This window comes from Miniopterus natalensis, chromosome 2, assembly GCF_054644295.1.
Source record: "Miniopterus natalensis isolate mMinNat1 chromosome 2, mMinNat1.hap1, whole genome shotgun sequence".
NCBI classification, from domain to species: Eukaryota; Metazoa; Chordata; class Mammalia; order Chiroptera; family Miniopteridae; genus Miniopterus; species Miniopterus natalensis.
Window position 1 is genome coordinate 168,090,654 of NC_142082.1, and position 576,716 is coordinate 168,667,369.

Genomic DNA, 576,716 nt, shown 5'->3' on the forward strand with positions numbered 1-576,716 from the left:
ACTAATCTGTTCATCTCTCTGCTTTTGTCATTTCAAGAGTGTCATATAAATGGAATTATATAGTATGTAGTCTTTTGGGATTGTCTTTTTTCACTGAGTGTAATTCCCTGGAGATCCATACATGTGGATCAATAGTTTGCTGTTTTTTATTGCTGAGTAGAATTTCATATATGGATGGACCACAGTTTGTTTAACTATTAACCCAATGAAGGACATGTGGGTTGTTTCCAGTTTTTGACTATTATAAATAAAGCTGCTATGAACATACACGTACAGGATTTAGTGTGAGCTGAAGTTTCCCTTTCTCTGGCATAAGTGCCCAGGAGTGCAATTATTGGGTTTAACAATTGTTTTTAAAAAATATCTATTTTGCCAATATTATTTGCTTGATCTATGAATAATTGAGGAAGACTTTGAAGTTGATTTATCAATGTATGTGTTTTGAAGCTATTTTATAAGATGCATAAGGTTTAGAATTGTTATAACTCTGTCTATAAATTTAGAACCCTACGTCCTAGAATAGTGGTTCTGGGTTCAGGAATCCTACTGTGCTACTAGGACCAGAAATTCCACAAGACAGTTGGAGCGGTTTGAATCCTCTCTAACTCTATGGCAATAATAATGTAGTGTCATAGTTACTGAGAATGTGAGAAGATTAGTCTGAAGTTGTGCCATTCTTTTTTTTTAAAATCCTCACACAAATATTTTTTCAGAATGAGTGGAAGGAAAGAGAGAGAGAGAGAAACATCAGTGTGAGAGAGACACGTCGATTGGTTGCCTCCTGCGCGCACCCCCATGGGGATCGGGCCTGCAACCGAGGTGTGTGCCCTTAGCCGAAATTCAACCCCGACGCTCTATCCACTGAGCCGAATAGGCTAAGGCTGTGCCATTCTTTTGACATTGTATCGCAAGCATGTCATCAGCATGATGATCATAAAGGAAGGAAGTGAGCGTACTGTTTTGCCAACAGATACCTGTGTCCCTAGAAGAGAGGAGGTGGAGGAGAACGGGTTCCCTTCAGCCGAGGGGCTGGCAGTACACGGCTGGAGCTGGCAGCCTGGTTTGGGAAACCTGGCTGCTAAGAAGGTTCCCTTTCCTGTGGAGTTCACATAGGAGAAGAGGTGCTACAGAGATATAGGGAAAAGGCAGAGCTGAACCCTGCTAGGAATCTTCCCTCCCCTGCGGTTCTTTTGCATCTGTACTGGTAGTTACACCCTGGAGGACGTACTCTGTAGTCAGGCAGAGGTCATTTTATCTGTCCCCTTGCTTCTGGGCAGCAGTGTTCCAAGTGCCTCCAACAGTGGCATCTTCCCATATGTGCTTAGTCTCAGGATCAGTTCATCTTTCCAGCCCAGATCTAGAGGCCCTTATACCTTGGCCATCAGGGATCCCTTTTCCTGGAGCCTCTTAACACTTACTGTCCTCTCAATGCTAATTTAGCAAAACTGCCTTGGGACACCTTCCATGAGAGCAGGGCCGTGTGGAATGTCGTTTCTGCCTGTATTAGTTTCCTGTTGCTGCTGTAACACAATGCCACAAACTTAGTGGCTTAAAACAACACAAATTTATCTTACAGTCCTGGACGTCAGGACTCTGAAATGGGTCAAAATCAAGGTGTTGGCAGAGCTGCGTTCCTTCAGTAGGGTCTAGGGCAGAATCTGTTCCTTGCCCTTTCTGGCTTCTAGACGCTGCCTGTCTGCATTCGCTGGTTTATGGCCCCTACCACTCTAATCTCTGCTTCTGTGATCACATCTCTTTCCCAACTCTGACCCTCCAGCTTCCTCATAGAAGGGCCCTTGAGATTAGATTGGATTCACCCAGATAATCCAGGGGAATCCCCTCATCTCCATAGCTTTAACTTAATCACATCTACAAAGTCCCTTTTGCTGTCAAGTCACATTCACAGGTTTTGGGGATTAGGATGTGGACATCTTTGGATCATATGTGATTGGCTCTATCTGCTTTTCTCAAGCCCCATGGCCCCATTCAGGTCGTCATTGAACCTCTTCTGGAAAAGTCAATCAGCCACCTGACCAGTCAGTCTGCTTTCATCCATCTGCCCCCTCTAATGTCCAGGTCAACTGCAGCTGGATTGTTTCACCCAGAGCCTGTTGGGTAAACACAAACCCCTCCCCCTGGCTGAAGGTCCTTGACAAATTCTTCTCCACTCTTTCATGTCTTATCTCCCACTAGTTTCCTTTACATACTTTAACTACCGGTCCATTTAGTGATTTATTTATTTTCATTCCCAGAGCTTTCCTGCTTCTATGCCTTTACTTCTTTCTTTACATCTGGAATGTCCTTTGCTCTCATTTCACCCATCAAAATCCTATTGGGCTTTAAAAATGTGGATGACTATGGGCCTGAAATGCCACACGTAGGGATTTCATACTATGGAAATAATCCCAAGGGTTGTGCAGAAATAAAGTCTCAAAGATGTTCATTGTAGCCTTGTTAAGAAAAAGAAAAAGTAGAACCAACCTAAATAAACATCCACCAACAGGGAACTGATTACATAAATTATGACTATTATCAAGTGAAACATTACACAGTGAACAAGAGCGAAAGAACACAAGAGTATTAATGAATTGAAAGATATTTATGATATATTCAAAAGCAAAACAGCACATTACAGAACCCTCTGCATAGGACGATTTTATTTACAAATTACATTATATGTACATTTTTTAAAAAGGGAAAGTAACATGCTAAGCTGTTGATGGTGGTTGTTTCTGGGTAGTAACATTATGGGTGATTTTTATTTTCTTATTTTTATTTGTCCATACTTCCCCCCCCTATAATAACTACATGTTACTTTTAGAATAATAAAAATGTAGTTGTAATTATTAAAAATGTATTCTACCCATCCTAGCCAGGCCAGTTCAATCCCTCCCCTTCCTAAACCCCGCCCTAGCCGTCACCCTGGGTGAGGGGAACGCTGTCTCCATGGACCCTCCAGCACCGTTTGCAGACTCTCAGCTCACCTTCCTTGTTTTTATTTGAGAAATTGCTGCAGAGAAACCTGCAGGTGGTGAGCTCCACCCCCCCGTGGCGTGAGGCTGCGGGGCTGCTCTCTACCTTGGGAGTGCGCGCACTCCCAGACACCACAACCCGAGGCAGGGAGCCGGGGTGTGCGGCAGGGCGACGGGAGACTCAGTGATTTGGAGGGTCGTTTTGTTAAGGGTCCTGGCCCGGTGTCTGGAGGTGGGGCGTAGCCTGGGAGGCAGGCTGCTTTCGAAATTCCATTCCTGTTCTCACAGATCTGGTGGCCTGATTAGGGAGATAAGGCGTCAGCACATCACGTGTTTATAAAAATACACAAAAATTGCTGAAAGACATCTTGTGAGTCTTTGTCAAATGAATAGTTATGAGGTCATAGGAGGGAGAGGTGACCACAGGTCACGACAGCGGACCTGTGCCCTGGACTGTTGAAGCATTGGGCCAATGCAATTGCACGCCAGGCTGGACACGTAAACACCGCTGGGACACTCACGTAGATCAGGGCCACAGGCTAACGCGTACGGCTCTCATTTCAAACAGCATGCTTCTCCGTGTAAAGAACTTTGTATAATCCCAGGAAGACCAACAACCTCAGTGGAAATATTCACTCAGAAAAGGCTCCCTGGGCAAATTACAAATGTACTCATTGATCAATTGCAATTTATATATAAAATATCTATTAATATCACTGGGCTGAAACTGTCAAATGGAAAACTGGATGCTTTCCACTCTGACTTGGAGTTTCCCTAAAACGATGGTCTCTGCGGTGACAGCGTGATTCTAGGTGTGCTCAGTGGAGCTGGCGGTTGGGGGGTTGATCACCAGGTAGCTGCGCCTGCGCCCCTGGGCCCCTCCCAGGGCAGTGGCCACACCCTCCACTGCCTTGTGGGTTTCTGCAGCAAACTTAGCAAATTAGGATCTCAGCTGTATTTAGAGAAAACAGTCTCAGTGTTCCAGTTAGGGTGTTACACTGTGCTAAATGGAAATGTGAGTGTTGTTTCGAAATAAGCAGTGCTGGAGTGTCATACCAGCGATCCCCAAATGGGTCCTAACCCTGGTCTGATGTCACTGCCCCCTAACAGAGCAGTCCTGTGACTGTCCTGTGTAATTTCCCCCTGACCACAGTGATGAGGCCTTTTTCCCCTTTAACCTCTGTGCTGACAAATTGGAGAGCAGCTGATGGCTTCCTCAGGTGTTGAGCAATTCTTTTTCAACTGTTTCAGTTGAGAAAGCCCTGGAGCGACTTTTTAATTTTTAAAAAGATTAAATAATTTTAATATATGCTCATTAAACACCACAGGGAGTTCAACAAGAATTACTGGGGTACTTATTCGTGCCATCCTCCATGCCAGGCACTTTGGAATATGTAAAGATGAGTAAGGCCTGGTTCTCGTTCCAAGGGAGCGAAGACTAGAGGAGACAAGGCACATGAGAAAACGCATGATGAGATGAGTGACACTGGGGACATCCAGGTGTGGCTTAGGGGCAGGAGTGTTTTCTAGTCAGAAAAGTGAGGTACGGGGGAGGGAGGAAAGGAGAAAAGGCTCCTGGAAGGGTTACAGGTTTGGTGGAAAAAACATGGACTCCGCATCAGATGGAAGTGGGTTCAGAGGCTGGCTGCCTTTTTGTAACGATGTGACCTTATGCAAGTTACTAAGTCTATCTGAGTCTTGGCATCTGGATTCAGATGAATGGTTGTTAAGAGGTGTAGTGGATTCAATGGTGCCCCCCCAAAGGTATGCCCACATTCTAACCCCCAGAACCTTGTGAATGTGACCTTATTTGGAAAAAGGGTCTTTGCAGATGTAATTAAATCAAGGATCTCAAGATGAGATCACCCTAGATTACTTAGATGGGGCCTAAATTAGATGACAAGAGTACTTCTAATCGAAGAACTTATATGCATAACCCATGGACACAGACAATAGTGTGGAGAAGGCCTGGGGTGGCAGGGGGGCAGATGTCCAGTGGAGGGGATCAATGAGGGAAAAAAGGAATCTGTAATACTGTCTACAATAAAGATAAATTAAAAAAAAAAAAGAGAGACACATGGGGAGAAGAGAAGAAGACCATGAAAAGATGAATGCAGAGATTGGAGTGGTGCAGCCACAGGCCAAGGGATGTCTAGAGTCACCAGAAGCCGGAAGACGCAAGGAAGTTCTTTCTCTTAGAGCCTTAGGAGGGAGCGTGGCCCTGCTGACGCCTAGATTTCAGATTTCTACAGAACTAGGAGAGAGTACATGGCTGTTATTTTAAGCTGGTTTGTGGGGATTTGTTTCAGCAGCACCAGGAAACTAATACAGGAAGCTTCAGTGACAGATGCATAGGAAGCAGATGATTGATTCCTTCCCTCGGGGACGGGAGGGCCACGAAGAGGTGAATAGCAGGGAGGAGTAGCAGGAGGAGAGGGGAGGCATTTCAGGTAGCGGAGCCAAGCGAGCTGAGCACAGGAGGTGTCTGGGGAGCAGTGCCAGGGAGTGATGCCAGTGGGTGATGGGCAGATATTCTGTGGTGCATGGCACGGTCAGGGTGGGCATAGGTACAACGGGGACCCAGGAGGCAGTTAGGTGCACTGCCTATTGGGTGTGAGTCCCGAGAGGAAGAGGGCCAGGGCTCACTGTGGTGCCTCCCTCTGGCTGTGTCCTGGCACTTAGGCTGGGCCTGCCTGGCCTGTCCTTTCTTGGTGCTCACAATGGAGCGGAAGGAGTGGCCTGGGGAGCCGGAGGCTGCTGGACCCAGAGGTCATACTAACGGGGTCTGGAAGTTGCTGGATTTTAAAGGGGTCCTGTGGGCTTGGGGAGGATGAAGCAGTAAGATGACTGGACCAAAGATGTGAGCTCTTTGATTTTGTTTCCTGAGCACTCGGTAACCCCCCTGGATTCTTGTGTCATCCTGCCTATGAAGAAGGTTAGGTTTCATTTGATTTAAATAAAAAGTGAGGTGTCAACATTTGCAAATGCAGGTTTATAGACTATGATTCATATTTGGATTTGAAGAGAAATGTTTAAAACTTTTGTAATATTTTTGGAAGGCTATCTGAGAAACTGGTAACAGTATTGCCTCTGAGAAAGAAACTAGGGGGCTAGTAGGGTAGCCAACTGTCCCAGTTTGCTGAGAACTGCCCCAGTTTTAGTAACGAAAATCCCATGTCCCCAAAAGTCCTTCAGTTCAGGGCAAACTGGGACAGTGGTCATTCACCCAGGGGAAGGGAGGTTTCACTTCATTGTGTATCCTTTCCTCCACTTGGTGTTTTGTACTTTGCACCTGTGTCTCCTAGCCCCCATCCCACTGCCCCAGAAGAACATCACACAATCCCCCAATTCCTGTACATAAAAAACAACCCAGCATAATTAAAAAATAAAGTGAAGAATGGAGAAAAACATTCACATATTAGTGTGAGAAGAAAAAAATACTATTCTTGATCTATAAGGAACTTTTACATATCAATAGGAAGAGATAAACATCTCTGTTGAAAATGAGCTAAAGACAACAGCAAGAAATTCACAAAAGAAGAAATACAAGTGGGCAATATTAGAAAACCTTCCCCCGTAATGAAAAGGATGCTTATTAAACAATAAGCATATACCAGTGTTTGCCAATTAAATTACCAAATAGTTAAAGAACAACAACAAACAAAACTGTCTTAGCTCAGGCTGCTCTGACACAATCCCGTAGACTGGATGGCTTAAACAAAAGACATTCATTCCTCACAGTTCTGGAGGCTGGAAGGCCAATACCAAGGTGCTTGCAGGTTCAGTTCTTGGGGAGGGCCTGCTCTCTGGCTTTCAAACGACTGCCTTGTCCATGTGTCCTCATGTGTCCAAGAGAAAACTCAGGTGTCCTTTCCTCTTCTCATAAGGGGACTAATCCCACCATGGGGGCCCCACCCTCATGACCTCATTTAATCTTAATTACTTTTGAAAGGCCCCAATTCCTAATACTATCATCTTGGGTGTTAGAGCTTCAACCTATGAATTTTGGGAGACGGGGACACAAACATTCAGTCCACAACAATAATAAAATGCCATGGAAGGGAAATTGATATAATTCTTGGCAGGATGTATAAAAGTCTTAACAATTTTTGTGCCCTTTGACCCAGACTGTTTTTTTTTTTTTGTATGTCTAGAAATTTGTTTTAAGGCAATAGGCCATGTGTGGGAAGATGATTGTGCAAATGATGCTGGTCACTCTGTAATCTGTAAGGACAAAGCCAACACTCTAGGATGCTGCTTCAGGGCTGTATCTTTTATTTTTTATTTATTTATTTTTAAATTTTTATTTAAAAAAAAAAAATCTTTGTTGATTTCAGAGAGGGGAAAGGAGAGGGAGAGAGAGAGAGACAGAAACATCAATGATGAGAGAGTCATTGATTGAGCCTGCAACCTGGGCATGTGCCCTGACCGGGAATTGAACCCCGATCGCCTGGATCCTAGGTCGACGCTCAACCGCTGAGCCACGCCCAGCTGGGCAGGGCTGTATCTTTTAAATGAAAATTTCAACCATATAGAAAACTAAGGAGGGTAATATAAAGATGTCCATGTTCCAGCCATTTTGGTCCCATCTTAACATGTTTCCATATTTGCCTCATTATTATTAAATAAATAAAAAATAAAACACGCACAAAGATGCATAACTCCTTATGTACCACTCTCTGGATCCCTCCTTCTTCCTTCCTAGAGATTGCTCCATCCTGCACGTAGTGGCTATCACAAAATGCGTGTTTATTTTCCCCACAATTAAATATATTTATAAACAATAATACAGTTTTGTTTTACATGGTCTTTAACTTGACATAGATGCTGTCATGCTGTAGAGATCCTCAGCTACTTGCTTTTATCTTTTGCTCACCATTATTTTTGGATTTAAGCGTGTTGGTATGTGTAGCCTAGCTGATTCTTATACTGCTATTGGTATTGTCACAGGATGAATATACCATGATTTATTTCTTCATGTGGTTGAAGTATATTTAGGCTGTTTGCATGTTTTTGTGAACTACCTTCGTGGCCGCGGTGGCACCAACATTCTGTGCAAGTGACTTTGTGCACGTGGATGCAAGTTTCTCCGGGGGTGTTCCTAGGAGTGCAGTTGCTGGGCCATGGGGAAGAGTATCTTCAGGTTAATAGCTATTTTCGCTTTTTTTTCCAAAGTGATATACCCTTTGTCCTAACAACAACAAAGTCCCACATCCTTGCCAATCTGATGGAAAGATAACTAACTGAGGTTTTATTTTGGATTTCCCTGGTGATCAGTGGGGTCAAACGGTTTTTCATATGTTTACTGGCCAACTGGGTTTCTTCCTTTTCTGTGAATTGCCTTTCTATGTCACTTATCTATTGCCACTGGGTTGTTTGTCCACTTAAAATTCTTTTTAAAAAATTAGATGTAATTGACATATAATATTATATTTGTTTCAGGTGTACAAAATAATGATTTGATATTTGTATATATTGTGAAATGACCACAAGAAATTTAGTTAACATTCATCACCATACATAGTTACATTTTTTTCCCTTGTTATCAGAACTTTAAACATTTACTCTCAGCAACTTATAAATATACAACACAGTGTTATTAACTATAGTCACCATGCTGTGTATTACATCCATGACTTATTTATTTAGTTTGTACCTTTTAACCCCCTTCACCCCTCCACCCCTTCACCTCTGGCAACTACTGATCTGTATCTATGAATTCAGTTTTTATTTCATTTTTAGTGTCTACATGTAAGAAAGCTGCTTAACTCATAAGATTCTCTTACATAGAATTCTCTTATGTAAATTTTTAAATATAGAATTCTCTGGAATTTTCCTATGTACACAGTCATACTTCAAATAATAACTATTGCTTTTTCCTTTAGAAGCTATATACATTATATTTTCTTTTTTTTCTGTACTGGCCTGGATATCTGATCCAGCGTTGACTAGCAGCGATGACATTGGCCATATTTGTCTTGTTCTGATTTTAACAAGGAAAATGGCTTATATTTTACCATAATTCTGATGTTTGCTTTGTTTTTCAGATCAAGGACATTCCTTCTTTTTGTAGGTTACTAAGATGCTTTTGTTTGCTTGTTTTCCATAAGTGGATGTTGTTGACTTTTACTCAAAGCTTTTTCTGCTTTGCCTTGTAATTCAATAATTTTTTTCTTTATACATTTTGAAATTATATTATGAAGTGCATAAAAATCTTTAATTATATCTTCCTGGTGCGTTCGTTTTTTATCATCTTTTATTCTCTTTGTCTCTAATAATGACTTTCACCCTAAGGAGTGCTTTGTTTGTTAGTAGTATGATCAGCTTTCTCTTGGTTGTCATTTGCCCTTTTCTTTTTTCCCCTTGCAGTCTCTGTGTCTTTATGTTTTAAGCCTGTCTCTTGAACATTGCTGAATTGTGTGACCTTTAAAAGACAGGTAATGCGATAATCTCTTACTTTTCATTGTTGTTTACCAATGGTTAGATTTTTGTTATCTTATTTATGCCCTTTTCCCTGCTTTTGCATGTTTTCCCCAGGTCAGTCTAGGTTTCTTAATTTCCTGTTTTCCCCATTGGTTTGGGACATGTACACTCACGTCTATTCTCCCAGTAGCTTCTCTTGAAATCTCACTATGCCTTCTAGCCTTAACAAAGTCCAGAGTTATCACCTCTTTCCTCCTTCTGAGCACTACAAGGACCTTAATATACTTCAACCCTCATCACACCTCTAGTTAGTGCTATTGCTGTCTGGTATTTTGGTTCCAACTTATTTTTTTAACTCTCCAATTTATCATTATTATTGCTATTTTTATGCAATCACTGCCTGCTCATATTTACCCCAGTATTTACCAATTTCTTTTTTTTTAATCTTTTCTTCTGTCATTTCTTTGTGGATTTAATTTCCTTCATTTTGAAGTAACTTCTTTAGTGGTTCTTTCAGAAAGGACTGTTAATGTTAAACACACTGTTTTGTGTGTGTGTGTGTGTTTTAAGGTCTCCACTTTCCCTTAACTCTGAATGATAATTTCACTAGGTAGAGCAGATGCTACACCCTCCCACCTCCCTCTGACTTTAACTCTTCATGTGCTTCTTCTAGAAGACAGTGTCTGCACCTTTGTCCAGAGGGCCAGAAGTGTGAGGAGTTAATGCCCCCAGCAGCCCTTGACCATTAATGACCAGTGTAGGTGTAGAAATACTCCTGCTGTCTTAACCCAAGCGTGGGGGTAATTCTGAGGCATGTATCTTACCCTTTTCCAGACTTTCTTCACGGGATTAAGCTCAGTTGCCCACGTGGTGGCTGGCTTAATAAACATGTTTTATTGGCTGCTTTCCCTTCCCTCTAGCATGTCCCCACTTCCCTGCCAGTGTTTCCTGTTCACCCGAATAAATCATCTGCACTAAATTCTCAGGACCTGCTTCTGGGGGCATTCAAGCTAAGGCACTGCATTTGGTATAATATATATAACCCCCCCCACCCACCCCTACGTAGAAGGACTTTTCCTCAGCATGTCTCTTTGGATTTTCTTATTCTATTATGTCTCTTAACACGTCTCTCACTTTTTTTTCATTTTCTTATCTTTTTGAGTAATTTCCTTAGTTTTATCTCCCAGCAAACTTTTCTCTAGAAATGTCTAATGTTTGTATTCGAATTTTTCAATTCATTTACTATACATTTTCATTTCTAAAAGTTCCCTCCGGTCTTCCTGTTCTTTTCTCATGATGCCTTATTCTTTTATGTTTTCAAATCCTGCTCTTTAGTCTATGACAATTTTAAACACTCTTGTTTTTCGCCACTAGCCAATCACGTTATTACCTGATGTTTCTGGGAGACCCAGTCCTGCTTTTGGTTATGGCTTCTTGTTCTTGCTCATGGCGAACTGTTTTCTCAAGGATCTGAAAATGTGCAACTTTGAATTCATTCTCTAGAGAGCTTTATCTGCGGGTATCACATATGACCTGGGAAGAAGGTGTATCCTTTTAAAAATATGTTCTTTAAAAATTGATTTTAGAGAAAGAGAGGAAGGGAGAGGGAGAGAAGGAGACATCAATGAGAGAGAGAATTAATGAGCACGACCTCCACTGGGGAGTCAGCCTGGGCGTGTGTCCTGACCAGGAGCCAGACCAGCAACCTCAGGCACAGTGGACGCTGCTCGACCAACTGAGCCACACGGGCCAGGACAAGAAGGTGTATCCTTTTAGGTAGATTTCTGCTTCTCTGCCTGGAACCCCATGTACTGACCTCAGACTAACATCTGTGTCAAATTCTCAGCTTGGGAGTTTCTGAACCATGTGGTAATATCAGTTTGAACCTGAAACCGACATGAGTGTAGGCCCACGGCTACAAATTCTAGAGACACACTTGATTTTCCCTCCTCCGAAACAGATGGAGACAGACAAGCTCCTTCTACGTCAGTGGCTGAATTTCTCTCCTAGGCCACTGTTTGGAAGGTGGGTCCCTTCGGGGGTGTCAGCTTTGTGCGGGGGTCCTGTTCCAGCGCTCCTCCTGAGTCGGGTCAAAGCCTCATTTCCCGTCCTCGCCAGGCTCGGCCCCAAGCCTGGAGGGAACCAAGAATGGCTGACCGCGTGGGCCGGCACCGCTTCCTGCTCCTTTGGGTCCTTCTCTTTGATCTTTGGAGATATTATTTTCCTCCCAACTTAGCTGTGCATTTAAAGGACATCTGGCATATTTAACACAGCATTTCAAGATATTTTTCAGTAGATGAATTTTCAGGTTACCCAGTTATAAAGAAAAGCTGGAAATGGAAATCCTTGGGTACTTTTTCTGCTCTATTATGCCAATTCTGCCCCATTTCTTTTTTGGGAATGTCCATCTTCCTCTCCTGGGGTAGTTAAAGGGGTAGTGGAGTGTGACGTATGTGAGCGGGAATGGGAGGAGGTTGGGGACATAATAGTTTCCCGAAGTCTCAGGGCAGGCGGCGCCCCGCGACAAGCAATGGGGTGCGCTTCCTTACCGAATACGTCTTAGGCTGCCTGTGGTCGTGGCTGGGATCCCACCATGAGAGCCACCTTCCTCCCTTGTTTTATCAGCCACTTCTTTTAGCAGGAACGGATTTAGCACATGATGTTGAGAATTAGGCTCTTGGGAACTGGTGGTTGAGAAGGATTGGTGTGTGTGGGGGTGTGTGTGTGGTATACGTGGTGCAGTATGTGTCTGTGTGCATAGTGTGTGCGTGTGTGTGTGTAGTGTGTTTGTTGTATGTGTATGTGGTGTGTCTGTAAGTTTGGCTTTGTGTTTGTGTGTCTGCGTGTGGTTGTTTTGTGTGTGTGTTTGTTGTATGTGTATGTGTTGTGTCTATGAGTTTGTCTTTGTGTGTCTGTGTCTGGTTGTGTTTTTGTGTGTGTGTGTGTATAAGATCAGAGGATGAGTGGTGGAAGAATAGTTGGGAGGACTATTAGAAACAAACCATCCCAGCCATCATTTTACAAAGGCCTGGACTCCCAGCCGGGCCCCTCATCTTTAACTTGTCCATTAACCCTGGCCAGGGCCCAGGCTGACTGCTTTTGTCAGGGGCCAGAACTGGATCATTCATACCCAGTGTGGCCAGGAAGCACTAGTTCTCTCCTTCCTTCAAACATGGTGACTAAATTGGCTCAGGTTGAGGTGTTCTCTAAACTTCCCTAAAGGCCTTGGAAGCCGGATCTCGAAGCTTGTTGATCTGGCCTGGGATCCTCCCTGGCCTGGACCAGCCTGCCTGTCATCCTGTCTGTATGGGAAGGACCAGGGACCGGGTGTTGGGGGGCATGGGGGAGGGCAAGGCAGCTCATTATGGCAGCTGCCAAGAGGTCTCCCACCAAACTGTCCAAAGCCTTATCGGCTTGGAGGTATTTCTAATACTATTTCCGTTCATTGTTTCCTCTGGTTCATTAAGAGGAGGCCGGTCCCCTGTTGTGGCAGTTCACAGCTATTGTGGTGGGAAAGGGGGTGGTGGTGAACGTCACCGCTTGAGCTTTATCTGCCTGGCCACAGGGAGTCCGCGGTCCCTGGGTCACTCAGCAGCAAGCCAGGGCAGAGCTGCAGCAGCTGCTGGGGAGCATGGCCTAGGGCTGGCGACACCACCGTGTGGCTGACTTTCCCAAGGGACCTTGGAGATACCTGCAGCCCCATCTGCAGGGGAAGGTACTGCCTTCTGGGAGGAGGGCTGGCTCAGTTGTGGGAAAAAGATCAGGACTGATCCCCTGCACTGAGGACCTGAGCTTCTCACTTCGTGGACTAGAAGGGCTTTGTTTAGAGGGTGATTCAAAGCTGGGGACCATCCTATTGCCCCCTTCTCCATTTGCCTCTGGGGTCCTGTGGCTGCTTCTGTTCCTGCCTGGGCTTTACTGCTTGTGCTACTCAGCTATCCAGGACTGGAGCAAGCTTTGCCCTCACCTCTGGCACTTTCTGGGAGCAGCCTGATGTACCTGTGTGTGGAGGGGGCCTCTGCTTTGAGACCAAGACTTGGCCATGGCTGACATCAAAGTGTTCCTTCCACAGATATATAATAGATGGAGTTTATCTCTCTTTGTTTGGCTGGATGGGGCATTGGGTAAGAAAATAGTCACCCCCCCCACCCCCCGCAGTGAATCTCTAGTGACAAATTCTGCACTTAATTTAGCCAACTTTTCCAGAGGAGATGGCTGTGACAAGAGCTCTAAGGGACATGGGGCGTGCTCTGCCAGCCAGGTTGAATCGTCCCTCTCTGGTGGGCCACACAGTGGGTACCCTTGTCCAGGCTCAGGGCTACTGGACTCCTCCTGCGCATTTATCAGATCAACTCAGTGAACACTGCCGAACATCTCTTGGGTGCTGGGCGTGGAGATGAGTGAGGCGTGCATAGTATAGTGGGGGTGACTGGTGAGCAAACATGGTTCCTGAGTGTTCTCCAAGTTGGGGTGTCTGGGGGAGGAACAAAAGCATAAGACACTTCCTACTCCCGTGTGCTGCCAAGCGCGGAAGGATGAAGGGGCTGGAAGGAGCTGGGTGTGTCTGCAGCAGCCTGTAGCTGCTGCCCACGTGCAGGGAAACGGGCACGGGCAGGCTGGCCTGGAGGCCGCCGAGAGGGCAGAGCCCTCCGCTGCCCAGGCTCTGAGGCTGCTGTTTGGGAAAGGGTGCAGGGGGCCTGGCTCACAGTGATTGTTACTCTTGGGCCTGACCCTGGCCAGGGACATTTTTTGGGGACCAGCACTCCATGTTCCAAGGCAAACATGGGCCAATGAGGATCAAGCTTTTCTCCTGCTAAAAAAATATATTAATGTTCTTTCCACTTCACGTACGGAGAGCAGCCATCCATGTGGGCAGTGACTGCCAGCTCATTTCTTCTGCTTCTCTGCAGATGATTCCTGCTGGGCTTGCAAGGGTGCTGCTTGCTCTGGCCTTCACCTTGCCAGGTAGGTACCAAAGTGCTCCCACCCTTTGCTCCTGCCCCAGGAGTGAACAACCCTCCTCTAGAAATAGGCAGGCGTGTCCGCAGCTCACCTGTGTGCCCAACCTGTGTTAGGCAGTGCTGGCCCTGCCAGAGTCACGGGTTCCCTGGTCAATTTTTCTTATGAAGGTTCCACAGATCCCCCTGCCCCTATCTTGTGTTCCTCAAAGAGCAGGTGCGTGCAAATGCCTTCTCCAATTGGGAAATTAAGAAGTACAAGGACCAGACAGAGCAGTCCTATATGATGGGGCTGGAGGATGGGGGGAGGAAGGAATCCAAGACTTGGATAGATTACTAATTTTAGAAGGGATTGTTGAGGTCATCTAGTACAGAGGGTCAGAGAAGAGACTGAGGGTCAGAGAAGGAAAATGACTGCTCCAAAGTCACACAGAGCCAATATTAGCAGTCAGGCCTCATGGGTCTCAGGCCAGCACTTTTTCACTATGCTGCACAGTCTTCCTTCTGTAACTGAGATTCTGAGTCTGTGAGTGGCACGAGGGACCTTTTTCTGACCCAGGCCTGTCTCCACTTAGACCACTCAGGCCAGCAGCATCCAAATATGCTGCACACAGGTTAGTCTGGGACAAAATGTACATAGGTCACACTCTCTGTATCTTCCAGCTAGGGACCCAGAACACTGAAGAGAGTTTCTGATGTGGTTCCCCACCTGCCAACACACACACACACACAGTGTGAGGGTGGCAGGAGTGCCTCGGGATTAGCATATGACCCTGCAGGAGTTGACACTTTATAGATTCTATGTGTCAGGCATACAGGTGGGTCTGTTTAGAATTAATCTGTTCAAGATATACAAGTAGATTAATGTACAAAGATGCTCATTACAATCTATTTATATATCAGAAAATTTGGAAAAATGCTAAGAATCTAACAAGAGGGGGTTATACTGTATACATTTAATGTGAAGTATAATGCAGCCACTAAAAATCATATTTTGGAAGTAATCTCAATGACATGATAAGTTCTTAAAAATATTGAGAGACAGGTTATAGTTTGCACAGGATGATCACAATTTTGTAAAAACCTCACAATTGTGTATATGTTATAAAACAGAACAGAAAGATAACCACTAAAATGTTAACTCTAGTTATTGCTAAATGTTAGTTATAGATGATTTTAACTTTTTTGTATTTTTCTTCTGTATTCTCCAAATTTTCTGTAATGAGCATGTATCACATTTTAAATGAGTATATAAATGGCATTAAAGTAAATAGATTTCCTGAAAAACTGTTGCTCCATTGTTGCTATGAGTCTTGGGTCACATTTGGGGGCCCAAAGCAACAGCTTGGGTCTTGTTTAGAATGGAAAGTGCTTCCCCACAGCCCAGCTTCCGTGAGATGCAGCCCCGTTTCTACAAGGCTGGAGCGCTTTGGTGGACCCAGCTGTGCTCACCCATGGCCTCTCCCTCCAGGGACCCTTTGCGCAGAAGGGCCTCGTGGCAGCTCATCGATGGCCCGCTGTAGCCTCTTTGGCGATGACTTCATCAGCACCTTTGATGAGACCATGTACAGCTTTGCTGGCGACTGCAGTTACCTCCTGGCTGGGGACTGCCAGAAACATTCCTTCTCACTCATAGGTGAGTCTGGGGCACTGAAGGGAGGAACACGGAGCGGCAGGCAGCCGAGCTCAGCCCTGGCATGCAGGGGGCCTGCGGGGTAGGTGGGGTTTCCTTACAACAGTGCCTGATCTAGAAGATCCCTGCAGAGAGCAGGGTGGGGAATGGCCTTTCTATCACACAGGGCTCCCCTTGGCTACTCGCTGGGTCTTTCTCCACCGGAGCCAGGTGGGATGGAGAGAGTCTTCATGCTTCTCCAGTGATTGTGGCCACTGCTCTGGGTCCAGGCAACACTCTGGGAGCGCCAAAGCGTCAGGAGAAATGATTAACCAGAAGGAGCTTTGTAACTGGCAAAGCCCCTAGCAACAGGCAACGGTCACTGTGTGTTCTTGGTGGAATTCAGGGTATTATGTTAGTGCTGAGCACTTCCTGTGTTCCTGGAAAAGGCTGGCCGTGTGCCTGTGTCACCACTGCACCCCCACAGCAGTTCTGAGGTGTAGGGTCATGTATAGTCACCCGTATTTCACAGACGGAGAACTCATGGAGGTTGTCTGATTCTCCCAAGGGCTGACAGATAATAAAAGGATTTCGATCCTGGGTTTGTCAGGATGAAGGATCTTTCCAAGGCTGGGAAGCTGGGGGTAGTGATGGAAAATGGGTTCGGTGACCTTCCCATTCTTAAGAATTAATCAGATGTGTGTGGTGTGGATACTAGACAACGTCGCAGAGGTGGAGTCCTCAGCCTTTGGGAGGTTGAGATAGCAACGGACAGACCCACATTGGGGAGAAAAAACAAACCCCGCTTTCCCTGGAAACTTGAAGGCTCAGGTCTTCCCATCTCAGGTGGTCCCAATGTTTATTTTAAGCAGATTTTTCTACCTTAAAAATCATGGTGCATTTGCCAGAACATTGGGCTATGCGAAATAATTCAGAGAAAGACAGATACTGTTGGATCTCACATGTATGTGGACTCAAAGAAACAAAACAAAACAATGTACCAGCAAACTCAGGGGAGAAAGAGACCATATTTGTGGTTACCAGAGGTGGAAGGTGGGGAGTGGAGAATTGGATGAAGGTGTTCAAAAGATACAACATTCCAGTTATAAGATAAACAGGTACTATAGACATGATGTATAACATGCTGGCTGTAGTCAACACTGTGTATGGGATATTTGAAAGTTGCTGAGAGAGTAGGTCTTAAAAGTTCTCATCATAAGAAAAACATTTTTTTCTTTTTTCATCTCTTTTTCTTCTATCACCTATCTATCTGTAAAATCATATAGATTTTTATCTATCTATAAAAATCATGATGGTGCAGACCCTCTACCTGAGATGGGTCTGGGGTGTCAGTGGAAATGGAGGGTAAAGAGGAAGATTTTGAAAGAAGGAAATAATGACACCCTCTCTACCCTATGGCTTGGGGCTTCAGTGGTGTTTCCAGGGAAGGGTCCTCTATGGAGACACTGGGGTGCCTTGGAGGGGTTGCTGTCTTGACTCCACAGTGTCTTAGCTCAGCTCTGCTGCAGACTCCTTACCCTGGAGATGGGTTTGTAAGCAATGAAATCTGAGTACCAGGCACAGAGTTCACATTCTGGAATCAGGGGGTTCAGCAGAATGTTGGAAAAGCACCCTCCCCTACTTAAACCCAACTCTGGACCCCTTCCCCGTAAGGGTAGCCCCCATAGTCAGGGGAACTCAAGCTATGCTGGTGCCTCTGGGCTGTCATTGTCACCTCCTCCAGGAAGCCCCCTCTGACCACTCCCACCCTCTCTAGCACTGGGCTCACCAACTTGTGCTGATCGGCAGATTTTTTGTCCCACATCACCTGGTGGCTCAGTCCCCAGCAGGAAATGGAAGCATAGAAAGAACCAGAGTTGGAGTAAAAAAACCTGTGTTCCCTTCTGTCCATCTTCATGGAGGGTCCTTAGGGGAGTCACACAGTGTCTCTCTGCCTCCTCATCTTTAAAATGGAGATACTGTGAGGATCAAGGGAGATACAGTATTTGCACTTGTGAAGTGTTACCCAGTCCTTAGTGACTGAAAGCAGCCACCTGTGTTAACAGGATGTGCACTTGTTGGACATGAACATGGTGGAGATGAAGGGCTGCTGGGCCCTGGGGCCATTTCTATCAAGTTTAGGGTAACATCAGCCTCCTCACCAACATACCCATGCGGGTGTGTGTGAAGACCTGCCTCTCTGGCCATCCTCTGGGTTTCATGGCCAAGAGGAACTGAAGGGCTGAATTAGGCCTCTCCATTTTATTTTATTTTATTTTATTTTATTATTTTATATTTTATTTTATTTTATTATCCCCCCCCCCCCAGATTTATTTATTTATTGCCTTTTAAAAAAAATTTATTTTTGTTAGGCCTCTCCATTTTAAAACATCCCAATGGGATCCCTCTTCCTCTCTTTGCCCTGGGGCCTTACTCTTATAACAACTTGCTCCTGTCAAGTGTCAGTTTCCTGGGAGGTCATTTGCCTCTGACCGACTAAGGATCAATCGCACTTTAATGCAGATTGATTTAATTCCCACCGAAAATCATGCTGCTAACATCAGAGAGAATGGTGGCTACCTTTTGTGTTTTTGGTGCTGGTGGTGGGTGGGGTATGGGGAGGAGAGAGATAACCTGTGGAGGCTGGGCCCGGGAGGCTGGGCTGGCCCTGCTGCTCAGGGGCACTGGGGCCAGTTCTGCGAGCATGACTGTGTCCTCGCACACAGCTCCGCTTCATTGTTCCCCGATGACATCCTGTTTTCTCAGTTCCAACTCGCAAATTCCCATTCCTCGGAGTGTCCGTGGACTTTGTACACATCCTGAGTCAAGTGTTTATGTCTCAGCCTGAAGGACCACCTGGTGCAAAGGGGAGGCCCTTTCCTTGACCAGGCCCCTCCTGGTCAGACAGGCTCCAGGGTCCCAGGCCAAGGTCCTCAGCACAGGGAAAAGGAAGGAGTCCTGCTCTTTTTAGGCCACAATACAGGATCTGGCTCCCGAGCCTGCCCAGAGAGCGCCAGAAACCACCACCAACGTACTGAGTCACTTCCCCCGCCGGAGCCTTAGCCTCTGCATCGGTAAATGGCATCCGAGCACATTTCTGTTTCTCAGAGTTTGGGTAATGGTCAGCTGCATCAGAATCAGGGCCGAAGGGGAGGTGCTCGTTCGGGATGCAGGTTGGCGAGCTCTGTCCGGAAAGCACTCAGCTGCCCTGGCTCCGGTGGCCAGCCTGCCTCCCAGGCTGCTTCTCCAGCACGCGAGGGACACCTTGTCCCTACTTAGCTCCTCAGTCACTGAGTTCAAGGGCCACGGGGGAGTGTCCCTAGTTTGCTCTGGCCTCTTGGGGTGGAGACGCAGCCCACCTTCCCCTAGCAGCTATGGGAAGTGTTAGCCTGCAGGTAGGTGGAGTGTGGGAGTGTCCCCTCCACACCCTCCCCCTCCCCCTGGGCTCACTGGCAGTTTCTAATGGCTGCACAGCATCAGATCCCCCCGACTTCTGCAGGGAGGGAATGAACCAAATAAAATAGAAGGTGAATCTAGAGTTCTCCCTTAGTGTTAACTGAATCCACAGCACTCAGATGCCCTCCTAGGCAGCTTTGTGGTGCAAAGGGAGATTTGGTCTTGGAGTCGGAAAACCCAGGGGTGGGCTCTGCCCCAAGTTAACAGGGTAAACCAGCTATTCTCACTGGGGTGAGTTCCTCCAGAGGACATTTGTCAGCGTGCCTGGAACACTCTGGGTTGTCACAACTGGGGTGGATGCTACTGGTGGGTAGATGCGACCCCACAATAAAGAAGTACCTGGCCCAGCTGTCAGCAGCATGAGGTGGAGCAGCCCTGCTGTAAACTTAGGCTTCAGTTCCTTCACCTGCAGAATGGAGTCAGTCTAGATCAATGCGTTTCAACCCAGATCATGACCTATGGGCTACACAATTATTTAATGGGTGTAACCAGCTTTTACAAAGTTAAATGGAGTAAAACAGAAGCCATCAGGAAGTATCTAAGTGCATGGCACACAGTGAGGGTGAGTATTTTTATGCTAAATGTGAATGTGTGTGTAAATTTACTGTAAAGTAAATTGTGTTTTTACTCTGCTCTCCTGGGTAAAAAGGTTTAAAACCTCTTGTTTTGATGATCTCCAAGACTCACAGTGCTGCCATAATAGGTTTTTCTGACTTGATGAATTTCCAGGACACACTTCCAAAATCTTCTCGCAGCCCCTGCCTCAGAAGAGGGTGCACCGCACTCAGGGTTAGCGATTCCGCAGGCTCCTTGCAGCTCAGTCCTCACTAAGGGTCCCGACCCAGCCCCTTGCCCACCCACCCCTGCCCCAGATGGGTGATGATCCTGGGCAGCCAGCGCCAGGTGCCCACCGGGGGCTGCCTCACAGTGCTCAGTGGGCAGTGGGCGCTGCCCATCAGCTGTCTCCTCCGCTTCCTTATGCTGACCTCTCCTAGGGCCACACAGAGCTGGCCCTTCAAATACTTACACCAGCACCCGGCCCGAGTCTCGGCTCTGTCTTCAGTCACTAGCTCTGTAAAGATGGTCAAGTTACCCAGAGTGTCAGCCACCCGGCTGGACCCAAGTCCTATGGTCTGTGGGCCAGGCTGCCTTCATCATTGACTTGAACAGGGTGGGGGCTCCACGCTGCGCAGTGGGGGGCTTGGGGCTCTGTCTTATATTCTCCTCCTTCCCTCTTTGACTTTCTGCATCTGCTGCACTCCTGGCCTGGGCAGCCTTGCAGGCTCTATCTTTCAGCCTTGCAGTGAGTGACTGCTGGGCTTTCCTATGCACTTGCTCAGCTCTGTCTCCTGGGGAAAAGTGACTGTTTGGGTGACCTTACATCCTTGAAAGCCTTGAAAGAGCGACAGATCTCTACAGGGTGGTGGCTCACCCCAAGCTGCCTGAGCCTTCCTTACCTACCCTCCAGCCACACACTCCTGGCTGGCTGGTTCTTATGGCCCTTTCTGAACTTCCATGAAGGCTAACGAGAGCCGCTAAAGGGGGAGACTCACAGGGAGAGTCTTCTTCTGTTTCTAAGAGTGAGATGTTGGCTAGAGGCGACATACTGGTCGAGTTACACAGTGAAGCTGGGACAGAACCGCCTGTGGAAGGAGAATTGTACTGAAGGGGAGATGGACCCTGTGGTCATTAGGGACCCACATACCCTGACCTCTTGGGCTCATTGTACCCCCTCCAGCAGGCAGGTAGTAGGTGGAGCCACCTCACTCCAACCTGGGGGTGGTGTTCAGTGTAAACTCCAGCAGAGGCTGGGGAAGGGATTCAGTTTTTGGTCCACTGCAAACTGGAGGTAGTTGCCAGGCTGTCCCATTTGTTTGTGTTTTCTACATTTTATTATGGACATTTTCAAACATACAGAAAAGGTGGTAGAAAACGACAGTGAAGACCCATATACTCACCACTCGGATTCTATCATCAACATTTTACTCTTACCTACCTAGTTTTGTGTGTTTCTCTTTGGCTAACTTCTGGCTGCCAGAAAGTTTGCTCCACTTTTTAAAGATGTGCGAGCTGCAAAAACTGTTGCAAGTGAGAATGCAGATCAGGCAAGACTCTAGTCAAACAGCATGAAAGCCCTTTACCTTGGCTGGTGTCTCCTTTAACTCTTGGCTGTGGGTCTGGAGCTCTGCAGAATGTGGTGTGTGGACTCCGAGCCTTTCCTGGTGGCCTCGGAGCTGCTAACACTGTATCATTCAAGACTCTATTCTTAGAATGGTCTAGTTCAGCGATTTTCAACCAGGGTGTAGCAAGAATTTTTAAAACATGCAATACCTGATTGTCAGGGGCACTCACCTTTTTTCCCTCAGATTGTCAATGAAAAAAATGACAATAGCCGACACAACAATAGCTGTCCAGGTGAGTGAATCAAAATTATATATATATATTTTGTCAGATCGGCAAAATATATATATTTTTTGGTGTTCTGTAGAATTTCAGAAATTAGTTTATGTGTGCTGTGAGATGAAAAAGGTTGAAAATCGCTGGGCTGGCTCTTTACATATGACAGCCTTCACTGAAATCTCACCATAAACAAGTCTATTTCCTGGCTCATTCTGGTTGGTTAGGAGTGTGTGTGTGTGTGTGTCCAGGTGGCCACCGTCCTCCAGCAGCCTGGGGCCAGCTCAGGCACCCATTGGGGAACTCCTTCTCGCAGACTCTGCCAAGCTGTGACTGAGGCGGCCCTGTCCTTCACTCTCCTTATCAGTGGCCCCAGCTGTGGCAGCAGGACCTCACATCAACAAACCTCCCAAATTTCCTGGACTTCGCTCCTTCCTCTCTTGCTGAGGAGCCGGAGGCCATACTCCCCTGCCCCTGCTAGGAGAAGGTACATTTCCTCATTTCCAAGGTTAACTTTCCACCTGGGCCCTAGGCCCCATTTCTACAGGAGCTCCAAGGCTGTACCCCCACACTTGCCCCCTGTTTCTTCAGCATCTTCTGCCTCTTAGTCCTCACTGGCTGCCCTCACCTTCCCCATTTCCACAGCTTCTCGGTTTCTAAGGCTTGAGGCAAGACTCTACTCTGTTCCTCTGTCTCCTTCATCTCCATGGCCACTCAGTCATCTTTAAATTCCAAGGGCCCTGCACGAGCACCTGTTCTTAGGGACTAGTCATGGGATTGCCAGGTCTTCATAATGCTGCAAAAATGTGTCTCCACCTGTGTTTCTGCTTTTGTGTCATTGCCACCACTTGTGTCTCTGTTTGTCCCTCACAACTGGACCACTGCCAAATAGTAGGAGACTATTTTATCATGTGTTTGGCTATCTAAACATCTCTAAGGGCATAACCAATTATTTATTGTGCCCTTATTTAGTTCCCCACATGGAATGAGAGGCTTGACCTATAGAATCTCGAAATTTCTCCCAGAGAATCAAACTCAGTAAACTGAGGTGGGGCTGGTGAATTGCCATTTTAATCAGGGCTATCCTACAAGAATATTTTCAATAACTCATCCTAGAGTACCTGTTACCAATAACTCACTTTTATTTCTGACCTTACAATGTATTCAATTGTTACATGTTCATCATATCTTTATATTTAGATTGTAAACTCCCAGGAGAAAGAGGTCATGCTTTTACATTTTTCTTTTGAGAAATATAAGGGACACCTAGAAGGCTATGTATCCAGAAGACACTCAATAAATGCTTTTAGATGAAGAGAATGCATGAGCAATGAGATTTTGGGGGAGATTTTTGTTGCCCATTCATTACATCTTTTGGAGGAAACTTTCCACTGAGCTAAAATTATAGAAATGGTGATTATAAATACATTTGTTAATTCTTTTAGATAATAATCACCACCACTGCCTCCTGTCTTTCAGGGGACTTCCAAAACGGCAAGAGAGTGAGCCTCTCCGTATATCTCGGGGAATTTTTTGACATCCGTCTGTTTGTCAATGGTACTGTGCTGCAGGGCGACCAGAGGTAAGTCAGAAGCCCAAATGTCTGAATTAAAAAGGACCCTGGGAATTCCCCTTGCATACCCCCTCTTGTTTTTCACATGAAGAAGCCAGGGCCCAGAGAGAGAAAGTAAATGTGTCCAGAGGAAGCTAGTAGCAGGGCTGGGTGAGAGCCAGGGTCCCCAGCTGCTGGCCCAGGCCCTCAGTCACTTTCCATCCCAGCCTGAACCCTTAGCCTGGGGTTGGGGCTGAAGAGTGGGAGGGACAGCCAGAAAATGTATGAAAAACCTACTTCCTGAGTTCATCCTTTCCCTCCAGGGTCTCCATGCCTTATGCCTCCAACGGGCTATATCTAGAAACCGAGGCTGGGTACTACAAGCTGTCCAGCGAGGCCTACGGCTTTGTGGCCAGGATCGATGGCAGCGGCAATTTCCAAATCCTGCTGTCAGACAGGCACTTCAACAAGACCTGCGGGCTGTGTGGCAACTCTAACGTCTTCGCTGAAGATGACTTTAGGACTCAAGAAGGTAAGCTTTTCTGGGCTGCCACCTCCTGGAGGCGTGGGTATGCTGGTAACTCCCCTGCTCACAAACCTTCACCATGGCTCCTCCTCTGGCAAGCCAGCCCCCCCCCCCCCCCTTGACCGTGCCTCAGTGCATCCTGCCAACCCTACCTTGCAGCATTCCATCTCACTGCCTAGACTTCCCGCCACACCAGGTCTTGGAGCTCCTCAAGCCTGACTTGGCTCAAATTTGAATTCCCCGTAGCAACTTACCCGTGGTAGATGGCTGGTAAATGCTGGGTGGTTGGAACAAACCCCCCTGCACCACTACAAAGAACCTTCATGGGTGAAATCTCTAAAGGGAGGCCTCAGCACTGCCCCAAAAGGCCAGTTCACATGTGTGCGTGTGTACACATATGTGTTCTTCTCAAGCAATAGAAGGTAATGTGGATGATGTGAAAACCACTACTGATCTTTAATCTTTTTTTGATAATTTCAATTACATAAATATTTAATTAGTGATGCTCCCTTGCAGAAGCTGAACATGTGTGTATGGTCTCCTTCCTTATCACCTGACTGCCCTCTGATTAAGGGGTTAGTGTGTAAAGAAACAGTTGACTATTCCTTTCATTGGACCAGAAAATAGTAAGACCACTTGTTTCTGTCTTCTCCAGCACTGATTTCTCAGACTTTTTATTGTTCAATATGTACATGTAAGGCTATAAATTCTCCTTAAATACTATGTTAGCTGCATCACACCAATTTTGATATGTAACATAATTTCATTTTCATTTAGTTCTATGAATCTTCCAGTTCCCATTTTGAGTTCTTTCTTAACCTACAAAATAGGTTGAAAATTTTCCAGATATTTAGAATTTTTAGTTGACTTTTATAACTAAATTTATTTCTCAATTAAATTAGAAATTTGGGTAGATTTGTTTGTGGCCTAGTACATGATCTCTTTTGCAATTATTCTATGTATGCTCCTAAAAGATATATTCTCTGATTGCTGTAGGATTCTATATATACTTGTTGAATTAAGTTTGTTAATTGTGTTAATCAAATCTTTATCTTTACTACACTTTTTGTCTGCTTCAACTGCCTATTACCGAGATAGATGTATTAAATTTTTCTACAATGGTGGCGAATTTGTCAATTCTTCATGTAATTCTGTCAAGTTTTGCCATATATATTTTGAGACTTTGTTATTAGATTTTAGAAATGTTGAATCTTTCCGGAGAATGTCCCTTTTATGTAATGACTAATCATTTTTAACAATGCCTTTTGCCTAAAAATCTGTCTGATATTAATATAGGTACTCCACCTTTCTTTGGTTAGAGTTTGCTTGGTATATCTTTTATGCTTTCAACCTTTCTGTATATTTTGTTTCAGATGTGCCTCATGAAAGAGGCACATAGCTGGATTGTATTATTATTTTTTAGAAGTCAGGTTTATTGAGGTATAATTTACATACACTAAAATTCACCCTTTCAGGGTATAGTTCTATAAATTTTCACAAAAATGTAGAGCCATGTAACAACCACAATCAAACTATAGAATAACTTCATTACCCCCAAAGTTCCTTGTGTCTCTTTATAGTCAAATTCTTCCCCAGCTCTTAGCCCTGGCAGCCACTGATATTTTTCTGTTCTATTCCTGTTTTGTTCATACAGTTTTGATTTTTCCAAAATTCAAATAAATGCAATCATACAGCAGTTAGAGTATTTTGCCTTTTAAGCCTGGCTTCTTTCACTTAACACAATCTACTAGGAATTCATTCATATTGTTGCATGTATCAGGTTGTTTTTTTTTAAAGATTTTTCATTGATTTTTAGAGAGAGGGGGAGAAGAGAGAGAAACACAGATGTGAGAGTGATACATCCACCAGCTGCCTCCTGCATGCCTCTGAACCAGCAACCTTTTGGTGTATGGGACAATGCCCAACCAACTGAGCCACACTGGCCAAGGCTCATGTATCAGTATTTTGTTCCTATTTATTGTTGAAGGCTAAAGCCACAGCCTGTTAATCCATTCATCAGTCAAAGGACACTTTATTGTTTCCAGGTTTTGGCTATTGTGACTAAAGTCACTATAAACATTCATGTATAGTTTTTTAATCTTTAATTTTTTATTGTGGTAAAATACACATGACATAAAATTTACTATTTATCCATTTTTCAGTGCAGTTCAGTGGCATCAGGTACATTCACATTTAAACATCACAATCACCTGTCTCCATAACTCTTGATCCTGCAACCGAAACTCCACCTGTTACACAATAGCTCCCCACTGTCCCCTCGCCCTAGCCCTGGCAACCACCATTCTCTTTGTCTCTAATTCTGACTACTCCAAGTACTTCATGTGAATGGAGTCATGTAGTATTTATCCTTTTGTGACTGGCTCATTTTACTTATGATAATGTCTTTACAATTAATCCATCTTGTAGTATATGTCAGAAATTCCTTCCTTTTCAAAGCTGAATGTACATTGTATGTATAGACCACATTTTGCTTATCCATTCACACATTGATGGACACTTGGGTTGCTTCCATGTTTAGCTATAGGGAATGATGCTGCTATGAACATGGTGTACAAATATCTTTTCAAGACTTTGCTTTAAATTTTTTCACAGAAGTGAAATTGCTGGGTTATATGGTAAATCTATTTTTAATTCTTTGAGGAACCACCATACTGTTTTCCACAGTGGCTATGCCACTTTACATTTCCACCAATAGTGCACAAGAGTTCCAATTTCTCAATGCCAACACTATTTTCTGTTTCTGTTTTTGATAGTTGTCATCCTAATAAGTGTGAGGTGGTATTCAGGTATAGTATTTTGTGTAGATATATACTTTGATCTCTCTGAGTAAATATCTAGGAGTGGGGTTAGTGAGTGATATGACAAGTGCATGTTTAACTTTATAAGAAACTCCCAAACTGTTTTCCAAAGTGGCTGTGGCATTTGCATTTCTACCAGCACTATATGAGTTACAGTTGTTCTGAATCTTTGCCAACATCTGGAATTGTCACCTTATTTTTTTTTTGGTATTTTAGCCATTTTAATAGATATGTAGTTGTATCACATTATTACTATTTTAATGTAACCTAATCTATTCTGTTTTCTTACTATAAAGCTTTGCCTCTTTTCATTTATTTTATATTAAATTGTGTTGTTGATGTATTTGAATTTATATTAGCAAGAATATTTGCAGTTCTGTCAAGCACCCTTATGCCTCATTTCAGATCAAGGTCCTAGAGTTTCACTTCATGGAAAGTCAGGGATGGAAGGATCTTGGAGATTATTTAGTCTGATCCCTTATTTTACATATGAAGAATTGAGCTCAGAAACATGGTGGGATCAGTCCCAGATCACATAAGATGATAGAGAGCTGGGACAAGACCCCAGAGGCCTTCATTCCCTGCAGGGCTTTCCTCATCCAACACAAAGCTGTGTTTCTGCCTCTTTCTTAATATGGCGTATTAGAGAGTGAACTAGCTTGTGTGGCAGGAAGTAACCAAGAACCCAGAGAGCAGCACCTATCACAATGCCTGGCACACATCAGAAACTCCCCAATTTAAGTTTCCTTCCCTTTGTCTTCTCCTATGTATTAGTTTCCTGCAGTTACCCTCTACCACAACTTGATGGCTTAAAACATTAGACATTTACGATCTCACAACTCCAGGAGACCAGAAGTACAAAATCAAGGCTTTGGCAGGACTGTACTCTCTCTGGAGGTCCTAAGGGAGAATCTATTCCTTGCCTCTTCCAACCACTGCTGACAATCTTTGACTTGTGGTTGTATCATTCCGATCTCTGCCTCTGTCCTCACATCACCTTCTCTATGTGTGTCTCTGTTTGCTCTCCCTCTGCCTCTCTTTTAAGGACACATGTGGTTGCATTTAAGGCACACTCAGGTAATCCAAGATAAACTCTTCCTCTCAAGATCTTTAACTTAATCACATCTTTTGCCATATAAGGAAATATTCACAGGTTCTGGGAATGAGGAAGTAAATATATCTTTGACAGGACATTTTTGTGTATGCTTACCACACCTCAGATGCCAGCTATTTTTCTAAAGTTCTGCTTTTCTTTCGTTTCCCCAGGGATAGTTTATTTTCTATTCCCAAGTACGTTATTTGATCCTGAAACATGCTTCACTCTTCTAGGCCTGGCTGTGCAAAAGGCTACTTGCCTCAATGCTCCATTAAGTTCCTTTGAAATGAAGATTCAGCAGTGTTATTGGTGCTGCTGGGGGCTGGAGCATAAAGTAGGCACCTACTGTGCACCATGCCATGTAAGCCCATGAGGCCCTCACAGCCAGTTGTGAGTAGCTGATAGTAGCGTGATTGTTATAGGCACAGGTGCTAAGAGAGCACAGGGATGCAGTGATTGAAGGGCTCAGTCTCCATGTCACATCCTTACCTTCGTTCTGCAAAAATATTTTGAGTGTTCACAATCTGCCAGGTAAGAATTTAGAGATAAGAGACACAACCTGTGTCCTGAATTAAGGAGCTCAGACTTAAATGGGGGCTGAATAGAAGCAAGATATATGCCAACACAAAGGATGACTGGAGATGTGGCTCCTGAACCACTTCCTCCAGGAAGTCCTTCTGAACTGACTCTGCTCCCTGTCTACTTCCCCAGCCTGGGTTGGGTGGGTCCCTTCTCTGTGCTCCCTGTATCAAAATTCTCATCCTCCTTTGTGTTGGCATCCATTGTCCCTCTGTGTGGAATGTTCTGCTCCCCGTTACTGCATGCAAAGGCGTGGAGAAAGGGGAACAGATGGGCACGCTCCTCATCTTTCATGTCACCGTCCTCACTGTGTCCATCCAGCCAGCCGCCCCTCCCCAAGCACTGGCTGAGCTCCGATGCCTGTGCTCTGCTGTGTTATGCTGAGTGCCACACAGAAAATACTCCCACCCCAGATGCCTATGTACGAATCCAATGGAAATTGGGTCAGCTGTAAGTGTGGCTTCATTTTCTTGAAACTTTTCTCCACAGGGACCTTGACCTCGGACCCTTACGACTTTGCCAACTCCTGGGCCATGAGCAGTGGAGAACAGCGGTGCAAACGGGCATCCCCTCCCAGCAGCCCTTGCAACGCCTCCTCTGAGGACGTGCAAGAGGTGGGTACAACCCAGCCTGGATGTCGTCTGGATGGTGTGGGCCTTCTGGAGGCAGAGGGACATCTGGTCTCAGGTCCTCTACCTAGGGGAGCAGTGGGTCCCTCTGGCTGTTCAATGTAGGGTTCCCATGGGTCTCTTTCCTCCTGAAAACCAGCTGTGGTTCGAGTCTGTTTAACTCTAATTCTAATGCTACTCTGGGCCTGAAACTCTAAAAATGTGCCTGGTCTAACAATTTGGTATAGTGAGTGACCCTACTTTTCTGCTTTATACTCCAAGGCCCTCTCCCTTGTCCTCCAATATCACCATCATCACCTGACCCCTGTCTGAAATTCTGCCAATAGAAAACAATTCCTATTTTGGTGCTCAGTAAGTGATTGTTTAAAGTACAAGTAGGAGGTCAGCACATCACCAGGAAAGGGGTTACTTTATAGAGGGGAGAACTGGGGAAGGGAAAAGGTGGGGGTAGGCCTGAAGTGACCAACTTGGGTATTGTAATAGTTTCCTGAGGCTGTGATAGGTAGCAAATTATTTTAAATTTAGTGGCTTACAACAACAGAAATGTATTCTCTCGCAGTTTTTGGAGGTCAGAAGACTGAATTTAGTTTCCCTGGGTCAAGATCAAAGTGTCCGCAGGGCCTCACTTCCTCTGAGGCTTTAGGGAGACCCCCTGGTGGCTGCAGTGTTCCTCGGCTTGTGGCCACATCACCCCTGTCGCTGCCTCTGTGGTCACATGGTCTCCTCCTAACCTGTGTGTGCCTGTGTCCCTGAGACTCAGTACAGACGGTGGCACCTCCCACCCTTCACGCACAGCCTCATTTCTACTTATAGGATAGCTAGTTAGTGGCTCTTCCCCCGTCAGAGTTGCCCTTTATGACCCCAGGAGCTGGAACCTTACCCTTGGAGAGAGGGGCTGGCTCAGGGAGGCCGTGGCCAGCAGTGCCTCCCGCCTCCTTCTGCAGCTAGGGATGGCCTATGTGCCTCCTGTGTGGGGCGCTGGGAGGATGGCACTGCAGTGGAGAAAGGCCTCCTGGTGTCCTCTCTCTGTCTGTGTTCCCACTGGAGTGCCTCCGTGTTGAGAGGGAAGTGGGGAGGAAGAGGCCAAGCACATCACGTTCAGCACAAGCTCCCCAATTCATTCTTTTCCCCCTCCTTCCTCTCAATTTCACTCCATTCCTCTCGGGGAGCTGAGCACAGCTTGGGTGTAGAAAGAGAGCCAGGCGCCTGAACCATCCACACTGAGAGGTGGGAGAGTGATGGAGCCCACTTCCTTCTAGAGCTGCTCCTGAAGCAGGTGAAATTCAGATTGAGGGCCCTCAGGGAATCAGGTACAGTGAGGAGCCGGGAGGAGGGATTTTATCATTTCTTTCTCTTATTTCCAAACTTGCAGTTCTGTGGTTGGCCAGTGGCTCACCTCTCCTGCCCTTTAATGTTTCTAGGCAGGGGGTGAGATCAAGAGTAAGGGAGCCTGAGCCCATGAGGTGGGGTTGGGCCACACATGTACCTCTTACACTTTATTGGCTCTTTGAGAACATAAGAGCTTTGTCACATTTTATTTTGCAAACACAGGCCAGCTTGGTGCTGAACAAATGTTCCCCCACTTCAGAGTACAAAGGAATAGTCTCATTTATGCACAGAAGTAGGAGGCGAAGATAGGAGTTTCAAATGGAGAACCTGACACTGGGGCCCAGTTGAGGAGGGAGACTGAGCTCTTGGTCTCCGAGAGACAAAGGGGAGGGAGGGAGAATCCAGAAACCTTGTTTGTCTGCCTGGGTGCCTTTTTGGGGCTCCAGCTGCAAGCTTGCTACTCACTTTGTCTACTGGGTACATTAAAGTCCTTATTAACCAGTCTTCTGGGAGCAGCTTAAGAAACTGGTTACCAAGGTCTTAGTGCTGGACGGAGGCCCCCAAATACACCAGACCTCCCAAGGCACAGGCTCCTCCAAGCTCAGACACCAGGTTTCAGGTTGTTTACCTGAGCAGAGCGGCCTGGCTTTGCCTTAGCCAACCAGGCTGTGTTTGTCTGTGATTGGGGCGCCCTCATTGGTTGGGAAATGCTGTGCTTCCCCCCCTGGGAGGTGATTAACATGATCTTTGGAAGTGTCCTCTGCTGGATTAGTCCCACTGGGCCTCAAAGTTCAGAAGTTAGGTCTGGTAAATGGGATCGTTTACACGTATTTGCCAGTGTGGCTCCAGGGCCTGTGCAGTGGCAAAGCGCTGTGTGGGGCAGACTACAATGACCTAAGAACTTTCCTTGAGAGCTGGCAGAGTCTCTTCTCCCACTTCTCTGGTACTTCCTTGTCTTTCCAAGGTGGTAGCAAGGAGTCAACTCATTCTGGGAGCCAGGTCATATTACTAATACCTAGGGGATGAATGTTCCCTTGTTATGCCAACAAAACCCAGAGCCTGTCTGCTGGGACTGATAATGGCTTGTTTGAGTGGATGCAAATGTGCAGCTTTCTCAGCTTTTCAAACACAAGGCAGGACTGCTGGAGTCTGGAGCTCAGGGCGCAGGCCTGGTAATAAAAAACCCCAAGCTCTAAGTGCTCATATAATTGATGTCAATTTGCAAGCAACTCTACTGTACAATAAACATTTTAGAAAGATCCTTAGGTCATCTTAAATTTTTTTTTTTCACATTCTGTCTGTCTGGGGCTGAACGTTATGAGGGGATCTTGTCTTTGTCTGGCAGTCCCATCTGCAACGTGAAGGCCATGGCTCCAGGAGGCTGGGCTAGTCCGTACAGTGCTCTTGTTAATTAGAAAAAGATAGCCTTCCCTGAAGACACTTTACCACCACCTGCTGGGAGATTGCCATCATAAACATAAATGTACATAGAATGTACATCTATGATGTCTGTGACGTGAGTGGTAACCCCTTGGGTGTGTTGCCACTGTGCACTGTATGACCTGAAGAACCATACTTGATGCCCATGGCCTTGGCCTGGCTTCCACTGGGAGGCATAGTCCCTGCAACCATCCCCCTCCTCAGGATCACCTCCCCCAGAGTGGGACAGCCATCTCCTGCTTTTGCAGCTGCTGTCTGAATGTGAGGACACTTCATGCCTCTGGCCTCACAGCCCTCTCCTTACACCTCATCAGAGTTGGTCCTCAAGATGCCCAGTCTTTCTTGCAAAGACTGGGGGCACCAGTTATTACTCAACCCTAGTGGCAAACCATCTGTCAGCAACATCAACCTCAGGCAGGTGTCTGGAGCAGAAGACATTTCTTTTCATCCATGACTCACGATAACTCAGAATGGGATGAGATTCTAGACGCTGCCTAGTCCAGCCCCTTGCCCACAGCAGGCATGCTCTCCACGAGCTCTATCCTGATAGACAGGTGATGCTATAACTTTGATTTAAGAGTCTAGTCTTTGAGACATCCTTGCTGAGATCTTTCCAGCCCTCCTGCAGAACTCAGCCCTGTGCAGCCCATCTTGGCTCCCTGATAAATCTCTCCTTTCTTTTTATCCCCAGTTGAAGCTAAAGTCCTCCCTCAGTGCCCTCAAATGCCTGGGGAAGCAAGATCCGATCAGTCTGGAATCCGCAGGTCTCATTCAGGGCTTCCCAGCCATTCGCACTCCCATCGGCCGCAATAGTCCCAGGTTGCCTGTTTCGCCCCGGCTCCGAGCCTGGTGTGTATGCGGTGAACACAATCCTTATTCCTTCGGTTCCTTTACAATCCATGTCTTTGTGTTTTCTCCTCTTGGCCCTCCTCTGAAACGCGCTGTTCACCTGAAGTCTTCCTCCCTGCAGCAAGTCACCTGTCCTGCACAAGCTAACATTTGTCAATACTCATGTGCACTTTGAGTAACCAAAACATGTCCCCTCGATGGCACAAACTGGCACGCAAAATACCCATTTTGTTGAGGACAGCACAATTCACTCTTTGGGTGCTCACGAAATATTGTCTAAGCCTTTTATTTGCAAAGTAAGGACGAGGCTTTTTGTACTATTTCTGCTCACAGTCGTGTTAGGAGGGAGCTCACAGGCCAGGAGGGAGGTAATTTAAACATAGGACTTGGCCTAGGTGCTAAGTGCCCTGGCAGGGGGGGAGGGGAAGGGCAGGGAGGGGGCAGGAGGAGGTTGTGGTTCATGGGCCAGGCCTATTCCTGGCACCCTGCTTCCACTCTCTGACTCTTCCATTCACTAAATTGAGTGTTTGCCCTGGAGTGGATTTTTCCTGGAGATTGGGAAGGCTTTCGTTCCATTCATTTGCTTGGTGAAATCATTGTGACTTATAGAGACTGATTATGGTCAGAGAGTCTGGTGCAGGGAAGATAAATAAATCTCAAGGAAAGACCCTCGTAACCCAGGACCCCCAGAGGAGTTAGTTGTCAGAGGACAGCACTGTGACCTGGCCTGGTTTTACAGACAGGGTGCCACCTATTATGTCCCACTGATGTTTAGCTCAGAGTTGGGGTTTGAACATAAGCACACAAAGCACACAAAGCGCACAAAGCGCGCGCACGCGCACACACACACACACACACACCCTTTTAGCCCTCTTGCTGAGTGAGAACTGCTCTCTCAGTCTCCCTCCAGTCCCATGTAGGCTAAGGAGTGAGGATTTACTTTGGAGCTTTGCTGAGGTCCAAGGATCTAAGGTGCTGTCCTTGGTTTCACTTGATCCTCTGTGTCCTCATGTACTTATATCCCTGCTCTGCATCTCAACCTTCCCTCTGCAAAGTAAACAGAGCTCTACCCAACACTGAGCAGCACCCTTTCCTTTAGAGAAAATTCAATCCCCTATTGCAAAGCAGGTGAAGGGACAGGGAGCCCATAGGCTTATGTTGGGGCAAGGGTGACCATGGTCGCTATGCCTTGGACAGGAGGTAGGGTTGGGGAGGCTGTCTAGCTTTATGGCAGGGATCAGGGGCTGCCACAAGATTTCAAAGATTTCTCTCAAGTTAAACAGTACTTGGCCTTTTAGGGTGTTTACTTGACAAACTGTTGAAGAGGGTCAGATAAGGTCCTAGTACTCAAGCTTTCAGTTCAAATGCCTTCCTAACACAGCAACCTCAAAATCCTTTAGCAGAGTATTTCCTAAGTGGCTTTTTTCCCCTTCGCCTTCGCCCTGGTAAGGACGAGACTCAGCAAGAATCCGATGGCGCCCACTAGGATGTATTCATTGAAATGTGTTGTATGGTTTGGGTGATACTAAAACTGTGCAGGGTGGATTTACAGTCTTGTTCAAGGGACAAGGTACATGTGAGAAACTGAACAACCATGAAAGAGAGCCACACACGTGCCATCTTGGGTAAAAATGATGAATTGCCCAAAGAATGGTAAGTGTAATAGCAGCTCAGGGAAATCAGCTCTGTGATAAGAACTGATTATCTTTTCTCACTGGGAGCAGGATGGGTGGAGGGTTCCATCCCCAGAGCTCAGACTGAGAACCCAGAGCTGGTACTTGGCCCTTGACCTCCCAGCCAGCTGACTCCTGCCCTGATCACTGAGACTTGCTCAGAGGCCTCCCAGGAGACCAGGACAGAGAGTGAGGAGGGTCCTTTAGAGGGCTGGGGACTTCTGGGACATATCCAGTTACCCTATTTCTCATGAGGGCTGTACCCCAACTATCTCAGAGAGAGGAATGTCTAACTCTGCAAAAACTACCCATTTGGTGGAAATCTATCAACCAGCTTCACAGGGTCTTTGTGAGCCAGATCTTGGAGTGTGGGTGGGAATCCCAGGCCAGCCAGAAGTTATAAATAGACTCAGGAACTCTCCCACATCCATCCTTGCAGGCTGACCAATGAGGAATGATGCCCTGCCCCAGGGACAAATTCTTGAACCCACCACTTTGGACTAGTTCAGGCTCTAGGCGCCTCCAGGCCTCCTCCAGGGGCAGTGGCGGGGCACCCACACCAGGGCTGGAAAGATCAGGGCCTGGCTGAACAATCTTGCACTTTATATATCAGCCTCTCCTTTCTTTGTTCACTTAGGTCCTAGGAATGCCCCCCTCCCTTCCCTTTTGTCAGCTGTTTCTGAACAAACACAATAGCTAAGCTTCAGATCTCCTGCTGCTGCTTTTTCTCCTCACACCCCCCTCCCCCATCTACCGCAGGGGAGATGCACTTCTTTTCTCTCCCTCTCCCTTGAACTGGCGTGGCGTCTCCGGGGAAGAGGCCTGGCCTTCTTTAATGAGCTGGAAATGTGATTAGATGGGCTGCAAGTGGGTCTGCACACCCACCCAGGCGGGGTGAGGTCATGGATTGATGGAGCTGGGCTGGATCGCTCTCCCCAGCTTCCAGCACCACAGACAAGAGATGAAGGAGGACAGAGGAGCTGATGGCCGGCACTGGAGCCAGGGAGATGCTGAAAGTGTGCTAATTAGCTGACCGGCCTTTTGTCTCCCTGCCAGAATGGTTCAGCAGAGAGCTGAGGAGAAGCCATTTTCAAACTGTTTGGCTTAATATTGACAGTGGGCCAATGATAATACGTATAAGCACTTGATTACCTTCCCATATAATCTTATCTAACTTTATTTTGTAGCAACCATCTAAAGTATTGCTCTTTATGTGAGGAGTAGGTTCTGCTGTGAGCGACAGGGCACCTGAAGCAACAAGGGTTTATATATCGTAGAAGTTTATTTCTCTCTCACTCTAAAGAAGCTCGGGGTGGGATGTCCAGGGCCAGTACAGGCCCCATCCATGGTGCTGGGATCCAGGGTCCCTCTGTCCTATTTCTCTGTTGTCATCACCATGAGGCTCCTATTTCATGGCCCCTGATGGCAGCTCCAGCCTCGGGGATCACACCACATCCCAGCAGTAGGAGGAAGAGGGACAGAGAAGGAAGCGCCTTGCCTTTGAGGACACTTCCTGGGAGTCACACAGAACCCTTCTGCTTATATTCTATTGGGCAAAGCTTAGTCACATGGCTACTCTAGCTGCAAGGGAGGCTGAGAAATGGAATCTTTATTCCCAGTGCCTGTGTGTGCAGGGGTGGGGGGTGGGGAGTGGGGTGGGGTGGGGGCACTGGAAACCGAGGGTCCTATGACTAAGAAAGAAGAGAGGAATAGATCCTGCACCATTTTCCATCTCCTCCACACCCTCCTTCTTTAATGGTGAGGAAACAAAGGGGCAGAGAGGCGAGATAATTTCCCTTGCCCTAAAGTCATGCACTTTGGAAGTAAGGGGGGTGGAACTCCAGTGCAACCAGGCTTCTAAACCTGCGCTACACCCACCGAACTGCACTGTCTTCCAGTCTGACTGTTAGGAAACAAGATGGGGAGGGGGTAGGTGCATAGAGGGTGAGAAAGACCATGTAAATTGTGGTTTGGTGGCAGGTGACTGGCCTGCAGATAGAATCGAGGTTTGTTACCCCTTCACTAGTTCAGCAGTTTGCAAATGGTTTAATTTCAAGACTCCTTTACACTCTTAAAAATGGTTGAGGGCACCAAAGAGGTTTTATTTATGTGGGTTATATCTATTGATATTTATACTACATTAGATATTAAAACTGAGAAATTTAAATAATATTAATTCATTTAAAAATAACAAACACATGATATTTTATATGAATAACATCTTTTTAATAAAAATAATTATACATTCTAAACAAAAACACGTTTAGGGAGAGGAATGGTATTGTTTCAGTTTTGAAGATCTCTTCACGGTCTGGCTTCTGAGAAATCAGCTCCTGTGCTCAGTCTGCTGTGATATCACAGGTCACATAGCCACTGGAAAATTCCACTGTGCACTTGGGAAAGGATGAGAGAAAAAGGGGCAAGTGACATCTTCGCATTGTTATGAAAATGGTTTTGACCTCATGGTCCTCTGAAAGGATCTTGAGAGTCCATAGGGGTCCCTGGACCACACTTTTTGAACTATTGACCCAGAAAATTCTTCACTCTCTCCATGCCTCAGTTTCCAGCCTTTCATCTGAAAGGCTGTATTTATCTTACCTTTCTCAGGAGGTTTGGGTTCTTTGAAGGTGTCTTCAGGCCTCTGAAGGGTCAGTTTGTGGGGGTGGGTGATGCGGTGGTCTCTGAAGCAACTTTTTTCAGGAAACCATCAGTAATGCAGGTGATGGGGAGTGGGGAGGGGTGAACTAGAGATGTATCCCAGGGTCAGATCCTGGGTGGCCTGGCCTCGCTGCCTTCCTAAGCAGCCAGAACTTGGCCCTCTAAGCTGGGCTGGGGCATAGTCAAATTTGCGTTTTCTACTGACCTGGACACACTGCTGGAGACCTAGAGGTCACACAGCCAATGCTTGTGAGTGAAGGATTGGTCAACTCCTACCTGCTGATGTCTCTGCCCTGGGTCTGAGGGAACACGATGCCAGCTGCAACTTGGACTTACGTCTGTGGAGATGTCTTGTCTTGGGACCTGGCCTGGCCTGGCAGGGCTACCTGTAGGGGAACAGAGAACCTGAGGGGACCTGGATAGCAGCCAGAGGAGCCACTGTGCTGCAGCTCTGGTGGCTGGCAGACCTGCCCGGGCCTCAGCCTGTGGTCACTCTAATAGGCCAAGTGCAGGCCAGGGCTGAAGAAGAAGCCTGGAGGGCAAGATGGGAGTACAGACCTCTCTTTTTGGCTCTGCCAGGAAAGAAATCCTAGCCAGCTTTCAGGTGCAAACAGTAGAGGCCAAAGGAATTATTCTAAGAAGGGAGGTGGCGGTTTCTACAGAAATCCACTCCCATCCCATAGACAAATAACCAGAAAATCCCTTCTTGTAAGACTTTCTGTAAACCATTTAATACCTCAAGGGACCTCCCAGGAAATGTGCTGGAGTATTGTTCCCACTTGTCTTCTGAACAGGAAAAAATGGACTGGGGCCAGCTGGAGATGGGCCCTGATGTACTCTGACCGCTGCCACTCTGAGAGGGGAGGGGACACTGGACGCCTGGGTCTCTTCTTTACTCTGGCTTTACTGTGCCCTTCTGGTGAGAAGCCTAGGTGCCTGGTCCCTGTGCCTGCAGGAGCTAGTCCTGTGGTGCAGGGACGGCTCCAAGCCATTGTCCTACAGCCCAGGTGGTAGCATAGCAGCAGGCACTAGAAAAAACGCCATGGAGTTGCTTTTTTTTGTTCTGGTTTTAAGTTGTGGGTGGGGGAAGAGCCGAGTATAGGGCCCTCTCAGGGTGGCCCTCAGCTGCCCTTTAGGAGTCCAGCAACCCCACTTTTTGAGTGTCATTTCTGATGGGGCACAGGGTGTGGCTGAGGCCTCCTTCCCTGAGCCTCGGGAGTTTCTCAGACCTGCCTATTACAAAAGGGCAGATCCTCCTTCACCCTCCCACTAGAGGGAGGGTGAAGGAACCCACCTTGTTCTGGAGAGGGGTGACCCTCCCAAGTCAAAGAATCATGAAAGCAGCTCTTCTGTTTACCGTGGAGACCCCAAGGTGGTAGTGAACTGACAAAGCTGCCATGGCAACAATTCATCCCTCTACAGTCCAGAGAGATGGAGACAGGGAAAGATGTCCTTCTGTCCTGCTGGTGACCTGCTCACCATTCTGGAGGGTAAACCAAATAGCAGAAGGGACAGTGGAAGGGATCTCTTTCTGGTGGCCAAGATATTGATGATGATGATGATGATGATGATGATATGATGATGATGATTTATTAGTTTAAAACTTTACATGCATTATTGCATTCAGTCTTCACCTCAGTCTCTTCAGGTAGGCACCGTTATTATTATCCAGAGGAGATGGGGTTAAATAAATAGCCCAAGGTGACACTGCTAGCACAGGGAAGAGGCAGAACTTAGATTGGGGCTGTGAAGTCATAACGACTCCAGGGCAGGACTCTGCCTGGCATTGTTTTCAGAAACCTCTGTTTCCCCTGTGTGACATGCACGGGGTGGCAAATGGTCATGGGGCCACGAGAGCAGTCCTCATTTGTTGATAGCTTGCTCAGTGCCAGGCCCTGTGTGTCTTCACACCACCCATGAGGCAGTCCTGTTACGTCCCCATTTTACTCAGAACACCCTTCTCTAGTGAGGTGACGGTGTATCTCAGTCCCTACCAGTAACTGGCAGAGCTGGGCTGAAGCCCATGCTTTTCCCCAGCCACACAGTGGTGTGGGGTCTCCAACCCAAAGGGGGTGAGTCAGGAGGGTGGGTCATGGAGGGAGTGCTGCTGTCAGCAGCTGGTCCCCAACATGCAGGGCTGCTAATCAGGTCCTCACCCACAAATACCCAGCTGCAGGTTTCTAAAGTGCAGAGGGAACCAGCCATGCCCAACTGCTTGGGCCATCTGGGCCCAAGTATACCCTCCCCCTTCTTGGGGGGGGGGTTCAATAAGGGTGCATCTGTGACATTCTGCCCTGCCTGCCTGATTCTGATGGCACACCGTGCAGTCTCGGTGGGGGCCAGGGCCCTAGCTCAGTGGCACCACGAACAGGACACAGATTTCCCTAGGACTGCAGCACATCCCTGTCCCTGGTGCTCCCCGGGTGGTTCTTGCGGAAGCTGAGCGGCATTGGGTCAGATTTCTAGTCCTCCAGGCTCTCGATGGTGCCACAGAAGATGAGGCCCTGGGCCTGGCTCCTGGCTCTTGGTTTTGGAGGCTAGCTCTGGCCATCCTTTGTACAGTGTGAGCAGACTGCATTTACTCTGGTTTACCCTTCAGGACTCAGCCCTTCTGTTTAGATACTCTTATATTTCTCCCCTTATAGCTGAAGTCCTTTCACTAACTGCTGGCTTCCTGTCGGGCAGATGCCTATGCATAGAAGACATACCCAGTGGGGTCGTTTCTAGTGGCAATACTCTGTGGTGTTAAATCAAAGACATTGTTGATTCTAAGATACACACTGTTCCATGCATATCACCCAGAAAGAAAAAGTGTGATAGCAATTGCAAGCTGCACTCCAATTTCAGAGAAGTTAAACCTTGAACAAGATGTGCATTTAGAATCATTAAAACAGAATGCAGAGATGTTTGCCAATACGACATATAGGCGTGCTTGTTTATACTGACGTGTTACAAGAGTCATCAATGACAACAGTTGCAAGCCTGCCTTGTGTTATTGGACTGATGGTATCAGCAAAGTGCTAAAACCCAAGAAGAGCCCTGGCCTGATAGAGTGTCTCTGGGACAGTTCATGGAATCCTAGCATGTTTTTGAGGATGGAAACCGGTCCCAGGAATCTCCTGGGGAATGTTGAAAAAAAATATTGCTGAACTCCATCCCCATCACACTGAATTTTAATCTCTGGAGGTAAGACCCAGGAATGTCTACTTGATAAAACTTGTCCCACCTCTTTATTTATAGTGGAGAAGACCAGTGTCAGGGAGCAGAGGTGACTAGGTCAGTGCAAAACAGAGTGGATCGGCATTCCTGGACTCTGGAGCCACGTGTCTTCCACATGAACTCCAAGTGCAGCGTTCTTTTCACTACTTTCTCCCTCTCTGCTCGTTCCCTTCAGGGGACACTCACTGCTCCCGCAGTTCAAGGGCCTTGGACTCTGCATTTCCAGGGCTCAGTTTAGGAGGTAACCTAAACCGAGTACACTTCATGTAGCAAGAGTCCAATATCTTTCCTTTGATTGGTGCACTGTTTAATTTGATGACTATTGATAAGCACATACTAGGCGCCAGGCACCGTCCCTGTGTGGTTTTCAGAGCAGGGCTAGGTCTCCACAGAGCTACACTGAGGGGAGCACGGAGTGAACGCAGTGCTGAGCCAGGGCCACGTGATGCTGTGCTAACCGAGGTGGCGTCTTGTTCCTGCAGGGCCTGTGGGAGCAGTGCCAGCTTCTGAAGAGTGCCTCAGTGTTCACCCGCTGCCACCCTCTGGTGGACCCCGAGCCTTTCATGGCCCTGTGTGAGCAGACTCTGTGCACGTGCACCCAGGGGCCGAGGTGCCCCTGTGTGGCCCTCCTGGAGTATGCCCGGGCCTGCGCCCACCAAGGGATGGTGCTGTACGGCTGGACCCAGCACAGCCCGTGCCGTAAGTCACTGCCTGCCCTCCCTGGCTGGGGAGGCCCAAGGGCTTGGGGAAAGTGGTGGCTGTCCTGAGGTGTCCCTCAGGAAACTCCCAGTCTGTGTCATAATTGTGTGCCTTTACCATGCCCCCACCAGCCAGTGCTTGCAGAGCTGCCACGTTTCTGGGCTCATTTCCTGCATGGCCCCTGCCCTTTGTCACCTGGCCATAGAGTGCTGGCCCATGGAGGGAGTCCCCTCCCTTAAAGGCCTCAGTGAGGCTCAAAAGGCCTTCCCAAGGCTTCTGTCATTTCTCCTGCCTCTGTTCTCACGGCATGCCTCACTTGGTTCCCCATGACTCCCCCAGGAAATCCATCCCCTGGACACAAAACCATTCTCTGCCTGCATCCAGAATCCCAGCAGTGCGGCAGCTTCGGCTAATATCTTTGCTGACAGCCTGTCTGATCTGACGAAGAGCAGGGCGTTGGCTGAGCTGTCCCCGGCTGGTCCTGGAGATTCTGGCAGGCTTTCATTAATTTCTTCCCTTTCATTAAACCAGCCTCTGTCCTCCTGGCCCAGTGCTCACATTCCCTCCAGCTCCCCTCATGGCGCCCGTGGTTTTGATCTAATCTCATTGGGTCCCTAGTTATTGACATTGTCGCCATCCCCAAATCATTATGATTAAGTAGGAACTTGTCCGGTCACCTTGCAAGAAGCCCCCTCTCTCCCAGACTTTCCACTGATCAGAGCCGTGCAGATGCACAGCCAGTCTGCAGTAATTACCCAGGTCACGGGCCGAGAGAGATGGGGGAGCCAGCCAACTATTTATACCACACACATGGTTTTAAGTTTATAAGTTAAAGCTTTTCCTGTTTGCTGTGGGATGTGAGAAAGGTGGTTATTAGCTGCTGGGTTTTCCTCTGAAGGTGGAGGGGCTATTCTTTTTAGGTCTTTGGGGGTAGGGTGGGGGAGATACCTGATGTATCTTGGAGGAGAGGGGTTTTGGGGAAATTGTTTGGTGTTGTGAAACCCAGAAAAGAGTTCCGGTGCTTTAGTTGGCCTGGGTATCAGACAGCATGGGGTTGGAGAGAGGAGAGCCAGCCCTTGCCCACGAGTTGCTAGGTCCAGTGGGGAAGACAGGTGCTTAGGTGACAAGCTCTGGAGACAGTCCTGTAGCACAGTGGAGATAAATGCAGGGAAGGTGGGTGTGAATGGCACATGCCTTGTACTGGGCAGGACATTTGATTGGGGCCAATTTGAGGAAGAAGAGGGGCCCTCAGAGGAGAATGATATGGACATTCTGTACTCCTTGCTTGGCCCCAGGAGGCCATTCATTTTCAGCCTAGAGGAGCTTGGTATTCACCCTGCGAGGGTTTTAGCTGAAAGGGACAGAGCATAGGGGTGCAAAAGAAAAAAAAAAAAAAAGCCAAGTTGTTCATGGAGAACAGATGACCAAGAGGATGGGGTGGTGGTCGCAGGTCACCCAACTGGGTCTTAGCCAGGCTCTACAAGATGAAAGATGTTCCTTCAAGGGAGGGGTGGTTGTGTGGGATGGCCTTGGAAGGGCCAGTGGCCATCCGGGTGTTGTTGGAATGGAAACGACCCCTGGGGCCCTGGAGACAGAGGGGAGCAGATCAAGAGGCCATAGGCAGAGCGTGGCCTGAGGGGTGCTGCATGGAGGGAACTGGTCCGGGAGACTCCTGAGCTTTCTGTTTCAGGACCGCCGTGCCCTGCTGGCATGGAGTACAAGGAGTGTGTGTCCCCTTGCACCAGAACCTGCCAGAGCTTGCACGTCAATGAAGCGTGTCAGGAGCAATGTGTGGATGGCTGCAGCTGCCCTGGTAATAAACCTCCCACTTTATTTACAAACCTGAGACCTTGCCAGTGCTCTTGGCTTGGGGAGGCCGGATGAAAGCCTCGTGTGTTAGTTCCCCGCTGCTGAAATCAGAGGCTTTTTATTGATTTTGTAAAAGTCTTCATACAGAGTGGGCAGGATTGAGCTGGCATTTATTTTTAATTTATGTTTTCCTGTTGCACTGTTTTCATGAAAGCATGTGTGTCTCAGAAACAGAAGGAGGGTCTGGGTGCCAACAGTGACTTTGGGGGGCATGTGGCCCAATCCGATGGCAGTTTGGTTTTTTCAGTGAAGTGTCAGGGAACTGGTCTGGGAGAAAGATATTTTAAAATGTTTTCTGGGTTTGCCATGTGAGCTCCCCTGAAAAAGCTTTGCACTAGGAAGTCTTTCTCAGGAGTGACTTCTTGAGCTTTGGTGAAAAACCCTTTTCAATTACTAAGAGTGGGTCCTGCGTGCTTTGTCTCATGACTTCCCTACCGGAGGACCTTGAACAAAACTCTTGCCTTGATTTCATCTGTAAAATGGGGATGAATTACCTTTCCCTCCCTTATTGCGTTAATGTGAAAGGCAAACGTCACACAGTCCTCTGGGCTTCCAGGAAGAAGTCCTCAGCCTAGACCCATGACTTCCCTACTGGGAGACCTTGAACAGAACTCTTTCAGGTTTCTTCATCAGAGTGGCGATGAACAATCCCTTCCCTCATATTGCCCTAATGTGAAAGATTAACACCACAGAACGATTCTTTGAGTTTCCTGGAAGGTGCCCTAGGCTGAGGATCACCCATGGGGATTCTGTAGCTGTGAGGGGAGTAATGATGATGACAAGGTTGAGCCTGTGCCTTGATGTCCTTGAACCCAGAGGGACAGCTCCTCGATGAAGGCCGCTGTGTGGAGAGCTCGGAGTGCTCCTGTGTGCATTCAGGGAAGCGGTACCCTCCAGGCGCCTCCCTCTCCAGAGACTGCAACACCTGGTAACGGGGGCTGTGCAGTGTGGTCTGGGGGAGCTGCCCAGGGGCTGGGGGGTAGGGGGGCTGGGGCAGTAGGGGCAGCGGCAGTTGGAACAGGACCTGGCCTGGGCTGAGGGGGAAGAGGTTGAGCTGGGGGGCGTGGGGGGGCCGTGGCTGGGGAAGGGTGGGGAAGTCAATGATGGAAAGCAAGGGTTATGTTATAGATAAGCCTAGAGGAGGTAGAGTCAGGGAGGGGGGGCCTTTGCATGCAAACATCTCTAGCTTTCTCCCAAACTATGCTGTAATGAGTGACTCTCTCTTTCTGAAGAGGGACTGTATAACTGCCAGCAAGCCACAGGCGGTTCTTCTCTCCTCGAGATCATTTATCTGCCAGGTGGAAGGAGGCAGCAGTGCTCAAGGAAACTCCTGCAGGCCTGCCCTCCAGGGCTCTCTGCGATCGGCCAGGCCCAGACTGGGCTGCTGTCTCTGCTTAGCTCAGTCATTTCCTCAAGGAGCTTCTCTGGCCCTGGCCGGGTAGCTCAGCTGCTTAGAGTGTTGTCCCAAAATGCCAAGGTAGTAGGTTTGATCCCAGGTCAGGGCACATACAAGAATCAACCAAGAAATGTTTAAATAAGTAGAACAACAAATTGATGTATTTTCCTTCTCTGTCTTCCTTCCTCTCTCTCTCTAAAACCAATCAATACAAAAATAAAATAATACAAATAAAAAGAAGCAGCTCCTCTGGATGTTTCCTCTGGTTAACTTCACCCGCCCCTGCACGCAGGGAGAATACCTCCTCCTTTTGTCTCCAGGCCTCTTCTCTTTGCTGTCTTTCCCTGCTCGGCAGTCTTCCAGGGGTCTCCGAGGGCTGCCCAACATGATTTTTGGTGTAACCCCTTTCAACAGCTCTCTTCCTCTCTTCCACTAGCTGTGTGTGTGTGTGTGTGTGTGTGTGTGTGTGTGTGTGTGTGCACATGAGAGCACGCGCTGTACAGCTTGGGGAGGAATTAAAAAAAAAACAACTTCACCTGAGGATACGTTTTTATTGATCTTAGAGAGAGGAAGGGAGAGAGAGACATCAATATGAAAGAGAAACATTGATCAGTTGCCTCCCATATGTGCCCCAACCAGGGATCGAACCCTGCAACCTAGGTATGGGCCTCGACTGGGAATCGAAACCACAACTTTTTTGGAGTACAGGATGACTCTCCAACCAACTGAGCCACTTGGCCAGGGCAGAGGGAGGAACATGATTGCTTAGTGCCTGGGAAGGGACATTGGACTCTCTAGCTTTTTTGTTTTCTCTGTCTCTCTGTCAGGGTTTCTTCCCTTTGACACTATCTCCAAGATTCCTCTGTGGCCTAAGTCCTGTCCTGTACACCTTTAGCCTCATAAAGACCCTCCAGCATCAGCTCCTTCCCTCTCCCGGGTGCCTTCCTTTGGGCACTGTGGTATCTGTGGGGAACTCCAAAACTGTTCATGTCCCTTGTGTTCACAGAACTACTCATGACCTGTGCTTCTCTCCCCAACAGCATTTGCCGAAATAGCCTGTGGATCTGCAGCAATGAAGAATGTCCAGGTAGGCAACTTCTGGCTCATTCCCTGCCTTCTCTGGGTGGAGAGGTGTGTCCTCCCTTACTAGCCACACATTGAGGCAGGGAGAAGGTGGTCTCTGCATGGGCTGGATACAACCCCTTGACCACAGCTCTGGTTTCAGATACCAGCTGCACTAACCCACTCACGGGACAGCTGAGGGAGCATGCACCTGGACTAAAGTTTTATGGTGCTTTTTTTATTACCTGATGAGAACAAGATTAAGGTTGAATGAGCTATAAAAACTGTAAGGTCACAGTTGACTGAACAAAGATGACTCATTCTCATTGGGCCTGGTAATTCTTTAAGCTTGAAATGGGAATTTCTGGAATTTTTGGGAATGCCTGATATGAAGACCTTGGCATGATCCGAGAGCTGGGAAAATCAGACCACCAAATGATTCCTACTCTGTCCCCACCATGGAAAATCTATTTAGGAAGAGTTGTCTTATAATCTCTGCCCTTTACTTTCTCCTCTGTTTGGCCCCAACCTCTATATTCTATTTACTGCAAACTTTGCCCATTCAAAGCTTCCTTCTGCCTCACCCCCCAAGGACCGTGGCTCTTTACCTCATGGTCTCCCCCTTTGTGGTCACTCATATGATGTTTGCTATGTATTCGGCAATGTGCTAGGCACTTTACATGTATTTCCTTATCACAACAACCTATGAGGCAACGGTCAATTTATTCTCATTTTACAAAAGAGGAAATAGACCCAGAGAGGTTAAATAACTTGTCCAAGATCACACAGCTGCTAAGCAACAGAGACAGGACTCAAATTCACAACTCCCTGACTTCTCCTTTTGCCCTTCCCTTTACTAGTCCTTGATTCATCCCTTTGCAAGAAGATCCTTCCCATCCTTCATGAGCTCTGGAGAAGCCCCATGCTTAGTCAAAGACCAGCTCAGCTTCAAGTTGCATGACGGATACTACTATGTGGGTCCCCATGTTTGTAGGATGCAATAAAAAATTGCAAGGCAAACAACCTTGCAATTTCTTCCCTGTGTCCCCAAGAGGCCACATTGGCTTCAGTGGGCTAACAGGGGTTTGAGCTTGGCTACCTGGAATCATATTATGGGTCTGTGGTTTTAAGGTCACTTAAGACCTTGCCTAGTGCCTGCTATACTGGAAAAATTCTGGAACTAGATGGAAAGTGAATACTAGAGGTAGGTCAATTAATCTGGCCCAGGGATGGCCAACTAGCCAGTTTACCTTCTGTGCAATTCTTGAAGGAAGCACAAAGGATGAAAGATTGCTCTCACAAGTGATATCAATGCTTCAATTTAACATAATTAAACCCTGAGAAAGACCTAGGAGTCCTCTGAAAGACATATGAAGTTGTTGCAATTGACCTGCAAAAAAAATTTTAATATCTAAATAATAAGCATTTCTTGTATAAGATCTGTGAGCCACAGTAGGTGGAATTAGGAATTCACCTCATTTTATTTTGTCAGGTTGACCACCAGATTAGGAATTCTTAACAATTACTTTCTGTAGGGAGCTCTCCCATGCATCCATCCACCATCCATCCATCTGCCTACCCACCCATCTATCCAACCATCTGTCCATCCATCCATCCATCCATCCATCCATCCATCCATCCATCCATCCATCCATCCATCCATCCAACAATTGTTTGAACACCCACTGTGTAAATGATGGAATGCTTGATCTGGGCTAGACAATACAATCCTTTGGTCTTCAATTCAAAAATTAGAAAATATCTTTGCTGAGGGTGCAGAAGTTTTCTTAAAGCCTTGATGGGAGGATAACCAGCTCCAATTCTATGATCTTTGAGTGGTTTGATATTTTGTCAACACAACTACTAAGCTATTGCTCTGCATATTCAAAATCTTGGTTCTGACCCTCTATTTCTAGTTCTGGAGTTTAGTTGGTTGTTGCCTCTCAGTCCATTTCAACTTGTAGCACACAAGCATATTTATACAGTTTGCCATGATTTAGCTGGAATGCGGCTATCTTCTGCCCCTAGTGTGATGATTGCTGTAGAGCTTCTGATGAGAAGGTTCTAGAAGAGGATATGCTTGACTCTCCTAGTTAAGCAAAGAGTAGACTGGGGCTTCTTTGCAGTTCTTGGAGGAGCTGACGTTGTGAGTCTTGAAAATAGAAAGCTGGGTTTTGATTCTCTGGAATAAGATGAGAGTGTACTAGTGTACACTCTATTGCTGTGTAACAAATTACCCCCAAACTTAGCAAACAACACAGATCTATTATCTCAGTGTTTCTGCATGTTAGGAGTCTGGGTGTGGCCCAAGGTCTCTCATGAAATTGCAGTCAAGTTATTGACTGGGATGTGGTCTTAGCTGAAGTCTCCATTGGGGTGAGGGGACCACTCTGAAGCTCACTCATGCAATGGTTGGTAGGCTTTGGTCCCTCATTATGTGGATCCCTCCCTGGGGCTGCCTCATGACGTGACAGCTGGCTTCCTCTAGGATGAGCAATGTCAGAGAGAGGGAGGGAGAGCAGCCAAGACAGAAGCCACATTTTTTTAAACCGTTGCTCTCCAAAGTGGCATCTTTCACCTCTGCTGTATTATATTTACTAGAAACAAGCCATCATGTCTGTCTACACACAGGTGAGGGGATCACAGAAAGACATAAATACAGTACGTGGGGACCATGGGGAGTATCTTAGAAGCTGCTTAGCATAGAGTGTTGTGCATGGGGAGTGGGAGGGAGAAAAAAGTTGCCCAGCTGAGCATCAGTCTATATGGGGAGGGGCAGGAGCTTCTGTGACATGCACCTGAATCTTCGTTGCATACTCACACCTCTATTCTGGTTAGGAATTGGGGCAGCCACAAGCAGAATTGTGGTTTCCCCATCGCCTGCCGACTCCCTTTCTATAGCCCTGAGCCTCTCTTCCCTTCCTCTGCAAAACATACTGCTGAGAGCAGCTCTGCTACTTTAGTTTCCATTGAACCCTGAATGTTTGATCAGGGTAAATGAGGAAGGGGCGTGCCTATTAATAGGGACTATTTGTTAAACAAATAAATCTTTGGTTATGGAATTTCAAACTCCCAATGGAAGAGTGTGGAAGGTACTCTTGGGACTGGGAAGGTGCAGGTGGAGGTCTTTCCATTTGTGGCCCAAATCCTATGAGCAAGGCAAGGTAGCACAGTACTGGGGCTGGAGCCACGGGCTGGGGGTGCAGCGGCCTGGTTGGAATTCTAGTTCCACCACTCATTGGCTGGCTGACTTTCGGCAAACTGCTTAATCATTTGCAGCCTCAGTTTCCTAATCTGTAAAATAGGATAACAGCAGCTTCATCGGTGGAAGCTGTGGTGAGCTGACACACAGCCAGCACTCAGTAAATGTTAGCAGTCATCTTCACAGCCACAGCCACTCTGTTAAGCAGGGTCAGGCCAGTGCCCACAGGAGCCCAGGAGTGGCATGAAGTAGGGTGTGGCTGAGGCAGGTGGGTAGGAGGGTGAGACAGAGCCAAGATCTACCTTGGGCTTGGTGCTGTGGGTGACCCATGGACCTGCCCAGTCTGGAAGGGGAGAGTTGGGCCTTGGGACGCTTGTTATGCATTTGGTTTGGGGTAATTTCTAATGCATTCTAACATAGCCCTGTCATTCAACCTTGGGGTTCAAGCTGCCTTTTTTGAAAGCCTCCGGGAAGAAGGTAAACTTCCCTCTTGACTAACAGGGACAGTGATGAGTAAACAGGGCTGATGCCTGTCGGGTAAGAACGTGCAGCTCTAGGTACCACGGAGAGCCTCCTGTGGCCTGCCCCAGCCTGTGCTGGGGTTTCTGGACTCACACCTCCTTCAGGCCAGGCCAGCACGTCACCGTCATAGCCAAGGCTTTCCTCCACTCAGTCTCCATGTCCAGACCCAGCTGCCCTTGTGGGCCCAGGATCAGAACATTGGTTTCGGACCTCATGAAATTAGGCTCAGGAGAAGCCGCAGGAGCCAGGCTGGGGTGGGGGTGCAGTACTGGGTTTCAAGTGCTCTGTGCTCTGGAGCCAGACAGATGCCCACATGCAAATCCTTGCGTGACTTCTTTGGGCCTTGGGCGAGTTCTCTGTGCTTTAGTTTCTGCTTCTGTAAACTAGGGCTCAAGGGAGCAGTAAATGAGACGGTACCCACAGAACACTTAGAAACGCACCTCGTGCATGTGGTTGAGATTATGTGATTGTGATTTGCAGGCTTTGGTGAATATTTACATTGGGAGGAAGTCTGAATTGCTCTGCTAAAGGTCTGTGGGCTGGGGTTTCGGTAGCTGCCTGGAAAAGGGTGGAAGCAAATGAGTTGAGCAGAGCAGCCCTGTGGAGGCTCCCTCACTGCAAACAAAAGCTTTGTTTAGAAGAAGTAAGGTGCTTCATCAGATGAGAGGTTTTTTTTTTTTGCTTTTTTTTTTTAGTGAGGGAGCATCTTTATTCATGTAGTAGATCTGCTTTAACTTCTGGCTGTTCTGCTTTTTATGCTATTTTAAGAATCACCTGCTTTTCATTCATTCACTAAACTTCTATTGCCCACCTTCTCTGGCTGGTGATGGGCCAGCTCTTTACTGGGGGCTGCCTTTTGCTGATTGACTGACTGACTGGGAATGTCCGGGGTGTTCCACTCAGCTCCCCCGAGGCAGAGGGTGCGTGAGCATTGCCACATGGCCCATTGTTCTGGGTGGCATCCCACCTTCCAGGGCCGACTGCTCCCCAGCAGCTCACCCATCCAGACCCCTGGGTTTCCTGTGCTTGCAGCTCCATCCCTCAATTGTACCAAGGAGATAAGCTACATAAAATATTTAGCTTTCTGATTCCTGAGAAACTTCAGAACATAAATCAATGAGGGTCAGAGCAGGAAATCAGATCAGAGGATTAGATCCTGGCCCTGAACATTTGGCTTTCGAATGTTCTCCTATTTTCCTGTTGACTCCTCCTTTCCTGGGAATGGTCAAAGAGATTGCAAGGCCAGCTTCTGACTCAGATAAGAGTATTCTTGAGAAAACAGAGGAAGCTAGGGGGAAAAATTCCCACCCACTTACTGCAACAGGGTAGAGACATTTGACAGGAAGGCCATGTCATGGTGTTTGTAGAAAGATGGTGGTTTCTGAGAAGTGGCCATTTTAAAAAGGCTTTCCAGTGACATCGGTGGGTTTGGAGTCCCAGCACATTCACAACCCACTGGGGTCACCTGGCCCCCTTCCTCATATCCTGTTCTTCTCTGACTTCCATGAACAGGGACCCTGCTTCTGCCCTTCTTGGGGGACAATGTGGTGGGGAGGCCTGATCTGTTTATTTATGCTCACAGTGCTTCCGACACCAAATGTAGGTGTCCTACAATTCAGTTCAACTCAGTTCTGACAGTAACAGACCATAGGGTTAAGGACTCAGTCCCACATGACTGCCCCCCATTTCAGATGCCAATCACCAGTATTGGGTCCTCAGGGCACATACCTCTGTCTGACTTGGCTACAAATCTCGAGTTCCCACAATACCCTCCTCAGGCTCACAGAACTCAGGCAGACACTGGACTTACTGTTACAGGTTTGTTATCAAGGATATTTTAAAGGACACATAAGGTGAGGTCAGGAAGGGTCTTCTGTTCCCATAGAGTTGGTTGTGCCACCTTTGTGCATGGATATGTTTACTAACCTGGCAGCTTTCTAAACCCTGTTGTTTTGCAGTTTTATGGAAGTTTTATTATGTAAGATGACCCATTAAGTCAATATTAAGTCAATCTCCAGACCCTTTCCCCTCCCCGGAGGTTGGGAGTGAGGCTGAAAGTTCCAGCTCTCTAATCACACCTGAACTTTCTGTGATCAGCCCCCATCCTGAGGCTCTGTTGGGACCCACCCAAAGTGGTTCATTAGAATAAAAGATGCTTTTATAACCCAGGATATTCTAAGGATTTTTAGAAACTGTGTCAGGAACCAAGGACAAAGACCAAATATATCTTTCTGATCATCACAGAGGTGATGCTGATGAGAATGGTCTTGGGCCTCCCTGCTTTCTCCCCATTTCTTCTGGGCTGAGTGTGCCCTCCTGACCCATGTCATGCTGGAAGGTGTCAGCTGCCCTGAGGACCAGGCAGAGGGATACTCGCTATAACCTGAGCCTCACACCCCAGCCCCTGCCTCCAACACACGCCAAAGGAGCGCTGTACCTGGGTCCAGAACATGTGACCTGGCCCCTGACTGTGCCTGCCGTGCCCTTCAGTGTAAACATGAGCACAGGTGGTAGGCAGAGAGGGCCTGTGGAGTTGGTCTTTGACAGATGGGCAGCTGGAACCTTCCTGTGGCCTTTGGGGACCCGTGACTGTGACAGGGCCCAGCGCTGTTTCCTGGAGATGAGCCCGGGTGGGACTGGCTGTAGGACCCTCCTGGGGGAAGGTGGGTCAGTGCAATGGAGAGCGAGTCTCTGCTGTTTGTTGGTCAGGGGTATCTCGGTGAGGCACGGGGGCTCCTGCTTTTCGGAATAGCTGTGATACATGTCTATATTTTTCTATAGAGTAGAAAGCGGAGATGAGAGGAAACACAAAGGGAGATTGGGAAGGAAGCCAGATGCCTGCTTCAGCCTCAATGGGTCGTTGTGAGCTTGGGCTTGGGGCTGCCCTAAGCTGGGTGGGCCAGTGGGGATCACCAGAGTCACTGGCGGCTGTCTGCATGGACACTTCCCAGGATGTGTGATCTCTGGTTCCAGGTGCACTGGGTCAGCAGCACAGGGCCTGGGGGAAGGTGGAGCAGCGGTTAGGTGGGTGGTTGAGTTGAGAGCTCCGAGTTGCAGGGTGATGAAGGGGAGTCCTTGTCCCCACCCACAAACGTGTCAGCCTGGGCTGAGGAGCTGGCTCGGGTGGTGGTATAATGGGCAGATGGCCTCCTGGCCCTGCACTGGTCCCACAGAAGTCACAGCATGGACTTGTCCATGAGGAGGCCTTAGAGTCACACTTCAGCTGAGGAGGCAAGGGTGGGTCCTGGCTTTGGCACTGCTGAGCTCAGAGAGGGCCCCACTCACCCTCTCGTCAGCCCTCCAGGCTGGCCTTTCTGCCCACTCGCATTCAGGGACTCTCCCGGGTGGAGTAGGTACCAGAGCCCCCACGATGCCAGTGCAGAGAGGGCCTCTCCTTGGGCTGAGCACCCTGCAGGCTCCAGACACCTGACCCCAGTGGAGCCAGAGCGCGTGGGGGTGGCTGTGGGGAAGGACTGGGGGTTGAGGTGAGCTGAGGGCCGCAAGCTGAAAGCCAGGAGCAGCCAATTCTGGTCCTGGCTCTGCCACTTACTAAGTGTGGCTCTGTCACTTCCCTTAGTTGCTCCTCCATAAAGCGGGGCATTGAACTGGATTACCAAATGATTTGAGGAGCAGGGTCTGACTAGAGTCTCCCTGAGAACTCGTAGACCGGCTGCTGCATTTTGGTGGGGAGCCCTGCTCCCACAGGCTTCCATCTTTGCTGTTCCAGACTCCCCTTCCTCCTCCCACTCTTCTCACCTCCTCTCTGTCCCTGCAGGAGAGTGTCTCATCACAGGACAATCCCACTTCAAGAGCTTTGATGACAGATACTTCACCTTCAGTGGGGTGTGCCACTACCTGCTGGCCCGGGACTGCCAGGATCGCTCTTTCTCCATTGTCATAGAGACTGTGCAGGTGAGCTCTGCCAGGCCCGTCAGGAGGCAGAGGAGGGACGGGGTGGGCGAGTGGCCCATCTTGACTGAGCTGCTGTGTACAGGTAAACTTCTTTTCTCTAGACAACAGAGCCAAGGTGAGGACATATAGCGGTGCATAGGGCTTCCCCTGATTTAAAGTCCCTGATTTGCTTTGGAACAATAGGCCCAAGCAAGACAAGCCAGAGGCTTGGGGTTCCTTAGGAAAGACCAGACCAAGACGGGAAAGGGTGTGGGAGCCGTGGGAAGCTGGACAGAGGGCTGGGCTGGGCTCAGGGCCTTCTTGCTGCACAACTCCAGGGGGCACCATTTGCAGAGATTGATCTGTGAGAATGGAGTTGTTCTGTGTGAGAAGGCCAGAGGCTGTGTGGGGCTGGAGTCTTTCTCTAGTTTATGGGTCCTGGGCTGAGACGCCGGGCTGGCAGGGGTGACGTCACTTTGCATGCCCCTCCTGGCAGTGTGCCGACGACCCTGATGCTGTCTGCACCCGCGCAGTCACTGTCCGCCTGCCCAGCCTGCACAACAGCCTGGTGAAGCTGAAGCACGGGGGAGGAATCGCCATAGATGGCCAGGATGTCCAGATACCCCTCCTGCAAGGTGGGTTCCTCCTCTTACAGCCCTGGGCTGGCTCAGTTCCCCCCCAGCACCCACCCCTCAGCACTGCTTACCGCGGCCTCTTCTGTGGAAATGTGGGAGAGTGCTATCTTTGGGGGGCAGGCTGGGTATCCTCGGCATGCATCCCTGCAAGAATGGAAGGCTTCCTGGAGGAGGAGGAGAAGTGGAGGAAGATGGCTGGATGCTGGAGATGAGGTGGCTGCAACAGGCCTGGGAGAGAGCATAGAGGGGAAGACAGAACCAAGAGGATTCTCACTTAACTTGAGCCAAAGGGGGGAGTTGAGGGTTGGGCTTCATGTTTCTGGTTCTAATTTGAGGTGGAAAGGATCAGAGGCTGTCTCTGAGAGGTTGTGGTGGGGATGGTTGGTGATGAGTAAGATCTTGCTATGCCATGGGACAAAACCAGATGACCCTGTGACCTGTGACAGGGAAAACCACCTGTCCAGTGACCTGCTAGGCTACACTGCCATTTTGCCCAGGATAACCTCAACCTCCGCCCTCAAAGTGGCTCTCAGACCCCCTCCCTCTTTGTCTTCTTCATGGCCATTGGCCACCCCATGGCCCATTATCCTGACATTGCACACAGCTGGTGATCTGGGGCCAGTGGGCACACGGCATGCTTGTGTGTCAGTTTAACTCTGTGTGCGTCTGTCCGTGAGGTGACATGTTTTTCCAGGACACATTGTATCACTCAGCTGTGAGGACTGAGTAATTCAGTCTGGAAGTGTCGTGCAACAGCAGAGGGGCCCAGGGAATGCTCAGGCTCAGGCAATAGGCGTTCAATGGGAGACCCATTGGCTCAGGGCACCTGTGCAAGGTCTGGATGCACAAGCGTCTGCCTCCCTCTTGTGGCAGCAGGGGGAATGGCAGGCTACCCCAAGAATACCGAGGCACCCACCTTCTTGGGAAATTCTATTTTCATTACACCCATCCTGACCACCCTTACAGTTCCTGGACATCTCCATCTTCTCCATAGCTGATTTCTTTTATTGCTACAGTTCTTTGTGAGACACCCCGTCTCTCCCCAGGATACATCTGCCCGCCACCATGCTGCCCTCTCCCCATTTCAGCCTAGATCCTGCCCCTGCTCCGTTTTAGGTGACCTCCGCATCCAGCACACCGTGATGGCCTCTGTGCGCCTCAGCTATGGGGAGGAATTGCAGATGGACTGGGATGGCCGCGGGAGACTGCTGGTGAAGGTAGTTCCCCTCCAATCACTGGCTCCCTGCAGCCCAGACTTACAAAGTGTGCCTTGTGCTCTGGGAGAGTGGCTTTGTGTGTGGGAGAATTCATTTCTCTGCAGTCCCTGTGCCCCTAGAGCTATGCCCCAGAGCGCGGAACAGGCCTCTCTTGTTTAAGAGAGGCTGGTGTTTGCTGTCTGGATGGTCCTTGTTTGCCCCAGGGGTTCTCACTCTGGGGCTTTGTTACCCCCCAGGGCCTTCAGAAGAGGGCTCCCAAGGGGTTCTGAAGGGGAGATTTTCTGCCCAGCCTCCTGGCTGCAACAAGGCCTGAGAACAGGGGTGTCCTCTGGGGTGCCCACTGTGGTCAGCAAGGGAAAAGCCAGATTGGCATTCACAGCCAAGACTGTGTCATGCAACCCTGGGGGACAAAGCCGTCCCACTGCCTAGGAAGGGTTGCACTGGGAACCACCAGATCCCTCACCTGGGCCCTGGGCCTCTGCAGTCCAGGGCCACTTCCCCTGCTCTCCGTAGTCATGGAGTCACATTTGGATAAGGATCTGTATATTTCACAGATCTTTCAGATACATTTTTCTCTGGAAAATTCCCTAGCTATTTTATAAACAAAGCAGCCAGGGCTCCTGGGGGTTGGGAGACATGTCCACCTCTGCCCACCGACTGGCGGCAGAGCTCAACAGCTCTCTGGGGGGCGTCCTGCCCAATGGACCAGTACTGCTCACTTTCTGGTCTTAGGTGCCTTTGTACTTTTAAAAACTATTGAGGACCTCAAGATCTTTCATGAAGGTCATATTTATTGATATTTACCAGATTAGAAATTAAATCAGACATTTAAGATATGTATTTATGAATTCATTTAGAAATAACAATAATGAACCCACTACATGTTAATATAAACAACTTTTTTGGGGGGGTGGGTAACTATGTTTTCCAAAACAGAAATAACTGGTGAGAAGAATACCATTGTTTTAGAATCCTGCAAATTTCTTTAATGGCTGGCTTAATGGAAGACAGCTGGTCTCACATCCACTTCTGCAGTCAATCTTTTGTAATATTACATGTCATGTTGCCTCTGGAAAACACCACTTCACACTTGTAAGAGAAAGAAAGGGAGAAGGCCAAATACCGTCTTTGTATTATTACATACATATTTTGGCTTGCAGGACCCCTGAAAGGGCATCAGAGAACCCCCATGGGTCCCGAGACCACACTCTGAGAACCACTGCCCTAGATCATTTCTAGGATCCCTGGAGAATCCCCTTTTGTGTCCCTGGGTCCCATGTTCCACAGGGCTGGTGGTATAACCCTGTGATGGGTGCCTGGGGTGACCCCGATGAGAACCTGGCATCCTCCATCCCTATGACATCATGTTCTTTCTGTTGTTTTAAAGTCCCCAAGAGAGTTCCAAATGAACTACCCTTCCCCCCCTTTTATAAAGAATAAACCCTATGACACAGACCATAGAGCACGAGGAGATCTTGTCAGCCCCTCATTTACAGTTGGAAATAAAGATCCATCATTTCTGGAGCAAGAAAGTGACTTGCCCGGGTCCCATGGTAATTTGGTGACAGAACGAAGACTAGAGCTGGGGTTTCTAACGTTATCTCCTGCTCACTGGTCTTGAAGGGAGGTGCCCCATAGCCAGCTCGCTTTCTCAGGAACCTCCCCACCCACACAGGGTGCTGTCCATCTGCGTGATTTCTCCCTGAGTCACAGGCGCATAGCGTCTCATCTGAGTGGCTGTTCTCTCCAGGTTTCTCTGTTCTCTGTCTCCCTCCTGAGGAGAGATCGCAAGACTCTTTCTGTGGAAAGGGGATCAAAGTTATCTTTGGGGGCGGGTTTCCATCCGTTTAGCTGACAGAAAGAGGACTTCACTGGTTAGGATTCAGGACAGGGGCAGATGACCCGTAGCTGTGGGAACGTCCCCTGTGTTTTGGTCTGGAGGAGGAGAGGGGGCCTTTGTGGATGGACCAGGAAGGAGGTAGCCCATTGCTGTGCTGACCTCGGGGTTTGTGGGGGCTGCCCAGTAGAGGACACTAGCTGGAGGCAGGATGCCGGGAGGAGCAGGCTGAGTGCACTCACCCGGAGAGGAGGCCGGTGAAGCGCTGCGGGGCTCCCTGCTCTCCTTCCCTCTCGGTGAGTATAGATGGCCGGGTGGTCCAGGCAGCAGGCTCTGCTGGCTGCGACCCAGGGCCCAGCTCAACCTTAGGCAGAGTGGTGTGGAAGGTGCCCTCTGACAGTCTTGTCAGAAAGCGCCACTGATCTGAGGTTCATTTCAAATAGCAAGCGTGCTCTCTAAGTTCCTGGTGTTGGGCTAATACAGGGCTGGTGGCCAGGCCTGGGCTGGTGCCATGGATACACTCCTGGGCGAGCTGAGCCCTGAGACAGGCCAAGGGAATGGACGAAGATGTCATTTTAGAGAGTGGGGAATGGGAGTGGTGGCAGGCCTGGTGGGGTGAACAGGAGGGCCCTTTGTAGACAGGAGGTCGCCCAGGGTGCTGAGATGCGGGTGAGGGGAAGAGTCGTCACCAACGTTGCTGCTCTGCTCAGGACGTTGCATTTCAGCCTGCGTCCAGAGGAGAACCTCATTCACTCATGAGTTTATTCAGTCATCTGTTCAAGCACTCATTTCTTCAACACAACCTTATTGTGTGTTCACAGGCATCATCGGCGAGGCTGAGGTTAGAACAGTGAGAGGGAACAGACGAGAATCCTTGCCTCGTTTAGTTTAAATTCTAATGTGGGGAGATAGATAATAAACAAAACCAACAAATAAATTATATCATATATTAGAAGGTGATAAATCCTGGGGAGATAAATAAAGCAGAGGAGGGGGCAAGAAGTGCCAGGGCCGGGGGAGTTATATTTTAAATTGGGTTGTCAGGGAAGACCTGAGTGGTTAAAGGGCCAACACTTGGTATTTGTAAAACAAACAAGAAACCATTACTTCACCCTCTTTCTCATTAATGATATTTACTTGGGTACATTTTATGGGTCCGGAAACTTCCAGTAGATTATTCATCCTGCATCCTATTAAGTCAGAGCTGGAAGCTGGAAGGGGTCATGCAAGAGATGACCACGCGGGGCCCATGCCAAGCAGGAGGGTCTCAGAAATCAGGGAGCTCATCCAGCTGCATGAATTACATGCAGAGCAGGAGGCAGGACTCGGGGCCCCAGCCCCGCACCATCTTTGAACCCAGGGCCCTCTCAATAGCACCAGCAGATGCCCCCAGCTGTGCTGGATGAGGCAGGCTCAACTCCCCAACTTGTCCCTGAGTGTGCACTTTGGTCTCAGAAGGATGGAGAGGGAGCCACATGCCAATAGCCTGGAGTTTGACCCCAGGACCCCTCCAGGTCACCCTCAGCAGGCTGCTTGATTCCTCACTGGCCCACCTCCTCCGATCACAATCCTTAGAGTCCTCTTGGCTCGTGGCCTTTTTTCTTCAGTGACACTCAGTGGCCGAGTTCAATACAGATAGGAAGGTGCTGTTAACCGACTCAGCCACTTGGCCCACGTATGTGACTGATATGAATGCTTAATAAAAAGACATTGACTTTGCACTTGATTCCCGTGGGTGTCAGGCCCCATTGGCTCAGGCATCTGCTGCGACAGGTGACAGGCGAGGGTGGCAGAGAACACACTGGAGGGGGGCTCAGCCTGGCTACAGGTCCCAGCTCTGTGACCTCAGGCAAGTCCCTCTCCCTCTCTGGGTCTCCAAGTGTGGCCATTGTTAAATGTCTGGATATTCTCTAAAATCCCTTCCAGCAGACAGGTCTCCAACTACTGGGTTAAGAAAAGGAATGGAGCTGGTGCTAAACCATATTGCTCTTAGCTTTTTTCTTTCTTCTGCAGCCTAGGGCTTAGCTGTGGTTCACTAACTTCATATTTATATCCCCCCCCCCCCGCCCCCCGGGGAGCATTTTTGATTAAAACCATCTCACTAGAGAAAGGAAGCGGTGGCTGCTTTGGCGGCAGCAGCTCCAAGGTGGCCTCCCCTCCCCGCAGCTGTCCCCAGTCTACGCGGGGAAGACCTGCGGCCTGTGCGGGAACTTCAACGGCAACAAGGGCGACGACTTCCGCACGCCCGCGGGCCTGGCGGAGCCGCTGGTGGAGGACTTCGGCAACGCCTGGAAGCTGCGCGGGGACTGCGAGGACCTGCGCCGGCAGCACAGCGACCCCTGCAGCCTCAACCCGCGCCTGGGTGCGCGAGCCGGGCCGGGAAGGCGGGGCCCCGCACAGCCCGAGCGCCCGCGCTCCTGGGCGTTCTGCGGGGCGGGGCGCCCACCGCTGGGGGAGGCGGGCGCTCGGTTTTTACCATCAGCATTTGATTTTCTGCATCTGGATCGCTTTTTATTCTTCAAAGTCCCTTTATTGGGCACCCTCCGTGGGCCAAACCCTGGGAAAGAAAAAACACACCCACCAGTACCCCCCCCCCCCCCCCCGACCTTCTCAGTCTGTCGGAGCAGCAGCCACCCAAACTCTGAATTAAACGATCGTCAGATAAATGCACCGGGGTGGCCTTTTGCAGATGTATCTGCGGTGACATTTCAGCCCTACACGAAGGTCCCCCGCTTACCCAGCCCACCATGGAACTATTTCTCCCCGTCAGGAAGGGCGCCCTGGACATACAGCTCATTACGTATTTAAGCCAAACGTAATTAGGAAAGGATATCGGCTACAGAAAAAAATCAGAGTCCCGGAGCAAGAGCTGTTTGTGCCGCATGTGCTGCTGAGGGAGAAGCTGGGGTGGGGGTGCACAGTAGGAGCCGGGATTGTCCCCTGGGACCCGGGCACCCAGGCTGTGGCCCGGCCCTCCCTAAGCTCGACCCCCCGCCCCTCCCCCTTTCCTCCCTCCCACAGCCAAGTTCTCGGAGGAGGCCTGCTCGCTCCTGACGTCCCCCAAGTTCGAGGCCTGCCACCACGCCGTGGGCCCCCAGCCCTACCTGCAGAACTGCCGCTACGACGTGTGCTCCTGCTCCGACGGCAGGGACTGCCTGTGCGCCGCCGTGGCCAACTACGCGGCCGCCTGCGCGCGGAAGGGCGTGCACGTCGCGTGGCGGGAGCCCGGCTTCTGTGGTGGGTGCCCTCCCTGCCTGCCGCCCCCTCCTCGCAACCCCACAGAATCTGCCTTGGATGCCTTCTGTCTCCGTGCACTTGTCCTTTACTCAGCACTGTGCATTCCTGAGTTCCAAACCGGCCCGGGGGCATCCGACGGCATGGCGTGTGGGAACAGTTCACTTGCAGCCACTGTCCCCTCCTATCTCCCAGCAGGACACGGGGGTGGGGACGGGCTTGCCCATAGGACAGCCTGGCTACTCCCTCCTGCTTCAGGTGGGCAAGACCTTACCTGGAGGCCTAGGACACTGCCGTCCCTGCCAAGCTGAGATGGCCTGTGGCTGCTGCCACCTAGCGTTGGCTACATGTATGGCCAGACTGTGGAGCGAGTGGGTCCCTGCTCCCCTGCTGGGTCTGATGGAGGGATGGGAAAGGCACGCCCCGATCCTTTGCTCTTAACTTCAGGCAAATCGTCGGTGGCCCCCTGGCCCAAATCCCAGGCATTGTATAAAATTACATAAAGTGGAATGACACCATTGTCCCTCTCTGACTTTGGAGTCTCACTCTGCCCTGCTAGGTTCCTGGCACCAGAGTTGGAATCTGCCCCACGCTCTGGTCCGCTGAGTGGATGGATTGTGCTCCCTTTTTGTTGTCAGTGTTGCTGCTCGGGGACATTTGCTGAGCGCCCAGTGTGGTCAGGAAATGGCAGTGGCCTAGAGCCTGAACATTCCTTTTGAGACACAGATGGGTCTGCTTCCCTACCAGGTGCCTATCGCACTGAGTGAAATGATAATTAGGTTACTGCAGGGGCAACCAAGGAAGGCTTTCTGGAGGTGGCATACTTGCATAGACTTTTAAAAGACACCCCCCACCCCCCAGAAGAGAGTTGTTTCCAACAGTGGAATAGCAGTAGTGATGCCTAGAAGTGAGGAGGGTGTCCCCGAAGGACAGGTGTGGTGGATGTTCTTATAGTCATGGTGAGGTAGATGTGCTTGGAGACAAAAATGTTGGTGGTCTTGACAGAAGCAGGAAAATAGGAGCTATGAGAAATGGCAAGAGGACTTAATATCATGTATTTGAAGAGAAGTTTAGGTACGGGCTTTATTGAGCCAACTCATGTTTTGAGTCTAAGCATTCTCACAAAAAAGAGCAGAGACACAAGTAAGGGCGAAAGGGAACAAGTGTACTGATGCCTGCAGTTGTGTCCCATTGTCCCTGTAGCTCTGGGACGGCACAGAGTCACAAGCTAGTGGCTGGAAGAACGAAGGCTGAGACCTTTTGGCTACCTGCCTGTGACTTCCCAGCTGTGAGGTCTTGGGCCCCTGACTGCCCCACCCCAGACTTCAGGTCCGCGTGTTTGCTGTTTAGAAATTGGGGAAAGTGATGAAGGGAAAGTGATGTGATGTCTGTGAATCTGCTTAGCGTGTCCAACGATATTAGAAATTATTCATTATCAGTGTGTGATAGCATCTGAAGGATTTCCTAGGTTAGGACATTCTCCCAGAATGCTGAGGGCTTACGGAAATATTCTTTAATTGCCCAAGAGCAGCTGTTCTTAACCTCCACTGGTAACAGCTTTAACAGCTTCTGAGATTGGGCTAGAGAGTTCCCTGACTCCTGAGGCTTTGAGATGCAGAAGAGAAATCTGTCTCTGTGGGTTTATGTGGAGATGAACCAGATGTCTTTGGGTTGGTCCTTAGAGCCCGGAGGGTGGGCAGGACTCCTGGGTTCATTCTGTTTCTCATTTTCCCTTCCCGAGAAACAAACAGCTCCCCCAAACACTGACTCCACCCAAAGAAGCAGTCACACCAGCTGGGGACACTCACAGAGCAAGGACGAATCCTGGAGCTACTTTGTGGGATGCTGTGAGGAGATTCAGGAGAAGCACTCACATCTTTTTCTTGTAAATTTGTTGTTTCCTTTGGGAAGACAAGACTATGGGCTCCTTGAAGGCAGGGAGCAAGTTTTACCACCTCTGCTTTCCTGAGCCCAGCACAGCCATTGGCATACAATGGGAGCACATTAAGTGCTTTTTTTTTTTTTTTTAATATGTCTTTATTGATTTCAGGGAGAGGAAGGGAGAGAGAGATAAAAACATCAGTATGAGAGAGTCATTGATCAGCTGCCTCCTGCATGCCCCCGACCGGGGATTAAGCCCGCAACTCAGGCATGTGCCCTGACCAGGAATCCAAATGCTATCTCCTAGCTCATAAGTCGATGCTCAACCGCTGAGCCATGCTGGCCGGGCATACTAAATGCCTCTTAAATGGAGATGTGCATTCTTCTGGGGAAGGAAAAATCTAATATGGCTCCAAGCCAGCTCTAGAGACAGCCTGTCAGCATAAAAGCAGCTCTCATGTCCAGCTGCTCCTTAATGGGTGAAATGTGCCCTTATCATCATGGGTTCAATGGACTGAAAGGGATTTCCATCCTTATTGCCCAATATGCCCCATCTTAACCCACCTTTGCCCTAAATATTTATCCAGTGACCCAACCTCTCTGCAGGTGAGGGGAAAATCTATGTCTAATATGATCAGAGAGCCCCTCCTTCCCCAGCTACCCTCAAAGGCCAAGCTCAGAGCAGTTGCGGGAAGGGGTGGCTTCAGGGGTCTCTGGAGAGACCCCACTCTCACTTCTGAGGTTCAGGGCAGGGCTTTCCTTTACAGCCTCTGTGAGATGCTCCACCAGAGTTTCACTGTAGAAATGGATTCTAACAGGGAGGGGAAGGATCCTAGTGGTCCCAGGAGGAGTGTCCCCAGAGTGAGGTTCTCATTTCTTGGACAATAGCTGATGAGCAACAGGAAAGCATTTTGCTCCCCACACCTCCCAGTGAAGAATTTCATCATTGGGGTGCTCATGAGACTGCTGCGAGCGCAGAAAGTGGGTTATGTGTCAGCCAGAATGCAGGAGGGCCGGGTCTTCTCAGGCCACGTGCCAGGCATTGCTCTGAACATGTTAGCTCACTTAACTGTCCCCAATAACCCAGGTAGGTACTGCTCTTATATTCCAGTCATGTCGCTAACTAATGGCAGAACTGGGGCTCGCACCCAGGGATTTGGGTTACAGAGCCCCTCTCTTAGCTGCTTTGCCACTTTGCCACACTTGCTTCTGGCTTTTGTCTGTTGCGCTGTTTCTATGTGGGAGGCCATGGAGAGGGAGGCTGTGGGCAGGTGGGTGCTGCCCCCTTCGCTGGAGTAGGTATAAGAGTGTCCTGCTCTTTGTGACTGGCATGTCCTCAAATGCATGGTTCCAGAGGGACTGTTTCCATTTTAGAGCCCCGGGGTTAAGAACATGAGCTTTTGGCTCACAGAGAGCTTGGTTCAAATCCTGCCTCTGCTTATCCCTGTGGGGCAGGACCCTGACAAGTAGCTTAGGTTAAGTGTCAGTTTTCTTTCCTGTAGAAAGGGGGAGATGGGATCAAACTCACTAAGAGAGGCGTAAAAGGCATAAAACCTGTGTGAAGAGCAGGGTATACAGTAGGTGCTCAATAAACCATGGCCATTATTGTTATTATCATCACGGGAGGAATGCCCTTACCCATCAATTATAGTTCTTTTTAGTATCCGCAGCTTCACTATCCACCAGGATTTCTACTGTGTCCCAGGCTCTGAGACTTCAGAGGTGACTGAGCATGGCCCCTCTGGTTAAGCAGAGGAAATGTGTGTATCCATACTTATAATAGACATTTGTGAGCATAAAAATACAAATTTCATTTGCCCATAGTGGGAATGAAAAGCAGTGACCATACAGATATAATTGGGGGTCATAGCAGCAAGAGGTAGCACCCCAAGTCCTCGAACCAGTCCTTGTGATCTTACTGCTTCCACTGAGGCCTTCCTTCGCCTCCCCTCTCTCCTAGCGCTGAGCTGCCCGCAGGGCCAGGTGTACCTGCAGTGTGGGACCCCCTGCAACATGACCTGCCGCTCCCTCTCCCACCCGGATGAGGAGTGCACTGAGGTCTGCCTGGAGGGCTGCTTCTGTCCCCCGGGGCTCTACCTGGATGAGCGGGGAGACTGCGTGCCCAAGGCCCAGTGCCCCTGTTACTACGATGGTGAGATCTTCCAGCCCGAAGACATCGTTTCAGACCATCACACCATGTGGTAAGTGCAAGCCCTAGGGAAAGGAAAATGGTCCTGCAAGTCCTTCATTTCACAGATGGGTAAGCTGAGGCCCCAGAAAGGACAGGCCTTGTCCAGAGTTGCGCAGGAAGTCAGAGCAGAGCTGGGACTCCACCCAGGTCTCCTGACTTTCTTACTACACAGGAAACTAGACCTGCAGCCCAGCCGTAGGGTTCCCTGAGCTTTACTGCCAATGATCATGTGTCAGGCCCCATTTCCCTGCTCTGGGTCTCAGTTTCCCTTTTCTAAAATATGAAACAGGGACTCTCCATGTTCCCTCCCCTTCAACCTCTTATCATTTCTTGGGCAAACAATTCCTTGGCACTGTTCTGTCCCTGGTGCTGGGATAGAGACGGGAGATCTAAAGACGAACCAGATACTGTGGGCCCCAAAGGAGCTGACAGCCTACTACGGAGACCAGTTAAAATGTCCTGATTATGGGAAATGTCAAACAGACGTGGAAGAGAGAGAGGTGTAAGGAGCCCTGATGCATTCATCCGAGCTTCTGTGATTATCAGCTCTCTGTCATTCTCAGTTTAGCTACTCCCTCCTCCCTTTGCGGCTGGAATAGTTTACAGAAGACCCGAGCTATTATATAATTTCATTGGAAAATACTTCAGTATGTGTTTCTAATAGATAAAAAACCCCTAACCATAATACCACTACTAACCTAAACATTAACAATAATTCCTTGATAACATTTAACATTCAATCCATGTTCACTTTTTCCTGATTGTCTCCAAATGCCTATTTATAATTGGTTAGTTCAAATCAAGATTCAAAAGATTCAAGCTTTTTCTCCTCAATCCAGTGAGATGCATTTGTAGCCCTACTCAATTTCATGTACCCAAAACAGGTTGTTTACACTTGTATTAAAACATCGACGTTTCTCTCTCGCTCTCTCCCCCTTCCTTTCTCCCTAAAAATCAATAAAAACATATCCTTGAGTGAGGATTTAAAAAAGAAAAAGTGAAGTAGACAACAGTGATAAATAATATTTAAAGGGATCAAGTGAAAGATCTAAAAACAGTTCTGTTGAGTGACAGAAGGGTCATTGGTGGCCATAGCAAGCTGTGTCTCAGACGAATTATGGGCCTGGGAGCCCAGAGAGTGAGTGGGGGACGAGGCAGAGGTGGTGGTTGGAGCCACTCTTGCGAAGCTGGGCTGTGTTTTCCCTCCACAGCTACTGTGAGGATGGCTACATGCATTGTACCTCGAGTGGAGCCCCGGGAAGCCTGTTGCTGCAGCACACTGCCCTCAGCAGTCCCCTGTCTCACCGCAGTGAGTACTGTCCCCTTGGAAGGGCCCTTCACTTCCCTCTGTCCAGATTTCTCATGCCTGGAGTTGGCGAGAGAGCTGGGCTGCTGTTTGATGTGCATGTCCCTTCAGACACAGGTCAAGATTGCCACCATTTCTGCGTGTGTGAGTGACTCCCAGGACTAGACATGCCTTTCTCTGCATGCGTAAATCCAAATTGTTGAGGCAGGAAGAATTTTATTTTGTGACCTGGGAAAGACTGAATTATCTGCAGGGTGGATTCAGCGAGACCTCTAGTTTTCCCATGGTGACCTCAGCCCAGTGAGTAGCTGTGGCTGGGTTTGTTGCCTTGATTGTGGTGAAAACACCCGCCTTCAATGGCCTCCTTTTTCCAAAGGACTTGCCATCAAGGACACCTCTTTAGAAAGCTTCTCAGATGGATTTAAAACAGGGGAGTTTGGGCCTGTTGCTCTCAGTTCGAAGATCCTAATAGTTGCTGCTGTTTGAGGACAAGGTCCAGAAGGGAGAAGGGGCTGACCTGGCACTGGTGGGACCATATTCACATTTATGGACCAGGAGGGACTTATTGGCTTCCAGAAGGATCACCCTTGCTTCCCAGCAAGAGGGAAGGAGTGCCTTTAGGTAGATAAAGGGGCTATTTTCAACCTCTAGCTTGACCTCTTCTCTCTCAGCCTCTCACATTCTTCAAGACGCCCTCTCTTCGAGTGGCCCAGCTCTGTGCCATGTGTTTGTCTGCCAGCTTGCCCTGGGTGAGAAGTCGGGTTCCCCCACATGACTGACTGGGGAGCATCTCTCAGCCTAGAGCTGGGACCAGATTCCAAGCACAGGGTAGCTCACAAGTTGAAATAAAAACTTATGACCTTGTCCTATTTGTTCAACTTGCTATGACAAAATGCCCCAGCTTAGGTGGCTTATAAATGAAGATTTATTGCTGAACAGTTCTGGAGGCTGGAAGCCTGAGACCAGGGTGCAAGCATGGTTGGCTGAGGGTCCTCTTTCTGGCTCATAGCTGATGCCTTCTCACTGTGTCCTCACATGGCGGAAGGGGCTAAGGAGTTCTGTGAGGTCTCTTTTATAAGGGCACTAATCCCATTTGTAAGGGCTCCACCCTTATGATCTAATCATTTCCTAAAGGCCTCACTTTCTAACATCATCACAATTGGGGGTAGGATTTCAACATATGGACTTTTGGGGGGACGGAAACATTCACCTCATAGCCAACCTGAAGGTCACTGTAGCCTGCCTCTCTCTTCTTCAAGCTATCTTCCATTGTAGCCTCTTTTTCACACCCCCGCCCCTCTATGTTTCATTCTGCCTCTTGGGGCTGTCTTTATTGCCCAGTCTTCTAATCTAGTCACTAGAAGGGATCATCTTTTTCAAAGTTAGGAAATTCCTAGAATTTTGTGTGATTTGGAAAAGCCATTTAACCTCTTAGGGTTTCAATTTCCTAACAAAAATTTCCATATTAAAATAAGGCTAGAGATCCTGGCTTCTGTGTCCATGAGAGATTGTAAGTGGCATATATAGTAAGACACAAATGCTATAAAGTGCATCAGGGTTTTTGAAAGAAAGGTGCTGTCATCTATTCAATCAGCCATTGATACCTACTAATTGTCAGGAAATATGCTATGTCAATGAACAAAGTAGACAAGAATCCCTGCCTTCATGGAGCACATATTCTAGTGGGTGTGGTGGGAAATAAACAAATCAGTAAAATAGATAGTATATCAGACAGTGGTATCAGAAAGACATCAGGTGGAGAATGACTAAGCAGGGAGGGCAGGTGGGAGTCTCAAGGGGTGGAGTGCTGCAAATGTAAATAAAGGTGCTGCAATGGCCAGTGGCTGAACAAAGCATAACATGTGAGCAAAGGCCCCTTTCAAGTTTTTGTGACTTAGTGGCAACAATTTCAGGAATGTCCTGTTGGAGCCCACAGAGGTTCCTTTTTAGCACCCAAAACCAGGCTCTTTAAAGCTTGGGTCTGGACATTTCTGTCCAGCGTCCTGATTCAATGAAACCCGCTACAGCAGGATGAAGGGGGATGAGGAGTGTGGCCGTCAGAAGGATGCTGGGATTGGGAGAGACAAAAGGCAAAGGTCAGAAGCTCAGTTGAGTAGGCGAGGCTGCCATCTGGTCCCACACATGGAACCTGGCTCAGGGCTAGACCCAGTAGGAGGTCAGGTAACACCTCATCCCAGGAAAGGGGCAGCTCTGTGTCCCTGGAATTGAGTGACTGCACCTAGGGGACCAAAGGATAGAGTAGAAGGTAGGTCTATTCAGCCGTCACTGATGGCCTCTTTGATTTTCCAATCTCCAAGGTAAAAGGAGCTTGTACTGCCGGCCCCCCATGGTCAAGTTGGTGTGTCCTGCTGACAACCCACGGGCTGAAGGACTGGAGTGTGCCAAAACCTGCCAGAACTACGACCTGGAGTGCATGAGCACGGGCTGTGTCTCTGGCTGCCTCTGCCCCGAGGGCATGGTGAGCTACCCACTGCTGCAGGGGTCAGCAGCCTTCCATCCTCCTGCAGGCAGAGAGGGGAAGGAACAGGAGTTAAACCAGGATGGGAACGGGGTGGAGGTAGTGATGGGGGCAAGGGTGGGGGAGGTCCTCTGTGGCTGAGTCACCCGCCAAAGTCTGGAAGGGAGATGGTAAGAAAGTGTCTGGGTTTGATCCTGATGAGAGCTGACAAAAATACTTAGTGCACAGAGGTACCATAGGAAGCAAAGCAAGAATTTCCAGAAAATACAAGTGAAAAATAGGCATTTCACTAGAATGTCCCAAGGACTGCATTCCATTGTATGAAGATGAGAGGACACACTCGCACGCACACACATATTTGCATATGACTTGCATATATGGTGTGTATATAACTTTCTATTTCAAGAGAAGACATTGATGTGCCTGCCATGCCATCATCAAGCCCTTTCCCACCCTGAGCCTAGTTTTCCTTAACTGTAAAGCGAGCGGTGAGGTCTTGGCCCACTCTTAATATCCCATGTTTCTGAGGCTGGGGTTTCAAGTGTTGTGAAAAGCATGGTGGTGCCAATTCGAGGCCAACAGGAATCCCCAGTTTGCTGTGCTGGGATGTGGTGAATCAGGAAACTTCATTCAGTGCAGAACAGCTCAACTGTGATACCGCACAGCTGTGAAAGCAGCATGGCTGTGAGGCAACCTTGGGCAAGGAGGCCTGGGGCCAGGCCCCTCTCTGGCCAGGCAGCTCCGCTTGCCTCCAGCAAGACCCCTTCAGTGTTTCAGCTCCCTCAGGGAGTCTCCAGTGTTTGGTGGCAAGGGAAAGTGTGCTGAGCCACAAGGGAGCTGGCATATATGGACAGAAGTCCCTGGCCCTGGTCCCTGATTGGTTCATCCTCATGCAGATGAGGATTCCAAATCCTCACAGTTTGATTGGTTCAAAAGGCACTGTCCTGGTTGGTCAGAATAGAACAGCTCTGATTGGTCAGAGCTGTGCAGCATGGATTGGATGGGGAAAGCCTCGCTCCTATTGGTTGAAATAAGATTCCAGGAAATCCTTTATAAGGGCTGGGTAGAAGGCAGAAACCCAGCGCAGGCAGCTCAGTGCAGAGGCTTGCAGCTGAGTGGATGCAGGTCTCTCCCTGAGGTGCAGATTGCGTGAGAGGCCCCTGTGTAGGAATGGATGCTAGGTTCTGTTTTTCGTTTTAAATTTGGGCTCAGTTAGCCACCAGGAGCTCTTCTTAGTAGGTATCTTCTTTCTCAGGGTTCATAGTGGTTTGCAGGCACCTGGCTCCTATGCGCCTCCTGGTGGTGACAATGGTCTGAGCATGACCAAGTCTCCTTGACCTTCCTCCCAAGTCTAATCCTAGGCTGTTCTGAGTTAAAAATATTATACATGTGTTATTCTTGTCACTTCAAAAACCAGGAGAGATTCTGGGTTTTTCTCTTTCAAATGCATCCTGTCTTCTTGGTTTCCCTGACTGCAATTCCCCAGACCCAAAGTGAGTGGTGAGGGGCAGGGGCTGTAGAGGCAATATAGGAGAGGGAAGGGTGGCTCTCATATGGATGTGAAGGGCATTAATGGTGTCCAGGCCTCAGCTTGAGGGGCAGTGTCCTGGGCCATGGGAGTTGCTAATATTTCATGGAGGGCACTTGGACCCATCACCAGTGGCCCCCAGGAATGCTGCCACTGTGTGTGTGCAGGGAAGATGGTCTATCTCCTTCCCTCCAGCAAAGACACCAGCTGTCACTTGTTCTCCCTTGGGTGTTCCCCTCTGTCTTAGCCTCTAAGGGTCCTGGAACTGTCTTTCCCAATGAGGGAGATGGAGATTGGCCAGGGAGCACCCCCAAACTAGGTCTTGTTTGGTGCCTTAGCAGGTGGCTATTTAAGGAGATAAATAAGGAGGGGGAGAAATAGGAGAGGGGCAAGAAATAGGAGAGAGGAGTGCAAGCTTCCATGTTGCTCCTTTTACCCCTATTTTGACTGTCCCTTCGCCATACCTAAAGGTGACATTCTCCCACATCAGAGGAGGCTCAGGCAAGAAAAGGAACATCCCTCAGGAGAGTGTGTCAGCATTAGGGACTCTTTTCAATGGCTTTTAAATTTTTTTATGAAGGAAACAATACAGAGAGTCTTAGATATTAATAACCACGATAATTACATTGTTGTCCCAAAGCCCCAGTGGAGAGCGAGACGTCAAGTACAGGATGTGGACATGCTGTTAGGAGCTCGCTGGCATTCCCGAAGCCCCTGGCATGCATCCTGAGGACAGTCTTTGGAGGTGTCTCTTACCTCAGCCTTGGGATTGAAAACTTGAAAGCTCATGGTGTAAGAGATTGGGTTGTTTTCACAACTGCTTCATTACAATGCCGACTAACGTGCAAATTGTGGAGGCCAGATTCGGCTGAGCAGAAAAGTCTGGGTGATTTATTAAGTGCACAGTGTGTTGGCTGCAGCGCAGGACACGTGTTCCTGGACACAGTGCAAAGAAAAAGGACTTGGAAACACCCTGTTTGGGCCCATCTGATGGTGCAGACATCCTTCCCAAGGGTGCTTCTCTGTGCGGATTGTCCTCTGTGGAAGGTGGTGAGGTTGTGGCACGTAACTGAGGGTTTGGAGGAAAAGGTCGAGAATTCTGCAGTCTGAGGACTTGAAAAGGGGGGAGGGAGGGAGTAGTTCCTTCCTGGGGGGCAGATCTACTGAGAACAGAAAGAGCCCCTGAGTATGAACAGGGGCCAGGGAGCCATGCTCTCAGTCCAGGCTTGATGACTTTCTGGCTCCTTGCTCTTGCACAATCATTCACTCTTTCTCTGAGCCTCAGTTGCCTGGTCTGTAACATGGACACCTACTTCCTATTCTGCCTTCATTACATTCGCTGTGGGCTGAAGGAGTTTTATTTGAAAGCACTTTAAATCCAGAAAGTGCAGTAGAATTGTAGGAGCAGCTTTATTGTTGTTTTCATAAGTAGCCAAGGGTCAGTCTCAGAGGGTGCACCCACCTGATCCTCTAGTCCATGGGAGAAACTCATGAAGGGCCTGTTTTCTTAAATTTCCAATCTGTTGTGGAACAAAGCTTTTATAAGTACAATAGAATGATCAGAAAAATGAAACAAAAAAACAATTACATAAAGAATATGATCCCCATAATTTTTATTAGCTACAACAGACATGATATATTTATTACTTAATCAAATTGGTGTATGATTTTCTAAACACCTTCTCCCATGTCTGTGCACTGGCCTGTGGGCCATACTTGGAGCAGCACTGCTGTTGGTTGAACACTGCCTTTCAAAGCATCTCTCAGTGCTCATTGTAAGGCCTGCAGCACCTGCTGGAAAATGCTGGGGGCAATTTGTTTCAGGCCTGGCACCTGTTTAGAGGTTTTCTGGTCCACGCCACAAGTTCCAGACTCCATCTGCTCCTGCCACTGGTGCAAAGGGCTCCTTGCATGAAACAAGAGGGTGGGCATGCTTTTGACAAGTGGTTAACACCCTGATAAATGGTTGGTGGAGAAGCAGCATAAGAAAGGCATTTAATTGGATTCTAGGTTTGAGTCCTGGCTCCTGACATTTAGTTAATTAATTGAGTGGCAAGTCACTTAAAATCTTTGTGTCTGATTTTTATCATCTATAAAATTGGGTTAGAAGGGTTGTTTGGGAGGACTGGATATGACAGTGGCAAATAAGTTCATGGAGGAAAACCAGAAATCATTATTATGAATAGAGATACCCTAGGAAATTAGCAGACACTGGGAGCAATATTTTGAGACCTCGGTGTCCACATTCTGAGGCCCGCTGGTTTAATAAAATGAGGAGGTTGCAGTAGAAAATTTCCTGTCTTTTTCTTTAGTTCAGGGATACTTGAGTGAACTATTTGCCTTTAAGTTAGAATATTACCTGATTCTACCACGAGGTGACAGCAAAGCACAACCTACTGCTCAGTCCCCATTCCAGCCACAGCTGGAATCCTGTCTAGGCGCAACATCAAGGGACAGAGCGAGAAGGATCCCCCAAAACCCAGGATTTCAGCCCCTTCTATCACACAAAAGGAGACGGAAGAAAGAGAGAGAACAGAACTATTCAAGGAAAAATAGTTATATGGTGGAAATCCTAGTCCCCTGATTCCCAGACCGGATCCTTTAGAGGCTGGGCCATGAGGTGCTCTGGAGAAAATGTAGTGCCACTGGGAGGTTCTCACCTTTTGAAATCTAGTGGTTACATCTGCAAACTGGTACCCAGTTCTGCTGGTACGAGGAAACCTGTTGGCAACTTGGAAGTGTGTTTATTTCCCTGGTTCTTTGATGTCCAGTTTTCTCACTGGCCCAATATGAAGTCTGGAAAGACTTTGGCAGTGCTTTTTGAAATATAGAGCTTGGGCTCAGAGGCCCATCCAGATCAGGCCTTACATGTGGCATCGTAAATCCTATGAGGTATCATTTTAAAAGGTCCAAGAAAGCCCTCCGATCTTAAAAATATCTCCTACGCTTGCTACAATTTGTCAGTTAATCAGGCTGACTGAAATATAATAAGCATACATTTATTTTGGTTAACAAGCAAGAGCTTTAAAGAAGCTTTCAACCTTATAAATCCTCAAGGGAAGTCATTCACACCTTAGTGTGAATTATTTCATACAATTTTTTCTTTCTTTCTTCCTAGCAAATGTATAGTTGAAATCAGCTGCATCGAGCTGGAAGTATTGATGGGGTGGTAGAATGAATAAAGGACAGTTGGAAGGCAAAAAAGATTTTAGAGAATGGGTCAGCGTGGTGTTCATGTATGGAGGTTGGGGGGGAAGATGGGACCTTTTCAGAGAAGAGCAACAAAACTAATTTTTATCTCCTTCATAGTTTTTGGAGGGCTGATCAAGACCTGATACCATGCTCTCAGTGTGAGCCATTCTTGCTGAAGATACCATGAGTTGATGAACAATAGTGACAACTATTTCTGCCTGTTTTTTTCTGAACTCTTTTGAAGGACATTTGTCGACTTTATTCTATCATCATTTTGGTGACCCAAAGGGATAAACACTAGGCAGAGATGGTTCTCTTCATTTTAAACATGACGTTTAAGGGACTTGCCACAAAATCCTCTTAGGGCTGCTATACTCCCCCCCCCCCCCCCCCCCAGTTTCTGGTGTTCATTCCCTGCACTGTGCCTTCTTTATCTTTCTATCTCTATGAATTTCTTTAATGCTTCAGGACTCTCTGGATGTTTTTGGCTGGGCTGGTGTTATCTGATCTCTTCCAAGTGGGGAGCTTCCTGCTGAGGTGTGGCCGGGACACCTCTCCTTTCCCTTTAAGGTTATGTTTTGTCTCCCCTCCAGCTCTGATTCAGGGATCTATTCCCATGCCTCTATTGTCTTTCTATAGCCCTCATTCAAAAGGTATTTTCTTTTATTAAAATATAGTTGACATACAATATCATATTAATTACAGGTGTACAACCTAGTTATTCAACTTTTATACACTTAAGGAAGTGATCACTATGATAAGTCTAAGTAATCATCTGACACTGTGCAAGGTATTTCGATATTACTAACTATATTCCCTGTGCTGTACATTACAACCCCAATGACTTATTTATTTTATAACTGGAAATTTTTACCTCTTATTTCCCTTTCTCCATCCCTTCCCCTCCAGCAACAATTAGTGTGTTCTCTGGATCTATGAGTCTGTCTCTGTTTTATTTATTTGTTTTGTGTTTCAGACCCCACATATAAGTGAGATCACACAGTCTTATTTTAATATTATAATCAGGTAATTAGTAATCTTCTTTTGCTAAAATAAGCCAGGGCCGAGAGGAGCACAGGAGTTGGCCAAGCTGGGATTTGCATTTTATGTCTACTGGAGCAGGGCTGGGCTGCCTGGGACTCAGCCCTGGGCCAGGGGAGGGGCCACTTGGGCCGTGGTGAGCTGGACTTCTTGTCAATGGGTTAACTGTCTTGAAGAGAGGTAAAAACATCCAGTATGCAGACCAAGAGGCCTGGGAGCCCTCAGCCCAGCCTGCTTGCTGTAGGTGATGGGACAGCACGTGTTCTGCTGAGTTGAGATGAGGGCTCTGTTTCCTGGAATCCACCCCCATGTATCCTGAATCACTTTTGTCTCACATAATGTTTCTGATATGAGGCTTGTTTTCTGGTCTCTGTTAACTGTAGGAGCGAGCAAATTTCCCAGGAGATGCATTATTTATGTTATTCTTAGAGTAGCCACTAGGTGGCAGGCCTCAGCCTTAAGTCAGAGCTGACAAAGCTTGGGGTGGGGGGTGGTGATGTGGGAATGAACCCTAACTGTGACAGCCTCTGAAGACTGGTAGACACATTTTTCATCCCCTCCCTGATCCTACCAAGCTGTCATCTTCCCTTCTACGTGCCTAAGCTCATTGTCTTCCAATGAATGGTCCTAGGAGGTAAGATCTACCAAGGACGTGGTTGACCTACTCCTTCCTTACTCTCTGCGCCCCCATCCTGCCCCTCCACTTAGGCTCTAAGGCCTCAGGAAAACAACTGAGACTGGGTGAAGGTGATGGTGAGGTAGTGGAGGGTATTCTGCCCATCCCCTTCCAACTCTCTCACATACACACACACACACACACACACACACACACACACACACGATTTTAGCCTCTCTGGTCCTTGACATGAAAGCCCTTTGATCAGCCTAAGAACACCTGTTCCCAGGGCTTTGTCTAGTTTCAAGCCCTGGAAACCAAGGTTTGTCTGGGGAGTGACTGGATCACTCGAATCCTGAGCCATTTAGACTAGGAGCTTCTTATCCCTTGGATAGCTCTAGAACCACCCATGGTCCCTTCACCTGAGGGTGACCCAGGGCTCTTTCAGATCACCTGGGGCAAGCCATGCCAGAGCAGACATCCAGGGCTGCCTCCTGCAGTTGGGACAAAAGCAGATCTATATATTGGGGGCCAAAGTGGGTTTGACCAGCTCTTCCTGGACCCACTGGGGCCAGTAGGTCTTAGTTCTTTCTTCCCCGACCCCAACAGACATGAGGAGTATAACATGCTCATGTAGTAACTTCTGTGTGGGGGAGAGCAGGGAAACAGAGCATCCCTCCCTGTAAGGGCGTCAGAATCTCAGGGACTGGGTGAGGTGGCCTCATGTGCAGCTTGAACAAGTCCCAGATTCTGGTTTTGGCCCATCTTTGCCTATGGCCAGCATTCAACTTTCACCTCTAGGGTATTAAGTGCATTAATAACTAATTTATTCATTTTATTAAATATATTGTTCATTTTTTTCAATTGTAAATATAGTAGATGCTCATTAAAGAACATTTGGAAAAAAAATTTAAAACCAAAAAGGAAAATAAAATTCCCCTGTCCTAGCCCACCATCTGGAGGCAACTTCTCTAGTTCCTTTAAGTCTTTTTTTGAAATATATATATATTTTCATAATTGGGACCATATGTATATACAGGTTTTCTTCTTCCCTGTTTTAAAAATTAACTGCATAAGTATTTCTCACATCTTTTAAGATTCTCCCAAAGGGCTATTCTAATAGCTCCATGGACACCATCACCTGGCGAGTGTTTAATGGATTTAATCACTTTTCTATTGTTGAACACTTGGTTGCTCCCATTTTTTTTTGCAACAATAAGTAATTCTATATTAACCTTTGTCCATAACGTTTTCATTCAGAGAAATCATCTGCATGGAATTACTGGGGCCAAGGATTGTGCATCTCAAGGTTTTCTGACACATGTTACCTAAGAGTCTTCATTCAGGTTCCAGGTCACTGTACCCCCAGCCGGGTATGAGGCAGAGGGTGGAGGTCAGAGTGTCTTCAGCTGAGCTAGGGAGCATCCCTGTAGATGGGTGCCTATGTCCACCAAGCCCCAACCTGGGCATGGGTGCCCTGGCCCGACCTCGGGCTGAGGCTGTCTTCCCAGCGGGCTCTGAATCACTCACTGTGGCCCTCCCAACTTCTGGATTGCTTTCCCTTAGGTCCGGCATGAAAACAGATGCGTGGCCCTGGAAAGGTGTCCCTGCTTCCACCAGGGCAAAGATTATGCCCCAGGAGAGATGGTGAAGATTGGCTGTAACACATGGTGAGGCCCTGGGAGAGGTTTTGCAGGGACTGAGCCATTGTGGGTGGAGCTGGCAGAGGTGGGGATGAAGGTGAAGATGCTGTGGGGGCAGACAAAGCCAAGGACCCCTGGCACTTGCCTCCAGCACTCTGAAGGAATGTGGTTACTCTTTTTTGCTTTTGGAGCCTCTGTGTCTCTACCTGTAAAATGGGGAGACTCTTTATCATCACCTGTGCTCACCTGCAAAGAAACTCTCCTAGAAATTAGTGTTTCCGTTCAGGGAGATGGGGCCTGGAAGAGATAAGGACCTTGCCCCATATCAGTCATTGCACATATGACCAAGCCACCAAAGGGCATGGGGCTTGGAGAGCCCTTCTCTGGCCTTATATTGCCCCATAAGCATACTGCCAGTGTGCTTGGAATGGCACAGTTTGAAAAGGGACCTTGTAAGGATGGCTGGCTTTTCAGCTCCCTTCTCCTTGGCCATGCTTCACGTGTCCCTCTGCTCTGTTCATTTACCACTCCTCCGACGTTGGGGCTGTGCACAGCTTTATGGAAAGGTCCCCGTGGACGAAGCAGGAAGGCGCTTAGTGGTCTCAGGCCTGAGGCCTGAGCTCACTGCCTCTGACTCACAGGGGGCTTCCTCACCTTAGCTCCAGTTAGCAGGTGGTGGGATGGGGCGAGTGGCAGTCGGCATGTTGCTGTAGACTTAACCATATAAGTGTGTGCACACAGAGCCTCTCCTGGCAGAAGTTCCCGGCTGATCACTCTTTTCCTGACTCAGAACTTTCCTGCTGCTCTGTCTTGTTTTCCCATTAGCATCAGATGGCAGGCAGCCTTGGTGTCTGTTCTGTAGAGACCCTGTGGCCACTCTCAGGCCACTTCCAGAGAGGCTGAACTTTAGCGAACCCATAGCAGGTGGTCTACAGAGGATCTGGGTCTCCTCCCTTGGCTGCCTGGATCACTCATTTCTTTCTTTGCCTCAGTTTCCCTCTTGCGATGGAGCGCAGCATGACTTCCCTCTCTCCTCCTGGGCCCTGTGCTTTAAAAATGTGTCAGTTCAGGACTGCACAGCACCCCCCCCCCCCGTCCCCCATGATGTTGCAGATCTTCCGCTTTTCAAGGCTTCCTGGAAGGTTGGGTGGCACCTGGAACATTCTATGCTCCTTCATTGCCTCCTCATTTCCCTGTACCCAGATGAGCCCGCCACACCCCTCACATGCCCCATCCTTGCCATTACCATTCCTAGTGTCTGTCGGGACCGCAAGTGGAACTGCACGGACCATGTGTGTGACGCCACGTGCTCCACGATCGGCGTGGCCCACTATCTCACCTTCGACGGGCTCAAATACATGTTCCCGGGGGAGTGCCAGTACGTTCTGGCGCAGGTGAGTGGGGGACAGAAGGGAGGGTGCTGTCTGTTCTTAGGCGGGGGTGGGAGGTGCTGACTGCAGTCTGGGGGTTTCTAGGTCGGAGTCTGGCCACAGAAACGAGTCTGGGCTGGTTTCTCCTGGAGCGTCCAGCCCCTGGAAGAAGCACCTGCAGAGGCCAGGGACTGAGCCTCACAGTGATTGTCCATCTTCCTTTAGTTTACCTGGATGGAGACATCAAAATAGGACAGAAGCTCATTTGTTGATCAGGATTGTTGTGGGGCAAGGCTGCTATCAGCCCAAATCAGCACCAAAGCAGAATATTAGAAAAAGGCATCCGCTCCTTTTGGCCGGCACCCTCAGTCAGGGTGCACAGTGGGGAGGGCAGCGAGGCTGGGTTTCAGGCCTCGTTCCCTCCTGCCGGTGCCCTTGTGCAGGGAATAACCCTCACGGCCTAGTGCATGGGCCCGGGATGGGGGGATGGTTGAAACATCCCCTGGAGTTTGCTTCCTGCCCTGGGATTCTATTGCATTCTCCACATTTTCTTCTCTAACCTGGCGCAATTCAGAATGGGCAGGAAGGGGTGGGGGCACAGGTGAGGCACACTGCCCAGGGGATGAGAAAGAGCCCAGGAAGCCCTCGCTGGTGGTGAGGGCTTGGGCCCCTCTGCCTTCCTCTCCCCACCGTGTGGATTCCTGTACCTTTCTCCTGCTGGATGATAGCAAAGTGGGTAAGCAGGAGGCATGCGGGCCTTTCTCATGAGGGACGAGGCGAGAAGGCTCAACCCTGTGGAGCTTTAAACACATGTGGTCTTTCTGTCTCCATTCTTGGGAGGAGGAGGGGTGGGGCTTGGTATGGTCTGAAGGGAGGGCCACAAACCCATGGGAGCCTCGGCCTCAGAGACTGAGCTGCAGGGCCCTGTGAATCAGGCAGCGAGGGTGACTGAGCATGCACGCCTGCCCCGCACGCTGGGAGTGGGGCAGAACCAGCGCCCTGACGGGCTGTGTGCAGAGCGTGCACTGGGACTGAGAAGGCCCCCCAGGCAGCCAGGTGCAGAACATGCTGGGAGTGAGCAGGGGCACTGACCAGCATGTGCAGAGCATGCTGGGAGTGAGCAGGGGCACTGACCAGCATGTGCAGAGCATGCTGGGAGTGAGCAGGGGCACTGACCAGCATGTGCAGAGCACGCTGGGAGTGAGCAGGGGCACTGACCAGCATGTGCAGAGCACGCTGAGAGTGAGCAGGGGCACTGACCAGCATGTGCAGAGCATGCTGGGAGTGAGCAGGGACACTGACCAGCATGTGCAGAGCATGCTGGGAGTGAGCAGCGGCACCAACCAGCCGACCCATGCCAGAGGTGACGAGATCTTCTGGTTTGAGGTGGCAGGAAAAATATTTCTCTCCCGGCACCTCTTTTTCCCAGGATTACTGTGGCAGTAACCCTGGCACCTTCCGGATCCTGGTGGGGAACGAGGGGTGCGGCTCCCCCTCAGTGAAATGCAAGAAGCGAGTCACCATCCTGGTGGATGAAGGAGAGATTGAACTGTTTGATGGGGAGGTGAGTGCCAGCCCACCCCTTCCCTCTCAGGCCCTGTCTGTGCTGTGGGCTTGTGAAGAGCATGTGTCGAGCATTGTTTAGAACTTGCGTGAATGGAGTACTGTGCAGCGATGTAAGAGCGTGAGGTGGAGCTGTGTCATCTGACTGTGACAGGTTCTGTAAGAACACGTTACAGATGCATATGCATAACATGAGCCCGTTTTAGTGAAGTAAGGTGCAGAGGTAAGTGTGGAGAAGGGGGTGCAACTCTCCGCATAAGCATAGGAAGAGTCAATGCTTACCTCTGGAGGATGGAGTAGAGACTCAAGGGCAGGAGGACTTTCCCTTTTACATATATGTATATCTAATATATGTAAAAGACAGTTATATATACATATATTACATACAAGCATATATATTTTGCAAAGCGATGGTGTTTTGGGGATTTTTACTTTCTTTCATGTTTTTGGTTCTTTTCGGATAAATCTTTTTGAAAAGAGCAGTGACCAGATCCAGGCCCTGTGTAGTAAGAACTTTGACACGGTCCTCAGAAAGTACATGAGAACCACTGAGGAGATCTTGTTTAAGATGCTGACTCTGGAGCTCACCCTGAGATTCTGATTTGTAGATCTGGGTGGGGCTCAGAAATCTGCATCTGAGGTGGCGGGCAGTCCCTAGGCCACAGTTTCAGCTTTGCTGGTCTGACCATAACTAGTACTAAGGAGACCCAGGGCCTGGGCTCACACCTGTCCTGGTGTCATAATTTTGTTCCATGGCCTCAGCCCACATCCCTGCCTTATGCAAACACCCGTCGCTGACTTCAGGGGATGGGAGGTGAACTGTCCTCCCTATGGAAGAAAACTGCTCAGCAAATATGACCTGCGGACTGTGAGTCAGCAGCATCAGCTCCGTGTCAAAGGACAGCTCTACTTAGGACAGAGGACAGTGGTGATGCTGACTAGGAGGTGTGCACTGATGATTAGCTCTGCATGTTGTGTGTTGCTGAGGAGGGTCCTTCACAACGGGGCGACAGCACCTGCCTCAGTTTTATGAATTAGATAGCCACGCTGCTGAAATGGGCTCGGAGGCTTCAGCACTGGCAATGATTGAGCCAGTCGAGGACTCAGGTCAGAGTCCTACAAACTGAAATCTGTGACTCCCATCGCCAGCGCCGAGCTCCTCAGCCTCTCTGTTCTCTGTCAGCTCTGACTCCTGGTGACAAGGCCTCTGGGGAGTGGGAGGTGGGGGAAGGAAAGGAGAGAGCCCAGTACTCATTTTTGCAAAGGGATACATTTTAAAATCAATTGCCTAGAGGTGTTTAAAATTATTGCCACATTAAAAACCTACTTAGGGAGCCACATGTATTTAATGATCAACTGTCAGAAATTCTTTTTGTGAAGTGATGGATGATCTGCTAGTTGGTTTTGTTGTGTTTTTAATCTCATAATTACGATTTTGCTGCCTCCTCTATTGCCCCTTTGTCAGAGGATTCTTGGAGAGCGGTAGGTGAGACAGACACAGAAATGTCCAGGCAGGTGCGGGCCCCGAAGGGACAAGCTCTCACTGAATGGGGCAAATGGCTCTGATTCTGGAGAGCCATGGAGATGATGACGGGTGCTCCCTTTCCCTGTCTCATGCTTTGTGCTTGTTCAGGTGAATGTGAAGAGGCCCATGAAGGACGAAACTCACTTTGAGGTGGTGGAGTCTGGCCGGTACATCATTCTGCTGCTGGGCAAGGCACTGTCTGTGGTCTGGGACCACCACCTGGGCATCTCCGTGGTGCTGAAGCAGACATTCCAGGTCAGTGGCCTTCCTCCGCTTCTTTCTTGTCTTGCCTGTGACTTGTCATTGGGGCCTTCTTCAGCTTCCTGAATAGTAAGAAGTAGACACTGCACCTCCTGACATCTCGGGAAGGTGGGTGGTCTGAAAGGGGGGATGTATGAGCAGAATCTTCAGAGAAGGGAGGGAGTGAGCCATGCAGATATCTGGATGAGAGAATTTAAGCCCTTGCAAAGGCTGCAGGGGGACGATATTTGGGGTAGTGGAGCAATTCTGTGGCTAGAATGGAAGGAGTTGAGGAGAATGGTCATTAACAAGGGTAGGTGGAGGCAGGGACCATACTGTGGGGGCTGTAAGGTCATGTAAAGACCTTGGGCATTTTGTCCAACTGTGGGAACATTCTTACATGTTTCCCAGTAACTTATACCCATTGTACCAAACCAAATTCTCCATATTGAAGCAAAATAGGGTAAGTCACATGTTTTTGTCCCAAGACAGGGCTCCAGCTATGTTGTAAGAGCATAGCACCTTTTCCTTTCCAGGCCAAATAGTTCCACTCCTTCCTGTATTTCTTATGCAATGGTTTCCATTCACTCAGTGATTACTTGTTTAGGACTTGTAAACCAACACTGTGATAGGTGAACACGAAGATGAGTGACATACTGTGTTAGCCCTGGTGGCACTTGGTACACATCAGAATCCTGGCCGCCTGCTCCCAACAGGCGGCAGGTCTCCTGGTGAGGGACTCCCGTGCCCATAGTATAAAGTACAACTAGAGTGTTCTCTCCTGAGACCTCTCCACTCTCACTGATGTAACAACGAACCAGCTCCTCTTTATGCTCAGGTCCTTATCAGGGAGCGCGATGGCTTATACTGGAGATACCAAGGCCAAGGCTGCTTAATTCCCACTCTGCCCTTGGCCAGCTACGGGACATGAGCAGGTTGCCTCTCTTTGTGAATGATCTTTTTTTTCTTTAACTTTAAAATGAGGTCAGTGAGGAACGCCAGGAAAAGGCCTTGGGAAGGTAAAGGCTCTGCCAGTCACCCTGTTCTCTCCTGGGCCTCCATCCCTGCCCACTTCCATCCTCTCTTCCTCAGACGAGCCCGCCTCCTTTGCTGTCTAGAGGCCTCCTTGCCCTGAATCAGAATTGGCCCTGAGGTTTGCAGTGCTCATACTCTCGACTTGTCCACTAGGAGCGGGTGTGTGGCCTCTGTGGGAATTTCGATGGCATCCAGAACAACGACTTTACCGGCAGCAATCTCCAGGTGGAGGACGACCCTGTGGACTTCGGGAATTCCTGGAAAGTGAGCCCGCAGTGCGCCGACACCAGGAAAGTACGTCTGGGGTCTTCATGTGGGCCTCGGGTGGCGGGTGGGGGGTGATACGCCTTGCTGTGGTTGCAAGGCTCAGAAGAGGGCCTCTTGGATCCTTCTGGGCTGATTATTTTGGTCTATTTGTGTCCTCTGGTCCTGTTCCCCAGGTGCCGCTGAACTCGTTCCCTGCCACCTGCCATAACAACATCATGAAGCAGAGCATGGTGGATTCCTCCTGCAGGATCCTCACCAGTGACGTTTTCCAGGGCTGCAACAAGCTGGTGAGGGTGCGGGGGTAGGCCAGAGGCAGAGGAGCGCTGAGGGCACGCAGAGCGCGAACGCCTGATTGTGGCCACTGCCTGGGCGCCTTTAAAATGGTCTGCATGGGGTCACCACTTCACTCCCTTTCTTGGCTTCAGGCTGGAAAACAGAAAGGAAAATAGACAGTTTATGAGGAAAGTCATTTTTCTTCTATGCCAGGCATAACTCTCCTGGACATCTGCTTCTCTTCTGGCCTCGGCCTTCGGGTTGGTGCCCCTTGAATTATCTTGTCTCCAACACTAGGGCCAGGAATTTCATTTTCCTCTTACCTCACTGTATCTTCAAACCTGAGTACCCTATCCTCTGCCCTCACAAAACCCTGCAGCTCCTAGGTCTTGTCTCAAAACCCCTTTTCTGGTCTTAGCTCCAGGGATGTTGAGGCCTCATTATGTGGCCTGTTTTGGGTCTTCCTCTCCAGTGGGGGTGAGGAAAGCGCCAAACACGTGCCCACTGCCGTGTAGCACCACCACCGTGGGTGCGACTGGATGGATACCTGTGTCTCAGTTCTCTTTCTATCCACCCAGTGATTTTTAGTTCCTGAGGACTCCAAAGGACACTTGGGATCCCCTAGTTTGGTGGGAATCCTGGGCATCTGAACGGGAAGAGTGAAGACAGTGAGGGGAGTCAGGGGAACCTGGGTTGTTGGAAGGTCTTGGAAGTAGCGACCCACTCGATGTCTGCATTCATTACCCTCACAGTGACCCTGACAGAGGCCAGTGTGTGTGGTGGCATGTTTGGGCGAAGGGGTGGTGCGCCTGGTTCCTGTGATTGAACATGGATGATGGGTAGGCTCCCTCTTCTTGCAGGCTTGGGGTTGGAGTCCAGGAATGCACAGGCTGGTGCTAATTGTCCAGCATAATAGTCCCAAAGCACTTCATGGGGCGACCTGAGTGGGTCCTGGTGTATTTCCTCTCTCTCTCCTTAATGGAGGGAGGCAAGGAAAGAGAGTGATCAGCGTGTTTGTGTGTGCATGTTTGTGTTTGTGTAAAAAACACCCAAACACCTATGAGGTTAGGAGTGGGTTATGGGGATGGATGGATGACTGAGCAGGCGAGTGGACAGATAGATAGAAGTGCTCTTTTGAAAAATTCTTAGACACATCTATTCTATGAAAGACTGGACACAGTGCTTTACTCAGTGCGTCTTGCTGGAATACAGATTAGAAGCTGGGAATTCTGCCTTCTTACCCATCCCCTCTTTCAAAGCCTTGACCCAATTTCTCCTCCTACCCTGGAGCCCCCCTTCCCCTGCTCTGACCACCAGCACGTCCCCACCCAGACCAAGAGCCAGAGTGCCCAGGTCTGGTCGCAGGCCTAGGCCACCCTGAAGCTCCCTTGCAGGTGGACCCCGAGCCCTTCCTGGATGTTTGCGTCTATGAAACCTGCTCCTGTGAGTCCATCGGGGACTGTGCTTGCTTCTGCGACACCATTGCTGCCTACGCGCATGTGTGTGCCCAGCACGGCCAGGTGGTGACCTGGAGGACAGCCACGTTGTGTCGTGAGTCCTGGTGTCCCTCAGGGTCTCAGTCACCCTCCCCTCAACCCCCATGAGCCTAGACTTTAAGACCTTAAAGTGGGTACAGATGACACCTTCGTGGGGGAGAAGGCAGAGCTCTAGTGTGGAGATGGATGGCAGAGGGCGGAGGGAGTCAACACGTGATGTGAGTAAGGAGGGACAGGGGACAGGGTTCAAAGACAGGAATATGTAGAGGCCTTACTCTGGAGAAATTCGGGAAGAGGGAGAAGAGGGAGCCGTGATGAAAAGAAGAGGGACGTGAATACACGTCTTTAATTAGACACCGTCATATTGCCCATACGCGTGATCAACTCGTACGGTTAGTGGGGTCTTCCTCCCTCGGGTGTACGCAGCTGATTGTTTTTCTGTGGAAAACTGATTCAGAACCGCTAGGCTCCTGGATTAGGTGGTTTAAAGGCCAGCGGCCTCTAACATTACGCCCATTTCTTCCACCCGCACAGCCCAGAGTTGCGAGGAGAGGAACCTCCGGGAGGACGGGTACGAGTGCGAGTGGCGCTATAACAGCTGTGCCCCTGCCTGTCCCACCACGTGCCAGCACCCGGAGCCCCTGGCCTGCCCCGTGCAGTGTGTGGAGGGCTGCCACGCACACTGCCCTCCAGGTCGGCCACCCGCCCGGGTGGGACGGGCTGGAGGGATGGATGGGTTGTCAGGCAAGAGGACTCCTTGTCCTGCATCGTCTCAGCCTCGCCCAGGGGCCCTGTCCCTAACCCTCTAACCCTGGGCTCTGTCTCCACGCGTCCTTCCGTCGGAGCCAGGCCGGCTGGGATCGTTGTCCAGCGCAGCGCCTCTGGGTGCTTGTTCACGGGTTTATCGCCGAGCGGCCCTTTCCGCCAGAACCTGCTGCAGTGGGGGGAGGTTCTACTGAAATGTGGCTCATGCGTCTGAGGCACTGAATTTTCAATTTCATTTAGTATTAATTTAAATTTAAATCTGGCCACATATGATTACTGGCTACTGTACTGGATAGAATTATGAAATACATTTTTTGGTGGAACAAAGAAGACCCTCAAAAAGAAATAAGATTTCACTTGTGCTGAGGCTTGGGGGCAGTGAGGTGGTGATAGACTCCCCCTCCCAGTTCTACTGAGGGAGAAATCAGTTCTTCCAGGGAAGGCAGGTGGCTCCCCAAGTGGTGAGGTGATTCCTGGGGAGCCAGGCAGCGCTGGCTTCCGGGACAAGTCCCTTTAGTTAAAGGTAGGTTTTCCTTGTGGAAAAGGTGAGTATTGGCTCCTGATGGGAAGTTTGTCCCTCAGGGAAAATCCTCGATGAGCTCTTGCAGACCTGTGTGGATGCTGAAGACTGCCCTGTGTGTGAGGTGTCTGGCCGGCGCTTGGCCTCTGGAAAGAAAATCACCTTGAACCCCAGTGACCCTGAGCACTGCCAGATTTGGTAAAACCTAGTTTTTTGAAGCATGAGTCTTACTGTCTTCTCTGGGGACCTGCTCAGAGGTGTAGGTTTGGGGAAAACGCCCTCATTATGCGAGTCAAGGGGTTGTTTTTGTTTAGTTTGTTTCTCTTTCTTTCTTTTTTTATATGTTTTTATTGATTTCCGAGAGAGGAAGGGAGAGGGAGAGAGCGATAGAAGGATCAGTGATGAGAGAGTCACTGATCGCTGCCTCCTGCCTGCCTCCCGCACGCCTCCCGCACGCCTCGCGCTGGGGATCAAGCCCGCAACCTGGGCATGTGACCTGACCAGGAATCAAACCGCCATCTCCTGGTTCATAGATCGATGCTCAACCACTGAGCCACGCTGGCCAGGCTAATTTGTTTCTCCTTTAAGGACAAACTAGATCGCTTCTCCAGAAAACATCCCTTAAGAGGATGGTTAGACTTGGCTTAGTTAATCTCTCCTCTCTGAAGGATGGGTGAGGTTTCTCATTGCTCCTGGAGGTCACATCTAGTCTGGGACAGGCATCTATGGGAGTCAGGTTTCTTTTTTACTGGAGGTGGGATGCAGGGGAGGAAAGTGAGGCAGAGTCCTGACCCCTCAGTGTAACACGGACACCTCTGGACCACAACCAAGGTCCCAGGACAGGGCTTTTGTAACTTGGAGAAAGATAGCCATCCGTACACCCTGGGCTCTCACCCGATTGCCTCTGGGAAAGGGGGAGTTTGGGGAGGTGAGAACGAGTCCCCAGGGTGAGCACTGAGCTCTCTGAAGCCCTGTTCCTAAGTAAGGAACATGTATCTGGATGTTGATATGTTCAATACCACTTCTTATGGGAACTTAAACTTGAGAACTGAAATTCACCGGGGAAGGGGCTGTGGCCACAGCTGCCAGAGTCAGATCCCGCCGCAGCCATCTGTGTAAACAAGAGTGAACACTGCCGGGGGTGAGTTTTCTAACAAACACAGGAAACTAGAAAGTATGTCGCTCATGCACTGTTAACAAAGATGGAAGCAATAAATCGTGTGGACCATGAGAAAGTGGGAATTAACTTCCTAGTAAGACCTGGCCTATCCACTCTCCCTATGCTGAAATGGAGACTGTAAGGAATAAAGAAAGGGCCCAGCGCTGGCTGGCATGGGGCTCTGAGCCACAGGACATGACAGTGCAGAGCTGTCTCCCCACCTCTCTCTGCTGGCACACGGGGAGGAGGAACTACCGGGGCACATATCTTAGAGGCAAACGGGTGTGGACAATAGTTCCAAAGCAGGCTGGAACATCGCCTGGGAAGCGAGCCACAGGGCACACTTCCCAGGGTTCTTGGCCTTACTGGGGGTGCTGAAGGCAAGTTGCCTCAAAGACCAAGAGTTCATAGAAGAGAAGGTCCTATCCTGGGTTTCACCTGGGGTCTGGCATAGCCTGCCACTTCCCAGGACACTGGTGGAAGGGAGGAGTGACCAGAAGGGGCTGGAAATTTGGACTGGTGGTGCATGAATTTGTGTCAGGGGCAACTGCTGTGCTTAAGACTTGTGGTATGTGCTTGGGGCTGGGTGCAGGGCCCAGTTGGTTCCTGGCATATGATAGGTGCTCCCATATGTCTGCTGGAAGAATGAATGAATGAGCCACTTACTTTACCCCGTCTACATCTTAGAGAGGCCCCCCCCCCCCCATGCTACTTTCAAGTGCTCTGTTCTGTTAGCTAAAGCTGGGATTTTGAATCTTTACCCATCTTTCCAAAAATATTTTTGGTCCAGTTTTTCCTCTTTTCCTGAAAGCCCAGCATATTAAACATGGTACAAAATTCATACAGCTTAAATCCTTTTATAAAAAATACCATAAAGCATTTATCTTCAGTAGAACATTTATAAGTCCTGGTCAGTGTCAACATTTTAGAGTAATATTTGTCTTTGGAGTTACTTGGCAGAAAGTTTGGACTGTAGTTAAATATTTATATTGCTAGAGATGTAGGTTGAAAAGAAAATCAATTTTCAATGGTTGAGTGGATGCCCTGGAAGTAAGAAAGATTCTTTTTCAGGTCCTAGTACAGGTTAACGCTTGGCTTGTAAAATCAATGGAAGCCTTTGCTCTGTGTGTGTGTGTGTGTGTGTGTGTGTGTGTAGCAATGCTATTTGGGGATATATGTTTAAAAAATGATATCTCACCCTGGCTGGTGTGGCTCAGCAGTTAGAGTGTTAGCCTTTGCACTGAAGGGTCACAGATTCGATTCCTGGTCAAAGGGTGTGGACCTGGTTTGCAGGCTCGATTCCAGGCCCCAGTCCGGGCATGTTTGGGAGGCAACCAGTCGATGTGTCTCTCTGACATCGATGTTTCTTTCTCTCTCTTTCCTCTGTCTATCTCTCTCCCTCCTTCCCTTCTTTCCACTCTCTCTGAAAAGCAAGGGAAAAAATATCCTCGGGTGAGCATTATTTACAACAACAAAAATGATGTTGGGTGGCGAGCAATCCGTGGGAGCTCAGTTCGGGTGGGCCAGGCAGGCAGGCGTATGGAAATATGTGCAGTGGTTCTGAGCAGGGCTGAGAAGCCCTCAGAGCACCTTCCCGAACCGTTTCTGTTTCTGTCCCTCCACAGTCACTGTGATGGTGTCAACCTTACCTGTGAAGCCTGTAGGGAAGCCAATGGCCTAGAGGTGCCCCCCACGGAAGGCCCAGTCAGCCCCACCACCCCGTTCGTGGAGGACACCCCCGAGCCGCCGTTGCACGACTACTACTGCAGCAAGCTGCTGGACCTGGTCTTCCTGCTGGACGGCTCCTCCAAGCTGTCCGAGGCCGAGTTCGAGGTGCTGAAGGTGTTCGTGGTGAGCATGATGGAGCGCCTGCACATCTCCCAGAAGTGGATCCGCGTGGCCCTGGTGGAGTACCACGAGGGCTCCCACGCCTACATCCAGCTCCGGGACCGGAAGCGGCCGTCGGAGCTGCGGCGCCTTGCCAGCCAGGTGAAGTACGCTGGCAGCGCGGTGGCCTCCACCAGCGAGGTCCTCAAGTACACGCTCTTCCAGATCTTCGGCAAGGTGGACCGCCCCGAGGCCTCCCGCATCGCCCTGCTGCTCACGGCCAGCCAGGAGCCCCAGAAGCTGGGCCGGAACTTGCTCCGCTACGTCCAGGGCCTGAAGATGAAGAAGGTGGTCGTGGTCCCCGTGGCCATCGGGCCCCACGCCAACCTCAAGCAGATCCGCCTCATCGAGAGGCAGGCCCCCGAGAACAAGGCCTTTGTGCTCAGCAGTGTGGACGAGCTGGAGCAGCGAAGGGACGAGATTGTCAGCTACCTCTGTGACCTGGCTCCCGAAGCGCCGGCCCCTACTCAGCCCCCTCCCATGGCAAAGGTCACTGTGGGTCCGGAGCACGTGGGGGTTTCCACGCAGGGACCCAAGAGGAACTCCGTGGCCCTGGATGTGGTGTTTGTTCTGGAAGGGTCGGACCAAATCGGCGAGGCCAACTTCAACAGGAGCAAGGAGTTCATGGAGGAGGTGATCCGGCGGATGGACGTGGGCCAGGACAGCATCCATGTCACTGTGCTGCAGTACTCGTACACAGTGACCGTGGAGTCCACCTTCCGCGAGACGCAGTCCAAGGGGGATGTCCTGCAGCGGGTGCGGGAGATCCGCTTCCAGGGCGGCAACAGCACCAACACGGGCCTGGCCCTGCAGTACGTGTCGGAGCACAGCTTCCTGGCCAGCCAGGGGGACCGGGAGCAGGCACCTAACCTGGTCTACATGGTCACAGGGAACCCCGCCTCTGACCAGATCAAGAGAATGCCCGGAGACATCCACGTGGTGCCCATTGGAGTGGGCCCTCATGCCAACTTGCAGGAGCTGGAGAGGATCGGCTGGCCCAACGCCCCCATCCTCATCAGGGACTTTGACACGCTCCCCCGAGAAGCTCCTGACCTGGTGCTGCAGAGGTGCTGCTCTGAGGAGGGGCTGCAGATTCCCACCCTCTCCCCTGCCCCAGGTATGTGGGCACCTGGCACAGGTGCCAGGCTGAGGCTGGCCTTGGCAGAGATGTGACTCCTGCGTTCTAAGCCTGGCTCCTCTGCTCTGTGCCTTCGGTCACATCCAGCCTCCAGAGTGCCTGTGTCCTCGCCTCCCAGGCAGGGAGATGCATCTGTGAGCCTTTATTCGGGGGGGGGGGATCTTTTCTTGTAAATTCAAAGGTGGTGCACATCTATTGTTCAAATGTAAATAAGATCAAGGATATGGAGTAAAAACTATGTGTTTCTCACACAGCCACCTCCCACTCCCTGCCTTGGAGGCAATCTGTGAAATTTGGTGACTATTAGCTTTTTGACCACACTGGATGGGCACAATTATTCTAAGTAGCTGACATTCTTTGGGGCAAAGCCAGGAAATTAGGTGACAGGTAGCAAGTTAAGTCCTCAGATTCAGTAGCCAAATCGCCTTGGTTTGAATCTCACCTCTGCCACTTGCTAGTTGAGTAATTTTGGGCAATTTTTTTTTTGTGTGTAATAATTTTGGGCAAGTACTTCTGTGTATATCAGTCTCCTCATCTGTAAAATGGGGATAATAATAGTGAAATGTGTAGAACATTTCCTAGCCCATAGCAGGAGCTCAAAAAATGCTTGCCACTCTGCTGTGATTATTGCCTTCTCAATGGATACTAACGTCTAACCAATTCCTAGCTCTTGAACATCCTTATTTGGTGTGTCTGGGACCATCCCAGAATAACTAGCCATCTTTTAATGTGTCTTCATCCTCATGCTTGGTATCGGTGCCTTTGCTTCTTTATTCTTGTTTTAATCAGAGCTACAGAATTATTTAAATGCTTGTGATATTTCTGTGGAGAACAATAATAGCATCATCTTACCCAGTTGCGGAATGGTGTTTAGGCTAGAGTTTGTTTCCTCACTATGATCACAACTCGGCGCCTGAACAGTCACATGAGCACTAAGCACTTATAATCAGAATCCCTTGTAGCACTAATTAGAATCCCCTGTAGCACTTGCCTGCCCATAAGACCTGAGGCCACACAAGTTCATTTTCCAGGGATCTGTTGCTGCCCATCTCCTTTTTCCATCTCCCTGTGTTGCTGCTCCAGTCTCTCTCAATTCTAGAAGAGTTGCAGTTTCCTGTTACTGAGGGAGTAGATGCCTCTTGCTTTCATTGGGAGTCATTTAAACTGCCTTTGAGTGACACTAGAGTCTTCCCAATGCCTCCAAACCTGGGGCACTCATGGGCCCCCTTCCCTCCTCCCAGGCCCATCTTGCCATCTTGCAGGACCAACGGCGACACCTCCCCTTGGCGGTGCCATGTGGTCGGTGGTGCCCTGTGCACCTGCCCATTGAATGTGGGTGTCTGCCACAGTGGCCAGTCCCTTGCTGGTACTTGTGTGCTCACCTTCCTGGTCTCTCTTCAGACTGTAGCCAGCCCCTGGATGTGGTCCTCCTCCTGGATGGCTCCTCCGGCTTTCCAGCTTCTTACTTCGATGAAATGAAGAGTTTTGCCAAGGCTTTCATTTCAAAAGCTAATATAGGTGAGTGGTGCGCCTGAAGGAGCAGGTTAGAAACAGGGGCTCTTCCTGGGGCTCTGCCTGTTTGAAAGTGTGATTCCATGTTCTCTGTCCTCCAGGGCCTCAGCTCATGCAGGTGTCAGTGCTGCAATACGGGAGCATCACCACCATCGACGTGCCCTGGAACGTGGCCCAGGAGAAGACCCACTTGCTGAGCCTTGTGGATTATATGCAACAGGAGGGAGGCCCCCGCCAAATCGGTAACGTGGGGCCGTGGGCTGGGGGGCAGGGGCTGCGTCGGGCCCTCATTCTCGGCATCAGTGATGAGTGACCTCGGCCTGTCACTTTGCTCTTGGCCTCAGTTTTCTTTCCTGTGAAGTGAGGCCCTAGATGTCTTTTCCGGTCTTGTCTGAATCTCACTTGCGTGTGAGACTCTCTGAGTCCCTGATCATTCTGTTTTGGTGGTCTAAGGATCCACCTGGAGACAGGATGCCCAGCCGGCTTCACAAATGCCATTTCCCGCAGTCAGGGCTGACTTGTGTGGTCTGTTCTCCACTCAGGAAGTGCCCTGGGCTTTGCTGTGCAGTACATCACTTCAGAAATCCACGGTGCCAGGCCTGGTGCCTCCAAGGCAGTGGTCATCCTGGTCATGGGCGTCTCCACGGATTCGGTGGCTGCAGCAGCCGCCACTGCCAGATCTAACCGTAAGTGTCCAGTGTCCAGTCCTGAGCCTGCATTAAACTGCCAGGGGATCGAAAGGTATTACTTCCAGGTTGACTTAAATGCTCAATACCCACATATGGCCTGGTTTTACACAGCAGGAAATCATCCAGTCCCTGTGATTTTCAGAAACCAAGCGGTAATAAGTGTGTGTTAACCCTCCATTTGTCTGCATTCTTTAGATTTTAACCTTTAATTGCTCCATATTTTCCCTTTGTGTCAAGGGGTAGGTTTTACATCACATCTTTTTACGTGGTGTCCTTGGTCTCTCACCACTCTCTCCATGTCCGAGGCCAGGGGGATTCATATGAGGCCTTGAGAACCACCAGGGACCTTCATGTATCCAGAGCGCTTTTCCTGTACCAGCCTGATGGGTTAGGGGTGCGGGATGGGCAAGAGTCAAAGGCTTCTGCTTTAGGAAGGAGACAAAACAGGTGACTCAGGCTTGGTGTCCCATAGGAACTTGTGCTGTGAATATCAACAGAATGGGATCCCAGGCAGATGGTGTGGGGCTGAGGGAGGGCCGAGTGAGTGGAACGGTGCTAAGTCCTCTTGTGGCCACCTGGAGAATTGTTCATCTTTCAGACCCGGTTCTGGAGTTGTCTTTCCTCTGAGGTCTTCACCCTTCTTCTGTACCACATCTGAACTCCTCCAAGCATGCAAATCACATTGTATTTTTTTGTTTTGTTTTGTTACACATCTGCTTCTTGTACAAACTGGTGGTTCTTTGAAGGCAAGGGCAAAATTTCACTTAGTTTTGTAACTTCTGTGCATAATGCGCAAAATAGGTGGCCACTTAATATTCATTGAATGAATGTTTATGACATGTTTATGAAATCTATTGTTTTAAGGAAAAAGACTCTAAAAGGTTGTATCTACTTGGATGATACAACCAGCTTACAAGAGCTGAAAAGTTGCCAGCAGAAAACCAGCTCTAACCTTAAGCAAATTACAAACACCTAGAATTTTATGGAGACTAGATTGGAGGTGTTTCAGGATGGAGACTTCTCTTCTGTAGTATTAAGACTCCAATAAAGTCTTTCATCAGGAAAGGAAGTAATTATGGTCTGGAGGAAACAGATGTGATCTAGAGCAAGTCACTGAGCTGCTCAAGGCCTCAGTTTCTCATCTGTAAATGGGCATGCACATATTCATTGCTCAACCCTGTGACAGTTTCTCTTCTCTTCTTACACGCACCCCCTGGGCAGTCTCATTCAGTGTCTAGGTCTAAATACATTTGTATACTGCTGACTTCAAAATTTCTATCTCTAGCCTGGGTCTCTCACTTCCACTCCACTTCAGTGTTCTGACAGGCAACTCAATATAAATCCAATTCCTGACCTTTGCACCCAAATCTCCTCCTCCTGCAGTCTTTCCCACCTTAAAAAAAGGCAATTCCATTCTTCCAGTTGCTCAGGTCCTAATCCTCAGCATCCTTGATTCCTCTTTTTCTCTCATACCCGCATCCAATTCATTTGCAACTGTAGCTCCATCTTCAGAATATATTGAGAACCCCACCACACCATGCCGCCTCCACCATGTCACACAATCCAAGTCCCCATCCTCTCTCACCTGGACTATTGTAATGTCTTTCTATCTGGAACCCAGCTTCTACCTTTGTTCCCCGTGGTTCATAATCAACACAGCAACTGTAGTGACCCTTCAGCTCACATCACTCCTCTGCTCCAAAGTCTTGGCTGGCTCCCTATTTTGTTGAGAGAACATGTTAAGTCTTCACTGTGGCCTAGGAAGCTTTGCATGATCTGTGCTCTACTCCCTCTCCTGTTTGCCCTGCTCCCACCACCCCAGAGTCTGCACCACACTTTTGCTCTGGGGTCTTTGCACTTGCTGTTTTCTTTCTTTTTTTTTTTTTTTTTTAATATATCTTTATTGATTTCAGAGAGAGGAAAGGAGAGGGAGAGGAGAGAGAGAGACAGAAACATCAATTATGAGAGAGTCATCGATCGAGCACACAACCTGGGCAGGTGCCCTGACCGGGAATCGAACCCCGATCGCCTGGATCCTAGGTTGATGCTCAACCGCTGAGCCACGCCTGGCCAGGCATGCACTTGCTGTTTTCTCTGCTTGGGTTATCCTCTTAGCTCCTTCCATCCTTACTTCATTCGGGTCTTTACTCAAATGTCGTATTTTCATGAACACACCTCCAGCCACCTGAATATTCTCATATCCCATTTTGTTTTTTCCATGTCTGAAATACTAGATGTTTACTTCTTTGTGTGTTTGTTGTCTGTCTGTCTCCAGTGTAGGCTCCATGAGGACAGGGACTTCATCTGCTTGGTTCACTGCATCCGCATTGCTTAGAATAGTACCTGCCACAGAGTATGAGCTCATTAACATCTGTGGACTGATTGAATAGCCTCCTGTCTGGGAAACATGAGGTTCTATACAGATACAGGATGTAACTTCAGGCTGGTCCCTTTTGTGCCCACCTGACCAAAGCAGGTTGACAGAGACCCTTTCTTGCTCCTCTGCTCACTCCAGGAGTGACAGTGTTCCCCATTGGAATTGGGGATCAGTATGACACAGCCCAGCTGAGGACCTTAGCAGGCCCAGATGCCAGCTCCAATGTGGTGAAGCTCCAGCGAATCGAAGACCTCCCCACCCTGGGAAGTTCCTTCCTCCACAAGCTGTGCTCTGGTGAGTCCAGTAATATCTTTCTTCCTTTCCTCAAAAAACAAAAACAAAACCAGCAAAACCCACTTCAGAGACATGAGGATGCTCATGCACAGATTTGGCCTTGAATGAAGACTGTGATATAGATCAGGACCTTTCAGTTTCTGCCCAAGGAAAGTGTGTGCTATGCACCTCCCAGGGGCTACAAGGAAGCTTGCTGAGTACAGCCCTCTTCCCATTCTACCTGCCCGCCCAAACTGTAGCAGGAAAAGCCCACGCCTAATCGTGCACAGGGATCTTGGATAAAGAAGCGGGAGACAGAACAGGGAGCCTCAGCATCCGGCAGATCGCAGACTTCTTCCCCATGCCCTACACTCACTGTCAGCATGAATATATAGGCTCTAGCAACCCAGTAACATAGAATCTAATATCAAAGCACCATAGCTTCAGTCGGCTTGAGGTTACAAATCTTCTTTTAACCACAGATGATTTTTGCCCCTGGTTTAATATGTTCTCCTATGTGATTAGCTGTGAATCAAAACCTACTGCGGAGCTATTGCCCTTTCCTCCTGGTAGGAATCTTCAGGATCTCTCTCGAATGTTCAGGATCTTGCCGCATTTCCTCCCTACTCCCTCCCCCCCACCAATGATCTGTGAAAGAAGAAGAGGAGACACTGTGAGAAAGCTTTATGAACCACGGTTATTGCCATATTATCACTATTGCCATCATTGCAATTATAAATGATCTCAAAAGCCTGCCTGAGGCACAGGACGCCCGCCTCTTACCTCGTGGCCCCGCATCCTCACTGCTAAACCCTCTCAGATTCCTTCAGAGTCAAGTCAGCTTCAGGCACCAGCCCCGGCAGCCCACGTGGGCATCGGGGATGGCTTAGAGTTTCGGGGTGATGGTGGGAACTCAGGCCTCGTTCGGGTCTGTTTCAGGGTTCGTTCGCGTTTGCGTGGATGAAGACGGGAACGAGAAGAGGGTGAGTTCCCTTCCGCTGACTTTGAAGGAAAGGTCAGAAATGCTCATTCTGGGCCCTTGTTCCTCCGCGTTTACTTTTTTTTCCCTCTATGGTCTTGGTCTGGTTCTTCTTACCATTGCTTCCTGTGGTTTTTTGGGGGGAGGCGGGGGGTCGGGTCCACCTGTGACTCTTGTGTTCTGTCTCTTGTCTCCTTGCCATTTAGGCCTCTGTCCAGGTCCTAGTCTCGGTGTCTCCAGAGGGGTCTTGGCCTAGTAGAGGGGCTTAGAGTTGGAGTCTCTCCTCCTATGTCCTGACTAAATCTGGTTCTTTCTTTTACAGCCGGGGGATGTCTGGACCTTGCCAGATCAGTGCCACACGGTGACTTGCCTGCCGGACGGCCAGACCTTGCTGAATAGCCATCGGGTCAACTGCGACCGGGGGCCAAGGCCTTCGTGCCCCAACAGCCAGTCCCCTGTCAGAGTGGAAGAGACCTGTGGCTGCCGCTGGACCTGCCCCTGTGAGTCCCTTGCTTCTCCAGCCTGGACAGTGTTAAAGGGACAGCGCTTTTAGCTGGGCTGTGTAGAAAGGTAGACCAGAGGCTGACCATCCCAGAAGCACCCTCCCCCTCCTCACCACACGCACAGTGCTGCCTTTATCCACGTTCCTTCCCTCCCGTGTCCTCTGGGCATGTTTTCATTCGGTCCCACGGATTCCTGATCTTTTCCTGTGTCTTTGGAGGGCACTTTCCAGATTATGCATAACCAGAAGGAAGTCTTTCTGCGGGCAGTCAGCTTTTGGGGATCTATGCAGCGCGGTGTAATAGTGAGAGGGATGCCCTCAGAAAACTCTCCAATCACACCTATAGCTGCATTGGAGTTGGGTGCAAATGGTATATATCATCGCAATGGCCTGGTTTAAGAGGAGGGCACATGGGGATGCGAGACTCAGCTGTCTCCTAGTAAATGTCTTCTTAAATCTGATCCATCAATACCTCTTGGACCCTTTTTATGTCCTTAAAATGAGTGAAGGGCTTCAGTAGTGATAAAACCAGATTTTGGCTATTTTGGGGGGAAGATATTTAAAACTTTCTTTTTGAATAGTTTCAGAGTTATAAAAAATTATATAAATAGAATAAAGAATTCCTGTATACCTCACCCAGATTGTAGTATCTTATGTAACCACAGTATAATGACCAAAATCAGGAAATTAACATCAATAGAACACTATCATCTTACTCAGTGTTTGCCAATTGTCCAACTAATGTCCTTTTTCTCAGGTGTAGGATTCAATCCCGAATCACACATTATATTTAGTTGTCAGGTCTCCATAGTCTCAAATCTGTAACAATTTCTTAGGATTTCTTTGATCTGTGTGACCTTGATGTTTTGGGGTTCTGGCTAGTAATTTTGTTGAATGTCCCTGAATTTGAGTTAAATTCAGGTTCCACATTTTGTCCAGAATACCTCAGGAGACATACTGTGTCATTTCCAACATATCCAGAGGAGCCACATGGTATCATTTTGTCCCATTACCAGTGATGTTCAGTATCATCACTGGTTAAGGTGGCTTTTAGCAGGTTTCTTCACTGCGTTATTATTTTCCTCCTTGCACTTAATAGTTACCATGTGCAGAGAGACTTTGAAGCTACGGAAATGTATTTTCTCCCACTAAGTTTAGCATGCGTTGATGGTCCTTGCCTGAAACAACCTTCTGTGGTATTTGCCAAATAGTGACTCGCAACTTCCGTCATCCACTTCACATTTGTTAGTTTGAATTCTATTGAAAGGGAGAGAGTTTCTTCTCAGTTATTTATTAATTCAATTAATTATGTATATCAACATGGACGCATGAGTTCTTATTTTATTCTGCGGGATAAACCAATTACTAGCATTATTTATTTTCTTGCTCAGATGGTCCCAGATTTGGCCACGGGGAGAGCTTTCCAGTGGGCTCTCAGGTCCTTTCCGCTCTCAGATTAGAAGCCAGGCTCTCATTGTTCAAATGTATTTATTATATATGGGTTAATGCCAGAATACACAAAAAGTAGTTTCAGAATTGCTAACCAATACTTCTATGAAAAACAAATCTACAAGCTAAGAGTACAATATTTGTGTATAGTTTTTTTGATCTTTAGCTTTTGAGTATATAATAAATTTCCCCCAAAGTTATTTAGGCTGCCCCTCCCTTCAGTGTAGTTGTGTTATTGTTGCCGTTAGTTTAATTAGTTGCTGTTTCTATTCCATTTTGGATTTCTCTCATCTCCATCCTTGCTGATTTTATTTATTTGTTTTTGGTGTTTGAAACATTGTCATGGTTTTAAATGTCAGAACACAACAGAAAAGCATACAGATGGTTCTCGATTTACAATGGTTTGACTTAACGATTTTTCAACTTTATAACGAAGTGAAAGCGATAAGCAGTCAGTAGAAACTATACTTCGAATTTTGAATTTTGAGCATTTCTGGGCTAGCTATATGCGGTGCAATACTCTCTCACGCTGGGCAGCACAAGGGCCCCAGCCTGCAGTCAGCCACCATCACGAGGGTAAGCAACTGATACGCTACAGTGTGTTCACTGTGTGAGATGATTGTGCTAATGTGAGGCTACAACTGTAGGCTAATGTAAGTGTTCTGAGCACACGCAGGGTAAGCTGAGCTAAGCTGTGAAGTTCAGTATGTTATGTGCATTAGATGCATTTTCGACTTACGATATTTTCAATTTATGGTGGGTTTATTGGGACATAACCCCACTGGAAGTCAAGGAGAACCTATACTGAGAAATGTTACTCCTCTCTTTCCTTCATCTTTTCTACTCATTTCCACCTATTATTCCCTGGAGGTAACCAATTTCATTCATTTCTGGTTTACCCTTCTTTACAAATGAGCTTTGCGATTTTTGATTAAAAATATGTCTTGGAAATCCTTCCTATCAGTTCAAAGAGAGCAGGTGAGGTAAGAGAGGCTCACAGAAGTGATGTAATTTGTCCAAGGTCACAGAGCAAGCAAGGGGTGGAACAGAATTCAGTCTCGAGTTTCTCCGGCTCTGAAGTACCCATTTCACAGTAATAGTTTATCTTACGGTGGGCAGGGCCATTCTCATTGACTTGCCAAGTGTGAACTAACACATTTCTTTCCCTTGTGACTTATTACATTCTCCTAGAAGTTGGGGCTGGGTTCCTTGACAATATTCATAGCTGGAGTATCGGGATCACTTGCAGCATGGATGTCAACAGGCCAGCAGCATTCAGTACGGTCACTTAGAAATGCCTGGCTGCTCAGGTACTTAGGGGGTTTTGATGGAAGAGCTCTTGGAGAGGCTGCTCAGCTCTGCCAGATGGTACATCCAGACCCGCCCTTTGTCAGTGGCTGTGCTGCCTTGGTGTTCAGGTCTCTCATGCAGGTGGAGAGTGCCCAGGCCTGTCGGGGAGTGAGGGACGCCAGTGTAGCCTTGCCGACTCACTGAACTGCCTCTAAGTTCTTGGGCTTTTATTTACCTACCACCATAGATGTGATCATGGTTTGTCTGGGAAGCTCATCTCCAGCTTCATTTAGGTCCATAACTAGCTTTCAAATCACATATAGTAGTGGTGCCTCTCATGGGGGTAAATGGGGGGGATTTTCGCTGATTCCTCTTAAGCAAAGGCAAGATGATTAGCATTCCTAAGTGGTGTTTTAATAGGAACCTTGAGAATCTGTTGATTACATGAGTGAATGAGTGGCGAACGAAGGAGTGCTGAGGCCCAACCATTTGCTTTGGCCTCGGAATTGTTTCTCATGTGCGATCTCTTAAGGGATCAAGTCAACATGGCCACTTGTACCATTAGTCACTCGGCAGCTGAAAGGGCACATGTGTTTTTAGGTGAACTTTCTTTACAATGAGATCGTGAGCTCATGGTTTGCTTAGTTCCTCATGATTTCAATGAGTCATAACACCCCTAGAACCTAACTTTGTTTCCTGGGCCAAGGCAGAGTAGAGCATTCGCTTTGCATGTTACAATTTTTTTGAAATATGGTTCTATAATTTGCCACATTTTTAAAATGTAATAGTTGTTCTTCTAAGTCTCCTCTAGGAAAATATTTAATGACCAAGTGTTACTTACCTAAGGCACTCTACCTCTCAGAATCTGTTTCCTAATCTGTAAAAAGGAAGAAAAGAAACTATAGGAGCTCAAAGGGCCAGTTTAGCTCTCAGCTCTGTTGATCTGTGTGCACCTTGGTGGCACTTAGTCCCTCTTTGTATGGATGGGAGTTTGGACAATGTCACATCCCGCATTTGCTCTCCCCTGTCCAGGTGTGTGCATGGGCAGCTCCACCAGGCACATTGTGACCTTCGATGGGCAGAATTTCAAGCTGACTGGCAGCTGTTCGTACGTTCTATTTCAAAACAAGGAGCAGGACCTGGAGGTGATTCTCCATAACAGTGCCTGCAGCCCTGGGGCGCGGCAAGCGTGCATGAAGTCCATCGAGGTGAAACATAACGGCCTCTCAGTTGAGCTCCACAGTGACATGGAGGTGAGGTGCCTTCTGTGGGTCCCATGGCAAGGCAGTGGCAGAACCTTGGGCCTGGTGGCAGCTAGTGTTAGCTGGTGCTCCTGTTAGGGACTTAGGCTTTCACCTTCCGTGGAGGGGCTTATTACCATCGCCTTTGTTTTGGTGTGAGTTCATGTTCTGCGCCCAGATTTGGTACCAGTTTTAGGTAGCATTCAGTTGTGAAGTTAGTGCCAGTTTCTGGCACTGGTAGAAAATTGGAGTTGACACCAGTACTGTTTACCCAGCAGGTGCTATGAGCCTGATGCATCGAGCCTGTTAGCTTTCCAAAGGAAACTATTTAGTGCCCAAATTAGGGCCTTTGGAAATATTTAGGGCCTCAACAAAATGTATGGCTCCAAAATTCAAAAAGAAAACTGCAAAACCGATTTAAATAAATGTTTGGTTAAATATTTACAAAAGGTTATATTATGCTAATTCTTTACTTCTTTATTTAGGAATCATAAGTATTTTATTATGTGAAAACAACTTATAGGTTAGATCTCATTTCACAAGAATTCTTGAATATGCACAGTAATCGCTGAAAAACCATAGCTAGTCATATATTAATTGAATAACTCATAGCCAAAAATTTTGAAATTAAAAAGGAGAAAAAGCTTTCCAAAATTTTACAAAAATAATATTTTGCAAAAATAATATTATTTTTGCAAAAATAATATTTATCGCGAGATGTGAATACATCTTAATATGTTTGATATGATGTGTGATGGGGCCTCCAAAGAGCTTCTAAGGGCCAAAAAAAAAAAAAAAAAAGAAAAAGAGAGAGTGAGCGAGAGAAACTTAAAAGAGTCCTGTTAGATGTTCCTGGAGACACTGAGGAGCTGAGGAGCTGGAAAAATAGCCACTTCCTCAGCCTGTCCTGAAGGGGTCATCCTCCCTGTGGGGTGCACAGAGACTCAAGGTTCAAGGTGCACTTCAACCGCTGCACTTTCAGGTCGCAGGTAAATGGTTCTCTACAATATTATAATAGTCTGTTCTCCTGCCAAGCTCTGCAAAAGTCCTTTATCTTAGAAGAACTGCTGATAAATATCAGGGTGTTGTGGATAACACTGGAGTTGAGTGTGGTGAATGCTGGAGACTGTTAGTAACTTCAGGAAGCTAGGAGTGAAATTCTAGGATTCCTTATTGCTATGACAACTGATGAGTTATTTTCTTCCTTGGGCAGGTGGGGGTGAATGGGAGACTGGTCTCTGTCCCTTATACGGGTGGGGACATGGAAGTCAACATCTACGGTGCCATCATGTATGAGATCAGATTCAATCGTCTTGGCCACATCTTCACATTCACTCCACAAAACAATGAGTTCCAGCTGCAGCTCAGCCCCAAGACCTTTGCTTCAAAGATGTATGGTCTCTGTGGTAAGAATATCTTCTTGACTCCTCCCCTTTTATATTTATAAACCTTCCTTTCTCTACTCTCGGGACGCTTGGATGCTTGTATTTCTGGGTCTAGTTGCAAGATTCAGATGCGAGATGGAGAATGACCAGATCTCTGGCATCAATGTGTTGGCACCCACAGCCACCATCTTTGTCTTTCCTTGTTTCCCTAGGGATCTGTGATGAAAATGGGGCCAATGACTTCATGCTGAGGGATGGCACAGTCACCACAGACTGGAAAAGGCTCATCCAGGAATGGACTGTGCAGCAGCCAGGGAGGACATGCCAACCTGTACCCGAGGATGAGTGCCCTGTCTCCAGCACCTCCCACTGCCAGGTCCTCCTCTCGACATTGTTTGCTGAGTGCCACAAGGTCCTTGCTCCAGCCACATTTTATGCCATCTGCCAGCAGGACAGTTGCCACCCAGAGCAAGTGTGTGAGGTGATTGCCTCTTATGCCCACCTCTGTCGGACCAATGGAGTCTGTGTTAACTGGAGGACAACTGATTTCTGTGGTGAGTGTCCATAAGTCCCCCTAAAAATTGTGAATACCAACTAATTGTGGGCTTGCTCAGCTTCTCTGGGACTTGGATTCTTCATCTGGGTTATGAGGATCAAAATCCTACATTTCTTATGACCTAGGATTCCAGTTAGGATCAAATAAGATGGCAGATGTATAAATAATTTAAATGTAGAATTTCTATATGAACGAAAGCACTATCATTTCTATTAGTATGTCTAGTGTTCAGACAAATGTGAGTTTAATGTGTTAGACACAGATGGGCATCGGCAAAGTACAGAATAATCAGTCATGTTGAATTTAAATTTCCACCAAGCGTTAGCAAAGACTCCCAGAGCAGGCCATGCCCGAGCAGAAGTTTGGAGTGTGAGTGGAATTTTACCAATTGAATACCAAGAGTTTTCTTAGTTACACATACCACAGGGTCGCTGGTGTTGATATCTCCTCTTCGAGGTCAGCTTCCCTATTTGGACTTGGCATTTATTTATCTTTTAACATGTAGAGGACACCAAAATAAATCAGACGTGGCTCCTGCCTTCAAGGGGTGCTGGAGTGTAAAAAACACTGAACTTCAACATTCTCGATGATCTAATATAATCCCTTACTCTTTATTTTTTTTTATTTTTAGGAAAATAAAATATAAAATAATATATATAAGCATCTTGGAGTCTCAGAGTTTATGATCATATAGCTGTCAGCAGCTCTAACCTGGGCTGGAGGACTTGGGCACCCTAGTTACAGCTTAGCTGGTGATGGGCACCTGTTTCTGTATCTTAGAATGAGACAGCTGGACTAGACAACACCAGGGCATTTGAGCTCTGGTTTCTGAGTGCATGCGGATGATACCGCCTCCTTTCAATGTGCCTGCAGATCAAGGGGCAAATGTTAGTTTCTGAGTTACCGATAGCCCCTTCTCTGCTTGCTAATTTCTTTTTCTACCTCCTGACTATTTATTGTGCATGGGAAAACCCTAAATCCTTGGAGACCTTCTCTGCCTTGGCACCCTGAGAACATGAGGAAGGGGCTGAGCAGGGCCAGAGTAGGAGGAATGGATCACCTTGTAGCTTCTCTCCCAAGGCAACTCTTCATAGCTGTGGATTCTTTACTTCATTTTAAGAGGATATTTTAGGCATTAAATATATATGCATTCGAAAGAAAGAACCACGATACTTCTTAAGGACACACAGGCTCACATAATCAGTTATGCTTACATTTGTCTGCAAGTAACAGAGAAATAAAGTTCTCTGTCACATGGTGACCAGAGGGAGGGGGTGCCAGCTGTTTGGGGGCCTCAAACTGGATTCTAACTTTTTGTTCCGCCCTCACTTGGGCGTGGGTTCTCCTCGTGGTTTAAGATGAAGCTCTGGTTATCCCATCCACGTTCTGAGAAGCAGAATGGGGGAAGGATGGAAAAGGGACAAAGGGCAGACAGAGTTGTTTTTCTAAAAAAGATTCCTGGAGACAGCTATAGGAGTCTGCATTTCCTAGGTCAAATAGTTCATAGGTCAAAACTTTGTCCCATGGCTACACTTAGTTGCAAGGGAAGTGGGGAAATACAGTCTGTATTCTGGGTGATGGGGAGAATGAAAATTGGTACAGACTAGTTATCTCTGCCCCAGCAAGTCAGCCAGCCACCCTGAATGAGCTGTGCCTCCGTCTCCCTCCGGTCGATGTGAGCCGTCGGAGTGACCTCTTTCTCCATCTGCAGCAATGACGTGCCCGCCGTCCCTGGTGTACAGCCACTGCGAGCTCGGCTGCCCCCGGAGCTGTGAGGGCAATTCGAGTTCTTGTGGGGACCATCCCTCAGAAGGCTGCTTCTGCCCCTCACACCAAGTCATGCTGGAAGGTAGCTGTGTCCCCGAGGAGGCCTGCACCCAGTGCGTCAGTGAGGATGGAGTCCGGCACCAGGTAGGGGCCCTGGTCTCTCGCTTCCCACGGGGCGCTTCTGTCGGGGGTCAGTCGGATGAAGTGTTCACCAGTGACTGGCCCCTTCGAACTCTGGCAGCAGGGGTTGACTCTTCGGGGGGTCATTGAGGACAGGGAAGCAGCATGACACATGGCTTTTGAATCAGATCTTGGGTCATATCTTGAGTCTGTTGTGTATTAGCTGTGCAATCAAACGCCACAGTGCTAACAACACTTTGTTAATACATTACTACTACTCTTACTACTATTTTTGTCATTATATTCATGTAAATAGATGCTATAGGAACCCAGGAGTGGATGGGAAAAGAGTATTTTATATGGTGATGCCTACCATTATGAAGATATATTATTATATGCCTTGCATTGTACTAAGCACCACCTATTCATTATCTCAACATTTTCCAAAGGTGTGTTTTGCAGGATATTAACAGTTACCTGTGGTCGAGAGCATTTAAAGAACACCAGCTAAACAAGTTAAACGGGTTTCTTTATTGCAGGACTCTTTAGAGCTTTTGATGTACTAAGGTACATTGCAAGTATTTAAGGGGGTTTTCACATCTCAAACTTACTTGCCCATGGAATTTGTATGTGTGGTGGATGAGTGAACGTGTGTGTGTGCACATGTTCACACAGCACCCCCTTGGACTAGGGTTCCACAGACCCCAGTGGACATCTTACATCATCTCATAAACACTCACAAAACCTTTACAAATAAACGAAGGTGTAGAGAGCTTAGGGTCTTACCCATGGATAGACACAGTGTGTAAGTGGCGGAGCCGGGAGGTGAACTCAGAATTTGAAGCTGTCTGACTCCAGAGAGCTTGCTCTTTCCAATATATGAAATCGCCATTTTACTTGGTCTTTTTTGGGCTGATTTAACTGGAAATCATTAATTCTTTTAGCCATCTTAGGAGTTATTGGTACATTTTGAAAGGATCCGCCCCCATCCTAGGATGGCAGTCATAACCCTTCAAAGTTAACGTGTGTCTGTCGGACCTGGGGCAGTGTGTCTGTGCGTATGTGAGTGTGTATGTGGTCCTGTCCTTCATCCTTGACAGTGATATTACAGAGCATAGTAGTGGAAGGAGTGCATTTGGCTTCTAGCAAAGGAGAATGTATTCTATGATCATGTGCCGAACCCAAGACCTAACATCTTTGTCGTTACCAAGGGGGCTTTATCGCTAAGTGAGAGGGTTTGGTGACTTACCACTATGTTTAATCACAACTGGGAGAATCATGGTAAGGCTAGCTAACCAAGCTGGGAGGAAACCAAGGCTCAGATGGCACAAGGTGACCAAGCTGGCATTCCCGTTCATTACCCCAGGCCATCCACAGGGCCCTCGCCCTGCCACTGATCCATCGGCACCGAGCTAGGCTCTGGGCGTCCAGCAGGCTGTTACTTGCATGGCTCCACCTGCTCTGTTTTGTTGTTGGGCGCTATCCCAGCGGATCCCCCTTATTTTCACTGTGGAACAGATAAACTAACAGGGAGCCCAGTCATACTCTACTGTGATAATTTCCACTTGCCAATTTAAGTAACTCTCTGCACCGAAATATTCCCCAGTGGCGCTGACAAAACCTTACACTGCTCCCCTGACTTGCACACTTCCCGCACCCCTCTGGGCTCCAGTGTGGGCTCCATCCACAGGTGGGGCCAGCACCCAGTGGTAATTTCAGGCTGCTTTTGCTGGTTGTGGTCAGATACTCTCAGAGGCAGGCACATATGGTCTCTACCCTCTTCCTTGGCATCTTGTGATGAGAAGTCAGCTCAGGTTTGCAAAATGTTTCTGGCTTCGTGAGCATCAGCTGTCTGCAGGGTGCTGAAAGCAGGAAGCTTGTGAATTTTATCTTAGCGTCTCTACTCCTCTTTCCTCCACTCCTCTCTGGCCTTATTTCCCCTTTCACTGCTCCCTCGTCTTCAGCGCAACATGTCAGAATATATATTCATGTGGTATACAGAAATGCTTCCAAATAGTGCAATATTTTTGACATAGAAACCATCTTATAAATATATTTTAAAATCAAGTAACATAAAATTAGTTAAGCAAAAACTATGAAGGGAACACAGCCAGTTTTTGTTATTTCAGAAAATATAGCTTACACGGTGAAAACAAATATCTTATCCAGCCACCTGCAATGGCAGCTTTTACTTTCAAAGTAGAGTAAGAACAAAAAGTCTAATATGAAAAATATTTCTATTAAATGAATTTTTTAAAACTGAAAAATAAAGCCCAGGATTTTTTTCTTCAGGGAAATAAACCAGGGTATAAATCTCTTGTGGTAACTTCAGAAGGGCAAAATATTTACCAGTTTCCATAGCTCTTGTTTAGTTTACAAAGTGCACTCTAAAGATGTGAGCCTTTGTAGCAGCTCAGAAGGGATCCAGAACCGCCCTGGCTGTCCCTCTCTATGTTGGGGGGCAGGGGGTGCTGTACTGGGCAAATACTGCTTCAGCTCAGCTCAGCTCAGCAAGAACTGCCTCCATCACCCCAGGAGCCTAGTACCTGGAGCCTCCCTTTCTCCCTGGTCCCTGGTGTTCCATAACCTACACATTTCACTTGCATCTCCTCTTAAATTCTCAGCTGTGGATTTGTATCTTTCTCTGGGCTTTGAAGACTTCTATCTTCCCTTGCCCTATTCTCTGTAGGCCGCTCTTTTGTCATCTCGATTTAATCTTCAACTCCAGCTAGCTCTCATACCTGTTCTCCTGTCCCAGTAATTGTCACTCTGTGGCCCTGGAACCTGATGGGTGAGACAGGGCTGTCTGGAGTTGGCCTGTGCTGATGCAGGAGCGCCACCTGCTGGCCTACTTGTTGTATAACCAGGCAGGTTGTGCCCCTGCACAGCGGGCCGCAGGTGGTTTTTAGAAGCTTAGAATTAGGGGCCATGGACTCTGTCTCCTGTCTTGGCGGCTTTAATGAGGCCTCCTGGGAAAATAAAAATCCCTGGAAGAAGAGGTTTAACTCCTGCTTTTGGTCATCTATTGTGGCGTTACCCACTCTCAGGATAGTTGTAAGGTTGTATTTATTCTTAAATTTAGATATCTGAAGTCCACAAAAAAGAGGCTCTTTAAAAAGTCTTCTTTAAAAGAGAGAGAAAAAATCCCCTCAAAACATATAAAAACTGAGACCCTCTCCTTTCTCATCTTACCACTTTTGCTATTTAAAAGTCAGAATACAGATCCCCCCCACCACATTTGCCAGTTTCTTGGCATCACTGAGAGGCCTGAGAATATGTGACACGCCCCCCACTCTGCCTCTCTGCCCAGCCTCTTTGCTCCAACCTCTTGGGTGGCATCCTGGGCCCCTCCCCAGGTCTTCCCAGTTCTTTGCAGAAACACTGGAAGAGCAGCCCCTGCAGCCTCTTTTTTGGTTTCCTAGTCCCTCCCTTCCCCATCCTGCTGCTCTCACCACGTCCGCCCTTATTTAACATTCTCTCTGGGAGTCAGGGTCCTGCTTACAAAGCTTCAGGGCTGCCCCTTGCCCACCAGGTTAAGCTCAGTCTCCTCAAGCGGGCGGAGAAGGCCTCGACAATTGTCCACCGGCCCACAAGGATTCTTCCCTCTGTTCCCACTGGAATCTCCCCGTCCCCTGCCCAGGCTCCTCCCCCCTTCCCAGGCGCACCTTCAGGAGGCCTCTCTGAGCACCCCAGCCCTAGTGAACTACTCTCCTTTTGCCCTCGTGTACCTTTTTATTTTTCATTTTTAAAAATAAAATTTAATTTCATTTTATTGAGATATAGTTTACCTGTAGTAAGCAGCACCTAGTAAAGTGTACAATTTGATGAGCTTTGACACATGTGCACCTCTGTAAAACCACCATCACAACCAGGACAATGGACATTTTCATCACCCCCAAAGGTTTCCTTGTGCCCCTTTTTAATACATCCCCTGACCCCCATCTCCAGTCCTCAGGCAACCACGAGCCTGCTTTCTGTCACTATAGGTTTGTTTACATTTTCTGGAATTTCATATATATGGAACCATGTAGTAAATACTACTCTTTGGCCTGTTTTTTTTTTTCACCCAGCGTGACACCGTTGAGGCCCATTCTTGTGTGTTGTGTGCTCTGATAGTTTGTTTTTATTGCTGAGTAGTATTCCACGGTGTGGATGTATCACGTTTCATTTTTCTTATGTAACTTTTCACGCATGAGTCTTTTTTCCTCAAGTTGACTGTCAGCCATCTGGGCGCTATGACCATGTGTATTCAGTGCCTGTCACTCCCATAACCCCTGCAGTGTGACCTGCTGGTGAGGCAGGTGTAGAGCACATGGTGTCTGGGGCCAGAATGCCAGGTTCAAATCCTGGGTGTGCCACGCGGTCCTGTTCCTTCCCTGTGCCTCAATTTCATCATCTGTACATGTAGGTAATAATAGTACTTGACTGATAGGGTTATGATAAGGAACATAAAGTGAATAAATATAAAGTCCCTAGGAAAAATATCTTGAACATCTCTAATGCTAATTATTACTGGGAGGTGGCAGAGCACAGTGTTAAAAGGATGGATTCAGGTTCAAATCCTGCCTCTGCTGCTGCAGCTCTGGGACTGCAAGTGCCTCAGCTTCCTCCTTTGACAAGTGGGGATAATAATAAAAATACCCTCACCACACACTGGCAGTGAGGGAGGGGGAACTGACTGCCATGTGCTCCAGGGCTTTCTGCCCTAGTGTCCTGGGCCCCTTCTGAACCTCGTTTCCCTCAGTTCCTGGAGACCTGGGTCCCGGACCACCAGCCCTGCCAGATCTGCACGTGCCTCAGTGGGCGGAAGGTCAACTGCACGGAGCATCCCTGCCCCACGGCCAGAGGTGAGCTCCTCCACCCTCGGGCTCCTGGAGGAAGAAGGGCTCCCTCCAGGTCCTGCAGCCACCAGATCCAAATGTGGATTTCCTCGGCCCTTCCTGCGTTTCCCAGGCCAGCCCACCCTTCCTGACCTCTCGGAGCTGGGGTTCCCATTGTTCTGCACCTGGGGCAGCTGCTCTGAGAGGTTAACCCTGCCCTCTTGACCCACCTTGGCCCTCAGATTAGAGTGTCCTGGAGGGCACATTCAAGGGGTCAACAGGACACACAGGGGAGCCTCATTCGTCAGTGGTACCATGGCCTGATACCTTGTGGTCTCTCATGTAGGCCTGTGCTAGTTTCAGTGGATGAGAGTCTGATATATATAATTGTTGACACTATTACAGATATCTCCCATCCCCCCCTTGCCCACCTCTACTCGCCCCCACCACCCCTCCCCGGCCTTCACCTCTCTGTTGTTTGTGTCCATGGGCTATGCATATATGTCCTTGGGCTACTCTCTTCACCTTCTTTGAGAGTCTGCAATATTTTAGATCTTGCTCCAGGCTGTACTACAATTTATACTACAATTTGTTGCTCTGACTTCTGGGGCATTCTTTTCCAGTTCCCACGTGTGGCCCGTGTGAAGTGGCCCGCCTCCGCCAGAACGCAGACCAGTGCTGCCCGGTGTATGAGTGTGGTATGTGTCCCACCCCGGGCATTCTCCAGGGCCCAGGACCCAGCCCCAGGTGAAGGGGTGAAGGGTGTGGGTGCTGCGAGGAGCTCATGGTCTCAGGCACAGGGTGTGCAAAAGGAGGTGGGTAAGGGCTGACTGGATTTTTCAAAAAATAGAAAGAGTGACCTCTAAAAAATAGGATTTGCTACCTAGAGAAATTCTGCAGTGAATCATTAAAAGTCAGATTTAAAAGCATTAAAAAAAAAGAATAGGGTAATCACTGTGGGGGGGAGGTGCACAGAAATTGACTGAAGGGAAAGTTGTGCCACACTAGCCCATTTTCCTTTTCCTTCTGCGGATCTTAGATGCAGAGGCCACACACAGGGCACCTTGATTTCAGCAAGTTATTTGTCAAAGGGCTTCATTATTGGCTTGCAAACTGCAGAGTGAATAGTGGGCTGAGTAAGGATATAAGTAAATGAATCCAGAGCTGATGGAATTATGGGTAACGAGGCAGGAAACCTGCGATGCCTCGCTCCTGTCCCATCCAGTGTGCTTGTTCACTGTTTGGATGAAGGCATGAAGCACAGACTTGTAGAATTTGCAGTGATGCAGATCTTAGGGGGTGAACAAATAGATGGAGGGAAAGGGTAAAGATCTACAAAAGAATGAAATGATCTAAGAAATTTATTTATGCTGATGAAGTTGGTCAGGGGCAAGTAGCAATCCTATGGGGAGGGACATCCGACCTGAGAACAGCTTGTGTGAAATGGATCTGAGACTGTTAACAGTAGGCAGAGCTGGGGGATCATTTCATTCAAGCCTCTCATTTCGTAGACATTTTAAGCTTCTACAATGTGCCAGGCACGCTGCCTTCATTATTTCACAACATCCTTAGACTGACTCTATGAAGTAGTGTCCCCAGTTTGCAGAAGATGAAATGGAGGCCCAGTGGGTTCAAGGGACTTGGCTGTGATCTGAAAGTCCTAGCAGATGACAATCATAATCAATATGAGCTTATCATATATCTGTCAATCATCTATCATCTTTCTATCAATCATCTATCTACCTACCTACCTACCTATCATCTATCTATCTCCCCTCTCCCCCTCTACCTCTATCTGTATCTCTCCCTCTCCCTTGTTATCACCATCTACCTAAAACAGAAGTCTGCATGAGCAGGAATGTAGGGTGCCACTCACAGGTGATACTAGAGTAGCCTTGCTGAACTCTGAGTGGATGCCTCTTTTTCCTGTCCCTTAGTGTGTGACGTGGTGAGCTGTGACCTGCCCCCTACGCCTCACTGTGAAGGTGGCCTCCAGCTGACACTGACCAATCCTGGCGAGTGCAGACCCAACTTCACCTGCGGTAAAGCCTCTGTGGACAGGGAGGTGGTATTGTGGCCACTCCTTCCTGGCCTGGGGAAGGAGTCCTGTATTCTAGTTAGGTGATGCTGGGGTTGGGGCATGTCTGGAACAGAGGGGTTAAGGTGGTCTCTGGATTGAATCTTCTAAGAATCCTCCTGGCTGCATGCAGGGGTCCTGGGTGTGGACACAGCTGCAGGCACATCCCTATTGGGCTATATTAAGAGGCAGTGGAGTCTGAGATGAAGACGTCTCCAGACCCAATCTCTATTTACTCCCTTCCTGCCATACACCGGTGAGGGGAGGGAATGTTTCCTTGGTTTGTCCCCATCATTGGGTCTTATTCCCAAACAAATGTATAGGTCCCCCTGCTTTGTATGTTTATACATTTAATCACCAAATACAACAATTTAAGTATAGGGCGGGACTAACGTAAGACATGTCAAGAGACTGAACTCTGTACTTAGCTACCGAGAATGCCCACTCGAAGTCAAGCGGAGACCTCGTCCTGTTCATTGAGAATCTTTCTCGAGGTCCTAGGTGGAAGACCTCAGGGCGAGGGGAGAGAACCTTGAATTTGAAGGAGGTTGTGAAGAGGCAAAGGACACAGGATGGGATTTAGCATTTATAAAATGATGTTGTGGGTTTGACCGACTGTCATCATTCTTTCATTCAACCTTGTTAGAGGACCTAAAACTGTAGAGTATTGTCCTAGGTACCAAAGTGGGGATAGGATCACATAAGCTACCAGCATATAAAAATGCTTACTTGCTCATGGTGTGCCCAGGCTGCCTGGGTCTTAGAGATTCTACATCTGCCCTCTCTGAGATTGAAGAGCTGGAAGGGCCCTACCCTTCCAAATGTGCATGGGGAGGTGGTAGAATGGGGATCGAACAGCCTTCATTTCTCTGTTAAAATTTCTAGCTTCACATTTCTCCTTTGGATTAATGTTCTTATTTTTCTGCAGACTAACTTCTTTTGGGGATGATTGAATCCCCGCAGCCCCTGAACTGGGCTCATGTGCAATTCTGATTTAATAGTCTGGGTCTAAAGTTCCTTGGGTCCTTATTTAGTAGCTGAAGACTTACAAACCATGGCTGATTTCAATGCTCAGTGTGGCAGGACCAGGGTGTCACCTTGTACTGCTCCTCAGCCTGCAGGAAGGAGGAGTGCAGAAGGGAGTCCCCGCCCTCCTGCCCCCCACACCGGACACCGACCCTTCGGGAGACCCAGTGCTGTGATGAGTATGAGTGTGCTTGCAACTGTGTCAACTCCACGGTGAGCTGCCCTCTGGGGTACCTGTCTTCAGTCATCACCAATGACTGTGGCTGCACCACGATCACCTGCCTCCCTGACAAGGTAGGGGCTGCTCAGCTGTGTCTGGGATGATGGCCAGACCTCTGCTCCTCATGGGAGATTTGCCTTCCTGCCCAAACTGAGTGCTATGTGGCTGGTGGGGGAGCAGTCAACATTCTAGCTCAGCCTAATGGAAATTTAGTTAGTTCAGGAGGTATTTATAGAGAACCTACTATGTGATCAGCATGGTTAGGTGCTGGGTTACAAACAAGGTATATGGCATGGTCTGGCCTTTAAACAGATTTCCTTATGTTAGCTAAGGAAATAATCTGATCGTATGGGTTATTTAGAGGCTAGTTAATAGTTTACTCATTTGTTAATTGCTATCAATTTGTCCATCTAGCCATCCATCCATCCTTCCATCTATCCATCTATCCTTTCATCTGCCCTTCCTTCCACCCAATATTTATCAAGTGACTACTATGTTCTACCAGAACTGGTACTGTGTTAAGTGCTATGGGAGAAATGTACAGTGCAGTCAACTTATGGTCTTGCTAGTGTATATAAGACAACCGTGTGTAAACTGAATTCAACCAAGTATCGACAGATGGTACAGATATTAAATGTGTGTAGCAGTCATAGGGAAGAGATCCACCAAAAAGAACTATCATGAAAGACTTAATGGGCAGGACTTGAAATAAACCAGAATTGCAGTAGGAAGATCTGAGCAGAGTTGCAGCTGCTGGACTATTGAGGGTGAGTCCTGCGATGACTGCCAAAGAGAAGCCACAGTTACCTTTCCCTGGAGCCTATTGGAGCTAGAGCAGATACTCATTTGCCTGGAATACTCTAGACCTCTGGTCCTTTCTGGATTCTCTTCCAGCTCAAGATTTCTTTTTTTCTTTTCTTTTAAAAAAAAATATTTTTATTGACTTTAGAGAGAGGAAAGGAGAAGGAGAGAGAGAGAGAAACATCAATGATGAGAGAGTCATCGATCAGCTGCCTAGGTTGCAACCCGGGCATGTGCCCTGACCGGGAATCGAACCCCGATCGCCTGGATCCTAGGTCAATGCTCAACCGCTGAGCCACGCCTGGCCAGACTGGCTCAAGATTTCTAAGTGCCCAGGTTCTGGAGGAGCAGGAGCAGGTCTAGATTTCATGCTTATTACAACCTACTTTATAAAGCATCCCTGCATGTGGGCAGAGACCATGTTGATTTTATTTATTGCTTTATTCTTAGAGCAACCTCGAGCAACTTCAACACATAGTGGATGCTTTCTAGCCTCTTCTTTAAATGAACGGAATGAGTTCACTCACAGAAACGTTGTATCTACAGGTGTGTGTCCATCGAGGCACTGTCTACCCTATTGGTCAGTTCTGGGAGGAGGGCTGTGACGTGTGTACCTGCACCGACATGGAGGATGCTGTGATGGGCCTGCGTGTGGCCCAGTGCTCTCAGAAGCCCTGTGAAGAAAGCTGCCAGCTGGTAAGGAACACAGAGAGGCTAGGCACTGTGTGGAGCAATTAGGGTATGGAAGTAGGGTAGGGGATCCTAGGAGGAGGCAAGAAACCAAACAAACCCTTTAGTAAACTCTGGTTCAAGACCAGGATGAGGGGAAGGAGGGGGATGGGGATGGGGAAAAGAAAGAAGCATGAAGAAAGTACTGCAACGTCATCCTTCTGTGATTCAGTCCTTGGCTAATGGACTGGTCTATTGTATGATCTTGAGTCCACAGCTATGGAGTTGGTTTGAGCAGAGATGTGAACTAAATGCTAGAAAAGAGGACTTGATTTCCCTCCTATCTTTTCCCTCTTCAAACGTCACCTTAGGCTATCCCTAGAACAAATGTATGTTCTGAATTTTCTGAGATTGTCCCAGTTTTAATGTCCTATAGTGTTGCCACATAGATTGTGATTTTTCAGACTGTTTTTATAATTTGAGGTACAGAAAAAATATGATTACTGTTCCCTAGTTCAGCTTTAAATTCTTGTCATTGTGGCCTATCCCTAAGGTTTCTCTGTATTCTGGGGGACTCTATTCTTGCACATTTAAGGTTAATGAGGCCTTAGAAAAATTAAGCAATGCTGTACAGGGAGAATTGGGGGTCAAATTTTACTTGCTGGTTTAATGCTACTATTATTATTACTAAAGTATTATCAGTAGATTATGATAAAAAAAAATCAGTGGTTGCTTTTGTAAATGTTAACAGCAGAGAAGACAGTGCTATTGGTGCTGTTTTGGGAATGTATGGTTTGATGATGGAATGGAGGGAGAGCCTATGAGTAAATCCAGAAATAGGGAGTCCATTCAGCTCATCTACTGCTCTACCTGCAATGATGTACTGAGGAGGAGTGGAGTTGCTAAGTAACTTTGAGAGAGGATGATGCTATGGTATCCAGGTGTGTCTTGTGGGAGTGCTAAGTTTTAGAAACCTGTTGGTCTCCATCTCCTCCCACATCGATGGGAGGCAATGGGAATAACTTACTATCAAGTAAAGAGAGTACCATTTAGAGGTCATTTTTATAAAATTGGCACCCAATAAATTTTGTTTCAGTAAGGAGTTTTGATTGCAAAGAGCAGAATCTACTCAAGCTAGCTAAAATAAAACTCTCAGGAAAGAAGTACAGGATATATAAGTGGTCATACAGTATTTCTCTCTATTTGTCCCACTAGCCCCCATCCCTGCTTCTCTCTGCCCATCTGCTCCAGTTCCTCATTGCAGGGCAACTTCCTCTGGAAGGAAGTTTTGCTTTCTCAAAATTTTATTTGCACATGGCTTTATTGAATCTGGCTTCAACTCAATATGACTTTTCAGATCCAGGGTCATCCCTGTCCAGTATGACTTGTTCAGTCTTTGTGTTCAATAGATTGACTTTTCAGGAAGAAAATTGATGGGCTCAGCTCATCCCATGGTTTGGATCCTCTGTCCAGTCCCTAGTCTAGTACAGTCAGCTGTTGGGGAGGGTGCAGGTCATATGGTAGAAACTTGTCTATCTAGAGGCTGTGGTGCTGGAGGAAATTTTTTTTACTACTTATCCAAGGATATTTTTTCCATTGATTTTCAGAGAGGGTGGGAAGGGGGGGGGGAGGGTAGAGAGAGAAAGAGAGAAAGGAGAGAGAAAAACATTGATGTGAGAGAGACACATTGATTGGTTGCCTCCTGCAGGCGCCCCACCAGGAGCCAGGGATTGAACCTGCAAGCCAGGTACCTGCCCTTGACCTGAAAATGAACTCAAGACCCTTCAGTGTGCAGGCTGGCGCTCTAACCACTTAGCTACACTGACCAGGGCTAGAGTCAATTTCAAAAAGAAAATGGGTACAGAGGTCAGGTGAATGAGTGGAGGAGACAACATTTCTAGAACTTTTAACCATATGATTGCTCTAGGGAACTGAGTGATGTGTCTTAAAGGCTGAATGTCACCCCTTTTAGGGAGGAAAAGGAGGTTTTACGGTTTAGTCAGAGCTGAAGGGATGTGGGAGGCTGAGCTTTGGTCTGGATGATGTCTTGAGTTGAGGTGGGAGCTTCAGTGAATTGTGATGGTTTCAGACTTCATTCTTCAAAGAGGGTAGTATCAGCTCTGGTCTGACTCCAGAGACATTGGGGCTCCCTTACTCAAATTTATTTGTTGTCTAGGTTGTGACAAGAATAAGAAACAAAAACACACAAACAATAAAAACATTACCACCATCACCCTCTAATTCTTTCTTTCTGAAGCCACAGTCTGCAGAAATACACTTTCCCCAGCCACTTCCATTATTCTCTACTGTTCATGTCAGGGAAATTGTATAAAGGGCATTGCTGGCTTCCTGAAGAAAGTTATAGGTGTGCCTACATGCCTATGGCCTTGCTTCTATGTTGACGGCAAGAGGAACCCCCCTCCTTTGTATAAACTTTAGAGATTTTTTTGAAGGCCTAGGACCACCTGATTCCCCACTTTAGACCCCAGAATCAGACTAAATCATGGCATTGGGAACTGTATTCAAGGAGCTCGACATAATGCATTATGTTTTATTCATCCTCGCGATTCTCCTCCAGAAAGAAGATGCAGGGCCGTTCTTGCCGCTTATCAGATAAAAAGCAGAGGACCTGCACAGGGAACGAAGTTGGCCACAGTGCTACAGCTCATTTGAAGTAGACCTGGATTGTCTTGACTCCTAGCCCACGGCCCCTTCTGTGAGGCCAGTACACTGGCAACGCTAGCAATTTAAGGGCCAGTCTGATCCAGCGAAGAGTCAAGGGACCAGTGCTCCGTGCCCCTTGCCACTGTTTCAGCAGTGGCAACCATATTTAAAGGATTGTACTACTAAACATAAGGAATTTATTTTTTATTGGCATCTGTCTTCTGATTGGGTGGACATTAGACCTGCTTATTTCCATTCTTAATTGGGAAACCAATGAAAACAGGTTGGAGAAGAGAGTAAGGAGAAGGGTGTGAGATGTATATTTTGAACAGATATATGGTAGAGGATTTGGAGGGGTATGCAAGAAGAAAGAGAAATGAAAATATTGGAAAACCCTGGTTGTACAGCAGGAAAATGGGAATGCTGAAGGTGAAGGGGGATCTTAGAGAGATGGCAGCCAAGAAATTTGGAAGCATGGCTAGGAGGATCTGAGTGTGAGAAGTTGGTGGGCTTTTGGGAGCAAGGTGTCTGTCCTTGTAGTCATCCGTAGTATCAATAGTGTATCTCCCCATATTGGGAGGCAGCAAAAGACAGGACGAATACACCAATCCAAGTCACTCGGCACTCTTAGGGAGGCACACAAGAGTGACACTGGGTCCCTGAAGGTATCCATGACTCTCTTTTGTGCTCCCTGAGTCTTTTATGGCAGCTGTATATTCTGCCTTGTAATGGAAGGTGTCTAGATTGTATCATCCCAATTTGTTGGCTTCTCCAAAGTACCTAGTATGTCATAGATGCACAATAAATGATTAGAATCTCAGATGATAAAAGACTGGGGACAGCTCACTGGGCACCTCTGTGACATGGCTCAGGATATAAGTAGGTCCCATGGAGATAGTATGACGTTGAGCCAAGTCTCTGGAGTGCTTGTGTTCCCCCAGAGAGAGGCACCAGCTAGACTGACATCAGTGTTGTGTGCATCATCTGACTTGGCCTTGCGAGTGAGTGTGCAGAGCAGGCTTGGCCTCTTCACCCACCCTGAACAGCTACAAGTGTCTCTTCTCTTTTAGGGACAGAGCTTCAAGATAAAGCCTAGTCCTAGGGTCTGTCCCTTGGGTGGTTGGGACAACTACATATGTCAGCGTTTTGCCTATTCCTTGTACATTACTTCAGAGTTTTCAGTGGAGAGTTTCAACCCAAATTCCTAAAGCTTTGGCCAGATTGGAGGACCTCCAAGAGGCAAGACAGGCTGGCAAACTTCCAGGATGCTGGGCTCCCTGGCAGGCATTCTGGGGAAGGTTAGCCTCTGTTGCTCTCTCATCTCACTGTGCCTAGAAACTACGTCAAGTAACTACCTGGGGAAACCCAACTTGGCACATTGGTGAGAGGCCTTGGGATCAAGGTGCTCATCTTATATAAATAGTTGGCTCTGTTAGAGCAGAGAATAGATCCCAGGCATCTTGAATACTCTCCCCTAAGTCATTGATGTGCCCTAGATTTGGCCATGACAAATTTTAGGTCAGGTAGCTGTGGCTGAGTGAACTCTGGACTGTGTTTAGTACTCTTCGAACTGGATCTTGCTTTCAGAGGGCAGGGTTATGTCTTTGCAGCTGGTGAAACTGAGTCACTCACTTAGTGACTCAATGGTCAATGCTTCCCAGCCACTCTTAGCATGACCCTGAAGTTGGTGAATGACAGAAATGCAAACATTCAGTCCAGCTGCCTCTGCGAAACCCCAGGGCTCAGCGCGCCTGTGGAGCAGATAAGCATACCTGGGCCTGCTGCTGGCCTGACCTCATTCTCTGTTCCTTGTGTTTTTCCAGGGCTTCAGTTTGGTCCTCCATGAAGGCGAGTGCTGTGGAAGGTGCCTGCCATCTGCCTGCGAGGTGGTGGTTGGCTCACCACGAGGGGACTCCCAGTCGTACTGGAAGGATGTAGGTCGGGGCCTCAGGATGGGTTGTCCATTTTGTGGCTTAGTGCTGGCCTTGGTTCACCTGTAAAATCAAAGTGCATCCCCTGCCCTTGGCTTCCCCTGCAGGGGATTAATCGGCTGTTGGTGTTACCCAGATGTCAGCTGGGTTTACCTCGCCCGCAGGAACTAGTTGAGATTGCCTCCGACTTCCCATTTCATTGACTTTGGGAGAAGCCCAGTTCCCTCCCTAAGAGTTCTGTGGACTCCCGGGGGATTTATGCTCTCCCATCTACCTGTGAATCTGAAGTCCTGCTTCCCTGAGTGGTTGGCGTATGGATGGCCTCCCTACCCTGCGTGTGTCATGGGCCTGCCGCCCCACTGAACCCAGAGGCCGCAAGGGCTTTTCGGTCCCACATCGACCCTGGCAGGTCCCCTGACCTCTTCACTGAGTTCCATTGAAGACATTTCTATCCCCAGAGAAGCAAGCACTGTTCTGTTCCCAAACCCCAGAGCTATTTCTGCAACCCTGGCTCTAGCATCTTGCCATGGTGGCAGTCCCCCATCTCCCCACCCTTGTCTTCTCCTGCCTCGCACCCCCCCCCCGCCAATCCCTCTCTTAAAGCAGCTCAGGCTCTCACTTTGGGTGCTAATCAAGCGTTTTCTGAAACACAGAGGATGCACTCCTGGGGGATTTTAGTCCAGATGCCAGGACGGTAGCAAATTTCTCTCTGATTCATGAGGGCGAAGTGGGGAGTTCTAAGCTCTGGAACCTCAGGAGGCAGGTGCTGGAAGAGTGTGAGGCACACCTGGGGGCCTTCCCCTCTGTGTCCTTCCAGTAAGACCCAAAGGCTTAACATCCTGCCCTGAGCCTGCCCATCTCCTACCGAGTCCTTTGCTTCGCTCATCCTCAGTGACAACAGAATGACGCATTGATTTTCCCTCCTGGTTTCCACCCCTCCTTCTGATCTGAGTTTCCCATGGCTTTCCCTGCCCTGTGTCCCTCCTTTCCACCTTGTATTTGTTCAGCTTCTCACGCATCCTAGAATCAGGCAGGTTTCATCCCTCCCCCCCAGGACAGGGTCCGGCTCAGGTTAGAGGCTGCTCCGCCTGGTGGCGCAGACAGCGGGCCTCTTTGGGGCTTAGTGTGCCCGCCTCCCTCCCCCACCCCCATCTCACATCTCCCTTCAGACTCACATTAGTGACGATAAAACAAAGGGGACCTGAGTTTCTCTTCCCCAGTTCAGTTCTGCATCTAACCTACAAGATGTGGGTGTCAGTGACGGCTCTGCCGCTGCGGATGGGAACATGTCAGTGACCAGCGGGGGTCGGTGGGGATGGGTCCTTCTCAGTGTATCCCATGGCCAAAGCTCAGCAGGTAATAATCAGAAGGGGGAGCTTGGGGCCAGACCTGCAGCAGGAAGGCCTGGTCAGAGTGAGTCAGAAGTTGGGGTAAAGAGAGTGACAGCAAGGGTCTGGCATTTTCTGCTCCTCACCTGCAAAGAGAAAAAAGTGAGCAGGAGCTGAGCGAAGCAGGTGGGGGCCTGAGGCGGGCGGTGGGGGTGTGCACCTTGATGCATCTGGAAGCTGGTGCACGCAGGCAGCGCTTGTGTGACACACCTTCCAGGCAGAACCTTCACAGTGACTTTTCTGAGCCAGGCTCTGGACATGGTCAATGCTTTTTGCTCCTGGAGCCAACTCATGGGGCCAGGCCACCCATGAACAGCCCTAGAAGCTCAGGGACAGACAGCAGGGCTGCAGGGCTCAGACACCAGCATCCCAGTCTCTTGCTGCCTCCCTGTACGAGTGGGAAGTATCTCCAGGCTGGCCATGGGTTGAGGTCCACTCCTCATTTCCTCTGTGCCAACCTGTGCTGTTGCTTCCCAGTCCTAGAGTCTCTGCGCTCAGCTCACAGCCAGTGTTGAGGGGAGCAGGGAGCATCCCGAGCTTCCCTAAGGTGCTTACTCAGGTGGCGAAGATTGTGTCTGTGGGAGAACACAGGTCTCTGAGCCAGGATCTTGGTCAGGCGACTTTGACCCAGACCCACTGAAGGACCTGAGATGAGCCCCGTTCATTCCTTCTGTGGGCCTTACCCTGTGGGTGGGACTTAGATGCTAAGCCAGGGCATGCCTCTAGGGCCCAAACCAGTTCCCTGAAGGAGCAGTGAACTCCCGTTGGGACTTTGGCCCCAGCCTTTCCCAACTCCTGTGTTTTAACTACAGGTTGGCTCTCACTGGCCTTCTCCGGGGAACCCCTGCCTCATCAACGAGTGTGTCCGAGTGAAGGAGGAGGTCTTTGTGCAGCAGAGGAATGTCTCCTGCCCCCAGCTGGATGTTCCCGCCTGCCCCACAGGCTTCCAGCTGAGCTGTGGGACGTCAGAGTGCTGCCCCACTTGTCGCTGTGGTAAGGCTTGCTGTCCAGGGCCCACCTTTGAGCCTGTGTTTCCACGAGGGCTCCTGAATTCTTTGCCTTTGTAGTGACTCAGGGAAATGGGCAGGATCAAAACCTTCCCATCTGTTCTTAATGCTTTTGTGACCAAGCAATTAAGATGAGAGAAATATAACCATTTCCTGAAGGTCACCACTGTGTCCAGTGATGGCTTATACCACTATCTCATGCCACGGTCACTACAAGCCCGTGAGGTAGGGACTGTTCCTACTTCTGCTGCTCATGTGAGTCAGTGAGCTGTAGAGCTGGGGTTGGACCCTACGCCCCTCTGACTCCAGAGGCCACCTTTGGGATTATTCACTGTACCGCCTCTGCCTGGGAAGGTATTCCAACTTCCACCCCCAACCCCGCCACCAAACAAACAGCAACAGCAACCAGCAGCTCTCCAGCACCTGCTCTGAGTTCTTTGTGTGATTTTTATCTTGTGACTTAAAGTTTCCAGAGTGGAATTTCATTCTTCATAAACCCAGACATTCTCCCACTCACCCCTTACGTGTGAATCACTTAAACAAGCGCCATCCCCTCCAGGATGCTCAGGGGTCTTCTCACTGAGGGCTGGGTGGTGGGAGACAGGCAGCCTGCCTCTCCTTGCCAGGCCTGGGAGAAGTGAGGCCACCGTCGCTCTGGCAGTAGGACCCATAGCACCTGGAGGTAGAGTGGGGAGGGGGCCAGCAGATGTAGGAGAGAGGCCCAGACTAGAGGAGAGGCCCTGAAGGGTCAGCCACGTGCAGCGTGGGGTGGGGGTGGCCAGGTGTCTTCCGCCCTCTCACGCCTGCACTTCTCTCTCCCCCAGAGCCCGTGGAGGCCTGCATTCTCAACGGCACCATCATTGGGGTGAGCTGCTACCGCCTTCTTCAGGGCGAGTTGGTGGGGCAGGGACAGGAGGGGGGCCACCCAGTCATTCTAATGTGGAAATGAAAGAAACCCGGGAAACCTACCCCCAGTGCACTTTCATTGCCTCCAAGACTTCCCAGCGTCCTGGAGCCCAGCCTGGGAGGTCTTCCTAACTCTCTAGGGCCTGAGCCCCCTGACCTGCACTCACCTCCAGGCCCTACTCCAGGCCTGTGAGCATTTCTTCTGTGTACAGAGAAGTTCTCCAAAGTCACTGGGCACCTTTCAACCCACTCCCGCTGCCCTGGCTCCCTCTGTGTCATGAAAGCCCTCACTCTTGCCATTGCCACACTTGTGGTGGGAAGGCAGGGAAGGGAGTGGGTCCCTGGAGACACTAAGAGGGTCAGGGTGATGGCTCAGGGCAGCGATGGGAGGCAGACAGTTTATGGGGCTGAGGAGAGTGGGGAAGTCAGGGGCTCGGGGTGCTGGGCAGCCTGACCGTGTGCCTCTGGTTCCAGCCTGGGACGAGTCTGATGATTGATGTGTGCACGACTTGCCACTGCACCGCCCAGGCGGGGATCATCTCTGGATTCAAGCTGGAGTGCAGGAAGACCACCTGTGAAGCCTGCCCCTTGGTAAGAGAGGGTTGGTGAGGACCTAGGGGATGGATGGACTGAATGCTTGTGGGCCCAAGCCATAGGACCTCACTGAGGTTTTGAAATAAGGCTTTCATTAATTTTCTGATTGTGGACAATATTTGACAACTGTCATGGAGAGCCCACATCACCCACTCACATTTCATCTCTCAGAGATTACAATTTAGTTTTATAGATTTCAACATTTTCTTCTTGTGCATTTAAAATAAACACAATATTTTAAAGGCTTGTGATGCCATATTTACAGTTCTGTATTTATTTTCACACATTTTAAAAATCATCACAGGTCATCTTGGAAAATATTAAAGATTAACTAGTCAACAGATATTTATTAGATACCTACTACGTGCAAGGTTTAACACAATATTCTTTGGAAAATATGTACTGCAATCTACACTTTTATTATTGGAAGTTTAGGTGGTTTAAAATATTTCCCCGTGTTTGTACGAGGTCATGATGACTATGTTTGCTCTAAATCCCTCCTGAGGGTGGATTCTGAGTAAAATCATCATTTCTGGTTTGGGAGATGACAACCAGCATTTTATTGTTTTCATTATGACTCTTAGCCCACATCACAGAGTGGACCTAACGCTCCGGAGGATGCCTTGGCTTCCTCCTCAAACCGCCTGCTGTGCCTGGGCTCCTGCTGTTTTAGAGACTGCGCTGGGCCAGAGGAGTTTCTTGTGAGCCAGATGCGCAGGATGCAGTAACGGCTCCTTCAGAGGGTGTGAAGGGAAGGCTTCTCTCTTCAGCTTCGCGAGGCAGCGGGAGGGGTCTGGGGCTGAGTCTGGGGAGGAGACCTTCGTAAGGGGAGACCTCCCTGAGAGGAGCAGCACAGAGGGTAGGGGATATCAGGAGAGGTTAGGGACAGGGGCGAGGGACACTCCTATGGGTGCTTTATATGTTCTTGAGGACAGAGAGTGCTCTGCATCTGTGTTCTTCATGGCACTTGGAATAGTGTCATGCTCAGAATAGGGGCTTCATAAAATTTATGTGGAGCAGACACAGCTATTTCTGATATAATGGTTTAAAGAGAACATTCCTGCCTCTATTAGTACGTGTTTTGCTATTTTAAAAAATCACAGTTGATGTTTTAGGGTGTGTGTGTGTGTGTGTATAACGACCCCCTGGAATAGAACTGGGCTTGAATACGGAATGAAATACTGCTGTCTGGAGTCTGTGGCTTCCCTTTGACCTTGGATGCCCACTGAACTACCATCAGCGCTGCACCAACGCTGTCCTGCAGGGCGAGGCAGGCTGTCTAGCGGGCGGGCTTGCGAGCTCTAACAGCGCCATCTGGTGATCAGAGGTGGCACGGTAACCTCCTTTGCGTTCATAGAAATCCAGCTTTAGAATCCATTCTAGATAGAGGTTCTAAATATTTTTAAAGTACATGACCCTTTGGTTTGTGTACTATTCCTCCAATATTCTGATGTATCCCCAGGGCAGTGTACTCACCTGCTCCCTCTTGAAACCCGTAGGTTAGCCCTCCTTCTAGGTAAACCCTAACCTGCGCTGAAACTGGCCTCAGTTGGCCCCATTCTAGCTCAGCATCCTTAACTGGCCTTCCTACGCTCCTCTGCAGTAAAAGGCCTCTGGGAGGCCTCCCGCGGGTGTGAGGAGCTGAGTTAATTAAACTTAGGTAGTTCTGCTTGAACTGCCTCCATCAGACTGAAGTGTTGGTGTCAGCAGAGAGGTGAGTCCTTCGTTTCCTCCCAGGGGAGACAATGCTCACACCCAAAAGGACATCAGCAGAAGTTTGTGCTGGTGGGTGGTAGACATCAAGCTTGGCAGATGGACTCTCAGGAAAAGCAGGAGGAAGGGAGGTCACCCTGACAGGGGCGCTGAGAAAACATCCCGGGGGGCATCACCATGAGCTGGCCTTGAGCAAGGGGTTCAATGTAGACGAGAGGACCTTCCAGGAGGCAGAATGAGGAACAGATTGGCAGAAGCAAGGCTTAGAAATGGACAGCAGGGCTCAAACAAGGCCTGTCGCCTGGTGCAGCTGCGTTTTCCACTTCCAGGGCAGCAGACAAAGCAGTTTACTCCTTTAAGTGGCTTCGTACTCCCTCTCCTCCTTCCGCCCCTCTTCCCCAACTCCCACCGCAGCTCTAAACTCACTGCCCCTCCCCTGTTACCCCGTATCCCTTCTCCTTCTTCCTCCTGTTCTTTCTTCTCCCATAACACCCTCTCTTTTTCCTTAGTTTTGACTTAGCTGCCCTCTGCCTTTCTGGTGCGTGGATTTTGCCCCCATGGCCCCTGTCCCTCCGCTTTGCAGCCCCCTTCTCCATTTGCCCTCCCCCCACCAATTCTCCTATAAGGACTGTCCAGTTCCCCTCCCTGGGCTGACTGAGGGAGGGGACCTCCTATCCCTTCTCTTGTTCACTGGAAGATGCCCAGATCCAAGCCCTGTGAGATCCTGCCTGACTTTCGCGCTAGTTTACTTCCTCGCCTGGCTGGAACCACTCACATGCACTCAAAATGTTTATTCCACCTCTTTCTTCCCCTTCCCTTGACTTCTGTCCTACACCTTTCAGGAACTGTGCATTTTTGACAACACAGTTTAACACTCACCAGTGAACGACGACTGGGGAGCCTCAAACTCCCGCAGCACCCTTCCCGGCAGAGTGTGGTTGTCCTGGTTTGTGCTGAGCTCCGTCCTCACCAGCTTTCTCTCTGGTCTACTCCCTGAAGATGTACCGAGTCCAGAGGTGATTCAGGACCAGCAAATTGTTTAAATTCATTTCTGAGCAAGCTTACCCACACCTAACTTTTCCTGCTGGTTCAGAGCATTCAGCCCATGAAATGAAAAGGGAGTGGTGGGGAGAGGCCCAGGTCCTCTGTTGGGGGCTCCATATAGATCTGCTAGAGATTCAAGTTAGAGAAACCCCAGGGCCCCAATGGAGGGCTGTCTAAGCGGTGACGACTAAATGTGGCAAAATGAAAAAAAGAATGACAATGTAATTGGTTTCCCACTTAACTAAATTTATTCTTAAAAAAATCGAGATTATGCTTTTTTTGGTTTTTTTTGAGTGATGGGGAGAGTTTAAAAGAGCATCAATTTTAATGCAATGATGAGACAGCTGACGGTAGCTTTTTGGTTTTTATTTTATTAACATTGTTTAAAATACTTTTACTTTGCAAAATAAAAAGTCGGTTATCCTATGTTGTCTCCCAAATTTGGGGGCATTTTTGCAAGACTGGGAAATCATGTTGTTCAGAAGCTGCCACTTTTCCCAAAGCAGATACAAATGAAGGACTCTCACTCCAAGCCTCCGTCTAGGGTGCCTAGCTGAACTTACCTCCTCAGAGAATGGAGGAGTGGCTGCTAGGTCAGGTGCTGGGGAGACAAGAACAAACAGCACAGACATAGTTTGAAGTTTGCATGTCTCTCATGGAGAACAAAAAAATTGAACAGCAAGTGATAATTGTGTTAAGTGTTATAAGGTGTGTGTATGTGTGTGTGTGTAAGACCTCTCTGAGAAATATTTAAAATGATTACTAAATGATGAGGAAAGGCTCTTTATACAAAGTGTGGGAAGAATATTCCAGGTAGATGACCAGCATCCACAAAGGCCCTCAAGTGAGAAGGAGGTGGCCATGTTCGTGGTCCTAGAAGACACATGGCGTTGGATTGGCAAGAGCAAGAGGATGGTGGTATAAGATAAGGACAGAAAATGAGGGAAGACTGATGTCAAGCCTTGCAGGATGTGCTAAGGAGATTGGATTTTGTTCTAAATACAATGGGAAGCCATAGAAGTTCTTATTTTTAAAATTTTTGTAAAATTTATTTTTTAATGAGGTATATAACTTACCTACAATAAACCACACAGATATTAAACATATAGTTTGTTGAAGTTTGATAAATGTATAAACCTGTTTAGCCACTAAAATAGTAACATGAAGAAATATAGCTAAAAGGCTATTAGAGGAGGTAAAATAAAAACCAAAAACTTGGTTAAACCAGAAGAAGACAGAAAAGAATTAACAATAGAACAAGAAGCAGTGAAGATGACAGATGAATAGCAAAATGGTAGATTTAAACCTAGCCATATGGATAATTACACTAAATGTAAATGGGCAAAACAAAATCCCAATTAAAAATGGAGATTGTCAGATTTGGATAAAAAAGCAAGACCCAACTAGTATGCTGTTTACAAGAGATGCACTTCCAATTTAAAAAGATAGACAGGTTGAAAATAAAAAGATGGAAAAAAATCTTCCAGGCAAATACTAGGAATAAGAAAGCTAGGATGGGTGTAATAAATACAAAATAAATAAATAAATAAAAATAAAAATAGACTTTAAGATGAGGAATATTACCAAAAACAAAGAAGGTAATTTCATAATGATAAAAGAGTAGATTCACTAAGAAAACACAAGAATCCTAATTGTGTGTGCATCAAATAACAGAACTTCTAATACACGAAGCAAAAGTTGACAGAACTGGAGGGACAAATAGGCTTACCCACAATTTTAGTTGGTAATTTTAATGCTTTTTCTCTCAGTGACTGGTTGATCAAGTAGGGGAAAAATCAATATGGGCATAGAAGATTTGGAAAACTATGTGAACTAACTTGACCTAGTTGAAAATGAGAGACCACTACACTCTAAAACTGTAGAACACACATTTTCTCAAACACACAGGGAATTTTTACCTATCTTGACCAAATTCTGCGCCATAAAAATGTTAATAACTGTCAAGAATTTGAAATCATATAGAGTGTATCCTATGACCACAATTAAACTGAAATCAGTAAAAACAAGGTAATATAAATACCCCCCATATTTGCAATTTAAATGAAATACTTTTAAATAATCCATGAATCAAAGAAGAAATCACAAGTGAAAATAGAAAGTATTTTTCTGTAGAGATAATAGTGACTATTCTAGAGACTACAATATGCATCCTTCACTTATCACAGCCTACCTTGACTTAATAATATGTCATTTCATGTATAAGGTACTCTTTTACCTGTACTTTGTGTTATAGTTGTCACATGGTTTACTTCTATATAAGAGATAAATTGTTATTATTTTGCTGCAAACAGTAAATTGTCTTTTATAGAATTTAAGAAAATAACTAAAAATGACATTTTATATTTACCTACATATTTATAATTTTCAGTGCTCTTCCTTCCCGTATATCTGAAATTTCATGTTAAGTAATTTCCCTTTAGCTTGAAAAAGAACTTTTTTTTTTTTTTTTTTTAGCATTTCCTTTAGTGTGAGCCCAATGGCATTACATTTCTCAGATTTCATTGATGTGAAATGTCTTTATTTTGCCTTCATTTAATGAATATAGGATTCTAGGTAGAAAGTTTTTTATTTTATCACTTTTAATATTTTGTTCCATTGTCTTCTGCCTTGTATTATTTCTGATGACAAGTTAGTTGCCATTTTTATGGTTATTTTCCTGTGTGTATCCCCTCTACACCCTTCTTACAGGCTGCTTTTAACAGCTTTTCTTTATCTTTGGATTCCACAAGTTCGAGTATATGCTTCTGAGTAGGCTCCCTCCCTCCCTCCCTCCCTCCCTCCCTCCCTCCCTCCCTCCCTCCCTCCCTCTCTCCCTCCCTCCCTCCCTCCCTCGCTCCTTCCTTCCTTCCTTCCTTCCTCATCCGAGGAGTGAGGATTTTTTCCCCTATTGATTCTAGAGAAAGTGGAAGGGAGGGGTGGGGGCAGAGGGGGACATCAATGTGATAGTCACATCTATTGGTTGCTTCCCACATGTGCCCCAACTGAGAGCAGGGATAGGACCTGCAACCCAGGTACATGCCCTTGACCAAGAAATTGAACCTGCAACCCTCTGGTATGCAGGCCGATGATCTAACCACTGAGCCACACCTGACAGAGCCTGAGTAGTTTTCTCTATATTTTTCTTACTTTGAATTTATGGAGATTCCTGGATTTGTGAATTGATTTTTTTGATCAAATTGGGGGAAAATTCAGCCATTATGTAATTTTTTGGTTTCATTTCCTCTCTACTACCTTTCTGGAACTCTAATTACATGTATATTAGACCACTTGGTACTGTTCTACTGGTTATCGAGCTTCTATATATTTTTTCCAGTCCTTTTTCCTTCCTGTGCTTTAGTTTGGACAATTTCTGTGGATCAGTTTTAAAATTCACTGATCCTTTCTTTTCTGTAGTTAATCCAATCCAGTGAGTTTTTTTTACTAGGTTACCATGTTTCTAGTTCTAGTGTTGCCTTTTTTAAAAAAAAAAAGTCTCCAGGTTGTTAGTGAAATTCCCCATCTCTTTTCCCCATTATATCCATTTTTTCTCTAGACTCTTTAACATATTTATAATAGTTATTTTAAAGTTCCTGTTTGCTGATTGCATTATCAAGGTCATTTGTGTGCCTGTTTCTATTGAGTAATTTTTCTCTTGAGTGTGGATCATTTTTACCCCATTCCTTTGCATGAAATGTTTTACTGTGTGTTAGACATTGCTGGGAGATAGGTTGAAGAGACTCTTAATTCTGCCATTTCCTCTGATGAATTATAAGTTTGTTTCTAACTTAGATTATTGGTGGCTCACTTTGAACTAAAGAAGGCTAGATTTTAAACTACATTAGGGAGGGTCTCTTTCAATATTTCTCTTGGTCCAAGGGTGACACAGTTCTTATAATATATGTCTTAGTTCTAAAACATAGTTCTTAATCCTAAGGTCTGGCTCTTTTGAAATTTCAATGGAAACCTGAGGTGTTTAACTAGTCCCTTCATCTTGGTGGGATTCAGACTGCAAACACTGGCTTCTCTGTGCCGTGTGGGAGCTGAAATTTCTGCTCAGCTCTTTAAGTTTCCACCTGTTGTTTTGTTCCTGGGCTCCTCTTAAGATTCTCTGTATATATATAATTCAGGGCTTAACCAAGGACTTGAAGGGAATTTTATGCAGATTGGTGGTGGTGGTGGGTGGGGCTTCTCCTTTTTGACTTCCTCTCTTTCGAGTGTTTTCCCTTTAGTTTTCAGCTATTCTAGGGGTTTCAAACTCTGTCCTCTAACTCTTCAGGCAAATACAACTTCAGTTTTCTGCTCAAGTTACAGCTGTCCAGTGCCATGCAGAACTGCCTCCTGGGAAAAGCCATTTAAACATGATTCTTTATGGTCTATTATGGTTCCCTCTTTCAAGGATCAAATAACCTATGGTTTACTCTGGTTTTGGCCATCCAGTGTCTTTAAAGAATTGCTTTAAATATTTTGTCAATAATTTAAGTTGTCATCTGCAGGAGAGTCAGTCCAATAAAAGCTACTCTGCCATTACTAGAACCAGAGCTCCATTGAGGGTTTTTAAGCAGAGGAGTAACATGACTAGACTTATATTTTAAGAAAGTCATTCTAGCAAATGTGTGGAGACCTATAGTAGGGGGGCAAGAACAAAGATAGGAAGACAAATTAAGACTATTATCACAGTCCAGTGGTCAATGATGATTGTTTAGACCAGGCGATGACAGAAGACACTGGTCTTGACAAGCAGAAGAGCCTGAGATGCATTTTTGGGAAGATATGGTGATGAGTAGGGGGCAAAAAAAAAAAAAGGGAGAAATCAAAGGTGACTCCCAGATTTCTAGTTTGAGAAATTGGGTAATGAAAGTATTTACTGAGATAGGTAAGATTGAACAGGGATGGGATTTGGGGCAAAAATCAAGTTTTTGGATATAAGTCTTAAGATGACAATAAGTGCACAAGTAAACAAGTGCACTTAAAAGTCTGGAGCTCAGGAAAGAGGTCTAATTTCATAGGTTTCACTGCTAGAACCTGAGCGAGGTATACATCGATGGAGGGAAGAAATGTTATCCAGGGGATTGAGACCTGACAACGGTTAGTTAGAACCGGATGTTGACTTTCTGAACTCAAGGAGAGACGAGAAGCTGGCAAAGTTAGCCTAGTTGTAACTGGGATGTTGTGGGGAGGTGAACTAAGGCTTCTTTTACTCCTGGATACAGGGTTACAAGGAAGAGAAGATCCAAGGTGAATGCTGCTGGAGATGTCTGCCTGTGGCGTGCACCATTCAGCTAAGGGGAGGACAAGTCATGACACTGAAGGTGGGAGCCAATTGAACGCAAGTGTTTCCCTCATATTACCATCTGGTTCCTATTTTGGAATCTTTTCTTCAAGAAAGGGACTAAGTTTGAGTCAATATTGACTTCTTTCTGATTTTGTAAAGAAAAGATAGATAACTTACAGAAGACAAAAAATTGTCTCTCTGATTTAGTTACTTTGTCACTCTTCTTGACAAGTTGGCGTATGGCCCATGATTTGAAGTTGGTTGAAATTTAAGAAGTTTTTCTAGCCTGATGTCTATGAGACTGGAAAGGCAATCAGGGTGCAATAAACTCTGACCTATGAAAGCCAGAATTAACTGGTGGGTTTGGGAGGTGATGATCAGTTCATCTCTAGTTCAGTTATTGATTAGCCAGTTTACCCTCCTAAGTCTTAATTCTTTAAACTTTTAAGTGATCAGAAGAGTTTGGGGATTCTCTACATTTATGTGGCCCTATTCATAATTAATAAGTTGTAAAAGGGCGCCACCTTTCTTGTATATTCTGGGTGTGGAGACTTTATAGATACTGTCGTCTTCTTATTACACAGTCTTCCAAATTGTTTCAAAAACTCCATGGACTCAAGGTCGTGGTTTGAAGTGGCTTTGTAACCAAACACTATCTTCAAATTTACCTTCTTTGGTTTCAGCGCGATGAGATGTTCCAGGATGGCTGTGACAGTCACTTCTGCAAGGTCAATGAGAGAGGAGAGTACATCTGGGAGAAGAGGGTCACAGGCTGCGCCCCCTTTGATGAACACAGATGTCTGGCCCAGGGAGTGAGTAGTCAGAGCTCGGGCCCTGCTTTTCTCTTGACTGTCCCTATCTCTGACTCTAAGAACCGAGTCCTTCTGAGCAGCATACAGTCCAGCTCTGATGTGATTTCCCAGTGTTGAAGGGAGATCTCTGACCTAGTATAAGAATCAATTAAATTATAATATCAATCCTGGTGCACAGACAAAACTCTCTGCACTGTAAGATGCTTTCAAAAATACCTTTCCCTTGGGGGAGACTGAATGTGTGATCCTTGAATGGGAGGTGAGGAAGCAAACTGATTTCCAATCTTCCCTGAGAACGTTGATCCTGATGACTCAATTGGGAGAGAACTCAGAATAATCAAAACTGTTTCAGCCTGGTCAGGTAGGGTGGTCATTCTTCTCACGTTAGTGGTGGGAAAGCACAGTTTACATCTGGGGACTTAAACTCAGGGTCATGAGTCCAGGAATTGGCCTGGGAAGTGACCTGAAAGCTGACCACTATGTACTATTTGTGACTAATCTGGGACTTTGCTGTTTCCTTAAGGGGAAAATCTTGAAAATTCCAGGCACCTGCTGTGACACATGTAAGTATATTACCAATAGCTTGTCCCTTGAAACCCATCAGACCAAGTCCAGGGACTGTTCTTTGGAGTAAGCTTTATTCCAGAAAGATATTTCTTGATCACGGGCCAGTCATTATGTTCGGTCCTACAGGGAATTGCCTCTCCTCCCTGAATGTTCTTAGACTGCCCCCTGCTCGAATCCCCTTTCAAATGCCTGTGAATCAGTCTCATTCCTCTTTCCTCCAAACTCCTCAGTGTCTCCAGCCTCTTACCCTGGCTTTCCCCTCATAGAGTCTTGGGCTGCTTATAGTCCTACCATCAGAGAATATCTTTCTCTCCAGCCAGAGCTCCTTGAAGACAGGCACCGTTGATCCATGATCTTGACAGAGCAGACACTCAGTACACATCTATTCAGTGAGTGTCACACAGCTATCTCAGAGAGGAAGGGAAGCCACCTCTGGCTAGCATTAGACCTACTGTGTGCTGTGGGGCTGCAGAGAACAGAGTCCTCTCCATGACTTATAAGCTGCTCACAAGTGCAGATAACTTTCAGAATCCCAGTGTTAATACTACATTCTCTGAAGATAGAATTACTTCAGAGAATTACTTGCTTGGCCTAATATTTTTTAAGTTTTGTTTTGTTCTGTTTTGGGTTCATAGGCCCATGTTCATTTTTGGGTAGAGAAAGGAAGAGTAAAAACCTGAATACCTTCAGCATGCAATCATTTATTCTTTTCTTAATGGTTTACTCTGACAACCCCTGTAATTGCTCTAACCAATTTGCAGACTGAGGAAACACAGCCCAAAAGCATCTCGTTATATGATTCCTGCCTGAATGGTTTAAGAAAGTGAAGCCAGGAAACCACCAGAGGAGATGAACTCCCTCCAGGCGCACTGCACAAGGAATTTGGTCAAGAGACTGTTATCTGTGCCCTGCCTGGTGTGGCTCAGTGGTTAGAGTGCTGGCCCTTGCACTAGAGGGTCATGGGTTTGATTCCTGGTCAAGGGCACATACTTAGTTTGCGGGTTTGATCCCTGGCCTCAATTAGAGTGCAAGTGCAGGAGGCAACAAATCAATGTCTGTTTGTCTGTCTGTGTGTCTCTCCCCACCCCCTTCCTTCTATTCTCTCTAAAAATCAATGGAAAAAATATCCTTGGGTGAAGATTAACAACAGCAACAACAAAAAGAGACTTATCTGTAAAACTAGCAATAAAGGGCCTTTGTAGGTTCGTGTGTTCAGGAGGCTAAGACCCTTCATGAGGAAAGTAAGTCAGGCTCAGGGATTTAAATCTACAGAGAAAGAATATAGTATGTTGGCCTAAAATAAGTTTTCCTTATTCATCCTCTTAATGTAGTTGGCAGGCTTTCACTTGAAAATGAAATTATTTGGAAGTTGGAAGGCAGGCTAATATGTAGTTAGGGTTGATTTAGATTAGGACCATCCAAGAATGGAGAATTCCCAGTGTTCAGATGGGGAATGGTGAGCTGCCATTAAATCTTAGAATTCTCCATGGTCAGGTAGTGCTCCGATCGGAATGTCACTGACACCTTTATGTAAAGAAGCCCATGCCAGTGACCTGCAGGCGGCTGTTCCTAAAGAGAGGGCTCCACAAGGGCTCCTATGGTTTTCTCGGTCCCCACAGAGGCCGTGAGTGCTGGTATGTGGCCATGACACTGGCCTTTCCTCTTAACCCAAAGGCAGGGATGGATATTAACTATGTTTATTGGCTACTTCATTGCCCATTAGCTCCTGGATACTATTACAAGCATAAGAGGATCCCTGCAGTCATTTTCATTTTTAGAATCTTCAGTTATATAAAAAGCAAGTCTCATCCATCCATATCACCAAAACACAGTGACTCTAGGCTCCCCCTGCAATTAAAATTATACCATTAAGTAAGTTAAACTCGGCAATAACTACATCTCTGAATATGCAGGACCGGGTGAACCAGGATGACATAACTCCCCTCCCCATGGCTGGCTTGGTGATTTGGTTACAGTTTTCCAGGCCCATGAGGGACCTGGGCTAGAGAGTGTTTTACAGGACCCCAGCCAGGCCCGGGTCCCACCTCTCACTTGTCCTTTAGGCGAAGAGCCCGACTGCAAGGATATCACCGCGAGGCTGCAGTACGTCAAAGTGGGAAACTGTAAGTCCGAAGAACAAGTGGACATTCATTACTGCCAGGTAAGGGTCCCCGGCTTCAGTGAGGCCTAAGTGGGGAGGGGAGTCTCCTTGTTTGGGGATAGCCTCTTAGTTACATTTCAGAAGGATCTGGAAAGTTCCCAGGGAGGAGAAGTGAAAAGAACTGGAAGCATTTTATGTTAAAGCAAATGTTTTATTCAAGCAACTGGGAACTTTTGACCCCAGAAGAAAAAAAATACTGAGGAAGGATGCAAGAAGTCCTTCAAAGAGAACAGAGAGGCGTTTCTGGAAGCGGGGGTGGGAGTGGGGTGGGGGCTGTGTTTCCTGAAGGTGCATCAAACATGCATAGAAACGGCAACTAGAGGAATCTGGGCGTGGTGGTACCATAAGGACAGGGGACATTTCCGACTTCCCTGAGATTGCCTTGCTGTCCTGGGTTTCCGGGGGAGGCCACACCTGCTGTGCTTGTGCTTGGAGGAGGGCAGGTGGGGGAAGCAGGCTCCCTCAGAGTCCCGTGCACCCCAGGCCTCTCCCCCATCACGACGCCCTGCCCCTCTCTGCCCGCTGCAGGGTAAATGTGCCAGCAAAGCCCTGTACTCCATCGAGACAGAGGACGTGCAAGACCAGTGCTCCTGCTGCTCCCCGATGCGGACGGAGCCCATGCAGGTGCCCCTGCGCTGCACCAACGGCTCCATCGTCTACCATGAGGTCCTGAACGCCATGCAGTGCAGGTGCTCCCCCAGGAAGTGCAGCAAGTGAGGCCACTGCCGAGGACACTCGCTGCCCCCTGCCCTGCCCTGCCCTGCCCTGCCCTGCCCTGCCCTGATGGGCCCGAGTGCTGCTCAGGCCTTTGTATGCTCTGTTTTCGTGCCCTCCTGGGCCCACAATAAAGGCCAGTCTCTCACCTTGCAAACGGCTGATGTGATGGCTCACTGTGTCTTCCAGGGACAGATGACAACTGTAGGCTGGGTGGGTTCAGAGACTGGTTCTGAAGGAGAAAGCCCAGCTCCACCTGAAAATACGCCAGCCGCAGGGTCTGTGGGAGGCACTGCCAGCCTGGGAAAGAGTGAGGCCTTGGCCTCCATGCAGAGCACAGGGGGAGGAGAGTGTGGGGCAGGTGTGGGGCGGGCCTTCTCAGAAACTCAGCCCAGTGGCTTGAAGTAAAAGGGATTTGCTCAGGAGCACTTGGTTCTCCAGTCTCTGAAACGGGGGCTCTGAGCAGAGCAGAAAGGTGGGCCCTGGAGCCAAGCTCCTGCTGAGACAGACGTGGCTATCGCCAGCATGGCTGATGTTATGGAGAAGTGGTTTGGCCGGGTGTGCAAGGGTTTCTCTGGGCCCTTAGCTAAGTTCTTGTGTCCCTTGTGTGGCCCCTGAGGGAGGGAGAGGGGCTGGGACTGAGGAACTGCAGATGGGGTGCTGGCAGGTACAAGAACATGGTCCCATCCACACAGGTCAGCCATGGTCCATGAGCCCCAGACTTGGGGACAGGCCTGGGCTGCACAGAAGGCCCTTCTTCTCCTGTGTGGCTTCACCTAAGCTCCTTAGCAGTTCTCAGACTTAGTTTCCTTATCTGGAAAACAGGAACGTGAGTCTTATTTGTAGGGCTGGGAGGAAAAAATAAACCGGAAACTCTGGGGTAACTGTAATTGCTCTATAATAATGTAAGAAGTGACAGGAATAAAAATGGGAAGAAGCGTCTCTCCCATCAGCATCAGGGCATTTTCTTTGTTCTGTGGGTGAGGAGCTGGGCTTCTTCCAGGCTGTGTGCTGGTGCCAAGGCCTGCCTGCTTCAGGCTTCCTAGTGGAAGGGAAAGAGGTGCAGACAACACCGAACCTCACCAGTCCCAGATCCCTAAGTGGGCTATCGCTCTCAAAGAGAGCTTATCTTTCCTTAAAATTTATGAAAAAAGTTTACCTGGCAAGACAATGGAAACTCTAACTGGGGAGAGAATACCCATGAGAATGAAGGGAAGGTCTAGACATGTGACAGGAATTTGATGGAGAATTGATCTTCATTCTAGATCCTTCTACAAAAATATGTTTTTATTGATTTTAGAGAGAGAGGAAGGGAGAGGGAGAGAAACATTGATGTGAGGGAGAAACATCAATTAGCTGCCTCCTGCATGCCCCCTAGTGGGGATGGAGCCTGCAAACTGGGCATGCACCTTGACAGGGAATGGAACCAGCAACCTCTTGGTGCACATGGGATGACACCCAACCAACTGAGCCATACCGGCCTGGGCTCCAGATCCTTTTAACACAAGAGAGACTCAACTCATTGAAAGGATGATGGAGCTGGAAAGGATTTAGACATCATCTAATCTGCTGCCCCTCCCTTGCCCCTTTACTGAAGATGAAAGCAGCTCAGAGAACTCCAGTGACTTGCCAAAGGTCACACAGCTTCTGGGTGGTAGGGCCAGTTCAGAACTCACGTGCCTTCACAGGTCCGCAAGAACTCCAGGGCAGTCCACCAGAGCCACCCCATCCTGTTACTTACCGATTCAGCCCTTGCAATCCTGGGAACCAATAACTGCTGCATTTCGAGGTCTCAACCATGTTCATTACCTCTGGGGACCGACCTCAAGGGATTATACAGTATAGGCAAATGGTATGGATTGTGTTAAATAGGTTTGGTGAGGAATTCAGTAGGGTAGAGGGAAGGAAGAATGGATAGAAGTTTTATGTAACTGTTCAATAATTCAAAGATTGTCATCTCTCCATCCATCACCCTGCCTCCAACATTGAGCAGCCTCTAAGGTCTCTCTGTGGGAAACCAGATCCAGTGCAGGGCATTACCTGTCTCTCTCCTGACTGATCGCCTAACACTCTACCTGGGAATGAGGTGTTATTGGAGGCATCAGCCTCTACTGAGACTCAACAAAGAGGCTGTCTCTTTAGCCTAAGGTGTCAATTTTCCAACCGCCTGACCCTCCATAGCCTGAGTTTCTCCTCCTACTTACTGATATGACAATTCACTGTACAGAAAAGATCTGAATCAGAAAGGCGGCATGTTTTGATTTAAAAAAAAAAAAAGGCGGGGGGCAGGGTTAAAAGGATGCAGAAAGAGAAACGGGTAGAGGTCGTGGGGGTGTCTCACAGCCCTCCCTCACTCCACAGGTCTTCCAAGACCAGGGACTTTCTCTTTTGTTCACCCTCAGACTGGAGGAGACAGTCCCCCAGGTGAGAGTTTTAGGGGGAGTGTGAGGAGGGAATATACAGGGGCTAGGGGATAAAAAAGTGCTGGAGGGAGAGAGGAAAGAGAATGGATAAAGGAACTATGGTGGAAACTTTTCCACTGGTCTTCCCATTGAAAAGACATGAAGACAGTCCCTGGAAGCAAATAGGGAGGGGCCATTGTTCCGGAGACAAAGAAGCCCAATGGCAGTGTTTTGAGCTCAGGCTCTGGAGCAGGCTGCCCACTTTGGGCCCGAGGCATACCCTTAGGGGCAAGTTGCTTGACCTTTTTTTATACTGCAGTCTCCTCATTGGTAAGATGGGTGTACTAGCAGTAACTGCCTCAGAATTGCCCTTGGCATTAAATAGTTACTGCGGGTAAAGGTTGCCGGGGGAAGAGGAAGTCCTGTGTGATAAACATTAGTCACGATTACTCCTAGTGAGCAGAATAAAGCCCGGGATTGGGACCTGAAACCTCTGGTTTTCCTTCTGCTCTGCCCCTAGCTCATTCTGTGTGGTCTGCTCCCCGTTACTGCCGCAGGCTCCTCCTATAAAGTGGGGAGATAACATGCTTCACACTGAAAGGTCAGTGGTCATAAATAGCACACTTGACTTCAACACCACTCGTTTGCATTAAGGAACTTGTTTAGCTCCAGGGCATCTTGGAAGCATAGATTCCATCCTCCCCAACGGCTTCTTGGAAGCTGGAAGGGCCCTTTGGAAGCCGTTTCTTCCATCCCTTTGCCCATGGCCAGGTACCTAAGTGTTGCAGAGAGACGGCATCCTCTGGTTCTTTGGGACAGGCTTCCACAGTGTCCCTCCTCAACCCTGTCCCAAGCCTCACCCGCAAGCTCACCTACAACCTGCAGCCCCTCTTCGTGTCCAACCTGTCCCTTGTGTCCCTATTCCTTGACTCCTGCTCCTTTTAGTCTAGAAAAGGTGGGGACAGCTGGTGGTGGGTCGAGGGAAGGAAGATGCTCCCCTCCCCCCCCCCTTTTCCCTGGACCCAGTGGTGGGAAGGAGGCTTTGCCGGTGGGATTGGAAACTAATCAGCCAGAAGGTTCACGAGATAATCCGGCTGAATATTCACGCCCGGCCCCGGCTAGGAGGCACCTCTCCCGCCGAGGCGAGTGGGCTGTTTTGCCCCCCAGCTCCACTAACCGGGTGCCCCGGACCCAACCCTCCCGCGGACGCGCTCTCTCCTCCACGTGGCACCGCAGGCTGGCGCCGGGGGCAGCGGGACAGCCGCTCGCCTCCCGCAGGCGGCACGGTGCTTGGGGAGGAGGCGGCGGCAGGCGAGGGGCGGGCACGTCCAGACCCAGCTGAGCCGAGATGGAATTAGCCCAGCAGCCAAATAAGCCTGTCCAGCTGCGAGCCAACAGCGGGGCAGTCCGGGTTTTGGCGTCCTGTGTGCCAGCGCCATGGCCACCCCCAGGCTGCAAGGTGAGTCTTTTCCGCTGGGGACCCAGGTCCTGGACGTGGGACAAGTTGTGGGAGGGAGAGGGACTGCGGGTGAAGGACACCCATCTTAACTCCTACCCTTCCGGACCGGTGACCTCAAGTGAACCCGGACAGAGGATGGTGAGGGGAGCTGATCCCTTTTCCCTCGGGGTAGGGGAGCAGAGGGGAGCCTGAGCGATTTCTGAGTTTTATCAGGGAGAGAAAAAGTTGGACTAGAGGCAGAGGGTTGGAGCAGGGGCTTTTTTGGTGATGGACTAAGGATTCCTGCCTCAGCTAGCTTGCCCCTCCCTGTTACAGGTTGTTGTATGCTTAGTGTTGAGGGTAGCAATCACCTATCAGAGTTTAATTCAGAATCAGTCTGCTGAAGACAGAGGTTCGGATTCACCCCCAGCAAATCTGACTTTGGGGTCCCTGGAGTGTCTCTCCAGTTTCAGGAAGTCTCCTCCAGCCCCCAGGAAGGGTGTTTGCAACTCAGGGTGCAGGGAACCTGGGGCATCTTTCCCAGGTGTTTTTCTTAGAAGTAAAGCAAATTGAAGTGGAGTTTGGGGGAGGAGGGCATTATCTGCTTCACCTCCCAAATTATCCTGAGCAGACAGGTGCGCTAGGGCAGGGTTGATCTGGCCTGGAACAAGGATTTTGTTGGGTGACTTGTTTCTAGTAGTTCTTGAGAGAGGCATGAAGTGGGAGGTGCCCACTCCAGTGGCATGAACAATAAGCTGAAGGGACTGGAAGGTGGTATCACTCATAGTTCTTTGTGAGCAGGTATGGAGAGATACCTCCAGGAACCATGTGGACCGTGGTCCAGGACAGAAGGTCCTATTGAACAAGTTTAGTTCTAAATCCAAAGGCAAGTGACAGGTGGAGGGAGAATCTTAGAAAACATTGAGGCCCTCTCAGAGAGCTGCGATACTCTGGGTTCTTCCACTTGCCTGGACTTTGTGCTTGGAGCCAGACATCAGAGCTCTTTCCCAGCTGTCTATCACCCCCCAGCTGCTGGACATCCAGCGCCCATTTGCTTCTCTCGCTGTGTTTTGCCACGCACCCGTCATTTTGGGGAGCCAAGGACCTGATATGATCCTTTCCAGCAACCTCCTATTCTCTGAATTGCCTCTGTGTGGGAACCTGGGCCACTTTTCTGGCTGATTGAAGAGGCTGTGTGAGGGGTAGGGTGGGTTCCAAACACCAACCCCAGGTTCTGGTCCAGTTTCCTTCTCTGCCATCTTCCATGTGGGGTAAGGCTGGAGGGCCAGAGGCATTGGGGCCTAAAGTGGAACTTGCCTATCATTTTCTCTAACGAGTCCACCTGAATGCCCAATACTGTGCTCAGCGCTGGACTTGAAAAGATCAAGAAAGGCACACACCTGCCTGTCCAGACCTTACGTTCTAGATTCTTGGTACCCTAAGATGATCTGAATACTTTAGCAGTTGCATGCACTGTTATTGGATATAGGAAGGAGGAATTGGGGCCAAGCATGGGCTTGTTTGGGCCACAGCAATGAAATTAGCCCCGTCCGTACTGCTGGTACTTAAGATGTACTAGAGGTCTTTCTTTGGCTCCTACCGACAACCTTGCCCTTCCTTCAGAAACTTTAAGAAAATAATTTATTTCTGTCTGGCTGACAGTACTCCATCTAGGTTAACTTCTGAAACTGCTAAAGGATGGCAGTTCTCAGCTGATGTCAGACCCTCCTTCTGTTTAGCAAATGTGAGACTAAAGCACACTATTAACCTTCGGACTTGCTCACTGGTTAAGGAATAAATCCCACTTTCCCTGATGCCAGCTTTTTATAAACAAATTAAAATTAGCTTTTTAAAAAAAAGAAAATAATTATACATGTTCACTGTGAGGAAAATAAAATACAAATACAAAAAATAATAATAAGAGTTACCTGTTTTTAATATTTTGGTAGTTATTCTTTGCCCTAATTGATTTTTAATCCATCATGATTTTTGCCTATATCAGTTTTTATTTATTTATTATTTATTAGTCATCAAACATTTTAGAAGAAAGGAAAACTCAGACACAATAAAACTTAAAACAAGGATAAATTAACAATTGTCAAATAATGAAGGATGGGAGCATATTATTATATCACAAGACCTAGACTAAGAATAGGTACTGTAATGGAGTAAAAATTTATCTATGAGCTTCCTGACAGGCAGGCCAGAGAAGAGACAATAAGTTACGTGGACCTCATTGTCTAATAAAAGGAGACGAGTTCATCAACATTAAATTTTAAGAAGAATATCACAGTGGTATTTGTGATATTTATGTAAGATGTCACCCAACATAATGAGCTATAGTTTTAGTAACCGTTTTTTAGAAAGTGTATTATTTGTCACATGAGAATCTATTATATTGTATCTGATTTTGTTTTAAAAGGGTGTTTCTTTTATTCTTTTCTGGTTCATTCTACCCTATTTTTTTTAAAATGCTGTTTGCAAACCGTTCGATAACCAATTAATGAGATAAATCTCTAATTTGAGACTTAGTGGCTTGCAGCATATAGGAAATTCAGGAGCTTATATGCATATATGTATAACCCATAGACACAGACAATAGTGTGGTGAAGGCCTAGGGGGCCGGGCAGGATAGAGGGGGTCAATGGGGGGAAAAAGGGGACATCTGTAATACTTTCTGCAGTAGAGATAAATTTTTAAAGACTCAGTTGCTAATCATCATTTTGGAGCAGTGGCCCTCAATCTCCTTTTCCTCCCCTGTGTAAGAAAGGGCTCTAAGACACACCCATCACGACTGGTACTTATTCAAGTCTCCATGTTATCATTTCCCTTCAGCCTAAAGAACATCCTTTACTATCTCTCGAAGTGTTCTTCTGGTACCAGATCCTCTCAGCTTCTGTTGTTTTGATAAATGTCTTTATTACACCCTCATTTTTTAAAATCCTCACTGGAGGATATTTTTTACATTACTTTTCAGAGAGAGTCGGGGGGGGGAGGGGCGACGAGAGAGGGGGAGAGAGAGAGAGAAACTTCCATGTGAGAGAGACACAGTGATTGGTTGCCTCTCGCACAGCCCTGACCTGGGTTGGGGATCGAGCCTGCAACCCAGGTATTTGCCCTTGACTAGAATTGAATCCAAGACCCTTCAGTCCATAGGCTGACACGCTAACTACTGAGCCAAACGGGCTAGGGCTCACCCTCATTTTTTATTTATTTATCTTTATTGTTGAAAGTATTATAAATGTCCCCTTTTGCTGCCCATCGATCCCTTCCCCCCTGTACCACTCCCCCTAGGCCTTCACCACACTATTGTCTGTGTCCGTGGGTTATGCATATATGCATATAAATTCTTAGGTTAATCTCTCCCCACCCACCCCTGCCTTCCCTCTGAGATCCCTCAGTCTTTTCCATGCTTCTATGTCTCTGGATCTATTTTGTACATCAGTTTCTTTTGTTTATTACATTCCACATATAAGTGAGATCATCTGATACTTGTCTTTCTCTGACTGGTTTATTTTGCTTAGCATAATACTCTCCAGGTCCCACCATTCTCTCTCAAAGGGTAAGGGGTCCTTCTTTTTTACAGCTGCATAGTATTCCATGGTGTAAATGTCCGCGAAGGTGCTTGATATGATTTCAGTCTTCTTGAACTTGTAGAGACTTGTTTTGTAACCTAACATGCGGTCTGTCTTTGAGAGTGTCCCATGTGCACTTGAGGACAATGCATATTCCACAGCTCTTCACCCTTGTTTTTGAATGATAATTTCATTGGATGCACGCAGAATGATGGGTTGGCAGTTATTTTTTTTCTTTCAGCACTCTAGGTGTCACTTCATTGATTTTCATTGTTCTGATGAGGTCTGCCTTAATTCATATTTTTATTTTATTCTTTTGTTCATGTATAATACCTTTTTAATCTGGTAGTTTTCAAGATTTTATTTTTATTTTTGGTTTTGAGCAGTTAGATGATTGTATATGGATCTAGTTGTGATTTTCTTTGCTTGTTTTTTTTTTGCTCAATTTTTCTGACCTTGAATCTGGAAGTTACTGTATTTTATCAAATTTTGGGAGGATTTCGGCCACTATTTCTCCCTTTATTCTTCTGCTCTATTTTCATTCTCTTCTATTTCTGGAACACCAATCACATGTATTTTAGACTGTTTGATATTGTCCCATCAGTTCCTGAGGCTCTGTTAAGTATTTTTTCAATCTTTAGTCCTCTATTTTCTACATTGGATCATTTCTAATGATCTATCTTTTACTTCATTGATCCTTTCTCTTGCCTTCTCCAGTTGCTGTTAAGCTCACTCAATGAAGTTTTCTTTTTAGTTATTATAATTTTCAGTTCTAGGAATTCCATTAAAAAACACACACAGCTTTATTGAGATATAATCACATACCATAAAATTTGCCCTTTAGAAGTGTACAGTTCAGTGCTTTTTATTACATTTACAGAGCTGTGCAACCACTCTCTAATTTTAGACCACTTTCATGACCCACAAAGAAACCTCGTACTCACTGGCAGCCTTTCACCTTTCCCCCGACCCTCTAAAGCCTGGCAACTGCTAAACTACCTTCTGTCTCCATGGACTTGCCTGTCCTGGACATTTTATATAAATGGTTTATGTGTCTGGGTTCTTTCACTTAGAATAATGTTTTCAGTGTTTAGCCATATTATAGCATGTATATGTTCTTCATTTCTTTTTATAGCTGAATAATACTCCCTTGTGTGGATATACCAGGTTTGTTTATCCATTTATCAGTTGATGGACATTTGAATTTCCACTTTTTGCTACTGTAAATAATGCTATTAGGAGCTTTCAAGTACAAGGTTTTGTGTGTACAAAGGTTTTTATTTCTCTTAAGTATATACCTAGGAATGGAAATGCTGGGTCATGTGGAAACTCTATGTTTAACTTTTTCGGGAACTGCCAGACTATTTTCCAAAGAGCTGCACCATTTTACATTCCTACCAGTAGTATATGAGGGTTCAAATTTGTCCACAATTTCACTGACATTTGTTATTGCTCTTTTTGGTTATAGACATCCTAGTGGGTAGAAAGTGGTATCTCATTGTGGTTTTGATTTGCATTTCCTTAATGACTAAAAACATTTTTTCCATGTGCTTATTGGTCATATGTATATCTTCTGTGGAGAAATTCTGCTCAGATCCTTTGCTCATCTTTAGGTTATTTATCCTTTTATTGTTGGGTTATAAAAGTTCTTTATATATTCTGGATACAAGTCCCTTATCTGTTATATGACTTAGGAGTATTTTCTCCCATTCTGTATTTTCACTCTATTAATGGTGTCTTTTGAATCATTTATAATTTTGATAAAGGCCAATTTGTCCATTTTTTAATTATTTGTGCTTTTGGTATAATAGCTAAGAAATCATTGCCCAACCCAAGGTTATGAAGATTTACTTCTATGTTGTCTTCTAATACTTTTACAGTTTCAGCTATTGCATTTGAGTTTATAATCAATTTTGGAAAAGTTAATTTTTATGTATGGTGTGAGGAAAGGTCCAACTTCATTCTTTTGCATGTGGATATCCAGTTGTCCCAGTACTATTTCCCCATTTCTTTCCCTACTTCTTGTTACCCTTGTTGAAATTTAAGACTTATTTATGGAATCCCAGTTCTGTTGATTGGTCTATATGCCTATCCTTATATCAGTGCCACAGTGGCTTTGTGGTAAGTTTTGAAATCAGCAAGTAGGAGGACAATTACGTTAGTTTTTGTTTATGTTTGTAGTTTCTATTTCTCTACACTCATTAAAAATGTACTTATCTTTACTATTAAAACATATTTATGTTAGCTGCTTTTATGTTTTTGGGCTTTGTTGAGATCAGTGTGTGTGTGTGTGTGTGTGTGTGTGTGTGTGTGTGTGTGATCAAGTCCTATTTATTTTAGACACATAAACAGTGGAACTAGGAAGAAGTGATGAGAACAAGATGCCTGTCCCCTGGACAGGGCCAGATCCAGTGCAGGCTCTGTCTGTGTGCATGACCAGGTCCAACCCAGCGGCCTTAACCAGCTCTTTCCCGTGAGGACAACCTGATGTGAATCTTCCGTGTGGGTGGGGGTGGGGTAAATTGGCTCCTGGTCCCTCTGGACTAGGTGAAAAAAGCCAGAGGGGCTGATATCAGTTTTTATTGTTTGCTTTGTGAACCCTCCCATGGGCCACTTATTCTGGTTCCTTTGCATGTCTAGTACATGTTGATGGCACAATGGACATTGCGAGTGATGTAACATTATCTTCTTCTCTGGAGGGTTAAACAACTAAAAAAGTTTTTTTCTGGTAGCTGGCAGTTTAGTTACTGGCTGATCTGATTTAGGTTTGGTTGCTACTTTGTTAGGATATATTTGTGGAAATTCCAAGGTCTTTTCCAAGATTCTATAACTTGGTAAGATTTAACTTCCCCTCTCTGTCTCCCGTATTGATCTTTTCAAGACTTGCCCTTAGGATTTTTTAGGAACAGCCTAAAATAAACTTTTCTCTAGTGTGTGGTTCTTACTCTTAAAATGAGTCCCCTGGTGTCTCAGCTGGATGCCTGGAATGTCAGGACATGTAAATGAGGCTGGCATGAAACTTCAACATCTCCCGGCCCTGTTTGACGGCCGGCGTCTCTGTTCTGACCTCAGCGTTGGAGCAGCCTCTCTGATAAGCCTCACGTATCTTACCCTCTGCAGGTGAAGCCTCGCTCTCAGCCGATGACTCACGAAGGATCCCCAAAGAGACATCTGGGAACCTTCCTTCACACAGATTCCTCCCCTCTTGCACTCGACCCCATACTTTCTAGCCATTTTAGCTGCTCCAAACCTTGATCTGCTTCTTTGGTTCAGTGGGCCCTTCTTGCTTTATTTGGACTCCAGCTCCCCAAACCCCACTCACAAACTTGTCCTGATGAGGCTACACTGGTGAGCTTTTCTTCCCTCAGGGATTGCTTTTCTGTGCTGATGGATGTTCAGTGCCTGAAAAGGGTTGACTCATATATTTGTCCTGTTTTATATTTGTTTTGGAAGGATGTCTACCCCAGTATCAGTTATTTTATTATTACTGGAAGCAGAAGTTCTTGTCAGCAAGCTTTTCATCAAAAAATATTTTGTCAGCAAACAGTTTCAGATGTAGGTCATTGGCAAGGGTCAGAAATGACAGGACTCTCTAATAATAGAAAGTCAAAAAGGATTCTCATGATCTAGGAAATAATGAAATTGTTTTATTTACTTATTTTTAACAAGAAGTTAAGATCCCAATCTTAATTCTTGTCTTGAGAGAGTTGGACTATGGGACTGCCTGCAGTCATGGCCAAAAGTTTTCTTTAAAAACAATTTTGTTATTGTTCAAAAATACTTAAACTCAACATAATCAAACCTCCAGGATTCTATACTACAGTGTGTAGAAGAGATGACTGCCCAGAAATCCCTCTCTGCTCATCTTTCAGCATTTCATTTTTTAATCCACTCTTTTGCTGAGCATCTACTATGTGCCATGCTGTCATACAGGTAAAAGATAATATCTAATCCCTACTTTTGAGTATCTCTACCTATAGTGTGCAAAAGTGTGAGGGGTTTTAAATCTGTGAGGTTGGGAGAAGTTTGGGAAAGGCTGTGTTGAGCAAGGCCCTGACGTGTGAGCATTTGACGTGGATGGTATCTCAGTGGGTTGATTTTCTGCACCTGTAAGTGGATTTATTTATTATTGTCTACATTTATCATGAAAGGTATTATATTACTTAGGGTATTGCTCAGCTAGCTGCTCTAACAAAGAGACTGAAAAATATATAAGGAGTAAAACACATAATAGTTCACTTCTTTCTAAAGGAAGAGTCTTGGATGGGTAAACAAGTTGGTGAGGTGGATCTTTTCCGCTTGGCTTTTCAGGGACACAGAGTAATGGAGCTTCAGCCAACTTCAACTATGACTTTGAAGGTGGCCCTGAGAGTTGCCATTCCAGTGATCTAAAGGGAGGAAAGAGCATGTAGGAGCATGCAGGAACGTGCATGGGAGGCTTACTAGGGGTCAGGCCTGGAAGTAGCACATATCACTCTGCTCACATTCCTCTGGCTGGAATTCAGCCTCATGGCCATGGAGGTTAGGAAATAGGGTCTAGCTGTGTGTTCAGGAAGAAAAAGAAGAGAACATGGACTTTGCTAAGCAGGTAGTAGCCTGTCATAGGGGCCTATCAAAAATGGTAAGTTTGGTGTGGCATATTTGTATTAAAGTTACAGAGTTACACACTTGTCTTCCTAGGTAGGCTCAAAGATCTTCATGTTTTCAGCACCCAGGACAAGACAGGGAAGGAATGCGGTAAATACTTATTAAATGGTGTTTGAATGAATGAATGAATGAATGAATGAATGAATGAATGAATAGTAAGCTGGTGTGACAGTAGTTAGCCAACAGATTCAGTTACTTCTTTTTTTTTAATATTAAAATTTTTTTAATTCAAGTGATACCTGGCTAGTATAAGTTAGAGAAAGGAGATGAAAACATTGTGAGTCTTCCTTTAAATGTGAAATATATACTTCACCTGTCCTTGAAACCCAAGCAATTTGATTCTCTTGGATACTACCTATGAAATTGATTTCTCCTTGGGGAACTCAATCCTTTTCAGAATTTAAGTATATACCCTTATGAAATTAGTACATTGGGTTAAAGAAAAGAGAAAAAGATAAATTATAAAGATAATATATGAACTAGAGATGTAGTTTCACATTAAAAAATCTTTCTTTCAATAAAAGTTTCATTATGAAGGATTTAACCAAGGTACCTAGTTATGGGACTTGGCTATGATCCTCTGAAGCTGGGTGAAATGATGAACTTCCCCCCAAAGGCTACCTTTTTAAACGTTGCTTTGCAGATGCGTGCAGTGCTAGCATGGTCTTATATACATATCTTGAGGCTCCTCCTGGAATTTCCCATCTCTGTTGTCAATTTAGCCGAACATGCCTGAGTCCCATTTGTTAAGGCAGGTAGACTTGCTTCCAGTTCATCTATAAATTCTATCAAATCATTTAGGCATAAGTTAACTACATTTAATGACATTTAGCATTTGAATTTACCTGGATGGTGTAGTACACATTCCTACTCCCTCCGACTCTCAAGCTGATAGATATTATGACCAAAGATCTAAAGTCCGTTTTAGGAGTCAGGGAGCCAAACCGAAGCTGCGCAAGTGGAGGGTCCTAGCCCTGGTTGAAGCACACAGCACTTCTATGGCCAGTGGGCCTAGCATGGTAAACTAAGCATGGTAGCTTTTTCTTCTTTTCCAGTGACAGGCTTCCCTTTCTTGCTTCTGGGTTCATGCAGCATCCAACTTTTTTTTTTTTTTTTTAAACACCCAGCCAAGGCAAGTCTCTAGTTCTAAACATTTATCTTCACTGTGCTAAATCACATTTTTTTTTTTTTGGTTTTAAGCTAACCTTAAGTTCCCGATGGTTCTCCTTCCTTCTAATATTTTAAGACCTTGTGACTAGATCTGTGCTCACTTTTTTGATTCTGTTAGTGACTCTATAGACCAATGGTCTCAACTCTGGTAGCACAATAGAATCACCCAGACAAATTGAGGTGGAGCCCAGGCATCACAATTAGTGCCTCTTTCTTTCTGGAGCTGAAAGACTGAACCATGGGCTGTGCTCTAATCGTTGGTTGGGGGGAGAAGGTGGGCATGAGGCCCCAGGCAGCTATGATATCTGTGTCAGAGAACAAGCAAAGGGAGCAGCCAGGATGGCTAGTGGGGCCCTGGAGGCACCTTTAGGGCGTGGTGGCTCCTGGATAGTGGTTTGATAGAAGCTTTGGGCTGCCTCCGAACCTGAGCTGTCCCAAGTCACAATTGTGAATATAAATATAGTGGTGAAGGAAGGGAGGACCCTGGTGAGCAGCACTTTTCCCACCTGCCCAGTTACACATCAGGACAGTCTTTGGCTTTTGAGTCATGCATCTTGGGGTCTCAGGCCTTCCCTGGCGTGTGGAATCCTGCTCTTGGTTCTGCCCTGGGCTAGTTGGTGGGCAGGCATGCAGAAAGGCACAGGGGAGAGGGATTAGGCAATACCAGAGACCATGGAAGGAGCGCCTCCCTTGATGTCCTGAGCTGGAGGCCGCTCTGTTGCATCACCAGCTGCATGCCCACTCCTGTCCTCTGTGTTCTGTCTCCAAGGAGTGTTTTCCAGAAACCACCCACCCTTCGAGGCTAGCTCTAGGCTTAATTCCTCTGGAAGCCTGCCTTGACCTAACTTTCTGTACTCTAACAATGTGGACAGGAGCCTACAATATAGACATGAATTATGAAAGTTTTACTCTGCTGCTCATAATTGCGTTTCCTGCGTGAAAGATGCTAAGTTTTTTAAGTGTAGGGACCAAATGTCCGAGGCTTACTGAAACTGCCCTGCAGGGAACTGGGCACATAGGCTGTTCTACAATGTGGTAACTGGCCAGACCTCTGTTTCAAGAGATGGAAGAGCCAGTGGGTACAGGGTGGAAGGGGTCAATGGGGAAAAAAGGGGATATCTGTAAGATTTTCAACAATAAAGATAAATTAAAAATAAAAGAGACAGAAGAGCTGCTGTTTGTTAATTAATTAATTAATTCACTCATTCAGCAGGGCTAAGGGCTGAGCTTGGTGTACAAGGTGTAATTTCTACTCTCACGGAGCTTAAAATGAAAATAATAAGGATAATTACAGTAACCACCTTTTATTGAACACACATAAGCTAATGACTGTCTCAGGTACTTGGTGTCACATTTCCAGTTCTCATTCTTATTACAATCCTGCAAGTTTGGGATTCTTCTTGTTTTACAGATGAAGAAACAGGTTAGGAGAGGTCTCAGGGTCAGCAAGTGGCAGAGCTGAGGTCTAAGCCCAGGTGGCAGAGATGAAGTTTAAGCCCAGGTGGCAGAGTTGAGGGTTAGTCCCAGGTGGGGAGCTGAGGATTAAGCCCAGGTGGCAGAGCTAAGGGTCAGGTCCAGGTGCACTGGGCTCTGCTTGAAAGTGTTCCTCAGAGGTGGAAGAGACTGAATCTGATCAGCTGCAAGACCTTGGCACCTTGTGGCCCCTGTCCGGGATTTTGGTGCCAAGTGGAGTTGGAGTGTTTCATCTCTCAGTCCCCTCCAGTTCTGACACCTGCAGTTCCATCGCCCACTGGGTTCCTTCCCCTCCAGGTGCTGCTGGGAGTCTTTGGAATAGCACCGCAGTGTTGCTGTGGGCTGTTAGAAGGGCTGCTCTGGGGAGGGCAGAGAAGGGGCCACGGGGCTCTGAGGCCTTGGTGGAGCCGGCAGGTGCATGGGGATCCTCAAGGGCATTGGAAGCTGCCCTTTGTCAGGGGACATTCCTGCCCTCAGTGGGCCCACCTTTGGTTTGTCCTTGCTCTTTCCTTGAGGAGCTGTGCTGGCTGGTCTGGCTGCCTTGGGAGAGGCCCTAAAGCCTAAGGTTTTGGCAGGTGTCTCTCCAGACAGGGTCACCCACCCTGGCTCGCCTGATGCCAGCCTCTAGTCTGGGAATTATAAGAGATTATGACAGCCATCATCCAAAGGGACTCCTATTGGTGGCTCTAGGCTCCATGTGTGTGTGCTTGTGTGTGTGTGTGCGCACACGCGCATAGTGGGCGAGACCCCCACTTCCTTCTCCATTTTCCTCTCCTGTGGCCAGTGTGACGCTGGAACACTAAGGCTCTGAGGAGATACGACCATATTTTAGGCCCACCCCCCGTGTGTCTCCCTCAGTGCCTCAGTTTCTCTGTGTCCTGCTTTCCCATCACTTGAAGTGACTTTGCCTCCTTTGTCTCCCCATTTCACAGATATTCCCCTGATCCCTGGCTCCGCACGCAGGCTGAGCCCTCGGACAGTGGCCCGGGGCAGCCAGGGCACCAAACAAGGACAGCAGTCCCTCCAGGTGCCGGGTCCCCGAGCCCCAGGTCTGCAGGGCAGCTCCCGCCGACATTCTGGGCAGACCGGTGAAGAGAGCTCCCATGGCAGCTCCGTGAGTACTGGGGTTGGGGGGCTGACCCCCTAAGGGAGCCTCTTGTCTGGGGAAACTCTACTCTGGGGGAGGCGTGTGTGTGAGAGAGGGAGGGAGAGAGAGAGAGACAGACAGACGGAGACACCCAGGGTTTTTATTAGGCTCTTTTCCTTTCCTTTCTCTCGTGACAGGGTAATGTCCCAGCCACGCTGGGGTCTTTTGGTCAGAGGACAGGGAAAGAGGAGGTGTGAGAGGCCAGGTGACCCCAGCTGCTGGTCCGCAGACTCCGTGCCCCCCCCACCTCTGCCTTGGTGGCTCTGGAGGCTTTCCCCTGTGCCTGGTTGCCCAGGTGACCTCTCAGGTGGCTGCGAGGCAGCTGGGTGCCAAACCGCTAACAAACAGGGAGCCGCCCCGAGGGGAGGCAGGTCCCGCCTCTGCTCCGCCTCGTTCTTTCTCCTCTCTCTCTGTCCCCTCTCTGCAGGTGGACAGAGCAGGAGTCAGTCTCTGCGGCCTCCCGCAGGCCCCCGCCAGTGGCTGGAGAGGAGGAGGAGGGTGATGTCGGGCTGGGAGGGGCATAGTGTAGAGTAAATCCCCGTGGGGTGGGAGTGCGGGTGGGCCAGGTGCCCCGAAACTGGCCTTTGTTCCAATGGATCCCGAGAACCTGCCAGTGAGTACCGTGTGCACACGCGTGTTGGCAGGTTCGCACGGAGGTGGTGTGCCACCGTGTGTCAGGGGGCGCTTAGGTGAGGGCGCACGCACAGATGTGTGTGCAGGGGTGCGGTGCAGAGAGGCTGGGTGTGGTGACTGCACGTGTAGGAGCGCGTGTGTGGCTGTGTGTGGAGGCGGTGGTGTGGCTGTGCAGGGGTTTGCTGCTGAGCGTAAGCGTGTGCGTGAAGCGGGAGCAGGTGTGAAGGCACCCAGGCCTGGGCTCCGGACGGGTGGGTGGCAGGCTGTGTGGGCTGGGTGTGGCAGGGGAGTTTAGGCCACTCTGTCCTTTCACAGGGGCAGTCGGGGCCTCTGGGCCGGGGCGGGTTGCCTCCTAGTGCACCTTTTTGGGCCCAGAGCAAGGGCAGCCTCTGTCTCTCACCCCTTCCTCACCGGACCTCATATTTCTGCTCTGTTTTCTCTGGCCAGGTCATCAACAACTACCTGGATGCCAATGAGCCAGTGTCCTCGGAGGCCCCTCTGAGTCGCATGCTCTTCCATGACAACCAAAGGAAGGTCGACTATGTGCTCGCCTACCACTACCGGAAACGCGGGGCGCACCCCGGCCACGGCTCCCCTGGCCATTCGCTGGCCATCATCTCCAATGGGGAGACTGGCAAGGAGCCCCATGCTGGGGGCTCTCGTGACATTGAGCTGGGGCGGCTGGATGCCCTGGAAGAGGAGAGGAAGGAGCAGCGGGAGGAGTTTGAGAGCAACCTGATGGAGGCTGGGCTGGAGCTTGAGAAGGATGTGGAGGTGAGGTTGGGCAGGTGTCACAGGGTTGTGGAATGGGATGGCCCTGCGGGGTTGGGCTCCTGGTGATCAGCGTCACCTGCAGGGAACCTTGGCTTTGTTCTGGAAGGTGGATTTCTTGTTTTGTTTTCTGGTGCAAAACCAGATTTTCTTGCCCAAGGACTTGAGGAAGAGTCTTTGTATAGCTAGTGGCTCTACCTAGGGGATCCCGGGTAGTGTGTGTGTGTGTGCATGCATGTGCACCAGTCTGTTGTGTGGGAGTTGGCCTAGAAGAGACTGAAGGCAAGACATTTCTTCCTGGTGGTTTCAGGCCCCCATCCTGTAGCCTTCTCTGTAATAGTTACCTTGGGATGAAGCCCCTCCTTGCTTGTTGAACTTGGGATCAGAATTCTGCTATAGGGGACCTACTTCACTAAGGCATATGCTTTCCTGGGACACCCTGAGGGAGCTGATTATTTGGGAACTGAATCAACTGATTACTTGGGGAAGGAACACGTGATCTATATATATTCTCACCTCTGGTAAATAGCCAGCTTAAGGGAATCCATGGAAATCCATTTATCTCTATATCTGTCTGTCCATCAATCCACCTGCCCATTTGTTCATTCATTCATCCATTTGTCCATCCATCCATCCATTTGTCCGTCCATCCATCCATCCATCCATCCATCCATCCATCCATCCATCCATCCATCCATCCATCCATCCACTTATTTATTCATTCACTTACCCACCCATTTCTCCATATCACAGTGATCCTTTAAAAATGACCTGCCATCACCATACTCTCCAAACTCATTTCCTACCCTTCCCACCCTCCTGCACCTGCTCCAGCCCACCAGCCTTATCTTGTATGTGTTGGTCACCCTCACCTCAGGGCCTTTGCACTGGGTGTCCCCTTTGTCCTCAGCACCCTTCTCCAGGCTTGTGCATACTTACTGCCTTGCCACACACCTTTGCTCAAATGCTGCCTCCTTCCACACATCTTCCCTGATCATCCCAGCTAGAATACCCTTCCCCATCACTGTGTTCCTTGATCCTGCCTTACTTTTCCTCACACTTAGCCCCACTACCTGAAATAACATGAGTGGTTTATTTGTTGTTGTTTTTTTAATCTGTGCTCCTGCCTACTCCATCAAGGCAGGGGTCTTGTTTGGTTCATTACTGTATCCCCAACACCTAGGACAGAGTCTAAACAATAAAGTAGTAGGTGCTTAACAAATGTTAGTTGAATAAATAAGTGACCTCCCTGAGTCTCAGCTTCCTCATCTACAAAATAATAGACTGGGTTATAGTTTAACATGTCCCATCAAAGACCAGGGCAATAAAAACATCCAGCACAATATTTGGTACATAGTAGGTGCTCAATAAATGCTCACTATGATTCTTTTAAGAGGTGTCATGCTGAGGGGTGAGGTGCCATTCTCACCAGAAACCTGTTTTGTAAGATTCAAGTTAACACTGTTCCCAAACTGGAAAGGACCCCCAGGGGTCATTCATTCATTCACTTCTCTGTCCCCAGGCAGGATGGCATGTGGCCTGGCTCAGACCTTTGTTGTGCTGACTAATACTGCTTATCCAGACCCTTGACTCAGGAGCTACTTCTCTTGCTATTCTTTCCGCCAGTGTAGGGACAGCATAGGGCTGCTTGGGGCTCCCTTGCTGTGAGAGTGCTGATTTTTGCCTTTCTAATCCCAAAGCTCACTTGGTGCCTCTGATTGGGGTCCGGTGGGAAGGTTTGTTGAGGTAGTGGTGTGTTTTGAGGGCCAGAGAGCTTTTGACACTGCAACTACGGCAGGCTGCAGTCTACATACCTGCCTGTAGGTGTCAGGGGTGGAGGCCTGGGCCTTGGTCCCCTGCTCAGTTGGGAAGCAGCATCATGCTCAAGTCATGGACTCTGGAGTCCGAATACAGATGTTCGCATCCCAGGCCTGGCATATACCAGCCTCACAACTTGGGCAGGTGGTTTGGTCCTTTTGAATGAAAGTTTCCATGTCTGTAAAATGGGAATAATAATACGTTCTTCACTGGGTTGTCATGAGTATGAAACAAGGCAACTAAAGAAAGTATCTGGAACAGTAACTGCTATTATTACCATCTAGAGTCACCAGATTTAGAAGGTAAAAGTGCATGATGCCCAGTCAAATTTGAATTTCAGCACAACAAATAATTCATTAACATAAGTATGTCCCTTGCAATATTGGGGATATATTTATACTAAAAAATTATTCATTGTTGGTCTGAAATTCAAATATAACTGTCCTGTTGACTTTTACTACTGCTACTAGTGTCACTGCCCATCTTTGCTGCCCTCCTGCATGTTTCATTTTAATTGTTATTGGATTTTCTTGGCTTTGGCTGGGGATTGGGACAGACCAGTGTTAGATGGGGCTGTGGCATGGGTCCTGGATTGTTGTCCTTGTTATGTAACCACCAAAACCTCCTACCTCCCGGCCCCCACCCCTGGCTTCAAGGTTTACTTAACTCCTCCTTCATGGGGTTATTTCAGGTTACTCAGCTTCCCTGATGCCCCCTTCTACCTCCACCACTCATGTCGTCACCAGGACCTACTATCTTGCAGTGTGTTCTCTCTCTCTCTCTCTATCTCTCTCCCCCCCCTCAAACATTTATTATTGTTATTAGTTTTGGGACCTCTGATGCAGAGTTGAGTTCAGCGCACTTCTCAGTCACGGTGCATTATTATCATTGGCCTGCACAAGGATCCTCTCATTACTTACTTAAATACCCCCTTCGCTCTTCGCTGCTTGCTCACTCCATAGGCAATCATTCCAAAGCTTTGTGTTTCTGGGAAATGTATAGTGTTGTTCTTGCTTTATGTATTTTTTTTTTTCATTTTTAGAATTTAGCACAGTTTTGTTTATTGTTTAGCACAGTTTTAGAGTTACAGAAAAATTAGAGAGAATTCCCGTATACCCTGTACACGGTTCCTCTGTTATTAACATCTACATTAATATGGTACATACAGCACCATTAATGAACCCACACTGATATATTATCATTAACTAAAATATATACTTTATCCAGATTTACTTAGTTTTTACCTACTGTCCCATTTGGGTTCCAGAATTCTACCTTGCATACCACATTACATTAAGTTGTCATGGCTCCTTAAGCCCCTCTTGGCGGTGACAGTTTCTCAGCACTCCATGCATTTTGAATTATATAGGGCACTCCATAGCTCATTCTGTTTCCCACGTTTTTCTCTCAGTGCTATATTTTTCAGACCATTCATGTTCCGCATGTGCAGTTAATCCATTTTTTCCCTGATGGGTAACAGTTTGCAGTCACCACAATTTACCTAGTCACTCTCATAGTGGTCATAGACATTCAGGTTGCCTCCCACTGTGTGCCACCCCACAAGATTGAGAATGAATTGCCACCTCCTTCAGGGCCAGTGGTCCATGATCTTCTCTGTCCCCCACCCCCAATGCCATGTTGGTAAATACTGGTTAGAGATGCATTAGCTGGAGCCTGTGAGGGTGTGAACAATTTTCTGGGGCCTGTTGGGGTCTGAACAGCTCTCCTCTGTGTCAGGATGCTCAGTCTCTGGCCTTGAGCAACATCTGGAACTGACCCCTCACAGGAGAGGGGACATTGCTTGACTGCCCCTGGTGGCAGCTTGGAGAGCAGGTGCAGCAGCCCCACCTGCTCAGTTGTCCCCACCCTTCTAGGCTGGGCTATCTTTTAGGCTCTGGTTTCACTTTGATTTAAAGATAATTGAAGAGAAAATGGGTTTCTATCAGAGACCCATTAAAAATGGCTCATTCAGCCCTGCAGATCAAAGGAACATCAAATCTACCAAACTCTGAATATTGCAGAATCATTTCCAGCTTTAGTTGCTACTGGGCACACTTTTGACAGGATGATAATTGGAGCTTATCTTCCATTTGGTTCTTCACTTTCTCATTTTGTGTCATATTTCCATGTATTGACACTGTCCATGTTCATATTTTAAAGACAATTCAGTATTTTTCAGGTGACTAAACCACAGTTTTCTTATGTGCTTTCTTACGTTCGGCCACTTGATTAGAATTTCACTGAAAGACATCACTGGAGATGCCTGTGGGTGACAGAGACACCTGCCTGCTCACTGCTGATTTGGGCAAATAAGGGCCCCCTGTGTGGAGATGGCATCACTGCCACTGTCTTCTCTCTGACCCTTAGGGAGCTTGTGCCCACAAAGCTCTCAAATCTTGCTCTCCTGGGAAAATAGGTCTTAGGAAGTTTACTGATCCTTAGGAAAACCTTGCTGTTTGGTTTTCTAGGGCAACAGTGTCCCCGGAGGCCTTCCTGCCCATAGCTCTGCCTTAGGCACTGAGAGCAGGTTGTTGGGTGCTGGAGTGAGGGGAATAGTGTATTTCTGTACCCCTGCTGACTCCATGATAAAATTAGTCTGTTTCCTCCTCAGGAATGGGGTAGGGGTTTGCTTTCTTAGGAAAGGCTATAGTGAATGCAGAGGAAATACGGATGTGGAATTTAATGATGCCTCAGACTATGCCGTTCCTTGGTGATGACTTCTGTGCCCGCACAAGTGTGGGTAGCAGTCACACTGCTGTTGACTCAGGCTAATCACTGGGGGAAATGGGATGATTTCCCCCTGGCTTTGGATGCTTTCCTGTCCCACTTGCCCCACCCTGAAGCAGCATGATGGAGCCTTGGGCTTCTCACCTGTCTCTCTTTCCTGCCCCAAGGGATTTTCAGGGAACACAACAAAGCTGCAGCAGCCCCTGCCCCTGGGGCCACACAGCAGAGCAGAGCAGAGCCACCAGGGCTGGCTGGATCTGGTCTCTGAGGGGAGCCTCGAGGAAGTCTGGGGGTGGGGATTCCAAGAGAGGCAAGGAGGGGAGGTCAAATACCCCAAACCCGGGTAAAATATCTATTTCCTTCTTCAAAGAGTTTATTATTTAAAAATTAACAGTCGGCATTCTCACTTGATGATATGGCAAACCCATGAAGTGGTTGAGCAGCTATTGTTTTCCTGTCATAGGAAACACCAAGTGCCTTGTCAAGCTTGTGGTGAGCAGAGTTGTGCCTTGAAACTAGGTCTCCTAACTCCTGCTCCCCTTGGTCTCTGAAGATGGCTCTCCAGGGGTGGTTTTGGGCTACGCAGTGAACAGGCCTTGGAGATAAGCACTGCCCAGGTTATGAAAGAAACTGGGCATCAGGTGGAGTGAAAAGCCAGCTGAGGGTTTAACTAGAGGAGGCAGGGTGGCTCCTTCTCAAGGCCTTTGTGTTGGGTGTCTTTCCTTCATCTGTTGACAAGGGCTTCTAGTGGTCTCCAAGATCCCTCCACAGGGGCTGGAAGGAGTTTCTGGGTCTTAATTATTTGCCAGTCTCCCCCTATAGCAGCAGAGGACAAGCACCAATGATGGACCTGGCTAAGGGCTTCTGGCCTGGGCACCACCTCAGCCGGCTGTTCGTTTTGCTGGGTTTCTGTTACCAGATACAATCTGTGAGGTATGAGAAAAGGGGATCATAGGATATTAGAACTAGAAGGGCTTGAAATTTCTTTCAATTCCGTCAGAGAGCAGGAATTGGATGTGACTTGTACAAGGCAGCAATTTTCAACCAGTGTGCCGCAAGAATTTTAATGGGGAAACTTCAAATTGGCCGATCATGTTTCATTTCACAGCTTAGTTTTGTTTGTGATTTTTCTGTTTCTTATCTTTTGGGTTCTTGAACTAAAATTGTCCTGAGTTTGAATTTTGGAGTTAAGTGTGCTGGTGTTTTTAGGACCTTTGTAAAAGGTTCTACAGAGAGCACTGTCACCTGGGGGTGTTCAGCTCCTGCGGGCCTGCTGGACATTCCTGAGCATTCCTGCCGCCTTCTCCCGGGAGGGCTGACCTTTGTTCTGGATGAGCAAAGGGTGAGTGGGTTGGCCAGTCTGAGCTGGGCGATGGCCTTTCTCCAGCAGAGATAAAGCTCCTGTTTACATCTGGGCTACAGACAAAAGCAATGTCCCCGATGTGTTCGCAGCCTTCCCTCTTCTGTGCACCATGACTGTAAGGAGCAGCACCATGAAAGCAAAAGGAAAAAGACCTGGCAGGATAGTTACCTGAGTCACTGTCTTCTGAAGTGGACAGTGCACTGTGGAGACCCCAGCTTCCTATCCCTCCATCCCTCTTGTAGGAATCTCCCTGGAAAGATTCATGGAAATTGTCATTTATGGGAACCCTGGGTTCATTCTGATGTCTCCCAGAACGTGCTCACTGTCCCTTGAGCATTGCTGGTTTGGAAATCTCATTTGCTGCATAGCACCCCACCATGGCCAGCAGCTGGCCTGTCTGCCCAGCTCAGCAGTCCAGGGGGTTGGGTGTGGGCCTGGACTCGGTGGCTGCTGATGTTCTTATAACTGTCTTGTTGAGTTTCTGCTTGGGGATCCATCGCTGCCAGGTGTTGAGGAGTGGGGTAGGTCTGGCTGTGGCTGTTTTAGCTAAAGCTGTGTTGCTCCCTTGTTCTCAGAGCTCTTCTAGGCGAGGGAACTTAACGCTCAGCTCCTCCACAGGCCTTTGGAGGGTCGAAGCTTCCCAGACCTCAGAGAGGGCTTGTGGGGTTTTAGCACCTTTACGGAGACAGGACGGCCGAAGGAGCGGAGTTGGATGGGTGAGCTGTTTTGTTGTGTCTTCTTTCTCAAGTGCAGACAAAGGCTTGGGGCTGAAGCCATGGGACCTTCAGAGTCTGCATGGGCTCGCTGCTGGCTTCCGGCACACCCCCATCCATGGTCACAGCCCTGTGTTGCTGTGTACTGTCCTCTGAGGAGTTGGAAAGGACATCTTCGGACTGACTCGGGGCACAGCCTTTGAATGGGGCCTGGGGTCCCAGCTCTGCTAGTGGAACATTTAGCACACCAGTGACTCAGTGGGAGTTACTTCCTACCCGTCACCTGGGCTTCCCCAGCAGTAGGGTGTAGCAGGAAGAACTTTGTGTGGAAGGCGATGAGTGGGACTTGCCTTTAAGCAAGTCTCTTAGCCACACTGGACCTGTTTTCATTTATTTTTCTTTTTGTTAAATTTATCTTTATTTTTGAAAGTATTACAGATGTCCTTTTTGTACCCCCCCATTGGCCCCCTCCACCCTGCTCCTTCCCTGAGATGTGAAGCCAGCACTTTCCGGGGTAGAATGTCATAAAACAAAGGTCCTTATTTTCACAGTGCTTTGTAGGAACAGTGTGGATTTCTTTTTGGCTTTGGGTTTTCCCTCTTTGCCAGTGGGTCCAAGTGGGCTCTCTCATCTGTCTACATTTTGCTTTAATTTTCCAATTTTTTTACACTTCCTATGAGCTGAGTTGAATTTCCTTCCCATTTTCTGAATGAAAGAACATGTCTAATTGTACATTAGGCAACCCTGAAGGGAGGAGGCGCAGGGGTTAACTGTCTAGTTGGGAAATGAGAGTGATATGGATTCACGTGTGCTGATTACTTTTTTTCTGGGTTCCCCCTGTAAAATGTCTCACAATTTCAGTTATTTAAATACCATGATCATGATTTTTGAATACCGCTGCTTACCAGTTTCATGATTTTAAGCAGAAGCAATTACTACTTAAGCTGTTATTTGCTCAATATTTTTGCCAAGTTGGCTCACTCATTAAACTTATATATATTTTAAAAGCAAATATATTAGTATCAAAAATGGAGAACCAATATCACTGGCCAACAAATAGGCAGTAACTACAAAAATAAACCACACTAGAAATAAAATAACATCATAATTTCTGGTTGGGTACAATAGGTTATAGAAGGTCCAACGTTGATGGTGGTGATGGGATTGCTTACTCTTAGTTGAGAAGGAAGCTTATTATATATGGTACACCTGAAACTAAAATAATACTGTATGTCAATTATACCTCAATGAAAAAAATAAATGATTTTTTTAAAAAAGGAAGCTTAACCAGTGTCAAAGGGGTTAAAGACAAATTGCATCAAACTGAGGCTTCCTCTTTGCAAAATCATTGAAGAGAGACTTTCTCATTATTTACAAGAGTTATGTGAGGCTGTTGTTGTATCTGTCCATAATCTGATGCTCCCAGTTTTGTGCTTGGGATGGGCAGCTTCACTGGAACAGTATACCCTCTGGAGCTTCACTTGTCCCTGATAGATTGAAGGCTTCAAGAGGAGGAATTGTATTTTATTCTTTATTTTTGTGTGCAGTGTCTGACACACAGGAGATGTTCAACGTTTGTTGAACTGATTCCAAGTATAATGCGTAGCAAAGACAATGCATGTAGAGTTGTTCATGGGAGGGAGAGGTCCCCAAGAGCTGGGGTTGGCAGGGAAGGCTTTCCAGAGAACATGGAGCCCTCTCCCCTCGCCCCAGCCCTGTCCCCTCTCACAGCAGTCTGGAACCTTAGCTTTCTCCTACCTGAGTCCTCTCCCATTCCTACTTCTTCGGCAGCAGTTTGCCTTTGGTTCTTCAATCTCCTTTCCCAACCAGTGAAGGAAATACCATAGCAATCTGCAGCCCCCTCAGAGCCACCCACCCTGAGGGGAGGGCTAAGGGAAGCAAAAACTAAGGGTGGGACAGGGAGGGAGGGAGAGAGAGATAGGAGTTGGGCTGTGTGTGTGTGTGTGTGTGTGTATAGACCTGTGTGGTGGACCTGAACCCTTATAGTCTGCCCTCTGATCCAGTGTTGAGGGGATTTTTGGTGACCTGCTGCCAGAAGAGGTTGAGTCCTGGTGATTGTTAGCATTTTTTTCTTCTTTCTTCTATTTTCCATGTTTCCTTTCTCTCTAGTTCTCTCTTCTTTCCTTTAACAACCTCTAGCTCTGTATTGTTGGGCAAATTCCACAGCCCAGGGAGATTAGTGTTGTTATGGACTTGGTAATGTTTGTGTTGATGCCAGGCTAGTCTCCATGATGCAATCTGAAAATCCTTCAGGAAAAGACACTATTTCTTGTGGACAGTGCGTCACGATCCGTCCAGTGGCTATCTCCTGAAGGCCTCTCTCATACTGGGACCCTGCTTTTCATCCAGTCACCAGAAATCTCCTTCTCAGTGTTTCCAAGAATACTTGTCTTCTCCCTCCTGTCATGGGGCCTCAGGAATCTAGACCCTCCCTTTCTGAGTATTTTACTGTTGTTTCTGAAGTTATTAGTAATGACAACAAACACTTCCACTGTGCTAGGTACATAGAGTAACTCACTTAATTTTTATAACAACCCCATAAAGTTTGTTACTGCCCCTATTTTGCAGATAAAACAGGTTACATAACTTGGTGAAGGTTAAACAGCTGGTGCCAGCAAGGGATTCAGATCCTGAGCTTGAGCTCCCAGTCACTGCAGTGTCCCATCTCTCCAGGGTGAAGGCTTTTGCCCTCTGAGCTTGGTATGGGGAAGGGAACGTCCTTACTCTCATCACTTGGGGAGTCAGAAGCTAAAGCAGGTTCAGGAGAGGAGAAGGGAGCCTCTGAACTTGAGAATATTCTGTACTCACTTCTTTGTCCCATTCTGCCCACCCCTCTCTTCCCTCTTATCTGCCTAGGTGGCAGGTTGTGGGTTGGGGAACAGCTGAATTCCTGCAGGTACCTTTTAATTACCCATGGGTTGTGTTTGTGGCAAGAATCAATCTGCCCAGGGCTACCTCTGAGACAGCTGAATGGGTCTGGAGCCAGCAGGCATGGGTGACGGGTGGCAGGGGTTCCCAGGAGGGTGAGGCTGGTGGATGACACAGCAAGAACTGGAGAAACAGCACAGGGTGCAAGGTGGTGTCTGGAGCCACCTTAGGGCTTCAACACAGAGGACAGTGAGCCAGTGTGGAAGGTCAGCTCTCTCTGGGAGCAGGGCTGGGATGATCCTGTCTGCAGGCATCAGGAGGGGTGACGCTGGGACCAGGAGGCGCTTGTCCTGGCATGCTCAGCCCCCTCTTCTGTGGCTTCTCCCCGCCTGCTTTCCCCATCATTCTTCCTCCTTCGCTCCTCTCCAAGGTCTTTCTCTCAGACCCTTCATTAGAACTCTGCTTTGCAGCTGTTGCACTTTTAATAGGGATCAAAGCTTTAGGCGAATGGTGGTATATTGGGCACCAGCAGATGGAACAGGGCTCTGGAAATCATGCCATATTGGCTCTTTCCTTTACCCCATGGCCCCAGACAGGCCTCCCTCCTTCCTCTACCCCAGCTGTCATAAGCTGCTTACATGGGAGCCTAATGCTGTAACAGCCAGGCAACATTTGGGATGCAGCTCCCCTTACGCGCAGGGGCTTATGCAGGTCTGGGACGAAGGAGGAGGTCGGCGATATGGTGGGCACATTTGGAGAGGCCAGTGTTTAATGAAGGAAACAGAAGGCAGACTGTTTTTCAGGGCCATGCAGGATGACCCCTGTAAATGTGCAGGTTTATTCTATGTGTGGGCTACTTATGGAGGGTGAATGGTTAATCTGCTAACAGCCTCTTGCATTCTGGGTCATTCCCTCCTGCTGCTAGGATGCTCAGGAAATGGAAGCTAATTCAGTCATTAATCTTAGCCTAAGCCAAGCTGAATCAGACAGGCATGCTGGGATGTTCCTCCCTCAAACACAGAGTCATTCCCTCCAGCACCAAGAGCTGTGGTTATCTGTGCTAGCACTCACCTCCACCGTTTTGGGTAACTGCAGATCACCTGCACAGACCTTGTCTGTACATATATATCTGTACCCATCCTAACTGTCCTGCTATAATCACTAGAACCAACAGGGGCAGGGCTGGAAGGTTTCCTGAAGGAGAAAGTTCTGGTGTAAAGCAAAGTTGGAAAGCTAGACTGAATCCAACCCCAGCTCAGCCACCAAGTGATGTCTAACCTTGGGCAAACCATAGGATGCCTCCAATCGCTGCAGTCTTACCTGATCTGTTTGAGCTGCTTCAAACAAGACTGGCACACCGTGGGCACTTAACATCTGTCAAGGAAGCAAATGATTAAATGAAATAATATATGTCAAAAGGCCTGGAGCAGTGCCTGATGTGAGGCATATGTCACAAGCTGTTTTAGTTGGTATTCTAGATCCTTAATCTCAGGTCCAAAGATTCCTACAATGCTTTTGTTTTTTTCTGGTGTAAGTGTACCTGTTTATAAATTGGAGGTACTCGCCCATCCTAATGATCTCTGTTCTTCTGGCTTCATGGACCAGCGTGAGTCTCCAACACCCGCCTGCTGTCCAGATGCCCTGGAGGGCCCCCCTACAAAGACAGCTGCTTCTTTCTCTTTCTCTCCCTCTTCCTAGAGCAGGGGTGGGGAACGTCCGGCCCGCAAATTCATTTGGTCTGGCCCTGCCAAGGCAGCTGCAGGCAGGACTTGAAATTCAATAAATCTAGGAGCTTTTTTCATAGCTAATTTTTAAGTTGATAATTTTGTCTGGCCTGCAAGTGATGTTATAAATATCCAAAAGACCCTTGGCAGAAAAAAGGTTCCCTATCCCTGTTCTAGAGTCCTGGAAAGCTCGCCCAAGAGCTCAGACCCCATATCAAATACCTCACCAGAAGGCTGAGTGGTCCCCAGGGAAACTCCCCTGGAATCACTGGATTGGTGAAAGGTCATCCACCTTAGTGCCTGGGTTGAGCTAGAAGTCCAGCCTGCTATATGGAACATGTGTTTTTAAAATTCCCATCAAATTTTAAATGTACTAATGTAGCTTATTAGAGTGAGTCCCTTTTGAAAGTGAATAATCGGCCTAATTTATCTGCTTTCTCACCTGGACTTTCAATCTCAAGTTTGTTGGAAGCAAGGCACACCCGTACCTCTCTCACTGAGCCTTGGTTGCAAAGGGTGTCTCCTCCTATGCAACTCTAAGCACCATCCAGCTTGTGAACCTACTAGAGGAAGTGAGAATATAAATTGCCTCTTTTGCTTGTTCTCACAGTATCTCAAAACTCAGGAGGGAAGTTCATCTTGAGGTTTAACCTCAATCCCTCCAGAGCAACCGTATGTTGATGAAGGAACAGGTCGGATGGCATGCATTTGATTGGCCCCACTGGGTGTAATGCACATGGGAATTTGTCTCAGGAGCCTCATTTTGAGCTTCCAATGTCCCAGGCAATGGAGCCAATGGGAGGATTGGAAAATACCTTCTTTGTGAGCCTGAGGAGGAGGGAGTCTGGTCCTCTGCAGATCGGAGCTCTTTTCTCGGCTTTGTCTCAGATTCAGGACAGATCTGGTGACTTTTCCCAGTTCTTAAATTTTAGAGTTTTTGGCTGGTTTGGGTTCTTGCATCCCTTGTTTTCTGCAGCATCTATGAGCAGGTCAGCTCACTGTTTTCTGCAGAATCACTTTCATTGGTAGGCTGCTTGAGATGTCTGAAGGTCATCTTGTCCATGTCCCTGCCTCTGGAATGGGCTTCCTATGTCCCATGGCTTCGAACATCTTCTCAGACACATCTCCATCATATCAGATAGTATCTCCCTATGCTTCATAGTGACAAGGTTCTTTCTGGAGTCTGACCTGAACCCCTCTTGCTGCCATCTCAACCCCTTGGTCCACACAGTCCTGCACTCTAGGGAGGCAAAGAACAGCTGCTTGGCTCCTCCCCTGTTCCTTACTTGTTCTTGTTGGGGTATCACCTCTGTGCATCCAACTTGTGAATCCCCCAGCAATTTCTCTGTCACTAGATCACATTGCAAGCTCCTCTCCAAATGCTGTCTGGCTGCTTCCTGTTCCAGGCATCTCCCTCCCACCTGAGTATTTGTGTTTCTGATTATTTATCCCCAGATGCAACGGCCACATTTTTCCAGGTTGAATCTGCTCGTTGTTACTTCCTGCCTGGGTTTGCTGACATCTCTAGGTCCCTTTTGCAGGCTTGCTCGGCATGGAAACATGAATTTCTGGCCTTCAGAAAGCAAACCATGAAGGCAATGGGATGGGGAGAGCCGGTTTCCCTGCCGAGAGGAGCCCCACCCAATCCAAAGTCCAGGCCCTCCCCAGGAGAACATCTGAACAACGAGGAACACAGAAAGCCATCAAGAGCTGCCGGCGGGGGTCGACCTAGAGTGAGACCTGTCCCAGCTGTCCGGCTTCTCTTAGTCTCCCGGGCCCAGAACAAGGAGACGCCTCCTGCCCTCTTGGCCTTGACTCTTTCCAAACAGCCATCACCAGTTCTAATTAAATACTCAGCAGATAAAATGACTGAGCGCCAGATGAGGGGGTTGGGGGTCCATTTCCTGTCCAGGGAGGGGGCTGGGCCAGGATGGCAGGGGACACAAGTTAAATGCTGAGAGAGAGAGAATGTGCCCCCCAATTTTTTTTGAAAAGGGAAAGTTTATTTCATTTTAGTTTTTTCAATTTTATTTTACTGTAAGTCCTGATGACTCGGAAATCCAGAGTTGGAAGGGAACTTCGAGAGTGTTTGTGCTTGTCTCATTTGAGAGATGGGGACCCATGGAAGTTCACTAGCTTCAAAAGCATTTAAAATCGTCCTCTGCCCTCGAGATGGGCACTGAGTGTCAGGCATGGAAAATAAGACTCTTGTGACTATCCAAACAGCCTGGGCTTCGGCTTGCCCGCACCTTTCCTAGCTCTTTACCTTGAACCAGCGCTAGAAGGAGAGGTTGGGCCCAGCGGTACCTCTCCAGCCTCCCAGGCTCTTGGTGCACCAAGATTACACTGAAACCCAAGGGTGCGAATGGGGGTGAGTTGGGTGCTGCTCCTGAGAGACTGTGAGAACTGAGTGGCAGAGGGAACTGGGTAAAAGCAGGACTCACGCTTCCCGCCCCATCCCCATCCTCTGCCTCTCTACCCCCCACAGCCTCTGAGATTTGAGCATGTTGCTGCTAGTTAGGAGGCTTCCTCAGAAGATGCTGATGAATTTGGACTGATTTTTAAAGTTCATCTGGGGAAATAAACAGCTGCAGCTTGAAACACAAACACACACACTGTGCTGCCGTGTTCCCCCACCTCCCCCACTGACCCCCCTCCTTGATCTAGGAAAAGCGCACACACCCAAGCCCTGTGGAAACACAGAAACCCATGTGAATCATGTGTGATTTGAATGACCACTGTGCAAAGGAAGAGGGATTAGCTGTCCTGCAGGCTGGCAGGTACCGCGCCAGGAGACTGCATGGTCTTAAGAACACGTGTCTAGGATCCTAGGGACCTTTGCACCCCCGGTTTGTGGGACTCTTTGCAAGACAAGAGCCGTTTCTCTCTCCTAACGACCTTCTGCTTCCCTAGGGAAGCAGGGAGGAGAAAGGGAACAAACATTTGTGGTCACCTGAGTACATGCCAGACTTTTATATTCTCTTAACAAAATTATCGTGAAGTAGCAGTTGTTGTGAAATTCCTGTTCCCATTTTGTAGAAATGAAGCTGGGACTCTTATTTCAGAGCCAGGCCCGGCACTGCTGTCTTATTTATTCCCCTGGGCTCTACGGACCTACCTGTCAGAGGACCTCAGAATCATGGCACTTAGGGCCATGTGATTTTGGGGGGTAGCTGCTAACCCACCAAGTGCATCTGTTCCCTCCTCCAAAGATCAAAATCATGCAGTTTGGCTCTTCGACTGAGTTGTTAGAATTCTCAAGAACATGAAGTCTGTAGTCCTCTGAGATGTGATCAGAAACGACCGTTAAAGAGATATTTACTGGTCCTTAAAGGGGGAAGCACTATCTAGAGCAGTGATTTTCAACCTTTTCATCTCATGGCATACATAAACCAATTACTAAAAATATATTTTTTGCCTATCTGACAAAAATATAGGTATAATTTTGATTCCTTCACATCAGACTTCTATTGTTGTGTAGCTGCTGTCATTTTATTTGACAATCTTAGTAAGGGAAAAGAGGTCAGTGCCCCTGACAAAATAGTCAGGTATTGCATGTTTTAAAAATTCTTGCAGCTCACCAGTGTGCCGTGGCACACTGGTTGAAAATACCGGTTTAGAGGGATGTTTTCATCAATGAATCTACAAAGCACCTACTATGCCTGGCTGCTGTTGGGCAGAATGCAGAGTCCCACTCAGGCAGACAGGAGGGGAGTCTCCTCCACCGCAGCGAGAGACAGCAAGCTTCTTGGGCTGCAACTTGCTTTCACATGCTCCTCTTTTTTTTTCTTCTGTTTTCTTTTTTCAGAAACATTTCTTTTAACCATTACCCCATCCCGTTATTACCTGCTCACTCCTCCTCCTCAAAACCAGGCTTAAATAAACTTTTTATTGAAGCATAACATAAAAAACCACACAAATTATAAGTGTACAACTTGATGAATTATCACTGAGTAGATACACTTGGGCAACTGCCATCCAGATGAAGAAAGAGAACATTTCCAGCCTCCAGAAGCATCCCCCTCAGCCTCCACCCAGTCACAGGCCCCCACCCATAGGTCATGACTATCCTGACTTCTAGCATCACACATAAGTTTGAACTTTATAAAAGTGGAATCATATAGTGTGTTTTCTGTATCTGGCTGTTTTTTTTTTTTTCTCAGCCTTAATTGTGCGAGTTGCATCTATACTATTGTGTGTAGCTGGTGGCTTATTCATTACTATAGTGGTATTTATTTAATTGTTTGAATGTACCTCAGTTTACTTATGCATTCTATTGTGGTGGACATTAGGGTTGTTTCTGGTTTAGTCTATCATGAATAGTGTCCCTACGACTATTCTTTTGCATATCTTTTGGTGAATGCATTTCTGATGGGTATATACTTAGGAGTGGAATTGCTGGATCATATGGTCTGTATATGTTTAACTTTAGTAGACACCACTGAACAGTTTCCAAAGTGTTTGTACCAATTTATACTTCGCATTAGCTGTGTATGAGAATTCCAGTTTCTCCACACACTTGTCAAGTCTTGGTATTGTCAGTCATTTAAATTTGAGCCATTCTGGTACATGTGTGGTGCTATTTCAGTGTGGTTTTAATTTGTATTTTCTGATGGCTAATGAGATGAAAAACCTGTTCATGTTTTTTCTTTTTCAGCCATTTTGATATCCTCTTTTATGAAGTTCTTGTTCAAGTCATTTGACCATTGTAAAATAGGGGTTATCTGTCTTTTCTTCATTGGTCTGATGGAGTTCTTCACATATTTTTGGTATGTCCAGTGTTGAATATATGTTTTGCAGATATCTTCTTTCCACTCTCTGGTTTTCCTTTTCACTCTTTAATTGTGCCTTTTAGTAGGTAGAGGTTCTTAATTTTATGTTAGTCCAATTTATTGATTTTTTTCCTTTATGATCCGTGCTTTTTGTGTTCTGTTTAGAAATTGTCACCTATCCAAGTCATGAATATATTCTTTAATGTTATCTTCAGAACCTTTATTGGTTAACCCTTCACATTTAGATCTATAATCCACATAAACTTGATTTTTTTGTGTGTGGCATGAGGTATGAGTCAAGATTAATTTTTTCTTCATGTGAAATCTGATTGATCCAGCATCATTTATTGAAAGAACCACCTTTCCCCACTTATTTGTATCATAAATCAAGTGTGTGTGTGTGTCTGCTTTTTGGACTCCCTAATTTATTCCATTCTCTGCTTGACTATCCTCATTTTTTTTTTTTTTTTGAAGATCTAATAGGGTTTATTAAGCAATTCATGAACTGGGCAGCATCTCATCTAGAAGGGCACTTCCAGTACCTCATTATCTTAATAACTGCACTTTATAATAAGTATCCCATAGGCTTTCAAAGTATTTTTACTTACTGTTTCCATTTCTTTACGTCTTAGAAGCTACTTCATTCTGTCTCTGTTCCCACCACTCTGACCCAAAGGCTCTTGTGTAGATGACCATGGTCCTCCAGTTGGTGCTAAACCGAACAGAATTTCTTTAGTGCTCAGCTTCCTGAACCTTTTCGCCACACTCAGCACAGTTGACCATTCCTTCCTGTTTGAAACACTACCTTCCCTGGTTCCAGACTTTCCTGATTTTCCTCCTATTTTCCTGGCCACTTCCTCTAAGTCATCTTGGTTGGGTTGTTTTCTGTCTGATTTTTAAATGTTGGGCTTCTTCAAATCTCATTCCAAGGTTCTCTTCTTTTCTCATTTTACAGTTATTCTCAAGATAATTTTTAATTTCCAACATTTCTGTTGCCAGTTTTAGGGTAAGAGAACTCCCAAATTTGTATTTCCAGTTACAGTTTTCTTCAGAGCTTAAAATCATGGATTATTTCAATCAGAATTTTTCCTCAGTGGATCTCTTTCTGAATTATTTTTTTCAGTCCAGAATTTTCTTCTCTTTACTACCTCTTCTCTATGCACCCGGCCCCCGAGTTAGGGTTTGAGATGAGGGATTTAATTTCTTTGAGATTTAGTTGCCAAAAATCATTAATTGGGGGGAAAGATTATTTCTCTCATTTAGAAGGAAGTTGAGAGAATTGCCTGAATTATTTCTGTAAATTTCTTTGCTCTCTTTAGAGATAGATAATATCCTCATAAAATATTCATTGTCATCCCAGTTTGGGTTATAATAAGCACCTCTCATCTTCAACGTTACTGTTTTCATTGTCATTCTAGCCCTATGGGTTGGTGGGGCTTAAAAGAAGGGAAAATGAAGGTACAGAAATACCAAGTGAATTCCCCCACTACAGCTGGTGGTCAGACGTAGGTAACAAACCCCTCAATTTTTTCCATCAAACCCTCCTCACAAAGAACACTGGTGATCCTCAAAAATCTAGAGGTGCAAATGTCCAATCTCCAGCCTTGACTCTTAGTCCAGAGGAGGGAAAGAGGAAGGAAAGAGCTGCCCTTTCACTCCACTGTGGGACTGCAGAACAAGTCTATTTACTTGCTCTGGCTTAGGCCCTATGATTCTCCTTGTTCCTCATCAGAAGCACTTTAGACCCTTTATAGGCCAAAATCATCCACCATATCTCAGAAAGCTGGGGGTTCAGTGTCATAAGTGACTACTAATCAGGATTTCAATTAGATTTAAATGTATTTAAAAAAAAAAAACTTTATTGATTTCAGAGGGAGGAAAGGAGAGGGGGAGAGAGAGAGATAGAAACATCAATGATGAGAGAGCCAGCCATTGATCGAGCCCGTGACCCGGGCATGTGCCCTGACCGGGAATCGAACCCCAATCGTCTGGATCCCAGGTCGTCACTCAACCACTGAGTGACGCAGGGCCGGGCTCAATTAGATTTAAAGTTTTTCTTTTCCGTTGTCCACTGGCTCTCCAATTTGAGCATTATCAGAATCACCCAGAGAGCTTGTTTATGAATATGCCTCCTCATATACTTTTATTAGTGGTTCTTCTAGGGACCACAATAGATAGACTAATTTTCCAGTCTACTTAGAATCAGTATTTTACCATCTTAAGGAAAGCGTAGAAACCTTACTACCTTATAACTTCCTTTTTGTCTCATAGTTGTCTCCTGTATTACAGTTACATAAATTGAAAGACCCACCAGAAAATGTTATGATTTTTACTTTTTACTGTCAAACATATTTTAAAGAACTCAAGAAGAGAAGAATGGTGTATTTCGTTTACTTAGATATTTACCATTTTTGTGGCTCTTTCTTCATTCCTGATGTTCTCAAGCCAGAACTAGAGGGCTTCGCCTGGGGCTCCTCTGTCTACACTGGTGAAGCCCATCAGTGGGTTTGGACTGCCTTGAGCCTAAGTGGGGCTGGATACAGGAGGGGAAAAACACCAGTTTGGTGTTAGTTCACATTGATCCCCCCATCTTCCTTCTACTGTCTACTCTTCAGAATTCTCAAGTAGCTGCTCCATACATTCTGTTCTGAATACATAGTTGCATTCAGAGGAGAAGGCACAGGGAGTGTGCTCTCTTCATCTTTCTAGAACTGGCATCCCTGGAGGGCTTCTCTAAGACATAATTTTTTGGACCCCACCCTGAGAGTTTGGACTCAGTTAGTCTCAGGTAGGGCCTGAAAATTTGTACTTCTAGCAAGTTCCCAGCTGATGCCGATGTTGCTCATCCCAGACCACATTTTGAGAACCACTGATATAGTCTGTCCTTAAATAAAGATGGGAAAACTCTTCAGGATAGACTATAAGTCGAGTTCCTGCATTTTAATAACATTAAGGTCTCGATGGTCTACTATTGAATAAGCTGAGGGTGAAAGGACAGTGGAAATCTGTTAGTTGAACAGATGAAGAGATTAAAGGAAGTAAAACATGGTGGAGTATACTATAGATTACTTGGCGAAATAGGAACTATGGCTGATGCTTTACTATATAGAACTTGAAACCTGTGGGAGTGTTGTGATGGGGAATTTCCATTATGAAGATATCTGCTTTAAGTATACATTTTTTTAAAGCAGAACATCATGGAACGTCTAGTAACTCTTAAATTTCTTTGTTTATAGACTATGTTTTAGAGTACAGAAAAGACAATAAGGGGAACTAAATTTTGATCTGAATTCTGGATAATGAGGAAAAGATGGTTGGCAAAAGAGGAACCCGTTGTTCATGCCATCTTGGCAATGATGAAAGCACAGAACATGGGGCATGATCAGATATATGTACCAGACTTCATGTAGATATATATATATTTAATTTGTTGATTTTAAAGAAAAAGAGAGGAAAGAAAAGAGAAAGCAAGAGTGAGAGCGGGGGAGAGAGAGAGAAACATTGATTTGTTGTTCCACTTATTTATGTATTCATTGGTTATTGGTTGATTCTTGTATGTGCCCTGACCAGGGATGGAACCCGCAACCTTGGCACATCAAGATGATGCTCTATGCAACTGAGTTACCAGGTCAGGACCATATAGATATTTTTTTCAATTAAAAAAAAGGTAGCTCTGATCTGAATGTATATCACAAGAATCAGCTTTTTAGAAAAGAGATTCAAACAATGGTAAGTAATTCTGAAGCTACAAAGAAAGAGAAGACGTTGAAAGGAAATGTGCTCACGCAGCATGTCAGATTGTAAACAGACACACCCCAAACATGGGCAGAGTACTGCATGAGGTTTGAATGCAAATAAAAAGACAAACACTTATGATGAAGTAAGTTAGGGATGCCCATGTACTGGGAGAGCTGTCACTTGTGAAATGGTATTTTCTGTGTCACTGCTAGAGGAAAGAGACAGCAGGAGATCCTGTCTGTGATGCATTGCTGGACATTCCACTGTGCTGAAGAGGAAGATAGTCACTGGAGGAAGGGACATAAGCCCAGATTTGTGTATGAGGCCATGCAAGATATTTATCCAACTGTAACTGTCAATCAGTAGTGTGCCAAGTCAGACATTGCATCTTTGTGAATTCTCTCCCTCCTACTTCCTCTGTGATGCTCATTTTCCTCTCTATACCATTATTTGGGGCCTCATTAAAATTGAGTATAATGAAAATGCATGTTCATCTCCACTTTGAGGACAGTGACTCTGTCTTTTTCAATTCCACTCCCTAGTCCCTAACATAGGGCTTGATAAAGGATTGCTGGATTGGCTTCTTTCTATCTCACACTTTGATGGGTGCCTTTAGGAAAACCCTGGAAGACAGAGCATCTCAAGAATAATTAACTTCAGATTAGGGTATTTATAAAGAAAGAGCAGTCTATTGATCTGTTCTGAGTGTGTACCTGTGTCTTTAGTTGTGGATGGAAGGCCTTCTTCTGATGGCCCCAAAGCACTTAAGATAGGATCTCATTCCATTTTTAATGCTGTTCCAATGGTGCCAGCTCAAAGCACATTCTGCTTTGCCAGTGGACTGGCACTGGGGGTACCAGCATCTCTCAGGGCAGCTGTCATACTAGAGGAATGAGTTCTGCAGCCACAAGAGGCCTATCACCTTCCCCAGACCCCTGGGGGAAATTTTCCACTAGCAAGGACTCAATACCGGTGGGAATGATCACTTCTGGGCAGATCTGGTTTTCCCAAGATGCAGGTCTGAGCAGAAAAGAAAAAAGGAAAAAAAAAGAGTGGAATTTAAAGCCCCAGGGGCCACAGATAAAAGAAGGCACAGACCCAATGAGCCGATGAGCCCTGTTTTCCATCTGTGTACCTGTTTTTGCTTGTCCACAGACACATTCCTCTGATTGTCTTTCATTTCTGAACTCTTAGCCCCAAGAGTTATTTGCACACTACAGTGATTCCTCCAGGCCACCAGGAAGCAGAAAAGAGCCTTGTAGGGGTGCTATGCTAAGTGAAACCCTACAAGCCATAAAGAGTTAACATTCACTTGAAGAAAGGGTTTACTTCTCAGTCAGGCACTAACTGCAAAGGCTTCATTTTCCCTCTACTTGGGAACCCCACTTTGTCATTCTTGGGTTGATTGTCCATTTGATGGCCAGCACACCCACTCTAGCCTTCTCAGTGTGGCACAGGGGGCTGTGTAGAGAAGAGGAGACATGGTCCTGGCTCCCAAGAAAGCCAGTCTTGGGAAGGAGATAAAGACACTTATCAGACACTTATCCTATAGCTTAAAAGTCCCATCCTTGTGAAGCTGTCCTGATTCCTCTTGCCCGGGCTCATGAGCTCTCAAAACTGGCCCAATATTTTAATAAGTCTCTTCTTGTAGTTCGATTAATTCTTTGTCCCACAGTTCCCAGCTGTCTGTAAGCTGGGATCATGCGGAATTAATCTCTACCTCTCTAGGGGTGAGCAGGGAAGACTAACTGTTAAGCACTCATGCCTTGGGGCCAGACAAACAGGATTCAAATCCCTGTGCAACTGCCAGAAGTTTTATCTTTCTCCTTAAGACTTTGCATTTTCATTTAAAAACGGTGGTCATATCAATACTATCTTCCCCACAGAGCTTATGTGAGGGTTAGAGAAGATAATACTTTTAAGGAGTTTATCGCTGTGCTTGGCATATTGCAAGTGATCAAAAAAAAATTAGTTCTCCTGCTGCCTTCTTTCTCCCCTCCTTCCTTATTTCTAGAACTTCCCATAGTGCTTGGCACAGAGAAAGTGTGCAGAAGATGTTAGAGGAATGACTAACAAAATGACCTAACAGAGAAAACTGATTGTGACTCAGCGAGATGGTTAGTTGGGCCTTTAGGAATAGTCATCCCCCATTTCCCTGGACCCTGGTGGCAGGCTCGGCAGGGGAATGGGGCCACCCCTGGGGATCACAGTCCCCATCGTGGAAGCCGTGGATTCCTAGGGTCGGTCTCAGGGCCCCTTCGTGAATGATCTGCCTCGAATCATACATTTTTACTGAGGGTGCTGCCATGTCAGGTAGGGTTACTTACTTAAGTAATTTAATATTGGAGGACTTAACCTTCCCATATGTCAATGAATCCATCATTACATTTCATTGGGGTTGGAGGCTAGTGAGTGTAGCTCCTTTTCATCTGTGGATTTTATTAATTGCTTATTCCTTTCCATTTGTTTTTTTTCAAGACTCAAGCTTAATTCTTAATTGTGATTAGATTCGAGAGATATAATATTTACTAGAAATTTTTTTATTGTGGTTAAATATTCATATTTTGAATCACACACACACATATATACACACATAATGTTATACATACAATTTAAAAATAACATAACATTTTCATTCTAACCATTTTAAGTGTACACTTCTGTCGTTAAGCACATTCACATTGTTGTGCAACTATCACCACATCCGTCTCCAGAACTGTTTATCTTCCCCAGCTGAAACCCTGCACCCCTTAAACACTAACTTCCCATTCTTCCATCTCTCTACCTCCAGTTCCTGGCAACCACCATTCTGCTTTCTGTCTCTACGAATTTGACTTTCCTGGGTACCTCATATAAGTAGAAGCATACAGTGTTTGTCTTTTATGACTGTCCTTGTGTCCTTTTATTTCACTTAGCACAATGTCTCTAGCATTCATCCATGTTGTGGCCTGTGTCAGAATCCCCTGCTTTTTAAAGGCTGAGTAATATTCCATGTATATACCACGTTTTGTTTATTCATTATCTGTCAATGGACACTAGGGTCGCTTCTACTTTTTGGCCGGTGTGAATATCGCTGCAGTGAACATGGGTATACAAATATCTGTTCTAGTCTCTGTTTCCCTTCTCTGCTTTTAAACTTGCTTGGGAGGGTCAAGGCAACTTAGATTTGTAGGCTGTGAAGGGCCTAAGACAGGTTGTCTGTTTAGGGCCTCTCCTCCTAAAATTCAGGTCCTGGTCCCAGGTCAGGACTTTCCTCAGAGTCCTCTTGGCCTCCCCCCGGGCATCTGGGTATCATCGGTGTCAGGATCTGCAGTTACTTCTGGTGGATGCACTGATAGACTAATTTCCCATTAGAGAGTATGTGTTGATTTGTGGTCAGGGTCTGTGAGCCAGATGGAGGCTAGACTATACTAGCTCAGGGGTCTTAATTATCCATGGACAGTCCTCAAAATTATTCCTATTGTCACTCATTAAGAATTTACGGTTCTAAGGAACATTCTAAAGAACTCAGGCCATGCTGGTAGTATTGCTCAGTGCTGAAGGACTTGGATTCTGGATTTATATTGTCTGGGTTCAAGTCTTGGCTGTGCCACTTACTGATGCCCTGGGCATGTTACCAAACCTTTCTCAGGCTTACTTTTTTTTTTTTTCCTCCATCTGTAAAGTGGGAAAAAGAGTAGTGCCTACTTACTGAGTTTGCTGAGAAAATGAAATAAGATAATGCATTTAAAGCCCGCAGCACAGTGTTCTAACACTTGGTAAGTTGCTCATTAAATATTAGCTATTGTCTGCTCTTATTCTCACAGTCACCACCTTTTGTGCAGCCTGGCTTATTAGTTAGTAAGCACAAACTTTAGACATAGCCTGTGTTGTTGGTGCATTTTCCATCCAGTTGCTCTCTTTCTGCAAATCCCCAAGATCAGCTCGCCCAACCCAAAGGCTTGGTGAAAGCTCTGACACCTTGTAAAGCCTCACTCCTTCCTAATAACTTTCTATATGAGTCAGGGGCCACCCTGAGTGTTTACACTTCCAGACCCCAGGGGTGGGGAAGGGGTGGTGGCTTGCCACTGACTTCCAGGCAGTCCAGGCCAACTGGAGAGGTCAACCCCACCAAAGGCAATTTCGTCCGGCTTCCACGGAATAGGAACATTAATCTGACATAAGGCCAGAGCAGGCTGGGCCAGAGGGAGATGAAATCGTAGAGCAAGAATGTAGTGCTTTCTGGTGGATTCGGGCGATAGATGCTGCAGCAAATCGGAACCAGACCTTTGAACGTGGTGGTGGTGCACGGGAAGGTGGTGTTCGCGCCTTGGGGGTCCCCGTATTCCTCATTAGCAGCCCCACCCTGGGCTGTGTTTGCCCTTCTTTGCCATGCTGGGAGGAAAGAGTGGGTTTGTGCGTCTGTCTGCTGGCTTCCCTCCCTTTTGGTTTGGTCCAGTTTCTCTCCAGATGATTTAGAGCAATCTGCAGACCCAGCGTGTTGTCCTGGGTCCTGGGTTGGAGAGAGGGACCTAGTGTTGCTCCTTTCCAGTGTGCACTGTTAGGGAAGGCGGCATCCCCTCACGAAGCAGGCTCTTTCCTGGTGTGGGAGCTGCCCTTGTCTGCGCACCAGCTCTGAAATGGTCTGGAAGGTGCGCGCTGTCCTGGGCCAGTGCACAGATGGCTTCTTGGCCTAGTGATCTGACCTGGCCTTCGGGCCACCTGCCATCACACCGTGATTGCTCTTCATCGGGAGATATTTGCGGTGATAGCAACAGGAAGGATGTTGGGAAGGGATGAAGAGATAGGCTGTTAGGTCTGCACTGGGCATTCAGTCTGCAGATGAGGCTGGTCAGGTAGAGGGGATGAGCTTAAGCCTCTGAAACTGAAGCTGCCGCTGTGCTCTGAACGGATGCTGGTAATTCCATCCACTTCTCTCATGAATTTTACAGCGTCCTGAAGCAGCAGCTAGAATCACTGCCCACACTGGCTGTGATCTAGTGTCGCCTGGCCCCTTGACTGGTGAGGGGCCCAGATTTGAAATGCCCTTCCCTTGATTTCCTGCTGGAGGGGCCGTAGAATGTCAGAGTTAAGTGGTCAGGGTCTGGAGGTAGATGCCAGGATTTCCCATCTCCATTTTTCACTGACTGTGTGACCTTGGGCCTCATATTTAACTTTCTGGGCCTCAGTTTCTTTCTCTGTAAAATGGGAATTATAATATATGCTTATCAGGGCTGGTGGTAGGATTATGTTAGGTAATGCATGAGATTGGTTTAGAAAAGTGCCTGCCACACAGTGGTTGAAATTCCGGGAGAGCAACCCTGTCATTTCCCCTGGGGTAATACAATGTACTCATGTTTATGAGATTTACAGCTCTAACCAGTTCTCTGGATGCAGACACAGTGTACCAGAGCTCAAACCTTTTGATTAGGCAGAAGGCCATGGTCAATCAATGTTTGCTATTGTAGTTACTAATTATAACAAGCTGGCACCGTTTAAAGTACATTACATAAATCCCAAAAATGTCAGAGCTAGAGATGACCTATGACATCAATTATTTCATTCAAACTGATTTCACAGAGGCACCAAGGCCTAGACAGGCATGTCTTGCCAAGGCCCCAGTTCCAGGCAGTACAAGAGCAGGAACTTGAAGACCTGAGTGCTGGGCCCAGTGCTCACACTGCTTCCCACAGGGCCTCTGCTCCAAGCTTGGAGAGCATTTTGCATAACAGCCAGAGACCTCTGGCAACTGAGCAGACATCCAACACACACATATCCAAACCCACCCAAGTGGTGGTGCTATTTCCAATCGATGGCATGAATGACCAAGCAAGAGAAATTACCCAGGATTAAACAGACAGCTAAGTGATGTTTCCATGAGTGTTGGCACAGAGCGGTTGTAAATTTATGGGTAAGCTCCGGGACAGAAGGCATCTCCAGGTCTGGTTCAGCAATAGAGTAGGTGAACTTGTTCCTGGGGGAGGTGTCTTCTTCCTGCGTGAACTTCAGTTTCACTGGAGTAAGCACAGGCTCTGCATGTGAACCTCAAATATTTAATTGAGCTCAGTTTTCAGCAACCTAGCTGGGAACTGACAGGAGGCTGGGGAAGGGAAAATGGAGCCACTGTGAGATTTACAACTTCTTCCACAAGCTGTATGTGCTAGTGGCTTCCAGTGAGGCCTGCGGTGGGCATTTAACCCTCCCTAATGATAAGGGGGTTCATGCAGAGCCCTAGTAGGAAAGCCACAGGGAGGCATGTCTGGCCATATGCACCCTTCTCTGCTCTCCTGTCTCCTCATTCGGATTTTTTTTTATTCTTTATGTTGAGAATATTACAAATATTTCCTCCATTTTTCCCTCTTGGCCCTCTCCCCCCCAGTCCCCCCCAGACCTTCACCACCCTACTGTCTGTGTTCATGGGCAATGCATACATGCATATAAGTTCTTTGGTTAATCTCTTCCTGCCCCCACCTCCGCCCTTCTTTCTGAGATTCGTGTCTGTTCCATGTTTCCATGCCTCTGGTTCTAACCTCATTTTCTTTTTAAGAATTTCCCCTTTGTCTCTCTTCTGCCATCCTTCCTGTCTATCATCTCTCCAGTGGACTGTACTCTCCAGAGAGGACCAGGCAATGTCCCCAACCTTAGTTTGAACAAGGTCTCTCGCCTTTTCTCTTGGGGCCTTCGTCTGCTGCTGGGTTTTGAGTCAGGACAACAAAGACAGCTCTGTTTGTGGCTCTGTTTGGGTGCTCTCCTTTCCTTTCTTCTTTTGCTCCTCCCTAATTACTCTCTCAGACCACCCAGTTCATGCCTCTCCTATCTTTGATGTGGGTTTCCTCTGAACCTCAGTCAAGAAGACCTGTCACATGGCTCTGGTTCTTTGGCCACTAGTGCCTCTGATGTCTGACCAAACTGTGAATGTCCTCTGTCTAGCTGGCGGGCCAGGACCTGAAGCTGGCACAGTCCCTGCGCCATGCCTGTGGGGAGGAGTGCAGATCCTAGCCTTTCTGTTTGAAGCTATCATGAAGGGCCACACCTCTCCAAATTCCCTTCCCGGTGACGTGGAGGAGACAGAACAGAATAGAAGGTTCTGAAGTCAAGCAGTCTCAGGAAATCACTTCGAACTTGTTTCCCACTTGGAAAATGCAGACCACAAGCCTAATGTGTATTCCCTCTCCCTGGTATACCAGGGCGGATGCTTATGTTGGGGAGAGGCATCATTTCTTTCAGACCACAGGAGGGGTGATGACTACAGTGACCAAGTTGACTCAGGTCATGGTCTACTAGTATTATTGTCTTAAAATCTCAGTATGAGATGTTTTTGCCTCTTCCTCTCCTTCCCATTCTTAAAGACCCTTGAAGGAAAAGACTCCACATTTGTTCTCAGTGCCATTCAACCTTCCTCTTTCAATAGCTGTTTACATTTTGAAATCTCTTTTTCTGCCTCCTTAGACACCCATCCCACCCCACCTCACCCCTCACCTCCAACCATAGCCTGAAAGAGTTAATTCCATTGTCAACCCCAGCCAGGAAGTCTCTATGTGCCAGTAGAGTCAGCCCACGATGAGCATTATTGAAATTGTTCATTTATTTCTATAGCTTCAGTCTCCAGCCTGGAATGGAACAATGAGACCAGAAGTATTCCAGACACATTGTTTGTTTAATGAAGGAATATTCTTCCAGCTGAATTGTATGGCTGTTGAGTTTTCTGGTTTGGTTAACTCTTGTTAAGTGGTTTGCATTTCTCTTGTTAGAGCTGGTGGGCTTGGGGTGGTGGTATCCAGGGGTCCACAAGCCCTTCTAATTGTTAGATCATGACTCCCCTGACCCTGACCTCTTACCTAGTCAAAAGGTTTGTCCTGCATCCGGAGAATTAGTTAAAGCTATAAATCTCATGAAAATGAGTGTGCTGTATGGCCCCAGGAGAAATTACAGGATTGCCCCTTCTGAATTTCAACCCCTTTGGCTTTGAGAAGGCTGTTGATTTTATTATTGATCATTGAGTTTGATCTGATGCATTTCACAGAGACTTGGCTCTCTGTTGTGCTTTTGGCTCCAGGGGCAGCAATGATGCTGATGACGAGTTTTTCCATTCCCCCCGCCAGATGCAAGAGGTGGTAGGGTAGATGCAAGCTTACTCCTCCCTTCCTTCTGGAAAGTCTGATTTAGATGCATGCATATGTGGGTTTCTTTATGTTATTGATAAGCATGCATTAAAAATTGCTCTTGACATACTGCCAGAGGCGGGGGGATGGATGGAATGACCTTTGAAAGACCCTTTTTGGTAAAATAGCTCTGAGTTTTTTTCTTGTCATTCTGTGGACTTTATATTTCTTTCTTTTCTTGAGATCACCTTTGTCCAATTCTCTGGGTCTGGATAGAACCATCACACATATAATCCATTATTCAGACAGTGGGTTCAATTAGGGGTAGTCAATATCCGTCCATCCATCCGTCTGTCCATCTGTCCGTCCGTCATTTATGAACTATCTACCAAATTCTAGGGACTATGCTAATCTGCTCCCTATTGTCTAATTTCTTTTGGGATTTCTTTTTAGTGAAACTAGAAGGCCACTTTCAATCCTTTTTTTAACTTGGTCTTTCTTTTGCATTTGGCACCTTTGACCACTTCTTGCTACTTGCTACTTTCTCTTCCAGGGTCTGGAACATGATTTGTCCTTGCATGTCCCCTGCGTCTGCAGGCAGCCTTCTTATTTTCTTTCATGCTCCTCTTATCTATCGAAGTATCTGTGTTCTGAGTTCTGTCCTCAGCTTTCTTTTTCCCCTTTTGCTTTCCTTTACTCTTATCTTTAAACACTCTTCCTGGGCAATTTCACCCATGTTGCTATGTTTAAGTTATTATCTACATACATGTGATGACTTTCAAATATTTTTATTTAACTTTTACTTATACCATGTGCTCCAGGCTCTTACATCTGTCTCCTGACTACAAATGCTGGAATGTCTAGAAAAATCTCAAACTCAACACGTTCTTAAATGAACTCAGCATCTTCTCTTCAATCCCGTACCTTCCTGATTCCCCATCTTGGGGGTTGTCCTAACCACTCTTCTTCTCAATCATGCCAGAATCTGGAAGCCTTCCTTAGATTTTCCCCCTTCCCTCACATCCATTCGGTACCAAGTCATGGCAGTCCCAATTCCCATATGTTTTTCCACCTCACCTTCCCCATTGCCACCATCCTAATTCCAGCATTCATGATCTCCCCTTGAATTATTGCAGTATTTCTTAATTGGTCCTTAGGTTTTCCTCTCCCCCCCCCCCCCCCCCGTCCCTGGCCCCAAACCATCTTCATACGGTATCAGATTGGCCTTTCTAAATGTGAATCTAATCAAGTCAATCCCATATTTAAAACATGTCCATGGCTTCTAAGCACCTAAGAATAAGTTCACACTCGTTAAGCATGTGGTAGCAGGTCTCTTGCCCACATCTTCGTTTTTATCTCCAGTAAGTCTCTCCACTCTCTGACTTGACCCCAGACATACTCCCTAGGCTCCAGTCACACCCAGCCACTTGCCCTGCTGCTTCTTGCCTCCAGGCCTTTCCCCTCACTCTTCCCTCCACTTGGACTGGTCTTATATCCCTCAATGTGCTGGTCGAAGCTCAGGCACACTCTTTCCTGTGATGTCTTCCTTGACCCCTAGGTTTCTTCCTCCCCACTTCTATTGCACTTTGCAAATGTTGTAATGCTTTGTTTTCATGTCTTTTCCAATAAACAGTGAGCTCCTGGAGGGTAGGGATGGTGCCTTTTCCCCCCTGTAACCTAGTGCTTTACATGGGTCTTGCATCTGGAGAGGGCTCAGTTGAGGTTATACAGCCCCTAAGATTACTATTTTTTCTCTTCTGATCTGTATCTGTACTTAGTTACTGACCTGTTTAGACTTTTTGTTCTATCTGTTTCTTTAGACTATTTCTTCCCTCAGAAAACACGAGGACTTCTGAAATTAACTTTGTTTCTCATGTTTGGCTACAGTCAACTCTTCTTTATCTGCCTGCAGCTTTATCTGCTGTTTTGATTATTTGAAGGAAAAATTATTAATATGGACTTAGCTTCACTTAGGTCCTGGCCCTACTCCCTTCCTTTTGCCCCATTTTCCACCCTGGCAGCAGACAATGCAAACAACGTTAATATGAAGCCATGTTTTCAGTGGAGAAAGATGAAGATACCCTATTATATTCTTGAAGACCCTCCACGCTCGTGGATGCACCAACCTTCCCACGTTTAATGTTCCTAATGGCCAATTCCACTTTCTTCCAACCAAATGCTAAGCTTGCACAGAACATGCTTAGCAATCGACTTCGTGGTCAAATTTTAGAAGGTATGACTTTGCCCCCCTGCTCTATCATCTCATGGAAAAATTGAAATTTTAATGAAGTTATTGACAGTGTGTTCCTTCAGGAGACTGCAAAATCTCAATGCCACCTTCCCTGGCTTCTCAGTAACAAAAATGCACTGTTTCCAGCAAGTTTGTGTTTTCACATAGGGTGCTATATAAATCAACGTGGGACTATGATATTCCCATAAATCTGTTGGCTTATGTAGGGACCACTGTCCAGCTTCATTGGTTTTGGGCACTTGTTTCTATGCTGTGTGGACCACGCTTAAGAGAAAGTCAACAATGCTAATATCCAGGGCATTCATATTGTAATGAATTAATTCATTAAATGTTAGGAGCACACTTACTATTATCCAGGCCTTGTGCTAAGGCTGGTAGTATGGTGGGGAACAGAACTGGTCCCTGTCTGAGGGGGCAGTGTGACATGGAAGGGCATTAAAGTCATACAGAACTGAGCGTAAATCTTGATTACATCACTTCGTACTGTGTGATCCTGAACAAGTGACTCAACTTTTCTGAGCCTGAGTTTCTTGCCCTATAAAGCAAGGATTATTCTATATCCATGACAGAATTACTGTAAGAGTTAGAGAGAAAATGCATCAAATGCAATCTGGTTTGTACAGTGCTTTACACTTAATAGACAGAGGGTCATAATTACTATCCACTATTCGTGATTGTAGCAAAATACAAAACCCAAACTCCCTGGTCTGCCTTAGCTTACAGCAATAGCTACATTTTTTAGTGTATGTTTCTCGATACAGACTCTGTTCTTAGTGCTTTACATGTACTAACACATTGAATCCTTACAACAGTCTTCTGAGGTGGATACTTGTATTATTTTGTAAAAGGGGAAACTGAGGCATAAGAAAGTTATATAACTTGCCCAAGGTCACACAACTGGTAAATGGTTGGCTGGGGATTTGAACCCAGGCAGGCTTGCTTCGTATGACATGCTCTTAACCACCTTATTCTACTGCCTCCATGAAAAGCTCAGATTAATAATGTTTCTAAGTTAATAACTGTATTCGTTTCCTAAGGCTGCAGGAAAGGTTACTTCCACTTGTTGGCTTGCAAAAATAGACGTTTATTCTCTCATAGTTCTGGAGGCCAGAAATCCAAAGTCAGGGTGTCAGCAGGGTTGGTAAGTTCTGGAGGCTCCGAGGGAGAATCTCCTGGCTTCTGGTGGTTGCCAGCAGTGTGTGTGTGGTGTTCCCTGGCTTGTAGCCCATCATCCCAACTCCGCTGCTGTCTTCATGTTTCCTTCTTCTCTGTGGATCCTTTCCTCTTATAAGGTGACCAGTCATTGGATTTGGGACCCACCTTAATCTACTATGATGTCACCTTAACTGATTACATCTGTAACAACCCGATTTCCAAATAAGGTCATACTCTGAGGTTCCAGGTGGACATGAATTCTGGGGGGATGCTATTTAACCCACTATAATATCCATTTGCACCTTACTTTAAAATGGGAATTGATGAAGGAATGTTTATTTATTGTCTTATTCTAAAAGGCAGGTGAAATAATCAAAATAATACACCATATTTTATATAAAATATAAAATATATGGTGATATAAAATATATGGTGATATAAAATAATCATATTTTAGAACATGATGTTGACTGTTGTTTGGGCCATGGTCAGACAGCGGACTAAGAGGAATACTTACTTCCTCCTTAGCTGGCCCTGGCCCTGCCCAAGCCAGATACCATAATTCCTTCCTCACTCACATCCTTGCCGTGGACTTCTCTCTAATCAGTCAAACACCTTCATCCATTTTTCATCAAATGTGGCCTTGAGTTTTTTCACTTTTTTCATTTCTCTCCTCTGAATGGGCTCTAATTTGCCTGCTCCCTTGAAATGCATCAGTGAGAATGGAGGGGAGTCTTCCTCTCTGTCATTCTAGATGTAGCTTGGGTCACATTGGCTTTATACGGTGGCCATGTCCAAGGCCTGATCGTACTGCTTAGTGCAGTGATTTTGAGCAAGTCCCAGACTCTCTGAGCTCAGTCTGCCCTTCTATAGAATGATGATCATCACACTCAATCACGAGGGTGTTGTGACTCAGGTGGCCCAGTGTGTCCGGATGCTCTCTCTTACCTGCGTGGCATAATGAATGTGTTAGCAGTAGATATTAGGCTACAGGTTCAGATGAAAGGGACTGGAAGCTTTGCAGATGTCTGCTTTCCATGGTTGATCCCAGTCCCCAGAGGGCCATTAGTCTGGGATAGTTAGTGTGGGAGGTAGAGAAATGGATTCAGGAGGTGGAGTGTCTGGTCCAAACTTTTGATCAGGAGATTCGCCCTTTGATGTAGCAGAATGGAGTTTCCTCCAAGCGCAGTGCCGAGGCCAGCAGGCCAGCGCAGTGCCTTCCCCTGCATTCTCTGGCAGGTACAGTGCAAACATACGTGGCTCCCTTTCAGCCCTGGGCCATCCTCCCACTGGGGCCCGTCTGCCTCATGATAGCTCATGGTCAGTCCTAGTGCTGATCTGCTTAGGTCATGAGAACTGAAACATGAACCATCAAATCAGAGCATTCATAGGACAAACATTTGAGGGATACTTACAATCTGTAAAGCATAATATTAGACTAGAGTTCGAGGTTAAAAGACACAGAGCCAGCTTTCAAGAATATCACAGTCCAGTGTAGCAGAAAGACATGTAAACAATCATAGCAATGAGAGGAGGACAGGTGGAGGTGTTACGTAGTAAGCCTGCCCTAGATCAAGGGTTGGCGGACTCTGCCCTGCAGGCCAAACCTAGCCCACCATCTATTTTGTAAATAAAACTGTACTGGAATCCAGCTATACTCATGTATGTATGTATTGTTTATTGCCGCTTGTGCAATTCAACAGTGGAGGTGAATAGCTGTGACAGTGACCACTTGGCCTGCAAAGCCTAAAATATATGCCATCTGCTGTTTGATAGAAAAAGTTTGCCCACCCCTGTTCTAGATAATGGGTCAGCAGGTGAGAGTTCTGAATAGAAAATAAACATGAACCTTATTATCAGGAGCTTTCTAGATTTGTATGTGTGCAGCTAATACACAGAATTTGGAGAAAGAAAAACTGGGGAGCTGGCTGGGGGAGAGCTCTGGACCTTGTGTGAGGCTTTGCCTGCGAAGCGAGGTGTCGGAAAGCCTGGCAGGTGGGCATGAGGCATGAGCTGCTGGGAGGAGCTGTGAGCCCACAGGTGCTTTCACAGGTGCACAACAGAGCTGAGAGAGGCCAAGGTCAGGGCCAAGCAAGGACAGGAGGCTGTTATAACAGGGGATTGCATGGGTTCGACATAAAGCATCAAAGAAGCAGAGAACACCTCACCCCAGCCTTGACTGCATAAGTGAAGAGAAGTGAGGGAGGGAGATGACTTATCTGAGCTCAGCCAGCTAGTAAAGGGCAGATCAGGTGCAAGTCCCACCTCTCTTCCCCAGCTGTGACCTGAGCCCTGAGACACTGACCCCGTGACCTAGCTCTTTGGGGAAAGGGCTGCAAAGTTCAAGCTCCTCCCCAACAGGCCACCTTTTTGAAATTTTCTACAGCCCCCAACTCCAGTCTTGTTTCTTAACCTCTTGTAAGTTTCTCTGTCTGTAAGCTTTCTGAGGGCCGGGTCTGTGTCTGGTTCCCCTCAGTGCGGTCCTCCCTTTTCATCCTGGGAGGGATGCATGAAAGCACCGGGCATCGAGGACTCTCTCCCCATCTTCCTGAGCACACAGATGGGAGGTCTGTGCTTCTATGGATGTCCCTTGGTTGGGGTGGGGCTGGGGCAATATGCTACTCACAGTGATGGCTGGTGTCAGTGGGACTGAGAAGCCTCTCGAGAAGGCTGTGAGGATGTCACAGAGCCCTGACTGGCTCCCCATGCAGTTTGTCACACATGCTCTGGCCACCTGCAGAATCATTCCTCCAAACACGCTTTACCACCCCTGAGCAAGGAGCTTCTTTAAGTGCTGAATGTCCCCCAAGCAGCCCTGTCAGCTCAGAGAGGATTCAGCCGGGATGCCATACATCTTCAGTGATTGACAGAAACACCTCATTTGTCCTGATGTGATGACGGAAAGGCTAGAAGAGAAGCCGGAGAGGACACTCCAGCTGAGCCCATCCTTAATCTACAGGACAAGCTCCTCCCGCCCTCCCTCGAGCTCCAGGCAGACTCTCCTTGGCTTCCCCTAGCATGCTGGACAGGCCACAAGCCCAGTCCCTGCAGCGAGGCAGGGACAGGGTCAGGGATGTGGCCGGGGAGGTGAATGCCCCAGGTACACTGTGCAAAGCTAGTTGGACAGTATTTGCCCACAGAGTCCCAGATTTTTTTGTCATCTGTGTAGCAATCCACAGGTCATCCAGAGTCAATGGCATCGCTAGCCCGTGATAGAGCCAGAGAGCAACACAGGTCAATATTCAAGAGCCTGGGACACAAGGTGTCATGAAAGAGATAGAAAGTGCTTTAGGTACTGTCAGGGAAAAATGTTCTGATCCTGGCAGAGCTCCTCAGTCCTCACTCCCTCACTTTAGCCCCTTTATCTGATCTCATTTATTTACATCAATATAGAAATCAGTTACTTACAGTAACATCTCTGTCCAGCCCAGGTTACCAAATATTGGGGGGGGGGGAAGCCCCTCAGAGCAAACAGTACCCTGTCACCAAAGGAAATAACAAAGTTGCCCATTTACCTGCCACATGCACGCCCTGGTGGACACGGTTTCCCACACCTCTTCCCATTCACCTTCACAATGGCCCCGCGGAGGTCATTTCCTCCTTTCTATGAACCAGGGCTCAGAGTGCTTAAGTCACTGCCAAGGTCACGCAGACAGATTGGTAAGGCTGCCAGGTTCCAGAGCCTGTTCCCTTGCATTATACCATGCCTCTAACCAGGTCCATGGGCACATCCCTTTCCTGGGAAGCTTGTCCTGATCTCTGACAGGGCTAGACTTCTTTTGGGTAGAAATGGAGGTCTAGGTAGCATGATTTTTATTTATTTTATTTTTAATTTTAATTTTTTTATTCATTGTTGACAGTGTTACAGATGTCCTCCATTTCCCCTTGCCCCTCTCCACCCAGCCCCTGCTCACCCCAGGCCTTTGCCACACTATTGTCTGTATCCATGGGTTATATATGGGATATACATATATGTTCTTTGGTTAATCTCTTCCTTTCGCCATGCCCCTCCCCTCTGAGATCTGTCAGTCTGTTCCATGTACCCATGCCTCTGGACCCATTTCGTTCATCAGTTGTTTTTGTTCATTAGATTCCATCGGTAGCAAGATTTAAAAAAACAAGAGAGATATAATTCTGTACCATAAAATCCACCTTCCAAAGTGTACAGTCCAGTGGTTTTCAGTATTGTCAAAAAGCTGTGCAATCATCACCCAGGTAGCATGATTGAGCCTCTTCAGAAAGGCTCTGGACCTTCATCTTCTCTCCCATCAGCCTCCTCGTGGGCCCAATGTCTGTGTGAGTTTCTGTGGTATAAAGCATGCAAAGCCTCTGTCACCTATCAACTCAGCTGGGTGGGATCAGACCATATGGACCAGCCTTTAATGCCCCCAAAGGGCTGCTTTGTCATGGACTGACCAGCTACTCACTGGTTCGTCCCCCAGAGAGGGAACCTGAGGTTAGATTGTGAGCTTCTTGAGGACATCCCAGGCCTTCCTTGGCTGGACAGGATGTGGGTTCAATGACAGACAAGCCAGGATGAGGGAATGCCCAGGACATGGACCCTGCAGAGCAAGACAGAAGCAGGTGGAGGATCCTATGGGAAGCTCTTGGAAACAGAGGCGGGGCCAGGAGAGAAAGGGCCCAGAACCTGGTTTACTCCTAGCTCATCTACCTGGACATCCGAGGACTAGTCTCTAGACTGCTTCTCTTGAATGCAGGATGTATCAAGCTTAGAAGATTGTACATCCATTTCTAGCTTTGTCTGGTCTCAGAAACATTCATGAAGCTTCCTGAGCGTGTCCCTGTGCAAGGCCTGTGACATATTCTAAGTGGGATATGCTGGGCTTTCCAGCCAGGGCCAGCGTGGGTCTTCTTGTGAGCTAGGACTTAAGAGACCTGACTCTCCCTCTACCTACTGGAAGGTTCTGAAATTCACCCCTCGGTTCCATTTGTTCCAGTGAACCATTTGGAGTGCTTGCTGTACTCCAGGTACTGTGCTTAAGCCTAGGTATTTTATTTGATCCCTTAAAAAAATCTAAATATTTCTGGGCAGCATTCTGGGTTGGCCCACTAGTCACTTACAACCCACATTCATCAGGTTTTGCTCTGGGCTGTGGAAAGGACACTGAGTGTTGCTATCCTTTCTCTCTGGCTGTTTTCCTGTGGGTAGTCATCCAGGGTTAGAACTGGGACCCCAGCTGGTCCATATGGTATCTTTGTGCCATATGGCACAAATTAGAAATAAGTCTCTCTCAAGATGTCTTACTTTTATTTTTGGAAAATCGTCTTAATATGATGATTTTGTTAGATCAAGACACTTTACTGCCATCTGCAAGAGAACTATCATAGTACACATGCAATCTTTAAGATATCTTCTCTAAGGTTGCTTCCCCTTGGTGGAGCAGCTCTGTGCAGCCACCTTGGTTAGGGTAGGTGCCGGAGTTCAACAATTACCCTTGCTGGCTGGTCCCTGCTGCATTTCTCATCCAGCAGAACAGTGCTCTCACCCTGAGTGGGACCCGTCATCCTTCCAGGGTTTAGAGCAAGAGAACAGGGACGGGAGCCTTGGGGAAAGAAGACAAGAAATACAGTTCTGTGTAGGTGGGGAAAGTCGCTGTGACTCTCTGTGCTCGGGCCACTCCCGGGGAGTTTTCCCAGGAGGCTGGGAGCTTTGCAGCCCATCACGTTGTTTGTAGCAGAATGACTGAGGGGCTGAGAACTCCGCAGAAAGGTGAGTAGAAAGCAGGGGCTGAGGGAGGCTCAGATGTGACATTCTTAAGGTACCACGATGGGAAGTGCAGAACTGGCCCCCCGACCTAGGCCTCTGTGTCTCATCAACTTGTCCCTTGTCTCTCCCTCCACCTGAGGGGGCTGAGAAACACTAGAATATGTGGGCACAGATGAAAGACCATGGGCTTTCTTTCTCCAGAGAACTCTCAGAACAGTGATGTCCTGTTGGTTTGGGGACATAAGGAACCTGCCATGTACAGAAGACACTCTAAAAATACCTTCCTCCACTGGCCTGTCGGAGGGAGAGTTTTCAGCATGCTTGGCCTTTTACTTTCCCCTCCTATTGTCCCTAAAGCCAAAATAGGCTGAGCTTCAAAGCAAGTTTTTGGTATTTGCTTCTTTCATCCCTTATGACACACATGTTTAGTGAGAACTGTGGTATTCGTGGGCTCATGAGGGGCTCCGCCTTTCTTCATTGGAACACGACATGACAATGACCCCAGCAGCAGTTAGATTTCTCTCCCAGGCCAGCGAGCTTACTCAAGCTCCCAGAGAATGAGTTTTACCTTAGTCCCCCGAGGGCTATTGATTAGGATGATTGATTATGAAGAGTTCATGTGAAAGGGGGCAGGCATCTCATGGAGTGTGCACCCCCTTTCCCTGCGTCGTGGCTAAATCAGAAGAGCTATCATCACAGGAGGAGGCGCATGCCTTCGTGGCCCCCACATTCATTATCCATCCTTTCACCTCTCAATCCTGAGTGACCTCTGGTGTGTGTTCTGGTCTCAGAGACATCATGCATTTGGTTCAGGGACACCTTACCCTAGGCATTGCACCAGCACTGAGGGCCTTGAGTTAAATTCAGGGAAGCCTCAGATATAATCTTGACCCATGAGAGCTTGGAAAGAGAAGTTCTTCTCTTTGTCCTGCTATTTGAGATGATGTTGACCGGTCTTTTTGTTGAAAACCTAGCATCAGGGGCTTAGTGCTGCGGTGATGCTAGGAGAAGCCCAGTGCTCTGCAGTGCTGGGTCTCCATCTGCTTGGAGATAAGAGAGTCAGACTTGGGAAGATGCCTGCAGTCAGACCCGGTGCTGCATGTCACAGATGAGTGACAAGTGGGGAGACTGGCAATGCACTTCAGGAGTCTGGAAGCGCTTTTTGGAGAAGCTGTGACTTGAGCTAGAGCTCAAGTGGAGGGTTACCTGCAGACTTGAGCCTCTGAGGATGCTACCTGGCCCTGCCTGAAGGGACCTGGGGCTCCGGCTCAGCCGCGGCCAGCACGTTCTCCATGTGGCCTCACCTCTAGGCTCCTCCGCTCCTGCTTGGTGCTCACTTCTTGCTACCCGCTGTCACTTGGCACCTGCCATCCACCCCACCCCAAGCCCTCATCTCAGTCCTTTTTCAGCTCCCCCTCCGCACAGTGCCTATGTTTCTGATTGTTCCCCCCAGCTAGAGTTACTCGCATTCTTCTGCATTGAATCTCATTTTGTTATTTCCTGTCCCATATTTTCTACAGTCCCCAGGTCCCTTCTCATTTATTTCCCCATCCTCTCTGGTGCTGTTTGCAGTACCGCCCAGTTTGTTATCATCTGCAGATTTAATTAGTATGGTTGATGATCCCTTTTCTTCCAGACCAGAGGCTGTGGGGAGGGACGGGTGGTCTCAGGCGGGGCCAGCTCCACAGCGGTGTGTGTGACAGGGTCACGGCTGTGGAAAAGCCTGTTTTGGCTGCAGAGAGCAGACATGTTCCAAACCAGGCTCTCGCCTCATATAGGGGAAAAAATGCCCCAGGAGCCAGGTTTTTCTGGGAAAAATGGGAGGATGCTGGAAAGTGGATTACACAAACCCTCTCAATTCAGATTCCTCTGGCCCAGAGACACCATCTGTAAAATCCAGTTGTTACTAGCATTGAGCACCTATTATGTGCCAGGCATTGTGCTGGATGTCTTTCTTATATTATTGCTGATCTTCGCAAGCAGTGTGTAAAGTCATTATTATTGTTACTGTCACTTCATTATTATTATATTTTATTTTACCAAAAAGGAAACTGAGTCTCAGAGAGACTACATAATGTATCCATGGTTATACAAGGAGCAAATGGCAGAGCTGGGATTTTAAGCCAAGTCTCTGAGCTCTTCCTTTAATGCCCCTTGCTTCTCAGAGACCCCATTTACTTCAGCCCCTAGCCCAAACCACCCACTCTAGACTAATGGATTATTGCCAGAGCACTCTTGGCAGATGGGCTGATTTTAGATATTTTTGGAAGCCCACAAAAGAATCAATTCTCTATTCTTTTTTATCATCATAGTGATGGGTCTTTTCCTGAGTGTCTTTGATCAACTCATCAGTATCAGATTCAAGATCTAGATTTTAGCTCATTTAATAGCCTTTACTCATAAACCAGTTTCTTTAAGCTCTACCTTAATGTCTCTCAAGTCTGTGTCTGGTGGGGTGGGGGTAAGGGACTGTCGTGATCATTGCTAACACTGGCTTTTATGTCAGGACTTGTAGATCTATGGGCAGCCAGTGGTCTTGACTTCAGCTCCCTGAGCCCTGGGGCAGTGATTCTTGATGGAGCACTATATATTTCAGGAAGGATAGCTTTTCCTTGTGTGTGACTTTCCAGTACATTCATTGAAGCATGCTTGATGTCCCTCCCTCCATCCACTCGATGGTCGTGGTGCTCCCTAGTCATTGTGACAATCAAAAGCTCCCACTCATTTCCAAAGGGAATGGTACAGCCCTTGTGGTTTGTATAAAGGTGACACAGAGACCATCTCAGGGACAAAGGAGGGCTAACCAGATATTTCAAGGAGCTGCCCTAATTGAGGGTTCTTTAGCTGAAGTCCTTTGTAACTAGTGTTGTCGAAGATTTTACAGCTTCCTTGTTCATGTTCAAAGGGGACCCTGCCTCCTGACCTAAGATCTCTGTTATGAAGGATTAATGGCCCCGAGATGGAAGATCCAAAGCCCTGCCTTTAACAAATCTGCCTCCTCTGACCTGGAGAAGGTCACAGTGGCATGTGGGAAGCTTGCTCCTTCATTCTGTTGACCACAGCCTGGATCAACCCTAGAGCATATGGAAAGTCACTGCTTATCTATTGCAATTCTTGGTCTCCCTATAGAATGGGAAGATGTTCCCAACTTGAGCACCACTGAGAAAGGGGGAGGCATTCTCTCAGGGTTCCCTGACAAGAAGGGCTCTTGTCATTCTTTATCCTGTTAAAGATATAACAAGTCCGGATAAATGAGCAGTGTTGGCCCATCGGGATCACTACTGTGAAGTTTGTGGGCAATTGCAGTATGGTGGGCAGTTTGGCCAACACAGACCATATCTCAGCCCTTTGGCTTCCCGACCTCCGCTCTGCTTCAGGCAGGCTGGTCTCTGTATGCTGCACTTTTTCTCATCTCCTCCCTTCTTTTCTGTGCCACCCACACGATCCTTACTGCATATGTAAATCCCATCACACAATCTTCAAAGGTCAACTCAAGTTCCCGCTCCTCCGTGGCATCATTTCTAGCTCTTCTAGCCCGGAATCAGCTCTTCCATTGGTTTCTTATATCATTGACAACTCTTGGTTGTGTTGCAGAAAACCCAACTCAAACTGGCTTGAACAACAAATTGAATTTATAAGCTCATGTAATCAGGAAGCCTGGTAAGAAGTTCTGATGAGGCCTGACCCAGCAGTTCAACTGATGTCCTCAAGGATTCCCTATTTCTTCATCTTTTTTTACTCAACCTTTTTCAGGGTCTACCTCACTTCATTTATTCAATGGTCCCTTGGATGATCCAGGCCTTCCCTTTTCAGAGAAAAATGACCGCCACTCGTCTCCCTAGAGTTCTGGCAGAAAGGGAAAGCTCTTTCTTAAGAAACCCTGGCCAACATTTCCTCACATGTTACTGGTTCTGATTGCATTACAAACACATTCCAGAGCCAATTGCTTGGGCCAGGGGGATAGATTTGCTGATTGGTTCAAGCTAATTGGGCCTATTCTGGAATTTGTGGTAGGGTCCATTCTACCAAAAACATATGATTGAGATTCAAGAGGAGTATTTCTCTCAGAACAAAGTCTGGCAATTATTGATGCGTGAAAGGGAAGACAACAAACAAATGAGCATTCATGACTTGTCCTGTCCATTTGGACATTAATCACCTCAGTCATGATGTTATTCATCTGTCTTGTATGTTAGAGATATCATTTACCTGGTTACCAAAGAAGCTGAAAGCTGTGCGATGGTAACAATGGCTTACATTTCTTCTGTATGCCCTTAACTCTTAGCACATTGCTGACACACGGTTCTTCCCCAATACATACTTGTTGAATTGAAATATGTTGGGAAGAGTGAATCATAGGAAATAGTGGAAATATTTCTTAAGGAAGAGGCGAGTCACTGTTAAGAGAAAGCAAGGGCTCTCTCTTGTGTGGGGAAAGGGCGTTAGTTACCGATAGCATGAAGATTTTATTAGAAGTATGTTGAGGGGGGAAGAAAAGTATCAAGATAAAAAAAATCACATAAGTTTTGAGTTAGGAGGGACATTAGAGATATGGGTATTTTAGAGGTAACATGATGGGCTTTTAAATGCCTGGAAATACTTTTCTGAGTGGGACATTTATCATATGGGCCAAAGGAATAAAGGTCAGGAAGTAGATACTGCACATTCCTGCCCAAAGGTTTGATGGCTGTTGAGTTTAGTGGTGCTCATTGCTGATCCACAGGTGACTCTATGATTTATTGTCCAACCTGGGACATGTTTGATGATGTGAAAATGCTAAGTTGAATAGGATGGTGACACTAAAGAAATAAACTGAGACTGTCCCAGCCCAACCAGAACCTATTGATCATCCTTGGTGTATCTATCAACTACCCAACGAGGGGCCCTTTTGTCCACCACTCTGAATCTGCCTTCCGTTCCTCTGGGCATTGACATGCTTGCACTGTCTTGGCGGGGTGAGCGAGAAGCACGCACGCTGATGAGCGTTAGCATTCTGCAGCATCTGATTCCACTTGTGGATGTCGACTGTCCAAAATAGTTTTACTGTGACGACTAGGAAAGGGCAGCGTTTTCCTTTGGTCTTTCCTCATGGTTTATCTGTGACCTTTTTCCCTCTGTCTGGGGCTGGGCCTGTGTGCCTAAAGCCTGGTTGTCAACTCCCTAGCCTTGGTTAGTTTTGGGAGAGGCCTTGTCCTTTCTGCCAACATCTTCAGGGTTCATGAATTTTTATCTTTTTTTTTCTTGGTAGAAATTTGGTCTCTGGCTCCTGAATTCTGTTCAGCTTGTAACCTTTTGCATTGTAAATTCCAAAGAGAACATTTTATATTACCTTTAACCTCACTTGGTGGTGTTTAGGTGCATGCCAAGATCTATGGCTCAGCTATGATTTCTCTCAGACAGCATCAAAGAAGCATGGTAGGATCACCACAGAGGTCAAGGGCATGTGTTTCGTGGTCCAGGGAGCATGCTCTTCACTTTGATTGCCAAGGCAGAGATTAGGAATTGATTGCCTGTGAGCTTGCTCTTAAAAAACCCATATATGTATGTGTGTGTGTGTGTGTGTGTGTGTGTGTATGTATATATGTACTTTATTATTTGCAAAATACTTTGATGTATATAGGGTTATTTCACTCTGAGATATCATGGAATCATGAACAACTTCTGAATATTTATTAATTAAAAACTAAAACTATAAAACATTGTTAAATAAATAATTTTTATTTAATATAAATAACATATTTTAATAAAAAATAGTATTTTTTCCAAAACAAAACAATTGTGAGAAGGGTGGCATTGTTTTACATTTTTGCAAATCCTTTCCCCCTAGCCTTATTGAGGTATAACTGATGTATAAGAAACTGCACATATTTAAATATGTTGAGTTTTGACAAATGTATACACCTTTGAAGCCATCATCATAATCAAGATAATGAACATACCTTCTACTCTCCAAAGATTTCACATGTTCCTGTGTGGAGTCCATCCTTCTCATCTACAGGTGTTATTATTATTACAATTATTTTAACATGGCCCTGAGTTTCAAGAGCTTTGATGACTTACCAAAAATTGTGTAGCTGGTGACAGAGCTGGGGCTGGGGACCAAGGACTCAGGCCCTAGTACCCATGGTTTTCCCATGACCTCTCCTACATAGTGAAGATTTCCCCCCATTTCTTCTGTGGGATTTTTGAAGTAGAATGAAGCCAGGAGAACACAATTTCATTCTGTTGCTGACTCCCCGTATGGTACTCCTTCCAGGGTTCTGTGCCGCCCTTGGGGGCCACTGCAGCTCAGGTATTCGGTGGGGAGCAGGTTCTCTCGGCCTTTGGTGTGTAAGAAGGTCTGACTCCTAAGTGTTCCTGTGTTCCCCTCACTTCTCCATTTCACCTGGCCTTTGAGCAGAGGTTTTCTGGGTGGCTTCTGTCTGGAATGCAATGAAATGTGATGCACAGAGTAGAGACTGTGGTAGCAGGTCCAGAGATAATCTCTTCTGGGCACCTGCTCATTTTGGTAGCTGCTCCAAGGGATCCTCCTAGCCAAGAATACCCCCTTCTTCCAGGGACTTTGGTGATGGCTCTTTGCTTTGAAAAAAAAAAAAAAAAATGACAAAAGTGGCTGAGTTTTCATTTACATAGACCCTGGTTGGGTTGTCCCCAGTATTTGGTTGGGAACTAGGTGAAACCTTTTTTGTAAGAGGGGTCATACTGTTGGTATTTTGGGGTCTCTGGGATAGGGTTCAGTGGGCATTTGGTCCTGCCCTTCACCTCTGCTGCTGATTGGCCCATCCTCACCTTGGCCTGGTGGGGAGAGGGTTGGAGGGGAGAGGCCCTTGCTGTCATCCCGGGCCTCCCAGGAAAGCAAATTTTCATCTTTTCTCCTCTTATCAAGACATTCTTCCCTGTGCTTAATTCCAAGTTAGTGTGTTTCTAGGAGGTCTAGGCAGAGCCTGCTCCCTGGTCATAGGTTAGAAGTTTCTGAAAGCGGAAGGGAAGTGAAGACTTTGGTCTCAGTGATGGCACCGGTAGAACATGGTGTTCCTCAGTGGAGCAGCTGTGAAGACCAGTTCATTTCCTGGTCTCATTTCGAAAGTCTCAAAGCTACGCCCCACACTCCTCCTTAGTTGTGATGACGGCTGCCCTGGGCACAATCTCATCACCACCTGACGTATCTCCCCCAGCTGTGTGAACCTCAACCACGATGGTCTGAGAATGTGCGAATCCCAGGTGGTTGCTCTCATGCTCCCCATGGGACCATGTGCCATTGGTTCTTGCTGATCCAGGATGGCCCAGCTGGCTGATACCTTAGAGGATTCTGTCCCCGCTCTGCCCCCCTCCATTGTCTACATGCGCACCTTCCCACCCTTCCTCTGGCAGCTCCATTCCTGGGCCACGATGTACTGCAGCTGATGTTCTGGGCTCACAGCAGGGCCTGGGACCGGAGTACACTCAGGCGGCCGGGGTCAGCGTTGAGGTGGCTTGGCAGAACTGTGTGGGAAGGAGGCTGTGGAGTATCGATTTCCAGAGTTTGGCTGGGGCTGCCTCCCATTCATTTTTGTTTCTCTAGAGGGAAGACGTGGTCTCATGAAGCCACATGCAATCTTTGGATAACAACAGCAAGACATAAACAATATGGATAATTTCACCAGGAGGAGCGGTTGTCCTCTGGTCCCTGCAGAGGGCCTTGAGCAGTGGCTGGAGCACTGGAGACAGGTGGCTGGGGGTGCAATTTACCCCCTCTCACTGCCATTCCTCCATCCCTCATCTACCTAATCTCTTGTGAAGGGAGGGCCTTCAGGTTGCCCTTGGATGGGCTGGGAGCCCTCAGGGATGTGTGCCTGCTGTTCCCTCACAGGCACTATGGGATGGACCGTGGCGTTAGGAGATGCAGATTCCATTCCTGGCTCTGCTCCTAACTAGCTGTATGTGCAAGCCCAAGCAGCTCAGTGTCTTGAGCTTCAGGTCTTCATCTCTTACTTGAGGAAGATCAGTTGTATGTTCTTGGAAGTTTCTTTATCTCCAGAGTCTTTTGGCCAAATCAGTTCACTCTTCTGAGATTCACTATGCCCATCAGCTGGCTCTGTTTTGAGCTGTCAGCATGGAGATGTTGAATACCATCATGGAAGTCTGATGCTTGACAAGTAAAGATACCAAAGACTTTTATAGTTGATGTCTTTTATTTTCCAGAGTATCTCTGATTCTTCTCCTTAATGCTATAATACTTTTATAAGCCTATAATGCAGAGTGGTTTCAGGTATACCCAATTCTAGTTCAGTTCAGGGTGTTGTTCCGGCCCCTCCCCACCAGAATGAGTTTGTGCTAATGCATGAGGCCTCTAGGAAAGGAAGCAGTGATCTGCAAATGCTGTGAGGACCAGGGGCGATGATAGGAATGGAAAGGCCCCGCTGCAAGGTCTTCATAAGGTTCCTGATGAGGTGGTAACTTGAATAACTTTAGTTGTCAGCATGAGAAAGGATTCAGCAATGACACTTAAGGATAACTGAAATAGGTTCTTAAAATGGAACTAGATTTAAATCTGGTCAGCCCAAAGTCACCAATTACTTTTTGGGCTATGGTAGCCAATTTTTAAGTATTGGTCACAGGATCCAAACAGAACCTACTAGGTACATATCTGCATTGAAGTTGCAGTACATACTTACTGAGCATTTACTATATTCCAGCCACTGTGGTGGCTGCTTTGGATAAAGCATCCAACAAAACACGTTGTTTTGTCCTCATGGAGCTTCAGGTCCAGCCAGGGAGACAAATGTTGAACACCTAGTTATGGTAATTCCAACAGTGGTTGGTGCTGTGAGGGAGGACAGGGGCTGTGCAGCCAAGAGGGGAACCAAAGGGTTCAGGAAAGGCCTCCAGGGGGAAGTCCTGTTTCAGCTGAGACCCAATTAGGACTTGGCTGGGTCTGGAGGTGGGGAGGACTTTGTAGTGACAGAAATAGAGTTCGAGAAGGTTCTGAAGTAAGAGGAGGGGGAGGGGAAGAAAGGGGGAGGGGAAGGAGAGGGAAGGGAGGAGGGGAAGGAGGGGGGGAGGGGAGAGGGGAAGGAGGGAGGAGGAAGGAGAGGGAGGGAGGAAGATAAGAAGGAAAATTTCTCCAAAAAATGCCCCACAAACACTATGCAACTTCTTTCAGTGTGATTTCATTTTCATAAAACCCTACAAATTCTGCTTCTCCAATTCCTGGGTATCAGGAAGAAGGTACCCAAGGAAAGGGTGTGAGTACTTGAATTCTCCTCAGTCATAACCTGACTCTCATTTTCTCAGTCTTTTAAGTTGTGTTGTCAGTTCGTTTCCTAGACCTGTTCACCACTAAGTAAACCAAGAGAAACCCGAGTTCACAAAGGCGCAAAGTCAGGGCACCACCTCAAACTCATGTCCTGCCACATCAGCCAGCCTTTCGCTCCCCCCTTTCCTCTCCTCCTCTCTAACGTTGCCTCAGCGTCAGGCCTCATCGCCAGGCCTCATCGCAGGCACATTCTCTAAGGCACCAGCTCCTCTCCCCTGGACTCCGGCCTCACAGCCCTTCTCACTGGTTTCCAGCTGCTCCAGCCAGCTCTCCACCTTGGTGCCTCCTCACCAGACAGCCTCCTCCCCCTCCCTCCTCCTCCTTCTCCCCTTCCCCCCTCCCCCTCCTCCCCTCTCTGCCTTCTTCCCCTCTCCCTCCCCTTCCTCCCCCCTCTCCTCCCCCTTCCTCCCTTCTCCCCTTTCCTCCCCCTCCCCCTTCTCCCCCCTTCCTCCTCTCCTTCCCCCCCTCTTCCCCCCTCCCCCCTCAATCTATGTTAACCTCCAGTTTTAGGTTCCTGGGTTAGTGAAAGGGCTTCTGCATTTGGTGATGGTTCTGCTCAGGGGGTTTTGTGTTTTCTTCAGGAGACATAGCAGTCACACCAGCTAATATTTCACATCAGCTCTCATGGTTTTCTTTTTATGAGAAGGTAACAATGTTGCAGGACATAAAAGGAACACAATGTTGCATGACATAAAAGGAACACGATGACTACATGTTAGCATCACATAACTGCATTCTAGCTTTTATTTTCATATGAAACAAGTTCTATTTGAGGAGAATGGAGAGGCATGCTTTGCTGGAGGCAACGAATGCCCCCACATTGGGAAACAATGTTGCATTAGTATAAGGTCGGGCTGCAAATGATAGAGCCTCTAAAATTCACAGTGGCTAAAACAAGGTAGAATTTTATATGCCACATAAAACCCAGGAGGCAGCCCAGGGCTGCTGTGACAGTCTGTGGGATCAGGACTCTTGATACCTTGCTGCTTTTGACCTTGACTTTGACTGCCAGGTTTAAGATGCTTGTATCCATGTTGCAGGCAGCAGATTGGGGCAGGGAAGATAAAGGGGCAAAAGGCATCTACCTGCTGTCCCTGAAGAGGGTGGCCCGAAAGTGCTTCACAACATTCCTGCCTACACCACATTGGCCAGAAATTAGCGTTATGGTCACAGCTAACTGCAAGGGAAATATAGCCTTCATTCTGGATGGCCATATGCTTAGTTACCAAATGAAGAAAAGGGTCAGGACTGTCAGGACAGATAGTGGTCTGCCACCAAGGCCATGGGATTTGACCCTGGCCCTCCCAACCCTTTCTCAGACTGAACATCTGCAAACACTTCATGGACATTTGGTATACATTTGAGCCACTAATTTTGGATAAAATTGAAAAAAGGGTTCACCACAAATTAAAAATAAAGACAAAACAAAATACATTAAAATCAATAATAGTCTTGACTTCATCTTAGCGAGAGGGGTGGTGCTGTTTGCCATCTTTCACCAAAACACCATCGCTTGGGCCATAATGGAGAGCTGGGCTGGAGGTCAGCTTCACAGATAGTTTCTTTTCTTACTCTTATTTTCACTATATTAGAAAAACTTAAGTTACATTTAGAAGTAGCAAGAAGTGATTGAAAACTCTGTCTAGTCGTTCTGGATATTGCAACTATAACTGGACATAGAAATTGGGATAATTTCTCGCTGAAGGCCACGCCCGGTGTTTTGTCATTACTGTGTCCGCTGGGCAGCTGGAAGGCTGCGTGTTTCATGTTGGGACGGTGGCCTTTCTGTGAGCTGACCCACATCATCAACCAACTCTGTGCTGACATGTGATACACACTCCGTCAGGAAGCGTTGTGGTTACTGTGATTCTTTCCAGGTATTTGTCAACCCTACACTATCCCAGACTTTCATGCTTAGTTCAATATTCTTGCAAAATCCTGGTTTCTTCTTAATTCTACTCCCTTATAAATCATCAGCGTTTATTCCTGAAGCCAGGGTAGGTTCTGGATGTTTGAATTACCGAATACACTGTAGAGCCAATACATCACAGAAGCAGTCTTCCTTTGCAGTATGAGCTTCATAAAACACCTTTTATTTTATTTATCATTTCAAAAACACACGCGAGCCCCCTCGTAGTGTTCTTCAGTGGGGCAGACAGTCTTCTTATCACTTATTCCTCTGCCTGCAAGGACCCTGGAAGGGCAGGTGGTCAGAGGCTGGGCGAGGCAGGCTCCCGCTATTGTCTTCGCCACTAAGTGACGGCCAGGGGCGAGTTGTTGGCCACCGGCTGGCCTCTGTGAATGAAGCTGGGGAATGGCTTTCAAAAGGGACAACTGCTGTTATGTGAGCAGTGACACCTTCGCTGCACACGGAGTTGGTGCCTTCTCAGTCCCCCGTGCACCCTGCTTCACGAGACACCCAGTGATGGAACAAAAGCCCCCCGCCTTCGGGAGCACGGGGTTCAGGGGCACGTGGAGCGGGCACTGCCAGCCCGTCTCTCCAGAGCTCGCTAGGCCCCTGCTTCCCCCTCGGCCCCTCGGAGGCTCCGTCCCACGGCCTGTTGGCCGCCACGGCAGGATCTCCCACTCGGTGCGCAGGTTTTAGACTTTCCAACAGTCATCTGATGAAGGAATCTTGCTGTCGCTCTTCTACTTTCTCTGTGGGCACAGGGTTCGTGGTTAATTTTGCAGGTAGTTTTAGATGCTTCTCACAAATGAAAGGGCTTTTGCCAATTTTCCCTACTTGTTCTGGTCTCTTTCATTCCTTAATGACAAGATTAATTGAATTAATGTCGGAGTAATTTTTTTTCCTGTGTGTGCTTGCTCTGAAAAAATTGGAGGTTTTATTTGAAGATGAGTAGAAACTGATGGCTTCATGTCATAATCTGACCAGTTTTTATAACAGACCCTGTGACCAGGGATGAATGGATGGTTGAGTCATTAAGACCTAATTATCAAACACTCATCACTGCCTTTCCTTCTTTACTTCTCATTTTTGGGTGAAATCAAGACACTCATAGGATCACTTGACCTGGGACATACATTCACACTTTTCACTCTGGAGCCCTGTTCATGATTTATGGTTATGATACTATTTGGAGTTATTCTATTTACATTATTGGTTATATGATTACTGTTCAGCTTAGGTAAGCCACTTTTGTGATTTGGGGCTATGACACAGCACAATAGTAGAACAGAAATACAAATTTAACAACAAATAATGAAAATGTGTGCCTGGAGACAGATCACAGGCTGTTCCCTGTATGCTGGCAGAGGTAAACCAAGTAATTGTTACTGAGAACGGTTAATAGGATTTTTATGAAAATCATAATTGCTCACATTTCAAACCTGGGAACACGATGGTTTTAACTTTTCTTACCCCCTGAAGGCACCAAACCTCAGGACCACACTTTGGGAACTCCACCCTATGGGTTTTGATGAGAATTTTTCTGAAACAGAACGGGCGGATGGGGTATGGCTAGGAGACTGGCCCCGCTGAAGTTTAAAGAGAACAAAAACCAGAAACTGAAGAAACACCAGGTTGGAGCTTCGAGTTCGGGGAGCCTGAAATTTAAGCTATGTCCTTATAAGTGTTTCCATTTCTTCTTCCTTTGTACCGTACAGAGTAAAAGCCAAGGATCCATCTTTGTCCGGATACACGCCCCATGGCAGGTGCTGGCCAGAGAGGCAGAATTCTTGAAGATCAAAGTTCCCACCAAGAAAGTACGAACATGTTTCTTCTGGGTTTAAGGGCCTCTCGAGGGCTGGCTGGATGGGAGTAATTTGGGAACAGGGTCAGGTGGGACATGGATTTTGTGGAGGTGAAATCACCTTTACCTCCCCAAGGACCCTAAGTATGGGGAATGATGTGGGTGGGACAGGAAAGAGAGTTGGGGTAGGGAGAGGGCCTGGGTGTGGAAATCCTTTCGCCTCCGAGCTCCTGGGATGTGTCCCATGAGAAGCCAAATGTTGCCCTGATCCAGCTTCTTTCTCCCTTTCCTTGGGGTCCCAACACAGCCAGGCATTTTTTTCAGAGTGAATGTGGCAATGAGAGCAGATAGCAAGCCGTGCCGATTGGGTCAGTGGCATGCAGGGAAAATTGCACCAAACTCGCTGTGAATTTCTGGTTGTTACTCCACCACTACGTACTGTGTGTTGTGGGCTTCACCCATCTCTTCTGTGAAATAGATCCCTCATCAGGAGAGCTGACCAAAATGATTTGGGAATGTTTTCAAAATGTTCGTACCACTGTCCCACCTTGGGGTTTTGATTTTGTTGGTTGGTATGGAATGAGGTTCTGTCATTAGTATTGTGGAAAAGTCCCCAGAAGGTTATGCTCCACATCTGGGTTGAAACCTACACAGTTTGGTTGATTTTTGAGGTCCTTTGCAGCCGATATAGCCTATGTATATTTTAAAAACCTCCCCAGGGAACTCCTAGGTGACAGTTTTCTTGTAAAATAAAATCCAGCAGACATCTCTAAAAAGAAAGGAAACATGGCCATAGATTCACCATTTCTCTTTTGTTAAGCATTTTAGGGGAAATGGTGGGTCCTGGCTTTGCCCATTGGAGAGGGCTCTAGGAAGGGTCCCGGGGAAGATGATGACCTAGTTTAGCCACGAGCCATCTATGGGTGACCTCTCTCTTTACCTGTCTCTATCTCTCTCTGTTTCTTTGTGTCTGTCTCTGTATCTTTGTCACACACACACACACACACACACACCACAGTGTCATTTCACAAGTGGTGCCCGAGCTTTGCAGAGATCGTCTTCATCATTCTAACTACCGTAATCCCCACCCTCCTCATCATTAACTGAACCCCTTGTTTGCCACCTTCTGTGCCACCTCTATCACCAGCCTTCGTCACCATCTCCACTATCACTAGCATCCTTACAGTCAGCAAACCGATTCTGGTGAGCGTTACACCACCTTCCCTCACAACAGATTTACCCTCCCCACGAAAAACCCCTCGTCCGGTGCCCTCATGTGGGATGCCATGATGAACCCCCTACTCAAGAGGGATGAAGTCTGGGGGTTCTGTTTTTACAGGTTTAAGATGGATAATACCTCCACGGCAGGTGGACTCACGACTACTAAACAATGAATGAACATAGACATGAATATTAGCTACAAACTCCTGCCAATGAAAGGTCAACGTTTTGGGGTCACGTGCCCGAGTGCCTTGGTTTCATAAGGGCCACACTGTGACTCCCCCCCTCAGTGGTACTGCTGTGTTCTTTGTCTCCTAGTTTTACACTTTTCACCTTCCTATTCCCGCTGTCCTCAACGCCAGGCGCCGTCTTTGTTCTGGACCTCGGCCCCCTCCCAGTCCGCTGGCAGCGTGGCCCACGCCTTAGCCTTGGGCAGAGGCTCTGCTTCCCTCAGACGGTGCCCTACCTTGGCCAACCCTTTGTCTCCTCTTTCTCCTTTCTGCCTTCTAACTTCAATATATATATTTCTCCCCCTTTCTCTGGTTCATCGGAATATCTGATGTCCTGTTAATCTCGCTCTGTTTCTATCTCGCGGCCTGTGTGTTTATCTGTGCCGGCCGGTCCATGGAGAGGAGGTGAGCGGAGCTCTGAAGCCCCTGCTGCCGCCTCCCCCAGGCTGGTCCTTTTGGCAGGAGACCGAGGGACACGGAAGGAGTGTGTGTTGTCCTTCTGCTCTCGGCTCTTTGTCTCCCTCTCTTCTTTGCTCTCCTTCCCGTCTTTCACCCCATGCTCTGCCTTCCCTTCCTCCCTCTCTCTCTGATGCCTTCTCCCAGCCTCCCCTCTGTCCGCTGAACGCCTACCACTCCTCCCTCTTCTCTACCACCTTCTCTTTCCTCATTCCCAGCCTCAGTCCCCAAGCAGTACCCGCCTCCATCCCCTCTGGTCCCTGCTCGTCCTTTCGCAAGCTCCTACCCCTGAGAGCATATCTGCCCTCAGAGCCTATCTGCCCCCAAACATTCATCCTATTGGAACTGCCCATCTGTAGTTTAGGTGGTACCTGCACTTGAATTTGTAGATGAGATAATTAGGGCACGGACATGTAACACGGTCATCTCTGAGTTCCCCGCCTTTTTAATTTTTCCATTAATTTTTTATAATTCAAGTATGTTTGACATATAACCTGGTATAAACCTGAGGTGTACAACATGTTAACATGATACATTTATCTATTATAATATGATTGCCGCGGTAGCAATAATTAGCAACTCTATCACAGTACATGATTTTTCTTTCCTTTTGTGGTTGGAATAATTAAGTTGTAGCCTCTGAGCAAGCTAGTTGATTACAATACTGTCTGCATTCACTCTGCTGTGCATTCGATCTCTAGGGCTTATTAACTACTTGTTGCAAGTTTGACCTTTGAAAAACATCTGTCCTATTCCCTTCCCTCTATTCCCTGGTAACCAACATTTTACTCTGTTTTTACAAAGTTTAGACTTTTAGATTCCATGTATAAGTGATTTCACGCAGTGCTTTTTTTTACTCTGACTTTCTCACTTAGTGTAGTGTGCTCAAGGTTCATCCATGCTGTTGCAAAGGGCAGATGTCCTTCTTTCTCATGGCTGAATACTATTCCATTGTGAATATACACCACATCTTCTTTATCCACTCATGTGCTGATGGGCACTTAGGTTTTTCCCACCCCTCCTTCCTTTTTATTTTGGAGGTATATCGTGGTAGACGTTGCACTAGACAGTCCTCGGAAGACCAGACTTTTAGCCTTATTTCCTGTGTGATTTGGGGATGTCATTTCATCTTTCAGAGCCTCAGTTTCCTCGTCTGTGACATAGACATAAAAATACCTGCCTTATTTTCCTTAGAAGGTTGTTCTTAACCAGTGCCATGGAGATACAGGAGTTAATTACGGTGTCTGTGTTCTCAACTCTTCTTATGTATATTCTATAGTCCCCCAATCAACTTTCCTCCTGACCCAATAGGCAGCCAACCCTGATGGGACTCCCACACTAGGAGAGTCTTCAGAGAGACCCCGAAGGGCACAGAGATAATCCATGCTCTCAGAGAGCTCACAGTCAAAGGCACAACAGGAAGAATGCACATGCCCAGACATCAAAACACTAGTTAAATGGTGTGTCAGATAGCAACTCGTTGGCACAGGACAGATTCTGCATGTAAATATGGGGGGGCAGGGAGTCAGGAGAACAAAGCTGGGTGGTGGTTCCTACAAGGTTCCAGGTATAACAGAAAGAACTTCCCCCCAAAGTTTCTGGGCCCCAGGCTTGACACAGGTGGACTGTTCTGGCATCTTCTGTGGTTTCAGTCACATGACCCTGACCTTCTTTGTATTCCTAGAATGCAGTGACTTGTCTATTGCTTTTTCCGAGGGAGTGGAAGGGAGAGAAAGAGAGAGATAGAAACATCGATGTGAGAGAGACACATGGATTGGTTGCTTCCCATTCATGTGCCAGCTGGGGCCAGGGACTGAGTCTGCAACCAAGGTACGTGCCCTTGGCTGAAATCGAACCCCGGACCCTTCAGTCTGTGGGCCGATGCTCTAATCACTTTGCCAAACCTGCCAGGGGGAATGCATAAGTTTTTAAAAGTTAACCTGAAACCTGATCTCAAGGGTGGGGGTTAAACCGAGTCCCTGAGATGAGAAGCGAGCATGGAGGGGAGGATGGGACAGGGAAGTCTGTGGAGGGTCAGTGTTGCGTCCAGCGGCATTTTTCTCCGTTTTAAATGGGTCTGGGAAGTCTCTGCAATGAGAATATGCTACATTTGCAGAGAGCCACACCCTGGCGGCAGGGGGAACGTGGAGGAAGGCTGAGGCATGGTATGGGATCATCTAAGCATCCTCCAGGCCGGCGGAAGGTGGTGTCATAACTCAGCGGGCTCTGGAGGGACCAGGAAGATGGGGAGGAAATCACGAAATCGAGATCTCAAACCTGGACAAATCCATAGCAATGCGTCCGGGGACTTGGAGTCCTGCGCACAGATATTAATTGGGAGGGGGAACCTTGGAAGGAAGCAGTTGTTTTCCAAAAACAACAACAGAAGAGCCAGCATTTTGTGAGGGACACTCATCCATGCACAGGAAGAGGGTGGGAAGGCCTGGCCTTTGGCCCCGAGCAGCCTGCGAAGGCTGGAAATGGCTGCTTTCTCATCTCTGCTCATTACCAAGGTGGCCTTTCTAGATCGTGGTCAACATTTATGTTCATTTCTCATTCACTTTCATATATATGAATGAATGCTCCCCTTTCTCACCTCCTACTTTCACTTATTCTCCAAGGGCTGCCTGCAGCCGAGACAGGCCAGGGACGGATGAGGGGGAGACAACTAAGGCCATTCTTATCAATGAAATCATGTCCCTCCAGCCACTAAATTGAGAAGTGACATGGCTGGGATGGGCAAAAATCGCTTTTGTTCGATCTGGCAAAGCTTTTGTAGCTATTGTTAATAAAGTAAGTAATGTTGCAGGGGTCATGCATGCTGTTCCCAGGAGCCGGTAAGGAACAGCATGTATTTAAGTCCTTCCCATGCAAGCAGATGCCATTAACTTCGAGCAAGTCATACCGTTTTAGGAAAGGAGGCTCGGAGCTCCCCTCATCTCCAAACTAGGAGTAATAAATGTCAGCGAGGGCTGTTGTAAGGAGCAGGGACGATATATTTAGGATGCCTAGCGTAGGGCACGTGAAACATGAGATATCTGCTCTTACTATTGTTGTTGGTATTGTTGTTCATGTGCGCTGTGTGTCAGGCCGCACAGTGGCACCAGATCGGGGCTGCTCCTTCCTGCTGTTTCCCTTCACAGCCAACATCCGTCGTGTTGGGGGGAAAACAGACCCAGTCCCTTAAATCTGCCGAGGCAGCCAGAAGCCCAGACACGGAATCAGCGGAGAGGCAGGAACAGATGGCCTTTGGACTCTGTGCTGGGGGATTTCTGTTTCCTACAGCATGAGTCCTTGGGGCGTCCGTAAACATAACGGCGCCATGTGCGAGGTCTGTGCTGCAGTCACTGGGAAAGCCAGCAGGCCCCAGAGCACAGGAGGGACAGCTTGAAGGTGCACCCATTTCAAAGGACAGACAGCATATGTAACAAGTGGAGAGCCTGAGTTCTACTCCTGGCTCTGCACCCCTGAATCTGGGGTTATTTGATTCATGTCTTAGCCTATTTCCCAAAACAGGACTTGAGATGGATTACAACCAAAAGCATAAATGCAAATGGATCATTGAAAAGGTCACATAAAAATGAAGTATGTAATTGAGGGGGAAGTATAGGGAAATAATAATTGAATAGAAAATAAGGACGATTAATGCAAGTGAGACAAATTTCATTCTGAGTCTCTTGGTAGCCAAGGCAGAAAGGACCGTGGCTCACATAACCCATAGAAAGGAGCATCTGTTTTGTCAGAGGAGGCAAACTTTTTCCTGTTGTTGAAGCATAATTGCTAGATAAAAGACACGAATAATATAAGGGACACTTTTCCGTAATGAGTTCATATAAGGTGTTGGAATGCTCTTTGTATAACCATTTCTTAATTGATTCTGGATAAAAACTGAGGGTGTAATGTTGAACTATGGTACAGGGAGGGTTGTACTATAAAATAATATAAGTAAATTTCTGATGAGCTAACTTGATTCAAAGATAAAGGTTAGAGCACAAGTACCAATCACACTTTAATTCTCTCCATGGAATCCATATTTTGAAGTGTTTTAATCTACTAAATTGCATTTATTAAGGAATAATTCATCTTCCCCTTTTCATTAACTGAAAACTCATGTAACTGCCACTAGAGAATTTCTTGATTGGTGTGAGAAAATTGGTGTTACCTTGTTGAATGAATTTAATTCCAGTTAAAAAGCAAAAAACTTGACATGTTAGTTGGCCTGAATGGCCCCTTAAGAGGGAGATATTAATTCCATTAAGCTTTGTCAATTATTGGAAGTCATTCTCAGATGCCTAATATTGCCTCTCTGGAGATTCTGATTTGGTAACCAGGGCTTTTGCAAAAGTTCCACAGGAAGAGCCCCCCCCACCCACGCCCAGGCTTATGGTGCCCATCCCTCTTCAGGGACTCAGCCCTGCCACGATTGCAGCACCTCTTGTTTCTATCTAGATTTGAGGCTTGTATTAGTCAGGGTTCTCCAGAGAAACAGAACTAACAGGATTTGCACACATGTGTATTATATATATATACGTGTGTGTGTGTGTGTGTGTGTGTGTGTGTATGTATCTATTTGCTTGTTTATTATAAAGAATTGGTCCAGGTGATTTTGGAGACTGAGATTCCAAGGTTTGCAATCATTGATCTGGAGATTTAGGAGAGCCAATGGTGTAGGCTCCAATCCAAATGCTGGCAAGCTGAAGATCCAAGAAGAAACAATGTTTCAGTTTTAGCCCAAAGACAGGAAAAGATCATTGTCTCATTTCAGCAGGTAGGCAGGAAGAGCTCCCTCTTATTTGTGGGATGGTCAGCCTTTTGGTTCTGTTTAGGCCTTCAACTGATTAGATGAGGCCCACCACATTAGGGATGACAATTTACTTTACTCAGTCTATCCATTCAAATGTTCATCCTATTCAAAAGCACCTGCACAGACACACCCAGAATATCTGGGCACACCATGTCTCAGTCAAATTGACACATAAAATTAAACATTGCAAGGCTTGTACTTTTAAGGCCCATAATCCTTTTTATAGTGGGTTGAATAGTGGCATCCAAAAAAAATATGTCCAAGCCCCAGGCTTGGGACTTGTGAAGATGATCTAATTTGGAGAGAGGGCCTTTGCAGACATAGTTAACTAAGGATCTCAAGATGAGGTCACCCTGGACTTAAGGTGGACCCAAATCCAATAGGTCCACCCTAATCCAATGGGTCCACCCAAATCCAATGGGTCCACCCTAAGAGAAATGTAGAAAGAGATTTGGGACACACAGACACAGAAGGGAGAATTCCATATGAAGATGAAGGCAGAGATTGGAGTAATCCAGCCACAAGCCAAGGAATGCCTGGGGTCATCAGAAGCTGGAAGAGGCAAGGAAGCTTTTTTCCTTAGAGCCATAGGAGGGAGCATAACCCTGCCAACACCTCTGTTTCAGACCTGTGGCTTACAACTGTGACAGAATAAGTTTCTGTTGTTTCATGCCCTGACCAGTTTGTGGTAATTTGTTATGGCAAACCCTAGGAAATTAACACACTTTTCCTCTGGGCAGAAAGCAAGAAACTCAAGATCCATGCCCTAATAGGCTTGTTGGCTTGCTCTGTATCCCAAAAATCTACTTTTCACCTTCTAAGGTTGCTTGAAATAGGCTTGTTTACTTGTTGATGCTGGGTTTGGGGGCTGTCTAGAGGACAAGCATCCTCCTGTATGACCTTGACGTGTCTATGTCTACTTTGCATTCTGTTCCTGCTTTGATGAGATTGGAGAGTCTTGGGAGAGACTCACCTTAGCACAGATGGTGGAAGGAGACCTGATGTGGCTACAAAAAGCTGCTTATTTACTTTAACCATAATCTTCCCATTTATGTTTCTATTTCTAAAGATGACCATTGATTTGATTAAGGTAAAGCTTCTGCTTTAGTGAAAAGTATCTGTAAAATAAGGATGTTAGCATGTTTTAAAGCTTGTCCACATTTTATACTTCAAGGAGAAAGGTTCATAAAACCACTCTCAACAATGCAAATCAAAACAAAATATCTTAAAATAAAAAACTAGGAACCAAAGATATAAGTTGATAAATAACTAAATTAATTATTTTAAATATAGCAGTTGCTCCCTGTGTGCTGTGCTCTTTGATAAGCATTATTTTGTTTTTATCCTCACAATGACAATATGAAGTAGGCACTAGCCTTAGTCCATTTTATAGATGAAGAAACTGAGGCTCAGAGAAGTTAATAACCTTACCTAAGGTAACACAGCATGAAGGAGGTAGATCCAGGACTCAAAGTCATTTCTCTCTGGCTCCAAAGTCATGCTTCCACCCTCTCATTTTACCTAATAATCCACATCTAGGGCTTGAGGTAGCATAATCTAGAACAGCATTCCTCAGAGCATATCCTGTAGAATAATAGTCTTTTATTTTAACACCTCCCCCCCACAATTCCATAATCTAACAAACTTTAGAAACTCTAATGATTACAACTTATCTGACCAATTAAAAGTTCCATTCAACCTGTTTCTTGCTGAAAACTGATATGTCACTAATAGGCGTATTAACAGGTATCCCAGGAACCAGTGGCCTGCAGAACATACCAGCCTAGATGATGTAATCCTGGATGGGAGAGTTAACACACTAACATTTTTATTTTTTCAATGCCACGGAGTTTTCTTAACAGTCCTGGATTATAGCTTTCTCATCTGTAAAGTAAGGGGGTTGAACATAAATTCTCTGTAATAGCTTTAAAATGTCTTGGCCCACATGTAAGCCAAATGACCATTTGTAAATTTGTTAATCTTCCCCTGTTGTTGCTGTTAGTGGAGGGAACTGGAGATGGACAACCATTTGCTCTGATTGTGTTCAACTATCTAAGAGTAAAAATGTCCCATAGCCACCACCGCTTCCAAGCTCCTTTAAATGAGGTAGTACACTTAGCCTGTGGGTGCCTCAGGAAACAGGTTGAACAAAATCGAACCATCTTCTTTACTGCAAGGCTTTTCAAGGTTTCTTATCTGGGGCTGCCCTTTAACCCCAGCCTGGTCACGTCGCTGGGTTTTCTCTGAGTTCTCTTGCACATGCTGGACTGCTCTTCTCCAAGCTATGCCTTACTGTGGGGCCTACATTGAGCTACCTGATTTAGACTCTCATCAAAAAGAGAGTACTTTACTCTCTTCCAGGGGCTGGACCTTTTCAAGTGCTTTAAATATGTGCCTCTGGTCCTAGAATGATCTCCCCATCCTCTCTAGATAAACAATAAGCAATCAAGAAGCTCATCCTTTGTGCCCCAGGCCAAATATCACTTCCCTCATAGACCCTCCTTTGTTCATTTAGCTGAACTGATGGCACCTTTACCTACAGTCAGTATTTTTCTTACCTGTTAATTTTAAAAAAATCCTCACCCGAAGATATTTTTCATTGATTAGAGAGAGAGAGAGAGGGAAACATCAGGGTGTGAGAGAAACATCAATTGCTTGCCTCTGTACACTCCTGACCTGGGAATCGAACCTGCAACCTTGGTATGTGCCCAGACTGAGAATTGAACCCACAACCAACTGAGCCACCCGGCTGGGCACCTGTTAGTTTTTATTTGACTGCTTTGAGTGCTTTACTCTTGTGTCTCCAATTGTACTATAATCCCCCAAGAGCAGAAACTATAGTTTATGTTATCTGTGCATTCCCTGTAAATTCTAGTATGGTGTTCTGTAAATAATAGATGCTCAACAAATACTAGAGTGATCAACTGATTGTTGCCAAATAATTTTTGTTCCCCAGCCCTATGATCTTCTTACAGCTGTGATCCTAAGCAAAATAGCAGGGATTTCAGCTCCATGCAAAATCCACGAACGGGAGAGACACTTTTCCCTCCTCATCCTAACTCCTTCTTTTATCAGGCAGTGAGTGATTCAGAGCTATTTTGATAGTTTAGTGAATGCTCCCTGGTGACCAGAAAGTAAGAAGCAGGAGAAATTCCATGAGTTTTATTAAGGGTGGAGAACTTGCAGATCCTGGGTCCTGGGCAGAGGGTCACCGTATGCTCAGCCTTCAAAATGCCTTTCAGGACAGACTCCTCTTATTGTTATCATTAATAACTTTTAAATGAACCATAATTGTTGCTGTTTCCATTAGGTTGGCTGTGGTGGGGCCTTTCCCCTATTGTCACTGCCTGTTCCCAAGCATTTGTTTTTAATAGAGGCACAGCTGAGGGGATAGGGTTTATATTTGATATCTTTATGGGCTTTTTGGTGCATGCTCTTTGATTGCTATTTAAACTGGCTGGAAAGAGTGCAGGATACTTTGAATTTTTATTCTTTTTTGTTTTGTTTTGTTTTGTTTTCTGTAATCCTTCTCATCTTAAAAAATCAGAAAAAATAACTGGTGCCACCTAAGTGCTGTGGTTTGAGTAAGGAACCTGAGATGGCACATGACCATGATCTAGATGTGCATACAGGCCTGATGAGACCACAGTGAAGCTGAACATACAAAAATGTAATTACATTTTCATTAATAGTGAAGCTGGAAACACTGAAGCTGAAAATGTAATGGGAAGTGGATTTGAATTTTTTTTATTAAGTTGTTTTTAGACTCATGGTTAAAAAGCTATTGAAATAGAAGCAGTGGTTTTCTTTTTTAGAGCCTCACTCGTGTCTGTCTGAACGGGGTAGCGCAGGCAAAGCTGGGGCTGGCTGGGACCCAGATACTGGTCCCAGTGCTAGGGGGGTGGGCACTGAGAGCAAAGGGCAATGGATAAGCTGACCATTGAATTTACCATCCAGAGTGGGGCCCTTCGGGAGTGAAAGAGCTATTGATAACTGTGCCAGGACACAGTGGTAAACCCAGACTGACCTGAGTAACTGGGACATGTGGTCGCTCTCCATGGTTGCCCAGCTTGGCATGGCTGCCCCTGTGGGTGTAAGGAGAGGGCTAGCAACAGCGGAGGGGCAGAGAAGCAGCCAAGGGCAGCCAGCTTCTGGCACTTGGGATTCAGGGACTGAGCTATTCTTACCCAGTAAGAACTGGTATCAGTGATGCACTGGTTCATAATGGCTCTCGAGATATGATTGTTACATTTTCAGGACTTCTGACAGCTGGTTGTTATGCCATTGATAGCTCAAAATTGTGCACAGTGGGCCTACAGAAGTTCCCCCTATCCACAGTTCTGCTTTCCATTGTTTCAGTTATCCACGGCCAACCAGAGTCCGAAATATTAAATGGAAAATTCCAGGTATAAACAATTCATAAATTTTAAATTGCGCACTGTTCTGGGTAGTGTGATGAAATCTCACTCCACCCTGCTCCATCCCACCTGGGGCAGGAATCATCCCTTTGTCCTGTGTCTCCACGCTGTATATGACAGAACAGGGCCTAGTACAGAGCAAGCACTAAATCAATATTTGTCAGTGAATGAAAGAATGGGCCACACACAGCAGACCTAACCCACTGCGAGTGACTTGCTGGAGAGTGATGCCGAGATGGGCTCTGAAGCTCCATCCACGGGCAGTAGGAAGGAATGCCGTGGCCTCTTGGGCTGCTGCAAGGTGGGGAATAGCAGCATAGTGGTACATGTCCCATAGCAGCCTTCCCTGGTCTGGGTCCTCAATAGGCCCTTTAGTTACCAAAGTTCTTTGGTAACATATAGGAAGAGCTTAATTGTGCCTGGAATGGGGCTTGGTTGTTTATAAGTGTTCATAGACCTTTGGAAGTTCACATTTTTTATCCATCTATTCATCCATCCAATGAATATTTATTATGATGATGTATGAGATACTCCACTGAGGACTAGTCTACTGGTACTCTACTGGTGATTCAGTGGTGACTACAGCTGGCCCTGGCTCCATGTGGCTTTGGTGCGTCAAGGATTCAGAAATTAGATAGCTGGTTATGAGCTGGGAGGCACCCACAGAAGAAAATGGAGGGGTCAGCGGAGGAAACTAGTTTAGATGGGAGTGGGGAGCAGGGTGAAGGAAGGTGCCATTTGAGCTGAGACCTGAGTAGGAGTTTTCCAGGTAAGGAGGACAGGTGAGAACCTCCCCAGAAGAGGGAAGGACCTGTCCTGCAGCCCCAAGGTAAGAAAACCCTGGCATGCGTGGGGAACTGAGGGGAAGCCCGCGTGCCAGTGTGCATGCAGAACTGAGACTGCGGGCAGACGGGGCTGCGGCTGCGGTGGAGGCAGGAGGCCCAGCTTGTAGGGGCCTAGTCAGCCATGTAAATAGTCTGGATTTTATCCCACATTTTAAAAGTTAGCAAACATTCATTCATGTGTAGAAGATGTACTGAAACAGAATTACAGGAGTACAGGGTCAGACATGAGAGAGCGCGCATTTTATAAATACATTGCTGTCTGCATTCAGCATTGCTCTAGGCGGGAAACTGAGCTGCAGGCGTAGGTAGGGATGAGGGCACTGATCACCTCCTGTTCTTGGTGTGCACAGCCTGCCTCGGGCTCTGGAATGCCGCTGATCTTAGCAGCTCTTGGTGCTGTTTGCCTTTTAGTTGGTGAGTGGCTTCACACTCACTTGCATGGGTCAGTGTGCTTACCCACGGAACTCCTCTGGTCCAGTTCTGCGTGTGCTCGCATGTGTGCGTGCATCCCTCCCTCTGCCCCCTCAGGCACCCATGGGGACAACAGTGGACAAATTCTGCTGCGTCTTTAGCTTCTCTTCTTTATAACTTCTTTAGACCACAGGCTTCCACCCCTATCCTGCGAGTGGCTTGTGGTGGGTGCTCCCCTCCACACTCTTCACTTCTTTGTGCATCTGAGCCTTTTGACATTAAAGGTGAGTCGGTGAGTGTGATGATAATCTTCAGCCTCTCAAAATGAGCGAGATGCTGTGAATAATAACAGTGGACCCTCGGTTATCCAGTGATTGGAGGAGCAGAAGAAATCATAAATAAATTCAAAGGGACAGATAATCTGAACTAATGTCTGTTGGGCTGTGGGGTGTAAGCAGTACATGGGCTCACTCTCTTTCTGCTTGGCCTGTGTTCTTCCTGCTGACTTCTACCAGTTGCAGAGAGAGACCCTCTTAGTCACTGCAGATAAGTGACTCATGGATAATGGAGGTTATATTGTTTATATCTCATGCTCTCACACCTCTTTCTTTTTCTTTGGGGTCATTAGATCTCCAAATGTTTGTGTGACATTGGGCATGTTAGTAAAACTTCTGGTGTCTCAGTTTCTTTACGTGTAAAATGGGGACAGTAACATGTGTATGTCCACGGTACACATCACTGTAGCCTTGGTTCCTTGCATCCCAAGAAGGGACATGATTCCAATGTAGAGAGAAAACAAATCAGGCCTCAGACCACACTGCTGTGCCCCTTGAGGGGAGACAGAGTGAGACAAGGGGGGAAAAAGTCAAAAGAGAAGAAATCTCAGCAAACCTCTTAGACTGTGACAGTGAAGCCAAAGCAAGCTTTTATGAGAACCACATTTGAGCCCTGGAATAAAAAATAAGAGCAACATACTTTAAAAATTATTTATGATTTTAAGCACATGAAAGGCGTATCGTGTACCCAGGGAGGGCATAATAGGGAACAGCTGGCTAACATGTGTCCTGCCATTTCTGAGGATGTTCATAATTCTCTGATGTCCAAGAATAACAGTAATAGCGATGCCGCTGCTGATTGTATTAATAATAATAAAGAGGATCGGGTGCCTTCCTGGATCCTGCTGAACATAAGAGAAGAGCTCGGGCTGCTGGGTTTGGTGGGGGCTGAAAGGGTGCTCCCGCCTGATGCCTTCTCAGGGGATCATGGAGCCCTTCTAAGGATCAGACATTTAAAGAAAGAACCTGAATGGGGGAGTCAGGAAACCTGGGTTCGAGGCCTAGTTTCACCAGGAACTCTGGCAACTCCTGGCCCCTCGGAGCCTCAGTTTTCCTACCTGTAAAATAGTGATGCTGATATTACTTGACAGGCACACCTTGCAGAGCTTTGTGGGCCCAATGAAATGGTGCCCGTGGGAGGGCTGGATACATTGCAAAGCTTTCTGTATACAGAATGCATCGTCATCAACTTTGTGCTTTTCCAGCACCTGGCACAATCGACTACCAAGCGCAGCGCCTGGCATCTAGGAAGGGACTGAAAATGTTTGTGCTGTGAGTGAATGTGTCTTTTTCACTAAATGCTTAAAGTTGTAGAAGGTTAGACTTGGACAATACTTTATAAGCCATTGAATCCAGTCCTTTCTGTTACGGTTTGTTGAGTGGGTCTGGAACAGTGCTCAGTCTCAGGTTAATTACCCCCTCTACTGAGTGTGGATCTGAATACTCTACCCAGTGCACGGGCAATAATGAGATTTTTCCATTCTGGATGGTGGGATTAAGTGCTATTCCCAATCCTTTCAGCCTGAGTAGTTTTCTTATGCCCATGTTGCCAAATACTCAGGGGGTATCTTCTGTAGATCTCTTGGGTTCTCTGTGAAGCTCTCACTCCGGGTACTCTGTCTTATGAACTCTAGTTGTCTTGGTTCCCCCAGACTTATAATTGGTCTCTGCAGCTCAGGGAGTTTATTGGCCTCCACTTGTTTCCTGTTCATGGCCCAGGACCTTTCTCAAGGCAGTGAGCTGGAGCAGTCATACTCTCCTTCTTGTTTCCTGTCTCTCAGAAACTCCTCATGTCTAGTAGCTGGCAAACTGTTGTCCTATTCTGCTCAAGCTGTTATAACAACATACCACAGACCTCATGGCTTATAAATATAAGATTTTTTTTTTTCCCCCACACGGTTCTGGAGGCTGAAAGTCTAAGACCAGGGTGCCACATGGTCGGGTGAGGGCCCTCTGCCTGGTTCATAGCTCAGGCCTTCTCGCTGTGTCCTCACTTGGTGGAAGGGGTTAGGGAGTTCTCTGGGGTCTTTTTTTCAAGGGCACTAATCCCTTTCATGAGGGTCCCACCCTCAGGAACTACTCACCTCCCAAAGATCTCACTTCCTAATGCCATCATTATGGTGATTTGAATTTCAAGATATTTGGGGGGAGACACAAAAGTTTAAACCACTGAAACCATTATTCCATGTTTTTTGTTTGAATGTTTTGATTCTTTCAGGTATGTGGTCCCTTTACTCCATCACAGTGGGGAGTGTGGGAAGTAGAAGTTCCTCAGTTTTCTCTTTAGAGATGAAGAACCCCGAGAGGGAGAGTGACTTGCTTCAAGTCACACAGCTAGTTTGTGTCAGCAAGAACCAGGACCCAGGTCGTTCACTCAGTAGACATTATTGGGTTCTTGCTGCGTGCCAGGCACACAGATGGCGGTCCTTGCTCTGTAGTCTGTTGGGGAGACAGGTGAACCAAGACTAAGGGAAAAGCATGACACATATTATGACACAGGGATTTGTTCACAGGGTACTGAGGAAGTATGACAGAAAGTGAGGGGCCAAGAAAAGTCTCCTGGAAAAGTTGATGCTTGAGCCTAGTGGTAAAGGAGAAGGAGGAGTCATCTGGGGACAAAAGGAGGGGAGACGTTTCAGTACCAGATGCAACACGTGCAAAGGTGTGGAGGCAGGAAGCAGGTCCTTTGCCCTCTAAGCCTCGTGTCCATAGTATTGTACCACGGGGCCACCCACCTGTATTTTGTTGTGGTTATGTGTCTGGCTCCACCCCCAAGCCCCTGAAGTCTGGGAAATCTCTTTCCAACATAAGCCGGCCATGGTGTTACTCCTAGAAGTAAGCAATCCCCTTGTTTCAGGAAGCAGGCTCATTCTTCCACAACCTCGCTCTGGTTTTGTCACTCTTCAGACCCTTCGCTGACTTCCCATTGCCTTGTGCAGCAGGGTCTCCACGCACTGGTCTCAGTTTGCCTTTCTGCATGACTGTCACTATGTCCCCATTAGAGCCTCGTGCTCCAAAGAAACTGGGCCATTGCCCTTGTTAAGCCCAACTTCAACTTCCCCACTTTTTTGTTTGCCTGGAATGTCTTTGCCTGTATCTGTTCACGCTTATTCCTTAAAAGTGTTTAAAAGGTTATGTGATAGAAGTGTGATCAAGCAAGCTAGAGCACATAGAAAACAAAATCAATGCCCATCCCTAGGGAAACGACTAATCAAATTAAGATTTGTGTCTGCTGTGATAAATATATATATATATATATATATATATATATATATCTCCTCACCCAAGGATATGTTTATTGATTTTAGAGAGAGAGGAAGGGGGAGAGAGGAAAACATTGATGTGAGAGAGAAACATTGATTGGTTGCCTCCCATATGTGTCTCAACCGGGGATCAAACCAGCAGCCTAGGTATGTGCCCTGACTGGGAATCGAACCCTCAACCTCCATGCTCCAACCAGCTGAGCCACCTGGCCAGGGCCTGTGTAATATTATGCATTCATTAAGGTAGCTCTCCATGAACTGACCTGGAAAGATATATATCTGTGAACTACTGCTAAGTGAAAGAAGCCAATTATAGAAGATGTGAAAGATAAGTTTAGAAAGGGATTCAGTTGTACATATATTTCCAAAAGAGTCGGGATAAAAATACTCAAATTGTTAACAGAGGTTCCTTCTGAAGAGGATTGGGTTGGGGAAACTTAACATTTAGTTAATATACTTCTGTGGCATGGGTTGGTTTGTTTACTAGCACTGTGTTAATTTAAAAACTGAAATGAAATAAAAATGCATAGAAAAATTTATTAGAAGAAATAAACTGGTTATGTTTCAGTTTGTTAGATAGGGGTGGTTCTTCCCCCCTCCCCAACTTATCATTATCTTAACAAAGAACAAAACGATAATAAAAGAAGGTGACCTTTCTGTTAAAATGCAACAGAAATACTACTCCTTCTATGAAACATCTTTCTGATTCAACTGGATGTGCTGTCTCCTTCCTTTGAACCCTCAAAGCACTTCGTATGTCTTTCGTGGCTTTTATCTCCGTCTATCTTAGGAGCATCCCGTATGTGTTTTACTGCCTGTCTAGATCGAAGCAACTCGGGGATATCATGATAGAGGAGAAAACCAGCTTTCAAGTCAGAAGATCTGGATGCTGGCTCTTGTTCTAATTACCTATTGCAGCGTGACGAATTAGCCCGAACCTAGTAACTTAAAACACAGTCATTTTATTCTAGCTTAGAAGTTTTTGGTTGGCAACTTGAGCAGAGCTGGGTTGGGTGATTCTTCTGTTCCATGTGGTGTCGACTGAGGTCCTTTGGTGGTATTTGGCTCAGGGGTTGAGCTGGACAGGGGGGTCCTAGGCTTCCCTCCCTCACATACCTGCTGCTTGGCGGGCAGCCGGGACGCTGAGCTCAGCCTGGTCCTTTCCCTTTCTGAGGCCTCTCTGCCCTCTCTGCAGGCTTCCTCCAGGTAGCCTGGGGCCTCGAGAGACCGTGGCAGAGCTGCCCGTCTTCCTAATGGGTGACAGTGGCACAGTGGTGCTTCTGCTGTACTGGTCAAGCAGTCACAGAGCCCACCCAGACTTAGAGGGCGGGAACAGAGATGCTACCCTTTGAAAAGAGAATTTGTATAAAAAGTTTATGGCCATCACTGCTTTGCTATGAGTACAATCTCTGTGTCTCAGTGACTATATCTGTAAGTTAGAAAGACCCAAAGCTATAATGTATGCAAAAGCACTCTGTGCATTATAAAAAGCTCTATGTATTATGAATATCAGTGATTATCTTGGTACCTATCTATGCCTTACTCAAGGCAGATACCCATCAGATGTTTAAAACTTTGAAAACAGGCTAATTTATCAGATAGTTCCTCAGAGGAACACACAAAGAAAGTGATGCTTTGTGATCACATAGAGGCATGGTGTAGTTGGAATACAGACTTTGGATTAGGTTGACATGAGTTAAATCTAGGCTGTCACCCAGTAACTGGCTGTGTGGCCTTTGCTGACTCATCTCACCTTTCTGAGCTTTAATTTTCTTATTATAATATGAAACTAACATTGTCTATGTAGCTGGGTTGCTGTCTGCATTGGAGCTAATTTGTATAAAACACTTTAGGACTGTCACATAGTAGGTCTCCCGTTTCTCTTACAATGATACAACAAAGTCATATGGAAAGTTTGGACTCCTTGCTCAGTTCTTTACACTGGTCACCTCTATTCGCAGAAATAGTTAGAGGGTGTCCAGAGCCCATGTCCTTGTAAAAGCAACGGGGAAAGGGAAGGACCCTACTTTTTGTTTCTCCCAGTCTCCTCCTCTCCCCAGAGTGGTCCCTCCAGGGAATCTGGACCCCGTGCAGGTTGGTTGATAAGTCACTCTTCTCTGAGTGTTGGATGCGGCCTCCTTTCAGACCTGTGGCTTTGCCCTTCGTAGATGTATGAGATCAAATCAGAAGGGGGCATTGCGAAGAAGTTCAACGAGATTCTGCAGAAGCTGAGCTCGCCCCTGAAGCCCAGAGTTCCAGAGCATAGGACCAACAGGATGAAAAACCTCTCCTACCCATTCTCCAGGGAGAAAATGTACCTGTGAGTAATAGAACTGCAGGGGGAAGGGACCTGAGGGAGGACGGGAAAGAAAACCAAACACCTCTCGGCCACAAAGGCATGCCCCCTGCCTGGGAGAGAGGGAGGAAGCGTGCTCTCAGGGTGAAGGGCTTCCCGCATCTCCTTCCCGAAGTGCGATGATCACGAATAACCACTGAGTCTTTGCCCGGTAGCTTTTGGGCAAACCTGCCATTTCATTCATTTTGCATGATGGATGGAGAATCCCCTGACACAAACCCAGTTGCGGTGGAAAGGGGCTTGTGAATAACAAACACCCGTTTCACCTTCATGGCTCTGAAGTGATTTCAAGAACTGAGAACAAGAGACCACACGTTATAACAAAAGATGCCCCCATTGCTCTGATTGCTCAGAAAATTCCAAAGGTTTTGGGAGCTATGAGCCAGGAACAGTGGATAAAGACCAAAATGTTTTTATTATAAATCACGATATCACAACCCTTTGTGAGGTGGCTGTTTAGATGTAACTAGCCCTTTATTATAGAGAGGAAACCAAGGTCCGGGGTCTGTCTGAGGCTCTACAGCTTTAAGTGGCTGAAGTGGAACCGGCGTGTTGACCTGGCCTGTTCTTTTCACACTCTGCGCCTCTCCCGTGCCCCCCTTCCCCGGCCTTCCTTCCTGCCAGCCCTGGCACCGAGCTGCCACTCCCACACAGCTCCATTCATCCCGCTGCCGTGATCCTTCGAGTCCAGTTTCTGAAGATCATCTTCTTGAAGAATTCTCTGATCTTTCCAACCAAAATATGGTCGCCATCCTCGGAGTTTTCATAGCCTAATGTACATATTTATCATGTTCTACTCTGCATCAGTTATTTGGAAACACACCTACCCCAGTGCCTGGGCTCCAGGGGGCTGGGAGCGTGTCTCATGTATCTCTGTGTCCCCTAGCACAGTGTACCAAGCACAGTTAACTCTACACAGGTGGGTTTTTCTTTCTGTGTTTTTTTTTTTTTTTTTTTTTGAGTGAAAAGTCGATATTTGAAGTTTAGAACAGATATAGGCCTTGCATAATTAGGAGTCCAGTATGTAACTGATATGGCATAGTGACATTAAATGAAACTTTGAACAACAGAGTTATAATCCCACCACCCTGAACCTATACTCTTTTCTGTTGCTGTGTTTATATTCTCTGTCCATACACAGGAATCCTTTTAGCATTCTTTTATTTTTAAAACTTATAGTATAATATTTTTCTATCATAGTCTAAAATTTTTCTATTTATAAAGTTTTAATAGTCATAATTTTCAATGGCTGCATGATAATTTCTCATATAGATTTGGAATCGTGTTTTATCTCCATAACTTTATTAAAAGTAATTTTGTGATGAACATTTTTATTTATGAAACTTGTTTCTCTTGTTGTTTATTTTTTCTGTGATGTATTTCTGTGATAAATTTTCAGAATTACTGGGTCAAAAAGTATATAAACATTTTCAGAATTACTGGGTCAAAAAAGTGCATAAGGCCTACGTGAGTGCGTAGGCCTTATACATCCTGCTATGTTGCTTTCTAAAAGTGTGCTCTGGGCCTGGGTGAAGTGGTCTCAGGACAAGGGTACTAAAGTGAGTTGACCTTCTGCTTTCTTGCTGTCTCCAGGTACAACATCCAGGATAAGGACACCTTCTTTGATAATGCCACCCGTAGCCGCATTGTAAGTAAACAGGTTAACCAGGTGCTCAACCAGGTGTGGTGGGCCAGGAAGGGGTGGGCGAAGACCAAGCACCCAGTTTGGCAGGGCATCCTCTTGCTCTCCCTGCTACCTCCTGTTGTCATTTACTTGGAGTTGCCTAGCAACTGAGAAAAATGTCCAGAAGCTTTCTAATTCCAGTAGCAAAAGAGAACAGACTGACAGCTGTCGGAGGGGAGGGGCAGAGTGGGGCTGGGTGAAAAAAGTGAAGGGATTAAGCGAAAAACTAACAAGCAAACAAACCCAACTCAGACACAGAAAACAGCATGGGGATTACCAGAGAGAGGGAAGGGGGGACGCAGGAGAGGGTAAAGGGAGATAAACGGTGATGGAAGGAGACTTGATTTTGGGTGGTGAACACACAACACAATATACATTATAGAATTGTTCACCCAAAAGCTATATAATTTTATTAACCAATGCCACCCCCAATAAATTCAATTAAAAAAATAGAAATAGCAGACAATTGTCCTCACTCAGGATTGAGAAGAGTGTCCTCTTATTAGTGTTCTCCACTTAGTCCCTTCTTGGCATCACAAAAGCAGGGACTCTCACAGCTGGTGGGGACTCTCAGCTAATCAGGTGACCCCCTTGCTTTACAGTTGAGGAAACTGAAGCTCTGAGAAACAATTAATTTAAAAAAATTCGTATAGGTCCTTAGTGTCTGAATGAGGACTCATTGCTGGGCCACCTGTACATTTCTGTCCCAGGGAGTGGTAGAACTCTCCAGTTTGTCCAGGAATAAAATTACCGACCTGCTCAATAGAAAGCCAAAATTCGTGACTATAGCTGTTCTTCTACAGTCTTTTTGCCTGAAAAACTCGAAGTCAAGTTTTTAATTTTGCAAGATGATTGATTCCAGTGAAAAATCTGTGTATGGTCTGTGGCCTTGTGGCCCCGATCTGAGCTGTAGGGCGATTAGTCTATTCACCAATCAGTTTACTCTCTACCCACCTAGACAACATTCAGCCTGCGGGCAGAGGAGAGAAAGAGGGGCCTGAGGAGTGCTGGACTCTTGCTCATGCCTCAGAGGAAACTAGCGGTGCGTTTCCATCGACCCCTAGGAAAGAACTTAAGTTTCTATAGAAGGAGAAATAAGGGTTAGATACATAGCAGAACTTCCGAGTCAATAGGGTAATAAGAAGGGTAAAAAGAGACAGGTGATTAGAGGAAGCTATAGCACATTTGCAAGGCATACTGAAAACATGGCTGTGACTCTTCGTAGGATGGGCAAGAAAATACTTCAGGCCCCTTAGCCTAGTGTTTTAGGAAGGTTTAAAATGGGCATATGATTTCTTTCATCTTTTTATGGAAAAAAACATAAACTTCCCATTTTTTTGGTGGATGCTATTATAAGCCACTTAAATCTCCCTGAGGCTTGGGTCTCATGTCTGTGAGCGACTTACAAGGTGTTGTGGAGATTACCCGATAATTGCAAAGTGCTTGTAAAAGAATACAATGCCATATAAATGCTGTTCTTAATTATTATTGCTGTTGAATTACTATACTGTATTTTAAATGAATTAAACATTCCTGAGCCCCATTCTCCTAGAAGTTATTTATTTCCCACTCCCTCTAGGTCTGTGGCTGGAATATGGGAGTGTGAATGGTGATGGAGCAACACATCTCCCATTCATCTCTTCTGGGAGCTTCTTCCTTCCCTTCCTACCCTTTTGCCTGTGTACCCCGAACTACGAGAAGGGAGAGAGCCTTGAGTTTTGTCTTGGGGTCTACTCTTCTCTGCCTACATCTGTAAACATCTTCCCTGTGCCTCTTCTTTGTGGGCATCTGAGCAGCCCAGCTGTTTGTTCCAGAGCAGACTTCCTTGCTGGGCATCTCTTCAGAGCCTGGCAAGGCTTGAAACCCACTGGCTGCTAGTGGTTGGCCAGCAGGTTTACGCTTGCCACCTGTGTCCCTGTTTTCTCTGCCGGGGGTACTCTCAGCACCCCTCCCTCCCATGTGAGAGACAGTGCCCTGCAAGCCGTAGTCATGGAGCAGGCGGCCTGCTGGGTGCCCAGGATGTGCCCGGAGGCACAGAGTCTTGAGGAAGTGTCTGGCACGCTCTGACTTGGGGGCAAGCTGAGGACTCAGGAGAAAAACAGAAATAATAGTGCCAATGGCCAACACATAGGTGGCCCTTTTCCAATTTATAAAACACTTTCATGGCTTCTCGAAGCAGCTCTATGACATAGCTCCATTACCCTCACAGAGCTGCTCAGGACCCCTCTGCTGGAAACCAGGACTACAACTGGATTGTCTGCCTCCCTGTCTTGTGCTGTCCCCAGTGTGGCACTAATCAGGGCTGGTGGAGAGGACATCCTCCCCCTGGTCTTCCTTGAGGTTCCCCCAGGGGAGACAGACACCGCATCTCCTGTGTGACCCAGGCGCCTCCTCCTGATCCCTCCAGGGGGCGCTGTGGGTCTGGGCTCCCTGGTGTGTTTTCCTTGCCTCCTGTAACGGCAATTTATAGCCTTTCCTTCCTTAATTTTTTCAGGGTGGGGCAAAAAGGAGGGGGAGTGTGCGACGGGGTTGATTCTTTGTTTCCTCAAAGCACTCAAGTTTGAGTGGGTTTGACAAGCAGTCCGGGAGCTTGGCACATGCTTGGCTTCCCCTTCCCTGGAAACAGGTCCAGCCTCCTGGTCCCTGCCTGCCCCCCACATGTGGTGACGCACGCGGTCGAGGCCCTCACAGCACTGCTCTCATCCGTTTTAGGTGCATGAGATCCTGAAACGCACAGCCTGTTCCCGAGCCAACAACACGATGGGTAAGGACCCCTTGCCCCACCCGTGGGCATGGTGCTGATGGGGTGCTGCGGGGGCCAGAGCTGTCCTTTCAACAGCTCACTTGGTGGGCAGCAAAGAACAAAACAAACAAATGCCCCACACAGAGGGGAGGAGGCTGCTTTCATTTAGGCTGGGAAACCCCGCCTTGCCCTCCAGGAGCAGGGGGTGCCCTGTTTCTTGGAGGGGCTGGGGCTGCGGCTGCTCCCGAGACTGCTGTAACTTCTCCCAGATCTTCATTCCAGAAGAAAGGCGTCTTAGAGGGCCTTTGGTCCAACCCTTTCACTTTGCACGTGAAGAAACTGACCCCCAGAGAGGGTGAATGACTTGTGTAAGGCCACACATTAGCCTGAATGGGCCTCTTCTAAGTTTGGCATTCTTGTCACCCAATCCGGCTGAATCTGGTTGCCTCGTGGTTTGTTTTTTAAATTTGAGTGTGTTGGTCTTTGAAGCAGGACCCTCAGCATTTGGGAACTTGCAGTATAAGGTGGGCAGTCCAGATGCTGATGGGTTACATAGAGACACATGTAGTAGCCAGGGTAAAAACGTGAGCTTACACCCACAGGCACCGGCCCTTTCCCCAGGAATCACCCTGCAGGTTGACCTCTCTTTCCTAATGTGCTACCATCACTCAGAATGGCCTTTGAAACCTTTGAGAGAACCTCCTTCCAAACACACTCTGTGGTGACAAATCTTTGTGTTTTTTTTGAGGGGGCTTCAAGTTGAAGAGTCCAGAGTTATTTAGAGGCAAGTCTAGTGCATACGGTAGGCAGTAAAGTTGAGGAATAATAATAGCGTTGACAGCAACAATAGCTGTTATTGGAGAGGTTATCGTGGGGCTTGTAAGCTGCCTCAGCACCAAGGGAACCGCACTGAAGAGGGCATCAGAGCAGGTTTTGCACAGTGATAGCATTTTAAGAAGACTGCAGAACCTCTCAAGGGGGCAGTTATGTATGATTCTGTTGGTTTTGATGTGCTCATCTTGCTACAAAATTCCAAATAATACTCCCAGTTTGAAAAATCAAATCTTCTGTGTAATGTTATTTGTCTGGAGCATGGTGCATATAAGGAAAGGATGTGAGTGAGGTAACTAATTAGTCTGGTTCAATTTCATGGAAGGAACTGAAGCCCTCACTTTGAGCAGCCATTTGTTCTTGGTTACAAGGACAACCAGAGGAGTCAGGAGATCTTAGAATGCATTTTGCACTTTCTCGTGGCCCCCATCAAAGTTCTTGACTTTACTTTTTGACCAGTTCACTCCTCAATTCCATTAATCTGTTTTTATCTTTTCACACCCTCCCCAATTTGACTCAAACTGCTCCCTCGGATGTTACAGATGACTTCTTACTTCCCACATTTCACGGCCTTTTCCTTAGCCTTCACCTTCCTTAACTTCCGACATCGCCCAGGCCTTCTGTGCTGAGCCCCCATCTTCTGAGAGCTGATATCCAGGAAGGGGCTGCTGACCTACTGACCTGCTGTTGTTCTGTTCCTATCTCTGGACCACATTTTCTTTGGTTCTCCTTTCTCTCACATTTTATTTTATTTTAAAAAATATATATCTTTATTGATTTCAGAGAGAGGAAGGGAGAGGGAAAGAGAGATAGAAACATCAATAGCGAGAGAGAGTCATTGATCGGCTGCCTCCTGCACGCCCCCTACTGGGGATCGATCCCGCAACCCGGGCATGTGCCCTGATCAGGAATCAAACCGCGATCTCCTGGATCCTAGGTTGATGCTCAACCACTGAGCCACACCTGGCCGGGCTCTCCCACATTTTAGTTGTTGTCATCTCCATGGTTTTGGCCTCCTTACTCTCTCTCTCTGTAAAGATGACTTACAACCATGTATTTTTATTCCCTGTTTTTTCCACCAGTTCCAGCCCAGTATTTCCAACTGCTGGGTTGATACCTCCGCTGAGATGTTCACCAGAACCTTAAAATCAATACATCTAATATTCCATTTCTATCTCATTCCCTCTCCTTTACTCTCTCACCACAGCTTCTCTTCCTGCTAATGTGACCACTGTCCTCTCTATTTTTGTTCCCTTTGCACGAATGTCCTTCCCTCAAACTTTGCCCATCCCCAGATCAAACACCACTCAATCTCTTTCTTGCTGGTTATCTGTGTCTATGGCTTAGACTCTTAAGGCAGTCCTTGAGATGAGTCTGAGTCAATTTGGTTTAATGAATTAATTAAACACGACTACCCCACTAGCCTCATAGCAGTAGCTCTTGAGTTCCTGACTTTGCGTGTCCATGGACAAATGACTTAACTTCTCTGCAACTCAATTTCCTTTTATGTCCAATGGGGATAATAATATCTACTTTGAAGAGTTTTTGTAAAGATTAAATAAGAAGCTGTTAGTTTGTTTTGTAAACTGGAAAGTGCCCAAGAACTAAAGTTTATTTTGAGAGACAGTCTCCAGAGTGTTGAAAGGTTACTAGGGACCCTCTGCTTTAACACTGAATTTTTTCCCTTTGAGGATCTGAGTTGTGTGTGTATGTGTGTGTGTGCGTGCGCGCGCGCGCACTCATGTGTGTGAGAGAGAAATGTCTCAAAGTCAAACATCTTAAGGATTTTGTTGTTGTTGAGTAGTTTTCAAATTTCTCTTTCTTTTTTTGACATTCAGAAAACATTTCTTGGGTATCTGCTATGGGCCAAAATTTGTTATAGAAACAGAGATGCCAAGATGAATTTGACCTAATTCCTACCCTTGAGGGGCTCTTAGTTTAGCCAGGCAGACAAACATATAAACTGATAATATGAGATAATCTGGTAGGTACAATAATAGAGACATGTTCAGAGTGCAAAGGGAACACAGAGGAGGAAGCGATTAACTACCATGTATGTGTATAAGTATCAGTGTACATTTTCTAATATTAGTTTCATAGCCCAAGAAAAAGTAGGCATGTCAGTAATTGTCATGTCCAATTACAAATGGGTATAAAGAGGGTAAGTGACTTGTCCAGTGACTGAGTCACTGTCAGAATTGGGTCTAGCATATGGGTTTCCTTGCTCCACTCCTATTTTTCCTACCTTTGGGATGCTACAAACTAGAAGTGGAGTTAGGTTGAGTCTTTAAAGTCTGTTGCTACAGAAATAGTAGTTATCTAGCCAACAATTATAAACTCTTGAATTGGAAGGGATAGCCTACCTCCTTTTGACATATGAAGAACCTGAGATCCTAAGACACCAATGTACTTCTGCTAGGACCTTAGTAGGGAAACATGGAGAAGTGAGTTGAAGTTCTATCTCCACTAAATTCTGTTAGATTGTGGCAGGCTATATTGTATCCATTAGCCTCAGTTTCCCCTTCCCTTATAAAATGATGAAAAATGAAGAAAAGCAGAGACTAAAAGATATTATAAAGTCTCTTCCTTAGTGCCACTTAATATATTTAAAGTTAAGGCTTAAATAAGCAACTTGCTTTACCATAAATTAAAAAACTCTATTGTTGATTTCTGTGTTTTAAGCATGGACATTATGAGAATTAACTGATGAATTATTTTCTGTCTAGGTTCTCAGAACTAAATATCTAACTACACACTCAACACCTTCCTGCAGATGCCCTAAAAGAACCTCAACCACAATGTGAATCAAAAAGACCATATAGATTTTCCTTTGTGGGGACAACACAGCTCCCATCTGTGTAACCCAAATTTTGATAAACACTAGCTCTCAATTTCTCGAGCCCAGAAATGATAACCAATTGCTGTTGGGTTGACTGACTTCTCAACCATCTCTAAAGTTGTACAATTTTTCTCTTCACAACCCTTATCTTAGTCTATATCAACTGCATTTTTTTACCTGAATTACTCTCCCAACCACTAAGACATCTTCCTATCCCATTTTTGTGTATTTTAACCCATTGTATAAAATGTAGCCTGTTTTTAAAAAATATTTTTATTGTTGAGAGTACTACAGATGTCCCCCCCTTTTTCCTCCCCTTTGCCTTCCACCACCCAGTTCCTGCCCTGCCCCAGGCCTTCACCACCCTATTGTCTGTGCTCAAGGGCAATGCATATCTGCATGTAAATTCTTTGGTTAATCTCCCCCCACCCCCTTCCCTCTGAGCTTCCTCAGCCTGTGCCATGTTTCCATGCCTCTGGTTCTATTTTATTCATCAGTTTCTTGTGTTCATTAGATTCCACATGTAAGTGAGTTCATGTGATATTTGTCTTCCTTTGACTAAAATGTAGCCTGTTTTTAAAATGCAAATCTGATTATTTCTCTGGCCTGCTTGAAATGCTAAAAATAGATCCACATTTCCTTCCTATAAAATGCAAACTCTTTAATAGTTACACGTTGTTATGGACTTGATGTTTGCTCCCCCTGCCCCAAATTCATACATTGAAGCCCTAGCTCCATTTCCCCCAAATAAGCAAAGTCTGGTAGTTCCACAGTAGCTACTGATGATTTATTAGCTTTGTAACAAGGGACATATGACTGAGCTTCTCTGCTTCCCAGCCGAGAAGAACCTCGAAGGCCAGTTTTCACACTGTTTGACTTCTGCCTAGGAAAATCAAGTCCCTTCTAAGCTCCTTGGCCAACTTAAACAATCTTACTTAGAAGATCAGGAAGAATGAAAAATATGATGACAGTGAGTTCTCAAGATAATGTGGACCTTTGAGACGTGGGGTGAATCTTGATTTTATTGCCCTTCTCTCTGGTTGAACAGAGAAACACAAATGGCGTAGAACTGACATAGATCCTCCAGAGGATGATTGCTTCATACAAAGAGCAGAAGGAGAGCAGAACAGGGCTTGGAATTGTTTGCCGGTACATCTTCGCTGATCCTTCACCCTTGGCATTAACTTTTATGTGGTCATTACTTTCATGACTAACCTTAGCCCCCTTATTTCCTTTCCCATTGTTCTAGATTACAGTGGAAATTAAAAGATGGGAAAGAAAATAAAGATTAGAATTAGAAGATGGGAAATATACTAAAGATAATAATAATTCAGAAATACTCTCATATTTTTTTTTCTCAATATTATCACTTTTTTTCTTTGTGGAAAATACAGTGTTTTGAACGACTGCTTTTGCAAAGCATTGAGTTGTATACAAGTTGTATGGTATTGAATTATTTATATTCCTGTTTTGTTCCATAAAATTTCTGAGGTGGCTTACAAGAAAAACAATAAAACAGCATAATATAAATAATAAATTAAAAAATAAGAAACAGGAAAAGCACAAATTAAAATGGAATGTCAAAACTAGGAGAAAAAATAGTCTACAAATATTCAAACCATAAGGTCCTCTAGTTTTTGCAGTTGGGCTGCAAATTTGACTTTGAGCCAAAGTGAAAGGGAAATATGGTTAGTGGTTTAGCTCTTGATGTTCTCAACATCTTTTTGTATAGAAATTTTTCTAAAACCTCTTATATTATTCTCTGCTTTCTTATGTATAACAAATCAACATGTATTCCCTGTATAAATGCATACATAGCCTTTTCTGGATGATTCAGGATTATTACTAAGAACATTTTTTTTTTTATACGTTTCTTCAAGGCTTATCTAAATATTACTAGAGTTGTTTGCCCCACACTCTCTGATTTCTTGAATTTTTGACTCCAGTAGCCTCCCTTTCTGAGTTTTGTTATTTCAGTTTTGCTTTGCTGTTTGGGAGACAGAAAAACAAGCTTGTTAGAATTTTGGGTAAAGAGAGACTGAAGGAGGGTCTGAAGGATTCTGCTGTGGTTAAGGTACATAAGATTAGAGAATGGGCTCTATGAGATTTAGATACTTTTTCTTTTGGGTTCTCTGTTGTGAGAGCTGAGATAACCATGTAAGAGATGTCTGTACAAATAAGGTAGTGCTATAACCAGTTTATAAGGAACAAATAATAAGGGTCCCTTGCATGTGTGTAGTTGTATGCTTTCCAAAATGCTTTTACTCTCATTATTTCTTTTGATCCTATAAACTACCATGCAAAGTAGGTTCAATAGATGTTATTGAACTAATTTCACAACAGAGGGATTATCTCAGTGTCCAAGGTTAGAGATTCAGAGCCAGATTTAGAAGTTGGGTTTCTTGGCTCTTCTCCATATCTCTTGAATCAATTAATAAAGGAATGAAGATACTGGGAAAGGTTTCCCAGTGAGGTAGAAGCTGAGGTCTTCCCAATGTCAGATTCACTCATTCATACAAAAAAATTGTATTGAGTACCTACTATGTGTCATTTATATTCTAGAACTAGGGAGTAGAGTAGTGAACTAAACGGACACAACGAACACCAGTGCCTGCCTTTATGGGGCTTACTTTTGAGGTAACATTTGAGGACAAGAGGAAATCAGCCACATGGCTGTCTGGCAAGAGAGATACATGCAAAGAAAGCAAATAATAAAAAGACATGTTGGGGCCACTCCAGAGAATCAGGAACAAATGATACACTCAGGGAAATTCAGGGTGGGAAGATTAATAGAGAGACCATTTACCAGGGTGTGGATAGGGAACTTCTCTCTTATTTACCCCTGGAAATAAGGGGTTATGGACCAATGCACACATGATGCTCAGAGACTAAATATATTTGTGAATTTGGGTTTTGCTTGGTGGCGGTAGCATGTGAGCCATCACAGACTTGGCCCAGCTCCACTGTGCCTCTCTAATCATAACAGGAGGTCAGCTTTTAGGGCCCTAGGAGTTTACCCCATCACGGGATGCCTTTAAAGTGAACTTGACCATGGAAAGAAACCTAAGCCTCCTTGATCACATCAGAGGAGAACAGACACCTTTCTTGTTCCTTCATGTGGAAGCCATTGTTGCCTTTTCATGGACAGAAAATTACAGATTGATGGAGCTACATGTTCATAGACACTTTGGTGTCAGAGCATTTACATGAATGCATGCTGTGAGCGTCTCCTCTCCCCACTCAGAAGACGATGTCTTAATTATTTTGACCGAAGCCAGACCATGTTGTGTGCTGTAAACATCTGGTTTATCATTCATCCAGCTGAACTGGTTTATATTTTGTTAGAAGAAAAGGCTTTGGATTAAAGGCATTTAAGTAATTAAACACATGTCAAGACAATTTGGTGATGGGTAAATATAGTCTCTGTTCAGTGCACCGTCTGGGGGCTCTGGTTTAGATTTACGTCCGACTGGAAGACAGGGATGAAAGCGGAACACCCGGTGGATTGGGCCCTGTTCAGGGGGGATCAAAACCAAATGGGTTTTCAGGAGTTCAGCACCATTCCTCTAAGTACCTGTCCTGATGGAGCACTTTCCTTTGAGCTTGGCCTGGAGGGACTAGAGCTGTAGTCCCTGTCACCCAGCACCAGTGGCAGATTTAATGAGACTCTCTCTGGGAGGCAGACCGTAAACTGTGCTTTGATTGATCCTTCGTGTCCACGAAACCAGAGATGTCTTGGAAGCTAAATGCTAGGCCTCAGGTTTGTGTTATGAATGTGTGTTTTCAAGTATCAGTCCTGGGCCTGAGCCCACCCTGTTCTGTCTCTTGACCCTGACCCTATGGATGCAGAGGTGTTGCTTGGTGTGGCTGGATCAGGCTGTGCAGAGCTATGGCCAAGGCTGTGCAAATAGGAAGCACAAGCCTTGTCCTTTGGGAATTACAGTTCTAACAGCAATAGGTATGAAGTACTTGGTAATTTGATGGGACTTAAGGATCGGTGAGGGGGTCTGCAGTGAGCTATGCTTTGAGCCAAGGCGCTGCTCCTCTCTGTGGGCAGAGGGAATGAAAAACGTCCTCCAAGTTTTCTCCTCTCTGGCCCCCCTTCTGGGAGTATTAGGAAAAGAGGTCGGGTCTCTCTCCCTGGGTCTGGAGCAGAGAGGAAGGACTGTGGATGTGATCCTGAAGAAGAAAGCTTTGCCATTATGGCCCCATGGATGGTGCGTGATGGAACCAATTAATCCATTTTTGCTCAAAAGAAAGGAAAAAATTCAGAATTTCAATTTTCAAAGCAGAGACTATTTTAAAAAAACGTTTGATTATATTCTTCTTCTTTCAAACTGATTTCCATGCTTGTTTGGGGGTAGAATCGTAGTTTCTGAAGTCTGTGGGTGACCTGAGAGGCCAAAACAATTCCCATTCTTGGGTGAAGTTGTGGATGCACAGTGATTTTTCAACTGGCCTTCGCCCCTCCCCATCCCTCTTTCTTTTAAGTCCTATTCCCTCCCTCTGCTCAGCAGCCAGAGATTAGGATGGCCCATAGGACAGCCATCTGAAAGAAAGGAGGCCCATAGCCATGGGAGACAGAGACACATTCCATGACAGCGGGTGGGGGCCTGGTTATTAGGATAACGTGAATCATACTGGCTCCAAGGCAAAGAACCATTTGTTGGGCTTCCTCTCTTAGGAAGTAGACTAACGAACTGGAGTTGAAAGTTTCTCCATCAGCATAGAAAATGGAGATAGTGAGGAAGGTGGGTGCATGTGGTAAATGGGAAGAGTCACTGAGATGGTTTAGCCATAGGGTGGTTACTCTTAACAACCATTATCCTCTGTGTTCCCAGCAGGAAACAACTAGGTGCCATAAATAAGAGACAAAGGTGAGAGGGGAGTGCTCTCTGATCCCAGGTACCTTGTAGACCTTTGGGGGACACAAAACAGTGTCTGAACAAAAGCCTAGAGGTGAAGTGAGCTGCCTGCTTCAGGCGCACATCACATAGGCAGCTTTATTTGAGATGGGGCATGGGGTGCACAGCTTTATGCCTCCAGTGACTTGAAATCTCTCTGAGGACCTGGCAGCAGGACCCAAGAGTTCAGGTTGGGAGCCCAGTTCTCTCAGACACTTGGCTACTGTGCTGAGCAAAGTTGAGAATTAGCAGAAGAGTTCAACACCTGTTTAACTTGCCCCGTGCAATTTGGAGGCTGTCTTCAAGCTGCCGTGGCACCCATGGGGTGTGAGTGCGGGGACTGGGTGGTGTGGTGTGTGGGGTGCGGTCTAGTTGGAGCCCTACCAGCCTGTGATGCTTCAGCCTCTATCCATGTTGACAGCCCTTGTGTAGCTTTGAACTCCCCCACCCCCTCCTGATGTGGGACTCCTCCCCTTGATTACTGTAGGGTGGCTTTACATTGCTGTGGTTATGGCTCTTGAACTGATTAATGATGCTCAGAGTGAAACTGTAGTCTTTTGAGTAGGACAAATCTGCAGCTCATTGAGCCTTGGGGCACCCCTCCCCCACCCGTACTTGGTTTACCCACCTTCTGATCCCCCCCTCCCCAGAGTTATTTCTGATGTTTTGTGTTCATGCCAAGGAGGAAGCTTAAAATCAGGAAAGGACTGGCCCTTTGGTGACGCCCCTGCACCAAACACTCAGCTCTCAACTTGTGCCGGGCGCCCCCTGTGGCCTCCCAAGGGCCTCTTCTCCCACGTGGGGCCCAGGGCTGGTCTTTCTGGCATCCCATCTCCTGGCACTGAGGCACATAGGCACAAGGTTTGAGAAAGGGGAGGCTGACAGCCGATTGTTTGAGAGCCTCTGTGGTCCCTTGGTTTGTAGGTGGGTCATTGGATAGGATTGAGAAGTGAAAAACCATGAATTTTAATGAGTGACTGCTATTTAGATTTGCTCTCCAAACCTGTGTTTTATCCAGAGCCCTGAAATGCAGATTACTTAGAATTTAGAAATCATACATGTTTCCCTCCAAAACCAATTTTCTTCTCATCTCACTACTATCTATAGTGTCTCTGGAAAGAGTGATTCAGGGTAGAAAGTGTGTTTGAGGTAGGCAATCACTGTGTACTAGAGACTCCCCACATTCCCCATGATTAAATGTGCCTCCTGGCGTAGCAGGATCCTCGGTGGGTCCTGGAGTTGGAGAGAAACAGCCTCTCCCATGTGAGTCAGACTGGACATACAGACCACCTCATAGCCTCTGAATAAAACCATGAATGAGACAAGTCACAGCCATGCCTCGGTGCTGAGCAGAATGCTCTCTGCCCCGGGAACATCGGAGTCATAGGGACAGAGCCATTCATTCTTTTGACGTGTATTTCATTGGGTCGCTATCTGCAAGTGGTGTGAAATACTGCTGAGATTAAAAACGAAGTCCTGGTGTGGTTTCCCAACTTCGTGGTCTCGGGTCCCTTTACACTTTTAAATTATTGGGAGCACCCAAAGGGCTTTTGTTTAGGTGGCTTATATTGATTAATATTTATTGTATTGAAAGCTAAAACTGAGAAACGTTTAAAGCACAAGGACATGCAAACATTCATTCCATTGGCTGTCGGGCGATGATGACATCACATGTCACAAAACCACACTGTATACTCGTGAGAGGATAGGAGTGAAAAAGCATATATCTTAGTATTATTATAAAAAATAGTTCTGACCTCACCTGAAGATGTCATGGGGACTCCCAGGGTTCCCCAGACCACACTTTGAGAACTACTGCCCTGTATGCCCCACCTCAGGCAGCTCATGGTCCACAGACCAGTCACGGACAGTAATAAGCTCTGTGCAGGAGCAGGAAGGTGCCAGAAATGAGTTCAGATGAAGTGCTGTGGGATGTGCTGACGTATACTTTTACTGATCATAATTGCAGTAATTCATACAGTCATTCCTTCACTATCACTGAACACAGATATTCTCAATTGAAGTTAGTGGGTATGGAGGGGGCGGCCGAGGAGGAGAGTCATTGGACTGGAGAGATCTGACTGTGTGGGACGGGGAATGTGAAGTATGAGAGAGAGTATCTGATATCAAAACATAACTGTATTTGGGAAATGAAAAAATATTGCTCTTACACTAAGAACGAAAGCTCGACAAAAACCACATGTAGACTGGGAGGCCGTAGAGGAGGGCGCAGTGATGCTCAGCTGAGAGGTGGGTGAGGCTTTAACATGTGTCAAAAGACAGGGGTAAGTCCAGAAACCCCTGCCCTGGAGTTATGATTTCCATCTTCCTTTCTCCTATAGGTATTAACTCTCTGATAGCAAACAATATCTACGAGGCAGCCTACCCTCTTCATGACGTAAGTACCATTTCTGTCGGCACACTCCCTGCAGTCTTAAAAAACTTGAAAACCGCAGGCGACATAGTGGGTGGATATATGCGAGGAGAGGCAGGAATGAATCACGACATTAAAATACTTGGGCTGATTCTGGACTGCTCATGACTGACCATACACCCCAGTTTGATTTTTGCCAGTTTCTGTCCAGTTATTTCCCTAATGGCAAAATGAACTGGTTTTGTTTGAGCTGTCCCTACACTCCCTGCCTTTGTTTTGGGGGAAAGTGTGAGAAGACAGAGATGGACTACAAGTGGTTAAAGGGAGGAGATGTTTGAGGTGGTGGATGGTGGAGAAAGGAAATCTATGGCCTGGATAATACACAACCTAGACCATCTGAACCTAATTGAAAGTGATGTTTGTATATGATAGCTTTGTGTGGATATGAAATTCCTCATCCTTAATATGCAAATATATACTAAGTGTTAGATTTTTTTTATTTTTTATTGTAACATTTTTTTAAGGAAATGTCTTGAAATTCCTTACACTATTGTTTGGTTAAGTAAAGAAAACAGATTGTAATGAAAGCTTTCCTGGACTGGAAATAATGTTATCAACACCCCATAATACAATGCAATGACATTCTTCAAGATGACTTACGAAGAACTTAACTGGCCCATGAGTGAAATGTCCCCCCGGCTGTGCTGTTCATTTGATTGGTGACTTCTTTAGCACCTGTCACAGATGTGCTAAATGAGGTGACCGAGGTGGGGATCCCTGAATATCTGAAGGAATTTCCCAGATGACAGTCTTGTTCTTACAAGTATCTTTACTGTGGGCACATCAAGGTTAGGTTCTGCCAGTTATGGGCAGGGGTGAGCAGGACAGGGCACAGGGTGATTTCAGATGATACGCCCATTTGCAGACCCAGGCTGTGCTGTCACATCTACTCTGAGGAGGCACAGGCTGATCTCTGGAGCATCTCAGGGGAGTATCTGTCTGGAAGCTGTGCACAGGAAACACTGCAGGCGCTGATGACTAAGAAAGTGGAACGTTGGCTCCTTACCATGTCATGTTTTTGACCTTCCTCAAATGAGAGTGAAAAAAGGGATGATGATAGAAAATAAAAAGAGAAAATATTTTCTCTGTTTTTAAAAATTCCATTGGCTCTCTCTAGCATCTCCTTCCCTCCTACAGGGTGAATATGGTGGCCCAGGGGATGACATGAATGACAGAAAGGTAAGCTGGTTTGTGCTGCACTGAGTGCTTTGAGCGCAGAGGCCACGATGGGTGTGGAACTAGATAGAAGTGTCCTAAATGTTCGATTTATCTGCTCATACATTTCTCAGCAGTTCTTCCACTGCTCCCTGCCCTTTAGGCACTTGGAAATGTGAGTGCCTTTTCTGGTCATTGACGCCATAGTGTGTATGGGAGTGCTGCTGGTTTTAAGTGCCTGGTGGACCAGCTATGCTAACCATCTGACACAAAAGCATTATCCCATTCCCTGATGACCAGAGGGCCTTAACTGAGAAACACTGGAAGTCCACATTCCTTAGTTAATAGATGGGGAATCTGATGCACAGAAAGACTGAGCACCTTGCCCATAATAACACTGCCATAATAAATAGAAATAGGGCTTGGGACACCTCTGACTCTCAAGTCCTGCTAAAAATGATTATCCATGCCATGATCTTATTTTGAGGGCCATTTTTTAGTTCTTCTTATCCTCCAGGCAGATAAGTGGGGTATAGCCATTCCCAAATACCTGATGAGGAATCTGAGGAGAGGAAGGCTCATTCATGCTGTGTGTTCGGACAGCTAGGAATTAGAGGTTATAGTTAGGGGAGAGAAAGGGACCCTTTGGAAGGACCTCTCCTATCCCAGTCACAGCTCCTGACTGGACAGCTCTCTCCCCAGCCCTCCATTTAGATCCCATTTCTTCTGCTTGCTGATACTCTGGGAACCTGGGTGTACCCCCTTCCCTGCCATGGCATGGCGCTCTAAGGATCACCCACCTCCTTAGAGGTGACTGCCCCACCCAGTTGTCAACCCCCTCATGCCATCCTCCCATGCGGCTTCCCCCAACCTTCAGCAGCTCTGGTGAGCAGAGGAAGGTGGGCAAGGGCAGAAGGGGTGAAGAACTGAAGACCAAGAAGTTTCCCTCCCCCCAACTCTGTTGTCTGGAAAATCATTCATCCCCCAAGTTGCCTTCAGAGCAGCCTTCTTTTTATCCTGCCTATTAGTCCCTGTTATGAAGTGTTAAGTATTAAAAACATAAAAGGTCTTTTCCAGAAATACTGCTGTGATTGCTTACACATGTCCCTTCTCTGCCTGCCCAGGGAATCTGCTCTAGTATTTCGATGTCTTAACCTCATCTGTTTTCTATCTGATGCTAATAGTCTCGGTGTTTAATTTCCTGAAAAGTCCCGGATCAGATTTAAAGGAAAAGGAGGAAGCATTTCGCCCCACATCTCACCTCACTCACCCCAACCGTTTTCTGTCCTCCTGCTCTCTAATTTCCCATTCCTCCCCTTTAAAGAGTGATCGCCACCGCTGCCCACCTAGGGAACCTCCTGCTGCGTGGGTGGTGACCCAGCCTGTCTAGGTGGAGCACTTTACGGGAACATTCCTGAGGCCAGGAACACACAGCAACTCATGGGAGAAATCAGCCAGCCTTCTCTTATCTTCACAGAAGCAGAGAGAAGCAAATTGTAGACTATGAAAAATATATGTCCATTTGTCTATGCAATGATATTATATTATTATTTACAACAAAGCCTTTTAACAAAACATTTTCCTCCCAGGAAATGTTTTTCTTAGGCCAATAGAATTATTCCCAGTGTACAACCCAACTGGTCTAGTGGGTAGAATCTGGAGGCAGGGAGAGACCAGCCAGGATGGAGATGCATCTTAGTGTTTAATTCCCAAAGTTTATGTCAAAAGGATGCTCAGCAAAGGTGGACTGGTGACTTTGAAAGACAATAGGCTCCTTTCTTGTGCCTTTCCCCGGGGTTTGCTAGCAACTCCCGGTGTTCTTGTTTTCCTCTGCCAGGGTCACGGTTAGGGAAATACATGTTGCTGTGATGGGGAATAAGAGAAACCGTGAGCAAAAGCTTTTTTCCATAGGTTGGGAAACATACCCAGCAAGGTGAGGAAGCTGGTTCCAATGTCCATAATATTTGTCAAGTCAGGACTAAAACCTCGGTGTCAAAATCCCAGCCAGAGCTCTGTAGCAGGGTGGACACAGCTTCTTATATACGGAGAGGGGAATTCTCACCCCAGTGCTGGGATCCATCCTGCAGTTTCAGTGTTTATGGGTGGGGCCCAAAGGCATCCTAAAGAGGAAAGAGCCAGCACTTCTGAATATGTGCAGTATGTTTATTACATTGTAATAGTCTACTGTTCGTGGAGAGGGCTTCAGGAGGGATTTTGGTTGAGGGTGAGGGAGAACCCTTGAATTTGGTGCTGGAGGACGTGGAGAAGGGTTGGAAGCTGCAGTGTGGGATGGCCTCTCTGGGGATACTTTGCAAGGACATCTCAAGCTGCCCATCCTGCCAATACCTGGATGTTCTCCTTCACTCTTCCCTGCAATCTGTGGCTATTCCCATGATTTTCTTGAGGCCCAGGCTCCTTGTAGGCAGATTCCAGGCAAGCCCAGAGGCCCCTGAGAATGCAAACTCCTTCCCTTCCACCTTGCCTGAGCAGTTGTGCAGTCTCCACGGACTCAGCCCCAGCTAGTGCCTGGAGGGTTCTCTCTCCTGAATCCTGGAGGGTAATTAAAAAGAGGCTCCCTCCCTCTGGAGAAGATGGTTTTCCCACCTTTGAAGGCAGGGCAGTAGGAAGAGGGAGCAGTGTGGGTGTGGATGGGTCCCTCCTGGCTGCCAGCAGCCACCTAATTCCACATTAGCCAGACCTGCCTCGTTTTCTCAAGCATCCCGTTGAAGTGACTGTTAGCATCTTCTGAGGGCTGCCTGACCCCACTGGCTCCCAGAGGCTCCCATCCACTTACGGGGGGAGCCCAAGGCACAACATTGGAATGATTTGAAACTCTTGGCCCTGGATTTTCCAGCTTTTGCAAATGATTGTCTTCTCTAGTGGGCAGTTACAAAGTGACCCACTAAAAGATGTGTGAAGAGAGAGTCTGTCTTTCTGATAAAAAGGTACTTTTCTTGTTTTCACTTGATTTCTTGGTTTCATTTGAAGATTAATTTTCCCATCCTGCACAACTCTGATTGTACTACTAGAAGAAAAGACCTAGATAGCTGAAGTGACTTGCCAAAAATTCAAACAGGTCAGTGCAGGATCTGGGCATAGAATTCCATTCTCTCTCATCCAGGTCCGCCTTGTCTGTCCATGCATGCCTCTCAGTTGGTCACAGCTGGTATCTTTCTCCCCGCTGTAGGGCCAGCTACTCTCTGAGGAGCTTGTGGCCTGAGAGAGGGTCATGCGTCTCAAACATCTTGCTGTGCTCTGGCAACAGTTGAGTTCCTTATAGTCTCAAGAAATACTTAAACCAATTGATCCACTGTCAAATGTGATCCCTAGGGAGCCGGGTAGGCCATTTGTATGCTGTGATCCATCAGATGGGCTGGTCCCTGGGGGTTGTTGCTTCCTATCATAAAGGTCTGGGGTCAGACCAGTATGCCTGGAATTACACCCTGGGCTCCTGAAATAAGGTGCTGTCCATTGATAAGGAGCTGCACACCTTCCCTGATGTGCTTGCAGGCTTGGCTGGTTGGTGCAGAGGACATGCTGTAGCTCCAAGGGAGAAAGTGGGGTTGCTAAGAATTTCATTAGAAAATTCTAGACTCTGCAAATTTAAAGGGATTGTCACAAGTTACCATGGTTGTCCTTCTGAACTTCCCTCTCACCTCTCTAATCCTCACGGGGTGGAGGCTCCAGAGCATGCCTCCCTTTACCCTGATTGCTAGCTGTTCTGGGACCCTGGAACCTGGGGCTTAGCATGATCCACTTGTCTCTAATTATGTGTGATGAAATGTTTGTGGAGGTAGGGAAGGGTCTGCAGCACTCTCCACGCCTCTTCCTGCCTCCCCTGCAAGGATGTAGGAGCTGGCCTGGGCAGAGCCACGTGGGCGGCCGGGCCCCAGATTTGCTTCTCTGTAGCTCCAGTTCTCCTGCAGGGGCTGCCTAATGATTTCCTCCTGTCTGTCCTTCTAGTCTGTTCGCATGTAGCTCAGACAACTCTCTTGGCTCTTCCTCATCTGTATCCACAACCTATTCATACAGCTCTGTGCTTAGAGGGTACCACACTGATAAAGGGACTTTCTGGAGGTTTCTTAAAGTGGGTCTGGGATACAACCAGGGGCAAGGCCTGTGAACTTGGCTCTCAATTTGGGCCCAAGCCAACTGAGCTGTATTGGCTTCTTAGAGCATTTTTAGTTTCCCCCTCCAGGACAGTGGCAGGTAGGTGTTCTTAGGCTCAGGTTTTGGTTGGACAGGTGACTTGGAGAGGCATTTGCTCTAGAGGGCAGAGCCCTTGAGGCAGGCAGTGACGTCCCATGGCTGTCAAGGGAGGTCTTGCCTGTATTTCCTGACGCAAGCTGGCCTCCCTTTGGGCCACAAGTGATGTCACTGTGACAACCAGGTGCTGGTGAGACCAGGGTTTGCGCTGGGGAGAGAGAATAAAAGCCCAGGGCAGTAGAAATACCCAAGATGAGGAGGAGAACGAGATGTAATAATGGCAATAAGAGATTAGTAGGTGTCACCTACCTGGAATGAGCATCGTCAAAACTCATGAATTCAGATCTTCCTCTGCCCATTATGCATATTGCCACCCCTTTTGGTGCCTGGGTTTCCTACTTAGCACATGGTGGTAACTGTGGGTGCAGTTTGCCCTATCAGGATCTGTGTAGTTCCTGGTTCTATTTTCTGGGAGAGATTATGACAATAAAAGTCTATAGCCATCAAGTAGGAATGCCAATTCTTATTTCAGTTTTCATATGTCTTTAAAGACTCTTAGGTGAAAGGATGGCTTCCTGTAAGGTTGATGCTAAACTGGAATACAGAGTACCTGTTGGGAGTGGCTGTTCCCTGACAGAATTCCAGGTGAATTCTGTGTGATGTATAAGGAGAGTAAAGAACATAGCAAGGCAGCAACTGTGTTATAAGTCTGTCAGTTGTAGACATATCATTTGATTCTGAGCTAGTATCTATTCAGCATGGCCTTCTAGATGATGTCCAATGATGGTTTGTTACCAAATTACGTCATTTACTTGTCGATGACCTGGGAAGCTCACTGGCCAGGTGTTTGACACCAAAATGTAGTTTGCCCTTGTGACTGATACACAGGTTTGCCCACATTCCAGTTCTTCTACAGTAAACTGCACCCATAGTTTAATGATCTGACAAATCATCTCTTCTCCAATAACTCCAAATTGGCATCTCCCGTCTGAACTCTTCTTTAAACTTCAGATTTCTACAGCCAGCTGCTAACTCAGTATCCCCATGTGGATGCCTAAAGGGCATCTCAAAGAAACAGATCCCAAACTGAACTTTCGGTTCCACCATCCTTGACCTTTTCTTCCCACAGGCTGCCCCACTTCAGGAAACAGAATCGCCATTTTCTCAATTGCTCATGTCAAGTTCCCATTTTCTTTCACCCTATATCCAATCCAACAGTAAAGATTACTGACTCTACTTTTAAAATATAAGCAGAATCAACCACTTCTCACTGCCTCTCCCACTACCTTCATGGCTCACGCCACTGTCTGCTCTCCCCTGGACCATTACAATACCCCCTGCTCCTATGCCAGCCCTTGGTCTATTCTCCCCCAGCAGCCAGAGTGAGCTTTCCACAGTCTAAATCAGATTGTTTCTCCCTCACTGCTGCAAATCTCCCAATGGCCTCTTTCCAAGTCCAAAGATTTGAGCATGATCTACATGCCTCTGAATGGTCACCCCAGTACTTTCTGACACTATCTCCCATTACTCTGCCCATGCTCTACCCAGCCATATGCTTCCCTGTTCTTCCTAGGACATACCACATGTACTATTTTTCAGGGTCTTTGCACAGAAGAGTGTTCTGCCTGGAACACTCCCACTTTCCTCAGGACTCAGCTCAAATGTCACCTCTTCAGAGAGGCCTTCCCTTGTCATCCTATCTAAAATAGCTCCACTCATCTCTTCATATTCTCCTCCCCCACCTTGATCTATTTTTATTCATAGAATTTGTGTCTCACATGTTTATATTATATTTGTCTCCAAACACCAGGTTATAAACTCCATGATAGCAGCAACTTTGTTCATTTGACTGTTGTATCCAGTGTCTGGACAGTGCCTGGCATATATAGTAGATGTTCAATAAATACATGTTAAATGAGTGAATAAATGAATGCCAGGGCTCATTTCACTGGACTAAGCAAGACAAGAGAATAAAGAAGAAAGGATTATGATGGCAAGGTGTAGCATTGCCTTAAAGTGTGATAAAGGGGAGAGAAGTCAGCCTCTGTAGACCCCTGCCTTTGGACATCTCCCTCATTGATGTCTCTTGAGAATTGTCCTACAAGCTGGACTTTGGAAATTCAATTTTGACTTGCTAGTCATCCAAATGAAGCTATTAGGATGGCTTTTGGAGGGGCATGTGTGTAAAATCTTGACTTGCTAGGATAGACAAAGGCGAACAATTGCCCCCCCCCCCTCTAATCTCTTTCCCTATTTTTCTTGTTTAGCTGCTGTATCAAGAATGGGCACGCTACGGAGTGTTTTATAAGTTTCAACCTATTGACCTCATCAGGTAAGATCTGGGAGGAGATTCTTGGGAAGACTCTAAAGATGCAAATCCCGGAAGATATCTACCCACCCCCTTAGCCCTGGCAGACTGATCCTCAGGCAGAAGGATCTGCTTTGCTAGGTTGTATTATTTCCCTGCTGTGTGTGTGTGTTGGGGGAGGGGGGGAGGGGTGTGTGTGTGAATGGAATTATACCTCTTATTATTTTCCTTCAAATTTGTCCTAAAGAAGGATCTGGTTGAAACAGACCCTTGGGTTATGCCCAAGTGACCACTGTATTGACCAAGAGAAGGGAAGATCTGGAAAATCTCATAAGGAATAAGTTGGCTGGCCTGAGAGGGAATGCGGGCTTTTTATGGCTTCTCCAAATTGGAAGGGAGAAGGGACTGGGTCCTGGCATCTCTTCCTTCAGTGCTGCCCCTACAGTGATGTCCTGCTACCTTGAGAAGTTCCCCAGCTTCCACAGAATATTGGTGAACAGCTCATTTAAAGAATGTACTAGAATGCAGTAAGTCTGACTAGCATAAAATGGGTTAAGGGCTCTAGAAGCTCAGTGTGTTCTTAGAGTTTAGTCTCTTTCCCAACTGGAACATTGGGAGGCAACACCTTCAAGTGGGAAAGGTCTGGGCTGAGAGTCTGGAGACTGGGTTCTCTCCAGGCCTGGCCACTAGGGGCTCTATGTTTCTTTGGGCAAGTCACGCACGGTCCCTCTTTGGTGTTCAGGATCCTGGTTGTCCTATATTGGGAGGCTGAACTGAGGGATCTTCAAGGAAATTTGATAGAGCATGAGTATTTGGAGAGGAGGACCCTCAGCCCATGACTGAAATAAAGGCCTCACTGCCACAGTGTCACTGTGGCTCTTCTAGTGAACTAATTAATCAGCATGTAAACACAGAGAGCGTTCCTGATTGATTGTCCTGGGCTGGGGCTGTGAGAGGGGCAGCAGCCAGAAGGATTGAGTCCAGAGGGAGGAATTCCAGCTTCTTCTTGGAAGAGGAGAGCAGCCCGGGGGCCACAGTTTGGGCAGGTTCACCTCCCACACAGAGATGTGAGGGCCTTCCCAGGGAACTGGGAGCTTGGTTGGACGTCTCCTGACAACAGGTGTTTGTTCCAGCTGAAGACCGTTAACCAAAGTGTTGGGTCGGGAAGCAGGGCCACTGGGTGCCTGTGACAGAGACTCCCTAGCCCAGCACCTCCCTGGCCCTGGCTGCCTTTTATGAGGCATGGGCCACCTAGACTGTTTTCTGGGCCACACCAAGGCTGCTTCCTCCATGCCTGGTGGGCTTTGATCTTCCTCTCTGCATCTCAAGTGGCCACCCACTCTGTCGCCTGTTTTCTCCAACTACTCATTTGTTTTTTCAAAATATGATTAAAAAAATAAAAATTCTCCTTACCAGAGAGCCCTGTCTTTCCCCGAGAGACTTCAGGTGACTGGCCGCCAGCTAAGTGGGAAATGGCTCCAATATGCACTCAGTTTTTGGCCACCAAAGCAGCCTCACCTGCAGGGGAAGAAATGCCTTTGGAGCAGAGTCCTGCTCTGGGGCCTGGCGGTTCCTGAGCACAGAGAGCTCAGATGTGTCTAGACGGGGCACGATGCACTTTGGAGCTGGAGGCTGGCCACTGCTCCTCACGGATCAGATGGCGAGGGAGCTCCCAGAGCCCTGGGCCGGGCCAGAGGCTTGGCCAGGAGGGGGGAAGGCTTCAGCATCTCAGATACTGGCTGGAGGGGAGGGACACTGGGTAGTGCGTGGGGAGAGTTGTCTACCCAGTGATATAGGGAACTCTGACCTCAAGGAGCTGCTGGAAAGAGAGAGACGACAGTGGGAGGAGAGGGAAGGGGCAGGGCATTAGGGGCAAAGGTGGGTGAGCAGAGACAGGGAAGCCAAGAAAAGGCAGCTGGAGGGCTCTTAAAGAGAAAACTGTGGTGCAGGGGTGGGGAACAGCTACTCACACTCAGCAGGCGCCACCCTAAACTCCTCTCTCTCCCGAACGCCCATCTCACCGTCTCTGATTCTGTCAGTCACCTCCTCCTTCCTCTTATCTGTCCTCTCTGTCACTCACCACTTCCCAGTCTGACACCATGCCCGGGTGCTTCCTCAGCACCATTTCTCTCTTCCTGGATTCCTCCTCCATCTTTCCTGCCCCCACCTGTAGGACGGCCCGCGCTGCCTTCCCTGGGCCACCGCTGGCCCCACACTGTGACAGGGCTGTTCTGTTACTACTTCCTAATGTGAATTGTGCCCTCTTTGTGCCTCACGTGGAAATCGCACCCATATGGTCTGTGTTGAAAGATAGAAGCAGGGAGTCTGATATAAGCTGAGTATAATTCATACGAAGGCCTGGCAGAGGGGTTTCCCTTGGGCACTAGGCTCTGATGTTTAGTACTGAGCCTCTATTCCTCCTGTGGAACCCTAGAACCTTCCCCAGTGCCAGTCCTTTGGAACATTCTAAAGCACTGAGAGCTCAGCAGGGGTAGGAGATCTGTTTGCATTTTGAAAGCCCCAGGACCAGGTGTCCTCCTTCTACAGGTCTTCAAACCTGAGCTTGAGACCTGGGGTTAGAGGCTCTTTTCCTGGGTAATGAAAGTGGGCAGAGGAGAGGCAACACGCCCTTCCCTGCACCCTTGCCCGCCTCCTCCGGCTGCACCTTCAGTCATGCCCAGCAGGCTGCACTGTGAGACTGCTGATGTGTCTCCAGCCCAGCGGGGCTCTCCACCTTTGCTCTGGAAACCTCTAGACCTGTAGGCCTGAGCCGAGTGGCATTGTGTGTGTGTGTGTGTGTGTGTTTGTGAGAGAGAGAGAGGGAGAGAGAGGGAGAGAGAGGGAGAGAGATACCTAGAAAGTTCCCCAGGAAGGTATCCAGCAGGGACTCACCCCCAGTAGATTCTTTGGGAACATCAGCCAGCAACACTTGTGTCCTGGCAGAAACATGATTTATGACTAAGACAATGAGGGACAGGATGTCTTAACTGGGGGGAAGTGGCTCTTCAAGTCCTTTAGGAGCTGTATGAGGGGCCTTGCCGCCTAGGGAGTAGATTTCTGTGTATACTTCTCTGGGTTAACACCCCAATATCCCAGGAGGGAAACAGCCTTTATTTTCTGGGGAACCTGGGGGTCTGGGGCCTTTGGGGTTTGTACAGGCATGATCTAGTATTCATCAGGAACTTGACCTGTCTTTTCACTAAAATTAATGTCTGCTCACAGGCTGATTTTCTTAGCTTGAAGGTTTTGATATGGATGAGACAAAACAGACTTTAAACATCTGAGTTTGATTTAGCTCCTAACTATACTTTGCTGAAGTTGATGTACAAAAAATTTATTTTTAAGCATCTGCCACTGCTTGCTTACGACAGCGTGAGGAAGAGTGAGGTCCAGAAGTCTACTAGGCTCAGGGGGATTGCAGCCTGTTGACTCGGGGAATTCACCACAGGGATCATTCATGGGCAGCATGCACTACACCGAATCAGGATTACAGCCTGGAGGGGCTAAACGGCTGTCGCTCACTCCTTCCCACCTCTCCCAGGGATGCTCACTTCATGAGCGAGGCTTCCTAAAGATCAGGCCCTGGGCATGAAACCTGCCCATGTGGCAGCTCTGGGGTTCTGGCTTGAAGCTTTGAGACATGAACACTTCTACAACAACCTGAGACTGAAGTCTATGGGGTCATACCATCTCAAGAGCCTTGGGGCATTATCTATAGACAGGAGAGTGGCATGTGTTCCCCCCCATCCCCATCACACATCTTTACCATCTTAGACTCCCAGCCCTCTCCAGCCCTCCCCATAGGGAGCCAGTCCAGGACCCTGGCGTCACAGGAATTCGTTTTCCCTTCTAGGGTAAGGCCGCTGTCCTTGTTCTTACCAGAGTTCTCCAGGTCATCCATGAGCAGGCTGTATGGTTTGACCCATCCCTCTCAGTCAGTCTCTGGGCCCCACTTGTACCCTCCTGAAATGTGACCCATCTAATCCCTCTAAGAGGGAGCCACATTCTTTTTGGGAGGCTTCTCAGCAGGCCAGGCTGGTTTGGGAGAGGGAATGGAGAGGAAACAATGTTAATCAACCTGTGATTAATTATTTCCTGAGCCCTGTTGCTTCCTCCTTGATCCTTCCCTGAGGTTTATAAAGACCATTCAGCTCAATGCAATAAATATTTACTGATGCTTACAGTGAGCAAGTCTCTGTGCTCAGGAACATGGGTGGTGCAGCAATAAATAAGGTGAAATTTGTACCCTAAGGGCCTAGCAGTTATGTAGGGAGACAGACATGTGCAAGATAGGATGAAGTGAGGGCTTTTAAGGATATAAATATAAACATGATAGCACAGGACAACAGATGAAGAGTAATTGCTACTAGCAGAGTAAGGGAAGACTTTCTGGAAGAGGTGGCACTTGAATTAGAAATGTTGCTTTCTGAAGGACTGAGGTTAAAGGTCCTGAATGTGTCTTCATTTCCAGCCTGGGCTGCCCTGTGCATGGGTTTCTTGTTTGGCTTGATATTAACGGCCAGAAATCACATTGACTCAAAGCCCAATCCTTTCTGACTGTTAATTGGGAGTGGTAAGATAAAAAACTTGACTTGCAAACCTTACCTGCATGGACTCTGTGCCAGCCTGGTCCCTGTACCTTGACCTGCTCTGTAAGTTAACAGAGAAACCAGAGTTGGAAGGGGGTGAGGCTGGATCCAAGAGAGGAGGCTAAGGAGATGTGAAGTGTGGGACTAGCGCCTTGGTATTTACATAAGCCTCAGCATTTGAAGGATTGGATTTAGCTGTGAAGTATTTTGCAGGGTGGACGGAAATATTTTATGGCCCTGAAGATTATTTTTCTTTTATCTCTGCGGGTGTGGGAGCAGAGTAGACAGAGAGAAGCAGACAGCTGGTTCAGGCAAGGTGGAAACCAAGATAATCATGTTCTGTGCTGTTATATTCTGGCCCATTTTACAGATCAGAAACATAAGTCAGGCTGGTTATTAAATGTAGCTGTGAAGAGGCTCTATCCTACTCCCCTTCCTCTCTCCTCCCCCACTGAGTGTCACTTCCTTCTAGTTTGTACCCTGCTGGAGGGAAGGCCGTTGTCTTGTGACTAATCAGTGGACATGAACTACGAATATGATCTCTCAGCTCCAGTCTAAGACTGCACCCAAAGGCCGTCTTGGTCTCCTAAGGGTGGCCTCCCAAGCCTCAGAACAACTTTCCGTAGATGGTAGCTCCTGTTAGATCAAACTTTTAATTTTTCTTCCTGTAGTATCAGCTGCATGGCCTAGACCCCAGAGGCTGCACGTGTTCCCCGCGGGCTCCCAGAATTCCATGGGCCGGGTAGGGAAGGAAAGAGTTACCTGGCTCACCAGCTCATTGCTTCCTTGACTCCCTTATGTCATGTCCTGTTTCCTAAGGAGGGTCGGATGCTGATATTAGTCTGAAAATATATGACAAGCTTTATATTTCACATCCCTTTGACCCTTGGGTGCAATAAATTCTTAGTTACCCAGATTCTTGGGACCAAACCTTAGCATCACAGAGGTGGGATGAGCTTAAAGGTCATCCAGCTCAGTGCCTGGCCCTGGAATGAAGGAATGAAAAGTTCCTCTCACAGCATATTTATGTAGCCAGTGCTCGACCTCTGCTGGACTTAGAGCAGGGAGCACCTTGCCTCAGGGCAGCTTGTTTGTCTGTTGGACATTTCTAGCCACTAGAAACGGTCTCAGAGCCAGAACAAGAACTCTGCTGACTTCCCTCCTTTTGTTCCAGTTTTGCTCCCTGGAGCTCCAGGAACAAAAGTACCCTATCATGTAAGTCAGTCCTTCAGTTATTTGAAGGAAGCTATTGTCAGTCAGTAACAGTCCTCATGTACCTAAGCGTCCTTTCCTCTATACAAAACACTCCTGGACCTGTCTGCATGTCCTCCTGTGACATGGGCTCTTTACACAACCTCATTGTCATGTTCATCCTCTTGCGAACTCACTGCCCTGGGAAACTCAGAGCTGGGTCCTTCCACACACCTCACCTGGTGTAGTTAGGCCAACACATATTTTGCACTGACCATAAGTCAGACACTGGTGCTGGGGTATGGAGCTGAATTAAGCATGACCCCATTCTCAAGGAGCTTAAGTTCAAAGTCAGATCTCCAAGCTTGTGGAAGACCACTGGGGTTTTCTGGGAAATGAAGAGCAAACTGGTGGAGAAAATTTTCAAAAAAGTAACTGTGAAGCTATAGAAAAACAGCATATGGAAAAGATCATGGGGGGAAATTGACCCTCCAAACTAGTCATCTGATGATGGGCTCAGGGGTATCAGCTCTGCCTTAGGCAAAGATTGTTGGGGGCACTGTAACTCTTTCTAAAAACATCCATGTGATGTGTTGCAGTACCCATGGATCCTGGAAATTCACAGGAAACATTTTTTTAGGATTGCATAACCTAGGAATTTACCAAAACATGGCCAACTCAGGTCATCACACTCAAAGGAAAACTCAGCCTGGCTGGAAATGTTTCAGGGAAGGAAAAATACTGTGATTAAAGATTTGGAGAGGCATCCATATGAAGACAGACTTACACAAATGAGCTCCCTAGTCCAGGAAGAAAATGGAGAAGGCGTGAGGCCGGCACTTATGAAATTAAAAGATGGATAGAGTGACTGTGCACGTGTATATCAGGTCCTGAGGTACTTGCCTAGGGACGTTCCTTTAGACGGGGAGCAGTGGGTTGAGATTAGAACTCCGTTTTAGTGCCAGCTTCGTTTCTAGTTGATGTAATGCTTGGACACGCCATTCTCCCTTGAGCGTCAGTTTCCTCAGCTATGAAACAGGGATCATAACACCTGTCCTACCTGCCCCATGATGTTATTTTGAGGATTATGATAAAGTACAAATACTGTGGTGGTGGACATAGTTTTGGTTAAGTAATTATTTATCTGCTCCCTGGGGGGAAATTTTAATAGTCCCTAAACTAGCAGAATTTTATCTAGTTCTTTAGCTCAAGAATTTTGACAAATATTGTATAATCACAAGACATCTTTCTTGTAAATCGATGCACTGTAACTATGCACTTCGCAGGTATGAGCTCTGCACCTCCCTGTGACCCTGAGGCTTACATATTCTTACCTCTGTGTATGAATGGCAATACTGAACTCAGTGAGATGAGGTGCTTCCCAAAGCCACTGAGCAGCCCATCTGGGATTCAAACCCAGGCCTGTCTGACTCCAGAAGCTATGATTTCTCTTCTGTGCCACGTGACTGAAGGTGACAGAGCTCCATCCAGCTGGATGTCAGGCGAGCTGGGTTTCTGGTGTTAATCCCTCTAATTGGCAGTCCCTGAGGGGCAACTGACTGACCATAGTCAACTGCTGCTTCACCGTGGCATCGTCATTGTGCTTAGCAGGAGTGACGTGTCACTCTAGGGCCTCTTGAGCTGGATAAAGTTGTTTGCACCTCTGTTACATGACCCTGGAAAGCCATGTTTTTATTTCCTTTTCTAGTTTTTATAGTCTTTTATTTTTCTGACTTCTTCCATGTTGCCAGGTTGTCAACTGTCACTTCTTGCTTTTGTCAACTGGGTAGCTTCCTTCCCGACCCCAATTTTCTGCTTGGTCTCAATGCCAGGTTAGCAACCAGACACCTCAGGCAGGTTGGCATTGTGCACCAGGTGAGACTCCTCCACAGCCTGTCCCAGAGCCTGGCTCTTGTTAGGTGTGGGATTTTGTGGAGGGCCTGCCTTTGCCATTGAAATGTCTTTTTGTTTCCTGGTGCGAGTGAAATGGTGTTTTTGAAGTTCAAGAGGGGACCAGAGCGAGTAGATACAGCAAGTGCCTTCGCTGTGAAGAGCTGCGTTTGGTTTTCCTTATTTGCTTTAAGAGGTCACAAGAAACCCAGACTAGCAAAGGTTTTTCTCACAGCAGAGCTCAGAGTCTGTTAACAATGCGGAGTGGGTCCCTACATAGAGGGTCTACTGGATGAAGAGCTTTGTCCTGGATATGGGGTCAAGGCTAAAAGAAGGAGGAAAGTGGGATGCGTGGAGTGTAATGATGGAGCATAAAGAATTCTTCTGATGGGGGCCACAGAGCTATAAAGGAGCACCCAACAGGGGACTAATGCATAGAGCTATATGTAGAAGGGCAAGGTCACAGGGAAAGGTTTTGAGGGGGTTAACAACTGCATTTAGTGTGGTTAATGAGAGAAAAATGAGACTATGGGATATGTGAGTTTTGAATAGAAAGCAGAAATATGAAGGAGAGAAGAAATATGGTTGGGGGATTTACAAGATTCAGATTAGGGCTGAGAAGAGAGCACCGTGGCTATGGGAAGTGGTGGAGGAGATGTTTGAGACAGCGTGGGGTAGAAAGCCTAGGCAAAGGGATCACAACAATGGGAACAGAAGGCGATGCTGTGGAGTGGTTTCTTTGGAATTCAATCAGGTGGTAAAACAAAGCTTGCTAGGGTTGGAGGACGTATGTGCTCCAGCTGTGAGGTGAGAGTGGACAGTTTTTCACTCACCCTCTCTCTTGGGAAACTTTGGGCAAGTCCTTCAGCCCTTGTGGACCTGGTGCAGCTCCTCGCCTGGGCAGAGAGGGTTGGACTCTTTGCGTCCCCTCTATGAAACCTGTGAGCTGGCGATGGCAGGTGCAGCCCTGTCTGTCGGAGTCAGGAAGCTGGGGTAGGTCTGAGGGACTGATTTTGCCCTAGAAGGAAGGAGAGGACTAGCATGTGGATGAGGAGTGACCATGGCTATGACCCACTGTTTGATCCCATGAGCCACTGTTTCACCACGTGTCTCTGGAACCCCCAAGCTCCCCGTTTCTGCTAATGACATTCCCTTGAGTGATGTTCTCCACCCACCCACATGGGTATGTAACCAACATAAACACAGAACGTCTTAACACATTGAATAACATTGGCGGAGCACACGTTACAACAACCACCACAAGATAGCTAAATCTAATTAGCCCGGCACGCCCAGGCTTTTTGCACAAGCACATGCCTCTGTTTTAGAAACAGAAAACCATTGCATTTTGTGAGTCTTGAAGTCACAGACATAAGCACGGAAGAAAACAACAACTTCAGGATCCCTGCCTGGGAGACTGCTGTCCTTCAGTATCTTCTTGGGATTATCTCAAGGCGTTCAAAGGCATGGGTAGTTGGGTGACTGCCAAAGATTGCTGTCTGCCCCTGGCAGAATGGTTGACTCATCTTCGGGGGGATTGTGGTGTTCAGCCTGAGTCACCCAGCCCACTGAAGGGACTCAGGAAACCCTCTTGGAGGGCTCAGGCCCCAGGGTTGTTGGCTCAGCCTCCTCGGTTTCTTCCACGGAATCTCTATTCAACTGAACACAGTCAGGAGAGAAAGAGGGGATTGGAGGACTGGGATTTTGAAATTTGTATTTGGGCATTTTAGCCTGGAGGTGGGTAAGGGCAATGGCTTAGTTTCCAGCAGTTATCTGTTCTAACAAAATGGCAGTATTTCTTTAGGCTGATATTCTGCCCCATCCTCAGCCTTCGGGCAGGAAGGCAAGCTACTCAGTGGAGAGAAGTGAATCAGTCACAGACCAAGGATTTCCCTTTGCTCCTCTCAGGGGTATTCAGCCTCCTGGAAGCCCCACCTCATACCTTGTGTGGATTCCTCTTACTGAGGCTCATTCCCTTTCAAGCTCGCTCATTGTCCACATTTACTCTGTGGTCTAGTTACCGCTTCTGTCACATTCTGTGCAATCACATCCCTCTAGGGATACACTGGTCTTTCTCTGAAGGCTTAACATCTGTAGACGGTGAGGTTAAGCCCTGCGATGATCCAGCAGAGAGAAACATCTTTATGGAGACAATGTGAAAGAAATAGAAGGAAGAGCCCTGAAACCCAGACCTCTTACCATCCAGTTGATAAGAAGACTCAGTGTTTTGGGAAAGAGATTTAGGAGAACATATAACTCAGTGTATTTATTGAATTTAACCCAGTGCATTTATTGAGTACTTTCTCTATGCTGCGCACTGTTTTAGGCTCTGGAGTTAAAGTGATGAAAAAGGTAGATATGGACTGACCTTGGGTGATTAGATCATTCATCATCTAACCTGGGACATTTTTGAGAATGAAAGTAAACACTATTAACAATTATGCTAAGTGTACTGGTTAGCTGTTGTCACAACAATGCTGCATAACATATCACTCCAAAGTCAGCAGCTATTACAACAGTCATTAAATTTTCTTACTCTTGTGTCTGTAGGTTGAGTGGAAAAGCTCTACTTCAGGCTGAGGATTGGCTGGACTTGGCTCCAGTCTTCATATTGTGTTCAAGTCTCTGTAGGTCTTCTCATTCCCCTGAGATCAGGAGCTACCCAGGCATGTTCCTTTCCTGGTAAATCACAAGAGCACCAGAAAAGGAAAGAAAATACAGTACCTTTTAAGGCATCACTGACATCACATCCACTAGCATTCCATTGTCCAAAGCAGTCACATGGCCAAGCACAAATACATGCTGCTGGGAAGTATACTCTTTCATAAGGGGAGAGGAATTAATATTTGTTGAGCACCAATCTAACCAGGAGCATGCTAGGAATAGCTGGATCTGTGGCCCACCCTAGTGTGATCTCATGAAGTTTATGATCTAGCAGAGAAGACAGATAGTGTGCAGTCAATTGTAAGTGTGACATGGGTTACAATATGGAATGTGAGGTGTAATGAGAGTACAGATCTAGGGCCATCCAACCTATTTGGAGAAGGCTTCCCTGAGGAAGTGACATCCGAACTAAGATTTGATGTGTCAGTGAAAGTAGAGGTGAGCCAGGCAAAGATGAGCAGAATAGTGACAATAGCTGACATTTCATGATATGTCCTGTGTGCCAGGCACTGTTAAAGCCCTTTGCATTTGCTAACACAACAACCTCTGAGACAGACACTACTACCCTCATTTTATATTTGAGAAATTGAGACACGAGAGGTTGGTAAGTCACATAAGGTCACGCAACTAGTAAGAGGTAAGATTTGAGCTTTGAGGTCCAGGTCTGGACTTGGTTCTCTTCACCTTTGTGTGTATTGCCCCACTGCTGGAGGAGGGGCCTGGGGATGGAGCATTAGGTCTGGGGTATGATGGGAACCAGGCTGGGTGAAGCAGGGCCTAGGTCCTGGAGGACTTTGGACTTTATCCTAAGGAAAAGAGTATGTCTGGAGGGTTTGGCTTATGTGGATGCACATGTGTGGGCAACACTGACAAGATCTGTTGGCTTTTACTTTTGAAGGACCGGAGGCTCTTCTGTGTGGGGAACTAGAAGAGACCAAAGACTGTCTATTTTGTGCCAAGCAGGATGGAGGGGAAAGGTGGGGAGTCTGGGGAGCTGGGGAGAAGACCACTTTTCCTCCTGGATGTCCTCTGTCCTTCTGAGGGGACTTGTGGGCATTTCGTAGTATGTATCTGAGTCCAGAGTCTCTCTCTTTTTTTTTTTTTTTTTAAATATATCTTTATTGATTTCAGAGAGAGGAAAGGAGAGGGAGAGAGAAAGATAGAAACATCAATGATGAGAGAGTCATTGATCGGCTGCCTAGCCCGCAACCTGGGCATGTGCCCTGACCAGGAATCGAACCCCGATTGCCTGGATCCTAGGTCGACACTCAACTGCTGAGCCATGCCCGGCCGGGCCAGAGTCTCTTTTCTTGTCCTCACCCCTTCACATCCTAACTAAACAACAAGTCTCACTAGATTGTCATCAGTAGGTGGGAACCATCTCTCCCTGTTCGCTGGTGGCAGATGGCCTCGTGGGCACGATGATGGCCACTGCTAGCAGCACTCTCCCCCTCCCTGCGCACTCACCGTGAGCAAGTGTCGCCATGCCCACTGTGTGCACAATCTGGTTGAATCTTCATGGTAACCCTGTGAGGTTGGCATAATCATTGTCCCCATTTTCAAGATGAAGAAACTGTAGCACAGAGTTGATAAGTCACTTGCTTAGAATCTCAAGCAGTATGACTCTAGAGTCTATTATCTTAACCACTTTGAGTAAGGAAAACTGTGTTGGTGAGACACACGGGCTGCTTCCTAAAAGGGGCCCAAGGCAGATGGTGGAGGTTAGTGGACAGATGTGGTCAGATGGGGTGGTGAAGGGATTCTAGAATCTTTTAGAATAAACAGATCTGATTCCTTAAGGGGGCATGGCCATAGATCATGGGGACTTAAGAGTTTTAGATCTGGGGATCCTTGAGAGCCATCCCCTTGTTTTATAAAAAAGGAACCAAAATCTTCTAATAGAACTAACGAGGCTGAGGGACAGAGGTGTTATGTCTGAGGCCACTTCTAAACAAGAAACCTGTAATGTGTGCTGCTATAACCTGCTGACATTTAATACAGAGCAGTGAGCTGGGAGGCAGAAGGATGTGTGGGATTAGAGGAGGTGGATGTTGTTGCTCTGGGCAGGTTGATTTACCTGCTACCTTCCTCACCTAATAAGAGAATTGGGCCAGGTGGTCTATAATATGCCATCTAAGGTTGACTCTCTAGGATCTACAGGATAGAATCTCAAGCTGGAAGCCTGTCTGGGGGCAAGACCCAAGGTCTCACAAGGAGGCAAGTTGAACTAGGAATTGGGAACCCAGGAGTCTGTACCCCAATTCTGGACTTTGTCTATTGGACTCACTACTACTCAAGATACCCCCCCCCCCACACACACTGGATTTCTCTTTTCCTCTCCCCCTTCCTTACCAGCCCCATCTCTGTTTTCTTTTGCCTCCCTGGCTTTGATCACATCTGGAGCATTTTGTAGAGTTGATGAGTGTGTGTTTTCCTGTTGGGACACATGGTGTATATCAGAGGCACTTAAGAAGGTCTGGAGGAGTGGAAAAGTCTGCGTGGCATCTCAGGGACCTCTGGCCTGGAGAGTGGATTTCAGCTGCATGGCAGGGGACCTGGCATGAGGGCTGCTGACTCTTGGGGAAGGCCTGGAGGCTCAGCCTGAGGACTGGTGCTCCAAATGACTTGGAGTTGTCCCGGTGGGGTCGGTGCATGGGAATTCTGTGCCTACGTTTGTGTGCACACGTGGAAGAGGCCTGGAAGGGCCCCTCTGCCTTGTTGCCATGGTATGCTGTCCTCAAGGCTTTGCTCTCCGTGGTAACTGGAGTTCTTATCTGCACATCTTCACAGTAACAGAAACCAATTGTGTGTCCCCTATAGGTAGACAGCGGGGGATGAATGTGACATGGGACAGAGAGGCAGGGCAATGCTCTGTCAGTGAGAGGAGACAATTATTTCCAGCGAGCCAACCGGTAGGACCTGTGAACAGTGAGGATGGATGAGATGCAGAGTGGGCTTCCCATGGTGAATGAGCTGGGACACACCCCACCCTGTGTCCCTTGATCAGAATTCTCTTTGCTCTTCGTTACCGTCACCCCCTTTGGTGTTGGCCTTTAATCCTCAGAGTCCTGGGCGTGGCAGGAAGGCATCCACATTGATTCTACGGATGGAGGTGCTTGCAGCAGGAAGAATGGTGGGGGTAGAAGCAGAGACTGTGAGAGGGATTCTGAAGGACTGAGGTCACATTGCCCTACTTTTCTTCCCCCTTTTCATGGGTGGAGGGGTGTATGTGGTGGTGCCCAGCAACTCTTTTCACCATTCATTTGGAGCCTGACTCCTGACAAGGGGTTTCAGAGCCCATCATGGCCCCCTGAGGCTGTCTCCTCAGTCCTTCCCGCACCTCCCGGGGTCTGGGGTATTTATCTCAGCCTTCACATCTGGGTGCATATTTTTCTGAACCTCTTTGGTCCCCTCAGACTTTCCCCTTCTCCCTCCTCCAGTAACCCTTAGGCTTTGTTCGTTTTCCTCCCGTTTCCTTCCCTTATCCATCCATCGCAGCTACCTATATCTGTTTAGTCCTAGTGACGTTTTTCAGACTTGGGGGCAAGTTACCCATCTGGGCCTGCTGAAGGTGATCTTGGAAAGTGATAGAAGTATTTATAGGCCCAGGGTAAGGGTGGTGCTGGAGAATGCCACACAGAGTTCAGCCTGGAAAGTTGTTTATGCTCTTGGAACTCTAACAGAGAACAGCCCCATCTATCCATGGTTCAAATTAAATTGCAGATGCCCTTGAACTCAGGGTTAGGAACGTAAACAACTAGTGGGTCACAGACTTCAAGCAGCGAACAAACTTGGCAGGAGAGAGGCCTGGTGAGGGCTGGCAGGGGATGGATTTTCCAATTGATTTTTTTCCGGGAGGCTTCCCCAACTTTGTGGATTCCAGGCATCAGAGCACTTCTCTTGGCCAGCACATCTGGAATGTGGCTCCTCCTTGGTTGTGAGGTGGTTGTGAGAGAAGAGAGGAGAAATGTCCTAGTCTTTCTTCCATTTAACTTGTCTTGCTCAGGGAGGGAATTTAGAAAGAAAGTGGGGAGCTGAGTGACTGGCCTGGGGAATCCCATAGGGGTGTCTGATATTTAGATTCCTGCTATGGCACAGAGTCCTAGGGGCCTGAGCCTGAGCTCAGGATGCTGTGATGAGGACTCTGCTTGCAGCCTCCCCCGTGCTGTGACTTCTTCATTGATTCACCCCACATTCAAGATACTTGATGATTCTACAAGCACCAGTACTGTGGCAGGAACCATCCCTGGCAGTGGTGATGAAGAAATCCTGCCCCTCAAGGAGCTTGTAGTCAACTTGGAGAAAAGATAAATCAGCAAATACCTACAGATGGGTGATGAGTGTGTGGACATATATGTGCAGTGGGCTCTAGGAGGGACCAAAGAGGGGCTCCCAAATCAGTCAGAGGAGGCTTCCAGGAAGATGCAATGACTGAATTGAATTTTGAATGAAGACTTGGTGTCAGATGGGTGTAGGAGAGGAGAGTGGGCATTCCAGGCACTGAGAACAGCATGAATTAGGCATGAAGTGGTGAAAACAGCCCAGTCACTTGGGTTTGCAAGAAGCAGAGTATGGCTGAAATAAAGGCTATATGTGATGGTAAGGTGGGATGAAAGGCAGAAAATGTAGGCAGTCATCAGATCATGAAGCCAACCTTAGTTAGCTCAAGTGATGTGGATTTTAAGTAGGAAACTAGTAAGATCAGACTTGAAGAATGTTATTGGAAGGGTAAAGAAACTTCACTTAACTGCTTTTCCTAGAAGTATGTCATAGCCAGGGCAAAGCAAAGCCTCGTGGGCATAGGGCATAGTCTGGGTCTCTAATGGGAGAGAGGTTGGGAGAAGAAGCAGAGCTTCTTGGGCTATTGAGTTGTCTCCCCTGAGCAAAGTTTCTTCTGGGTCCTTGTAGAGGGAGATTTCAGATGAGGAAGCTGAAGCTCAGGGAAGACTGAGTTACAGCCCAAGGCCACATCACAAATTAGCCAGGGAGCTGGGGCTTCTGAATGAAAGCCAAATGGGAGTAATAACCCACAGCCTCGCTCTAGGGTGGCCCTGCCCTCTCCACTTTCAACATTATCTATTACCTGTGGGAATGAGTGGCAGCAGTATTCATGGGAACATTTATACAAAATCCATGCAGATTGCAAATTCCCTGTCACTCTGGCATTTCGCCATGATATTTCTAAGAGCTGGATTTATTTGTTTGGGCTCCATCTCCTTCTATCCTCTGTTCCCCTGGGGGTAGAGATTATGAGGAACAAAGGCAGAGCTGGTTGGCCAGCATTAGTCAACGGGGCTGTGTCATGGGGACTAATCACTAGTCTGGGTCCTTGAGAATGGGAGGCACACTTATTGGATTTGTCATTGGTACACATCTGGATGAGGTAGTTACCTTAAAAGATAACAGAACCAAGATTCAAAATGTTCTTGACAGGAAGGAACCCTATGCCAAAACCAACAAGGTGGAATTTAATAGTGGCAAATGCAAAGGCAGGTTAATAACAGTACAGGACCAAGAGAATTTGATTTGGCAGGCCCTTGTGTGAGAGAGGTGGGGCAGGAGGAGGGGGGTAAGATGACCACAGCTAAACATGAGCCCTCAGCTTATTGCCGAATACAAACTTGTCTCACACTGAAGTAATGAACCCATGGGGTACAGATTGTGGGTAACTATGGTGTCACCACCCTAGAGCTGTCAGTCTGCCATGGAAGATTGCGCTCAATTCTGGGTGCCTCATTTTAAGAGGAATGTTGATGCTGGAGAAGATTCATAGGTGTTGCCAGCTGGTGGCCTCAGGGAAGATTTCAACTAGTAGACATTTCTTTTACACATGGTCCAAAAGGTGTATTAAAAACATTAAATGTGAATATTTTCAAGTGGAACCTATGCTTTCTAGTTCCCCACAGCTTCCAGCATTCCTTATTACCTTATACCCAGCACTCACATTTCACTATGGCCTTTCCCCCACCCATTTGAACTTGTGACCCTTGAATGAAAGCAATTCTAGGTACACCAGACTCACCCGAGAAACAGTTTAAACACACATTTCCTACCTCCACCTATGGCCATGATGGGGTATGTGGTGTAGGACTAGCTTTTCTGCCATAAACAACTCTAAACTAGTTAAAATATATGTAATAACTGTTTTCAGGCATTAGACAATAGTCAGGGAATCCCTGAAGGAACAAGGCCAGCCCTGTAGTTGCTCTGAATAGTACAAAATAAAGTAACTAGATGGTGGACTTAAACCCAACCATATTTGGCAACTACATTAAGGATAAATAGCCTAAACGTCAAAATTGAGGTATAAATTGTTAGATTGATAAAAAGCAATACCCAACTACATGCTGCCTGCTAGAAGTATACTTTAAATCTAAAGGCAGAGATAAGTGAAATGTAAAAGGGTGAAAAGAGATGCATTATGTAAACACTAATTAAAAGAAAGCAGAAGTGGCTCTATTAGTAACAGACAATAGGCTTTAGGGCAAGGAATATAATCAGAAATATAGATGATGTTTATATTGATCAAAGGGCCAACTCATTAAGAAGATGTGACAATCCTATTTGGGATTGTGTGCACCTGATAACAGAGCTTTAGGCTCATGGATGCAGAGAACAGACTGACAGCTGTCAGAGGGGAGGGTGTTGGGGGCTGGGTGAGAAGGGTGAAGGGATTAAGGGAAGGAAAAAAAAAGACTTATGGACACAGACAACAGTGTGGTGATTGCCAGAGGGAAAGGAGGGCGGGGGGAGGTAGAAGAGGGTAAAGGGGGGTAAATGGTGATGGAAGACTTGACTTGGGGTGGTGAATACACAATATGATATACAGATGATGTATTGTAGAACTGTATATCTTAAACCTATATAATTTCATTAACCAATGTTACCCCAATAAATTCAATTAAAAATGTATGGAACAAAAATAGACAAAACAGAAAGGAGAAATAGACAAATCCACAATTATATTTGGCGATTTCAACTCTCTCTGTAATTGAGAGAACACACAGACGATCAGTAGGGAGATGGTAGACCTGAACAGCATTGTGAATGAACTTGTCCTAATTGGTATTTATAGAACACTGCAGCCAAACTGCAGCAGACACATTATTTTTATGTGTACACGGACCATTTACTGAGCTAGACCATATTCTAGCTCATAAAACAAGTTTCAGTGCTTCTTAAGAATCGAGGTCACATGACATGTATTCTCAGACCACAGTGGAGTTAAGCTAGAAATCATTAACAAAAAGAAAGGCTCATCTTTCCTCCTGCCCTTCCACTCATGCAGGATCACACCTCATTCATCTGTTGCCATCTGCACAATTCTTTCTTGATAGACATTGTTAGCCTCTGAAGATGTTTTGAAATAAGTGACATCTATTAACAAGTGTAGGAAAAGAAGTAGTTCATACAACCTGTTCAGGATGGCCCAGCTTACTGTTCTTTTATATTTTCTGATCATCTCCTTGCATGAAAGATTCACTCCAGCCTGGCTGGTGTGGCTCAGTGGTTGAGCATCCACCCATGAACCAGGAGATCATGGTTTGATTCCCAGTCAGGGCACATGCCTGGGTTGTGGGCTCCATCCCCAGTAGGGGGTGTGCAGGAGGCAGCCAACCAATGAGCCTCTCTCATCATTGATGTTTCTATCTCTCTCTCCCTTTCCCTTCCTCTCTCTGAAATCAATCAATACACACACACACACACATATAGATATATTTTTTTTAAAAAAGGAAGATTCGCCCCAGGCAAAAACCTCAATTCTAGAGACAGAATTTTGTCACCCTTACAAATCACTGTCAGGAAAACAGAATCCAGAGACTCACATGGGGCTATTTAGGGGTTTAGCCTAAGGCATCATCTCTAGGACATGGGGTACAGGCCTCCAGGGGTATTTATAAGCAAGGGGGTATGTCTGAAATATGTCTAGCCATTCCGCATTATTTAAATTCTTCCAATTCCACCAAATGAGAGCTCTTTTCTAACATTTGTTATGCTACTCAACAGGCCATTATTTTTACCTATGAAAATCCATTTCTGACACTCTATGCTAATTTACCAAGCTGAGCTTGTTGAAAGAGACAAGGAAAGCAGAAATGCCACCTGTGATCACAGGCTTTCTGAATAGAGCACCAGCTGAACACCTGGGCCGTCTTGCCTGGCACCTGCCTCATAGCTTCAGTCAAGTAGCACACACCCTCTCACACTGTGCAGGATGAAGTATTTTAAAGTCACTTCTACACATCGTAACATTTTCCTAGACGGTTCCCTCTTCTTTTAAAGATGTCCAGGAAAGGACGCCCTTGGCTGCCCCCCGTTGCAACCTATTCCAAGATCTCACGGAGTCATCAAGGTTTCCCTTTCCCCTGCCAAGACGGCTTCCAGGAACGTCTTTATTCTTGTTTTCAGAGCCTCCTTCAAAATGTGTGCAGCCTCTGCCGCCTGCCCCTCCTTGTGACTGATTTCAGACTCTCAGTTCCTGAGGGCAGAGAGCAGGTTGGGCCGAGGTTCACTGCTGGTGTGTTTACAAAGGAAGGATCATCCTGCAGCCACGTGGAGGGCTAATAACTTGCTCTCTGTGGCTGTCGCACTAATTGTCTTATGCTCAGATAATTATTTCCAGCTATCACTTTGTTCATTCACTTCTAGTCGCTTCTAAAATCAAAGGAAGGACTGAGTGTGTTGAGAGGTAGGACCCGCTAATGGACGTTTCTCCGTTTTCTTCTACAAAGGCTTTTGGAGCCTAAGAAATCAGACATTGCTGCCGAGAGGCCAGGGTCTGTGCTAAATGACTCCTGTAAAATGAGGGGAAACTTTTTTTTGTTTTTTACTCAACCAGTCCACTTCCTTGGATGGGGTTGAAAAGTCACCTCATTACCACAATAAGGGACACCATTGTTGTTCTCCTTAGGAAATTTCAAGGGGTTTGAGAGCTGTGAGGCAGGAACTGTGGCTGAAGACCAAATATATCTGAGAAATATATTCCAGTCATCTGAATTTCTTACAAATCACAGTATCTCACTGTCTTGTATTATTCCTTATGCTTTCACGTGAAACTGGTCTTGGATAGAGATGATCACATTTCATTAATTCTTAGAGTCTACTGATTGTAAGATGTACATTTATATCGTTAATACTTAAAAAAGGTGAATGTTTAAATTGATGAAACACGGTATAAGTACATTGGTGCTAAAACCCATCATTTATGCTCATTCATTCACTCAGCACTTAGTCAACATAAAATGATGTGCAGTTTTGGTGGGTACGTACAAAGAATCCCTTTCAGAACTTAGCTGAAATTCAAGAATAAAATAGAAATAAAATCAGAATTGAATAAACGAATATGCTCCACATTCCACCATTCCCTAGCTTTATGGTCTTGGGAAACTCATCTAGCTTCTCTGTGTCTTGGTCTTCATCTATAAAATGGGGTTAATAATACCCATCTTGTAGTGCTGTTGTGAGGATTGGAATAATATTTGATAATCATTGAAATTAGTGTCTGGCACACGATGCAGTCCTTACTAGAGTGGGCACTCAATAAATATTTGTAAATAGATTGATTTATAGGCATGAGATGAATATGCATTGCTGTAAGAGTGGATTACAACTGGTCATTCCTTTTGATGTTGAAATTGCATTCCCTCCACTCTATTGGAAACTGTTTTGTTCCATTTCCAGTGGAGATGGAGAACAGCTGGACACCACCGACCCTTTGATAAAGTCCGAGGACAGAAGTAGATTCACCCCTACGCGCTGGTCTTGACACTGTAGGGAAATGATGTGTCACCTTACCCATGGAGGTGTCAGACATTTGGGGTTCATTTCTTTCTAGTTCCCACTGGCAGACCACATCTCTCTCCCACTAATTGCAGTTACTTTCCTGGCTGTCAGTGTTAATGACAGGGATGGGTGCCACTGCCATTTGAATTTGTTGACCGGAGACAATTATTTTCCTAACATGTTCCAAGCTTGCTTGAAACCATACTATGCATTTTAGTCTCTGGCTGTTCTTTGGTTTTTTCCTTTTCATTTTGAAATCTGTTTGCGTTTTTCTGGCATGAGGAGAGGAAGATGGGGGTGGGGGAATACAATCAAATCCATATGTTTGTGATGCATTTACCCTGAAATAATAAGAAAGCATTGTTGGGAAAGAGCCTTTGGATGACTTAGGAGATATTGTTATAAGTCCCACATTGGTCTCTTCATCTCAGCCCATGCTGCCACATGCCAGGTTCTGAGAGGGTCAAGTTCACATGGGGACACTGCTCTCTTCTCTTTCTTGCTACTTTCATCCCTAAAACCTTGTCTCCTTCTCCGCATCCTCAATATGAGGTGAAGGACGAATGATTGAATCTTTACTTCTCTCTGGAGCCTCAATAATCATAGCTGAGTATTGCTACCATGTCCTCATATCTCATCTAGAGATCATTTCTTTTATCATCTGTAATCCTGAGGATTCTTGCTTTGAGTGACAGCTAAGTGACTCCTGTGAACTCCTTAACTCTGATGGCTTTTTTATGTTCCTCGAAGCTCATGCCAGTTTTCACATCTGATTATTTTTAAGCTCATTTCCTTTCTTTCACCTCAATTCTTTTTGTGTGTATTTTAAAGAGCTATTTATCCTTCATGTATTTGCTGTCATGTGTCCAGGGTTCTGAAAGAACTTTGGGGGAGGTTTGGATAAGGAATTCATGACATTTCCTATGATCTGGAGCTGAATTCTTTGGGGCCTGCCATGTCAGGAGCATCTGTCCTCAAATTTTGGATTGGTCCTCCAGGTTACAGCATTGTTCTGTACTCAGATACCTCAGGATCTATACCAGCAACCTGAAAGCATGTAACCTTTGACTTAAGCCTCAAGTTCTGCTGATTCAACATTGGTACCAATGAGAAGAAGGCACTGGGACCAAGGCAGCATCTAAGCTCAAAGAAGCCCCTATTCCTTAAGTTGAAAGATGCTGGGAGAAAGCTCATGGGAAGACAAAGGCTACCCATATGTACATTATTCCAGGGAATCAGGAGCCTGGTCTTAGAGACTGGTGCTGCCTCTGATGACTTTATTCCTAAGTAGCTTCCATGCAAATCACTTGAAGCTTTCTTTCTTCTACTTGTCATTACCTGATGCACAGAGGTGCTCACTTCACATGTTCATCATTCATGCATTCAACAAGGATTCATCATGTGCTGGGAAAGGGCAGAGCCTTGTATAATGCCCAGGTGGGGAGAAAAATACATATAAGCCCTTGAGATGCTTGCAGTAAGGCTGGGGAGATAAGACAAAACCACTTAAATAACAAGATAGTAGAGCTGAATGAGCTCAGACCATGGAGGAAAAAGACATGGCATCATTCCCAGCATCCTCTGACAGTGCTTATTGTTGGTGAGGGGTCTGAGGAAGAAATCTTTTGGTCGGAGAGATGGGATGGGCTTGAGGAAGATCTTTTGAGAGTCTGCCATGTAGCCTCTTCAAGCTTAAACATCTTTTTTTTTTTTTTTTTAAATATATCTTTATTGATTTCAGAGAGAGGAAAGGAGAGGGAGAGACAGAGATAGAAACATCAATGATGAGAGAGTCATTGATTGGCTGCAGCCCGCAACCTGGGCATGTGCCCTGACCGCGAATCGAACCCTGATCGCCTGGATCCTAGGTCGACGCTTAACTGCTGAGCCATGCCCAGCTGGGCAAGCTTAAACATCTTTACCCTCAATCAGGGTGTGTGAAGATATGGTTTAGATGGTCTTAGTTTTGAAAGCTTTTAAAGCTGCTTTTTTAAAAAAAAAAAAAAAAAAAAAAAATATATATATATATATATATATATATATATATATATATCTTTATTGATTTCAGAGAGAGGAAGGGAGAGGGAGAGATAGAAACATCAATGATGAGAGAGTCATTGATCAGTTGCCTCCTGGACGCCCCCTACTTGGGATCGAGCCCGCAACCTGGGCATGTGCCCCAAGCGGGAATTGAACCATGATCTCCTGGATCCTAGGTCAATGCTCAACCACTGAGCCACGTCTGGCTGGGCTCAAGCTGCTTTTATGTTGAAGTGTTGAGCCCACGCTCCTCAGTTCCTTACTATCATTTACTGTTCACCACACCAAAAGCTGTAGCTAAGAGAGTAGACATTCTCAGAGGCAAAGGAGGTCTACCTTGGAGAGAGTAGAGGGAGAAATATTCTGACTAACTCCTAAGGAAAAGATTTATGGTGCTCAGACTAATGCTTAATAGTTGGAAAAACAATTTGGAAGTTTTTTGTTTTTATTCTTCTACAATTTTTAACATGACTCATGGGCACATAGTGATCTTCTGGGTCAAGATGAGACAATGGAGATTTTTCCTATTTTGTACTTTCTCTGCGTGTATGTGTGTGTTATATACAATTATTCCGATTCTATTATCCATTAGTCATATTCTAGTGGTAGAAGAGGGAGGTACAATTAGCCATGGAAAGAAAGGATTTGGAGTTGACAAAACAGTGGAACAATGGAAGGGATCAAAGGCTCTCGAGATAGACTTTGGTTGGAAATTCAGATGTGAGCTAACTGAATATGGACCTTGGGGATGTGGTTAAATTTCTTTGAGGCTTGTTTTCCTTATATGCAAATTGAAGGAATAATTCCTAACTCATAAGGTAGGGATAACCATCTATGTATGTAAAAAGCCATATTGGTGCTCAATAAATGTTCCTCTTCTTCCCTTTGTTGGTGGATGAGAAGGGAACAAATTTTGGAAAAGAGAAAGCATCCAAAAAAAGGTGCATGCCCAGTGACAGAACAAACAGAGTTATTTTAAGTTGAGAATTACATCTGGAGTTTGAAAGAAAAACAGCTAGAGTTGAGATTTCACATGGATGGGCACTGAGGGAAGAATAGGGGCTGCAGAGCTCAGGATGGACATGGCTGTGTCTCCGTGAAGAGCAGATGTAACTTGGGAGGGCTGGGCTCTAACTCAGTTCTCCTGGAGGTTCCTCGATGCATCGGGTGTTCTTCAAAACCATCGGCACCAACCTCGTCCGTGAGCTTTCAGTAAATGCTATGTTTTGTACCAAGACATTTCTTCATTACACTTTCAACATAAAATATAACTGGTTACTTGGCATAATTGTTTCATGTCACAGTACTGGTCTTTCTTCCCCTTGAGAATATTGAAGGACACTGAAGAACAATTTTTTTGTCATATGAAAAAAAGGTTTATTTTTTTCTGCCACGCGCACACATTATGGGACAGCAAAGTCAAAACAGTTATTCTACCTCTTTTATTCTAACCTCTGGCCTCTTTTCTTTTTGGAAGAATGTGGAGTAAAAAAGCCACAGTACTTGTGCTGGAATCTCTGGCTTTATGATTTTAAAAGCACTTTTCCTTTGCTGTCTAGGGATATTTGTAACTCAGTGAGATGAAGGTCATTTTCATTTAACAGTGACACCTACTTGCTGGGAGACCTTGACGCAGGGCCATTCTGTGACAGCTGTGCAGGATGTTTGCTGAACAGGGCACCTGGCCAAGGGGACGTAAGGGGACTGAATTTACTCTCAGCACATCATGAACCCTGGCACCTCTTTTTCAACATACTGAAGGAGTGTATAATTTTAAGTCTATATTCCCTTTTTTTCTCAGCTGGATTGGGAATTAGCACACAATGATGATAATGATGATGATTATTGTGGTGATGATGATGCTAGCGAACATTTCTGCATATTTACTATGTGCCAAGTGCTGTTTCAAGCTATTTACTTTATATTAACTCATACAACTCTTCTAACAGTCTTAATGATGTATGGTCTTTATTTTTCCCATGTTAAGCTCTGGTCTCTAGTTGGGGCTCTGCCTAGTTATTGGTGGTGATTTTGGACAAATTTGGTAATGCCCTTCAGCTTCAGTTCCCTAATGTATAAAATGAGACGATTGTAGTAATCAGAAACTTCTAAATCCCCTCAACCCCTTTTTTGACTTTTGAACTTTGTATTATTTAAAGAAGAGGTAACACACTCAATTGGGTAACTGAGAATGAAGGGAAATCTACAGGGGATGGAAACACCTCAAGGATCAACAACAGTAGGGAGTTGGTAGCACCTTTAGGCCCAAAGGGGCAAGAGGAGGTTGTAGGCCCAGCCAGGCATGGCTCAGCTGTTGAGGATTGACCTAGGATCCAGGAGATCATGGTTCAATTCCCAGTTGGGGCACATGCTCAGGTTTCGGGCTCGATCCCCAGCAGCGGGCGCGCAGGAGGCAGCTGATCAATGACTCATCATTGATGTTTCTATCTCTCTCTCCCTCTCCTTTCCTCTTTCTGAAATCAATAAAGATGCATTTAAAAAAAAAAAAAAGAGGAGGTTGCAGTTAAGGAGCCCAGAGAGAGTGGTGCTGAAGCTACCGCACAGGGAGGGCTCTGACAGGAGCCGTGGCCTCCGTTGCCAACCCAGGGCTTTGCAGCCAGACAGGTGGAGGAGATGAATTTCCCACAGTCTTTATTTCACCACCCCTCTATCCCCTGCTGGTGCCTCCCATTGGCCAACCCAGCAGGCAGAGAGCCAGGGGGCCTGGTTGACACAACCTACTGAAGTCACCTTGTTGGGGCACAGAGCTGGTGGAGCTGGGTGGAGAGCAGGTCTGCAGCTCCGCATAAACCACCTTCACTGCAGCACAGGTGTCATCCCCTTAACCCTCTTAGGGATAGTTTTTAAGTCAATATTATGTGGAAAATGATGAAGAAATGATTCTAAGTAAAAATGTCTTAAATAGATATTAATGGAGATTGTACTATAAAATTCATCACATATAGTGTTTTATAATATTCTTCATACATAGGGACAAGTTCATCCTTTCCCTTTTTAACAAAGGTGGCACACACTTTTTATGTTATTACATTAAACTGTGCAAGAAAAAATGTTCCAGCAAATACATTTTTAAATAGTGAAATGTCGTCTTTGGTTTGGGGCAATGATATATATAAAACTTAGATTAAAATTTATCACTGTATTATAGCTTCAAAGTAGAAAAAACCCCCACCACTTTTATGACCTGGCATTTGTCATATTTGCAGTTTGAGTGAAAAATTTAGCTGGCTTATTATCTAATATTTATCCTGCATTCCTAAACTATGAGCTAAAAGAGACAGTTTTGGGCTATGTTTGCAAGGACTTTTCTGCAGATTATACATGCTAGTTGCGGACAATCTTTAACTCCCAACAAATAAAAAGCCAATTGGATATAATACCCTCTCCACCTTTAACATTGGTTTTTGGTAATAACATATCTTCATACGTCATATAATAGTTTTGTTCAGTTGCATGCATTTTATGGATCTATGTGAGTATCATTGAGGCAAATTTATCGAATTCTTTTTTGCCATTTTTATGCTCTACGTGCTATATTTCACCATCAGTGTTCCTTATGTTTCCATCTTTATTTAAAGATTGGACATGGGAAAACAAAACAAAACACCAAACACTATTTAAGAATGAAAATGAAAACAATGTAAAATGGCCAAAACCATTAGGTGATAAATGATTGGGGACTAGCCATGAGCATGTGTCTCTAATCACCATCTGATGTGTACTTGGAAGCTCTCATGCTGCTCACTAATAAACAGAAACTGTCTAAATAATCATTTTATGCACTGCTTATTTAACAAGTAGAAATTGGAACACTGCCGTGACTGCCTTTTCTGATGTGAATGCGCTTCTGGGGGTTATTGGATTTTGTAAATCACTGAGTGAAGAATTTTGTTTTAGATTCTCCTTAGGGTTCTTTTCAGTTTTCTATTAAAGTAGAAAATAAATCATAATACTTAGCAAACTAGGAGGCTCAAGTCTGCATTATCATATCCCCTGTGACCTAAGAGACACATGTCATGGGTAAAGTATAGGCTTGAAATCAGGCAGCCCAGGATCAGAGCCCAGATTCTATCTTGTTAGCTGAGACAAGTTACCCAGCTTCTCTGAGCTGTGCTCACTCCCTGCTTAGAGGAGGGACAGGCCTAGTAACCCCTTATGGGGTTACCATGAGGATTTAGCCATCCATTAAACACATGCTTATTAAGCCACCACTGTGTCCCAGGCATATGCTAGGCACTAAGGAAACAATAGTGAATAGGACAGAAAGTGTCTGCTCTCATGAAGCTTATATTCTAGCAGCAGAGACAGACAAAAACACCAATAAATTTAGAAAACAATGTTGGGTAATGTTAAGTGTTATGAAGTAAAATGAAGCGCCCAGCTGGTGTGTGGCTCAGTGTTTAAGCATCAACCTATGAATCAGGAGGTCACAGTTTGATTCCCAGTCAGGGCACATGCCCAGGTTTCTGGCACAATCCCCAGCAGGGGGCGTGCAAGAGGCAGCTGATCAATGACTCTCATCATTGATGTTTTCATCTTTCTCCCTCTCCCTTCCTCTCTCTGAAATCAATAAAAACATTTAAAAGAAAAAAGAAAAATGAAACAAGGTGAGAGGTCAGCTGACGTTTGGAATGAAGTGATTAAAGGAGGCCTTTCTGAGGAGGTGATGGAGCAGAGACTGAGGAAGTGAGTGTGAGGTCTGAGGAAGGGGTATTACAGGCAGAGGGCACAGCCATAGCAAAGGCCCTGAGGTGGGAGCAGGTGTGGTATGTATGAGGAACATAAGGGGCCCATGAGCTGGAGCAAAGCCAAAATGGGGGACAGCAGGAGAAAATGAAGTTGGAGTTTTGACCATTGCAGGGCTCCAAGGTCTAAACCAGGAATTCCCCAGGGGACAGCCTTCGGGTCAGAGGCTCCCTCTCTTCATCCATCATAAGGGTGCACACATTTCTTCCTCAGCTGGATACCACCTTGTAAAGGGAGTGGTTGTGGGGACACCCTTGAGCTGGGAGAAAACATTCTGACAGGGAGCTTGAGCCTTGAATTGACTGAATATTTAACCCACGCTGGCCCCATCTCATGGTTTCACCCAGGAGAGGCCTTTGCTGGCTTGCCTGGCCGTCTATAGCTGGGGAATTCCAGGCTGTCTTTCAGAGAATCAATCACTGTGAACTTTAATTAAAGGCTCAGCACTTTCTCTTTGGGCCCCTGCCCATTATGCTGCTAAGAGTACCCAAATCTGTTTGCCTTTAACCCACCTCCTGAGGGGCCAGGAAAGCCTGACAGCTTTTTGGGAGACCAGGAAGGAAGGTGATGTGGGCTTGGCAGGAGCTGAGAACAGAAGTTCCCTTCTCCAGCTGACAGGGCCAGCTCCCGTGGAACAAGCCCTGCTGGCATGTCTGCTCCATGCTAATCATCTCTTGCTCAACTTCTGATCTGCTCGCTTGGGAATGGTGCCGGCGTCCTTCGCCTCCACCGCTGCCTTGGGCTGCCCTGTCAACCCCCAGCCTTGCGTTTCAGGGCTGTGTTTGGGAAGCCTTGGCTTTTGTTAGCCTGCCTTCGTGCTTCGTTCAGGGGAGAACGCCCCTTCAGCTCTGGTGACAGACAACCTGAAAGACACGTGTGTCTGACATGGATTAAATGCTGTCTGGCTTGAAGTCAAGAGAATGGACAAATGATCTCCAGGGAATCTGTTGGCCTGAAGATTATAGGATATTTGGTATCTTTTTAAAACCATTTTAAAATCAAAGTATAACATACATATAGAAAGGTGTATATATAATAAATATATATAGCTTGCTGAACTTTTGCAAAGTGAACACACCCATACAAGCAGTACCCAGACAAAAAAAATTATTAGCACCCCAAAGGTCCCTCCCCAACTATACTCCCTTCTAGTCACTACCTTCCTAAGGCTAACTACCATCGGGACTTCTAGCACAGTTATTTTGCTTTCGCACTTTATATAAATAGAATAATACGGTATATCTACATTCTGTAGGGTCTGGCTTCTTTTGTTCAACATTATGTTTGTAAGATTTGTTCCTATTGTTGTGTGTTCCTGTAATTTGCTCATTCTCACTGGGCAAATATATCGCAATGTATTTATCCATTGTATTATTTACAGGCATTTGGGTAGTGTCCAGTTTGAGGCTATTGTAAATAGTGCTGCTTTGAGTATTCCTGTCTGTATCTTTTGATGCACATATATCCATTTCTATAGGGTATGTACTTAGGAGTAGAGTTGTTGGATTGTAGGGAAGCCCATGCTCAGCTGTAGTAGATACCGCTAAGCAGCTCTTCCAAAGTGGCTCACTCTGTATGCGCCCCACCAGCACCATGTGAGCTTTCTGGTTTCTCCAGATTTGGCCCACAGTTGGTATTTTTCCACTTTTTTCATTTTTGACATTCTCATGAATGTGTAGAGCTATTGCATTGTGATTTCACTTGCATTTATCTGGTGAGCTGGTGATTAGGGAAGTTGAGCACCTTTTTATAGGTTTATTGGTCACTTGGGTTCCTTTTTTTCTTTTTTTTTTAAAATTTATCTTTATTGTTGAGAGTATTACAGGTATCCCATTCCCCCCCCCCCAATTGACCCCCTCCACTTCGCTCCCACCCCCTTCCCAGGCCTTCACCCTGTTATTAACTGTGTCCATGGGTTATGCATACAACTTCTTTGGTTAATCTCTTCCCATCCTTCACCCCGCTTCCCTCTTTCCTCTGAAATATGATCGTCTGTTGCATGTGTCAATGTCTCTGGATCTATTTAGTTCATCAGATTCTTTTGTTTGTTAGCTTCTTCTTAAAGAAGACCCTTCAACTTTTCCTGTAGTGCTGGTTTGGTGGTGATGAACTCCTTTAGCTTTTTCTTATCTGTGAAGCTCTTTATTTGACCTTCAATTCTAAATGATAGCTTTGCTGGGTAGAGTAATCTTGGTTGTAGTTCTATGTTTTTCATCACTTTAAATATTTCTTGCCACTCCCTTCTGGCCTGCAAAGTTTCTGTTGAAAAATCAGCTGACAGTCGTATGGGTGCTCCCTTGTAGGTAACTAGCTGTTTTTCTCTTGCTGCTTTTAAGTTTCTCTCTTTGTCTTTAACCTTTGGCATTTTAATTATGATGTGTCTTGCTGTGAGCCTCTTTGGGTTCCTCTTGTTTGGGACCCTCTGCGCTTCCTGGACTTGTAAGGCGATTTCTTTCCCCAGGTAGGGGAAGTTTTCTGTATTTATTTTTTCAAATAGGTTTTCAATTCCTTGGTCTCTTTCTTCCCCTTCTGGCACCCCAATAATACGAATGTTGGGCCTCTTGAAGTTGTCCCAGAGGCTCCTTATACTATTTTCATATTTCTGGATTCTTTTTTCTTTTTGCTCTTCTGGTTGGGTGTTTTTTGTTTCCTCATGTTCCAAATTGCTGATTTGATTCTCAGTGTCCTCTATTCTACTGTTGATTCTGTGTAAATTATTCTTCATTTCAGTTTCTGTAGCCTTCATTTCAAATTGGTACTTTATTATGTTATCGATTTTCTCAGTTATTTCCCTAATAGTCTGCTTAAACATCCTCATAAACAAAATTCTGAACTCTCTGTCTGTTAGATCTATTTCATTTAGTTCCTCTTCTAGAGATTTCTTCTGTTCTTTCCTTTGTGACATGTTTCTTTGCCTCCACATTTTGGCTGCTTCCAGGTGTTTCTTTCTATGTATTAGGTAGAGCTGCTATGTCTTCTGGAATTTCTAGGGTTTGTATAGTCAGTGTCTTGTAGGGTCCAGTAGCTCAGCCTCCCCAGTCACCTGAGCTGGGCCTTCTAGGTGCTCCCCTGTGTGGGCTGTGTGCACTGTCCTGTTGTAGTTGAGCCTTGGTTGCTGTTGGCGTCCCTGGGAGGAACTGACCCCCAGACCAATCAGCTGTGAGGACCAGCTGCAACTACAGCCAAAGAGCTGCTGTGCTGGAGATACCCCTATGGAGCAGGATTTACTTCAGTGGAGCTTTGGTGTTCACCAAGTGCGCCCCTTGAGTGTCCCTTGTGGATGTGGTAGGGTGTAATCCAGCTTGGTCGAGTCTGACCACCAGGTCCACTGTCTCTGGGGCCTCCCGGGAGGTGCAAAGTCAGCCTGTGCCAGTGCCTTGCCCAGGGCTACCCAGCATGAGCTACACAGCAAACCGTAGATGGCTGCTACTTGTGCTGGGCTTGGAGGTGTCCAGGAGAGGCCAAGCTATGCACCAATGCAGGTTGCCGCTAGTGCCAGGCTTGGGGCCGCTTATCAAGCCGTATGGGGCCCACTGCTGCTTGTTTGGGAGAATTTTAGGAAAGTCCTAAGCATGAGGCTCCAGAGGCCACTTGCACAGAAAAGCCCCTGGAAATGGCCTGGATGAGCTGCAGGTGGGGAGGGGCGGGGCCTCTGGGAATCACGGGGCGGGGCCAAAGGTGTGAGTCAGGTGCTGGCGATTCAAATATGGCGCCTGCCTGCTGGTTGTGTGCGAAGAGGACTCGCCAAAGGAGCCATGGCCTCCGCCAGCCCTTCTGCCTGGAGGAAGCCGCCCCTCCGCCTCTCGCCCGGATCTCAGGCAGGTTAGTTCCTCCCCGAGTGTCCCGGGTCCTTTCAGGCCGCTGCCCGGCGCTGGGCTCAGAGGGAGCGTCCGAGTGAGTCCGTGCCGGGCCCTTTAGAGGAGCTGCTGGGGCTCCCGCAGCCTCCGTGACCCTCAGCCACAGTCCCCGCTGGTTTCACAGCCCGGAGTTGTGGGGACATCTCTTCCTGGCCCTGGAGCCCTGGGCTTGGGGCCTGCTGTGGGGCCGGGACCCCTCACTCCTCCAGGAAACCCCTACCTTGGAGATTCCTTCCTGGGTTTCAACCGTGGCACCGGGTGTGCGCCCGTGGTTGCGTCTCCAGGATTCAGCCCCGATCCGCCCGCGTCTCCGCCCTCCTCCCGGTCTTGGTGCTCCTTCAGCTCCCTGGTTGTGGGGCTTCTGTGCAGCCGGATCTCAGGGGGCTCTGAGTGATGGTGGTTCTGTATTTTAGTTGTGATTTTGATGTGGTTGCGGGAGGCGGCGGGTGCCGCTGTTACCTACGCGCCATCTTGTTTCTCCTGGGTTCCTGTTTTTTGAAGGGTCCCTTCAAGTCTTTGCTCATTTTTCTATTGGGCTGCCTGCCAAATTCTTACTGACCTGTAGAAGTTCTTTATGTATTGTGGATACAAGTTCATTGTTGGGTATATGTATGCAAATATTTTCTCCCACTCTGTGGTGTGTCTTTTCACTCAATAGTGTCATTTGATGAACAGAAGTTCATTTCAATGCAGTAGATCACATGGATTTCCAGAGTAATATCACCAACAGCAGCTAATATTCATTACTTGCTTACTATGTCCTCATGTATGTTGCTCATTTAATTTTCATATTAACATATTTTTAAATGGAAAAAATAAAGCTGAGAGACTCGGAGAAACTTTCCCAAGTTAGGAAACAGCAGAGGCCAGATTCATGCCCAGCTCCTTCCACTCCAGAGCCTATGTTCTGTGATCTCTGTTATAGCACAAAGGTACCAACTAATAGCCCCTGGCCATTGTCCAGTCCTTGGATGTCCTTTGCTTGCCTTGCACATTTGTATTTCAGTTGAATTAGTCGCCAACATTGAAAAATTAAGAGAAATACAGATTTCTAACTTTTCTGGGAAAATTGTGGGGTCGGACATTATTTGTCCCATTTCCCCACATGCCACCCTGGGCTGGTAGAGCTAAATAGTTATTGCTCCCCATAGATCGACCTGAGCTCTCTAGTTTTCCACTGGAGAAGCTATGGTTTGTCACACTTGGCTTTCTTCAGTCATTTATGTTTCCCACCTGGCTCCTGGCTGTAAATATTCTCTTTGTTCCTTTGTGTATTATATTCTTTCTTCTTCCTTCCTCTTCCCCCTGCTCCCCTACCCCTGCCACCCCAGGTTAATTAAAGAGTTTCTCTTTCTACCTTTGGTTTTCAAAAATTTGATTATGATGTGTCTAGGTATGTGGGTTTTTATTTTTGTTTTTGTATTTATTCTGCTTGGGGTTCTCTGGAGTTCTTGGATCTGTGATTTAGTAATTTTGATTAATTTTGGAAAATGTTTAGTCATGTTCCATTAAAATATTTCTTCATTTATATTTCTCTTAACCCTTCTGGGACTTCAATTACATATATGACAAGTGCTTTGATATTATCCTACAACTGTTGATTGCTAGGTTATTTTTTTTCTTTTTTTCCTCTTTTTTTTCTTTGTGTCTTAGTTTGGGTAATATTTATTGACTCACATCTTGAGTCTTTCCTTGGCTGTGTTCAGTCTCCTGCTAAGGTACTCTAATGAAGGCATTTTCATATCTGGTATCATTTGTCATTTTATTTTCTAGCATTTTAATTTTACATTTTTGTATTTCTGTCTCTATGAAAATTCCCAATTTTCTCATGCATGTTGTCCCTCTTTTGCATGAAATTCTTCCTCACATATTAATTTTAATTATTTTAAAGTCTCTATCTGATAATTCTGGCATCTAGATCAATGTTGGTTTTGTTGATTTCCTTATTTCTTGACAATAAAAATGGGTTTATTATTTTTCATGTGTCTCAAGATTTTTTACTGACTTCTGGACATTGTGTATGAAAGAGCAGTAGAAACTGAAGTAAATGATGTTTAGCCCTGGAAATGTGCTATATCTCTTCTGTCAGGCTGCTAGTGAGGGGAGGGGAGTCAGTGCAGTCAGAGGATGAGCGAGGTTTGGATTTTGTCGTTGCTAGAGTCACCTTCACTGGACCACATATTTCAGATGTCTTCAGCAGTGGGGTGCTATTACTGTATGCTTTGTGTGGGCCATGGAGGGCTGAGAATTTGTTCTCGTTGTTCCCTTTACTGTTGGCTCTCAGCAGTCCTTTGCCACAGAAAGGTCTCCTTCCTGGCCCTCCCCTAGCAGCAGACTGCTGACCTTGTTGCTCACTGCTTAAGGCTTTTGGTTTGAATGGGAGATGGTCCTGAGAGATGGGTGGACTTTCATGGCTGTGTGGAACTAAAGGAGCTCCCGTTTCCCTACCTTGCCCACTATCCTCATGACTACTGGGTGGTGGCTGTTGGATAGGATCTTATGAATGAGTGCAAACTCCTCTTGTGTCTGGAGCACCTAGTTACTTTAACCTGTCATGCTAACCTACACTCAGCCTTCTAGAAATTAAAAAAATTTCTCTATTTCTTCCTACTCACTTTTATGGTTACAAATATGAAAGTGTTTGTGTGTCCCACCTTTCCTTGGAAGGGCTTCTCTCTCTCTTTTTAAAATTTAGTTTGCCTGGTTCCCTTGCAACCTCCACTCTGATGGGTTCAAGAAGAGTTCTATTTTCACAGGCTATCCATATTTCTCTTGTTAGGGTGGAAGCTACATTTCTCGCAGTTGTCTGCATCCTAGTGGGGAGAGCCCCTCGGGTAGTGGATAAAGAGGCCAGGCCATTCACTGTTCTCACTCTTAGTGTTTCCATCACAGCATGGGCTGAGCTCCCATTTCCCTCCTGGATTTTATGTCAGAGGCTCTTGAGAAATAAAATACACTGCTCCTCTGTGGATTGTTTTTTTTGCATCAGGTGTCCATAACCAGTATTTATTTAAGGGAAAAAACCTTTTTAGAGGCTTAGTGTGATAATTTACTAACTTTATGAGCTGGGAATAAAAAAAGATATGTCATGGTAAATTTTCTTTTTAAAATGAATCCATTTTTAAAAATTATAATAGTAATTCATTAACAAAGAAGAGAGTTAAAAATACAGAAAGATTAAAAAAACAACAAAGAGATAAAAACCACCCATTATTTTATTAGCTAAAGAAACTATTACTAATATTTTATCAAATTTATTCTAGTAATTTTTCTGTGAGTATATTTATGTTAGTTTGTGTACATAAGTGTACATCCTCAAGTATATAATTTGTGTATTTTGTTTAAATAAGCCAGTTCCAAAAGGTGTGTTTTCCTGTGGGTTTCACGGCATTCGTGGAACGATGATGTGTTATTCATGTTTGTCTGGTGGAGATGCCAAAATTTATGGAATATGTTTCGTTTGCTGTGAGGGCTGGATTCCTTCTTGCAGCTCTTTCACATAGGCAGCCAGGACAGGTGTGTATATGTTATTCCAATGGAATGTAATTCATTTCGGAGAAGACCAGTTGTTGGTTCCTTGTGCTAAGGTCCCCCTTTCATGTAGCTTCCATTCCTTTTTATTTATGCAGACCCATTGTCAGGTTTAGAACCAACAGAAATGAGGAAAGTATATAAATGTTCTTAATATGTGTTATACTTTCTTTTCCAGAAAGTATTTTGGAGAAAAAATTGGACTGTATTTTGCTTGGCTGGGATTATATACATCATTCCTCATCCCATCTTCTGTAATTGGCGTGATTGTGTTTCTTTATGGGTGTGCAACAATTGAAGAAGATATTCCAAGGTAAGACAATTTTAAAGAAAGGGGCTGGACTCCCATGCCAGTAGTTTGGAGTTTCATCTTAGTTGCAAGTACGTTTCACACATCTCCTTCTAAAGTCCTCGCCCTCTATCCTCCGCTTACCACACATGTAACTTTTCTCCAGAGACAGATCTGGGAGCTATGGATTCTGGGAATAGCTTCATAGCCATGCTGGGCATGATCCATTTTCTTTCCTAGTCAAGCCCTTCTCCAGAGCCAGGTTCTGATGTGGGCAGGTGGATAATGCCTGATGAAAAAATTGTGCCTGAAAAATGCTTTTCCCCTTTAACTTCATGACTCTCCCCTACCCCCAGGTTTCCCATAAGATCCAAGGCAGGAAGTATTGAATGGTCTTGGGTAAAGATCACATGTCTTTTGGTCAAACACTGTTGGGATAAAATGCTGTGAGGCTGTCTATAGAAACAGACAGCTCTGGAACTGAGGAAGGCCCAGCCTCTGGTCCAGGAGTCAGAAACTACAGGAGGTGACAGTTCCCATGGTGGGGCTCTTGGAGAACCAAGAAATGGAACAAAGTCTAGTCCTTATGGGGAAGAGAGAGCCTACAAAGAAAGTAAGCTCTATTTTTAAGTGCTTACTTTCTTTGCCCTCTAGCATCAGGGAAGCACTAAGACTTACCAAATACCTACCTTGTCTAGGCATGGTGCTAGGTGGTTTTATGCACTAGTTTCTTGGTTACTGCAGAGATGAACATTGTAAATTCTATATAAGGTAGTTATTATTTTCACCTAACGGAGATGGAGAAATTGATGATAAGTGAGGTCACATAACTTATTCAATTTCAACAACTACTAATTATCAGGGTTGAGATTTGACCTCTGTGGCCTCCTGCTGCTCCAGAGTCTTTGCTTTTTCCAGTAGCTGTGAAGTCTTCCAGAGAGCTCATCTCCTCCCCAGCAGCCCAGTAGCTCAACTGGCCTTGCCTGATACATTCTCAGAAAACACGGCTCTTATGTTTTCCTTGCCTAGTTGTGATCCCTAGAGCTGGACCTCAGGTTGACCAAAACTGGAAATCTCCATACTGTGCTTAAAGAACCAATGCCAGTAGAGTGAGTGAGGCGTCAGTGTGCTGGTTTATATCAGGACTTGGAACTTGTGCCCATATGGGAAAACATAGAACAGTGACCACTGAAACTGGGAATGACTGTGGTCTATACATGCTGCAAAAACATATATCTATGCACATGCACACACACTCACATATGTATCGATGTATAAGCATGTAAAATGTGATTATTATCATTGCAGATGTATCATATTGCCTGCCAGAGTGTGTGATGTTTTAAAAACTATGGGTAGCATCTCATTCATGAATTATGGAACCAGTTTAATTGTTATGTTTTAAATGAACTAGAATAAGATAGGAGAGAGTAGAATGATGTATAATATTAGTATTCATCACAAAAACAAAGTGTAAGTATAGTTGCATGAGATTTTATTTAGATACATGGGTGTGTTTATGGGAAGATGGCATGTATACATTTTCATACTGGAATATGATATAAAAGACTTTCAAACTGTAGGTCATAGTCAAAAAAGTTTGAAATTAACTGTTATAAAATTGAAATTTGGATTGTCACTTTTTCAGATTCAGGGTAGATTGTGGCAAATCAAGAAGGTGTAAATGATAGAAAAAATTAATCATATTGTGAATCAGAATTGTACAGCCATAAAAAATCCAAGCTCTGTGGGCCTGATGGAAACTCACAAAATATCACTCCTATCAACGAAGGAATGGCCTCCAAACCCCAATACTAAATCTAAACAAATTCACATTCTTTCAGACTCTGTGTATATCAGCCACTCCTAAGCATAATTAAAAACTTGCACTATTCCTGGGATTATTTTAGGGGTTTCTAATTTTGGCATTAAGCTTGGAAGTTACGACCTATGTATCACTTTTTAAAACCTTTTTATTTTGAAAACATTATAGATTCACAGGAAGTTGCGAAGAGAGTACCAAGGGGTACAATGTACCCATCACCCAGTTTCCCCCGATGGTTATGTCTTGTATAACTACAGTACAAAATCAAAACCAGAAAATTTACATTATGTGGAACTTTAAATGGTACCTTTTATTGCCAATAACTTTGATATGTGAGATACAAGTATCATTTGTAAGTAATAATCCCATATGTGCATGATACATCTATAGAACTTTCCTCTATTCACCAAAGGATTGGTTCCATTTGTTAGGCATTTGCTTACATGGGTAGGAAAGACTGGAGCATTTTTAAAAAGCTGATTAATCTAAACCATATTGAAAAAATTTGGTTCATTTAAGTCTGAACTTTAATAACAGATGTTCTGTCTGAATTTCCTGAGTAATTGCCTCATTGCACCTTCTCTCTTTCTGCCAGCACAGCTATGTGCCACCTAAACTGTGAGCCATGAGTCACTCCTTAAGAACACCACTTGCTTTGGGTTTTTATCAACCTGTGCTTTCTAGAGAAAATGACAGTTTGAAGAAATACATTATTTGATTGAGGAGGGCCTGTGCTACAGTAGCTGCCATATTGTACAAATGATTGAGACTTGACTATACTCTAATTTTAAAACCAGTAATTTACATAGCACTTAAGTTTCAAAATTCTTTGCACCAAGTTGGTTGCTAATACTTTTTCATCCACATTTTAGCACTGACTAGATTTTATTAGGGTTGACTAGGATCATTCCTTCCCCCAACCTATGTATAAAAACCCCTGAAGAACAAAGTCCCTACTCAGATGTTCTCAGACTCGGCTTCAAAGCACCACATTTTACTAGAATTTATACAGACCAACAATTTTTGGTGTGAATTTGTTTTCCAAGAGGGCCCTCTCCTCTCTGAAAGCCTCAACTCCTTCTCAACTCTGCAGCGAACACTTATCTGACTCAGGAGACTTGAAATAAACCTTGCTCTCCAGTGAACAGTAAGAACATGCCCAGGTGAAACTAGCACGGCTGAGCTTATTAATAAAATGTTGCTCTTTAATATTGTCGATGTGCATGAGTCACTGCTATTGACACTTGCCAATGGAGAGCTTAGCAGCGAGTCAGTGGAGGAACCAAGATTTATCCTAGGACACCTGGAGTTTCCATTCTCCCACACAGGGGCCTTTTCCTGCGGTGGACTTAATAGCTCATTAAAACCGGGCCTGAAATCTGGGGCTTGACAGACAGTGAGAGCCCTTAGTAAAACCCTTCAACTTCTTAATGAAGGAAAACTAGATCCAGGCATCCCTTTGACTTCTGGGTTGAATCCAAGCACTTGTTTAGCACACAGGGTACCAGCTTGCTCACTGGCAGTGGCCTCCCACTAGCCAGCCATGCTCATAGCACCCTCTGCTGCCTCTTTCCAGAGAAAACACAGCAGCAGTTTCCAGCATAGGATCCCCTGCCTCCCCATCACTGTGTCTCTAGATGCTCTGCAAGAACAGCCAATGCTTCATTTTCATGAAATCTTGAGTTCTCCACCCTTTTCCCCAAACCATGAGCCTAATCATCCACCCATTCCGCAGGAGGAATATTACACACCAGAATGATACGTTCATTCATTTTCCTACCAATATGTGGTGTGGAGAGACATTGGGAAGCCAGTTAGGACTGGTTGTTCCTTGTTTCTTATTTACAAGCACTCATATGAGCCTAAGTTTATTGGATCCAGCTAATCACATAATGAATGAATGGAATTTCAAATATATTCATTAGTCTAATAAATAGAAATGCCCTGAGAACCTGTTAGACCATAGATGATGGTTCTTTGACTCATGCTTCTCTCTCGAAGCTCATGGAATCTAGACTTTGGAAGAATTTACCTCATTCTTTTATTTTCCCTAATCCCATTTTGTGGTCATGATCATTTTTATTAGGTTGAGGTTCTTAATCCCCATTCTACAAATGGTCTTGCAGCTGATGTACTTAGAAAAGGTCTTCCAGTCCAGCTCTGACTCCATTCTTCTTCGCATGCTCCTTCCAGGAGCAAGGGCCTATGTTGGTCAGGCCAACACAGCCGCTCATGTTTGTTTCTCCTTGTGACAATTTTTATGCATTTATGAGACAGACCGTGGGTTTGAGAAGACAGCCTATGCTTGAATGATGGTGAAATCTAACTTCAGGAGGGTGATTCATTCATAACTGCTGGTGCTTCCCACCAGCTTCATACATTCCACACATTTTGAAGGGGGCTTTATAAGGCATCATTCAGTGTACAATATCTTTGACAGATGGTCACTAACTTTCTGTTGGGATGCTTCTAATGGCAGGGACTCCATACCTCAAAAGTTGGCTCATCCATTTTTTGGACAAAATACAAGAATAACACTTGCAAGGTGAACAATCCAATCCCACCTTCTTTAACACACCTCCTGTATGGAGTTGATAAGCTCAGCCATGGATTCAGAAGATGTGTTGGAGGTGGTTTGTTTGGGGTGGGTCTTGTGTGAGCTCTACCTGACCCAGTAGCCTCTGTCTACTGCAGCAAAGAGATGTGTGACCAGCAGAATGCCTTCACTATGTGTCCCCTGTGTGACAAGTCCTGTGATTACTGGAACCTCAGCTCAGCCTGTGGTACAGCACGGGCCAGCCACCTATTTGACAACCCTGCCACCGTCTTCTTCTCCATCTTCATGGCTCTGTGGGGTAAGTGGTTATCATGAGGCTTGCTTATGTGAGTGGTACCTTGAAATGGGCACAGTGACCATTTCACTAATGGCCATATCCTTCAGTTTACTTCCTTTAGCATTTAGTCCTTGTATCTTAAGAAGTATTTTAGGGATGACAGGTTTCTCTCTTTTACTCATATATGTGAATAAAACTAGGGATATTCTCATGGATATATTTATCTTTATATATATATAAAGATACAGTAATGTTAACCTTGTATTAGTCTCATGTATGATTTAATCAGAATTTGAACCAATGCATATTTGAAAACCCCTAGCACATCCATAATGAACCTCCAGGAACATCTACTAAGACATGTAAAGTCATAGCTATCACCCAAAATTACACTCAGCATGGTGGGATAATGGCCATGGTCACAGAGTTAGCTGGTGGTAAAGGCAGGCCTAAACCTGGTCTCTTGATTCCAGGTTTAGTGTAATTTCTAGGAGAGCATGAGTGTAGACTGTAGAGATTTTACTTAACATCACAGTGCTGTTTTCAGTATTCCCACTCCGTGAAGGGATTTGTGAAAGAAAGAAAAAAGAGTTCCCTCATTGTCTTTCTCCTCCCTTCTGCCCCTCCCATCCCAGAGTATCAGGGTAATAAGCTTTCTCTAGGTCATATCCATCTGAACACACACACACACACACACACACATCTATTTTTACAAACTGGGATAACCTGGAATAACAACCTTGTGGTAACCGAGCATTTTCAAGAAGGCACGCTGATGCGTATTAAAACAGGGACCAAGTCAACATGCTTCAGCCCATCTTGAGTAGCCACCTGCTTTTTACTCATCATGGACATGCAGGCCCTTAGCTTTCCCATTGGGTCACAGACCAGCAGGGCCATGATGCTGCTGCAGAGGCTGTTTGGTTTATCATTGACTCCATGGGGCCTGGAGGACCTGCCAGGATGGGGCTGTGAGTCACACCCCTGAAAGTGCAAGGAGACAAGGAGAGGTCTGTTCTCAGCAGTGCTGGGAGCAACTGTCCTCCATTCCCTGGAGGGACCTCTACTTGGGTGGAGATAGAACCAGGCTGGGAAGGTTCCCATGTTCTTAGGCCACCAAAGACAATTTCCAGGGACACTCTGCTCTCAGGGAGAACAGCTGCTTCCCAGGGCACAAGGGCGATGGTGAGCTCATGAGAATGGGGGCAGGGAGCAGGAAGCAATGACACTTGTGAGCACATAGTCTGGAAATGTTCACAGGAAGGGGCAGTAAAATAAACTGAAGTTGAAGTTTTGTTACCTGGGAAGTCAGAGGCAGCTCTGTCTCCTCGCCAAGCAAAGGCATCTTGTAATTACTCCAAAATCCACTTGAACTGACTTGGAACTCAGAATATGCATTGAGTTTTTGATATATTGCAACCCTAATGCAATTAATTGATCTTACAGATATTACAATGATTGAATAGCTGAAGCTTAGTAACACTGGGTCCATGATCCTTAAGAACTTTGATGAGCTGCATAATTCCTCGTTGTAGAGAAACTTGGTTTTCAATTTTACTTGCCTACTTTCAAGCCCCAACAACTGCCTCTTCTTTCTTGATAGCTGTAATGAACAGATACCTCTCACCCCTCCTGAGATTCTCAATGATTTACTACCCGCATCCCTGGCTCCTCTCTTCCTCTCAGAAAGCAGTGTAGGGAATGCAAAAGGGTGAGATTGTGTCAGAGCTTCCTGGCAAAAGGTAGGGCTTGGTTGTTTTTTGTTTTTTTTAACAGCCTTGCTGTGTTTTATGTGGTTGTATATTTGGTTACAGCAGCCAAGAGCCCCTGGGCATGATTGCCTACATATTACAATTAAAAATAATAGTAATGCCTCTCGTTACCATGATTATTATGATCAGCAGTGCTTTGCTGGGTGGGCCTGGGCCAGGGCCCAGGCCTGCCAGGAATAAGGCTGGGAAGACAAAGTGGTTCTCCACAGAAAGAGACTCAGGCTATTGTGGAGTAGGAGAGGGGGTGCTGAGACAGGGTGCATAGAGCGCACTAGTCAGGAAGACCTGGGTCAATTGGAGTCTTCAGCCCCAGCCCCTCTTCTGTTCTCACCTCAGGCTCCAGGGAACTGTGGAAAGAGTGAAACTCTATTAAAAAGAAAAGTAAAGGAACAGGGTTTCTAAACCCTTTTTTGACTTTGGGGACAGCCTGATGTGTGTCTCAATCCTGCCCCTTCCAGCTGTGGCTCCCATAGCAAGCCAATGCAAATCTAGCGCTGTGTCACTAAAGTCAATGCTCTTAATCAAGGTGCCATGTAACCTGGGGCACAGTACTTAACCTTGGAGCATCATTGTCCTCATCTGTAAAATGGGTGGAGTAATACCTATCCCATAGTATTCCAGTACAAATGAATGAGCTATGTGTGCAAAGCACTTAGCACAGTGCCTGGCACATAATATGTAGCAGGAATTGTGAGCAGCTCTTCATTGTTATGGCCCTCCCTTGTCCTCATGGCTCCTCTTTCAGTGACTCTTTTGCCCCTCTTGTCCGTTCCTACAGTCTGACTTCTGTCTGGACCTTGCTGTCAGAAGCACTCTGAGCCCTACTGTGTGCAGACCTCTCCTCAGGCACTGAGAAGAGCATGGGAAGAGGAGTGGCATCCCTCTTTGCATCCCCTGGGGCAATGCCAGTGTTGGGAGGTCAGGATGTACTTAAACAAAAAAGCCTCAAATCCTAGGAGAAAACATAGATCAGTGCACTGTCATGTTACACCAAGTAAAACAAATGAAGCTTTAAGTAATTGCATATTTAACCAGTCCGTGGTGTTTGTTATGCTCAGTTCTGTGCTGTGCCCGAGGTAAACAGAGGCAGCTAGGAGCCAAGAAAGAGTTTACAGATCTGTTAATGCACTGCAGACCTGCATGGCGGCCAACAGTCCAGCACAGTGGCAATGAAGGGCACCCGGAGTTTTATTGGATGTGGTGTAGAGGTGTAGGGGAGGCTTCAGGGAGGGTCATATCGCTTCCCTTTACAGGGCAGCAGACCCTAAGGGCAGTAGGAGTGTGGAGGAGAGGATGCCCTTGAGCCTGAGCTTATGGAAGAAGTGGGACTTGAGCTGGTCAGGAAGGGATGAGGGTAGACATTGGCAGGTAACATAGGAGAGAGGAATAGTTTGCATAGGTTGGGAATGAAGAGGACAGAGAGGAGACAGCGCCAGCAGCAATGCAGGCGTAAAGTGTATGTGGAGAAATGGTGGGAATAGATTTAGACAGATGGGTCTGGTCAGATATACAGGGTTCCAATATTCAGACGGAACTTAGGTCATAAAAAGCCATTGAATATTTCAGCAGCTGGGGTGAGGGGGCGGATATTGGCAGCCTTCCTCTCTCCACCCCTTTTTCACTGCCTGAATGCTATCGTTCATCAAGACTCAGCTCAGATGCCTTCCCTGGCAGCTAGCACTCCCTCTCCTGCATGTCCACAGCTTTTCATCGGTATCCGTTTTAAGGCCTCATCCCTCTGTGCCTTGTATTGTAGGAATTTGCAGCCTCTCCGCATAGACCGTAAACACCTTGAGGGCAAAATCCACATCAGAGTTATTTCATCTGCGTGATGCCTAGAATAGTGTTTTGTGTTTGCAGATACCTTAGTCAGGCCTAGTTCTTTTTTCAGGATTAAAAAAATTCGTTCAAGTTTGCTCATATAACAGGAGTTCTTCTGTAAGAAGGCAAGAAGCAAGCTCACAGATGGAGGAAATATAGGCAGGCCACTGGGGAACTGGAGCTGGAGTTGGGAGTTGTTATCAGAAACCACAGCCCTTTCTCCTTCTTTGAGGTGCTGCTTGGTTTCTGCCTTCTCTGCTTCTCTTTGTGTCTCTCGGTTGCAGTTTTCCAAAGAGAGCATCTGGTCCATTGGCAGACTTTAGATCAGATGCTCAATCCTGGTATCATAAACCATGGCTGTAGAGTAGAGGGTGTTGGTCTTTCTGCAGCATGTTGGGCTGGCCCTTCAAGAAGCTGTGGTTGGAGCAGGCAGACTGACGGATGTGTACATATGGCAGGCATTCAACAAATGTTGGCTAAGAAATGGATGAATGAATGAATACCACTTACGAGAGACTAGTCTATCAGCTGCATGCAAGACGGATTAGAAGGCTGAGACTCTGGAGTCAGGTAGAACTATTAGGAGACTGTTACATAACCTCAGAATGTGATCATTAAGGCCCACAGAAGGAAAGTGGTGCTAGGGACAGAAAAAAAGAGGACGGAAAAAGTGAGAGTGTTGAGGAAGGTGCAGGAAGAAAGAATGTATGATAGGCACAATGAGGTGTGTAAAAAAAAGACTACAAACTCTTTCATTCTCATTTTCTTCATTCTGCCATCCTTCCTCACTTCTTGAGATCAATTCTCACCCTCTTTTCATAAGCTAGAAGTGGGGAAAGGTATGTGTGTGTCCCTTTAAATGTATCTACACAGCTCCTAAGGATGTGGAATATTTAATTAGAGCATTCCCAGGTAGAAGTAGGAAGAGGGAAATAAAGCTTTAAAGAGAGCTCCTAAATTTGAAATCTATAAGTTTATTCTCTGCCACTCTGGTGAACTCAGAGTACTCAAAATCCACTCTTCAAAATTATGAGAATTTTTTCTTTCCTTTTAAGCTACCATGTTTCTCGAAAACTGGAAGAGATTACAGATGCGACTGGGCTACTTCTGGGACCTAACCGGCATAGAAGAGGAAGAAGTGAGTTCTTTTGCATATTTCTCTGGGTCCTTGCTTTGCTTTGACCCTGCAAATAGACAGTATTGAGTGGGATAACCACTTATGTGTAATGTCACATCAGCCAGTTACTGGCCTGGTCTCACTGTGGCAGCTCTTCTAGCTTCACTTCATGGGCTAAGCCATCGTTGATATGCACTGAGACAAAAAATTCAAGTTCCCTTTCTAGAGCTGTAAGACATTGGGCCTGGTGGGTAGCCACATGTCCCAGCATCCCTCTCTGGGAAAAGAGATGGCACAAAAGGTAAGCCTTGTGGTAGCCTTGAGATTTCACTCAACATACTTCTAGATCCCATGTCATTGGTTCTAGTGAGCATAAATCTAGAGAATAGGAATTGCTCCCAGAGCAAGAAATGTCAGAATGCCTCTGTGAGCCTACTGAGGGCCAAGGGAGAGGCATGGGTGCCAGATGCTGGTTGTCTTTGATGCCTATGGAAGAAGAAAACCATTAGACCTTTACAGTGTAAGTACCCCATGTGCAACTGGAGCATGAGCTAAGGGTAAAGGGTAGGTTCTTCAAGAATCTAATTTTATGGACAGATGATATAGAGTTGGGCAAAAGTAGGTTTACAGTTGTGAGTATGAGAAAGTTTATTCTTGTATTATTATTTATTAATTATTGTATTATTTTCCATATGAACAACTGTAAACCTACTTTTGCTTTTCCCTAAATTTAAAGGATGGAACAAATCAGCCTTCCCGCCAGGCTCTTTTGAGAACTAGGGCTCCAGTCTTGATGTTGGTGAGTTGACAAGGAGCAGTGTGACATGGTTGCTCACAATTATCTATTCCCACATGCTGCCATTGACTGAAGAGCAAATGTCAATATCAAATAGGTGTTCCCAGTATTGTGTACATTGTGGATGTGGTGCTGGGGACAGAGTCTAGAAGGACCAGGAGGCACTTCCAAGTGCCTAAGTACCCATTTGCTAAGGATGGCCACAAGCCATATGGTGACTGCGTGAAGAGCAGGCCTTTTCCACACTCTTCTACAGTAATTGATGTACCTTGCCTTGGGCACAGGACCTCTGACTTTGTGGCCCTGATGTTTTATGGCCAAGCAAGTGAAATCCCCAATTTAGTCTTGTTCTTGAGCCTATGTGGCTCCCCTTGTGTGGTGTGACATGATTTATTCTCCTTAGTGCTCAAATTAGTCAGCTTGCCTTTGAGCACATGGGCATGGTAATGTACTAAGTGCATATGCTCACTCTATCCAGTCCTTTGCATTAGGCATATGCCCTGAGACTAACAGCATCATGGATTACATGACAAATGAGAGAATATACATATGGGTTCTGTCTTCAGAGAGGATGGAGTTTTCAGATGAAGCCACACGAGCTAAGAGTTCCCAGGAGCACCTAGGGCCTGACTGGCAGAAGTTAATTGGACAAGAGAGGCCCACTGAGCTGAAGATTGCCCCACTTTTGAGCAAAAGACTCTTGAGGTCTGGTAGGTCTTCCTTCAACAAGCACAAACAGGACCCAAAGAAGTTTTTCAGTGAGTCTCTTGATGATGTCCAGCTGGTTCCACAGGGAGGCCTCTTAGGCAGGAGCTGCACTGACCCAGGGTGACTCTTGGGTTTGGTTGTTCCTCAGAGATTGGTTGATGATAGTGGGCCTTAAAAACACCTAGCATCATCTCCTGTTGTATTGGTTATGTTTATTAGTCACAAGCATGGTTTCTCCTCTCCAACATCATGGCACGTCTTGGGAAAGCTAAAGACAGGCCAGGAGCCTAGCTTGTTGGCTTCTGGAATCGCCGATAGGGTTATAATCCCTGCCTAGGAGTTATTGGTAAGTGATGCAGGAACATGAAGTCCTCACACCTATAGTTATTCGTCCTTGGATGCTGTGGAGAAGACCTGCCAGTGAGGCCAGGTGTACACTGTTAAATTCTCCTTGAAGTAAGTCACTCGTCTTCTTGCTCCACCATCTGCCTTGATTTGACCAGATCTTCTTGATTAGTTAGGTGTGCTTTCCCATGCCTGGTGAGTCACTCTAGCGTTTGTATTGCTGAATGGCGCAGTGGTGTCTCCTGAGCACTGGTGTACTTGCCAATGAGTTAATCACTTAGGCTGCACAGGAAATAGGTCCAGGCAAGTGAGTTTTAAGATTCCCTATGGCCACTTTTAACTTTGATTTTTATTAGTCGCCATTTTAGCTTGTAGAATAGTGGAGCAGGGAGGAAGTTTTGTTGTTGCCCTAACTCCCAGCTGTGGGGCACATCTGTTTCTCCAGCTGGGATCTGGCTCATTGAAACTTAAAGTCTGAGGTATGTAGATAGTTGGTGGGATGAACAGATGCTTCCCTCTGTCTTTGGTCAAACTGCTATGCAAAGCATGTCCCTTCTCTTTGTATCAGCTGCCAAGTTAACATTTCCTTTCTCCTTTCTTAACACTGGCGCCATCCTCAGGAACGTGCCCAGGTTTGGTTTTCAGTGTGGTAACAAGTGCTGTTTGTCCCCTATCTCTTCCACATTGTGTTCCTGGTCTAGACTCCTCGTGGTTGTATGTGGTGTGGCAGCTCATGTCCAATAGAATCCGATCCTAAGTCCTGACTTTACTGTACTTGTGGTGTCTGGTTATAGCCCACAGGCCAATGTCACTCTTCTGCCCATTTACTAACCACTCTTTGACTCTTGGGTTTTAGGAACATTCCCGGCCTGAGTATGAAGCCAAAGTTCGAGAAAAAGTGTTAAATAAGAGTGATGAGTCAGCTGTCCAGAAATTGGGGACCAACACAACCGAGTGTGAGGATGAGGTAAGATGCTGGTGCTTGTTACTCGCTGTCTTCTTTATTTCTCAAGATCCTGTTGTCATTTCATTTGGAACTCCTTCATGGACAGAGACTGGGCTGTTAAAAAGGGCTGACAGGGGCAAGACAGGATGGAATGAGAGCATGCCATCTCTGATTGGCCTGCAGTGAGAGCTCATGGGTAGTAGGCTTTTGCCCTGACTTGATTTCTCTCTTTCCTGGGTGGTATCTGGACAATATCAGACAGCAGGTTGGAGAAGAAAGAAACAATTGTCAGGCCCAGTTCCTCTGGTCTCCATCATCTAAATATCTAATAATAATAACCACCACCACCATACCAACCAGCACAATGACAGCCAACCTTTATCGAATGCTTGCTCTAGGTTAGGCACTGTTCTAAGTGCCTTATATTATTTAATTGCCACAATAAACTTATGAGGCTGGTACTATGGTTATGTAAATGAACACTGATGAAAAAAATTATGTCCACAGATTAAGTCATTTGCCAGAGGTCACTGAGAAAATAAATGGTGGGGGGATCTGCAATTCCAACCCAGGTTTCATCACCGACAGTCTGTACATTAACCACTTTGAATACTGCCTTTGACTTGCAGTGGAGAAATCAAGGGATGAAGCAGGATATGGCTCTTAGGGCCAGCAGAGGCAAACTTGCTTGAGTTGTGCATATAAAGTTCCTTACATTCATCTTACCCAGGGGGGTCTCCAAAAGTAGGGATGTGATGGTGAACATGGCTTCGGAGTCAGATTTCTGAGTTTTATGGTGGCATTCAGATCTTGCACCAGAGCTTCAGAATCTGTGCTGTGATCTGTAAACACTCACAGTGTGTGTGAGATGGGTATGATGCGGGGGCTCCACCTCAGCAGTGCCTGTCTCCTCTGAGTGCCACCCTTCTCTGAAACCAAGTGTGTGTGTGTGTGTGTGTGTGTGTGTGCACGTGTGTTTATGTCTTTTCTAATCTGGTTCCTGAAACAAAATCAACAAGATTGAAAATCTGTTGTTTTTTGCATGTATCTTTTCTCCATCTTGGATTTGAATTAAAATGTTATTCAATTTTACATTCTTTAAGTTGAAACCATTCACGTTAACATGCAAATTTATTCAAGCATCAAAGCAGAAGAATGTGTTGTTTTTGAGCCCAGAACACTAGCTTTTTTTTTTTTTTTTTTTAAAGAAAACAGGACTTTAAAGAGAAAGAGGGTGGCCCTTCGAGTTATTTTTTTTCCTAGATAGAAAGTTAAATCCAAGACCACCAATTACTCAGGGAAATAATGAATTCATTCTTAGGAAAGACTAATCATCACCACCACCCTCATCTGAAAGCAAGCATTCTGTGTCCTGTCAGCTTCAACAGCTCCAAGCAACCTTGTTTTTCCTCCCCAGAGAAATATACAATAGATAATTTTATGGAAATCACATGTAACTTTTATTGACCACTGACTCATTTAATTTTAATTCCATAGACGGGAATGCCAAGGAGCTAGAATTGCGTACATGGAGGCTGTGGTTCTAATATAAACATTGCTTGGATATATATGCATGATAGGTCAAGTAACTCTCAGGAACCATGAATAATTGAAAATCATCTGAATGTATTATGAATGATACATATGTTTATGTTTTAGCATTCAACCTCTATTTTCATTACGCTGTTGAGAATGCAAAGCTCAAAAAGCATCTAATGCCTCATGGGTACCGGGAAGTGGGTGTTGCAGGGATGACCTTCCCAAATGAGCAGTGTAAGATAAAAATGGCCTGGAATTCGATTGTTAGCATCTTTCTGTGTTCCCTAAGTTCTGTTAATATTGTAAATGCTTCTGTTTTTGTTGGAAATCTATCCAAAGATGGGGGATGAAGGAGGGAGGAGCGCATTGTGTTGCCTGATGGGAGGGATGCTGCTCTTGCCTACGGGAAGAGTTGTGGTCAATACTCACTGTATGACATGGCTCTGGGGGTGCCACCATGTGTGGGATATTTAGAAAAGGTCCCTTCCTCTAGGGAATACACAGGGACTATAGGCTCTGTAGTTCTGAGCATTTTATTTTTATTTTTTAAATTTTTTTGCTGATGTGAGAGATGATATTGGTTATTAGCCCATAGCTTTGGGGGATAGACTGTCTCCTTATCTTAGATGGTGGTAATTTGGCTATTCTTATATCTATTTTATGATTTCCAAGGGTATGGGCATAGTGAAAAATGGTAATAATGGTACAACTACAAGTAATATTTCTGGGGTGCTCACTATGTGCAAGGCTTTATAAGTTTTATTTCATTTAAGTCTCAAAACTTCATTATCTAAAGCTTATGCATGAGAACACTGCAGCTTAGAGAAATAAATAACTTGCTTAATGTGACTATGAAGCAAAGTCAGAAGAGGAGCCCACCGGTCTGACTCAGGAGCAATGCTCCTGACCACTGTGCTCCTCTGTCTTTCAAATCTTTTGCCTTGACAGATCCTCAAACACTTCTGAAAAATTGTGGTTGGTTTTTCTTCTTTATACTAAAGGCACGAAGGATTGTGGTATTTGTTGGAAAGATGGATGTGAAACAACTTACTATCATACTTTTTCTTTAGTGGTTTGTGTAACTTTTGGTGGGTGACGCTCTGTTTCCACTGAGGACAACAGTGAGTAGAATTCGCTCAGTTTACAGCAAGAGGTCCAACAGACAGTAGGGAGAATTCTGGAATATAAACACCGATATGTATTGTGTTTCCAAAGATGAATATAGAGTCTGGAACTTATTTTTTTTAATCCTTACCCGAGGTTATGTTTTTATTGATTTTAGAGAGAGAGAAAAGGAGGGAGAGAGAGAAAGAAACACCAAAGTGAGAGAGAAACATCGATTGGTTGCCTCCCGTATGTGCCCCCACTGGGGATTGAACTTGCAGCCTAGGTATGTGCCCCGACTGGGAATCGAACCCACAACCTTTCGGTGTGAGGGACGATGCTCCAACCAACTGAGCTACCCAGCCAGTGCTCAAGTTGGATCTTTTAATAAAAGACTAGGCTCATCCCCCCCCCCCCCCCCCCCCCACACACACACACGTTAGTTTGAATCTTTTCTGGAATAGTCTGTCCTGGGCATGTTTGAGGTTTTCTGAGGTTTTCCTCAAGGGCAAGATTTTTCTCTGTTCATACAAAATGATAAAGCTCTTAATTGAATATAGATGGCGAGATGCTGTAGACAGCGGGGCTGGGGAGCCATCCTGATCTTGGCCTCTTGTCCTTTCACCCAGTCCCTTCTAATTCCCACTCCTGCCTCCTTTCCTTTCAGTAAACTTTGTATGAGTTAGGGCAGCTGTTTTCAACTGGTGTGCCGTGGCACACTGTGTACCACTAGAATTTTTTAAATATGCACTACCTGACTATTCAGTCAGGGGCACTGACCTCTTTTCCCTTAGATTGTCAAATAAAAAAAGGTAACAGCCAGCACAACAACAGTCATCTGTGAATGAATCAGAATTACACCTATTTTTTTGTCCAATTGGCAAAAAATACATTCTACTTTTTGGCGTGCTGCAGAATTTTAGTAATTAGTTTATGTGTGCCATGAGATGACAATGGTTGAAAATCACTGAGGTAGGGAGTAGTCAGAAAACAGAGCGCATGCCTTGTACTTCAATAAAGGAACAATAATGTGAGGAACTAATTCTAAAGGTGTTAGACTTGGGGGAGTTGAAGCAATCAGAACGGTGAGGCAACCCAGAGATTAGCAACAGCAGGGAGTGCTACCGCTTGGAGGACTGGAAGGAACCTAGAAGCTAGAGCCATGCAGTGGGTGCTGGAATCCTCCCGGAAGCGCAGCCACCTCGGACATGCCATCTAGAGCAGAGAGTGGGGGAGAAAGAGCCTGAATGTCCCCCTCCTGCTCTCCAGGCTTTCATGAGTGTCCCCATTCCCACCATTGGCCAGATCTAACCCAAACTCAGTTGATGAGTTATTCTGGGAAATACCATTTTTTCAGGAGTCAGTACCCTGCAACACTGAGCAGAGGGAGGGAGCAGCAGGGAGTGGATCTGAGAACAAGTAGACTGGCACAAACCCTCAGTCAATAAGCCAGCATAGCCCTAGCTGGTTTGCTCAGTGGTTAGAGCAACTGCCCGTGGACTGAAGGGCACGTATCTCTGGGCTCGGCCCCAGTTGGGGCAAGTATGGGAGGCCACCAATCGTGTCTCTCTCACATTGATCCCTCTCTCTCTCTCTCTCTCCCTTCTACTCTCTCTGAAAAAGCAATGGAAAAAATATCATCAGGTGAGGATTAAAAAATAATAATAATAATAAGCCAACATAACTTTAGGACCTACTAGGCAGAGGTCACTCAAGCCAGGTCCTGGCTTTGAGGAGTGATAAAAATTTGGCAAAAATCCTAAGAATGCTGACCACTGACATAATGAATGAGTGCATGAATGATCAGCTGTTCAGACCATACCTGAGTTGTTGAGAATGTTTGTGTGCGTGGGGGTGGGGATGCTAGTGGTGTGAGCATGTGTGAGAGTGTGTGTTAGTGTGTGTGTGTGAGAGACAGAGCATGTGTATGATGGTATCACTGAAGTGACAAAGGTCTGATCAGATAACTGGAGGCTTCAAGGAAGAGGGAAAAACATATTTTTGCTCAAGGAACAGAGCACATAGGAAGCTGGGGGAAATAGCAAAGGTAGCCTGAAAAGAACCTTCTTCTATAACACATATCACTGAAAGGACAACAAAATCCTATTTAAGAAGTCCTAGGAGTTTACCTAATGGCACTTGTTGTCACCCAAATGTTTATCCAGTGTGGATGCAGGCACCTGTTCTCCCATCATGGCCTGGTTCTGCCTGCGGTGCTGCATATAATGAATGTTTTATGGGGAGCATTGAAGCTAGAACATGTGCCAAGAGGAGGCCCATGGATGAGTGGGTGTTAATTTACTGTTCAGTGCACCACCCTGGGGACAATTATTTCAAAAGAAAACTCATCTCAGCTTAAAGCATTGAAACATTTACAACCGATGCCTCTCGCTGGTGCACAAACATATGGAATAAATTATGCATAATTGTAGGGCCTTTGACCAGGAGTCCGGGACAACAGCACTAGGAAGCTCAGGACTGTCTTGTCAGAAAGCACAGGGGAGAAGGGGGGCCCAGGCTGCAGGGATGGAGGGGGTCCGTCTGGGCTCTCACCCTGGGTCAAGGGGATATGGCCCAGGCTTTCCACAGAGGCCCTCAGTGATTTATCAGAATATTCTGTGGAACAGAGTAAAGTTCCCTCAGCCTCTCTTCTGAAGGCACTAAATGAGTTAATAGCCTTTGGAAGGTCCACAAAAAAAAAAAAAAAAAAAAAAAAGAATCTAAGTAATTCCCTCAGGCTCTTCGCAAGGATTAAGAAGTTTCCTCATTGGCAAAGGGAACCTCTGAGGACAGAAAAAGACGCAGTTTGTCCAAGATTCATGTAGTGAGAAACTAAGGTGAGCCTGGAGCCTGTGTTCATCTGTGAAATCATCTCTTTAAAAATACAAACCTTGATGTTTCATGGACTCTCACTATGAAGGGCTGAATTGTTGGAGTCATTCTGGGCCTTGGTTCTCTCCTATGCCCCTGTGAGACCTGAGGAGTGTCTGGCAGGAGGAAGGCCCGGGCTCGACCCCATGCTGAAGGAAGCTCCAGAGGAGTCAGGCCTCTTGGTTCTCAAATCAGTCCCTTAGACTGATACAGATTAATAGACTGAGGGCTGGTCAGCTCTGACATCCTGTGGTGCTCAGTCATTTATCCCTGCTCCCCTTGAATTTCTTGTATTTGGTAATGAGGACAATGAAACAGGTCACTTTGTACAATGTAGCTCCCTGGGTGAAACACAACTAATGCAGTAAAATTGTTATTGAAGTCTGCCCCCTGACAATTTTGTGTACTTATTTTATTTTATCTTATCTCAAGATAAGATATATAGTTTCAAGCTTTGGCTTCTCTCTCTCTCTGAAGAATTGGGGGGGGGGGGTCAGTCTTGTTTGACTATAGGATGGAATTTCTTCTTTATTTTATTTATTTATTTAAAAATTTTATTGAATTTATTGGGGTGTCATTGGTTAATAAAAGGGACATCTTCTTAGCAGTAGTTAAGGACTTATATTTGGAAGTTCAGGGTTCCACATCTTCTCTCATTGGTGGGATATTGTCACCTGGCTCGACCTAGACTCAAGACAGGCTGGGAAATATAGCCTTTGCCAGAAGCCTCCAGGTGACAGCTCCAGACTATCAAAGGGACAGTGGCCTCCTCTGCCACAGTATCAAATGATGGTTCGAGTAGAGTGTGAGCAGGTGACATTCTGAGGAGGTGGTGCGAGGGTTTTAGTGTAGAAAAGTCTACCCGTGATTCTGACTACCACCCTTGGGAATCACTGTTGTAGGAAGTGAGAAAGGAAGGAAGTTTCCTAAAAAAGGAGCAGGGAGTGAGAAGCACTCACCTGTTTGCGTACCCGTGGAGCCAGGCTGAGTGCTATAGTAAGTGAGTTCTTTTCATTGGAGTTTGGGGACTGACTCTTTGCACAGAATTTAGCGCTATCTGAAGTGGTGTTGTCAAGTTTTTTTATGTGTAAGTACATTAAAATTGTGGGGGGGTTTTGTTTGTAATTATATAAATTATACATGAAAACATTCTCTTCAAGAAAAATTCCATATTTTAGATCAAATGAATGTGTCCCTAGACTTCGTTTGCTCCCAATGTTATTTGTCTCTCTAGAAGTAGCCACAGTTACCAGTTTGGTTTGTACCCTTCCAATATGCACTTTTATTCATATATGAACTTGTATGTGTTCTGTTTATAAGTTTATTCATATGCACACACAAGAGAAAATCATGGACAAATGATTTCAATATGTTGAGCAAGTTTCTTAAGATATGAAGATGATGTTTCTTAAACTATGCCCCAGGACACCCCAGAGTGCCACAGTAAACTCACAGAAGTGTTGTGGAGTTTGTAAACAGTTTTGAGGAAAGCCCAGCAATACTTGACACCTGTCAGACACCACATGAACTACTACATTAACAGTGTCAACGTCAAATCTCACAGTACGCCTTTCAGTGCCATCATCTCTTAGTAGTGGCTGAGTTTCCAGTGAAGGCAGCACAAGTTCTGCACAAAATCATTGTGGAACAGGACGTGAGTGGTCATGTCCAATCTGACTCCATGGTTAGAGAAGTTGGATAGTGTCCAACAGCTAAACACATCCTTTTAGTAAGTAATTGGGGTTAAGCATAAAATGAAATATTATTTTTCTTTCAATTTATGTGTAACACCCCCAAATGGCTACTAAGTTGTTAGGACATAAGTATTTATTAAGCTATGTGGACTTAACTACTCAATAAATGGAACTGTTAAGTATTTCTTTGAGCCTAGGGGCATTGTGTAAAAATTACTGACACATGAAGGGCACTGTGAACTGAGAAAGCTTGGGAAGTGCTGAGTAAAAAATTCCCAAGGTCTCTGGACATTGAAGAATGGAGTAGACAGCCAAGAACAGAAAGGCTGACAGAGATGAGTAGTGAGTTTCAAAGTTGCAGGAGTTTATTTGCAGGTGGCAACTGTCTGTGGCAAAGCGTGTGTTAGGGAAGTGCCAGGTGAACTGGCCACTTCTCCACTTGCTCTTGGGTCCACACTGACTCCTCTCTTGGGCTTTAAAGTTGATCTGCCCCAGAATATTCTTCCTGTCTCTGACCAGGTCCCTCTCTGTCTCTTTTTCTATCTCTCTTACTCTCTCTGTCTTTATCTGTGTGTGTGTGCGAGCATTAGGAGGGCATTGAGGGTTTTTGATTATGGACATTCTTTTAAAACCTGGGGATTTAAAACTAAACCCAACAACTTCTTATCCAGAAGACTTTGCTTTACGTAGCCTCCAGGGTGGCTTGGACTGCATGGAGAGGATGCCAGAGGAGCATCGAATGTGTCTGTAAACATCTCCCTTCGTGGAGCATGTGAGTTATTCATCCCTGGGAGAGTCTGCTCGGGTGGCCCAGGCGTCAGAGGGGGTCTCTGGCCCTCTTCAACTGACAGCCCCTTCTCAGTATCAAAAATTCTGGCTAAAATAAGACCTTCTCCTCTGTTCATTGTATACATTTCTACTGGCCTGCATCTAAATTAAGACATTACAAATAAGGAGAAGCCTGAGGCCTGGGCTGTGGAGGAGAAGCTGGAGAGAGCCGGGCAGCCTGTGAAATGAGAGCGCAGTGGGGGAGGAGCTGCAGGGGTCCAGGCTGGGGGGGTGCAGCAAAAGCTGGTCAAAGTCAGGCTGGCGTTTCGGAGTAGACCCCCATGGAAAGCGCAAGGCCCAAATATGTGCAATGACTGGGGATGTTGGAGCAGCAGAGTCGCTGATGGGGGCCAGCGCATACCACTGGGATGTGTGATGTTTGCCACTATTGACTTGCAGTTTGGACTTTTCTTCTTTCCGTCTAAATGATTTTTCCATATACGGCCCGAAGCATGTAAATTAAATTTGTCTTTTGCTGTCTGGGCCAAGGTCATTATTTCACTTCCCTAGAATTCGCTGGAAGCACACACAGCCCTTCAGTTTCCTTTGTGCGCTTCCCTTCATGTGCCAGAAAATCAAAAGTGTTGGTTTAAAAAATTCCTCCGGGGTCACAAGGTGGTCTGGCTCCCTGTGATTCTTTTGACATGATAGTCAAAAGGAGCTTTCAAAGAAAATGAGTGGGATTGCCCTTTCGTGGACAGAGAGAGCAGAGGCCTTGAGACTATGCCCTTCTAGCAATCACTACCCACGCTAGAGGAGGCTGCAGGAACCTCTGTCTCCACCTACCACGCCTGCTCAGCCCTGCTCCAGCTGGTGAGCAAGGGCCTCTCACCCAGAGCACCTGCTGTGGACCCTGTGTTTTTCCAGGATATGACTTTCTTAACTTTCACGAAGAATAAGGACCTAGGAAGAAAAGAAAACTAGGCTCCTTACTTTAGGTTAGGTGCCCCCAGATGCAGACCCTGAGCCAATGATTCAAGTGCAAAATTTATTCCAGAGGTGGAAACCCCAGTAGTGGAGCGAGAAAGTTACAGAGAAGAGAAGGCAGCCAGTAATATTGTCAAACGAGTTGCCACCTCTACAAAGGGGCAGCTTCCTCCATGGGTGGCTCTTCACCCACAGACTGTCCAAAGTCACTTCCTCATCTGGGGAGCTGCTGCTGTGTCTTCAGAAACACTCATGCTTTCCCAGCACTCGGATGCCACATATTTTGGTCTAGGGCTGGTAGGCCTGTGATTTTCATGGCCCCTTTGGACCATTTATATCCCTGTGGTGGAGATATGCATAACCTTGAAAGGGTTAATACCCACCCAAAGCCAAGCAGTCCTGCTTACCAATCACCTGGAGTTTAACCAATGCTTGCCCTGTTGGACCCAACCTCATGATTCCTCAGGAAGGCCAGACATAGTGGTGTCCAGTTGGCTGTAGACATTTGACATTCAATTCGTTTTTATTACAGGGTGGAACAAAAGTAGGTTTATGGTTGTGAGTACAAAAACACAGAGTTTACTCTTACATTATTACTTATTAATTATTGTATTGTTTTCCATATGAACAACTGTAAACCTACTTTTGCCTCACCCTGTATAATGGTGCATGTTCTGCCAGCCAACTTGCATAAATTTGATGCTGAATTTGGGGCATCTGAATTAAGTTTAGACAATTTGTGGCAGGAAGTTTGCCCTGGAAATATAGTCAGCTGAATATTTGCACTCCTTAGCATGGAGCGACTCCCAACCAAGAATCTCAGCTTGTCTATAAACATGAATGAATGAATCCTCCCGACACCACTGCACGCTCCCTGCCAGCTGGATTATTTTAAGGGAAGTGACCAGCCCAGGGACCTATAGTGAGTCATGAAAGAGCTTGCTCACAGCCAGATCGGTTGGACTGCAGGGCCCTGGGTGGAGCCAGAGACCACTCTGGGCCCTTTCAGCCTCAGTGCTTAGAGTGTCAAGATGAGGGTCAGCAATTAGCACAATAACTCTGGAGATGCACGACTGCCTTCCAGATTAGCACATCCTTCTGCTGTGTCTTCATCTCCAGCCCCCTAAAGCCATGGCTTTGTCAAAATAAGTAACTTTTATTTTCAGTATATAAAAGTAGTACATGCTAAGTGTAGAAAATCTAAAAAGGGAAGTAAAGTTTAAAAAAGAAATAAATCATCCATTATTTTATCTCCCAGAAAACTACTATGAACCCCCTTCTTAATGTATATTGTGACAAGGCCAAAAAAAATTATGCCACATATTTTATTCTGTATCGTGATATTTTTTACTTAGTCTTAGAATATAAGAAGTCCCAAATCTTATTAAATACCATTTGTGAGCATCATTTCAATAGTTGCATAATATTTCATCCTATGAATATATTATAGTTTCCTTAGCCTTTACCCTGTAGTTAACATATGATGAGCACATTTATAATTTTTCCCTGAATTTTGGTTTATTTGGGTTAATACATCATATGAATGGATTATAGGGGTTTTTTCCCTTACCCTATGGTTGAACATATGATGAACATACTTATTATTTTAGGAGGAGGAGGAGAGTTTGGGTTATTTCAGGAGGGTTATATTAGTAGGAGAGATTACTGGAAGCTCAAGATCTTCAGTTACTGGGTTCTTAATGGCACATGCTTTAGTGCTTGGTGAAGGAACTACATAGATAAAGCCCTGGACTTGGGGCTGGTATATAGAGGAGCTTTAGTGTAATTGCCGCTGCTCAGTTGTTCACTGTGAATAAAGCTGGGTCAGGTCACCTAATGCACGTCCTGGAACTCTGTCATTGACTTAGGTTCCCCTTTTGGGAGAGCAGGAGGCCTTTGTTCCTCTTGCCTGTGTGATGGGGAGAGCAGATGTTCTGGAGCATAGGTGGGTTGTTATTTTAGACTCTGGGGTCCAGTTCTGGCCAGGGAGCCATTTATCACATCCTGGGAATGGGTGGGTTACTTGTATCCAATCCTGAAACTGTCTGTGTCTTCCGACCCCATCACTAATGTGGAAAAATGATTCTAGGGCAAAGGATGGATCATGAGTGCTTCTCCAATGAAGATATTTCATCAGTTGAACTAAGGCTAGGTTTTGGCAGGGGAATCAGTGAGACAAATTGTGAGCTATGGTTTTAGCTCCAAGACGAAATGTGTCCCGGTTGGTGAGTAATCAACCAAAAACATATAAAACTTCCTTTGATAACTTAAACTTCTGGAAACAATTTAGAGGGCAAGTAGGGTCACTCCAACTTCCGAGAAAGGGTAAGGTTTTCTTGTTGAAATGCCAGTCTCTTGTTCAGATGCTGATTTTTTTTTTCTCTCCCAGCTTTACAACATGTATACACAAACAGTGTTGACCTATGGAAAATATTATTAATCCACAGAAGAGCACTTGATAAATACTTGAATATGATGTTCTTTACTTTAGTACCATTTTTTATTTGACTGCAAACTCTCCAACAATAGTCACTTTATCTCCCTGTCATACCCAGGGTGCGCCTTCATACCCTTCCGATGAATCACGAAAATGCAGTATTAGCCCCAAAACTGATCTAATAGGGTTCTTTGAATTTAGAATGCATTTTGTGCTTTCCTCCTTTCTGTTTCTTCAATCATATATAGTTTAGGACAGTGGCTCCTAAGTAGTTTATGTGTGGTTCTAAACTAGGCACCTTTGAAATTCTAAAAATGTAAATTCTTAACCAGAGTTAAAATGAGTGGACCTTATCAAAAAGGAAGAAGAGGAAGGATGGGGGAAGGGAGAGAAAAGAGGAGCGGACTACAGAGAAAGAGGCGGAGGGGCAAAGGAATGACAGTAGTTACTGCTACTCATGGACAACGGCAGGCACCATATTGTAACCCATTCTCCATATGGTTCAGCCTTTATCTCATAAATGGGGTGTTTGGGGCTATTCCTAGCTCTCTGGAGTTCCAGGCAGGAAACAAAGTTGGCAGTAGCACCAAACTTGTCACACCTGGGGTTCGGCTGATGTTTCCTCGGCCTGGTGTACAGCCTGCCATGGCCTCAGCTCTGGCCGGAGTTCCTGGAGCCAGCTTCTCTGCCGTCTCGGTCCTTGTTTAATCCATGGCAGAAAGTGGAGTGAGTTCTTATATGAGGCTCCTTTATGACCTCCCTTTGGACTCAGGAGACTTGGACGCATAAGTGGAGATTGCTGCCTAGTGTGAATTCGGCTAAAATGAATCTGTGTCCTTTGAGCCTTTAAACGAAGGTCATTCTAGAGTGATCTGGTAGAGTGGCAGGTAACCTACGTGTGGGAAAGTGAAAGAAATAGGCCAGAACTTTGGCAGGCCAACAGAAGTAGGGAGGTTGTTCAAGTCAGCAGACTCTGGGCCAGACCCTGATATTAGGTCTTGTTCCTTCCAGTTTTAGCATCTTTCCCTCTGTCTCCTTTCTCTGGCAAAAGTGGGGAGCTGGCAGACAGGAGGGCCTGAGGTGGATCCCCTAGAAAATGAGATTAGTGTCTTTGGACCAGTTGAGCCCTGGGTGGAAGGGTGGAGCTAGGGCCGTTCCCTTCCCCCAGGCTTTTTTAGCCTATATGTGGATGGTGGTGAGGGGAAGATGGAGTCAGTCTGAGTTTTCCTTGTTCTGGATTCAGCAGAGGAGTTTGACAACTTGAGGTCTGGAGGGGGTTGAGCTGCCAGTGTGAGTCACACCATAGGGGACTTGGTAACAATGGTTCCGTAAACAAGCCAGGAGTTCCCAATTCCCCAGAGCCTACCATGTGTCATCTTCCATCTTTCTTCCAGGAAGCTCCAAAACCTTCCCTCTTTGCGCTGACCCCTCTTGGCCATTTAATTCATGTGTTTACACAATGCTGATTATAATGTTGGCACACAGGGTTGAGGGGATTTAGCATTCCCCTTAGCCACCTGCCAAAGTTTCCCCCAATGGGAACCATGACTTGAACATTTGCTTTTGGGAAGGAAATGTTTAAAGTACTTTGAAACCCAAAGAGATCTTAAAACACTAAAATTTATCTAATATCTATGTCCTTGGGTTAAAAAAAGTAGTAAAAAAGCAAAACAAGAATAAATGCATATGTTTTATTGAATAACACCAACTTTGAAAGACTCAGTTGTCTAAGCCAGAAACTCCCTTCCCCTCACCCTCACATCTAATGAACCCAGTGTCTGTCAGGGTCTAACTACTTAATGTCTCTTGTATTTAACCCTTCTTTATCCACTCACCACATCTTGCCTAGACTCCTTCAGTGTCCCCTATCTGGGCTCCTTGCCCCTTGTCAGGTACCCTTCCAGCTCTTTCGAAGGATCCATCCAGAATGCAGATCTGATTATGACACTCCCTTGCATAAAATCCTCTCTGCTCCCTGAAGTATTTGGAATTACCTTCAAGCTTCTTCGTTTTACCCACAAGGTCCTACATGACCCACCCTTCCAACTTCATCTCCTGTTCCCTCTGTCCCAAACATTTCCACAGTACTTGCAATTCTCTGAGTACATCTTGCTGAATCATGTCTCAGTCGCTTTACACATACATGTCTCTTTGCTTGGAATATGCTTTCCCCCTTTAATCTAGCAAACTCCTTCTCATCCCGGAAAGTTCAGGGCTAATGTCATCTCCACAGGGAGGCCATCTCTCACTTCTCAGGGAGACTTAGCTGTTGGCCCTTGCATTCATTTCCCAGGGCTGCTGTAACCAGTTTCCACAGACTGGATGTCATATTCTCAAGGTTCTGTAGGCCAGGAGTACAAAGTAAAGCTTTCAGCAGGGCCACACTCCCTCTGAAGGCGTGAGGGAAGAATCCTTTCTTGCTTCTTTCAGCTTCTGGTGGCTCCGGGCACTCCTTGCTTGTGGCAGCATAACTTCACTCTCTGCCTGTCTTCGCATGGCTTCCTCTCTTGTGTCTGTGTCTTCTTCTCTCCTGTCTTTTATGAGGACATTGGTTATTGGATTTCGACCCCCATACTAAATCCAGGATGATATCGTCTCAAGATCCTTAGTTACATCTGCAAAGACCTTTTTTCCAAATAAAGTCAAATTCACAGGTTCCAGGGATTAGGACTTAGACATATTTGGGGAGCCACAAGTCAACCCACTACACCACTATAGCACCCTATACCTTTTAAGAGAAAATCTTCCATTAATTGATATCCCCCCCCCCCCCCCAATGTCTTATTTGACTTTGTGACTTTGGCCTCTAGCACAGGGCTTAGCTTCATCTCAGCATGGCATTAAAAAAAATTTTTTTTAATTTAAGAAATAACTACTTATGGGTTGTCAGTAGGTATATAGCTTGGGCTGATATAACCAGGCTAGGAGGCAGAAACTTGGACAACATCATCTCTGGAAAGACTATCTAGCTCAAGAAACCTGTTTCTGCAGTTTTGTTTGGGTCAGAAGTACATTTTTAGGCTAATTGATTTCAAAGAATATCCAAAGGAAGACCTTGGAAAATTACAAATCGCAGGGAGGGGCCCAAACTACTTCATCTATATTCTAATGTGTACGGCCTTGAGTATGATAATTATGTGCACATTTTTTAAACAGTTATCAAATGGCTGAAAGGGAGCAGTTTAACATTTTTGAGCATGTACTGGCATTGCCTGAATTTCCCATATTTCAAATGAGGGATTGGCTTTCAAGGGAGGAGCAGATCTTAAGGAATTGGCCAGTAAATTAAAATGCCCTACGTTTATGAGACCTATAACTTTTATTCTCTGGGCCTCAGTTAATTCTTTTCTTTAAACAGAATTGATAAGAACATAATTTCAAACTTCCTTATTTTCTTTATTTGCTTGTAGTTAGAATTTGCCCTACAAGTCCAAAATTGCATCTACTGATCAGTTAACAAGTGATTAAAGTGGCCCTATGCTTATCAATAGGGCTGGGTAAGTAAAGCCACCCTGTGAAAACTGTATAGTCCTTTGGAAACAGGAAACTTACTTTATTCCGAGGGTTTTCATCTCTGGTTACAGAGGCAAATGTGAAAAGATGCTTGTAGCTCCTATTTGACCACTGCCTTCTCTATTCGAGGCCTCTCATCCCAACCCACATTAACAAGACTGTTTATGTGAAAGAACCTATCAAATCAAACTGTTCTTTTTGAAAAGGGATGGTGCAGCTACTCCTTAATTCTGAGTAAACTATATACAAAGGCTTACGGGTTCTCGGTCATCTCTGCCCTATGTCACTGTAAGATAAGAGTCCTGAATCTCAGGCCTCCTTCTCGTTGGAGAGCTGACTGCACTACTAGTATTTCTGAGGATCTCTTGCAGGAGAGAGAACCAGTCCCCTCTCTGCATGGCAATCACCTGTTACCACTTGGCCTGGCATTCTGGAGTCAAAACCTCTACAATCTTGGGCTTTTATGGAGGCCTTCCCATCTTCAGGGAAACCTTGTAATCACACTCACCTCTCTTTCAACTTCTTGCCCCTTCTTAGCATCTTTCTTCATTCACTGCCTAGCTATCAGCCTCCTGGCTCCTTAGTAGGTCAAGGTAAAGAAAGAATGTCTGCATTCGGAGTGTGCTGTTGAGGGGAGTGGCTCCAGATGAGGGTGAAGGTCAAGGAAGAGACAGATTGTTCAGAGCTTTGTAAGCCTGGCTAAGGATTTGGCTTTTTTCTTAAGACCCATGGAAGGTTACTGAAGGACTTTGAAAGCAGGGACGCACATGATCAGATTTGCATTTTGAAATGCTCTGGCTGCTGTGTGGAGTATTGGGGATGGACATGTGCATGGACATCAGTGATGACAATATCTGCTAAGACAAGGAGGTAGCAGTAGATACAACTCAAGATACTTAGCAGGTAGAGTTCACTGGGTTTGGTTAGGGAAGGGGTAAGAACCACACACGGGTATCCTGTTTGAACAGCTGGGAGGTGGTGATTTTATTTACTAAGATGGGGAAGACTAGAGGAGAGGCAGTCGGAGGAAAGATCATGAATTTAGTTTTGGACATATTGAATCAAAATGTTTATAAAACATCCATGTGAAGAGGTCATTTAGGCAGTTTGATCCAGACCTCAGAAAAGTCTGGACCAGAAGAATAAATTTGGCATTTAGATGGAATTTAAAACATGGAAGTAGACAAAATTGGAAGGGATGTCTTGTCTGCCAATAAATATCTTATTACTTAGAATATATCATTTAGAATAAAATGAACATAAGACAGTTTACCAGAATCAAATAGAGTGATATAAATTCATATAATTCATCCAATCAGAGAAAGGTAAGAATAGTGGAAAGCTAGGAAGGCTGGAAGTGTTGAAAGTGTTTCAAAGATAAGACCTTAAGAGACATGGGATTTGTATAATCAGACTGATATTTTAGAAAATTGACTGAGTCCCCTCTGGGGAAGAAAAGATACCTGAAGAGGGTATCGAGGAAAACCCTCAATGACATCCTTTCATATTATGGTTTGGTTTAAAGTAGCATTTCCCAAAGTGCTAATATCACAACAAAAGTGAAGGGTCATAAAGAAAGTTGTTTTCAGTGGCTAAATATACTTGATAAAAATAATACGTGGTGAAATTATAAGAAATGTAAATATTGGTCTCTGTTTCTGGTTCCTGACACAGAGACCCTAAAACCCTTCTATACAGGGGTGCAAGGAGGATCTAAAACAAACAACAACAAATTAGAAAACATCTTTGCAAAACGATGATATTAATTTTGACATTTCATGTAATGATTCAGCATTGACCAGGATTCTGTGAAGGGTCATTTTTTCATTATTTGTGACATAAAGATTGGTATAGTATTTCTGAGGAAAATTTGGTAGAATAAATCGAAACCCTTATAAAAGTTAATACTCTAAGGAGACTTAAGAAATTTAAACAAAGATAATATAGAAATATTTATCAAAGGATTATCAAATACATGGAAAATTTTAAAATAATCCTTACTGACCAACATAAGAATGGCTCATTAAATTAGGGCATATTGATGCTATGCAGTATTAAAGTTTTTTGTGTTGTTTTTTTTTTTTAAAAAAGACCTCACACACATTAGGATATACAGATGTCATATTATAAAGTTCTACACCTGAAATTTATATAATGTTATTAACCAATTCTACCCCAATAAATTTAATAAAAATTTTTAAAAATTCCCTTCCCCAAAACAGACTTCAGAGATGATTTAAGGTCATGAGTACATGTTTTTGTTATATTATTATGTTTTTTCAAAGCAGGATAAGATTCAAAATTGTACATATAATATTATCTCTCTTTTATAAAAAATTGAAAAGCTTTATGGCTAAATAAAATTCAAGATTCAGAGTGGATAAATCATTTTCTCAAGGCCAACCGGCTAGTAAGTGCAGGAATTGGGAGGAGAACCCTGGCTTTCCAACTTCTAGTGAGATGAATGAACATCACTGTGGATTACTGGCTTCATGTCCTTGGGCAAGTTACTTAACCTCTTTCACTCTCATTTTCCTCACATATAACTTAAAAGATAACACCATTAACACAAGTATAAAATATTTCTTGAGTGTTTACTATTCTAGACCAATGATTTTCAACCCTTTTATCTCATGGCATGCATAAACTGATTACAAAAATTCCATTACACACCAAAAAAATGTATTATATTTTTTGCCAATCTGACAAAAGTAAATATAATTTTGATTAATTTACCAAAAAAAAACAAAACTGATAATAATTACTTACCCTGTTTGCTCCAGTGTGACTTTTCTAAAAACCAGGTGCCTTATACTTGTATAAAGGATTTCTGGCATCAAGAATTAACCCATCAGACACAACCTTATTATGCTATGTAACCAATAAGATGGAACTCTTTTATATGACCTATATTTTTATGGTTCAAGACAGGGCATTCATACCAGATGGCTGTTGTTGTGTTTTCTGTTGTCCTTTATTTTTTATTTGACAACCTATGGGAAAGAGGTCAGTGCCCCTGAATAAATGGTCAGATATTGCATGTTTTAAAAATTCTTGTGGCTCATCAGTGTGCCACAGCACACCAGATGAAAATTGCTGTTTTAGACCATGGTATTACAGCAGTGAGCAAAGCAAAGTGCTCGTTCTTAAAGAGCATCCATTCTGGTGGTAGGAGGACAGGCAAGGATGGAGATAAATAAATATAGAATGTATTGGTAGGTGATGAGTGCTACAAAGAAAGATGAAACAGAGTAAGGAAACAGAAAGAAATGGGACAGAGGATGGAGGAAATGTACTATTTTTTAATAGGGTGGACAGGGAAGATCACTCTGGTAAGGTAACCTTTGAGCAGACATCAACATGAAGAAAACAAACTGTGGATATCTGGGAAAAGACCATATAGGCAGAGAAAACAGTCAGTGCAAAGGCCCTGGGGTAGAAACCTTCTTGATGTGTTTAACGAACAGTCAGGAGGCCAGTATGGCAGGAACAAAAAGAGCAAAAGGAGAGTGGGAGGGGAAAAGGTCTGAGAGGTGGTCAGAGACAGGGTCATGTAGGGCCTTGTCGGCCACAGCAAGGACTTTGGGCTTTATTCTGAATGAGATGAGCAACCACTGCAGGGTTTTAAACAGAAACATAAGTGATAATATTTGTCCTATTGGTGGAGTTTTTGTGAGGAGAAAATGAGGTAATGCATATGAAATTGCTTTATGAACTGGGAAGTTAAGTTCAAGAATATTTCCAGGGTCATGTAACTGGCTAGGCAATTGCAGAGCCAGAATAGAACATAGCGTCCCTGACCCCCAGGCCACCCCCTTTTCCACGGCATTCTGACTCTCCCTCACAGAGCATGGGGCCCAGTGTCAATCTAGAACTAGGTTGAACCCTTGAGCAAGTCCAAACTCTCTCTTTCCCAAGCCAAAGGGCTTTGTGAACCTCATTGTCCTGGCAACATTTGACTTCTGGAAGAAGCTACAAGAATTTGTGGTCTTAAATGGGTAGAAAGAAAGGAGCTGGAACCATCCAAGGCAGTTTGGTCTTGGGCAGTAGAAAGTGTCTTAAATTAAACACAGGCCTCTGCTTTGGGCTGGACTAGAGAAACTAAAACATCAGGACTTAAGAGGAAAAACCAACTATTATGATTAGAGAATTCCTTTAATATCTATTTAGGAAGCCACAGAGTGGCCAAAAACAAGAGTCAGAATTTGTAAGACTCATAGTTGTTTATATCTGCATGGATTAAGCAAGTGCAACAGTGCATGACTCGGGGTCCCCAGCTCCTACATCTGGAGAAGGCCCTGCCTGGCTCTCCAGTTGTGTGGACAGACTCATGTGAGCCTGGAGGGTCAGGAGGGGAAGCCGCTCTGTGGTTCTTGGCTGGGGAGCCCAGGGTTGGAGGTCTGGCGCCCTTGTATCTTTGCGGTGTGAGATGGGTTGACTTTACTCTCTTCCTCTTTTTTCTCTACCCTCCTCTTTTCTTCTTTCTCTTTCCTTTTTTGTTCTCCCTTCCTCTCTTTTGCCATGAGCAGAGGACATTAACCAACATTTGATTTGCACTCTATGAAAGTTATAATTGTTCATCAGATAACTACCTACATATCACAGCCCTGAGTCCACCTTAGAGAAAATATCCTCACAGAATCTCCACTTCCAGTAAAATAGACCCTGTATGCCTACTAAGGGGTTCTCGGAAATCACAAGCTCTTAAAAAAATAAAATGTCACAATTTTTTTCGATGAAACTTTGTTGGATTCCAACTGTACAAAAGCCATAATGACGAACAATCTGTTAGTGAAATTATGTATCTTAAGCAAAGGTATGATTTTTCCCAGAAGTGACAGGCAATTGATATTCCAATTTCAATTACTTTAAATAGGTAAGTCTTAAACATAAACTACTTTAAGATCTATGTATCTTTCAGATAATTTTTGTAATCTAAGGTATCTTTGCCTGCACTCCTATCTGAATCTTGGCAGACTCAGAAATGGAAAGATTTTCTCTAAAAGCACAGGAGATATGGGTACAAATGGAAATACATATAGGATGTGTATATAAAACACACACACACACACTTATTCATGCTAGAGAAACTCACTCTTGGGTTTCCAAGGGCAGAATTAGGTCCAAGTGCTGGGAATTTCAGGAAAGACAGATTTCAGATTCCTTAGGGAAAGACTTTTTTGACAGTCAAATCTGCACACCAACAGAACTGGCTGCATCATGAAGTTCAGTAAAAGGCTGTTTTTTTCCTGAGGACTTTGTAAATACCAGAAGCTTCCAATGACAGGATTGTTATAAAAAGCACTTTATTCTATGCCTGCCCATTTAAAAACTGCGCTATTATAAAAAGTCAAGAAGGAGCTGTTGTGGCACGTGGCAAGTGTGACCTGCTGAGCTGGGAGTGACTGGGTGGTGATGTTGCAGAAGCCACCTGGACGGGATGGGTACAGATTGTGATGGATGATGGCAATCTTGTAATGCAGAAGTCATGAGGAGCCCAGACATTTGTGTATTCTGACAAGTAGCTAATGCTTTGAAATATTTAATTATAATTTTGCAAGTGTATTGTATGCCATGAGTCCTTCCCTCTTTTATTTATTTATTTTTATTTTTATTTTTTTAAATATATCTTTATTGATTTCAAAGAGAGGAAAGGAGAGGGAGAGAGAGGGATAGAAACATCAATGATGAGAGAGTCATTGATCGGCTGCCTCCTGCATGCCCCCGACTGGGGATCGAACCCGATTGCCTGGATCCTAGGTAAATGCTCAACCGCCAAGCAACGCCCGGCTGGGCCCTCCCCTCTTTTAAAACCTTTTTGCGCTTTTGGATCTGAGACCGAAAGTTTCAAAAAATAGCACTCATTCTTGTCACATCAGGCCCTGGGCATCCTGGATAGAGACTCTGTTGTGGCGAGCTCCCACTTCTGGAAGCGATCAAGTAGAAGGTGAATGGATATTGCCAGAAACATTAAATGAGGAATTTCCACTTAGAGCGGTTAGAGGAAACTGATAATATGCTTTAAAGTTGTGAAATATTTTGAACACGCAGAAAAGTCTGAAGAATAAACCAATGAATGCCCATGTAACCATGACACAGCTTTGTCATAAAGCACATTTTGCCATATGTGCTTCAGATCATTGTTTTTTTCAGTGTCATTACAAATGTAATTGAAGCATATGTGTAGCCCTCCTTTTCACATCCTTGCTCCTTTCCTTCGTAGAGGTGCCCAATATTCTGAAGTTGGTGTTTACCATCTCCATGGATGTTTTTGTGTTTCTACTGAACATACATGCATATAAATACTATATAGTATTTTTCATGTTTATAAACTATCTCATTGGTATCACACTATACATATTTTTTGTTGCTTGCTTTTTTGCTCAGCATCGATCTTGGATAGATTAATTTTGATCTATGGAGCTCTAGTACTTCTACTTAAACTGAATTATCATATTCCTTAGATTAGTATGCCACCATTTATCTATCTTTTTTCCTATTTAAGGGCATTGAAATTGATTCCTTATTTCCTACTACCAGTGATGCAGTTATGAATCCTCTTGCATGTGTTTGGAAGCATATATGTAAGAATTTCTGTAGGAAAGGAATTGCTTACTCTTAGAGGATACACTTCTCTACTGGATATCATGAAATTGTTCTCTAAAATGACTGAATTAATTTATACTCCCACCAAAGACTACATTGCCACCAGCTCTTGCTGATTTGTATAGCAGATTTTAATATTTGCCAATTGATTATGTAATGGTGTTTCATCATAGTTTTAAATTGAAATTTAGTCAGATGTATTTTTTTTATTTGTGCTTCGTTGTGTTTTGTTTAAGAACTTCTCTCACCCAGGAGTTCATAAACATAATCCATTTTTTCCTAAATTTTTAAAAATATTGCTTTTCCACATGAGTCTTGGAACTATGTGGAATTTATTTTTTGTGTACAGACTGCAGTAGGGACCATTTTTTATGGTTTTCTGTATGATGATTTTATTCAACGATTTTGGGGGTAACGAGTAAGAATGAGCATCTTTTTCGGTGTTTACTGGCCATGTGAATTGTTTGTTCTTCTAGTTTGTTCATTTTCCTGTTGAATTGTTTATTTATTGATTTATAGGAATTCTTTATATGTTATGGATGCTATCCTTCTTAGTCATATGCATTGCAAATATCTTCTCCCAGTCTGTGGCTTGTTTTTACGATGATTATGGCATCCTATGACAAATATTGGCATTGTTTTGATTGCTTGATAGAACTTACTTGTAAAACATGGATCTGGTATGTATTCTGTAGCAGTGGTGCAGTTTCTTTATTGACTTATTAGATCAACTTTACTAGATGTGGTTTTAAATTTTCTGTAATCTGCTGAATTTTTATTGCCTTGCATTATCAATTACTGAGTGTGTTATGTTGAATCTCCCCTAGGGTGGAACATTTTTTAAAAATTCACCATATTCCAAGTAGGAAGCAGGTCCAAACATGTTTTAAGAATATGTATTATAAAAAAAATCACATTGTCTGACCACGATGCAATTAATTTAGAAATACATTTTTAAAGATTACCAAACTCACCCCCATCTGTTTGAAATTTAAAAAGTTTCTTCCAAAAAACTCATGGGTGGAAAAAGAAATGAAGAAATAATTGGAATTTCATGATGACAGTCAAATATTGAATTTGTCAATTTCTCATGTAGTTCTAGCAACTTTTGGTTGTTGTGAGTTCCCTGTTCATTTATAAATGGTAGATGGGCTCATTCATTGAGGATTTTTTTTTTCTGTATTGTACTGCCAGTTCAGGCATGCTTAAAGAAAATGTTTAATGTATTTTACCAAGCATTACTATGTTTTCTGTTCTTAGAAAGGGGTCTTATCCACATTAAGTTTGTTACTGCCAGAAACAGAAGTGCCTCTTAAATTTTCTGTATAGATAATCACGTTTTTGGGAATTAATGAATCTTGGCTTTTTTCCTTTCCAGTTTTTATACTTTATTTATTCATTTATTCTACTGTACAGCCAGTGTCTTCAGTACAGTGTTGAATAAAAATTTAGGAAGCAAGTATCCTTATTTTATTCCTGATTTTAAATGGAATGCTCTCAATATTTTATCCAGAAATAGGATATTCACTGTATTTTTTATTATTGATACCATTTATCAGATTAAAACAAGTTTCCTTCTGTTCCTATTTTGCTAGGATAATTTAAATCAAATTATCAAATGCTTTTTCTATATCAATTCAAATACTCATATGTTTTTTCTTCTTTAACCTTTGAATGAACTGAACTTCATGAATAGAGCTCTTAAGGTAAATGTATTCCTGGGATAAACCAACATGAGCTGTCTTAGTTTAGTACATTTCCTATATTTGGTTTGCCTGCATTTTATTTAGGATCTTTATATCTACATTTTTGGTGAGATTGGCCTAGAGACTTCGTTTCTTGTCTTGTGTGTCAAGTTTGGTGCCAAAGTTGTAAAAACATCATGTCATGAGTTTGGAGAGTTTCTTCTTTTTATTCTCTGCAATACATTGGAGAAGGACAGGATGATCTGTCTCTCCAAAGTCTGATAAAGCCTATTTTTAAAATGTCTTGACCAATTGTTGGGTTTTTGTGGGTAGATTTTAAATTTCAGATTTTTTTTTTTTTTACTGTTTTTGTTCTATGCAGTTACATATTTTCTTCTTGATTCCATAATGTTAAATTATATTTTCCTAGGAAATTGTCCATTATGTGTGTATTTTCAAATTTATTTGTATGAAATCCTTTATGGGATTATCTTTTGAAGTTACTAATATTTGTTGCATTTCCAATTATATTGCCACTGTGATTCCAAATATTGCTTGTGTTAGCTTCTTTTTAAAAATCTAATCAGTGCAGCAGATGTTTATTTATTTTTTTAGTCTTTTCAAAAAACCAAATTTTGGCTTTATGTACCCTTTCTATTGTCTGTCTTCTATTTTCTTTTTTCTTGCTCTTCTATTGTTTATTACTTTCTTCTTCCTTTGGGCTTATTCTGTTGTTCTTTGTTGTTGGATGTTTAACTCATTAATTTCTAGTCTTATCTCTTTTTAAATAAAAAGCATATAAACGTCTCATCATTTAACTTGTTAATTTACTTGTTCATTCCTTAATTCAACAAATATTTACATGCCAGGCACTGTTCTAGGTTCCGTGGATTTATTAGTGGACAAAACAACCCAAAGCCCTGCCGTCATATTTTTTAAAATCTATTTGACTTCCTTATTCTATGAGTTATTTAGAAGTGTATTTTACATTTGCTTGGAGGTAGAGGTGGGGAGGTTGGTACCTTGGCTATTTCTAATTTACTTGCATTTTATTTTGTGAATGTGGTGTGTATAATATTGATTTTGGGGTGCTTTTGAGATTTACTTTGTGACCTGGAATGTGTTTTTTATTTTGTGTAAAAGTTCCATGTGTGCTCGAAAAAACAACAACTGCTGACCAATGATCTTAAGATTCTTTTCAACTCGGCAATTCAGTGGCTTCACATCAATGCCAATAACCTTTCCTGATGTGACATGTAGTTCAAAGCCGTGGTTTAAAGGGCCTAATCCCTGTTGAGGCTGGTTCAACAGCACGTTAGGAGTGGTGCTGGAGTGCTCTCTGCTCTAAGACAAGAGTTTAATGAGGACCGGTCCCCCTGTCCTTCCAGAGAGCAGTGGGGCAGAGAACCGTATAGTATCAGAACCAGAAAATCCATCACAGGTTGTGCGCAGCCAGCAACAACTTAGCTTCTTGAGTAATTACAACAGACACTTATGTAGCACTTAAGTCTGTACCTGGCACTGTTCTGAGTGCTTTACAAATACCAGCACAATTAATCTTCATCCCATACCTTGACGGCATTTATTATTTCCATTTCTCTGATGAGGAAACTGGGCCACAGAGAGGTGAAGTCCTAAACTCTCAAAAATAGTCAGTGGCGGAGTCAGGATTGAATTCAGGCAGCCTCTGACCCCAGGAACCATGCTCTCAATGGTTCCATGATGCTGCCTCTCAGACAGATCTTATGTTAATCTCTGGTGAAAAATACATATTCTGCCCCACCCCCTGTTGACTTCCAGGATCAAAATCCCTCCAGGGGTAAAGCATTGAAGAATACCAGGGGTATTCTTCATGTTTCTGGGTTGAGTCTGATATATAGCCAGGTCTTGGAACCACTCCCAGGCCATTCCCTTCATTTTTACAGATGGAGAAACTGAGGTTAGAGGGAGAAGGGATTTGCTCACTGGTTAATGGCATATAAAGAAAAATCTGATTCCTTGACTCTTGCCGCTCTGTAAGCTCTGTGTGCAGATGCTGGGCAGTTCAGTGATGCTAGCTTTGCCATAGGAAGTCTGGCCCACTACTTGCTTATGGATTTGAACAACTCATTCTTTCTCAAAGAGAATCCATGGACACTGCCTCTGACTTTCCTTCTGTTTCTCTTTGACTTTCTCCTTCTTTCCTGATAGTCTGCTTGTTTAACTGTCTCTCTGTCTCTTGAGTAAGGTCTTCCATTAAGGAATTGAAGTGGAGATCCTGGAAGCTTGGGGATTGGCATGGGCTCTGGGGCCCATTCTTTTGTAGTGAAGAAAGCTTTAGAAGCAAATGGAGCTGGTTCAAGTCCCAGATCCACCACCCTCTTGCTTTGTTGTACTGGGCTCTGATTTATTGCCTCTCATTTTTTTTAATTTATAAAAAGAGACATAATAATATTGACCTTGAAGTATGTTGGAAGGACTAAATGAAAGCATAGTTGTAAAGTGCCTGATACATGGTAGCAACAAAAAAAACACATGTTGATTGAGGCCCCTCTCTATGCCGGGCACAGATCTAGGCTCTGGGGATACAGCAGTGAAAACGGGAGACAAAATCCCTGCCTTCAATGGCTTGCAGTCTAGGAGTGAGAAATAGACAAAATATGAATAAACAAATAAATATGTATAGTAGCAGTATATACTATGAAGAATAATAAAACAGAGTAAGGGGGTAGACATTGAAGTAGCAGATCGGGTGGTTAGGAGTGGCCTCTCTGGCACAGTGATCACTGAGCAGAAACGATGGAGATGAGGGAGCAGGTCAGGTGGCGGTGAGGGGAAAGGCTTCCAGGCAGAGGGAGCAGCAAGTACAAGGCCCAAATGTAGAGCAAGCTTGTGGTGCTCAAGGACAGCAGGAAACCAGTGTTGCTGGACCACAGAGATCTTAGGAGAGGAAGTGGCTGGAGGTGAAGGCACGGAGGTAATAGGGATCAGATCATGGAGGACCTTCTGAGGACCCTGGATTTATTCTGACAAAGTGAGAAGTCACTGGGATTCTGAGTGAGGACTGACATGATCAGACTAACATTTGTGGATTTTCACCCTGGTTGCTTAATGGAGACTAGAATGGGGGGTATGGACAGAGCAGGAAACCGGTGCGAGGTTATTGAAGTGGTCCCACGGGAGAAAACAGTGGCCTGAACAAGGGGAGTATCCATGGAGATGGTGATGTTTTCATATTCTGGCTATATTTCAAAAGCAGATCCCTCAATATTTGTTGATAGAGTGAGTGCGAGGTGTAAGAGAAAGGGAGAAGTCAAGGATGACTCCAAGATTTTGGCCTGAATAATTGGAAGAATATTTGTTAGGAAGGAAGTCAGGTGTTTAGCTGTAAGCATGCTACATCGTGACAGCTGTTACCCATCCATGTGGAGATGAAGAGAAGGCACTTGGCTTTGCTCCAGGGAATGTCCAGGCTGGAGAGTCCTCAGCATTTAGGTGATTTTTCAGCTATGAGAGCCTTTGAGCTCACCAGATGTAGACAGAAAAGAGAAATGCCCAAGAACTAAGCCTGGGCATGTCTACAGTTTAAAGACTGAGATGATGGACTAACCTCATCAGGAGCAACCAAAGTACCTGAGAAGAAGTAACAAGTGAGATAGGGAGAGAACCAAGAAAAAGTGGAGTCCTAGAGGGTCAAGTGAGGAAAATGCCTCTGGAAAGGAGAAGCCACTGACTGCATCTATTGTTGCTCTTAGACATGGATTTTACAGTGGTTGTTGTTCAACAATGTCAGTTCTCATTCTTGCCCTGGCAGAGCTGCTCCCTCGCACTGCCTGCCTCATTACCTTTTGGTCCAGGGATGGGGCACAGAGGATGGCTTTTTGCCATACTTGTAGAGCACCAAGGTATTGATATGTTACTGCAAAACCAGGCTACCTCTGGATGCTAGACTTTCATGGTAAGACAGCACAGCAGGAACAAGGCCCCATACATGTATGTGTTGTGAACCAGGTCCTGATTTTAGATTACTGCAATTATTTGAGCCTGATCTTGGCCTAAACCTAGTCCTGGACCTAGGATCTTTGAGCCCACATCATTGGGGAGGAGCTTAAGTGAACCCACAATAGCAACATAAATTCTGGAGTCTATACATAGCCTTGAATTTAAAACTCACTACCAAGCTGATGTCAACCACATAACAAGTTAATGGCTCAAAGAATAAAAGTTTTTTGCCTTATCTTACAAATCTCCAGCTTAAGCATATGTTTTCTTTGAATACCTTATATAAAGAAAATAAGAAGAATAAAAATCAAGTCATTTTTTAAATTCTTTTTGCTTCTTCATATCACATAGTTTATGCACCAATAAGTACCTTTTGTTCTACTGCTGAAATACGATCACCTCTCACCCTCCCCCATCCTACACACCTAGTCCAAACCCCCATCACTTCTTGCTTGGGTTGTGGTAAGGACCACTTGCCTGCTCCGTCTGGTGGCCTCATTCCCTTGTAGCCTAGTCTCTACACGTTATCCAGGCTGAGCTTTCTGAAGTATAGACCAGATCATGTCACTCACCTGTGTGAAATCCACCAGAGACTTCCCACATCATGGGCTATAAGACCTCACAAGACCTGTCTCTGGTCTCCCTTTCTCCCTCCAAAAGTCATCCGATTCACTGCTCTTAAGCTGCATTCACTCTTTTTTCTTTCCCTCAATTACAATAGTTCATGTCCATCTCAGGGCCTTTGACTTGCTGTTCCTTCTTCCGGAAGGTTCTTTCTCAATGTTCCCTTTGGCTGCCTGCTTTCCTCATTCCGTTCTCAACTCATCACCCTCTCAGAGAGATCTTCCCAGCCCTAGCTATCTATAATGGTCCTCCTGTCTTGGCCTGTGTGATTTCCCCCATGGCACCAATCAGGACCTGAAATGGTCTTCCTTCCTTCCTTCCTTCCTTCCTTCCTTCCTTCCTTCCTTCCTTCCTTCCTTCCTTCCTTCCTTCCTTCCTTCCTTCCCTCCCTCCCTCCCTCCCTCCCTCCCTCCCCTCCCTCCCTCCCTCCCTCCCTCCCTCCCTCCCTCCCTCCCTCCCTTCCTTCCTTCCTTCCTTCCTTCCTTCCTTCCTTCCTTCCTTCCTTCCTTCCTTCCTTCCTTCCTTCCTTCCTTCCTTTGCTGATTGCCTAGCCCCTCTGGATGTAAGCTCCTTAAAAATGGGGACTCTGTCAAACTTGTCACTGCCATATGCTCTCTGTCTGGAGCAGTGCACAGCATTTCACAGGTGTTTAATAAATCTCTGCTGACTGATGGACAATCTTAACTTAAAAAAGTTAATTTTAAATTTCATTTCTGATTTCTATGAGGTGTCCAGCTTCATTTTTATGCTCAGGATAGGGCAACTTGTTCCAACTGTAATAAAAGTTAATGATTCCCCCTGCACCGTTGAGTCAGTTGAGTCTTAGAGTGAGGGGCCCCCTTTCCCAAGGTAGGAGTCATGGGGTGCAGCCACCTCAACTCCCAGCCTTTGTGTTCTCATCAACCAGTGCCCAAGGCAAGGTGATACTTAGGATGCTTCAAGTCTTCCTGGGACAGGAGTAAACCTCAGGTCACTGCTCTTTGAAACTCTTGCTCCCAGGTGACTTGACTGATGCCCCAGCTTGAGATAGAAGAGGCCAGGCACAGAGCACAGGGGAATTTCACCCTGTGGAGGATGCAGACTCTCTGGAATCCACAGAGCTGGCCAAGTTATGTTACATGAAGCTGGCCAAGAGCTTTGGTTGCCTCGTTTTCCTCCTAGAGATCCAAAGTCAGTAGCAACTGTGGATTCCCTAATTTCAGAGCACTCACTCTTATTTGGCTTTTTGTTTGTTTGTTTGTTTGTTTGTTTGTTTGTTTTGTTTAAGAGTATATTGCTTCAAGGGAATCCTGAGTGAGAAAATAATGAAGCTCAAAGGTGAGCAGTTCCAAAGCCATCGGTTTTGATCCTGGCTGTGGAAGTAGATTCAGAGTGGTTTGAGACTCCTGTTGCCTTCCCCTTGGTGTCTCCATCAACCCTGTGGGTTCTATTGAGAGTGCCTGCATTAAAGGGCAACCTCATCATTAGGTCCACTCAGTCAATTGATTCTCAGCAGAAATCTGCTTAAGCGACTTTAGAATTAAGGCCTATGGAGAGATGGATTCTGCAAGGGATCACAGCTAAATACACACTGCCCATGCTAGGAGTCTGTCTTATGTCAGCATCTCATACAAGCAACATGTTAGCTTCCTGGGCTGGGAAAAATTATTTCCCATTAGAAGTCTCAAAGACAGGAAGGAGAATGCAAAATAGGCTTATATTCAACAGCTATTTCTTATGTTTACTATGTGCCAGACACTGGACTGGTGACTCAACAAGTCATATGCTTGTTGAGCTAGGCCACAAACTGTCATCCCCTCTCCCAAAGGAAGACAAAGACCACAGCAGGGCAGGTATCTTTCCTTAAACCTGCCCATTGCTGCAGGGACCCCCAGCAGGAGTCTAAATTCACCTGCTTGTGTGTGACACTGGGATTAGAGGGCAGCAGGTCTCAGAGGTATGGGGCAGCCAAACTCAGAAATCCTAGGTCAGCTTGGAGGAAGGGTAAGAGCCTGCCCCAGGAGTGGGCCAGAGTCAGTGAGAGCTTAGGATCATGGCCTTGGTCACCATCAGCAGGCTGGGGAGCCTGGCCCTGGATATCATACCTACTGAGGAGCTGAAATCTCACTCAGGATTCCCATTTAGAACAGTGGATTCCAGGTTCCACCAAGAAAGTACAGAAATGAAGCCAGTGTCCCCTCCTGCAAGAAGCCTGTCTCTGTGCTCATGCCCCTATCTCCTGGGCTTCTACTAAAATATGCTCCATTTTCTCTCACAGTAATAATCTCTAGCCCCTCTCCCCAAAGTCAGGTTAAAGATTCTACTCTCCCAATCAAATTCTTTCTCAAATATGTTCCCCCCCTTCCAGCTCCCTTGCCCTTGGTACCAATATCTCCCTTTTTTCTCTCACTATCATTCTTTTAGAAGTTTCCACCTTGGCTTCCTTACATCTCATTTGCCCTTTAATAACCTTGCAAATTTTTTTCTCCCCACATCTTCTGAAAATGGTCTCTCTAGAGATGGTTAGTTACCTTCCTAATCAGCACACCCCGAGGCCTTTACTTTCTCTGTCCTCATTTTTCTCTGCATCTCCCTTTCACATCTCCTGATACCAAATCACAGATTGGAGGCCTTAGCCCCTAACACTTGCACTTCCTGTGCAGGACTTAGGAGACTGGTGTGCTGATCATCTGGGAATATGTTAGGCAGAGACATGGTGTCTTTCTGGCACTTGAAAAGCTCTGACAAACGAGGGGCACACCCATGGGTCAGGCTTTCCTCTTTAGCAAAGCAAGGGAACAAGAGACACCAAATAGAAGAATGCCAGACTTGGATGAACTGGGCGCCACCCAGGCCCTATTATGTATTGAGCTGTTTGCAGAGTAATAGGCAAATCTGGATTAGACTGTGTGCCATTGTACCCTCAGTTTGGATAAAGCAGCATGCCTAATTGAGATTTTCACCTTTTGAGTCTCAGCCCTTTATATCTGTGTCTACGAGGATTTGAGTAGGTGCAGATGGGATTAGATTAGTCAATACTTTAAGCCTCTCTCAAAAGGGAGGGCAGGAGTCAAGCCTTTGTTTGGAGGCAGCTGGGGCTTTAAGGATTGGATGGAAGAAAATCCTTGCTGATGGTGATAGCCAGGGCTTTAAGTTAATCAAGAGAGCCCTCTAAGCAAAGCAGAGAAGGGTGACAGGTCCTCCTGCTGAGAGGTTGTCCTTGCTCCCAGGCCTCTTGTAGCACTCAACTGGTCTTTGCCTCTTGGCCAGGCTTCCTTCCCTTTCCTAGTTCCCAGAGCATTGCATGTTGCAAAGCCACCCCCACTCCCCAAGGGGAATAATGGGTCTGGCCGCACTGCTCAGGCTTTGAGTTGGGGATAGAGTGTGGCATCTCCCCACCACGGTTGCTCCTGAGTTGCATTTTATTCTTTATTTCTGTTCCCCTTCAAGGTTCTAATCATTGAAGTAGAAACCTGGAAGAAGAAGAAAGCTTGAGGTGATGATTAATACTATTTTGTAGTGGTCTTGTTGAATTTTACTGGACATTCATGATGATAATACAACAGTCCTCTTAATATATGCATTTCCTTCATGCTTTTAACTCTCAATACCATGTCAAGACAAAGGCAGGAGAGGGAACCAGTGTGGGGCATTGGCCCACACCTCCTAGCTTCCATTTCAGCAGTTCTCTAGTTGCTGTGTAGACCTGAGAAAGTTTCTCTCCTTCTCTGTGCCTCTTCCCCACATGTTTAATAAAGGTAATCATGCTGGTCCCCTCCCTGCCTCAGGGAGAATGAGAGGATGAATGAGCTCATGTCTATAAGTGTGTAGAATTCCTTGGAGAAAGGTGCTATGGAAATTCACAGATGTTGGGTATTTGTGCAGCACTCCAAGTTCTTGGAAAACACAGCCTCGTGCAGAGGACACTTTGCATGCTGCTAGGGTTCAGCCTCGAGTCACAGCATCCAGGGCCTGGCTGTTCCCCAGGCTCCATGTAGGACTCCACCTGACCAGCCTAGACTGATGGATGCCAGTCCCATTCATACAGCTTCTTAAGTAAGGAAACTGCACATGTTTCATTAGAAGTCTATCCTAGGGTTTCAAAAATCCCCTTGTTAAGGCAATCTGCCCAGTATGGAGCTATAGGAACTCTCCCTTTTGTTCCATATTCAGTGGGATGAAAGAACTGCAGTGATTCATTCATATTTGTTTAGCAGCTATTCTCAGCCAGGCACAGGATTAGGTGATGAACAGGACAGACCCTTTGAGCTGAAGGTCTAGTGAAAAAGGCAAATAGGTAATGACTGTGTAACATGAATTGTGCATAATTCTAATAGGTGGAGACAGTGCCTTGTGTGATCAGTTATAATCTAGCTTAACTCAGTTGGTTAAAACAATGATTCTCAACTATTCTAGTCTAAGACATGCCAACTGCTTCACTCAGTTGGTTAAAATGTTTTTCAACTTTTTTTAGGTGGCTCTCTTCTCCTCTTCTCTTCTCTTCTCTTCTCTTCTCTTCTCTTCTCTTCTCTTCTCTTCTCTTCTCTTCTCTTCTCTTCTCTTCTCTTCTCTTCTCTTCTCTTCTCTTCTCTTCTCTTCTCTTCTCTTCTCTTCTCTTCTCTTCTCTTCTCTTCTCTTCCCTTCCCTTCCCTTCCCTTCCCTTCCCTTCCCTTCCCTTCCCTTCCCTTCCCTTCCCTTCCCTTCCCTTCTCTTCTCTTCTCCTCTTCTCTTCTCTCTCTTCTCTTCTTTCTCCTCTTCTCTCTTTCTCCTCCATTCAGGTGTATCCATCACCCTCTCCCTCCTCCATCCATCGTAGGGTGAGTGCACACACAGTAACACTTTCCTTGAGTCTCCTCTACTTGAATTTGGATCTTTCATCTTTGCTGTCAAGAATCTTTGCAAAACATCCAGATTTTCATAAATACTAAGTGGCACTTGGTAGAAGCAAATAAGGTCAAGGTAACAGAGTATGTTCATTACATTTCTATTGTCTGTACAAGGACAGAACTAAAGGGTATTTATTGAATTGGTATTACAATTGGTCTTATAATTGTTACAAACTCTCAGGAAAACAGTGTTCCCACCAGCGACAGCGACCCAGCCTGCTGAAAGTTAGAGCAGTTGGCGTCCTTGGGTGGGCTGCTTGCTGACAGGTTTTGGTGCCATATGCTAGTTTTCCAGAGGGCCCAAGATGGGAATGTGTGGCCCTCAGTGTAAAGGCCCCCAACTTTCTCTTAAGATGGCTCTAGACCTTCACCAGAATTAATTGCTCCCCCTTTGTGCTTCCATGGGATTTTAATATATTTCTATGATTACCAATAACAATCGACTAGCTTTGTGGTATTGTTTAATGGTGTAAGTCTTTTCCCCCTTTTAGATTATAGTCTCCTTGATGGGGGGGGGGAACCATGCCTAATTTGTCTTTGTCTCTTCATTAATCCAGCACATAGTAGATGCTTAATAAGCATGTACTGGGAAGAAGGCATACAGGAATTAAATATAATGAATTCTGTGAGGGAAGCTCTGGAAATTCCTGTGCATGGTAGCTAGTTAGCACCACAAGGAGATGAGTATTTAGCAAAGATTATTTTTATGCAAACAATGTAGGTAGTAGTTCTGTAGGGATCAACCGATCTGGCTGATGGCCTGAGAGCATACATATGCTTTTCATTTCTTGAGGGTGCAGTGGCAGGCAGTGGGGCGCTCCGCAAGGGGAGGGGAAGTAGGGCTCCGCCATTCCAGAGAGCTGCCCCAGGATCTGACCTGCAGGAGTCTGCCCACCTGCTTGCTGTGTGCAGAGGTTGCCCCGCCTTGTCTGGGAGGCTGGACTATCTCTGCTGCCTGTACCAAAGCTGCTGTTTGTCTGGATGGGAGAAAGGCATTCTCAGTAGAATTATCTCTTCTGCCACTTGAGGGGAGTGCTGCTCCAGCTGAGGGCTTGGGGAAATGGCCAGCTCCTCTGCGGGCAAAACAGCTGTTTCCAGAAGCTGCACTGGTGAGAAGGCTGCCATAGGCATTCGTCCTTTCCAGCCCTTGGCTCTCCCTTGAGGCCACTCTTTGTTCTGGATAAGTGGAGATAGAATGGTGAGGGAGGGAACAGTGGTGAAGGAAAGAATTTGATCTTGATCTGACTGGGAGGGGTGGGCTGTCACTGGATCTTGTTCCTCTCATCCTTTCCCATGTCCACAGAGACTCTTGGGGACATGCCAAGAGTCTCATTGGTACACTGGAGGTCTCACACTTTCCTACTCCCCTTCCCCAGTCCTCTGTGAAGTAGCCAAGTTCAGAGACAGCCCCCTGTGTCTGACTACCATGAGGGATAGGCCCTTTTCCAGAGTAGCTTAGAAAATACTTGGGGTGTTTTTTGCCTCTCCTCCTGTGGGCCAGCCCAGGTGTAGAGAGGGCTGATTCCTCACAACCCAGCCAAGGTGGGCACAGGAAGTCTCCAGGGCACACTGAATCTCTGCTGTGTGTAGGTCTGGCACCCAAAGAACCCTGACTTCTTGAGAACCTAGCAGTGCCTGTTGCAGAATTAGAACTTTTACCTATATTGTCTCATTTACTTTCCCTTATATCATCTTCAGGAGTATATTAATTACATACATTGCATAGAGGGGAAAGTGGGGGCTCATCAAAATAGGTAAGGTGCCTACATCTCCTGGACTAATTAGTATGGAGTGAGACTTTTGCACCAAGGGCCCATGACTTCAAAATCTGTACTTTGGACCATGGTTTCAGCACCAGCCTTACACTCAAGTGAGTAATGCTTGAAATGGAGTCAGTATAGCCATATGGAACAGAGGCACCAGAAACATCAGAGGTAGGTGTGGCATACCCTGTCCCACATCCTCAAAGGGACATAGAGATTTAAAACAGAATACAGTTAGTAAAGATAGGTTTCTTAAAACAAGTGATATTTCTGAGGAAGACTGAAGTCAAGTTCAGGGGCAACTAGAATTGTTGGAGGAAGTCGTTCTTTGTGGAGGAGCGATATTCCCAGTTGGGAAGCCGGCTCACTTTCAATTAAGACCACCAGCCTTCATATGTCCCCTGAGAGGGACAGCTCCCTGTATAGTGCCCAGGCTCTATACACCAATTTATTGTTTTGGTGGGTTGTTTTTGGAATTTTTGTAAGAGTTTATTTGAGCCAAACTGATGACATGCTGGGTAGAAAGATATCAAATGCTTTCCAATTTATTGTTACTCAATTGTTTCCCCACTGGATTATCAACTTGATGGCAAAAGCCTTCTCAGGTTCATTGTTGTATTGTCTGTGTCTAGCCCATGACAGGAACTCAATGAGTATGTGTGAATTGGTTCTCTGATCCTTCAGAAGAACAGTGATCCCACTGCTGGCAAGGACCCAAGTGCTGGAAACTCCAGAGCAGCTGGCACTGCTGCCAGATCTTGGTGCCACAGTGAGCCCAGTAACCCCAGGGCCTGGTGGAGGTGTGGGAGGTACACCTGGCATGAAGGGCCCCAGGGCAAATGCTGGGCCTATCTAAGCTTTGAGTGTGACAGGGGTGGTGGTGAGGTTTGTTTACAGTCTCTCCACTCTCTCCTGTCTCTGCACACATCTGCCACAGTGAATTATATATGTTGGGAACACTGTGCCACAAGGGACAGAGGTAGAACCCAACTGGAGCAGATGCAAAAGAGTTGAAAGTAGGAGTGGAGGCAAGACAGCTACAGTAGGAGACCAAGTCTTGTACCATCTTCCAAGGCCCTGCTGTGGCCTTCATGAAACCCTCTTGGACCTCACCTGTTCACACTGAACTCTCCCTTCTCTCTCCTCTGAAGTTCTCTTACATGAGATTGACTCTTTGGCATATAACTGTAGTGACTCTATTTTCTGAACTGAAAACCAGGATATGTGATTCAACAATGAGACTGAATGTTAAAATTGAGCTTGTCTGGAAAAGTCCACTGTATGTGGCCAACCCAGAGATGACTCTATGGTCCCCTCCAATGCCTGATTTGCCTATTTAAGTGTATTGTTATTTGCTTGTTTTTAAAATCCTCATGGTCTAAGCCTTGTATCCTCAATAGATTAAAGTCCCATGAGGAATGAAGGTGCACATTTTGAATCTCTTACAGATCTCTTCCCATTCATCCATGCTTTGGAAAGTGGGATAGAGACATCTGAATTGTCCCTCTGTGTCTTGAGTTTGTTTTCCCCCAAATAAGATAATTTAGGATTTTGCCTGAGCTGTATTTTCCATCTTTAATTGTGGGGTAAAGAAGAGAGGAGGACATGAGAAGGCTCATGATGAAAATAGGGCATAGAACTGGAGATGGTATGTCACACAATCCCGGATGGGGATGTGCTTTAGAATACACATGGTAGACATAGGTCTGAGAGCTCAGCAGAGAGGGGACAGCCTTGCAGGATATTGGTGACATCATCACAGCCCCCATGCTCACAGGGCCCTATAGGTCACCATTCTTCTTTGCTTTCTTCTGGTAAATATAGACATCTCCATGTGGAAAAGAAAAACTCAATGTCATCTTGTCCCTCTGTCTGCCTCCAGATAAGACCAAAATTCACCCATTCTACTCAGATGAGCACCTTGAGTGCCCAAAGACAATATCAATCAGGTGGTTAGCTCCTTGAAGGTGGAGAAAATAGTTTAATACCTATTTCCCACCATACCTGGCATGGCAGTAGACATACACATTAAGGATGGCCAGTTCTTCTCTGTCACCTGCTCCTGCATCTAACTGCCTTGACAATCACAAGGCCCTTCCAGTGCCTACCACAATGTTTGTTGGCTTGCAGGACATGACCTGAGCTGGGGACAGAAAGTTTCCAGAATGTCAGAATTGAATAGCATGAACTGCAGGAATTCTTAGCCTTGCCTGCAGCCTGTGCCATGGCTGCTGTGAGCATAGTTCTCTTCACCCCAGACCTACCACCTCCCAGGTCTCCAGCCCCCATTGTCATCAGTGATCTTTCACATTGCTCCCCTTTGCCAAGCACGAGCACAAGCGAGAGAGAGAGAGAGAGAGAGAGAGGGAGAGGGAGAGGGGGAGGGGAGAGGGAGAGGGAGAGGGAGAGGGAGAGTGGGAGAGGGAGAGTGGGAGAGGGAGAGGGAGAGTGGGAGAGGGAGAGGGAGAGGGGGAGAGGGAGAGGGAGAGGGAATGAGAATGAATACAGCCTATAACTCAATCAAGAGCCTAAATGTTTGTCTAGTAGAAATACTCATTTATCTCTTAAATTCTCTAAAGACCAGAATTCACAGCCCACTTTTTGGTTTTGATGAATATATGAGTTGGGGAAATTTTAAGAATCCAAAAACAGTGGGATAAGAAGCTTAGAAAGACACATAGATCTTAGGATAAAGAATTTGAGAACCATTGACCTAAACTTATCTCACCTGGCTGGGCATGGCTCAGCAGTTGAGCATTGACCTAGGATCCAGGCGATCAGGGTTTGATTCCTGGTCAGGGCACATGCCCGGGTTGCGGGCTCGATCCCCAGTCGAGGGTGTGCAGGAGGCAGCCGATCAATGACTCTCTCATCATTGATGTTTCTCGCTCTCTCCCTCTCCCTTCCTCTCTCTGAAATAAATACAGATATATTTAAAAAATAAAAAATAAACTTATCTCTATGCATTTGTTTCCTCTCTTCTTCCTTGGAAACAAGGAAACTCTATGAAAGGGAAGGAACTGATACCATTTTGAAAATAATCTAAGTAAATAAAGGACCTCTTCTTCCATAATTTTCTCCAATTATGCCTTCCACCCCTTTGTTTTTCAGCACAGGCCACTCTTACCCTTTGGACCCATGGAGGAAACTTTCTCAGACTGACCCTTCTGCTTTCCTGGGGGTTAATCAAAGGAAGTGGAGGTCTGAGGGTTGAACAGGGAAATGGGAGAAAAGAAGCGCTGTCTATCTTCTTCCGCAAGAGCTTAGTAAATATCCTGTTGACCCTAAAAATAGCCATAGGGGCTTATAAGTAGTAAAGGGCTCCAGGGAGTAAGAAGCTATGAGGCTGAATAAGGAAGGAAAAGGTTAGAAGAGCAGAGTAAATTTCCTCCCGGGTGGAAGTGACCCCAAGAGCAGCAGGGAACTTGTTCGTTGACTTGTACCGGGATTTTAACTTTTACTTTTAACATTATTCCCAGGCATGTGAATGGGAAAACAAATGGGGTCAGGACTTCTCAGTCACTGAGTCTCCTCTATGCCTGGCCCCAGCTCCAAAAGTTGTCCTAAAGGAACTTTTCTCCGGGGACACCCTATTTTGGCCTCATTCTTGTGGGAAATTGATTACACCTCCAGCACTCTGTCTCACCCTGATCTTCTGTCCCGTGACCTTGATGTCACTGAAGCAGAAGTCACAAAATCCATGATTTGTAGCAAATGTGAGAGGTGGAAGGGATCAGCCTTACTCATCCCCAACACCCTCCCCCCCCTCCCCGAACACAGGGTAGACAGGAGAAATGACTTCCTAGAAGTCACATGGCTGCGAAGCTGACTCCATCCCAGGTCTCATGATGGGGATGCTGCATGTTGTTCTGAGCTTATCTGAGGTCTCTTTTCTGCTCAGGGATCACCATTCCATGTAGAGCACAAGGTAGCACACTGGGGCAAAGCCCTTCGTGCAGGCTCGGTGAGTGGTGCCAGTGGTGCCAGTGGTACCAGGACCTTCCTTGGACATCTCTATTCTGAGTGTGTCTCAGCTTGACTCTGGGGCAAAGACTTTTCCACTCTTCCTGGCAGAGCATGTCTGTCATCCAGAGGCTAGTGCTTATAAGAGGTTCACCTTTTCTCCCTCTTTTACCCTGAGACCACTTGTGAGTCACCTTCCATTGGTCCACATGACCAGAATTCCAGTAGGTTGCTAGCTATCGTGTCTCCTATCTTCTCCTTATCATTCTATGGGACCTTTCCTTTTGTCATTTATGGCCCTGAATTGACAGAGCCCCCATAGGTGGAACGGACAACTTATGAGCTCCCGTGAGGTTTCTACCATATGTCTGACAGGTGCTCATTTAGTCTCTGCCTGAATGCTTGTAGGAACCGAGAATTTACTATGTTGTAATGCAGCCTATCCCCCTTTTCAATCAGGAATCCCACAATTTCCACCATTTAGCGTCTGCCATTCCTAGCACAGCATCCATTTACTTCAGCCATTCCTTACTTAATGTTTCCAGAGCCTTCCCTATTCTAGTCACCTTCTCCTATTTGTCAATGTTCCTTTTAATAAGGGGTGCCAGAGAAAAACTCCAGAAGTGGCTACAGTTGGACTTACTTTATTTGTTTCAAATATTATACATCTATCAATACCACTAAGTTTTAGAGACCACATTACACTTTTAACTTATGCTGAGCTCAGATTCAATGGGCCTTCCTCTCCCTCCAGTCTTGTTCCTGTGAGCTGTCATTGGCATGGACTGTACTTACCCACATGCTTTTCTGAACCAAAAACCTGACTTGTTAATTTCAGCCAATCTTGCTGGGTGATTAAGATCTTCATGAATACTTCTACTACCAACCAGTGTGTGATCTGCTCTTTCCAGCTTGATGACACTTGCACATTTTAAGCTTGATAAAAACATTGACTAAGAGGAGGCACAAGACTGTGGCACACGATCAAGGACCTTTCTTCTTTATTTCAATACTCCTTGGCTATTTTACTCAGCCAATTGCAAGTTCATTTCATTCCATGTGGTGCAGAAGATCCCTACATAGAAGATGGTGTTGACCCACCTTAGTAATGTGTTCCAGTAAATCCCTTGGAGAATTTTAACCTCAATCTGCAGTGTTTGCCTTGATAGGTCTTTTTACACAGTGGCTGTGGTCACAGACATGTCAGTCTTTCCTTTGGCAGAGAGGAGACTATTTGGCTTCCTAACCCAGAGCCCAGAGATACCCTCACCACCCAGTTGGTGCCCTGAGGATTTTGGCTCAAGCATGGGTGGGCTTGGAGCCAACTTCCAGGCACCAATCCAGGGCTCTGGTTGGATAGCCATCAGAATTCCTAATATAAATGATCCTGTCACATCTGGTGAAGGATGGAGGTAGAAGGATCAAGCTATGCATCTAGTGTTCCAATCTGAGAGTCTTTCTAAATTAGCATCAGAACATCTTCAAGGCTGGCCCCAGGAAATGTGTGTCAAAATCTGCCAGCTTCATTTATCCAGGGGTCACTACCTCTGAACTGAGACTGGAAAGTAGAGCTTCTCAGTAAGGAGCCAGGTCCCATCAAGGCCCCAGGGGTTTGATGGCTTCAAGGAAGAAAGCCATGTGTCCAGAGTCTCACTCTTTTCCTGGGGTGGTCTTTCTCCCCTACCTCTTTCTCATCTTCTCTCCTGCTGATCTTATGCAAACTGTGCTGATTTGTTTTCATGACCTTTCATTCGTTCTGAAATGCCTCTCTGCTTTCTACACTGCTCCTCCCACCCCTCAACATTCCAAGAGGGTGTGGACTGCAGGAGAAGGAGAGGCTATCTGGGGATATTGCTGCAATCCTGGAAGGAGGAGCTCCAGGGAAGAGAAGGTGGAACAAGCGTTCCTTGTCTCTTTCCAGGAATGAGGTCCTTTGAGAAGGTGTAAATCCTCAGTGGTGGTCATTGCCTTTAGCTTGGGTGGCCAAGCCTTCCCCTGCTCCCAAAGCTAGGAGAGGACCATAGGTAGGATCACGTGGGTGGCACGGTAGTGTGGTGAGGGATGAAGCTGGGTGGGACTCTCATGACCTCTGCATTTCAGAGGCAGGGACAATATAGAGATGTTCACCAATGCACCCACCTGGGGACCTTGACCAGGGCCCCCCTCAGAACTGGAAAGTCTATTGTTTCCCTTTCTGCAAAGTTGTCTATCACAAAGAGGGAGATGAGGAGGGTGGAAAGGGATTTACGGGATGCTGTGAGCTCTCTTCTTTCTCAGGAGAGGACACCAGGTCCACATGGATACTAACAGGATTCTAAATAATAAATAATAAAAGGATAATACCGTCTTGAAATTCCAGACTTTAAGGTGCAGAATAATGTTTTCTTTGCTTAAATTCTGAAGCGGCAAGTGGCTTGACCTTGTTCCGTTCTGACATACTGGTTTGCATTTCCTGTTCGTCTACTGTAAGTCTGGCTGCTGTATGAAAAGGGATTTGTCTTCCATGCCTTATTCTCCTTTCCAGGGGTGCTGGGGCCTTCCTAGCATTACCCCAGCTCCCCCAAATGTCTCCTGAGCCTCTTCCCTTTCCTGCACCATGCCTCTCCTCAGTCCTGAGAAACTCAGTCTCTTCCCTAGTGCCTGCAGCTCACATGTTTTCTTCTTTTCAATTTGCTGTCACTTTGCAGTACATTTTTTAAAAGGGCCAACCTTTTATTTTTAGCATTTTTATTTTCAAAAATCTTAGGATGAGGGGCATTTAAAAATAACTGACTATTTTTTTCCTCTTTCTAAAACAATCCTTGTTTACTGCAGAAACATTTGAAACTACAAATAATTATTTTTTTAAAAAGCAAAGAGCAATCATTCCTAGTGTGATCATTGTTAACATTTTGGTGTATTTTCTTCTACTTTTTGTGTGTATTTGTATGCCTGTTGTGTAAATAAAGTGGGATGTACTGAACATTTTGTGATCTGATTTTTGCAGGGTGCTTTTAAAACCAAACAGTGTGGCATCCTTTTGTTTTCATGTCCTGTGTGTACAAGATGATTGTACAGCTATTTGTTCTTGGCCAAATCACGACTGAGTGTTCTTTTAATTTCTCTCTATACATTCGTGAGAACCTCCTGTGGCTGATGCCTTTCCTAAGTGTATTTCTTACTATGATATCCAGATGTATTTTTTACTATGGTATCACTGATGAGCAGCATGTCTGGTCCCTCAGGAAGGGAAGGGCTCTGATGAGGAAAGGCAGCAGGATGGTGCATAGAAGTAGGAGAAATGAAGCAGCTCTAGGTCCAGGAGCCCTCTGTCAAAGAAAGGTCTGGAGAAAAATCACAGTGCTACAGAAGAAGGAGAGGTGGGACATAGACATCCCTGCCTTAGAAGGGCTGGTCAACCAGAAGTAGATCTGTTCTGCTCTCCATGGCCCTCAAAATGGGGCAAGCACATAAGTTGCACAGATGGCTAAGACAGATGAGAATTTAGAGGTCATAGAGACCTTTATTTTATAGACCAGAAAACATGGAGAAGTTCTTACAGAAACTAACAGCATAGCTGGGACTTGGGGCCAGGTCTCCCAATTCCCAGGATAGAGTTATTGCTACAGCCCAGCATTAGAGCAGACCTAAGAACTGACCCCATTGCGGTGAGACATTGGGTCAGGTAGCCAAGGGCAAGTGTGGACCCCCCTTGAAAAATATTAAGAGTGAGGCTCAGTTCACTTCCTCTTTCCCATAAGAAAGACTAGGGTTTGGTGATGTGGGGCTTAGAGGAGGTAATGACTATCACCCTTTTCCCTGAAAGAAGCCAGGCAACCAGGAAGTGTTTCTGAAGTGCTCCAGTTTAAGCCAAGACTGTGACTAAGAAGTTCAATGACTTAAAAGTAGTCCCTGCCCTCAGAGAGTTTAGAAGCGCTCCATGTGTGGTGGAGACTTTGCATGTTATGGAAGCACAATAGGAAATGAGGGATAATAATGAGCTGCAGGTGGCAGAAAACTTTGGAAAAAGCTGGTTTTATAAGGATAACTAGGAACTTTGTATATAGGGTAGCAGGAGGAGTGTCACATCTGCCTGTGGAGTCACACTGACCTCAGCTCAAATTCCAGTTTCTCAGCCCCACCCACCCATCCATCCATGCATCCATTGATTCATTCATTCACTCATTCACTTATTCAACTAATATTTGAGGACCAGGAACTGTTCTAGGTTTGGGAATACAATAATGGATACAACAGTCAACCCCCCTAATCTCATGGAGCTCACATCCTACTAAGGTTGCAGAGTGACCTTGGGCAACTTGACCTTCCATCCCTCAGATTTAAAGCTAGAGTGTTGACTCCTATCTCACAGGGTTATTATGAGCAAGTGACATAAGTATGATGAAGACTGAGTGAGAAGGCATCCATAATGTCCTTCACATTGCCCAAGCACTTGTGTCACCTACAGACTGTCACTATTATTATCATGATGGTATGATTATTATCATTAGAGAATAAGAGCTGTTAGGTAGAGACTTCTCCAGTATCTGGGAGTGGAGGATGACTGATGGGGACCAGAATGAAATAGGATGGGAATCCAGTGAGGGAGAAAGCGTGGGGTGGGGGGGTGGGGGGGCTTAAAAGCCAGTGAACAGTAGAGGTGGTAGTGGTAGGGGGTGAATTACAGATTTCTGAACAGAAGCTATGGGTTCCTAAGAGCCATCTAATAATGATAAAATAAATAATATTTATCCAGCACTAACTACCTACCAGATACTCCTCTAAACATATCTCTCTCCATCTGGAGACCACTGGAGAGTTCATCTACTAATTGCCAGGGAGTTCCCCTTCCCTCTTGGAATTTCTGTGTAAATATTTTCTTCTCCAGGGGATCACACTCTTTTGCACATGAGTGAAGCAAGCACCAAAGAAATGTGACTTCCCGAGGCCAATGCAATCACAGACCAGAGTTGCTCTGGTTGGTGAGGACACCTGGGAGTGAAGGGCTAGGATGGTTGTTCCTGGAGAACCAGAGGAGGTGGTGCATGTTGCCCTGGGAGAGGATTTCTCTATTCTTCCCCTAACCTTGCTCTGTCACTTGATCCCCACTTGACCTGCTTGCTTTTCCTGCTCGGCTGTGTCAGTGGGTAGGCATGACTATTGCCAGCAAGTAACCATTAGAGTCCATGTGATCCCAAAAATGATGATTGAATGAACACCAAGGAAACCATTATTTCTGCTTCTTTGGTGGGAGAGTAGGAAGTGACCACTGGCTTATAAAAGGCTTGTGCTACCAAAGTAAACCGTCACTGGGCTAGCTCTGAAGGGGCCAGTTCCTTGTTTCTGTATGACGAATCTTTAATTTAGGTTCCATTAAATTAGAATTTAGGAGCCATTCAGATTCAACTAATATTTATTTTATGAAGTGGCTACTTTGTGCCAAGTGCTGGGCTAGGATTTTCACATGGTTAGGTCATTTAGTTATTTCACGAGCGAAGGGCTCAAAGTTTACCTCTGCATAGTGTATGAGAAAAAGATTTATTAAGCAAATGAGTGGTGTGCGCAAGATTGCCAGGGGAGATTTTAAACTACTTAGAGGCAAACTGCTTGCAAGGAGCCTGTCAGTACTTCAAACATCCTCTCTTGCATGCACAAACCACTGATCCAGGAGACAGGAAGATGCAATGGGAAGGACCCAGGACAAATAGTCAACAGAACTAGATTCCATTTCTGGTCTCTTGCCATGTCCCCTCCACTGCACAATGTCATCCAGTCTCCATTTCTCCCTCCCTCAACAAAGTTATCTGTCCACAAAGATAGCACAGCCTTCCTTGAAAGCTTACTGAACGTACAGAGCAAGGTGGGTCATGTGTCCCCTTTTGTGTAAACAGGGGAGAAGATAGGAATCAATGTGCACACACATTTGTACTTGCTCCCGTATTTATAAGCCATTCTACAAGTTTAGTCAAAAATAATAATAATGGCTGCCTGTGCAGAATGGAGAGAGGGAAGAGTGAGAACTGGGCAGGTGGGGCCAGAGATGGGAGGAAGACTCCTCGCCATGGATACACTGGGCTTTTGAGCCATAGGAATACATTGCCTACTTAAAAGTTTAATTCATAAAAAACCTTCCTGAAATCTAGAAATGATATGCAGAACTTCCAGCTGAGAAGTTACCTTGGCATTGCGTGTCCTAAATGCTAATGTTGGCTCTTTCTGATCACCATTGCTCCCAAACCACCTTTAACTTGTTTATGTTTAGACTCTTGCCGGAGCTGGATGCTGTTCTTTAGTACCAGGTCACTTGGCAGAGATTTTTAATGTATTGGGTCTCTGCTGCTTTCTCTACTTCTTTTATCTCTGCAAACACGCATGTACATGGGTGTGTGTGCACACACACACTCATACTCCCTCCCCAACACACACATATATAAAAGTTGGACTCCTTTACGCCAGGTAGTTGCCATCCAGGGGTCCTCCACACTAGCCCCACACTTAACCTGCAAGAAAATGAACCCAAGGCAGCACTTATTGAAAGAACTTGATCTTCAACCCAAGGACCCTGCTTTTCAAACCAAGAGTGTTCAGAAAGGCACAGAGCGCAGTGTTTCAAGGCCTCTGTTGTCCTCCAAGGTCCTGTCTACATGAGGCACGAACAGCCTCTCTGAGAATGCACTGACCACACAACATACCTTGTAAATGGACCTCAGTTACAGAGCTTGGGGTTGACTTTTCTTCCAGTATCTTAAAGTTGATATATTTTTATGTAGCCTTGGATTGCAGGGTGGGAGACCTGGTCATGGCTTTAGCTTTTGCTCTGCTGACTACACTTTGGTTGTGTGAAAAACCTGGAGATGCTGTGGAGAACTGGGTGTATGGAAAATTCCAGGCATGGCTTGAAGAGTTAGTTGACTTCGATAGCAAGATAGAACTTGAGGTGAAGTGTGGGGGAAACCTTTAGGAGCTGTCTCTTCCAGCCCCCAGCCTGGATGAGACATTTGGGATGCCACGCACAGAGATGTGTGTGGAAGCAGCAGGTCACACGACAGGCACCAGTAGGAGTTTCTGAGGTTGAAGAGGTGACTGGGCAATGTTTTCCAAGCTCCCTGGTGTATTTTGGTTTGGCCAACCAATGCGTTGCTGCAAGAGCCTGAGAAAAAAATTAAAATATGGGATGGAAAGCACAACTCATTTGGTGACTTTCTTTTAACTGAGTGGGAGAGATTTCTAGAACACAGGCTTTGGCAAAATGTGGTCATAATAAAGAAAATGGTTAAATATGTCTCATGCTTTTGAGTATTGTTGGTGTCACTTGTACTCTGTTATTTTTTCCTTCAAGGGTTATTTGGGGAAAATTGTATACACCCCAGGGTTGAACTTCTAAACAAATGTAAGCTGCAGCCAGCCCCAGAGCTGCAGAGGGGCATGTCCCTAGAGTGGCCTTGTGAAGTTTGCTTCTTTTTGCTCAGCTCCATCTGTCTCCTCTGCCCACACACACACACACACAGTTCCTTCCTTTGCAGAAGAGATAGGCAAACGTCTCTCTCTCTTCATTCTAGAACCAATCCTTTTGAGAGTGAAGGCTATTGTGATATTTTTCTCCTTGTAGAATTTGCTAATAAATTTTAAAATATTGTGAGCACATTTGAGGTAGTTGCTGGGGTCAGGACTCTATGTTATACACTCTTGGAGCCTCCAGCAATGCCTACCCAGTGCCCTTGGGACTCAACTGATATTTGCAGATGGTGACTGTGAGTTTGAGGGTTCCCATACTCCTTGACTTTCTCACATGAAGTGTGGAAAGAGCCCCTGGCACAGAAAAGGAAGGTGGAAAGCTGTTTTCCCTTAATTCTTCACCTTTTTGCAGTGACCCAACTCCCCTGCAACTAAACCTAGACCTTCAAAGAACACCTCTGTGAGGTTCTGGTGAGCTGGTACCAGCCACACAGGACAGTCGCCTTCCCAGAGATGGGCAGTTGGGGGTGTGGCAAGTAGCATGGAAGTAGAAACCCAGGTCCTAGGCCCAATTCTACTTCTAACATCCTGTGGAACTCACACGGTTTTTTAGTTCTATACCTTGGTTCTTAGTAAAGTGGACTACTGAGACCTGCCTCACATTGTTGCCAAGATGATTGTCTTAAATGCATGTTTTATTAAAACATTTCAGACATGCACATAAATAGAGGAAATGGTAGAGTGACCTTTCACGTTCCCTTACCCACCTGCAATAATTATCATCTCATGGCCAGTCTTGTGTCATCTGTACTCCAGCCTAAGAGTCCCTCCCCATTAGTACCCCCAGCACCAGAATATGAGGACTTAATGGACTGAAACAGCGGCAGCAAGCGACTGGGAGAGTACCTAACGGGTAGCAGATGCTTAGAAAATGTCTCCGGAATCTGAACTTGTAATAGAGTGAGATGTGTAATTATTACGTCCTGGTGTGTCTGTGGGAGGCCTGAGAGACAGTATTTCTCTCACTGTCTTACAAATGAGAAGACTTAGTTTTAGGTCAAGTTATCTGTCTAAGCTACCAAAGAATATGAGGCTATCATTAGAACCCAGGTCTTCCAAATCCCACATGTGTGCTCTTAGCTGTGTGCTCTGCTGCCTCTGTGTTGGGTTTTTCCTTTTGAATGTCTTCTTAGGGAGAAACAGGAGACTTGTAAAATTTTATGTGGGCTCACAGTTTAAAGAGAACTTGTTTATGGGACTGTAATAACCACATATCCATGGACACAACTGCTTACTGTCTTCAAAGGACTAGCCAATTCAGTTCAACCCATCAAACACTTAGTGAATTACATTTTTCCTTGATCTCCAGAAAGCAAAGATGTATAAAATACAATTGCTGCTCTCAGGAAGCTCACAGTCTCATGTGTACCAAGACACACAGATAACCAAATAGAGCAGAAAGCAATGAGTACATGTCAGCAGCATGGACCAAGTGCCGAGGGTGTGTGCAGGAAGGTTATTTAACTGTTAGCTGCTGACTCCACGAAGGATTATCAGTACTTCCAAAAATTGCAACCCTGGCACCGTGGCAATTTGTGCTTCCATTTACACAATTCTGTAAGCTGATTAGTAGACGTAAGGATATCTGTATAATCTTCATTAACTGAGAGTCCTCATTAGGTCAGTTTAACAGACCACTAGATGGAGAATGGCTCCACCAGTGGAAGTACCGTTTCCTAATCTATTAATCAGTATTATCCACCATGAACGTTTAGGCCAACTATAGAGTGAGCCAACTGCGATTAGGAGGACCCTCACCTCTGACAGCAATTGCAAATGCGGGGGTTCCCCAGACCACTCTTCTATTTGATAACTTGCTAGAACTTACAGAACTTACTGAAAGCTGCTGTGCACACAGTACAGTTTATTACAGGGAAGGGATACAGGTTGAAACCAGCCAAGGGAAGAAGCACAGAGGTTGAAGTCCAAGAAAATGTCAAACAAAGAACTTAGAGTGTCCTCTCCCTGTAGAGTCAGGACAGTGTCACTTTCTCAGGATCAATGTGTAACAGTGCTCACAAAGTCCTGCCAACCAGGGAAATACCCCTGAGCTTTGGTGTCTAGAGTTTTATTGGGGCTTGATTCTGTATGACTGACCTTTAGTCTTTAGCTTCTCTGAGGGTAGAAGTGATTCCAGGTGGCCCAAAGACCCCATCATAACTCACATTGTTAGACTGTCTAATGGCCAAATGCCCCAAGCAAACAAAGTCATTCCCATCAGTAGGACATGTGAGGGGCCTAGAGAGCACCTCCTGGTCGCTGAGGGCAAAGGCCAGACCTCAGCTTAGTTAAGGTTAATTCTTTGCTACATAGCCACCAGAGTCTCCATTTGAAAACGTATCAGGGGCCAGCTTTGAGGGGAGTTGGAAGCTTTGGGGGAAGAGGGGAAATGGAAGAAATAACGAACATAGTTCTGAAAGTCATTTTACCTTCTCAAGGTAAAACTTGGGAATGAGGAATCTCACCCCCCCCCCACCCCACCCCGGCTCATGGAAGGTCAAGTGGCAAAGAGATTACAGAGCTGGGGCTAGAACCCAGCTGTGCTGAGCTCTTCCTCGGCACAGACCCGGGGCGATGGCGAGCTCTCGCCCTGGTACCCTGGGCTAACTGCCTGACGTGCTGCTCCCTAGGAGGGGTGAGAGAAGAGGGCAGCGAGGATGCCCCCAGACAGGAGGCATTCTTTCCCTCCTCTCCCAGCAATGCTTACTGGCTGCACTGCAAATGAGGACAGAAATAAAAGAGAGAAAGGGAGGAGAGTCTCCTTATTTCCAGCAGGCACTGACTGTCCTGGCAGCTTTCTTCCAGGCTGCCTATTACTTTCAAGGAGTTAGATTTTCCTTCTCTTTCTCATCCTCAATCTTCACTATTCTGTTTCTGTATCAGAAACAATCAAAATGTAATACATCATCCACAAATTCTGATCTGGCTTATGTGGGATCCCAGAGAGCCCTGGCTGCTCTTTGCCCAGGGCTTGGAGACGGATGAATGGTGGAGAGACTTAGCAGAGGGCAAGCTCTTATGTTAAGCTGTGCACTTTGTTCATTAAAATAAGGGATGCCCTGTGCATGCTCTGCAGGCCAACTCCAGCCGCTCCTGGGGGTTAAGCATTTGGAATGACGTGAGTTCATTGGGAAAAAACATTCCCGTAGCTGGTGACAGGGAGGTGGCTGTACCCTGTGGCACAGAGCAGGGAGCCTGGCTGGAGCAGCTGAGGCTGCAGATTCCCTGGTAGTCATGTCCCAACAATGCAGTGAGTCAGGACCTGAAGTGCAAGGAGATGATATATGTTGACTCCCTGGGTGGGGGGTGAGGACAGGGATGTGGGGCGGGCTGCAGAGTGGAGGGGGTTCCCCCAGGCAGACACGCCACTGTGTCTCCCTTGGCTCCTGCTACCTGACTCCAGGTGGGGAGAGGCAGGGCCAGGTTCTCTCTTTCTGGGGCAGTGAGTAAAATCCCTTCTGGGCATGGGGTGCTCATGTCTGGGTTGGTCCTGCCAGCCTGTCTTTTTTTCAGGCAGAGCAATGAGACAGATGGAAAGAGAAACTAGAGAAATAAGTATTGATAGGTATTCTCCTTAATGCTGAAGCTGGGGATTGAGAGACGGAGGGTAGAGAGTGAGGCCATTGTCCTGACAGTCCAGCAATAGCGTCTGAGGTATGAGGCTGGAATAACCAGGAAGATGGGCCCTCATTCCGGCCAGTAAGAGTGTAAGACTCAGAGCCAGAGGACAGTGTGAGAGTTTCAGTGTATGCTCACACTAACTTGCAGACCAAACCCATCACTGCTGTTAGTTCTAACGACTCCTTTACCCTCTGTGTGTCAAGGAAGCATGCTGCAGCTCAGGGAAAGAACAGGTGAAGGGCCTGTGGGAGGAGAACATCACTGAGATGCAAGGGGATGAAAGATTGATTGGTTTAAGGTCAAATCATTATTTGCTGGCTGAAGGAAAAAGTGCTCTGCTGGGGGGAAGACACTCTGTGTTGTTATCCTAGATCAGGTAAGGGGGTAAAGCAACTTTTCTCAAACTGCCACAGACCTGGATATTTTGCTACCATAGAGCTTCCATGATCAATTGAGTCTGTGAGTGTTGGATTAAAAAGATACTATGTTATTAGCACTAGCATATTAGATTTCCTAAAAGCAAGAGAGATTGTGCATGAAGAACATCTGTGAGTACCTAGAAAATCTAGTTTTCTGAAGAACTCAGTGTAGGGAACACAGAAGAGATAAAAAAAAAAAATAAGATTGGAATAATTCAGATCTGGATTAAAATCCCAGCTCAGCCACTTACTAGTGTAACTGTGGTCACGTAACTAACCTTCTTGTGTCTTAATTTCCTCATGTATGAGACTAATAATTCCTAATTCATAAAGTTATTTATAGGAATAAATAAGATCAGATATGTAAAGAATCCTGAAAAGTGTCTGTAACATAATAAGCATACATTAATTAATGGATGGATGGATGGATGGATGGGTAGAACATTCAGTCTTGGGCCACTACTTTAGCTAGGCAGTCATTGTTCTGGGGCATACCCAGACCATCAAGCATGAGTTTGTGTATTTTTGTGTGTGTGTGAGTGTGCACGAACTCCTGCATGTGGACATGCAAGCACTCATAAATGAAATTTCCTGAATCTTTTCCAAAGACATAAAAGTTAGGAGCTCCTCTACTATGCTTCCACAACAACTACTTCACTGCTCTATAACTGTTGCCCATCTGTCTCTCTCACGACACTGAGAGTCCTGGGGCACAAAGGCCACAGCACAGTTTCTGGAACAGAGTAGATGCTTATAAAATCATTGTCAAAGGGCTTGTCAGTGCCTCTTCTCAATTGTCTGGGCAGGCCTGACCCCCTCACTTTATTAATGTAGCTTAACCCCTCTCGAGTGTCAGAAATAAATGCTCTGATCTCAGCACTGACAGCTGACCTGATGACAGGTCAGGTATGGACAGGGGGACGAGGTGTGTCCTGGGAGCTCTAGCAACACGGTGAGTTCTGTCATCAGCATCACAGGGTAGGAGTTTGGACTCCCCAGGTCCTTCTCTTCCTTGCCACGTCGCATGGTGGGTAGTCACACGCAGCAGCTGCTGTGGGTCTGAGCTGGATTCCTGGAATTGGCCCAATCCACCCTCCCACGCTGGGACCTGCACATTCTTAGTCCACTCAGTAGCCCTCTGTGTGCAGAGCTTCATCCTGGGCCCTGTGAGCAACGGACAAGAAAGCGGGGCAGAGACTACCTGCACCCTCAGCCACAGAGCGACCCCTCTCCCTTCCCCCTCCTTTTCCCCCTCCTCAAGGAGTTTTCTCCCTCTCTGAGCCAGGACCTGGCAAGTTGAGGCCCATGCCCAGCTGAAGTTGAGCATGCTGAGGACACTGACTTTTGTCACTGCCCTGTGGTTTTGTCCAGGATGTCCTTAGCCTAGCAGGACAGAACCCACTCCTGCTCACCGAACCCAAAGAAAAGGCATGAGTGGCTGGACAGGATCTCACCTCACCTACAGTCCTCACAGGAAAGAGGATCCCTTTCATGGATTATTTCACTAATTAATTTCAGATCAGGTTACTGAACAGCATGTGTTACAGTGGCCTGGGAATGTTTACAGCAAGTTCCAGGGCCAGCACTGGAGATTCTGTTCTTCTGAAGCCTCCCTTGACTGTGACTTCAGATTTGAAGAAGATCTGGGAAGCACTTTTGCTTGTCTTACCCAATTTTCCTTGCTGGGGTCCCTTCCCATTTGTTCTGGCACTTGTTTTTAATGAAGAGGAAGAGCAACTAACCACTGTTCTCTATCAGCTAACAAAATCTGAAACCAAACCAACAAGCAAACATTGCATGCTAAAGGAGCCAGTGTTACCCAATACCATGATGAGAGTTAATTGCAGTCTTTTTGCCAGTTTACTGTTGTTGCAAATTGCTGAAAATTGTTTCTCCTAGTTAAAAACAAACACTATTTTAGAAGTATATTGTCTAACTGTGGTATAACAGTGATGGCTCTGTCCTTGGATCCAGGCCAGAAGTGACTGACATTGTTAACAAAACAATGAATGAACAAAGTGACCTTACTCTTCTGACCAGAACAACACTGGATGTTGGCAAGATTCATTATTTATTCATTTGCACGTGAAATCTTTCAAAGGGAACGGTGTTTAAATAAAAGTTACCAACATGTTTCCAAATGTCATTTGTCAAACAGAAGCCTGCCACTTCTGTTTTTGAGTGGAGGGCAGTGACCATTTCTTTCTTAATATAGAGCCTGTTATGGTGCTCTGTGCATAGTGGGAATTTTTTAAAAATGTTTTTATTGATTTTAGAGAAAGAAGGGAGAGGGAGAGAGATAGAAACATCGATGAGAGAGAAACATCAACACTGATTGGCGGCCTCCTACATACCCCACCTGGTCATGTGCCCTGATTTGAAGTGGTAACCTCCTGGTTCATGGGTTGACGATCAACCACTGAGCCACACGGGCTGGGCCATAGTGGGAAATTTTAAAGCCCAATAAATTCACAAAATTCAAGGTAAGTGCATAAATTAAGACAATCAGATGCTGTCTAGGCCTTCTCTGACATTGCTCTTCTTACTCTATGAGTTACTGAGTGGGTCTAAAATTTATCCCTGACCTCAAGTTTGATCAGTGCCTGCCTGCTCTAGGCCTGCAGTCAGCTTGTGGATGGGGGAAGAAGAGGAGAAGGGACATGGATGGGAGCCAGTTGGCACATGGGCTGGGCTCGCAATCCAGCTGATGTGACGAATTCTGTGTGGACTCTGTGCATGAGGGAATTGTCTCCAAGCTTGTTTCCACCCTGTGACCGCCTCTTAGCGAATCTGTTCACAGAGGGACAAGCCACAGGAATATATGCCCTGGAGGGAAAACAGCAAGGGAGGGCTGAGTTTTGTAGAATGGTATTTCCCAAATTGGGCTGATCTACAGTGTCGCCTATGAAGCATTTTCAAAAACAGATTCTTTCACCCCCAGGAATCTGATTGAGTAGATCTGGGGCAGAGCCAGAAATCAGCATATTTTGAAAAGTCACCTAAGTGATTTCAATGATCAGCTAACATGGGAGTCATGACATTGCCCTGGCTGTCCCATTCCATCCTCCCCTTTACACAGTGACAACCTGTCTTCTCTGTGGTCTCAGCATCTGTTGGGGGCTGAGCTAACAACTCTTCTTTCCTTTCTCCAGGGCTGAGGACCTGCTCCCCAGTCCTCCCACCTTCCCCCAGCACAGTAAGGTGTGGATACCCTTAGAGAGGCATAATGGTGCAGGGGGGAAAAATATAAACAGGAATGTAGAACCACTGAGTTTCTTCCATATTTGTTTAGTAGGAAAAAAATAGGAGTTATGGGTATTGGGCCTGATGAAAGCAAGAGTAAGGAGGGATTTCATGCAGAACTTCAAGTTTGTAAGCAAATGTTCTACAGATCAGTTCTCCATTCTATGGGATAGAACATAAGGAAAGGACCCCACATTGAAGCTAGAGGCTTTAGACTAAGAAATAACGTGTGACCTAAAGGGACAAGACACTAGGAGGAGCTCAGTGTGGCTACAGGACCTCTGTCACAAAGGTCTTCATGATTAGCCAGAACACAGCTGGGTATCGCTCAGGCTAACACTCTTCCCTGTATTATTTTCCACCCAAAAAAACTGTCTTTATTGGCACATGTCGATGGGACATGCACTTGACTATTTTCCTTTTTATTTATTTTTTTAAGTTATGGAATATTATTTATTAATTAAATATGTCTTTATTGATTTCAGAGAGATAGAAACATCAATTACGAGAGAGTCATTGATTGGCTGCCTCCTGCACACCCCCTACTGGGTATCGAGCCTGCAACCTGGGCATGTGCCCTGACTGGGAATCAAACCGCGATCGCCTGGATCATAGGTTGATGCTCAACCACTGAGCCACACCAGCTGGGCTTGACTATTTTTCTTAAAGTGTTAAAAGGTTACCATGAACCTTGCATTTTCCCCTTAGGTTTTGGTACTGGTGTGTAACCTGAGACAGTGGCACAAAATTATTTCGCAGGCTCTTCCTGTGTGAAACTAGATTTGACCGGCCCAGAGACTAAGTACTCAATCCCAACCTTATGAGCACTGAGCACTACCCAGTGAGCTAGGCTGTTGTTTCGAGACTGATATTCACCCCCAAGTCACACATACAGATGAATCCTCAGGCCAGGCTGAGGCTGGCACTGGAGATTCAGTGGTGAACTAGACACAGAGGCTGCCTGCTGTCATGGAGCTCATGTTTTCCTGAAGGAAACAGAGGAGATAAACAAACAGGTAATTTCAGATAGTGATGTGTTGTGATAGAGAAAAGTAAGGGCCAGGGCATGGACTGGGGCATTGAGAAAGACCTCATTGGAGGTGGTGCTAAAATTGAGCACAAAAGAAAAGTGAGAAAAGGACCCAGCTGGGTAAAGAGGAGAGGAATCTTAAAAAGGTATTGAAGTGGAAACCAGCTTGGCACATTCAATGAGCAGGAAAGAAGCCAGTGTGGCTGAAATGGGGTAAGCAAGGGATTGAATGGGACGATATGAAGTGTGAGAGGAACTAGAGCTCAGATCATGTCAAGCCTTGGAGACCATGGCACAGGCTCTAAATATATTCTAAGTCCATGGTCATTTGGCTTAACGTGTTGTGTGATGGTCTAGGTAAGTTTATATATTAAGGATTTAGACATACGGCACTAGTGCAGGTACTGATAGCTTCAGCCCAGCCTCCTCCTTTTGCAGTCAAGGAGGCCTGGAGAGGGACAATAATTTGCCTGCCCCAGGCTCTCATATCTTGTTAAGGGTAGCCCATCTAAGACTCATTTTACCCTTATATGTAGAAGGGTCTCCCCTTGAAAGAGTGAGTGGGGAGGGGCTGCCTGCAATCCAAATTCAGACAGGGCACACAATAGAACAGTTGGGGCTGGGGTAAGAGAGGGAGAGAAGCTCAGCCTGGTACTGGAGCCCAGAAAGGCCAAGGCAGCCCCCAGGGAAAACAGAGAAAGTGAAGCACCATGCTGTCTAGGGCACCAGAGGAAGCCGAGTAAGCAGGCTGGACCTCAGGATGGGAGCCAGGGAGCCAGAGTCTGTTTTTCTGTGTCTGCTAGGAAAACCAAGCAGTGGGAAGAATAAAGAATGTTTTCCATTGTAGCCACAAATTACACTGCATTGTGCCCTGGGCTTCAGGCATGCCTGTAGACTTAGGCGCTGTGTCATGTGACTGCCTCATGCCCATTTGCTAAGATTCTCCTCCTAGATTGAGACTTTGTCCCTAAAAGTCTTTATCTCTAGATAACTCTGGGGATTGGTCATGGGCAAGTCTGTAGGGCCGAGGGGCAGACCTGGAGACGCAGCCTGAGAAGCTGTATATGCTTGCGCTGTGAGGGGTCAAGACCATTCTGGGGGCTTACGTGATGGTGATAGAAGCTGTGTGGGGGGGGGGTCTTATGCTCAGTGAGGGGAGGGATATGCAGTCCAATACTGGCCCCACACTTCTGGTTAGGCCATGAAGGCTGCCTGGAGGAGGAGCTATTTTAAGAGAGAGAACTAAAGAGAGAGAGAAGATGGTGAAGTTAGTAGAATCTCTGTTTTTAGAGTGAGTGTTTGTGAGAGGTCTTGAAGGCTCACCCAGCAGAGAAAGCACTGAGCAGCTGTGTCTGAGGGGAGAAAGGGACCAGAATGACAGAACAAGATCACACTGGATAATTGGGTAGCTTTGGAACAGAAAGAATGGCCCCTGGGTCTGTGCTGTAGGAAGCATTGCCCAAATTGAACTTGGGATTTTCTTGTCTCATTGACCTTTATTTGACCCTTACTCAGACACAATTGAACCTGCATCAAGACTTTTCTTCCACCTAATCCCTGTTTTAAGTCAGTCTCTCAATCCTACTCTTCCATAGGGCCCCTGTCTGGGACCACCTCCCATCTGTCCTGCAATTTTACCATCCCCAATTCACCCAAGTCATTATAATTTCCCTCAGAAACCCCATTCAGGCACTACCAACTCTCCCCATCCCTGGTTCTCCATGGTGTTGCCCCTGACCGGGGATGGGGGGTGGGGAAGTCACCTCCAGGTTGGTGGAAGACCTCCCCCTACTGTACTAGTTGGATCCGTTGTCTCAGGAAATCAAGGCAGACCAAGTGTCCTGGAGAAAGGGGTGAAGGACTGTCCATTTGATTCCCACCTGCCATTGGCCTCATGAGTTCTCACAGTGTCTAGGCCATGCCCTGGCTGCCTCCTGGCACAGAGAGACCCAGGTGAGGCTAGTTAAGTGTCACCAAAATTGTTTTCAGAGTTGAGGTCCAGGAACCTGATAGGAGACACACTGATTATACAAACATTTATTGAGCTTGTATCAGGTAACTGACACTGTGCTTAAGCATTAGATACATAGAGGTGAATAAAACATGGTGTCTGCTCTTCTAGAGCTGACAGTTTATGAGGAGTAAAGACAAGAAAATCACCAGTTATAGCAGAGGTTGATGAAACTGGAGATGTGTGCGGAGCCTGAGCTATGGCATGGGCTTGGCAGTAGAAAGTGGAGGAGTGGCAGACTGGGAGAATTTTAAGGAGAGAGACTATAGGGCTTGAGGCTGATTGAGGCGAGTGTGTGGGAGGAAGTAGCCCAAGTGAATGCCTTGGTTTCAGTCTTTGTCCACTCAAAGGGTCGTGGCTCCGTTCACCAAGTTAGAGAATATAAAAGAAGAAGAAAGTTTAAGGGGCAAGATGATTCATTCTTCTGGGACATTTCGAACTTGGGACGTTCTGCTAAAGATCTCCACTAAGCAGTTGGACAAATGAGTTTGGAGCTCAGCTGAGAGGTCTGAGCTGGTGATAAAGATTTGAGAATCTTCAACAGGTAGGTGGTCAATAAAGCCAAGATTTTAGCCAGGAAGAGGGCCCCGCATGGGGGAGTACTAGTCTTAAATTCTGCTTCAACCCTTTGTTCTCTCCAACTTCTTAAGAAAGCAAATTGCAGCAGCTCTCTCCTCTCACCTCCCATCTGCTTTCTCATCTGCAGTCTTGGTTTTGTTCCCACCATTCATTCCTTTGAAACTTTCTCACAGGTTGCAGATAACTTTAATGGCAAATTCAAAGGGACACTTGATCTCTCCTCAAGAAAACCTGTGTCCACTTATTGCAAGCTCCCTCCCTGGGCTTTGGTGGCACTGCTCTCTGCTGACTTTCTTTCTGTGTTGTGGCTACTCTTTGGCCTACTTAGTTTTTAGGTGACAGAACCCTGGACAGGCAGCATCACATGGGAGGCTGTTGAGTGCAAGCACTGGACTTAGACACATAGATTCCAGAGCTGCAACTTATTAGCTTGTGACCAAATTTCTTAAGCTTCTGGAGTTCACTTCCTTCCCCCAGCTATAGAATGAGGATAATAACTGAAACTTTAAGGGTTATTGCAAGAATTAAATGGGAGACATCTAAGACTCTTAGCTGATTGTCAGTAGCATCATAAGACATTAAATAGTAGCTCTATTGATATGATTATGTGATTTTTATCTTTCAGTTTGTTTATGTGATGTAACACATTTATTGATTTGCAAATATCATACCAGCCTTGCATACCTGGCATAAATCCCATTTGGTCATGGTGTATTATCTTTTTAATATATTGCTGTAGTGCTTATAGCTCTTTTTGAATTTGTCTAGTAGGTCTTCTGGTTTTTACTCAAAGGTCCTCCCTAAATATATATATATTGCTGGATCCAATTTGCTAATACTTTGTAGAGGATTTTAGCACCTATGCTCAGCAGGGATATTGGCCTATAATTCTCTTTCTTTGTAGTGTCTTTATCTGGTTTTGGAAGATAATGATAGCCTTGTAAAAAGAGCTTGGAAGTCTTCCTTCCTCTTGAATTTTTTGGAATAGTTTGGGGAGAATAGGTGTTAGTTCTTTGAACGTTTGGTAAAACTCCCTGTGAACCCATCTGGACCAGAGCTCTTGTTTACTGAGAGTTTATTGATTACTGCTTCAATTTCATTAGTTGTTATTGGTCTATTTGGGTTTCCTGAATCTTCCTGATTGAGGTTTAGAAGACTTTATGTTCCTAAGAATTTCTCCATTTTGCCTAGGTTGTCCAATTTGTTGGTGTACAGCTCTTCATAGTATTTTCTGTGGTGTCAGTTGTTCCTTCACCTCTCTCATTTCTGATTTTGTTTATTTGGGTCCCCTCTCTTTGTTCCCTGATGAGTCTGGCTAAAGGTTCATCAATCTTCTTTATCTTTTCAAAGAACCAGCTCTTGGTTTCATTGATCTTTTATGTTGTGTGTTTTTTTTTAGTCTCTTTGTCATTTATTTCCTCTCTGATTTTTATTATTTCCTTTCTTCTACTTACTTCAGGTTTTTCTTGTTGGTCTCTTTATAATTATTTTAGTTGTAGGGTTAGATAGTCTATTAGAGATTTTTCTTGTTTCTTGAGGTAGGCCTGTAGTGCTATGGACTTCCCTCTCAGGACTGTTCTCGCTGTGTCCCATAGAATTGGGGTTGTTGTGTGCTCATTTTCATTTGTTTCCAGGAATTTTTTTATTTCTTTCTTGATCTCATTGGTAACACATTCATTGTTTAATTATGAGAAAAACTTCAGACAAACTCATGTGGAGAAACATTTTACAATATACTTGACTAGTACTCCTCAAAACTGTCAAGGTCATCAAAAACAAGGAAAGTCTGAGAAACCATAGAGTTTGGAGGAGCCTAAGGAGACATGATGACTAAATATAATGTTTTGGACAGGATCCTGGAACAGAAAAAGCCCAGTGGGTAAAAACTAAGAAAATACAAATAAAGTATGAACTTTAGTTAATAATAACTTATAATATTTGTTTGTTGGTTATAAAAAATGCACCCATATGATGTAATAGGGAAACTGGGTATAGAGCGTATGTGTGTGTGTGTGTGTGTGTGTGTTTGTATGTGTACAGAAAAGCTTCAATGATAGTACAGAAAATATATTTCCTGAACATAAACATTTTCAAAAGGGCAATTCCATGGTTTTACATGAATATCACTGTGCTACTTGCTATTGGAGACTTAGAAGTAGGAGCCATAGTCCAGGGACAGAAACAGGACATCATAGACAAAGAAACAAGCACAGATGACAGCTAAGCTCATGTCTTAACAATGGCGACATTAGCTAAGTGCTTCCTAATCACCTGCTTTTGATATAATTATGAAGCTGACTAGACCTTACTTTTGTATGACGCCTCACAGTTTACAGAGCTTTCTCACAGGCATTCACTCAGGTGATCTGTACAGTACCTCTGCCACGTAGGTGGGACCAGTGTTGTCATCTCTGTTTTAAAAGGAGAAGGAAGTGCTAAGAGTTCTCCCCAACCTCTGCGTGCAGGTGCACCAATGAGACCCTCTCCATGGGTTGGCTAATTCATATAAAATGCATAGTAATTTGGTGTTACAGGTACTGCCATTTTACAAATTTATAGATAAGAAATATAATTATAGATGAAGAAACTGAGGTTCTGGGAATCTTCCAAGGTCACTTCATTAGTTAGTATTAGAGCCAAGAGTTAAGCTCTGATGCTCACATCTCAAGGCTACTTCTCTTTTCAGTATCCCGCAGGCTGTTTATGTGATGATTATGTAGAATGTAGTCAAATTAACAGCATTTTGCCATGAACCTTCACATCTTTAATGTGCCAGTGAGTGGAGAGTTTTAATTAGCTTCTGTTAGTAGAACCAGTTATTATATGTAAAGTCTGCTTTACTGACTGTCGTCTTTACCAGTTACTTTGGGAGCTTGGAGGGCAGATGGTGGGTATTCTTTGTGTTTCTCTCAGCCTCTTGTGTTTCGATAGTGTCTCAATGTATGAGATGGAAACTATGACTCCCAGAAAAGGGGGCTCATGAATGTAAACATGACAGGGGGTGATTCCTCAACAAACACTAGAATATCTATGTCAAAATGATATTTTTCTTTAAGAGAGTTGCTTTGAGAGGGCAACCAAGTCAATTGCTTTTTCATGGCGCACCTTCCTTGCCAGGGTTAGCGCTGAAATCCCTTTCCTTGTTTCTGTTGTGGTCTCTGAGCACCTTCTGGGCAGGGATGAGCCTTCTCCCCACTGTGTCCTCGGTATTCAGCACAGAGCCCAGCCCTCTAAGGTGCTCAGACCGTGTTTATTGGATGAAACTGAACCAAAACTCATTCTCGAGGACAGAGTTGTCACTGCAGGGTAGAGGCTGGTCCAAAGACATCTCATCCCCCTTGGTCCCTGGCCTGAAGAAGATGGACAGCGATTTGGCATGAAACCTTAATCAAAACCATCTCAGATGCCTGACTCCATGAGTTTTTTAGTCATCCTCTACAGTTGTACTTATTCATTTGAACCCATTTCACCTTGGGCCACATTTCCTGATCATCTGTTCATACTTCCCTTTCCAACTCTGCCTTGAGGGCCATTCTGAACCTGGTCTCACCATGATGTTTCTTGCCCCTTCCTCTCATCTCAGGGACCAAGCACAGGTTTTTCTCCCTCTCCCTGCTCTGTTCCTCATTCATGAAGCTCCTTTATGGAGCAACTGAACCTATGAACTGGAGTTCTCTCTTTTCTACTCACCACTGACATTTCAGAACACATCTGGTTTGCTGGGTTTTAAGGCAGAACCTTTCATCTCTAGGCCAGAGAGCAGAAAAAGAGTCAAAGACTCATCAAAAGCTTCATTGTAATGAGGGAGACCCCAGGAAGAACCCTGTCATGTGCTCCTTTTATTTTGCAGAATCCCTACTGAGTGTTGTTATCCACCAGCCCATCTTCAGTTTTCTTTGTCAAAATCTTAAAGGAAAATATCACCAGTGTGAGTAAAACTAAGACTTAATACTGAAGCAGAAAGAAAGAGGTGCTATTCCCTTTTGATGTTTGGCTTAATTTAGAAGAATATGAATGAATATTGTTTCAGTCCTAATAGAAATAAATTTATATACTCTCATTCAGAGTGGTCACAACCTGTAGTTACCTTGTTCTCAGTTGTGTGATGGAAAGGCTGCTGGGCTAGGAGTCTAGAGACCTGATTCAATCACAAGGTCTAAGAAAAACTGAGTGTACCTCGTTTACATCATCTGTAAATGAAAGTGCTAATTATTAAATGACTTCAGCCTAACACTCATTTCCACCCCCATTTATTAAGACAACTCAACCCTGTGCTCAGCTCCAGACATGTAACAAGAAAGACACATCATTTCTTTCCTCGAGTTCCCCACAGGCTCAGGCCCAAGATAACCTTCACTCCCACATTGGCAAGTGCTTCCTGAAGCTTTTGGGTATGTGGGTCTTCTTAGGCTGTAAGCCCCCAGGGGCAGTGGCCATATACACTTTCATCTGTCTCCCACCATTCCTGGCACCAGGTGTGCACATGGACACACAAAGGTTTTCAGAAAGATGTCTTCTAGGCCAAGAAGGCCCTTCGCCTACAGTACAAGCTTTCAAAGGCTAGATGGCACTGTTGCTAGAGCCAAATCAGGTGTGTTCTGAAATAGTGGTGAGGAGGGAAGAGAGACTAGAGGACGGGGTCCTGGAACATTCACTGGCTGAGTTTGATTCAAATGCATTGCAGAAATGCAAGACTCCTGCTGTCCCAGCATAGAGTGCTTTGCCATTTTCCTGGCATCTTTACAAACATGGCTTCAAATGGTCTTTGCAACAGCCCTGCATCAATTCTAATTCTATAAACCTGCAGCTCAGATAAAGCAAGTGCCTGGACTAAAGTTACATGACAATTAATTGGCAGGGATTTTTACCATTCATACGTACCTTGTTGGCCTCACCTGACTACACGAGTGTCTTCAGAGTATGCCAAAGGACTCTGGTCAGCTGTACAGCTGTACCAGAGGTGGGTGGCCTGGGTGCACTGGACCCAGTCTGAGGGGAAAAGGCAGGGTTCTTAGCCAGACTGACTGCAAGGCATCAGCTTAACCTGTGCCTAGAAATGTGTGCATTTGGGACCAGGAGAGAACACAGTCATTTTGGAGTAAACAAATAACAACACATACAGGTTCTTTGAAGAACAAAAGTTGTGGGTAATTTGTACATTGAATAAAATCTAGGGTTGATGTTTTATTTAAAGAATGATCTATTTTAAGATGTTGCCCTGTGGTTGGGTTGTATATGTCATTTGTCCATTGCTTTAACATGTTCACATGTTTCTCATTAAAACAAAACAAATAAAACCATCCTGTGTGGTAGGCAAGACGGGTGTTGTGACTGTGCCCATTTTATGATGAAGAAACAAAGGGTCAGAAAAGTTAAGAGGGATATTCAAGATCGTACAGCTGATAAGTGGTTGAACTTTTTAAAACTTCGGCCCAGAATTAGGCTGAACTCAAATCTTGTCCTCTTTTCACCATAGTTTTTCCAGGCTATCTAGAAATCACAAAATTAAGAGAGCTGTTGTTTATATGGAAGGTAAGGTATCAGAAACTAGAAAAATACCCCTATAGAGTGATGAATTGTTAATGGTATGCAAATTTATGCAAAATTAAGAGGAAATTATTATCTGCTATTTGTGCCTTCTGATTGTCTCTACTCTCCTGTTTCTACCCAGGATGATGATGAAGATAAGCTGACCTGGAAAGATCGTTTCCCAGGTTACCTGATAAACTTCGTCTCCATCTTGTTCATGGTAATTTCCTTGAGGGAACACCTGCCTATGGCTTATGCTTGTTAGGTCCTGTTAAGTGAATACTGTGGGTGTGCTGTTCTGTTACACTTTGGGAATAATGAAGGACTAATAAAGATGAAGACATAGTCCCTGTGTAGAAGGACAGGCTCTTCTCTGACAATGAGGCCGTTGCTGGTATCAGTCACCTGAACAGGGGAAGGTAATTTTTCCGGACAGAAACCCAAACCTGGAAGGGGTCGGTGACCTTCTGTGGCTAGTGAAGGAGTTTCTATCTTCTCAGAAAAAAGAGAATGGAAAGGGGTTCTGCCTTCCCAGCCTTGACTGCAGATGTTTGAAGTTGGAACTTCCAAGGGGTAGGTCATGAGGTAGTGCCCTCCACTGGGATAGGATAGACCAAGACCTTGGAAGAAGTAATCAGGTGAGATGGCTGCAGAATTGTGGTAGCCTGTTTAAGCTGTGGGCTGGCTCTCTCTGATGGTTTGTGGGATAGAACAGAGTCTGAGAGCCACAGGAGACAGCCAGCCTGAGCTTTCTAAGCTGATTCTTCAGTTTCCCTCTAGATGCTGTGTTTATCTCTCTATGTGCTCCCTGAGAGTTTGAGCAGCCCTTAAGTGGTAGCAGGTTGGTCTTGGGAGCCAGGATGAGTGAGCCAACAGTAACTGCAGCAAGAAGATCTTAGGATATTTGTAACATCCCATCTTGCTGAAAATAACAAAAGGTGAAACTCAGAGGACTGAGCACGGGCCGCTAAGACATCTGCCCCCTCTTTATGGGTAGTCCCCCTCTAGTATTCAAGACTGGAGCTTCTGTTATACAAGGGAGAGTTGTGTCCTTACAGCATGTCTAAGCAGGACCACACATTAGTTGTGGGGTGGAGCAGAGATGGCTTATTCCAAAAAAAATGGGACTGAAATTTTAATAATTTTCTGGACCCACTGGCCACAGATCCTGGCCTGAGGTTATTGTTGCCATCCTTACCACTGAAGACAGGAACCATGTCCTAGTCTCAGAAATTTAAAAAGTGAAGGAAGTATTGAATTCAACAACTTGTTTCACAGATGAACTGCAGAGGTGACGGGTGCCCTGCCAGAATTTAGAAGCCTACATTTGTTATCTCCTCATTGTTTAACAAGAGCAAGGCATGTAGAATTTATTCAGCAACATGTGGTGAATTGCAATGTGTTAAGCTGGAATGATAGAAAGTTTAATTTAGCACTTCAAAGCCTCCCACAATATGCATCTTGTTGTCAGAGATTATTCATTCATTCAAGAAATATTTAGTGGGTGCCAACTATGTGCTTGACGCTATTATTAGGCATTGGGGATGGAGCAGAAAATAAAACAAAGTAATCCCTCCCTCAAGGAATTTATAGATAACAAATATATACATAAATAAGAAAATAAATAAGTAAACTGCTTCTATATCCAGTAGTGATCGATTGGGATATTTGTAACATCCCATCTTAATGAAACTAACCAAAATAAATAAATAAAAATTGGGTAAATATATTTTTCAATCTTTTTTAAGCCTTGAAGGGCTGATAGGATAGTGAGGCTAAACTCTTCGGGCAAATGGGAGGTGCTTTTACCTTGAGGGCATTTTCCCATCTAGGCCAATGGCTTTGGTTTTGGTGGTTTTATGGAGCAGGGAGGGTAAAAATCAGGGAGAATGGCTGGGTCAAAGTGGCGATTCTAACAGGAGGTTCTCACTAAATTAAATTGGAACTTCAAAGGGCTACCGTCTCAGAATAAAGATGATAGAACTAAATCTACCCCATCTCCCACTTATGGGCCTGCAGAGAAAATTCTGTTCTAGGGAGAAGAAGATGAAAAGGGAAACAAAACCCTGTCCCCGAGAAGTGGCCTTGGGCAATCCCCATTGCGGATTCACAGCCTGGCTTATCACTCGAGGGGACCGGGCCATTACCCTACAGTAATGTGTGGAGCATGGGATCAAGGGCTCAGGGAGGTGTTCATGAAAAAGTGTTTTGTTATGGAATTTGAGCAACAAAAGGGAGTATCAAATATCGTTCCCTCCTCCGTCCCCTGTGACTGAAACTTGGCAGAAGATTTTGGGACCAGGGCCATGAGGATGATTTTAGGGATGCCAGTGTGTCAGATCAGCTGGGGATGTTTTTCATAGGATGACAAGAGCCAAGAAATGTCACATGCCGTGTCCATCTTCCCCACCATGATAGAGGCCAGCATGGACAAATATAAATTTTCTCTTTCTTCTCCAACCCAGTATGCTGAGCTAAAGTTTCTTTTCTTTTTGAATTAACCCTCTTTTGGTTTTCTTTTTATATGACGGGATTATCAGAGGCAATGTCCTTCCTTCCTCTAGAGCTAGGCGCCTGAGCGCTTCTCCCATGCCCAAGATAGTCACTTACTTACCCCTGTGTATTGGGAATCAGCCATCAGAAACCCCCCTCCGCTGCCTGGATTATTGCAATGGCCTCCTAACTCATCCCCCTGCTTTTACACTGTCCTCCTACTGATCTTTGTAAAATCCAGGTCCAATAATGTCATTCTTCTGCTCAGAACTCTCTAAAATCTTTTCATCTACTGAGATGTGGAGCCAACATCCTTACACTACAGGGCTGGCCCTCCTCTCTACCATCCACCTTCTGCGCCACCCCTCCCTTTGCTCAAGCAGGTCTTTGCCTAAATGTCACCTTCTCACCTAGACCTTTCCTGACCACCCTGTTTTAAATTGCAACTTTTCCCTATGTCCCTGTTCTGCTTTATTTGTTTTCACAGTGCTTATCACACCAGATATACTATATATTTTACCTATTTGTTAGTTTATTGTCTATCTTTCCCCGTTAGAAGATCAACAGCCAAGAAATTTGTATCTTTGTTCACCAGTATATCCCCAACACCTAAAATGGTGACTGGTACTCAAGACATCTTTTATGAATGACCGAATAAAAAAATAAATGAACTAAGAAGATACAAGAGACAACCTAGTATGTCAATGATAAAGTCATTAGTGTGTGCATTTTAAAAATTTGAGCTACTGTTACGTGCCATGCCCTAGACGGGCAACCTCCCACTAGTTGCTTCTGCCTGTGCATTTCTACCTGCTTCTCCTTATTCTTTCCTCCAAGCCTTTCCCATCGAAAATGGTCCCAAAGCTGCCATGGAGCTTCCTCTAACCAATCCCCCTGCTGTCTGCTCAGAGCATACCAGAAGCTCGAGAACTGAGGCCTGGGACTCTGTCCAGCTGCTACCAGGATCAACAGTTGTTACGTGTGCAATGGTTTTCTCAACTTTGCTTCAGAATGCAAGTCCTAGAGGGTAGGGATCAGACCTGCTGCTCTCCTTGTCTCTCTTAGTGTGTCAAATCGGGCTATGGACTCTGTAACCTGGCTTCCATTGTAATTTGGCTCTGCCCAGAAGTAAATTATGGGATTAAAACACCAAAAGCAACAAGAACCACAATAACGTGACCATGTGCAGGGGATCAGCAAATCTTTACCAAACATATTCCACACCTGAGGTGCCTCTATGAAATGGCAGGAGGCACAGAATGCAGCACAAGACCAGTCCCCGCTTTTGGCCTAGTTGGAGGAGACTGATCACAAACATGAAATATTCCAAGCACAGTGGTTTGCACAATAACTGGTAAGAAAATATTTATTGAATTTAATCAACAAAATCAATAATGAAGCCAAAATGGTGAAAATAGTGCTGGATTTAGTGCTAGAATACGTGGGTTCTAATGTCAGCATGGGATTATAGACTTTGCAGCCATAGAGCAGGGTTGCATCTACAAAACTGCATATACAAAAGCTGTGTCTTATGTGGTTATTATAAGGACTGATGCTAGTGAAGATATGCATTGAATAATGACATGGAGAGGATACAAATGGATCAGCTGTTGCTGATGATGGTATCATCACCATAGCGTATCAGCTCTACCGTGTACCCTCCAGACCTTGGACCAATCACATTGCTGTTTCTTATATATAAGATCAAAGGCTAAATATGGCTGATCCCTAAATGCTGAACTTTTTTTAACTCCTACCAGGATCCAGGAGACTAGGGTGGTCATCCATGCCTTGTGACCTTGAGCAAATCACTTTCCACAACTGTTTCCTCATCTGCAAAATGGTCATGGCACTGGGTTGCTGCTCTCCAAGTTTAAAAACTATAAACCCTGAGCTGCTTGTGGGAAACACTGAAGGAGAGATTAAAAACCTGATTTCTATAATGGGATCAAAAAATCAAGACCAGAGAAGTTAACATTGCAAAGAACAGCATCAGAGGGCTGGGGAGGGACATGTTGGAAGTGGGGCTGGGAAGGTAAGGAGGGTGGGAAGAAGGGATTTCCCAGTGGGGAGAGCAGTGCCTCTAGAAATTGCATAGGAATCTTGTTAAAGTGCAGATAGAGTAAGTGGGTCTGAAGTTGTGCTTGGGATCCTACATGTTTATCAAGCTCCCAGCTGATGAGCATGTCCCAAGGATCACATTGTGTCCCCAGGAAGAGTGTTCTTCCTTCCTCAGTTTAGCAGCTGGGCCTCTTAGAGAAGAAGAATAGAAGCTGATCTCCTGGGCACTTGTTTCTCCACACACCACCCCCAAGACTCCAAAGCAAAGGGTGTTTTTGCCATTGTTGTTTTTCCCTCAGTAGTTCCCCCAAACCCAACCTCAAATACACACACACACACACACACACACACACACACACACACACCCTTCAATGCCCACCCCCCAACCTCATCATTACTTCCACTTCCATCACTGGCCTTCACTACAAAAGTGATTTTGGGGAAAAATTCTCACACCACGTTTTCCAGGCCCTTACTGTCTGGCAGTGACAGTCCCAGAGGAGCGGGAAGTGAAAATGTCTATGTTGTTGGAGAGCAGTGATGTCACGTCCAGGCTTTCCCTCTTACATGGCAGTCATTTCTCCCTAGTCCTGAAGGCTGGGGTTGCTGCTCCTGCCCCCAGCCTGCCTCCTAAGAGTGGCCTCCCACAGAGAGATTTTCCCGTCTAACCTCTCCTCCACCCTCTGTCCAGAGAACACTGACATCCTTTCTCCCTTAGGGAGGGCTTCTTTTTCATACCATGGCCCACAGGGCAAGCACTAATATTTGAAAAGCACTTGGGGATAAAAGGCTGAGGCTGCCACCAGCACACCCCAGGCTTCAGCACCTCCAGGTACCCCCAGAGGTCTGAAGACATCCATACCTCAGACACAGCTGCAGCCTTTTCCCCATCCACAGCCCACCAGAATGTCATTCACACAGCTTGCAAAGTACTGCCCCAGCCTGACCCCCACCTCACCCCTCCTTTTGAGGGACAGTTTGTTTTTCTAGAGGGACCCTTTTACTTGCTCCCTTCTCTCCCCATATTTTCTAATTAGCTCTCTATAACCAGTGCCCACCTCACTATTCCTTGCCTCCAGAGAAAATAGGACCTGAAGAGTCTCCTTTGCAAAAAGAAATCTTAAGAAAGAATCTGCAGCCCAGCCAGTGTGGCTCAGCAGTTGAGTGTTGACCTATGATCCAGGAGAGCTTGGATCAATTCCTGGCCCGGGCACATGCCCCGGCTTTGGTCTTGATCCCCAGTAGGGGGCGTGCAGGAGGCAGCCAATCAATGACTCTCTCACCATTGATGTTTCTTTCTCTCCCCCTCTCTCCTCCTCTCTCCGAAATCAGTAAAAACATATATAAAAGAAAAAAGAAAAAATACTTCACTTGACTGAAACAAATTAGAATTTTTCTCTGAGCAGGTTAAACACCTAGCTGCTCCCCTTCTTCCCTCTGAGCCCATCTAAGAGGCTTCCTTGGGGCCCTTTTCTCTCCTGATATTCTGTGCTTCAGGGAGATGGCCCTTCCTTGGCTGTGATGGGGGAGATGAGGGAGCCAGTCCGGGAGAGTGCGTTGTTATCCTTAGGTTCTAGAAAGAGGAAATGGGGGGTATTTTTCAAGGTCAGGTGGCTGCTAAACTTCCCTAATAAACACAGCAGCCAGAGATTTCGGCACCAAAGGAGAAATCTGAGCCCTCCATTTCAAACTGCCTGGCAGGGAAATTTAGAGTGATATTTCGTTCACCCAAAGGACCGAGAGTGCAAAAATCTCACTCCTGTTTCCTCTCCCTCCCTTCTACTTTGGTCCACCTTCCTGCACCCAGCCCCTCAAGCTCTCACTCATCCTTCTCAGCTCAAACTCCTTCACTATGTCCTTTCACTGAGTCCCAGCTTAAATCCCATTGCTCCACAAACTATTCCCTGAGCACCCGGATCCACTCGCTCCTCTCTATTCGTAGTCCCTTCAACAACCATATTCTTCATTTAGTACTTAATACAGTCTCAGGTTTTATTTACTATGGTTTAACAGGAATTCACCTTTTCTCCACAGTACACTGAATGCTCTCTAATGAGAGAAATCACATCATGTGTATTGCACACACCATGGTATCCAGCATTTCCATTGCTAGTTCTTTGTGTGTGTTATGGGCCATTTGGAATCTAATAAAAATGGAAGACACCCTCTCCTGAAAAATGCACCTATACTTGGAATTTGCATGAGAGTTTAGAGAGTTTGCAGTCTCCTTGTTGCCCACCAATGGACTACAAAATAATAACACATTACATAGCAAATAGTACTGTTGGCTGAGCAAATAATAGGTGCTCAATAATTGTCCATGGGTGTGTGACTCTCCCTGTTTTTCCTTTACAGATTGCCCTGACTTTCTCCATCGTCTTTGCGGTCATTGTGTATCGTATCACAACTGCAGCTGCTCTGTCTCTCAACAAGGACACACGCTCCAATGTCCGGGTCACGGTGACAGCGACAGCAGTCATCATCAACCTCGTGGTCATCCTCATCTTGGATGAGATCTACGGTGCTGTGGCCAAGTGGCTCACCCAAATCGGTACTGTGCCCCCACATCACATGTTGGCAATAGGCCCCCTGGAACGTGGTCAAGTCAGTGTGTGTGACATTTTTGGTGGTGGTAATGACCCAACATGAAAAAAGGAACCCGAGCAAGATGCTTTGTACAGTGTATTTTAATTGGAGAAATGAGGAAGCACAGTGGTTATATGCTGGAAGGTGCCTACCAAGTGCTCCCCTCAGGCAGAAATCCTTAGAGGAAAGGAGGGTGGAGAGACAGAGAGAAACATCAATGTGAGAGAGACACATCAATTGCTTGCCTCCCGCATGTGCCCCAGCCCGGGTTGGGGATCGAACATGTAACCCAGGTACTTGGCCTTGACCGGGAATCGAACCCATGACCCTTTGGTGCATGGGCCAATGCTCTAACCACTGAACCACACCAGCCAGGGCTCTGCAACAATTTTGATCAATCCTTCTCCCTCCCAGGTCAACTGCCTCACCATCCCCTAAGAATAATCCACGGGTCTACTCTCAGAAGCAAGGCAGGTTCAGCACTTCCTGTTAAAAATCTGAGAGTTTCAGCTCTCGTCATTTTCCCAGCAGCGTGTATAAAGTTGAGAAAGCCTCTTGATACTTGAGCCCAAGAGGGTCTTATCTCTCCCCATATTGTCAGGGGCCCCAGAAAATCCACACATTCCCTGTGCCCTGAGCAGACTTCAAAGAGGCATATCAGACTTCCCAAGCTTCGAGCCAGTGAGAAAAATGCAGTGGCCTCAGTATTCAGACGTGTCATTTGAGCCGCAACCTGCTGTTGCCTGCACACCCCTCTTTGGCATTTGTGCTTCTTAGATGGGGGAGGGCTGAGAGCCGAGACCCTTCTCTCGTCGGATTTATTCTGGGTGGCCTGATGCACCCCTTTCCCTTGTTGAGTCCAGGGACTAGGAGTTTTGGCCCCTTACCTCCAGGAAGTTGAATGAATGACATGATGTCTTTAATTCACTGACCAATTGGAGGCTGGACACTTGATAGGATGCCCCCCTCTTCAAGACAGCCTTCCCCAGGGGACCAGAGAATTCCGGGAAGGCTTCGTGATTCCAGTTACTCATTCCGCGCCTTTCCCCGGCTGGGCCTCTGCTCGCAGTGAGCATTTACCCTTGGTTTCTATGTGGACATAGGCAATTTACCATCTAGAGTGGCAGTTCTGCTCTCTTTAGGCTTGTACATAACTGTAAGTGTTATCTATATCCCTTCATAAACTTCTCGAGGCAAGTAGGAGAGCATTTACTTCCGCGTATTTAGTGGTGTACGGGAGTCTATGGAAGCACTTAGGAGGACCATCCAACACTCCTGCGGGCTCAGGGGAGGCTTCAGAGTAAAGGCATCCAGTTGGAGAGCTCAGAGATAAGTGGTGGTCAGATAGGCACACAGGGGGAGGAGGGAGTGGGCAGAAGGAGAAGGTTCCTGGCAGAGGAAACAATGAGAAACCCGGCACTGAAGAGGGAGATCAGATCCCTCAGGGCCAAGAAAGGCACACAGAAAAGGGGCACATGCCTGGGCTTATACAATGAGTAGGAAGGTAGAATTTTGGTGGGTCTAAATGCCAGGGAGCGGAAGGAGCAGAGTTTAGCGTATGGAAGAAAGAAAGCACAAAGCATTTCCAGGATACCGGATGAACCCAGAATAAGGGTTGCTCTCGGGCCCATGGCATGTCCAGGGCACAGCATAGGGGGGAACTGGGCCCAGAAAGTTGACGATACCTTTTTTGGGGGGTGGAAGATCACAAATGCCAAGCTGAGGACTCTGCTTGTTTTCATAGACATTGGAAAAGTGTTTGCAGGAGTTCAAAGGGGCATCTAATGAAAAGTCGCTATTGTCCTGGCCTGAGTGCTGAACCAGCTGAGCAATAAAGCACAGGCAGATATAGACACAAGCCAGGATATTTATCACCTTTATAGTTGAAAAAGGCTACACTGGAGGAAGCATCTTAGCAGCAGAGCCAAATCGGCTTCCTAACACTGGATTCCAGACACATTTACCCTCCCAGTGGTGGACAGCAGTGGACAGGACCGCTTTGCAAGTCTTGGGACATGAATAGTGAGGCACCGAACACCTGCTTCCTGGGGGCCCTTTTCTCCCCAAGGGAAGGGCAGAGGAGTGGGTAGGCAAGGAGCACCAGTGTCACCTTCTAGACTGACAACTGTGATGAGCTATTACTGCTTGTGTCACCCAAGAGGAGAAATGAGTGAGGTGAGGGAGACAAGGCAAGACATCACAACTGATCCCACTCCCTCCACATGGAAGAAACACCAGCAGTGGAAAGAAATGTCACCCAACAGCTCCTGACTCAATAGCTCCCAATGCCACTGAGGGGTTTTTGAAGGGTGTGATGTGATGGGAGCTGCATGTTTGCAGAATTGCTCGGGCAGGGATATAGGATGCCAGAGGAGAGAGGGGCTGGGGATCTAATGTAAAGGAGGTTACTGAGCATGTGGGTGGGAAGAAGGGAGGAGAGGACAGGGAATGAGTGATGTAGGAATGTCTTCCTGCTCTCCGTTTGCCTTACTTTATTTCACTTATCTTCCATTTTTTGTTTTTTTTGTTTTTAATTTCACTTTTCTTACACAGCTCCAGAGAGTGGTAAAAACAGAACACTAATGAAGTGGTTGACAATAAAAAACTCATTAGCAAGTATTTAGTGAGTACCTCCCACGCACAAGGCTGGGCAAATTCTCTTTGCATTGGGCCACAGAGCAGTTTCCATACTGTGAAGCTGCCCACTGTTTCTAATAGCACCCCCTCATCCCAAAAGTTCAAGCCCCTCCAGGCTGCTAACCCAGTGCCCAGTCGTCCATAAGGAGCTCTGTGCATTGGGAAGGAGATGAAGTTCTAGCAAGTATAGTTTGTCCTTTGTGATAGCAGTACTCATAAATTATTTTTAAACTAAAAAAAATAGTCTGTATCCCCTTTCATCTTCACAAAAATTATGTGTGGTCAGCAAGAGAAGTGTTATATCCTCATTATATGAGAGTTCAAGCTCAGATTCTACCTCTAAAATGCAAATGTGTTTAGTGCTATTTTTAATGGAAGCTCCTTAGTGTCTGGATTGAAGTGGTGTGTTGGGTCTCCACTCAGGGACCCAGGTAGGCATTATCCCAGGTTGCTGTTTCTGTCTGTCTTAGACTGGATGTCCCCAGGGGCTCAGAGAGGTGCTGCTGTGCAGTAGAAGGAGCACAGTGGAAAGAACCTGTGAGCTCTAGACCTGGCTCCTTCTCCCTCCCACCTCCAGCTGTGTGACACTGGGCAAAGAGGAACCTCTTCTGGACCAAATTTATTTGATCCTTCCTTCATCATTTTCTTCCTTCCTGTCCACAGATCATCACCCCTCTCTGGACTGTTGTCACAACCTAATGACTGTGCCCTTGCCTCAAGCCTCTTTTCTATGGGCTTCTGTCTTGGAAATCCCCACCCAGTCAGCCTTTCTCTAACAGTGCGTTTGGGGGGCATCACTCCCATTCAGCTCCTACAGAGAGCTTTCTTTTGCCCTTAGGTCAGATATAAACTAGCATTCGAGGCTCTCAAACACCTTCTTCCCACTGTTTTCCTCCAACTCACAGTCACCCCAAACCCCCTGCCTGTGTGTTCCCACCCCTGTGCCTTGCTCAAGCTACTGTAACTGCTGTGATGACCCCTGGTGACCCTCTCTTTAGAGGACCTCTGAAGGCCTGCCTCTTCATGAACCCTTTTCTGGACGCTCAGCCCTCAGTGAGTTTCCTTTCGCCCACATCTGAACTCCTGGGCCACAGATCATTTGTTCATTTGTTCATCCCTCGGACATTGAGTACCTGCTTCATGCCAGGCCCAGTGCTGGAGACACAGCTGTAAACAAGAAAGATCTAGTCCCTGCCCTTCTTGTATTTACACTGTAGTAAGGAAAAGACGGACAGTAGACAAGAGCATTTCATGGAGGGTGAGAAAGCAAAACAGGGAGATGGGATAGCTGTTGGGGTTGAGCCCTTTGGATCAGGTGGTTAGGAAAGGCCTGTTGAAGTGGGAGCAACGTAGGTGAGACCTGGTCAACAGGAGGGCACGAGCCACATGGAGACCTGCAGGGAGGGCTCTAGGAAGAGGCCACAGCGAAGGCAAAAGCAGAAGGGACACAATACCACAGACTTGGTGGCTTATAATCCAGCAAGATGGGAATCAGCCTGGAGTGTAGTATCTACTCTGCTCACTGGAATTTATCACAACTGCCTGCTATCACTCCTGTATTTGTGTGCGTTTCCCAGTATTAGGATAGTGAGGCTATGCTAGGGTAATAAATTCATCTTCAGGTCTTAGTTACATAAAGTGAAGTTGTTTGCTTGTTCTTGCTCACACTACATGTCTAGTGTGACAGGCCAGTCTCTGTGCTTCACACAGTTGCTCAAGAGCCCAGACTGATGGAGGCCACGTGGACACAATGTCAGGGAAAGAGAGAGCTGGGGCGGGGGGCAGGGAGTGTCACACAGAGGCTGTGAAACACTTCAGTCTGGAAGCGCCATCCATCACTCTGCTCAGAGCACACTGGTGAGAATCAGCCTAATTGTGAAGACATTGGAAAATATGTCCACATGAGAGGGTATTCTGTGGACTTGAAAGGTCTCTGCCAGTTGCTGCAACCAGACTACAGAATCCTGGAGAACAGCTACTCTGTCTTACCCTGATCTTTATTTCCTGCACAGTGCCTGCCTCATGGTAGATCTTAACATAAGTTTGTTGATGAAATTATTGGTGAAGTCATCTCTCTTTTCATTCATGCATTCAAAAAAATTCTTTTCAAGGACTGCCCATGGGCTAGGGATCCTGTATGCCTCAGTAGAGGCCACAACAAGCATTTATATATTCATTATTTCAACTCTGCTTGCTTATGAAAGTATCTGAGGAAATATTGAGATGAATGAGGCAAAGTTTTCACATGGGACAGTGACTGAAAGGTGCAACAAAGACATCAGGAGACTCAAATTGCCCTTAATGGCAAAGTGTGTACACACTAACGGTGGGGGCTGTACACAGCTGGGAATGATCAGCATACCTGTAAGCAAAGGTGTGGTTTCAGAGTCCTCCAGGCCTCCCTGGGGACACAAAGCTATGGCTAATGCCACCCAATGGGATGAGGATTCTGCCAGGCTTAGGAGCTTCCTTTGCCATTCTCACGCTGGGTTTAATGCCCATCTGGCTTCCTGCCCCAGATCTCCTGATTGATGAGGAGGCTGTGAATACGTACTTTGCTCACCAGGTGCAAACAGCTGCTGTAAACAACCCCAGCAAGTTCCCAAGTGTTTCCTGCTAGGCTGGGTGATGGACGGCTGCTTTCCTGGGAGCATCCCTCAGTGGGCCCAGGCGTCAGGCCTATCCGAGGCTCATTCTTGTCACAGATAGTTATGACAAAAGACAGATTTTGTTTAATGCCTGGAGAGTGATTGACTCAGCAGTGGTGAATAAAGGCAGTAATTGTCTTCCTGGTTGCCATAGTAGCAATACTCATTGGCTTGGGTGCAAGACATGCTACAGTCCAGAGACTACACAGCACTGGTGCACAGGGGTCAAGCTGAAGCCTGCAGTGTTGGGATAGGTTGTTAGGGAAATGAATGAACCTTTGGGTCCTGGTCGGCCAAGGCTCACTGTACATCTCTGGCAAAACTGCATCTTTTCATTATAGCTTTTACAGGATGAGTCCTCCCTCATGGTCCTTCTTGGGCTCCAGTAACACCATCTCTTCTGTTCTTTCACTACTCTAAGTAGTGCCTTCATTAGAATCATGCCCTTTGAACCATCTGAGGTGAATTCTGTTTCCTCTGCCCAATATCCAGGCTTAAACAGGGACATGGCCAGGCCTTTACTCCTTCAGGTCTCATTGCTATGCAGCATTGCTATTAGATGCTGGCCCGGACCCATCTGACTGAAGAGGCTGGACCCCTGCTGAGATGATCCCTCCTTATGGCAGGTCCTGGGCTCTTCAAGGAAGGATGATCCTCTCCTTCAGAGTAAGCTCACTCAAGGGTCTTCAGCTATCATTGTCCCCTGCTTTCAGGGCACATAAACACCTCCTCCTCCATCTCTAGGCTGTCACTCCTCACAAAGACCCAGAACCAAAGATTCCCTTCTCTCCCTGGAAATCCACCCTAGGAGCATACAGCATGTCTTAAACTTTCAAAACACAGATCTCATGATACCTCATTTCACTTCTCTCTGAGGGAAGTGACCCTCAGTGACTCCAGGGGCCCTTGCCACCCCAAGTGATGACAAAGTGCTCACCCCTGACGTTCTAAGAAGGCTCTGTCAAGAATGCTTAGTTAACTTGCTAGCACCTTTCTCACTAAAGAGAGGAAGCAAATGTACACACTGATGTCTAATAGAGAGCTTGCCATACTCTAATAATAAAAGCAAATGTTTGAGACCTTATACTATGCTTGGTGCTTCCCATACTTTCTTTCACTCGGCCTTAACAACAATTGTTTCAAGAAGATGCCATTTTAGGAATTAAGATGGTGAGGCTCAGCAAAGTAAGTCACTTACCTTGGAACACCGGGACAGAAAGGTCTTCTGACTTGCAGCCCAGGGTCTTCCTCTATCCTGTCATAGACTCGGTGATTGTACTGTAGGACACAGAAGACCAGAATCAGGAAGGACTTAGGAAATCACTAGTCCAACCTCTACACTGAGGCTGTGACTTTCCTGAGGTTCTGATTCCTCAAAGTTGTCCAGGTACTTTGAGGGATGACTGTCAATCATTCAATGCTCCACCACCCCCTTGGGTCATGACTCAGGGAGGACAAAAGCACAGAGGTCCAAGGACTCAGTGTGTCCAACTTTGAGCTCTTAGTTTTTCTTCATCATTCTTTCCATCTCAGGAAATAGCACCACCAACCACTCTACTATTCCTATCAAAACCCAAGCATCATCCTGGATCTCTCTCTTTCTCTCTCTTTCTCCCTCTTTCTTTCTCGCTAATCCCTAGAATCAAGTCAATTACATATCGACTCTTCTACCTTCAGGCCCTTTGATCACTTTGCACAAGTTCGTTCTGATATTGGTCATCTCCTACCTGGACAACTATACCCTTCTGGTTGTCTCTCTGCTTTCACTGCTGCCCCTCCCCTTCTCCTACCACACATACATAGTTCATTTTCCCTCATCCTTTTAAAATGTAATATCACTACACCTCTCCCCTGAGCAAAACCCTAAGGTGACTTCCCACTGTGCTTCTAGTGAATCTGAAGTACTGCCTGTGGCCTGCAGAGCCCCCTTAACCAGCCCTGCCTTCCTCCCAATTCCACTGCCTCTACTTTCTCCTTGCTTGGAATGCTCCGGTCATGTAGACCTATCTATTCCTGGTATATCCTTAGATCTCTCCTGTCCCCAGGCCTTTGCCCTTGCTGCTGCCACCCTCTGAGTCCCCCCCAGCTCCTCCATGCTGGCTCCTCCTATCCCCCAGGTCTCAGCTGAGAGGTCACGTCCTCGGAGGCCTCATCTGACCACTCTGACTAAAGCAATCTTCCTGTCAGCTTTTTCTTCTCCTCTTCATTTTCCTGAATGTTCCTTTAATACTCATTGCTCTCTGAAATGGTCTTATTTGTCCCCCTTCCTCTTCTAGACTCTGATCTCCACATGGCAGGGAGCTTATTGGTTTGACTCCCCACTGTATTCCCAGTGCCCAGTGCCTGGCATGTAATAGTCACTTAATAAATATTTGTTGAATAAAAAGATAATGATGGAAAAGGTAAACACATTTCCTCTGGGTTGTCTTTCCCTTGGAAGACATGACGCTGGACTGAGGATGGATTTACTCCCACTCACTGGGGACCTGGTTTCCAGACAAGTGTGTGCATTCGGGAGGTGACCCACTGGTTTCATGGCAGTGTCTGGGGCCATGAACTGGGCACATTACCTGTTCTCTCCTCGCTCCCGTAATTGCCATGGGGAGAAAAATCCTCATAGGACAGTTGTAACAGTCAAATGGGGAATCTGTATAAAGTGCTTGTGCAGTGCCTGGCATACAGTGGGCACTGGATATGGGGTTTTCATGATAGGTCCATGGCAGAATACACCTCCCTCCTTCCTTCCCTTTATCTCTCTCTCTCTCCCCCCTTCTCTTTCCTCTCCCTCCTCCCTCCCTTTCTCCCTCTTCCCTCTCCTGGTGCTTCCTTTCTATTTACTATCTTTTTTCCTTAAAATGAGATGCTTTTGGGGTGCTGTCACTTTGGGCTAAGCTGCCAGACAGCACAGTAGGTCTCAATCCCTATATCTGGGAGCAAGAGCCATCTCCCTGACTCAGAGGGAGGGATCCCTTGTGTTACAGGAGTATCCCAGGAACACCCATCCTTAATCTCCAGTTCTGGGGCTCTCAGCTCCCTTAGGCGATGCACTGGCTGCCTAATTAGCCAGCTGGCTGGCTTCTCCTAGGGTGATTCCCTCCCCATGGCACAAACAAGGCAACAACATCACCCAGGAGGCTGAGACACCCCCCCCCCACACACACACACCACAAATGAAGAGAAGGCAGATGGTTGGGCTGTCAGAAAACATTGCTGTTTGCAAAAGCTTGCTCTGCCCTGGGGGAGAGGCAGGGTGAGGAGCAGGCGCCTTTGCTTTCTGACTCAGCCGCACAGGCTCAGGCCCTCCGTCTTTCTGCCCAGCGCAGTGCCAGGGCTGGGATTACTTGAAATACACACTTGGAAGTATCATTTTGTCTTGTTGCCATCACCATGTATCTACCGGCTGGGTTGTTGGGGCTATCAGTTAAGAGGACCTGCTTTCCCAAAGTTCACATTCTGCAGCTGGCATCCTCTTGCTGGCCATTCTGCCTCTGGAGGATTAGAATGGCACTCTGGAGACTAAGTTCTTAGTTGGCCCCCTGGGGCTAACTAGGGTTTCCATACTAATTATTTTTCAAAGCAGTTTACAGCTGGGTCATTTGTAGCCATATTTTTTCATGACACAGCACCCCAGAGGTTTAATACTTAAGAGAAAGTGGGGTGGGAAAGGCTCTGCACAGGAATTCTATCTGATTGTCCTTCCTGGTACTAAACAGAGTCTGCTCTCTGATGGAAATCTGTTTCCACAGATCGGGAGCGGGCGAAACCCTCAGATGGCCTCTTATCAACCTGGGTGGCTTTCTGGGGGCCATGGGATTGCAGGGGCATATGAAGGATGGAGCGGGGCTGCCCTCTGCCTACTCACACTCTCTCCATGTTGACTCTCCTCTTTTACATTCCTGGAGCAGTTGAAATTCAAAGGCACCGTATTTGGAGTCTTATGAAGCACAAGGCTGGGCCGTTTTCTCATGGGGCTCAGATTCAGACCACTTTCCAGGTTTGGGTCTTGTGAGGGGATCTTGCTCAGTGGCCTGAGGTCACCCTACTTGTCCTGAAGACATCATCCTACCCTAGTGGACTATGCGAAAATTGTTCCATTTCTTCAGTCATATTATCTCTATCATAGGCATGTGAGATACTGAAAGATTCCCAAATTTAACTGGAGCTCCAGGGCTTTGAAGCTCCCCTGTACCCCCAATTCTCTCCTTCCCTTGAGGTGTTCCCTGAGGGCCTCCTTTCTCAGCAAAACACACAACATGGTCACAGAGCTTCTCTGCAGTGGGGGCACCCAGCTGATTTAGTGGCCTATCAAGTGGATTTGGATTGTTTATTGGAAATGCCCATTATTTATGGTGGCTCATGGCCTTACAAACACAGGCAAAGGCTGTTTTAAAAATAAAACTAATAAATAATATCTAGGCCCATGATTTATCAGTATGGAGGAAGGGAGTCATTCATTCCAGTTGGAGCAAAGAGCTCAGAAAGAACCCGATTCTCTTTCCAGAGACCTTGGAGGAAATTCCTGCAGGGAATGGGAGATCTGAGCACCAAGAGTTCAAAGGGGATTATAAAAGAAAATCAAAGACACGTGCCTCTCCGTACCTCCTCCTCAATCACCTCCTAGCTGCACTTATTAGTTCTCCAAGCTTTCAGCTCCTCAGACCTGATTCCTTATTTTTGGGTGACATTGGTTTTAATTTTCTTATCCACAAAACATTTAAAAGTGAGGGAGGAGGTGGAAGAGGGTAGAGGGGGCGTAAATGACGACGGACGGAGACTTGACTTGGGGTGGTGAGTGCACAATACAGAGTACAGATGATGTGTTGTGGAATTGTGCACATGAAACTTGTATAATTTTGTTAACCAGGGTCACCCCAATAAATTTAATATAAAGGGGAAAAATTAAAATTAATAATAAAATAAGTGAGAGACAAGATTGGAGATGAGATGCAGTTTGAATTTGCTGCCCAGGCACATTGGGTAGAGGCTTATATTCCTACTGAAAAGTTTTCCCTCTCAGTTCCTCCCTTCTCCCCTCTCTCTCTCCCTGCCTCCCTCGATCCCTCCCTCCTTCCTTCTTTTCTTCCTTTCCCTCCTCTCCCCTCTGCCTCATTCCTCTCTTTCTGCTCCTTTCTCTTTGTCTCTCTCCTCTCTCTGTCTCCATCTCCTTTCTCTCTCTTCCCAATCTCGCCTTTGTAGCTGAGCTACAATAGGGCACCATGGGCCATCTCTATTCATGCCCCAGTGCCCATCTTGAAGCAGGACTCAGTCCATGGGCACATCTCTCCCCCAAGAACAAATCCAGAATTCTTCAAGCACTGGTAAGCAAAGCAGGTTTTAATGAATCTTCACTAAAGATTCTGTGGAGAGGCAAATGAGGGCTCATACTACAAGTCACACAGTGGAAGTTAATGAAAATTTCCACTGGGCATCTCCACAACCTCCACCCCCCAGCCTGTTACTTACATTTCTTCTTTGGTCACAGCCCCTTCATCTCCCTCTCTGCCCTTCCCCCTCCCACTGCACTGGCTCTAGGCTTTCCTGGGTCCTGCATCTAACTCCAGCACCCCCATCTGGTATCTTATGTAGTAAAAGGCAACTCTCTTTTGACTGCCCCTCTCTTGTGTCTTCATATCTATTATCTTGCTCAGCAGACAAAGGTCCCTCCTTAGGAGTTGCCCACCTTTAGTAAATGACAAAATGTTTTCACTGTTCCAAATAATGTTTCCCCTGTGTCACTCATTTGTTCAATAAGTGTGCACAGTAGAGTATATCTGGTGACAGCTGTGACTGTGCTCATTGTAAAAAAGCCATCTAAACTGTCCATGGTGGGGGTGGGGTGGGGCAGGATCAGAAAGTTATAGGGTTCACAGCCACATGGAGGTTCAGTTATGAGATCTTAAAACTAACAGTGATCTTAGAAATTGATGGTAGGCATTTCCACCTGGGCCTCAGAATTGTTTCCTTCAGTCAGGGAGACTACGAGTCAGGCTGAAAATGTGGATATGGGTCGTGGGCCCAGGGAGGACCTGATCAGCATCAATCAACAGGGAGGCACTGAACTCTTTAAGCAGGATTTGTAACAGGTAGGGCAAGGCCTAAGAGATCTGAGGGACTTTGCTAACATATATGAACTAACTGAAGTAGCAGTGTTAACTGCCAATGGTAAGAACAAATCTTTAACCAAATGCTCACTGGGTGAGGCCATGCAGCATTGCCAGGACTTTTACCTCATGGGGTTGTGCGTGTGTTTGTCCAGGCGTGGCAGGAAGGAGAGAACCACAGTGCCGTCTGCCAGCTGAGGGCTCTCACGGTAGACTTCTCCAGCCCCCTCTTTTACAGAACTGTGGCAATGTCTCTAGCTTCCCTAGCAGGCCAGGCTATTTTCAAACCTGCCTACAGGACCTCAGGATGCTTGGGTTGTGGTTCTTTGGGGGTGGGGACAGGAGTTGTATTGATTCAACTTTCCTAGCTGTGTGCCAGCAGGGTCACCTACCAGCCATGCTCAGCATCGACTGGTAGAAAGCAGTCAGAAGTCAATATGGAAATGATGCCCAGAACCTCAAGGGGCTAGACATGTGCACTAACATCTGGCCACAGACAGCCCAACTGTGCTGTTTAAAGCAGGGCTGTTGGACTTGTTGACCACGATGACGATGGCGATGATGATGATGATGATGACGACAATAAGAGCTATCATTTATTGAGGTCTACCTTGTGCCAAGCACTAGGCTGAGTGCTTTATAAACATTCCCATCATGTCTTCAGGGCAACCCTGTGAGACAGGTGTAATTTCCTTTTTATAGAATTTTGCTCATCTAATTACATTCTGCATTTGAACTCAAATATGTCTGATGCTAAGATCTACACCTATAGCCATCTCTGTAGCCAAACAAAACAAGAAAAAAATCCATCCCCGTAACACACAGCTCAGCCACAGATACGATGACGGTGTGCTCTTAGACTCAGCAAGGCCGGCCAGGGCCTCGAGGACTGTTCACTAACATAAATGAACTAAAGTGGGCCTCAGGATAAAGGGGAGCTTGGAGATTGAATCAGTTTTCCATGTTGCTGGGTTTACAGGAGCGACACTGTTTCTCAGGGCTCAGGGGGACTAAGACAAGCAACTAACTCTCATTTCCTTAGGCCCTTTCAGCCTGAGGGAGAAATCAAGGCGGAATCACACTTGTGATAATGCACTATGGGGTCTCTAAACTTTCCCATTCCTTTTTTTTAAAAAAAATTCTCACCTGAGGATATTTTTTCCATTGCTTTTCAGAGAGAGTGGAAGGGGAGAGATATTGAGAGACAGAGAGAGAGAGAAATATCAATGTGAGAGGGACACATTGATTGGTTGCCTCCCTCACATGCCCAGACTGGGGCCGGGGATCGAGCCTGCAACTAAGGTACATTCTGTTGGCTAGAATCGAACCTGAGACCCTTCAGTCCATGGGCCAACGCTCTAACCACTGAGCCAAACTGACTAGGGCTCAACTTTTCCATTCTTAAGTCCCCTCCTGGGCCATGGGTCTTCAGGGGCTCATGTATGCCTGTGACAGTCTCCTTAGCAGAGGATCATGCTTGGACCACTGCTGATGCTGTAGGGTGTCGTCTTCTAATACACTAGATGGTGTTCTAGGTTTGCATGTAAATGAGGGGCTCACCATGCCGTGTGGGAAAGCAGACTTGGGAATGTAGCACTCTTCTCCCTAGGGTCCCCTGCTATGATAAGAAGGGAGATGATACCATGTTGCTCACAGAGTAAACGTGGAAGAGACTTGTCAGTTTGCAAAAAGCTTTCAACAGAGACCTTGCTAAATGCAGCTCTTTGAAGGAGGCGATGAAGTCTTCACTCACCCTGGCATGGTGCCTGGCACACAGCTGCTCCTCAATGGATGGGAACTGAGCAGTGACAAATGGTTTTTGGTGCATAATGTCAGACGAGGGGCGGAGGGGGTGAGGAGGTGAAAGAGAACGTGCGATACAATCATTAATCAATCAAAGATCCTGATTTCAAAGTGTGGGGGTAGTAAAAACTATCTTTGAGGGCAGGCAGATCTGGGTTCAAATTTTAACTCTGTCAGTTACTGGCTGCGTGATCTTGAGCAAGGCTCTAACCTCTCTGGGCCTCAGTTCCCTTCATCCAAAAAAGTGGAACATAGTATCTCCCTCACATGGATGGGGGGATGAAATGAGTAGCAAACGCATGCACCCATGTGCAATGTCCCCTGCAGAGCAGCTTGCCACCCTGGAGGTCACTGCAGTTCTCTGTCTGTGGATGTTCTCTGGTTGTGGGGCATGCTTACCCCATGCATGGGGCAAGCTGGAAATGCCAGGGAGTCAAGTCCAGCAGCAACCCGAACCAGTGAGAGACTCACTCTTGCTTGCTCACCCTTCAGTGTGATGATTCTTAATTGTGCTTCACACAGTCTCTTAGAAGGTCCCTAGTGGAACTGAGTCCTAGTTGTCTGTGGCATTAACCTGTTCATGAACACATCCATGTTGACTTCCTTCCCCTGGCCGTCTTACCACCCTATGCCCTCATCAAGCTTCCTGGGGCACCTCCCAAACAAACGACTTCCTCCCAAATCCTTGACTTAGAGGGTAATCCAAACTAAGACACAGACAATCAATGAAAGCTACTATTACTGTAATTTTTCATAGGGCCTGGATGTAGTTAATTAATACAGAGAAATATAAAATACTGTAGAAGAAAACAAAGGAAGATTACTACCAGCTGAAGACATCTGGGAAGGTTTGGGAAAGGAGATTATGGGTAACATTTGATCTGGATGTTAAAAGATGAGAGGGATTTGTATATGAGGAGATGGTCAGAGAAGGGCACTTCAGCGGAAAGAACAGGGTTTTGTGTCTACTTCTCTAATGATTCCTACAAAAGCCATGTGTGAGTCAGGTGGGCAGACAAGTCAGGAAGGTCCACACACTTTTCTCATCTGGACACCGAACTCCCTGGCATTTTGACCCTGTGCTCAGCACACTTTCAGGCCATACTCATCAGTGCACATGATAAGGGTTGGCACTTTCTTTCTGCCCCTGAAGTATGGCCCTGCAATCTCTTTTCTTTGTCAATCTATTTGTCATGGCCTGTGGAGAACCCACTAAGCACTCTGCATAGCTGCCCACTGGTGCATCCATGGGCCTTGAGCCTTCTGAAGGCACCAGTGAGGTTTCTGCTCAGTGTTCCTCAGGGTCCTTTTGGGAACATCAGCTGTATCCTCTGCTTGGTCCTGATAGAACATATGGGCACTATGACCCCCAATTTGAGACATAAGGCTGTGTTTGTTTCACTTATCTTATCTGCTGATCCTTCATCATTTGAATGAGTGGACTCAAGATGTCTCAGCCTATCCAGAGGACATACAGTTGAGGCCTTCCCACTAGAAATGGACGGGAGAAAGAGGAACGATGCCCTGGTGCTCAAGATAGGTCTTTGCTGCCTCTTTACTCTAGTTCAGTGTTGGATAAGCCTTTTTTTGTCAGGGACTTTTGTTCAAGTAAAATCTTATAGAAGTGGTCATTATACAGGCAAAGGCTGAATTCCCTTGGTGAGTCAAGGTGGCCAGAGGAAGTTTAGCTTGCCCAGATCCCTCTTCAAGGAACGCAATGTGGAACCATTGCTTGAGTGGATAAAAAGAGGGAAGTGCCAGAGAGCTGGATCTCTTGTTTTATATTCTAAAGGGGTCAAAACTCAGAGAGATGAGAAATCTCTCTGTCTTATCAGCTTTTCTCTTCTCTTTCAGAGGTTCCAAAAACAGAACAAACTTTTGAAGAACGCCTGATACTGAAAGCTTTCTTGCTAAAGTTTGTCAATGCCTACTCGCCCATCTTCTATGTGGCCTTTTTCAAGGGGAGGTGAGTGTGTTGGTATCATATACAGAAGAGAAATTGGTCACTAAGTCTGGGTCCTCCACTGGAGTAAGCCCGTCGCCATTGTCAGCTCACATCCTCAGCCCCATTCTTCATTTCTACCCTCACCTGGCTGTTCAGAAAGCAGTGGCATTAACACTAAACCATTTTGTATTAGCATCTTCAAATTCTGATAAATAGGGAAACTCTCTAGGGGTTTGGCTCTGCTCCCTTAGAAGAATTTGTGTTGCTTAACTTTGAGGATGAGGCAGGAGAGAATTCCATGCCTAGACAGTGGCTCTTAGGTTTTGCCATGCAGTTCTCATGCTAACTACCCAGAGTTGGTACAGACTTCACAGACTAAGGGCAGTCTTCCACAACACTCTCCTCACTTCAGACACCAGCTGTAAACTAAGGGGTTCCCAGGCCACTCATGATTTAGACTAATCCCTACAGCTCCTAACTCCTCAAGAAAAAAATTATATAACTCAAGAATGTGCTGTATTTACAATTACAGTTTTATTATAGCAAAGGGATACAAACGCAAACCAGCATTTGAGAGAGGCACAGAGGTGAGGTCTAGGTGGGTCCTAAACAAAACTTCCATGTGCTCAGGACATGTGAGCTTCCTGGCACATTGATGTGTACCAACAATCAGGAAGCTCTTCCAAGTTTCAGGGTTCAGAGTTTTTATTGGGGCTCCATTACGTAGGTCTGATTGATTGAATCATTGGCCATGTGATTGAACTCAATCTCCAGTCCCCCTCACCTCCCCTGAGGTCAGGCTGCTTTTACCTGGCTCAAAGCCCCAGTCCTCTGATCACATTGTTGGCCCTTCTGGCATGGTCTGCTTCATCCTGAGTGATCTCATTAGCATAAATTTAAGTATAGTCCCAAGAGCGCACCAAAAATAACAAAGACACTCCCATCAGGAAATTCCAGGGATTTAGAGGCTCCTTCCAGGAACCGGCAACAAAGGCCAGTCCAATTCTTCATTATATAATAGGTCTGGATGTAAAATCACTTCTGATAAATGTGTTTGTGGTCAGATCAATTGGCTACCTACAAGGAGATTTCCCAGTAAGCATCAACTGTGTCAGGAAAGCTTCCCTAGAACTAGATGCTTATCAAACAGACATTGATAACAAGAACTGTCATCATCTACATTTGATAATTTCTTATAAATGTGTTTATGGCCCAAACCACAACCCCTTCCCAGGACCTCTGTCTTTGACTCTTATGAAATTATAGTGGCAGAGAAACTGTTCATATTAATGAGTATGTACTTCATTGGTGTTTTCTATCTAGATTTACTATCAGTAACAAATGGCATACATATGATATCCTAGGCAATAAATAAATAAGGTCCTGACTTTAGATTAACTTGTGGTATATTGAAAGAGTAGTCTTGGCAACAGCACATTATAATCTGCAAGAAGTGCTGTAATAAGAGGTACAAAGATGAACGGAGACAAGGAGGCATCACAGAGAAGCAAAGGTTTAAGCTGATTCTTAAATAGATGCGTAGGGTTTTAACAGGTGAACCCAGGAATTTCAAATAAGTAGGATTCTTCTGATTACCTCTAGTTCCATGACTGGCTTTACCTCGGTGTTTCTCCCACCTGCCCAGTCTTCTTATCCCCCAATTAAATTGATGTTACTTTGAAGGGGAATGAGGCAGGCTTCTTCCATTCCTTTGATTGGTTTCGGTAAGAAGTCTAGATTCTTCTTTCTGTTCCCAGGAATCTCCACTTAAGGTTGAGTCCGTCTCACCCTTCATTTCCTGGGAAATCAGAAGTGCTCACTGAGGAGTTGCAGTCAGAACTCAGTTCTTGAAACTAGTTGAGAGAAGATGCACACACGATACACTTAGAGGTAATCCAAACTTTGTTGTGTTTAAGCTCAGAAGTTATCACACACACACACACGCACGCAGTCCCTCCATGTGACCTTTCCAGTCCCACACTAGCCTCACTCCCTATTTTCTGAGGTGAACCCTAGGCATTATAGATAATTGTTAGCTGAACACAGGATATAAACTGTCCCCAGGTAATTTATCACCTGCCTTGGCCAGTACTTTCAAGAAGGACACTGGGCAGTGGCTGTGCTCTGGAGGCACGCCCCCAAACAGCCCTGACTTTCTCTCTATTTCCCTAACTTTTCCCACAATTCTCATTTTCAGGTTTGTGGGCAGACCTGGAAGCTATGTCTATGTCTTCAATGGTTACCGCATGGAAGAGGCAAGTATAGCCTGTCGCTGGAGTCTCTTCCCTCCCCCAGCTCCATCCTGATCCCTATCACACCACAGCTGAATCCACACCCTTGCTCCTCTGAGCTCACTGGGTCTAACCGCCCCTTCCTTTGTCTTTCTGCTCTGCAGTGTGCTCCCGGGGGCTGCCTCATGGAGCTCTGTATTCAGCTCAGCATCATCATGTTGGGGAAGCAGCTGATCCAGAACAACGTCTTTGAGATTGGAGTTCCGTACGTAATGAATGCTTCTCATCTCTCTCCTTGCTGCCAGGGACTTCACTTCTTGACTCACATGACTCAGATATTAAAAGACAAGAATTGTATACCAAAGAGTCCACACTCACAAATACTGCAGTCTGAACTTAACTAGCTGTATTTCTCAGCTCAGGCTGCTATAACAAATAACACAGACCGGATGGCTTAAACAACACATATATTTCTCACAGTTCTCTTGAAGAAGTCTGCCACCATCGTGTGTAACAAGATGGTCTGCAACTATTTTGTTTAAAGAAACAATTTCTCTTGGGTGTGGATATCTTTTCTAAACAAACTACAGACTGACTCAGGCTTATCAAAATCACCTCCTGACCTAGGTGGTGCTACAGATGGAGAAAGTAATGTTCATAGTGATAGCAGCTCCCTGATCAAAGTCTTGGGGCGTGTCAGGGTCATGGCAAGGACAAGAGCCCAGACTCTCTAAATCTATTGAAAGATTGGCGAGTCCCAGGTTGCTTGGGCTGAATAGAACCATTAGAGGATATATAATTTAACTCCTTTCTCCATGGGAAACTACATCCAAGTCACCTATCTCCATGGGAAGGGGGGAGCTGTAACTGTCTGAAAGGTTTCCAGAGAAAACTATTCTTTGGTCTTCCTCAGAAACACATTTACAGAGCTAAAGTTATAATGGAGAAAATGTAGTTTACCAGGAAAGAAAACCCGTTTTAGTGAGAGCTCTACTTCAAGGAATGAGAATCTTCAACATTCCCTCTTAAAACTTTGTCATCCCAGTCCTCAGAACAGATCCCAGCATCATCCACCATTAATTAGGCTGAATGCTTAGAATGGTTTCTGTCCCCACACTGGGACAACCTCAGGTGGCCCTCAGGCACATGCTTCTCTTGGAGGAGGATTGGTGAAAGCAGTAACTAGTGCCTGGGCATCTTGTTCTACCTCCCTGCTTAAGCTAGCCTCTAGGCATCAGTCAGGAAATCATCAATCTTGAGAAACTGAACCCTCTGAAGCTGTGCCCTGTTTTCTAGCTTTCTGATTGAGAGCCACTCAGTGATAGCCAACAAGCAAAGCTGGTGAAACACATGGTTGCTGTTCTCTAAGAGTTTACCATCTAAGAGAGACCACAGTTGTTATGGACAAATACCCAGAAAATATGCAGACCAAAAAAAGATGTACCAAAGCCACATCTAGCCCCTGGGAAGCTATGAAACCAGCCCCTCCACCACTGCTACAAAGGAAAGTCTACATTCCCCTTCAACATCTGGGGAAGACATCTGCCCTTCCAGTACATTGTTGTTCTGTTCTGGACGGAATTGTATATAGCTTATGGGCATGAGACACCCATTTTTCATTTCTGGACATCTGGTCTACCATTTAGCCCTTTCACTCTGTACCCAGCATCCTTTGATAGAGTGTAAGGGAGGCAAGAACTCAGGCATATGTTTGGGCAGTGTGTTGGCTTGTTCCCCACCCATCAACTCCATCAGCTCCATAACAGATGAAACTAACACACGCCTGTTTGCCTTGAAGGCTACATTTTCTAGTTTATACTTGACGTATGTTTAATTTGCCACAGTTAATTGATGGTAACTGCATAGTAACTCATAAAGCTGTGGGCAAGTCACTTCTCTAAGCCTCACTGTCCTCATCTCATGATGAAAATGACGACATTATAATCATCTCGAAGGTGCTCTCATTTCAGCTCTGACATTCTGTGAACCTCTCCTCTAGTCAATAAAGCTAGTCACTGCTGATTCCAAACACAAATTCCTGTTTCAAAATATTTTTTCTCATTTCAGTTTCTAGTCTGCTAAAGAACACACCCAACATAATTATGTAGTTAAATTCAGGGATGTAGAACAAAAAGTTCTTCCACCAAACCCTAAGTATTCTATCTCCAAAGCTCTTTATAATTCTACGGGTTGTATTTTGAGTTCGGTCACATGAAATCACTATGATTATGATTTGTGGATCTTCTACTTTCTACTCAGAACCTACTCTCAATAAATTAGACCCACCTAATCCAGCGTTCAGCAACTGGCAATATCCTTATGTGTGATGCAGTTGAAATAAGTGAGAACATAAAAAGGAGTATTTTATAGTCCAAAGAAAAATGACAGTTGAGCCTGACAGTGAAGAAGGAGCAGTGTAAATTATAAAAATTAGACCCATGGTCTTTAGCTCTTTGGTGGAGGCAGCACAATATACTCATTATGTGACACTGGAAAAGTTATTCTACAAAGACTTTTATCCAACATGTTTATGTGAAAATACAGCTTGGATATATGCTCAACTATCTAGAAAATGAAAAATATGGGACATCTGAGAAAGAAAGAACCATTCTTGGGGGTTCCAGGTGGCCAAGGTGTTGTTGAGTGTTATTGGCTTGTATGTTTACATGAGATGCTCTGTAAGTGTCCCTAGTTCAGGGAGGAGACTGAAAAGAGCAACTCAGAAACACAATGTTCCTCTACTATTCTTGGGCCCAGGGGCTTTTGGTTCAAAAGGTAGCTCTTATGTACCTTCAGAGCCTGCCTCAAAGTTTTTCCCCCAGGAGATAAATATTAATCCTAGAGACCAGACTTGATTTTTTTAATTAAGATTCAAGTCTGAGGAGTTAGGTAGGTGATCATACTAGATAATATTCGGGGTAAAAAATATAAGATTATACAGTTGTAAGATTGACTGTCTGTAGTGTTCATTGTCTACTTCTGAGAACAATTTTCTAACATTCTTCCAAAGAAAATTTTAAAATGTGAAAGACTATCTCATTGACTTTTATTGTAGGTCAGGCAGTTTGATATAATTTATCTCTCTCCTTGAGGGTTCAACATTCTCATTAGATTCTGTGTGTGTGTTGCAAAAAGTACCACAACTACAATTTTGATGGCTTTGAGAATCTTATGATCCAGTGGGTTTCTTGAATTAGAACATTGTTTCCCAGTCTTCAGTCATTTGGGAACCAACTTTTAAATTTTTTCCTCACATGGACATGAATAGCTATTTGCATAGTAATTTCATTTAAACCAATTCATTTCTTACTTAAATCCATAACATTTCTGAAGGTAGAAAACGAACACTACCACTTACCACAAATAGCAAATAACAGTAGAAAGAAATACGATAAAACTAGAGCATTATTAACCAATGACATTAGCCTAAGGCTGCATTCTCTTTTTTAAAGGTAGATACATAAGCTTGGGGAGGTGTTAAGTACATATAGGCAGCAGATGGGGTTTTCTCCTTGACTGCAGTCAGTGGGATTGAATGAGAGTAGGAAAGGAAATAACTTTCCCAGGTGCCCTAATGAGATACAAGGCCAAGTGTAAAGACCCTCCAAAGGTGTCCCATGCACTGCTAGTGGAATGTGCCCTTTGCTGGAAACACTGGTTTAGAGTAATAATATCACCTCTTAATCCCACGGGTCTCCACGAGGCTGGCACAGATAGCAGGCGTGTCCAAGAATCCTGCACAGTCACCCCTTGGGACCTTGGATAAGCTTCTCCAGCTCTCTCAGACTTTCCATTTTTCACCCCTAAATGTGGCAGGTGTCCCAGATAGGGCCACTATGGAAGCCCTACTCTGTCCAGGCACCTTCCACCAGGCTGCAGCACATCTCACCTTTGTTAGGCCTGGTTCAGAGACCCTGGAGATGCAAAAGCAAAGTGCTTCCCAGGGAAGCAGTAAAACCCAGGGCACCAGGAGGACATGGTAACAGATAAAACTGGGTTGTGTGGTGTGCCTCAGACTATTCCCACTCACACCACCCAGGCTTTTGGGCCTGACAGAGTTGTGGCAGATGCTTTCCAGAGGAGCCAGAGGATCTTAAACAACACAGGCCCCAGAATAATGCTCAGCAGCAGTGACTTCTGAGATGACTTTGGGCATGGTGAGAGTCAAGGCAGAATCTGACCCTGTGCCATTTATTACCTGAGTCCACTATTGGGGATTTCCCTCATCCCTGCCCCCTTCACACTACCCCACCTTTCCCTCTCTCATATGTGTTTGTGCAAAATATACTTTGAAAGCAAACTATGTGGTGCCTCTAAAACATGCCACAGACATCCCAACCCCTCGCTATAATTTTATCTGAAACTAGGTCTCGTATTCTTTGAAGCAGAATTGGAAATGGCCTTGTATCATTCAGAAAGATGGGGGCGGGGGTGCATGTCTGTGAAAGGGTAAATGCCAGATTCTCTCCTGGGCAAAGTCTGGGATGGACAGAGCAGGTAAGAGCAATATTTCCACTGGCAAAATGTCCCCCATCCCTATTCTTCCTAAAAGCACAAGATCACATCCCAAAATAGCTGGACTATAACCCTGGACACAGCCAGTAAGATTTTATAAACTTTCTACTTTTTTTGGTAAATGTGATAAATATTATCTTTTAAGACATAAAACAGTCTCTCTTTAAAGTCATCACAGGCGGAGGCGGTCTGTGTTCTCCTCAGATAAATGGAATCTAGCCATGAATCAGGAGTTGAAGGAACAAATTTGAACCTTGTCAGGTGTCAAGAAAAGCAATACACAGCTCAGAGGTTGAGATGTTTCCTTTCTTTAGCCCATTCAGGCCTTGGTCCTGCCTTCTTTAATGAGGCTCGTGGTGGCTGTGGAGCCAGGGTCTGTGGATGACAGCCTAGGGCCCAGATTCCTGTGGCAGGGCCCCCAGGTATGACAGACACTCCCCATGGTCTTGGGGTGAGCCCATGAGGCACAAGCAAAGGAAAGGCTCTGAGCCTTCCGGACAGAGTTTCTCAGACTTGTCATTAGAAAAGGGACGGAAAAATAGCAGATGAAAAGGCTAAGGGGGTAACATCAAAGGAGTTATTTTAACGAGTGAGTGCATCATACGGTTGGAATCATAATTTGAAGTTTTCCAAACGGCCCATCTGTATGTTATACAACTTGCAGGGTTCCCTGTTAAATGCAGTTCTTGAGGGACTTTGTGCATTACTTTTTTTAATAGGCTTTTCCCCCTCATCATTTTTGATCCACCCCCAGTGTTACACTGTTGACCACAAAGCTCTTCCTAAAGCTCGTCTGCTGCCCTCTCCCTTGCCACGTGGTCTTCCAGTTGGCCTCCTGTCCCTTGCCACTGCTCTTTCCTTGCCCTTTGGAGGTTCCTTTCCCTCCATCCATCCGTTAACTGTAGATATTTCCCCCCTCTGCTCCATTCACTTGTGGTGCTCATTGTAGGGCTTCAGTTGTTGTCTCCATGATGATTTTCAGATCTTGAGCTCCAACCTACACCTGTTTTCAGAGCTCTAGACCCATATAGAAAATTGCTTACCTGACATCCCTACTTAATTGTTTCACGGCATCTTCCACCTCAACGACTCCTCCTCTTTATCAAATCTGCCTCTTCTCTAGTGTCCCCTGTCTTAATAAACTGTATCACCATCCACCACATGCCCAAACACCCTTCAATCCTTAATCTCTTCCCCTTCCCACATACAGTTCACCACCAGCTCATTAACTCTACCTCCTAAGCATGTGTCAGTCTGTCTGAGTCTCTTCAAGTCCATTGCAATCACCGAGACCCTAATCTCTTCCATAATCTCTTCCTGAAGCTCTGCGTAAGATGGCTTACAAGGCCTTGGATGCTGTGAACTTGCCTTATCATTTTTCTTATCTTTTGTCACTTTCTCTCTCCTGCTCTGTGCTCCAAACATTTTGAATTCCTTTCAGTCCTTTCTACAAGCCATTCTCACATTTGCCTTTGGTTGTTGCACAAATAATTCCCTGGGCCTAGAACATACCTTCACCTGTCACACAACTCTCCTTTCCCATGCTTTTTCTATCATTTCTCTTTATTTAGTTGATTTATGCATCTCTTCCTCAGGGAAAATTTCCTCTGCTTTAGGCCACATTAGGTTTCTTTATTATGTTCTCAGAATTATCTAAACTTCTTTCTTCATAACACTCGTTACACCTTATTGGTAACACTTGTTTTGCAGCTAGACTATGGTATTAAATACATCGGATGTCTTATTGATTGCATTTATTTTTTCCTGGAGAGCATATCCTAGGGACATCGATATAAGAGACACATTGATTGGTTGCCTCCCCCACGCACCCCGACTGGGCAGGGGATGGAGCCTGCCACCAAGGTATGTGCCCTTGGCCAGAATGGAACCTGGGACCCTTCAGTCTGCAGGCTGACACTCTAACCACTGAGCCAAACCGGCTAGAGCTTCATTATTCTTAGAGTTCTGAAATCTCATAATGATGTGCTTTCATGGAGATCCTTTTTTTTTTCTTTTCTTTTTTAACCATTACATTGAGAAGGTCCTTCCAACCAGAAAATGCCTATTCTTCACCTCTGGGACATTTTCTTAAATTATGTATTTTCTTCCCCACCATTTTCTTGGTTTTCTCTTTCTGATGAAATGTTGGAGTTCCTAGATTGATTAATTTTCTTATGTTTACTGTTGTCCATTTATTTGTTTTTTGTACTTTTTCTTTTCTGAGAGTTTATTGATTTTTAACTTCCCATCATTATTTCAGATCTAGAGTTGTCCTAGTTCACTTTCTCCTCCAAATAAACTTTTTGCTCCTGCTGGTGTTGGACAGTGGTAGTCACTTGGGAAATATGGGTAGACAGACACATTAGGGCCTACTGTTCCTTAAACAGTGCATGGACCAGCCACTACCTGCTGCCTTTGGTGATACCTGGTGCCTTCAGCTCCTGAGCCTTTCTGAGATGTTGCAGTATGAGTTGGCTTGCTTTTCTCTGCTGTCTTTCACGATAGACACTTGATATTCAACCATAACAGCTTTGCTAACTCCTTCATCTACTGTTCATCTTCCAAGATATTCATTTCTTTTCTCATATACTTCTATATTCATGACTCTTTCTTTAACCTTGTGATTTTATACATTTTAAAATTTATTCACTATAATTTTTGCAGCATTTCAGAAGTAGATAGGAATATATGCATGTGCTCAATTTTCCGTGTTTAATGAAATCCACCAGTTTTTACTAAAGATTTAGCCAAGTTCTCTGATTACTGGTACCTGGAGGAAAAGTCCTATTTGAGTTCTTGTTCTAGACCTTTCACCTTCTCTCCCTCCCTCCATTCTTCCTTCTTTTCTTCTCTCTCTCTCTTTTCTTTTTTCCCCCCTTATCCTCACCATTTGTCCTGACCCACAGACAGGGTCTCAGCTGGTCCACACTATTTGGCTTCAGAATCTTCAGGCTCTACCGAGGTTTTTCTCAATTTCTTATGATCATAGAATTATTGCTTGCTAATTTATTATGAAATATTTTCTTTTACTGTTGCTTCTATGGATCTCAACTCATTCTTTAAATCCTCCTTTGATGATAATGATGATGATGATGATAGGGACAATGATAGATATATTTAGTGAGCCTTTAGTATGTATCAAGCCCTAAGTGAAGCATGTTACACAGATCATCTCTTTTAACTAACCTCATGGGCTAGTTAACATTTCCTCATTGTTGAGAAACTAAAGCTTATGGAGCCTTAATAAATGTCCCAAGAAACTATATAGCTGGTGAACTGTGAAACTGGGTTTTAAACAACTAGTTTCTGACCTCAAAGATCAGGCTTTACACTATACTAATCTACTTCATGGCAAATGATATTAGATAGACATTGATTAGAACATAGTTTTGAATGACTAGATTTCCATTAACTGTTAAGAGCACTTTCTAACAATGGAAAGAGATGCCTAATGTTGACAGGAGTGCTAGTCTAGAAATAGCTACACAGGGGTTGGATGATCTTGTGTGAGGAATGAGGAGGGTGGAGGTAGTTTCCTGTATTTAGATGGAGCATGGATTTCAAAATCCCTTTATATTCTTCAGGCCTATGATTCTGTCTGTTCTGCTGTTACTTCTCCTTGTAACTATCTCCTAGAAACTTTCTCATAGAATGATTAGCAGAATTGGCATCCTGCTCCTTCATCTAATTTCATTCTCTATATTTTGTGTATCAATGGGAAGTATGAAATAATAGCTACCATCTATTGAATGCTTACCATGACCAGATATTGTACTAAAAATTGTATAAACATCCTCTCACTTAAACCTCTATACCATAGAGGCTGGGCCATTATTGTCTTGTTACCATTCTAGACCAAAAAAAGTCCTGCATGTGATTGGCTTAGTCTTCTTGGGCTGCCATAACAAAATTCCACAAACTGTGTAGCTTAAACAACAGAAACTTATTTTCTCAGAGTGTTGGAGGCTGGAACATTTAAGATTAAGTACTAGCAGAGTGGGCCTTCTTCCTGGCTTGCAGATGACCATCTCCTCGCTATGTCCTCACATGGTGGAGACAGGGAGATTACTGTCTCTTTCTTGTCTCATAAGGCTATCAATCCTATTGGATTAGGACCCACTATTATGACCCCATTTAATCTTAAGTACTTCCTGAAAGCCCTGTCTCTAAATATAGTCACATTAGGAGTAGAACTTTGACATATGAATGGGGGGGGGGGGGGGGTGATGGCTCAGAGAATTGATTTCAACCCATAGCAGTGGTAGACAATATTTAGCTTGGCTTTAATGGAAAGATGATGCCCTTTAGACCTGAAAAATATTTTAATTTGGAGGAGAGCATCTTTCTACTATTTTCTGGACACCCTCTCTTCCCCTTGAAAAAAGCAGATAGATGTCCTGTTAGACTGTGTCAGTATTTGGCAGGAAGGGCCAGGTCTGTTGTTACTTATTAAAAGCAAGAAGAATTCAGTTTCTTTCCTGATTCTTAGAGGGGGAGTCTTTCATTATCCTGATGAAGGACCTCCTCAGATTGTCTTTAAGAGAAAAGTAGCTTCCTTTATATCCTTCTATCTGTTCTTGGATCAGAGATGACTTTAGTGTCAACATTTAGTTTGCTCCTCCTTCCTGTCTGCATAACTAACTCTGTCCTCCAAAGGCTTTTGGTGACTGGTCCATTTCTTTTTCAGGAAGTTAAAGAAACTATTTCGGAAGCTAAAAGATGACACAGAACCTGGGGAAACTGACTCTGCGCATTCAAAGCATCCAGAGCAGTGGGACCTAGACTACAGCTTGGAACCATATACTGGACTGACTCCAGAGTACATGGAAATGAGTAAGAGCTTTCCATTGGGTGCAGGTTCAGACATGGGGTCTGGGAGAGGAGTGAGGAAGGGCTTAGGGAAAGGACTGGGGCAGCCACTGTACCTTCCTGGGCTTCCTGGTTACACAATGTCACTTTCAGTGCCACATAAAAGTTGAGGAGTGTGGAGCAGAAAGAATCCCGGAATGAAAACCAAGAGCAACTCTCAACACCAAGTTGATACTAGGATGATGCCCTCATCTCCTTGGGCTTCCTCTCCTCATCTTGAAATGAGAAGTTTAGTCTCTCAGGTCCCTTCCCATGGCTTCCATCATTGATGAAGCTGAAAGAGAAATAGTAAAGTCTGAAATTTAAGGATAGAGTTTCTATTAAGGAAAAATAAACTAGTCCTATGACACTTGGGACAAGGGTATATACATCTTTGACATGGAGACTATAGGAGAGTCCCCTGCTCTGATCAGGTAGGGCTGGCTAAGATGTCAACTTTTCTCTAAAACACTTGAGGATGTTTTTTGTATGGGGGTGAGAAGTAGATTTCTAGTTACTGAGCCTCTGGTTGTCCTTAAATAAGGCTTTAAAACAGGAATGCATGTAGCACAGACTGATAAAACACAGTTGTTTTACATGTGGTTCAGAAGCCATGAGTTTTCCATTATGAGAAGTATCCCAACGTAGACCAGCTGCCTTCAGACTCTTGGCTACTTGTGAATGATTCTGATCTTTTATTGAGGTGGATATTTGAGAAGCCTCTTTCCAAGACTTGGAACTAATGAATTAAAAACATAGGAACAAGAGGTCAGACATCATCTAAACATTTACTCAATCTAGAGTGTTGGAGAAACATCAATTAGATCCAACAAAAGAATCACTCAATACTTAATATCACTGTATTTCCATAATGCCTCCTGCCTCCTTTGGTTAATCACTTTTAATAGAGGGCCACCAAAGCCTCTCTGGGCACCAGGTGCTTCACTTATTATTTCTAATGGATACTTATCCTCTTCTGAGTTGTAAAGATGTGTGTTTGTATCTGATGGGTAGAGAAAAGGACAGGGTCTACATTAGATGACCTCAAAAGTTCCGTTTTGGCCCTGGGGATCTACAATTCCAGGCAAAGCCTGAGCTTTGCATTCTAAATAAACTCACTAGAGAAGAAACTATCACTGTGTCTGTTTTAGGAACAACAGGCAAAGAAAATCTCAAGACCCAGTTTAAGTAAACACATAGCTCCCTTATGCTTTTCACCTTTGGCTAAGTGCTATCTCTAATCCCTCTCCAAGCAGATATTTACACAGAGATGATCACTCGTGTTTCAGATGCTATTCTATGCCTGCCAGCCTCTCAGAAAGAAATTGGCTGCCAGAGATTTGAGGCTTCCATTTGGGAAAGGCTTACATGAGAAATCCTTGAGCCCCGTCTCTGAGCTTCCACCCTCCAACTCCAGTCCCTTACCCTAACCACCCAATTATCTGTGTAGGTTTTACATGGCTGTCTGTCCAGGTAGCTGACTAGTTCAAAGCTTCCTCTTTTGAGTGATTAAGAGCAGGGATCGTCGAGCCATACACCCTGGGTTCAAATTCTTGCTTTATCACCAACTAGCTGGGCAGCTTTGGGTAAGTGGCCAAGCTTTGCATCTCAATTTGCTTTAGGTATAAAAAATAATAATAATAATAGTATCTACCTATGGGATTGTTATAGGTAAGAACCTGTGAAGTTCTTAGAAAAGTATCTAGCACATATAAAAGCTATGTTAAGTGTCACGTGTTGTTTCTCTTAATGGCCCCGGGACCCTAGGAAGGCAGAGTGTAGGAAAATGTGTTCCTCTTTGTGAGCCATTGTAACCTTGGATAGACAGCCACTCTGTGCGCAAACTTGGATACTTACAAATTAATGAGAAGAGGAAAAAACTAAAACTAGAAGACTTGGTGATTTCTGGAAGAAATTCACGCAAAGATTATGGAGAGTGAAATTCACTCTGAGCTAGATTTCTTTCGTTCTTTTCAGCTCTGGCTTACCCTCTTCACCCTTTAAGGGAGTATTTGCTTCCATGTACAATCAAAAGCTGCAGAATAAACTTTACTAAGTGACGACTTTGTCTAGCACTGTGGGTGGGCTAAGTGTGGTTAGAGGTGGGTTCTGGAGTCAAACCACCAGGCTTTGAAGCCTGAGTCTGTGCCGCTCGTTACACGACTCTGAGCTTGATATTGAAAGTCAGCCAGGCCCATTGTCTCCATCTCAAAAGTGAATTTGATGATAATGGCACCTACCTTATTAGGATGGTTCTGAGACGTAAGTGATCTATATAAAGTGGTGCTTGATGCACATAGGCTCTCAATGAATATTAGCCACCATTGTTATTGTCAGGAGCCAAATGTCTTTCTCTTTAATCTAGAAATGGATTAAACACAGTTTGGAGCTTCTGAATGTCGTGAGCCCTGGAGGGTCTTCCCATCCCACTGGTGTGGGGTTGGGAAGTCATGTTTAAAGACTGAGGGTGCCAGACTCCAAAGCAAGTCTGACTCACCCTCGGAAGCCTGAGATATAAAGATTCCAAGATGTCTGTCCTTTCAGAGAATCTCGAGCCCTTAGGGCTCTGCTTGACAAATCCGGTGTCTCAAATGCACACTTACTGTCATCTTTTTATCTAAAATCCACAAACTTTTGCTCTTCTAGTCATCCAAAAAGTAATCACAATTGTCCTCCTGACTCAGGAATTCAATTATCCTCCTTAGAGTCTTCCCCTGACTTCATAAATGCAGCCCAGGCTCTGAGGCCCTTGGACCGTTGATGTGGGCAATGAGATGCATTTCTTGTTAATTCACAGAGTCATTAGAGGAAATCTCATTTTTCTCAGCCCTGAGTTTTCATCCTGTCAAACTGTAATAGAAAGGAAACTGTGCTGATGATTGCATATTTACTTATTTATTTATTTATTTATTTGGGACAAAAGCCAGATAATTATTCTGAAGGGCCAGGGGCTGTTGGTCTCCCCTGCTCTCTGGGTTTGTACTCCAAGGCCTGTAAGAATCACCCAGCTGATAGACATGCATGGGGTAGGTCCGCCTCAGAGACCAGGCCAGCAACACCCTTGCAGCTGCATCCCAGTTGTCTCAAGAAATTGTAAACTTGAACCCCTGGGTTCAGGAGGGACTTGACATAGACCCTGTGGTCTTCTCTGTGACTCCTCTCTGACTTTGCATCAACTCTAGTTGGGGAGAGACTTGCTCTGTATGATCCTGAGTCTTTTTTGCTCATGGTTCTTTACCTCACTAACTTTGCCTCTACTAAGAATTTTGGATTCTCATTGAAGCCCTTGCCACCCTTGACCTACTGCAAACACCTTCTAGCCTGTCTCCCAGCTTTCTTTCTCTCTCCCTCTTCCCCTTTTCCTTCTCACTTTTAAAAATGGGTTTTCTAAAATGCAGTCCAGAGCATGTTATATTTTCTATTTAAAACCTTCAATGTTACTGAAAAATCAAATTCAAATCTCCTGGTATAGCATGTAAGGGCATCTGAGCTGGCTTCTGCTTTGCAGGCCCTTCACGGTGCCACACGTTTCATCTGGTTTTCTCCTGTTACTGGATCTGAATTTGCCTACCTGCCTGCAACAGGTTCTCCCATCCTCATTTCCTCTCGCCTGTTGTACTTGCTTTGATATAGGAGAACATGTGGGCACTTTAGGGGCAGAGACTAAGCCTTATTCCCCCCTAGCCACAACACTCAGCACAGTTCCTGGAACATAGTAAGAGCTCAATAAAATATTTCTCGAATGAATATCTAACTCCCCTTCCTTCAGCATCAGGGAACTAGAGACCCTGCTTTTCTTTATTCTATGATATCCGGGCCAGCCCCCCTTTTCACCGTGGACATATTTATGTGTATTTTGAATATGCGGCAATTTTCATCTCCCAAGACCAAAGTAAGCCCTGGTTATTATCAGGGTTTCCCTCAAAGAAAAGTCGCTTCTGGTTTTAATTTGCTCCTTTGCCTTCAGGGATAAAGTCATTAGCGGAGTGGACAGAATGGAATGCTCTCACTCAAACTTGGATTTAAGTTCAACTCCAATTTCAAGTCTTTCCTTCTGTACCACCCCCTGCAAGCCATCCCTAAGGGTAACGCTGTGTAAGGACCTGTGCCAGGCACTAGGGATACAGAGGCAACAAATGGACCCAGGCACTGCAGGCCCCAAGAATCTAGTGGCAGAGAGAAATGGGCAAACAGTCACAAGAAGAGGCCTCGTCGTCATAGAAAAAAATGCAGCTAACTGCTTGCTTCAGAGAGGTTAAGCCTTCGCAGCTTTCACTTGATGGAGCAGAGGTGTGTTGCAGAGAATTGTCTGCTCTCATGTGCGTCTGGCCTGTAACTGCCCACTCACTGACCATCCTTGGGTTTTAGAAACTTCCACCTGAGTCAGCACAAACTCAGTACTGGAAACGAGAGGCTCATCTCCCAGCACCACCTCAGGCTTGTTTTGGGACTTTAGATGAGGCCAGGAAGAGACTCCATCTCAGGAAAAACATTTCTCTGCCCCCTGACTGGAGACTTGGTTCCTGTGACTATTTATTTTCTGAGTTCGCTACCACATCTGTGGCCCCCCATCCTCCAGGCCCCTCGCTGAGAAGCCTCAGCATCACTGGTCCTTTGCTTCCTGCCTCCACACAGCCCCCTCCAGCGGGTGGGTCCTTCCCCTGCACCAGCTCTGGAGGCTGCTCCTGGTGCAGCCTCTTAGCCTCCTATACTTGCCGCTCTTTCTACTCTACCCTCGACACAGCCACTTAGAGCCACCATCCCACTACTACCCTATTTATTCTTTCTGAGACTAGTTTTGGTCTTATCATCCATTATACAGAAACTTCCAGAGTCCCATGTCCTTAACGAGGCCTTCGTGGGACATCCTGTCAATTTAGTGAACCCTAAGCCCTTTTATACATCCAAGGTCCAGCTACAATGAACCCCATGGACCATTTCTCACCCATAGCCTACATGTCACTCCTTTCCTGCCTGCTCTTGCATGTTCCCCTTGCCCTGGAATTCCCTGTGCCTTCCCATTCACAAACTAGCTCTGTGTCCCCTCCTCCCCAAAGCACCTCCCCTTCCCTAACCTCACCCCCATTTCAGTCCCCTCCCCCCATTTCTGCCCCTTCCCCCTATTTCTGCATCTCCCCCCTACTTCAGCCTGCCCCTCCCCACCAGCATTTCAGAGAGGCTGCCTCCTAAATCAGAGATGCCTGTTGGTAGTTAATTTCATGAGAACAGCTTCCCCCAACTGCAGGGCCTTGCACAGCGCCCGCCCCAGCACAGGCACTGGAAACATACTGGGCAACCAGTAAAGGAGTAACTGAATAAAGAGGCTGTTACTTATGCAGCCTTCCCTTTCTCTTACCGAGGCTGAAACAGTCTCACTTCTAGTGATGCTGACATCAATTCTCGTTTAATGGGCTGCTAATCCAGGGAGTGGATTATCAAGAACGGTGGTTATCCTTCTTTCTCTCTCCTCCTCTTCCGTTAGTGTCTCCCTCACCCTTCTCCCCTTCACCCCGCCTTCTCGCCTCCCCCATCGCAGGCCTGTTATGAACTCCTTTCCAGTGAGGAAGCTGGGGAAATAAGAGAAGGCGTAACGTGAACCCATCCATGCTGCCCATAGGTAGCGGCTCTGGGAAATAGCTTGGTGGGAGAGAAGACTGAGTTCACACACGTCAAAACTTAGCTGCAGGCCACTGTTTCTGCTGTCCCCATGGAAAACTACAACTTGGTGATAGTAATCATACCACTACTTCTGATTTCTCTGCACCCCTGTCTTCAAAGCGAAAGTCCCTTTAATCCTCAGATGATCACTGTAGGGCCCAGTGAGAGCAGTAGCTCTCCTTCCCATCTTCCCAGGGTGTCAGGGGAGACTTGGGCACTAATCCAGCTCTGCCTTTATCTAGCAGTGTGACCGTGGGGTGCTACATCATCTCCCTGGGCCTCACTTTCCTCCTTGACATTATATTTGACCCCTGAACGATGCAGGGATTGGAGGCACCAACACCCTCCCAGTAAAAAATCTGTGTATAATTTTTGACTCTCCCTAAACTTTACTAATAGCCTACTGTTGACTTAAAGCTGGTAACATAAACTATAGATGAACACAGATTTTGTACATTATATGTATCATATGTTGTACAATTAAGTAAGTGAGAGAAAAGAAAATGTTATTAAGAACGTCATCAGGAAAATACATTTACAGTACTGTACTGCATTTGTTGGTACCACTGAGTGAAAAAAAAAACAAAAAAAAAAACAACCTGTGCAGTTCAAACTGTGTTATTCAAGGGTCAAGTGTAAAGGGAATTACACCAGATGATGAGTTTTTTCTTGTAGAGATGCTACCTCCTGTTCTGTGGTCATAACCATTTGTGTAATGAGTCACAGTAACGCGTCACTACTACTAATATATTTTTTAAATAAAAGTAAAACAGTGTCAATGTCATCCTCACTTCCTCACAATCAGATTATTTTTGAGTGAGAGCAAGGGAGGTTTCAAAACCTGGCTACACCGATAGAAGTGAGTGGTGTGTGCAGTCATTTTTCTAGCGTCTTGACAAGAATAAACAGTTTCCAACTACTGGACCAGGTGACCTCCAGGGCCACTTCTAGTGCTGGTCTCTTAGTTTTTACATAGGAGCTGGATGGTGCTCCTGGAAGCCAAGAGCCCAGCAGGTGATGCGAGTTGCCTCAGGTCACCCCAAAGGCTCATTAATGGAACTGAATCTACAGCCCATTCAGGACCTGTGGGAAGTTAGGCTTCAGTGAAGGGATGGGGTAGAGTGAGGTTTTCTCCTTCCTTCCCAATAACCTAGACCTCCCCAATTCCAGAAGGGCCCCTGTCTTGGGCTTTGAACAAAAACGAGAGAAGTGAAACCAAAGCGGCCCACTCCCTCTGGTGTGCCTGACATGGTGATCCCTGGCCCTGCTCTCAGCTGTCAGCTTCTTTCCTCGTGATCCCCGGGACCACCCATGTAGACAGGAAGTGCGCTGAGCCCACTAGGAGCCTGTCAGTTGTAATGGTGAGGCAGGTCATCAGTTGAGGGAGGCAGCAGGGAGAGATGTATTATATTTACATTTTTCTAAATTGTGCTGGAACCAGGGCCCAGGGCCCAGCAGGCATGGGGGAGGGGCCATGAGGTGAAGGGGAAGCTGGGAGGAGGGTAAGGCTGGGAGTCAGCCTGAGGAGGGTGTGTTGGGGGTAGGGAGCTACCTCTGGGCAGGATTCATGGTGGGGATGGGCTGGCTCCAGACAAAGAGAAACCTGAGAGTGAGGGATTAAGCTGGAAAAACCTGTGAGGGGAGCAGCAAGCTTTCGAGGGAATCTCCAATATCAAACCCTTTTCCTGAAGAGCTTACTAAGGAGGACTTCAAGGGTAGTTCCCCATCCCCCATCTCTGAGGGGAAAAAAGAATGCTGGCCCAGGAGCAAGTCTTGACATTAATCATCACTGTCCCCAACCCCAAAATGAGGCTTCAAAGCTGCTTTGCCGCAGGCCCCTCACAGCCCAGTTGTGAGTTTTCCTCTGGGCCCAATGAGAGGAAATGCTTCAGTTGCTTTAAGAGCTGCAAGTGAAGTTGTCTGGACACTTGCAGCAATTTGACTTTTACAGAGTGGAATTTGGCATAAAAACATAGGCCTGAATTTAATCCTATAAGAAGAGTTTAGTGACAAGTTCCAAAAGACTCTCCTGATAAAGTTTTATTACCATTTTATCAGATAAATCAGTGATGCGATTGTCAGTTCTCACCCAAACACCAATGGCCTAGGTTCTTGTTACTCACTAAATTGTGACGGGAACTTTTTGAGGGCAAAATGTGTCTTATTTATTCACAGCACTTAACCACATGGGCCTGGCATACAGTAGGTGTTCAACAAATGTTTGATGAAGAAGGAAGACACAGAACAAATGAAAGAGGTCATCTTTAGTGAGGATCTTGAAGACGAGATGACAGTTGGACTTTGTAGACATCAGTGCTTATCAGAGTTCTCCAGATACCCTGACTATATTGATTTAGCTGGGACAGTCTACACCCCTTCCTGTCTCCAGGGGCCAAGATTCCTTATTTTGAAGTGTTTGTAATTAGGGCATGCTATCCTCCTTAATAAGGGCAGTTCTCCTACAGCAACTCAAAAATAGTGGACTTATTATCTAGGTAGTTCTAGCAAAATATCCCATGTGATAGTTAGCTTCTTCTATGATAACGCTTTTTAACAAATATCTCCAAAGTCTCAGTGACTTAGAGATGAGACAGAGAATAAAGAGCAATGGAAAGAGCTGGCTCCATACATCACTAGGTACCTTACCCTGTAAATGATCAGGCAAAAGTGGCCTCTTATTAAAGAAAAAATAGAAGGAACCGAGGCTTCAGACAGAGTGATGACTTAGGTGACACCCAAGATTCCTTCCAACTCTGATATTCTTTGGTCATGGGTGGTAGAGATCACACTGGGTAATTTCCAAGTTTCCAACAGAGGCTGAATATATAAAACTAGTCATAAGGGTGTCTTCGCTGTAAGTGATAAAATATTCCAGAATATCTGCCCAACTCTTAGCACTGAAGCCTGCACATTCTGTCACCAAACTCTGAGTTTTGTACTACAAGGCAATGGCTCAGAGAACCAGGAAATTCCTTTCCCTGGGCCATCCTGTTTATACAAACTGAGCCATCCCACTGGATAATCAGGCATCTGCCAGCTTCTCCAAATGGCACCTAAATACAGTTCAGGCAGCATCCAGGGTTGCATTCCAGTATTTCTGGGAAGTAGCGTGAGTCACAGGTCTTTTCTCTCCTTTTGCTTCTGAAGCATACATTGCTTATCATTATCTGTGATAGGAGTCCCTTTCCCCATAAATACTTAAAAGGAAAGAATATACCTGGATAACACACCCCTCAGTGTACCACAAAAAGCTCCTGACACCCAGGAGATGCCCCGTCAATACTGGAGAAATGAATGAGTGAATGAAAGGCAGTATTTTAAGTTAAAACTTGATGAAAACTCCATCATTTTTCCATTTCTCTCCTTGTTTTAACAACCAGGAAGCTCAGAGTGAACTTTGTTGCTCAACTATAGCCCTATCATAGGTTCTTAAAGTTTACATATTTGGTTTTTTCTTCATTTCCTTTTTTCTAAAATTCCGTAAATCTAATCGTGTGTCCTTTTGGTTGACTTTTCCATAGCCTTTTGAGAAGATGTAAGAGCAAAGGCCTAAAGCAAACCAAGGTCCTTAGTAATGACTTGTTGCTTGGGAACTTCCTTCTAATCATGACTAGTTTCATTGACCTTCCACCTCGATGACTGCATGACCACAGCCCAAATAAGTAGATGGGAGGATGGATGGGAAGAAGAATGGATGAATAGCTGGCCCTTATATTCCCATTTTGCAGGTGGAGAAAGTAAACAAGAGTGAGTAAGCCAGGTCATTCATTGGTTCAGACAATAAACATTTAGTGGAAATTCACCCGCTGTTCTCTGGAAACCAGAAATTATCAGTAGATCTCACCTACTCAATTCTCTCTAGTTTTAAGAATCTGAACTAGGTCCATTGATGTAAGATTTTTGAGGTGACATAAGTGCAGGCCAACGGGAGCAATAACACAGAAAACAGCAGGGATAGAGGACATGTATATGTGACTAAAGACCCTACAGAGAATGAAAGTATCTGTACAAGAAGAATACAAATCAGATTGGAGAAGATCCAATAAAGGAAACCTCAGACGTGTGAGAGTAACGAGGGAGCGGGAAGGAACACTGCTACATTAGGGTTGAATATTTACATTTTTATGTGATAAAAAGACATTGAATTTGGTTGGCATCACAAACTATCTTTGTTGCCCAGCTCCATCATTTGGTAGGTGTGTGGCCATGGAAAAACTATTTCACCTCTCTGAGACTTAGTCTTCTCACTTGTAAAGTAGAGATAATGATACTTGACACTGAAGATTCTTTTATACACCAGAGAGCATGCTGCCTGTGCATAACAGACAAAGCTCATGATTTCTGAGGTTTTGGAGTTTGGCTTAGAGGATATGGAAAGGGAACAATGGGTAGACTTTTTCTAAAGGCCATAGTCCAGGCTTTTAAGCCTCCTGTGGCTGCGAGCCAAATTCTCCTGCCCTTTCCTGTGACTCAGTAGGGTTTACCTCTGAAGGCTCCCATGACCCTAGCTTGGCTCCCAAGGCAGAGAAGAGGGCTTCTCATGGACTGGTCTGTGTCACATGACCAACCTGAGATCCACTGTTATAACTAGACTTTGACTGCTTGAGCAGCAGGATTCTCAAGAAATCATTGGTCTTCTCCACATCTAAAGAAGCTAATATTTTACCATTTATGTGTAGGTGAGGAAAAAGGGGAGACTAAGTCTCCTTTAATCACAATGAAATGAAGAAAATGTGCCTTGCTGATCTGTCCCAGTATTACATTGATTTGTATGCAGTAAACTCTTAATACTTAAGCTGTTAATTTCCAGCATGTTTCTTCCTGTTATGACTTCCAGGGTTTTGAGCCTGATCCATTGTATAAATCCCAGGTGACTCCATGCAGATTGAAAGGGAATTCCATTTATTGTCTCTACTTCCTAAGTAGTTTGTGAATTTGGATCAGTGGATTTGCAGGAAAGATCTTAACAACTAGCCATATAGCAAACCTTCAGGTGCCTCTTTCACTTGTTCTTAAAGTCAAGCCCATTGGCTGTGAATCTGTGAAGTCTTCATGGACCCACTGGAGAGAGTGAGTTACTCCTTTCCCACTGTACTCTGTTAATGGTGCCATTAGAGTTTTAACTCCATGACCCTGGCAGCGTTTGTTTACATGTTCATCTCCCCACTGCATACTCTGAGCTCTTGGAAGGATGGCACAATAATGTAATCATCTTTGTTTCCTAGCAATGAGCATGGTACCCAGTATATAGAATGTGCTCAATAAATGCTTGTTGGATAAATGACTGCATGAGTGAATGAATGAATGAATGAATGAATGAACGAACGAACGAACGAACGAACGAATGAATGAAATGAATGATGGACATTGAGAACGCTCTTATATTTCTGTCAAGACTTCTGCTGCTTTTCTAAGCAATAGAGGACCATGCTGAGGAACCAGCTCATGCCTTTCTTCTCATTATCTTAGTCAATCAACACTTGCAATTCTTTTTTACACTGGGCACAGCCTTAAAATATGGTCTGATGACATAAACAGTGATGACCTTCCCTGGCTGCATTTTTACATAAGTGTCTGTATTAATGGGTTGTTTCTAGATGAATCTTTTGAATATTTGCCCCTCGGGTTAGAAGACAAACTCATACCAATGTGTCCCTCAATTATGTCCTCATATTGCTGATTAGGGGCTCTTGAAAGGGAAGATTTCTTCAGTCCCCAGTTTTCAATCCCCTTAAGCAGTCTGTGTTGCTTTTACTAAACTATAGAAAGCTGAAAACAAAGCTATAGTTATTTTCATTAGAATTAGACTCCCCTAATTGACTGCTTTTACTCCAACTTTCTTCAAAGTCTTCTGTGCAAATTACAGCACTGAGAACTGCTGTGTGGAGGTGTTTGGACTTCATGTCCCCATCTCACCTCACCATCACTAAGTGCAATAATGCTTTCCATTCACAGTTTAGTTGTTTGCCTCTTTTTGTGTTTGTTTTGTGTTTACAGCTGATGACAATCAGTTTGTATTTATGAACAGATAACCCCTGAGCATCTGCTAATAGGATGAGGGACACACTAAATGGTGAGGATTCAAAAAAGAATCAACTATTTTCATGGTCTCAAGGGATTTACCATCTAGGGAGCAAGTGAAATAAACCAATAGAGTGACATGTGCAAGACATATGAGAGTGAGGAGAAGAGATGTCCACTGGGTGAGGTGGTAGGACTGGGGTGGAGGAGAGTCTTTTTAGAGAAGGTAGGTTTGAGTTGAACCTGAAAGATACATAGCAATTCATCCAGCAGACAAGAAGAGAAGGAAAATTTCAGACAGTAGTAGTGTGTACAAAGGCTTTAAAATGTAGGCAACATGGTGAGTTTGGGGAAGTACAAATGGTTTTGAAATGGTTGGAAAACAGGCAGAGTTGATCCCCACGCATAGGAGCTAAATATTAGCCCTAAGACCAGAGCATAGATGGGAAGGCAGTGTGTCTGGAAAAATAAGTTAGGGTCAAATCACAAAGAGTCTTGAATACCAGACCAAGGATCTGGACTTTTTCATGTGAGTGTGTATGTGCATGTATGTGTGCGTTTGACAGGAAGGTAGGTATTTTCACTGAAGAATTTTAAATAAATGAATAAAAAATCAGAGTTGTGTTCCATCAAGAGCTTTTCCACCAGTCCTGGCCAGTCCACTCTATTCTACCTGATATACTGTTCTTTTTATTTTTTATTTTCCTTTAAGCAGATGGTCCTGGAATGTCCTTGCTGGATGCCATCTTGTTTAGTTTAATCCACTCATCTTTGTTATTTTAACCTAAGCCAGGTAATCAAGGCCAAGATTTTAATTGTCTCCAGCATCAGGCAGTATAGGGCTGGTGGTTATTTTAAAAGGTCCCTGGCTGCTGGGAGTGAGAAGAGAAAATCAATGGGGTTTGTGCCCAGGAGTATTCCCAGTCTTTGTGCTTCCAGCCCAGCATTTTTGGGGCACCTTACAGCAGGCTTTGTAAAGATTTAGTTGAAAATCAACTATGGATTCCTCCCTAATTGCCTTGGCCAGGTTTAATCTGTTACTGGTCAAGCCAAGCTGGCTTCTATTATGCACTGCACTGAGGATTTACGGTGCTGCTCTTATCCTAATGGGGGCTGACTGTTTTTAGAAGCAGATCTTGGTGTTGGTGAAGGCCGGTATCATTGTGTCCTCTGAAGTGAACCCAGAAGGACGCCCATCTGATACAGCATTTGGACCTTTGACTACAAAGAGCGAGTCTTGGATTTGGCATTTATATGCTGGAAGGCTATGTTTTGTTTTTGTTTTTTGTTTTTTTTCTCCCTAAGATAAAACAAAACTTCCTATTTGTTTCTGCCTCTTTGGATTGATTCGTGGAAATGCTCAGGGTACACAGTCCAAGGAGGCAATACCTGCAGCAATGGAACATCTTGAAAGAGTAGCTTCTCTTGACCCAGGAGACTGAGGAGTGACCTCAGAAGACAGGACAGGGGTTTCCTGTCACTGCAGGCTCAGCACCTCTGGCTTTGGCTGAGCCCCCTCCTTTGAGGTTGTCCAGTCCTGAACACAGAGACCTACATGGCTGGGGAAAAAGAAGAGATATTGTGCTATGGGGCTGGGGTAATTTATGGACGCTGTTAGCATTGATGCATCACTGGAAGTTGTTTGTGTTGACAGAAGAGGGACAAAAGAGAGCCTGTGTGTGGAGTTTGTGGAGGTTAAAGAGCAAACCATCAGGGCAAGCCCAGAGGAGAGGGCTCATGTCTGTCTCTGGAGTTCATGTGAGATAAGAGAGGAGTGGAGAGTCCCATTTTCCTATGATCCTGGGAGGACATTGGATTTCCTAGAGCCATTTGCGGGAGTGTGGAGAGGGCAGGGCATGCTGTATCTATTTACAGTCACTCAAAAGTAACCTGTTCCTTCCCCACCCCCACCAGTCACCCTGCCAAGGCAAAGCCCTTGCTGAGGCTTTGAAGAGTTCGCACAGTTTTGCTGGAAGAAGTCACTTATGGAAAGAACATTTACACTGCAGAGCTAGCTCATAGAGTCAAGAAGATCAATTTAGAACTCTAAATAAAGATATTGTCTCATATATACATAAACATAGGCAAGCATTTTACAGGTTTTAGAAAACCAGTCTAACATCTGTTTTGCTTTCCTTGTTAATTCCATCCCCCTCTACCCTCTGCCCTCACCCCCGCCCCACCCCCACCCCCAACTTTAAAGTGAATTCCTTGCAAAACTTCATTTAAAAGATGCTACAGACCCTGCATTTTGAACTGGCTCCCAGAGCTTGGTTTTGAAGATTTCTCCTCCCAACCCCACCCCAACCCCCTTTGGCCTTCCAGCTAGCCAGGCGGTCATCCCATGGCCCAACCTTGACAAATCTGTGCCCCTGGTGGATCTTACCACCAGCTGGCACTTGTTAGTCTCCTGCGGCCTGCTGAGCACCCATTTGGCATCAAGGACTATGGCAGTGATAGGGCTGTATCAGAGCAGTAACACCCAACTGTGGGCCCAAGCAAACTGCCAGGTCAAAAGCAGTTGTGCGAAAGTTCTCCGCATGTTCTCTTCGTTGAAACTTCTACTGTGATTAGGGCTGTCCCTCTGTGAACTTTTATTTCTTAATTTTTTTAGTCTTTGATCCTGGTTTTTCATTCTTTATTTGAATATTCTAGAATCTTGTGGCTTGTCCAAGAGAATAAGAATCATGGCCTCATAGCAAATCAGAACTGAAGGGAATTTAAACCATTCTCTTCAACTTATTATCAACGAGGATGCTGAAGCATAGAGAATTGCCCAAGGGCATACAGCCAGTGATATCCAGGACTAGCAGTCGGGCCTCCTGACTTTTGTTCAGTGCTTTCACCTTAAATTTGTGGGGTTTTTTAGCATGTAAGTATGCAGTATACATTGCAGCCATCTGTATGCGTTGATATTTATCCCAATAAGAGTAAAATTACACATAACAGATAACATTATTGAATAATTATCAAGTGGCTGACATTGCTCTAAGCATTTTATATGCAAATACATTGACCCTTATGACAACCTTATTAGGTGGGAATTAGTATAACCATCAATTTACTATTGTGATACCTGAGACACGGAGAAGTTAAATAACTTGCCCTTATAGTATATAGGAAAATCCTAGTAGATTGTGACTTTCCTGGGACTCAGGACTGTGTTTGCGTCAGCAAATATATACTGAGCCTCTGGGATGGATGAAGCCTCTGCCTTTCTAGTGGGAAATAAAGACCTGTGAGTAGCTCCATCCCAACAGCACACAGTGATGCCTGCAACAGGTATGCACAGAGGGGGGCGGGAGGCAGAGGAGGGGGTAATGGGCTTCCCCAATGAGAGGGCATTGGAGTGGGCTTGGAGATGCTTCGGAGTTTCCTAGCTGGAGAATGAATGAGTGCTTGCTGTGCACAAATGGATGGAAGGACCTAATGTACTCAAGGAAAATTCAAAAGGGTGAGAAGTTCAGGGTGCTAGAAGGCAGAAGCATGATTGTCGTGGGGGAGATGTTGGGATACCAGGCTAGAGAGGCAAGTTGGGAGCAGACTATAAAACACCAGAGATTAGGAATTTGGATTATACCCAGCAAACAGAGGGGAGCCAACAGAAATATTTATGAGTAAGGAAGTGACAGAATCGGAACTAATGAGACTGTAAAGCATGGGAAGACTAGGGACAGGGAAACCAGTGAGGAGGTTGCTGCAGTTGTCCAGGTGGAAATGAGAGCCTGAACTCCTAACAGCATCTTATGGGCACAGGCTGACTCCACTTGTTTTTTCACACTGCTCCTGGGGCTTGCTCAAGACTGCTCTTTTTCACCAAGTCATGCTGGAACTACAGGCCCATCCTTCAAGACTAAGCATAGGTGTTCGATATGGAGACTCCTTAGAACAGGTTTGTGCTCTCCCCGATTCGGTGCTCCACTGTCTCCAGTACAGTCTTCTCTCTCCCTCGGTGCACATAAAATCAAGTTGCACGTCTTTGTGTACATTTCTCTTTTCTGCTTACACCCAGCTCCTTGAAGGCAGAACCAGACCTCTGCCTCCTTAAATACTTGGCACGGTGCCTGATGTTCAGTGAGCTCTCAATAAATGTGAGATGAATGAATAAACTTACTAAATAAAGGCAGTGACTATGGATATGGAAAGAAGAGACCAAATTTGGGTGATGATTTTTTTTTTTTTAACTTACATCAGGGGTTAAAGCCATGGCCCATGGGCCAAACCCAGGCCCTTCTCTACTGCTTTTGTAAATAAAGTTTTGTGGGAACACAACCAAGCTCATTTGTCTACGTTTTGTCTATAGCTGCTTTCACGCTACAATGGCAGAGTTAATTCATTGTGACAAGACCAGATGGCCTACAAATGCAAAAATGCTTACTCTCTGGACCTTTCCTGAAAAAGTTTGTCAACCTCTGAGTTAAGTGACCAGGATTAGTGACTGGAGATAAAGGGTGATGGAGAGGAGGGAGTCGAGACTTCCTTTTCTCTTATCTAATACAATGCTGGACTCTAAATGATAACATTGACCAGTAGGCCTGCAGGGACTGAGAAAGAAACACCCATGACTGTGGGCCAAGAGGAAAGGGAGCCTAAGAGAGCAAGGTGGAAAAGAGACTCCTTAAGAAAAGACTAGGGCCATAAGCTACAAAGCATAATTGGTCTAGTTCCTTTTCTCATGCTGTGCTCTTTTCTAGTCATCCAGTTTGGCTTTGTCACCCTCTTTGTGGCCTCCTTTCCTCTGGCACCTGTGTTTGCCCTCCTCAACAATGTCATTGAAGTGCGGCTTGATGCAAAGAAGTTTGTCACGGAGCTGAGACGGCCAGATGCTGTGAGAACCAAAGATATCGGTATGTCCCCTGCTTAGAGGCGGAGGAAGACCCATCCCCCAGCCTCACACTGTCAGGAACCCATAGGGTTGGGGAAACCTTTTCCTTTTCCCCCATGTGAGCTCCTCATCCTCAGATCTTCAGGTACTGGGAGGCCTTCAGAGGCTATTATCCGCCCCCAGTGTGCCCCTGGTTTCCAGACAGGGGAGCACCTGAGCTTCTCCAGACAAGCCCGCTCCTGGGGCGCCCAGCAACCCTTCCCCAGTAACATGCCTGCAAAGCATTACTCTGAGCCATAAGGTTGTCATCACCGGGCCAAGGGTGGGAGTGAGCCAGACGCCCTTCTTTCTGTCTTACAGGGATTTGGTTTGACATTCTCTCCGGAATTGGCAAGTTCTCTGTTATCAGCAATGTAAGTGCTTGTGTTCATGACACCCTAGCTCTGTGGGAAGGGCTTTCCCAAGGAGCTGAGGTCTTCCAAGCAGGACACCAGCCCTTGTTACCTCTCAGCCTTTTCCATTTGGAGCTTTGTTTAAGACAGCCCCCTGGTTAATAGCATGTACAAACCTTCTAACTCATCATGCTGTTGCCAGAGCTATGCCACTTAATTGTTAATTTCACTAAGAAAAAGGGTCATTACCCTCCACAATGCAAAACTTTGCCTTAAGAATCAAAATCGGAGTGAAAATCAGATCTTTGCTCAGAGCCAAGAATAATGAGGAAAGAATTTCACGTATCTATCCATCTCTTTCCTTTCTTTTCTACTCCTGAGCTAAACAATACCTGGAGCATTGCCCAGGCTGCAGTTCCTAATTACAGTTCCTTCAGGTTGTCAATGTGAAGTCTTAATTATCCCCATGGACTCTGGCACTGTGTAGGTGAGATAGGACATGGAAGAAAAGGGGTCCTACCTGTTGTGACCTCCTTAACTGCCTTGCCAGACATGTCCACATTTCAAAGGAAATCCTGCTGGGCCCGAGCCAATAGCTCCTTTGCTTCTGCCTTCTATAGGGATGGTGGCCAGGCAGGGTCTCCTCTTCCATCTCCAAGAAAATATCAGCCAGCTCAGTGATAACCAAGAAATCCACAGCCCATTTTCCCTTGGGAGAGAAACATCGATTCTAGTGTGACCTGGTTCCCTATTAAGAACACAGCAACTGGCTGGAGAGGTGTCAGGGGAGGCAGAGAGAATCAGCTCATTGCATTTTAAATGTTTGATGTAGGAAACACACATTTTGAGAAATATGGTGCAATTTGGAAAATAGATCAATAGCTACTTTGGAGTTGTGTCTACTAAAAAGAGGCCCTGAGTACTAAGCACTTTCCATCTATACAATAGAAGGAAAGAAGTTGTACTTCCTCGGCCTCTCTAAGATTCTTTCACTTATCTGTGAAATGGGAGAGAATGGACCCCCGAAACAGGACCACCCTGGATTAAACAGGATGGTGAAAGGGCAGATAGCCAGTCCTCAGCAGTTGTAGCTGTGATTATTATAAGTATGTTACTCATTCTCAAATATGGTTATGGCCATTCACACTTATGTATACATTGAGAAAACAATACCTAAACTACATATTTAAAAAGGGCTTTAATTGTTCATGTGGAATATAGCATAAACACTTGCCAAAAAGATTTAAGATTTTCTTTGCAGAAAGTACATCTACATTCAAACATGTTATCGTTCATTTGTGATTTGGTTTGCTTCATAGACATTTATAGAGTGCTCAGACATGCCAGACACTGTGTTGGGTATGTGTGGTTCTATCCAGCAGGACCCACTCATTTCCCCTTTATGTCTCATTTTTCCTAAGTAACCACTTCCATGATATAATGTGCCAAAACGTGGCAACAGGTAATGGTCAAATTGAGGGAATTGTGGAACCATATCCTTCGTATTTCTGGCTTTCTGGTGTCACTCAGGGGCAGATGTACCTGGTCATCCAGAGTCCTTGCCTGTTTACCTAAGTGGCACTCTCATCACTTGGTAATTTTCTCAGAAAATCTTCCATTCTGCTTTGGCTTGGCCAATAACCAACTATCTCAGAGGTGATTTATTTCCTCCAGCACCAAATAGTCCAGAATGGCGTAGCATCCTTTGCTCTCTTAGTCACTGTCTTGTGGATTTACTTACACATATCAAAGATGGAAAAGCCAGGTAAGTCAGCTATGTCAGCTCAGAGATAGAGACTTCTGTATCAGTCAGAGCAACAGCTCTGGATGTGAGCCCAAAGAGGGGACAGTCTCTCAGCCAGATTGACCCTGTGCCAACTGGACAGCATCATTCTGACCTCTCTTCAAGTGCTTGTGGTTTTTTTCCTCAGGCTTTTGTCATTGCCATCACCTCCGACTTTATCCCCCGCCTTGTATACCAGTACTCCTACAGTCACAACGGGACTCTGCATGGTTTTGTCAACCACACCCTCTCCTTTTTCAACGTCAGCCAGCTGAAGGAGGGAACGCAACCTGAAAACTCACAGTTTGACCAGGATGTCCAGTTCTGCAGGTAAGGTAATCATGAGGAGTAGGGACACAGAGGACCTGAAATGGTAGATCCAAATAATTATCTGGATGACCTAGGCTTAGATTGATCTCCTTTCCCTCTGTCTCCTGCCCCATCTCCAATTACTATAAATCAATTTCCAGGAATCAACAAGTACTTATTGTGTGCCTTTTGCTAGACACTGTGGAACAAGGAAATATATAGCCTCATCTTTACCATCAAGAGGTTTATGGCCTGACTGGGGGAAAAACAAGCAGAACATATAGGAAATAGCAGGTTATTCAGTGATTATATCTGGTATGGACCATCACCATCGTGGCCATTCAGAGGAGAGGGAGGTCACTGTTGGCTAGAGTGGAGAGGGTAGGCTTCCTGGATGGGCCAAGAGGAATTCTAGGACAGAAAGAGAGTATCCTAGATGGGAAGTCAGCATGGGCAAAGTCGTGGGGGTGGGGATGAACCTGGGGTGTCAGATATTAGAGGGCTAGGTGATGTAGTTAGCAAAGAGAGTGCTTAAGAGATAATAATAGGGGATAATATAGGAAATACAATATGTGTAGACATTCCTAGGATAATGTAAGCCCAAAACATTGTTGAACTTGGATAGATAAGATAAAGTAGTTGATGGGAAATTTTGAAATATTGCAAGAATTTTAATGTGCTGTAATAGAAGATATTGACTATTTGAATGACAGGGAATGACAGGATAAAGGGTAGGCTTAGGAAAATTGATCTGGTCTTAGAGAGGAAGATAAACTAGAATTGGGGGAACTCAGGGAGGGCAGCTGAGCTGCTGCATCATTCAGACATGAACCATGGTGGGCACAGGCCAGGGTGGTGGAGGAGGAAGGAAGAAGATGAGCTATTTTATTAACATACTGGACTAAAGTCAGAGTAGGAAATTGTGGCTACATTGACAGAGATGGGAATGTTGCTAAGTGAATCTAATTTTATGGTACGTATGATGAATTTGATTTCAGTTATGTTGCATTGAAAATAATGGCAAGAAATCTAAGAGGAAATTTTCACCTAACTCCTAGACACACTAAGCTGGAATTCTAGAGAGGTCCAGGTTAGAGTTATGATTAAAAACCATCAACACAGGGACCATTGAAGCAAAAAAAAAAAACAACACAAAAAACTCTCCACTATTTACCCAAGAGGGGCAAATAAAATGAAAAAGATCAGAGGGGACTAAATTATTTAATGCTTTTGTGCCTTGGTGGAATGATAGTCCCCATAAAGGACTTAATCAAAGGTCACACATCATTAAAAAAAAGAAGAAGAAGAATACAACAAAAATAAAGACCTAGGGAAAGGTATTGTTAGGAAAACATAGGGCTTTCTCAGACCGTGCCCAGTGGTGTCTGATGTAAAAGCTGTGGATGACTCCATCAAAGAAGCAGTGTTTCTGCTATGTTTGCAGCAGTGATGACCCTGGGCACATCTGTCATGCTTTCCCACCTGGGACACTTTGGTGTTCAAGATCAGCTATTTGTAAGATGGCTGCTTAAGTTCAATTTCACAGTCTGAGACCACAAAAAAGAAAACGAATTTGTCTTCCAACCTAAATGGCTGAGTTAAACAACCTTACTAATTTGTGACTTAAATAGAAGGGTATTCTGGACCCAGGAGCTATAACTTTAGGGTTCAACTCTAGCCAACCAAGACTCAAAATGAGAGACCAGATATAAGAATAGATGATTAAATTTATTCATAGGTATCAATTTATATCAACCTCAATGTTTTAGGAATGTTCACATCTGGGGCTATGGAGACTCTGGCTCTTAGACTAAAGTCGTATGCAAGCACATTTGCTCCTAGACTGTGCCCTACCTGGGACCACTCCTCTGTGTGTCTGGAGTGCCAGACTGTCCATGGTGCTGGATTTTGGTCTGTGGATCCAACAGACATAGTTCTACTGCTCAGAGAGGGTCTGTACCAGCTCTAGGCCTTTTCCAGTAGCATCTAGATCTGCTCCAGCAGGGTCCATGAAGTCAGTCAGCAGGTTTATATTAAAATGGGCATTGAAAAGTGAGAATTATACAATCATTTTTATAACTAGAAGGTACCACAGAAATCATCTTGTTGAAACTCCTCATTCTACATAAAAAGAAACTGAGGCTTAGGAAGTTGAAAAGTTCTCCAAGATTACAGAGGTTTCTAGTGATAAATCCTGAGCTAAAATTCATAGCTATCCCAAAACACAAGCCTCCACCCCCATTGCAGTGGGGGAGCAAAACCGGTGTGACTTGTGTGGGGAGGCAAGGCTAACGCTATCTGCTTCTTTAGTTAGTCTAGAAGCACATGTTTGTCCAGAGCACTGAGGTTCTCTGACCTTGCCCCTGGCCATCAGATCTTCCAGTAACACATGAATATGCTTTCCAGATATATCAGTGGCCTAAACTGCCTAAACACAAAGGGACTTTGATGACCTCCATATTGAAAGTTGAGGGTAGGCCTAATTTTAGGCAAGGTTTGATTCGATCAAGTCTGCTCCAACCAAATCTTTCTCCATCTTCCAAGTCCATTCCAAATGATGTTGATTATAGTTCCAAGATCTATATGACTGCCAGCAGCTACAGGCCAATGGGATAAAAGCCCATACCTCTTTCCCAGTGACCTCAGCAAAAACCTACTGCAGCTCATTGACTAGGATCAGTATGCATGCCCTATCCGGAACCAATCACTATAACCAGAGAAATGTGATGTTCTCCATGTCCTTTGGGGCCATTGTGGAATTTGGGGGTGAAATCATCTCCAACTGAAGCACATGATGTCTGGATTGGAGGTAGTTCCCTAGTGAGAAGACAAGATGAATGGATACCACTTGGCTAAAACAACAAATGCCCAGGAGAGCAGGTATTAGTACACATGGATCAGAATGAGCTTTTTTGTATCCGCCTTCAGGGTCACTGGGTTTTCCAGCTGGTTGTAAGGCCCCAGGAACTCTTCTCTCCATCATTTCCATGCAAGTAGATGGGATTATGGCTTATCTTTGACCCATTTTTAAAAATTCTGTGACGGTGTGGCAGAATTATCAATGGGTGCATACATGGGAAGTGTATTTTATATTTCTGCCAAGAAAATTTATTTACAGAAAATAGATCATTCTGGAATCAAACCAAAATGATTTTTGTAGCATCTGACTGTCTTTTCCTTATTTGGTACCAGTGAGGATTATAGGCTCGCTAGGCAACTGGTTTTGAGATCTTACTATTGGCCTGGCACTGGTTATATGACAGGGAATAAGACACAGTGCCTCCCTCAAGGAGCCTAGATAGAGATGTGCAAGTAAATAAGCAATTGAAATACAGCTTTAACCATTTACAGTAGTGTCACTACAGAGAGCCCTGAGAGCCCTGAGGACAGAGGCCATGCACCTCACTCAGACTTAAGTGTTTAGAGGAATCTTCAACGGAGGTGGACTCTGAAGAATGATCAGTACAAAAGTGGCCAGAGAGCTCATCTTGTTGAAACGCCTCACTCCCATGACCAAGCTGGCCTGAGTGGTGAATGGGGTGGGAAGAGCAATGCTGGATGGTGTCCAGTGGAGAAGGAGGAGGTCCAGGGAGAGCAGTGTCTTCCAGGTGGGGGGGCGAGCTTGTGCTCAGTGACTGGGGCTGGAGGTGAGAGTGGTCAGCTATGAGAGATGAGGCTGGAAAGAGGCGCAACCATCAGACCAAGAAGAGCTTGTTGGCCATTTGAAGGTGTGTGGGTGAGAACTGCTGATGGAAATCTCCACCTCAGATGGTACTGCTCAGTGCATGCTGTGTGAACTTGTCTGGGTAACCAAATTCTCTGGAGATTTAGGGAGTGAAGGCATAACCTACTGATGTCTTTGTAAGCTAGGAATTGCCAGTGGCTAAGAAATAGAAATAAAGGAGAGGAAGAGAGAGGGAGAGAGGAAGAGAGAGAGAGAGACAGAGAAAGATTGGAAATGGGGGTGTGGGTGGGGGAGAGAGAGGGAGAAAGAGACTGTGAGAAAGAGAGACAATTCTGTAACTAGTCCCAAAGCCTGCATTTGAAACTGCTTCCATGGTGGGAAATGAAATTTGCCCTGATTTTCTGGCAAATAGTGTTGGGAACTCAATGACCCTTCTTATTCTTAGCTTTCAGTGACCTCTGGAGATACATGTGGTCAAATAAAACTGAGGTCTCCAGCTCCAACCCAGCCTTGCCAGGGAAGAGGTATCTTAAAAATAGCAATAAAAGTTAAGGCAAGTCAGGCAAGTCTCCCACTGCCCATTTGAGAGACATTCCCAGCATTTTTGGAGCAATGTTGGCTTCAGCCATCTAACCGCTCTGGCAGGGCTGCTCCATAAACAGTCCTGTGACGTCAATCTGCAGGCATGATTAGTGCCCATTTGACAAGGTCGAAGGACCACTGTGTCCTGGAGGATGGATGATGGCTTGGGCTCCTGGCTCAGCTGGAAGGGAGCAGAGTGATCAGCAGGGCAGGGTCTGGCCAGGGATCTGGGTCCCAGGCTGGAGGAGCCAGCCTGGGCATGGTCAACCCAATGGGTCTATTTGGAGGTGCTTAGCCTGAAGAGACAGCATCCTTGGGTGGCCCCTGCTGGAGTTTTCTGCAGGGCCTAAGTTCTTTCATATCCTGAGAGCCTACAAAAGTCTTTGAAGAGGCAAGTTTCCTTCCAGCCCATAGCTACCTCTCATCTGCTTCTTGCTGAAACCAGAGGTAAAGTCAGCTTTTCCATGTGTTGCCTTTCCTGATCTCTATCAACCATGGGATTGACATGGTTCTTGTTAATTCCTAATTGGCTATAGTGTTTTCCCTTGTTGAAGGCCAATTTCAGAAGGCGGTTTTAAGTAGCTCAGATGGTATGAAAATATTGTATGTAATTGTGTTCAGCATTAATATAACATTAATTTCCACTGGGACTATTAAAACATTTTTTACATACCACTGTTTGGAGCTGAGAAATGCATTTACTAACTGATTCGTAATGTAACTAAAACCTCATTAAAACAAAAAACCACCACTGGTTGTTGATGACCGACTCCTTGGTATGTTATTTAGGCACCCTTTCTGCCCACAGCGATTGAGTATTGTGATGAATTGTAGCAGATGTCACTGTCACTGGTCACCTCTGCAAGTGATGATGGGAGGGGGACATCTGAGCCAGGAGTCTTTCTTCCCTCTCTGCACCTCAGTTTCCCCATTTGTAAAAATGAGGACTTAGAATAATCTCCAAAGAGTCTTTTCTGCTTAAAAAAAATAACAGTTAATAACACATGTAATGCATTAATCGATTCCTATAACAATTCTAAACATTACAGGCAGTGCCCAGCTGGGCGTGGCTCAGAGGTTGAGAGTCGACCTAGGATCCAGGCCATCAGGGTTCGATTCCCGGTCAAGGCACGTGCCTGGGTTGTGGGCTCGATCAATGACTCTCTCATCGATGTTTCTGTCTCTCTCTCTTCCTCTCTCTGAAATCAATAAAGATATAAAAAAATATTTTAAAACAAACAAAAAAACAATAAACATTACAGGCAGCCTCTCCAACTCTGTCCCACCTCCACCCTAACCCCCGCCTAGTCCTAGGTATCTTCTCAACAGTAGTCTTTCTCAGACATTTTTCCATGCATTCACATAAAATGAACTTGTAGAACCTTTAAGGTATTGTTTCATGGCTTTGTTTTATAATAATGCAGTATATTTTGAGTTCATGGGAACCTTATATCTTTAGGCAATATATAAATTCCATTCAATCAATGTGCTTTTTCTTAGTGTTAGATCCAGATAAAATATTAATGTTATCTTAAAGCTAAAATATAATATTAATTTTTGTACCAGTTTCACTTATTGTATGCAAGTCTGTCTCAGTTAACACTATAATTTCGCTCCTGAAAGCTTAGTATAAATATGTATTTGAGTCACCTGAATATTGCTATTAATCATATTCTTCTCTTGAAGTGATGAATCTTTTTTACTATAAAAGTAATTTTCTATGTATATCTATAATGTGTATATATGAAAGGCTCTTCTCAGCCCTCTAATTCTATATGCATGTGTATATATGTATATATATAATTCTGTATGTGTGTACATATGTATGTATATATAATACATGCTATATAATTTAAATATATTTAATTTTTATATATTACATAATTAATATTACAATTAATATAATTATTAATTATATTTTTATATAAATATAAGGAAAAGGCTCTCTTCTCAGCCCCTACCCCAGTCACTCTCCCAGAAGAAACCATTGCGTCCATTTTCTGTGGAAGTCTCCAGAAATCACATTCACATGTGTTATCTCATTTAATTCTCACTGTCTTTCTTTCATGTTTGATGTACAGACATACACACATGTGTGTATGCGTTTATTTGTGATTGGGGTGAGAGAGCTGGCGTGTGTACCACTGTGTACTCAGCACTGAACTGCACATTTTGCCAGCTCCACGTTATGGAGTAGAATGCTGAGGACCAGAGACGTGAAATGACTTCCTCGGGGTCTTACTGTTAGTGACAGCCACTCCAAGTGCTCACTTGCCTTATAGATACTCTAGTTGTTTCATTATGAAAGACGCTCCTTATTAGAAGACTAAAGAGAGCTCTCAAAGTTAATGTTAAACCTCAAAGAATAAAAAGGAGGACTGGTGGGGTGAGGGTGAGATCTAGGAATGGTTCCTAAAGTTATATCCTGAGCTTAAATCCCAGCCAGCAGATTGCAGGAAGCGACCAGACATGGGGTCACCCAGTGCTTGGCTGTCCAGTGGGACTGTGGGAGAACCAAGCTTCCTAAACCAGGGAAAAGGGTCTGGTTTCAGAAGGCACTTGAGCTGATGGGAATGGAACAGAAGTTAATTCCCACCAGCCCGAGGCCTGCCTACATTTCCATGGACACAGATCCTGAGAGGAGCCCCTTGCAGTTGTGTGGCATTGGCTGACTCTTTTTGATTCGTATCAGCATCATGGGAAACTTGGAGCATGTGTGCTAAGAAATCCTAGAACGCCAGGAGGAACTGGGAGCAAGGATGTATATGTGCTCTGTCCTCTTTTAACAGAAGGGTGCGTTTCATAAGTTGTCTTCAGTCAAAGGAGAAAGAATAGCTACTATTTACTGGGTGTATATATCTGATAGATCAGGCGGGATGCTGAGTGCCCTTCACTGACATTTCATCTTCATTACAATTCTGTGAGATGGAGAATGTTGAGGTTCATAGATGATGGCCTTGGCCACCAGAATTTTAGGTCACTTTGTAGAGGCCATAGAACTAAAGCAGTGGAGACGGCACCAAGATATCTGGCTCTAAAGCCTCTGCTTTTGCCAATTCTGTGCCCTGGGCTTAGAAGCAAAACAGACAAAGCAGACAACTGTCACCGTGGTGGACACAATTAAGCCTATTAACCACTTTGTCTTTTGTAGACATTTCTAGTCTTAAAACTAATTATCTCCTGTTTAATTGGTGTCTTTTAGTTACTCAGTGAAAACATGTGATAAGCCTAACTTCTTAGTATGAAGTGTTTTTTTTAAATTATGAAATCTGAATTTATATTGGAACATAAACAGCCAGTCATTTAGCTGGTGGCAGAGGCTTACTGGAATCAGTGTTTTTCAAGCTATGAGTCATGGTTCATTAGTGGGTTATGAAATCAATTTAGTGGGTCATGATCAGCATCTTAAGGAATAGAATAGGATAAGCTAGGATGGAATAGAATGGGATGGGATGGGATGGGATGGGATGGGATGGGATGGGATGGGATGGGATGGGATGGGATGGGATAGGATAGGATAGGATAGGATAGGATAGGATAGGATAGGATAGGATAGGATAGGATAGGATAGGATAGGATAGGATAGGATAGAAAAATATCAGTGCATTGCACCCAGCAAGAGTATCCTTTGTGTAATTTTCATGTCGGTGACATATATTTATGTGTATGTTAATTCAAAATGTATTTGTTACTACTGTAGGTCACAGTTTTTAAAAAGTTAGCTTTGGAAAGAGAAATGTGAACAGATGTATAATTAATTAAGTCGCATGTTGCTCTTTTCTGTGGATAACTTGTCCTGTAGCTCCTTAGCCCATTGGCCTATGCGTATTTCAAGTAGAGCTTTCTGGACGTATCTGTATGTTAATCTTTCCCTAGGTCCTTAATTAGATGGATGTTCCTGTTAGATTCAAAACATGTCTTGGATACTCAGAGAGGGCAAAGTGACATTTTCAAAAGCTGTGGTGAGTTAGTAGCAGAAGTGGGACCAGAATTAGATTATTTATGGATTCTTTCCAGACTGGAAAAAAGCAGGGTGAGCAATGGCTCTCATACTGAGGTCAGTGAACATCTGTTCCTTCATAGATGGAGCTAGAGAACAAGAGAAACAGACTTTGATTGCAGCAGGAGGGATCGGGCTAGACCTGGGGAAGGATTTCCCTGTGGAAAGGCGTGTATGTGTGTGTGTGTGACACCCCTCCTCAGAGGCCTGAAGAAGACAGAGTAGGATCCGTTCCCTTCTGCCATGGGGTCCTTTGGGGGGCAGCAGGAGGGTGGGGAGCTTGAGTTTTTCCCATCCCCAATGTCCTTGTTCCTTTAGCCACGCTCCCTCGCTCTCCCCCATTAGCAAGCATAATTGGAGCTGGCCGTGTTTCTGTCCGCAGCCACGGATGGATGTGATGAATGCCGGGGTGTTCTGCTGGGCTGCAGCTAGTTTTGCTTTTCATCCGAATGTCAAACCAAGCCCGCAACAGCTGTGATCAGCTGTTGGAAGAAGGGGAGCTGAGTGGGGAGGGGGCAGCTCCTGGCCCTTTGCCCAGCCCTAGTCAAATGCTTAGCGTCCACCTCTCAGTCTGTCGGTTTCTGTTGCTGACTCCTTCGCTAGGCTTTTTTGTCTTCTCGTGCGCATCTCTTTTCAGGTGTTTTGTTATTTTTCTTCTTCTCCCCTCATCTCTCCTTGGGCAATTGGAAGTCACTGAGCTTTGATGTGAATCTCTCAGAACAGCTGGTGCTTTCAGGGTAGAGCACCCCCTTCGGTATCTCCCACCCCCAAACCCTGCTGGTGATGAGGGGCTGTATGAAGATAGGAGGGAATCCTGAAGTTAGCCAGACTTGGATTCTTGCCTTGACTCCACCTCTTGCTGGCCAGGAGACCTTGGCCAAGTACTTGAACTTCTCTGAGCCTTAGTTTCTTCCTGGGTTTCTTGGGGATATCAATGCCTGTGTGGAGATGCAGCTGTAAAGATTAAATGAGAAAACTTCCAGAAAAGTTTCTTGCTCAGGGATGGACATATCCTGCCTGCTTCCCTTACTGGCCCCTCCTCAGACACAGTCCACACTCAATAGCCATACACCCCACACTGTGGCCTGATGCCACCCCACCTCCTCCTCCAACCCCAGGCTTGCTTTGATTTTACTGAGCATCAAAGCTTTGTTGAATTCCATGGAGGAAACAGTTTCATGAAGATTCATAATTCTTCTGGTACCAGCTTTTGTCATTTTTCCAGGTTTAGAAAAAAAGTGAACCTGAGAACATAAGCCATTTTTAACAGAGTCATCCCAGGATGGGGGTGAAAAGGCAATGGTGAGGAAAAGCCCTGCACCTCTCCATGGGTCTGAGGAAGGGGCATGAGTTCACGTGAGGCCACCGACATTTTGGTTCTTAAGCCACATAGACAGCTTATAAAGATGGCCAGTAAAAGAGGGTGATACTCATCAACCACAACTATGACCATCAGCCCTCCCTCCCTAAAATCACCCAGCCTTCTGCTTGGTCACTCTCCTTTGGGTACAGGAATGTAGTCATCAAGCGAGGCCAGCCCCTCTCAAGGCCACAGTCCCAAGGCAAACACCTGGGCATGAAGCCTGGGATTGTCTGCTGGTACCTGTATCTTTACTGAGCCCATGGGCTGCAAAGAACTGTATGAGGGTTCGGGGGTGGTCTTCCTTTCCTTGCAGAGCCCATAAGCTAGTAGGAGCCAAGGTGGACTCACTGTCCTCAGTCCTGTGATGATTCCTGGCTCCTCTGGAAGGAGAATCCAGACATCAGAGGGAGCTGTTTTCTAAGCCAGAGAGCCCTGAGGTTTCCCCTCGAGCAGGACTCCCTCTCCTCCATTTCCTCTCAGTCTGAACACCATGTTTCTCTCCGGGCAGGTTTAAGGATTACCGAGAGCCACCGTGGGCCCCGAATCCATATGAGTATTCCAAGCAGTACTGGTCTGTTCTGTCTGCTCGTCTGGCTTTTGTCATAATCTTCCAGGTGAGTTACTCAAATAAAAAATTGCCAATTAGAATTCAAGCTGCAAGAGTAAAGACAGCCATGTCTCCTTGCCTCTCCCTCACCTCCAGGTTTTCGTGGCAGAGGCGACACAGGGAGCCTTCGCATGCAGCAGGCAGTGAGCGCTCCCTTCCCTGGGCTTCCACGAATTGATGGGTTTGCAGAAAGAGATTAAAACATGGAGTAAGGGTACAAGGCAGATGTGGAGTAAGTTGCAGGGTGGAGGTAGATTCCCATTTCAACCTAAGACAACAAAGGAAAGTGGGAAGAGCAGTGGAAACCAGAGTCTCAACTCGAACGCAGGCAAACAACCCCACCTGAACCCTTCTCCCAGCCCCCTCGGCTGGCTCCCTCCTTTGTTAGTGCTAATTTAGCCCCTGAGACATCTGGTGGGAAGGGCCACCAGAGCCGTCCCTGAGTGAACAGCAAACTTGAACCCAGTGATCCCTATCTCCCACAGCAGCAGCGGCTCCAATTGCACCTCCGAGATTCTCTGAGCACGTGGCCCCCCTTCCCACTCGGGGTCCTGCCAGCCATCGCACAAGGCTGGAGCACAGGCCCCGATCCTTTTCTCTTGGACTCCCGCAGGCTTCTGTATTCCCTGCAGGCAGATCTCTGGAGGGCTCTAAAATATCCTGCCCCCGACCCCAGCCCAGCAAGTGGAGAAGCCCACCAACTAGTCTTTCACCTAAAGAAGACAGCCATTCTTCCTCTGGAGAGATGGGGCGATACATTTGAAAAATAGCTCAGACATCCCCCTGCTGCCCCACCCGCAGGTGTCGCCTCACTTTACCATAGGTCACCTGTAACATTCACTGGCACTATAAGGAGTTGGTTTAAAGGAAGAGTGTATGACTCGAAGCAGCTCTAGATGACCTAAGGCAGCCTGGAGCCTCTGGAATAGCAGTTGGTTCCCAAGTCTTCCCCTGGGCTCCTAGGAGCACACAAGGTTCAAGGTCAAGCAGGAACAGGCTCAAAGCATGGAGGACAGCAGTGCTGTTATCTCATTCTGGGCTTCCTCACTGTATCTCAGAGAGGAGAAGACCCGTCAGCCTATAACTGTCAGTCTCAGAACACAACAATTAGAGGGGGTATTGGGTAGGGATTAGCTGAAGGTACTTGGGAAGCAGACCCACTTGAACAGAAAATACTCCCAGGGAAATGCAGTCTTATCCTGCCTGTATTTACAGTGGAGAGTATAGCTTAGCAGACAGAGGAGAAAGTCAATTACAAGCATGCACAGAAGAGGCAGGGGGTCCCAGGCAGGCCGTTGCGACTAGAGTGGCTGCAATGGGGTGGAGAGCAGGCAATGGTGAATGTGAGTAGTGGGTGGGTTTGGCTAAGGCCAGAATTCAGTGTAGAAACCAAAGGTCCGTATCTCATATGGAAGACAGAGGGTCAGGGGCAAAGAAGAGAGAAGAAACTGTCCCAGGTAAAGCCCTGGAGAGGCCCTTGGGTCTCACAGTCACTTCCCAGGAGCTCTGGAGCAGGGGCCCTGGAGGCTTTGAGGCCACGAAGCCAGAGGAGGACATGTGAGGTGGGTTGGAGGAGGGGAAGAAGCAATGGCTCACACTTATGGAGCCCCACTATGTGCGAGGTGTTGACCCATTTAATCCTCACACAATTCCAAGAGGTAGGTACTGTTAACTATGCCTCTTTCTGCATGGGGACACCAAGGGACATTTGTGCTTCATGGCTAAGATCACCCACTGGTAAGTAGTGGAGCCAGAATAACACAGAGGTATCTGCCCCCCGGGTCTGTGCTCTTCTCTGCTGCTCGCTACCGCCAGCCCCCTGCTGAGACGATCACTGCCAGGCAAGGGTAGACAGTGGTACACTAGTGTTCCCAGCTCTCAACCCCTGTCCCTTGCTTTTGACAGAACCTTGTGATGTTCCTGAGCGTCCTCGTGGACTGGATGATCCCGGATATCCCCACAGACATCAGCGACCAGATCAAGAAAGAGAAGAGCTTGTTGGTGGACTTCTTCCTGAAAGAGGAACATGAGAAGCTCAAGCTGATGGATGAGCCAGTGCCCAGCAGCCAGGGAGGCGGGCATCAGAGCAGCAGGAGCTGGGCGGCCAGCCCCGCTCCCTCAGGCCGGAGCCAGCCAGGCAGCATGGAGTCCTCCGGTTCTCAGCACACCAACGTGTGAGCGAGCCAGCCCCGCTGCCCAGGGCACTGCAGCATGAGAGACCACGCACAAGCGTGTCTGTGCACTCGCACAGTGTGGTGTCTGTCATCTGCCCAGATCTGGACTGAGGGGGTCTTGAAAAGGATGCGTGTGTGAAGAGAGAGAATGAACTCAGGGAGGAGGAGAATTGATTCTGCTTCTTAGAAACTTCAAGCTCAAGTTTCTTGTAGACCCTCTTTGGAGCTGTAGCCTTTTGGAGGATTGGTACAATTTTGAGTCTTTCTACCCCAGGATTCCCAGGCATTGAAACTAAGGATCCTTAGACTTTGATTAAATTTAGCTTTAAATCTTAGCTCTAGAAATCATATCCCTCTCTCTCTATATGCATACCACTCAGAGACCTACCCTCCCCCCACGCATAATCAGCAACTCCTGAGGCAGCAGAAGACAGTAGCTAGGATCTGACTAATGGTCACACAGTCTGGACCTCTGACAGGCTAAAGATAACACCTTGACCTAAGTTACGTTTCAGTTTCTGAGCCTTAAGGTAGAACGACCCCCTGGCTACTTTCCCATGAGACTGGACAGAGGGATACCGGAAAAGAACTCAGAACTGTCCTCAACGACTGAAGAAATGATTTATTACCCTTACCTCACCTCCCACCAATCAGCTCCCACAAAACCCTGAACCCCTAACCCACAGTGTCTTGTGATTTTACTCTATACTCTATTAGAAAGTTGGGTTTGTTTGGGGTTTTTTTTAGAGCCTAAACTCTCACCTCTGTTTGGCCAATTTAATATTACACTATTTTTTTCTTTCTATACTGCAAACTCCCGTTCATGCTTTTCTTTGGGCCACTGTGCACAGGCAGGCAGACTCAAGGAAAAACATGGGGGTTCCGGTAATAGCACCATGAGCCTTCCCTATGTTTCCGCAGGTGCCCTCTCATTTCAGATGGCTGCAGGCTATGGCAGAAGTGTAGTCAGGGCCCTGTGGTAGCACCCATCATAAGTGATCATCACCCCCTTCCCACCATCATCTGAGAAAACCCTGAGGCTTTTATAGCCTCGGTGGATGCAAATTACTGTGGGTACTGGACGTGATGGTGAGTTACAAAGTTTCAAACCTGGGCTTGTCTTCAGTTCATGTTATGGGAATGTTTTGAGCTAAATGCAACTAATCATCATTTTATGCAGATTCAGATTTAAAATAATAAAATAAATTGAGACATTCTTTATAAAATGCTTCTCCTTGTCTTTGGTTTCCTTTGCTCCCTCTCTTTCCTTTCAACCAATATTTATTGAGCACCTACTGTGTGCCAGGCATTGATCTCAGACTAGAGATACATGAGACAAAAATCCCTGCCTCATGGAGCTTACATCATGGGGAGAGACGGACAATAAGCTGATAAATGTATAGTATTTTAGACAGTAATAAGTGTAATGGAGAAACAAAAGGAATAAGAGAGACAGGAAGTGTGAGGACACAAGAAGTGAGGGACTTACCATTTGATACACAAAATTCATTTCAAACCCAGGATGATTAAGAGCTTACATCTTGCAATGCTAACACCATCGATTGGTAGCAGCCTCCCAGAGCTCTGTAGTGGGAAGATTTTTCAAGTGTACCTGGAAACAAGGACCAAAGATGATTCATCATTGTCTTTCATACACCTCAACCCCACCTGCTGCCCAGAATCCAGCTGCACAGTCCTCTTCCTCTGGTCCTGACCCCAGTTTTGCAGGTCAGTCCCATGGAGTCTAACTCAGTGCCTGAATGGAAGCTGCAAAGTGACCCATGCTCCAGAGGAGATATGAGAGTTATTGTTCTGATATTTCAACACATCCGGTGATGTGAGGGCCTGTGGGTGCCTAGGCTGGTCATCATTGCTGCTCCCCATGGCTTCTGATTTCCTCCTGGCCACATGCAAGATCACACTGTTGCCAATCCTTGCTCTGGAAAGTGGGCCTTCCTTTTAAAAGGCTACCAGGGCATAGATACAGCTGTTAGTAAGAGCAACAAGCACTCATGTCCCAGGCCACTCAGACACAAGAAATTTCATAATAACTTTTAGTTACATCACATCTTAATGTTCAAACTGGGGCTAGATTCAAACTACACTAGCAAAACAACATCGCATCACCTTACAGCAGGCTTCTGCTAACCTGGGGAGAGTGAAGGCCGCAGGAGGAAAATTTCACTTCAAGGGGCATTAATGATGTGGAGATCCCAGGCCCATAAAAAGAAGGATATCCTCAGTGACTCCCACCAGCATGGGCGGGGTTGATATTTCCAGGAGCCAGTGATGGTCCACAGTCAGGAGGTGCCTGAGCCACACCCATGCCCATTGGCCACCCATGTCTGGTTCAAGACCCACCTCTTTTCCTCCTTTGTTAACTTGAACATTTTCATATGATCCTAGAAGTGAAACGTGCACACCAAAAAAGAGTCAGACAATCTAAAAAACAATGAAGAAGAAAGCAAAATCACCCACAATCCCAAAACCTATAATCAACAGTGAAGGTTGCTGTTTTTTCCAGACTCCCATGCTCTCTCAAGCACATCTGTGTTTTTCATTACAATTATGCAGTATATGCTGTCTTATATTATTTCTCACCAATCCTTTTATCCCATAATTTAAGTCCATCCCCTCCAAAGCACATGATGAACACCTCCTGTATGTCAGGCTCTGGAGTAGGCACTTGGGCTACGTCACTCACTGTGACAAAGATTCTGGCCCCCGGGGAGCTTATGTTCTTGTGGGTGAGTCAGAAAGACAAAAAATAAGCAAAGAAAATAAACTGTATAGCGTGTTAAAAGGTGATAAGCCCTATTAAAAAAAAAAAGGAGAGTCATGTAAAGGGATTATTAGTGAGGGGAGGGGCTCCGTTTTATTTCCATCGTATGGGTGGACCTTTGTTTCCTTTTCGCACTGCTCCATTCCTTCCAGACGATGGACTGCGGGTTTGGTGTGGGCGCCCGTGGTGGCCATAGCTCCCGCCCTGGGGATCAGGTCAGACAGAGCCTCCTGGGGAGGTCTAGATGAAGGGAGATTTTATCTGACTGTATTCCGGTTTCTACCCTCAAAAGATCCCCTCTACCACTATGAGTGAATTAGGAATTTTGTGCTTTGCCCCACCCCTAGGTCCAGATAATCTCAGCAGCATCCATGTTTCTAGCATAGCCGCTGGATGGGCCTGGGGCCTGCCTTACACAAACAAGAGCAGTAGGAATTTAGGTTATGTAGGAAGAACTTGGCAAAGGACTTGTTAAGCTGGACGGAGAGATGGTAGGTAGAGTCTTAATTTTAAAACAAAACAATAAAACCCCCTTCTCTGAGCTCTATAAGGAAATAATACATTTTTAAATTTCTTTATAAAATACCAAAAAATTGTGAGCAAATATCTGAAACACTGAAGAAAGGAAAAATAATCACTTACCCTACTCCCTTTCTTCAGAAATGATAATAGCGAATATTTTAGTTTATTTTAACTTTATTTGTGTTCTTATGGTATATGTGTAGTCACATACAATAGTGTCTATTCTGTTTACTTATAAAAATAATACACACTTAGAGAAGTTTAACTCCCCCAAATTTTCACCTCAAAGAGATGCTTTGCAACCAGTTTTTTTAATGTTCACTTATTTTCACACATGGTTGAGATCTCCCTGCACGTACTAACTTTTAATTTTAGTTAACAGAGAAACAGCCACAAAGCCCCAGTAGAGGTTATTATGAAGAAAGGCTTGGTAATAAACAGTATTTACCATCGAGTTCATCAGTCTTTCCTTATTAAGAATAAAAAGAAATTAAATCAACTTGATGGTTGCTTGAACTAAAATAGTCTGGATGGTTATTTTCCTTATGTGTTCTTGGTAAAAAGAAGAGTGTGAAATAAAAGGCGAGACTTGCCTTCACTCCCTCCCTTTTCATGGCCCCTCCAGGTCAGCCTTGTCCAGTATAACTCGACTTGGGAACCTGGAATTAGGCCGACTCAACAAGGATTTGAAAGATGCAGAAAATCATCACTACGTTCCTTCAAAAAATGGCCATGATTTTGCTGCATTTAATTTTGCTTTTCCATGAGAGAAATGGAAGCCTTTTGGTTTGCAAATCCTCCCAAGCACAATACTCTAACTTTGTAAGCAGTTTAGCCTTTGTTAAGAAAAATGGGAGGGAAATGTATCAGTTGCTCTTGTAAGTGGCTGTAAATTGTAGCAGGAGATTGCAGCAGGCCCTGGAAGGCGTTTCTAGGAGCAACAACAAGAACAAGACAGGGAAACCCAGGGACCAACTTTGCCCCATGGCTGCACTGAAATACAGGGTGGGGCAAAAGGAGGTTTACAGTTGTTTGTATGGCAAACAACACAATACCTAATAAATAATAATACAAGAATAAACTCCGTTTTTCGCATACTCACAACTGTAAAGATATTTTTACACCACGCTGTATAAAACCAAAGAGGTTTAGCAATAAAAATGAATTAGGAGGCGAACTCTCCTGTCTTTTTATATTGTCACAATCGTCCCTTAGTTGGCCAGAGTATACCTTCAAGTAAAAAAATTTTTTAACAAGTTGGTGTTAAAGATGCCACCAAGATTCCTTCAGGATTTAGGTGTCATTCCACAGCTGCAGTCCAGACCCTGTCGGAATTGCCTTCAGTGAAAGGTCTGCCTGGACCAAGGCCACTCCTCTGCTCTGGGACAGCCCCATCCAGCCACCCATCGCTGCAGCGGGATGACTCTAAAGGGCACCCCGCTCCAGAGCCCCCTGTGGGATTGGTGGAGGTCTCCATGGCAACTCATTGCAGCTCAGCTTCCCCTCTGCCTAGTTCTGCTTCCCTCCCCCAGGAGTAGCACACTCCCCAGTAAACCTCCTGCTAGGGGTGCAGGTCTCAGGGTCAGGGTCAGCTTTCCAACCTGACCTAAGACAGGCCTTATTGTCAGAATGATGATTTGGCAGGATTCACCATTCTCAGGTCACCATCCTTTCCCTCAAAACAATGTGGCTATGACAATCCGTCCCCATTTTTTCCCTCCTGGCTTGATGCTAATAGGATTTTAAAATTTATTCTTGTAATACAAAACCTTCACTGGAATATGTCTTGATATGAGTGTCTTTTATTTAATATGCCTGCAATAGGATGATTTCACTTCTTTTTGAGCTCTGAAAAGTATTCTTACAATATAGGAATGGGTTCCAGTGTATCCATTCCAACTCTTTTGGTTACTTTAAGAAAATACTGAAGTTTTAGATTGGTTTTCCAGTTTTTTTAAATCTTCATGTCCACCTCTTCTTTTTCAACATTTTATTTCTATCCTTCAGTACGATGCCCACTCCAAGGTACCCCTCCCCACAGGATCAATCCATCTACAGCAAGTCCTCGAATAAGGTCATTTCCTTCAATGTCATTTTGTTATAATGTTAATGAGAGAGAGAAGAATTGATTCCCACCCGGGGCCAATGTCTGTGTGGAGTTTGTATGTTCTCCCCATGTCTGTGTGGGTTTTCTCCGGGGACTCTGTTTTCCTCCCGCATCCCAAAGATGTGTTTGTTAGATTGACTGGTGTGTCTAAATTGTCCCAGTGTGAGTGTGTGTGTGTGTGTGTGTGTGTGTGTGTGTGTGTGTGTGTGAGTGTTCCTTCGATGGAAGGGCATCCTGGACAGGGTAGGTGCTTGCCTTGTACCCTGAGCTGCCAGGATAGGTTCGGGCCACCCGTAACCCTGAACTAGAATCAGTGGGTTGGAAAAGAATAATCTTACTTGTTTTTCTTAATCTTTCTTAAATCTTAAAAAGATTTCTTAAATCTTTTTTAAGTTAAATCTTTCTTAAGTTAATTTTAAAATTAATCTTTCTTAAATTAAGAAATGTACATTTCTTAAATGTAGCTCACATTTAATGTTTATTTTATGTTTATTTTAATGTTCAATATTACAAGCATTTGGGTCTTTATTTAGAAGTTTGGGGATTTTTTTGTGACCAGAAATATTCTGAAGGAACTTAACCCTTATTTATATCAATCACCGTATGGTAAAGTTGGTTTCGTTAGATGTCGTTTCACTTAAAGTCACATTATCCAAGAACCTCGTGAGGCAGAGGCTCGCTGTATAATCGCCAATGTATTACCCCAGCGGCTTCTAAGCTCTCGCTTATATGAATTCTTCGTGGAGAACCTGGAAGAGAGGTGACTCCCACTAGCTCCTCATAACCCTCCTCTTCTGAGCTTCCTGTGCCTCTGCCCTTCCCTTTACCTGAAGTGTGTATTTACCAAGATACGTCCCTTGCTAGCAAACGAAGAGGTTGAACTTGGCAGGCGCTAACTTCCACTCCTGCGCTGACATGCACAATTCTGCACGTTCACCACGGCGTGGCACAAATGAAGAGCACGGCTGAGCGTTGCTGGCTCGGTCTTCTCTTTCAGGCTACTGTTCTACTCGTCTTTCGAATCTGTGTCTGCAGGATTGGGGATCCTAACCCCATCCTGTCCACGTAAGTGGTCGAGTTTCCACTCTCGCCCCCACCCACAGTGGCATCTGATCCGCTCGGCCACAGCAGAGGGCGCCAGAGAGCAGAACCCACCCTTCAAGGCCTAGCCACACATTCTGGAAAACAAAGCAGAGGTTTCCTCAGGACGCCTGTTTGCATATCGGGTTAGCCTCCTGTTCCCCTTTCCCTGCTTCCCTGTTCTGCACAACAGTGAATGGCAGTGGCCCCAGAACCATATCCCTTCAGAAGACGTTCTCACTGGGACTCTCACCCAGTCACGGAGGAACCCACTTACTCTTCTGACCTTCCCATGTCGCATGCAGCTTGATCTGCAGAAAGGAAATGCAAGGCAAAAGTCCCATGGGAACTAAAAAAACACAGCTCTCCATATGAGTTCGGGGAACCTTCGTGCTTTATTGCCCCACCTTTTTCTCACTTCCTGTTGGCCTAACAGAGCAAGGAGTAGAGGACTGAGGCTTCCAAGCCAGGATGTCTTCTTCAATCAGAAGAATGAAGCCACACACCCCAAGGGGTAGAGGCAGGCTTTTGACATGGATCCCACATCATAACCTGCTCCTACTTTTCTCCCAGCATGATCGACTCAGGCTGGCCTGCATGTAATTCCTCAGAGAGTAAGTGTCAGCTTCTATCAAGAACCACATCTGCTTGGTCTGAGCGAGGCTGCTAGTTGAGAAACAGATGAGGTCCCTAAAATAGGTCTCTTCAACCCTGTTCCATGGACCTCACTCCTACTACATTCTCAGAAATTTTTCTCTGAGAAGTTTTCAACTTCAAACTTGGTTTTAAGTTGAAACTTCCAACTCCTGGCTTAACTGCCAACCGCTGACTTCACTGTGCTCCACCTATCCCTTTTAATTCTTTTTTCCTTGCCTAGATTCATTGCCCAATGTTTTATCTTCCCATCGTGCAACAGGGGCTGGGTCCCCAAAGGTCTCCAAGGTCTCCAAGGTCTTTCAGTCTCACCACATATGTGCCAAATCCACCCCTTACTTAGGAACTCCAAGATATTTGTGTTAAGGCAGGGTCACCAGCCTCCACTCTCCTTCCACACAGGAACATCCGCTCTGAGGCCTTGGTGGTCTTTTCTGCTACTCTGAGCCACTCTGATAAACATCTATTTTGGACTGTGAGTTGAGAGTCTCAGAGTGTCAAAAGGATCAGTCCATTTTCTTCCCTCCAAACGAAGCTGAATCCAAGGGTTTGCGCCTCAACCTGCCAAAGCGTCATTCTCTCTCCGCTCCGGGCAGCCTTCCTTACATGAAAGGAGACCTCTGTATAGTGGCAGCCTTCCCCGCACCCAGAGCCTTTAATCTGACCTGCCAGAGATGGCATGTGGGGCTATGGCGGAAGATGCCAACCTTGTGCCACACGCAGATAGAGCAGCTCTGCCTCTGCTCAAGAGCTGGAAGGAAACCATAGCCCACCTCTTCCCAGGGCCTGTGTGCTCTCACCACCCATCGGAGAAAAAGGAGAGGCGCCTCTCAGCTGTCCATGTGGCTTTGGTAAAGACTTTGTGGAGGCAGTCTTTCGTACAGTGCCGAGGGAACTTACTCTAATGGAAAACGCACTCTGTTTGGGAGCCAGACTGGGGTTCTAGTGCCCACTCTCCCAGTGGGGTGAGCTCCATCGCTTCTCTGAGCTGCTTTCTCCCTCTGAAGCCTGGAAATGAGACCGCCCTGCTGCTTCCTCCTCAGGGTTATCCCTGGTAAGCCACAGAGCACAAGATGGATATAAGGGAGTGATGTTATAATTAACACATACATTTCTAAGAAGAGGAACATTATCATCAATGGCTAAAAAGAATGTAGGTCCTGCCCTGGTGCGTGTGGCTCTGTTGGTGAGAGTCTTCCCACGCACCCAGAGGTCACCAGTTTTTTCTGGGTGGGGGCACATGCCCTGGTTTCAGGATCAACCTCAAGTAGGGGGCATGCAGGAGGCAGCTGATCAATGTTCTGTTCTAATCGATGTTCCTCTCTCTCTCCTTCTCCCTTCCTCTCACTCTAAAATCAATAAAAACGTATTTTTTTAAAAAAATAGGTCCAGTATGAGATCCATTGGTAGAGACTGTTGTGGCCAACAGTAAACCTAGAGTCCAGGTGGGGCAATTCCCAGAGGGTGGCACAGATGCCAGGAAATGGAGGGCTTGCTGAGCACCTGGCACTGCCCAGTTAGCGTGCTTGACATCAGCACGTTTGCTGAATTCCATTTCGGGCTGCATTTCCAGATGAGTAAACTATGCAGCAGGACCTCAGGTGAGATGTCACTGCCCAGGATTCACCAAAGAATTACTGTCTCCCCCTCCACACACCCACTTCTGTTAACATGCCTTGGATTTTAAAACAAATGCCTTCCTTGCTTTGACGTCGAGTAAATATGTCGCGGTTTTTTAAAAACATTGCACCAACTCCATTAAAAACATATCGAGTGATGCCCAAGTATGAATTTCAGTCTCTGGACCATGATTTTCAGAAAATGCATTAATCTAAACTAATTTTTCATGGTTTTTGTGGTTTCCTTGAGTGGTTTCTTATAAATGTCTACCAAAGAAAAGAGAGTCTATTGTGGGAGCGGGGGAGACTTTAGATTGAAACGCTTCCTCATCAAGACTGAAATTTCCTCAGAAGAAAACTGGCTTCCCGACTGATCTTTGGAGGAGTGCTTCATAGCGCCACAGCTCATCTGGAATCCCGAGCGGTGACTCTGGCTATATTACTGCCTGCTCAGGACGCCACATGGAGGCAATTACACCCCAGGATCACTAAGTCAGAAAATGCCAAAGGACCCTTCAGAGCCGACAACCAAGAGCAGACTTTCCAAACACTGTCTTCCATCTATTGGTGAGCATTTGCCATCTCAAACCCATTTCCAGTAAGGGCAGAAATGAAGAATGAGCTGCACACTGACAGGCCAACGCAGATGAGAATTTGTACCGGAAAGGCACTGTGAAGGCATTTACCTGCCCCTCGGTGGGCGGGTGGGCGGCAGGGTATGGTTTGGAAAGCCAGGGGTCAGATAAAAATATGCGTCAGTGGTAAAGATTTATAAGAACACGAGATATTTCTGTTTCTTTGTCTATCACCCACTTTCAAGAGATTTGAAATTGCTGTTGTAACATACAAGATAGTTAAACTGATAGAGAGGGAGAGACAGAGATCAGAAACAATACGCCAAGAGTGTCAGGTAATAGCCAACAAAAGGGTTATCAAGTTGTTAAATGATTAAAACAGCAGAGGCTGCAGAGCTTCACTGAATCGCTAACTGGACCCCGTGGTATACAGGGTCCTGACTGTTTGAGTAGGAGCACCACTCCGGCTGGCTGTGGCTCCCAGCTGCCTAACCTTGCACACTGCCCATGTCCCATGTGCTCATGTGGTGCCCGGCCCTGGCCTGACCCTTTGCCTCGCCTGCTCTGTCCCCACTTGGCTGAGATCTGTGCCTGTCCCTCACTCCCATGCGCAGGGCCCCTCCTCTCTCTTGTCCCTGGCATGCCCTTCCATGGTGTTTCTCAGGGCAGGTGGGGAGTCTCCTGGTCCACTGTGGCCATGCCCACTGGCGTCAGGCTTAGAGGTCCACCAACTCCCTTCCTAAACGCTTTCCCAATTACTTTCAAAACTATGTAAGAAGTGTGGGTCTGGGATTGGAAGGGGTGTAAGGAGAGCGAGGGGGATGGACATATACAGATTTAACAGTTGCTCACTGGGGCCTGTTTTGAACCAGGCACATCATAGTCATTATTTGTAATCCTTCCAATGACCCATACCAATAACCCCATTTTATGGATGGAAACCTGATGCTCTAAGACATTCTCTCACTCACTCAAGGCCACCTAACCAATATGGTCATGATCCAGAATTATAATCTAGGTCTGTCTCGAAGGTCAGGCAATTTCCTTTATGCCATCCTGCCACCATCTCCCCCCTCCCATGATTTAGTTATATAAACTCTCTGCTTTGGCCAAACCCATCTGTTGTCATCTCTTATATATTCCTATCTTCCTTTCCTGGGCTTTTGCTACATCTGGAATGTTCATTTCTTGTTTGCTGCCAGATAACCCATGGTCTTAACACCTGACCCTTGGTTCCCAACAAGGCTGCCCACCCCAAATAGCCAGCCTTTTCTTTATACTGTATTTCATTGACACAATCTTCTCTCCCACCCCCAGCTCCTCACTCTTCTATCACCAAACTGCAACCATGCCTGGGAATCTATAGGCTTAATGTTAGAGCCCTCACCCTATGTATGGCTCACTTAGGGGCTTGACTTCCCATAGGGAAAATGAGCTCATGTTAATTATCTTTAGGACTCAAAGCCTAAGATAGTCCCTGAAACACAGTCTGCACCCAAAAAAGATGAATATGTTCCAGGAAGGAAGGCAGGAACTGAGGAAGGGAGGCAAGAAGCAATGTGGACTGGAGTCCTCACTGAGGCACTTAGGAGGTGGGTTGGTAATGAGGCTTTTATTGGAAAGCAACAATGACCAGCCACTGCCCTCCCCTCTCTACACCTCATTGCCTCACTCTCCACAGCTATAGTATAAAGAATCAGAGTTGATATTTCACTGGCACTCCAGCAGGGCCATACTGAGAACTAAAATATTGAAATAATTTTGTATTAGATTATAAATAGCCACTGCCCCCCTCCCAAGTTCCCCAGGTGTATTCCCAGCCACCCCAGCTACTCCCTGGAGGCCCCCTGGTCCTCCCTATGATCCTGGAAGTCATAAAGGAGTTATGCTTGTCACAGCAGGAGACCTCAGGACCCTGTAATCAGTAGGTGTCCAGGCTGTACCAAATGCAGGACATTTAAATATCTCTGCATAAAAGTACCAATTCCTGGAAGCCTAATCCTGGGATTCTTGTCAATTCCCACTTGCCCTCCCTCCTACCCCACTCAGAAACTTCTTTCGGTAGCTTTGAATCATCAGAATTTGCTCAGAACCTCTGGGTAGAGGCTGCTCCCTGTCTCAAGGCTCTTAAGTCACTGCAGGCAGCCAACATAAACAAACCCACAAGGAATTTGCCCGAGTTCATTCCAAAAGAAACAAGCCAAGCCAAGTGGCTGCCTACCTTTGCCTTCATTCCGGAACATAAGTGAGATACAAGGTGGGAAACCTTTGGTGTCTGTCAAGTGGCTTCTCTATGGAAATCTTATCAAAAGAATTCAGACCTTCCAGATTTCCTGACAAGCCTGTAGCAAAGGCAAAGGTTTGTGTGTCTGCGGTTTCTCATGTCCCCCTTCTTCCCCTCCTAACCTCCCCAAGTCCCAGTCTCTTCCTAAAGAAAGAGGTAATTAGCACTTCTAATCTGATCCCGAGGAAGTGTATTAATCACAGCCCGTCCTTCATCACATCCCCAAAGCCCTGGAGACCCTCTGCCTTCATTAGGTTGTAATGAGTGTATTCTGAGCCAACTGGGGTCCTTTCCAAGGACAACTATGCAACTGAGATGCATCTATCTGCACTCAAGGAAATTTATCTTTTCTCAACACTACATGATGGATCTAGATACCAAGAAGCCCATTTTAATGAACACCTGCTATCTCCTCCATGCAATAAATCTTTTCCAGGAGACAGAGGACAGCACTCACACTACTTTCCCTGCTTACACTTAATTTATTTCCATCCCCTCTCTCCCTCCTGCTGAGAAAGGACTCCAAGATACTGAAAAGTACCAAACTCTGGCCTGGTTGGTGGTGACATAACTCGGAGACACTGATCATTCCCGTGGCTTGTGGTCACCTCTGGAGGTCACCTCACTCATCCCCCTGCCTCCAGGCCAGGAACCATGTCAAACTCATCGCAGACTAAGATGCCAAAGACTAAGTGGGCAAAGGAGACTAGGGCCAAGAATAAAGTAGTCCAAGATGAGAGGAAACCATGCTCCAGGAAAGAGAGAATGGCAACTGGAACCGATAATAGATCAGCCTTCTGACACCATATTGCCCATGCCCAAAGGTCCAGCCACAAGGCCGGTGTCTTTATAGCCTTGGTAGGGGTGAGAATGGTGTAGAGAACATTTGAGAGGGGGCCACAGGCTAGTTATGTAGAACTTAAACGCAGAATGTATCTGATTCAAATTGTTTTTGGAAATGGAATTCCATAGCCAGCAGGCAGTATGCCCAATGGAATGGGGTGGCTTTGGTAGGAACCAGAAGGAGTGAGTTCTGAGGTCGGTGCTGCACTGCCAACTTCCCAGGGGTGGGGTGGGGGGTGGTCCCACAGCTTCCAGAAACACGCTAACTTTTTCTCACCTAAGGCCTCTTCTCTGTGCTTGAGGTTCGTTTGCCTGAGATTCTCACATTGCTTGTTCCCTGACTTTCTTCAGGTCTCAGCTCAAATATGGCTTCTGCAGAGAGACCTCCCCTGACCATCCCAGGACTCAGCACACACTGGTGACATGCGCCACTCTTAAGGGCAGACACAGGGAAGAAGGCAGACGCCCTAGGAATGGGCTTAGGGCCATTCACGAAGAAAATTCTAGGGCCCTGAATATCTGCAAAGCGGTCTAGAAGGGTATACTCCACACTGTGCTGGGAGGGGCATGACTTGGAGACATGGGGAGCAAACTCAAGACGCCCCCTGAGGGATCAAGAGGGTTGGTGTTGCAGAGCTCCTCAAGGCCACCTCAGGGTTGCAAGACGGCCTCTGGCCCAGCCATCACTTTATTCTAGGGGAAAAGAAAGAGTAAAGGGGAGGTAAAAAAGACTGCCAGTTAAGGTAGCCCACTTTCCTTAGGAGAGTCTGGAAGCCCCACTCTATAATTTCTGTTTATGCATTATTTGTCCAGGACTCAGTCACATGGCCACCCTATCTGAAAGGGATTCTGGGAAATGTAGTTTTCTTTACTGGGCATATTGCCCCTTCTCCAGACAAAGCCAGGGTTCTATTTGGTGAGAGAAAAGAGGAAACTAGGTTTTACATAAGCAATTAGTACTCTCTGCCCCATCCTTCCAAGTGTTCCTCCTAGACCTTAAAAAGATGAAAAAGAAGGTTCTAGCTTGAAGTTCAGAGTGAATGACACAGAAGCAGCAGGGGAGGGGAGGCTGCTCATGCAAGAAGGAGTCAGATCATAACCAGCCCTGAAGGCCAGGCTAAGAGTAATGGAGAGACTCGACGTATGGCTCGTGCAGCCTCAGGTAGTGATAGTTTCCAGTGTGTGAGCTTGCTATGTGCGGGGCACAAAGGCAAGTGCATTTATAGACATGATTCCATTTGATACTAAAAACAATGCCGTGAGGTGGATTTTATAGCTTCCATTTTACAGATGAAGAGCTCGAGGCTGTAAATGTCTTGTCAGAGGTCGGAAGTAGTGAAGCCTGGCTCTCTTCCTGTCTGTTTGATTCTAAACCTCATGCTCTTACCCACCTGCAACAGCCTCTGGGCTCTGCAGCCCAGTGCACCAGCCCTCGCCTTGGTCTTTCATCTCTCCCACCACCAGCCCTCGGGCTCCTTTCCCCAGCAGACCCCCTCCTTTTCTGGGTCCTGCAGCAGCCTTCTTGCTCCTTCTATCAGCAACAGTCCATGGAGCCTAGATGTCAGGATGGAGACAGCCTCCAACCCAGTCAGATGCCACAGTCCTGCAGAAACAGTGCTGGTGCTGATGATGCGGAGAGGGCAGGAAGGCTCAGCTCCCTGCCCCCAGTGAGTCTGGGCAGACTGGTCGCCTGAGCACTTCCAAGGGCCAAGGGGTGAGGTTATACTTAAACTTCCAGCAACATCCCCACAGCCCCGCCCAGTACCGCACGGCCCCAAGGTGTGCGTGTCTAAGATCCAGTAAGCGAAGAAATGTACTGAAGTGGTGTGGACTCAGCAAATGTGGAGAGATACCAGGTGAGTGACCCCACTTCCCTCTGCAGCCACTGGGTCATTCGTCTGCCATGCCCCTCCTGACCTCACTCCATGAAAGAAGCCGACTTTTGTAGGGGAGAGAGGGAAGATGAAAGGGAGGAAGGAAAGTAGGGAGGGAGAGAAGAAATAAGCTTGACTCCAGGCTTCTGCAACCTACAGGGCACGTGAAACTTTAATGCCTAGTTCAGGCTCCAATTCCATCGTATCAGGCTCCTTTCCCAAGAATTTCTGGTAAACCCCCAGGGAATCATGGCTTGTACCAACCATGTGCCTCAGCTGCCACATGCTCCTTAGTCAGCAGCTTGGCTCCAACTGTCAACCTGCTTCTTGGCATATCACCTCTCACCTTCACTCGCCAAGTTCCCCTTGAGCTGCAGCTATCACTGCACAGAGACCCATCCTTTAATTCTTTCTCTAAGACCGGAAAATCAAGAACCAAGTTTGTCAACGCCTCACTAAACATAAAATCTTACACAAGTATACTTCACTCACAATTGCAAGTGGCAGAAACCTTGCTTGTATAACTGGGAAGTTCAGGAACAAAGTTGAGCTCAAGAACCATGGACACTTAACCAAGTCTCCTCCCTCCCTCTCTCCATTTCCATGGGGGAGGGAGGAGAGTATGGCTGAGGATAGCTCTATGTTTACAACATCCAAATACTGTGATTGCAGAAGGAAGCGGGAGAAATTCACCCGGCATCTATACCTAGAAGACCAGGGAAAAACTCTGAAGAGGTGACAAGCCTATCGCTGGGCCACTCGCAGTAGTCATGGGCATCATTTTCTATGTTAGCCAGGTCTGGCCACAGAGGGGTTCAGCCTGGCTCACAGGGAGTTGGCATGCAGTTCCCAACCTTTGCCATTTCTCCCAGGTGGTCTGAGGGTCCCCACATAAGTTTGGCTCCTGGAGGCTTTCCTGATAGCCGAGTTCCCCAGGCAGAATGGCCCTCTGGAATCCTAGCACCTATGTGCTCAGAAATGATGCCCTGGTTGGTGTGGCTCAGTTGGTTGGAGCGTCGTCTCATACATTGAAAGGTTGAGGGTTCGATTCCCAATCAGGGCACATACCTAGGTTGCGGGTCTGATCCCCTGTTGGGGCACGTGCAGGAGGCACCCATTGATGTTTCTCTCTCACATCAATGTTTATCTCTCTCTCTCTAAACATATCCTTGGATGGGAGAAAGAAAGGAAAGAGAAAGAGGGAGAGAGAGAGAGAGAGAGAGAGAGAGAGAGAGAGAGAGAAAAGAAAGGAAACGTCTCATCTACAAAGTGAGGTGGTGGGTCTAGATGAACTTTTCAGGTCTTTCAAACATTCACAATCTGTGGATTCAGGATGCTGAAGTCTTGGGAGAGCCGATTACAGTATTTCTGGGTATTTGTTTGAAATATCTTTAGTATAAAGCCCTTGTTAGCAAGCCTGATCACTGGGTCATGGAAGCCATCCCTCCATACCTCCCTGGATGTGATGATAGCAGATAGTTATCATCTCTGCTTTACAGATGAGGTGAGAAACTTATCTCATTATAGTAAGTGGGGAGCTCGCCTGCTAGAAAACACATCCAGTGTTTTCTCCTCTGTAGCTCACTGGCTCACGCTCTTGGCCAGGTGGCTGCAGCACCCAGCAAAGGACTCTGGCTGCCTAGATAAGTACCTCCCTGGAGAGGGGATTCAGGTCTGGCATGCTCTTTGCCCTCTTCCTGACCTCTGATCTGAATAGCTGATTTCATCTGACACTCATCAGAGTGAGTGTAGAATGAGTGCTTTTTCTCCCGGCCTCTTCCTTGCCCCTCCTCCCCACACACGCTTTAGCTCATGCCATGCAGATCCTCTAATCCCTTCCTCCAAATTTTCTCTCTGCTCAGATGTTCTTTTGCGTGTTTCACATGTGATGACAAGGGAGAGATAAGGGGAGTGGAATAGACATGAAACTGCATTCTAATCTTGTCTGTGCTGACTGAATGTATCAGGAGACTTTCACTTTTATTGGGTTACATGCTGTTGGGGGTGGTGTGTAGAAGACAGTTGGTCCAGTGGTTATTTTTCTGTGAGTGTCAGTGTCAAATCTTGCTTAAACATTAGTTGACAAGTCTTCACTGAGCATTTTCTCTTTGCCTATAAAGTGTTAAGAGGGATACAGAGACATGGAGGCACTGAGATTTAGATGGGCAATTTCACAGATGCACTTGAAAACATTCTCAGGAAGTAATTCCAAATGCCAAATTAGTGAACACAATTTATTTTTATTTTTTGGTGGACAGGGAAGGGTTAGCTGCTGAGGTAGCATTTGAAGTGAGCCAAGGAGGATGACCATATTTTCTACAGATGGAAAAAAAAGGTGGGAGGTTACAGTTGTCCAGGCAGTGGGTAAGTAGGCTAGATGGTGCAGCAACTGCAGGTGTACAGGGGGAGGTACAGGCAGACAATGAGTAAAATATGAATTAGGGCTTGGTCCTTTGTAAAACTCTAGAAAAGACGCTCTGAGAAAGGGCTGTCATCAATCAATCAATCACCATTTACAGAATTCCCACCATGTGCTATGTGCTGATGCTTCAGAAATATATGACAAGGGCCTGGACCCTGATACTAAAACATAGAATAAGTGGAGAAGAAGACATCCTCTCCCTCATCTTCACTGTCTCTTTCACTGAGAAAGCCGGAGCCATTAGAAACAAGCCCTACCCACTCCTGTCCCCACAGCCTCCAGCTGTGGCCCCTGAGCCTGCTCACCTGCCCTCCAGCACTGAGCACTCCCAGTGCTCCTCCCTGGCCACTTCCCTTCATCCCAGACCCCGCTCTCTCTCCTTCTCAGGTAGGCAGCCAGCCCTTCCTGCATCATCGCTTTTCCTCTTTCTTGGATCATTCCCATCAGTATACAAACAGGCTGCAATATCTCCCATCTTAGAGTAAAAATAAAATGAACTCCCCCTGATGAGTGTTCTCCTTTAGAGCAAATTTCCTTGAAAGAGTTCTAAGTCTTAATTGTATCCCCTGGTAAGAATTTTCTTCTAGTCTCTCTTGAACCCTCACCATCTGGCCTTTGTCCCCACTACTTGTCCAGGTTACCAAAGACCTCCGTGCTGCTCCATTCATGGTGGTCTCAGTCTTTATGTTAGTCAATAACCAATCGGTAGCTTTGCTACAGTCAGGTGCAGCCCCTCCTCCTTGATATGCTGCCTGCATCTGGCCGCAGGGCATCCCGCCCCTTAATTTCCCTCCTTCTTCACTATTTGCTCTCGCTCTGCCTCCTTTTCTGGTTCTTCTGGGTTTTGTTGTCTGTTTGATTGCTTATTTATTTTTTATATCTTCCCTAGGGCTCATTCCTTGGATCTCTTATTTTCTCTCCCTGCCCTTACTCCATTATTTATCATCCACTGGCAGGGTTTTAAGTGCAAACTCCAGGCTTTTATCTCTAACTCCTTATTGGACATTATATGAATATCCACTTTTATCTCAACTTTAATGTCTCCCAAACCAAACTCCTGCAATATTTCCAACACAGTGTAGAGCGACTATACTCTCCAGTTGCTTGGATGATAAAAACCTCCTTTCATTGTCTCAACCCTCTACCAACTTTATTCAGTCCCAAGAGTCAGTCTTTCATCCAAATGCCAGGACTGAATGGCCACCCACAGTCTTTCTTACCTCTGTTGGAAATTCCATTTTTCCAGTTGCTCAGATCGGAAACTTTGGCATCACCCCTGCCTCCTTGCTTTCTTTCATGACCCTTATTTTCGCCATCAGCAAATACTGTCAGCTCTACTTTCAAAATATCTTCAGAATCTGAGCACATCTTACCAGCTCTACAGCTCCTAACCACTGCCACCTCTGCAGGATTGTGACAATAGCCTTCTGGGCTCATTGCTTTGGGCTCTGCTCCCTTACAGTCTGTTTTCAGCATTCTCTACATCTCAGTCGGATTAGACATTTCAACCTGGAAGCTGTCCCTGCCTTCCCTCTGCTCAGAACCAGCAAGGCACTTCCTTTCTTACTCAAAATAAAAACCAAATTCCTTACCCCCTGATCTGGATCCTTGCTCCTTCTCTGACTTCATCTGCTACATGAGGTGATATTCAAAATATTAAATGGCACAAAAAGGGACAGCATGGGCACAGGCCGATCTGAATGGGTGCCCACTATAGGGCTGGAGGAAAGTCACGGAGGTGCCCTGCTGTGCCAGCCATTACCCCTGTAGTTGCTGGATATGAGAAGTTCCAAGAATGAGGGCTGGTGTGGCCAGGGTGGTTGTGGGGTGGCACTTGAGGGCTTGGAAGAGTGCTTACTTAACAACCAGCTTGGAAGGTTTTTAATATTTTCATGACCAGCACTCCCATGTAGGTGCATATTGGCTGAACATCAGCCTTCTTCCTACCATTTTCCTCCTGTTTACTGTGCTCCTGTCACATTGGCCTCCCCACTGCCATGTGCCAAGCATCCCTGTTTCCTCTGTGTGGATGCTCTTATCCACATGGTTCACCCTCACTCTTCCAGACCTCTGCTCAAATTTCACCTTCTCAGAGAAGCCCATCCTGACCACAGGAGCATCCTCAACACTAGTATCTCCTTTGTCAGTATTGTTGTCCAGAGTTCTCTCAACAATCTGACATGCCCTATGTTGACTTGTTTTTTATTGCCTGTCTTCTCCATAAGAGGGAAGGGGTTTTGTTTTACTCTGCACCTAGTAGGTGCTCAGTGAATTGTTGAACAAGTGAATAAATACTGTTAGTGAATAAAACTAATAATTATTACCAACCTTCCCTTTTGCTAGGCTAACACTCAGAATAAGGAGGAATTTTTGAGTCAGAGCTATCCCCAGGTTGAATGAGCTGTTTCAAAGAGATGGCATGTTTTCAATTTTGGGAATCTGTGCATTATGTTAGGAAATATGGGCTCCACTAACCTGAACTTCAACTGATGCAATTCACTTAACCACTCAGGGCCTCTGTGTCCTCATCTATAAGATGGGATAATAAATAACACTCATGTCACAGGGTTGTGGTGACAGTGTATGCAAAGTGCTGATTACAATGTTCCACACATATTTGGTGCATAGTTAGAGTTGGTTCCCTTCCCCTTCTTTCTCTTAGTCCCAAATGGACATATGGCTTCAAGAACACAAGAGTACATGGAAACATAGATTCAGGCAGGGGCTGAAGATGGGGGTGGAGGTGGCAGGGATTGGTGCCATGGCTCCTGCTGGGATGGCTCCCAGGCCTGCTGAGTTGGAGGACACAGAGCAGGCCCTATCTGTGCCACCAGGCCTTCTGTGATGCTCTGGGAGGAGTGACAAGCACTAACCCAGATCATGCATATTCAAAGCCCAGTCTGGCTCCCTGGCACAATGGGCCAGAACAACAAAGCAGGTAACAGCTTGCCTCCTTGAGTCAAACTCTGACTATCTGGGTCGTTTAGGTCTGAATTGATAGGGCAGGATGGGATCCCAAGAAAATACTACATCTTTTTCTTTGAATTCAAATGGACTATCTCTAAATGAAGGGTTCTTACCCAAGATTCCATAACCCCCAAGGTATGTTTAGATAGAGTTTACCCAAAAACTTGGATGGGAAAAAACAGAACTCTGTTTAACAAGCCTCTAACAAGGGTAGCATGTCCTTCTATTTTGAGTATAAGCCCCTAATCACATTACTATTAGTGGGACTAGGGACACTGTCACCAACAGGATTCACCAATAGTTTCATCACATTCTTGTTATAGCAGATGTCACAAAATATCATTCATACTCATCACTACTTTGAAATGTGGCAGTTTTTAGAATTGTTGCAATATCTTGTTATTTAATATATTACTAATGATGTCTTTAATCATATTTAGTCATCTTATTTTGATAACTGTGTTTTAATATAATTAGCTTTGTTTGTAATCCTATGTGTTTCATTATGTTATGTGGATCTTAAAAACATTATCTTGAGAAGTGTTGTAACCACACGGAAACTTCATTTCTTTAATTTGATCTTTTCTCCTTTTTTTCCTTTTGATTCAAACTGGCCTCACCCAGCACGCTGACTCACCTGTCTTCTTCTCCTCTGCATGGCCACTCCCTTAATGATTAAGCCTTCAGGACAATGAGGTTCTGGTCGTCATCAAATAACCTTAGGAATAAACCCTCAGGTCCATTAACCACAGAGATAGAATTTTGGGTCAAACTAGAGATAACATATAGGCCTCAGTTGTGCTTCAGCTTCAGGCTCAGAAAAGCAGCAAAACCAGATGAAGTGATGTTATGGTTGACATCAGGGCCAGATACACTATGCAGCTACTCCCTACCCTAGTGCTGACCAATCAGTAGAGATCGTGACCCTGACCATGACCTTAACTCCCTTAGTTACCATAATAAATTACTTTTCTTTTGTATAATCCATCCCCTGGAAGCCATCAGGGAGCCAAGTCTTTGAGCATTGGCTCATCTGTGTCTCTGGGCATGGACCAGTTCCTAAAAATAAACCCTTGCTTTGCTGCAAGCTCCTGTTGGTGTCTTATTGGGTTGTGATGCACTCAGGCAAATGGACCCCTTTAGTCTGGTAACAGTGTCTATGGGCTTCAACAGACTACCAGACTCATCAATGGCTTAAAACCCTTCTTTAAACCACCTCACTCAAAATCCTCTCTGAACCATCTGGAAGAGACAGATGTATGTTATGTTGTGCCCCATGTGTGTGCATGTGCATTTGTGCACTGCACACATACATAGATGTGTTTGTGTTCCTGACTTAGAAGTATACCATAATCAATTTCATGAACACTCTCTTTCAGGTCAAACTTTTATCCTTTCTTCTTGTCATAAAACCAGATTGCCTGGTGTCAACGGGTCTGGAGGACAGTTACCTATCATTTACTAGTCTTCCCTACACCACAGTGAAGTCACTTGGAACCATTTCCTTTCACAGGTGACTGGATGGGTCAATGGACTTCTTATTCTTGGGCCTATTTTACCAGCCCTGTCATCATTCATCCACCCAGGACTATACTGGCTCTGATTATCCACATGGGTTTTTTCATCTATCCCCATCTGTTATTCACAGAAGGTTTGAGCTACTTTTTAGATCCAAAAACTTTACTCTACTTAGAAAAACAAAATATGGCACCCTCAGCTGAAAGTCAGTAAACTGTCAGAGCCCCATATAAAGAGACGAGAGCTTCAGAATAGCCCAGATCTTTGCTCCAGGTCATTGTTTTCATTCCTACTTTTCTGGTTTCATTGGCAGGACTCCTTGCTCTACAACCACCTGAGCAGGCACCTTTGCTATTTCTCCATTTTAATGAAATAGGTTAGGTCAGTGGGCATAAGAGAGAAAGATGGCAGAGTGGAATGTTCAAAAGTGAACAAGAATACCCTTAATTTGGAATGACTGAAGGCCAGAAAGTTCCTTCCCCTGCCTCTGTCTTGAATTGCTTGACTGTAGAGGCAGAGACCAAGTAATCAAAATACAGACAAGTAATGAGCAAATACTATCTTTGATCCCATGAATACAGTGGGGAATGAGATGGTGATGTCTGTCTTCACACTCTGGAGAGGAAGATAAATTGTAAACAAATGAAAAGAGAACAACATAAGAGAATAGCCAGCCTTTTTAGTTGCAAATGACAGCAACCTAGTTCAAACTAGTTCAAGGAAAAATAATTTTTTATTTTTTCAATGAATTTAACCAATGTATAATCAACTTTCCCTAAATTTTGCTGCAGTAACAACCACTCCCAAAATCTCAGTGTCTTACATTTACAAAAGTCTATTTCTTATCCATGTTATGTGTCCTTCACAGGGTAAGCAGGCTGTAGCTCTGCTCTGTATCAGTCTTTATTATTGCACAGCAAAAGAAACCATCAACAAAACAAAAAGGGAGCCCACTGTATGGGAGAACATATTTGCCAATGACACATTGGATAAAGGGTTACTATCTAAAAAATATAAGGAACTCACACAACTTAACAAAATGAAGACAAACAATCCAAATAAAAAATGGGCAAAGGATCCAAATAGATACTTCTCCAATAGGTACAAATGGCTAAGAGACATATGAAAAAATGTTCAACGTCGCTAATCATCAGAGAGATGCAAATTAAAACCACAATGAGGTATCACTTCACACCTGTCAGAATGGCTCCATCAACAAATCAACGTATGACAAGCACTGGCGAGGGTGTGGAGAAAAGGGCACCCTAGTACACTGCTGGTGGGAATGCAGACTGGTGCAGCCACTATGGAAAACAGTATGGAGGTTCATCAAAAGATTAAAAATTGACCTGCTATTTGACCCAGTGATCCCACTTCTAGGAATATATCCTAAGGAACCCAGAACACCAATCACAAAGAACTTATGACCCCTATGCTCATCGCAGTGCAATTTACAATAGCTAAGATCTGGAAACAGCCCAAGTGTCCATCAGTAGATGAGTGGATAAGAAAGCTGTGGCACATTTACACCATGGAATACTATGCAGCTATAAAAAAGAAGGATCTTTTATCCTTTGGCACAGCATGGAGGGAACTAGAAAGTGCTATGCTAAGTGAAATAAGCCAGTCAGAGAAAGACAAATACATGATCTCACTTATGTGTGGAATATAATAAACAAAATAAACTGATGAACAAAAAAAAAAAAAAGAAAAGAAAACACCATATAATTGTGACCATAACGAAAATTGATATTTTCAACTAACTTTCAAAATAATTTTTTAAATTATTGAAGCTTTGAAATAATAGGATGTGAAGTTATAACTGGCATTGTATCGGAAAAGAAGTAGGAGAAAATAATAAATTTTGGAAATATAGACTTAATTAGAATAAAGGTATTTAGCCAAAAATAAAAATAAAATAAGATCTAGGATTCCAAGATGGAGGTGGACTGAGTGGAAGCTACACTGACACTCTCCCAGGACAAAACTGGAATTACAACTAAAATATAGAAAAACCATCCTGAATAATCAACTGCAACTGAAGACTAGCTGAAGAGCACCCTCATAACCAAGGAGGAAAAGTGGAGACCACAAAGAGACTGGTAAGAAATGAGGCATGAGAGGGATAGCTGGGCTCCCACAGGCAGCAGCTGAAGATCTAGAGGGATATCTCAGCTGTGGGGGTTCCCACTGAGAACTTTGGGGTCTAAAACCCAAGCTGGGCTTCCCAGCCCAGAGCACCAGAACTGAGAAAGGTGCCCACATAACATATGGCTATGAAAAACAGTGGGGTTTCTGTCTGTCAGGGAGAGACAGCTAGAAATGCAAGCACCCTCTTAAAGGAAAGGGCCAACACAAAAAGATTCATGTGCAGCCACTCACCTTGGGCTCTGGCAGAGGGAGGGCAGAGTAGAATTGTGTAAGGAGAATCCAGAGGTTCTGGCTTGGCGGATAGTGCTCAGGGGGCAGCCATCTGAATTCCTGTGCTGAGTCATTCCCCCATATGGCAGAAGACATCTTTCTCAGGCAGATATTTACCATCCAAGCAGCTTTTGCCTGGGGTGAAGCAATTGCCTCACCCTTTTGGAAAACCTTTCACCCCACCCTGTGGAGTTTTTACAGCCTGAGGCTCATTAAGAGACTGAATAACAATCAACCACCTACCCTGTGGAGTTTCTATAGCCTGAGGCTCATTAAGAGACTGAATAACAGCCTCTGGCTGCTTTGAGTCTTTGCCTGATTTGCTTCTGAGCCCAGGGCTTGGAAAAGCAGACCTTGGTGCACATCTTAGTCGTGTCCAAACACCCAGCCCAAGCAGAGGGAACCACAAGCTGTGGAGTGTGGAAAGCTTCAAAAAGGCTACTCAAGGCCAGTTACAAACAGTGTCTGACACTGGCCTGCACCAGAGACCATCCAAAAGACTGGGAATCCTAGCAGATCTACTTAATACATAGAAACAAATCCAAATAGGCAGTCAAAATGAGTAGACAAAAAACAAGCCCCAAATTAAATATCAAAAGAATTCTCCAGAAAAAGAGCTAAATAAAATGGAGATAAGCAATCTATCAGATATAGAGTTCAGAATACTGATCATAAGGATGCTCAACAGCATGAGAAAAGAAATGGAAACTATGAAGGAAATTAAGAATGACATAGAAATAAATAAATAAATAAAACATTGGAAGGAATAAACAGCAGATTAGGGGAAGCTGAGGATCAGATCAGAGAATTAGAAGACAGCCCAGAAAAAAGTCATTCAATCAGAGATCCAAAAAGAAAAAACAAATAAAAAACAGGAGAACAGTTTAAGGGAGCTATGGGGCAACATGAAACGTAACGATATTTGCATCATAGAATAGCCAGAAGATGCAGGAAGTAAGCAAGGGTTAGAGAGCCTGTTTGAAGAAATAATGACAGAAAACTTCTCTCACCTGATCAAGAAAAATATCACACAAGTTCAGGAGGGACAGAGAGTCCATAGCAAGAAGAACCCAAAGAAGCCCATGCCCAGACACATCATAATTAAAATGCCAAAAATTCAAGACTAAGAGAGCATCTTAAAGGCAACAAGACAAAAGCAATCTGTTACCTACAAAGGAGCTCCCATAAGGCTGATTTCTCATCAGAAACTCTACAGGCCAGAAGGGAATGTCATGAAGTATTCAAGGTAATGCAAAACAAGGATCTGAAACCAAGACTACTCTATCCAGCAGGGCTATCATTCAAAACAGATGGTGAAATAAAGAGCTTCCCAGACAAAGAAAGGCTAAAGGAGTTTATCACCACCAAACCAGCATTGCAGGAAATGTTAGAGGGACTGCTGTAATACGAAGTTGAAATAGAGAGAATGAGAAACATAGACATAAAGAAATAAATTATCAATAGATAAGTACCTACCAATAATAACTCTAAATATAAATGAATTAAAAGTTCCAAACAAAAGTCATGGGGTAGCTGAATGGATAAGAAAACAAACCCAAATACATGCTGTCTACAAGAGACCCACATCAAAACAAAAGACTCGCACAGGCTGAGAAAAAAAACAACACAACAACTTCTGGAGGACTTTAAAGGAGAGATTGACAGCAGTATAGTCATAGTAGGGGATTTTAGCACCCCACTGACTTTACTGCATAGACCTTCCAGACAAAAAAATCAACAAGGACTCTAAATGACACACTAGGTCAGATGGATTTAATTGACATTTACAGAACATTTCACCCCAAAGCTGCAGAATAGGCATTCTCCTCAAGTGCACATGGGACATTTTCAAAAATAGACCACATGTTAGGACACAAAACAAGTCTCTACATGTTCAAGAAGATTGAAATCATATCAAGCATCATCTAGGACATTTACAACATGGAATACTATGCAGCTGTAAAAAAAGAAGGATCCCTGACCCTATGAGACAACATGGTGGGACCTGGTAAGTATTACGCTAAGTGAAATAAGCCAGCCAGAGAAAGAAAAGTATCACATGATCTTACTCATATGTGGAATCTAATGAACAAAATAAACAGATGAACAAAATAGATCCAGAGACAGAGAAGCATAGAATAGACTGACGGGTCTCAGAGGGAAGGCAGGGGTGGGTGGGGAGAGATTAATCTAAGAACTTATATGTATATATGCATAACCTACGGACATAGACAATAGTGTGGTGAAGGCCTAGGGGGAGGGGTACAGAGTGACAGAGTGGGGGAGATCAATGGGAAAAAAGGGGACATTTGTAGTACTTTCAACAATAAAGATAAATTTTAAAAAAATCAGATCTAAATGAAATACTTAGTCATTTAAAGAACCTTAGGTCTTTCCTAAGATCCTGAGGTGAAGCACTTGGACTCCACCCCTCCTATCACATGTAATAATTCCTGAAAAGTATTCTGACTGGCCAGACTTGGGTCACATGCTCATCTCAAAACGAACTGGTTAGAGTAAGAATGATGTCTTACTGGCCAGCATGGGTCACATGTTTACTCCTCCAGTGGTGTCCCTTGATTGTCACCCCCATCAGAATCACATGGAGTCATGTGAGGAGCAAGTCACATAAAGAAGAAACTTGGGGCAGAAAAAAAGTAACAGGTGTCCACTACTGGGGAACTGTGGCAAATGCTCGTTAGTCAGTCAGTCATGGAAAAAATGACTGATTCAGGACCAGGAGACCTGGATTCCAGTCACTGCTCTGACAGGAATTAGCATGGACCCAGGTCTCAGTGTCTTCTATGGAAAGTTATGGGGGACATTGGGCACTCTCTTAGCTCTCTTCCATTCTATGACTGTGATTTTGAAGTCCTCTCTCCTACCCCTGATTCAGTTGGGATGTTTGGCTACAAGTTACAGACAGCCTTGACTCAAGAATTTAAGGACTAAGACTATCCATTTCTCACATGAAAAGTCACAAGCAGAGACAGCTCTGTACGCCAGGGCTCTGGTACCTCATCCTACAATTCTTCTGGCTCTGTCTTTTTCCAACCACTGGCATCACCTTCAGGCTGACTCCCCTCATGGTCACAAGTTGGCTGCAGCAGCTCCTGGTATCTCATCCAGACATGACAATGTCCAGCGGGAGAACAGAAAGCAACTCTTTCTTGGATCTCTCATTAAGAATGAAGAAACCAACTCAGTCTCCCCTGCAGAACAGGCTTTAGGGAGGGGGATACCTGAGAAATGTCAAGGGTCTTTTAGGAAGGACAAAGGAGAAGTGATTGTTGGGTGGGCAATAAATATGACTTGCTTACAATTCCCATTTAGGATTGGCTCCCTTTGAGAAAACCCCCCTTTTCTCCCAGCCCCGAGTCTTTGTGTGCCTGCCTAGCAGAGGTGAGGAGTATAATGTTTCTCTACCCCAGCTCTAAAGACACTGGCAGGATACAGCCAACATGAGGATGATAAACCTCTTCCACATGTGACTCTACAAATAGAAAAGGCTATTAATCCCACCCTGTATCAATCTCATTGCTTCCTGAGTTATCCTTCAGAGAATCACAGAGTCATGACATGTTCATTTTGTGCCTTTCAGTGTGGATCATAGAGGGGGAGTAGCTAGGAGGAGAGATAGATAGGAAGGCCTGGCTTGGGGCCTCAGAGCCTCTGTTGAAGCCTGGCTCCTGGGATTAGCTTCTCCAGATCCACAGCGTGAATCCAATTCCAGGAGTAAGCCTATATGAAGTAATCTCACTGAGCTACCTCTCCCTTGATTAATCTCTAGACCCAGAAAAGGAAATCAGAGTCAGCCCTGCAAATGCTTTAGATATTAGGATCATCAGATATAGAATATAAACTAAGTATATTTGCTATGCTTAAAGAGATAAAACTGAGGTTTGAAAAAATCAGTGAGGATCAATGACCATAAAAGAAGCCAACAAGATGTGGAAATGAATCAAATGGAGCTTCTGAAAAAGTATTTACTGTGTAGGGATACACGATTATGTAAAATCATAAAGAAAAGTGAAGGAATAAAAGACAAAAATTCAGGTAACCTTGGGGGTTAAGGAAACTTGATGAGATCTAGAAGAAGCATCCAGGGGATTAATGTTCTACCATGAATTCAGCAGCAGCTTCATGAGTGTATTTTATTGATTTATACACTTTTCTTTTTTGTGTTAGAACTATCCTTTGTATATACTCAGCATATAAAAATAAAGGTATATGAAAAATATATATTAAACAAATATGTACCAAAACCTAGCCAGGGTGCCAACTTTATCAGGCAAAATGGATTTTGAGGTTCATCCAAAGGAACAAAGGGAGATACTGTATACATTGGTAAAATGAAAAATAGATAAAGGTAATACATGATCACTAACAGAAATGCACCTAATGATAAAACCTTGAAATATGTAAATTAAAAAGCTGAAACATCATTATTGAAATAAATAGATAATTTGTTGCAATTGATGATTTTAACACATTCCTTCATGAGCCTAATCAATCAAACAAATGAAATAAAAAGGATATGGTAAATTTGAATTACACAACTATTCACTAATAAACCTTAATTAATGCATATATATTTTACACCTAATAAATATAGAATACACATTCTTTTCAAGAACACATGGAACATTCACAAAAGTCAATATTAAACTTGGGTGACAGAGGAAGCCTCAATAAATTCCAAGGAACCAACATTGCAGAAGCTACACTCTGACAATAGTGCTATAAAAGTAGGACTTGGTAACAAAAAGGTAGTTTTGAAAAATCCCATATCCCAGGAAACTAGAAAACATATTACTGAATAACCCTTAGGATAAAGAGGAAATCACAGGGAAAAGTATGAAATACTTAAAACTGAACAAAATGAAAACACCGTATTTCAAAATATGTGGGACACAACTAAATCACTTCTTTGAGAGAAATCTACAGCTTTAAATACATTTATCACACAGCAAAAAAGAACAACAACAAAAAAATGAGCTAAGCTTTCAACTCAAGAGGTTAGGAAAAGAGCAACTGAGTAAACCCAAAGAAAAATAGAAAGAAAAAAAAAAAGGGCAGAACCCAGCCAGCGTGGCTCAATGGTTGAGTGTCGACCTATGACCCAGGAGATTGAGGTTCGATTCCCGGTCAGGGCACTTGCCCGGGTTGTGGGCTCGATCTCCAGAGGGGGGCGCACAGGAGGCAACCAATCAGTGACTCTCCCTCATCATTGATGTTTCTATCTCTCTTTCTCCCTCTCCCTTCTTCACTCTGAAATAAAAAAAAATATGTATTTAAAAAAATAAAAAATATTAAAAATCGAGGGCAGAAATCAACAAAATTATGAACTAAAAAAAGCAAAATTATCAAGACTAAAGTCTGGTTTTGTGGAAAAGTTTATACTTATGATAAATCTCTGGCAAGACATAAAAATTTTAAGAAAGAAGGCAAGACACAAATTAAAAATTTCAGAATAAATTAAAAACAACTATAGATATAACAGAGAATTTTAAACAACAAAAGAACTACCATGCATTATTTTAGAAAAATATTTGAAAATTTAGGTATAATGAATAAAATTCTGAATAAAAGTAAAAGTAGCAGAAACAAAAACTAGACAAATTGAATAAATCAATCATTCTTTAAAAAATTTTAACACTAAATGCTCCCTCCAAATTCACACATGTGCCAACAAATCCCCAAACCCATAAAGTTTTATAGGAGAGTGCTATTAATCTTTCAAGCAATATATAAATTATCTTATGCAAATTTTTCCAGGAGAGAGAGAAATTTTTTATGAGGCTATTATAACCTTGATTCCAAAGCCAACAAATGACAATTCAAAAGATTTATTTCATTTTAAACATACATATGACTATTCGAACAACAAAATATTTTTGTTAAATAAGTCTAACGTGTATTTAAAATAATACATTATAATCAAAATGAATATTTTCAGGAAGAAGTTACAATATAAAAATTATTTCAAAGTAATTCACTAAAATAATGGACCACAGAAGAACAATATGATATAATTATCTTGATAGATGTAGAAAAGGTGTTAAATACGTCTCAACACCTTTTTAGAATAATAGCAAAAATAGTAATAATTCTCACTAAACCAGGAATATGCCTCTTTACCTGATTAATAATATATACCAAAATTCCACAGTGAACATTATTCTCAAGAGAGAAAGGTTAGACACATTCTGTTTAAACTGGGGCTTAGTACAAAGAATACTCATTTTGACTACTACTCTTTAACATTGTACTGAAATTACTGACCAATACAATAAGGCAAGAAAAGCATTAGAAATAATGATAGAAAGGGAAGAGGGAAACTAAATTTTTTGTAGATGGTAGAACTATCCACATAGAGAAACCAATAGAACTGTCAGACAATCTGCCAGAACTAACATGAATTCACCTACACAGACAGATGTAAGATCAATTTATAAAACTTAATACCATTACTTTATTTTTGCAAAAGCTTTTTATGTTATATATATTTTTATATATTAGAAATATAAAAATAAATTAAGACCTTAAAAAATAACAACAAAAACTAGAATTAGCTTTATAAAAGATGTACAAGATCCTTATAAAAATAAGTTAAAAACTCAATTAAAGTAAATAAGAAAGACTGAAATAAGTGAAGAGGTATATCTTATTTATGAATGGTCAACCTAACATTGTAAATATGTCAATTTTCTCCAAAGTAATCCATAAATTTACTGCAATTCCAATTTAGGTCTCATAAAGATTTTTTGAGGGACATAAACTTATTCCAAATGTGTATCAAAGAATATAGATCCACAAATAGCAAATTAAATTTTTAAAAAGAAAAATAAGTCAGTATAGTCATCTTACACAATAGGAAAATACTAGAAGTGGTCATACTGGTAGCAGCAGCAGCAAGTAATACTCATTGTAGTTATAATTATTGAACATTTAAATATGTACCACACTTTTCATTAATTCATTGAATCTTCATAATAACCCCACGAGATAATTATATTACTATCCCCATTTTATAGATGCAAAAACACAGGCACAGAGCAGTGGCTTACCTAAGGTCACATAGCTACTAATTAATGGAGGGAAGATTTGAACCCACGCTCTGAACCACCACAAAACCCCAATCTTTACTTTGATCACATTGCCAAGGGCGTTGGTAAGGGTGGGAAAAGCTTCGCGCTCTGCAGGCAGGAAGATGGGCCAGTGCAGAGGTTCTGCCCGAAACCTGGGAATGGTGAGAACAGCCCAGTGTGCTTCATGTGGTGGCTCCAGCCCTGGTCACAAGGGGACATGGACAGAGTTGGGGGAGGAACAGGAGGCAGGTATGCGCCCCCAGGGGCCTGAGTAAGTCAAAGGGGGGTGGGTACACCCTGGGTCACCAGGCAGTGGCCGTCCAAGCCAAGACTTAGAGGCACATATGGCATCACCGGCAGATCTTAAACACAAAACTTTAATTTAAAACCAGAGGAAGAAGAATCAGAAAGGCCGTAGCACAGTGCCATCTATGAACAGGAAACACACACCATGCACAGTGTATTTCAAATGTATTTTAGAAAGTACATTCCTGTTCAAGGATTTAGACCAGAAACATTGGGGGTGGGTGAGAGGACTGGGGGGTCAAGGATGAAGGGAAAAAAGATTAATGAAACAAAAGCAATGCATGCTTTTGCATGGCCACAGTTTGCCACGGTCTGAGGGGGGTGACAGCTCCATCTCCCCGACTGCCATCGCGCTCCCCACCGCCTGGGAAGAGAAGCCCCACTCTTCAGGTGCCGCCTGCCCCTAAGGAGCCGGTTCCGCGGTTTCTTCCTGGTTACTGTGGCCAGAACTCGGGCTGGCTCTGGGACATGGCTTCTCTCCACTGTGCAATTCCTAGAACATGGAACTCTGGTCACATCCAAGGCCCCCTGCCTAAGGCTGGACACCTGTCACTCAGTGGCTGGCACTGACACGAGCTCTGTCCCAGCCAGCATGGTGCTTTGGGGGCAAGACTCCTCCTCTCTAAGGCCCACCCTACTCCATCCTACCCACCCAGTGCTAAGTTCAGCAGGGTCCTCCCACCAGGATGCCTCCCCCTATTACAGCTCAGGGGACCACAGGTCCCTGCCCCAGAACCTCCTCTTACCATGGCCCCCCTCAGACTGATGAGTGACACTTCTCCCAGAGAGCCCCACCCCCTGGGGAGCACATGGCCTGGCCTGGGGCCTCCTCGCTGTCCTCAGTGTCAGACTTGGGGGAGTGCAGTGTACTTTGGCTTGGTCTAGCCTCGCCCCTGTGCTCCAGCTGTGTGGGCTTTCAGCGTTTCCATGTCTGTCTGGCCTGTGTCATTGGCACTTTTAGATCTGTTGCTTTCTAATAAGGTCATTTCCCGTGTATGCATTCAGTGTCTCCTGCTAGATTGATAGCTCTCGAGGGGGAAGGCCGTCCCACGCCCGATTCCTTGGAAAAGTGTGAGCATGTGCCCTAGGATAATTTGTCCTGCAGTTTTTCTACTAGTGGGATGGACTGGCCCTGAGTCAGGCATGCTTTGTCATCAGAGCCTGTCCACCCTCCCATCTAATCTATTTGACCAGGGCGTAATAGGAAATTAAGAAAGCCAACAAAGCTAATGGGGTAGAAATAACAGCCCTGCGAGTTTGGCCCTCTACAGCTTACAAAAGCCCTTTCACATACACTTTCATATTTCACTGTTAAAACTTCGGGAGGCCGGGTGCCTCACCCGAAGCCATGCAGCTGTGGGTGGCTGGGGCAGGTTGGATTTGCAACCTTTGTACCCACCTCCAAGATTCTTTCAGATAAGTGGAGGCTGGCGGATCTCTGCCTTTTGCTCGTGAGTGGAACACACCTTGCCTGTGCCTTGCAGTTTGGGCCTGGGCTTCCGGCTTGTCCCGCTCCACAGAAGCAGGGCACCTTCAGAGCCACTTCAGCCAGGAGGGAGGAAACACTAAACAGCTCCAGCAATTTTTTCCCTAAACAGCTTTTCTCCTAATCAACCCCAGGAACTCCCCCTTGGCCTGCAGGGAGATGCTGGCTGAGCCACTCCAAATGCTCGTGCCACACAGTAGCAACTCCAACTGTAAATACCCCAAATTGTGTTTAGACAGCATTAGAGGCTCGGTTAGCAGCCCGACACTGGTCCAGGGCCCTGCCTCCAGTCTGGTCTTGCTAGCTTGCCCCTTACACACAGGACAGAATGAATACATGTTTGCCGTTCATTTCCTGTGGTTCCTCCCTCAAAGGCCCACCCCACTTCCCCCAAATAGTGCATCTCTGTTTTTATTCCTTGTGACATAGCAGGGCTGGTGGAAAGAACAGATAATGAAAATCAGGATTCCTGCTTTCCTGGCCCCCATCACCACTCCCTCTTATCAGTCCAGCCCGTAACGAAAGGAAAAGCATAGCTCCGGGGGCAGGGCCTGGTCCTCATAAACCACCGTATTAGTTGCCTGCAGCTGCTGTAACAAATCACCACAACCTTGGTACCTTAAAACAATAGAAATTTATTCTCTCACAGTCTGGGGGCCAGATGTCTGAAATCAGTGCCATTAGAGCCAAAGGAAGGTGTTGGCAGGACCACACTCCCTCCAGAGGTGGGAAAATCTGTTCTTGCCTCTTATAGGGCCTGGTGGTTTGTGGCTGCCTCACTCCAATCTTCCAGGTCAGCACCTTCAGATCCCTGCCTGCTCATCTTCACGTGACCTTCTCTTCTGCGTCCTCAAGTCTCTCTCTACTTCCCTCTTACAAGGATACATGTGATTGCATTTAACACCCATGCACATAATCCAGAATAATCTCCCCATCTCAAAATCCTTAATTTGATCACATCTACAAAGAGTCCCTCCTTCCTGCTCATATAAGATAACATTCATCAGTTCCACATGGATATCTGGGTGTGGATATCTTTTGGGGGCCATTTTCAGTTTTCTACAGCTATTCACTCCTCATGCTGTTTGAGAAGTTTACTTCCCCTCTCTAGGCCTCAGTTTCCCCACTTGTGAAGTGGGAGGGCTGGGTTTGATGGCCTCTGAAACCCTTCCAATGCCGTGACTTCATTCACCTCACCCCATGACCCAATCTGCTGGGGCAGCCTTTCCCTGGTCTCTTTCCTGTTCCAAGCAGAAGGATCTGCCTCTCCTCTCGGCCTTGAAGGCCGTGTCTGCAGGTGGAAGGCACGTTCTCCTTTCCACCAGAGCTATTTCCTGGGGAGTTTCAATTGCCCAAGGTGTTGGGGCAGTAACTGAAAGGCAACTTGAACAGACTGTGCTCTCACGTGGTGCCTGTCAGACCTGTTGGCTTTGTCTATGCCAACACCTGCCACCAAGCTCAGGAGCTCTGTTTAGGAGGGGCCACCTGGCCCAGGAAGTGAGAAAGAAATAAGGGTGAGAGCGGGGAGGGCAGAGATGCAGGACACTTTTCTCTCACCCCTGCACCTAATGCATGCTTTGCTTGAGGGCCTCTGATCAAGTCCCTCTGAGCAGCCTGGGCCTCAGCAGGAGCACTGGGAATGGGACGAGCCCTGCCCCTCTGTCTCCCACCCCCAGCTGCATAGGTCCCTCTAGTAAACACATGACCTCACGTCTGGCTGCCTGGCATCCTGGAGACCAGCCAAGAAGCCTAGGCAGGTGGGCAGCCCAAGCCGTCAGAGTGGAGCAGCCACCACCCAGGCAGTGCTGTCAGCCTGGACTCTGGATTTGAAAGCCCACCTCTGCAAAGCTGGCGACAAGCCCTGTGCTCTGCTCCCTCTGCTCGTGTGGGCAGCCCTCAGGCATCGTTTGTGATGCCGTTTATGGCCTCCTGCGCTGTGATGGGACCTTTCACCAACTCCTCCTCAGCATCCCTGCACCTCCTCTCTCCTCCCACCTTCGCTATCAGGAACCTCGGTAGCATCAGTAATGATCCGATCATAGCTGTGCTCCTGGAGACTCTGCCAAATGCTTTGCACGTATGGTCTAACGTCCTCCTCACAGCACAACCCTGAGAGGTTAGTGTTATTCCTTCCTGTTTTACAGGTGAAAAAATAGAGACTCAGGTAAGTCATGGGCTGGCCCACCAGCTCATCAAGTGGCGGCTGGAATGTGAACCCGATTGGGCCCGACTCCAGCACCTGCTTCTCGCTCGCCTCCATCTCTGAGCTCTCCCACACCCATTCTTGCCCCAACCCGGTGTCTCTCCTGGTCTCTTTGCCAGGCAAGCCTTCCCCACCTTCCAAGCCTTGATCACCTCTCACCAACATCATCACGATAGGTCTTTCCAGCAGCCTCCTTAGATCTGGCTTATTCCAGACTGCACTTGTCCCTGCAGACACTAGGTTAATGTTGACTGATGCCAGGTGGAGCCCTGGGCAGGCCTTGGGCATTTTCTGTGGTCCCGCTGTCTCCACCACTGCCCCTCCCAGGCCTACCTGCCAAGCTTGATGGAGACTAGAGAGCCAGCACCAGCCCCTGCCCCTCACCTCAACCTCATGGCCTTCTCTGTGACCAACACTACCCAAGGTTTGGAAGGCGGGGGAGCCAATGAGCACTCATGTGGCTCTCACCTCTCACACCACCTCCAGTCTTGGTGTGCATTCCATGGACTGGTTCTGCCCAGCCTCCCTCTCCTGGCTTCTGACTTGCTCCCTGGCAAAGAACACAAGCTTGGTAGTCACACAGACTCAGGTTTAAATACCGGCCCTGCCACCTAACAGTCATACTCTTGAACCCCTCTAAACCTCAGTTTCCTCCCCTATAAAATGGGGATCCTATGACTTCAGAGTGTCTTACAGAAGGAAGGAGCACAGTGTAGCAGCTGGCATTAGATAGGCCTGGTTGTGGAAATCTCCTCCCCCTGGCCTCCCCCCATCTTCCTGCCCCATACCTAGCATCTGAGTCATAACAGTCATTGCACCTGAGGCTGGACCCTGGTGTCCAGCCATGGCTGAGGCTCTGAGTAGAACTCATGGGACTGCTGGACCTCAGCTTTTCTTGTCCTGCTTGTCACTTTGCCCCATCTCCTATTGGCTTTTTCCACCCTTAGCTCTATACACTCCCCGTGGTCGGTTGACCACTCCTTGCATAGAGACACAGCCTCTGGAGTCACCTGCTTGTCTACAGAACAGTCAAGCTAGGGGAGGAACTTAGGTCTAGATGCAAGCACCTTGCAAATTGTTTCCAGGCCACAGAGAAATTGTCAGCACATTGAGAAGGTTCACACAATATTTTGGGTGTCGATATTATTACAACCTTTTTTGATCAATTAAGGCTGGATTTTACTGGGGTTAGATGAGGCATGGAAACAGTCAAGACAGTGTAATAATTTTACTTGGTGACAGCAATAAAAACCAACCAGAGCTCAGAATAAGCTGAAATAAAAGGATCCAGGCCTTTGCCTACCACAGCTGTCCCTACACCCTCCCTGTGCTGAGGAAACCCCCTCACCTTCCTGCCTTCTGTGGAATTCTGCTCCAAACCCATCATCCCTAGAGCCTCTACCCACAGAGGGAGAGAGTGCTGGAGCGAGGGCTGGTAGGACCCAGGAGACCACCTAGACTTGCAGTTCCCAGGTGTGGCCACACCTCAACATCACCGCAGGTGCCTGCAAAAATTACAGATTCTGGGGTTGTGATCCAAGTCCAGACTCAGAATCTCTAGGGGCAAAAGCCCAGGGAAGTAGATTTTTTAACACTCCCAGGTCGTTCCCCTGAATACCTAGACTGTGGAACCCTGGACTAGTCCAACCACCTCATCGCCCAGGTGAGGTGTGAAGGCCGAGGGGAGATGTGCCAGCTTAGGGTCAAAGCCAAACACAGCAGGACTGCATAGACCTTCAGAGGGGTCCCCTGGCTGACACAGGATCCCTGTTGCGCCGCAGCTAGTCCCTCCTCAGCTTGCCAGGCGTTACAGGTGTGCCTCTGGCCCCCAGTGCTGGGGCTCTGAGGTCGCGTCACAGCTTTGAGTCCATTTCTCACCCACACATGTCCCTAAAATATTCTTGATCTGGATGGGTGAGTTTGTGGCACCCTCTTTTAGGCTCCTTCTCATGGTGGCCCTCCCTGGGTCATGGCGCCTTGCTGTTCTTAGTCCCAGGTGCCACAAGACCCCTTGTGCCCAACCTTTGTAAATAGTCCCTTAATACACTTCCCCTCAAAGTACCCAATCTGACTGTTTTCTGCTGGAGTTCTTGCTAATACAACAAGGTCGAGGAACTTGCCCAAGGTCACACCGCTAGCAGGGAGCGACACCCGGGCTCAGATCCAGTTCTGTAGGACCCCAGAGTTCTTGCCCACCCCTCTGTGCCGTGTGGCCTCTTTCTCCATTGTGAGAACAGGACTTTCAAAAAAGGAGACTCTCCAGGAGGCCATCAGCCTCCTGCGGCCCCTGGGCTTTCCCCTCCCGTCTGGAAGTGCAGCCGAGCGGGCAAGATCCTACAAGCTGCCCCCAGCTGAGCACCCTGCTGCCTGCTGGCCCGCAAGCGGAGGCGTGGCGGGGGGAGTGGCGGCGGCCGCACCTGGGAGTCCGGGCCCTGGGCAGGCTGCGGGACAGCCTGTGCTGCTGGGGTTTCTTTTTCTTTTCTAAGACATCCTCTAATTGAAAATGACCCCATGCAGCTGTCAGCCTGGAGGCTTCGGGTGTCTGCACCCTGGCCTGTGCCAAGTGCCGAGATCCTTGTTGTGATGACATCAAGCACATACGCCCAGGAAGACGTTAACAACTGTTTATTTGCGCCTGACAAGAAGGTGCTGGAGATGCAGCCCTGGGCTCCCGGAGGCTGGCAGTGTTCCTGGTAACCAGAGACCCGCATGCACAGCCCGCTCGCAGACAAAAGCTAGTCGCGGCCTGCCCTGAGCCCGGGAAGGGGCGCTTTGCTCCCTCGCTGCAGGAGCAGAAGACACAAAGTGCGGGGGGGGGGGGGGGGGGGGGGGGAGGTTGGGGTCATAAGTGATCCTCAGATCACTTCCCCTGGCCACGATTCCTGGACAGAATTTGCATCCTAGATGTCAAACTTCTTGGTAAGGCAGCAAAGACTGAGGCTGACTTCCCTTCTCTGTGCCTCAGTTTCCCTGTTGGCAAGATGGAAACAACTATAGTACCTCTCAGGTTGAGAGGGGGGAAGGCATGATTTAAAGAAGGAAAAACAAATGTTTGTTTCTTTGTTTTGTTTAAATGGAGAACCAGTGGGATGTAATTCACACCTTCTGAATTCCAAGAGTCACGTCTGAGCTATTCTATAAACTTGCCCGTTCACTTAACGATTACTTTATAAATTGAAACATTTGGAAATATTAGGAGAATTGATGTGAACGTTTAGCCATTTGTTCCACAAACATTTATTACACTATTGGGAAGAGCAAGGGACTGTTCGAAGTGCTGAATATATCACCATGCACACACAGCCGAGACCTCTGCACCCAGGCAGCTCACATTCAGCAACAAACCAGTAAATAAGCAAATGCATAATATAATGTAGGGTAGTGGGGAGCTGAGTAAAAGGATAGAGTGAAGGGCCTTGCAGAGGGGGGAGGGTAGTGGTGATGGTGGTTGTTTTAGCTCTGGGAGTCCAGGAAGTTCTTTCTGAAGAGTTAGAATTTGAGTAGAGATTGAAATGTCATGAAAAAATGATCCATGGGAAGATCTGGGTTAGGAGGGTCACAGGCAGAGGAAACGGCAAGTCCTAAGGCCCTGAGGTAGGAATGTTTTGGCAGATCTAAGGAAAAGCATTAACACCCATATAACTCGAGCAGTGTTAGCAAGGGGGAGACCGCTGGGAGATGTGATTCGAGAGGTGGTCAGGGCCAGGTCATCTGAAGACTGGCAGGTTCTAATGAGAAGTTTGCATTTTACTGTGTGATGGAAAACCACTGGAGGGTTGTGAGCTGAGGAGTAGCATAACCTGATTTATGCTTAAATAGGTTATTTCTGCCCACTGGTTAGAAAAGAATGTAGGCAGAAGGATGGAAGCAGGAAAACCAGTTTTGAGGTTTCTGCAAAAGTCCAGGTGAGAGGCATTGGTGGCTTGTGCTAGGATGATGGTGGCAGAGATCGTAAGAATTGGTGGCATTCTGCACATATTGTGAGGGTAGAGTCACAGAAATTGCAAAGGATAAGATATAGTATAAAAGGAATAATAGGTCTTATATATAAATATGTAGAGTTTCGTTTGGTTTTTACATGATGCCCCTATATTTTTGGCCTGAACAATTAGGTCAACAGAGGAATCATCTATAGCGGTGGATAAAACTGAGGGAGGCGGGTTTGGGAGAACACTGGAAATCAAGAGCTTGCCTTTGATTTTTAACAGTATTTGCAGAGAAAAATGCAACTTGAGTAGAATTTGAAGGACTATAAATTCATAACTAATGTAAGTATCTAATTATTGATCAGTGACTATTCTGGCTTCATTGCCAGACTTTTAGGGGAAGGAATTAAATCTGAACCCCCTGATATATTGGCATGTGCTCCTAGTGTTTTTCTGCACCTGTGGGATTATGAGCTAGTAAGTTCCTTGAGGGCAGGGGCTCTGCCTTATTTACCTTTGTCATCTCCTGGGCTTAGCCCAGTGCCTGTCAGCTTTACAACAGAAGTCTGACAAATGTTAATTGAACATGTGAGGGAAATGGAATGTTTGCACAAGAATGCAGGGTCAATCCTCAGCTGAATGATGGGTATGGACACACCTTAGGGGTCCTGCTTCCCTGGCCTGCTTAGTTCCAGTGACATCACAAGGCCTCTACCCCACCAAATCTGCATCCCTGCAGGGACCCCTTCCCAACCATAAAAGTGATGGTTCCTGCATCGAATTCCCACGTCACCTCATAGGTCATGTGCTCACCTACATGCAGTGTGCAATCTGTACTGTAATTTAAAAGACTGATTTTTGGGGTGACAGTATCAGGTATCATGGCCGGCCCAAGTAGCTGTGATTTCTGCCACCTAGTTTTTAAGAGACAATGAAAAAAATAAAATTACATCCCGTAGGCAGTTACCCATATGCCTTTATGTATGCTTACAGAAGGGAAGTTGTATTTTTAAGAAATAAATTAGGCAATGCAGTTGCAGAAAGGGTAGAGCACATGCAAGGATGCTCTAGAGCACAAAATAATGGAGGGCTGAGATGCCATGGGGGAGATCCAGGGGGTGTCATCAACCAGCTAGCGCTGCATAACAAACCGCCCCAACCATTTATTATTGCTCACAAGTCTGTGCGTCAGTTGCATAGCTCTGCTGACCTGAGCCAAGCTTGACTGATGTTGGCTGGGCAGTTCGGGTTTTGGCTGGGCTCACTCGTGTGTCTGGTGCTCAGTTGGCTGTTGGTTAACCTAGAATGGCCGTGGCTGGGCTGGTTGCCACTGTGCCATGTGTCTCATCCTCCAACAAGCTAGCGTAGACCTACCTTCATGGCAGCTACAGGGGTCTAAGAAGCAGAAAGAAATTGTGCAAGTTCTCTTAAAACCTGGGCTCTAAATTTACATTGATACTTCTAGTGCATTCTTTTGATCAAAGCAGCCATAAAGCCAGTCCAAATTTAGGGAGTAGGGGGATAGGCTCCCCCTCTTGGTGAGAGGAGTATGAACTCACATTGCAAAGGACACAGATAATGGCAGGGTGGAGAGCTGGGTATGAGCATCCCTGGGTATGAGCATCAGAAGCTCACAGCTTTCTGGATGGACCCTAGACATCAGCCAGTGGCCTCTCCTCCCTTTACAGAAAACAGAGGTCCAGAGAAGGGAAGTGACTTGATCAAGGTCAAACAGCTACTACTGGCTGCAGGAGAATCTAGAGATGTTTGGAGGGACAGAAAGTGTTTTCCTGATTTTTAAAATGTAAAATCACAACCCCTTCCCAAGTGAGGGAGAAAGTTGAATTCATTAAATTGTAGGAAAACATTTGAGAAATGAGAAAGAGATTTCAGGACTGTATAAGGGAAGGATGTTATTCACAAAGGGAGAGAAAACTGAGGTCACGGCTGTTGGGAGACCATCCCAGTGTCCCCAAGCTGCCTGGCAGGACCAATTACGGGCTCTGATCTCGAAGAGCTTATTTGGGGCGGGGCATTATTTTTCTGATCCCTTTCCTTTGTTCCTCCATGTTATATTTTCTCCACCTCTTCATCAAAGAAAATGTACAACCCAGGTCCTAAGAACCATTTCTGTATTCAACCTAATAAAATATCTTTATTGAATGCCTGCTATGTGCTGGGTACTCTAGTGCTGGTAACGGCGCAGCAAAAAGAACAGACATAGTTCCTGCTCTCAAGGTGTTTGCATTCTCATGAACACAGAAATATCAGCAGAGAGAGCTGCCAGGAGAGGACTGAGCAGGATGGGGAGGACGAAGTGCCCCGGTGGCCAGGGAAGGCATCCTCGGGGAGGTGACCTTTAAAGTTGCAATCGGAAAGACAAGAAGGAGATGGCCAACTGGAAATCCAAGGAAAGAGCATTCCAGGTGGACAGGCCAGCTAGCACAAGAGCCTCCATAAGCAAGCCCAGGAGGGGAGGTCCTGTCTGCAGCGTAGCCTAACATGTCACCTCTAACACGGAGCAGATTTTTCTCTCCACACAAAGAGTTTTTAAAGACATTTTCCTGTTTGAAAACAGACTGTGCCAGAGTTGGCTCAGAGGCCATTTGCTTGGCTGGCAGGGGAATAAACACATGGCCCTTGTGTCTTGATGGCCTTTAGCGGAGCCAGTGCCCTGGTGTGTGGGGCAAGAAAGATTTGAGCCCTGGAACCGCATCCAATTTCCCCCAACCCCAGTAACAAGATCTCCAATGCTTGCCAAGCGGGCCCTCTCCCCACTTCTCGCACCGGTCCTGCCCCCTGGAATTCTTGGGCAGAACAGCTGCACCAGGGGCTCAGTTTTCAATGAAACAATAAAATACTCCTGCGTTTCCCTAAGAGGATGGCATTTATGACTGGGGTGGGCCAGCTTCTCTGCACAGACGCCCCCTCCCCGATTCCCAGGCTCACCACCCCAGACGCCCACATGTCCCACAGCTTGTCCTTAAGCCTCTGGGAACAGCAGCATGGGTGCCTCAGAGGTCCTGGCCCAGAGGACACTGGGGGGAAAAAGGCACCCTTATCCAGTGAACAGAAGGACATTTGCCAAGAAGCACAAAGTGCATGTTCGTCTGTCCCAGGCCATCCACCAGGGCACCTTCCCTGGCACCGCACCCTCTCCCAGAACCACGCCCCCGCCCATGTACACAGTTGCCTCGGGGAGACTGCTCTCTGGTTCAAGGACAGGAAAGCCCTCACTGGCTCTGAGAAGCAAACGGGTGTGGCCTGCATTCCACCAGCACCGCACACCCTCCCCAGCTCCCTGCTTCTGCCCTGGGCTCTTCTTTAATGGAGCAAGAAATCATTGACTTGCATGAATTTCCTCTGGCTCAGCGAGCAGGTTGGGGCACCGTGCACTGACGCCCGGACTTCCTCCCCAGTGCCAGGCTGGAGCTTCCATGCCTGGGGCCAAGCTCTCTGAGCTTCCACGTGGGGGCGCAGCGTGCCAGCTGACAGCTCAGGGGCCGCCTGCCCCCCTTCCCCCCCAGCCAGGCCCGGAGTTGGTGCAGTTATCTTACACATTCCATTGACTTTCGTCCTATAGCTTTATAAAAAGAAAGCAGCAGGAAACAAGGGTAGAAAACATATGTCCCATAAACATAATGCTAATGAGATAGGTGTCATCAGGGGTGCCCAAGCATAGCAAAGAAGCCACCAGCAGAGGCTCACCAGAATTAAGCCCACTGACTAGGTTGCCATGGAGGCCAGACCCATTTCCCCGGTAGGCCCAGAATGCCTACCATGTGGCTCAGTCCCTCACCAACTTTCCAAGTCACTGCTCAGAGCTCAGCATATCAGTAGGGCTCCCCTGACCCTCCTGTTTCTAGCCGCACCCCCCACTCCACCCTCCACCTGCATCCCGGGTCCTCTTGACTCTGTTCTCTTTGTCTCCCCCACTCCCCACAGCACTTATCGCTGGCTAACAGACTGACTTGTACTAAGCGCCCTTTTTAGTGTCTGTTTCTTTCCATTATTAAACTGTCAACTTCATGAAAGACATATCCCCAACACCTAGACTGGTGTCTGGCACCTACAGCACCATTTTGTTTTTCAATATTACTATCAATGAATGTTGAATTGTAAAAGAAAATAAATTAACAAATATGTTCAAAATATGGGTAGTGTATTGCAAAAATTGCGCAAAAAGAGTGAGGTACAATTATGATATTGCTATTTCTTTTAGATTCCTGGGAAATACCCCTATGCCATGTAAGTCTATAATCATGCTTTTGAATATTTTATTTTAGTGGACAGTTTTGGAAACATACTCTACATGACAGTAGGGGCTGGCTCTTGAACAAGCTAAGCCCAGAGTTGGAGCAGATTCTGGTTATGGGCAGAGTTCAGGGTGGGGGAGTGAAATCTGGGAAGGCTGCTGGAAGAAGAGTGTGACCTGCACTTCTCAGGGTTGATGCTGGGCACACAGTGGGTCAGGTTTCTCAGCAGGTCTTGGTCCAACAGCGGTGGCCTGGGAACTGCAGCCTGAGCATGCCTGGGACACTCACTGGGTGCTTGCTGGCTGGCCTGTGTGGCAGGGACAGCCACCTGTGCCCTCAGCCTGGAAGGAGCTGAAACCCTGAGTCTCCCTCATAGGGCCCCCTCCCTGCCTCCGTCTGATAGGAAACGAGACAAGACTCGGTCTGTTCCTCAGGCTAGAGGAGCAGACGGGGTAGCTTCTAATTCCAATGAAGCCTTGAGGGAAGGGATCAGAGGAGCTCCTGGAGCAAGGACAGGGCCTGTTCCCCTACCAGGTTCCCTAGTTCTCCGATTATCCCCTAAATAAAAACACTAACTGTCCTATAGGGAGCACAAGTGAAGTGTTCAGTCCTATACTAGGTGCTTTACCTGTAGTAATCACTCACTTCTCACTGTAACATCTCTCCTGTGTTAGTAGGTACACTTCCCTCCATTTTACCCGTGAGGAAAGGCAAGATCGGAGGGGTTGGATGGCCCAGGGTCTGGCCAGTACATTAGTATAGTTCATGTCAGAGCCCCAGCTCGCTGGCTCCAGACCCCACATTCCTAACCACTGTGAGGACCACGCAAGGACACGGGCCACTCTGGGGGACCTGGGACCCCTTTCACCTCCCTTAACAATTCTCTCACCTTGAGGGAATGCAGAGGTTCAGTGTGGAATGGATAACAAAAAACAACCCCTTTAAGACTGCTGAAAAAGAAAAACAAAAACTTTACACACAAAACCAGAGAAAAGCTTATTTGGGTAGACCAGATGGATAGAGTAGACAATGCCCCCAAAGGCAACTATATCTGGGGTTCAGAAAATTGTTTCTCTTTCTCAACACACAAATGCAGATAATGTGTGTGATTTCACCCTAACCTCACAGGAATTTGCTGCAGCCTGGGACTGTGAGGCTGAAGATGGGTGATGCTGGCTGGGGCAAGGGTGGGGCCTGGAAGTATGTGTTGGTTTAGTTCTTCTGAGCCCCAGCCTCCAACCTCGACCAGGACTGACTCACTAGGAAGCTGATGAAGCTTCGGCTTCAGGTTCCCTCACTGGCTCCAGCCCCTTCCAAAGACTGGGAGGTGCCCTAGCAATGTACTCATATGTTATATGGTTTTTAAAATTTTGTGGAAGATTAAAATTATTTTGATATCAAGGAACAAATTGTAATGAAAAAAATCTCAGATTGCACTGAAGTATTATTTCATTAAGAGGGAGAGCTAAATTTCCAATAGAAATGATACATTTCAAACAGAAGTAATGAGTAGGCTCTTGGATTGTTATATAATCCAATTAAAGGAAAAGGAGGAATTACATGCTCACACTGGAAAAATAATGTCCCCTTTTTTTGCTGATTCAACATAATCTGATATAATGGATAAAGATACCATCACCCTACAAGTGTGAACGATGATGACAGATTTGTTAATGAGTGTTGGCAATTCAAAGAGCATTTAAGATTAACAACTGCATTAAAACAGGTGGAAATGTCCTGGCATTTTGAAGCTCATGTGAAAGAACCCCCATAGATGTTTTCCTAAACTTGGTAACAATTCTGAAAATGTGCATGACATCACCAAGCTTAAGTCGTGAACCTGAAAGAAACTTTGCTGAAATATCAATATTAAAAAACAAAATTTGATCCAGCATTTTACAAGAGAAGTGAAATTACCTGCCTATTCTCTCTATAGAAATATATAATCCTATTGTCAGATATGAAGAGTATGCAGACAAAATACAGACATAAAGTATTGTAGAGGTGTGCTAAGCAGTTAAGGAGCTATTAATATTAGGTCTTGTATATTTTCTGATTGCTTATGGTTCCTGTCAGCTTTTAACATTTATAATTTGTTGTGATTTATTTTTCTTCTTTGAGCACCTGTATTAAGTTTGCTAGGCTGCCCTCACAAAGGGCTACAGACTGGGCGGTTTAAACAGCAGCACTGATTGTCTTAGTTCTGGAGGCTGGAAGTCTGAGATTGCTGGTTTCTTCTAAGGGCTGTGAGAAGAATCCGGTCCAGGCCTCTCTACTTGGCTTGTAGATGGTCATCTTCTCCTTGTCTTTCCACGGTTGGTCATCTAGACGTCCCTCCACGTGTCTGTGTCCTAAATCTCGTCTTCTTATAAGGACACCAGTCATATTGGGTTCAGGACCACCACAATGACCTCATTTTAACTTAATCACCTCTGTAAAGACCTACCTCCAAATACAGTCATATTCTGAGGTGTTAGGACTTCAATACTTGAATAGGGGGCGCAATTAAACCCATAATGGTACCCACTCTCATACTGATTTTTTAAAGAGGGTTTCAGATTTTTTTTTTTTTTTCAAGTTTTAAGCACCAGGAAATCTGGACCTAGACATATGGGTATCTCTTCTGTTCTTAGAATCACCTATTCTGAAGTTTATAGCCTGTTGCATACAGGATGTCTTTTCAATGCAATACGCATTATTGAGAGGAACTACTGTGTGCCAGACACTGCTCACACTGGGGCTTCAGCAAACAGTCACAGGGCTGCTCCTCCAATGCCTAGGATGGGGTTTGGGGAGTGAGTGCTAGGAGGGGAAGCACCAGGTCCTCTGGAGCCCAGAGCAGCTGCAAGGTGGGCTTCATGGGTGGTGACCTTGACAGTCACATGGGTCCCTGTGTGTAGAAGGGTTCTGTGCTTGGGGTTTAATGTTTTGCTGTCACTATCTTGAAATTCTTAATTATTTATGAACAAAAGACTGTTTGCCTTTTGCACCAGGCCCCCCAAATTCTGTAGCCAGGCCCAAGGAGGGGAATAGATGCAGCATCTGGTTATGGTCAGGGTACCGTTCAAGGCTGGCTGGGGTTTTCCCTTCAGGAAAAGTGGAGGCTGAGTGCTCCAGGAAGAAGGAAAGTGCCTCGTGCCAAAACATGTGGACAAGAGTCAGGGAGCAATGAGTGTGTCATCTAGACCTCTCTCCGTCCTCAGGAGTCAGAGGAAACAAATTCCATGTGGAGGACATTTTGAGGCTTGACTTCTGGACGTGGAGAACATGGGTCTGAGGACCAGTGTTCTTGTTCACCACCTGTGCCTATGGGTGAGTTACTGACTGCCCCTGGGCTTTAAAGTCACCTGTGAAAGGGGGAAAGTCATCACTGCCAGAGCCAGGACCTCATCCACGGGCCACCTCTCCTTTCCTGGCATCACTTGTGAGTCAGAGCAGGAGAAACTGTTGTGTGTGATGAAGGCTGTGGTCAGGGAAGGATGGGCAGGGCTGGGATGGGGAACCTCCTACTCTGAGGCTTGGAGGTGGGCATGTGCGAGGCAGGTCTGAGAAATGGGGAGCCGATCAGTGGGGCATTCTCAGTGTTAGTGAGGGAGGGAAATAGGCAGTAAAGCAGCTGGGGCTGCACTGTCCATGACCCCAAATGCCCAGCCAGGAACCTTGGACTCTAGACAATGGAGATTCCCCAAAGCATTTGGGTGGGACCTGATGAAAGTGGCATTTGATGAAAATTCCTGTCTGGGACTATTCTCATTTAGCTCTTTCAAAAAGCCTGATCAGGGAAAAGAAAAGCCAACTCTACTGCAGGCTCCTGCAGGATAAGGTGGGAACTGGCCTTGTTTGTTCAGCGACGCAAAGGAATCTATGGGGCAGCAAGGAGCCTGGGCTCCTAAGGCCACCAGGGCTGTGCTCTGTCTTCCTACCCTCCTGAGGAATTGCAGCCTTGCTGCCCTGGGTGAACAGGGAAGTGTGGGTCAGCGGCCTGGAACAGGGCCTGTGGGTTCTAGAGGCCAAGCAAGGCTACAAGACCCACCCTGAGGAGGCCAACTCTGCTGGGCTGACAGTCACACTGACGTGAAGCAGGGTTTGTGTCAAAAGTTCAGGGGGAAGTTTGACAGGATAAGAGGGAGAGGAAGCAATGTGGACAGTGCAATTATCCCAGGACTGAGACCTCGCATCTGGCCTTCCAGCTGTAGGAGGCCAGAAAGGGCAGTGACCAGAGCTGGCTGAGGGGACCAGGGAGTGCACAGCGTGATGCTGAGTGATGGTCAAACTTGGATGAGGGGATGAGTGATGAAGTGGCCTTGCCGCAGTCTGACTCTTGCATCTACCTTCTCCAAACCTGGCTTTCAATTATTTAAAAATGTATTGAATGAGTAAAAAAATTCTGCCTTGTAAGGGAGAATAAGTGGTTCTGTCCAAATTTGAAATTCCTGTCTTAGACGAGTCCCAAAGGGATATGACAGCAATGCTGACCTTTATGCTTAAGGAGAAGCTACAACCACCTTTCCCAAGTCCAGTGATCATGAAGTCGCTGGGCGGGGGGTGGAGGGTTTGGGGTGGGAGGCCCACTCTTTCTCCCCAGCCTACTGAGAACCCGTTGCAGAGAGCTGCTGTACCAATGAGTCTGGAACCTCCCTCACGTGGGGCAATTGTTAGGATCCCTGCTGTACTGACACTTGAATATCTCCTGTGTGCCAAGGGCATGCCACCCTCCTCACTCCCTCACCCCACTGAAATTCAGCAGTCAGGGTCCCTGAAGCACTCAGCATCTTCTCCATCACTGTCTCACTTACCCATTTAATAGCTGTCCCACAGCACACAGACCGCCTGGGTTTCTCTCTGGGCTCTTACCCTCACCAGTTGTATGGCCTCAGGCAAGTTACTTAACTTTTCTTAACTATACGTCCTCAACTGCTCCAAAGAATTAAACTACACAGTGCTTTAAGCACCCAGTAAATGATAACCATTACTATTATTATTTATTCTTTGGGCTGACTCTATCTTCCACCCCTAAACCCACTCTGGCTTCCAGTGCTTTCCTGTCAAATCAGAAGGTCCACAACTCCACCTCCTTCTGTTTTGGCTGGTGGAGCCAGCCTGATGCCTTTTCTGTCTGCAAATCTTCACCCCTGACCAGCCTGTTTTCTAGCCCCAAGAATGTTCACTTTCCATATGCTCCCCAGCTGGCTCCCAGCTCAGTCTCCTAAAGGTTAAACTTGTGTTCCGGAGCATTCTTTTCAAGCATTAGCTTTCGTTTAAAAAATGCAATACATTAATGGTTAGGATATCAAAGCAACTACACACACACACGCACTTGCATGGACATGCACACACATGCATGGACACATACACACACACATGCACACGTGCATGCCAACCCACCTCCATATGTCTCCATATGGAAAGCCACCTAACTCATTAGGCTGTGTTTCACAATTTCCCAATAAACTTTCATGTTTTCTTGCCACAGAGACTTCTGTAATTGAACAGGCAATGCCATTACTGAGCCCTGCAACAACTCAGCTCAGCCAAACTCATCAGCGGTGGCCAGCTTCTAGAAAAGACTTTTGATACCTTTGGGTCATTGCCTTCTGCACCTCCTTACTCCTCCCTACTTCTGTTCCCCGCCACAGGCACATCTGTTCTTGTTTCATTGGCCTTCCATACACCGTAACCAAACACAGGCTGCGGACTTAAGGCAACAAGAAGTCTGTGGTCCTTCTGAATGCTTCGACCTGCTCTGTGGTCCTTTCCTTCCAAGCTGGGCCAGCCTCCATCTGGAACCAACCGAACAGCCAGGGTTTCCAGCCACCACAGAGGCACCTGCATTCAGCTAACTGTGGAACACATGCCCTTTGAGAGGTCCACTCACCCACTGTAACTGAAGGAGACTGTGTTAAGGACTAGGTATCCATATATTTGGGGGTGGGGACTTTGAGGAAGAGGGTCAGGCTGAAGAAGGTTCCAGTGAGAGGATCAGTCTTCAGGGGCTGTGGCAATTCCTGGGTGTGTGGAACCGAGCCTGCTCCAGACCCTCTGCCCAGAGCTGTTGTCCTGGGTGGGGTGGGGGTGGTTAACAGTTGTCTGGTCTCCAACCTTCAGAGCACCCTCTCTGAGGCCGAGCGGAGCTGGAGCTCTGTGAGGCGAAGCTGGGCCTTGTTGAGGACTTGGTGTTGACTTTGCACACCCAGGGCTGTCAGAGCTTGAAGCCCGGGGGATGCATCTTCCTGGTGAAGCCAGACAAGTCTCCAGGTAGCCATAAACTGACTACACAGATTTCATTCTCGAACACATGTTCAAAGGTGATAAAATAAATGCAGATGGTTTCTCTAAGCCTCCATGGAGGGTTTTTACATCGAGTAAATGAACCAAAAAAAGCACATATAAACACACACTCAGGAAAGGGACTCAACAAAGAAATCCTCAAAAACACCAACCCTAAAACACTGACCTGGAGAAAGCATCGCTGAACATAAGAAAGAGAGGGAGGGAGGGAGGGAGGGAGGGAGGGGGGAGGGGGGGAGAACGAGAAGAAGAAGAAAGTTGTCGCATAAATTTGCAAGAAGGAACAACACACACTCCAGAAAATCAGGTAGGTAGCTAGTAGTTTTGCTGAGAAGGGTTAGAAATTCTCCCCTTGTGTGTTGACTGAAAAAGATTCAAGGCCTGTAAGACTAGGTCAGTGCCACCGAGCAAATGCTATGCTGGGGACTGCCTCCCCTGGGGGTGGATGATTGGTTCACTCCCACTGTGAAGCAGAAACATTCCTACCAGAATTCCAGAATGAGGGCTCCTGCAAATCCCCAAAAGCTAGTCATTGTCATCATCATCATCATCATCACTCCAGGGGGCTTATGTGCCAGGAACTGGATGTTTTCATTAGATTGCAGAACAGTCTCATGAAGCGAGCACTATGTTCATTTTTATAGACAAGGAAACAAAGGCTCAGAGAGGTTAAGTAACTTGCTCAAGTTCACACAGCCTATAAACGGGGGAACCTTAGAGACAGGTAAGAGGGCAGAGAGAAGCCTCCACCAAGGCTCCTCAGCACAGTGTCCGTTAAGGAAATGAGGACTGTCCAGTCTGCAGTACTCTCATGATGCTGCTGAAAGCTCCCGTTAGGACAGGGGAGTTATCCAGTGATATCCAAGCAGGAAGGGGAGAGGAAGAGTGTGTGGAATTCTCCAGGAGCTAGACACCAGCCCTCCAAGGCCCTCCTGTCTCAGAAATGAGTTTAATTTTCAACCTATCACAGTGGCAAATGTGCACATTGGATAGAAGCTTGCTGTGAAGCTTACATTGCTGCGAACCTTACAGAAGTGTCTGTCCTGGACCCATAGCCCAACATGTTGACTTCGGCAGTGTGCGAATACCCTCTAACGCTAATCAAGTCACTGAAATGCAACTGGGTAATTCATTGCTCTGCGACCCAGCATGGGAGAGGCAGAGCTATCACATGGCCTGAGGCCTAGAGGTCCTTTCAGGAACATTTTCACTCATCCCCAGGTTTGCTTTCTCCTCTCAGTGGGTTTGCTGTAGGCTCATGAAGCAAGAGCTACAGAAGGATTCCAAGCAGAGAACTATGCTTTTCATGTCTCTTAAGATTTTGATGCTCACTCTGAAATGCAATGTGCCATGCAGATGGGGGAAAGGGAGGGACTAGCGAGGAGGGAAAAAGACTGGGTCATCATTCAAACGAGGATTTAAATCTTCACTTGCTACTTACTTGCTCAGTGGTCACGGGCAGGTTAAATCCTCAAGCCTCAGTTTCCTCACTTGTCAACTGGAGATGATCACGACTACCTCAAAGGGCCTGGGACAAGTAATGGTGGGCTGTGTTTGAAAGTACCTCTCACAGCCCGGCTGGGTGTGGCTCAGCGGTTGAGCGTCCACCTAGGATCCAGGTGATCCAGGTTCGATTCCCGGTCAGGGCACATGCCTGGATTGTGGGCTCAATCAATGACTCATCATTGATGTCTCTCCCTCTCCCTCTCCTTTCCTCTCTGAAATCAATAAAGATATATTTTTTTAAAAAAAAGTACGTCGCACATAGCGGGCACAGGGCAAATTCCTCGTTTGCTGCCCTCCCATTTTAGGCATCTGGAATCAAGGGCAGTAGAGTGATGCTCTTAACCAAACCACTGCTCTCTGCTGGGCCTATTTCAAGGGCTCATGGCGCATAAAGGACGTATCTTCTATTAGGCACGTGACAGAGAGACCTCAGGGTGTGGGATGTTCTGGACAGAGAACACACGGGCCTTGAAGGCGGAGCCCCCAGGGACAGCACAGGGCGGGGCTGCAGGGCAGCGATGGCGGCTTCCATAGAAGGACGGGGGCAGCCTACAACTTGGACAGGATGGGAGATGAGATTCCTGAGGCTCCAGCCCCAAGAGGACAAACTACTTCCCAGTGAGAAAAGGGCCTGGGGGACCACTAGTGTCTTTTTCAGGCCTGCTGTGGCAGGACAGGTGTGGCCATCCCCACAGGGACCCCTCAGTTGCCGTGACTAGGCACTAGGGTCCTTCCATTTGAGCTCTTACACTTCAAAGTGATGAATCAACCAAAAATGATGTAGAGGGACCCAGCTGAAAAAGAAGAGGAGGGCAGAGGAGAAGGGACCATCACTCTGGAAAGCCTACCCTCAGCTAGAAGTCTACAGGGGTTACTTAGCTAACTCCCCATGACAGCCCTGTGAGGTAGCTGGAGTCCCCAGCTGACCTTCTGACCCTCAGAGACATGGCTCAAGGAGGTTTCCAAACCTTCCCCAAGTCACAGGGGAAGAGCTAGAATTCGAACCCAGGTCTGGCTGCAGAGAGGGAGCATTTTCTAATTCCTCACGCAGCTCGGGAGGCGCCCCAGAGGAGGGGGAGGCCTCGCACCAAAGGACCTCTGATGAGTCAGTTCTCTTCTGTGTGTAGAGTGTTCGTGATCCATGTCAGCTTGCCTCTGGGTAACCATACAATTATTCTGTTACAAATGGTTAAAAATTTTTCCTACGTGTCTAAAGAATGCAAGCCACTTACAAAAGCAAAACAAACACCAAAGCCAAAACAAAACAAAAAAATCCAATCCTTAAACAACCCAAACAACAAATGTGCTGAAAAGAAACTTCCAAAACTAAAATTGCCAGGTTCACTGTTACTGCTCTGGGACCACAGCACTGTGGCAAATCCTAATTCTGTTTGGCAGACAACGGAGAGCGAGTGCTTGACAGCTAATGTGCTGCCCGGATTAAGCGTGGGGCTCAGAGCTACCAGGTATCGTTTTCAATGGAGGTGAATACAGTTCTTTTAATTAATTCATCAAACATGGGGTATACCAGCAGGGAGTACTGCTGTGTCTATACACAACTCTGACATCATCCGAGTTCAACAAGTTTACTAAAACGACAGTCATGGCCTTGACAATACTGAATGCAAAATACTGGTGTACACAGATTTTACAGAGCGGCTCCCGGGAGCTGGGTCACAAAATAAGGTTTAACAGATGGGAGAGGCCTGAGGGAAGGCAAGCACACTGATTTTATTGAGAAAAAAGCTTATATACTGTAGGGTTGCTGAAGTTTAATAAATAAAGGTCAACTTATAATATATAAAAACAATATAAACATTTATATGCTACATGCATATCATATAATTTAAAGTAATAATTTATATATGGGGAGAGATGCCAATTCATGTTCTTCCGATTTTTCTCGACAAGGCACACACACAGGAGGTGTCTATCCGTATCCATCGCCAGCCCACGAGTTTGTTGTTTTCTGACGTCAGTGCTCGGACGTAGGTTTGGGACGTTTTGCACTGCGAGTTCCAGTGTTTATCGTCAATCCCCCTGCAACCATTTTTCACGGGCCTGGCTTCTTTACATCTCGTCTCATAAAAATATTGTTTGACGGGGGAGTTGCCGGTTTTGATCTCCCCCAGCACCGTGACCTGGTGTCCCCGAATGTCGATGGCCGACGACTTGTCGGTCACCCACAGACTCTCGCTGTCACACACAGAGTACTCCCCTCGGTGACTCTTGTGCTCCGCGTACCTCTTCCGCCGCGATGTTCTGTTCGCCGCCACAGGGTTGCCCACGTAATCCTCCATGAGGTACAAGGGCGGGGGCTCCAAGGGGGTGCTGTCGCTCAGCAGGACCCGGGGGGAGTTGTAGCGTCTCTGCTGCCGCAGCAGTTCCGTGTCCATCGCAATCATCGGCTGAAACTCCGCCTTGGGGGGCTCGCCCCGCTCCGGCTCCCGGGGGGCGTCTGCTTTGGGCAGCGCGCTCTGGTAGTTTTCCTTAACGTCCACCATCTGCTTGGAAAGCTTGTTTTTCAAAATATCCGCCTGGATCAGCTTAATAATCAGGGAATTTAGTGAGTCTTCTGGCAAACTCCTTTGATCCATGTTGTTACCTTGGATGCCACGGAGATAAGCGAGAAATATCACATAAAACAAGATGGACATCACCTTGTTCACCTGTAAGATCTGAAAAGGAAACACAGGTGTTACTAGCAGGCTATGGTAGCTGATATCATTCTGGGACCAGCTACCTGAGCCAGAGTGTCCCTGTGAGAGAGAGCAGGGTGTCACCATTCCAAGTGAGCAAACAAAACTCTCATGGCCAGAGACAGAGCTCCTCTCTCTCTCCCGCCCCTAGCAATTGCTGCCTTCATTCCAGTCCTCTGAATCTCCAAAGCACCTTTCTCTCCTAGACTTCCAAGTAGCTGTGTGATGGGAAAGACGGGGGGGGGGGGGGGGGGGGGGGGGGGGTGTGTGTGTGTGTGTGTGTGTGTGTGTGTGTGTGTGTGTGTGTGTGTGTGTGTGTGCGCGCGCGCGCGCGCGCACACATGCACATGTTGTATAAGCATAAGAGAGAGGGCAAAGCATATTTAACAAAATAAACCAAAAACATCAGTGGAGAGAATTACAGACTAAAAGGGTTAGGTCTCTTCCTATGAGGGAGGCAGAGCAGGAGGAGACTGCACTCCAGCCCTCCTGCCTCTGCGCCTCCCGAGACAGACAGCACCCACGGCACTCGCCTCTGATGTCTACTCTACCTGCAGCCTTCTGTTGGGTGTGGACGATGTGCACTTCTTTAAAAATCACCTGGGCCTGAAAAGACCATAACCTACTTCACCTTGGCAAATTATGAAGAATTTGAACCTGAACATTATAAATGCATGTTTGCAGCCTTTTATTGGCAGCAGCAGCTTTGCAAATATCTCAAGAGACAGAGCTCTACTGTCCCCCAACTGCAGCCCCTGGGGTCTCTCAAAGGAGTACCCTGTGGCTGGGGGGTGGGTTGGGTGCTTCTATATTGTGACATCAGAGATCAGCTCAGCCCTGGCTGGGCCATGTCTAGTGGAGCTGTTCTCTTATCCTGGTAAATGAACACGTGGGTCCGTTAGCCGCTCTGTGAGAGGGCCTGAGTTTCAGGGTGCTGTCAAACTCGCCAATGGTCATGCTTCCCCAGGACACCCAACTGCTCCCCAGAGGCCGTCTTCACACGCCGGCAGCAAAAGCTGGAGAGGCAGCAACAACCAGCTGAAATGGATGAGCCGGACTTGCCCTGGATAGCAAGATTCCTTGCTGATTAATTTTTCTTGTTTGGCTTATTAAAGTTGTCATTACAAAATGTTTCTTTTAGTGGTTAGATTTCTAATTCTGCTATGTCCTTGTTTCAATGGCATTTTAACCCATCAACACACTCATTCTGTTGCCATAGCAGAACCTCAAAATGGGGTTTCCACTGAGTCCTTGTGGAATTAGCGGGCTTATCTCAAGATATTGTCCTTGCTGGTCTCTCTCTCACTAGAGCAAAGCTCAGATTTTCAAAAGCTTGGCCCTGGAAGGAGGCTCTCAGGGTGGCTGCATGAGTAATCTGGACCTGTACCCTGTGATTCACACCACCCACTGGGAGGTATCCATTCTTTAATTACCATTGCTACCACCTCGTTGGCCCCCAGGGGTACACTGTTTCCTCTTTAAAACTGTATCTAGGCATGGAAAATAAAAACCCTTCCCTTGGTTCACCTTTGGTATTTTCAGAGAGACTTTACTAAATCCTGGGGGAAATGGAAGGGAAATAACAAAGGTGCCATGAGAAATAGAAAAGCCCCGTTTCCCCAATACCTGTGTTTGAGCCCGCCCTTGCTAACTTGTTCCCAGGACTCACAGACGCAGCCTCTTTTCCCATCTTGTCTGAAGAACCGCTCTCTTGTCCCCAAAGGCCAGCAATGTTGCAGGCACTTTGTTCCAATTTCTGCGTCCTGGCTCCTGGCCTGTCTCGCTGATAAGGGGAGCATCTTTCTTCCATGGGAACCACTTTCTGGACAACTGACTCCCTCAAGGTTAAAGCTGAGCAAAGGATCTGAGCTTTGCTGCTCAACCCTAGAGTTTTCCCTAGGAATTGTATTATCCCAGGAAAATGGTTCCCACAGGGAAATTCATCTCCCTCTCACTCTGCATGTGACATTTCCTTCAATCTTGCAGGACCAACAAAATGAAACTTGGAAAACACTTGAAGTATAGCACACATACCACTAGAATTATACCCCCTTCTCCCACCTCCCCACTCCCAAACAGAATACAGCTGCAATAAAATAATTTGAGACTGAATGTCTATCAAAAAATTATTAAATCCCTCCAAAGCCCAGCCACTATAAACTCAGAACACATAGAATACCTGCTCATAAGGATATAGATCAAGTGTGGTTGGTGGAGGGAGGTCCCAGGCAGAATAAGAGTAATGGATAGACTGCAAGGTCATTACAGGGGTGAGTCGATAGGAAGAATGATGGATGATGCCAATGGACTGGGGATGCATCTTTACGGCTCGTGGCCTCTGTACAGAGCCAAAGGCTATTAGAAGGAGAAGAGTATTTAATCCAACTCCTTCATTTATAGATAAGGAAACCCTCAGCCGCAGTTTAAAGAAGAGGGGAGACAAGGGAAAGAGAGGGGTTCTTTGCACTCTGGGCCCAACCTCCCTTTTCATTATATTATGTTTGCGCTCGTATACCCTATGCCCCAGCCCCATTCACTATTCAAAAGGTACTTGGATATGCTTTATGACCCATGTGCACATGCTATTCCCTTCACCTTGCACACACTCATCACCTCTCCCGTGGAAATTTTACCCATTCCTCACTGCCTGGTTCAAAAATGAACTTTTCTATTAGGTTCCCACCAGCAGCAATGGCCACTTCCTTTGCATTTCCTGAGGCATGTTTTCCAAATGGCCATAGTGGCAAGCATGACATCCTTCCTGGCATTACATAGCTTACTCACTAGACTCTCTCTTCTCCGAGGCCAGGAGCCTATCCCTGGTGTCCACACCACAGTGCACACAAGGTGGAGGTGGAGGTGGAGGTAGAGGTCTGGGTGCCGTGAGTCAGAGTTGGAAGTGAGGGTGGCCAAAGGCAGAACCAGCTACATAATGTGCAGAGCCTTGTGCAAAAGTTATTCAGAGGCAGGGTGTTTGCAGGAGGTATGACCTTGTTTGAGCCAACATGCAGTCTCTAGACATGTGGTTTCATTGTCCCATTGCACTTCACTTACAAAACACAAATTCGGAGGTAAAAGTCTCAAGAATTTCAAGATGGCAACCACAGAGCATTGAACCCTGAGTTCAATGGCGTCCCCTTTCTGAGTGCAGGACCCTGGGCCACTGTGCTGGTTCCACACCCAGGAAGCCAGCTTTGGCTACAGGAGCTAAGATGTTTCATCTCGGGGAAGTTGTGTGAAGCTAAGAGTAGAAATCTATTTATGGTCAAGAGGAATGGGCAAAGCCCACGAATACTGCATGGCAGGGTGTCATGTTCAGAGTGGGGGACTGGAGCCATGACTTTGGCTATAACCTGGCAGAGAGAGCCTGGGGTGTGGAAAAGGAAAGGCTCCTGAGGCTGCCTGCTTTCTTCCTCTGGCAGCTGCGACCAAGGAGGGAGGGAGCTGAATGGAGAGGTGGGAGAGGTCATGGTTGTCAGGGAAAAATATTGTTTTAAAGAATAGTTTACTGATTTTAGAGAGAGAGGAAGGGAGAAGGAAAGAGAGAAAGAAACATCAATGCGAGAATGCAACACTGATTGGCTGCCTCCTGCACAACCCCCATCAGGAATTGAACCGGCAACCTTTAGGTCCTCAGGACAACACCCAGCTGAGCTCCCAGCAGGGCAGGTAGAAATATTTTATCACTGATCTTGCTTTGAAAGTACAGTGAGCATGAAAAGCAGACTGACTTTTAGCTGATTTTATTATTGTTTTTAAATTCTCTACAGACAATACTACTGCTTGTACCCTGGTGGACTTTCCTACCCTCCCACCTCAGTGTGCACTGCCTCTGGGAGCCCCAAGGCATTTGGTGGGTTAGAACACAGGTCTCCTGACTCTTTTAGACAGCCCTGCCCCTTTTGGAGTCCCAACACACAAACTCAGCACAGAGAAATCAGGCTACCTAGGTGGGGGTGGGGTGGACAAATGAAAAAAGTTACTAATATAAAAAGCTGCTCAATGCCCCTGAGAATTGGTCATGACAGTTCAGGATCTGTACTGTTTATTACCATCACATCCCAAACCCTGCCATGATCCTCTGTAATCAGCAGTGGGAATGACCATCTGCAGGCTGGTAAATGTTCTGAACTATTTGCAAGGCTGCATTAAACCCAGCAGGCTGCCTGTGGACTCCACTCAATAATCTGCTTTCAGCTTTTTCCTTAAAGAGCAAGCCCATAAATGTTGGTAGGAGAACTCACCAGAACACAATGTTGGAAGCAGGAAATGCCCCTAGATAACCTCCTCATTTTTACAAATAAGGAAACTGAGGCCTGATGTGGTGGCAAATGGAGTTGTCTAAGGTCAGACGGCTACGTAGCAGCAGAGAGTGACAGGTGACACTCGGTTCTTCAGCTCAACAAAAATCACATGGTTTGTGCCTGACTGAAGTTACTGTGAGTGGCAAGTAATGAAATCTATATGAAAGCATTCAGCACAGCAACAGGCATAGAGTGATGCAGTGGAAATAGGCTCTGAACATAAACCTGAGTTATCTGTGGCATCAGCGATGCTGTGTGTCTCCCTCCATATGCTCATATGAAGTACCGGACGACTAGTTCCCTGGAGAGAGGCTGTGAAAAGGGAAGGCAGTGCTGGCAGGACCCAGGCAGGCACATCAGTGAAGTTTTAGATTTAGAGAGACGTCTATGCTCCTTCTCTGGTGCTCACTGTAGTTTATAAGCAATGAACCTACTGTGTTATCACTGTCGGCGCCTCTCCTCTTTGATGATGAAGCCATGTCTTCTTTATCCACACGTGCCTGACACCTAGCGCAGGGCTGGTCTCATTTACTGAACGAGCGCCCACTACAATCACGATCTACTCAAGACACTGCTCACTGGCCCGCAACCTGAATGGACTTCTGCCAAGTCTGGTTTGGAAGCCAATCAACTCTGCCTTCTTTTCCCAAAGAAAATACAGGCCCTGGCTCTGAAGTAGGCCATGGTCCCTAGGCTCTTCTTGGCTATAATTGGAAAAAGACCTGTTAAAGACCTCAGTAAAACCTCCTTCCTACACTCTCCCCAGTGCCCATTTCCCCTGCTCGGCGCTTTCCAAGATCCTGACCAACTTGCATATGCTGTTTTCCTCACTTAGAAATGCTTTCCCACATATGGTGTTTTCTCAGTCCCCGGAGCAACATTCCTACAAGGTTTCACCATCCCTCAAAATACTCAAAAGAGAGCAATTTCTGATTCCTTCTTTTTGGCTCAGTTTACAATACACACAGAGGGGTTTGGGTATTCAAGAAGCAGATGAAATGGAAAAGGAAGCTGGGGTGAAGAGTGGTACAGGATCTGAGCCCAGAGCAAGCACCGGGTCTGCCCTGATACATACGAAGAGCCTTACCCGCTGCGTTCCGATTCTCCTCTCCCGAGATTTCCCTAGTCCCTCCTGACCATATACCAGAAACCTCACTTACTGCATACATATGGAGTAGGCTTTTAGCCTGGTCAGGGTGGGAGCACCAGGAACAAAAATGCTACGTGCCAAGTACTGACATACATTCAATCTTTAATCTTGATAACAACTCCTCTAAGGCCACTAATTACATTTCTGATTTCAGATGGGGAAACTGAGGCACAAGTTGGTTTAATAACTAGCTAATAAGCAGAGCCATGGTCTGATCATAGTATGGCTCTGTAGTTGATGCTCTTAACAATTAGACTGTGCTGTCTCTCTGTCTGTCCCTGCTCTCAAACATTCCAGAGAGTTTATATCCAGAGGAAGCTCAAGTTCCAAGTCGGGAGCCAGGACAGCTGCCACCAGCAGGTTGAGCATCTCCCCAAGAAGCCTCAGCTCTAAGCAGAGTTTCCAGGGATTTGAGGCCACTTCTCCGGTCTCTTCCTCCCATGAAATCAATGAACAAAATTCAGTTACTCTTGTCCCTCCTGGGCCTGATGCTGTCCCAGGTTAGTCCCTCTACAGGTCACCTGTCCCTGCAGAGGCCGCCACATGTTGCAGTGGACACAGCACTGGCTGGAACTTTTCCAGCTCTGAGTTTGGCACCAGTGCTGGAAATCAGGGTGACTTACCAAGGAGACACAAAGACTCCAGCTTACTTCAGGGAGGAAGCATGAGCTCAAATGTGGAAGCACTTTTAAATGTGATAAGCTTTTAATATGCAAATTCAAGAGATGTCATGATTTCTGATACAGCTCCTTGTTTGGGAAGCAAATGCATCCTCTGGCTGGGGTGAACCAGGACACCATCCAGCTGTATCCAGAAGGGCCTAATTCTTTGGAGAATTTCTGCAGCTATGACATGGTCTCTGACTAATGCTAAGGGCTCAAAAGACTACATCCTGCCAGATAACCCTAACATCTTGTTCAGGGAATGGAAAGAGAGAGAGGTGGGAAAACGATCAATTTAAAAGTAGAATGACAAAAAGGAAAGGAATGCGGTGGAAAAGACCAGCTAAGCTTGTTCCCCATATCTTAATTGCAAAATTAATTCAAATGGGCTTTGTTCTGAACACAGGTCCCGAGGTCCAAATATTAGTGGGGCCACGTGAAGGAGTTCTGACCTGTGACAAGGCAGGGAGCGGGGAGAGAGATCCTGGCGGCTCTCTGCTGGGGATTGGTCTGGTTTTGGTTAATCTCTTTATTAATGATCCGAAGCAGGAGAGAGGGGAAAAGCAGCAGATTAATTAAAATGCACAGATGACGCTCAAAGGGCAGGTGCTACAAACATTGGTGAGGACAGACCAATTATTCCCCAGCACCCGTGGGGGTTGGCAACCTGGAAACAGCATGATGAGATTCGAACTGCAAACGCGTAGGTTAACTCACCGGGGGCCAGATGAGTCCAAAACCAACAAGGCGGGAAAGGCTTATAAAAGCACGAAGGGAAGGAGTGACTTAGAATTATTACCCAGAGTAAATGAGAAATGAACTCACAGGAGTAGGGCTGTGTAGGTTTCCCCGATAGCTCGACATTCTTTTCTAAAACCCACCTCATTTACTCTCAGCACACCTTTGGAGAGGTAACAACTATCACATTTCCTGTCTTAGAAAGCACAAAAAAATACATAAATTGAGCTTCAGAGAAGGCCCCAAATGGAGCCAAGACCAGAGAGCAAGTCAATGATTGCCACCAGAAGATGCGACGAGCATGCTCTAAGTTCCCCAAAACAAAAGTGATGGGTGATCTAGGGAAGGAAGAGACACCTTCTCTGAGACCTCATTTGAGAATCTGTGACTTTGGGGCAGGACTGTACCTACAGAAAGTCAATACAGGACAGAGTAGAGGCAAGGAGATAGATTCCTGGCCTGTTCTTTAAAAATTCCTCATTCTGCATAGTTCCTTAGTTAAAACTTACTTAACTCAGGGTTCTGAAACTGACTGACATACTTGGCCCAAGGTCTGGAATGGGACAAGGTCCTTAGTTTTCACAAGATGCTGACTTCCCAGGGGAAACAGGACACAGTCCACAGGGAAAGCATATTCCAGAGTGAAACAAAACTAAACAGAGAACTTCGGAAGGTTGGCTCGCCTGCCTCAGAAAGGACTGTCTAAACTTGTCCCTCTCAGAGGCCAGAAAACGAGGAACAGAGACCCCTGAATGGACAAGGGACCTATATTCAAAAAACATGCTCGATGCCCTGAGATGGAAGTTGAAAGCTGTGAGTTTGCTTTGCACGGCTGCTGGGGAGGAATTTTACACTGTTCAAAGCATCCCCTCCTCTGGCCCTAAGGCACTGAGAGATGGAAGGTATGGCAGTTGTCAAAACAATGCGCACCAGCAGCTCCAAGACGAAGGTAGTGCAGTTATTCCTCAGGCTAAGGAACCCTCTGGCGTGGTCCCATCTTGGCAAGGAGATCTGAAAGGAGCTTGGTATGCCGACACAAGAACCAGGAACCCCAGATTAACTTTGTCCTTTCCATACTACAAACTCTCACTTCATGGCCAGAGGGTGGAAAAGGCAGGATCTGCAGAGAAAATCTGTGTCAATCCAGCTAGCAGCCACAAGGGCATTTAGCTAGTAAATTTAGTTTTCTTTGTTCTGGGCACTAGCACTCATCTACCACTGTGCATGAAGGTAAGCGTGCATGGGCTTGTGTGCACACGTGGATGGACACGCCCACACCACACCACACATACATACACACATGCGCAAGCACACACAGTGTAGTTCCCCAAGGTGAGGATGGCTTACAGTTAGGCTATTCCCAAATTATCATATCATTTAATATTCTGAGACATTTTTATTTCGGTTTCATTTTCTGCATCTGCAGTAACTTATTTTCCATGTGTGAAAATACACAAGGTAAGTCCGCTTCAGTTTCATGCACAGTTCGGGGTACACCTAGTGTTCACCTCTTAGCATGAGGGAACAACTGCTCCAAGTCAACCTTTTTGTTTTTAACTTATGCCTCATGTTTGAGCTGGGTATATGAATCAAGCATACGCCTTACCTGCAAAGTGCTGTATAGTTATAAGTTAATGTTATTCCAGGGAGGGGGCTGCTGAGCATTGATCTTTAATAATTACAATAAATAATGATAATGATGATGATGATAAAGTATCATTCTTGTCTAGCCAGACAAAGAATGAGTCTCAAGATGGCAGAATAAAGAAGTTGGCTTCATCTTGAGAGATAGAAGCTCAGGGAAATCCCAAAGCATGATTTCTTTCACACTCGATGCCTCTTCCAAACCAAGACCACAGCTGGCTTGGCAACGCCCAAACCTTTGACTGTGCACCAGCCAGAGCAGCAACAGCAAGGCCGGGATCAACCCAAACCATAATGGTTTGGCCCCATGAGGTCCTGGCCGCAGTAAGTGTGCTGGGATGGCAGCCTTTCTCCTCCCAGTCTTGACAGTCAGGCCTGTGGCAAATATAGCCTATGTCTCCCGCTCACGCCTGCACCGGGCCCCACAGCCAACCTCCCTTCGGGAGCACGAGGGATTGGCAGTGGGCCGTGGCTGTCTTTGGTCTGAATCTCCTCTCCGGGAAACCGCCATGTGTGAAGATTCTGAGGGCAATCTTCCTTCCCCTCTGCGGGCGCCTCCCCTCTCTGCTCACCCTGGCTGCCACCGTTCACCAGGACAGGGGTGGCTATGTGGTGACTGCCCGAGCCCCTTTTCGCCCATTCATGAAGCTATGCTGGGAGGTGTACACAGAAAGAAAATCCATCTCCCACCCAAACAGAGTGTGTGGCAGGCACTTCATAAACGTTATGACTACAATCCCAAACAGTCTACTGACTCTCTTTCTGGGCAGCTGGGTGACACTAAAAACCAACCCAAAGCTTGTCCTCTGAAAGCAATTTTTGGCACCAACACCCTGAACCCAAAGCTGTCTTTAATCACAGACACAGTCATAATAATCACTAGTAATAACAGCTAGCATTTCCTGAGCTGCGCCATGTGCCAGGGACTTTGCAGGACACTTCACATGGATTACCTCAGTTAATCCTCACAGATACGATTGTTAACCCCACTTTGCAGCTGAGTAAACTGAGGCTCATAGGGATTAAGTCATTTTGTCTGAGATCACATATCAATTGAGGAGCAGAGCCACGATGCAAACCCCTGTGTGTGCCACCCCATAGAATCCATTTTTAGACAATACCGTGTAACACCTCCCAATTCATTCCAGAGTCTAAGGCGCCTGCCACTGGCTTGCAGTGAACTAGGCAGTGAGCACCATGCTGGTGTACTACTGGTTTTCTTCTTTTTTAGAGAAAGAGATCCAAGACAGGCTCTCTGACACGTCGAGGACATTTCACTGTCTGAGGCTGGCATCACCAATTCATAGCAGCTGAAAAGCATACTTCTGCTACATGGGGCTCATTTATCTATGCTTCAGTTTCCCCAAATGGAAACTATGCCTTTCCTATTTCCTTATTTGATGGTAAAGAAGACCAGTAACCCAGGGAGTCTTTGTAAAAATTGCTGGAATTTGGAAGTCAAAACAGATTTCTGAGTCTTTGGCTTTTATTTGTATTAGTCTACTTGCAGTTGACAAGAGAAATGAAATAACGTGGACTTTTGGCACATCTCCTGCTCTGATTTATGAATAAAAACCAACTCTGCTACTAATCAGCTTTGTGGCTGGGGGAGAACCGTGGCCAGTCTTGGGATTTTGGTTCCTAACAGCATTTCTCCACGGGGGTGCTGGTGGTATTTTGGGAAGGACAGTTTTTCAGTGTTCAGTTTTATTTCCTACATAGGAAACCCTGGCCCCCACCTACTAAATAACAATCACATCCCCCAGTTTATGGTGACAACTTAACAAAGAAAAGCACTCACACTTTTCCAAATACCCCCTGGGGTGGCCTTAGCTGTCCTGGTTAAGTGTCACCTAACACAATGCTAGTGGACTAAAGCAGTTGTTCTTAGCCATTTCTGGATCACTGACCCTTTTTAGAATGTAATAAAAGCTAAAAAACTTTCCCCTAAAAAACATACATGTGCACATAAAGGAAAAAATTGCAAAGTAATTTCAAGGCAGTTCACAGACTCCCTAAAGCTTAACCCAGAGACCCACAGATCCTAGATGAAGAATTCTTGAGCTAAGGAATTTCAAAGGTTCTTTCTGGCCACAATACTTTGTGCTTCTATCACCCTCTGCCAACCCTGAGTCATTTCTTCACTAGTCCACATGATCCTCATTACTGGTCTCATTTTCTGGTCCTACGTGCTTCTCTGTGTCCCTTTGAAGCTATGAAGCCAGGTAATGGCATCCTAATCTACTAGGATTTGCACATATTAGGAAATTCATGATAAGAAAGTGACCTGCCCAAAATGAAACAGTAAATTAGTGGAAGAGCCAGAACTAGAACCCAGCTCTCCAGAGGACCAGCCCTGGGCTGCTCATCTAGAACCAACACAGAACAGTATATTTAAGAACACAAGGAAGGCAATCTGCCCACAAGCCTCAACTGCCAGCAGGGCTTTCACAGGGAGGCATAGTGGTCCCATGTGAGCCTGACCAACATGGCATATTTAACACTACATTGTGAGAGGGCTGGGGCCCTGGCAGCCTTACCCAGCCCAAGAGGTAGCCCATGGAGGCAGCATCCTTCCCTTCTTCCTCTTATAAATATTCGTGTAGCACCACCAAGTGGTATCCACACTCCTCAAGGGCTTTGGGACTTTGTGCATTTTCCCTTCTCCCTCTCATCCTGCACCCCTTTGGATGGCTTCACCTCCAACCTGCTGGCTTTTCCATCCCTATGGTCTTTGTGTTCTGAAGCATCCTTAAGACCAGTGCTCCCCATTATCTTTTTAACTCTACTATTTCAGAAGAGCCAGCTGCCATTATGACTCCAGGGATGAGGAGCACTGGGCTTGGCTACACATTCCCTCAGGAGGAGGTCCTGGAGGTGGGAGGACTGCAGGGCAGACACAGGACACTGGCCTAGGGAGAGTGCCTGGAAGCTTGAGAGAGGAAGCTTCAGCATAAACAGCGCCTCTCTGATATACCAGATAGCAGAAGTGAGTAAATTCATCACTCTACAACAGGGTCTAGCCAGAAAATATATCAGGGCCAGAAAATGGGCACAAGCATGTTTCTAATTTAAAACCCAGCTGCTGATTTTTGACCCATCTCATCTAGAGGTGGTGTCCAGGTGCCCTCCCCTTGTGTGTGGGTGGCTTGTGGTTGTTTTGACCACAGTGAAGTAACAAGGAGAGGCCATAGAGGCCATGCAGCTTCTTCCTCTTTTTGGAGCCCTGATCTGCCATGTGGGTCATGTGACAGCCAGCCCTGCCAAGGTAGCCTGGATGACCTGGGCCAGCTGACGACCACCAGGCAACCTCTGTCAATGCCACATGGCACCAAAGGATCCCCCAATCCAGCTCTACTCAAATCCCTGATGCACAAAATCATGACAAATGATGTAAATGGCTGTTGCTTTACAACACTAAGTTTTGGTGTGGTTTGTTACACAGCAAGAGATAAGCAAACACCCAGAGCTGGGAAAGCTATAGAGGGGATCAGAGGTGTCATCTTTTAGTGACAGGTCATTAAATTTGCTTAGAAGGTCTGGGTCAGCTCCTGGATGCTGGATAGGAAATGGATCTCTAGGATAATGACTGCGTCCTACTGACCACTGAAGGCTGGAACCCTGAAGAACAGGAATGTCCCCTGGAAGTGTGCTCCAGGTGAGGTGCTGCCATCCCAGTGGGTCTGGTTGCAAAGTGGCAGCCAGAGATGTGAAGCCACCCTCCATTCAGGGTAAGAGTGTGAGTGTGTGAGAGTGCGTGAGAGAGGGGGGAGACGAGGGTGGGGGGGAGACACAGCCAGACAAGGTTTTTCTTGAATGGGGGTTTCAGCTCCCTGGACAGGTGGCTTTTCTACCTGGCTAGGAAAAAATGGGGTAGCGAGAGAGGATGCCCCCTACCAAGCCACTACTGCTATAGCTCCAGAGGGTGTCTGCACTTAGATTCACCCGGCCACTATCCCACAGCCAGTGAAATCTTTTCATTTGCTTACATTTTCTTCCCGCCCGCCAGGGAAATGAACAGGCTGGTGCTGCAGCCGGGCTGGTAGCCATAGTCCCGGGGCTCTGAGAAAGCAAGAGGGCATGCACACTGTTTCACAAAGAGCTCCCTGGCAGCGACGTAAAGGCCCATGAGGCAGCCCACGACGGTACCGGTCATCTGTACCTTGTCCCAAGGGTGGCTGGGCCAATGCCCAGCAGCACTGCCTTCCAAGGTGGGGAGAAGAGGAATTCCAACCAATACACATGCTGCTGGGATGTGGACCAGGCACTCTCTCTATCTCTGTGTGTATGTCTGTGTGTGCTCTTGAATGTATGTGTGTGATATGTGTGTCTGTGCTGTATGTTGGGAGAGGGATGCTGAGAAGGGGAAAAAATCCAAAGGTTAAGAGGGACCCCAAGAATAGGTGCCCACCCCCCAGCTTTCCTATTCAGTCACTGTGAGACCTTGGACAAGCCTATTTTTCCCTCCTCCCAAGCATCAGTTTGCTTTTCTATGATCGTTCCAGCGCTCATAGCTGGAGCTGTCTGCCTACACAGGAGGTCTAAACAAGGCTCTGGGCTCGATGCTCTCTCTCTGGTCCCCTTGGACACAGAGAAGTGAGAGATGGCTCTGGGGGTCCTACTTGCCCCCTGCCACACACACCCCATCAGTTCTGCTAATTTACAGAGTAAGGCACAGGGGCCTTCTCGGGTCCCTGTGAATTGGAAACATGTAAGGACAGGCAGGGGAGAAGCCCGGGAGATAGAGAAACTCTGGGTCAAGTTTGCATTTCTCATTATTTCTCCAACCCTTCTCAAATTCCTTTTGTTTAGAAACCTCCTTGAGTTTCTGAGCCTTCCCCCTCCCCCATCCCACCCCTGAAAAGCTCTAGGAGCTCCTCTAGCCTGTAACCCTTCTGGATAACACGTTCCATATGTCGGTCACTCTGCACGAAATGTCTGCACTCACTTTCCTGGTCACCTCTTCTGTGGTCTCCGCACTCGGCCTCTCCCTAGAACAGCCTACCAAGACCCTCTCGGACCCTCTATTCAAGAAGCACGAGTTTGGTTCAGGTTGGAGCACCCTGTGCTGTCTCCCACCCCCAGGTCAATGCCCATTTAGGAGTCCTGCAGGTTTGCCTCCCGAGTGCCCAGAGGGCTTGCCTTTGCTCCAGCCCACCCGCCGCCGCGACAGCTGTGGGAGACCCTCCTTTAAGCACTGGGGCTAATTGAGCAGTGCTCCCACCGAGCCGGCCACATTATTTGCTCAGCGTGCGCTTTTACAGCAGGCGACACAGCATTCTATTGTCTTCCTTCCCTGCGCCACCCCCCTCCTCCGTGGCGACCCACCACGGGAAATAAAGGCCGAAGAGGTTTTTCCAACATAACTTCCAGCGTTCCTTATGGGGATGCAAACAGACCTTCCATTCCTCCTCGCCTGCCCCATGCACCTCCCCTATGCATCCTGCCCCCTTTGATAGATCTTTTGGCCACTGAGCTTGACTCTTGAAAAAAACTACAGTGCACAGCCTCACACCGGTTTTTGTGGGTTTCCTCAGCTCTGGAGGGGTGGAGTTGGGTGGGCTGAAGATTACCTCAAAATGGTCAAGAGAGCCTGGGAACTGCATGCAGCTCCTCTTCCTCAAAAGCATCATTGTGTTAAAGGCTATAGTCCCCTATGGGTGCTCTGTAGAGCCAACAGAGGCTATCTTGCAACAGGAAATGAGGCAACCCGTTAACCTAACAAGTGCAGGCGGGAATGAGAGGGGAAAACATGAGACCCCAGGGCCCAAATCCAGGGCTCATGGCTTTCTAAAACAGACACATGGGTCTTAGGCAGAGAAACACACCTAGGGGCGTGGCAGACCATCAACTCTGAAAGGGTGCAAGGATGGTGCATTGAGAACCAACTAGATGCCAAGGACTGCAATTTAAAATGTAATCCCACTGTCTCTAGCTTTTTTGGTGGAGACAGAGTTAGGAAAATTATAAAGAGAGAGGGTATTGCTATTTTTATTTTTATTTATTTATTAAGTTTATTTATTTTTTAGACCTCACCCGAGGACATGCTTATAGAGAGGAAGGGAGAGAGAGAGAGAAACATCAATGTGAGAGAGAAACACTGATCGGTTGCCTTCAGTATGTGCCCCAACCAGGGATTGAACCTGCAACCCAGGTATGTGCCCTGACCGGGAATTGAACCGGCAACCTTTTGGTGCACAGAATAATGATTAACCAACTGAGCTACTCTGGGTGGGCAGTATTGCTATTTTAGAGCTGAGAAATTTAGGGCATAAAGTAGGTGAGTGATGAGCTCAAAGTTGCCACAGCTTGCAGTAAAGCTAAAACCTGACTCCTGATCCTACACTCTTCATGAAAGATAACCCTCTCTCTATTATCAAAGTCCTAACGAGTCCAGAGGACAGATCACCCAGGAAGTAGAGATCCCTCATCTAGCTGTGACCTTTGGGAGAGCTCCTATAGTACAAAATGCAGACAGCACTTTTCTATAGGCTTCCCATTTCTTTAATGCACCGATTTATACAAAATGGATCATTTCCAAAGCTGGGCTACCTCCACTGCCAGAGCATCCCATCCAGGGAGATGGATGGGGCCTGTCGTTGGCCCACGTCTATACCTACTTCTTTCTAAGCCTCCTCTACTCCTGTCCTCCCCAGTCTTGGCTCTATTCAGCCTAAAGATTTATTGTATTCTGGAGATCAAACAACAGGTGAAGCCAAACTGTGTGTTAAAAACTATTTTTCTCAACAATTAGAAAATGACAAGAGTGAAGGAAAATATGTTTGATGATGTGTTCAGACGATACATGGAGGCTAATGAGACAACCGAACTAATGTAATTGGGGGGATCTGACTTGAGAAGCTCCAATTATGCTTGATTGGCTTGGCAAAGACCCCTGCAATTTGGTGCTAATGAATGGATTAACACGGAGGATAAGTGGGAACCCAAGAATGTGCAGGAATGTGTCCTGACACAGCGCTGGGCATGCGGTAGTGGGGGGGCCCAACAAGGACCTGATGAATTGAAATGGAAAAAGGTTGGAGACCTCATAACAGGCAGTCATTTTGGGCCAACAGACTAGCTCTTCTGCCACTGGACTAATCTGCAAAGCATTAGTGCCATCTCTGCCAGGGAACTCTATTTCCATTTACTAGAAAGAATGCTGTAGCGAGTTTCTGGGCGTGCAGTCTAAATGACCAGTTAACTGAATTTTATAGAGAGGATCACTAAGAAGGTCTTCCAGACCTGTGATTTAATGTTGATGATGTGAAGACAAAAACACTCCACCACAGGGAGGTTGTGGGGCCACAGAGACCCGTGGGAGCAGAGGGACTTCCATCCCAATGTCAGTGAGTCACATGGTTGAGGCAAGAAGATCACCGCTGACTGTGACCAAACTAAAGGGTCTGGAGATATCCTGGCATTGGTTCAGAACGTGGAACTTTGATTCTACAACACGATACATTTTAGTTCCCTTTGGTGATGTTAATAATGTAGCTGCCTAATGCCACCCTCATGGAATTTATGAAGCACTGACTCACCCAGAAAAAGGAAGAAGTAATGACCTGAGTGTGTATCCTACTGACGCTTTTGAAAAGGGTGAGTGCAAACCAAATGTCCGTAACCTGAATTATGTTTTAAAACACTAGGAGGTCTTGTAATAACAAATCTTACTGTAAATTCCTATCGAAAGCAATAAATAGCTCCTCAATTTTAAAGAAGTATATACTGACTAGTTTAAGTTTAAAGCAAAGGACATCTTTGAATGTAAAGCAACTACGCTGAGAATATTTACAATTCCACTTTGAACACAAATGCTCTGAGGTTAAAGTCTCCACCAAGGGAGTAAGATTTATTCTTTGATTAGCTCTTTGACAATCTGGGTGCCCTGATAACATGCATCATTCCCTATGATTTATTCTTCAGGAGGCTAGAATACAGAAGATGAAAAGAGGAAGGAGAATTTCTCTGCTGGAAGGTCCCATCTTTCCACTCTTACGTCCTAAACAATGTCAGCCCAAGTTCCCATAATCACTGACACTTCAGTCTTCTCAAAAATCCCAGTAAGGAAAGGAAGGGAAGGAAGAGAGGGCAGAAGTTAGGCACTCTGTGCTTGGTGAAGGCTCAACAACGACAGTTTCAGCAATGACAACAGCCAACATCACTCAGCATTTTCTCCGTGCCAGGAACGGTGCTAAGAACTGTGCAGTGGCAATCAGATTTATTTCTACCACACGCCTATGAGGCAGGTCTTACGGTTCACAATCCTTTATCGGAAACGCTGTATATTACTGAATATTACCTAATATCCTCAATGGGTCCTGGGCAGCATCCCATCATTAGACAAGCTCATATTTCTACTGCAAAATTATATTCACTTAAGTGAGATAAAGATGATGTCAACTCAGGTCATATCCTGCAGCCAAATGGATCTGCTATCACCTTAAGAAATGACTCTGAGTTTTGAGCTTTTTAGGATTTGGAATTATAAAGAAGAGACTGAAGACATGTATCATCCTATTTCATAAATTAAAAAAAAAAAAAGCCCAAGAGAAAGTAGTTTGCTTGCGATCACACCATGGCCACACTGTTGCCGAGACTGGGAGCAGCCCTGGCTGGTGTGGCTCTATGGTTAGAGTGTTGAACTGCGCACCAATGGGTTGCGGGTTTGATTCCCAGGCAAGGGCATGTACCTCGGTTGCAGGTTCAGTTCCTCTCTCTCTTCCCCTCCCTCCTTCCCTTACTCTCTCTAAAACAGTAAAAAAAATATCCTCAGCTGAGGATTAACAACAACAAAAAAGATTGGTAGCAGAGCTGTGATTCAGACCCAGGCGTGTCCGACACCAAAACCACAGTGTCAAACACCAGGCCATGCTGGTCATGTTCCCCACCCTGGGGCCTGAGAAAATGAAAACTCCCTTCTGTGGTTTTCCAAGGAACCCAGGTTAAACCGTGGTTGCATACACCCCTTTACATGCTTAAAGAACTTTTTCCTTAAATACTTATTTCTAGAGAGATTCTTTTTTCTCACTATAAAAGTAATAAAAGCATATTAAAGAGCGTTGTAAAAATACAAAAATATATAAAGAAATCCAGCTCTCACAAGCATCATTATGGAATATTTGTGCCCAGCATTTTTTAAAACATGCAAAGTTTTTCTATGGATTATATAGTTGAGATTGCTTAATACATATCATTCTGTAACTTTCTTAATCTTATCATTAAGCATATTAAATATCTTAATCCCATCATATTACAATTCTACATAAACAAAATGTTGATGGCTATATAATATTCCAGCATAGGAATGTGCCGTAATTCACTGGATACACTCCCTTTGCAGGGAATTTAGCATTTCCAATTCTCCACTCTCACAAACTATGCCACAATAAATGTCTTCATATTCGGAGCTGACTACTGGCATGAGTTACTCCCATGGTCCATCGCTTCAGCCACCCTCTACCCTCTGGTCACAGCTACCCTGCATGTCCCCACCTCGGGTCAATTCAAACATCCATTTCTCCTGGCTGACACCCCAGCTGCTGAGAGGGGGAAACACACATGCACTGTGTGGTGCCAGGCAAGTGTGTGTTCCCCGGTTCAGCTCAGCCCTGCTGCAGATCCACAAGTTGTTGCTTTTGTGCTTTTATACTCATGTCAGGTCTTTCTTCCATTCCTCACACAGCTCTTTGAAAACTGCACTTGTCTCCTGGTCTCTTAGAACATAGAAAATCTTCCCTCCTACTCACAGAAAAAAAAAAAGAGAAAGAGTCCCTTAGGTAGGAATTCCTCCCTCTTTAACACCCCCTACAAATTTACTCAAATGCGTAAACGGAGGTGACCAGATACTTTATCACCCAAATCAGAACACACATGAAAGTAAAAGGGGGCACGACTCATCATCTGGTTGGGGTAATGGCTGCACAGCAGGTCTGTCCTGTGTCAACCAGGACCTGTGGCCACCCTGAGTTAAGCCATAATCTGCTCTGAATGGCTGAGTCATCCTTGTCACGCAACCTTCTCTAACAGCATCTACAGTGGCAGGCTGGTCCCACACCCTTCCATTTCCTTGGAAGCCTCATTCTACCAGGGCTCCCTCCCAGCCATACCTTCAACCTGCCCCTCCCTACAGGTCTCCTCTCCTCAGTACAGAATGTCCGGGTGTTGCCAACCTTAATAACAGAAAAGGAAATAGTCGTCTTCTTTTAGGGATGACTCCCTGATCCCAGCCCAGCTTTGTAGAAGAGCATCTGCATCAGTTACCTCCAGCTCCTCAATCCCCTTGCAACAGGCAGAATTCTCTCCTTCCCTCATCACCGCCAGCACCAGGTCCCTCCTACAACACCCGAGATCCTCACTGGAAAATCAGGCGTGTCTCAGTCCCCCACTCCTTAACCTCTCAGATCTCCCTCCTTGCACTCTGTGACTGTACATGCTCATGGTTTTTACCCAGTTGCTACCAGAGCTTACCTTTTCACTCTTTCAGTGTTGTTTGCCCAAGCCCTGCCTTTCTCTTCTCACCTGTGCTCACGATTGTGCAACCTCACGCACCTGTGCAGTGTGGATAAATTCCATATCCACACCTCCAGCACAATCCTCAATCCCAAACTCCAAGCCCATAGATCCAAATGTCTGCTGCACATCTCCACTTGAATGTCTCAGAGGCATCTCAAGGGCAATATATCCAAAACTGAGGTCACTATCTTCCGCCCTGCTTGTCCTCCAGCCCCGTGTGCTTGCTCAGGAAAGGGAGCCAGCATTCATCAGAGCTCATGCTGGAGTCCTCTCTCTTCTCTGGCCCCCATATCAAATTGATCTTTAATTCCAGTTGGTTCTGCCTCCTCAAAGTTCTCAGAATCCATCCCTCTTTTCTCTATAGCCCATGCTATCCCTCTTGCCAGAATAACTTTAGTGGATTCTTAGACGGGTCTGAGAACCCACTTTTGCCCTCTCCCAGCCTCCCTATTATTTCTTCTCCACACGCAAATGGAATGATCTTTATAAAATTAAGCATAACTGGGCCACTCTCCAGCCAGATAAATTTGTCTGATTTGTAAAACCTTGAAGATAAAGCCTCGCCTACCAGTTCTCTTAACTGTGCACACCAGCCACAGGGAGGGTCTTCAGTTCTGCAGACACACCATGTGCTCTCTCACCTCTGCAAGGATTCCCGACTATTCGCTTTGCCTAGAACATTCCCCACCACTCCCCTTACCTGGCTGACTCCCACTTACGTACCCGATAATGCTCACACATCCCCTCCCTGAAGAAGACTTCCCCTAGCCCTCACCACCTTCTTTTATAACCATCCTTTCACCTGCCTATCTCCCCAGAGACTGTAAGCTCCTTTCTGTGTTTGATGTTCCCTAGCACCTACAATGGCACCTGGCTCATAGTAGCTACTCAATAAAAGGCTCCTAGAAACAATGTCATTGGATCAAAGGGATGAACCTTTTAAGAAGCAGGACCATTTGTGATTTTTGTCCTGGTATAGTGATTATTAGTTCTCCCTTCTGCAGATGGACCACCTGCACCCTTTAAAGAGACTTGTTCAGAGCCAAGAGCAACAGGGTAATCAGTTTAGGATGCCTATGTGAGTGTCAGCAGGAAGACTCTCTGGACGTGCTGGCTGATGATAGATGACAAGAGTGATCTTACATACAAAACTGTGTGTCAGTAACTGCAAAGGAAGGATCCAGATGCCAATGAGGAAAATAAAAATTTCAATTCCAGCAGCCCTGGCCCACAGCCCAGAAGCAGCACAGTTTACTCTCTACAGGCTTCCTGCCCCTATAGCTCTGGCATAGGATCAGGATTAGGTTGGAAATTCCTAGGGAAAGAAGTGAATACATAAGACAGAGAACCTGCAAATAAAAGCAAGTGGGAACCAGCACCCAACAGGACTTGTGAAGGTGAGATTAGGGCTGGGCCAACATATCCCTTAGCCACTGCCATGAAGTCCAAGTACAGGCTGGAACAAGTCCCTGGGAGGCCCTCCTATCAGCTCAGTGGGCTCAGCGGCTCTAGGTAACTACTGGGTTTCATTGTTCCTGACAGCAGGACCCACATATATTCATCTCTGCAGCCCCAGTGCCTAACACAGTGCCTGGCATAACATGAGCTGTACGATTACAGGTATAGATGACAGAGAATTTACTCCCAGGAGCTGCACAAGAATCTGGAAAGAGCTGGGCAGGCAAAAGGTAAAGAGAAAGAAGGCTTAACTCTCTAAAGTGACAAAAAGAAGGTTCACGTTCATGTTTTCAGCAAGACCAGTTAGGGAAGAAGAGGCTGTTTTTGAAGAAAGTAAGACAGAAAGTCTGCTGGACCCTCCCAAGAATATATATACCTTATAAGTAAGCCTCAGAGAGGGTGCTCTCCTGGCCCAAAGATAAAGGAGTTTTGAGAAATGTTTTGCACTTAAAAAGTTCATGAATAACCTCTCTGGGGATAAATTAATTCTGCATCAACATAGAAATCTGAGGTTGCTGATTCTCTAGAACAGAAAGCAAAAGGCAAGCTCCGAGACCAACTCCTGGCAATAGTAGTCCCTCATCCTGCCGCTTCCCACTGTGCAGCTTTCTTCCTTAGCATCACCCTCCCAGGGACCCTGGGCCCAGTGGGGGGAAAAGAGATGCAAAGGGGAAAAGTGACCAGTGATGGCTGCCAAGCCAGCCTTGAGAAACTGCCCAGTCCCTGACATCACTGGAAGTCAGCGCTTCCCCTCCCCCATGCCTCCTCTCCCCCACCCCAGGCAGGTTCAAATGACAGCAATAAAAAATTGACAAGAAAAAGGACCAGAGGGTAAATAATCTGTTACCCACTAAAGGGGAAAGGCGAGGTTAGCGGCAGTGGTGGGGTGTCAAATGTCATAGTAATAATTCTTAACATATAAACTGTTGAATAAGTTTTCAAATTGATCATTACAGTAGCTCGATGAGATAGACCAATATTTACTTCATTGTAAATTTAAGAAAAGTGAATCTTAGGAAGGTTAAATGATGTGTCCAACGGCACATAGCCAGTACGTGGCCGAGCTGGGAACAGGTCCCCCATCCTCTGCCCCTCGTTCTTTTTCCTGGCTACTCACGCACACTACAGGCCTGATTGTGCTTGCCCTTCCCACCACACCGTCCTTCAGCCCTGTTCACCAGTACAGCCCTGGGATCCTTACCCATCCCATGAAGGTCAAGTCTGTGCATAAAAATTTCAAATTATTCCCATTAATCAATCAATCAATCCCAAACCTCTTTTAGAGCCTAATTATGTCTAGATGGCACCTTACCAATAGCTAAATAACCTCTAGCCAGGTGCTGCTTTCTCGACAGGATCTCCGATATCACATTTATCAACATGAAACCAGGTGAAAATTGACAGTATGCAGACAAGGTCTCAGAGCCCCAGGCTGGTTTTCTGTCTTGTACATAATGCCTTCCTGCATCAGACTCGCAGGGGCCATGCAACACGCTGGGGAGTTGATGTCCCCATTTCTTTCAGCCTTCCTACCACTGAAAAAGACAGAAAACCTCCAGGACACCTAAAGGCCACTTTCTACCTTCCACTAGGAAGCAGAGACTTCCCATTAAGAGATCTGTTCCTCAATTCCACAGAGATCCAAGAATCTATCCCCAGAAAACAAATTCAAATCTCTATGCAGAAGTCCTCCCTCTTCCCAGTACCTCTTTGTGTAGAGTTCTTACAGGTCTTCACCACTTTCCACCCAGACACCTTCCTTGTCTCCAAGAAGAGCTCCTTAAGAGTTTGGCCACAGAGGAGATGCACATAATACACAGCCAATACTGAAGCTGATCCTTCTGAAAGGCCTCTGGGAAGGGCCCCTGCCCCATGTGTTGGTGCTTCCCCACTGTCTACCCAAAAACTTCTTATTGCAATGTCAGGCCCTTTCCTTTTGGTGGGAACAGAGTGTAAACAGAATCATGCTTCTGAATTAAAGTATTAATTTATAATTCTAATATGTTATTGCATCATTCCAAACTTCTATGTGACAGGCGAGGAAACTGAGGCCCACTGAGGACAGTGACACATGTAAGGCCATTCCCGGGTTGATGACACAGGGGAAGCACAAATCCAGGTGTCCCAACCCCTGTGAATTGCTGTTTCCAGAGGTGGTCTGTTCCAAATAGCCCACAAAACGGTGTATAAAAACCAGAGGAACTTTTAATGCTAGAAAAGACCTTAAAGTCAGTGAGTCCATGCTTCTCAACATGGACTATATTGTGAATAAATAACCTATTTAAATGTCTATTACAAAATCTAGTAATAGGAGAGGGGAGAGGAGACCAATAATGGAAGAAACGAACTGACTGCCACTTGTGTGCCAGAAAGAAGGGTGGAAAAGGAAGGAGTTCAAAGCAGGTGTTGACAACATGCCCAGCTTCTGTGAATACCAGCAGTGGAGAGACACACATTTTGTATTTCAAAGTAACAGCCTTTATCAGAAGTCACTGGGCTACATACTCATCTTGTAATCAGTATTTTATGGCAGAGGAGCCTCAAGGCTGGAGGGCATACCCAGAGTATGCATTGGGACTTTGTAGGTGAGAGAAACACTAGGGCTTCTGGTCACAGCTCAGATGGGCCAGTGAGGGTAGGCAGAGGCAGGAGAAGGAAGGACAGGGGTGAAAGCCATCTATGCCCCACCCTGGTCCCCCTGCTTCAGCCACTACACCAGGGGCCCAGGAGAAGGCCGAGCACACTCATCCAGGCCCGGAGGTAAAGAGGAGGGCACAGCCCCTGCCTGCAGCCCAAGGCAGATGGGTGGCGGGGTGGTTTATCAACAGGAACTGCAGAAGTGGCTCACTCGGGTTACAGCAGGGCTCCCAGTGGAATGTCCCGGGAACACAGATGTCCCTGCTTCCACTTCGGCATCCAGACCATGATACAGAATTCAGGAATTAAACTTAGGGTGAGGGGGTGTTTTCCTGCAGCAAAATGTTCATGTCCTGGACACTGCCTCCTGGAGCTTGTGGCAGTTAATCCCACTTCCTGCTCTCAGTGGAGTTAAAAGAGCTCTTGTCCCCATATCAGAGAAGGGGAAGATTTCCAATCCTATGATTCTTCTCCTAGGAGAACCTCTATGCCAGAAGTCTCCCTTAAAATGAACTCATGAACAGATAACAGTGAGAGAGGGAAATGGGGTTCTTCTCATTTTTTTAAATATAGGGAGTTTCACTAAATCAAAGACATGTGTAATTTAAAAAATGGATGCCATGAGCCTAAAATTATCTCAAAATCTAAAAAATTAAATGTTAAAAAAATGCATGGTTCAAAAATTATTTTTATATTATTTTGGAATGTGAAAGAGACACCCATCCAGTGAGATCTGTGACTTTCAAGGAAGGTTTGGTCAGTGTTTCGACATTTTGCCTTACTGGTCAGGGTTGGCTGTAGATTAATTATAAAATTATAATTATAAAATCCCATCCAGTTCTACAGTTATCCAGCCTGTAGTTAAATGTTGGTATTCAACTTTCCCCATTATCCTGTGGACTGTGCCATGGTCACTGCACCACAGGGTATGTCACTGACCCCACCGAGTGATGCCTCCCAGTGCAGCTCCTCCTCTAGGACGGACGGGACACTCTCCAGTCCTACCCTGCCTCCCTCCATGGAGCACATCTAAGCTCTGTCGCTTCCCCTCTAAACCCTCCCCTCTTAGCCTGCTGTTTGGGAAACTGTCTCTGATGTCCTTATGCTCTGACTCCTCCACCCTGTGGCTACGACTGTTGTAAAGTTAAATTTTCAGAATTCACAAAAAATTTTTCTCTCTTAAGTGTCTACTTCCGATCATTAAAGCCACGACTTGCCAGAATCGTCTGTTACACATCTACAAAATCCCCTCAGCAATTCAACTGATTTCTCTGTTCCAGGTGGTATCTACCCTCCCTGACGAGGCAATGAGTGTTAATGGCCCAACAGGCTGGTGGGGGGACTTCACTGTCACTCAGGGTAGTCCCTGCTTCCCCACCTCCCGGCCTAACAGGGCGGTGCAATGCTCGGGCTGGTAGAATTCAGGGTGGGGTTGGTATACCGAGATTCTACTACTAAGTTGCCATTTTCAAGTTCACGTCTACATTATCTGCTATGGCCCCCAAGTGTCAGAGCTGTCCCAGGGCCACCTCCTAACTTTTCTTTCCGTCAAAAGAAAGAACTTTATAACTGGGTGGGAACGAAGAAGGAGCACGGAGAAAACACCACGGTATTGGTGAGAAGTGGAGAAGCAAACCACTTACCTCACTCTTCACTACAGGGTTATGCGGATGAGATTTATGACAAGTGATAAAAGGAGTCTGCCCTCAGTTTATAACTAGTTTTTGACCCAGATTTAGATAGCTGTTCTTAAAAAGTAAAACAAAGCCCCGAGGATTCCCAGATGAATTGGTTTAGGTGATGTGCATTAAGATACTGATTTAGAGAAAGAGGAAAAGAAATTACAGGCATGAGGAAAAATGTATCTCCCTTTCAATATAGAATATACATACATTACATGTAATATATACACATATATACGCATTTAAGTGTGTATATATAAAACAGCCCAAGACACGGAGGACATAGAGTGCATTACACGAACAAATCAAGGCAGAGTTGATATCACTGAAAAGACTGTGATTATGTTGATTGAAACCAGATTTAAAGAACCAGGGGAATTTGTTTGGGAACAGAGAACAGGACCATAATACTCCCTCAGAGAGGAAATCTCATCAGAGGCAAACCATGGGGGGTGAGGGGTAGATGCAGGGAGGTGGGAGCGGAGCAGGCAAAGTCGCTTTATGGCTGAGTTTGGGAAAGTGAAATGAAAAAGATCCACTTCTCCACTAGCAAGTAAGAGGTATACAGTGTGATAAATCCAGGGGACCAGGGGGACAGCGGGACAAAGGGGAATATGGGCAGGGAGGGAGGAGGAAACAGGAAAGGCAGGGAATAAGGGCCTGTCCGTTTATCCCTCTGCTGTCTCGAACTGGGAAATAAATTCACTCCAATTTGATAACTGAGCGATGAAACATACCTCATCTCTAAATGTCGGAATTCAAGGATGGACATTCATCATGTGTCGGTTTCAAAGAAGTAAGATTAATGGACAGGTCTAGCAGGATGCATCAAAAGAATCGTTTTAGACACAACCATTTGGGGAAGGGTGAGAGGCAGGAGACGGAAGAATCTGGCATTTGGCCAATCCCTTGGAGAAGAAAATGCCAAATTCAAAATTCCACCCTTCTGGGCCAGTCGAAGCCACTCGCAGCCGCAGGTGACCCCAGCCTGACTGAATGACAACACAACACAAGGTCATGCTCAGCTGGGGGAATCTCCCCACATACACACTTTGAAATGACGGTGGCATTTAAAAGATAGTAATCACAGAAGAGCAGGATTTTAGCACTCCGAGGAACTTGGAGATCATCTGTTCCTCAACCTTGGAACCAAGGCCCAAGGTGCTCAGGTGAGCTGCCCAAGGTCACACAGTGAGGTAATGACTGAGCAGGGCTGGGTTTTGCAAACCCAATCAAATATATTTCTACCTGTTTTAAGTTTGTTTTTTAAAAATTGTGCTGCTGTTTTGGTACTTCTGTAACCCTCAATAGATGGGTTAAATCACAGAAGACACTCAAGGGAATACGGCCTAAGAACAGGCAAGTTAAATATGAGGACGAACAAGCAGCACCCTGAAGGCCTCTTCCCCAGGCACCAGGACATCCACATTTGGGAGAACAAAGCTCTTTCCTCTGAATGCAAGACTCATTCCCGCTGCCGAGGTGATGGGAGGAGAGAGGAGAAGGTCTGATGAAGATACAGAATCCAAATACCAGGAGCAGCTCCTCCCAATTTCCTTCCCAATACTCCAAAAAGGGAGGCTGGGAAGTCCCCTCTCTCCAAGGGTGTGCAGAAAACCTCCTAGGGGTGGTCCGTTCCTGCTGCTCTCTCTCCCCCCATCCTTCCCAAGGACGAAATAAACAAGTACAGGGAGTTCAGGTTCCCTAGTCAGGCCCGGGGCAGACAGCTGCCAGTCCTGGGAAATCCCAACCTGCAGCATTTCTCGCCTGTTCATTCTAAAGTGGAAGAATGTTCACGTTCAAGTCTGAACAGGAGACTCTACCCAGGAAGGAAAAAAACAAAACAGCAAATAACAATTCGGTGAGTAGGCAGTAATTCCTGAACATATTTCTCTACCAGATCTGAGCAAATTGAGAGTCCCATCTCCCCTCTTTCCCCTTTTCCGGATCCCCCTCAAGCATGAATGTGTGCGCACACGTCACTTCTGGAATGAATCAGTGCCTAGGAAAGTCTGGATCAAAAGGAGAATTTGTCAGAAGAATTACGAGGGAACAAGCAGTTGTCGTAAAAGACACCCCTGGGGCTGGCAGCACATTCTTCTGGCATTATCCTTGCAGGCTAGGTTTAGAAGTCAACTGCACAAAATGGGACAGGCCTCATTCTGTGTAGACACTGGGGACAGCCCTGGAGCAGAACACTGAGAGCTGCCCCCTCCAAGGTGCATCATCATAGGCCACAGCAGAGCAGAGCTGGGCTAGCCTTTCCGGAACGACATGCTGACTGCGATATTGAGAGACAATAGAGCTTCCTTTGAAGATATGCAAAGCTCTAGCATGGATCTGTCCTGAGACAGGCTAAAGACAGCTCAGCCTGGGGGCTGACGCATGGGCCAAGGGATACCCACAGGTGTGATCCAGGCCTGGCTTCTGGTTGGTGAGGCCTCAGAATGGATAGCTGAGTCAGGGGACTTGCATTTTTGTCCTGGCTCTTCCACTTGAGCAACTCCTGTCATCTCTCTGAGCCTCAACAGGGAGCTAAGAGAAGTGTCTTATGGAAATGTTCCTTGAGTAGCCGATCCTGGTTCATGGCTCCTACTAGCATGGAGGCTGCATTGGAAGAAAGGCTGAGCCTCTGCTGTTGCTGCTAATGTTGAGGTTCCCTTGATGGAGCAGCTTAGTAGGGCCACTAGCCTGGGAGTCAGGGGATCCAGTTCCACTGGGTGAGCTGGGCAGTCAGGGGCTTTGATGCAAAGAGGTTGGGCTGTGAAGTCAGACAGACCCACACTCAAAGGCTTGCTCTCCAACCTCCTAGTAGCCTGAGTAAACCACGTAATTTTGGTAAGCCTCAGTTTTCCCAACTGTCAATCAGGCTAATAATGCCTACCTCACAGAGTAGAAATGGGGAATAAATGAGGCATTTCATGATTAATGTCCAGTGTGCCCAGAGCCTGGCACATAGTAGGCACTCCATAAAAAGTAGTTCTGTTCCATTCCTTTAGGAAAATTCCTTCCTTCCACCTTAATTTCCCCACTGGTAAATTTCTGGGTACTAAACTCTGCCTTCCTTCTGCCTCCTGTGAATTCTGTGCAATGAAATAACATAAACACAGGTTGTCATGGCGCTACTATCTTAGAAAGCAGATATAAAAAGCTGTCATTCTCAGTAGCAGGAATCCTTCCAGATCAAAGCTGTGCCAGCTGCCCTGCTCTTGGCAACAAGCTCCAGCCTGAGTTCTCTGCCACCTTGATTCCGGCTCTCCAAGCAGCTGTCCCCAACACCCCCAGCCCACACTGGCCTCTCCCAGTTCCAGAATCCACCACTCTTGGGGGAAGAGGGCACTTTTGACTTCGCATGGAGTGGGGAGCAGCCCTGGAATGAGGGCGGAAGATTTGCTACTCCTGTGAGTTTGGACATATTGATTCATCTCTCTGAGCCTCCGTCTCCACATCTGGCAAACAAAGATAATAACACCTGACCTGACCATCTTAAGGGGCCCTTTCCAGTCTCAGTGGATAAAATGTGAGTCTTAGATAAATACTACAGAGAATAAAGATGATGATGACGTCATTTCACACGCAAATTACTTGCCTTCCTAAAGAGGTTGTAATTTGTGTGGGTGCTCAGAATTGGAGATCTTACCATGTTCTGACTTACATTCTCCATCTCCATCCCCCACCCCTACGACGTAGATGTCTGTATCAAGCACACAGGACAAAACACAACAGATATTCAATAAATTCAAACAAATACAAATAAGGTAGAACATAGTCATTCTGAATATGATGACTGACAGTCTTCCTTGGGTCAGAGCTCCCTGAGCTTGGCCCCGCATCACAGCCATCTGGGAGCAGTTAATATTGCACATTACAGATTCTCAGGCCCTTCTGCAGGCTTACTAAATACACATCATCAAGGGATGGAGCCCAGGAATCTACATTTAAAAAAATCCTCCATGGTGACTCTAGTACCAGGTGTGGGAAACACTGCTCCCTCCATGTCTACCTGACAGCCTCAAGATTGGCAGGACCCTCTCGCCTCACACAACCCCAGCACAATGCCTGGCACAGAAGCTGGTCACAAAGCATTTGCTGAAAACAAAATAGAAACAGAAAACCAAGTGATGGTTGCCAGAGGGGAGGGGGATGAGGGGATGGGTAAAAAAGGTGAAGGAGAATAAGAGGTACTAACTGCCAGTTGTAAAATAAATAAGTCGTGGGATGTAGTGCACAGAACAGGAAATAGAGTTAGTAATATTGTAATAATTTTGTATGGGGACAGATGATCACTGGACTTACCGCAGTGATCACAAAGTAAGGTATATAAATGCTGAATCACTATGAAACTAATATAATATTGCATACCAACTACACTTTACTAAAAAAATGCATTTGCTGAACTCAGCTGAAATTCCAAGTTTTTCCTGGTGGCCCTGTAACGAAGGACCCGCCGGGGATTCCAGATGGGAAGGAGCCGGCTGTCCACCTGCGCCTGTGCAGACAACAGACAGGGCGCAGCTCAGGCCGAGCTCGGACCAAGCCCAGAACTGAACCCCTGACTTCCACTTACATGTGGAAACAAGCACCACTTTGTTCCCACTCCCATCTCAAAGAAGCATGACAATCAAATAAATAAATAACCATATCACCTCTTCATCATCATCATCACAAAATCATAGATGTCTGACCTAGAATGGGCTAACTCAACCTCCTGATTTTACAGGTAGGGACACAGAGGCCCAGAGAGAGGCAGCAGCTTGGCCGAGCTCTCACAGCAACCTGGTGCCCCAGTGGGGTGGTGTAAAGGAAAGAGGCCTGAGCCAGCTGTGCAGTTACCCAAGTATTCTACAGACCTGCCAGGATCCCACACTGGACTCGTTCACATTCCCCATACATACCAGACCTCTGCCTCGAAAGCCCAACCTCAGCAAAAGAAAGAGTCTTGTTTCTTAGGCCTTTGTATAAATGCATCCTCCTAGCAATCTCTACCTTTCAGGGCTCTTTCTCGCACAGTCTCACCCCCTCTGCTGCTGGCGCTACTGTCCCACCCTCAACCACTCCTGCCTACCCATCCAGAGCCCGGCTGCAAGACTGAACTCAAATGCTACAATCCCATCTCCTGCAGGAAAGCCTTGGGGGATCTGCCTCCTTGGCTCTCCCAGGCATTCTGATGATCTCTTTTGTAGATCTTCTATTTTGCCTTGTCCTTTGTGTCTTTCCCTATCCTTCCCTCGTGCCAGTTTTTAAGCCGTGGAAGGGCAGGGACTATGTTTTATACCTTTCAGTATCCCGTTATTGTCTAGCACACACTTCAATGATCAAGATGTATTTGCTTAATAAAACTGAATCTTGACCTGATGCAATTGTCTGGGTCCAGAAGGACATGATGCCCTTGACTAACCTTTGTTATGAAGAACCCCCATCTGAATGGAAGGAATAACAAAGCACAGTCCAGAAAGAACTTGAAGCCACGTCGAAGAGATCCATTTGGCTTGGCCTTTTCAGAGCATATCGATAGGACAGGAAAATATACCTGAGGTAGTAAAATATACCACATATATGCTCCTGAGAAAAGCATCTGAAGTCCCTGATGTTGCAGGATATGTACATTTATGGTATTAAGGGTCCAATTTGCTCAAAGAATGTTCCTGAGGTTGCTGCTCTGAAAATAACACCTTCCCAGTCTAGAGGTGAGGTCCAAGGCAGCCTGATATCATCTTGGAGAAGGAATTCCTGGGGATGCCCTACACAACCTTCCCCAATCTTCACCTTGGAATGAGATGAAAAGCAGCGAAACCTCTTCTCAAGAGCCTGTCCTACCACCTCCACGTCAACCCACTCTGTCATCGCACCAGTGGGAACACCATGAAAACAAGTTGTACAAAGGTCTCACCTCGGATCTCTGTCAGGACTTTCCCCAGTCACCATGAAGATGTTCTGGAGAGCCAAATACCAAAACAGGCCTGGTGTTGGCACATGTCTACACATGCAGTGTGTCAGCCTATCACGTGGGTGTTAACTCTGTCCTCCTAGAGTAACGAGGGATCATTTCATCAGTTTGTGAAAGAGATTCGGTAAGAGTGTTAAGAACGTGAGGTGGATTTAGAGGGCCCAGCTGTTCCCCATCTGCCTTCACTGAGGACAGTAAAAGAAGCAGTAAGGGTGAAAGAAGAGCCATCCATTGTTCGGGGGGGGGGGGGGGGGCACGATGTGTCTGTACCACTTCACATTCGTTATTTTCTATCATTGTGTATACTTAGATGTACCAATGTTCTAGGCGCTACCACATACGTTATCTTATTTAATCCTTCCCTCGACCTCTGTAATAAAGCATTATTTTCTTAATACAGAGGAGAAAACTGAGATAATCATTATTAATAATTAATTATTAATAAGTAGTAGGTCAGGGATTAAAATTCAGGTATGCTGACTAACCCTAATGTTCTTTCTATTAAACTAAAGATGGCAAGTGGGTTTAAATCTAAGTTCCAAATCCAAATGATTGATATATACAGCTACCTGGAGACCTGTGTTGAGGATTAAAAGGCACTGTAAAGCTCAGTGGGAACGAGTGTTATGATTGATTAGTGATGTCTGCTACAGGCAAAGGAGTGACAGGGAAAGAGTGCTGTGATTGATAGTTATGTCTGCTATGGGGGAAAATGGAGAATGGTAGTACATGTGCTGAATTTATTTGTCATTCCTGCACTAACACATACTTCAGTGAAAGAACAGCTAGCCATTACAAAGTTTTATCACAAATCCCATTTTCCACCACGTCCTTTTAAAGTTTCCCCATACATAGACCCTTCAAATATTCTCAACATTTTTTCAATTTCTTTTTTTCAAACTTTCCAAGTTCTCCACATTTCTTTTTAATTAGCTAACCCAAAAAATAAGACTTGGATCAGCATGGCATATGGATGCAGATTTCTCTTCTAAGGGCTCCTTCCTGTGAGCCGCCCCAGTTTGACCCTCCTCTTATCCAAAAAGGCCCTTTGGGGATAGAAAACACTCTCAAAACACAGAGGGGGCATGTTTGACGTGACCCTTGACAACTATTCCCTGGAATAGCCATTACTGACCGAGGGCTGCAGCTGATGGAGCATGAGGAATGGAGTCCAGAAACATCGAGTACATAAGGCCACGGGAGGAGGGTGGTGAGAAGGCAGGACCAGGCTCGAGTCAAAAGGCTGCGCACAGGCAGCTGAGAAGTCACTTTCAGAGTTTAGGCAAAACAGCACTGACTGTCTGGAGCAGAAAACTGAGCAAAGAGCAAGTTTAATGGCCAATAGCCCTGCAGCCTAAAAGTGATTTACTGCCTTGTGCAGCCAACCATTAAAAAGAAATAAAAGGGAAGAGAGTGGGGAAAACGTCTCTTCTTCATTTGAACTCCATTGTCTTAATCATCGAAGTCATTTGGATGCTGTGCTGCAGGCAGGACTGACCGCAGCTGAGGACCTGGAGAAACCGGATCCTACCCTGAGACCCCTTTAAAGCGATTAAACTCCTATCAGACCAGGAGGGACCCCCTGATAGCAAAGACGTCATGCTTGGAGCAGCAACCCTGGGAAATGCTCATTGGGCAAATCAGGACCTTAAAAAATAATTACAGTTCACACATCCTGAAGCAATAATGACTTCAAAACCCCCTTCACATGTGATTTATATAGAAGCATATTTCCCCCTTGAACCATCTCCCCCATTCCCCTTCTGCTCACTCCACCCATATCCAAGTGGTTAGAAAGTCAATATTCTTAGGTTCTGCTCAAAAGTCCAGATGGAAAAACCCTGGTCTGTTTCAGGAGGAAAAGAACTGCTAACACCACTTGCCATTAAAATTTTTATGCACCCAATTGTGCACGAATGTGAGTCTGTGTGCGTATTCCAAGAGATTCAAAGGGAAAAAGAGAAAAATTAATTAAGCCTGCACCTCCCTGCCAAGGATTCAAATGCTCTCTGGGGCCTGGTTTTGAGGGAAAGAAATGTATTCCTATAGGGCTGCTGGTTCTGATCCAGTTTATTGTAGGAAGGAGAGAATGAGGTGAAATCTGGGGTGGGGTGCTGGTATTGACCTCACCCTCTTTTGTTGTCCCTGGGAAGGTGTCCCAGGTCTTGAGAGGAAATGTGCGTGTGTATTATATTCCAAGCACTGGCATCCTTCAAGGTAGAAAGAAACCTATCTTGATAGAGAAATCCCTCTGATGACTGGCGTTGTGGTAACAAAGGGACAAAGCAAAGCCCAGTTCTGCTTCTGTGAGGTCCCACAGGGGAAGCTGCCAGGTGGGATCAGAAAAAGGGGAAAAGCAAGAGGATAAGCTGGCCCCGTAGGACAAATTGCAATTGGAATGAGCATCTGGAATGGCTAATCAAATATCTTTTCAACGGCAGACTTAAAGTTGTGGACCCAGCACGCAGACTGAGCTCATGTGACCGAGCAGGAGAAAGAATTAGAGGCCAGAGACCCCCGAAGAGAAGGCAGCTGAAGAAATGCGGCCGCCGCTCAAAGGCTCCGCTGATGAAATCTGCGCTTGGAACACAGCCCCTTCTGGAAAACAACAGCCACAGCACCTTGATAACCTAGGTCTGGAACATCAGCGGGGCGCTGGTCTGGTTTCTCATGTTGCAACCACAGGTGTAAAGAGATGGAAATGAAATTTCACAGCCAGGCAAAGGTCCAATACGTATGTTCCTCCCTGAAGATAATTACAAATGAAAACAGCCCCAAAGAAGATGGAATCACATATAAGGCCTCCAGGAAACAGCCTCCTGCTGGGGTGCGAAGGGCAGGAGCCAGCGCCGTGTGTCACCCTAGCAGGGGAATTACAGCAACAGCTCTGAGAGTGAGGGACAGACATGTCCTTCACAGAGGGACTGGGGGACAGGAACTGAGCCTTAAGCTTCCTGAGGCCTCCCCTCAGATGATCCTCCACCCTCAAGAACTGGCTGCCTCTGGGCAGCTTCCCAGAAACTTCATCAGGGTCAAGGAGGGAGGGTGTGGTCAGTCTCCCTCCTCTCTCTGCCTTCACCCCATGCAAGAACCCTGGAGAGGAAGAAGGGTGAACTCTTACCACAGAAAGGAGGAAGCTAGTTTTGGGGGAGCCAAGTCGGGTGTTAACTCTGGGAGGAAGGGGAGCATGGCGGCAATGAGTGAGAAATGGGGACATATCAGCAAAGATCGAGCTGCAAGCTTCACCACAACGGTCACGCCTGCTTCCCTGGGTCTAAGGCTGAGGGGACTGTCCATGGCATGCCAAGAGCCCAAACTGAGTTACCATCCTGTAAAAGAGAAGAAGGGTTTGGGCATGTCCACGTCTGTGAGCACAATGTCTCCGCGCGCGTGTGTGCGTGTGCGCGCGTGCACACGCCTGTGTGCATGCTCCTTTTTTCTATATCACTGGTCACAGAGAAGGAAGGACCAGTTCATCTACCTTTCAAAAATCATTTCAAAGATTGTTTTAAGAGACTTTCAAAGGAGGAATAAGCTCTTTGTGAGAAGGGATTAAACCTCATTCAGCTTTTTACCTGGCTGTGTGGCACTGAATAAATGTTTGCTGAAGCACGTGAGGGTTAGTCACCTGTTCTGGGAATTCATAATGCCACCCCAAGGAAGGTTTTTTTCTTAATTCCAGCCCTGGTCTTTGATACTGTTCCAACTTTCTGCTAGGCAAACACCTTTTGTTCACTTATCCATTCATTTCACAGCTATTTATTGACTGTTTGTTATAAGCCAGGCACAGTGCTAGGTGTGATTGGAAATGATGCTGTGAACAAGCAGGAATATAGTTCCTGTTCTCAAGAAGTCTAGTCTAGAGTCTATAGTTTAGTAAGAAAGGAGATGAACCAGCAGTTACAATAAGAACTGTTGTGTGTGAGGGAAAGTACAGGTGCCGTGGAAGAGTGTGGCAGGGAGCCCTGGCATAAGGCTTAGGATTAGAAACAACCTCCCACAGGAAGTGCTGCTCAAGCTGACACCTGAAGGGTGACAAGAGTCAGGCAGGAGGCATGGGGGGAGAGGAGGTGGAACAGAGATTTTTCTAAGTAGTAGGAACAAATAACTAAGTACTGGAGCTCAGAGGCAAGAAGGTACATCGTGAATTCTGGGAAACAACAAAATCCAGTGTGGCTGGAGGAAAGAGGGGGAAAGAAAGGAGAGGGGAATGGAGGGGGGAAGAGGAGAGAGAGAGAGGAAATCATTACACAATTTCAAGTAGAAAATTGACCCCATTAGCTTTTCAAGGTGCAGAGAATGGCAAGAGACGAGGTGGCTTTGATTAGGGTAGTGGCAGATCTGGACAAACTTGAGATGTCTAGAGGTTAGAATTAGGACTTGGAGGCTGTCTGATCATGGGGGAAAGGAGAGTGGGACGTCTGAGGATGACTCCCAGGTTTCCGACTTAAACAAATGCAGCACAAGCAGGTGGCTCCATTTACTAAGCTGGGAAACAATGGAGAATATTCACTTGGAGGCAGAGCAGCTCTGGGGCAGAGGGGGCTCCTGTTCAGTTTGGGACACACTAATGTCTAGATGCCCATAAGACATTTGGGTGGAGTGCCTATTGGGCATCTGGATATATGGATTTGTGGCTTCAGAGAAAGTACCTGCATGTTCGGGAGTCAGCCTCAGACAAATATAGGGGACCACTGGAATGCCTGACATTGGTTATGGACCGTGTGTGAAGAGAGGAGAGCCTGGGTCAGCTGGAGGAGAAGACTGCAAAGAAAAGTGGGAAGACACTGCCACAGAGGTAGGACCAAAGGCAGGAAGCATGGTAGATCAAGGGAAGGGAGAATTTCAAGAAGACAACACAGAAAAAGGTGCTCCAAGGGCAAGCGCGATGAGGCTGGCTCTCTACACTGGGGTTAGTGACACAATGGCCACGGGCCTCTGTGATATGTCAGTGATGGAGGCCAGAATGCAGGGGGTTTGAGCATTGAACAGAAAATGTGGAAATGGAGTCTCCATTAAGGAAGATTGATTGTGAAGAGGAGGAGAGAATCAGGGTAGAGTTCAGTCCATTTCTGGGGTGAGAAAATGAAGCTGTAGTAAATTGCAAAACACAAAGGTAGTTTATCATTCATTGTTTTTTCACTCATTTAATCAATGTTGGGTTATGTGAGTCTCAAAAAGGGCTAGTACTGGGCCTATGAAAGGGCATTTGGAAATGTGTGGAGGTGTTCCTGGTGGTCATGGTAACTGGAAGGGGGATAGCTGATGCTGGCAGCACATCCTGCACTGCTAAGGACCATCCTGTGCAAACTGACGGCAATATTCCTGAAGCCCGCCCACTGGCTGGGCGATTCCCAGGGCACTTGAAGGAAGAAGTCATCCCTAAGCACACAGCGTGCCTGCCCTGCAGTGGAGTCACACCCTCCTTTTCTCCCTACTGGCCCATGCAGCTCTGAAGCTCGCTCAGTCTGGGGTGGGCCACTACGACTCGCAGTGCACCAGAGTTGGGCCTGTTTCCTTAGACTCTCTGAATTATCTGATGCTAACCATTGACCTTCATTCTCAACCCTCCCCATGGTTATTCTTCAGTCTCTGTCCATAATAAAAGGGGCTTCAGTTAAGGGATAGACAGAGCCAGCTTCTTGCATGGCAGTCACAGTCAACAGTGTGTCCGCAGTTCAGCTGCTAAGGGCCCCTGAGCAAGACAGTCACCTCTGTGAGCCACACCTACCCTGCCCCTCCCCATCACCCATTTAAACAGGGTGCAGGCCTTAGCCTTGCCCTACCCAGGGTGCAGCGAGGCTAAATGAAATGGCATGACCAGGGCTTGGGCTCTTTTGAGCATAGGGGCAGTGGGGCGAGGTGAACAGGCAACCATAGCCCTGTAAACAGCAGTATAAACAGGGCCACTTTAAAATGGAGCCAGGGCTCCCATCCAGAGGAACTGCTTTGTTTGTCTTATATCTCAAACCTTGGAATGTTAAAACAGGGCAAAATAACCTTTGGACGTTGTGTCATGAAGAACTGTTTGCAAAGATGATAAGAAAGCAGTTATTACAACTACCGGACTGAAAACACTGGACTGAAAATTAAACACATTGTGTAGAATTAACATCACTATGTTATGTTATCAGCACCAATAGAAATGCCTCCCTTTTATTGATGTAACTGGTCCCCTTCCCCTTCTCATAAACACCCCTTGTCTTTGTCTCCTAATCAAAACACTGGGCTTCTGCCGGAATCAGCGCTGCCGGAATAGCTCTTCTTCTGATCTCAGATAAACACTTGTTGCTTCTCACTTTGAAAGTCCTTTTTATTTTCAAGCTAACAGCTCAGAGATTTATTTAATGTTAGGGCAGCACTTCTGCAGTCAAAGCTGGAAGCCAGGCCCAGGCACTCCGTCCCTCACCCGGCCTATCCTCTCACCGTCCCGCTAACTCAGCACACAGCCCAGGCAGTCACAGGCTGTGTTCAAGAAGCTTGGCACAGCCTCCCAGAGCCGACAAGAATCAAACACAGATGTGAGCAGTCAAAGAGTAATGGGGATCATGAAAAGGAGTAGCAAGCTTACATGTGGAAAGGAACAGGAGGCAGGGGGCAGAGAAGCGGGAGCCATTGAAAAAGGTACAGGCAGGGCACCAGATGCGCACTGGGTGACCCTGTGGACAGGGCAGCCCAGTCAGAAGGTGTTTCCACAGGAAGGGGGGCTGCTCTTTCTGCAAGGGGCCGAGGCCAAGAACGTTAATTGCTCCAAACATTAGGCTCAGAACTCTGTTCTGGCCAGAAAGGGGATCCTAGGCAGTGACCAGCCACCTCCCAATCTCACCCACGGAGAAACCGAGGTCTGGAGAAGTTAAGCGCAGTAGGCGAAAGGCATGCAGCCTAGTGGCAGGGTTGGGACAAGAACTCATGGCTGCCGAGCAACCTTCCACAGCCTCCCCACCGATCTGGTGCTTCCCTCACTGTCTCTTCCTGACCATTCCACCCCTTCCCACTTACCTCCATCCTCTGCTTCCCCAGGCCTCCATCACTTCCCTCTGTCCCCTACCAGGTGGGCTCTGTTGTGCTGCTTTCTCTATTCAGCTCTCAGAAACTCCCAAATTGATGAAAGAGAAAGGCAGGAGTCATATCGAAAATAAAACTGGCTGGAGACAAGGAAGGCAGGGCACCTTCCTCCCTGGCCTTCACTGTTGCTGAGACAGAGATCCTGCTTGAAGGTCTTTCCCTGTTCATCCTCATCCTGAGACGAAATGACTGCATATTTGCGCAGAGCCTGCCCTGCGCATGGTGGTTGTGTGGAGTTATGGATCCTCAGTGTCTTTCTTTCCTGTTATGGGTTGAATTGTGTCCTTCAAAAATGACATATTAAAGTTCCAACCCCCAGTACCTCAGAATGTGACCTTATTTGGAAATAGGATCTTTATAGAGGTAATCAAGTTAAAATGAGGTCATGAGGGTGGGCCCTAATCCAATATGACTGGGGAAATTTAGACACAGACAGACATGCACAGAGACAGACAATGTGAAAACACACAGGGAGAATGCCATGTGAAGATGCAGGATGGAAGTGAGGCATCTACAAGCCAAGGGACACAGCTCAAGCTACCAGAAGCTGAGAGAAAGGCATGGGACAGTTCCTTCCCTAGTACCTTCATATAGAGCCTGGCCCTGCCAACACTTTGATTTAGGACTTCTGGCCTCCTGAATGGTGATACAATGCTAAGTAAATTCCCGCTATTTAAGCCACCTGGGTTGTGATGCTTTGTTACAGCAGCCCTTAGAAACTCATACACTAACCTACTCTCGTGGTCTCCTGGGCTACCTGCCATCCCCTAGGGCTTCATGCTATTGTCCACAACAGACAATGGAAGGTTGAGGTCTTATTAACATGCCACAGACTCCAAGCTGCATCATGTATCACGTGCATCCAAAGAGCCCCTGGAACTTGTCTAGGAAATTTAAACTGTAACCTGCACAGTCCCCAACCTCTTCCTAAGCAGGCACTCTAGAAAGTCTTGGTGGCCATGCCACTCCTGGTGCTGCTGGGCAGAGGAGACCTTCAGCACAGATGTCCCTGGTCTGTGGTCAGCTGGAGGAAAGACTCCAAACAAGTGGGGAGCTTCAAGGGGCAGGGGGCTGGGCAAATGGGAGAAGGCAATCCTCCAACTAGCCAACACATCGGTTGGGAGAACAAATACAGTGCGACATGGATCAAAGAGATTTGTAAGTAACAGAGAATGTTTTACAGTGCAGCACCAACAAAGCCAACCAGAAAAGCTGCCAGCTAGGCTCCAATCCTTCCTAAGTGGAAAAAATAAACTGGTAAGGAGGGAGAACCTGAGAGGAACGCGAAAGAAAGGGAAATGTGTGCATGTGGGCAGATGGGGAAGCCAGAAAAAAAGACCACACTCTGTAAAATAGTGAGTGTCCTAGAGAAGGAGAGAAGAGGACAGGTAAACGCTAAAAGGGAGAAAGCTGGTACCGACCACTGTTGCAAGGCCCATACACACTGTAGTGCTAACACCTTGCAAAAGACCTTAGAAGTCAAAACAATAGGAATATATATTAGTAATAATGCTCCGTTACTGATTTATCCATTTTAAAATTCATTTAATAAACTGCCATTTATTAAATGCTTCCCACATGTGAGGCAGTGTTTTAAGCATTCTACATGGATTCAATCATTTAATCTTTGCACAATCTGATGGGTTTATTAGATTATTTCCCCCACTTTATAGATGAGGAAATTGAGGGGGACAGATGTGTAAAGTAACTTACTGAAGGTCACCCACTAGTAGGTGATGGAACTGGGATTCACAGCCAAGCTGGTGTGGCTCCTGCACCCGAGCTGCTTTCCACTGCTCTCTGCAATGTGTACTCGCTGAAAGGTTGGGGGTGGCGTGGGGACAGACAACGACAGGAGAACAATCCAAAAATTAGATCAAAAACACACACAGGCCTGGAAGATGAAGCTGAGGGACCAAAGGGGAAGTGGCAGTCTTTCTCCTAATCCACAGTGTCCGCTGTGGCTGCATGTTGTGAGGTGGGGAAGGCAGGGAGCCCTGAGCTAGCCAATGAGTCCTTCTGATGTCCCATGATAACTACCAACTGTGATTCTGCACTCAGAGCCGATATACCTTTCAAAAATCACCACCTTCCTTCAACATGTTAACATCTTTTTATAAAAAAAAATATCTTTATTGATTTCAGAGAAAGGAAGGGAGAGGGAGAGAGAAACATCAACGATGAGAGAGTCACTGATCAGCTGCCTCCTGCACGGCCCCTGCTAGGGATCGAGCCCGCAACCTGGGCATGTGCCCTGATTGGGAATCAAACTTCGATTTCCTGGATCCTAGGTCGACGCTCAATCGCTGAGCCACGTCGGTCAGGCAACATGTTAACATCTTTATGCCCAGAAAGGTAACGTTTAGAAATCCACTTTAAGAAAATAGCCAGATATGTGTATAAAAATGTATATAAAAGGCCAGTTAACTGCAGTAGTAAAACAGCAGCCACAATGAAAATGCGCCACAGTAATGAAATGGTTAAAGTACGGTGCATGACGGAATCTAGTCTATCATCTTATGCAAGCACAGTTAAAGACATGGCAAAATACATACAGTCCAGCATTAAGAGGAAAATGCCAATTAAAACTTGTTTATAAAGTATGATGAGCTCCCTTATTTAAAAAAGGAAACACAATAACACACACAAAGACAAGGATAACTTCAAGGGATATACACTAAAATCTTGATGGGATTTCTGGTAATTGGTTTCCTCTTTATTCTTTCTAACATGTTCCTGATTTTCTAAAATGAACATGCCCCAGACCAGGTATTTATTTAGTAACCAGGAAACAATGTTGCATCTTATAACTATTTCTGGAAAGACCCCCAAAGCTTTAGTTGTCCTCTTTAGCTGTCAGTGAACAAGAAAGCGGAACCCCGAGCAGCCCCAATCCACTCTATGGTACTTCTCTGACCCTCATCTTAATCCAGGAGGAGACAAAACACTGGAATTAAGGAGACAAATGTTTTGTGTTTCTGATTAGATCAAAGAGCTAATTATACATGTATATATGTTCATTATACCTGCTGAGTAACAGGAAATCAACAAAGGATCTTGCTCAGGAGGCTGACTGGGATGAGGGTACCATGTGGAGGGGTCCTGTCACTTACTGCACCTAACAGTGAGAGCCACGCTCTTTATTTAGTTACAGCAAGAGGATGGAAGGCACAAAAGAGGGGTAGAATGGGAGAAGGGGAAGATTTGTAAACAAAGAAGAAAACAAGCAAAATATATAGTTTCTCAGATAATCCTAGGAGCGATGTAGAAAAATCTGTTCAAGCCTCAGTTGCTCTGTCTGCAAAAGGGAAAGGGGGTAATAAAACAGCTATTTTATTGAGTAGTACAAGGATTCACAAGATCACATATAAAACACTGAACATGGGTCTCAATTCAATAAATATTAACTGTTACCATTATTTTGAGATTACAAGAGCCAAATCTACTCTTCGTGTCTGAGTGACAACACAGGGAAAGTACAAGAAATGGCTGCAACCATTCAGAAATTTCAGAGGCAAAGGGGATTCAACCCAAAGTGATTAGGAAAAATTAAAACTAAAAACACTGTAGTAGGGTACTGAGTTTCCTAACAACTAAAACAAAGGGAAAATTTTTTCTCACTTTGGGGTTTATCCAACCCCACAAGAAGTCAGAAGAATCCCTGTTCGCCTCCACGATCATTTAATAAAGATAATATCTGTTCTTCGGTTTCTCCCACTGCAGGATGAAAATTAACAAATGCCACAAGACCCTGGGGAGTTTCACTTGCACCCATGCTACTCTGCTTTAATTTCCTCCCCCGTGTTTCTCCAAAGAGGGCAGGGGCCCAGAGCAAAGGCAAGGCGTCTACTGCTCCTCCACGTCCACACATTTCTGGGGTCATTGGGAGTCATGAGATTGGTTAAAGACTCAAATGGAGTTCTCCCAAAGCCTGGTGGAGCCAGACTACCGACCACAATGCAGATGCCTACCTGTGCTTTAGAGACGAAGCCCCAGAACATGAGGGTGGTTCTGATCCATGCCCCAACCACTGCACCAATGGCCAATGATTCTCCAGGGGAAGAAGGAGAGAAATGTCCCCTTGGCTAAGCAGAAGGAAGAGCTTTCCAGAAGCCACGTCTTAGAAGCCTTGGATTCCAGCCTCCTGGAGAGGACAGACGTCATCAGAGGCTGGACAAAGGGCACAAAGAGATAGATATGTTCATCTGTGCGTGCGCGTGCCAGCAAATGCATGTGCAGGAATGCTCTAAGTAACTAAATGCAAGGCTTAAATCAGGTGGATTATCCCAGAGTTTCACAAACAGTAGCTTATTTCTGGTGGATCTCAGAGAGGCTAAATGATTTCTTTGCACTTGACAGAGTATAGCTTGTTAGTGCTTTTCCTCTTCTCTGTAAATCCACCTTTGGCAGAGCTCTGTAAACTTGGGAGTTAGAAGTGTTAGGTTTTTCTCAGAAGCCCTGCTCCTACACTCAAGGTAAGTCCTTCTTTTCCCCAGACAGACTGGGATGGCAACAAAACAGCAAAACAGGTACCCAATGCTAAATTTGGAGAAACGCTTCCGGAAGGCTACAACCTACAAAGCAGAACCCTATAGTGTTAAACTAGGAACAGATGAGAAGACTCCAGGAGGAGTTTCCAGAAAGTTCAAAGAATGCTCTTAGGGGGAAATAATGCAAACCAAAAACAGGAAAAGGGAAGAGAAGCCATGAGGGGATACAATAGGCTTTCCCCCAAACCACAGTGCCCCGGGAGGTGGGGGGAAACTGCTGAGACCCAGCTTCTATTCCTGCTCTGCAGAGACTCTCCCCCTTCTAGGCATACTGGCCAAGCCTAAAACACCCCAAGCGTTCACCCACCTCGGTGCCTCAGTTTGTGCTAACCAGATCTACCTGCTAAAATTCTCTTGCCTGATCAGGGATCTCCTCAATCACCCACCAGAAGTCTTTGAAACTCCACCTGCCCTCTGTGTGTCACCTTCCCATGGCTCTCTCATTTCCATCTCAAGTTTTATTTAGCTGGAGATGTCTTATTTCCTTGGAAATACTCTCAGTTCTGGGAGGTGAGGAACCATGCATTTTGTAACCCCTACCCGCACGGGACACAATTCCTTACCATATCAGGCACTCAGTAGCTAGTTGCTGAATGAGTGACTTTTTTAGAGCCAGAATTTATGCCCATTAGGTCACCGAGCAGAGTTCATTTTTCAGATGCGATAAATGAAGCATAGTGAACATTCTATTTGTCTTCCTCTTGTGCTCCTGGTAATGACGCAGAGCTTGGGCATGGAAAGCAGCTCTTCAGGGGGTGGGGCTTAGGAACCTGACAAGAACAATAGTGTGTCTCCCTTCTGGGACTGTGATTGCACCTTCCTCAGCACAGCTCACTGTCTCTCACTCTCCACTGCTCATCCATCAGCAAGTCCGTCCAGCCCTACTTCCAAAACAGATCCCAAGTCTTCCAGCTTCTTCATGCCTCTCTAGTGACCACTCTCTCTTGTCCACTGTATTGCCATCTGATTTGTCTCATGGTCTCCACAACCTGTCCCCCACAAAGCAGGCAGAAGAACCGTTTAAAAAATGTCCACCAGATGACAACATTCTCTGCTCCAAAGCTTCCTATAACTTTCCATCACATTTGGGTGGGAAGCTTCCCAATATATCTGGAGGGGGTATGGGAAAACCTTCTTTGGCTTCTTATCACACACCTCAAGCCATTACATAAATAAATTCTGTCTGTGAGACCCTACACAATTGAGCTGGCCAGCCTCTCTCACTCTCTGTCCCAGCTACACAAGACTTCCTGATGGGTCTTGAACATGCCAATCTAAAATACCCTCTCCCATGGTCTATCACTTCACTTTGTTTTATTTTCCATCATGTCACTGACCCCATAGGAGAATTTCATTTATTTATCCATCTATCATATGCTTGTTTACTTCTGTATTTATGGATGTCTTTACTGGAATGTAAACTCCATGAGGGCAGAGGGTTAATTTTTCTCATTCACTGCTCCATCTACAGCAACTGGAACAGTGCCTAGCACATCACAGGAGCTTACTGAATATTTATGGGTAGAGGGATCTTTCTGGTACTGATATAAGAATCACCGGCCAGCAGAGTTCTCCCTTATGTCAATTAATGCCAAAAGAAATTCTTAGAGATCAGAAATCAAAAGCTGACTTTAGAGCGCTAGCCAATAATAAGTCAGCTGCTTTTTAAAGTTATCTGGATGAATTTCCCATGGACCAAAAGAAGGCTGTTAAAGGCAGCCACAAAGCTTCCCACAAAGATACATCAATGCTGAAAGACTTTTGCCAAATTCCGGACCCCTTGTAGGTTTGCCTGGAGTTCAGTTTAGCATAACCAATATTTTTTTTAACACCGTATTAAGTTCTGGTGGATAAAAAGATAATTAGCATTGGGCCCTTACCCGCAAAGAGTGTATAAACTCATGGGGGAGGTGGACACGAGCATATATAATGCAATAATAGCAAACCGGAGATGTCTGGGGCCTTAGGAAGGGCTTCCTGCATGAGCACCTGTAATAGTCAGCCAGGCAAACAAAGTCAGGAAAGAGGTTCAAAGCTTTGGGAACAACAGGAACAAAAGTATGGCTGTGGGAGACCCCACGGAGGCAGGACACTCAATCATAAAACGTGGGGCAGGCACGGTGTGTGGCGGGAGGGCTAGGAAGTCGCATTCAAGGAGCCTGATGGTACTTGGTGCGTGATGGAGACTCTTCTATCACCGCATTCTTAAACGTACAAGTGTTAGGCGGTATTGGCTGTATTCACGCTTGTCTTCCATCAGAATAATATTTTTCATCAACCAAGATCCCAGCTAATGTAGCAAAAAAAAGAATGAAAGGCAAGATGATGGCTCAGGTCCTTTTGAAGTTAACTCAAAAATTAATCTAATAATGAGATAAAAGGCTCCAGGAGAATTTCACTAATGACACTGCATATTTCTTACAGGAAAGCATGTAGCCTCACTTAAAGGAGCAATGAATGGAAGCTAGATAGACAACTCTACTCCTGAACAGAGGAGATACAGTGTTGATGACAGCACAGGAGAGATCTAGCTTGTGATCAAGGCTCTGTCAGACAAGCTGCTTAACAACTCTGAGTCTCAGTTTCCACATCTGTAAAATGGGTCAAATTAGTCCATTTTGTCAAGTTGCTATGGGAAAGTGCACATAAAGCACCCAGCACAGTGTCATCCCTGTGTCGTGATCCCATATGCAAATAACTAAGCCAGCAAATCCTGAACGAATCAAAAAAATTATCACATTAAAAACTCTCCTCCTGAATCACAAGCTGGTTATCTAATTGTGAGGATTTAAGGATCTGAATCCCTGCCATTTTGGATATGCCTAAAGCCGTCATTGTTTAATCTTGCGTTCAGCTTGAAAAATGCAGGGAATTAACAGGGTAAAGCTCACACAAATTGGGAACTGCCTGTGTATACTGAGGATCTGCACTTTCTGAACTGAAGAGGCAGAGCCCAGGGGAAGCTTCATGGAGAAAAGCCTAAGATCTGTACTTAGGAAAAGAAGCTGAGCAATGGCCTGCCTGCTGGAAGGCACACGTGTTCCGGCTCCAGGGGCCACACAGCACTTGTGAGGGTGACTGGAGAACCCGCCCAATCACACCTCACCAAGCCTCCCTAAACTACATGCACAATTCATTTCATGCCTGTGTACTCCAGTAAAAGGCCTGATTTAATGGTTCCCCAATATAAAGATCAGCGTGGAACTGAACATGGCCTGAGACTCGGCAAGAACTAGTCTCGCTGGGACACATCAACCCGTCCTTTTCCTAACTGGGTGCTCCATGAGGTGTACTTATTTGTCACTCGTATTCACCTGCATTTTGTTGACCGCTTCTCTCCTCTCCGGTGGAGAAGCTCCGAGGGAGAGGCTCTGCCCTACAATTTAGCACAGGGCTGTGAGCAGTTCAGGAGAGGCTGACATCCTTCAGACCGCCTCTATCTACGCTCACCTGAGCAGCCTCATGTGTCCCACAGCTGTTTTCCATTCTGACGTGATGCCCTGATCATTTTAGTGGATAACTCAGGGGTAAGCACTTAGTCCACAGGCCTGCACTCTGAACAGCGCACCTATGTGAAAAGGTTGGGCCTCTGAAGTTACTTGCCTTCTACATGACACCCTCCACTCCCTGGTCTGCAGCTAATAAACTGGTATGAGCCTCTGACTCAAGCTGGGCCAATCAGGGTCCCTCTGAGGAATCTGGAACTGGGGCCCTGGGACAGTCAGTTCGTAGGCCCAGAACGAGAGAGAGGAGAGCGAGTAGCGGGGCACAGAGCAAGCCACTTGATCCTGCAGACAGAGAATGGCCTCCAGGCTCCTTAGTCCCTCATGAGCCTGGTTGCAGTTCCTGCCTGTGGATCCCCTAAGGTGGCACTGTAGCTGTTGTTGCCACTTTGGGTTAGTGATATTCAAAATAAGAACATCATGACATGATAGTCATGGCTAACATTTATTGAAACTTGACCACCTTCCAGGCTGAGTTACATACTATCCCTTATTAATCCTTCAAACAACGTAACGTCATCCTCTTACACTTGAGGAAGGTGACTGAACCTGAGAGATACTGTCAAGGTCTCCTAGGCAAGAAAAGGTGGAGATGGGATTTCAAACCAGGCTGATACTCTCTTTTTAATCATAATACTATACAGGTAACAAAACAGTTCCATCTAAAACAAGTCCCTGCTACGAGGCAGGCCCTGTGCTAAGTAACCTAGCTCTTATCACCATTATCTTCACTGTAGTGATCTGCTTAAACGCTTTCTTAAGAACCTGGAAGAGATTCCCATTCCAAGGTGGCAGACCAAGTACCCACTACAATCTTCCTCCTTCCACATCAAATCCATACATGCAACAAAAATACATTTGACATAGATTTATTGCTGCCTTGGCTTGAAAATAAGAAGGGGGACTTCCGGTGCTCAAAAACTGTAAGGCATCTTAAAAGAAGGTAAACATTCAAGAAACCACAGACAATGTAAGAAGCTGAAGCCAAGCACAGGCACTACATGCAAGGAATCCAGGAGAATTTGCCACAAAAGATAACCTGGGAACAAGAATGACTGACCACCGGTCTGAGGAGAGCCAGCACCGTGAAAAGAAATGGCAAAGTCTACCACCAGAAAAAAAGCAAGGAGGCAAAGAGCAATCAGAAACGGACTCTGAACTTTCCATGATCTCAAAGATACAAGGTACTGCATCCACGAAATGAGCATAGGGATGATTCAAGGGGATTTTCATAATAAGAAAGTCAGCCAGAGAGGTGGGGCTAAGTGCCACAGAAAAGGTCATCTATGAAATCTGCAACCAGGCCCACAGCGGTGCTGGAAGGGAGGTTCTGTTTTGCAGTTACGGCTATAACTGTACAGAAAGAGTTTAACAAGGATAAACAGCTGGAGAAAAACTCAGTGACTAGCCTTGCAGAAGGGATGGGTGACACATACTGAAAGAAACTCAACTTACCTGCACAGCAGGTCCACTCTCAATATTCTGTTCCACGAGCTGCCCCTCACAAACAGCAGTAGCCTGAGCTTACATCCTAGATGACATCATCAGAAAAAGTAAAGGCATGCACTGATTCTTTCAGCCACAGCTTTAGCATTTCTTTCCATCTCTTATGGGTGCCACCTGACGGCCATCTCCCAAACCCCCAGTGTGGCAGGAGCACCCAGGTGCTGACAGTGCCTTGTTAAGAACATGTTCGGCCTGACTTGGAGGAGAGCCACCTTCCAAACAGAACATGTGCTATTAGCATTGTTTCAACCAAACTGTTTATGCCAGTTTAAACCAGAACATATACTTGTAAAGTAATTTACAGCTTGCAAAACACTTCCCTAGGCATGAGCTCATCTAGAAGTCCACAAGAATTAAGTAGTTAGGGTTTATTATCCCAGTTTACAAAAGAGGGAACTAAGGCTCCCAGGGGTTATGACTATTAGTGATTGACAGAAGTGGAAATAGAACCTGGGTCCTCTTGCTTAAATGTTAGTTCTCGGTTTCCTTCCCTGTAATGAGGTTTACATTCCTTCACCATTAGCTCTAAGGCAGAAATAGCCTGAGGAGCACTTTCTCCTTAAACTCCCCTGCATGATCCTGTGGGCCTAGGTAATTACTGGAGGACTGTTTTGGTTTTGTTTTTAATATGATTTTATTGATTTCAGAGACAGTAAGGGAGAGGGAAAGAGAGACAGAAACATCAATGATGAGACAGAGTCATCGATCGGCTGCCTCCTGCATGCCCCACACTGGGGATTGAGCCCCCAACCCAGGCACGTGCCCTGACTGGGAATTGAACCGTGACCTCCTGGTTCATAGGTCGATGCTCCACCACTGAACCATGCCAGCAGGGCTGGAGGACCACTCTTAACACCTCTTACAGTCAAGGCGGCTAATGTTCCTTAATACTATGGTCAACTTTCTACTCAGTTCATGGTCCCTTATGAACATGTTTTTGATGAGGCTTTGGAAAACAAAATAAATTGCCCAGAGTCCACATAAAAATACTTCAGCTCATCTCTCTCCTCCCTCCTTAAAACATACTGTTCCTTGATTTTTTTTAAAAAAAACAACAAAAAACAAAGCCACTGCTGAAGGTGACTGAACTTAGAAATAGGGGGAGGGGAGAGTAACAGGGAGAGGGTTGGATGGTAGCACTACACATTGCCAAGAATGACTTCAGTGCCATCACATGATATACAGAGAAAGCTGAGAGAGTCCTGTGGTTTTTTGCGCCCACTGCTCTCTACAGGGTTCGTCTCTGTCAGCGACGTGCAATCCTCTAGGAGTTACTTGTGCAGGAGGCCTGTCCCATCTCATTTCCCATTGCTGCAGATCATGGCTGCACCACCGTCCAGCCTCCTCCCTGGGACCACCATCCTCACATCAGGTCAATGGGCCTCACTCCACCACATTATAGTTCTATGCTTAGGCCACTCAGCAGTCTGGAGAATCCCAAGTCCAAGATGCTTACAGAAGCACGCCCTTAGCAATGGGTGTGAGACATCTGACCCCAGACTGCTTGAGAGCATGCACAGGAATATTTTTTAGTTGATTAGAAACCCAGGGATTGCAATGATTCTGCATGCTGCACTTCACAATTTGGGAACGTAACTTTGTCAGACCTTACTAATTTCTTCACACATTGATTTTTAGCTTTCTTTTCTGACCTTCCACTCTGCAGCCCCCCTGGCAAGCCCTGACCTGCAACAGGAAAATGGAGAGAAAGAGAACTGCTTGGTTAAAGCAGGTCCTTGGGCTGGGCCTTCTGGAAGCACCATCCCAAAACTGGCACTTGGGCTGATCCCACAGAACTGAAAGGGAACAGAGGTGCTCCCTTTCCCATTGACCTGACAGTGCCAGAGAGCAGCAGCCCTGGTTCATGGCTGATATGGACATTCCCCAGGGAAACCCATCATTAGGAGACTGCAAACCATTCTGCATTGTGGAGACCGCGCCCTCCAGCCTGGTGTAATAACTGCCTCTAAGTAACTAATGAGATGACATACACAAAAGTACCTGCATGAATGTCCTGGGAATGCTGGTCTATGTTCCTCTCTCTCCCCCGTTCCCTGCTATTTACCCACAATACCCCCTTCAGGAGATGGGGTGCACTTCAGAGTCTTCTGAGCACTTGTGATGTGCCTTCCTGGTCTCCAGGTTTGGAGGCAAACTCTGGACAGGTAGGGAGTAGGAGAGCTCAGCTCAAATAAACTGAACACCCTTAACTAAGTAGGGAGTGCTCACCAGCACACCCAGGTGGGACAGACGCCAGGGCGAGGTTGCAGAAGGCAGGGGCGGGGCGCAGAGGTCAGGCTGTAAGCTAGTGATTCTCAACCTTGGCTGCACATTGGAATCGCATGATGAGCTTTAAAAAATACAGATGCCTCTGGCTCAACCCTAGATATTCAACTTCAGTTGACCAAAGTTAAAAGATCTCAAAGTGCATGGTGAGACCAGAACAGTAAGAACATGGGAGAGTCTTTGTGGATCTAAACCTCTGAGATGACACTAGGGCTTCTCCTTGGCTTTGGCTTTACCAAGGGGTGTTCCTATGTTCTCACATCCCAAGTTGTTGGATGGCATGTCAGGTGTCTGTCTGAGTCACTGTCATACACATTCTCCTATATATGCTAAGCAATGCGACCTTGCAAGTAACTCCCTATATAGATCCACTAATGGAAAAAAAAGTTCTGTGGAATTTGGTAATTTTTTGAGACTTTGAAACTCACATGTGTGCACGAACAGACACACAAATCTATAGGAATAAGTTAATGTCCAATAACCCGAGTCCCCCTCAGATGTCCCAGAAACTTTGGCATCTGTCCACATTCCACTTTGAGCCTTTGAAAAGGTTTGAAGTTCAAGCAGCCCCCTCTGGAGCAAGTCACCGTCAGTTTCAGTTCCTGGGCGCAACTCCAAAGCCCCTTTCATTTTTGATTCTGAATGAAATCAAATTAGGATGGAAATGTACAGAAGGCGGAATAAGGCTAGGAGATACTGCTCCCACCCCCCACCAACCACCCTAAACTCTTAGCATTAAGAATTACTATTTTAGTCTCTGTTTCCTACATCTAGAGCTAATAATCAGTTTATCGACAGCCCCCACCCCCCTATCCTCCCAAGCTGGTTTCCTCTCCCCAGGAGCCAGCACTGCTCAGAGTAATCAGAGATAAAAATCAGGCTTAATGCTCCCCTCCTACATTTCATTCATTTGTTCACACACTCATTCATTCTTCTCTCAATCCAGCCAACAGTCATCCTTTCATTGAACAACTATATTTACTAAGAGCCATCTTCCACATTGCTGCCAGAGTGATCCTCTTTCAAACAAAAGCCTGATCGTGCTCTCCCCCATGTCTACGCCACATCTTCCATGGCTCCCCACTACCCACGGGGTAAAGAGTAAGCTCCCTATTGGCTCCTGCTACTTCCTACCTCACTGTACACACCACCCCACACTGTCTCTGTGCAGCACCTACCTGGACTTTTTTCAGTTCTGTTAGCCCCTGTTTTCCTCACCTTGGGGCCTCTCTCCACCTGCTTCCTCACCTGAAACTCTCTTCTCCCGTCTCCTACTTTCACCAATGACTACAAATCACATCACCGGCCATCAGAACTCCTCCCTGGTATTTCCTGGGGTTGCTTGGTGCCACCATTGCTCAGAATAGATGATCTCCCTCCACACTGGCTGCTCTTGGGAGAATTTCCCTTTCTGTCTCTATCCCAGCCCCTGCTCACTCTCTCTCCTTGAACAAGAGCCACAGACATCCTTGTGCCACAGGAAAGCACATGAAAAACCCCTGGAACCCTTCTCTGACTCCTTAACACACTTTTCCCTCTTAGACAAAGGTCAGACCTTCTCTAGTGGCTCTACCCTTGACTGTGCCTCTGTCAAGTGGTCCCTCAAAGAGCTGAGGAGACTTGTGGCAGACAGACAGTAATTTTATACAGCAGCCCCTAAAGGAGATGTAAACACTGAAGGAGGGACTGGGAAGATATACTGCCAATTCATACAAGAGCCAAAAGTAAAAGGGAAATGTCAGAGGATTATAGTGACAAGCTGAGATCTCTGTACCCGTAACCCAACCCAAGTTCAATTTGATTTCCTAGACTTGCTAATAGACCACAATCTAAAATTCCTCTCTCTCTCTCTCTCTCTCTCACACACACGCGCAGAAACAAGAACATGAAATAAACACTCTGAAGATTTCCCTGATCATTTAAATGCTAAGAAAGATATATATATGTATATGAAAGAGTTATGAAAACATTTTTCCCATTTTATTCCACAGCCATCAAAAAGTCTCAGATACATAAAAAACTCCATAAGAAATGAATGGTAAAACAAATTCTAACATGAAGGAATCTTACACTGGAGCTATGACCAACACAACTGCAGTTTCTTTTGGGGGAACTGTCTTTGACTCAAGTGCTATACAGAGATGTCTTTGGAAGAAAGGTCCAGGGGAGATTTGGAGAGAAGTAGCCTGGAAGACCCCTCCTGAAGCCATTCATCCCTCGCATTTGTACAGCACCTGAGATTCCTCTGGGAAAGGCTTTCTCTCCCACTGTATGTGGGGTTGTTAGGACAGGACCACACCATGAGTGCCCCTCCCTGCATGGGACCCAAATGGGACACTGACCTTACTGTTCCTTGACAAGCTGGAAACAAGAGCCACCTCCTACTGTGTGCAGCTGTGGTACCTAATGCAGGGGCAGGGATGGGAGAGCCCTCAGACAATAAGATCCACAGCCCCGAGGTCACAGGAGGCAGTGACCTCGGGTTTTCTAGGTCCTAGAACTCCCAGTGCAGAGCCTGTTCTATGATATCAGGCAGCTCTAACAGGAGACTCTCACCAAACCCTGGGGTTGCTAAAAACTGTCCACACTGGCCCTGGCTGGTATGTGTGGTTCAGTTGGTTGGGTGTCCTCCAGTGCACTGAAAGGTTGCTGGTTTGACTCCCACTCAGGGCACATGCCCAGGTTGCAGGCTCAATCCCAAACAGGTGGCATGCAGGAGGCAGTCGATTGATGTTGTGCTCTCACATCAATGTTTCTCTCTCCCTTTCTCTTCCTCTCTCCTTCAAAATCGATCAAAAAAATTTTTTTTAAAAACTGCCAACACTTGTCTTTCCCAATCACTCCAGCCTGCAAGGACTCCTCCTTCTTCCAAACTTCCAGAGCCTCTGTGGTCTTTGCCACTTACTAAACATATTCTGCCCCATTCTAATGTCTATTCCTCCACATGTCTGTCCTGAGCTCCCAGGTAGAATGCAAGGCTCATGAAGGTAGGGCCTTGCCTTTCACCTCTTGGTATTCCACCTAGACTGGGTGGTTCAGAAGAATCAAGAAAGACAGGAAGCCCCCTTAAAATAACACTTTTGTTAGGCAGACAAGAAAAACATCTAACAGATGTGTTATGTTTTTTAAAAGCTCCCTTCTAAATTCCAAAGAAATCACTAAATAAGGACCTGATGTCTACTCTATTTCTCCCTGTATCTGGACCAATTAAAAACAGGATGTGAAAAAAGAATGCTGAGGAACTCACTAAGCAGGAGGGACTCAGAGGACAGAAGTGGACAGTAGATGGCAGTCTGTCCCTGTGTCAGAAATGGTCACAGAGCCGCTCTGCATCTCTGCATAGAGGCAGCAGGGAGAAGCAGTGAGAGCTTAGGTGCCCAGGCGGACCCACCTTCCTGTGTGTGTGGACTGCAGTCATGAGCAGGGCACTTCTGAAAATCACACCTGTGAGCACACACCTACACATCGAAGCCCAACACCTGTACAACATGCACCTTCCATAGCTCTCCCCACGAAGAACCAAGGGGCACACATCACAACGGACTCAGAGGCTCAGAGAATTCATCTGACATTGGGAACTCAGGCACAAGAAAACCAATGCCCTGCCAAAGTGAAGACTGTTCACAGACCCTTCGGCCTGCTCCTGACCAAGATGACTCTCCACCATCATTCACACTAAAAAACAACACTCCAGTCAGGACCCCTGCACTTGACCTTCCATGCTCACATTGCCCCTTCCTGGAGCACACTGATGTAAGCTACCTCTCTCCCTCCTAGACTCTCAGAATCAGAGCTGCAGCCGCCACCTCGCATCTTCTCCATCATCTAGTATAGGCCTGGGACTTAGCTACCAACACTATGCTTACTGAAGAATCTTCCAACATCTGCTTTCCTAGTGTCTAGTCATCAATTGCCCTAATTCATGTGCAATGACACCCAATTCCCCTGTGACCAAGAGCCCAAATTTGCAGAAGAGCTAAGCAGGCAAAGACATGGGGCAAAGGGGTCTCCAAAGAGAGAAAGAACCACCCTTCCTGGTGAGCAGGCTTCATGACCTCAGGCTAGAGACAGGCCAAATGAAGACACAGAGAACATGGCTCTGGACCCTTGGCAAGTGCACGGCGTCTCTGAACCCAGACTTAATCCCTGCATAATCGGAACTCGCTATACCTTGTCATGCATTCATTCCCCCAACTCATTTCTGTGGCAGACACTGTTCAAGGTATCAGGGGACACAAAGATGAAAAGACCAGATCCCTTTCTTTGCAGAGCTCATATTCCAATGAGAAGATAGAAATGCAAATAAAACTCAAGCTAAGTGGCAGAACATGAGATGGCTGGGGAAGGAGCCACAGGCGCACTGGGGAAGGCAGGGAGGCTGCCCAGAGAAGGTAATGGTGAAGCAAAGATGTGAAGGATGATTTCCATATCCTTGGTGGAGAAGGAGGGGAGATGGTTCTAAATACAACTTACACACAGAATGTATCCTCTAAGGCCGTCTCAAATTCAAGAATAGAAGTATATTCCTGCCATTAGTATAGTTTTGCAATCAAATGACATCTCCTTCTACATTTAAGCCATATCCCCTTATGGACCCATCCATCCAGGTTTTTCTACTAATCCCTGATTCCCACATAAATGATGAGGCAGGAGAGACTTTGGGGATCATTAAAGCCAGTAGCCCTTAATTCTCTCATTTAACACACGAGGAAAGTGAAACCTGGTGTGGTTCAGGTACTTCCCCAAATGCACAGTCAATCTCTGGAAGAGCTGGGGTGGAGCCTGGTCTCCTTGCTCACAGTTTGGGATCACAGTTAGATTACTGAATTCAGCTACCCACAGACAATTTGATCCCACATAAACCTCTCTCTATGCTCCCAACTTCCAATCCAAAATCTGCCACAAATCTGGCCAGCTTGCCTCTTCGGCACGTTATAAACACACACTCATCCATATGCTCAATAACTTATCTGGCACCACACAACTTCCCCCTCGTCCCCTGCACATTCCTGTGCAGGCCAGAGGGATACCTACAAATCCCAGGCCTGGGCCACAGTGAGGTTCAGGGACCAGCAAGATCACTGAATATGTGGGTTGTCACAACTGGCAGGGTCCTTTTGACCTTCTAGTGAATCCAAACCCCTCCTTTTCCAGAAAAACAAACAGAGGCCCAAGGGGGAAGAGTGATTTGCTCCAGTTCACACAGCTAGTTTGAGTCGTTTGCAAAGAGAAGTATGGCAAGCTGGGTGTCAGGACAGCTAGGCTCCTTCGCAATCACAGGACACACTTGTTGGGAATCAGGTGATTTCCAGAGCTACATCTACCTCTCGAACCCAGTGAAAGTAGGGTCATGCCCTGAGAACCACCAGGACTAGGTCTGCCGGACACAGGATGGAAATAATCCCAGACTGAGAACTTGAAGCAGATTCCCTACGGGGTCATTGGGAACCAGAGGGGGAGGATATTTTTAAATGCCAGGGCCTTAGACCTAGAAACAGAGGGAGGGAGGCAGTAAATTTCAAGGACCTGGCTATCAATAAAAAATCATAATAGAAGGGCTATTATAAAGAAGAAATGCATCACCTTACACATTTGTTTTAAACCAAATAAATACATATTTTTGGAGCACCTACCACCTCCCAAGCATTAGGTTGGTGGTGTACATTTATTTGCACATTGCAATACCTTTAAGCAACAGAACAAAGTCATGCTCATCAATTACCTTGAAGATGAGAGTGTGGTATTGTGGGGAAATCAGCAGAGGGAGGAAGAACAACAGCAGCCTTTAGTCATACCCTTCAGAGATGGCAATGTACACCCCAAGCACCCCTCTGGCAGCTCTACCTCTGGTACTGCCCAGAGGAGGGCATGCAGCAGGCAAGTGCCAGGGCTGGAGGACTCTACAACTGCTCTGCTCTGCACCAAACAGAGCCTGGGGACACCAGTTCTTAGCAGTAACCGCTGACCCCAATCTCTCAGCAAAAAAAATCTATATTCACATTGGCCAGTACAAGTGAAGGGAATTCCCTAGCCTATCAAGGAAAGCCATTTTCCAAATTCTGAAAAACCCTCATGGTCTCCATTCAGACTTTTCTTTTACTTTGATTCTGTGCAATCACAGAACTCAAGAATTCTGGGACCTACCACCTCTTGTGGGTGTGTGGATCAAAACCAGATGTCCAGCTCCAATCTTATAGAGTTTACAAGGAGGCAATTGTGGCTTAAATCAATACCCCCATTCTGGAAGGGCAGAGTCCCTTGTCAACAGGATGGGAAATAAAGGGGGAGGGCCAATGGGAGCTAAGACAGATCTGACACACGCTTGCCAGCAGGTGGCTAGAAAACCTCAACATTTATCTTGCAAGTGAAAATGAACCCTCCAGTGGAGCAAGTTTCCCTGTGGGGTGATAGACTTTGCAGAGGGCTATCAAACAATCTCCTATCTGGATGACACCACAGAATGCAAAAAACAGAAACTGACTGGCAGGTGATGGACTTGGGTTAGCCACAGGCTTTAGGACAGAAAGCCAGCACACCAATATCTAATTGCATAACAGTAAGCATATCCCTTAACCTCACGTTACCTCAGTCTCCCCATCGGTAAATGAGATTATTTTGGGCACTGAGATAATGCCCTACATTATCTGTAATCATGCCTGGCACTCAGTAAGTATTCAAATATTAATTGTCATCATCATCATCATCAATCATCTTAAAGGTGGTCCTTATCTTAGTCAGAAACACTGACACTAAGAGGCATTCACACAGAAGCCAGATGATTAATTAGCATCAGGCCTACCAGAAAGCCAAACCCAACCTCTTTCAGCTCTGTATACATTGTTCAGGCTAAGCCAACTTTGTAGGCATTCCTGGCCAAAAGAAAACACTATCACATATTCTTTGCATGACTTTCTGCCTTTGACTCAGCCATTCCACAAAGATAAAAACAGGAGCTCATTTAGGGTGTGCCAAGATACACCTCAATTAAGACATACTAGCAGTGATTGCACAGGAGGATTGGGCTACTGAAGAATCCTAGGATGGTAGAGTTGAAATGGGACTTTGAGATCTTCTCATTCAAGCCCTTCATTTACAGATGGGTAAATCAAGGGCTGAAGAGAATGGCCAGGATCACACAACAGCTAATTAGTAACAGAGCTCAATTCCAAACCTGGTCCCCCACCTCCAAGTCAGCAGGCTTTCTGCTGCCCCATGCTGCTCAAGATCACCTTGGCCTGGCGTCTTTTGCAATCAGTAAGTAAGCTACTTACAGCTCTGGCCTTGAATGAGCAAGAAACTTCATCCTTTCAAAAATCCCCGACTGAACAAATCCATAAAAGATTTGGGCCTCAACAAATGTCTTCTCTGGAGATGCTACTAAAAAGTGCGCAACCACTACAGACCCCACCCAATTTCACTTCAAAATCTGTTCTTCTCAAGCTAAATCATTTATTGTCAGAGGTTAGTCCTGTGAGGATATCTGGAGACACAGCCAGCCTCTGGTGGCTCACAGTTAAGATCACTTGAAAAGGGCCAGGACACAGATGAGGACAGGAAACAGCCAATGCATTCTGATCACCCAGGGGTGCATGCACTGTCTAGCCCCTTGGTATTCTGGGGTAGACTAAAAGGCTGAGTTATAGAAAACTATCAACAACAAAAATATACTGTAAAGATCTTGGGCCATCTATGTGTGCTTTCACAGGTTTTGAAGTGAGTCTTCTGAAAGGTTTTCCTTTTTCCAGCCTTGATCTTAATAGAAATCTGCGCAGGCAAGAGTGAAGTACTATCTACACTGGCCTCATATTTCTTAAAAGCTCATACATCCTCCATCCCCCTATACGAATGAGCTGGGAGAAGTTGCTTCTGACTTTTTCCACAAGCTAGCTTTTCTGTAAGAAGCAATATGAGGACACTTCAATCTGAGCCAGACACCATCTACCTGTCACCCACACTCTACAAATACCTCCTGCTCACCTAGGGCCACTCCTGTGCTCATGTGGCCCCCAGCATGTACATACGTCCTGTGCTCTCCTCTCACTCTGCACACGCCTGTCCACACACAAAGTACATCCACAGACCTTATCAGCAGCACCTCACGGGGCTTGGGCTTGTCTCCAGGAGAAGATTTGGTGCTCCTCCAACAAATTCAACTTTAAATAAAACTAAATCTAAAACCCTAGCAACGGTCATTAGTTCAACCCACCACCAGAAACTGCCTGCCTCATTAAAGAGTAAAAGAGCAGCTGGTGAGGTCTTGAAGCCATTCGGTGGGTTTTAAAGATCTTCAGTGCCGGCTTGACTCCCCTCTCACTTCAACCAACACGGGGATTTACATTCCCTTCAGCTGGGGTGGGAGTAACTGCAGGAAAAGGTCTGGAGAAGCCTGGAGCAGAAGCTGCCGCTCAATTAGTCGTCCTGAATGGAGGGGAAGAGGAGAGGCCTGAACATCTGATACATCTGGGAGTGGAAATGCAGAGATGGGAAATGTTATGTAATTAAACTCTGCTGGCCTGTCCCGCCTGGGGAATGTGAGACCCATCAGCAGTGACCTCTTCCAATCAACTTAATTGGCCCAATCTCGCCAAGAAAAGCAACAGAATTGGTTTAGTGCCTCATGGAAATAGCTTAGCTCCTGACTATTTATGGCCACTGAACTCAAGGATGGGAGCCTGACTTTGAGCCAGGAGTCAACAGCATGTACTGACTTCTGGGAGGACTTGGAGACTTCAGTGGGTTTCCTTGCCCCTCTGCCTCCATTTTTGTCTCTGGGGAAAGTGGCTGCACCAGCTCACTGCACTGGGTGCACGCCATTCCACATATCAAAAGGCTCTTGCCCGCCAAGGGCCCACAGTTCAGAGGAAAACAGACCTTCACAGTAACCCAGGATGGCTGGGCTTTGCTCCTCTTATTCAAATGTGTCAAGGACCATGATTATTTTCTCTCCTTTCAAAGTCACATTCATTGTGGCATCATGGTCTGCACAGGTCATGTTAAATAACAGGACAATGTCTGTTCCCGATAAATAATAACACTGATTTTTGGACCACCTTTCTTCTGAACAGTTCAAAGACCTTTTATGAATACAGATTTACATAAACTATAATCCAGGTTTGGCTGCCTCCATTTTATGGATGAGTAAACTGAGGCAGTTAAAGAAAGTTCCATTTACACAGTGGGTGAGTAGTAGACATGCAGAGGGCATTGAGACTATCTACCAACTTGCAATATAGGGGGGAAGGGGTACAGATACCGTTTTTACAATGGTTCACATGCATGCTGGCACCTGTATTCAACTGGACTTCATCTCTCAGTAGAGTCTGTACTCCTAAACACACCAAGCTTTGACTTGGAGAAGAGGCATCACAGACACTGCCATTTTGTAAAAGGAGAAACAGAACAGGCTTCCACCCCTACCTCACCATCCTCAGAAATATCTGCCTCAAGATCTTCTTCTGACCAGTGTTCCAACCCTGGTTAATTCTCTCATGTAGATGCATTTATACCCTAAAAAACTGAATCTCAAAATGGCACAGCTATAATTTCATGAATTCAAAAATGTCATGAGGCAAATAAAGTCCCCCCAAAATATGTTCTCACGTGATTAGTACCTAATAAATGAGGTTCCCTATCACCTGGTCCAGGCAAGCAAGCATATGCAGCGAAAGCACACCACTCTCCCTCTTCTGATCCATAAACAGCTTGCTCTCCCAGGAATGAACCCCGTGGACTTCATGCTCCCCTCACCTCCCAGAGGCTCTGAAACCTGGGACTCTTCTTTTACCTATCTCTACCTTTTTTACTTCAGGTGCACATCTGAGCATCCTTCCTCAGACACACAGAATTCCTGCAAAAACATACACCCATCCCCTCACAAGAGCCAGAATATAGCCCTCCTATCCTCCTGGCTAACTTTCTCCCAGTTATTTAACTCCAGACACATACACACACACACACACACATGCACACACACACCAGGTTAGCTTTACACTCATAGCCCAGAAAACATTAACAAACACTTAACCTGTGTCTTCCCTGATCAGGGCTTCACCCTCCTCTAGCTTCACATATCAAGTTTTGTTCCTGCTAGTAAGTAGGCACTACACACTCAAAATCTCACCCCTCCAATGCATCAGGACTTGCATTCTGACCTGGACTGAGGCACCCCCACCTCAGTTCCCAGCTCACAGTCCCTACAAGAAACAGTAACATACTTCAGCTCCTTCCCCAACACACAAAAGTATACATCATCCCCATCTTTATGCCTTTTTTTTTTTTTTTTTTTTTTTTTACAAAACCACAGATATATTTCAAGTCAGCGTCCCTTTGGCCCCCAAGATCCATAAACATCTCTAGAAACTGAATTATAGTTCTTGAAGAAACCTCAACTAGCATCGAGCTCGCTTCATTCCTCCTGGCAAAACTGCAGCAGTCAGCTGAGCTCCAAAAAGGAATTTTTCCAGGGCACTGTGCCATGGCCCAGTACCCAGCAATGAGCTGAGCATCCAGTAGTCATTCCATAAATTTTAATTGATAATATTAATTGGTGACAGTGAATTCCTCTATTAAATAAGAAATTCATTATAAAACATAATACAACATGTGTCTCTGCCACTGGGCATGCAAAATATATTCCTCCACTCACTCCAATCCTGTGCATGCATCCTCCCTGATTCCCATGCGGTGCCAACACAGGACTTTTCCCCTTAAATGTACATCCTTCATCCTAAGCCCTCTCCAGTTTCCTCCTCTCTGGGGAGCTGGGGAAGGGGTGAAGGCAAAAACCAGCTCAGCATCCTTCCCTGACAAGTCTCTCCATATTGAGTGTCTGAGCCCACACTTTTCTATCCCCCACATGCCCCAATGCCATCCCAGCCAAATTTCCCAGGGCACTCTCATAAAGTTCACACTCTGCTCTTCCCAGATAATCTTCCCCCACCTCCACACATATCCCTTTGGTAATCCTCAGACACCCAACCTTCCCCACACATCCACCTTCCACTCCCACACACAGCTTAGCTGCCCTCCCACGCCACACCCACTCCATGTGTCTGTGCAGACATACACATGCCATCTGTCTTCAACACACTGAACCTCTCCTCCTGCTCTGACACCCTTCGCAGGCACAGATTTCTCATTAGCTACACCTATGTTCCCACCTGCTCTCCTCTCCTGCTAGTCAAACATATGCCCATCTCACAGATTCCTTAGAAACGCCTCCACCCTCTGTGAACACAGGGCAGGGTGGAGCCTCTGCTCTCTCACCACCCCCTAAACACACTCTCAGGCAAAAACTTTCCAAAAACCTCCTCCCCTGACCAAACAGAGCACCCAAGGGTCCAGATCTAACCCCCACAGGGAAGCAGACCCCATCACACAGATCAAAACCTCCACTTCCAGCTACAATGCAGTCCTTACCAACACACTCCCTACTACAACGCTCCCCCCAACCTTTCTACTTTCCTTCAACACTGTTTACAGAGCCTGTTTTCTTCCCTCCTCCCCCCCCCCCCCCAAAGCCAGGTCTCAGTGTTTGAGCCCAAGGCAGAGGCTGCTTGCTGGCTTTTATCCCCTGAATTCTACCGCTGAACTTTCTTTGTGCACTATGTCAGGAAGGAATAGGGGGCCGACGGGAGGGGGACAAGGCAGGCTGAGTATGCTGGAGAACTTCCGAATGCTGTGAGAACAGAACCGAGAGAAAAGTTCCCTCTCTGTTCCAACTGTCTCCCATCCGGACACGCAGGGCAGAGGGCTTAGATGTTTTTCTTGCTCTCTGTTCCGCAGGGTGGCAGAGGGTATCTCTTTATTAAAAAGCAGGTCGTCCAGCACATTCAGTGTCTGAATTGCAAACATCAGACTCCAGGAGTGACACCCACCCCCTTTTAGCTCCCACCCCCAGCTCTTCATGCTCATAAAAAAGTCCACCCGCGCGCAGTCTCCGAGCTCTTCAGCTCCGCGCCCAGCGCTCCCGCTGCGTCCAGGGAGCAGCCTGCGCTCCGACTCTGAACCTGCCGCCCGCCGCCAGAGGTCGAGAGGAGGCGGTGAGGTTCAGGTTGGGGGCTTCCTCCACCTGGAATTCCCCTGAGCCACGGATCCACGCAGAGGGATCCTCGCCAGTCGGCAAAGGGCTCTCAGTTCCGTGCCTTTGAAGCGCAAAGGAGGAACGCGACAAACTCCCCCAAAGAAGCAACGCAATCACTCGCGCACGAAAGCTACAAGCAGAGTCCCCTCCCCCATGCGGCTCCTTCCCCGAACTTTCAACTCCCAAGCATCCCAAAAGCATTAGGATTATGAGTAGAGCTCTGGGGCACTGGAGAGAATTGGACCGTTGTGGATCATTTTCAGTCCCCGCATCTCCCAACCTTCCCACACCTCCGCCTCAAATTCCCAGATCTGGCTCGGAGAAACTGCCAGGATTTCCCCAAGGATGGCACAGTCTTCTGTGCCCCGGGCTACTCCGCAGGGTCCCAGGTGCGCGGGCTGCGCGCTGAGTTCCAACATCTGCGGAGAGATCCAGGGTGGGGTAGCCGCGGGTGGGCGCTGGCCAAGACCAGCCCGGGTGCGGCGTCGTTTCCGAGAAAAGCTTTGCGCGGAGGCAGGGGGACTCCAGAGCAGGTACCCCGCGAGGGCGAGGAGTCTAAACTCCCTAAACTGGGAAGCAACTCTCCAGGTTCGGTGCTGAGTCCCCTCCCCCAGCCCACGTCCGGGCCGGGGCAAGCGAAGCCTGCGGAGAACTAGGAGCGGCTAAGAGCCCGGCGCGGGGGGCGTGCCGGGGAGTGGCGGCGGCCCTTCGCCCATTCCCCGTCCGGGACCTCTCTGCCACCCCCTTTTGTTGCAGGGTGCACGGGAACCCGCTCTGCAGGAGTACACGCGCGTGTTGGGGAGGAGGGGTGGTGGTTCTGCTGAATCCCTTCCCTGCCCTTCCGTCGTCCCCATTTCCCCTCGCCTCCGCCCTTCGTTTGCAATCCATGTCCCTAAAACCTGATCACTTTCCCAGATACCAGGCGGTTTCTCGGGCAGCCAAGGGACAAGAGAGAGGAGGGGAGGGGGGCAGAGAGGGGGAGGGAGAGGGAGGGGGGGAGAGAGAGAGAGTGTGTGTGAGAGTGAGTGTGTAGGGGGTGGTTGCGGTCGCGTCTCGACCGGGGGTGATCGCGGCGCAAACTTCGGGGAAGGCACAAGCCGGGGAAAGTGCGGTAGTGCGGGTCAGTGGGGGTGGGGCGGGATGCGGAGTTGCAGCGCCACTGTAAAAACCCCCACTAGGCTCCCAACCCTCAAACCTGCCCACCCAACGTGCCCGCTTCCCCTTACCGTGGCAGAAGTAACCATGGCATCCGTGTGACTGTTTCCAGGGACGTCGACATGAAGAGAAAGATAGACGCAAACTTGGTCATTCAAAGTCTCCCCCACCCCGCCGCCGCCACTACCCAGCAGGGGAAAAAAAAAAAGAGAAAGAAAGAAAAGGGAGGAAAGTAGCTCCGGGCTCTCTCACGGGGCCGCGCGCGGAGCTGTTCGGTAGGGAGAGGAGCCTTCAACTCTGAGTCCCGTGAACATAATCTGCGCGGTTATAACCAGCCAACCCGGCCAGATGGCTCCGCGCTCAGCGCCTTAACCCCTTGCGCGCCGCGTCGCCCGCCCCCGCGCCCGGCCTGTCCCGCGCCGTGTGGGCCTGCGCCCCAGCGCCCCTCCGACTTGGGTCTGGGGGGCAGTGAGAGGACCGGGACATTCCTCCTAGCCCCTCTTAAAGAAAAACACGAAAAACTTCCAGATGAGTAGTCTGCTTCTGAAGCCAAGTCTCCCCCTTGACTTCTCTTTTAGAGATCCAAGAAAAAAACGAAATATTCACCTCTTCACTACATTTTACATGTTAATGTCTCCAGCCTGTTTTATTTGTTCTTTTCCTTTCAAAATTCTTTTTGCTCTTCTTTTTTTTCCTTTTTATTTAAGATTTTCTTTACTAGACAGAAGGGCCTTTCTTGCCCCTTTGCTCTGGGCGGCTTGGATCTAATGTGTAAACTCCTCCTTCAAACCTTAGACCCTTCCAGCTCCAGATCGCTCCCCACCCCCTATCTAGCCCACCCGTCACTCCTTCCCCCACCTCACACACGAGCACGCCCAAGGACAATCGCTCCCCAGCGAACTCGCTGCTCGTGGGGACCAGTAGCAGGGCGCTGTGCAGGCGGTCGGGGGAGATCAAGTCAGAGGTATTGGGGGAGAGAGGGTCGGGGGTCAAGGGGACCAAAGGTGCGTGTGCGTGCGTGCTTGTGTGTGACATGAAGGGAAAGGAGGGTGGATCGGAGCCCCTCCATTTCACCCACCCTCCAATTTCTCCTAAGCCCCCTTTTCCCAAACTAGGATCGGGCCCCGCAGCTGAGCGCCCGCCTAGCACCCACCAGCCCGCAAGCGCAGACGTTGCTCGAAGCGGGAAAGTCAAGAAACAAACAGACCTCTTCTTTGACCTTGGAAAGTAGTGACGCTCACTTCCCCACCGGTAGATTTTTGGAAGAACGGAATGGGTGGGGGGCAAAATCTCCTATTTCGAGATCATTTTAGCTGCCCGTTAGACAGCACTTGCTCTGATCGCTCTCTCTAAATTTACCAAGTTCAGTTATCTTGCTTTCACCCATTTGCAATCCAGAGAAGTGGAGGGGAGAATGTCACTTAGGGGTCAACGAGAAATCCAGAGCCTCAGAGCGGAATTTTGCGCTCCAGCTCCCCTCCTACCCCGCTCCCCGGGTTATGGCGTGCGGACCTCATCTCCGAACCCCCACTCCACTTGCTCTGCCATCTCAGCCACTCCCCAGTCCATCTCTTGCCAGGCCCTTTTGTCTCACGCGTGGTTGGGGAGGGAAGTGAGTACGTACCCCCTGCCCTGCCATTCCAGGGGTCTATGTTTCAGCTAGGGTCCGGGCTCAAAAAACCCACATTTCTTTGACTTGTTTGAAAATTTGGTCACACACTGAGAAGCACAGGCACTGCTGCTATCAGATCAGGCCGAACCCCCCGGAGAGAGGCTGCTGGGAGAGGAAGGGTTGGGGAGTGCAGGGCTGCGTACTAGATGGATTGTACCTGCCTCATCATTATCCTGGCTGATGGAGGCTGCCACATCGAAAACGGCCACGAGCGCGCACGGAGGCCCTGGGGCGGCACCTCCCGCTGTCCCTGGGAAGAACAGGGTCCTCCTGCAGTGCCTCCCTCGTGCGCAAACGTCGAGGTCCTCCTCCGGGCCAGACTAGGCTGCCGAGCAGTTCCCTCCACCTGGCGCACAGCACCATGAAGGTTGGGTTGGGCGTGCTCTGCTGGCTTCTGGTTTTCTCCCTCCGCTCCAGCCCGCCTCCCGGTCCTCCCCTACTTCCCGCCCCCCCTCCCCGCCCCCAGCCTAGCCAGTTTTCAAAGGGGAGATTCGGGCCCCCGTTTCCGCTCCACTGGCCAAGTTATAGGGTCTCCTTTCTAGAGCTCCAGGTCCTCAGGTAACCAGGAGATGGCAAGGAAAGAGGCGGTTTGCTCCCACGTCAGTGAGGAAAGAGTTAAAAACATGTGCGGGCCGAAGGGCCTGCAGCTTCCCTGTCACCGGCAGTTTGGAGGGAGGAGGGGAAGGGAAGGGTGGGGGTAAACTTGAATTTGAAAAATCAGAAGGAAAAAAAAAAGTCAGCAGTGAGTTTAAGACTCCGATTCGTTCGGCAGATGCAGGTCACTGACTGGTCGCCTCACTTTGCCAGGACCTAGACGATCACAGGAAGAGTTTGTATTGTTTCCCAACTCCAGTGGGGTTTTGTTTGTTTTCTTTTTTTTTTTTTTTCCTGTCCTGAGCTGGTGGGTCTGTCTTTGCGTGCAACCAACATGCCTTGTAATATGAGAGGTGACACCTTAATCTTGCCAAATATGTGCAGTGCCTTTGGGGGAGGGGGGAAAAAGGGAGGGGCTGGGGGAAAGAGAGAAAGGGGGAGAGAACCAGGCAGAGCAGAGGGTGAAAGCCCCACTTTCCTCACTTTTTCCAAATGGACAGCCACTAGTTCTTTCCTTTGTGGAAGACATTTTTCAGGCAATCTCTCCTGAGCAGGCGCAATGCCTTTTTCTGTATTTACCTCTCTACTTCAGAGCAAAAGGTTCTCTCCTCCCCTCCAACGGAGACAAGGGACTACCACCTGGGGGCTTCCAAGAGAGCAGCAAGGTGATAAGAAGAGGTGGCCAGAAAAAGGAGTAGAAAAGTGTTTGTTTGTTTTTTAAAGATGGAATAAAAGATTACTGTATGTAATAGGGAGTCCCTTTGGAACTCCTGAACATTGTTACTTGTAAGCCAGCCTGAATTTCTAAATAGAGAAAGATCTTAGTGGCATAGATAGTTAAAGCAAAGAACAGAACTGGGAAGTAAGCTGCTAAGTTCATGCCGGAGGGGCAGTGCTGGATTTGGAAATCCATACAGAACTAGGTTTTTTTAATCAGCTAGGCAATCGCCTCCCTCCAAGTTGACTCTGTGGCCATGGCCCTGGCTGTCCGTCCATCAGTTGACTGTATCTATAGGCCCCTGAACCTTCTTTTTCCCCTGCTGCATCTGAACCTAAGGCTCTGACTCCTGAAAGTGGTTTGTGAGAGCAGAAACCAGATCTAGTGTTTGAAAGCCCCTTTTCAAACTCTCTCCTAAAGCAAATTTCTGGTGCTTGTGTTCTGCCCACCCTTATCTTTTGCAATAGCACCACTCTGTGGTTGAAGCATTGAACAGAAACAAAATGGAAATAGAATGAATTATGCCTTTACCTTCTGAAAAACAGCATTTACCTACTCCCTGTTTCAGTTAAGCGGACTGTGTGTTGGAGGCAGTACCAGCATGTGGCTAATTCATTGTGACATGCTGACCCAGGAAATAAGAGAATTGGGCTAAATGGCCTCCAAGGACCCTTTCCTCTGTGACTATGCGCAACAAAGACAAGCCTGGTTATTTGCCCTCAAGATCATATAGCTAGCCTAGAATGTTCGTTCTCTCTCACTGTTTTTCTCTTTCCTGTCTTTGAAATACTGCTAAGCTATACTTCACACCTTGGCTGAGCCTAAAATATTTGCAAGTTGCCTCTTCTGCTGCTGGAGGGCACTGTGGAGAAGTTTGGCAGGGTGGTTGCAGCTACTTTCTTTTTCTTTACCCTGTCCATCCCCACCCTCAGTCACCCAGACAGCTGCGTGAGCTGATGGAGCCCAAAAGTCTATGTTTCTGAAACAATTTAAGTGAGCGCAAAAGGTGTTTGCTTAGGGACTGGGAACTTAAGGGTCAGGAAGGGCTTTGTGCTACCCTGCCTTCTGACATTCAAAAGATTCCTGGCTGCCCACTCTATTACTATACACATATTAAGCGCAGCATTACTAACCAACAGTCACATCGCTATCATGCTAATTAGCAACTCTGCCTAAATGTCCTCAGGGGTCATGTATGAGGCTTTTTCTTTTTCTTTTCAAACTAGGTGCAGTTGTCCACAGACACTGAGTGACTTGTCTATGTTTGTTAAGCAAGCCCTGTCTTCACTAAGAGTTATATCATCTCAAGAAAGCAGAGCTTTGCTGTTACCAATATCGCTCTTTAAACAGAGCAGGATATTAGAGATCACAATCTCTCAGCTTCTGTGTGCCCACTCTGCATTTGACAGTTGAGAAAACTGAGGCTCTAGCCTCTCAATGACTTTCCCCCAGGGAGACAGAAAAAAGAACCCACACAGTGACAGATCAGGAACTAGAACTCATTGAAAAAGTGGATTTTGGAGTCATACAAACCTGGGTTCCACATTGCTTTCTTCACCTAGAGGCTATGTGTCTTTGGACAGGTTTCTGAACTTCTCAGAAGCCGTCTGTAAATGGCAGAAACAATGCCAGCCTCATAGGAGGATTATGAGGACTGAATGAACTCATTTATTTACAACACTCAGCACAGTGCCTGCACACTGTAAGCTTTAACTCCCAACCTAAATAGTCCTTAAACTGAAAACACTGCCACCCTACTGGTGGGGGATCTCAGCCTTTAGAAAGAAGCTTGACTCTGTAATGTCCTGTTTGTTAATTGTAAATTGTTAAACTACACATTTCATTAATGTAACTTCATGGGTGTGCATTTTCCCCTTTGGACAAAGACAGAAAGAAATTGGTAGAGTGAAGTAGTGGATGTATTTAGAATTTACATAAACTCCTAATGTGAACTCAAAGAGCATGAAAGATAGAGTTGAAGGATTTCAAAATCTCATCTTACTCATTCTTTGCCTCTAAGGCAGAACCACCTCGTCATTTAAAAGGAAATTCCACCATGTCCTTCAACTCTTAACAGATTGCCTGGTATATTATTGGTTTGTTTTTATTGCTAATTATGTTCTAGGGCTTACATTGAACAATATAACGAATTACACTGAACAACAGTGGATCAACTCATTTTGTGAAATGGCATACATATTCATAATTATGTTTCAAGAAATTACCCATAATGACAGAGGGAAGGTATGTGTTCCTACCACACAGGTGGATATGGAAATCATAATAAAGTCTCCCATTTCACCAGTCATGACATGAATTCCTAACCACCCTATAAATTAACTTTATGCTGCACCAAACTCCACTCATAAAAAAATGACATTAAGGTTTCCTAGGTAACTAATGCATTTCCAAAGGGAACAAGCCTCAAGAGACAAAGAGGGCAGGGGAAGGGTGGGGGTAGGGAAGTAAAGAAAAAGAAAAAACCATTAGTTTAGACCCATGTGACATAAACAAAATATTTCATGGGGAAGAACTCATAAAATTTTACTCTCTGGGCTCGACATAGATATGGCACTGCCATTAATTCCATCTTCAGACAATAAAATACTCCATAGGCCATCCTTCTCATCACGTATGCCAGCATTTCATATTTCAGGTTCAGATTCACAAATGCTGAGAGTAATCAGTCCCTTCCGAGCATCTGCTGAGCTGTGTCCACTCACCAGCTAGCTGTTTCTAGAGCCTCCCACAGTTGTATTTAGACATAACCAAATGTTGAGATGAACATGAAAAACAGTCAGTTAGGATGTTTCAAAATATGTAGATGCTTTTGATTTTAGAGACCCTTGGAGCAGGTCTGTTAGCATCAAGAGAAGGCTGGGACCCAAGGGTTGAACTGAGAGTGTCCAGGTAGTCTTTTCACTGCGGTTTCCTTTATCTGGGGAAGGGTCTGGATGCTAAACATTAAGTGCTTAGGAGGAAATAAAAGATTGTAAGTGGAGCTTAGGTTTCAATTTATGCTGTAAGAACATTGAGTAACCATGAAAGGCAATGCTATCCAGAGAATCATGGACCTGGAGCCTGGGGGGAGGAGAATGGAGAGCTTGCCTTGTCATTGCCTTGGGAACTAGGGAAATTGATAAACTTCTCAGTTCCTTGGTTTCACCATTTTCTCGTATAACTGGGAATATAAATAAGAAAACAAAGAAACACACTAAAGAATACACTTGGGAGTTTGTATTATCTGCTCTCCTCCACCTGCACAGCCCAGAGTGACATCTCTGAGTGAAAGCTCCAGCTGATTACAAACCACAGCCAGGTGACTTCTCTATGCAAAGCATGGGAGTTTCCCTGCTGAGTCCATGGCAGCAGCTTTCCTACCCATTACTACTGGGCAGTCAGTGTGAGTAAAGCCTGCCTTTTGCACTTTCCATGGCCTGCTGGAAAAAGGACACAAGATGCAAGTTCATGGCTAGAAAAGTCAACTGGAAAACCAGCAGTGTTTCCATCACACAATTTCTTCCATTGGGAATACCATTTGGGATTTTACCTCTAGCTGGGGACTTGGGTGGGATTAAGAGTTAGAATAGTCTTCTGGCCACACCCTTCATTTACTACCCCTACTGGGTAGTAAGAGGCAGGGAAAGTCTGGAAAAGTAAATATATAGCAGTCCAAAAATGCAGCTTTCCCAAGGATTTAAGGCTAAATAGGACAGGAACCCAGGTCTCCTTACCCCTAATTAGGAGCCCCATCCAGTCTAGCCATGCGTATGGCAGTGACCTATAATAATATGTCCTATGGGTACTCTTCTACACAATTCTCCTCCAAATTTGAGGCTGGAGGATGTTGCAAAAGTCACTTCATTCATCCTCCTGCCCCCCAAGACCAATCCTCACTTACCTCATACCCCCAAGACCAATTCTCACAGACAAGACAGAAGCAAAGTATATGGAGGGGGGCAAGGAAGGTTTATTCTGTTATCCATATCCCACTGAAAACATTCTCTGCACTCCAGCAGTCTAGGAAAACCCAGCAAGGAGTGGAGTGATTGATTAATCACTGAGCCTTTTACTTTAAAGGCCTTGTGCCAAGAGTGCTCACGAAACACGCAAAAAAGGTGTTAACAATTCTTGGGGGACAAGGAAAACTGAGTTCAAGTTAAAATAAGCTTACATACCTCTACTGTCCCCAACACACACAAACATATACAGACAGACACACCCCTGCAGCCAACCCATCTGATGGTTTGCTATATTTACCAGTTAATTCACTGACAGTTCTGCCCTTGTTCCCATACTGAGAGCAGACTGTCCTCAGGGCCCCCATTAGAATGCAAATAATGTTTAAGCAACAAAGAGTACCCAATACTGGCCTTAGCACTAGACTTCTAGAGTAGGAGACAGAATTCATGTCTGAGCTCCCATGTGATCTTAGGCACATTATCTATCCCCTCTTAGACCTCATTTTTTTTAATCTCTAAAATGGAGATAATAATAGTACAGATTTTCCAAATTGAGGTGTAAAGAGTTTACATAATGTGTCCAAGGATACATGGGTATGAATGAGTGACAAAACAGAGGTTTGAACCCCAACTGCCTATTCCTGCTACACCATCCAACCTTGAGAGGGTGGTGTTTTTACAGAAGAGGAAATTGAGGCCAAGAAGGGGATATACAACTTGCCCAAGATCACTCAGAGGAGCTCAGGCCTCCTGTCTCTGGTCCATAGCTAAGGCCAGCAGTGGCAGCGTTGCAGTATCCATCGTGAATTCTCCTGGCTCAAGGGTGTCCTAGGTGGTGAGAGAAGGAAGGAAACAGAGGACGGAGGAGAGTAGAATCAGGTCCATCTCCGGACCCTCTGTGTACCTTTCTGAGGGAATGAACTCACACCACGACAGTGACTTGGTACATGGAGAAAGGACTGATTCCAGCACCTACCGTCTCCTCATCAGGTTCCTCTGTCAAGACACACCTATACGACTACATGACAGCCTTGGATAAGAGAGCCCCCAGCAGCAGCAGGACAAAGTCACACAGTGCCTACTTACTAAGACATTTTTCCAAAGGGGCAGATCATTGGCTATGTTCCAAAGATTAAAAGGCCTCTAATCAAAACGTCTAGTGTTTGCAGCATCAAGATACATAGAGAAAAAGTTAAGCCTTGGGTTTCTAACACATAATAAGTCTGTAAATGCCCATGTAGAAACTACAGAACCCTGGGTTGGAACATTATGGGCAATTGATGTTTTGTTACATATGTTTCATTTGAATCCCATCCAGCCACAAATGTACATTCATGCAAATGTCTGTTCCTCTAGCACAGACACAGACTTAAATGCCACTTAGAGCTCAGACTCAGCAGACAAGCCAGCGTTCAAAACCTGCCTGTGAATGAGCTTTAAAATCTGGAGCTGCTGCCAAGATAGTAATCATGAGGCATCAGATTTGTGTTTCACTGCTCCACCATGTCCAGCCTCTCTGCCTCCAGACAAGGATAAGAGACTTCCACTGGTCCTTCTCCCACTGCTTCAAAAGGTCTTTTGCCAAAAGTTTTCAATAGTAAGTGCAAATTGAGAAATTAGCTCCTTTGGAGCAAATAGAAAGAATAACATTGCAAGTGATAACAGTGATTATCTTTCCACCTGTATTGATCTCCCCAACTGATGTTATGGACATCTTAAAAATAAAGTAAATAAAAGAGGCAAACAACAAAGTTGGAAATAGCCTTCTATACATATAAATTAATAAGCCCAAAACTGTCTTTTCCCCAGGGTTAACAGAGAGTTCATGGTAAAGATGAGAATGGAATAATAATTGGCAGGAGATTCACAGTGTGAATCACTGGCCCACACTCTGTATCCCAAACTGGAAGACAGAGTGGCTGCAATGTAGAACCAATGAATGAATGACTTATGTTCTTTCACATTTGGAAGGTGCCTGAGATTCCTCTAAAAATCCCTCATTTTACAGTGGAAGTTATTAAGACTCAGGAAACTGAAGAGATGGGCTGGAAATCACATAGATAATGAGACTCATCAGTGAGGGTGTGGAACCCAAACTTCTGACTCCCAGGATGCTGCTCTTCATCTACTTTCTCTATACAACCCTCAGGAAACAGACACATCTCCTGCTTTCCTTCTGGAAATGTTGTTCCACTTCCCTCTAATTCCTTCCTTACCTTTTCTTCTTTCCTCTATTTTGTTACTTCAACTTATTTTAATATTTAATTTCCTTTATTTTGTCACATTGTGCACTACTGGCAAAACAAAAGAAAATTAATTTAACATGCAGAAGGCAAGGTAGGAACTGGAAAAGAGTTTTAATCATAGCAGAGGTTAAAGGACAGCTTTAAAATTGAAATGGATACTTTCCTATTTTTGACAACATAGTGTTGGTTCTTTCTGAAGAGAGAGGATTAATTAAATGAACCCTATTTTTCAATAATATTATAGATAACCTTTTAAAATTCCCATCTGAATGAATTTTTCCCCGTATCATCCTTCTTGTTTTTTCTTCTCCTTTCCTTTGTACTAAAGACAGGGAAAAAAAAAAAAAAATCTATCTTGCTAAGGGAATGTTTCAATAAAAACAGAATTCTGAATTTTTTTTTGCAATAAAGCAAAATAAATAAATAAACAAAGGAACCCTAGGGTTAAATTCTTTACTTTCCTATTTACCTCCTAATTCCCTCCGTGTAAAAGAACTGACAGCAATATCTACCCTTAACATTATGGATCTCAGGAGCCTAGAAGCATCCAATAAATAGTAACTGAAAAGACCCAGACATCCAGAGGGTCATGATTAAATGAAAATGTGACTATTCTACAAGACTCTAATGGGTAGAAGGATTGATGGGTGGCATTTACATGGGTGCAAATTTCAAGTAAAGACAAGGGTGATGGTTCTGACACAGAATTTCCAAAAACAGAATCAATTGCCTCCATAATGAATGAGTTGTTCTCTGTCACTGGCATAGGACCACCCTGAAACAATGTTGTAGAGGGGTTTCAGATGTAGATAGGTGGTTGAACAGTTAAGATCCCTTCCAAACTTGAGCTACATATACTAGGGAGCAGAGAATGAACAAAATCTCCAAGTCACATTTTGGAGGAGAGATGATATTTTAAAAAGGAGAAAAAGATGGAGTGAGTTTGCTGTTTTTTACAATTTTTAGCTGTAGGGTAGGCCACAGACTAAAAGCTACAGATATGGAGGGAGAAATAGACAGTTCCCAGTGATATCTTGAGATTTTAATACCCTAGACTAGGCAATTAGTAGAACAAATAACCCAAATACCAGTAAAGACAAAAATGACATGATCAACTGCCTTAATTATTATTTGTAGAATTACACCCAATAAATGCCAAATACACATTCTTATTAAGTACATATGGTATGTTTACAAAGATAGAACATATACTGAGTCATTAAACAAGCTCTTATTAAATTTAAAGATGAATTCACAAAGAGTATATTCTCTGACTACGATGGAGTAAAACTAGAAATCAATGACAATAAGAGGTCTAGAAAACCCTAAGTAATTAAAAATTTAACAACACAATTTTAGTTATTCCACAGGTCAAAGAAGAACTCATATGGGAAAGTAGAAAATATTCTGACTGCTATGATAATGAAAATGAAACATGTCATAATCTCTGGGCTGCATATAAAACAGTGCTTAGGGGAAAAGTTATAGCTTTAAATGCTTACAATAAAAAAATAAAGGTCTAAAAATTACTCACCTAAGATTCCACACTTTAAAAATCTAGAAAGAGAAGAGAAAAAACAAAAAGTAAGTAGGAAGAAGAAAATATTAAAGATGAGAGAAGAAATCAAAGAAACAAAAACTAATAGAGCAAAAATTTGTTTTTGGAAAAAAGATCAACAAAATTGTTTACCTCCTAGCTAGACTGGTCTAGAAAAATGAAAGAGAAAAAAAAATTACCATTATCAAGAATGGAAGAGAGATTATCATTCAGATTTTATCAATATAAAAAGGGAAATGGGATCATCATAAGCAATTTTATGCAATAAATTTGACAACTTAGATGAAATGGAAAGATTATTTGAGCTAACAAATGGTCAAACAGGATACCTGAATAGCCTTTTATCTATTAAAAATAAATAAATTTATTATCATAAGCCTTTCCACCAATAAAACAATAGGAAAAGATGGTTTTACTGATAAATTCTATCAAAATTTAAAGAAGAAACAGAATCAGATTTAAAATACTTCACAAGTTGTTTTATGAGGCCAGTAAAATGCTAACACAGAAGTCTGATAAAGACATTATTTGTTTAAAAAGAAGAAAGAGAAGAAAAAGAAAGAAAAAAATGGAAAGAAATAAAGAAAAAAAAAAAGAAAGAAAATTACAGACTAATATCTCTCATGAACATAAATGCAAAAATTTATAATAAAATATTAACAATAGAATCTAGGAATATATATTATGACCAAGTTTAGTTTATCCTAGTAATGCAAGGCCTAGTTAACATTTGAAAACAAATCATTATAATTTATTCTACTGATAGAAAAAGAAGAAAAGGCATAGGATATTTTCAACACATGCAGGGATAAAAACACATTTAACAATATTAAATTTAATACCTATTCATGATAAACACACACACAGAGCAAAATAAGGGGACTTTCTCAATCTGATAAAGAGAGTCTACAAAAAAGCTGCAATTAACATAATACTTAATGATAAACTTTTGAATGCATTTTCCCTAAGATCAGAAATAAGACAAAAGATATAAATGTCCCAGTTATCTCTCAGTTGGAAAATTGATAAACAAGCTGCTATATATTCATATAATGGAATACTCTTCAGCAGTAAATAAGAACAAATTATGGATACAAATGATGTTATGGATGAACTTCAAAGATATTATACTGAATTAAAGGAGCCTTACACAAAATTGTATCTTATGTGATTCCATATTTATGAAGTTTTACAACAGGCAAAAATACTCTATTGTGAAAATTTTATAATAGCTGTTGTCTCACAGGTGGTGGGAGTGGAAAGTGACTCAAAGAGGCATGAGTGATAGAGGTTTGGATTATACAGTGACATCCCATCCCTGAATAGAGTATAGCATGATAGAGGTTTGGGTTATACAGTGATATGTGAAATGACAGAGGTTTCAGGAGTGGTAGAGGTTTGGATTATAAAGTGTATACATTCGTCAAAACCCAATCTATGTTCACTTAAAGTTTATGCAATTTGTTTTATGTAAATTTTGTGACTAAAGAAAAATATCTGTAAGACAATACTGAACTTTAGTGAATGAAATGCATGCTAATGTATATTTTAAAATGCATCGAAAATAAGATGGGTTGATGGATGAACAAGGGAATAGATAGATGGAGAGACATAAAACAAGCAAATCATGAAAAAAACATAAACTATAGAATCTGGTCTGTGGGTACATGGCTGTACACTGTTAAATAGTGTAACCTTTTCTTTGTCTGAAAATTCCCATAATAAAATGTTGAGGGGAAAAAACATATTTGAAGTAATTGGAGAGCTACCATGGCAGCATGAACATGAGGGGCCAAGATATCAGGGAAAAGGGAAACACAGAGAGGTAGGACTGAGTTTCAGCTTCATTTTCCTTCTGAGGCATTTGCTTATTTGTATGTGGCACCTAAGAGAATCAAAAGCTGAGGTGAACTTCAGTAATCTCTCCAGACTTCAAAGACTAAAATCAGAAAGTCAAGGTTCAATAAGGAAGAAATGCTTTCAGTTTTGATTGTTGAAAGTCCACTTCTTAGGGGTAAGGGGGGGGCCAAAAATAGAACCACTTTTGCAATGACAGAAACCCAAGTTTAATCAGCTCAATCCAAAAACGAATTAAGATGATCTTTCCTTAGCCTAACTGCTTGACAAACAAAAGAAAATCTTTACTGGAACAAAGAATACACTATGCTTCAATTATTTATATAACCTTCTTTACACATGTCAAGAAACATGTCCAAGTGATTAAAAAACAGGAAGAAAAAACAGACAATAGAAAGAAAATCCAAGGATATCCCATACATTGAAGTTATTAGAGACAGACTTTTAAAAATTATTTATAAAAAATTTATAGCAAGATGAAGAATTTCATGAATCTATTTAAAAGAATGAAATGCTAGAACTAAAAAACGAAAAAAAATTAAGAATGCAGGTTAAATATATCCAGGCAAAAGCACAGTGAAAAAATAATGGACAATATGTAAAAGAAAGTAAGAACATATTATACACAGAGAAAAGATTAATACACATATTAATTGGTGTCCCAGTAAAGAGAGAAAATAGAGAATAGTGCAGTAGCAATATCTGAAGACATAATGGCCAAGAATCTTCCAAATTTGATGAAAGACATTAACACTCAAGAAGTCCAGCATACTTGGAACAGAATATATAGAAAGAAAACTACACTTGGCACATTACAATAAATCTGCTGAAAACAGACAAAAAGAAAAAAGGAAAAGTAGCAGAGAGAAAAGACATTACCTTCAGCTGCAATAAGATTTTTGGATGACTTTTCAACAAAAATAATGGGAGTCAGAAGACAAACGAATATCAAAGCATAGAAGAAAATAGCTGTCAATCTTGAATTCTTTACCCTGTAAAAATATCCTTCAAAAATATGTGAAATAAAGTTATTTTCTCATAATTAAAACTTGAGATAATTCATTATTGGAAAATCTGTGCTAAAGGAAATAGTAAAAGGAGTTATTCCTACATAAGAGAATTATTTCATATAATAAGGAAATATAGGAAAGAAAAATAACAGAAAGATTATATATGTAGCAAATGTGAGTGGATACTAACTGCTTAAAACCCTAAAATATCTTGTAGAATCAAATTCATGACAACAAAAGCATAAAAGACAATACATTTTAAATAGTTAAAGGTCCTTCCTTTCTTTGGGAAGTAATACTAGTGCTAATGTATATTAGACTTTAATAATTGAAGGTTACATGTTCTGGTCTCTATGATAACCACAAAATAAATAATAAAAGAAGGTTTATTTAAGATGCTACTGTGGGGGTTGGGAAAAATACTTATCTCAAAGAAGGCCAGAAAAGAGGGGTGAAAAAGGAGCATGGTGCAGGTGAGACACAACTAAAGTATAAGTAGTAGGGAATTGAACCCAAATATGTCAGTTACTTATGTAAATATCTCTGTTATTTATTAGCAACAAATGATTAAATAATAAAATCTAAAAATACCATTTCAATAGAATAAAAACATTTGTATCTAAAAATAAGTCTAGTAAAAGATGTACAACACCTCTACATAGAAAAGTATAAAACATAACAGAGAAATTAAAGAAGATTTACATAAAGGGATACACTGTTTGATAGATTGGAAGACTCAATATTATAAAGATGTCAATTATTCACAAACTGATTTATTCATTCGCTAGAATCCCAAATAACATCACAGGAAAGTCTGTGGGTCTCTGTGTGTGGAAATTGATTAACTGGTTCTCAAATTTATAGTCTCAAATTTATTCTGAAAACCACCAATTTGAGCCAAGTCAGTCTTGAAGAACAGCAAAGTTAGATGATTTATACTACCTAATATACTAAGTAATTATGAAACTACATTATTTAGAACAGTATGGTATTTGCACAAGAATAGACTAATAGATTAATGGACCAGTATAAGGAATCCAGAAACAGACCTATAGTATATGGGTACCTATGACACTAAAGAGCATGGGGAAAGGATTAGTTTTCTTTTTAAATCCTCACCCAAGGATATTTTTTTCCATTGCTTTTAAGAGAGAGAGAGAGAGAGGGAGAGAGAGAGAGGGGGGGAAAGAAACATTGATGTGAGAGAGATACATCAATTGGTTGCCTCCTGCATGCACCCTGACCAGGGCCTGGGATCCAGCCTGCAAGCAAGGTACATGCCCTTGGCCAGAATCGAACCTGGGACCCTTCAGGTTCTGAGGGCTGATGCTCTAACCACTGAGCCAAACCAGCTAGGGCAAGGATTATATCTTTAAAAAATAAATTGTGTTGGGTCAACTAGATATTCACATGGAAAAATATTAATCTTGCTTCTGTTTCAGACTATATACCAGTCAACTATAGATTAATTTTAAATCTAGATGTGAAAGGTGAAACAATAAAACATATAGAATATATTATGGGAATTTCTTCATGGCCCTAAGAAAAGATTTCTTAAGACATAAAGTGCTAATCATAAAGGAAAAGATTGATATATTGGACTGTATGAAACTTAAGAATGTTTATCTAAAGGTACCATTAAAAAGTGAAAGGGTAAGTCACAGTGTGAGAGAAGATATTTGCAATACTTGTTATCAACAAAGGACTTGTGTCCAGAATATATAAATAACTACTACAAATAAATTAGAAAAGTAATAGAATTCAATATAAACATGGGTGAAAAGCTTGAACTTAAAAGCACTTTATTTAAAGAGAGTATCTAAATGCAAAGGTTTTCAACCTCGTTAGTCAAAATGGGAATACTAATTAAAACCACAATGCAATACCACTGCATCCAAACCAGAATAGCTAAAAATAAAAAGACTGACAATAGCAAGTGTTGGTAAAGTGAAGAGCAACCGGAACTCTCATATATTGCTGATGTGAATATAAATTGGTATAATCATTTCAGAAAACTGTTTTATCTGTATTTGTTAAATGTGGACAAATACTTATCTTGGCCCATCAATTCCACTCCAAAATATATACTCAACAGAAACATGTTATACTTCTGCACCAAAAAACATGTGCAAGAATGTTTTTGTAAGCAATATTTTTTAAAACAACCTAAATGCCCCTCAACTATAGAATGAACAAGTGAACCATAGTGTATTCCTACAATGGAATACTATGTAGATGGAAATTCATGAATTATTGCTGTTTGCCACAAACATAGATAAATCTGACTACCCATGATGTTGAACAACAAAAAAAAGCAAACACAAGAAATTACATAATATCATAATTTCCTTTTTAAGGAGTTTTTAAAAGAAGCCAAACATATTTGTGATTTTTGAAGTTGGAAGGAAGGGAGGGAAGGAGGGAGGAAGGGGGGGAAGGAGGGGAGGAGGGGGAGAGGGAGGGAGGGAGGGGAAGCAGGGGAGGGAGGGAGGGAGGAAGAGAAGGAAAACAAGGGCTGAATCAAACAAACTTGTTTTGAATCCCAACTTTCTTAGCCACTCTAGCTGGAGACCTTGGACAAGATCATTAACATGTAATTGCTTCTACAAGCCAATGTTTCCTCATCTGTAGAATGAATTGTTGTGACAATGAAATAGGGTAACGTATGTGAGGCCCTTGGTACAGTGCCTAGAATACAGGCACCGCAATGGGATGGGTTCCGCATTGCATAAGAATTCTATTGCTTCAGTAGAGAGATCAGGACGGAAAAAGTGAACTCAAAGTAGGGTGAGTCTCAGGAAGAGGGTGCTATTATTTATCACACGCCCAGCAGATGTCTTTATCACTTGAGAGAAAGGGCAAGGTTAACTCTCCTGAGAAAATCTTTCATAGACCCCTTATGGGGCCTGTACTCAAAGAATGTTTGTTGAATTAGGTTCATGCAAAGACATTATCTCCAGAAGGACTCTGCTAAAAAGTATAAATTGAGAGGCGGAGTGCATTTGTGCTGATTAGTACATATCAGTCTATCAGATCAGCTGGTTCAGGTAAGGAAGGCACTTTCTGTTGGAAAGAAGCAGTTGCCCCTTACTGGGGGGCCAGGCTGGTCAGTGAACCCCTATAAGTCATATGTGAGAAGAAGAGAGAGTTTTGCCTGATGGTTAAGAACATTAATTCTGGAGTCACTCTGTTTGGATTCAAATCCCTTAGCAGTTCTTCTGGTTTAGAAAAAGTAGTGCCTTTTTCCTGTGCCTCAGTTTCCACATCAAAAAAATGGAGATGATGTTGGATGGAGGGAATTACAGGGAGTAGGGTATGGGGACCCTTCTAAGGAATTTTTACAACAGTTGTGCTTGCTTCTGTTTCAGGTTCCTTTCTTATGGTGCCCTTTCATAAAATTGCTCAAAGTTTTGTTACTGTTTTGCTAAAATCAGTTGCACCATTGATCACTGTTTCCTCTGATATGCCAGCTAGGGTTTGAAAAGTAATCCAGCATGGTGGAAAGAGCACTGCATTAGAAGTCAGAAGACTGAAGGTTTTAAACCTGTCTACATCACAAACACACCAGGCAGTACTCATGAAGCCACTTTTCCTCTGTGAGATTCTCTTTTTATCACTAGATCATCTCTAAATCCACCCCCACCCCCCCACCCCCAGTTCTAAAGTTTTAGAATCCTTTGTAATTTACCAATCGGTTTCAGCTTCTGAGATGATGAGTGTGTTTGGGACATGCCATGCCTAGATGACATTGCCAGCTGACCTCATGAGAGAAACATCTTTCCCATTCCTCACCCTGTGGTCTTGGGTGAATAACGAAAGTTTTTTGTTCTGGATAAATAGATAATGGGGGAGGTTTTCCTGTGTGTGTGTATGGGGCAATAAATAGATTCTAAATCTATTTGCAGCCCTGATGGAGAAGGAAAGAGACCAAAAAAAAGATACCTAGTCACTTTTAAAATTCAGATCTTCATTTGTTAACTCTATTTTTATTGTTGACACTATTATAGATGTCTCCATTTCCCCCACTTTGCCTACCTCCACCATGCCCTCAGCACCCCCTTCCCTCTGGCCATCACCACACTGTTGTCTGTGTCTATGGGTTATGCATATATGTCCTTTGGATAATCCCTTCACCTTCTTTCATCCAGTCCCCCATCCCCTCCTGCCCCCCGCAACAGCTGTCAGTCTGTTCCATGTATCCATGCTTCTGTTTCCCTTTTGTTCATCAGTTTACTTTGTTCATTAGAGTCCACATATAAGTGAGATCATATGGTACTTGTCTTTCTCTAACTGGCTTATTTCACTTAGAATAATATTCTCCAGTTCCCTCCATGCTGTCTCAAAGGGTAAGAGATCATTCTTTTTTACAGCTGCATAGTATCCCATTGTGTAAATGTGCCACAGCTTTTTTATCCACTCATCTACTGATGGGCACTTGGGCTGTTTCTAGATCTTGGCTGTTGTAAATAATGCTGCTATGAACATGGGAGTACATTTTTCTTCTGAATTTGTGTTTCCACATTCTTAGGATATATTCCCAGAAGTGGAATCGCTGGGTCATAGGCAGTTCCATTTTTAACTTTTTTGAGGAAACTCCATACTGTTTTCCACAGTCGCTGTACCAGTATGCATTCTCACCAACAGTGCACTCGGGTTCCCTTTTCTCCACATTCTTGCCAGCACTTGTTTGTTAATTTTCAGAGTTGAACAAACTACATATTAACATATCAAGTGAATTAGTATTTATGATCTTAGATAAATGTAATATTTGAGATGTCATAAAAAATGAGCACATTTTTATTTTCAAAACAGGAGAGAAAGAGGACTTCAGGACATTATAGGTTAAATTCAACATTTTAGTATAAATTATTAAATAGATGGTTTTGAGTTCTTAGACAGGAAGGTAACAGTCTCTAGTATCTAGAATGGGTCCCTGAAATCATGCCACAGAAGCTAGACTGGTCCCCAGGGAATTAGACTGTCTCAGTGGGTTGAGATCAGCCAGTAGTCAGGTCCCAAGAGATATAAACAGAGAACTGTGTCCATGATCCATACTTCCTATCAATGACTTGGAAGAAGATAAACATTCAAGCTTTCCAAATTGGTGGATTACTCTGATCTTAGAAATATTTGTTAATATGATAAATGGCAGAAATAACATTCAAAAGAATTTTGAGACTTGTAACAGCTGGGTAAAAACTAGCAATATCCAATTAAAAATTAAAGAAAAGGGCACAAGATTCCAATCCTGCATTTAGATGCAAAAGGCAACCTGCCAGGATAGGAGGGTGGTGATCTGGCTTGAGAGTGAGCAGTTCATGTGAAAAACAGCTGGAAGTTCAGTAGAACACAGACAGATGTTGATGCAGCTTGAGATTCTATTTTGAGGGAGCTAATCCCAGGTAAACTGGTCAGACATGTTGGAGGTATAGGGGAAATGGTGTTGGCCGAGGTCCTCAGGGCCTAAGTCCCTCATAACCAATTAGTAGTAGTGTCCCTGTGAGTCCCAGGGCAGAGCTTTATCTTCTGGAGCTGAGTGCAAGGAACTTCCTTTTTCTCTCCACTGGACAGTTTATCTTGTACATTATTATGCTTGAGCACCAGCCCATCAGAATGATAAATAACCTCCACTGAAATTTCCCTGATTTATTGAATAATTCATTTTAAAAGCATTCTAGCAGCAGCTAGAATAAAACATTCTCAGATGTAAATAGGCTTTAATCCAAGGAATAATCAATGTAAAAATTTCTGGTACCAATACAGGCCAATGATCTATATATTTGGCACCAGCATCTTGGTAGGTCATCACACCATGTGCATCATGGTATGTTCTGCTTCAGCATGTCAGTCACTCAGGTGTGGCTCTTCCCCTGTGGTCCCCTGGGTTCATGGTTCCTATAAGGTATGTATTATATGTATTTTAATTCATCTGTTTATATCTGCCTGGTCCCTATTAGACAGCAAGAGACTTCTCTGGAACTGGGTCTTACTCATCTTTGCACCACCAGCATCTACGTTAGTCTCATCACATACAAGGTGCTTGGCAAATGCTGAGTGAAGGAAAGAAAACTCTATGAAAAGCAATCACATCATATGGCTTTCTTGAAACAGGAAAATGCTCTGCTCTCCCATTTGCAGAAGGCAGGTTTCTGTTCCCAGTGACAGAAAAACCTCATTTGATCCACTGGGTGGGACCCACCTTGACTCACCTCTCAGAGAAAAGGTCTCCAGAACTATATTTCCAGGACTTGGCCTTGACATTTAGAATTGGGCACACCAGCACAACAGAAGGCACATGTTTTTCTCCCAAGAATACTATAATGGGAAAGAAGAACTATATTTTTCTTTTCCAAGAAGTAATTTAATTATATAACAGCTAAGGGAAACTACACATAGCTTTGGAGGCCTCTGATCTCATTCCTTTCCCTCTCAGCATGGCTTTAGTTCAAGAACAAGGGAAATCAATAGCATTTGGCCTGTGGGTCAATGACCCCCCCTCAAATCTGACCTCGTTGGCATCTGTCTGTTCTGAGAGATTAAAAGAGCACTGTCCAGATCTTCTGGGGAGATCCCATACTTTTGTGATGAGGGCAACCTCAACCCCCACCTCTGCGGCTTCTTCAGGGTTCTAAGATGGACTCCCATCACTTCCCAGTGGGATTGCTGTCTGAGTCTCTCCCAATTTTGGTCTATTCTCCACACTGCCACCTTTAGTAATATACCTGAGACTCAAAGATTGTCAAGTCAAAATAGTCTCCCTTCTCCAAGCACCAAACCTGTTGCTGAACCTACAGGATGAAATTGGAATCTTAGCACACATGCCCAGCCCCTTACCCTCAGGGCCCAACTGACCTTTTCTGTCTTATCTCCTAACCCTCCCCTATAAGATACCACCCTACACACCCATTGTTTTCATTAGAACTTTATCATGATTGTGATTTTACATCATCTGTTCCCTCTGCCTGAAATTACCTTTGCATATTACATCTCTACTGGAATATGAAACAGAGTCTGGAGTTGTGGGGCTATGCCCACAACCTTAGAGGAGCTCAGTTCAGCACATATGTAAGAAAGATTTGTGACCAGAAGGTCAATTTGTTGGTCCTTTACAGAAATTGTAGGGGAGGTGTGTGTGTGTGTGTGTGTGTGTGTGTGTTTAAATGTGAATTGACTTAAGGTACCTGCTTTATTGTGAATATAGAGAGCTGCCTTGCTGGTGTGGACTGAACTATATCCCCCTTTATTCATACATTGAAGTCTAACACTCAGTTTGGAGACAGGGCTTTTACAGAGGTGACTAAGTTAAAATGAGGTTGTTAGGGTAGCCCTACTCCAATCTGACTAGTTTCCTTATAAGAAGAGGAGATTAGGACATACAGAGATACCAGGGTTGTGCATAGAGGGAAGTCCATGGGAGGACTCTGTAAAGGTGGCCATCTGCAAGCCAAGGAGAGAGGCCCCTGAATAAACCAATGCTGTTGTCACCTTGATCTTGGACTTCTAGACTCCAGAATTTCTGTTGTTCAAGCCACCCAGTCTGCAGTGTTTTGTTATAGCAGCTCTAGCAAACTAATACACTTGTACCAGGAAAATTTTTTTATTCATCTTTTAAGTCTTTAAATTCTTAGTACTTAGAGTCTCCGGGGATGTAGAAGATGATTTAAAAAAAAAAGTACATCAAATGACAGGAGGCATCTGGGATTGGAGTCACCTCAGGGAAGATAGGTGTAAGCACCACATCCTGGGGAAAAGGACATTTCCATCACAGAGGAGATCTAGGGAGCTCCCAGAGTCTAGGGCATTAATAAAAATGGTAGGGGATTCAAGGCACTACTGTTCACTCCCACATCACCAGCCAGGCACATGCTCAGCTACCCTCTGAAGACATCTCATCCCATCCAAAGTCCTTCATGTCACTCTGGGATGATACTGAGTTTCAAGATTCGTGGAATGGTTTTCCTTTATCATAAGGAAATAAGAGAAGGTCTCCTTTTTTCCATGTCAAAATTTATTGGTATAATATCCACCCCACATACTGCCTTCCACCCCTTAAAAATAGGACATTCCTCTTTAGTGAAATAACATGCCAGCCACAAAGACAAATGGAGAGCAGCAAGAAAAAGAACTGGGAGGCTGTGAATCGCTTTCTTTCTTTCCCATATAAATATAGTAAGAGAATGTTTGAATGCATAATAGTGCTTTGGGGAAAGATCTCAGCCCATTTATAGGGGAATAGTGAGGACTCTGCTTTTGCTGGGCCAACTTCTGCTTGAGGGAAAATTAATGTTGGAGCCAAGTTATACCCAGAGTGACCTTTTCCCTCTCTTCCTACTCAAACTACAATATTTCCAGATGTCTTCTGGGATTAACGTTCCACTTTCACCCTACCTATTGTAATATTCCTTTACCTATATTCTCATCCACTTGTATAAACTGTAAACTCCTTCAATTTATACTTGTTAGTATATATTTTTTAAGAAGTTCACAAAGCATTTGCTTCAAGGTGTGACTGCCTGGCTTAGTGTCTGATGCCCAGTAGGTGCTCTGCAAATGTTTAATGTATGAATGGATGGACAAGATTAAGCTTGTCTTCCCTATCTCCACCCTCTGCCTAAATACACACACACACACACACACACACACACACAGAGAGAGACAGACAGACAGACAGACAGACATTGTGTTGGTTGATTGGCTATTATTGCCTGTGCCTGAAGAGAGCTGATCTGGTTGAATGCGTAGCTGGAAAACATAGGGAAAAACAATGAACTGAGATGCTCCTAGGGAACTTAGACAATAAAACACTAAATAATAGAGCCACAGAGACACTAAAGCCATTCACCTAATACTGGCAGAGCCAGAATGAAAATAAGGCCTTGTGACTGGTTCTATTCTAGGGCCAGTCATTACCTTTGGCTGCTTGTTTTGGAAGATTAATTCACTAGATTTCCTAGTGATTATGAAAGCCATCTAATATGTTTTCAAGAAACTCTACATAAAGTTGGGGAAAGAGAATACAGAGGTGGAATAAACTAGAGAGAAGATAGCCACAACTGTCCTTCCTCCTACAAGCTCTGCTGGGGAGCCTGGATGGGGAATTTCTCTTAGACAGCCTCTTTCTCTGCACACACACACACACACACAGACACACACACAGACACACACACACATACTTACACTGATTCTCCATTCTATATCCTTACCTTGATAGCCCACCCAGTTCAATGGGCTGTCAAACTTTCACTTGCCTCACAGGATGTCTTCATCCAAATTTGCCTTTAAACAGACTCTCATGCTCTGGACTGCTAATTCTTCATCAGTCCTCTCAGAACTGTCTGATCTCAGCTTTCATGTCAATTGCTGCTATTCTAGGGAAAAAAAAGATCAGTCCAAAGAAATGAGTGGTGGCAGGAAAAGTATTGCCGGGAGGACAATGGGGAAGAGATTATTTCAAGAGGGGGGGCTTCCTGGGATTATACCGCAGTGTTTCCTGCATTTTAAGGAGGCTCTGCTTGACACTTTGGGATATAGACAGACTGCTGCAGGATTTCCACCTTGATGAAGAGCTTAGAGAGAGGCCTGATTTGACTTACATCTTTAATATAGTAAAGGAAACACGTTCTCCTATAGCTTTATGCAGCTATAACATTTGAATATGCATAAATCTGATTATTTCATATTCAGTCAATAACTCATTTGATTCTGCTTCTCAGTTTCTCAGGGTGCAACCCTGCAAGAGAGCAAGACTGTGTCTCCACTTCTCTTTCGGGATGTGGGAACTAATGACCTCAACTCTGTCTTGGCCCTCCAGAGCTGGACAGCTAGTCCTGTAAGGTAAATTGGACAATGCAGCTGATGAATGAGGCAGTGCTAATTAATGAACCTAGAATGAATGGCTTATGGTAATTCATTCATTCAGCACATATTTACTTACAGAGCAGCATTGTTCTGCTTTTCTCAAGGACACTCTGACATTTCCTTGGAAGTACAGGAAAGTCAAAATTCATTGTTCTCAGAAATAGGTGCTAGAGAAGAAAGAATAAAATGTAGGCTTTCGGTGTGAAGTCTTGTAGGTCAGAGCACACCACATGTAATATAGCACAGGTGTTACTGTCATCCACTCTACTTCTTGTCACTTTCTTACATGGGCCCAAGGAAGACATGATACTTGTGCATGGCTAATGCAATGATCCTATGGTTCCCCCAAATTCACATGTGCGCCAAGCATTAGTTGTCGAATGGATTTTTTTTAAATTTAGCAGTATAGAGAAGTGCAAAGAAGAAGAATTTAATATTATATAGAGGCTTTCCCCCACTCAGGCAATTTGGGAACCACTGGTTTTGTGACAAAACTGAGGCTTCAGAATTAATAAGACCTGGGTTTCAGTTTTCTGGTTTGATCAAAGCAGTTCATCTCTCTAAGCCTTTTTCATCTTCATCTATGAGATGGGGATAATTATACCTACTTCAAAGAGTTGTGAGTAGGTGTGTATGCATATGTGTGTTTGAATTAAAAAGAGAAAATACCTATGAGGTGCTTATCACAGTATGTGGAACATAGTAGGTCTTCAATAACTCTTAACCTCTAGGTCTTCCCAGTTTAATCCTGGAAACTGAATTAAGCCATATTCACCTCTCCTTCTGAAAATGCTTCTCTCCACATGGACCTGAGGGGTGGGTAAGACAGAACCACGGGCGTCCCCAATGCCTATCCTGTAACCCACTGGTACCCTTGTCACCTCAGAGAACTTCAGAGGAGGAAATTCCTGTCTCAGTGCCTTCTCTCTGCACATGCACTGAGCGCTCTCTCTCTCTCTCTCTCTCTCTCTCTCTCTCTCTCACACACATACACACACACTCACCTTGGGATACATTCTCAAAGAGCATTACCATGTGTTCCTGTTCAGTTTCTAGTACACTGAATTGATGTCAGCTGAACCTCAAGATGTTTTTCAGGTTTGATTCTACATCCTTAGGTAATTAAAATGGTTGTGAAGATATAAAAAATGAGTCAAAGAATAAATGCCCCTCCTTGCATCAAAGGGTAAAAGATCTCTTAAGTGTAGAAGCAGCTTCTGTTAAGGAAAGGCTCAAACCTGTCTCTACATAGCTGAACTTCTCTATTTTATGCTTAATTAAAATACGAAGAAAACTCTGGGGTGGGGGACTTCATAATCCAGCCGAGGGGAACCGTGCACTGATCTCAGAAATCTTCCTTATAGCCAGCCGTTTCTCAGGCTCTCCAGTGAGAGCCTGTCTGGCTTTCTCTAATTTAATCAGTCATACGAAGGAAACAGAAGTGTTGCATTTGGCTCTGGGGAATTTTCATTATGTTGTGCTATTAGAAGGGAATACTACCTTATGGACTAATATCAGGGACAGACTCATGTAACATCAGACCTAGAAGAGTCCTTGGAGACAATCCAGCTCAATCCCAGACTTTAAAGAACAGGAAACTAAGACTCAGAGAGAGAAAGTTCCTTGCTCGTACTGTAGTTGGTGACAGATCTCGGGCAACAACCCAGATTCCTAGCTCATGTTGCTGCCTTATCTGTTTGGTTCTGGCATAGCAATTCTGTGGTCTTTGGAATCCAGTATGCTGAGGTTTGTGTTCATCATTTATTTTTAAACATTGGTGATTCTTCTTATTATTCTTATTTCAGCTACCACTGCTTGAAGGTCACATTGAAAAATAGGGATGAACAAAATAAACTGATGAACAAAATAAGTTCAGAGACATGGAAGCATGGAACAGACTGACAGATCTCGGCGGGGGGGGTGGGGAAGAGGCTAACCAAAGATACTATATGCATCTATGCCTAACCCTTGGACACTGACAATAGTGAGGTGAAGGCCCGGGGTGGGGTGGGAGCCGGGTGGATGGGGGGCAAAGGGGGAAAAATGGGGAAGATCTGTAATACTCTCAACAATAAAAATAAGTTTAGCCTGGCCAGGCGTGGCTCAGTGGTTGAGCATTGACCTAGGATCCAGGAGATCGCAGTTCGATTCCCGGTCAGGGCACATGCCTGGGGTTGCGGGCTCGATCCCCAGTCGGGGGCGTGCAGGAGGCAACCGATCAATGACTCTCTCATCATTGATGTTTCTCTCTCTCTTCCTCTCCCTTCCTCTCTCTGAAATCAATAAAGATACATTTAAAAAAAAAAAACACAATAAAAATAAGTTTAAAAAAAAAGGAAAATAGGGATGAGTGAATGGGCTCAGAGTCAATGACTGCTGTCTGGCTACCTGCACTGGGCTGAATTCACTACACAGTGGACAACTATTGGCTTTACCTGGTGCCAGAGAGATAGTGGTCGTTCCCTCTCAATACCTAGGAAAGCAGGCAGTCCCTTGTTTTTCATCCTCACGGGGATTCCCATATAGTAGGGGCTTGGTGACATCTTGCTAAAAGAAAGAAAGAAATGAATAAATGAGCAAATGAATTGATTCCCATCTGTTAGAGTTCCACTCTATCCGTGTTACCCTAACCCACTGGTGTCCTTGTCCTTTTTTCAACAGTGCCTAGAATCACAGACTTTTAGAATTAGAAGGAAACTTCTAGATTACCAGATCCAACTTAGTCACTTTCCAGAATGGCATTCGAAGACAGCAAGAGCTTAGTCAAGGGACACAGAGTGACTCAACGTCGTGGCTGGACTGGGTCCAGCGCCTGTGGTTCCTGGTCTAGGAGCTGACTTTTTCCGATCACCCTATCCCTTCCATTCTGGCATCCTCTTCAGGAACACCCCACAGCTTAGTAATTAACCTGGAAGACGTGTCTCAGGAGCTGCTTTATAAGCTTACAAGATGATGTGCGGCACAGTAGCATCCTCGTTAAGAAAGAGCCCAAACAGCTGGAATAGTGGCAAGTGCACAAAGCATGGCTGCCCCAGACCTGAAAGATAAACACCTACTTTCCCCAACCTGAAGGACCCTAGCAAGCTGAGAACACTTGTGAAAATGGTGCTTCCCCAGAGTCTCTGAGAACTGCGGCCAAGGAGCGGGTGACAAACATTGTCATCACTCTCAGGACACATTCTCATAGGACGCAGATACTTCTATGAGGTTGGTAGGAGAAATACAATGACCATTCTTCAAGACATGCTCATTGAGGCTCAGGAGTTAGAGTGACTTGGCCAGGGCTTGGGGTTACTAGGATAGAGTGAGGAGTCAGGTGCCTGGTGATGGATTTAGGATGAGATATTAAGATGGATAGGTATCTTCTAGTGTCCAGGGCTGACCTCAATGAGAACAACCTCTACCTTCCACATCACATTCCTTGGCACCACTTTGAGAGAGAGAATTAGGTTGAGCAAACTGTGAGTCTCAACATGATGTTCTTCGTACAACTCCCAATAAGAAGCCATAGAAACAAGGGCATTTACTATAACAAGGCAACCTGGAAATACAATCTCGTAAACAGGATAGATGTGGGGTTTTTTTTATTTCATAACAGCCCAAGGTGAGCAGCTGGGACTGGGACGGGCAAGGCAGCTTTGCTCCTTGAGATCGTAAAGGGACCTAAATCCCTTCACATTGTGACTCTGCTGTTCCCTCGGTATCATCCTCTGCAAGATAGAAACTGGGTCTTGACCAAGTCTCTCTTCCAGATGAGGGGAAGGAGAAAGAAAAGAGGTGAGGGCAGGCCACTGCTTTTAAGCAAGTGACATGGAATTTGCACATGTCACTTTTTCATCTTGGCAAGGACTTAAGTCATAAAGCTACTTTTATCTGCAAAATCCTGAGAAATATAGTTTGTGAGTTGGCCTGTGTCCAGCTAGTGCGTGTGTGTGTGTGTGTGTGTGTGTGTGCGCGCGTGCGTGTTTTTTGGGAGTTAGAGTCAGTTCACCAGATCAATCCAGGGAGTCCATGGGCAGAGTTTCTCAAACTGTGCCTGTCCAGGGCCATCCCTAACTCAGGGGAGGGTGATAGTGTAGCCCAGGGAACCAATGCGATAGAGAGCAAGCATGGAATTACTTTGTCCTCTGTTTTATCATAAAAGTTAATGTAAAATTTTCTCTATTCCATACCATATATGTATGTGTGTATAATATAACATAAGATTGATAGTATTAATACTAAATTATGTCTCTATCCACACAGTCAAGTAAAACTGACCATCCAGGAAAAAGTATCTCATTTATTCTATGGTTTCAGGTACCTCCTGGCATAAAGCCAGGCATTCTCAGAGGTATGTGCCCCCCTTTCTGAGAAATACTATTGTCAGTGAATAAAAATTAGGATAGGAATGAGCAGATCTGACTCCACCATCACCTCAAGTCTTGGGCCAGATGGTTTTTCCATCCCTGAGATGCTATAATACTGTCTCTCCACCAGCCTACAGTGACTGACTTCACAGTACAGCATACACATGGTGTGTCGTTATACTGGTCGTCAAGCAGGCATTGTCTGTCCTGACAAGAGGTGCTGTGCCTGTCTGCTCCTAAGCTGTCATGGTGTGTGAAGACCAAATTAAGCTGAGCAGTAACAGCAAAACTATGATAATACACTGTGCTCCTGGAACTGACTCAGGGCCACACACACACCACACACACACACAGACACACACACACACCACACCACACACACACACACACACACACACACACACACACACACACACACACACACACACACACACACACACACGGGATTCTTGTCTGAGGAGGAAGCTGCCTCCCCCGTCCTGGGCTCATTTCACAGAAGTGGGAGTGGGAGGCCTGGCTGGGAGGTGACCTTCATTAGCTCCAAACTGCTGCTTCCTCCTCTTTCTGTCCCCACTTAGAGATTTATTTGTTCCCTTGCCTTGGCGTAGTTAATGGGGACTCAGGCTGGGAATGGCGGGTGGCCAGTGTACTGCCGGGGAAGGAGGGTGTTATATATTGCTTCCTGAAGGGTGACATCTGGGGGCAGGCAGAGCAGGAGGGAGGGAGGGAGAGGAAGGGAGCAGCTGAGTGGCTGAGGTCCACTCTAAATGAACACCTAGTGAACAAGACGGATGGTCTCCCCCAGGGAGCAATTAGAACATGAAGTAGCAGGAGGAAAGAGGAGGGAAAGAGAAAGTCATCGTGGAGAGATAAGACCAGTGATAAGGTGGATGGACCAGGCGTCAGAGGTGGCGATGGGTGCAAGGTTGGTGGAAGTTGCTACCTCCTGTTCCTAACAACAGGCGCACACAGGGCAGAGGCAGCTGGGTGGATTTCAGAAAGACCTTTGCACCTCACATCTCCATGTTTGACGATGCATGAGGTTTATTCTTTAGGTTTAGGATTTTGAGTCCCCTCTCAGAAGACAGTATTTTAAGCTGTCGTCACTGTTTTACACCACAGTGTGAACAAGTTGCATGGTGGTGGTGAGGGTGAGGGTGGAGGTTGTTAGGAGCAAGTTAATACTTAGAAAAAGCAGGTGAGGAGCTATGAGAGGAGACATTGAGGAGGAGTGGAGGAGATCAAGGACCCCAGGAACAGCCTTCCTTATCACCCTAATCTCCTGGCTCCATGGCTGACTCTGGATGGTTACAGCATTCTAGAACTTCACCATCATTGGGCTTACCTTCTTCTCACAACAGCCTGGCTAAGGAATGAGAAGGAAGAGGTGATGCTTGTCCTCTGCACAGATGGGGAAACAAGGCCCAAGCTCCAGCCAGCTACCATGTAGATCCCACAGTCAGGCTCCAACCAGACTTCAGCTGGCTGTGGGTGAGTAAGGGAGGGGCTTTTTTCTTTACCAATGGAAACAGCTCCTGGTTTCAGACAATCAGAAATAGAGCAGTGGCTTCTCCCCTCCTGACTGTCAAGACCAATTTCTTGTCACCTCAATTTGACGCTGTGCCCTATGCTAGTAGACCCTTGGCTAAAAAGACCTTTAGCAGATGGCTATAGTCACATGTCTGCAAGTGTACAAAAATTTTAATAACCTGAGCCAATAAGAAAACAGGTTACTGGCTTTCAGAGAGCTAAGGGGCTCCTCTCACCCCTTTGAGATATTCCTGGCTGGCTGGAGCAACGGCTGTGTGTGCCTGGGACTCCTCCTTGTTGGCTCCCCACCAATCTCCGAGTGCAGTGACATCTTCCATTTGTGAATGACCCATGAAGGCCCTGAGCCCCAGGCTCTGGTGCAGCCTCCACATGGACACAGGGAAGGAGGTGTTTTGAAAGCCCTGGGCAGCAGTCACTGAGCAGGCCTGGCGGAGTGGCCAAGAAGGCTTTAGTATAAATAAATGTGTCTTACATGTCAAGAGGGATATTTGGGAAGATTTCAGAGGCCCCTCGGTGTCCAAATGAGGTGTCAAGCCAGCCCTGCCCCTCATAACTTGGAGGAGCTGTTTCTCTGGGTTGGGACCCAGGTGTCTGACATGTATTCACTGGGAAGTGGGGAGAGGAGAGGAAGAAGAGGAAGAGAAAGTAGATAAAAGAGATATTGGTAGGGGAGCAAGGACTGGAGAAAGGCAGCAAACAAGAAAGAAAAGGAAGGAGCAGAAGAATTAAAGGAGAGAAGAAAGTTATTGGTTCCTGTGTGATGGGAAACGGAGGTGACTCTTCACTGATTTATTCATAACAGACAGACTTTGCTCACCATGTTTCATGGACAGGATGCCCTTTGAAGCCTTGAGCAGTGAAAAAATGTAGGACATTCCCAGCCATGCCATTCCAATGATAATAATAATAATAAATAAATAAATTCATCTAAGTTCTGATTTTTTCATGGTGATTTTTTAAGATAGCAAATATGATTTTATGATATTTTAAAATAGAAAATATCTTCTTCCAAAAAAAAAAAAAAAATGATTTTGATGACCCTCCTTTGCTAATGCTCTAAGCATAGCCTCATCAGGTAGAACACACCAAACAGATAAGCATCTGTAAAATGAAGGTGGCCTCCAGTGTGAGAGTCCTTTTATTTATGAATTATGTGTTAGTTCAAAATGTACAAAACTATTTCATATATACTACATGACTGGATCCTATGAGAAAAGATAAAAGCAGATTTTTGTTGTTGTTACTCTTCACCTGAGGATATTTTTTCCATTGATTTTTGGAGAGACTGCAAGGGAGAGAAGAGGTGAGAGAGAGAGAGAGAGAGAGAGGGAGAAAGAGAAAGAGAGATCAATCTGAGAAACACCAATTGGTTGCCTCCCATACACGCCCCAACCAGGGTTGGGGATCAAACCTGTGACCCATGCCCATGCCCCTGACTGGAAATCATACCCGAAATCCTTTGGTGCACAGGCCGATGCTCTAAGCAATGAGCCACACCTGCCAGGGCCACGTTTTTATTTTAATTAGAAAACCAATTTCCACTGTGCTAGGAAGTTTTCCCTAAACACTGCAGTACACACCGCCCTGTCCCATCATCAATGCCTCTCATTGCCTACACTGCTCATGAATGCACTTTAATATGTCCTGGCACATGGCAGGCCCCTAATAGATGCTTGGGAAATGTCTGAATGTTATGGGTTCAATAGCTTGCTGTGAACTATCCAGGGTATGCAATTACTGGTCTGCAAAGGTGAAAATTCTTGCTCACTGAAACCTGGAATGATGGCAGAGCCTCCACCCATTCCTTCATCTCCTGAGACGTGGGGGCTGCTCCCCATCGGTCGTGGAGGAGCCCGTTCTATTAGTACTCTCAGAGTGTTGTCCAGCCGTAGGCCACGTCCATGTCATCTGGGGCACTCATTAACAATGCAGATGACTACTTTATAGGTTTAAAATCCATCCCCTCCCTGAAGCCCAGAGCCATGTTTCTACGTGGCGATCTGAAGAGAGGCCTCCCTCCCCCACTGCGATCATGGAAGGAGACTGGGTGTTCAAGAAAATTGATTTGGACAAGGGACTATTCCTTGTCAGCATCTGTGATGAAACTGTGTAATAAAGCACAGGGCAGGGAAGGGGCAGGCACTCCTCTAGCATAATAAGGTAAGGATTATTGCCTTGCAAGAAATAAAATTAAAGTAAAAGGAATACGAATTTCTCAGGAACACCAGACAAGAGTCTTCAGAATGACATTAATCCTCATGATGTGTTGGTTTCAGACCCTTTCTAGGGAAAACAGGCACCGTCCAGAGGAAGCCTTTTTGCGCTCATTTCTCCTCCTCTGCCCACAGGCTAGTCCAGAACTCCCTCCCCACTCCACTCCTCCTCACCCCTTAGAAACCAGAGCATGGTCCTCCTTTTTACCAAAGCCATAGAGATGGAATATTAAAAAATGTCATTGGGCTTAAGTGGATGTTTCAGGCATAAGGAGGCAGAGCAAAAGGGGATTTTGTCACTTGGCTCAGAGGCAGGCACAACCTGAGCAAGGGCAGAGTGACCAGACCCCCTCAGTAGGCAGCTGCTTCATTGGGACCCAGACTGTGTTCAGGTGGAAAGGACAAGAAAGGGGAAAAGAGGGGCAGTTCCTGCCCACTCCCATCCCTGTGGTCGCCTAACAGGTAGAAAACACGCTCTCTTTACGAATGATTGGGTGGCAGGAAGTCTTTTCCTCAGACTATGAACCAGCAGCTGGATAAAGGGAAATAAAATTTCCCTTAATTAGTGTCACTCTCTGGGGGACAATGAGCAAAGGTCCTCTATGCAGGTTATATTCAGATTTTAAAAACCTGAGAACCAAAGGGGTCTATTAATAGCATCATGGTAAAATAGCACCATGCCAGCCCAGGACACCAAGCACGTGCTCTTCCCCATGTCTGACTATCTCTGTGCTCCTTTGAAGAGAGAGGGGAACCACCTGTATGGTCTCTGGGGGGCCACACAGGGAACAGACCTGTGTACACAGCCGAAGGGTTGGGTGTGATGTCCCATTCTGAGCACCACACAGGGTTAATGAAGGCCGATGTGTGATTCGTCACACTTAACTTCCCCCCTCCATGTTACAGAGACTGAAAGGGGCTTTGCTCTCAGAAAAAGCCTCAGGAGAGTCTTTGAGAGTCATTGAGCACTGCAACAGGACACATTACCTCCCTGAAGGACCGTTTGGTTGCAATGGAGCAGTGTAAGTGTACAAAGTGTGCTGCAAATAGACAGTCCCTTTTGTCTGCTACGAGGGGATCAAGTGCACTCCACTCCTTCCCGAAGATACTTTATATTTTTAAAGGAGAAAAAATATCTTCCCTGCAGAAAAAAAAAATTCACAACCTTTTTTTAATCCTTCAAGGCTCAATAAAAGCTTTACCTCTTTTTCTTTCTTTCCTTCCTTCCTTCCTTCCTTCCTTCCTTCCTTCCTTCCTTCCTTCCTTCCTTCCTTCCTTCCTTCCTTCCTTCCTTCCTTTCCTTCTTCCTTTCCTTCTTCCTTTCTTCCTTTCTTTCTGCTTTATTTATTTTTCAAAAAGGGAACATACTGGCATAGACCTTACATTCCTTCCTTTGTTGTCTCTTTACCAATTTTTTTTCAAAATAGGAGAGGCTGGAAGGTGAATGTGAAGCAGGCAGTGACCATGGTGATGAGAGGATAGGCTATGAGTAATAAATAGTCAAGCATTTAACACATATTTATTCATGCACTCGGCAACTAAAAATATTGTTTATTCACCCAATGTATATTTACTGAATACCCATCGTGTTGGTACTCTGAAGGGCAAGCAAGATGGATTCAGTGGGCCTAGTTAAAAGCTACAGTATGTATCCTGATTACCACAATACAAAGAGAAAGTTCAGTGTATTAAGATATGCATATAAAACAATACAGGATTTGAGAGAAAACTTTCAGTTCAATAGATCATAGTAGGTTTTGGGGAGTCTTAAGAGGACATTTTTTGTTGGGCCTAAAGTACACATCAGATTCAGGCAAGAGGAAGTGGGAGATAGTAGGGATTCTTGGCAAATGAACCTGCAAGAACAACAAGCTAGCAGCAGGAGTTATAGGTTAAATACTGAAGATGGTAAGTGGTAGAGATAAAGCGTATGACGGGAAGCAGCGGAAATTACATTTGGGGAGATAGGTAGGTGTCAGATGGTGGACCGTATTGGGGGGATTATGATGGCTGCATGGGGGTGGGATATGATGGGAGTGGTACTTCATCCACACTCTGGGCAGGTGGATGGAACTGAAGCAGGAGAAACATATCAGGCTACTGCAGTGGCCCAGGAGAAAGACAAAGACCTCGCCATGACAATGAGATGGGATGTAGAGGACAGTTTGGCTAGACGTTAAATTACAGACATTGAAATGGTGGGATTTATAATTTTATCAAACCAAGAAAAAAGGCAAAGCTCAAGATGACTTGAAAGGTTTCTAGGTTATGAAGTAAAAATCAGGGTGCTCAATTAAGAGAAATGGGAAACAAAAGGAAAGTACCTGACTTTGGAGGGAAGATCAGAAATTCAGTTTTGGAGACACTGAATGGGTCAGTCCATTGGGATATCTGGGTAGAGATATGGGGCAGCTCTTTTTCTACAAATGCAAGATTGTAGTTTCACAATTAAGAGTCTTCAGAACAGAGGTTATGATCAGAGCAATGAAACTGGCTGAGACGGTAAAAACAAGTCGAGGGAAAGAAGAATGGAACAGAGAAAAGAGGGGAGGTCAGATCTTTGGATAAGCCATGGTTTAAAAGGCAGGAAAAAAGAAGAAAAGTTAAAAAGAAAAGAAACTGGAGAAGGAGGAGGAGGGGGGAAAGAAGAAGGAAGAGGAACAGTGACCAAGAGGAGTAATTTGAGGAGCTAGGAGACAAAAGGAGCACTACAGTGCACTGGGAGCAGAATCAGATAAGATCAGGTTTGCAGGGCAAATGGAAAACCAAAGTAACTATGGTTTAAACTTTTAGGGATTCGTTTTTCTCTAACACAGAAGAAATCTGAGATGAACAATCAAAGGTTTGGCATAGCTGTATAATGTTGTCATCAAGGACTCTAGCTCATTCTATGTTTCTGTCTCATGATCTTTTGTATACAGCTTCTTTGTTAAAGTTTGCCTCAAGGTTCAAGATGGAGCTCCAGCAGCTGCAGCACCAACTATTATGTCCACATGACAATTAATGCAAGGCGGGGGAGGGGCAAAAGTGCTTGTGTCACTTTTTGCACTACTTTTAAGATACTCTCTTATAAGTCTTATCAGAAAACTTCTGCATCCATATTACTGGCTACAGTGAGCAACTATGAGGTAGGGAAATGTACTATCTGCATGGCTGCCCAGAATCAAATCAGAGTCTATTAGTAAGTAAAAGGGGAAATATATATCAGATAAGCAATCAGTAGGAGTCTTTACCATAGAAGACAAAGATGGAGAGTGCTTCATGTAGGAAAGAAGTCAATAGCAGTGGTTTTAAAAGTGTGGTCACCAAACCACACTTCAGCATCACCTGAGAACTTGTTCAAGTTTCTACTTTATCAGACATGGTACAGTATGAGCGTGAGATACAAAGACAAGTAAGGCGGGTGTCTGCTCTCAAAGAGTGCACATGCTCCCTAAAGAGGGGAGATGGGAGAGAGAAATACATGCAATTGAGAGTTACAGGGGTAGACACAGGTGCAAGTCTATGTGGGACACAAAGGTCAAGTCTTCCTGGGAGAGCTAGAGCCAGAATTTCACTCTTTCCATTGGCTTCTGTTCTGGATTTGAAGCTTTGCAAGGATGGGCTAGATTCATCTCTGTATTTCAGACATTTTCCTCTCTCCTATTGCTAACCAGTAGGCCCTGCAGACCTTGAGAGATGATAGTTCTGCTGCTGCTGAAGCTGGTTTGGTCGCAGAGAACAATGTCTTAACTATTCAGAACCCACTACTATTGTATGATTTGCAGACCCATGTTAGCATCCAAGGGTCAACCCTGAATCACAACTACTGCTCTGGTTAGCTCTGTGTGGGGTGTGTGTGTGTGTGTGTGTGTGTGTGTGTGTGTGGCATCTGGAGAACATTAAGGAAGTCAAAACCCCAACACTATCATGCTGAAACACACCATTGTTATTAAACCCAGGTACCCCATAAAAAGTTTTCTTTGGCTCAGAGGGGAAATATCTGTCCCTACACCTGTTGTTGGCTGTTACCAAGCAACTTCGTAGGGTCTTTGGTCAGTTGTGTTTATTCCCCTTCTTTTGACATTTTCTTCCCAGAGGTTATTTTGAGTTCCTCCCAGGCACTGTTTATCCACAAAACGTGGTGAGACGTTCTCATGGAGATGCCTAGGGATGACAACTGGCCCTGCATCTTCGCTTCCCATGGTAAAAATGTCTGCCCAGGAAGCTGTGCTTTAATCCAACCCACCACCCTGTTAGGGGACAGAAGACGGAAGACCTACAGGATGGCAACACTGTGTTGTGCGTGGAGCAGAAAAGAGCATAGCCTGACTGCGATACAGAATTAAAATTGGATGGATAAGGTGGAAATAGCTGAAGGATTTTGCATCTTGGGCTAAAGAGTCTGGACTTAGTTTCTTCTTCTGAAAAATGGGTAAGGTTGAAATGCAAGCCTCTTGCGACAGGAGATAAGTAGGAAGCACTTACAGCAGTTCAGTGGCATGTCGGAAAGGTTTCTAGAAAAGGTTGATCAGGATTGTAGAATGGATGGCGCTGAGATAGTATTGGATCCAGGGAGTTCACCTAAGAAGTTATTTCAGTAAGCCAGGCTGCTTCCTACTTGGTACCTTGGCCGCTGAACCCTGGACCTGAAACAGGAGACAATGTCTCACTGTCCCCATCACTGTTTCCCTCCCTCCACTGCTCAGAATTCCAAGTCAGGTCTCTGGAAATATGCTGTACATTCTTTACTTCCAAACTGCAGTACTTATTAGACCTGCCTATAGGCCATGCTATTTAATGCATTGTTAAAAAAAAAAAAAAAAAAGTGCATCTATCATTGTATCACAAATCACTTCTTTATTATTTCAAAAACTGTATCTTGATAAAACTGGCATCCTTTTTAATCCCATGTATTTTATTTTATGGACTCCCATGCTCATGGCAGGATTTCTAGAGCAGGAGTCTGGGAAAGTCCTGGGAAGACTGTGATTCTATTGAGAAAAACTCTTTAATTCATATTTGGTTGTAAAAAAGATAAAGCTCAGCTCCTGTTCTGAAATGGACAAAGGATGACCATGAGGAACTGAACTGTTGAACATGGGTTGTCTAGAGAAGCAGAGGTTACCATATTGTTAAGGGTTTTGCTTCCCCTGGGGGTTTGGGTCCAGGGCTGGAGTGTGTGAGGGCTGGGAAAGGGGTAGTGGGTATCCCCCATGGGATGTCACAGCCTGGTAAGGGACTCCCTGCAGGGGCATAGCTGATGTGCTTGAGCAGTTGTGGTCATTGCTACCCATGTCGGGTTTCCCTTTCCTGCACATTAATTCTCTCATGTTTTTCTCCACACTCAGACACGTTTGTTACAGCCCAGAGTCAGTTCTTACTTAGAGACTTAAGGGCAAAGCAGCAAAAGGAAAGGGTAGTGGCCTGCAGAAGTGATACTAAGCTGCTGATGAATGGCCAGAGACAACCTAGTCAGAGGTGACCAGCAGGATGGGCATGCTGGACTTGCCATTCTTGAGGCATTCCAGGCACCCTAGGTAAGGAGACCGGACACAGACTGGGTTCCTGAAGACTCAGAGACTGGGGGCTTGGCTGTATTACCATACTACATTGACTCTAAAATGCCAAGTGACTGTAAGATGAATTGTAGCTTTATGCACCACTAAGAAAAAACTCCACAAGTTATATTTGTGAGACACCATCAATTGTGAGATGGATCCTGATTTCAGACATGTTAAGATGTGAATCAATGTGCCCCTCAGAAATGAAGAAATACAGTAGTTAAATACTGAATTGATGGGTCACTTCCCCCGCCCACGACTGGCAGGCTCAGGGACACTCCTGTTTCCTATAGTAATTGTTGGTGGCCTTGTTTTTCTTATCTGTGTGTGAGCCCATTGCAAACCAGGGCTGCATCATAGCCATTTCTATTTCCCCAGCATCAAGCACAAAGTCTCTCTCACGGGAGATGCTCCAAAGAAGTTTGTTGTATTAATAACCAACTGGCTGAATGTACCGATGAAAGGGAGAGTTGGTGAAAGGTGTAGTTCTGTGGCATATATTAAGGTGAGGCAGGGACTGAAGGAAGACATCCGGCCCAGCAGCAAGGATTCTTTCATCACGGACATTTTTAGATTTTTTAGCTCATTGTGATAATAAAAAGCAGATAGACTTTTAAACCATTTTACTATTATGTTTAAATCCTCTGCCCACAATGCACTCCCTTATTGCCTACACCCAGTGCAGAACACCCTCTCCAGCCCTCTGTGTGCCTCATGCCAATGAATGAAGGGAGAAGCTCCAATTCACAGTGAATTAAACCAGAATAAATGTGACCAGCTGTCTCTGGCTGCTGACGTAAGCTGTCATGGCTTCTCTCTATTTGAGATTTGCCCTGAAATCCTGCAGATCCTGAGGAGCACCAAGAAGGTGTACTGAATGCAGAACTAAAACACTAAGCCAATAAACGGACAGCCCTTACTAAGTATTTCCTTTGAGCTCCAGACACTGTCCCCTCCTTGCCTCGCTGTATCTGAGTCAGCACTGTCATTCCCATAAGGAATGACTCCCCAAGGGACCACAGAGCATTTGCTCAGTGACTTCTGAGAGAACCTATGCTTTTGGCATCCCAGATTGGGTGAGGAGAGTGTCCTCGTGGGGCTGCTACCCCTGTAAGCTCTGCCTCTCAGCCCTGCATCCTGGGGACTGGCCCAACAAGCGTGGTGAAGGGGTGATGGAGACAGAGACAGGGAGGTACTGACTGCAGCCAGGTGGCTTGTTGGGATGACTTGTGAGGCCTGGGGCAGCCCTGTGTTCATGAGTCACCACAGCTAAGTTTAGTGCTGGCTTCAGCGGCAGAACAGATGGGCAGTCCGAGCAAAGACATTCTGCTGGACTCTAGCCCGGCATGGCCCTGTCCAATTGGTGAGCTTTAGGGCTGACCCAGAGCAGCCAGGTCTGAACTAACACAGACACAGGCATGCAACAGTGCTCCCGGGTCCCAGGAATGGCAGGCAGAGGACAGAAATCCCTGAGTGCCCATCATTCCTTCTCCACTCATTCATTCAGAATCTTTCATTGAGCACCAGTTATATGAAAGTCAACGCAGCTTACAGTCTAAATGGAAGAGAGACCACAACTTCATAATCATATCAACAAGATGCAAATAGGTAGGAAATGGACAGGAAATAACAATGACTGAAACTTAGTGTTTCCAATTGATAAGGAATTCTCTCAAATCCATCATTAGATTTGCTTCAAACAGCAATCATATGAAGTTCTATTATTATCCCCAGGTTGCAGATCAAGGCACTGAGAAGTGAACTGCCCAGTGTACCAGAGAAATAGACTGAGGGAGCTGGGAGCCCAGGAAATTTTCTCAATTGCTAGTTCAGGATTTTTTCCACACCACTCTGCCACCTTTTTTAGGATGGGCCATGAGGACCATGATACCCATTCGCTTGGTTAGGAGAGTGTGGTGTAACACCCTTATTCACAAGTTTGATGGTTTAAGGACCTTGGCATCACCATTCTTTCAGCCCCAGTCTCCCATTTAAACTTTCATGGGCTTCCCCAAAACACTGTTGTATCTTTTCCTTCCTGGGCATGAATGTGCCTTACCCTCTTTATGTTGTTTCCTGCTTCTTCAGGAATCATATTTCGCTTCATACCTCCAAATACCCTTGGTATGAAGTATCAGGGCCTGTGTCCTGGGCAAGGGGAGTGGGTCAGTGGTGGAAAAAGGCTGATGCGATTTCCATGGAGGCACTAGGAGAGTACTGTGATACTCCTCGAAGCCGTCACTGAACCTTTTAGTTTCTTCCTTGTATTTCTCGGGGTTATGGATATTCAGCATAGTGACACCCATTTCAGCCCGCATCCCAGAAACTCAGGCCCACATGCGATTTCTTCAGGGAAACCCACTCTTCCTCAGGTAGGGAAAGCCCAGGATGAATCACCTGGGCTGCAATCCAGAGAGCAGGCCTCTTTCAAGTCTATTTTATGATTATTTAGGTAGGAACTGAGATCTTATTCTGGGATCTATTATGATCCTCTTACTTCCTGGGTTTTCAATCCTGAATTCAAACATGCTCCCTGGTTTCCTTTTAGATATGGCTCTTGCTCACTTCCAAACTCTAGCTTTTAACACAAAACATAAGTGTCTGTAAGGCAAGCTCTGGCCACTCTTCTGACTTGGAGCTATGAATCCTGTTGGGTGTCACTTCCTAATGAGATGATTTGGATATCTTTGGGATGTGGCAGAGAGTGGGCTGAAGGGGAGGGAGATTGTGTGGTTGGGTTGCTCTTGGGTGGGGTGAGAACGCCATTGTGGTTTATTGATAGTCGGCAGGATGACATTCTTGTTTCATCACATGATGAGTGTTTTCAAGGCACTGAGCCAAGACCAGCCATAAACCTGTCGGGGGAACATCTCCATGAAATACTCCCGAGCTCACAAAGCAGATGCCCAGAGAGGCAGCACGCATCACCTGATTCACTCCTCCGGGCAGCCATAAAGCATGTGATCTGGAGAAGGTGAGGTGGTGGGTTTCTTACAGCCAGTGGGTGACAGAGTCAGGATGGGAACCCAGGTCTACTGAACCCCAAGTTCACGTCTTTTCACAGACCCAGAGTGTAGACATGCAGGTGATAGTCATTCTGGGTCTAGGTCCACCACTAATTAGTTTTGTGATCTTGGTTGTTTCTTATCCTCTCTGGGTTTCAGTTTCCCCCTCTGTAAGACATGGAAACACTAACCTCTAGCTCCCTAAAGGCAGGGACTGAATCCCCAGGACATGGAGTCCTGCTTGGTAGTAGGTGCAACATGAAAACCTGTAGAATGAATGCATCAATGTTCTATGATTCTATGAATGTCCTTTCTCATATTAGCTCCACGTCTTTAAATCTGCTCTCCATTTGTTTACAAGTGATCTTCCATACTCTCCCTATTTTGTAGGGTGAGCCTTTAAAAGAAACTGTTTCTAGTTCATTCTATCAGCATGGTGCCTATTCCAACACACCTGTGACAAGAGAGGCTTGACTTGTTCTACAGCAGAGATGACAGAGCCACCACTGTGAGCATACGGATACTCTGGGTATTAGCATTCTTTCCGCTTGAATGACATCGTTTTTCATCTTTTCTCTTAAGCCTTGGGTCATTGATTTGTATCATATCAATGTGCACTTTTTTATCTGTTATAGTTTTAAGCACATAAGAAGGTCTATATCTACGAGTGTGTGTGTGTGTATGTGTGTCCTTCAATGTAGAGGACTGATACTATTTTTGCTTTCCCAACGTTTATTTCTTAGGGTAACGCTCCTCCTCCACTCTCACATTATATACCAGGAGTAGAGCTGACCTCGATGCTTCTGGACTGTGATTCAGCTCCGGATAATGAGAGCACTAAGCCCTCCTGGCTACAGGGCTGTGTTCAGTGACAGGCGCGTGATCCAATCAGATCTAAAGTGGCTCCGTTCTAGGACTTTTGATGGAACCACTGAAAATAAAGGCTTTATCTTTCTGCCAGACTTAGAACTGTGTAGATGTAAACCTGTACTACCAGCAACCATTTTACTTCCATCATGAGGGGGGAACTTTCCTGGGAATGGAGCCTATACAGAAGAAAGCAGAGGTGAGAGATAGAGAAAGACATTGCTTGAGCACCTGCAGCCAACTGGGCCTCAAGCCTAGTCTCCCCCAGGGTTTTAGTTGTGTGAACCAATAAGTTCATACTTTGAGTAAAGGCAGTTTGGGTTGGGTTTACTGTCACTTGCAACTGAGTGATAAAATTCCACTAAACTGTGAAGCTCTGAATAATCAGAATGAGTGTTTTCTCTTCTTCCTCTGGGGGAGGGGAAGACAGGAGGAGGGGCTAGATGTGCTGGGTGGAACCTGGGCTGCAATTATCTGATAGCACAACTGGTTCTAATAATCTTTACCTAGTTTTATGACTCTGCTAGGTTCCAAGGAAGATTCAAATAAATCAGATATTAAATTCTTTCATTTTAGGGAAATTTTCTCTTATTATATATGTCATATTTTTTATGGCCTCTTTGTTGAGTTCTCTACTTCAGGGAAATCAATTACATAAGTTATCCACATGTTGAATTGTCTTTCCTCTCCTCCATGTCTATTATATTGCAGTTGATTATCTCACATTATATTTTTCTTCTGCATTTGTGAAAATTATATGGAGCCTTTTCTCTATGTTAATACTTTGATTTGCAGCTCAAACTGTCTCTTTCCTCACTGTTTCTTATTTATTTATTGTTCTGTAGTGCCATTGTCTTTACCTCAAAAAAATCTTCCTTAGATCTGAAAACATCTTATTTCATTGTTTTATCATCTGATCTTTGGGCTCTTTTTAAAACTTTAGTTCAAGTTCTTATTAAATGTTTCCAGAGTGTGAAACATAAACACTTTGATTTTCTTCCTTCGGGTATATTTCTTCCATGCTGAGATTTTTTTTCTGTATTTTGCATTGTTCTGGTTGTTGTAGTCTGCACTTGATGTGAACGATTTGTCCAGACCTTCTCATCGTTCTGATACCCGTAGGTGATTTTTGGCTCTGCTCCCTTCCCTTCTGTATGTGAGACCTGTGTGGCTTCCCTATTTATCAAAGTCAGAGAGGATGACAATTGCATTTCTCCACTTCTCTGTATGAGGGTCTGATGGCTTAGAGGGAAGTCAGCTGGGGCTATGCCTATTTGTTTAATGTCCTATACTAGAATTCACTCCCCCCGCATGGTATGTGTCCTTCTGTCCTGGGGAGATCCCCCCTCCGTATTCAGAGCAGATCCCAGTTGCTTACCTTCCAACAGAGAGGGTCAGCCTATGTTTGTTTCCTGTTTCGCCCCTCTCTCTTTAACGGTCCCATCTATTCCCACCCAGCAGAGAAGGAGAAAGATAAAGACACCCACTTCACCCACTTAAATTCAAGAGTTCTAATATGCATTTTCGGTATTTCATCACCTCACTAGTCCTGTTTCAGGGAAGAGGGGATGCAGAGAATTCCTTATTTCTCTCTTCAGGGTCCACCTGTTGAAGTTTTTAGCTTGAGGTTGTGTCTCTTTGCTCATTTGGCTGATGACAGTAAATTTTCGCTGAATTTTACTATTTTTATTTTATTTTAAGTTTTTGCTGAATTTTAACATATCTGTTCCCTAGGTCTAAGTGAGAAGGCATCCCCAGAGAAAGTGCGGCATCATCAAAAGAACAAAGGCTCTGCAACCAGTTAGACTAGCCATGGGACCCTGGGTCTCTGAGATTCAATCTGTTCTTTGGTTGTGAGAACAGTCACGCTCATTTGGCAGAATTGTGGTGTGGATTAGGGATACTGTATGCAAAATGACTGTCACGTGATACATGCTCCAAATGATGACTATTCTTGGGTAGGGGGAAATGAGGGACTGTATCTCCTCTTCATTTTGTCTCTAGTACCTAGGCACCTGAGGGACTTGGTCTGTTTTGTTGAATTATATACAGTATGGTGCCTGGAGAGGTATCATACTGCTAACCCAGAGTTGGCATCCACTAAATATTTGTTGAAAGAATGCAAATGAATGAACAAATCTCCTTTTAAAAAATTCTTAAAAGAAAATGAGCTTGATCAACTATGAGCAAAATATAGATAAAACCCAAAGGATGACTTCTTAACACTGCGGAATACAATTGAGAGAGAGACTGTAGACTTTTTGTAAAAAAAAAAAAAAGAAAAGAAAAGAAAAGAAAAAAAGGATAGACCTGGAGGTAAGGGAAGAAATAAACTAACTTTCTAATCTCATATAGTCCTTGGACTCTAAAAATTCACTGATGAGAATCTTTGATATTAAAGAACTACAGAGAGGTGGATGTTTTCAAAAGCTATTTGTGTCACAAATTGAAATAGGCATAGGATTTTTTCAAAGTAAATTTAAACAAGCAAACCAACACTTAAACCAAAGCAAGACAACCAATCAAAATGCCATGCTTCAGGGTTAGGACCCTGTTGGCAGTTGGGGTTCTATGTACTCAGCTTGCTCATTTGTTCAGAGTCGAAGCACAACCCAAATAGGTGGAGCTGTGAGTATGGAAACCCGGAACAGCTTGTATTCTGTTACTTGTGAAATACAGCCCTACTATCTTTGTTCCCAGACTAATGTTGAACCTTACTAAATACCCAATTCAGAAAATCCTAGTATGGGCCAAGGAGTGGACTGTATTAGGGCAGTGAAAGAGAGGGTGCTGGGGTCCGTGTGGTGCAGGGACGGGGAGAGGGTGGAAAGAGCCCGAATTTCTGACTCCTAACCTAGTACTTGTTGACAATACTGCACTGTCTTCTCCAGCCAGTGCCGCTCAATTTAGCACTGAATTATTCTAGAATGGTTTTGCACATTAGTTTCTTTCCCTTTGAAAGCAGAAAACACATTACACTCTTTGAA

The 576,716-nt window shown here is 45.7% G+C and overlaps 3 protein-coding genes, 1 long non-coding RNA gene and 1 other non-coding gene across 6 annotated transcripts; 3 read left to right on the forward strand and 2 right to left on the reverse strand.

Moving 5' to 3' along the window:
* Positions 1-12,891: 12,891 nt before the first annotated feature.
* Positions 12,892-133,445, forward strand: VWF (von Willebrand factor). The gene is made up of 52 exons (XM_087814830.1): positions 12,892-13,110; positions 14,306-14,360; positions 15,825-15,989; positions 23,298-23,400; positions 23,694-23,902; positions 28,880-29,004; positions 40,670-40,886; positions 42,577-42,699; positions 43,572-43,683; positions 45,192-45,238; positions 52,713-52,849; positions 53,325-53,463; positions 54,580-54,680; positions 58,684-58,879; positions 59,539-59,754; positions 63,593-63,833; positions 65,035-65,132; positions 67,448-67,608; positions 75,552-75,655; positions 76,884-77,022; positions 78,428-78,562; positions 80,195-80,341; positions 81,515-81,655; positions 81,802-81,915; positions 83,296-83,452; positions 83,932-84,090; positions 84,745-84,880; positions 87,467-88,845; positions 90,268-90,384; positions 90,480-90,620; positions 90,921-91,064; positions 93,583-93,738; positions 94,657-94,700; positions 95,019-95,196; positions 98,970-99,190; positions 100,392-100,584; positions 100,776-101,117; positions 102,831-103,030; positions 107,751-107,853; positions 108,450-108,524; positions 109,764-109,868; positions 111,018-111,223; positions 112,497-112,646; positions 117,107-117,217; positions 119,415-119,595; positions 120,434-120,474; positions 120,990-121,106; positions 129,077-129,175; positions 129,822-129,950; positions 130,474-130,513; positions 132,581-132,678; positions 133,207-133,445. The coding sequence occupies exons 2-52, from the start codon at positions 14,306-14,308 to the stop codon at positions 133,393-133,395; spliced, it is 8,436 nt and encodes a 2,811-aa protein (XP_087670956.1). The 5' UTR covers positions 12,892-13,110; the 3' UTR covers positions 133,396-133,445.
* Positions 133,446-144,261: 10,816 nt separating this feature from the next.
* On the forward strand, positions 144,262-417,571 carry ANO2 (anoctamin 2). Of its 2 annotated transcripts, XM_087813973.1 has the most exons (28): positions 144,262-144,273; positions 148,475-148,484; positions 149,030-149,211; positions 150,325-150,651; positions 200,527-200,625; positions 202,466-202,468; positions 218,764-218,915; positions 220,545-220,599; positions 223,348-223,399; positions 234,295-234,350; positions 235,524-235,565; positions 242,015-242,079; positions 276,546-276,680; positions 281,176-281,336; positions 285,964-286,046; positions 288,495-288,506; positions 288,731-288,841; positions 351,289-351,366; positions 358,056-358,251; positions 373,330-373,441; positions 375,618-375,675; positions 375,816-375,916; positions 384,854-384,999; positions 401,388-401,540; positions 401,879-401,931; positions 403,842-404,023; positions 414,141-414,246; positions 416,145-417,571. In XM_087813973.1, exons 1-28 carry the CDS (start codon positions 144,262-144,264, stop codon positions 416,415-416,417), a joined length of 3,015 nt encoding a protein of 1,004 aa, XP_087670099.1. In that variant the 3' UTR covers positions 416,418-417,571. The 2 variants fall into 2 exon arrangements, with proteins under 2 accessions (XP_087670099.1, XP_087670098.1); XM_087813972.1 differs by lacking the exons at positions 202,466-202,468; positions 288,495-288,506.
* Positions 346,354-346,416, forward strand: LOC148093921 (U7 small nuclear RNA). The gene has a single exon (XR_015714122.1). It is a non-coding gene; the product is annotated as a U7 small nuclear RNA (small nuclear RNA).
* LOC148093922 (uncharacterized) lies at positions 414,395-418,856 on the reverse strand. Its single transcript, XR_015714078.1, has 4 exons — positions 418,775-418,856; positions 417,903-418,025; positions 416,148-416,252; positions 414,395-414,507 (listed from the first exon to the last, which is right to left on the reverse strand). It is a non-coding gene; the product is annotated as an uncharacterized LOC148093922 (long non-coding RNA).
* A 49,857-nt stretch (positions 418,857-468,713) lies between these two features.
* On the reverse strand, positions 468,714-532,985 carry NTF3 (neurotrophin 3). Its single transcript, XM_016221819.2, has 2 exons — positions 532,798-532,985; positions 468,714-469,821 (listed from the first exon to the last, which is right to left on the reverse strand). The coding sequence occupies exons 1-2, from the start codon at positions 532,813-532,815 to the stop codon at positions 469,027-469,029; spliced, it is 813 nt and encodes a 270-aa protein (XP_016077305.2). The 5' UTR covers positions 532,816-532,985; the 3' UTR covers positions 468,714-469,026.
* Positions 532,986-576,716: the final 43,731 nt, after the last annotated feature.

What these genes read in the sequence shown, in the direction of transcription:
- ANO2 (XM_087813973.1), top strand. An exon ending in AGCTTGAGAAGGATGTGGAG is followed by an intron (nt 150,652 to 200,526) that starts GTGAGGTTGGGC and finishes TGTACCGTACAG; the next exon opens with AGTAAAAGCCAAGGATCCAT. An exon ending in TGTGAGAACCAAAGATATCG is followed by an intron (nt 401,541 to 401,878) that starts GTATGTCCCCTG and finishes TCTGTCTTACAG; the next exon opens with GGATTTGGTTTGACATTCTC.
- VWF (XM_087814830.1), top strand. Translation starts at nt 14,306, where the DNA reads ATGATTCCTGCTGGGCTTGCAAGGGTGCTGCTTGCTCTGGCCTTCACC. An exon ending in CCTCTGAGGACGTGCAAGAG is followed by an intron (nt 29,005 to 40,669) that starts GTGGGTACAACC and finishes TTGTTCCTGCAG; the next exon opens with GGCCTGTGGGAGCAGTGCCA. An exon ending in CTGCCCCACTTGTCGCTGTG is followed by an intron (nt 119,596 to 120,433) that starts GTAAGGCTTGCT and finishes TCTCTCCCCCAG; the next exon opens with AGCCCGTGGAGGCCTGCATT.